At 41.6% G+C, this 539,185-nt stretch overlaps 4 protein-coding genes and 6 long non-coding RNA genes across 19 annotated transcripts; 4 read left to right on the top strand and 6 right to left on the bottom strand.

Annotated features, from left to right (window-relative positions):
• Window positions 1–33,877: 33,877 nt before the first annotated feature.
• USP38 (ubiquitin specific peptidase 38) lies at window positions 33,878–56,952 on the bottom strand. Of its 3 annotated transcripts, XM_081925984.1 has the most exons (10): window positions 49,847–50,727; window positions 47,825–47,954; window positions 44,520–44,649; window positions 44,297–44,398; window positions 42,802–42,960; window positions 41,638–41,831; window positions 40,451–40,544; window positions 39,631–39,737; window positions 37,120–38,467; window positions 33,878–34,852 (listed from the first exon to the last, which is right to left on the bottom strand). In XM_081925984.1, the coding sequence occupies exons 1-10, from the start codon at window positions 50,571–50,573 to the stop codon at window positions 34,691–34,693; spliced, it is 3,153 nt and encodes a 1,050-aa protein (XP_081782110.1). In that variant the 5' UTR covers window positions 50,574–50,727; the 3' UTR covers window positions 33,878–34,690. The 3 variants fall into 3 exon arrangements, with proteins under 3 accessions (XP_081782110.1, XP_081782112.1, XP_081782111.1); XM_081925986.1 differs by lacking the exons at window positions 47,825–47,954; window positions 49,847–50,727 and adding an exon at window positions 56,761–56,952; XM_081925985.1 differs by lacking the exon at window positions 44,297–44,398.
• On the top strand, window positions 51,024–135,455 carry LOC309378251. 2 transcript variants are annotated; one of them, XR_014171948.1, is made up of 5 exons: window positions 51,024–51,157; window positions 75,585–75,688; window positions 77,188–77,281; window positions 128,339–128,426; window positions 134,159–135,455. It is a non-coding gene; the product is annotated as an uncharacterized lncRNA (long non-coding RNA). The 2 variants fall into 2 exon arrangements; XR_014171949.1 differs by lacking the exons at window positions 128,339–128,426; window positions 134,159–135,455 and adding an exon at window positions 106,904–108,911.
• On the top strand, window positions 57,495–60,207 carry LOC309378260. The gene is made up of 3 exons (XR_014171964.1): window positions 57,495–58,922; window positions 59,497–59,935; window positions 60,095–60,207. It is a non-coding gene; the product is annotated as an uncharacterized lncRNA (long non-coding RNA).
• A 5,491-nt stretch (window positions 135,456–140,946) lies between the features above and the next one.
• On the top strand, window positions 140,947–404,663 carry INPP4B (inositol polyphosphate-4-phosphatase type II B; the record flags this gene model as incomplete). Of its 5 annotated transcripts, XM_081925958.1 has the most annotated exons (27): window positions 140,947–141,492; window positions 189,999–190,209; window positions 193,494–193,558; window positions 255,846–255,930; window positions 264,513–264,737; window positions 266,486–266,530; window positions 273,967–274,085; window positions 277,721–277,837; window positions 298,698–298,748; window positions 301,909–301,988; window positions 311,243–311,354; window positions 314,310–314,382; window positions 319,274–319,421; window positions 326,286–326,416; window positions 328,187–328,291; window positions 330,405–330,513; window positions 338,450–338,627; window positions 340,857–341,069; window positions 349,275–349,422; window positions 365,469–365,641; window positions 367,597–367,720; window positions 369,826–369,943; window positions 373,257–373,397; window positions 374,662–374,759; window positions 379,498–379,610; window positions 385,591–385,745; window positions 400,645–404,663. In XM_081925958.1, the coding sequence occupies 26 exons, from the start codon at window positions 190,098–190,100 to the stop codon at window positions 400,775–400,777; spliced, it is 3,171 nt and encodes a 1,056-aa protein (XP_081782084.1). In that variant the 3' UTR covers window positions 400,778–404,663. The 5 variants fall into 5 exon arrangements, with proteins under 5 accessions (XP_081782084.1, XP_081782085.1, XP_081782086.1 ...); XM_081925959.1 differs by lacking the exons at window positions 189,999–190,209; window positions 400,645–404,663 and adding an exon at window positions 398,921–400,295 and having other exon boundaries at window positions 141,370–141,492; XM_081925960.1 differs by lacking the exons at window positions 140,947–141,492; window positions 189,999–190,209; window positions 400,645–404,663 and adding exons at window positions 142,440–142,612; window positions 398,921–400,295.
• LOC309378248 lies at window positions 387,455–395,791 on the bottom strand. The gene is made up of 3 exons (XR_014171943.1): window positions 394,393–395,791; window positions 392,243–392,941; window positions 387,455–390,422 (listed from the first exon to the last, which is right to left on the bottom strand). It is a non-coding gene; the product is annotated as an uncharacterized lncRNA (long non-coding RNA).
• A 16,538-nt stretch (window positions 404,664–421,201) lies between the features above and the next one.
• LOC309378261 lies at window positions 421,202–426,919 on the bottom strand. Its single transcript, XR_014171965.1, has 3 exons — window positions 426,791–426,919; window positions 424,256–424,339; window positions 421,202–422,196 (listed from the first exon to the last, which is right to left on the bottom strand). It is a non-coding gene; the product is annotated as an uncharacterized lncRNA (long non-coding RNA).
• A 13,815-nt stretch (window positions 426,920–440,734) lies between these two features.
• Window positions 440,735–518,393, bottom strand: IL15 (interleukin 15). 2 transcript variants are annotated; one of them, XM_081926256.1, is made up of 7 exons: window positions 518,319–518,393; window positions 468,850–468,974; window positions 451,664–451,772; window positions 449,558–449,672; window positions 448,048–448,086; window positions 445,796–445,945; window positions 440,735–444,299 (listed from the first exon to the last, which is right to left on the bottom strand). In XM_081926256.1, the coding sequence occupies exons 3-7, from the start codon at window positions 451,735–451,737 to the stop codon at window positions 444,180–444,182; spliced, it is 498 nt and encodes a 165-aa protein (XP_081782382.1). In that variant the 5' UTR covers window positions 451,738–451,772; window positions 468,850–468,974; window positions 518,319–518,393; the 3' UTR covers window positions 440,735–444,179. The 2 variants fall into 2 exon arrangements, with proteins under 2 accessions (XP_081782382.1, XP_081782381.1); XM_081926255.1 differs by lacking the exon at window positions 518,319–518,393 and adding an exon at window positions 472,916–474,305.
• Window positions 468,127–501,787, top strand: LOC309378250. Of its 2 annotated transcripts, XR_014171947.1 has the most exons (5): window positions 468,127–468,485; window positions 476,076–476,119; window positions 497,289–497,429; window positions 498,393–498,510; window positions 500,889–501,787. It is a non-coding gene; the product is annotated as an uncharacterized lncRNA (long non-coding RNA). The 2 variants fall into 2 exon arrangements; XR_014171946.1 differs by lacking the exon at window positions 476,076–476,119.
• A 3,854-nt stretch (window positions 518,394–522,247) lies between the features above and the next one.
• ZNF330 (zinc finger protein 330) lies at window positions 522,248–535,713 on the bottom strand. Its single transcript, XM_081926207.1, has 10 exons — window positions 535,634–535,713; window positions 533,743–533,872; window positions 533,163–533,182; window positions 532,992–533,062; window positions 530,882–530,961; window positions 528,986–529,112; window positions 527,840–527,944; window positions 526,520–526,566; window positions 525,186–525,303; window positions 522,248–523,349 (listed from the first exon to the last, which is right to left on the bottom strand). The coding sequence occupies exons 2-10, from the start codon at window positions 533,860–533,862 to the stop codon at window positions 523,099–523,101; spliced, it is 939 nt and encodes a 312-aa protein (XP_081782333.1). The 5' UTR covers window positions 533,863–533,872; window positions 535,634–535,713; the 3' UTR covers window positions 522,248–523,098.
• On the bottom strand, window positions 531,277–532,985 carry LOC309378269. Its single transcript, XR_014171976.1, has 2 exons — window positions 532,359–532,985; window positions 531,277–531,363 (listed from the first exon to the last, which is right to left on the bottom strand). It is a non-coding gene; the product is annotated as an uncharacterized lncRNA (long non-coding RNA).
• Window positions 535,714–539,185: the final 3,472 nt, after the last annotated feature.

Raw genomic sequence — 539,185 nt, 5'->3', positions numbered from 1 at the left:
CCATGAGACAAGGAGAGGCAACCAGTCCAGGCAGCAGGATTCACAGGGCCAGCAGATCTGGCCATGGAATGCATCACCCAGAGCTGCTGCTGGCACCATGGTGGCAGAAAAAAGCTGTATAAAACCTTCCTCACCTGTATATAGGTCCACTGAGGAAATAAGATGAGGGGAACCAGAGTCAGGAAAAGGGTTCAGTATTTTCCACCCCCTACTGTGTGGCAGGCAACCTGTATCTAAAAGATGGCATTTCCCACATTGTGTGTATTAAATCCTGATTGAAGGCAGGCTGAAAGGACCAGGGTCACTTCAGGAGACAAAAACTCATGAAGATTCAATTTGTCTATTTTCAGACAAATTGAAGACAAGACAAGTGGACAGGATAGCTGGCTCTGGCTGTGTGTGTGTGTGTGTGTGTGTGTGTGTAACCTAGATAGCTGAATATCAGCCAGCTTCTTGATGAGAGTTGGGAGATTGTCTCCAATAAGTATCACAAAGGATAAGAAAGGACGGTTTCCCTGAGAAAACCTTGAACGTAACAAAAGAAGCAAACCTTTAATGAAGGTAGCCCCTTGAAATAAACTTACAGAGCATAAGAACAGTTTGTTCAAACCATCTCCAGCAGAAGCAAATGCACTGGGTTGCTTATGGGAGGGAGAGATATAACCTAGAAGAAAATGTATTAACTTTTCATTGTTGTTGTTTTTGAAGGACACAATGTTAGGAGAGAGCTATTAGGAAGGAGAAACTGGGTTTAGGAACATGACGTTCTTGCAGTCACCAGTGGAGTTACTGAGGTTTAGAAAAGCGCAAGCTTTGTAACAAGACACTTTTCACCCATGCTAATACGTGCATAGATATCATGGACTGGCTGGACACAGAGGAATGGTGAGAGGCACCAATTGGGAAACCCCCAGGAACGAAGGCTCGGAGCTTGGAGATTGGTGGCAGGATGACAATGAGTGGTCAGAGAGAGAAGAATGAGAAGCTTAGGAGGAGGAAGTAAGAGGTAACAGGGTTTAGTGAGCAGGGAGAGTCTGTGGTAGAACAGTCCAGAAGCAGAAGCAGAGGTAGAAGCAGGTGAGGAGGGAGGTTAAGAGGCAGAGATTATTCAGGCTGGTGAAGAAGCCAGGGTGTCTCCCTATCCTCTGGTGACAAGATCCCCTCCCTGCTGCTCTGCCAAGACCAGAAGAGGTATGAAGAGGGAGGAGCGGAGACAGATGCATAAGCAGAGTCTCAGATTGCTTGGGAAGGACCTGAGGAAGGAGGAAATTTAGGCAGCTGTGGTAAGGTGAGGGCCTTCAGCCTCCACAGCTGCCTTGTGGGGCAAGACCTACCAAGAAGAGTTGCTGCGCTCATTAGGCCTGGTGCTCTTGAGCTGACCTTGTTTCTTCTAATAAAGATTTTACCTGCCTCTCCCAGCTTTGTGTCATCTACAAATCTGATAAGCATCCCCTTTCTTCCTTCACCGAACATTCCAAACAAGTTGAAGGAAACAGGGCCTGGGGCCTTCCTATGTTTAGAAAGAGAGTGGAAATTTAGCTATTTACCATGCTGTCGCTTTGCTGAGGTTCACTCCTCAGCCAAGAAAACATAAACATGGACAAAGGGGACTTCAAACCATCCTTCTACATATTCCCAGTAAATAATAGCAGTTTACCCTGGGTGGCTAGCCAAAGTAAGAATTCTTTACATTATGAATTTTGGGAGCTGTCAATACCTGTAACTCTGTAATGTTTTGAGCCATTCCACAACAGTTACCTCTGTATCCCTTGTTCTCAGCCGCTTGTCCCTTGCCTTTGCTGCCTGCCAGCATTTAAATTCCAAGCCAGCAGGATTTATAAAATGGCCTAGATAAACAGAGAACCGACAATGGTCAGCTCCCCAATCAAAGTAAAGGCGCTGTTGCTCTAGAAAGCCTTTTTAGGGTAAACCATGAAGTAATAGCTGCAAAACAGCCCCACATTTCTTGGGTGTGAATCGCCTCTTCACATATTCCAGTTGCATAATTTCCAATTTAAAGCTGGGATTGTTCACTCATGCAACTTCAGGCAATTCATTCTTACTTGGAAGTAAGTCTCACTGAATTCCCACAGCACTTCTGATAAGCCTGTTTAGGGCTGCAAGCTTAGGCTGTGTTGGTATAAATCGTAAAGCCTCCATTATAAAATGCATCTCTTCAGCATCAGTGCAATGATATCAGCAATGGGTAGTTCAGTCCTACTTGGTCTGGGTGTTTGAGACAGTTCCCCAAATCCCACAAAAAAAAAGAACTTCCCATGCATCATCTGATAGGCAGGGGGTTCAATCCTGCTTGGTCATTATTTGGCGCACCCCACAGGCCACCTTTGACAGGTGGGCAGGACCACCTACCTATCAGTCACCTGATATCATTGTGAAAGATGATGGCCTACGGGGTGGGGGGATTGACATAAAAATCTGTCCCACTATGCCAAAAAGGTTCCTCACCTCTGATCTACAACATATATGTAGAGGTCTAAACATAAACAAGTAGTATCTACATTATATGGCACACATATACAAAATCCTTCAGGAATCTGATCACTTTCCCTAAGAAAGTAGATGCCATCCTTCAGTTACATGAACTTCAGAAAGACTAATCACGTAATGGCCTTATTACTGCAGGTTGGTGACCTGCAGTATTTTACTGTTGTTGGAATATTATTTATTTATATTCATTTATTTCATGGCATTTATATGCTGTGTTGTTGTTGATTTAAAAAAAAATTCTCAGAGAGGTTGTATGTGCCTCTAACATTTTCATGGTAATTCTGGGTCTCTTCATTTATTGTGTCAATCATTTAAATGAGCTGAAAACAAACATCTGGGATCTGGTCTTTGTCTTTACCTTTGTCTCACTTCAGGATAACTTGGCCATTACCTCATAAAAGCAGCACTGGGTGGAGTTCCCAATTCGCAACCACCACACAGTGAGGCAAGAGTAACCCGGACCTATGTGACTAAGTGTCTTGTTCTAATCATGTTTCATCAGAAGAAATTCCCACCTATTTCAAGGGAATACACTTATGTTTACTTGTTAAATGTTTATCTCAGTCATTGAACAGCCTACAGCTGGCCCTGGATCTGTGGTTTATGCTGCTCTGCCTCTGAAGGACTGTTGAAGGCTTTTCCTCAGAATAGGCAGAAATGACTACGGTTTTTCACAAACAGATTGTTGTGGTTGCCTCATCTGGGAAAACATTTACACACCCTTAATACCAAACTCTTATTTTCATCAGTATCTGTTACTAATTGGTTCAGTATAAAATGAAGAATCAAAGTAGGGGGCGAAATAGCTTTAAAACCAGCAGTGCTAGAATTTTAATGCACTGAATAAGAATTGGCCATTTCATTTCCTTCTGTATTAGGGAGACTGGCTCATTTTAAAGACCAACCATCTACCGGTATATAATGCCGATGGGTGGGGTTACCCTATGTTGCTGGTGTTAATGTTTAAGCAGTCTTGGACCAAAGTACTTGAACGATTTCTTCCTCCAATATGACCCCTTACTTGGCCCATCCCCATGTTCCTTGCCCTGTACATATGAGAGGGCCTTTTCAGTGGTTGACCCCAAATTCCCGAACTGTCTTCTCCAGGAGGTCCACCTGCCTTTCTCTTTCTCATTCCCCTGGCAGAGGCTAAAAGTCATGTTATTTTAGAGCACCTTAGGTGCTATGACAATCTGCTATTGTTTTAGGATATTTGTTGACCACCCAAAGCCACAAAGTCCTCTGGATGATTCACATATTTTATTGAATACTGTGTGAATCATCTAGTCCTGTGGTTCCCAATTATCTAAATACTATGGGCCTCCTGTTTTTCAAAAACCAAGCCACAGACCCCCTATTTTTGGGAAAAAAAGACATCTCTATGGCAGTTTTTGGTATATGAATGGTGTCACAGACCCCCTGGGTGGGTTACACATTAAAATATTAAACCACCAATAAAAACTTCTAAAGACTAATGAATTAGCACTAATAAACCATTAAATAATAAACATCCAAAGTCAATCTTTCAGTGTCCTGCCTAAAAAAACAATACAAGCAGCATTACCACATTTTATTTTATTTTTTAAATAATTTTTATTAAGGTTTTCCAAATTAAAACAAATAAAATCCAATTCATAAACTTTTTCCAATATCTAGGACTTCCCCTCCCCACCCCCTCTTGTGTTCCAAATCTTCCAAAAAAGCGATAATATTCAACAAATTCTTATTCCCAAAATACACTCATCATCAATAACTCAATTTATCCAAATTTCCATCCCCTAAGGTCGACCTATTCCCTTCCACGAGTTCCCCCCTTTCAAATATAATACAGATGAAAATAGAATAAAAACAAACAATAATTTTACAACCTTTGGATTCCAAATTTCCCTCCCCTCTTTCCCTGTTGCGTTCCTCCTATCCCTCCACTTCTAATGTCTTCCTGATGAACCCACATTTCACTAAACCCACATCCCTCTGGTTCTTTACCGGTCTTTTTTTTTTAAATTACAGATGTCCAATCATAGAAGGAGTCTATCAAAGGGGGCCCATTTCTTCTATCCAGATTTTTATATCCAGGAGTATAAACTCCAATTTTATATCCATAAGCTTGTCAAATCTGGATATCCCTAATGTTCCCACTCCAGTTCTGTCCAGTTCTTGTTGTTTCCTTGTTCTTGTCAATCACTCTCCTCCTTTTTACTTCCCTGTTCCCTCACAGAAATGTTCTTTTTCCAAAGGCTTCTAGTGTCTCTACAGAGGCTTGTTATTCAGGAGCAAAACATTACATCATGTTCCTTTCATTTTTCAACAGATTAATCCATTGTTTCCAGTAAAGTGTAGGCCTCTGTAGACAAAATAATGTTCCATTTCTGCAGTTTCCCAGGAGATTAAAAGTTCTATCCAACTGTTCAAGTTTCCCGTCGAAAACACATGCAATGTCCCTCAGCTCCTCTAGGTGGATTACAATAACAAAGTTCCCTTCCAGATCACATCCGCCAGTCCAAATAACTTATAAATCCTTATTTGAAACAATTTATCTCCAATTTATAACAAATGTAACCGGCAAAGTCCTCATAACAAAGTCTCAATTTCATTCTTCCGTTTTGACAGCTCTTTGACAGCTGTCAAAACCTCCGTTATTCTTCTCCAGGCATTTTCACGAATCGCTCCAGGGATTCCGGGGGGGTTGCTTTTTAATCCGAATTCCACTTTTCTCCTCCAGCTCAATCTTATAAATTTCCCTCGCGAAGTTGCTAGTTTGGCAAGATAAGGTTCCTCTCGATCTTAGTTATCCAGTCCTTTGTTTTGGCTCTTCTACAATTTGGGGGGGGGGCTGACTTCCTTTTTTCCACCTCCCCCGTTCGCTCCAAATTCTAAAAATTTATCCCTCTTTTTAGTCCATATTCCAATTACTCACGGGTTCTTCTTTGGGGTCCAAATTTTCAATAGAAGAAGTCAGCGCTCTCCGCCGGATGGCATGCGGCTGCGCTCGGCAGGGATAGCAGAGGACTCAAAGCACCACGCTCCTCCCCGGCACCCGATCCGTAGCCTTTAAAAAGGCTCCTTCACGAATCGAGAGGGCGCTAACGGTGCCAGCCGAGTCTCCATGTCCACGGCCTCCGTGGCCGTGGTTTTTAAGGGTCCCCGCATCGCCGGTGCGGTAGGACCCAGCCCCTGCCGAGCAGGCTCCCTCCGGAGCTCGGAGGGAGCCCGCCATTCGGCGATGGCGCCGACCCGGAAGTCCAGCATTACCACATTTTAAACCCAGCAGACATATTTGCTACAGCTATTTAATTTGCTGCTATTTGGTCATTTATCATTTAAAGCCACTTTGCTGCGACATTATGTTTTAATTATCATCTTATGCTTTGTTTTGTTTTTAATTATTTTGCTTTTTAAATTTAAAAAGTTAGTATATTTTTATATATAGAAACACAGTATAGAAATGCTGTACTTTAGAATGAACACAATAAATAAATGTTCACCAGGATAACTTGACAATGCAATGTCTGAAAACTGTGGATCAGTACAGGATTGGAAAACACAGAACAACAATGAAAGATTGGTTGTCTTCAGTACTCATTCAAAAGGAGAACACTGAAGCCTCACATTCCTCTTGCAAAAACTTCAGACGCTCGTGAGAAGACTAAATTGTGGCATCAGCAGTTTTGCTCCGTTTGTTTGTTTTACTTCCCTCAGCCCAGCAAGTCAGTCAGTAAACAACACTTTGACGTCTGCAAGTCACAGAGAGAAGGTGACGTTCTGTGAACAAAGCAGAGGGTCAGAACAATTGTCTTGCAACTAAATGTCATGCGTGACGACTCCTCCGTGGAGACACAGTACTCTTTTCAAATCACATGTTTCTTAGTAAGAGATGGGGAGAGACAGCGCAGATTGTGCTTTTATAAAGAATTCAAAACATTCTCACATGACTTACTACAGAGGCTGGTGTGTGCTTGAAACACTAAGAGGAATGAAATGACTCCAGCTTTGCAAGTCAAGGGTGTGTAGCTTGTTTATGGGTTGCTGTAAGGAAAAAACAGGGTTTGTTCGGCTGTAAGGCACTGGCTGAACTAGCAAATGCCTAATTTAAAAGAAAACTCAGTAGCTGCATGCTGGCCACGGTGCAAGAGCTAAACCCATTTAAGCACGCCATATTTTCTGCTGGATTGTAGTATTTTGCTTCATTTTGTTTTCCTTTCAGATGCCACAGAGCTAGGTTTCCTCATAGTGGCGTCCCTGAAGGTTCAAGCATAGACCATACTTTTGAAGCACATGACTTTCCCCAAAGAATCCTGGGAACTGTAGTTTATTAATGGTGCTAGGAACTGTAGCTCTGTCAGAAGGTAAACTACATTCCCCAAGATTCTTTGGAGGAAGTTGTGTGATTTAGGAATATGGTGTCGATGTGACCTAAATGTGCTGATCATGCTCGCACGGACTTTGGATACAAGTCACACTGCCTGCAGAGTAGGAGGAGGTTGAAACTGGTTTGCCCAGCTTGCTGTCTTGAAGAAGAGTTGGAAAACAGGAATTGGTTTTTTTTTTTTAAAAAAAATAGCAGATGCATTTCAAACCACCAGTCCAGATCCCAGCCAATAAATTAACTGTGGGTTAATGATTTCAGGCCAGTTGCTCTATGTCTGGTACTGCCTGTGAGCTGGTTCTGTACCCATATTACCTGCTTTACCTGTAAATTTATAGAACAATTAGGCTATTACAAAAGCACCACACATCTCCTATGCTTGCTCATCCAAATGGAAAGCATAGAACAAGCTGTCTAAGTGCAGAATTAGATCTGATACATTTCACCGATGCTGGAAAAATTAGTGTTCAGTCAATAGTTTCCTTCTACGAAGAATTTGTTTTGTGAAAAAAATCCAATTAACTTTTCAAAACAACTTTATCCAATAAGCTTGGGGTAATTCCAAAAAATAATAATAATAAATATTGCTGCTACTTCCCCTGTATTTGGCATTTGGAGTGCTTTGAATAATAATAGAAACAAGCAGAAGTTTAGAGCTTTGGGAGAGTTATTTGCACAAACCGACAGTGACACTGGATGCTACTGGAGGAAAAAAAGGCTTGCATACAATGGGATTGGCCAGATTTGAATAAATTGTGTTTTATGTGTCTCCCCTCCCCACCCCCCCACCTTCAAAAAAAGTTGGGCAAAGGGATTTCTGAAGTACCCACCCACACGAGCTTTCATATTATATTTCCCTTTTTTTAAAAAAATAACACTGTAATCCTTTATTTTTAAAAATGCCAATAAGTTCAATATGATATGAAACTTTAGATGGGATGGGACAGAAAGATGGAGAAAAGTTCTAACAGCTGACACAGCCACAACCCAATATCCCGCCCCTCTGCATTCTTTTAAAAGTTATCCAGAGGTATTCTATTCTTCATGAGATGCATTTAATGAAATAACAACAATCTGCACTTTTGCAGCCAGCAACAGCATCGGCTCTTTTTCAATCCTTAGCCAAAGAGAAGAGGCATATTATGCTTTTCCAAACATGGCTTTGGACCACACACACGCAAAATACACAGCTGAAGGTAAATACTGTTACTGCTCCTGTTCAGGCCCTTCTGCATCAGCAGGGCCAAAACCATTATTTATCTCTCAGCTGAGCTTCAAGTACAAGCCCTTTCCTTAAAGTGGAGGAGTCAGTTCTTTACCCTCTGAGATAGATTTGCAAAGTCAGCTTTCCAATAAAGGGAAGCAAGAAAGAACTTCTGACATGAAAAGAAAGGCAATCAGAAAGTACAGAAAGAATGGGAAATCTTTAAAGAGTATCTGGAAAAACATTACAATAACAAATATCTCCTGGCAGAAATAGAATGATCCTTATAAAACAACAAATATAATGTCTTTTGATATCTGACGAAAATAAAGAAAGCAATACAATAATTTGGAACTGTGTGTGAAAAAATAGTAGAAATAATAACACAATGAGTCTAATTGGAAGTCAAATGTGTTTATTTTCTTTTGTTTTCTTTTTTCTTTTTCTTTTCCTCCCCCCTTCTTTCTCTTCTTTTTCCTTTTTTGTGCCTCCTTTCTTGGTCTTTCTCTCTATGATCTGTTAAGAAAGAGATAAAGAGATAAAAGTGTAATATGAAAACTTCAGTAAGTTAAAAGTGATGTTGTATCATTTTTCAATTACTATTTACATATTGTTAAAATTGGTTAATTGTAATGCATTGATGTAGCAATTACTGTGGTTTTTTCCTTTGTTGTTGCTGAATTCTAAATAAAGTATTATTCTTCAAAAAGAAAAAAAGGGGGGAAGGGAAAAAAAGGCAAATATGGTCAAGTACAACATCTATGCCTCTTCTTTTCTGCGCCCCTTTGGTTGAGATTGCCTTGCCAAAGAGGAAGTGTGCAACCCCTCAGGAACTTTTCCCCTTGCCACATTCATTCCACAAATGAGATCTGAGGTCACCATGTTCTCCTGCTTTGAAAGAGTTTTGCTACATAAGAAGAGAGACTTCTTTCACTGAATATGAAATGTTTCCTATGCAAGGAATAAGGCTGATAGCAAGGTCTTCCTGCCCAATGAAAAATGTTATGCAAGGTTTCTTCAGATAATGAGAAGGCCTTTTCTGTTCCCAGGTCAAACAATGCAGCCACACATCCATATCAGAATATCCCCCTGAAAGAGCAACTCTACATGAGGCTTGCCTAGCCTAGATCACCCCCCCAGCCCCCATGACATGCTGACATACAGGTCACCAGTAAACCAGCATTTTGAGAAGTACCACACTTGTCTTTCTTATGCTCCCGGATTGTACTATTATTACCGGTAACAACTGGCTTGTCTTCTCTTCACTGTTCCTTTATAACAGGGGTGGGGGGACTTTTTAAGACCATGGGGCACATTTCATTCCATGCAGCCTTCTAGGGGGAATATGCCGATAGTGGGTGGAGCAACAGGTGTCAAAAATTTCCAGTTGTACAGAAGGTTAGTTTCTACATACACTTACCCTTCTCTATCCTCCATCCATCCAGGCAAGCCAGAGGCATTATCAGAGTTCAAGGACACATTCCAGCCAGGCAAAAAGGCTCTAGGAAGATGGGAAGCAAGGCCGGTGGGATGTGTTGTCTATGGACAGCAGTTGTGGCTGAGGAGGGGCAGTGGCCTGGGAAGAGTTCCATATTTGGCCCCTGGGACTGAGGTTCACACCCCTGCTTTATATTTATTATTTATTTATTACATTTCTATTCTATCCCACTCTTCTTCCTAAGGAGCCCAAGTGGGGGAAAACAAATTGCCAGACCCCTTATGTGCCTGCAGTTGAAGGTTGAAAGAAACCTACGTAAGTATAGGTGCAGGGATCTCCTTTGCCGCTGGCAATGCTGATCTCTCCAGGCTTCTCTCTCTCTCTTTTTTTAAAAAATAATTTTTATTAAATTTTCCATTTTAACAATCCAATCAAATCACATTAAGTATTCCAAATTATACAAATACATATCATATATTCTGCCAAATTATAAATTTTTATTGGGGCTTCCCATGCTTCAAGTTCAGTGGGGTTCCAATCATCTTATGTTTCTACTTCCTTGAGTTTCCAATAGTTCCTTCTTTAAATCTTCCTGTTGTTATCTTTCCTTCTTTCGTGGCCTCTCAGTGTTTCCACCGGCGAGTTGAAATAAACAAGAATGTGCTTCTGTGTGAAATTTGTATGACTCTCCTTTTTTCTGCAGCTGGTAAGTCTGTTGTTTGCAGAATGTCCTCACATGCTGGTGTTTATGCCGAATCAATCCAAAAGTCCTTCTCTGGTGGCAGACGCCATCTTCACTCAGTTCCAATGAAATAAAATCTGGGCGTTTGCTCATTAGATCTCTCTGGGCTTCTCAAGTGTGTAGAAGAGTACTGCATGCATTCCACTGTATGTGTGCAGATCCATTCATGCTCATGTTGAGCATGTGGATGTCCAGAATGTGGCCAGCAGGTGTGCCAGTTTCAGTGGTGAAGCCAGGCGTCAGGGATGTGGCCAGCAGTCACAGACTCACTTTCCCCTCCACATGTCCCTTGAACAAATGGGGAAAACATGTGAAGAACGCTTTCGCTTGCCTCTGTTTCTCACAGCACTGCTTGTGAGCATTGGAAGACATTACGTTAGCTCGATCAATAGAGACAAGACGCCGCCATCAGAAATTCCTTAACTTACTGAAAGGCATATACCTTTCATTGCTGGCTACTGAAAGCCATTTTTTCCCACAGACTCATTCAGTAATTCATAAGGTATGTTTAAATTTGCTACATCTGGGATTCATCATCTACAGAAAACAACTCTTCATACTTCTCTGCATGTGTACCATCTGGAACCATGGCTTTGCCCCAAGAAAGGCTGGCTTTTGCTTTCACAAGGAAAGCTAGCCTCCATAGAATATGCATTTCTGCCAAGTCCAGCCAGTTTCATTGCTTAATGCAATTCATGATAACATGAGCTTTAAATCATATAATGTATGCTCCCATTTGCAGCACTATGTTTATATGTCTATGACTGTTTATGGATCAATGATATTGGTGTGATGTGTTTGAATCATAGAGTCTTAAAAAAAAAAGCACAGTTTTAACAACAGAGCTACAATTCCCAGCATCTTTAAAAATTACTTTCCCAGGATTCCCTTGGGAAAATCATGTGCTTTAAATGTATGGTGATCAGTCCTTAACATTCAGCAGAACTTGTGAGAAATAACAAAAAAAGTTGACTTTTGTTTTCTGTATGTTCTTTCTGTCATTGAAAATCATTCCCCATTATTTTCATTTATTGCTGAAATGGGGTACCTTAGACTAAAAAGGTGGAATAGAAACAGGGCTGTGTTCTCGTCCTGACTATATTTGTCAACTACAGTGGTACCTCAGGTTAAGTACTTAATTCGTTCCGGAGGTCCGTACTTAACCTGAAACTGTTCTTAACCTGAAGCACCACTTTAGCTAATGGGGCCTCCTGCTGCCGCCGTGCCGCCGGAGCACAATTTCTGTTCTCATCCTGAAGCAAAGTTCTTAACCTGAAGCACTATTTCTGGGTTAGCAGAATCTGTAACCTGAAGCGTATGTAACCTGAAGCGTATGTAACCCGAGGTACCACTGTATTCTTCTCCCCGTTACTCTCCTATGCCTTCAGCTCTACTCAACACAAGTGTGTACTGTCAATGAGTGATGGGAGTCTGTTCAATCTGGCACACCTCCGTTCCAAGACAAAAGTGTGGTGGGTCCTTATCTGAGCGGTGTTGTTTGCAGATGACGCAGCCTTGACAGCACACTCCAAGGAAGCCCTACACTGGCTCATCAGCTGTTTTGCTCAAGCTTGCAGGTACTTTGACCTTACCATCAGCCTGATGAAGACCAACATCCTGGGTCAGGACGTCACCAGCACTCCATCCACCAGCATTGGTGATCACACACTTGAGGTGGTAGGCAATTTTGTCTACCCGGGTGCCACCATAACCAGCAACCTCTCCATCAATCCAAGTGTATTGGCAAGGCAGCTGCGGCAATGGCTTGCCTCTCCAGAAGGCTATGGGAGAATGTGATGCTAACATCCAAGATGAAGGTCTACCAGGTTTGCAGGCTCAGCATGCTGCTTTATGGAAGTGAGTCATGCGCAACTTACAACCATCAAAAGTGATGCCTCAACACCTACTATATGTGTGTGTCAGGAATGGTATGGAGATCACATGACAGGGCAGAGTTTCAAACAAGCTCACATACCCAGCACTCCTGTCTAAGCGACGTCTATGCTGGATTGGTCATGTCCACAGAATGGAAGATGCCAGGATCCCCAAGGTGAAGGACACACTTCGTAATAACTCTGTATTACAAAGATGTCTGCAAATGTGACAAGAAGGCTGGCAACATCCATGTGGGAATCCCTTGCAGATGACCACAGTGCCTGGAGACAGAGTTAGGTTGTGCGTCACTTGCAATGACCAGAGGAGGAATGACCACTGGGAGGAGCACACAGAGAGAAAAACACCATGGTGCATCTGCAACAGCATGACTGGACGCCTTTATCTGCCCAGCTGCAACAAAGCACGCCTCTCCCATATCGCTCTCTACAGCCACAGCAGGTGCCGCAACCTTCCAACAGTTTGACTTCATTCCTAAAGGCGTACCCTTCCATTGTCTCCAGAGACAGACAGAAGCCAACAATAGAAATAAACAGGAATGACTCATCTTTTAATTTGGCTATAAACTGCCCAGAGCCCCTTGCAGACGAGGTCAAAACATAAATGAAATTAAATATATAGCGTTTTTTCTTCTTTATTTTAATTTGCTGCTTTACCTGTAGAAGCAGATCAGGTTTTTAAAAATTCATCCCAGAAAGTGTCTAGAGTGCTCTAAAATCTTCCTAGCATATACAAGAAGGGAAATTATTAGAAGAAGCACCTTTTTATAGTGCAGTGATTTACATCTAAGTAGCTAATGAAGATATTCAGAGCATTTGCAAATAGACTTTTGGCGGATCCATGGAAATGCCAGAGTATTAGATTTTACTCAGTGATCTTACAAAGCCTCTTATCTCCTATTCAGAAAAAGTGAATGTAGAACTAATAAGATGATAGCTTTTATTGGGCCAACCAATCTTTTAAATGCCAGTAGCATTGTTTCAAGATGCATACAACTGTTCAGTGGAAAGGCTTGGTTTCAGCCTGGGATTAAGAGTTCCACTGTGCAAGCAGAACTCACATTTCTTAGGAGCCGGCCCAGAAAATATTGTATATTACATATTTTATTCCGTTTCTCTCTCAAAAGCTTAGGGCAGCACAGTAATGTCCCCATTCTATCCTCAAAACCACCCTATGAGGTAGGTTAGGGCTAAAAGGGAGGTGGTCATTAGCTGAAGAACACCCAGTGAATTTGGAGGCTCAACAGGGATTTGAGCTCTAATCTCCCTGGTCTGAGCGCCAAACTCCGACCAATACACTATATGCTCTGTTGAAGTATACTAGCAAACACACACACACACATACAATCATTTTCACAAAGTTCTTTCCTCAAGTGTTTCCTATTTTCTTTAGATCAAGTTCGTGAATGATTCTACAGGAACATGATGTGAAGGGAAACTTCCTTCCTTTATGTTTTAAACATTACTCGAAGAGGATTAATTCCAAGGAATCGGCAATGATATCTATTTAGGAAGCTTTTTATTGCTTTGGCTTTCATCCCTAAAGAAACCAACACGTGATTGATGCTTTCCATCAAATTCAACTGCTGACACCCAACCTACGTGCAGCAAGTTAGCATTGTAGTTCTGTAACTCAATATTGCGCATGTACGTAAGAACACTTAACACTTTATTTCAAATACAGTTGCTATAGCTGTTAAATATCACTGGTGCCTTCTTACAGAAGCACAAGGATAAAACTTTTGTGTGGCTACATACCTTTCGCCAGGTCCATCTTATACCGTGTTCATTCCGTCAAATGATTAAAAAAATAAAAATAAAAATCCATGCAATCTGATGTAGCATTAGCAAAATGCAACAATACCCATAGTTGTTAGGAAATGTGTAAGTATAATGTTTTGTTTTGGCTGCAAAACCATATTGCTAGCCTCTATGGAGAAAAGGTAACCAATTCAGAACAAGCTAAACAGGCATGTCCCAAGTCCATCTCGGGGGCCTAATCTGGCCGCTGGTCCATTTAATCCAGCTCAGCAACTTCAATCTTAACAAAAGTTCAACAACTTTGGTTGGTTGGCCCTCATGCATGTTCAAATCTGGCCGTCAGGTACCCCTGAGCTAAACAGATGGGATAAAAAAGGGACAACCCCCCCATGCTTAATGTAAATCGGATGTCCCAGTTTCCTCAAGTGCTTTAAAATATTGCACCAGATACGTTCGGCTTACCACTGCTTTGCACATTACTTTAAATACATCCATGAGACTGGCAGGGCAACCCTATGCATATCTACTGCATATATTCCATTGAATTAAATAGGACTTACTCTAGGAAGTGTACATAGGATTGCTGCCTTAGCTCTCAAATCAAAGGCTACACACATTACTTCTTTGGAAGTATACTAAAGTGGAGCCAGAACTGGGACTGTCTTAAATCTCATTTATGTCGCTTGCATAGATGTTGCTTAAAGTGATGAAAGCAAATTTGTCCTGCATGACATACTTAATTGAAAACAGGTTGCTCAGAACAAAAGGGTTAGGAAGTGTACCTTTATTTTGATTGGTCTTAAATGTCTGGATATCGGGGGGGGGGGAGAATCACCAATAGATTTACACAATCCATTCCATTTTCTTACTGAAATAGTCAATTTGCCAATTAATACTCAGCAGGAATAGGAGACATTTTCAGCATAAGCTATGCATGTCTACTCAAAAGTAAGTGTCACTGATTTTAATGGGACTCACTCCCAAGTAAATGAGTAACTGAGAGAGGATTTTAGATGCTAAAGAGTAAGCATTTGTACATACAGAGCTATTCCCACTGTCCCCAGGTAGGTTTGGAAATAGGCATTTAATGAGGTTTTATAGCAAGCCGGAAATTTAACAAACCACCCCAATGGGATCTAATATCGTTTCGGTTGACAAGATGGTAACCTCTTTTTACTCACACTCAGTAAAACCATCTTTTATCACTTGGCCAAAGCTTTGCCCTGTGATACAATATAGAATAACTCTAAGGAACATGAGAAGGTTATGAAACAATTTCCGCTCAGTAAGGAGAATTTTTTTTTACTTAAACAATGACTCCATTCTCCATCCCTTGCAGATAGCCATTCTAGCTACTGAACAATATGTAGCAAATATGGAATTATTTGTGCTTTAGTCTAACAAATTTACATAGCTATGCCAGATAAAGGTGAAACAGAAATGTTTTGCATTACATGTGATGTGGATATTTGGCTCCACGTGCCTTCTATTCACTAATCTCTGTTTTAGTCTTAGCTTTCTTCCTAGGTTCTCTTCCCCACTATTAAACTCACAATTAGTGATGCAGTTATGCAAACTACAGTTCCCAGGATTGTTGGGGGGGGGAGTCATGTACTTTAAATGCATATCAGATGTGCTTTTGATGTGTGGTATGGATCTTCCCTTACTTTTAAACTGTGTTAATGTATTTCCCTCTCCTCACATCTTTCCTCATTTCATGCTTTACAAATTCTACATTCCTGATATGTTGGGGCAGGGGAGGGGGAGAGAGTTGGCAACCCTGATAAAAGCCTCTAATAATTGCAAAGTTTCATATTTAAGGCTGCAATTTAACCTTACATATCTAGGAATAAGTTGCACTTAATTCACTAGGACTTCTGAGTAGATATGGTTAGGGTCGAACTCTTAGGCTGCGGTCCTTTAGCCACTTGCCTGAGAGTAAGTCCCATTAACAGGGCTTACTTCTGAGTAGACATGGCTAGCGTTGCACTGTTAAGCTCACATACATAATGTATATTTAGTTCCTGTCATGTGCTGTTTGCATAGGTAGTCTACCTGCAGATGTACTTACAGTGCCACTATAACAACGATGATGACAGAATTCTGACTCAAAAGTCGAGCCCTGATGGTGCCACAGACGAAAACCCTCTGAGGCAGATGAGGTTGAAAGATAGCAACTGGCTCAAGATAATGCAGTGAACTTCACAAGTGAGCAGGGATTAAAAACCTGTGTCTTCCCAGTCTGAGTCCAACACCTCTCTAAGGTCCAGAGAGGCCTGGGGTCACTTCCAGCTTCCCTGTCCACAATAAAGATTAGAACTGCTGACACACACAAACAATATAAGGCACCAAAATATGAACGGGACACTACAATGAAACAATTCTCTACCTTTCAACACACACTTGATCCAGCCACTAGTAGTGCTCTGTTTATATAATCAGCTGATCTGAGTTTATCACAGTCTAATTTTGTGCCATTAGTTCTGATATGCTTTTATTAATAACTATGACAGTAGGACAAGATCTGTATCCGTCAGTAAACACATCATGTCTTTTACCAAATCACATCTCTTATTTACTTAAATTTGCAGCATGTGCCACATTTTGGTCTGATGTGCATGAAAACAAATTGTGAAACTTATCAAACACACACACAAAGCAAGTGTCTAAATTTTAGACACTTGTGTCTAAAGAGGCCCCCTTTGAGCTTGAGATTCAGGCCAAACTGTCCTTCTGTCCTTCAACACCAGCCCATGGAACACCACACTGGCTTTCCCATCTCTTTCACGGCAACAGAATGGTCTCGTTGAGCCAGGTCACTCAGCTTTTTCTAAATGTAAGCAGCAACTTCTAGGAGTTAGAAAAATGATCCCTGTGGTGAGAGCAGCTTTTGCTGCCACATCAATGAATGGACAGCTCACAAAATATGTTTCCCTGCATGTGGGCCTACCCACAGATGTCCAGTAATGGGTCACTTTGCTGGGATTTAACTATGGAGTCAACATGCCCATAGATGCTACGAAGATATTTACACAGACACATGAGATTTAAGGCGCATCTGTATGGTCGTTCTGAAGAGAGACAAGTATACGCATGCACAGGGGACAATAGATTAGACCATTTTTATGTTTCAAAAAACAAACAAAAGCCCCCCTGACTCCTAGGTCAAAGTCAGGAGATGGGAGGGTATGCAGAACTAGGACAGAACTTGCAAGGTTGAAGGCAGAGAATCTGGATTGAACCTCTCAGATCAGGGCAAAGCTATGTGATTCAGTAGCATTTATTGGCACCAGCCCTTTTGGTTTAGCACACAAGCAATGAACTGGCAAGAGGGAATGCCCAAGTCCTGTTTTTCTTTCTTTCTTCTTCTTCTTTGGTGATCACTCATCGCTGAGTAAGATTGTCTTCCATAAACAGGGTTTTAACAATGAGTCCGTAAGTGTGATGGCCTGGGACTCGGGCTCAAACTCGGAACCAGAGAAGTCTCAGTCTGCACCGGATCCTTTGCCTCAGGCATCATCTGAACCAAGTCTGGGGCCTGATCCTGAAGAGTCCCAGTCTGCATAGGTTCCCCTGCAACAAACACCAGCTGGGCCGAGTCAGGTGCCTGAGCCTGCCCTGGCTCCAGATGGGGGGATTACCTCGTTGCCTTCAGCTGGGCCATCACTTTCAGCTGCTCCACTACAGGTTGGGTCAGGGGAGGCTGAGACGGCCCCTGGGTCTAGTAATCCACCGACGTCTCCCGAGCTGCAGAGACTAAGGTCTGAGAGAAGGAGAGACCTGAGTACTCGCAGGAGGAGTGCTCACCTTTGGGCGAAACAGGGAGGTGAGTTGCTGGGGGATCAGGACTGGCCATTACCCTGACAAAGATAAAAGGCTGTCGGACCCCGCCCCAGGTTGCGGGAGCAACATTGCTGTATGCCAGACCCTGCCTGAGATCCTGTACCTGTCCTTGCCTGGTTTCCTGCCTCATGCCCTGCCTTGACCCTGTCAGACTGACTCCTAGCGGAACCTATGGATTCTGGACTGGACCTGGACTGTGGTTCTTGGGTTACCCCCGGGCCCAGCACAGTAAGTGACTGTGGAGGTCAATTCTGGATCCACATGTCCTTCCAAATTGGGGACATTGGTTTCCGGGTGGGAGTTGATCACGGTGTGGATTTGCCAAGCGTGCCTTCCTCTTAGCATGTTTCTCCCTCGCTTCCTGAGTTTGAGTGTCTTCAAAGCCCATGACACCTTTGGTAAAGGCTGTTCTCCAACTGGAGCAATCGCTGGCCAGTGCTTCCCAGTTGTCAGTGTTTATACTACATTATTTTGGATTTGCCTTGAGACAGTCTTTAAACCTCTTTTGTTGACCACCAGCATTACGCTTTCCATTTTTAAGTTCGGAATAGAGTAGTTGCTTTGGAAGACGATCATCAGGCATCTGCACAACATGACCAGTCCAACAAAGTTGATGTTGACGAATCATTGCTTCAACACTGGTGATCTTTGCTTCTTTCAGTACACTGATATTAGTTTGTCTGTCTTCCCAAGTGATGTGTAAAATTTTTTGGAGACACTGTTGATGGAATCTTTTGAGGAGTTGGAGATGGTGTTTATAAGTGGCCCATGTTTCACAAGCATATAGTAAGGTTGGTAGTACAATAGCTTTGTAAACAAGCATTTTGGTTTCCCTGCAAATGTCCCAGTCCTCAAACACTCTCCCCTTTAATCGGGAGAAAGCCGCACTCACAGAGCTCAGGCGATGCTGGATTTCAGCATCAATGCTGGCCCTTGTTGAAAGATAACTGCCTAGATAGGAGAAGTGATCGACATTTTCCAGCGTTACACCATTGAGTTGGATTTATGGTGCTGCAGAGGGGTTATTTTGTACTTGTTGGTATAGTACTTTGGTTTTTGGGATGTTGAGAGAAAGGCCAAGCTTTTCGTAAGCTTCTGCAAAGATATTTAGGATGGTTTGGAGGTCATCCCCTGAGCGTGCGCGCACTATGTTATCATCAGCATACTGAAGCCCTATGATGAAAGTTACAGTAACTTTACTCTTTGCTTTCAGCCTGCTCAGATTGAAGAGCTTTCCATCTGTTCGATATATGATTTCTACTCTGGTGGGGAGTTTCCCTTTGACAAAGTGTAGGATCATGGCAATGAAAATAATGCTTCTTCATTTGTCCAAGATCTTACAACTATTTAAATTCCATAAATGTTATGTTTTTATGAGCACTGGAGGAGTATTTTCGTGGACCGCAGTTTAGCCCCTACTAGCCTGCTTGTTTGCTGTAAATGTTCCAGGGACCCAGAGTTAGGACTAAACTAAAATTATGTGAAGCTCCCAAGAAAGATGTGATGTTCCCATAGGATAACTTATGGCCTATATCCTGCTTCTAGTGAGACAGATGTTGCCACCCACACTGGTCTCCCCATGGACTTTCGTTTTCCTCTGCCAACAGCTTCTGCGTTTTGTTTTAGTTTTTGGTTGGGGCTGCTGGAAACCTAAGGCAAAGCAGAGCAAGGAAGCTCAGGTGGTCTTGGTTGAACTTGCATTCCTAGGCAGGGAAAGGCTGGGAAGGAATTCTTGCCAATTTCAGTATTTAATTCAAATCTAAATTCATTCTGCTTACATGAAGGATTAGTTCATACTGTGCCCTGTCAAGTCTGTTCTACATATAGTGTAATGCAGGAGCAAACCTCAGTTCACGTTGTTCCACATTTACATGCAGTATGAACATTTTGTACGGACATGCATCTATGTGTATATACACTCATGCAGCATCGTACAAACTCATCAGTTCACATGTGTATGTTGGACATTTTAAGGATGCATCATCATCAAAATTAGATAACACTATAGGCTATGGGTTGTAATGAGCCAGGAAAGAGGAGCCACAGAGAAGTCAATAATCCAGACTGATAAATTACCGGTAATCAGGACCAAAGGACAAAACAGGAGGCAGGATAAGGGAGCAAGCCAGGACAAGCAAAAGCATAGCACTCAAGTAAGGCTTAACTGAAACAGGAAACCCCATGATAGTTCTTCCTGTCCAGAAGGATCCAATAGCCAGCCTTGATGATGGGATATTGTCCAGAATTTGGAAGATACTCTCCCGATAGGTAGATGGTACAACATGCAGTTCAGTGAGTCATCACATGGCAGTCACACAAACTCAAAAGGCTCCAAGTATGAGCCAAGTAGAGGTAGCTCCAAATTTCTTTTATTATCAACAGTTGGCACCTAAATCATACAGTGACGAGGCAGTACGTTTTGGCAAAACAAGCACAGGATTAGAAGGCAGAAAACTTCTGAAAGGAGGGTTTAATGCAAGCCGGGGCTCAGCCTCAGACTGTGTTGTGACTGTGGTTTGAATGCCAGTCAACCTTGCTTGCTTCAGAGTATTACAGAATAATTTGTCTTAGCCGCACCCTGTGAAAAGGCAGAATTCCAGAAATGTATGTCTCCCTCATGATGCCATCGTCCACTACATGGCCACGAATCCAAGATGGCTACTCAAGATGGCTACCCCACCGCCTTCCCCTTGACAATCCTATGCTGTATGGGGTGTTCCCTCTGTGCATGAATGAATGAATCAATTCATTTTGGCATGATGTGTTCCCCTCCAGAAAGGCTGATGGGCCCCATCAGGTTTATGTAGCAGCAGCAGCAGCCAGGCAATTTGGAAAGGCCCATTTGAATTTCCAAGAATGCCCCAGTTGTATCATTCTAAGGCATTGTGGGTAATTTAGCCTGGTGGCTCCACATGGCTTGGCATGGGAGACTAGCACAGTGGTGGCCTCTGCCATATTTCTGAAGGCCTAGCTAGCTGCCCAAGGATGCCATATGCCAAGCCTGATGAACAAAGTTGTGAAAACCAGCTTTGCTCCACTGATCAGTTAGGAGTCATCAGAGAGTAAGGGAAGCTTCTTCATTCTGAAATATTCCTAGCTGGCTAAAGAATACTTGCTTTCAGCTCTCCTCATACTGCCCAAGAAGACCATGATGTCACAGAAACGCAGGGGAGAGAGATCACCAAAGTTTAGGTGATCCTTTACTTGCATTTCTACAACTTCATTGTCCAAGGGACATTCCTCTCATGGGGAACAGGGGAAGTAAGTGTTTGTGCAGTAAGTGTGTGCAATTCTATTTGTATCTAGCTCCATCCATTGCTGAAATGCAGTCTTTGGTGGAATCTACACACATGTTAAAAACGCTGTGAAAATGCTTAAAAAAAAAACATTTTGAAAAATATCTTGAATTTGCCATAGCTCACCATCACCATCTAGTGTCACAGTTGTATATTGCGCTTTACAACACATTCAAAATGTTTTATTTGCAGCTGTATAGCTGAGACCCTTGACATCGGTCCATGGGGGTAATATGGCAAGATAAGTGGGAGAGTAATTTGAGATGCAGACCAGAAGTGAACTGCCCTCATTAGCCTAAGGGAGCAACAAGAGTCTGAAATTCCAATGATATCCAGAGGACTGCCATACAGTCCCTAGCCCTATTAAATAGAAGACACTGAATTTAAGCGAAGATAGTCGCAGTGAAGCCAACATTACTAAAATCTTAAACCTACTGTTTCATTTTAGCTTGTGGATTGAAGATGCTTGTGTTACTGCTATAAATTCTGCATCTCACACCCTGAGACTAAGGCTGAAAAGATAAAAGCATGAAATTGTTATTTTGTCAAAGCTTCACTCTTGAAAACACTCTTTAAGTGTATAATCACTTCCAATAACCATAGAGAATCAACACCATGTAGAACCCCCTGGATTCCATTGTACCCTTGATTTGTTCATGTTCTGCAATAACCTCAAAATTGATACTTTCACAGTGCTGTTCATATTTACATTATAGTTTCCGGCGAAATGCCATACATTTCTCTTATCCAGCAACAGAAAAGACTAGGAGGACATGAAATACAATCCCCTGCCTTCATTCAGAATCTTCCACATTCTCCCTAATAATTCAAACTACAGATTTCACCAGGAGAATACACGGTCACCCTAAGTTCCCTATATGAAGAAATGAATCCTGCCTTCTACAGCTCTACAAGCCACTAGGATCTGGGAGATCCATGTTCACATCCCCAATCAGCCATGAGCCTCAATTGGGGAACACAAGCGGGAGACCTATCTATTCCAGCTTTCTATTTTCTTTAGCAATCAGATTCTCCTGGGAAGTCCCCCCAAAGTCTCTCCTGCTGTTGTTCTCTAGGACCTGATTTTCAAAGACATGTTGCCTCCAATTCTAGAGGTAACATATGGACATCATTAGTTGGGTTTACAATATTTTACAGCCATTTACAGTCTTGGGACTATCACTACCTTGGGGCAGTCTTTCAGTTTATTTTATCACATAGGGTTGTTCTGAGGACAAACAAAGGAAGGAGACAGACTCATATCTACCATGAATTCCTCTGAGGAAGATTGAGATAAAAATGTAATAAATGACTAAAGCAAATAACTTAAGAGGGAAGGCAAGACATTTCCCTCTGGAAGAACATGATTTGAAGGATGCAATCCTATGCACATTTACTTAGGAATAAGTTCCCAAACACATTGGGACATTCAGCTGAGTATATATGCACAGGACTGGGGTGTTAATCTCAAATACAAAAATTAGGCAACTTGAGTTAGGAGGCAGGAATTTAGCACTGATCTGCATCACACCCATTACCCTTCCTCTACTTGGGGTTGTACCATCTGGGAAAACCTCCAATGAGTTGATTAAAAAAGTATGTCAAATAAGCCAACAGTACTTGTGTTCTGCTGCTAACTCAGTTATAACAGTGAATGTATGAAAGTAATAGTGTTTTAAATTACTGTATTTTTCACTCTATAAGACGCACCAGACCACAAGACGCACCTAGTTTTTGGAGGAGGAAAACAAGAAAAAAATATTATGAATCTCAGAAGCTAGAACAGCAAGAGGGATTGCTGCGCAGCGAAAGCAGCAATCCCTCTTGCTGTTCTGGCTTCTGGGATAGCTGCGCAGCCTGCATTCGCTCCATAAGACGCTCACACATTTTCTCTTACTTTTTAGGAGGGAAAAAGTGAGTCTTATAGAGCAAAAAATACAGTAATTTTGTACTTGGTAACTTGCACTGGAACCCAAATTTATAGAGCCTCTAAATGGTATTTGCATTAAAAAAACACCATGGTGAATGAATGAGTTTGGTAGAAGATTGGTAAGAAATGTGTTAAAGATCATGGGTCAGATCACTGACCTATAACCCATCACTTCTAGGATTCCTTTCAACAGAAGAAGAGGAGAACCTTTGGTTCCAGCCCTATATTTTCTACACAAAGTGAGTTCCAAAATTTCCCCTTAAATAATTTCTTTCCAAAGTTTCCTTCTTCCCTAGCATAGGAAAAAGACCACATGTTTGGTAAATGGGCTATTTACGAAGTCCTTAAAGGTCAGAGTAACATGCTTCAGAAAAGTTGCACAGGCAGTAAAACTTAGCTTAGATACAAAGTGTTCCTAAATTATTGGTATAGGCTGTGGGTTTTTTCCCCCCTAGAGAAAATGGTGCTGGAACACACCCAGGGTGGGGTCTACTATCCAGCCAGAGCCTTGCAGAGGAGAGACTTCTGTGCCCCACTGCACCTCTGTCTCACGAGAAGACCCTCTCCAAAGCCCATAGAGGATGCCCCCTTCAGGCTGCTGCTGCTGCTTCTTCTTCTTCTTCTTCTTCTTCTTCTTCTTCTTCTTCTTCTTCTTCTTCTTCTTCTTCTTCTTCCCCACCCATCTGGCTGGGTTTCCCCAGCCACTCTAGGCTGCTTACAGCACATAAAGGTAAAGGTAAATGTACCCCTGCCGTTCGGGTACCGTTCGGGCCAGTCTTGCCAGACTCTAGGGTTGTGCACTCATCTCACTCTATAGGCCGGGAGCCAGCGCTGTCCGCAGACACTTCCAGGTCACGTGGCCAGCGTGACAAGCTGCATCTGGCGAGCCAGCGCAGCACACGGAACACTGTTTACCTTCACGCTGGTAAGCGGTCCCTATTTATCTACTTGCACCCGGAGGTGCTTTCGAACTGCTAGGTTGGCAGGCGCTGGGACCGAACGACGGGAGTGCACCCCGCCGCGGGGGTTCGAACCGCCGACCTTTCGATCAGCAAGTCCTAGGCGCTGAGGCTTTAACCCACAGCGCCACCCGCGTCCCGCTTACAGCACATAAAAAATTGTAAAACATTAGACATTAAAAATTTCCCGATACAGGGCTGCCTTCAGATGTCTTCTAAAAGCCAGATAGTTGTTTATTTCCTTGACATCTGATGAGAGGGCATTCCACAGGGCAGGTGCCACTACTGAGAAGGCCCTCTGCTTGGTTCCCTGTAACCTCACTGCTCGCAGTGAGGGAACTGCCAGAAGGCGCTCGGAGCTGGCTCTGGGGAGGGTCTTCTTAAGGGCTTTGCTGAGGTTGGTGAAGTCTCTCCACACACTTCTGGGGCCAGCTGAGAGGTGCCGGAACACTGTTCTAGAAAGTTCTGGCTGAAAAAATGCCCTGAGTATAGGAACACAGCAATGGCTGGCGAGAGCCATGTGGTTGAGTTGGAACAACCAGCTCAAACCTTTTTGCACGCTGAGTACCATTTGTACAGGGTTCTCACTTGCACAGGGAGCCTCCACATATATAAAAAGGTATATGCTGCATAAGTTTATTATCATGCAAGGGGCCATAAAAATTCATGCAACCTTGAGGTGGGGATAAATACAGAGCCCCACTGATACCTTGTTCGCTCTTCAATGCAGCAATGCCAGGAGAGGGCTTGTCCACACGCAATGAAGTTGATGAACTGGTTCCAAAGTTGTCAAACCCTCTTTGACTAATGCAAGCCCAATGCCTCCTGGGACATGCCGAACTAGTTTCACGGTTCATTATTAAACTTTTTGTCAATATATTATCACATCCATAGCCAACTTTCCCTCCAAGGCAGTGTGCATGGTTCAATTTAATCCTCACAACTCTGTGAAGTAGACTAAGATGAGAGTTGGTTTCATGGTCAAGTGACGATTTGAACCTGGATTTCTCTAATCCTAGTCTGACACTATAAATATGACTCCCTACTACAGTTTTGCTGGGTGTCGGTATGGTTGCAGAATATATTTGCAGCCCAATCATGTCCATATTTACTCAGATGTTCCATTGATTTCAATAGGATGTAATTCTACAGCAGTGTGCATTAAACTGCAACCTTGAAATGAAACCAGTTCAGCTATGGTGATAGACCAAAACCTCTCTGGGCTTGGCAACTACATAGTCAAACAAATAAAAGACCTCTTGCATCTAAAACTGAATGTAGATTTCATTGGCTATACTGTTGTTAAGGGAGGGATCGGGCCGAAGGAAACGTGAATTAAAAGTTCTTTCAAGACCTGTAATGCTGTAACACGTGAAAGATTTATGGATCTAAAATATTTGCCTGACTAAGTAATCTTGAACTTCAGAATTGCACTGCAGAGATCAGTTTAATGATGGTGTTTTCTGGCAGCAAGTGCAGCTCCTTAGGAGTGTTCTTTAGTTGACAGCAGCACCGCAGGCAAACACAGCTTGCACAACTGCATATTCATACCAAACTGGAGCAATGCAATTGGACAAAAGTCATGCTCTCGGTTTTTACAGTTGCACAAGGAACAATTTAAAACAGACAAAAAAAGTTTGGCCTTGGAAGCAAGGGCTCGTCCCCATGTGCTGTGGCAACAGAAGGAAATGAGCTGGAGGTTTCAAGAGACAGCACTGATGATGCAAAGGAGCTGACAAGGGCATTTCATGTGAAGCTGCAGCTTTTTTCAGTTTCACAGCTGCCCCCAACCTGAGAAAAGCCAGCCACTGTTCAGTTTTAAAAGGTGCTTTTCTCCTTTGGTGGGTTTTTTTTGGGGGGGGAGGGTGTAAGCAGTTAAACATACCAGGGAAAACTGGCTCCCAGCACTGTTCTGAGGAACAGGAAGGAAAAGCTTTCTCTAAAGTGAATTCTTCAGCTCTTTGTAGGGCTGAAAAACAGCTAGCACTAGAGCACCATCTAGTTTCTAGCAAGAAATACTGGCTCTACACAAGCTGCATTCACTGCCCTATTTGACTACAGAGATTGAATAGGGTTGTGTGAGCAGCAAGCAGATATTTTGGAGGCACCAGCACTTTGTTTCAAAGCCTTTAACATTTGGATCTTAACTCGTAGTAAAGTACCCTGTGACTACTGGAAACTCGGAGGGCTTTTGATCTAGGGGAAAATTTTAGAACCTGGCTCCAAGCTATATATTTAAAACAAGCCTGAAACTTTGCATTAATGTGGTCACCTCAAAATCTATTTTCTTTCCAAAGGAACAGAGGCAAAGACCATGATATAATGGTTATCTGGTGTGTTCGGTTCCTGCTATACATTTCTTGTCAATTTCTTGTAGATATAAACAAACAGATAAAAATAACAGTGATGATGATGATAATGATACCGTGTGACATTCATTTTTATACTATGCATCAGAGTTTGTTCCTTGAATAACTGACTTGCTGCAGGATTGTAAGTGCTCAGCCCCTTTCAGGATCTGGCCTAATATTACATGATAAGTAATCATCCCTGGACAGGTCAGTGACTTTGCCCACCAGCTGAACTACAAAGACAACCCAGGACTATTTATAAAAGTAACTGATAACAGAGAGACACTACCAGTGTCAAAAGCAGCTGTAAAATATAGGGCTAAACAAAGCCCAGTTAATAGAACAATTCAACTGTTAAATAGAATTCCAGTGATACTACACAAAAAGAAAGCACCCCATTAAATTACCGGTATTTAGATGCACCAATTAAGAGGTTGCAGTCATTTTAAAAAATGTGCTAGCCCTCATTTGTCACAATCAATGGGCCATATCCAATGTTGCAGCTCTGATGGCCGAACAGATACACACAATGGAGCTTCCTCCTTCTTTCCTGTCCTGTCTGGTCTGCTGCACACCCTCAAAATCAGCTCCTGGACTCTGAGGGATCATCTGGAGCAGATTTTGGGGAGTGTACAGGAGGAAAGGAAACAGAATCCCATTGTGCCAGCAGTTCTAAGCTATTCAGTTCTAAAAAATAGGAAATTAAATGTAAGAAAACAATTGTTTCCTGTCACATACATGACTCTTCCTGACTCCCTTATTTATTTACCTGGACATTTTAGTGATGGTTTCCTCTTAAATCTTCAATCTCAAGCAGGGGTGGTGAACCTGTGATCCTCAACATATTGTTGACCTCATGAACGGGGGTGGATGTTTTGTTTGGTCTAACAACATCTGGAGGACCAAGGGTTCATCGTCCCTAATCTCAAGGCATTTGTTCTTTTCATTCTGATTTTCATACTGTGGCTAAGTGAGCCTATTTTAGGTGCAGTTTTGGTTGCAGCAGCTTCCATGTGTGTGAGAACTGGATCTCTCCCCCCCTTTACCCATCTAATTTAACACAAACTCTTGGCCTGAAGTACATTTCAGTTGAATTGTAGGAGATATTGGCTGAACTGTTTAACTTGGCATCCATCTCAAGGCAAAGTGGAACATTCTGCTTGATCACTTCCCTAAAGCAATACTCCAAATTTAGACTGGAATGTTTTTCTTTGCTTTTGCTGCACGTTTTTTTTTTAATTCAAAACTCTGTAGAATTTTAAAAATAGGTTTTTTTCCTTTTTGAAAAACAAACACCCTGTCTTTGAAACACCATCTTTAGTTGGTTTTGATGCACATAAATATACCCGCCTCCAAATATTAAAACATCTCAAAAGGAAGAGGTCAGTTCTCAAATTCACCATCCCAAGCTATTCATACACTTAATGCTAAATATGTCAAAAAGATGAATGGCTTGGCCCAACATACCCCCTTGCCCTAGACCACTCCCAGGAAGAAAGTTGGCATGTGCTGGGGAAATAATTCAAGCTGAAGGATTATCGGGGGTGCGGTGCATTAAATTCTAAGGACTAGAACAGGCTTCCTCAAACTCGGCCCTCCAGATGTTTTGAGACTACAATTCCCATCATCCCTGACCACTGGACCTGCTAACTAGGGATCATGGGAGTTGTAGGCCAAAAACTGAAGGGCCGAGGTTGAGGAAGTCTGGACTAAAAGCTTGATGTTGATGCAGACAGGAAGAACAAGTACAGAAAATCTAGCAGGGTGAGTTCCTCATTGTATTGGGATATGTGCATTTTTTCTTTTCTTTTTACCGTAAGTTTGTGGTTGAGAGAGCATGGTAAACTTAAGTAGAGCTTTGCATATGGAGCCATTCACACGAGTAGTTTTCAACCTTGAACTGCCATTATGTGGTTGTGTTTTCCCCTAGATCAGGTTAATGCCTTTCTTACCTACAATAAAACAAGTAAGACTATCCTGGTTATTTTGTTATTTTGTTTTGAAAAACAAGGCCAACTATAAAACACAGGAAGCAAGTTTTCAAATTATACAGAACTCTTCCTCAGGCGTAGGTGTCAAGTGCCAAAAGAAAAGAGCAACAAGTTTGATTTTAGAACAGGATGTTCCCTTGTAAATTAGATGTTCACTTTTAGCGAGAAATGCTCAATCCTAGGTTTGTTGACCAGTTCTGAGCAAAAATGAACATTTGTGGACCTTATGTTGATTTAAACTCAGAAGAGAGGTGTGCCAAGGAATTAAAATGGTACCGTTTCAGCTGTAGAAGATTTAACGAACTGCGGAGCCTTTATTAAAAACACACACACCTTAGTATTCATTAAGAGTCAAGAGGAGTTAATGGAGGTTCAAAGTAAACAAAGATATTATTCTTTCTGTCCAGTGCTATTCTTTAGCACTGGTGAATACAGAGCAAGTTTTATCAAACATTTTCACACTGAAGGTACTGAATGAGACAGAGAAGTCAGGGGCAGCAACTAAGAAGAACATATGTGAGAGGCAACAGTGGATTAAGGTGAAAACACACCAAAATATGGGCGTTGTCGTTGTTTCTTAAAAGCACTCGTAGCAGCTTGGATGTATCTGATCCAGATTAAACCTTTCGATTTTGCGCCTTAGTGTATCAGCTTGGCTTTTTGGTGGCTGGAGGGTGGTATCCTGGTGCTTTGATTGCCAGCTCCCATGGCTAATTATTTACAGATTTATTTTAAAGCTTTGCTGCTTTTCTACCAGAAATGAACTCACCTTTAAGAGGATCTGAAAGCTAAGATTCAATGAACAGAAAAAAGGGACTCCATTCTTATTTGAAATTTCTGTACAGTGGCACCATGGGTTACAGACACTTCAGGTTACAGACTCCACTAACCCAGAAATAGTACCTCGGGTTAAGAACTTTGCTTCAGGATGAGAACAGAAATTGTGAGGCAGCAACAACGGGAGGCCCCATTAGCTAAAGTGGTACCTCAGGTTAAGAACAGTTTCAGGTTAAGAAAGAACCACCAGAACGAATTAAGTTCGTCACCCGAGGTACCACTATACTAGGAAGAATAATCTTCCAGTTAGCTGCTTGCCCCAACGTAAGCAACATTCACTCTTCATGAGCAATTCAGCACACAAGTGCATTCTGGTAGGGTTTGCAAAAAATAATATTTGAACTTACTCAACAGAGTTTAAAAAGAGATTTGGATTTGATCAGCAGGGCTTCACTACAAAGGTTATAGAGGGATTCATGGAATGCTTCAGGAGAGCTGTACAGGCTAGCCCCACCCTCTGATGTGACCAGTGGCCATCCATGCATGGGAAGGGGGCGCTACATAAATACTGATGTATAGAACTGCATGGGGAAAGGGGCTGCTGCTTGCCTTGTGCCACATTTCATTGCACACGGGGGGGGGGGTCTACCTTACATGAGTGCCTTTTCAGGAGGCACAAGGAGCTACAGTGGAAATGGGAGGGTTGAAAAACTCATTAAAGGTAAAGGGACCCCTGACCATTAGGTCCAGTAATGGCCGACTCTGGGGTTGCAGCACTCATCTCGCTTTATTGGCCAAGGGAGCCAGTGTACAGCTTCCAGGTCATGTGGCCAGCATGACTAAGCTGCTTCTGGCGAGCCAGAGCAGCGCACGGAAACGCCATTTACCTTCCCACCGGAGCAGTACCTATTTATCTACTTGCACTTTGACGTGCTTTCGAACTGCTAGGTTGGCAGGAAAAACTCCTTAGGATCCCATTATATTCAAATATTGAGAGGCTAAGTATGGTAGCTCTTCCCCAAGCCTTAAAACAAGTAGCCAAACACACAGGAAAGCTACTTTCTTCTTCTTCTTAATTCAATTTATATACTGCCCTTTATCCACTAAAAATATAATTTGTATAATAAAAAAACATTAAAAGTAAAAAATTAAATTATAAATCAATTACAGAAAAAATCCTAAGCCCCCCCCCATTTTTTTGCCTACTGACAAAACTAGTGCAATAATTTCAAATCACTTCTACATGTAGAGATCAACCGCTGCACAGCCCTTTTATTAATTTGCATACGGTGGTTTCATTTGTACTCAAATGCTGCAACGACATTGCATTCTCTCCCTCTGTATTCTGGGGACTGATTACAGAAAAGTGGAGACTAATGCACAAGGAAGCAAATGTACACTTTGCAGAATCAGGTGGACATGCTATGAGTTTAGGACACTGGACTTCTGCTGGTGGGTCCCCAAAGCTGGCTTGAGCCTAAGTAGGTTGCAAAAGGAGAGCAATTAGGATTCAGGTGGGTCAAAGTGGGCAGTGTGGGGGCAGCAGGAGAGGCACCAAGCAGAGGGCATCTTTAGGACAAAAACTTGCAAGTGGCCCCATATTATGCACTGGGGTCAATAGTAATTATGCGATAATTGATTAGGCGTGACCTCGCTGATTGGCTTACGATCCCAATCAGTCATTAACAGCGTCCAGCACACTTCCTTCTGCGCAACTCTGCTGTCTCTTCAGTCACGCCGTAGCAGAGTAAACACAGCGGTGAAAGACTGCCGCTACTGCCGCTTCCGTGCTCCGGGCAAACACAAACACATCAAGCAGTTTGTGAGTCCAATTAAACAGTTCTTTATTGCGACATTTCTCAGGTAAACAGTCCTGGGCTTCTTTCAGCCATGGCAGCCATTACAAACTGCATCCGTCTCCCTCAAAGACACAGAGGGAAGAGTTTGGTCCTCCCAGCTTATAAAGCTGACGTCAGATGGTGACGCACTCCTCAGAACACTTAACCAGTTAAGTTCTGAATCTCAACAGTAATCTCAGGGTTAATGACTTGCACCTCAGAACACAGTTGCTACATCCATCTAAGGACATTGTAGAATTGGACTGTGGCAAATGACAAGCTTAAAAGTGTTTTCCTTTTAAAAAGTAGTGCCTGTTTCCATACAACAGCTCCTGCAACATAATATTGATGCTGGCTCAACACCATTTAAATTAAAGACCATGGGTAGGCAAACTAAGGCTCGGGGACCGGATCTGGACCAATCGCCTTCTAAATCCAACCCGCGGACGGTCCGGGAATCAGCATGTTTTTACATGAGTAGAATGTGTCCTTGTATTTTAAATACATCTCTGGCTTATTTGTGGGGCCTGCCTGATGTTTTTACACGAGTAGAATGTGTGCTTTTATTTAAAATGCATCTCTGGGTTATTTGTGGGGCATAGGAATTTGTTCATTCACCCCCCCATATAGTCCGGCCCCCCCACAAGGTCTGAGGGACAGTGGACTGGCCGCCTGCTGAAAAAGTTTACTGACTCCTGTTCAAGACTACTGCAAGTTTAAAATGTTATTTTCTGGTACCTGCAGTTAGTTTTGTGACCTCTCTTTTAACGTGATGTCAGCTTAAGAGCTGCAAGAAACTTTTAAGGATGCTATTCTTTTTGCCAGTGGTGTTTTTGTATTTTCAGGATATAGATTTCTGGCCATGGAAAATGCATATAATACAAGCGCCAGCAGAGGAAAAGACTCCAAGGGAAGAACACTGAAACCTCTTTCATGATGCCAATACCGTCAGCTGACCATAGAATCTGCCAAAAGGTAGAAACAGAACATAAATCTGCATGCATTTCATGACCAGCTCCATATGGCAGAAGTTAATCCTCACTTACTTGAAACCTAAAAAAATTCACCTGCATTTTTAGCCTTTTATTCAGGTTCTAAAAGTATATTCTCTAACTTGAACAACAGCGAGAATGAGAGCTTTCCAAGGGCACCCTGTTAGCCATTGTGGGAAAGCGGATGCCAAAATTAGATAGATCTTTGTTCTAATCCAGCAGCTCCTTATTCATTTATTTCCCACTGCTTATTCTCTATGGTGAATACAACTGGAGAATGCAGACTTGCAAAGAAAGGGTCAGGGCTCCTAAGCCTATAGGCTGCATGTTTTCAGATGGCAAACCACAAGACACAAGAGTTCTCACCAGTTCAGCCTAACCAAAAGCTCTCCTCTCTTGCTTATCTTTCTTGGCTGCAGCAGTACATGTACTACTGATGCACCAATCCTCTTTTAAGCAGAACAATATTTTGGCTTAGATCCTAGGGTCTTAATTTAACCTCACAGATGAAATATTTCCTGTTCCTTCTTCCCTCCTGCAGCCACTGTGCTTCCTTCCCAAGCATCTCTCTGGAGGATTGAGGGGCCTCTTCTGAACGTGGGTTGGGGGCACAGGGAAATGCTGGAGATGGAGGGTGGGGAAGAGAATTATTCTGTAAACTTCATTTAGTTTAGATCAAGCCCAGATTTGGAGTATCCTGCCCTTCCCAGCAGCCCCATCACATTGTTCTGAAGTCCTTCACCCCCAAACCCTCCAGAAAGGTTTATGGGTCATGGATGACTGCAGAACAGGAAGTGTTTCCTCTATGAACTTCCGTAAGTTTACTTAACTTAGGATCGAAGCCTTTAATTATTAAAGCAAGGAAAAGCACAAGACATGTCAGTAAACAATTCAACATGCTTGTTTTGCTGTAGTCTCTGAAAAATCCAACATTATTTAAAAAAGGATATGTCACTATATTGGCTTCTCACTCTTCTGTATGTAGCATCCCCATAAATAGCCCCATGATTCTGCCAGAGAAGGACATATCTTCATATTATATATATATATATATATATATATATATATATATATATATATATATATATATATATATATTATATATATATATATAAAATCATTCCCAAGTGGAGCTTTTTGCCAACAGTGACCTCACTGCAGCAAGTGCAATCCTTCAACAACCCACTTTTCTATTTTATTATTTGATACGACTACCCATCAGTAAATATTCTCTAGGCGGCTTATAAACAATACAATATTAAAAATACAGTATTTTGTATTTTTACAAATAAGCATGTTTAGAATCAGACTACTGTATTTACCTTTAAAATTTCTCTTACCAAGGTGCTCTAAACATTTCCTTTGAACTAATCCTGTACGATTATATAAATAAGATTTGTAAAGAGTACTCCATGCAAAGCTCATTGGATAGTTCTGATGGAGCACAGAGTGAAGGCATAAGGAGGTGGAGGTGGTGGTCTTAGCCAAACATTTAAAACTTTGTTTTATATCCATATGTTGGCTTTTCAAAAAGAGGGATGAATAAGAGGTTTCCTGTTGTTGTTGTTGTTTAGTCGTTTAGCCATGTCCGACTCTTCACGACCCCATGGACCAGAGCACGCCAGGCACTCCTGTCTTCCACTGCCTCCCGCAGTTTGGTCACTCATGTTTGTAGCTTCGAGAACACTGTCCAACCATCTCGTCTTCTGTCGTCCCCTTCTTCTTGTGCCCTCAATCTTTCCCAACATCTTGTGCCCTCAATCTTTCTTGTGCCCTCAATCTTCCCCAACAAAGAGGCTTCCTGCCACACCCCAAATATGTAAAGTTCAAAAGCATGAAAATGTCAGTTGCCGAAAATGTTTCATCTCAGCAATATGGATAAAGTTTCATTACCATCTTTTTTTGTATCCCACAAAAGCAGTGCTGTCAATATATACAGAATAAAACGGAAGTCCATTTTGAACTGAAAATCACGAGCAACAAATGTAATTTTAGAACCATCAGACTTTACTTCTGGTGAAGCTAACACTTTCCAAAAACGTATTAAGTTCATATTAAACAAGAAATTAACATCTCATGTTCTACACTCTTCCGCAGCCTCAAAAGGTTTTGTACTTTGTTAAAGTACAAGGCACGTACAAAGTCTTTTCCTTCAAAACACAGCAGATGTACTCCCTGAAATAATTTTAAAATTCTCAAAGCAATTAAAAATACTACAAACTTTGCATTTTTTTTAAATTCCCACCCCCTACAAGACCATGCACATTTGGAAAAATGATTTAACAAGCACATTAAAGTGACTTTTTAATATATGTACCTGTAATGCAAATATATTGAGTTTGAGTATTTCTTATCCTGGATTACATTGTTAGCACATTGGATTTTCATTTATTTTCAGGTTACCAACTCCAGAGCCTTTGAGGATTTATAGATTTATGGACAAATTAACCCCACCGCAAACACTGCTGGGGTTGAGTAACCATCTCTTTTCAAAGAATAATTATTCTTTCATTGGGATTTGGGATTACATATTGCAAGTGCTTTTTACTAGTTCATCTAGTGTCATAAAAATCTTCTAACTCCTCTTTTGGAAGAATATCTTTCCATAAAAACAAGTGAATTTAAGAGGTAGATTTCTCCATGATGCACTTATTTATTTCAAATAAAAAAAGAGAGTTCTCTTTAGAACAAAGATCACATCTTGAAAAAAAAGCTTAGTACATTATTTAATACAGTTCAGTAAGAACAGTCCTAAGCAGTATCAGGAGCTGTTTGGAAACCAATGCATCTGATGCTCTCTTCCTAGAACACTAATCTGCCAAGAGTGCTAAATCCGCCTCCACCACCTCCGCCAGTTGGCCCACAGCTTCCTGGGGGGTCATTGTCATCAAATCCATTTGGCCGAAAGGAGCACGAAGCTGCAGCTGCTTGAAGGGCCTGTGTTCGAGCGCTAAGCTCCTGCTCCTGAAACAGACAAATAAACCTAGTTATGAACATTTAAGCTAATTTCAGAGTAAGGGGGGGGGCACACGGAATTTTACATTTGGCACAGCTACACCAGTTTTGTTCAGCAGTGCTGCAGAATGCTCAAGCAGAAACTCAAAAGCAGAAGCAAGTAACAGAAGCACCTGCTAACACTATACAGCAGAGATTATAATCATCATCAATTAATTAAATTTATATACTGCCCTTCATCCAAAGATCATGTGGTAGTTTACCATGTAAATAATTTAAGATTGTCTGTAACTTAAATGCTTTAAGTGGCAGGCATCATTAAAGGAATGAAAGCTAAATCAATTGTTACTTTTGCCTCCCCAAAATTACTTTTAAAGACACACACACACCTGGAGGGCTGCTACTCGGTATATACAAAAGCTGCTTCTTGTGAAACAGCCTGAGGACACCCAAAGCTATTTCAATCACATATTCAAACATTGCCTGACAAATTTAAGTGCTACAAACTTTTAAAATGAACCCAAAGCTATCATTCTTACAATCCTAGCAAGATCATGAAAGCTGTAGAATGACTTCAAACGATACAGGTTGTATAATTTCAGTTCTCGTGCACATACTGGCCTGGTGATTAAAGCCTCAATACAATTCCCAGGTGATGATACTGCAATGACTGTTTCATGGTGTACACCAATGGTGTTCATTAAGCTACTAGGGGTTATTAAGTTCATCAAGTACAAGTGTTACAGGAATTCTGTCTTTAGTAATCGTACTTGAGCAATGTTGAGTTTTGATGTTGCTTGAGGGAAAAACGAGCAGCTGAACCCAAATCTGCATTTACACCATAGGTTTCATCATAAAAACTGATAAGGCTGAAGCCAACTCCTTATCAGTGTAAACTTGCTCTTGCAACCATGTTTAGCCAAGAAAAAGTTGAAGGCATGCTAATATTAGACCTAGCATTTATCCCAAAAGGTTTTAGAAAGTTGCGGTGTATGTCACAAAATAGCCAATCGTTTAAGGAATACATTTTAAAAATGAATAAATTCCCTTCAAATACCCTCAAGAGTTCAAAAATCTCCCTATTAAGCTCCACTATAAAATGTTACCTGTGCAAAATGGGTTTTTGAACAACATGTTTATGCAAATCAACCTAGTAATTCTAGAGTTATGAAATTAAATGAGTTAACTAAGCTGCATCTACAGATCAGAAACTATTTAATGCTGATACATCAAGGGTGGGGAGAATACGGCTCTTCAGATGTTGCTGGACTCCTATCCACCCCAGCCACAATGGTCAATAAGGGAAGCTGCAGTACACCAGCACCTAAGGCCACAGATTCCCCATCCCTACGATACAGACTTCAGAAAGTTTAACAAAAATTATAGCTGTAACTTGTAAAGGATGAAGTGGTGCAGACCCTTTCCATGAAACACATTTGTTTGTTCCTTTCCTTTGTGTTTGTTTAGAAAATATTAAACCACATTTATTTTTGCATCACAACTGAGGTTACTTTGCATTGTTAAGATAGTCATACAGCAAATTGAATTGCCAGATATTCCAACTTTTCTCAACTAAATAAAAATCAAGTTGCATTCTACAAAAATAATGTTTGGAAGCTTTTAAACACCTCCTTACTTAATGAACAAAGATTCAGCCATGAATTTTCAGTGAAAGCCATTCCCCCCCCCCCCAATTCTTCACAGAAAACATCTGGTACTGCAACTACGTTGTTCTGTACAACGTATCATCAGAGCTACATGTCTGCAAAATATTCACACTGAATGTCACATAGTATTCTTGTGGAAAATATAACAATAGCCTACACAACTGAAAGATCTACTAGGTAAAGGCTCAGTTCAGACATCACACTCAAACATGGCTAAGGAACCATAATAATGTTGGGTGAGATGTCTGAACTAGACAAGCCAGCTTACAAACTTGACAAGCCAAAAAACAATCTGAAGTTAGTTGCCAAACCATTGTGTGAAGAGATGTCAGCACTGTGCTCTTACCTCCAGAAGTGCTGCCCCATGTAGATGGAAGGGATCCAGCAGCTCGAAACCATGCAAAGTCTCTTGCATTTGTCTGCAAGCGACAGCCTTGGACTTATAACTATAGCTAGATGCCTGCATTAAGCTTTTACAGTACAACCATATACATGTCCACTAAGAAGCAGTATGTCCCACTGAGTTCAATGGTGCTTATTACAATGTTAAGTGGGTATAGGATTACAGGCTTAAGACAGCTGATCACATTAACAATGTCTGCACCTTACCTGCAAATATAGCTTATTGTCTTTTGTAATGGCATCCATAAGATCTTTCTGCAGAGGGGGATCTCCATTGACCCAGAGCCCATTGGTTGACTTAGCGCTAGGTGTACTTGTACTGTTCTGTTTTTTGTAAACCAGCACATAAGCAGTGTCCTTGGGGAATCTGCTCGTAATTTTCTGGACTGACTGAAATGAGGTAAATGTCACTCGGCTATCATTAAATAAAAACCACTCCTTTGACACCTCATTTTCATCCAGTTCCTTTTCAGCAGCTGCAACGGGAGCCTCTCCAGCCATCAAGTTGCTTTGTGGATAAGCTAAAGCCAGACTTTGGGTTTGATCACAAGATCCTAATGAAGGCCCTGAACTGGCAACGTTTCGGGCATAAGAATAATAATGCCCACTTTCAGATGATATGCCAGAATGCACAACTACAGAACTTATAACATAAGGGACTAGTTGAGGGCAACACACTTCTTCAGCACCTGAAGGCTTGAGTTTTTTAGCTAGATTCTCACCAGTGTCAGAAAATTCAACACCCATAGACCACACGCCCGATACAGGACTTAAGGGTGACGCAGTTCTTTTGACAGGTAACTCCAGAACAAGCGGCAAAGACACATTGTCTAAGATTTTGCGCCTAATGTGACATTTGGGGTCGTAGGAAAACCTTAGGAGAGTAAGAATGAGGTATTCTGGCTCCTCCACAATTTGCATAGTTTTTTCCGCATTCTGTAGAGAGGCACATTTTTCACAATAATATTTGTTATCCCCTTTAAGAACCTCAGGTGCCAGAAAATAATTCAGCAAGTCAGTAACTGAGGGAGTAGCTTCACTGACATGTTTCCGCAAACTATCCCTGTTCTCAGCCTTGCATGGAAAAGGATCTTTAGTGTTTTCACAGTTTGTATCAGTGGGAGGGTCTTTTGAGGTCCCATCATTTGTGACCATTTCACAGCAATCGCCAATTGCTAAACCATCAGCTGCTGTTTCTGCCACAGGACTGAATGCCCTAGTACTGACTTGTTCCATGCAGTCATCTTTTCCTTCAGGTGAATTTTCTGTACTTGGTGGGTCAACGTTTTCTAAGAATACAGGAGGACAGAAAGCAAGTGAAAGATCTGTGAAGGCTTCTTCTTTGTAAGAAGTACTTTTGCAGTTCAAACAACATATGCTTGTTTGCAGTTTCCCCCGAAACATTTTCTCTATTAATGTTCTTTCCTCTCTGCAAGGTTGTTTGGTAATCAGCTGCGTTTTGCTGGACACTTCCTGGACGACAGACTCCTCATTCATATCTTCTGAAAGCTTTCCCAAAGAAAGGGCTTTCAGGGTCCTCTCTTCTTCATGCAGCCTAAAGAGGAGAAATCAAATGAGATTATTTATTTCCCTACCAATTTCTCTTCATTGATTAAAGCATCACTGTTTTAGTTTGTGTGTGTGTGTGTTTGTGACTGTCACACACAAATAACTGTTGGTACCAGCCTTGTGATTTACTTTTTACCCCTAATGGAACTTGATTAAGGAAGGAAACCGGAGAGTTATTTAGTATATTACATTAAAAAGTTTCCTGCGTTAAAAAAAAAAAAATCCCTTGCAGGGACTCAAGAGTTTTCTAGAACAGACATAACTACTGATTGTAAGCCAAGTTGAATGTCTTACTGGAGAAAAAAAAGGTTATACTACAGATGTAAACACCAATGGCATGCATGCATGTTGGAGTTAAGAAGGGTAGTCAGCCATTTTGGCTTTGCAAATGCATGCTAATTAAAGAGACCAAACAGAACCTAGATCCCACCCCCCAGCAGCAGTTCTCTACCACAGATATTCAGGGCCACATTCAATTAAACTAAGCAAGTCACCCTTATGCAACAGGGTTACTCCTCCTCCTAATCAGGAGACCCTCCAGATCCATGTGGGGGGAGGGAGACAGGAGCAGTGTTTGAAATTCTCCAGGCGCATTTTGCATCTGGCTATTGACCCCTTGCTACCAAGTGAAGATGCCCAGGTGCCAGGATGGTGCCTGTCGTCTCCACCATCTGGAGGTGCATGCCTGGGGATCCTTGGATCTTGATTGTTTTCCCACACTAGCAACACATCCTGTATAATGCTATCTGTTATATTTTATCTGCACAATCAGAACAAATTTCAAGAACTCAAATGACATATTGAAAAAATATGTTTGAGCCATTTGGCCCCAAAATGGCAACTAGGCATTCCATTTTGGAGACTGTAACCCTGGTTTAAGGAACCATTTGGCGCCTAGCTTATATATCTGTGTTTCTAACACTGGACGGGAGAGCATGTCATTTGGCAAGCAGAGATGCTTGCACTGAAGGAAAGATCATAATACTGTGACACTGAATTCCTCCCTCAGTTCAGAATCCTTGAAGATTGGGAATACTGTTATACCTTGCAATTCTAGGTAAAACTCTAGCACAAAAGAACTTAGAAATCTGTGATGGTATCTCTGGTTATTTTTCTCTGGTCAACAATGCGGATTTCAGAGCACCATACCTATCTAGCAGGAACCGAAGATACTCAGAGCAGTCCTGCTGGGACCTAGGGGTGAACCAGGGTGGCCTGGAAGCCTCAAAGAAAATCCGAGGAGCATAGGCTTCTCTCTGTATCAGGAAGCAAGCAAAAGCAAGTGAAATGCAAAGTAATGACACCACTCTATGAAGCATTCCTTAATTTCTGCATTGGGACGCTCAAATGAATAGATTGCAAGTGCATGCAAGTATGACAGAATAAATCTCAGGTATAAAAAAACATCCACAGGTCTAGTGCACATAGTTGTACCTTCAAATCTATCTCTTACATAAAAATAATCTAGAACCTAAACAAATCTTTTTTCTACAAAATATGCAAGTAGACAAACGGCTTAAAGCTAGAAAAGTTATATGGGTGTAGCAAGAATATGAACTACTTCATCCCCTTTTCCTAATCTTTTCGGTGCCTTATGTACAGCGTTTTTTTTTAGATGTACACAGCAGCCATACTTGGATGCTCATTTCTGACTTCACAAAGCAAGGTCTGAGAAGCTGGGAACAAACATCTGAAACTGGTGACAATCAAAAATTGCTACTCTGAAAATCTCAACTATGTTGGCTAGATTTTAACTATTCTGCACAGGTTTTTGCAACTTATAAAATTTCACTCATGGAAAATAAGGCTATTCTTTTCTTTTGGCTTAGAAAAGCTGAGAATATTCAAATATTCTATATGAAATATGAATGTATTTTTGTCTAGGTACATTCTGGTAGAACATTTAGACAGATGCAAGTTTTGGATATTATGGCTACAATATTCAGAAACTTAAAAGAGTTACACACACCTGAGTATGAGCCAAAAATGCAAATAGATGTTGCAACTTTCTCATTAATGTATTGCACCCATTTAGATTTAAAGATAATACGTGCCTCCTGAAACTGCAAAAGAGAAAGAGATGAGATGACAATGGTTTCATGTTTCGTCATATACACAGTGTTTTGATGGCGCAGAACAGATTTATCTGACATTAGCTTTGGTCAGTGTTTACTTTTGTAACGCAGAATGGTCTGAATGACCCAGCACACTATGGGCAATATCCAACACTAGTCCTACTAGAGTTGTTACAATGAAATCAGTGAAATCCTTTTATTCCACTGGTTTAAAGTGGCCAACTCCAAGTATGACTTAGTCAGATTATCAACCATTATTCATACAACACATAGGTAAAGGTAAAGGTACCCCTGCCCGTACGGGCCAGTCTTGACAGACTCTGGGGTTGTGCGCCCATCTCACTTAAGAGGCCAGGGGCCAGCGCTGTCCGGAGACACTTCCGGGTCACATGGCCAGTGTGACATCGCTGCTCTGGTGAGCCAGAGCTGCACACGGAAACGCCGTTTACCTTCCCGCTGGTAAGCGGTCCCTATTTATCTACTTGCACCCGGAGGTGCTTTCGAACTGCTAGGTTGGCAGGCGCTGGGACCGAGCAGCGGGAGCGCACCCCGCAGCAGGGATTCGAACCGCCGACCTTTCGATCAGCAAGTCCTAGGCGCTGAGGCTTTAACCCACAGCGCCACCTGTGTCCCCATACAACACATACCTTGTTTTAATTCAAACTGGATTAAAAAAAAAAAATTATAGAAGGTGATAAGACTAAAAATAAAATAAAAAAATTGGGCATTTTTCAAAAAACTCCCAATTGGTGATTTTCTTTGAGTGCATAAATATCTATCAGGGAACAAAGTAAACAAAATTTTATTGCCATGATGACTTATGTAAATGGAATAATTTTTACCAATATTAACATGAATACATGATGACATGCAGGATATAATGTGAACTCCAATATATTTGAGCTCAATGTTTGGTTAAGGAAAACTAATTTGGGCCAGTGGACCAATTTTGCCATGTTACCTAGTTCTTCACTGGCAATATCAAAACCATAATGATGTGCTCCATGAATTATTTTTTTAAAAAAATTATTTAGTACAAACAAATGCCTGGGATTCCTCACAAGAGGAAGTTTAAACTTACTCTGTAGCCATGAATAATGCCTGAATCACACTGTTCATATAACATGTATTTCCTAAGTTAATCAGACCAGTCTTTCCCGTTTCAGATTTTCCAGAAAATCTAGACAGACAAGATTGCAAGGAACTGGATTGAGATGTCCAGGCACTCTGATTTAGTATCATTTTAATTTTCTCTTCACTGGGTTTGGGAAGGTCCTACAAGAAGGGAAAATTCAACACTGAGCAGTGAACAGCAACAACTTTAAGCACTTGTTTTCAAAACAATATCTACAAAGCAGTAACAGTCACCCACATTGTCCTCACAACTCAGGCTCTTTACTCATGGTAATGCTGAAAAAATATCATAGTTGTCTTTGTGAGAACTGACAGTACAGTTGTTTGGCCAGCCATCAAAGATTCACTGTGAATGCACAGCCAAGAAAAATTACTAGAGGCTGTGTCTTATCAACTCTCAAGATACTGTCAAATCAGAGACTTGTAGGTAATCTTTGATCTGTTTCTGCTATTTCTTTGCCACAAAGAGTGCCTCTCAAGCTGTAAAGTGTAGCAGAAACACTTGACAGCCTCTGTTCACCATAAGATGCATTTTTTAAAAATGATACCCCAACCAAAAGATACAACAGTCAAAGCCAAATATACTGCTGTGTGTGTTTTCTGCCTTTATGGACGGTATTGTTCCACATCTTATGACAATGGTGGCACTATATATATTGATTTGATCTGAATGAAAAGTGGCACAGAAATACAATAAATCAAATAAAAGTCAGTGTATACATTCTTCCACAATGCACAACACAAAGGCAATAGAAACAACATTTCTGATCAGGAAATATCTTGGTCATTTCAAACCACTTCCACTATCACTGAATTAATACATGGTGACTTTCCCCTTCGATAATCACCAATAATCTTCAGTAACTCTTACGAAAATGCTCCCATAAAGTAAGGGTGCATATTACCATATTTTGCTTTTTAGTGCTTTTCTGGATTAAGCAACCAGAGATCTTATTTTATTTTTTCACATCTTCCTAGCCAGTGATTTTTCTAGTTCTACAATATAATCCAATTTCTTCCCTCAATCAGAAAATGGCCCAGATTAACTGCAGAGCATCAAGACCACCCCTCGTTTTCAACCTGTAGGTAGCATTTAATTTATTTGCATTACCTTAATAGCTTCTAAAATAGGTTCATAGAGTTCTGGGAATCCAGAGTAATGATACATCATACAGTGTATTAGCTCACTCAGCTGTCCCAAGAATGTTGCACTGGAGGCAAGGCCATTGATTTTGAAAGATTTTACCAGCTTGTCCACATGAGGAACAATCTAATGTTAAGAGAAAAAGACCAAAGCATTTGCCCAGGTTCATCTGAAAAACTATGTTATTCATATCTACTTGAATGCAATTAATGATTGATAACCATTTTAATAGTAAGGAGCAAAAGTTGTAATAGAAATCCCACAATTCCATTAAGATTCATAAATCAGGATAGATAGCAACATTGCATTAGTAATGCATCGTTCTTCTAAATCAGCCTTCCCCAACCTGCTGCCTTTCAACAATTTTGGACGACAAAACCCCAAACAGCTGAAGAACAAATTTGGGGAAGGCTGTTCTAAATATTATGAGTGAAACATTTAATGGCCTGTATTGTTTACTGTCACCCTGATAACATACAACCTGTTCCGTATTCTATGGATTTATCTTGGTATTAGCTTGTAGCTCCATCAAGAGTGGCTCACCTCCACCTTGCCCATAAATTCAAATTCTTAAAAGGAATTCACAATCAAAACAGTACGAATTAGAAAATTCTAGAAAAGCCTGTATTCAACAACTTTTTAAGCAGGCTAGCTACATCTTTGACTCCCAACAGAATTTTAGAAACATCTTTATTGAATTATGTGCCTTCATATTACTATTTAAGTGAGAGGTGTTTAACCCCCCAGTTTGAAGGCCTGATCTGCTCCCCCAGCAATTCTGGCCCCTCTTGAGACCCCACAGATTTTGTTGGTGGCAGCAGGAAAAAAGATGAGTAGACACAGTGCTAGGGTGGGTGGAGCTGAGGACCCTGATGTCCCCTATCTCTAATCTGATGGGTGCATAATCTCCCTCCCTCAGATGATGTAGAAAAATTAGCTGAGATGGTTGTGTGCCTGTGTGTAGCCTGCACATTCAAGACTGTGGAGTAGCCGCTGGCATTAAGAGCTCAAAGGCCAAATGTGAATCTGGCCCTCAATACAGACTGTAGGAGGTGTTTAAAACATAACTGAACATCATGAACTGGCAGGAACGTTGAGGCATCTTGTGTGGCAGTGGCTCTGTCTAACTCCCCTTGCCAAGTACTTGTGTACGGGTAAGTGTACAAGGAGTTCTCACAATTCTTAGTATCTAGTTCTATTTGTTTTAAAACTTATTTTGTACAATATATCTTCAGCACAGAGCAGGATAAAACTGAAGTTGCAATACATGATGTGACTAGAAGAATAGACCTTATTATCTGCAGTACAGATGTGAAGTTGGCTATTATGGCTGGTTTACAACAAGCCACAAGCCACCCTCCAGTACGAACACAAGACTGCAGTCTAGGTTTTATTTTACAAAGAAAGCTATGGAAGTTGTTTGTAAGCAGTAGGTTTAAAGCTCAGACAAATGAAAACTTACCAAGTGAAAAGCCTCTGGAGAATGCTGAAAACTAAGCAACATGTGAGAAAGGACAGCCAAAGCACCAGGTCTCACAAGAGGAAACCAAAGTCGATTAAAAACCTTCAAAAAAACCAAACACATCAGAATTGAGATATTCTTCAGTTTTCATTCTGTGTTACACAATATTTACACCAGTCTGGAATAAGCAGAAAAGCTGTTCTACAAAAGCAACCATACCTACCATTTCAATCTTAAGCAAAGTAACATCAATAAGTATAGTAAACTTCTGGACTGCAGCCAGCCCTTTCAAGAGTGCTATGACCCAGGTCTCCACATGCTGAGCCAATGGCCAGGACAGCCATTCAATCATTCTGAAAAAAGATGGGGTGCTTGTTAGTATTTCAGCCAAAAAAGAAGAAGTTCTAACTATTTAATTGCCCCACAGTTTGTGTTGGTTTTCATATTATGACGATCACATTAAGTCACACCGAGAGTCGTGGCACTGCATCATTCTCTAGCCTTTGCAAACAACTTTCTCCAAGGTTTTGTGGCAGGGGGAAGTTCATTAGTCTCAGTACTCAAACTGCAGTACTACACCACTTAGAAAATAAGAATTTATTTCATCAAGCTAATGGGAGCTTTTTCATTTGGAGCACTGTGTGGAATACTGTTGTACAAGTGTTATGAATGCAGATCAATGCTTTTATGCCATCCCCATTTTCTGCCATTCTGTAAACATTTACCAATAAATGTCAAAGCCAACCAGTAGCCTTTATTAAACACTATCCTCATGTCCAAAGTTTTCAAATAAAACATTTATGGCAGAGATCTGAATTAAAAGAAGCAAGATCTTGACGTAATAGTTTCTTTTTTCCGACTGGTCCTTGCACAATGCTAGGTTATTCTAGGAAACCAAAACATTTAATGTAACATTTACTTTTCTTTCAGAAAGGAAAAAAGCAGAAGCAGCAAGCGCATATCCCTCACTAGTACAACCAACAGCCAACAAACAAGGTGACCCAGCATTCCTTCGAGTTTGTGATGCCTGCATTTAGCAATAAAAAGCAGAGATGTTGCTGTCCCTAGTAACCAATGACTTGGCTCAAAATATGAACCTTAGTGACTCACGGTACTCACTTTCAAAACAAACTGAGTATACAACCCCCAACCCAGAAATAAGTTTATTCTTTCCAACCTTATGATGTCTCTGTTTTTTTCCTCAGAATTCTAGGTGCCTGGAAGAAGGGAGAAATAGACACCCCAATTTCTTTCTCTAGTGCCAAGGTGGAGGAAGAAGAGGAAGGAAAAATATTTCTCCCACCACCAGAGTAGGAGCCAGATAAAGGATGTTGGAACTAACCAGGATGGGAACAGTTTTTTGGGGGAGAGATGGGGAAAATAACTTTTTCCAAGCATCTTGCACATTTGCTCATAACTGCTGCTCCCAACCAAATCAAGCCAGTGAGAGCTCACCCATGTTTAGCTGCAAACCCTGTAAAAGACTATGAATGCATAAAGGATGACAGGCTCTGCCAAGCAATTAACGTTTCTTCCAGCTCACCTAGATGCAGTCTCTTGTGATCGTTGACATTATACTACACCTATCCTCATATTAGTTCAAGAGGTAAAAGAGCAGCCAACTTCTCTTTTTACTCCTCTTCATCTAGCTGACAAATATAAATGACTGCAGTTGCTCAGCTAGAAAGAAAAGGCAGGTGAAGCTGGCTGCCTCAGAAAAACTTCACTAACTGATGATGTATTTATCCTGTAGCCATGGGACTTGTCTCTTATGGTCTATAAGAGTTGCCAGTTAACGTGATAGGCAAATAAGATTTGTATGTGGGCTAGTAAAATATTGTGTGTGTTAGCTAGAAAATGTTGAGCACTTATTTGCAAGGCTATGTAAGTTTTAAAATCTATGGCCCACAAAGGTATAAGAATTTAAACAATCAAAACCAAATAAATCATTTTCAGAAAAAAGGAAAAAGAACCAGTTAGATCCCTAGGTTTACTTAGCAGCCTACCATATATGTGTTGATTGACAGATGTTTGTTTGTCAGAAACTGTTGTTATTAACCATATGCATGTAGCGCAAACTTGCAGCCAGCACCATAATCTCCAAAGGCCCCAGAACAGCTACTAATAGGCTTAATGAATTCAGCCATTTGTTTGTTCTTAGCAATGTGATTAAGCACCGTCTTCTTCATTTCTATTTATTGCCCCTTTTCAGCTGCTAGACTGGTATCCAGAATTTGATTTATTACATTTACAGATTTCTAAATGCTGGATGTCACAACCATTGTCGATATTTGGAAAATACAGATAATCTGATGTTTAAGATTTCAGTAGCAGTTAGCTCTTCTTTGTAAGAAGACTGACTTGGATCCAGAGATAAACCTCCTCAAACAATAAGACTTTCCTGCCTGTTATATATTGGAGTCCCCTGAAAAGAAACTCCTAAAGATCAGGGGACATTCCAAAATGGGACTGAATGTGGTGCAGGGGACTGAAACAGAAAGGATAGAATTGCCAGAAAACCCTGAATGAAAGCACCTTTGTATAAAAGATACTGAGATTATACTCAGCATCACCACAAGCCCCAAACAATGCATTTTGCAACTCAAGATAGATTCACATAGTGCTACTTTTGTCCTCTAAATGTCCAGCTAGGTTGTACAAAAATGTATAGAATTGTTTTATCTCAGTGAATATGCACGATCATATGCATGCTTCATTGGAAGTAAATACCATTGAAGTCAATGGGACTTGCTCCCAAACAAATGCACATTGATTGCAGCTTTCATGTTGCTGGAGTGTACCCCATGTTCAAAATCACCTGTTTTTAAATAGCAGCAAATTTTACCCATCAACTTTTATCCAAAGGCCAGTAATTACTACTTGCTTCACAAAAGCTTACTAAATACTTACTAACCAAGAAGAACAAGATTATGCTGCTGAAAAGAAACAATATCTAACTTATTATGACAAGGTAACTTCACAGGTCAGATTCTTTGGCGGAAACTGTTTTTACTTTAAAAGGCAGATTGCTGTATTAGGATACCATAATAAGTTCTTTGTCAGTGATTAAACTTGTACCACTACAGATTTTCCTGAGTCACAATTTCCAATTTTTAAAGATTTCATTCGGTTGCAAATATGTTAATGGCATTACTGTTTTTATGGCTGCAATATCTGACAGCAGGGTTTGCATCCCTGATGAATCAGACAATAAAAACACAACACAAATGCATGTTTATTTTTAGTACAAATATTTACAAAAAACATGGATGGCATGCCAGAACTTAGTAGAGACATTTTTCCTCTTCTCTCACAAAAGAAGGAATGCCTCTTCTAAGACTGTGCTTGCCACAACAGTGTCTAAAGCATAGTCTAAAAACAAATGTTTTTTCCTCTTCAGAAAGTGTATTGTTCATTTACCAATTTATGCAGATTGAATCTATCCATTAAAACTCACATGATCAAACAGCTATGAGGTTTTCAATTTGGGTAATGTTGTCATGCTCTTTTCTAACACAAAGACTATACCTGCACAAAGCTTGAGTCATACTTGCATCTTTTACATTTGGATCTGTGGTAAGGCTTCCGATGAGCACTGTAATCATCTGTAATGGGATATGCTGCACAAGACTTGCCAAGGCAACTGAGGGTTCAAAATCTACAATAGACAAATACGCAAGAAAGAAGTTTTATGCTTTGCTTGTACTCTTTTTCCTACTGAATTTTGAAACACATTTCAAGAATATATTAAAGTTCTATTACAGCAGATTATTCAAGTTCTAAGCAACATATTAATCCATTCAAATATGTTTTTGTAAATTAAGCCCAGCAGAAGAATTTCTTCCTTTGGTCTGTCTTAGTATTTTCTAGGAATTTAAGTGATCAAACAAGAAGGAAACTTGGGTATTCCCCCACTTTCATCTCTTTGGGAGTAGTCCATCTGTATGTACCACATATCTAGCAACTTTCTGAATTCCAGAAATGTGTTGTTGCTCATGAACAGAGCACAAACACGTGTGGGAAAGTTAATAGCCAAATAGTTAATATTCTGGAACTGAGGAAACATATGAAAAGCCTCTGCTGGATTAGGCCAGTGGTCCATCTAGTCCAGTATTCTGCTCTCACAATAGCCAACCAGGTGCCTACAGGAAGCATGAAAGCAGGTGCCTACAGGAAGCATGAAAGCAGGACCTGAGCACAACAGTGCTCTCCCCTTTTAAGATTCCCAGGAAGTGGCATTCAGAGGCATATCACCTCCAACAAGGGAGGTAAAACATAAACCATTGTGGCTAGCAGCCATTAATATCCTTATCCCCTCTGAATCTGTCTAAACCTCTTTGAAAGCTCTCAAAGTTGGAGGTCATCACTACTTGTGGGAGCAACACTTCATAGTTTAACTATGCACTGTATGAAGTAATGTTTTATAAGAATGTAAGAAAGATGGTAAATTAGTTCTCTCTCTAGAGCATCAGAATTTTTTTCCAGTACAAACTGAAATATTTGTGATGCAAATTACTCTAATTTCTCTAGGAAAAATTCCAGGAAGTTCACACCATTAGCCAGATTAAACTAATACTGAAATGTTTAAGTTAATAGTGTTATCCCCAATATCTGTTTCAGTTAAAGTTATAACTTCTTTTTTTATACTTCAGCATGCTGTAAGGTTAGCACAAGCCACTCTATGACTTCAGCCGAGTTTCAAAGTTATCTAAAAGTAATGAAACAGCTAACTAAAGACAAAGCCTTTCTCTCTGCAAGAGTTGTCAAGGAAAAGACTCAAGCTGCTCTCTGAGTTCTGTCCAAACTTGGCTAAATATTAAGCACCAAATGCACAATGATTTTTGGCCCAAGAGGGAAGGACTACAAGGAAGATGTGGCTCCCTGATCTAATAGCTAGTATGTCATGGACCCATTGCTTTTTAAAACTCACCTACTTTGAAAAAGGTTACATAAATTTTAAGTGCTTTACTTATTACTTTATTTACACTTCTTGTTGCCTTACACTTTGGCCCAATACAAATGTTACCTTTGAAACCCAGGAGCAATGAGCTTTTCCAGAAAAATGTGCAAACAAGAACCACTGGAGAACTGAAGATAAAGCCATGACTTGCTCTTGCATCACCACTCCTTTAACTAATGCAACCACAGAGCTTTATTCTTGTTTACACATGTTGCCAGAGCGGCCTAGAATGACATTAGGGAGAATGCTGCTCATGTTGTACAGTGGTACCTCGGGTTAGAGATGCTTCAGGTTACAGACTCCGCTAACCCAGAAACAGTACCTCAGGTTAAGAACTTTGTTTCAGGATGAGAACAGAAATCACATGGTGGCGACGCGGCAGGCCCCATTAGCTAAAGTTTCAGGTTAAGAACGGACCACCAGAACAAATTGAGTTCTTAACCTGAGGTACCACTGTACAAGGAGAACATTTGGCAATAACTGTATGGGTGACAGCACAAACCTACTTCTTGCTCTTCCTAAGGTGATACCCCTGCAAACCCCAGAGGGGCACTGAAGCCCGTGCCTTACCAAGCGAAAAAGCAACTCACCAGTGGAGGAGATGATGGCAAAGAGCTCCTGCAAGGAGGGCAGCAGCGTGTCGGGCTCTGCCTTCCAGATGCTGCGCAGGAGGCCGCTGACTTGGGTGACCTGGGAGACGTAGAGGCGCAGCTCGGCCTCGCGGGTGCCCTGTGTCTGGAAGTGGGCGATGCTGCGCACCAGCTGCTGGCAGAAGGCGAGCGCGGGCTTCCTGCCGCGGGGCAGGCACTGCGGGAAGTCGCTGAGGAGCTGGCAGAGGCGAGCGCACAGCGGCGCCGGCGGCCTCTCGCTCACCAGGCGCAGCGCTTCCCCTTGAAGCAGCGCGAAGAGCTCCAGCACCGCCGGGCAGCTGATGAGCAGGCGCAGCCCCACCTGGATGTAGTCCAGCACGGCCGGGTCCAGGCTAGGCCCCAGGCCGGGAGCCACGGCGGGAAGAGGCGACGGCGGCGGCAGCGCCGGGTCTCCCCCCTGGAGCAAGGCCAGCACCAGCCCGCGCGTGAAGAAGGCCTCGAAGTCGTCGCGGTGGTGGCGGGCGTAGGCCTCGAGCACCTGCCGCCCCACCTGGCGCTGGAACTGGTCGGGGCCCTGGAGGATGAGGCGGGTGCTGAGCGAGAACATGGCCCGGCACTCGGGCGCGCTCTGAGGCGTCTCGGCCGACTCCACCACGCGCCGCACGATCACGCGCTTCAGCGGCAGCGGGTGCGAGGAGCTCACCAGGCCCTCCAGGATCTTGTCCATGGCGAGCGCCGGCCCACCATCGGGCGACCAGGCCCCGCCGGCCCTTCTCTTCCGCCGCCCCCCTCGTCACCCCCCCGGCCGGCAGCGGCGCCTCAACATCGGCCCCAGCCCGCCTTTCTCGGCAGGTTTCGAAACACCGGTACCTCAGAGGCCCCAGACGCCGGGAAGAAGCATCTGACCCGGAAGCGACGGAGCGGCGCACAGTCACGCCAGGCAGGAAGTGGAATTACTCGGAACGCACATAAACAACCGGCAGAGCGCTCGTTTCTTTCTCCGTAAGCCCTAGCAACGCGCATGCGCCCATTCCGCCGCGGAGGGCGTGCTGCGGCCCTTGCGCTGCGGCCCAATCACAGAGCTCGTGGAGGTGGAGAGGCGGAGCCGCGCGATAAAAGAGGGAGGGGCGAAACCTGAGGAGGAGGAGGAGGTGAAGGGGCGGGGCTCTGCTGGTCACTTGAAATGGTTGGTGGTCTGTCAAGCGGCTTCGCGCCTCTTCTTTAAAGCAGCGCATCGTGGAGAAGTAAAGCAGGGGCTCAGGGCTCAGAAACAGCTCTCTGGTGGGCTGTATGGTACTTCAGACAGCAAAGGTCTGGTCTGGTTTGTTTTGTTTTAAACGCTCTCCTATGTGCAGCAGTCCTCTCAAGTGGAAAATTAGCCCAGCAGGGAGAGAGTTGGGTTTTCTACCTCAGGGGATATGGGGATTTCTACCTTAAGAAGAAAACAACTGCCCTGGATCAGACCAAAGGCCTGTCAAGTCAAGCATTCTGTTCTCCACAGCGGCCCAGCAAATAAGAAAGAGATGGTTTCTCTCGTGTTCCTCAGGGGCAGCTTGTCTCAAAGGCTTCTTCCTCCATTGGAGGCTTCTTAGTGGAATGAGGAGAAAGGGTTTTTTTTGGGGGGGGTTGCCCTCCCCTTGAAGTCTCCTTATACCTGCCCCTAATCTGTTTCAAAGCATTGAGAGAACCTTCAAACAGTGTGAGAGGATACAAAGAGGAGAAGGTATTTTATTATTTAAGGCATTCATATGCCTCTTACACCCCTTACAAATACTAATGATTATCACAGTATTGTTCACTCTGACTGGTCTGACCTTGGTCTTAGGTTGGGCTCTTTCATTCCCTCGATCCACAAAGATCTATTTAGTTAGAGATGCCAGGGATTGAACTTGGATTGTTCTATGTACAAAGGACATACCCTTATCGCTGAGCTATGACCCCCTCCAGACCCAAAGTATTGCCTTGTTCTCATTTTGGAATTTGGCATATAGCAGCCACTGCCATTTCTCAAATATTGAAAAGAGCAGGCAAGGAATATATTTTATTGTAGTAAGGCAGTAATTTTGTTACATGACCTGCTTTGTTTCTGGGGCAGGAAGCTTCTTTTCCAAAACTTCCCTTTATAGATGTGAGTTAGAATTTGGGTGAATTTTACCCTGTAGCTAAGCTGAATTCTTAAAGCACCCTGTTCTCCATGCTGTCAGATTTTGATTTAGAAGATTCAAATGTGCGAGAGATTGATTCTGTCCTGCATTTTGTACCATGTTAGCCTATATGGTTAAAATCTAGTACATTTGGCAGAAAATGGTAACAGTTACACTTTCCCTTACATTTCACTTCAAAGTTTTAACTGTGAGCCAGCTTGGAACAAAATCACACAGAACACACTCCTCATCCAGTAGGCCCTGTATTAGATGTACGCCAGAGTTCTCACACCATAAATGAAAATTGTGAGGGGAAATAGATGAAATAATTTTGCAGGTAGGTTGCTAGGTAGTGAACAGCTCATGATGTGAACAAATGTGGCATAAGCTGCTAAAAAGGAATGTCAGGACCTGGACAAAGAACAACACAATACTTGTTTTCTGAACAGCAACAAAGAAAATCAGTTGCTCGATCACTTAAAACAATGATTTGACAGTTGCACCATTGCCTCAAGCAATTGTATCATATGTTTTTCTCATGTAACTAGTGTAGGGATGCCATGTGATAATAATTACTTTGTAGGTGGTGTTTAGAGGTTAATCATATACACAGTACTTTGAAGGCTAGTGCTCATCACTACTAGTACAACTCAACAAAGCATGACTAATATTTGCACATGGCTTCAATTTCAACCTTCGTATAAATCCCTCCTATTTAATGTGTTGATAATGCTTGTCATTAAAAATACTGGCAGTCCATGTAGCATCTTAGTTCTAAGTGTTACGTATGGAGTACTTTTTTAAATCAGCCATGTACCCCACACATCAAAGTGAATTTATTCATTTGTTCACAAAGCACAATGCTATCTGTTGTCCAAACTGTGTAAAACTTGCTTGCTCAGTTTCATAAACACATGATTCTTATTCACCACTGATAATCACTGGCTCCAGTCCCGTGATTCACATGAAAATTGATATATGTCCACTTGAAAACAAAGGCTTGATAGCTCTAATTGTGGAAATCATTTTTGTGCGGTCTCTGCCTATGCAGTGAGCTCACTTGGATCTGTTCTCTGCTAAAGTTGTGAAATATAATGGAATTAGCATTGTATTTGCTGTACACAAACGTATTTGAGGGCAGCTATTTAAATCAGACAAAAGCACTTATCATTCACAATAGAGAAGTAGTATAGAAGATCTAGTGACAATAACTTCACCACACCTTCTGCAGTGTTTCACCATTCTTCCCACTCTTTCAGACCCCAAAAATAATCTTATGTAATTTAAACCATAGACATATACGAAGCTGCCTTATACTAAGTCAGGGCTTGGCAACCTAAGGCCTATGGACCATAAGCGGCCCATGGGGGTCGTTTAACTGGCCCATGGATCCCCACCACCCGCTCGGGGACCCCCGCCACCTGCTCGATCGGCTCCCGTGTGCCGCGCTAAACTGGCACGGAGCAGAGTGGGGACTGCCTTCTGTGATGCCAGAAGGAGTGCTGGAAATAGTGTTTGCGCATGCACGCGCAGACTCCAGCTCACCGTGGTGTCTGCGGGACTTTAAACCGGCCCAAGCCACAAAAACTTTACTGACCCATGTACTAAGTTATATCACTAGTTCATCTGAAAGAAATCCAGAAACTGAAATTGAAAGATTTGCCCATCCTTAGTCCACACTGACCTCACAGTGGCTTGAGAGGCTTTCAGACCCAAGTCTTCTCTAGCCTTACAGAAATCTGCCAGAGATTGAGCCTGGAACTTTTACATGCAAAGCATGTGCTCTTTGGGCCATTGGGCACATTTGGAAATCTTAGAAACTACCAATGGTACCACAAAATACCAATTTTACAGAAGAATTTGTGCCAAGACCAGACACAAAGCTCTTCCAAAAGAGGCAAACCACCTACAACCTCCAAAACAAATAAAATGCAGATTTAAACAGGCAATGGGGGGAACCTTTAAAAATTGGGGCGGTGACAGGAGGCCTTTGTGGGTGCTAAAAGAAATGTCTCTGGGTGTACCCACGAGCACTATGTAGGGGACCCCAGTTCTTACCACAAAGCAGTTACATTTTCTTTGATGGACAGGCCCTGGTCTGCCTCCAGGTAACTGAGCAACCAGTGAGAGCTGGTCGGATCATCAGCCCATCAGGAGAGAGAGACTGGAGTTTCAGTGAGATGCTGACAGTTTTATATCCAAACAGGAAATTTCTTTCTGGGTGGGTGACTTTCTGAGTGGGCTCAGATAGAGACTGTTTGTCTGCCCACAGTCAGTCCATATCTGAGTGGGATTAATCAGGCAGAGTAACTCGGTTTTGATTCCCTGAGGGAAAGTTAAATCCTAGAAGGGGCTGAGTAGGTGCTGCTGCTGTTTTGAACACTAATAGCCATTCTAGGTGGGAAAAATCAATGCAAGGCCTCGTTTGATCAAACGTTTCTCAGTAAAGTGTTTGCTTCTTTAAATATATTTTGTTCCTCACATGTGAAACCATCATATGTTAAACCCCCATAGAGTGCAATTAACTAAACATACAGTTTTGTTCCAGTAGTGGCTCTTCATACTCTGAACCTTTGGGTGGGGCGTGAGTGGACCACATAGGCAGCATTCAAAGAAATATATTACCTTGCAGCGGTTCATCTAAAATCCTACCACAAATAGTTAATAAGAGACTTCTACTGTATAATAACAGAAAGTGTTTTGTCTATGAATGCATCCCATGTATTGGTTATGCTGACCAGCACCCAACTTCAGTGAGGGCATCTGTCATACCTTCCTGCATAATATAATTCCTTATCATTCCACAAGCTGGCAGTACATTTCACAAGCTAGGAACTTGACTTTCTAGACTACACACTGTTGGCAATAGTACACCTTGAAGAATAATAATAATAATAATAATAATAATAATAATAATAATATCTCTGCCAAGGGAAGGAAGGCTACGTGCATCCACTTTATTATGTTAATAACTGAGGCTAGTGAAAATGATTTCCAGATTGCAACTGCAACATACAGTGGTACCTTGAGTTACAGACGCTTCAGGTTACAGACTCCGCTAACCCAGAAAGAGTACCTCGGGTTAGGAACTTTGCTTCAGGATGAGAACAGAAATCGTGTGGCCGCCGCGGCAGCGGGAGGCCCCATTAGCTAAAGTGGTACCTCAGGTTAAGAACAGTTTCAGGTTAAGTACGGACCTCTAGAACGAATTAAGTTCTTAACCCGAGGTACCACTGTAAATGTAAAAACCTCACAGTCACCTTGAAAGCTTCTGCTGGAAGGCAGGATAGAACTATTTTAGATAAATACAAACAAGTATCCTGCCTATTAGTTGGGATAATATTTCAGAACTCCCAAGAGAGAAAAACTGGCAGTCCAAAACAGGGGTGGGGAACCTCGGGTTCAGGAGCCAAATGCCCCTGCGAACTCTCTTCCCCTGCTACACCTCTTGCTGGTCTGCTCCACTTTCTCCTTGTGTGCATTTGCCTGGCTGGAATGTGCTGTTGAACGATGATAATGCATCTTACATGCGTGGATGGTGACGTGCATGTAGAAACCTCAGGATTTTGCATAGTTCAAATATAGCCTATTGTACAAGGCAAGAGTTGCATCTACTGTTCCACCCACTTTTTGCCTCTGGCCACAACTGATAGGGGGGCCCCACAAAGTTGCCTATGAGGGGATACGGCCCTCAGGCTGAAAAATATTTTCTACCTCAGGCCCAAATCCTTAGAAATGACAGTATCTCTCCTGACACCCAGCTGGGATGAGTCATATCCTTGGTGTGGCACAGATAGAGGTTTCACACCACAGCAGAGTTCCTGTGTGAGATGTGAGGCAGAGAGAGACTACAGCATTCTGCTTGCCATTCAGTAAGATTAGATACTTTGTACAGTTTTGTACAGTATTGGCATTTAGCCCCCATAGAATTCTATTTGCATTTCTTATGATACTTCTCCTTGTCCTACAGAAGGTAGGTAGAACCTAGGTTTACCCATATTAATCCATAACTGTACCCCTTGCAAGTTCAGATTCAAATTTGGGGAAAGAAAAGCAAGGAGAAAACAGTGCCTTCCCCACAACCAGGAGACAAGGTCCAAATCCTCACTTGGCCATGAAGCTCATTGGGAGGCCTTTGGCCAGTCACTGTCTCTCAGCCTAACCTGGGCTTGGTAGGATAAAATTGAAAGAGGGAGAACCATGTATGTCACCTTGAGCTCCTTGAAGAAAAGTAGGATATAAATATAATAAATCAAAGTATTTAATGAAAAATGAACATGTCAGTCTCATGGGCTCATGCTACAGATATATCATCACTAGATAATGAAATCTCTGCTGGTCATTTTGTCTTAATTTACTGCTTTATTTTCCATCACCTCTTCTGAGTGGTAATTTTTATAGTTATAAGTAGTGTAAAAATCATAACAGGTTTCCAAAGTATTTCTCATCCTTTGTAAGATTGCTATTTACCAAAGTCAAGTCTTTTCTAAGTTTGTCTTAATACTCCTTTGTCCATAGTTTTACCCCTTGTGTAATATTTACAGCATTAAAGATAACACCTTGGATCCATAGGCTGCAATTACCAACGCCTGTGATCCAGGCTACACCCAAAGCTTCATCAATTTCACCTTTGGTCCACTTAACATAGGCTATGTAGGGCCTCCGGATTATCTAATCTGCTGGTTTTCTGAACAGGTCTAGCTAGCTTCTTGGGTACTTTATACTGTGTCACAAACATGTATGCCATACAGAAATGATATCTAAACCTACCGTAAAAACATGCCTATTCCCTTTTTGGCCCAATCTTCCATTTTCTTGTCTGGATGATCTCAAAATAATCAGCATGCAACCTTGGGTTTATGAGCTGGGCATTTGTATATCCTTGGCAATGATGGAAAGAAAGACTGTCCAGAATTAACAGCAGGCATGGTGTGAATCTTTAATCCCAAGGACTCTTCTTTGATAGCTCCCAAAATTTTGGTTCTAATGGTTCCCAGGTTTTAAAGCCTAAGCTCCTCCCCACTAATTAGGGCCAGTCTCATAGAATCACAATCTATGTAACCTGCTGGGCATAATTTTGATTGTGGATAATGGGGAAAATATGCATGCATTTGTTATGAAGATTATTCATGACAACTCATCATTAGAATACTTCTGGTGATGAGCATCAGGACTCAGAATTACTGTGTTGTTAAGCACAAATGGGCAAAGTGTCAGTTGCCAAAGAACAACTTTCACATAAAGGTAAAGGTAAAGGGACCTCTGACCATTAGGTCCAGTCGTGACCGACTCTGGAGTTGCGGCGCTCATCTCGCTTTATTGGCCGAGGGAGCTGGCGTACAGTTCCGGGTCATGTGGCCAGCATGACTAAGCAATTTCTGGCGAACCAGAGCAGCGCACGGAAATGCCATTTACCTTCCCACTGGAGGTGGGAGATCTATTTATCTACTTGCACTTTGACGTGCTTTCGAACTGCTAGGCTGGCAGGAGCTGGGACTGAGCAACGGGAGCTCACCCTGTCGTGGGGATTCGAACTGCCGACCTTCTGATCGGCAAGTCCTAAGTTCTGTGGTTTAACCCACAGCGCCACTCACATCCCCAAACTTTCACATAGCAAGTGGCTAAATCCATTCTGTCCTGCTGATGGCCACTGTCCTGTGATCTTTGGGTGAAGGGTGATATTTAAATTTTGATGATGATGATGATGTTGTTGTTGTTGTTGATAATAATAATAACAATAATAATAATAGTTTTTCTTCTCCTATTCCCCTCCCAAACCTACCATTTCCATAGTACTATAACAACCAGTCCCTCTTCCCGGGGAAGTTGGGGAACTTCAGCTCTGTCAGGCAAATAAGGGTCTCCTAACAACACTCAACACCTTTAGCAAACTACATTTCCCAGGATTCTTTGGGGGAAGCCATTACAGCTTTAAATGTATAGTGCTGATGGTGCCTTTGTTTCAGTGTCACTAATGATTTAGATAACAAAGTTCCTTATCTCAAAATGGGAACTAGTGCTGATACAGTAGTGTCCACCATCATGACTTTGCTGGTCTAGTGTCTTGGACTGACTCATGATGATGTCAGCACATTACCACAAACTGTGACACCACAGTGACACAACTGCCCTTAGATCTGACCCTAAACAATTATTTTCCAGGTAGCAACACATAAAGAATGACTGTGAATTACTGGTGTGACTGCTTAGTTCTTTCCCACTTGTGTAGATAGCGCAGAATAGCTATTGTAGTGGTTTTGGAACTGTTGTCTTTGAGAAAGGGAGACATTTGCCATTTTGCTCCTGTGACTAGGTATGGATGATTCAGGGTGGTGGTTAGACCAGTGCTTTTTTTCAGCCAGAACATACTAGTACTCAGTTCTGGCACCTCTCAGGTGGGCGCCATTGCCATTACAAGAGAACAAGGGTGAGTTCATGGTGAGTTCGGACACTTCTTTTTCTAGAAAAATAGCACTGGGTAAGACCCCTTGAATAATACAATAAATGGAAAAAGAAGACAGGCAGGACAATCCTACAGATGGCTGCTGTTATCCCTAATTGTCACTGTAGGGATTGCCAACCATTTGGGGCATGTGAGCACATGTTGAATTCTGTGCAAATGCTGTGGGTTTACACCCTTGGCCACTTCTACCCACATTCTCCTAGAACAAGTCTCACCGCTTCGCACCCCACATTCTCTGCCATAGCTATATTTTTGGGTTTGGGCAGAAATATTTGCAGGGTGTCTCTGAGTCCAAATAGAAGTATAAAATGTGTGTTGAAAGAGCATGTGGCTTTGAGATTTGGGGTGGAATTTGTTTTTGAAAATAGCTTCATTCATTTTTACACTTATATCCCCTCTTTCCTCCAAGGAGGTCAAGGTGGCACACACATTTCTCCTCTCCCTTTTGTTCTCACAATAATCCTGTGAGGTACATCATCATCATCATCAAACCTTTTATTGGCATCACATACAAACACCAAAAACAAATCAGTACAGAATTACCACTTCCCCAGTGGCACAAAATATTTAGGAGGCAGAGCAGTTTATCGTCACATCGCTAGGTCTCCAGGGAGATCAGACGTCTGCAGTATATTTCGACGACAGAAAACCAAATAGAGATATTTAGCCACTAACTTGGTGAGCTCCTAATCATTCCCCAGTAATAGAAAATGTATGACCTCCAACTCTGGTTTCCATTTGGGGATACAGATTTGATCTAGAAATTGCTGACGGAGATCAGCATATAGTTTACAATTAAGAACCATATGTGTAAGGGTTTCCACCAGGTGGTCTTCACATGGGCAAGTTCTTTCTCCTTCCACCCTGCCTGAGAATCTTCCCCAGAGGAGGTTTGATGGGTTTGAATTAAACCTGGCCAGTGAAAATACCCTTCTTTCTTGAGGGTTAAGCAGAAATTCAAGGTAATTGTGGTTAGTTTCATGTGCCCAAGAAAGTTGAAAATAAAGAGGGGAACATGTTTTCACTGAAGAGAAACCTGTGAGGTACATAGGTTAAGCTAAGAGACTTAAAGTCAACCAGTGTGCTTTATGGCTGAGTGGAGATTTGAATCCTGGTCTCCAGGTCAACACTCTAACCACTACACCACACTACTTGACATTCTCTTTGGATGGGCTGTATCCCACTAGCCCAAGTGGACCCTCCTCCACTGGTGACGTCATTTAATCTATCTCATGATCTCAGCTAAACACAGCACAAATGTATTGCTAAGACAAGCTTATAGCACCTCCTGCATTACAGCTAATGCTATAGCCCAGAGACCAGGAGAGCCTACTGCTACAGCAAGCAGAGCATATGTAGATAAGGGTTTTAATGCACTGGCAGCCCAAATAGCAGTAGCCTACAAACTGCTACCCTTTCATTTTGGAAAATTCCCAGGGCTATGTAGAGAAGAAAGACTGCCATTCCAGTCAGTGGCGTAGCGTGGGTTGTCAGCACCCGGGGCAAGGCAAGTACCGTAATTTGCGCCCCCTAACCCGTGGATTTGCGCCCCCTAACCCTAACCCCCAGATGTTGCGCCCAGTGCGGCCGGCCCCCCCGCACCCCCCACGCTACGCCACTGATTCTAGTTACAGCAGTTAGCAGGTTCAATTGACAATGGCTGGGAGGAACTGTACATGTGGCAGATCTCTCAGGAAATAATTTGAGGCAGCCCTTGTTGCATGGACAATGGTGCCAAAGAGATACTGACCTGGCAGATACTGACCTGGCAGATACTGACTTACAAATTAGAAGTCCCATTCATTTCAATGGGAACAAACTTAGAATGATAGAATAAAGGGGTTGGAAGGGACCCCAAGGTTCATCTAGTCCAACCCCCTGCAATGCAGGAATCACAGCTAAAGCACCCAAGACAGATGGCCATCAAACCCCTGCTTAAAAACCTCCAATGAAGGAGAGTCCACAACCTCCCAAGGGAATCTGTTCCACTGTTCAAACTTGCCCCATTCATTTCAATGATACCTAAATTCAATTAACTGAATATTCATCTAACTCAATGCTAATAGCACTTCATCCAACATGCCTATATTGATGTCTGTGTGAGAAGAACAAGTTGCTTGTTTGTTTGTTTGTTTTGCAAGGGAACCATCTGAGAATGCAACAATGAACACTGCAACAAGAAGCTCATAGGAACTAACACCCACATGGCCCAAGAAGTGTTAGTTCCAGCCATCCTGGAATAGTTTTAATCTCTATTCAACAGAGATGTGACCAACACCCACTATGTAAGATGCTGACCCACTTGTAGGTGGATGAGAAAGATCATTAGCTTTCCACCCATCTACAGATGGATAGTATTTTTGGCATGTGTTTGTTTACTGAGGACATGTGGCATGAGATTACTTTGAGACAACCGAGAGCCATTTTTGTCCGCATAAATACAAAATTACTGTAATTTTAAACTCCACTATTCACATTGTATTTGCTGCATAAATACCGCTGTTCCTGCATTAATTTGCACCTAGATAAACATAGATGCTGGTTCTTGAGAATGTACCTTCCTTTGGCTCTCCTATTTAATGACACACGTTTAACAAAACAAGAATTCTAATGCTGATACAATCTCTTTCAGGCCTTTGTATTGGTCTAAATGCAATGGAAAGCAGGGCATTTATAAAGAAACACTTTTTGAAAAATGATCCATTTGAATCTGCTCGGATACCTGCTGTGGAAATAGCCTGTTTATATAAATGGTGTTATACATCAGTATAGATAGCTCTCTGTCAGGGAATAGTAAAAATAGATTGGCTGCAAAGTCATCTGTGACTCAGAAATTAGATGGAATAGTGGACTCTGCAAGAGCTAACTGTGCGGCATCTGCTAGAAAGTATTATGTGCACACACACTCTGCTGAACCTGTCCTGAAAGATGTATCAAACATTGCACAATTTCTTAAAAGAATTCATTCATCAAGTGAAAATGAACTAAAGTAGAATGCCTACGGCTTTTCTTTTTATGCATAGTGATTTTTATAAAAGTAGTTTTTTGGAGAAATAGCTTGCTGAAACTTGATGAGATTCTCAACCAACATTTTAGACATTATCCTTATGTAGATATAAGAAAACACCACATTGACTAAGGGCTGGTTTGCACAATATACCGGTAAATACCATGAGGGCTGCTTTAAATCGCTCCATAGCTGTTACTACTTGATGAGTTTGTCTCCTCATGTGATCAGGCAGCTTTTGACAAGCCCTGGCAAGTAGCCATCAAGAAGGGTTTGTAGTGGTATGGTAAACATCACCTAATCTGTTATCAGCCCTAGATCCTCTCCACTATGTTGAAGAGGGCATCAGGTTATTGGAACATATCTTCACATGTGGTGGGGACAGAAATGGGTTTTTAATGGAATTAGCGCTATTGCAAGGCAGACTATAATACAACCCTCTCTGCAATTGGCTCTATTTATTTTTTAGGGCAGGACAGAGACCTGCTAATTTGGGAGCTGATAAACCTTTTGTTATAAGCAAACAGAGCACTGATGGCATAGGCCTGGTGTGACCTCCATAGAGTGATTATAGATTCCTGGTACCAGATCTGAGAGATAACATTACTTGAGAAATTGATACGCAAGTTTAAGGCGATGCTGGGCTGGCATAGATATGACTTGTTTTTGAGTGTGTGGCACAATTTGGTTTTATTTTACAAACACAGAGGAATATGACTGGCCTTGGCTGGATGCTTTTCTTCATCTGGTAATATGGAAAACGAAAAAACAAATACCAAAATTTAGTATAACAGTCCTAGTGCTGGCAGTCCACAACAGTTTGACTGTAATTAATTTTATGTATTTTCTAGAATTATTTGTTCATTATAATTTTATCGAGTCCAATAATTTCTTTGGTTGGTTGGCTTTTTTAGTGATTTAATATTTGCGATATATGTTATAACCTAATCTGCAGCCCATGAAGTTTGCAGCTCCATGCAAACTTGGCAGATGGAGAGATTTTAATCAGTCATTGCAAAGCAGCCTACAATAACCACCCTGTAGTCTATCCAAAGAGCAAATGATTTCCCCCCTTCCATTAGAGTCCAGTAAGCAGCAAGTCTTTTTATAATAGGCAACTAAGCTTGTCAAAAATATGATGTGAAACTGAGCAGGCAGTTTATTTTCATCTGTTTTTGCCCAGTGAAGAGATTGTTTGATCAGGACAGTGGTATTGGAGCTGTTTCCATATGTGCCAGCCCCACACAGCTCTAGCAATGTCTGCATGAAAAAAACCACATGAACATGAACATTCATTAGCATTTTAGTGTAAATTTCTCCTGATAAAAACGTTTTTGCATGCCTTTTTGACTAATTACACATTTTTTTGCAAGCACTTTTCTCCAATATAATGCATTTTTATATGCTATTTTCACTAATGTGTGCATTTATAGTCACTTTACACTAGTATATCCATTTCTGTACACATTACTTGATTCGAGTGCTGTACTGCAAAATTCTCAGAAGTGTGAATTTTAAAAGATGGCTGTGTTTTGGAAAGTGTAAATTAGGTAAGTTTGCCTTTACATGCAAACTATCTAATTTCTCCTCCATCTCTAGCTGAGGAAGAAATTTGTCATTGATTTCAATGAAATTTATCACCAAGCAAGAGTGCTTAGAGATCACAGCCTAAGGATGGGTGTTGAAGATAGTATTTGAACAGCAATTTCCTAAAGTAGTCTACTAAGGGGTCTATCTCTGAGTTAGAGGAGAGATGCAATTTTCTCACTGTAGCAGGAGAGCTAAATCCTTGTCAAATGTGTGATATGCAGCAGAAACATCTGCACTAGCTGCACGTTAAGGTTTTTGTCTGCCTTGAGATGTGGTCTCTGAATGTACATTTGCAGATAAGAATGCACAGAATTCTCACATGAATAGTACTAAAAGAATGATAACTGAGGGCAGGGGGAGATATTTGCTTGATTCAAAGAAGAAATACACCATGTAGTTGCATCTTGTATGCTAAATTGCTAAAGGAAGTGCGTTTGGAACAGTTGGGTGTATTCATGAGCAGTACTAGTGTCTGGTTTCTTTTAATCAGAGATGAACACAACATTTTGTATTTCATTCTCTGTATCAGCTGAAATAGACTGAAGATAAATTCCTGTGAATAGTGTGATGATCCTGTATAAAACAAATGCTGAACATTTCGAATAATTTGTCACCAGGCAAATATACTGAGCTAGCAGAGCTTATTGAATCTGAATTATATGTCAAGATGAACTATGCACCTTGGTTTAGATCATACTCTCACTTAGAATAAAGCTATTTAGAATAAAGTAACCCAGTTTTCAACAAACTACATAGCCAAAGCAAGCAATACAGTAGCACCTCGGCTTATGTTACCCTTGGGTAACGTAAACTTCGGGTTGAGAAAGTGGCTAACCCAGAAGTGTTTTGCCGCGCACGCATGTGCAGAAGCGCTCTACTGTGCTGTGTGCATGCACAGAAGCGGTCTCTCCAGTTGCAGAAACCTCGGGATCCGACCGGAGCTCTGGAATGGATCCTGTCCGCAACTGGAGGTAATACCTCCACAACCGGAGGTATTACCAATCACATTGTAGATCAGGGTTGGGGAACCCATAGCTTCACACCTGTTGCTGGACAGCAACTTCCGCCAGCCCTGACCTATGGCTATGTTGGCTGGAGGAGATGGAGTCCAAAAACACATGGAAAGCCACAGGTTCCCACCCTGTTGTTGACCTTCCATCATTATCAGTGTGCTTGCAGGACATCCATGCGCACATGGAGCTTTCTGTGTAGTCTTTTCCATTCAGTTTTGAAGATACCCAATACCACTTTTAAATAAACACAGAGCCAGGCAGCCTGCTATTTACTGGTGAGTCAGTTGCAGAGGACACTGGAAAAGAATGTCAAATTGGAACCCAAGTTCTTGTGTTACTGAAGCATGCCATCATCACATTAATATTTCATTCAAATCAATAGAATTGATTTATTTGGTATATCATTCACTGAGCACTCTAGGAATAGTGACCCGCTAGAAATAGCCATTATCAGAAAAAGACCAATGCACATTATTTTAAACAAGTTGCTCAACTCTTTTAATGTGCAACATCATTTTCTTATCGTAGCGACATAAAAAAGCCCATCAAGTGGTGTGCCACTATTTCCCTCATTTTATAGATGGGGAAATTAATCTGAAAGACAATATGCCCAAAGATTTGTCCACAGCAGAACAAGAACCTGAACTTACAGCCCCCTATACTGTTTTAGCTTTCATGCGTATGTGTCATGGACTGGCTTGATGTAGAGGAGTGGTAGGAGGCACCAGCTGGAGAACCCCCAGGGGAAGAAGGCTCAGAGCCAAGGGATTGGAAGTGGGATGACAATAAGTGGTCAGAGGGAGAAGAGGGAGTAGACTGGGAGGAGGAGGTGCTAGATAATGGAGAGGTATCAGGGTTTAGTGAGCAGAAAGAGGCTGTGGCAGAGAGCAGTCTAGAATCAGAAGTGGAAGCAGAGGCTGGGAGGAGGTAAAGCCAAAAGGCAGTCTGCGGAAGAAGCCAACGAGTCTCCCCTTCCTGCTGTGACCACCTCCTCTCCCTGCTGGTCTCCTAGACCCCACAGAGGTATGAAGAGGGCAGAGCAAAGACAAATAGGGCAAAGAAGTCTCAGGTTGCTTGGGAAGGACCCAGGTGAGGAGGAGACTTACAGAGCTGTAGGAAGGCAAGGACCTTGCACCTGCCTCATTGCAGCCAGATTTACAGGGAAGAGTTGCTGTGCTCACTAGGCCTGAATTGTTTTGTTTCTTTGAATAAAGAGTTCACTTCACTGGCACCTTGTGAGTTACTGCTGATCTGGGACCTACTCTTGTGTTTACATTTGTAGGATCCAGAAGTTCATGACCAGGCCGGAGAATTGTGGTGGCAATGGAGGGCAGCACAAGGGAGAATTAACTGTAGAAAAGAACTTCGGTATGATTCCTGTCAGTTTTATGTGAGGTGTGATTACAAAGGCAAAGCTTTAGAGCAGGGGTGGGGGAATGGATCTGGCTGACAGGATGGATCCATATGTGCCCACTGCATGCCAACCTGTCAATCACCTTGATACCACAATGGCCTCAGGTGACCAGAGTTTCTTTGCCTGCAATGGTTTGAAATCAAACAGTGGAGCAAAGGCACAGTGCTCTGCAGGCACAGATGATCTGCTGTGCCACTGATCAGCTGGTTGGAGGTTCCTGAAAAGGTACAGGGCTCCACCAGTGTGGCAGGGTGGGCCTGCAAACTCCGCTTTGGGCAGGGAGCCACATCTTTACCTGCCCCACACAACTCCATAGATGATGTCAGGTGCAGGGCAGGTGGCTATGGTTTGTTTGAAATGGCCTTGCAGGCCAGATGGGTAGGTCTCTTGGGCCTCCTTAGGGCCAGATCTTCCACCACTGCTCTAGGACAAAAGAGTAATGCATTATGAATCAAAATGCATTCTTTCACAAACAAAAAGGAAGCAATCAATATTGTCCAAGTAATAAATATGAATGCAGGAACTTATCATTTATTCAGCAGCACTCTAACACAGCTGAGTCAGACATGCGGTGACATCCAGACCCAACACTGTTCAATTCATCTATGCACTTCATGTTTTACCCTCTCTGTGAACAGAGCAGTTAAGGAAACTTGGGATTTGTCTAGAAAGGATGAAACAGAACCAGTTTGAAATGAATTTGAATAAGAAAGCCAGAAAGAGGAACTAACAATTATCATCAATGTGATGCAGCTGCTAAAACATGGAAAAATAATAAGGGGGAGGGGAGAGAAAGAAATATGAAATCCCCTAAAATAAGGAGAGAGAAATTACATTGTAGAGTTTGTTTTTTAAGTGACAGATTGTTGTAGATTCAGGAAATGTCTTGTATTAAATAGCAGTGCAATAATATAGATGAACTTAGTGGGCACAAAATAGTGTTTCAGACCAATTCAAAGAAATAATTGCCATTGTTTCTTGTTCTTGCAGCAGCTGCATGGGGCATTCAAAAAACTACCTAGTATAAGATGTGTGGGATATTGCATGTAGTCTTTCTCCTGTTAATCAGATATTCAAACACACTGGTGTGATTTTTTGAAAATGTGACTTCTTTTCAGAGCTGTGTGAGAGGGTCAGGATAAAATAGGGAAATGATTGGTTGAGGGTCTATTTCATGTTATTGTTTTACTGCAAAAACACTTGCTGTGAATTCCATTATAAAATAAATGTTTGTGTCTCCGAATGCCATGGTATCTGATTACACAATGTATTGAATGAAATAATTCTTGTGGGCTTCTATGATGGGAAAGCAACCTTTTTTGCACCTGAGAGCCATTGTGTGCTGGTGGACATAGCCAGAGACACAAATTACAATCACATAGTAGGCCCTCCAACCCTCCTTGCAGGCTAGAGGGAGCATGACTTGCATGTGGAAAATAACATACAGGGCTGGTCCTGCCTGCCTGCCACCCTCCCCTATCAGTTTGAGAGGCTGGGAGGACCACAGTTTGCATGGGGATTATGGCACAGAGACTTGAAGGGGTGTAAATCTGGCAAAAAGGCAGAATATTTCAGCGGCAAATGTATAGGCCACACTGAGGGCCTCTGAGGGTAGCAGGTTGCCCACATGTGCCACTTGAGATGGAGGTGTTGCTGGTCTCCTTACAGATGAGCAAAATTAAACAGCAAACCTATGAGAGAGCCAGGAATCAAATGTAGAGAATCTTTTAGGGTGTCTCCAGACTCTCTGAAGGCGGGATTCAAGCACATACTGTGAAATATAGATCAGTGCAATTAAAGTGGTTTACAGCTCTCTCCTATGCAACAAATCCACTAAAAAAAAAAGAAACTGGCCTTTTTACGGTTTGGAAAGTGATGGGGAAAGGCACTGAAAAGCGTGGAATGAACAAATGATTTAAAAGAGAATGCATAAACACCGAACAAGGAAACCAGGGACTCAGCTATACAGCTGCAAACAAAACATTTTAAGTGTGTTGTAAAGTGCAGTATACGAATGTGACACTAGATGGCGATGGTGAGCTATGACAAATTCAATATATTTTTCAAAATGTTTTTTTTAAAAAAAGCATTTTCACAGTGTTTTTTATATGTGGGTAGATTCCACCCAGGACAAATCCTTGTTGTATATCAGAACAAATACTTAATAAAAGCTGGGCATAGCCTCACCTCTGCATACATTTTGGGCAAGCAAATCAGAATGACTGCTCAATAAGGTCATCTGGAGAAGCCCTTAAATATCAGAATAAATTCATGAGACACCGAAAACTCTGAGTATACAGTGGGTTTGTTGTACAAGAGTTCCAAATGAATTTCAGTTGCACAACTTGAATGTGCTGGTATGTGAATTCCACCTAAAAAGAGTGACAGAAGTGCCCTTGGACAGCAATAAGCCACACAAGAGTCCATGTAATACTTCTTTATTTCTATAAAAGCTTTTAGGTGAGAGCAACTAGAACAAATGGTAGAAGGTTAGAGTGATTGGAAAGATTACAACTGAGGGCTCTGTGCTTTAAGAGATCAGGGGACTATTATTCCTGGAATAATCACAATTTATGGCTATTTTAGGGGACTCCATTTGTGAAGTTGTGACCATTTATGATTGTTAGCGTTACCTATTATAGCTCTGGCAGTATATATAATGAATACAGAGAAAATATTTCTCGCAGCAGTGTTTTGTTGCCTTAAATCATTAATTTCCCCAAACACAGATAAATGGTTTTATTTGTCTGAATCATTAATCTTTGGTTCCTTGCTAAATTGGATCACATTACATAGTTATACCATGTGAAATTCAGCTGATTAAGAATACTCCAGGGATTCTGAGGGGAAGAATTACAGTACACACTTCATTTAGATATATGAAGCCAAAGGTTTTGCAGATAATGCTTTGTGAAATTGTCTGAGGAGACAATTCAGGTGGAATTTACCCAAGGGGAGAAGGTGTATCTTGCAGCCCAGAGGATGACCAGGAATGTGTGTGTGTGTGTGTGTGTGTGTGTACAAGGATCTAACTGGGTACAACTGATCTTAATAGGTCTCTCTTGAGGTTCCCTGTTTTTTGTTATGTCTACCCTGTTGTGAGAGTTTGACCCTGGGTCAGCCCCCTGCTGAACTACAGTACAAGGAACCTCATGCGGCCTTTTCTCATTGAGTCTAGGTTAGGGCATTGCTGATGTACCAGGAAATGCTGGGGTAGCAGGGACTGATACTGAAAAGTGTTCTATTGGCACCTAGCTGTCGCAACATGTCATTCTGTTCCTTGTTTGGTGTGATTCCTTGTCCAGACAGCTTCCCTGCTTCTTTGGAAATTCTGTCAGTGACCTGCTGCTGGACAGCTTATTGACCTTGCTGATTAAAAAAATGGAACTGACATTGTGTATAATGATGTTAGGCACAGGACACCCAGAAAGCAAGCAAGCAACAGGCAGGGCAGGTGGCTGTTCAGAATTCAATTAATTTTGCTCTTGCCATACTATATAGTTCTCCAGCTCTGAACTTCAATAAACCTACAGGTAGATACAGATTGATGGAGTTCAGAGCTAGCTGAAAGTTTGTTCTAACAGGACAATGTGAAAACAGTAAGTGTGATGACTAGGGGGGGGGGGGGAAACACGAGAATGACAAAATATGAGCTAGTTAGGAAGATGAAACGCTCTGTACAAAATGCTAGATGTGACAGGTAAGTGGGATAATTTGAAGATACAGCATCTTTGCTGAAGAACTAATTGCCAAAATCGGAGGTTTAGTATTAGATAATTTGGCATTTAGCAAAAGAAGGAAAGGAAAGGAGAGGAGAGGAGTCTTCCAGGTGCACAAAAGTATTTATTTGAGCCTAGAGCATTTTGAATTGAATTCAGCTTTGGGCTTCATCTTTTTAAGGATACCTTCTCCCACACCTAAAGGTGCAGAACACCTGGAGAGGGCTGTTTTCCAGGCTTCCTTTTTGCCTGCTGTCCAGTTTTATTGTACCCTCCCCCAATTACCCCGAAGAGCTCATGACTTGGGGCCTGGCTATAAGAAATTATTAGGATATAGAAATAAAAATTATTGTACATCTCATGTTATGGGATAATTGTAGCCTATGAAGTACTTTAGGCTGGTGTCAAGCTTGCATTATGTTTGTGTGTGTATGACCTTGGCTTTGTATTGAAGTTTCTAGGTGCCAAAGCTATACAAATTATGAATATTTACATTGGTTCACTCATTCTGAAAACTACATATATTGCAATAGACTGCATATCTGAAAGTTTTTAGCATGTCTGCTTCAATGGACATGCATTTATTGTTCACTCTACATCTAACCTGACAGCTGGAGCTCTGAATTACTAGGGGGTGTTGATCTAAATGTGTATGTTACTTGAGAATTGTTCTCATATGACCCAGCTTTCCCATTTTACAGTAAGAGGAAGGACTTTACCTTAAGGATACGTTTTGTTTTAATGCCCAGTAACTTTATTTTCTAAGACAGCTGTGCTATGCCAGTGCTTATGTTTATGTTATTAGTTCCATTGCTATAAAGTCACAATCCTAAAAATATTACCTGCCCCCCCCCACAGCTACCGACAATACAAATCAGCACCTAAAAGCACAAGCAGAATAAAATCAATATAACATGAAACACAAAAAGCATAAAAATCAATATAAAACCAGCAAGGGGTATAGTAACTAATGCAATATTGTTAAAAGTTCACAAAATCTATGCCTTTTGTATGTTTAAAGGCCTGAGTTAATAAAAAATATATTTTAGTACCTAAATGTCTGTAAGTGCCTGGTGAGTCTCTCTGGTAAGGGCACTCTATACATGGGGCACCACCACGGAAAAGGTCCTCTCCTTAGGGACCACCTGCCATACTTTATCGGGGGGGGGGGAAACCTTTAGGGAGGTTTCCAAAGAAGACCTCAAGAAATGGGACACTACTTGTAGAAGAAGCGGATCTTTCAGGAAACCTGGTCCCAAGCTGTTTACTTGGTATTATGATCACACGGTGGCAACATCAAGAGCACTGTAAAGGCTAAGGAGAGGCATGACGGATTTGAAGATATTTCTGTTAGCTCCGGCTGACAGAAGATAATAGCCAGACAGATTAGTTTGTTTAGATTAGTTTGTAATGTATTATGAAAAGTCTCAATAAAACTTTCCAGAAGAGAAGAGAAGAGATAAGAAGAAACTGTAACAGAGGAAGGGATCGGGAAGATGCAACGGAAGTTTAAATGAGAGCCAGTGGTGTAGCGTGGGGGGTGCAGGGGGGCCGGCCGCACCGGGCGCAACATCGGGGGTGGGCGCGCTCGCACTCTCAGCTCTCTGCCCCTACCTGGCTCCACGGGTTAGGGGGCGCAAATTACTTGCCTTGCCCCGGGTGCTGACAACCCACTCTACGCCACTGATGACAGCCAAGCCATAGAGACTCTTATACTGTAACTGCTCCACCAATCATAATGGAGCTCTTGATGGCATCCACACTTGAACACACAGTGATGCTCTCACATTAGTCATGCACAGAAGGCATCATACACAGTGAGATAAAACCACTCTACACATATAGCACAAGTGTTCTAGTGCTTTGTCCAGCACTGGCTTCCATAAGCCATTATTTAGGAATGTGGGAAGAAATTTACATCCAGAAAGGGTTGTGTTCCCTCAAACAGGAGTTCAGATCCCTTGATAATTAAAAACAACAAAACCAAACCAGAAGTAGACTTTTGCCGTAGGAACTTGCAGAGCTGACTGCCATTGAAATAATAGTCAGCGCTCATGGTCATATCAACCAGCACTGAAGTGTGTGTGTATAGGATTGGCATGAATTAAAGCAGCAAATGCCCTGCCCCCTCCCTCCTGCTGCCTAATGTCAAGGTGCATAGTGCTCTATTGCTGGTCAAGTTATGGTTGGCACCACTCGAGGCAGAAACAATTATCCTATGTATTATTATCGCAATAATATTTTTATGGAATGTTGTGCAATGCCTCTGGAGGGCAATTGTGCTCTGAAAGGTAGGTGCTAAATCATTTAATAAAATAAAATCTAAAATCCTACAAGTGCCTCTCCCCTCCCTGGCAGGGAAAGTACAGTAAGAATAAATTAAACAATATAGCAATTTGCTGCCCTTTCAGGACTCCCAGGATAAGCTGGCTGTGTGGCTGCCTCACCCTGTCTAATGGTAGGGCTGGCCCTAGCCGTAGATAAAGCCATAGCTCAGTGGGACTGCCCAAGCTTGGCACAGAAAGAAGCTATGGTTTCCGAGGAAAATAGAGCCAAACACACACCTGAGGCAGGGCAATCAGAGTAACTAGTACATGGACCAAGGGCTTCGTTCAGGAAATTGCCTGATGTGTTTATGCCCCTGGAGATTTTGGATTTTTCACAGCCCCCTTCGTCTCATGCAAGCCCCCTTTCCCCTGTGCTGATGTGATTGATTGCCAGTGTCTGGTGGTTATTTTGCCAGCAAACCTTTTCATCAATCTTCCACCCTCTGCATCACAGCAGCGACACTGCTTGGTTATCACACTAGCAATAACTGGGATGGCTGTTAGAACTTCCCTCCTGATGGTCCTGCGTGGTGGGTGTTGGATACGCCAAACATGGAACCATGTTGGGGTTTATGGGGGGGGGAATTCACCCCAGCCTTCCATTGTGTGCACCACCATGAAGACACCTGAGCTGAGTAATGGAGTGGGTGGCAGGAAAGATCCTTACCCAGTAATCTTCATAAGACCAGAGGCAGAGTTGAAAGAGTCATAGTTTTTATTGAACAATATCAGTTTGGGGAGAGTTATGACAAGTGCTGCACAGAAACCTATTCTCCAATTTCTTGAAAGTGTTCTTTGTCTATGTGTATACCTCTTTCTCAGAGCATTTTAGAATTTCTTTATAATTTCAGTTCGTGCAAGGCTGAATTGGAAGGTAGCTGAGGGTGGCATGTGTGGTTTGTCTTTCCAGTAAATGTTTCTCCAGTGCTCTGCACTGCAGCCCCCTGCCCAGCCATGTATACTTCTGATATGAAAAAAAACCAAACACCTTGAGAGCAGTTACTTTGTGAGGCTGTCACCTACATTTTATTTGAAGCACAGAAAACTGGGGAAGCTAATACTGAGCACCTGAGATTGGGGTGGCCAGCCCCTGTTTCTATTTTAAGGGAAGTACTTCCATTTACCTTAAAATATTTTTGTCTGTGCAAGTTTCTTTAATAATAAAAAGATTTGTTAGTATTAGTTTTTTTGTCTCCCCCTTTTAAAAATAGTTTATTTGCCATAGCATATATTTCAAGCAATATATTTCAAACAGCACTTCTTAGTATTAGTAAAAATGCTTCTTTTTTAAAAAATAGCTGTCAGGTGTACAACAGGCAACCTCCCCACCTTCCTGTGCATTTAGAAAAGCCTACCTGAGGATGTAATTGGATTTTCAAGAAAAGCCGGCACCCAAGAAGGCTGCAGAGTGGAAACCACTGACAAAATGATTTGCAGAATGAAAGAAAGGACACTCCCAAATACCCTTTTGTACACTACGAATGTGCAGATGCACAACATAAAGCCTGCAGCTTACCAATGAGATTCTTACCATAATTTTCTCTCCCCTTTCATAAATTTTGAAGGAAGGTTCTTTTCTCATAAATCAGTAGGAAATTGTGGTGTTTTGTTTTTTTAAAAAAATAATACACAGGAGGCAATGTAGTGTGGTGGTTAAGAGTGTCAGGCTAGGACCTTAGGGACCAGAATTCAAATCCCCACTCAGCCATAAAGTTCAGTGGGTGACCATGGGTGAGTCATTGCTTCTCAACCTATCCTACCTCACATGGTTGTTGTAGGGCTTAACTAAGGAGGGGGAGAACTGTGTGCACTGATACCTTGAAAGTAGGGTGGGATATAAATGATACTACTGCTGCTGCTGCTGCTAATTTTTAAAACAGGAGAAATGTCTGGCCCAGCACTTGTTATGACAGTATCACAAGGAATCAGATGTTGCTACATCTGTATTTATGCCTGGTTCTTCTGAGCTCCTTAGCAATCAGTACATTAAGAGCACCTTGATCTCTGTGTCCTCTGGTGGGTAGAGCTGCCATCATTGCATTATTGTCTGCCACCATAGGTGCCTTGCACAAGCATGAGACTGCTATGTGACAATAGGGCCAAAGCTCAGTGGTAGATTATATGCTTTCCATGCAGAAAGTCCCAGGTTTAATCCCTGGCATTTCCAGGTAGGGTTGGGAATGACCCCTGTCTGAAGTCCTGGACAGCTGCTTCTGGTCATTATGAACAATACCAAGCTGGATGGACCCATGACTGTACTCTCAAGGAAAGAGAGGAAGAGAGGAGTAATATTGGTGGCAGCTCAAGATATGGACAGAAGCATAAGAAGGAACAAGAAGCAGAGAGACAACCAAACTGAAAAGTATTTCCCAAATTTATTCCTTCTATTTTTAATAGAAATTTCTTCTCCCATCAAATAATTCCAAGGATAGCTTTCGGTATAAAGAACAGAAGTGCAGTAAAGATCAGAAGTAAATTATATTAAAAAACAAAGTGAAACACAATTCTAATGGCAGCTCTGTATCAGTGGAAAATCAACAGAGTGAAAGCTGATTGTGTTGAAAGGCCTAGAAAAATTAAAAGGCCATTGCCTGGCACTGCAATGGTATCAAGGCAGGCAACATTTCAGATGCCACAACAGAAAAGGCTTTCCCCCGGGCACCTTAGATGCTGGGGTAACCTCTGCTGAAGGACCTCTGCTGAAGATCTCAAGGTACGAAGACAAGTACATAACAGAACTGGCACTTAGTCCCTTAAAGTCAAAAGCAGCACTTTGAATTGAACATGGAAGCAGAGCTGGAGCCAATGCAAATCTCCCTGGTGCTGTCCCATGGAAGTGGTCTGATAGAGGGTAGGGACAGCTCAGCTGCCCTTGAAGTTCAACCAATCTGTATCTGACACAGGCAATGACAAGCTGGAAGCAACCAACATCAGTCTGAGATCATCAGTCCTCGGGAACAGAAAGAGGAATTGGAACCAGCTACTCATCTGTAAAGTCATTAATTAAACTCAGGAAAGATACAGCAATGCTTCACGCCCCATGAGTAATTAGGAAATTCATCGAAAGCACTTGCAGCATGCTCAGCTTGTCAAGCGATAAACACAGGGTGGGAAGAAATGGGGGAGGGAAGAGGCTCCCACTCTGCCCAGTGACAGACAGCTAATCCACACAGGCTGACTACCCAGCAAGCTTTAACAGCAAGGAGGACTGTTTGTCCTCCTTTTGCAAATGGAAACAAGTACTGTTCATATGTCCAACCATTGACAATATGTGGCTAGAGTCCTGAGATGTTGTTGAACTACAACTATTGGCCATCCTGGCTATGATTGGATTTGGAGTCCAACAACATCTGGAGGGTCACAGGTTCCCCATCTCTACAGCAAGGAGTCAGAAAGTGTCACATGACTTTCCTGTCTCCTGGCTACTTAAAGAGCTAGTGCCTTAGTTTATAGAATTGTAGAGTTGGAAGAGACCCTGAGGATCACCTAGTCTAGAGCTTTCCAAACTTTTCATGTTGGTGACACACTTTTTAGACAAGTGTGCCATAATTCAGTTTTTGCATCATTTTGCAACACAGTAATTCAGTTTCACTATCACGCCAGAGGTTAAACTAACCCCTTTCCAGCCCCAGGAGGAGCATGGGGAGCGTGACACACCTATACACAACACACTAACATGTTGTGACACACAGTTTGGAAAGCTCTGATCTAGTCCAACCCCCTGCAATGCAGGAATATGCAGCTATCACATACGGGGATCGAACCTGGAACCTTGGCATTATCAGCACCGTGCTCTAACCAACTGAGCTATCCAGGCTGCCTTCTTCTGCAGCTGTGGACTTCTTTGGAGTAATGAGGTTTCCAGCTATGGGGCATCTCTCCTTCGGGCTCTCTTGAGTCTGTACACAGCCACCAGAATCTAGAAGCAGAAGTGTCTCCTTAGGGCTCAGAAGAGGGGCAGCAGGCTCCAAGGCCTGCAGACTCCCAAGGATAGGGTTGTTGAATTAGTCGCACACCTTTTTGTGAAGCTCAATGAACACATGTTTCTACTTTAAATGCAGATGCCAGCAGATTATATTGGCTACCAGATGGTAATTCGGAAGGCCAGCTGACTTAGGGCAGCCTTGGGAAGACCTTAATTGCTGCTCTGTATCCCTCTCTGAAGGTAATTTCCTACACAGAAACAAACACCGCCAAATCCCTTAATTGGCAGCCCACAACAATAGGCTTGCAGGCAAAGGCAAGGAACCATCACAACAAGCTAATATTTGTGAGGCGGTATTCAGGATTCACTGGAGTTCAAATAGCATGTTAAGGAAATGTTGGAAGCCAATAGTGTGTCAGATTATGACCAGTGATTCCCAGGTTTAAATTTCCACTTAACCCAAAAGCTCACTGGTTGTCCTGGGACCAGTTACTGTATCACAATTTCTCAAGCTAGCCTACCTTAGAATTTTGTTGTGAAGATACAACATGTGAAGAGAGAACTATGTACACAAATCCACTTTAAACAGTAAATAAAAAAGGGCTTTTGCAGTTAGGAATTTGATGGAGAAATGTCATTAAAAATGTGAAATGAACAAATGATTACAGTACTGGGAAAATATATAAACACCCCACAGCTAAATCAGGATGAAAACTGAATAAACATTACTTGCAGGAGCCCCTGGGCATTGGCCATATCCCCAAATCCTGTCAGCTGTAACTTGGAGCTGGTTGGTGGTAGTGAATATTCTTGGTTGGAAATCTCTAACCCCTCCCAATTCTGCAAAGAGGGAATGACTACCATGCCATTTTAACTCTGTGGTACAGATACTCTTCAACGCAATTTGTAAAGTTTTATTCATTGCCAACAAAAAGATAAAAATGTCAGGGCATCCGTCTGAGAACAAGTATTGCCTTCAAAATGATTCCTACTACAAGGGACCTCTGGCCCCATGAAGCTATTTTCTCATGACTAACCATTTGGGCAAGTTATTAGAAAAAGCAGAAGAGTTCATTATTATTTTTATCTACTTCATAACTTATTTATAACTGTCCTTGAGAGCAATCAGATAAACTCCTCCGAATGTAAAAGAATTCACCTCAAGCAATGGATAAACATCTCTTCAACTAAAGCAGCTGGCAAACAGGTTGGCTCTCTGTAGGGACGTGTAGCAACTGAAACAAACTCAGGGGCCTTGTCAGCTCATTTAGCCATAACAGTACAATTCTGGAGATATTACTCTCATGGTATTTTTCTTTTCTTTCATATTGCCAACAGTAACAAGGCTGCTGTGGCAGAATTGTCTTTATGAAAGCTTTCTTTAATTTCCTTTCCCAGAACCCATAAGCCAGGCTTCCTCAACCTCGGCCCTCCAGATGTTTTTGGCCTACAACTCCCACCATCTCTAGCTAACAGGACGACGACGATGGGAATTGTAGTCCCAAAACATCTGGATGGCCAAGTTTGGGGGTGCCTGGAATAAGGTAACCCCAGTGGATGACAGAGCCACTGCTTTCCCAAATGCCTAAAATAAACTGACATCTTGCCCCTAAGAGCTGCTGAAAATATTATTATTATAGCCTCCTACCCGGCACAAGGGCTGACTTGGCGGGGAGGCAGACACATGTATTGAACGCTGAGCCAGCAAGGACCCCCAGCTTTCATCCTCTTTTTAACAGAGTAAGCCTGTTCAGGAGTGGAGCCTCCCAGAGGAGGAAACAGAGATGTTCCTTTTTGCAGCTAGCCTGATGCTGAATGGAGGAAGATACTGAGGTAAGTTCGTTTCAGCACTTTCTCATGTCCACATAATTTCACTCACTTCTCAAATTTTTTGTATGGCTTTAATATGTTTTACTTGGAAGATCCCTTGAAATAAATGCTTTCTTTCTACTGAGAAAAAATTGTGATATTGCAGTTTCTCTTCTCCCCCCCCCCCCAATTTTCTGTGTTCCCTATAAAACCACTACTGGTCTCCTTGTCATCACTGGGCTGTTATTTATTAATATACAGTAACCATAACAACATGTATGTTATTTTCACTAATATATTCATTTTAACATACACTTTCCCCTAATATATGCATTTTGTAAACTGGTTGGAGAACTTCATTACAAAATTCAGATAAGTGAGAATTTCAAAGGTTTGCTGTGTTTTGGTTCCTATATTGTTGTAGAAAGTGTGCATTTGATGGATTTGACTTTAAATAACCTGAATCAATTTTCTCCTCCACCCTTACGCATTAGCAAGGTTTGTTCTTGGCTGCAGCTCATGGTTTGTGTGGAGAGAGCTTAACCATGAGTTCTGGTTCAGAGTGCCATCTCTTCTATTACTGTGTCATTTTCAGGCCTTTTCTGTTAGATTTTGGTATCCATTTTGTATCTAGTGCCTAACAAGCACTTTATATCAATCAGTCACTGCTACAAAATATGATAACAATTTCTGGGCTAGCTGCAAAACCACAGCATGAACAATGACAAATCAGAAATATAACAGGAGTGCCACAGGAGTAATTTATGTGATACAGAGGACACCTGCCCATGCACTTTAAACACTGAGTGCTAGGAGCCCCTAAATGAGAGTTCTATTGTGCAGGGGGAACATTAAAGATGGAATGTTGGCTCAGAGAAAGAAAACTATAAGATTCAGCATAATAAAGTACTCTCAATTGCAATGCAACTCATGTCACACTTTACAAGAACTGAAAGGCTTTGGAACTCCCACATTAACAAATCAAATAATCAGTAACTCCTTACTATATTGCCAACATTTAGGTCACAGTTAACTACAAAGGAGGTAAGGGAGAAGAAATCTACATCAATACAGTGAACATTTGGAATAAACCTGGCAGGGAAGGGATGCATTAATTAGAGAATAATACTATAGCATATTTATGGATATTGCCGAAAATTAAGTTGCAACCAATAATGAATTGCTATACCGCAAAAACCTTCTGACTGGGTTTTTAAATGGAGGTTGCAACATTTATTTTGCTTTGAATAGGTAGGTTTATGGTTTATTGTAAATAAAATAAACATGAACCAAATTACCTGCTTCTTTCAGTGCATCTCAGTTGCTATCAAACACAGAAAATTCTGTCTCCAAAGCTGTTGCAAATTCATTTATACTGTGTGCTTCACTTATGCAGTGATTTATTCCATATTATTTTATTAGTATCTTAACTCTACTTGCTGCTGTCTTTCATAGTTTGGGCCTCCATCATCTGGGTTATGAATGCATGTTTTAAATTTAAATTGAGCCTAGGGATGGGAGGTGGAATCTGCCAAACCTAGATTCCAAAGCGGACAAACCTGGTTTGATCCAGGTGGATCATAACCTGTATCTGGTTATGGGTCCACTTCAGAATTCACAGTCTTCCGGATCCCTTTACAAGGCAGCCTAAGGGCCACAATGCTGCCTCTCTTCATGCAGAGATACTTGTTAGAAAAGCAGAAAGTCCTTCTGTGGTTGATCATTAAAGCTTTGTTTCAAAAATTTAGTTGCTGGCACCGATCTGAAATGAAGCTGAATAATGCACCTGGAAGTGCGGAGGAAATATATACAGGTGTTTCAGTTATGTCACAGGCAAAAATAGAGGAGGAAAGGGGCATCATGCTCTGTTTTTCTCCAGTTATTGCAAATAGCTTTAGCTTCTCTGTGCCAGGAATTGTTGACTGTGGCCTCATATGGTGAATCACATAACTGCAGCCTCACAGGGAAAAACATTCCAAGTCCAGACTAGCTTTAACTACCCAGGCTGAGCATTGACTCTTCATGTGCAAGAATAAGTATAAGAGGGCTCCTGTCTCAGTGGTGCTTTGCTTGAGCAACAAGGTCATCCTGAGCTCTGGTTTGCTCTCGGATCCTACCTCCTGCTTTGCCATCTGACCCTGATTTCTCTCCGGCCCTGATCCCCAGTTCCTGCCTTCTTACTGCTACCCAAAGCCAGCACCGGATTTAGGGAGTCCCCACTCTCACAGGGTGCCAAGCCAAGGAGGTGCAAAATTGAGAAGATCCATGATTGCGAAGATCCGTTTGGGGGCAACAAAATTTGCCCTGCTCAGGGTGCCACGTTATTAAGCTATGCATTGGTTGATGGAATCCCTAGGCTAAGATAACCAAAGTCTGCCCCTGCCAAAGCCGAGCCCTGGTGCTCTCAGCTGTAGCTCTGTCTCCATCCTCTGCATCATTTTGAGGCATGGTTAGAAGTGTAGATTGCCTCCTTCTGAACTACAGGGCCTTTCACCCTGGGGAGACCAATTCTGTGCAGCTTACTCTAGTAGGCTCTGCTAAACATTATGCCTTGTGTCTAACACCCTTCAGGAGTGCAGCATTTAACCAGTGTTTGATGACCTCTGGAGGGAGAAATGGCTAGAGACTTTTTGAGTTTTATTTATGAATATGCAAGCTGAGCATGGGTGGAAGCAGAGTTTAACATTTTACAAACAGCAAATTGTACCACATATAACCAGAAAGAGGCACTCCTGCATCCCCAAATACCTTTTGACCCAGCCCTCTCTTTGTTTCTGTACACAGAGACCTAGCTTACATTACTCTTAACTGTATTTGAGGAAGAAAGGTATGCATTCTCCCATTCAGCAGTCCAAGACCTTCCAGCTATTTCCAATCTATTGAGAAGGCACCAGCAATCTCCTAACAAAAGTAAAGTAAATCCAGGCCTGGACATGGCACCCATTAAGAAACATCACTTTAATATTCCAGGGTGTCAGTATTCCTTTGCCCACCCCAAGACTCTGGCCAGGTATTATTGCCTTAATGCAAACCCATAGTGATAGGCCTGTTCACATTAATCTGATGCCAAACCCAATAACACTATGTAAATCTGCTAGACCTCTGTTTTGCATTCTGCTGATGTAGATTATATTAATGTGCTTTTGCATGATCATTCACTTCCCTTTCCTGCCTTGCTCTTGTTGTGTGGTGAAAAGATGGATGGTTTCAATTATTTTCCTAATGCAGTTGTCCATGGCTTAGGTCCAAAATTCCTGTAGCAGAAGCAGAAGATGCTTGCACTCATGCCAAAGGGGTTCTCTAACTACTGCTGCTTCCCCTTCAGCTATAGACTCTGCACCACATTGCACATAGTTCCAGAGAGTCCCTGACTCTCAGGAGGGTTTTAGCATACGTAAGGGAACGAAGCAGGAAGAAGAGTGCAGCAAAGCCCTGTTGCGTGAGCTGAACTCCACTCATCCTTTTTTTTTTTTTGATACGAGACACTATCTTGCTTAGTGTGCTGGATGATTGCTTGATTTGGCACATGCTCAAACACTGCTCTATTCCCAGATTAATTATTTTACAAGATCCTTTGGCAAACAAGCTCACATTAAACTTTCAGTATCCACACTCCACATTTTCTTCTGCTGAAGGAGCAGCAGCATAGCAAATACTCCCTATGAATAAGGGTACCTTCACATGTGCAGTTTGGAATCCCTACTACTTCCCTCTCTTGTTCTGCCCAGAATGATGGTTTTTTTTAAAAAAAGCAACATATCTCCAAATAACCATGCAAGTGAAAAGCTGCATTGCAGCAATAAACCAAAAATGTACATGAGAAGTTGCACAACTTTGAGGCTTAAGAACACAATTTCAATTAAATACCACAGCCTGGGAGTGATTGTGGCTCCAGTACTGTCACATGAGGCCAGCTACAGATGGTTCACCAGTGATGGATATTCCTGGACAGAGATAATCTGGCCACAGTACTCCACATTATGATAATCTCCTGCTTAGATTATTGCAGTGGAAGCTGCAGTTTGTGCCTAATGCAACCATTAGGCTTTTGAGCACTGATGGAGAAGGTAGTGGCAGAGCAACTGTGGATGCAGCTGGGTGAAGTGGACTATCTAGACCTGTTTCACTATGGCTTCAGGCCTATTTTTAGCATGGAAACAGCCTTGATCACTCTGACGGACTACCTTTATCGTTAGAGACAGAGAAAGAGTCTCACCCTATTGATTCTTGGTGAACTCTTGGCTGCTTTTGAAATCATAGACCAGGCTTCCTCAACCTCGGTCCTCCAGATGTTTTGAGTCTACAATTCCCAGCATCCCTGACCGCTGGTCCTGCTAGCTAGGCATCATGGGAGTTGTAAGCCAAAAACATTTGGAGGGTCAAGGTTGAGGAAGCCTGTTATAGACGATTGTATCTGTTGGTTGGCGGCAACTGTGTTGTTGTGACTCCACTCCTATCTATAGGTTCAGTACCAGAGAATAGGACTGGGAGACTTCTGTTTGGCCCCATGGCATTTGTGCTCTGGTCTCACTGGGTTCTATCCTGTTTCCCATGCTATTTAATACCTCTATGAAACCACTAGGAAGAGTCATCTGAGGATTTGTAATGTAGTGCTGTCACTAGCATGCTGATGACACCCAGTTCTATCTCATCATTCCATCTGGATCAGGAGATGCTGTATATGTGCTAGACTGGTGCCTGGAGATGGCAACAGGTTGCATGAAGGCTAATAAAACAATGACCAAATCATAATAAGATGGAGTCACTGTGAACAGGCAGCTATCATGCCTGGGAATTAGGGAGGCAGCCTATTCCGAATGTGGTAGCACTCCTTCTGAAGGAGCAGGTGTGTAACTTGAGATTACTCCATTAAATGATGCTGTCATTGGAGGCCCAGCAAGAAGTGCCCATTCCCAGCTACAGATGGCCCACCAGCTGGGCCAATTTTGTCTATCATCAGCTATCCATGCTCTGGTGACCTCATGTTTGGAAAGCTGTAATGCACTTGAGGCAAGACTGCAGCTAGTGCAGAACTTAGCCACCTAGATATTTATTGGGACAGCGAGGTGGGAATAAATAAAAAATACTGATTGTAAAAGCACTGTATTGGCTGCTCATGCACTACTAGGTCCAATTCAAGGTGCTGATAATGGACTATGAGGCTTAAATGAATTGGGGCCCAATTATCTATAAGTGAACCTCCTCCAGTATTCAAACCTTAAGATCACTGAATGGGTGGGAATCGGCTCATGATTCCCATGAGGATTCATGGTATGGGGATGCAAAGTAGTTTCTTCTCTGTTGTAGCACCCCAACATCTGAATGCCCTGCCCTTGGAGATCCATCTGTCCACTTCCCATGTTCAGACATAATTTGACATTTTTGTTTTCTCGGGTTTTTACAAAGTGAGGTTTAGCTTATTTCAATATCTCACTGCTGTATTTGTCAGTTTTAATGGCGTTGATTTTTATGGATATTTTACAGTTCTGTTTGTTTATTGCTATTTTTATTTGTGCGATGCATTTTTACTTTTGAATGTACGTTGTTCTGGGATCCCCTGGAAGGAAGGGCAATTTAGAAATGAGATGAAATAAGAAAGGAAGAAAGAAATAATGGGGTCACATTTTACCACTTCTTAAAGAGCTGCATTGGCCTAATTCAGTGTGTTCTGTACTGTATAAAGCCCTAAATGACTTGGGATCCAAGTACTTGAGGAAGTACCTCCCCAGATATCTGCTGACCTGAGTTCTGAGAACTACAAGGAAGGCCCTATTTGTGGTCCCATCAACAAGAGGTGGGACTCCCTTCAGACAAAGGGCAGTTGCGGGGGGTGGGGGGAGATACTAACTGTAGTGGGAAGCAGTGCTTACTTGATCTCTTGTCACCAGTGTCACTGCAGCATACCAAGAGGGACAGGGCAAAGTGGTGGTGAAGATGCCATGGTTAAAATGCACCATTGGAAGCACCAGATTGGCTCTGCTGGTGCATTTGCACTGTGCTGACCTCAGTGCCACCTTGCTTTCCTGCCTCCCACTAAGCTAGAGCAGTGCTAGTAATGGGAAGTCAGGTAGGCTCCACCTCCCCTGCTGACCACGACTGAATAAAAATAGTAACATGGGAAAGCAATAGGTTCTAATGTTGCTTTCTTTTAACCCATTGTTATTTGCTCAGGCTTGTAAAATACTATTGAGCTCATTGTCTGTTCTTTGATTGTCTGTTCGTTTATTTGTGGTTTGGGGTATATGTCTTGTTTTGGATCTCATAAATTCCCCTGAAAATCAATCTTGACGAAGGTCAGTATTTTAAACAAACAAACAAACAAACAAACAAACAAACAAACACACAAACACACACATACCTTCTTATTTTTCAGAACTGCTGATAAATATCAAAAGTAGAGCAGAAATCTAAAATGCATTGTGTACTACTTCCTTCTTACATTTGGCACCAAGGGCAGAAAATAAATATGGGTTCTGCTGCTGTAATGTTGAAGTGTTGAAGGAGCAATGAAATAATAAAAAAAAACACATCCAGCAATTCTGGTAACATATTAGCAATCGCCTGATTTTGCCAACACACACACACACACACACACACACACACACAGTACTCTCCAGCCTCTCTCTGCAAGCCATCTTGATGGATCTACTCTCCAGGAGCCATGGCATTAAAGAAGTCAGTAGAGCATAAAGATGTTTCCATTTTAGACACTAGGAGGACGCAGAGTTTCTCTAGATAATGTGTTGATGCTTTTCAGACAGCCTGTGAACAACTCCCCTGGCTTATATTGTACTTTCGCAAGGCTGCGTTTACCTTTCTGAAATACCATATTGCTGAAAGAAGGAAGCTATTACTTCCTAGGTGAAAATGCCTTTAGTACCATTAGAAAATGAAAATTCTCATGCTGCAGTCAGCAGCATTACAGAGCCACACCAAACCTGAGCCTTGGGATGCTACTTTATTTCTTCCTGTGTGCCTCATCGCAATGGTTCAATGCTGATAACACTAACAAATAATAAACATGTTGGTTTTTTTTAAAAAAAAGAAAACAACTAAAATCTGCATCAGATTCATGATCCCAGAAAAGGGGATCTGAAATACAGATTTCAAATAGAGGCTCAGGACTGGTCTACTCATTAGCCCATTTTTTTTAGGTGCAGAACAGGAGAGATGGCAGATCAATGTCTGCTGCTGTCTCTACCTCACCCACCGAGCCACTTGCTGCTGTCTAGGTCTCTAGGAGCACCTCTTTACATTGCCTGTTGACACTTACTGTGTATATTTTCTAGAACCCTCCTTATTTTTATGGTTGTAAATAGTTTTAAATATTGTGTTTTAATTCTGTAACCCGCCCTGGTACCTTATTTTGCTGAAAGGCTGCGGTGGTGCATTAGAACTATAGAAGGGCCACTGCGCAGTGGCTGAGTGTATACTTTGCATGTGGAAAGCCTCAGATTCAATCGCCAATGGATTTATAAGTAAGGGCAGGGAAGATTTTGGTCTGAAAACCTGGAGAGCTGCTGCTGGTTAGTGCCAACAATACTAAGCAAGATGGACCAATGATCTGTCTCTGGATAAGGAAGCTTTCTATGTTTAAAGGTAAAGGGGTAAAGGGACCCCTGACCATTAGGTCCAGTCGCGGACAACTCTGGGGTTGCGGCGCTCATCTTGCTTTATTGGCCAAGGGAGCCGGCGTGCAGCTTCCGGGTCATGTGGCCAGCATGACTAAGCCCCTTCTGGCGAACCAGAGCAGCGCACGGAAATGCCGTTTACCTTCCCGCTGGAGCGGTACCTATTTGTCTACTTGCACGTGCTTTCGAACTGCTAGGTTGGCAGGAGCAGGGACCGAACAATGGGAGCTCACCCCGTCATGGGGATTCGAACAGCCAACCTTCTGATCGGCAAGTCCTAGGCTCTGTGGTTTAACCCACAGCGCCACCAGCATCCCTTTTCTATGTTTACTATGCCCCTAAAACACACATGCATAAGAACACTTAACATTCAAAATCCTCCTGTGTATGTATTTAAATAAGCTGATTTTAGCTCTAATAACTTTAATTGCCACAATTTTTTCATGAAACCATGTGGAGAAGGAATCAATATTTTCCATACTAAATGCATCAAGAACAGTTCCTAAGAAACAGATATGGTTATTTAGCATGACTGAATTGTACACAAAGCATAGATCATTCTTGTCTCAATATTGTCTGCTTTTCATAATGAAACACAAAATGCTTCATTTACACAGTTTGATATGAATGGCGTCAGTCACACTAAGCAAGACACACTAATTGTTGAACTTTTTTTGGGGGGGGGGGGACTGCTGCTTTTTCCATCATCAAGTTATATTATTTCTATGTAAAGCTCTGTGAGACTAAAATGGTATGTGGGCATCACGCTCTGACTCCATCTCTCTCATAGTTTAACATTTAACCAAAAATTGAAAACAAAAACAGGTCTTTATATCATGGTGGTTGGTGCCCATTGGGATTAGTAGAAGGTAGGTAGGCTAGCAGTAAGTAGATGGAGCCAGAGCCAACAACAGGCAGAGCCAATAGCTTTTAATTTTGTCCCCCTCCTCCTCTCTGCTAGGTTCTACAAGCAGCCAGTACTGCCACCTGGACTGGATGTAAGAAAGCAGGTGGGGACCGGCTGAGGGCAGATTGAGTTTTGTGGGGCAGCACATCATTTGCCCTAGTGGACCAGCTTCCATTGGCTACATAGGTAGAGCCTGGTAAGAGACAGCTATGGGGAGGACTTCTGCTTGGTGCTCTGTAAGCACAATGCTCCTACCATGCCAGCTGTGCCAGAGGTTAGATAAAGAGACCCCTGACCATTAGGTCTAGTCACGTATGACTCTGGGGTTGCGGTGCTCATCTTGCTTTATTGGCTGAGGGAGCCAGCATACAGCTTCCGGGTCCTGTGGCCAGCATGACTAAGCCGCTTCTGGTGAACCAGAGCTGCGCACGGAAACGCCGTTTACCTTCCCGCCAGATACCTATTTATCTACTTGCACTTTGATGTGCTTTCGAACTGCTAGGTTGGCAGGAGCAGGGACCGAGCAATGGGAGCTCACCCCGTCGCGGGGATTCAAACCGCTGACCTTCTGATCAGCAAGCCCTAGGCTCTGTGGTTTATCCCACAGTGCCACCCGCATCATGCCAGAGGTTACTGTGTGTTAATTGTCTCCAATATTCACTGGCTGATGGTGCCAATGATAGGGGCTTGGGCTTCAGTACATGATGCTTCAGAGCAGGCATGCCCAAAGTCTGTCCTGGGGGCCTAATTCGGCCCACCACCAATTTAATCTTGCCCCCGTGTCAGTAAAAGTCCTGGTGTAAAATCCCCCCCCCAAAAAAAGCTCAGCAACTTCAACCCTAAGCTTAACAACTTTGGTCGGCCCTCACACATGTTCACTTCATCAAATCTGGCCCTCTTTGAAAAAAGTTTGGACACCCCTGCTTTAGAGCAAATTTATTTGACTCATATATACTATGGGCAGTATATAGTATAGTGACTCTCTGGGTGGGACTTTGCAAGTGATCAAAGGAAAAACGGAAAACGAATTTGCTCTAAAGCAGGGATGAGAAACCAAAGCAGTGTTTGTGACTCTCATCATCTCTCACCACTGAATCATTCTGGCTGAGGCTGATAGGAGAAGGAGTCTAGAAACATTTGGAGAGCCACAGGTTCCCCACTCCCGCTCTAAAGGGTCACAGAACGAAACCTATGCACTACAGTAGTCTATATTTCTGGGTCAGCAGTGTCAATATTTAGACATGAAATAGGTATTTGCCGAATAAAACGGAATCATTTTTATAATAGATGTTGCAAGTATATGTTGAATAAAATCACAAGAGGGATGTTTGCATTTTGTGTGACTTCACTGGTGTGCTATATTTTGTCAGAGAGATATCAAAATCCAATGCAGCTTGTGGCTGTGTCTCTTTCCACCAGGGTGGTTAGAAAAGATGGAGGCTTAGCTCTGATCACTAGCAGCTGGATTCTGAGAAATGTTGAAATCATTTAAGTCTGTTGCAATGAAGCATATCTAAGGAATTCTTCACATATAACACATTTCCCCTGTATAATGATAATCTCTGAGTAGGATGAAAGAAGTATAAGCCCAACACTTCCAGAGTGTAAGAGAAGTGCCTGTCTTTGGATGGGTGACCATGGGTCACTAAGCCAATGCATGTAGTGCACTGACATCCTGAAACTAAAAGCCCTAAAACAAATAATATTACTGCAATGTTAAAGGGAATGCTATACATTCATGGCTGTTTGTATCACAATCATCAGGCAGGAAGGAATCTAAGCAGTACGTTGTTCAATATTCAGCTGAAAGGCACCTGATCCAAGCACCAATCCATATCTACTCCTGTAATAGCAGACTGCAGATAACTGACTCTGGATACTAAGAAGAGCAGTTGCTCATCTGGTCCAGCATCTTCTCCTCAAAGTGTCCAACAAGTCCACAAGCAGGACCTGAATGCAACAGCACTCTCCCCGCTGTGGTTTCAAGCATGGTAAGCATGGAGATAGGGAAGCTGAGGCTCAGGGGCCAGATCTGACCCTCCAGGCTTCTCTTTCTAGCACATGGGTCTCTCCCCATGTCAGACCCCCCTGTCTCCCTCCCCACTAGGCCACACCTTCCACTGGCTCTGTATTGCACCCATCATGAGTTGCTTTGCCTGCCTGAAATATGTCCTTGAACTCTGGTGATGCTTCTTGCTCTCCTGGATGGAGGGTAGAGAGGTGTGTGTAGAGACTAGCCTCCTGCTCAAAGGCAACAGTCACACTTGTTGCTCTGCCCTGCCCACTGTAATATGGCCCTTGGAAGGTTGCCCAGAATAGAATGTGGCCCCCGGACTGAAAGTGGTTCCTGACCAAGATATGTATGTGGCCGAGATATGCCTCACTGCAGCCTCCATCACTACAGGATAGGATAAGTTCTGAGCCATGTTTCCTTGGATTTGTTATGAGTCTTCCTTCGGTTGCATTCAAACCAGCATCCTAGCTGCCTCATGGCCTGTTGCCCCTGCAAAACAGTGCATCATGGAGAAACCTATCTAGGCTAGATAGTTCCAAGAGAACGTTTTTCCACATATCCTACTGGGCAGTATAAACCATTGGTATCCAAGACCTTTTGGGGCAGAACATCCTAATATATCTCCCCACACCCATCAAACCTTGAGGATCCCTAATGACCAATTCTGTCATTCATCTAAAGCTTTATTATTTGCCCTTGTGTATTTGTTGGCTCAACTCTTTGAAAAGCCACCAGTTGAGTTGCACAAACAGTCTGCTCTGTATCCATTGATCATTCACTAGAGGCAGCTTGCTCATTTCTGCAGCAGAATTCATTGTTTCTTACAGAAAGACTCCATATTGCTTCCAGAATCTGAACACCTTAGGACTTTGTCTGAAGGTTGCCCATCCCTTCGTCCTCATCCCCTTAGGCCACTGCATGAGATTTACTCGTGTGCAGCAAAACTGTACACTGGAAGTTAGTGTAGGGGGAAGATTAAAGCAGGTGCAGAAGCAAAACAGGTGCAGGGAATATTTTATGGCTAAACAAAGTCCCAGAATTTGCCTGACAATAAAATATTCTCCGCACCTGTCAGCTTCTGCTTTCTACATCTGTTTACTGTGTAATGCAGCCTGCTTTCCTCTAGCAGGGAAAAACCACCTTGGGCAATAATTCCAGGAGGAAGAAGCCGATGTGTGCAACAGACAGGTCAGGGAGAGACAAAACTAAAATGAAATAAAATGCCGCAAAAGTGCTGGTGTGCACAGCTCCTTTTAATAACTAGGTTATCAAGGCAATGCATTATATATTATACTCCTTCCCATGGTTGCTTAGCCTGTGGCGCATATACCCTCTGGTATGCTACCGAAGAGATGTAAAGTAGCAGAGATAATAAAAGTCTTTAGGTAAATACATTTCGGAGTCTTTTAAATTACAATTGCAATAATCATAATAGCCCAGTAGGTGGAGAAAACAAGCCTAGTTTGTACTCCTGTAGGGCACAAGTCAATGAATCAAAAACTGCACTTGCTCACAATATTCCCTATTTCTGTTAAGCACAAGTGCAAACCCCAAAAGGAAAATACATTAATAATAAGAAAGTCTAATTAAAAAATCAGTACAAAACTTGCTCCTGCCATCCTTTTTCTTGGAACAGTTTCATTTCTGCCTGTTACACAGCTGCTTATATGCACCAGAAGGATCTCTGGTTAGAAAAGGATGGCAAATATCAAAATCGCTTTGAGAAATGGTTCAATAAGACACACCGGATGGCTCAAGTCAGTGAGCCAAGCAACACAGCTAGGAGCAGTGGGATAAAGGATGCCAGAAGGATCCAAGATACTTGATCTAGAGAGAGAAAAGTGGTGAGAAAGAGGGGGGAAGGCACAAGGAAGAGGTGAGAAGATGCTTTATACAACATCGGCCCATTAGCCCATCTTGCTCAGGGCTTTCTAAATTGACTAACAGTGAGTCTCCAGGGCAAGCTTCCTCAACCTCGGCCCTCCAGATGTTTTTGGCCTACAACTCCCATGACCCCTAGCTAGCAGGACCAGTGGTCAGGGATGATGGGAACTGTAGTCTCAAAACATCTGGCGGGCTGAGGTTGAGGAAGCCTGCTCCAGGGTTTCAGACAGGGGTCTATCCCAGCCCAAATGGGACATGCCAGGGAGAGGTGAATGACTTTTAAGATGCACTGTAAAAAGGGGGGGGGATGCAGTTAGATCATGTTCTTTACTCTGTATTCAACACTTTACTGCAGACCCTTTGACATACTTTTCTTGCGGACAAATCTGTTAAGGAGTTAAATCCTAATTAAGCACATAGAGAAGTCTTAGCTCATTCTCTGCCTAAAATCTGGTTGTTGAGTTGGGGGGGTGCCTGTGAACGGACATGCTATCAACTCAGTACTCAGTAAAAGTGTTAGCGCTCTCCAGAGTAAATAAGCCTTTATGAAGGTTCTTTCAGTTGCAGAATGAAACTTCTCCATTTTGTCACTGGTGCTTCATATTACATTAGCTCAAGCCACATTTCTTAGAAATGGTGCCGCTGTTAGTATTCCAGCTGTCCAAAGGAGAGGAAATGCCACCAAGCCCATGGACTCGAAGGCACAGAGCGCCGGCTTGGAAAGTTGTTTGCTTTCTGTTAGCTGTTTTAATATAACAGAGTTATTGCTTTAATATTGGTATATATCTCAGCTCCTACCATTCTTTCATTATATTACTTCTCTAACAAGTATACATTCTCTGATATTATCCACAGGCAATTGCGTAGTTTATCTGACAGTAAAGTAAAACTCTTACTTTTGATATGCTCTAGTTCATTCATCGCCAGCCACCCGGTGCCTTCTGTATGTTTTGGGGCTTTAGTCTTTTTATTTGGTGGTTGGAAATAATTGAAGAGCTGATAGCATCCAATATTAGCATTGCTTCTTAATTTGTTTCCTTTAAAATCAATGACAGAACTGTCAAATTCAGGATCAAGAACACAAATTGTACATTGGGCCCAATGAAATGTGACCATTACTATTTAGGAGAGGTAGAAGTTAATTGTGCATGGCAGAAACACATACCTTTTAAAATATGGGTAAGAAACAGCTCGCTCAAAGCCGCCAGTAAGATTTAATTTTAAGCTGAAGCAGCATACCAAGTTGAACGCACTTATTTCAGATGTTTAGTTTGTTTTTTCTTTGGGGATCCGATGTGTGAGTACCAAATGTTTACAAAGTGTCCTTTGTGCACAGTGTAATCTATACGTGTCCACATCATTTATGAATCCATGCATATTTTGAATGCAGGAAGCAAAACCTTGTGGCAAACTGTGCTATATAATCCTAAGCGTATTTATTCAGAAGTAAGTCTTCCTGAGTGTGGTGTGTTTGGGATTCCAGCCTTAATTTTTAAATGACCTGAGCAAAGACATACAAGCTGGCTCTTCCAAAGCTAGCAAGAGAGATCTGGTAGTCAACCAGTAGAGTGTGCTCTGTGAATAAGCAAACAGAAGTCATGCTGTGCAAAAGCCAGCCTTGGAAGTTTCATGATGTTTAAAGACTGGAGAGAAGAGATTGCAGGGTGAGCCAACATATATGCTGCCAACACTTGCCTGTATGGATTTTATGCCTTTGGCTGCTGCTGATGGGCATGGTTCTGCATATTTTGCTTTTATTCATGTTAAACTGATGCGAGGAGGTTTTTGGAAAGTGTAAAACAAACCTGCCTGTATAGTTCAATTTATTGAAATTAAATTTCTCTGTCCTTATGGGCTGCTGTGGCTGTAGCTACAGGAAAACAGGGCGCTGATTTAAACAGAGTTAGATCATTATTCCATCCAGCACAGTATTTTTTACACTGACTGCCGTCCAGCATTTGAGAGAGGGGTGTTCCCCAGTCCTTCCTGGGAATTGCTGGGAATTGAACTTGGAACATTTTGCATGGTGTGTGTCTGGGGTGTGTGTGTGTGTTCTGCTCCGGAGCTACAACAGCCCTTTCTTGGTCGATGCGATGGTGCAGAGCTGTGAAACGATCTTGTCAACATACACCTTTCTTCTAGTTCGAACAAGGTAGCTTAGCAAGATAAACACCAACATGTCAAAACACAACTCTTTTTCACAGAAATATTAGCTAATGATGCAAGTGTTCATCTGTGACAGAAAAGTGAAATTAGCTTCAGATTAGAACAGGGTCTGAAACAACTTGTTCAAGACAGTCTCATGGTAATCTAGGTCAAAACGTCATTCTTGTTGAGATGAAATTTTGTCTGAGATTTAAATTAAGTGCACAGTCCTGTATTGGGAAGGGCCATTTTAGAATTAGAGGTTTTGTCATCTTGGGTTTTTAAAAATTTTGTCTTTCTTTTATAACTATCATACAGGTGACTTTTAGTGCTATTGACTAAATGCATGTTTGCATTAATAACTGCGAGCAATATGATGTTTTCAAGGCATTCATTATAAGGAATAAGGACTACATAAACTCAGAGACTTCACTTTTGTCTTTAACGTTTCCTATGTGATGGGAAGGGCTCTCAGCATTGCACTTCCTGCCCCTTCCTTCCTCAATTCCACCTCATTGCTCATCTACCCTGGAAGGAAAATGTGGGACCCACTTGCTTCAGCAGATAGGGAAAGAGGGTGAGTAACAAGACACTGAAGGAATGGACAGGAGGTGGAGTTCCTGCCACCACATCTGTATGTGAAAAGCTAATGGCAGATGCCATTCAAAATGTGATGTAGACTCTCATAAGGAGGGCATTTGCAAGATGAGACTGAAGCAATGGCAGTGTAAGAGGAACTTGTTTACAGATTCAATGTAGGATTAAGACAAGATCGGTATGAGGTGATGGATGGGTGAATCTATCAATTTTGATTTCTCTCAGTTCCTCATTTTCAATATTAAGTTCTACCCGTGTTGTGGCCTCTTGGTGAATAGAAGGCTCTGCTGATCTCTTCCCATCCTTGACCCAGATGTAGATCTTTATTCCACCTTTGTTCCAGGCGCAGATCTTCATTCCCTCCCTTCTTCCCTAGTAGGAGAGCACTATTTTGTGGTTGGCCTCAGGTGCCAAAATGTCTTGGGCTGGTCCTAGCTGTGAATTACTATTATTTACAACCTAGTCAGTGACTTGCTTTGGCTTGCAGATCAGGGGAGAGTCTCAGACAAAGGAGGAGAACCTGGTGGCAGAAAGTTCTTAACCAGAAGGGGTGAATGAACAGAATGGGACATTTTGTTTGACCAGATCTTCCTTCCCCACATGACACAGGACCCAGGATGCAGCTGGGGGTGCCATTACACCTCCATGCCTGAAAAAGGGCCTGAATCATACTTAGCAGGAACCAGCAGAAGAATGACTAGGCAGCTGCTACAGGTCCACCAACACTTGAGCACTCACCTGCCTCCACATTTTAGCTCAAATGTATTGAGCAGTTGCAGTATCCTGGTAGGAAGTCACCATTTTGACATTCTTCTATGCACCAAATTGACAGTGTGTCAGGGAATATTGGGGATGTCAAAATGGTGGATGATATGCAGACACCTGTTGCAGACCACAGTGATGCTGCTGTTGCCCTGCTCAGCGCTGTTGGTGGCAAGTACTGAATGATACTTTGCAGGACCTTCCCCTCCAACAAGTCCTGAACTTCAGTAGGAAAGGGTTTGGCTATCAAGCTGTCCCTGCATGCAGCTATCTCTCCCTTATTTGCAGGTAACCAATCAGACTCAGGAAGACTCAGGGAACCAATCAGGCTCGGTAGTTTATTCTTGTCACAAACAGTGGAGCATAAATTTAAATTTCATTGTGGCTCGCTAGCAATTTCCCTCCCATTACAATGAACAATGTCCTTGGGACTCTAATCCAGCCCTTAGCAATTAATATTGAGCTATCAAATTATCAATGCATTTAACTTGTCAGTTTGATTCTCTGTGGTTTCCTAATATGAGCCAAAACATCTTCACAAAGTTAAGGGACTTAAACCAAGCAGTCATACAGTAGAAGAGTTCCGTGCTTTTATTATTAATAGTGAATTATTGATAGATTGCTGTAGGCAGCACACAGTTCTGTATTTAGCAGGAAAGATATGCCAAGCAAGTTACTGGTCCCTGCTGTCCCAAAGGGAGCGAGCTAAGAGGGGAGAACAATGCTCTAAAGCCCAGTGCAGAAATAATGGAATAGGGAGGCATCATTATAAAAGACAAAGTAGTTTTGTGGAAGATGGATGGGTATCAGAAAGGTCTTTAGGGAGATGACAGGATTGTCTTTGGTTATATTTTCCTTTGAGGTCAGTTGTAGTTCATGATGCCGATACAGAAAAAGATGGCATTTGTGCCTGCAAAGCAATACTTGCAGTGCCGTCATATAGATGTTTACTCAATAGTAAGCCCCATTGGGTGGGATGCAACATCATGCTAAGGCAAATGTTCAATCAGTGCAAGAATTTCTGCTTCCCTAATGCAACGATCTCCCCTCTCCCCCCACTTCTCATAATAAAATCTCGCAGAGAGGATTGGGGGGGGGCACAGAGGGAGGACTCACTGTGCTGGCTCCCGCTAGTTGAGTCTGGCCCATTGAGTTTAATGGGTCTTACAGAATGGTTGAAATTACATTGTCATGACCTGTGTGAGTAATATAGGATTAACTAACCACATATCTCAACACAATTGTCATAGGCCAGGAGTCAGGCTTGCCTGCTGAACAGCAGCCTGAAGGGGTTAGAAGGTGGACTGACTCCATCTGCAACTGATCAGACTTCAGGGACACTGAGGAGAAGGCACTGAGGAGAACCAGCTGGCTCTGGCCTTCTTAACCAGAGCTCTCAGCAGACGTCAGACGCTGGAAACAATGCCCGTGGTTCCCAGCCATACCTTGCTGCTTCCTGCTCAACATCTGGACCCTTGGCTCAGTGATCATCTGGCTTCCCTAACCTGTGGACTGTCTGACTTCGTGTATGGATTCTGCTCTCAGGCAAGTGTTCCTTGGAGACTCCTAGCTTGCTTGGCAACAGGACTCGGACAGGGTATGACAACAATGAACAATCACACCGTCTGAATCCTGCAGTTACTTTTAAAGGAACAGGAACATGGCAGGCCATTGTTTTAGTCAGTTGATTACGTAAAGCAAAGAGTTCAGTATCTTCCATCAGACCCAAAGAGCACACAGGATCAATGCTTTGGGGCAGGACCAGAGGTCAATGGTAGAGTATATGCTTCGCATATACAATATCTTATGTTCTGCCTTTGGCATAAAATGAGCAAGTAGCAGGTGATGAAGATGTGTACCTTGCACTTTTGCAAACTATACTTGGCTCACTTTTGTGTAACTACAACCTTTCCTCCCACATCTGGGACTGAGGAACATTTTTCCAGAAAAAAGGTATTCTAAAATGAAGGAAATCTCACCTGGCTGTTAAATCTTTCCCTTTCCCTATACATTTCAGCAATGTAGTTTGTTAAGCTTGCACACACTGCCAGCTGTAAATTTGCCAACGTGCTGTACATTAAAAGGTTAAACTGAATGCTACAAAGCCAGCATTAAGAATGAGATTAAGAGTGCAGACCTAAGCAGCAACTGCAAGAGGCTGACCTCTCATTCAGAATGATTACCAGTTGTTGCTGTTTTACACAGGGAGGGCAAACGGGCAATATAGGCAGTAGCTTGACTTTAAATTTAGCATTTGATTCCTATTTCCTATGACATCAGTTAAATAACATGTCAAGGAAAATTACACATGGGAAACTAAACCCTGCTTTTCTCCTCATCACACAAATAAACCTACTGAGATGTGTTCAGATCCAAAACACAACAGTGTAAAACCAAAAAAGCCCACCAAAACCAGGAGGGTTATTCCTTATTTGCCCCTGTGTGAACCCAGCCTAGGAATAATTCTGGCTTCATTGTGATTCTGTTGGTGAAAAGAAAAAGATGATCTGATCAAGAAATCACTGGGTCAGTTTAGTATTACTAGAAACATGGAGCTTCTGCCAACACTGGAGCTTAATCTACAACTTGTGGTAGGGCTGGATGAATCTGTTACAGTTTCTCATTTTACCAACCTTAAATTCCGTTCACTCCATTTCCACTTCAATGAGCTGTTTTTGCTTTGAAGAGGTCCACATGAAAATTTACATATACATTTTGTCCCACTATATGCATTTTTATATCTAATTTTACCTAATGCCTGCATTTTGTAATCATTTCCCCACAATGTAATGTAGTTTTGTACATTATTTTCACTAATATATTCATTTTTTGTGCATCACAAAGTTTGGAGGTGTGCAAGTTTTGAAGGATAGCTGTGTTTCACTGCACTTATTGGTTTGGCAAATTCAGATTAGGTGAGGTCACGTTAAAATATAAACTGAATGGATTGCCCGCCCGCCCGCCCGCCCCCAATCCTTAATTTAAGAAGATAATTTTCTACCTCTTGAAGAGGAGGTGGAAAACTTTGCCTTTGGAACATTATATTCCTTACAACCACTAGATAATGCAATACAATTTTACTTTAATTAGGGGTTTTACCTAGGACACTACTTCCAGATTAATCTATGACTTTGCTAATATAAAGACTGCCATGGTCTCTGTGGCACAATGGATCAACGCATCTGGCTGTTACCCAGAAGAGTGGTGGTTTGAGCAAACACAATAAAGGCTGTGGGCAGGATTCCTGGGTTGCAGGCAGAGATGGATTTAGGGAAGTGCAACCAGTTTGGTTGAACTGGGTGCAGAGCCTTGGGGGTGTCATTGGGGACATCACAACTATGATTTAGAATGGAGCATGAGAGGTGGAGGGGCACCAAATTATGGCCTTGCACAGAGCGCTGCTGAAATTTGAGACCCCAAGGTCCAGTGCTGTTGCAGGCGGTTGAACAAGATGGCCCATGGGGTCCTTTCCAACTCTAAAATTCTAGGTTTTTGCTTAATTTATCACTTTAAAAATATGTCAATGGGATTTTAAAATGGAGCTTCTACTGCAAAGAGGGTAGGGGGACCAACCGATAAATACGGACTGGGAAATAAGAAAGACATTGTCTACTTGCAAAACTAGGAGAAGAGGTCTTAGCCAGAATCAAGCTGGCTAACAGCAAATTGTGATCTAGTTGATGCAATAAAATCAGACAAGTTAAAGCCAGCCTTCAAGTAAAAGATACACTATTTTTCTGAGACAAATCTATACTTTTGACCAGCATCTGGTTTTATCAGCAAACTGTATATAAAAAAACTCATTGTTAGGATTTACCAGCTTTGAACTAGCAGCACTAGACTTAGTGCCCATTATGATGGATTTGGTGTCCATTACTGCAATCATATGAATTCTTGGAAGCAGGCCTGCAGAAAACTCTGTCCTTTCCTCATGCCCCTTCTGTGCTCTTTGGCTTTTTTGATCCTGCATTGTCCACAATACCTTCATGTCCTCCTTGAACTGTTTCCTGAGCAGCAGGATCACCTTGTACTTGTGGCTCCCTTTTCTCTGAACTCTGCTGCTTTCTTGGCTGCCTGATTCTGCCCATATTTTTTCTGCCTTTCCTGCTTAGACTCAAGGCAGCAATGTAGAATGTTGTCTGAAGTGAGTCAGAACTTGGCTTGGCAATATGTGGAATCATGGAGTGATTTTAATTAGACATTGCATTTAACTCATATGTTATAGTGTCACTTTCAAAGCTGTCTCTGGATATTCATTTTTAGAAGGCAAAGGCCTAGTTGTGTTGCTGATATCGTTGTCTCTGATAATGGACTTATCAGATAAGAGCTTTGATATTCATTACCAGTCAGGAGATCCCTACTCTGGCAGGCCTGGGGCCTAGCTTGGCACAGGCAGACAAAGGATCTAGGTCTGAAATAGGGCATGTGAACTAAGACATAGCCATGAATGGGCTCGAGGTCAGACAAACAGGGATTGGCAGGCCAGAGGCAGGAGATACTGGGAGAATTTGTGCAGTCTGTCAGACCAACCTAAAACAAGGCCTATTGGGGTCAGCTGAGGATGTCAGGTGGTGGTATCAGCACTCAGGCCAGTACCACAGCCTAGAGGGTGCCCTTGCCCTATGGAACCTGATCTGACTGCCCAAGGCATTTTTACACCTCAGGCAGACTCCTGCTCCGCTCCCTGCCAGTGAAGAAGGGTTGAGGGAAGCTCTATATCAAGAACAAGAAGAGAAAGAAAGATTGAGATAGGGATTTGCTGCCTGGTAGATCCTGCTGCCTGAGGCAGTTGCCCTACCTTGCTTCTTGGTTGGGCTGGCCCTGAATAAAGATCTGCATCAGGATCTGCTGCCCCTGTGGATTCTGCTGCCTGAGGTGGTCACCTAACCTTGCCTCATGGGTGAGCTGGTCCTGCAACTACTGCAATCACAAAATTGGTTGATGCAGGAGGCAAAACATGGAAGAACGGCAGCTAGAGTCCTTGGTTCAAGATGCCCCCTTGGTGCCATATATCCTCAGTTGTTCCAGCATCTATTGTGTGCACATTTGTTTCCATGGCTGCAATGTACTCATGTACAAGTCATTGGTGCCCACCACTGCAAAACCACACCCACACACGTGTGTTCAGTGAAAGCTCTGAATACTGCTGGGACATCTGAAGAGGTCCAAGTTCTCTTCTTAAAGACTCAAAGTCTCCCCCCACAGAGCTACCTACCACTAGCTGCCCTTTTTATAAATGTTACTCATCAGTACCTTTGAAGGATTTGAATCTTAAAAGGCAGGATAGTGATGATAATCTAGACAACATAATAGACTGGATGGAAAAGCAAACGCTTGCACAATCCTGATTTTGTGTTTGTCTAAGATTCTGCTGCTTTAGGCTGCTGTCCTATACACACTTACATTGAAACAAGTTTATTTGAACTTAGCGGCGCTGACATCTGAGTAGACACATACAGGATTGCACTGCATGATGTAGTGGTTAGTGTGCTGGAAGACCAAGAATCGTACCCCCACTCAGCCAGGAAGCTCACTGTCCTTGGGCCACTTACAATATCTTATCCTAACCTACCCCACAGGGTTGTTGTGAGGATAAAATAGGGGGGAAGGCAGGACACCTCAAACTCTTTAGAGGAAAGGTGAGAGATAATGGTAATGGGAGTGGGAATGAAAAAAAATGATACTTTGATTAAAAATCAGATATTACAGTTTTGAATCGCCTTTTTATTTTCTTAAGCATTGTTAGCAATTGTTGCACTTGCAGAGGTTAGGTACACTGAACAAATATTAAGAGTTTCAAGCGCTGCTTCTTTTCCATCACCGGGAGCAATTTTATAAAGAAGCTGTAGATTTCGGTGGCCTATGTTTCTATTTATGACTACCCAGGGTGGTAAAATATTCTATAAAATTATAAATTTGGTGGGTCTTGTGGTCCCACACCTTATTAGACTGTCAAAATGAATAGTTACATCCATTCTTGATATAACAACACACATAATTACAAGGTATAAAACTTGGGCTGAAGCATATAAAGGAAATAAGCTGGAATAGGTTGCATAAGATGAGTCAGGAGGGTACAGTGTCCTCACAATAAGGGATTTCATATTTCAAGAAATGGATACTGGTGGTTGAAAGCAAATTCCCTTTCAGAAAATAAATGTGTTCAGGGTACAGAAATGTTTGACGTCGTCTATCATTGCCAACAAGTTACGCTTGCATTGTTCGTTGTTTGAGGTAAAGAAGAAAAGGAAGCAAAGTGAGAATAACCTGACTTTACCCAAAAATTATTCAAGGAGGCTATCACAATAGGCCTGTTTCAATGGGGTTTAGTAAATAACATTTTCAGTCTGGTAGGTGAATGTTTATAGTAAATATAAAAATATTACAGAACTGGAAAAATGGATATCTTGAGGAAGTATGATACGCTAAATCTAGAGAGCCATTATATCTTGCACCACAGGCCCATTTAATGAACAATCTTCCGTATGATTTCAATTCCATTTCTTGTTTTTTTATCAGGGGAGAGATTGAGTGCAAATATAGTTTGGGCTACTGGTTCTTGGGGCCACAGGTATTTGTGTGCCAAGGCCTGTAGTTAATAAACATACCAACACAAGTGTTTCGGATTATGGACTAAAACAGGCCACAAGTTTATTAGTTACAGATGTGAGCAGTTTGGCTTAGGCATTGGGTGAAACCAGGCTATATCTTGACTCCAGCCCGTCTGCAGGGAGTTGAACTAAGAATAAACCACCAGAAGGGGGAGCCCTATGACTTACATCAAATAGGGGCACCCCAAGGGGTCCCCATTGGGGTAGTGGCATGGCCCTAGTCAATGCCTAGGCTTCGGACAGAATCCACACTCCTGGATCCCTTTAACAGGATACCCTTATCGAGGAGGGGCAGGCGGAGGCTACAACCTCCCCTCCCTTAAACAAAGGGTTACCCAATGCCTTACTTTACAAAGTTGTGACGATTGCTACAAGGTAGGCAAAAACCAAATGGCGTTTAGTACCAATTTGCCAAGTGGAAGAATTCCTACCCAACCCCAACAAGGCGGCCGATGTTTGTCCACAGCAAGGTCATGTCAAACCAAAGCTTAAAAAGAGGGTGTGTGGAGATCTGGCATAGAGATGAGATTGGGAAGCCCCTGGCCGTGCTGTGGTTCAAATTACCCATGGCCATACACCCCACTGGCATGGATTGGCCGGGCAGGGGTGACGCAGCCAGGGCTGGCACAGAGGGTGTGTGAATCTTTTCCCTGCTAGCTGGATCACGGTGAGAGCCTGGATGCCCTGCTGTAAAGCCACCCATCGCGGAAGGTGAGCGGACTTGTTATGGATATGACATATCATTAAAATAGTTCTGTATTATAACTTGTACTGTCTGTTTCCCTAGGCAAGGTGAACCTTTTACTCTTAAATGCTGTACAAACACCCAAGAACCACACACACACACACACTGCTGTCAATGAATCCAGAAAGAAAGAGTCCAAATGTGATCATTTCAAAAGTTCTTAGCTGAGATACCGAGGGAGCAATTTGCTGGGAATCTCTGTTGTAAAGTTCCTGCTACAGTGATGGAAATCACACAAGAAAATGGAAGATAAGGCTATCAGTGGCTGCTAACCCTAATGGATATGTTCCACCTCCACTGTCAAAGACCGTGTGTTGCTGAAAACAACGCGAGGGGAGAGCGCTGTTGCACTCAGGTCCTGTTTGCATGCTTCCCATAGATCTCTTTTTGGCCACTGTGAGAACAGGATGCTATTCTAGACAGACAATTGATCTGATCCAGCAGGCTCATCTTCCAGGCCAATGGTTCTCACTTTTTTCTTTGGGTCAAGTTTTTAGAATAAAAATTTGCTCTCCCCTTACCAAATATTTTCTTGATAAGAAATACATTGGAAAGCAAAAAGAAACATCTCCTAGCAGTGCTTGATTTATAAAAAAATTGTATTCTTTTCCCACTTTTATATTAGCACACTTCCCTTAAAATATTTTGTTTTTGTAAACATTGGTTGGTGAGCTGCAAAATTGCAAAATTCGGATAAGTGTGAATTTTGAAAGAGGGCCATATTTCAGTTCACATATTCTTTTGGAAAGTGTGACTTTGATAGATTCACCTTTAAATATAACCTGAAATGAATTTCTCACCCACCCCTATTAGGGAGCATGTCCCTTTGAATAAAGCAGGACAAGGATTCCTGCACTGCAGAGGGTTGGCTGGATGATCCTTGGGGTTTTTTCCAACTCCACAATTCTATGAAATGCACAAACACATGCACACACCCCTTTAGAATTGCTAAAATGTTCTGTCTCTGATGCTAAAGCAGGAGGCAACATGACTAGTGATGAATAAAGCATTTTGAAATTGAAAACAATAGAACTATTTCCCACTCTTGAATATGGGTCATGAAAAGTTGAACAGATGAAATCCTTAAGCGCAGCAGAAAGTTGTCTTTTTCTTAAATGACAAATTGCTTTGCAGCAGCAAATATTCCACAAAGTGATTCTGATGCCCATATCATATAAAATATGTGATTAGTTTTATGATGGTTTGACTTGATTTTATTGCATTCCCTAAGGAAACCTATAATAAAATTTTAGCATGGTTCTTACAGGGTGAACAATGGAGCTAGATAATGGAGTCATGTCAGGACTGAATAATTTTAGCTTTGTCTGTGTATAGGCAAAGCATCCTTCCTTTTCTGCCATGAAATGTCACCAACCTTCTAACTCAAAATTGATTTTTTAAAATGAAATTAAAAACAGGATTCTAGTGGTATCCTTACCATCAGCTAATTCTAGAGGTGTCTTGCTTCTGGGCACACTGGTGGGCTCTAGAGATAGGGCCTTATTGCTAATGGTCCCATATCTCTAGAACTCCCTCTAGGGGATAGGAATGGCATTATCCATACTGGGTTTTAAAGTGGCCTTGAACTGCTTTTTAGCTGAGATATTGGGTTGAATTTTTCGGCTATTTGGTGTTGTGTGTGGATCTAACTTGTTTTTTCCAGTTGTTTAATTAGTTTTATACAAGTGCTCTGCTGGATTGTAAAATGTTTTAAGTGGAGGTTTTAAATTATTGTGTATTGCGGAAATGGGATATGGTGGTTTAATATTTTATCTTTTGTATTGTAAGCATCATGGGAGGGTTTTGCCTTAAAAGGCAGCACGGAAATTTTTAAAACAAAACAAAAACACAGTAAAATAAATTACAGAACTGCTCTTATGTCGACACTGGCACAGTTTCAGTGATACATATGCATAAGAACTGATGGCTTATGTTGTGACTTTGGGATCTACTTACCCAAAAGACACCTAAGGACATTGGTGAGCACCCCCCTGCTTCACATTTTGGGCAGAAATGGCAAGTAGGTCCTTATACCCAGTGGCATTTCTCCTGTTTTGAAACTTAAATTCCTTCAGGGATCAAACAAAGCCTGAGCTAGAGTGCCATCAGCACAGGTTTTTTTAAAAAAAAAACCACAAGGCAATATATATATTGAAACAAAATCCTGATGCGTTTCGGAAGCTCCTCCACCCACCTTCCCATTAAGGAGACTGTTATTCTGCCTACATGGCAGCAAATACTCCACTTAGTAAGTCAACATGGGTTCTTAGAATTGTACTCTACTGCTGCATTTTTTGTGTTGGTGTGGGCTTTATGTAATTTATAAAGATTTGTGGATGGCATATAAATAGGCAAAATGAATAAAATACAAAACAGAGTGTTGGCAGTTCAGCAAGTACTGAATGCTACAAGGCTTGTATGAGTAGCTCTGTGGATCAAGCACTAGCTCCAGGGCTGAGGATCTGAAGAGCCGTTCCTGTGATCTCATAGCCTGGAAAGGCAAATGATGCTGGTGGCCTAATCTGGTGCTCCTAATGTAAAGACTTGCAGGCCTGCTGGTTTCCATCATTCTCTGGAAGAAACCTGACTCTTCCCAACCCTTCGCCTGCATCTTCTTTCTTCTGGCCAGCTGTTCTTCACCTGTCCTGGGCTCCCAGCCTTCAACTAGCCTCCTGTCTGCCCTGGAGCGGCCATGTGTCCTGTTCTACAGAGAATGGTCCTCTCTTCTTTTTGAAGGGCTGTCCTATGGGTCCAAGTCCAGCTTAAAGATAAAGAACCAGAAGGAGTGAGCAAGCGCCTTGAAGCTGCTCACCAATGGTTAGCACCTGAATAGCAGGCTAAACAGCCACACAGGTTACTTTGTCACAGTCTCCCCCACTCTGGTGAGAGGTATGGTATTTCTCTTTAAAATATAGTAATTATTTCCTAAATATAGATTAGTATATGCAAATCTGGTCCCCCTCTTGTGCCCCATTTTTGGCCATGCCTAAGTGGCCATCCTCATCTGCCATTTTCTGCCTGGGTGTTTTACAATTTGTCTCAGCTGATTCCAGAGGCAAAGAAAGAGGATAAATTGGGCCGGCATCACGACACCTTCCAAGGCTCTGCATCCATGCAGGGGACCCAGTGCTGCTCTCCTGACCCATGTAGTCCTCCTACTTTTTCTTTTTTGCCATTGCCACATGTTCATCTACTGTCTCCAATCATGCAAATTTGGACAGGAGCAAATAGGAGCATCCCCTCTCATTTCCCTTTAACTTGCTCACCTCAGGTGCTGTGTGTGTATTGGTCCAGGGAGAAAGAGATTGTAATGAGAGTAGTGGAGTCTTGTAGACTCAGAGGAAGAGGGAGCACCTCAAAGAGGAGAGCTCACTGAGGGCATCTTGTCCAAGGGCATGGAATTCTTACTGCAGCTCTCACTGGTAAGGGAGAAGACTTCATACCTAATAGTAGAGTTCCTGATGGCTTTTAATCCAGCTTTGTTTAGAATACATTTTGCCATTACTTTTCAGTCATCTGAAGCCTTGTCTGCATGACACACCATTGGCATGCTGAAACTGTATGTATATATTTTGTGTGTGTGTGTGTGTGTGTGTGTGTGTGGTGTGTGTGTGGTGGATCTTGGTTTAAGGCTAAGCATTTGGATGATGATTTTTTAGAAAGAGATCTTTTCCAGACATATGATCATGCAATTCTGGTAATACCCAAATATATAACCATGACAAATATGGGCTTAGCACGCCAGTATCTATCTATCATCTATCTATCTATCTATCTATCTATCTATCTATCTATCTATCATCTATCTATCTATCATCTATCATCTATCTATATCTATCTCTCTAATCTATCATCTATCTATCATCTATCTATCTATCTATCTATCTATCTATCTATCTATCTATCTATATCTATCTATCTATCTATCTAAAAAAGCTTGCAACCTGATAAGGTGTCATTTGGCAAAACTGAACTTTCATTGCATGGGTTTGTGTCAGTAAGTACACTGTTCATTTCCCCCCCCTAGCCTGGCTTATATTCTTCAGTTTTATATCTTGCTGGAAATAGAAAACTGTCAGTTGCATGCTTCAATAGTCCTATGGCAGTACAACCTAGAACTGAAATGTGTACACGCAGAAAGAGTAAGAGGCAGTGTTGGATGAATGCAGACTAACTGGTTGAACGGATGTGAACTTTGAAGTTCTCATTACAGTGGTGTGAGGCAAAAGCTTGAGTCTGAATCTTTTTCTTTTTCTGGTTTTCTAGAAAAAACAACAACCCCTTAACTTTACTGTCTTAAGGTTATTAGCTATTCCTCCAGGGTATGAAGCTTGTTTTCTAATAGAAAACAGTCAGACATTTTATAGGCAGCTGGAGCCAGAAATGTGGAAGGGACATAATTAGCTGGATTCTTCTACACTAATTTTAGTTTTGCACCAATGTGATTCCACTTGACATCACCAAATACAGTAAAGCCACGCCTGGTTTATACTGTTCGCTATGAGAACACAATCAGCCCCAGGATTATCATGGCTGATCAAGCCAGTGAACCAATGTGCTTCTGAAATGCTGAATAAGTGACAGTTGACAAAGAGACAATGCTGTGAGCTTTACTATGTAGGCTGGCACGAGGGCTTGTACTGCTGTTATGAAAGTAGCAAAAAGTGTCAGGTCGTGTTCACCTTGGGTTTTCATAGGCATCATGGGGACCTGCAGCCCTTCCTTGAGGCTCCTGCATGTTTACAGATTTTATGGAGGCCTGATTGATTGATTGATTGATTGATTGGATGGATGGATGGATGCATTCAGTGGTGGGTATACATTTTGGTGGCCCTGAAGCTTGAACTGTTATGGGGACCCCTTTGCAAACAGCAATGGTTATCTTTTTCAATAGGGTTGTTAAATGACACATCATTTTTTTTTTTAAAAAAAAGATTAACATCTCAGATTTTGAATAAAATTGCTGTACTGGGTTATCTCACATATCAAAGTCACTGGTGCAAATAAATATTTCCTATGCCATATAGTTTTCAGGTTATTTGGGTGGGGATGTTAATTAGGGAAATGCTATATGCATGCATGGATAAAGTTGCTTCTGGGCCCCTTCCGGAATTAGGGACCCTGAAGCTTGAGCTTCCTTGTTTCATAGCAGATCCACCCTGGTTGCATTTATTTCTTAACCATTTCTCCAAGGAGCTCAAGGTGGCATATAAGGTTCTTTGTCTCCACATTTGATCCCCACAACCACCTTATGAAGTAGGTTGGGCTGAGAGGCAGTAACCGGCCCAAGGTCACCCAGTGAAATTCCTGCTCTTCTCCCCTATTCATACCATACATTATTCCTACTACAAGACCAACATACTTAAGATTCATTTTTTGAAAATGCCATTGGGAACTTTTCTGTGCATTGTTAAAGCATAACCTCTGTTCCATTGGTACACCGTTTTTCGGGGTTGCGCTAGGCACAGACTTGCATTCGAACAAGGCTTACTCATAGTAGACCTGTTGAAATTACTGGACCTAGAATTATAGAATCATAAGAGTTGGAAGGTGCCTTCAAGAGTCACCTAGTCCAACCCTCTGGAGTGTAGGAATCTCAGTTGGCCATGGCCATTAACTTTAATGGGTCTACTTTGAGTAGGCCTAGTAAGGAATAACTCCCTGTATTTTTTTTCAAAAACCTGTTACTAGAAATTTCGGGGGGAATGTAGGTTGGCATAGTAGCATGAACCAGGAATAAGCAGACATTAGCCCCAGAGCTAATTATCAGTGTTGAAGATCAGCCTTGGAATATATGAAGGAGCAGGAAATGATAGCAATTTTAAGCATATACAGAGTGCATGGCTTACTTATGCTACAGAATAGCCACAATAACACTGCTCCATTACAATTACACCTGAAACTGAGGATAGGTCTTTGGAGCCAATCTTTGATTCAATTGCCAATCAAAATGTCATTCAGCTTCAACCTGCAGCTGTTGCTGGTTGTTAAGCTCCTGCATTCCCCCCATGAATATTTATGCAGAATATTTACCCAAAGCATTAGCAGCCTAAAGTGCTAACATTAGGACTCTTGGAACCTGGAAATGGTTTTTAAAATCAATGCTTACAGGTAACATCAAAGGGTATGTAGTTTTGTAAAATTTTAGTATGTTGGCTACCAATCAACTTTTGACCTTGTTACTAAAGAAATAAGGACACTGGAGAACTTAAAATAAAGTTAATGCAAATAGCCATTGCTACTCTCCGTACTCCCCATGGAACAATCACACTAGAGGACTTTCCAATTACCCTGTGACCCTCAACTTGACTATTCTTTGGTCATTTAAAGCCTCTTTTTTGCTTTCCCAGGGGAAACTAAAGTGCTAGCAGCATTGTTGCAGAATCCATTTTCCAGTATGCTAGATATTGCTGAGGCTCATACTATAATGGCTGTTTTAGCTAAGCGGCATCTTCAATCAGACAATGCATCGGCAGAGGTGGACGATGGAAAATAAAAGAGCAAGCAAAGATTGCAACCGCTGTGGTGCAGGACGCAAATGGACACATTAGGGGTGTTTTAGCTAGAAGTCACATCAAGTTGAAATCTTTAGATGCTTAGAGAACAAGACCAGTGTCATACAAGATAAATGACTCTGTTAAGACTGAGCCCCATCTCAGAATCAGCAGTATGCTTCACTACTAATCTTCCACTACTCCAAAAGACCCCTGATTTTAGGCACAGTGAGACACATAGAACCCATTTAATGTAAGAGAAGGGAGAAGCATCTTTTCCATCTATCCACTCATCCATTTATCTTTTTATTCATATTCATTCATATTCATACTTTGGTGTTTTATACATCAAAAGACCAAGGACTAAAGCAAATTTAAATGTTTGACAATTTCCCTGATTGTTGCATGCCCATTTGCTGATCAGTCCTGCTGCTGAGTCTATTGAGACAAGTCTTCGTCTACAAAGACTGGTAGACAATTATCAGACCATGGCAGTGCATACAATGAAAAACCCTTTCTGCCAGTTTGGAATGTTGCACCTACAGACCTTTGGGTAGTCATTACTTGGATAGTGGATTTGCATGCATGGAAGTGTTTCTCACTAGTTGGTTCAACACTGAAATCTTGCTATACTTCCAAAGGGGATCTTGATGTTACACAATGCTTTGTATGTTCTACTTGCAGATTTCCAGGATACGTTTGAATGTGAGCAATACTGTCCAACATGTGGAAGCTAATGGCTTTTGCAGGTTTAATGCATTCTGTAATGTGATAATAACAAACATTAAGTGGAGGATGTTCATCCTTATGTAAAAGCTAACAATGTTATTGAAATGTGAGACCTCAAACTGGGCATATTTGTACCATGTAGAATAGTTATTGCTAATGCAACCCAAAATAACGTTTTCTTTGCTTTGCTTTTCTCTCTCTTGCAATAAGAAGTGCATGATACATATTCCATGTCCTGAGTGTTGTATAATGAATAGCATTAGAAAATTACTTTTAGCTGTCTGTTTCTTAAGGGTGGGGGGGGGAATCCCTTCATCTCTGCAGCGCTACCAGATGCATATTTTATTTATACGCAGTGATTTTAGACTTAAAATGTTAGAATCTGTAATACACGGTAAGACAACATATTCCCAAGATAGCACCACTGAAATTAACATGTATGGCCAGTGCTGAATTTTAGCTCATGTCTGGAATCAAGTAATGCTGTCTACTGGACTATTTGTAAATTGTATTTATGTAACTAACAGAGCAATCCTACACATTAGCTACACCAAGGCGGCAGGAGGGTGGAGGTGGAGGGAGACACTGACACTGCATCAAGGGAATGACTACATATCCTATGCTTGCTCAGCATGAGAGCGAAGGGGGAAATCATACAACCAACAAAAAATGGCAGGTACCCCCCCCACAGCATCCCTGGAAAAACTTCCAGTGCCCACCAACAAGAGCCTGTACCAGCCCTGACATGCCCCTCGTACATGGATTGAGCCAATGAAGTCACAGTGGTGAGAACATGCCCCCAGCACACTCCCTTCACCACAGCATATCCAGTGATGTCACCACGCCCCATCTCCCAGTTGATCAAACCCAGTGGCACAACCGGCAACAGCCCCACTTCTACAGGTTCTCAGGCATCCCTTCAGGCAAGGGTTCAGATTCTCTTGTGCCACTCACAAGCACTGATTTGGAGCACAGTGCACAATGGCAAGCATACCTATCATATCCAGGGGGCTGAAAAACAACACACATTATCCTTGGGAGAAGGGTTCAAGGTCAACACACCACAGCAAGAGGAGAATAAAATATATAACATTTACTATTAAGAGATCCTGGGCCAACAGCCAGTTAGTGGCCAAACAAAACAAAAAACACAGAAGGGGGCCAGCCTAGCTCCCATGAAATCTGAGAAGCCCCTCTCTTTTGTCTTCACTCAATGTACCTTTGAAGGTGGTGGGACAGACAGATGTTCTCAAAGCCTGGGCAGGCTCATAGAGGGAGATAATCCTTCAAATAGCCAGGGGTTCAAGTCACACAGGGCTTTATGGGTAATAACCAGCACTTTTGAATTGTGTCTGAAATGGGGGTGTTGTAACAAGGAGTTTCTGTCCACCCTGTAACTGAATTAATTTTTTTGGGAAAGTATGAATTTTTGAGAATGGCTCTATTTCAGTTCACATGTTGTTTTGGAAAATACAAATTAGGTGGGTTAGTTTTAAAATGTGAACTTAATCTTATTTTGTCCCCATCACTATCAGCTACCACCCCATCCAACAGGCCAAGAACTCAGAGAACCAGGCTGTATCCTTCTCCCCCCTGCTGAGTTCTCCATGATGAGTACTGAAACGGGAAAGTAGGGACATTGACAATCAACATTATATTTCTGCATTGCTGAATTAGGGATAGTGCCAGGGCAGTGTTAAAGCAGAAGATGATCCCATTGTTCCCTCAAAAATAATAATCTAGTTGTGGACTGAAAGAGCCCATCTGATACACCAAGAACTGTCAGCGGTGACATATTTTTAGAAGTCAGATTTTGTACCACTGTCTTCATTGTTTCATAGCTTCAGCTTATTTTACTTCCATTTACATTTTTAGAATTAGAAATTTTATGCAAACACTGAGAAGATGGATAATCTTGTTATGGAATTTAATATCTGTAAAACATTAAGGAATAACAAATGCTTTTAAAAGGAAGTGTTAAAAGCAAATAAAGTTTAGACTGGAAAATGTGATTTTTGTGTGACAAGACATCTGCAGCACTGTGATATGCATATTACTCTGTCATTCCTCCACAAAGCAGAATTGCATTTTTTTGTGTTTGTGCCAAGCTCAGGTTTTTATCTAAGTTGCTTGAAAAGGCTTCAGCAAATACTTTATTTAAAAATAAAAAATAAATGAGTGAAAGATATTTTGAGGTGTTAAAGTGTGCATCAAATTTGGAAGACTGTTGTCTGATAAAGGGATGAACTGAAAAGGCTGTAATGTGCTTCAAAACTCCAAGGAAGGCTTTATAGATGCCCTTCCTTCGAAGCAGTAAGCAAAAACAAACAAACTAAACTGCAGGAGGGTATGTGCACATGTGAAATCTAACTTTAGAACAACAGCAGAACCTCTGTTCTCTGAAGTCCGCTCATTCAAATTCCTGACTAATCAGATTTGTTGTTTCCTGACACTCCTGCCCCATGCGCAGATAGGCATGGTCTCACTCTTAGCCTTCAGATTTGGTCGTTGACAGGTAAGCAGCCCTGCCCACCTGTAAAAGTTCTCCACCCCTTCTCCAAGGCATGGTTTAAAAATGTGAATATACTAAAGCTGAGTCTCTTCAATATCTGCTTGGAAGACAACCTGGGAACTCTATGCATGCTTCCTCCTGATGGGAGAGAGGCAGGATACATTAAGTAAATTAAGATCCATGTCATTATAGTCATTTGTTGCTACTATACCTAGTTGTTTTTCAGCTTCTGATTATCTAAATGGTATTGGACATAAAAGAATTTAAAAATATTAATAATATAATAATAACAGTAGTTATCATATACAATATTTCAGTAATCCATACAATAGCACTGTAAGGTTGGGCAGTATTATTTATACATTGCAGGGCGGAGAGCTATTTTATGTGTCTGGAATCCCAGAGTGGAGAAACCAGCTCCAGGCAATTTGAAGTGGGAAAAGAGGTGACAGAGAAAGGGTTAAGCTACCCTACAGTGCCATTTCTCTGCTCAAAACTGCCCCCTCCTGAAAACTGCCATTAGGACTTCAATTCATGTGCTTTTGTGTAACATCTAATTAGGCCGCAAGATAACAGTGGCTTGCCTAATGCCATTTAATGAATTTGGGGCATTGACAGGTCAGGGATCCCACTTTCAGCCACCAGCTCTCAACTGTACTTTATTACACTATATTTGGTTGATGGAACTTGGAAGAATGCATGTACATTTTGAACCAATTCAAGTTTTAAGGGGGTGGGTCACGCAGTGACTTTAATACTTCATTTTCAAATGGTTAGATATTTGTAAGACAGAATCTTCAGTTTTTCTTTTCAGAGAAACGGAAGAGTTGGATAAAATACTAGGTTTCAAGGGTTTCAAAAGAAACACCCGAAAATGTTTGTTTTGCATGGGGAACTATCTTTGTGATTCCCCCCCTCTAGTTCTCTATGCTAAATTGACACTAATGAGGATATTTTGTTCAATTAGAACGAAGGATCAAGATTCAGAATGAAGTAGGGAAAGATATGCAGTTGTGTTTGTTTCTTCCAACAGTTAATGCCGTATTGACACATTTCAGATAACCCATTTTAAGGGGTATAAAGTTCAGCATGATGATGTGGCAGAAGTTCCACACATACTAGAAGGAAGCTGCAACAAAGGCATACAGAAAGGCTGCTATCTATGTTTGACATAGATGTCCTTAGCAGGCTCAATAATTGAAGGGCCTTCTGTCAGATCCAATGACAGCCAGTTGTCCAGAATATCTCAGTTCACTTCAGAGGCTATCTGTTGTTTCTTCAGCACACACGGATGAATGTGACAGGATTCACTTTGCCGACCACAGGGATTGACTGAGAGAAAAAACAAATAGGCTGAGCACAGCAGGAATATTCACAGTGACAAAACTGTGAGCATGGCTGTTGAATCCAAGTATCAGATCAATTAAGGAATATCACTGTGGAGAATAAACATATAAATGTTAGAAAGTAGATATGTATGGCCTATTTCTGTTTATGGTGATAATAATTTGTTTCTTTTAATATAGGAAAAGCCAAAATTACCCCATCTATTACATTATCCTATCTTTCTGTAATAAGCAGTGCTCCAAAAGCAGTGAACTTCCTGAGATCAAACAATAGTTGGCCATTAAACAAGTTGTTTGGGAATGACTCTATTTTTTCCTGCAATGGATAGGTGTATGTATACGGGTGGGGTGGGTGGACAGATTAGAGCAGGCAAGAAGAAAACAGCTAGCTGATCAGGGCTAAATTGTACAAAGGATCATACATACTTAGAGATAGGAAAACTGGGTCCTAATCTAGGACTGAAACACTAACCATAGAGTGCTTAGTGTTCATAGGTGGGTAAGAAAGTATTTTCTACTTAAAAGTAAGGGAGGTAGTGAAGTTGTCTAACATAAATAAATGTAAAAATGAAGTTGAAGTTTATACACACACACAGAGAGAGAGAGAGAGAGAGAGAGAGAGAGAGAGAGAGAGAGAGAGAGACTTCATGTGATAATCTGGCTCAATGCTCCATCACCTTTCATGAGGAAAAAAATTCTTCTCCCAGCTGTGAAACTGTAAGACACAATTTTACAGACTCAATTTACACAATAATCATGACTGACTGAACTAGAACATTGTTAGGGGGAAAGTTTCTTTCATGTTGAGATTTTCACACGGAGGAACTATGGAAATCAGTAGAATGAATCACACCGTTGAGTCCAGGGCCAAATCATCTCTCTAAAAAATCTACTCTGGTTTGCCAAATTGCACCACCTTCTCCTTCTCCCTCTTACTAGATATTTATGTGTGAACTATTTGATAAAGGTGGGTCTATTTGATGGTTTTGAGTCTCTCCCCCACCCCAGTTATTGCAGCTTCACCAGAAATGAAGCGGGAAAATTTTAAATTCAGGAACCATCCTGACACCTCCCATAGCCTCATCCCCTTGAGGAATCCAAAAAACAATCACTTGTGTTTTGTGTTTGTGTATTTATATATGAATGAGATGCTGTGTGACCTTGGACCAACACCACCTGAACGAACCTATTATGCAATGCATGAAAACAATCATTTGGGTTTTTGCTAATGGTCAGCCCTAGTTTTGTCCCTCTGGGGTTTCTGTAGAGGCTTTTAAAAGTGCATCAGCAACAGCCATAACAAAACTCCATTCTGCTACTCAATAATAAAGACTGTTCCTGTTACCAACTGCCTGAATCCTGTGTTTCCATGATGCTACACTAGACTACCTAACAAAGGAATCAGTCCCTCCCTCCCCAAGCTTACAACATTGGTAAATACCACTCCGGCAGGTAACATCGTTGCTCCGACTGTTAAAAAGTACAAGAGATACATTCCTCTCCGTTGTTGTCCTGTTACACTACTGAGTTTTATCATTATATTGCAAGCCTAAGCATGCTTGCTCAGAATAAGTCCCACTAAGTTCAATAGGACTTATTCCTTAGAAGGGATGATGAATTTGTCAATTTCAGTATTTTTCAGTTTCTCATCTTTCCATTCTTAAGTTCAGTTCTCCACACTTCCTCAGCAGTTTGTGAATTATTTTCTTTAAAACTTCACATGAAAATTCAGCAGCATTTTAGTGCAAATTTCTCCTAATGTACACATTTCTATGTAATTTTACCTAATTTGCACATTTTGCAACACAGTTTTCCCCAAAGCAATGCATTGTTAGATTTCATTTGTATTAAGATATGCATTTATATGAACACTTTGCCCTAGTATATGTATTTACATACATACTAATTGGCTAGAGAACGGGATTGCAAAATTCAGAGAAGTGCAAATTGGGATGTTTTAGTTCTCATATTTTTTCAGAAAGTACAGATTAGAAAGATTTGCCTTTAAATGTGAATTGAAACTAATCCCTCCATCCCTTCTTCTTTAGGAAATACTGTTAGCATTAAAGTCTTAGCTATGGGTTTTATTTTCTGTTGCTGTGTTGTGGAGGTGTTCCTTTTACCCTTCCCTCTGTGTGCTGCTTTGTTTACTGAAGAAAATTATTCTGTATGTTGCTGCAATGATAAAAGGAAGCTTAGGCTGAAAATGTGCTGTTTGCAAAGGAACGTGTCCGTAGTCCATCGTCCCTCAAAATGGCCTGACAGCACATTTAGTTGCCACTTAGGGCCGATGGTTGCAAGCAGTGGTGCTGTTGGTGCTTGAGCAATTAGTTGTGCTCACGTTGGCTTCTTCACTGCGGGTCACTGCTGCAGCCCCTGGTGTGCTGAAGTGGCCTGCCCAAAACGTGCTCTCAAAGTGCCAAGGGCTCTTCTGTTGCTGCTTTTTGCAGTCTTCCTCAAGCACGAGCTTGCTGGCGCTGAAAATCCAGTGCTCTTCCTCTGACTCTAGCTTTTGCATCCTGAGATGAACTCATGCATCCATTATTTATTTTGGTTTTGGTTATTATTGTTTCTGTTTCCTAAACAGGAGCATCAAGGAACAAGGGACTGAAGTTAAAGAGGCGTGTGGTGCCAGACAAGGGTACCCAACTGAGCTCCTTTTAGGCTTTGATATGGAGAATATGCTGGTGTTCTAAACTGAACATGTTGCTCGCTTTCTTATCATGAATGGGCTTATCACTATAGCTTTGTCCAACTCCAAAGGGAGTTATGCCTTTGTCATACAGTACAAAAATATTATTTATACTGTAAACCCCCGCATGATCCTCAGATGAAGGGTGTTATATAATTAAGCAATTAAACAATTAAATAAAAATAACAACAACAACAACTCCCTCAATGGGCAATTCATCTGCAAAGGTGTGGCCCGGAGAAATACTTATTGTGGAATGTGAGCCCAATTTGCCATGTGATCAATGTGTAGAAGGCAGCTTCTTGCCTTGTTTTTCTTAAATCAACAACAGGTCTTATTAGGGAAGGCAGCAGATGGAGAGGGACAATTGTCTCTTCAGCCCCCTCCCCCCATTTTCAAAGGGGAGATTTCCCACCCTTCCCACTGGCACCAATGAAGACTCTTTTTCTAAGGCTCAAAGTCAGTGTGGAGGTGTAGAAGCTGAACTCTGTTCAGATTGCAGTGGGCGACTGAAGAGATAAGCCTCTCCACTCCATGCACTGCTTTCCCAGTAAGAATCAGACTCCACACACCAGTAATTATTTAAAGAAGAACAAGATATAGCTGTTAAGTTGTGGGTGAACATATCAGACGACACAGCGATTCTTCAAACAGCTCTTGTTTATTCACAGGCCAGAACAGAACTGAACTGAAGGGTTCAGTCAGCCTGCTTATATAGAGCTCCAGTACAACGTAACTGTAACAATTTTCTAAAACTATCCAATCACTGAACATCACTTTCAATCCCTTATTTGAATAACTATCTACAGTATTCCCCTGCTGGCCCAGGGTGAGAACTTCAGTACATAACAATAGCCATGTTATGTAGGTAATAATTGGATATCTAGTTTGGCCCTCAGCAGTTGGGAGAGAGCAAGCGAGCCTTTGGAGAGATTCTAACTGGAGTTAGCAAAAAACTGAAGGTATAATTTTTTTGTACCTAGCTCATTGTCTACATTGACTGGCAGTGGCTCTCCAGGATTCCTGATGGGTTTCTTTCCCAGCCTTACCTGAAGTTGCCCATCAGTATTTGGCATCCGGACAGTGGACTGAGCAGGCAACCTTTTCCCAATGTGATGAGATGCACAGAATCGTCATTTAAATTATTGGAATCATTTCTGAATTTGCATCTCTGTATATAATGCAACACTTGCAACTATTATGCAAATCTGTATTCTCTTTTGTTTTGCGTTGTGGGGATACGGAGGAAACCTCCCTGGACTGATGGTTTCAGTGTTTCCTGGAAATAGCCAAGTCAAACAGCAACCCATCACATTTTTTAATATAAAAAAGTTGTTTATTGTGAATACGTGAATTAAAAAGAAATGACACACTTGTAAACTGCTGTCCTGATACACATGAATAATAAATGCATATTCACTGAAACGTGTGGCATATTTTTTTCCCATAATCTAAAATTTAATACAGAATAATGAATCACTTTGAAGCTCTCTCTGCCACATTTTTTTTCCATGTTGAAAATGAAGAACAGACTTTCGTTCTTTTCACTCTGAGAACAAAATCAGCCTCTCAGACAGACAGCATTCACAGAATTAGCTGCTGATGCATAAGGCTCTTATGCAAATCAGCAGCCAAGCTCATGGGCCTGTGGTTGGATTACAACTAAACCTGAGGCCTTTGAATTTCATGCAACTGGAGCAATAAAAGGGTATAAATATTAAAAGGAACAAACACAAAATAAATGTAGTGGAACATTTTTTAAATAAAGAGTTGTAATGGAAATCAGAGCCATCTGTACCTTATTAAGACATACATAAAGCCAACCTGCGTCTGGCGCTGATCTTTAAGTGCAGGCTTTAAAAATAAAGGTCAGCCGCACATGGAAATGGCACATCTTATTGGGGCTCCTCTAAATCACGGCAGGAAAGTGGTTCTGCAGACTGTCCTTAATTGGAGTTAAGGAAAAGGAGAATACAATGTCGCCTCAAACAGCTCACCTGTAAAATCTCCTTCCTCTTTGTCATAATTTTTCTTCTTCATAATAATAAAATAAATGGGAGCTGTTGAAAGAGCAAAATGGATAAGGCCCTGAAGCTTCCTGTGGTGCGAAATGGGAACACTGCATAAGTGGCAAGAAGCAGACATAAAAGGCTTGGTTTCCATGTAACACCCGGCCACGACATTACATGAGCAAACCTGAGGCCTGCATGGTATCTCGGCCCTTCTGCCCTTCTTCGCTAGCCTCTCCAGGTAGACTGGGAAAAATTTCTACCAGAAGCCCATGGTGAACTGCTGCCATTCAGCTCAAGATCAGTAGATTATAAACTTTTCAGATCAGGCTGAATGTGAATTTGGGGACCCCCTTTTTTTTAATGATCATATATTTGTATGGTGGTTGTATTGCTGCTGCTGTCACTCCTCTTAGACCAGGAAGCACCCATCCACTGGGTTAGGAATGATCTGAGCTGCATCCAACAACATCTGCAGGGCCACAGGTCCCCCATCTCTGATACATAATATGTAAATACATAAGAACAGTCTGCTGGATCAGGCCAATGGCCCATCCAGTGAGGGTAAGCCCAAGACATTTTGGCACCTGAGGCAAACTACAAATTGGCATTCCCCTCTCTACTGGGGAAGAAAGCGTGAATGAAGATCTAAATCAGGAACAAGGGTGGAAATAAAGATCTACACTGGAATCTGCTGCCCCTGTTGATCCTGCTGCCCAAGACAGTTGAAGAAGAAGAAGAAGAAGAAGAAGAAGAAGAAGAAGAAGAAGAAGAAGAGGAGGAGGAGGAGGAGGAGGAGGAGGAGGAGGAGGAGTTTGGATTGGATATCCCGCTTTGTTGTTGTTTAGTCGTTTAGTCGTGTCCGACTCTTCGTGACCCCATGGACCAGAGAACGCCAGGCACCTCTGTCCTCCACTGCCTCCCGCAGTTTGGTCAAACTCATGCTGGTAACCTCGAAAACACTATCCAGCCATCTCGTCCTCTGTCGCCCCCTTCTCCTTGTGCCCTCCATCTTTCCCAACATCAGGGTCTTCTCCAGGGAGTCTTCTCTTCTCATGAGGGGGCCAAAGTACTGGAGCCTCAGCTTCACAATCTGTCCTTCCAGTGAGCACTCAGGGTTGATTTCCTTCAGTATGGAGAGGTTTGATCTTCTTGCAGTCCATGGGACTCTCAAGAGTCTCCTCCAGCACCATAATTCAAAAGCATCAATTCTTCGGCGATCAGCCTTCTTTATGGTCCAGCTCTCACTTCCATACATCACTACTGGGAAAACCATAGCTTTAACTATACGAACCTTTGTTGGCAAGGTGATGTCTCTACTTCTCAAGATGCTGTCTAGATATCCCGCTTTATCATTACCCAAAGGAGTCTCAAAGCGGCTAACATTCTCCTTTCCCTTCCTCCCCCACAACAAACACTCTGTGAGGTGAGTGAGACTGAAAGACTTCAGAGAAGTGTGACTAGCCCAAGGTCATCCAAACAGCTGCATGTGGAGGAGCGGGGAAGCGAACCCGGTTCACCAGATTACGAGTCTACCGCTCTTAACCACTACACCACACTGGCTCTCCTTGCCTAATAGATGGGACAGCCCTGCATCTAATCCAGTAGCCTGTTCTCAGGGTGGCCAACCAGATGCCTGTAAGCAGAACCTGAGTCCAACAGCAGTCTCCCCTCCTGCAGGTTCCAGCTAACGATATTCAGAAGCCTGCTGTCTCCTACCATGCAATACCAAGTCCAATGGATCAATGGCATAAGACAGCTTCCTATGACCCTAATTGCCGAGATATCTGTTGCAAAAAAGACTCCAGGACAAGCCTTTCACACCCTCTCCTGAAATTGATTCCCCATTCACAACAAGGCTGTTTAAACGAAATAAAGCTAAAAATGTAACCACTTCCCAAACAAGGAAAACAGATGTGTCAGCACATGCAAGCCTGACCAGTTGCTATGAGACCAACATTTTATAGATTTTTTAATTTAAAAAATTGGCAAAAATTGTGAAAACAATACATAATTCAGGATTTGAGATTATGCAAAAGAAGAACAGTTGCTTTTTCTCCTCCCTCAAATTCTACTGATGCTGATTTTTTTTAAAAAAACATATTTCAATCACTTTTGCCAGAATAATAATCAAACACCCATTCAAAAGGTACCTCCTCTGCTCTCTTTTTTTTTTAGGGAAACTAAAGAATGCAGAAAGAAATATATGTTTGGCACAAATTAAAAGTCAGAAAGCTTTTACCGTAGATCATTTATTTTCCACAGGATAAAAGTTTCTAAGCAAACAATCCTTCTCTTTCAGCTTCAGAAAAGAATTGAAGCCTTCTTTGCTGTGCAATAGATTTCAAAATTAATTATTAACCACAGAACTGTTTGCGGAGCCTGATTTTCAGCAGCTGGTGAAGGGACATATGAATTGTCAAAGTCCTATTGACACTACTACTTGGAGAATGGGTTTGTGGAAGTGAGAGGCAGGATGGGGCAATCTCTGGTAAAGAATCATGCTAGTGCTGCCACATCCTCTCTCTCTTTTTGCCAGCTAGATGGGGATAGATAGGATCCACTTCAATTGTACTGGTGGGTCTTGGAAGATAGGCTAGCACTAGAGGTATGTGCTGCTGTAGAACAGTTAAAGGTAAAGGGACTCCTGACCATTAGGTCCAGTCGTGACCGACTCTGGGGTTGCGGTGCTCATCTCACTTTATTGGCCGAGGGAGCTGGCGTACAGCTTCCGGGTCATGTGGCCAGCATGACTAAGCTGCTTCTGGTGAACCAAGAGCAGTGCACGGAAACACCATTTACCTTCCCACTGGAGTGGTACCTATTTATCTGCTTGCACTTTGACGTGCTTTCGAACTGCTAGGTTGGCAGGTGCAGGGACCGAGCAACGGGAGCTCACCCCTTCGCGGGGATTCGAATCGCCGACCTTCTGACTAGCAAGTCCTAGGCTCTGTGGTTTAATGCACAGCGCCACCCATGTCCCTAAGAACACAGTTAGGTGGACATAATACAACATACCCACTGTTGCAAAGAGAAAGAATGGATTGCATTGGGGATGTGGCCAGGTAGGAGTAGGGCTTAGAATCCTATGCTTGCTTCAGCTCAGTCCTATCCCTGACGATGGCACGATGCCAGCAAAAGAGGTGGTACATGTAAAAAGACTCTCATTGTACACCACTGAGAGACAAGAGTGACTGTTCCCCCCATCTCATGCTTCACCTCTGCAGCCAAAAGTGAGCAAAAGATTCCAACTAACAGTCACCAATCATGGCACTCCAACAATGGTACAGAGACTTCAGCTAGATAGCACATCTCATAGTAAGGTGTATACACTTCAGGTTACATACTCCGGTAACCCAGAAATATTTAAGGTTTTAAACAGGTTAAGAACTTTGCTTCAGGATGAGAACAGAAATCGTGCAGCAGCGGCGCAGCGGCAGCAGGAGGCCCCATTAGCTAGAACAGTTTCAGGTTAAGAACAGACCTCCAGAACGAATTTAGTTCTTAAGCTGAGGTACCACTGTACTTTGTTGCATATTTTGTTATTTTAATCTCTGCTGGGGTTCTCTCACCAAAGAGTACTTGCTCCAAACCTGGACCTTGGCAGCCAGGAATTCTCTTTTACATCTATACTTATTTTTCCTTGCAACCAACTTAAACTTTATTACAGTGCAAAATTTAAAAACCCTTTGGCCACCTTGTACAGTTAAAAAGGTCAGCAGAACCTCCCACTGCCCCCTCCAACAGTTTCTCTGAACTGCAAGAGGCAGGAAGAGTCATGCATCTGTTGCCAGGAGCAAAGAAAACAGGGGGTGGGCAGCAGCACACTAGCAACAGCTAATTTAAATAGATAGTAAAATCAAACTGCTTTAAGTTAAAAACGCTTACGGTAGCAGTTCTGAAAAGCCTGGGGGAACTTTTTTTGTGGGGGCTTGGCACTCAGATGATAGTGTTGAGGATTAGGAGTCTTTTCCTTACTAGCAGACCTTTTTGTAGAAGGCTTACCCCCAAAAAATATATATAATTATGATAGGCTGCTACCAAGCAGGATGAACCTCCTGCCACACCCTAATCTGTCCAGCTGCTTGGGGAGTCACTGAGTCCTATTTCCATGACTTCAGCCCAGCTCTAAGGAGGGGGGGGGAGAGAGATGGTTTGGATTTATGTTCCCCAAACCCAGAAACCTTGCAAAATATCCCTAGGCTGTAAGGGGCATAGCATAATCATGCAGTCATAAGCTGACGAGGAAGGTTCTAATGAGAAATTACACAGAATTGCCTTCTAAAAATCAAGGAAGACAAAGGTCAAAAAAGGGATCCATGTCACATAGTAACGAGGTCTCTAGACAGGCCTGCCTGGAGAGGGTATTGCAAAGGCAAGGAACCATCACAGAAATGGCTCTCTGTCTTGTTGCCATCTGTTACACTTCAGATTGTAAGGGCACCTGGAGAAAGGTCTCAGATGACCTCAGCAGTTGGGCAGATTGATGCACGAGGAGATGGTCAAATAAATATTTGAGTCCTAACCTGTGCAGGGCTTTAAGTTTAAGACCAGCACTTTGAATCAAGCTTGGAATTTTACTGGGAGCTAATGCAGTTGCACAGTGCATTTGTACAGTGACTTGCTACAATTAAATAGTAGTACTACTGATGAAGTTATAATGCAGCTTTGCAAGGGAAAATGTATCTTCGCTAGGGTTCTGCATAGACTATTTTAGCTGGATCATTATCATTGTACTAAAGAACTGTTTCTACTGTACTGCGGTGTTTTTAATAAAGATACCAGTCCTGCTGCTATTAAAATCATCAAAGGCAATCTCTATCCAAGAATTAAAATAATATTTCTGGCTATACACCCACACAAGTAATGCTGTAAAACAAGAGTGCAGGATAACAAGCAGCTATGAGCTAAAGATCCAATTACTGGGCAGTGTCATTTGTGCAGTTATCAAAAAGCAATGTTCTGAATAAGTGAACGAAGCTTTGGCTTATACAATCAGTGCAATCACTTAGGGTAGCAAGCAAATACTGTGAATGTGAATAACAAAATGTACCTATATTAAATCAGTTTGTTCCATGCCAGCATAAAGGGGGCCTAAGGAACTGAAACCCAGAAGTTTATGGCCTTCAAAAAAATATTGTTACGAGTTTTGTACACCAACATTGTTATTGAACCTATATGAGTTTATATTTGGCTTATATTTTAAGAACTTCTAATTCATATTGTCCCTCTTCATAGATCACTGCCTTGTTGTGGTGAAGGGGCTTGAATAACTCCAGGAAGCTATGAGTTATTCTGTGCAGGGCCACCCAAGAAGGACAGGTCATAGCCGAGAGTTTAGACTAAATGTGATCCACCTGGAGAAGGAACTGGCAAACCACTCCAGTATTTTGCCAAGAAAACTCCATGGACATAAAAAAGGAGAATCTTTGAGAAGAAGGTGAAAGTTTCCAAGGCATGCTCTGGTTCATGGGGTCACAGAGAGTCAAACACGACTAGGATGACTAAACAACAATTCATATTGTCAGTTTGCACAGTGTGGAAACTGGCGTTTGTGGGGTGGTAGGGGAGGGGTAGTACTTTTGGTTGAGGACATGTCATGCTCCTTCTGAGATAGTTTGTCCGCCTTTGGTCCCCATCCTGCATTCAGCTCTCATCTGTGGCTCATAGAAGCTGTCAGCATGCGACAGCAGCCACTCCCTGGGAAACAGTTTCGGCTGGCTGGCAAACCAGCTGAGGGTAGCCAATGGGTCTCAAACCCTCAGTGAGTTAGAGACTTCCCCTGTATGCAGTTTCTGCACATGCAGTCATGGGAAGTGAAGGGCAGATGGGGCTTGTCAGCCTGGGAAGGCAGCCCACCTAGGAGAAGGAAAGCTCTGATCCTAAACCTCTGGTACCTTGTGGCTAAATTCATTCATGAGAAAGGCTTTGGGAGCAAAGCTAGAAGGAAAAATCCATGCCCACTGCCTTGAGGGACATCTTCATGAGAAAAAAAGGCTGAGGAGTTAACCCTAAGGCGGTTGCATGGCTCCTTATACACATCTTTCCAGCAAATCCTGCAGTCAAGCTGGTGCCAAATGTATTGCTCTGCTTTCCTTCGAAAAAGGAGGTCTTGTCGTCTGGGCAGGCCACAACCGCCATACACACTGCCCAGGCTTGCGCCTCTAGGAGGTCACTTTGGTGCTGCTAATGCAGCAAAAACAATGTAGGAAGCAGCAGTTACGAGTTCCTGGTCTCTTGCAGTCACAGCAGATGCTGTGATTCTCCAGCAGTTTGACTTCATTCCCGGAGCTGCACTCCATTGACTCTTGAGCCAGACAGATAACAACTATTCATATTGCTTATGTTACAGTTGTCCCAAAACACCTGATGCTTTCTGTGCTCTCATATCTAATGAATGTTTGTCAGATTTGTCTCTGTGAAGAAGAGGGGGGAGGAAAAGTGTTGGGAGTATCCAGAGTGCTAGAACTGTTGCTGCCCTATGCGATCATCTCTCATCCAAGGCTACAGGATAGAACATTTCCTGGGTTCTAGGCTCTGCTCATCCATGCCAATCATTGACTTCCCTTTACAGTGGTACCTTGGTTCCTGAACGGCTTAGTTGTCGAACGAATCGGCTCCCGAATGCCACAAACCCGGAAGTGTTCCAGTTTGCGAACGTTTTTTGGAAGCCGAAAGTCCATCGCTGCTTCCACAGCTTCTGCTTGAGTACAGGAAGCTCCTGCAGCCAATTGGATGCCGTGCCTTGGTTTTCGAATGGTTTCAGGAGTCGAACGGACTCCTGGAACAGATTAAGTTTGAGAACCAAGGTACCACTGTACGTACTTAGAAGAACCTTCAGTGTCAGCCTGGAGATTTGCTGTTCTACTGATAGTCTCTACTATGTCTGATTTCTGGCGTCTGATTTGTAGCTGTCCACGTAGCAGAGCACTGAGATAAGTGAAACACAAGAAGTCTCTTCTCAGGTGTATTATACATGATGTTGGAAACATTTTTACATGCGCAGAATAATTTGTCTAGTCCAGGAGCTAGAAAATTTATTGTGACTGTTACAGATTGTGCAGGGAAGATGTGTGCTATATTCCCATTGTATCCGCCATTACAGAGCCTAGTGGTGGAGCTTTGCTTTGCAGGTAGAAGGTCCCTGGTTCAATTCACGGCACCCTCAGCAAGGAAAGGTCCTCCCCATCTCCTGTGTATTAGTTCATGCACTTCAAAAATTGATAATGAGCCAGCCCTGCTGCATTTGTGAGCCCTCCTGCTTATTCCTCTGGGTGATGGTGGGAGCAGGATGGATTTTTGCCTTGAAGTCTTGCTTTGACAGCTCCACTGCCTGAATGGAAATGTTCTAAAAAGGATCACAGGCCTTTGTCCACAAAATGAGAGTTAAAACAACAACAACAAAGTTGAAAACACACAAGTGATAGAAGAAGCTTGCCGTTTAGAGATGTAGGCCACAGAGCCCTGCCTGAGAGTTTGTCTCTTGATTGTAGGTGACAAATGAAAACGTGCTGAGGGGAGTGACATGGAAAAGTGCTGCCCCAATTTGAGCTGTTGAGGCAATAATTTGTTGTCTGTCAGACTCATGAGGCTTAACTAATGCTTTCCGAACTATATCAACTAAGATATCCTTCCCACCCCCTTCAAATCCCTTTTCCAGCCAGCTGATTAGCTTGTGACAAAAAAAAAAGAAAGTATCTCAAGTAAGGTAAAAATTCTGGGAGCTGACTCACCAGCAATTCCTTCCGCAGTGCCAGCGCTCATGATGAGCTCTATAATTCAGGAGGTTATTTCTTGTCAGTATCATTTTCTAGTGTGGAGGAATGATTGTTCTCAGTACCTGAATGTTCTTCTTTGCTTTTTTTAAATGCACATGCCAGCAATGAATGTGGCACTATAGATATCGTCAAGGGGTTTTAGTTTAATAGCAGCCTTAGTGTAGTGTTGATTCCCCTAACACAACATCTTTTTAAAGATGTCACAAACAAGCGCTGTCACTCCAGGACAAGTTGAGTTAAACATTATCCCTTTAATAAATGATTGGATTTAAATTTCTACAGCCTATTAACAGTAATCTTTATCTACACACACACACATAGAGTTGTTTGATTGCTCTGGTCTCCAGGGAAAACATGTAATAGCACCACATTTCACTTGTCTTTTTTCAGGAAAGGAAGGGAACAAGAATTTACCTTTCACTGCAACTGCCTAGCAACATAAAAATGGAGATGTTACATTAAAATCTGCTCATCACAGCATGGAGTGTAATAATATGCAAAGCCTTTGCTCTGCAGAGTCTAATCAAAAAAATTATTCTAATGTATAAAACATAGGGGAAAATTTTCATCGCTATGCATGGCAGATTATGCATGAAATTTCTATTTAGGGGTATATGCAGATATTTGCCATTTGTATGATGGCATAATTTGAGGGCAACATTTCTCATTTCTTGTGTTTAATCAAGCTTTTTATTAACACATCTAACATCTCTTACCACGCTAATTTGGGCACTGTCCATTTATGTCTTATTAAATGACATCTCATGCTAGTAATAGGAAGTGTATGGTGTCGTTCCTTGAAAAACTGACCATAGTTTGGCCTAACCAAGCAAGGGTAAAGATATCAGGAGACTACAAGAACATAAATTAGGGCCTTATATTTAGAAGGGATGCGGGTGGCGCTGTGGGTTAAGCCTAGGACTTGCCTAGGTCGGCGGTTCGAATCCCCGCCATGGGGTGAGCTACCGTTGCTCAGTCCCTGCTCCTGCCAACTTAGCAGTTCGAAAGTATGTCAAAGTGCAAGTAGATAAATAGGTACCACTCTGGCGGGAAGGTAAACGGCGTTTCCATGCGCTACTCTGGATGCTTTAGCTGAGATTCCTGCATTGCAAGGAGTTGGTCTAGATGACCCTTCCAACTCTATGATGATTCTATGATTGTCATGCAATGTGGTGACACCAATAGTGGCAGGGAGGAAGGGGTGGGTAGATCTCTCTCTCTCTCTCTCTCTCTCTCTCTCTCTCTCTCTCTCTCTCTCTCGTTCTCACTGTCACTCTCTGGTGTTTGGAACACTGCTATAACAGAGTCCAAGGTGCCAGAGACCCTGGGAAATGTAGTTTCCTATCTTGAGAGTGGGGAAGAAAGGGTGAGAGACCTCCCTCCTTTCCTGATGTCACTACAGAAGCAGATGCATCAATAGAAGAAGCAACAGAAACTACTGGCAGTGTTTCTGTAGTTAGTAAGGGTCAGGGAGCTCATGGTGTGGTTTTTGGGGGAGGGATTCTGATCTTGCTGCGCTCCCAATACAGTAAATGTCACCAGGAGCGTGACATGGCCTGTGTTGCTCTTAGAGTTAACTAAATTGCGGGCTGATTTCTTGAAAAGAAAAATCTTTGTCTATCAAGCCCCATTCCAAACCAAACTTAATGCCCACCATTAAGTAAATCTGAAAGTGCTTTTTCATCTCTAGACAGGGTGCTCAGAAGTGTACTTAGGTACCGGGCAGCACTTCTCCCCTTGAATCCAAAGCAGCTTCAGGGTGGAAAGTGTAGCTGCAGGAGCCCACACATCACAGCTGCACGTCAGACAGCTCTTAATTCCAAGATTCCTTTGAATAATGAGGCTCTTTCTTAGCATGCTGGCTTTCCTCTATCATGCAAAGCAGAGGGCTCCAAGTACTCTTCGGAGTTTAAATTTGTTTTGTGTGTGTGTTGTTTTTTTAAAAAAAGTTAGGGCAGCAAATTCAGAAACCAATCACTTCTCTTTTTTTTTTGTTACACCTCAAAACAATATATCTCAAGTACTGTATAGTTTTCATTAATCATTAATCTGTTCATTTTTAAATAAGTCACTATGTCATTTTTGTACATATCTATTTGTGGAGGAATGCGTAAGTCTTAATATTATAGGTTCTTGGCACCTGGTCAGAATCTACATGGAACTTATAAATCCAACGTGTAGTTGGGAAATAAGCCTCACTCTGTTCAATGGACTTACTCTGAGGTAACTGTGCATTCACTTGCAATCTTTGCTTTATTTTCTGTCAGCTTAGCATATACCCAACAGAATATTATTCAACAGAATATTAGTTTCCACTGTACTATATTTGCACTTTGCTATACGTGAGCTACCCAGCTGACTCGCTTAATTACTTCTTTGTGAAACATCCTTCCCAGATATCTTCATAAACGCATTATGTGCTAAGCAGAATTAATAGAATCATGTTAGACCCCAATGCACTTGATCTTTCTATAAATATTATCAAGCAATACATTAATTATCCAAATGTGGATGTCTGTTTTTCCCCTTAATCTGTTAAGCACCTGTGCACTACCTATAAACCAGTAATATGCATTCTCTCTCTCTCTCTCTCTCTCTCTCTCTCTCTCTCTCTCTCTCACACACACACACACACACACACACACACACACACACAAACATCACTCTCTCTCTCTCTCACACACCATTATAAACTTATTTTAAACATATACATATAAATAAACACAAAGCATTCCTTACAATATGAATGTTGTCCCTTTGGATACGCATCTGAACTTGACTCTTAATGTGTTGCCCATAGAAATTGGCTAGCTTATATTGTGATCCAATTGACCAGGTATGCCCTCTGGGAAAATATAGAATAATAATTAAATGTCCTTGAGTGGTGGAACGCAACTGCACTGTTTACAAGAGCTAACATGCACACACCATTTACAATAGCCGACAACATGGAGGAGGCGCCACCAGCCTTGTCCACCACTTCTGCCTGCCAGTGTGTAGCTACTGTGCCAGTGTGACACCACTGGAGAAAGGGAGGGGGAATGGATGGAACTGGGGCATGCTGAGAAGGTGTCACCTTAGTTGGAATCTTATACATACCCTGATTGAATCCTTATTCACTTTCAGTCTCAAAAACTGGTCAAAAGCTGAGGAAACCATCTTAGGAATTTGTGAATTAATGACAGGATTGCCTTATTTATTGTGTTAATGAATTCTGGCTTGCATTGTTTCTTATGAATTTGTAATATTTAAGTTATGAGTATGTGAAATTTAAGATAATGAGAATCAAAAAGCTCAGTTTAATTGGCTCAAATGATTGATAACTTTGAAGGCCTCGTGCAGTGCAATACGTGGAACTTTCCTTCAAAATGGTCCAGAAGTTACAACAAGTGCAAATGCAGCAGTCAGGGTGCTGGGTGAGTGCCTGGAGACCATCAAATATAACATCAATTGTGGAACAACTACACTCATTGCCTGTTGCCTTATGGGGCATATTTAATGAGCCAGTACTTCCATTTAGAGCCTTAAATGATCTTGGTCCCAAATATCTGAATGAAGTATCTTCCCATATTGTCATACCCATTTGTTAAGATCCGTAGGGAATGTCCTGCTAGCAGTCTCCCTCATTCAGTGGGATGGGAATCCATGGAGAGGCTTTATTGGCAGTGGCTGCATACATTTGGAACGATCTCTCCTCTGTGGTGCATTTCACCATAGCACTGCTGTTTCGGCATCAGTTGAACATACCCCTCTTCATCCAGGCGTTGGGCAAAGAATGAGGTCCATTGGAATGTATTTTTAGTGCTCCTGCTGTTTTGATGTGTGTGGAATTCAAGTTTGTTATGTATGTTTTAATATTATTGTTTACTTTTCTATTTTCACCTTATGTGTCTCTCCCCTCGGGCCTTTGGGTGAAGAATGAACTATACATATGGCAAATAATAATTACAAGTCAGAAGGAGTTATTATTCTCAGGGAATATTTCCTTCTCTAGATCAGTAAGATCTCATTGCTTATTCAGAAATGTCAATCTTAATTTTCCTTTTCTTAAAAAAATCCTTTTCCTACTCTTTCAACATTTGTGATCAAACCAATTGGCCCCAGATGGTTTAATATTTTGAGATGAGACTGGCATTCCAAGTGACATGGCATCTCCATGACTGGCATTCCCTTGTGACAGGAATATTAAAAACCATTTTAATCAGCTGATTATTATTGTCTATAGGGTACACTTCCTAGTCCTCAAAACTATCAGCAGAATCATCAAGGACAAACATTCAGAATATCAGCTGCTTCCAGCTACCGAGATGAAGGTAAAACCCCCATATTTATTCTTATTGCCTCTGACACTGAGAGTTTGAAAATTAGATTTAAATGAAACCTTAGCCGATTGGAGCCTGAAGTGGGTTTTTTTTTTTAATGTCTCAAATTCCAGGAAAAGAATGAAGGTATCTGCTCTGCCACAATTTCTGTCAAGCTACCTAACACCTATCCATCTTTCTCTAAACACACACTATCTACACTCAGAGTAATAATCAAATTAAGATATTTACTTTTCAGAAAATCAATAGTAAAACACAAATCACTCCAAATAGCATTTGAAAAATGCAGCAATTTCCCAAGGGTGATTAACAATTTCCAGAGAAAATATACTTTCAAATCGTACTTGAACTATTAGAAAATCACGAGCTTTACAGCACAATCCTATGCATGTCTCCTGAGAAGGAAGTCTCTTTGAGTTCAAAGAGATTTACTCCCAGGTCCTTTGTGTTCAGGACTGCTTTGACCATTGGCTTGATGTTTTGTGATTTTGTTCTTTGAAATTCACAGTTCATTGCTGCATTGTTATATAGTTTTATATTTATATAACACTCATGACAACTGCTGGCCTTTATACCACACAGCAGGAGCGGAGGTATATAGTACATAGTACTTCATAGTATATAAACTATGAAGATATTTGCCCTTTAAACTTCTACACTCCTTTTGCTTCTGCAATTTCCTTTGGTATCATCAGCTAATAATAAAGCAGTAATTAGAAACATTACATTGCATAAGGAACTACAAACACAGTGGCATAAAGGCTCTGAACTTTGAACAAAATGAACACCAAATATTCTCTGCAAAAGTAATGCCATTGGGTTAATCGGTATTAAAGCAATCCATTCCAAATAAATTGCTTTTATTATGAATTAATTTAAAGTGAACTTTTTCTCCGGGGGCTATGTACTGCAGGTTTAATAGCATTATATATCAGTGGTGATTGACACACGATTATAAGGAAACTTGCTCCCGTCTCACAGCACATGCTTTGTGGAGCCAGCAGAGATTTCACACATGTAGTTTCCTATGTGAGGTAGCACACAAAACCCCTTGGAACACCAAGAAAGCATTATGATCTTTATACAGTCCTTCTGTACTGCAGAAGCAGCTCAGGGCCAGAGCCTATGACCTGTGACAAGCTTTCCAGTGGAGTTCACAGAGATTAATTGCATGGGTGTGCAACAAGACATTAGAGATCTCTTTTAGGTTTTGCTTGCCTTAAGAATGAGTGGGCAAGAAAATACAGAAGGTTAACTTCTCTGTTTAGATGACTTGGGGAAGGCAAACAAAGTCAAAGACTGTAATCAAGCTGGTGTCTCTGTGTGTGTGTGTGTGTGTGTGTGTGTAAGAGCAGTGTAAAAGAGCTGCTAAGAAAAACAGTTGCAATGTTGGACTGTAACCTAAAAAACACATGACAATTTGTTGTTAAAATAACAACATTCCAGTATTGATTGAAAATCCCTGTTGTGAAATCCTTCTGGGCTGTTTCAGGCCCAGCAGCAGATTTTGGAGGACCCTGGGCAGTCTACTCTCAGTGGCCTCACCTTGCACCACCCTGGGGGTAGCTCTTAACCTCAGGGTTGTGGGTTTGAGCCCCTCATTGGGTGAAAGATTCCTGCATTGCAGAGAGTTGATCCTTCTGGTCCCTTTCAACTCTACAATTCTATGATTATTAGCTCCATAATGGCAGGCTCCTACCCCCACCACCTGCCAACGCTCAGGACCCATGTTGGTGATGACTCTGTAGCAACCACAGCCTCGCCCTTGCTCTCATGTGGTCCCACACACAAAGGTGAGAGGGTGGAGAATCTGCCAGCTTCTTCCTCAGGCTCACAAGTAGAATTGTTCTTGGCCTGCAAAAGAGCTGGATTCAGTACAGGGAAGTTTCCAGGTAAGCCCACTTGCAATTGACTGAAGGAAAGGAGAGGAGAGGAGAGTAACTACTGCCATTGGAGGACCAAATGGTGGTGGGCACTATGGAGGCAGGCAAGGTGTCAGCTCCTCTGTGATGTATGTCAACAAATGCCACCCTATGCTGAGTTTTCCTGGTGGGGCTGGTCTCCTTTCATCTTTGAATGCCTCTACACGTTCTGATAATCATGTGGAGGCCGCTTGAAATAGTCTTTGTACAGTGGCCTGTACCTAACAGTCAAACAGCCTACCCATAATGGTTACCTAGGGAGTGTTTTCTCATCACTTCTAGCAAATGGTGGGAGCGCATCATGTGCATGGGAGCTAATATGCAGAGGTTATTTCTGGGAGCATTCATAATGTGTGAGCTGACCTGGAGACATGTGAACAAAAGCCAGGAGAGAGCAGTCAGGCACAAGAGGTGCTGGTAGAATGGTTGCTGTTGCTGCGGCTAAAATATTGGAGCCACCAGATGGTCAGCTGCCATGTCAACTTGGCAGAGCTCCTCCACATGGCAGCCTCGTCTCTAGTTGTTCAGACATTGCAGAGATTCACTCCTGTGGCATTACTCCCTGCATTCTTATGGAAGATTACTTAAGCTGGAGTCCAGAGTCCCAGTAGCCTCAGGAAGCTGGGCATCACCAGTGATGAGCATATGTTTCAAAGGCATAAATATTGACTATGAATGCCCTCTAGATGCAGAGTGGTCAATTCTGTATATTCAAGGCCACACAATTCCTCCAGATAATGCTTTGGGGTCACTCATACCATTCCACTGATGATTAATATGTTGAGGTATTGCACTGAAAAGTAGTTTATGTTTTATTATATTTGTATATATTGCTGTGCACAGTCTTGATATTTCATAAAAGTTGGCAGCAGTATAGAATATTGTTACAAAATGAATAAATAAACTTGAGCACCTTTTTGTCTTTTCCCTTCAAGTGAATCCATGAGTAAGCCTTTCTCCTCCTGAACTTGGATAAAAATTGGCCAGAACAATAAAAGTCCATATATAGTTACTTGGGGGGCAGCAGTTTTGCCCCACATGCTGCCAGTGACACACCTTTGCTCTGGATCAGGGCTGGGGAATCTCAGGTTCAGGGGCCAAATGCAGCCCTCTAAGTCTCTCTGTTTGGTCCTGGGACTGTCCTCAGATCACAACCCTCACCATCTCTGCTATGTAGCCTTGAGTGCTTTTGCTTTGATGGAATGTCTTGTCTCCCAGGATGGAGTCTGGAGGTGTGTGTGTGTGTGTGTGTGTGTGTGTGTGTACCTCTGGATTTTGAATGGCTGCTGTAGTATAACCAAATGTACCAAGCTGAGAGTCACATGTGTTGCTCCACCCACTTTTACCTCTGGCCCCACATGCCAGGGTCATGCAGCCACCCTCCCCAGAACATTGCTCACAAGGAGATGTGGCGATTAGTCTGAAAACAGTTCCCCACCCCTGCTCTACATCCTCAAATTGGCCAGTAATGGTACTATCCTATGAATGATCAGAAGCTAAAGAAAATTACACCTTGTTACATTTTCATGTATGCTATGCATATTGGACTCTTTGCTCCTATTTCACTGTTTTGGCTGATTCTGGTTAGAAACCTGGGCCTCATCCATTTATGCCAGCTACTGCTATTTTTGCATGGCACCTTGGCTCTGACCCAGCATGACAATCAGCTCTTGACTTTGGACTCTGTTCTATGATTGCTTTTTCTTCAAATGAGACAAGTGCATTTTAAAGAGACGTTTATATGCATTCACAGTCCTGATCTGATGGAAGATTGGAAGAAAGGAAGCAGAGAGGTTCCCCAATCAGCTATAAAATCTTTCAAGATTGTTTGGATACGTTTCCTATTGTTGCTGTAATATCAGCATTTCCAGTAATATCGGAACAGATTATCTTCTGATTTGCACCAGAAGACACTGGTGCAATATATACAATGCCATGAAGGAAGTTTTTCACTCTCACCCATTCTCAAGAATACAACAAGAAAATATGGATTTCAGAAATTATTCCATACTTGTGTAGCAGAGAAGTTCATTGTGAAAGTTCTGTTGTGATTATCATGAAATGTGAACACACCATATTGGTGAATTTAGTAAGAATATATTTTAAATTGCAGTGGGGAACCTTTTTGTCTGGTGGGCCAAATCTTTATCTCCTTCCCTAGCCTGAGGGCTAACTTTGACAGGTTGGTGTGGCCACTCACTCACAAACATATGGTGTCAGGTGACTGATAGGTGGGCAGTCCCATGGTAGTATATGTGTCATATCAACAACTCTTCACCCATCACTGCAACAGCAAAAGCAAACACTCTCAGACTTTGTCCTGAGCAAGGTCAATCAATACTCTTCATTGCTTACCGTATTTTTCGCCCTATAGGACGCACTTTTCCCCCTCCAAAAATGAAGAGGAAATGTGTGTGCGTCCTATGGGGCGAATGCAGGCTTTTGCTGAAGCCTGGAGAGCGAGAGGCGTCGGTCCGCACTGACCCCTCTCGCTCTCCAGGCTTCAGGAAGCTATCCGCAAACCTTGGGAGCCCGGCGGGAGTTGCTGCTGGGCTTGCAAGGCTTGTGGGCAGCAGCCTGCAGCCCAAAGCACGGGGCACCCCGTGCTTTGCGCAGGTGTCCGCAAGCCTTGGGAGCCAGGCGGGAGTTGCCTCTGGGCTCGCAAGGCTTGCTAATAGCAGCCTGTTCTGGGGGCTGGGGTTGGGGGAAGATCAGGCTTCCCACGCCCCAGCCCCACAGCTGGGGGGGAAAATAAACTTTTTTATTCATTCCCCCCCAAAAAAACGAGGTGCGTCCTATGGGCCAGTGCGCCCTATAGGGCAAAAAATACGGTATATCCCATGTGTTCACTATTCTAGGGGTTTCAGGGTAACTTTAGGGAGCAATATCAAATAACAGAGGGTAAAGCATTCCACCCCCCTTCCCCAGTTTTAGATGAAGAAGGAATACTTGAACGGGACTTCAATGTTTGCTTCCCTCTGTGTTGTTAATATATTCAGTATATGTATTTTAAAGTATGTGGCTGGACGGCTCATTTTCATTAAACCAGTGTTTCCCCTGCTGTTCCTGGGTGCATTTGATACATGTCTGTGCAATGTATGCCTCTTCCTGAAAGCAGACTGAGTGGGACTTGGCTGCAAAAAAGACAGTTTACACCTAAGAAGACAGAGCACCTTTTTTATTCCTGCCCCCGACACACTGAAATCAAACATGCAACGAAACAAAAACACACTTAGTGCCATTAAAAATCCATTGCAAAGTCTCTCAGGCATCAAGCACTCATTGGATAAGCAAACTTGGCCTTTCTGCATGATCTGTCAAAGCACATCCTCCCGCAATTCAGTGACAGAAGGGCAACATCTCATAACGGATTGTGGCACTGGTTGTGAGAGACTGCTTGTAAATTACGAGGCTGCTCCCTTATGTCCCACTTTCAGAAACGTGGCAAGATCTGTGCTCCAGCAGAGAGGGAGTACACAGACTTGGAAGAATCTAAAAAATAAATAAAACGAGGCTAAAGCAAAGGCCAACAGAATAGCAGGGCATTCCATTAGTGAAGTAGTTACAACCAGTGCTGTGGCGCGTGCATTTGCTTTGGAACATAACCCTGTTCCTCTTCGCATGACTCTCTTTTAGCAGAAGGTACTTTCCCGGAATACTGTGGCAAATATCATTGCTTTTTTTTGTTCCTTTTAAATTATATTACCAATAATTTATTTTGCTTTCCTATTGATAGTTTTAAGGACAGCCCTCACAGGATGAAGACGGATTCTGATTCAAAGTTCTGGTTTTGATATTTAGATCACTTCAGAGCTTAGGACTTGGGTACTCAAAGAACAGCCTGTCTCCATATGCACCTGTCCATACATTAGTATCTTCAACGGAGGGCCTCCTGTGGATGCCTCTGTCATCACAGACACGGCTCACCACAGTGTCTGGGAGGGAAGGTAGGTCTCCCTTAATCCTTACCCCAATAGTGGCAGAATTTATTTCTCCCAGATAAAGTAAGCGTGTTCCAGTTGGTACATGGTTGCCAGCTATGGCACCAGCTCTGTTCCTGTGCCTTTTAACAACAGCCTGACACACAGAACTTAGTAGGCAGAGCTTTTAAACTCTGTTTTCTACACTGCTAATGAACAAATGCAAGAAAAAATAATGCTGGCCATTCTAAATTGGCAAGAATGTTGGAATAGATAAAACCCCATGCCTGCCACTGTGTGGTCTGACAGCCAAGTCCCCATTGGGGAGGGGGTGTATCTAATGTATCATTGCAGTTTACAAGCCCTCCCTTTAACCTTCACACATCATAATGATGGGCATTCCCCTAGTTATATATTAACTACTGTCGACTGCATAAAGCAGATAAGCAGTGAGTTTAATTATACATTCTAACAGCTTCCTCCAACTGTCAATATCAGATGCTTGTAACCTAGCTCAGGACGCTGTAAGCAGTAATTTGAAGTCAAATTGTGGTTGTAGCAGAAGTTAACAAGAGGTTTCAGACAAAAAAAGAAGCTGAAGTTTCCAGCTCTACATATAGCACACCAAATGTTTAAAGCTGTAGGGTGCTTACAAGGCACATTCACCATGCGTTGCAGTCGCATGACCACAATACTGCCTCCCAATCACTGTTACATTCCCCTCCTGGAGAATTACTTCTTCCGCAACAGTGGGGAACCTCTGCCTTCTCCTTCAAAGATTTGGGGCTAGGTATACTAGCTGCAAGCCTTACCATTGCTTCTGTTCCTCTTTGTGGCCAAGAGAGGACAGAATAAAATGATAAGGCTAGCTCAAAATCTCACACTGTCTGAAATCCTGAAGTGCCTTGAGAACGAAGCAAAAAAAAATCGAAACATCTTTTGTCAAGGGAGAAAACTTTGGAGAAAATGGAGGGCATGAAGGAGACCTGAAATAATATTCCAATTCAGAAGCCGCACTTTACCTGCCCAGGAACCATGCATTCAGAGGATCTCTTCAAAGTGTGCTCTCAACATTGCCTTAGCTTTTATGGTATAGTCCTGAAAACCCCAGTTCAAAAGCTCTGTCTATTCCACATGTCAGAGGTTAGTCTTGCCTTGGGGAGTGATGGCTTTGTTCTCTTTCAAAGGTTAGATGAGGTGCAGTCCAGCACCCATGCGAGTGCTCAGCCTACTAAGAGGGATTGAGGACAAGGGAACAGAAACTGATGAATATGAAGACAGTTTGGAGATGATCTGTGTCAGTTTCACCTCAGCAGCATTGCTCTGAAGTCTCATTCATGGTGATGCTCTTTTGTACTGTATTTGACACTAGTCAGGTTTCTGCTCTCTTCATGAATCTTCTCTTTGCATGAGAACATAAGCTCTCATGAAATGCTCTCATAAGTAGAAAAGCTTCCTTGAGGTGTGATGCCTGGATCCTGAGTTTGATGCATTATAAGCTGATGCCTTGAAAACTAAAACCCTTAAACACATGCTCTCTGCATATGAATCCCCACCCAGGAACTGACTAATGTTTCCAGCATTTTGTGGTTTTTGTAGGAGATGTTGCTCGATTGGAATTTCCAAAAGTGATAATTTCCAGCAACGTGTGGCAAATGCATTCCCCGCCCTTGGCATTCTGTGTTACTTAAGGATTGGTTCACAGAACCTCCATGCAATGTGCCCTGACTGTCTCTACAGGTACATTCCCGTAACACACTGTCACATGCTGTAAACTGTTTCCCCCCCACACACACAAATGGAAAGGTGAAGCTTTGAAGCAAGTATCCCCTTGATTATGGCATCTCAAAAATGCTTCAGCAAGTGGGTGAATTGCAACTAAGAAAGCCATTGCAGAATCCTGTTTTATACATTGTGTTTCTCTGTGCAAAGTTGTCACTAAGGACCATTGGAGCACATTGTGTAAAGGCTGTAAAGCTTATTCCATGGGTAGGCAAACTAAGGCCCAGGGGGCCAGATCTGGGCCAATCGCCTTCTAAATCCGGCCCACAGATGGTCCGGGAATCAGCATGTTTTTACATGAGTAGAATGTGTCCTTTTATTTAAAATGCGTCTCTGGGTTATTTGTGGGGCCTGCTGGTGTTTTTACATGAGTAGAATGTGTGCTTTTATTTAAAATGCATCTCTGGGTTATTTGTGGGGCATAGGAATTCCTTCATTCCTCCCCCCCCAAAAAAAATATAGTCCGGCCCCCTACAAGGTCTGAGGGACAGTGGACTGGCCACCTGCTGAAAAAGTTTGCTGACCTTTGGGTTTCTGGGTCTTTGGACCATAATAAAGAATGTGTATTCCATAGAATAAGCAACAGTATCTTATTTCTAAAGGTCCAATAAGTCAGTTTTTACACAAAAGAATAAATGGACCCGAATCTGACATAAGAAATGGCAACATTCAGAAACCAATTTGACAATTTTTCTATCCCCCCAAAACATTCTATTGTTGATCTGAAAGTTGTCATTCAGCCACACAGGAATTTAAGATGGTATTTCCAGTGGGAAACTGCTTAATTAGAACTTATGGGAAAATTTGATTCTTGCTGTTTAAGGTTGAATTGAAATTATTGTTTCATATTTCAAGGATACATTAATTAGCACAACAGAACAATTCCAGCTTTGCTATCAGATTGTATTTTATGAATTCTCCCTCATTTTTTCTCTGTACCCAAACAGGTTGTTTAGATCTGATTTTTCTGTGTGTGCATTTGCTAAATTCGCTTCCACAAATTATCCATGAGTATTTGTTACTATTCCACTGCTTGCCACACCAGAGGACAGAACTTGATGGAATGTATCTGAGTTGTGGTGTGTGTGTGTGTGTGTGGTTTGTGTTTGTTTTTTTTGGCCCTCCCCTCAATCACTCCATCATCCATTAACTTTTTTTGTTTTGCCCTGAGTATGTGTCTATGCATTTTTGAACCTGCACATACATGCCTTTAAATTTTTTTCAAGGACATGCAAAAGGATTATCATTACCAGCCTTACAAGCCAGTTATCATGATTTACAACAGGCAAAATGGAGACTTGTGTACTTTGGGAAATGCCAATACCCATTTCCATCTATTTTTAAATTGTTTTTCATAACTGAGGTCTTACATGAGAATTCAAGAGTGATAAAAAGATATTGTACAAGATCAACATATGCAATTTGATTAGTCTCCCAGGTAACCCCCCGCATTTACTGTGTGGAGATATTGCGAACATGCAACTTCTAAACTGGGTGTGCTTTTGGTATGTGAGAATGAATGGAAATAGGTATGTTTCATTTGGCATTGGAAACAAGGCAGCTATGTTGGGCTTGAGTGATGGGCAAATGGAAGTGTGGTTGTGTGGCATTGGAGGCCACCCACCAAAATCTCACTCATGACAAACCAAATGCACACACACAAATGTGCTAATGACCTTCCACATCAGAAGTGAATGGAGATGCATAATGAATTATTTTTCCCTTTTGGAAATCCAGATTAAATGTTCAAGTATGGACTGGTGTTTTGATGATGACAGTATTGTCTGGACCCTGTAGAAGGTTTGCACATATGAGTGGCACCGATTCCACAATAAACTTCTCTCTGGAAGCACCTTTCATCTCTCTGTGTGTATCTGTCAATGCCAACTGACTATAACGCTTCATGTCAATTTAGGGAAACAAATCCAGCTGCCTGGGAGAAAAGTGATGGGAGAGAAAAAAGGCAAGTTAAGTGGCTGCCCCTAAATATTTGTTTATCATGAGTTGTTTCAACTCCCTAGCAAAGCTCTCAATGCTGCTAATACAATGAGTCAAAAAATAATTCACCCAATAAAGCCCTTTTAAGTAGCACAACAAGGAAAAGGAGCATTTTTTTAAAAAAAAATAAGCCATAGTCCAGAGGGAGGGAAACAAAAATGTTTGAAAGCTTGCTGAAACAGAAATAAAGAGGAAGGTAAACGAAACTCAAAGGACAAGAAGCCTAACATCCTGGACATTGTAACGAAGGATCTTTTCTTCTTCTGCATTGTTGTTATTATTATACAAACTCAAACCAAGACAAAATAAAATCACAGCAGCAAAAGAAGCCAGCTGCCCCCCATACCCTGCAAATTAACACCAGTATTTCCCAGCTTCATTGTTCCCACTTCTCACACTTTAGACAGTGACAGGACACACAAAGGGGGACCTCCTGCTGAACTCAATGGATTGGGTTGTTTGCAAGGAGAGATGGTGCACCCATAAGGTATCCTGGTTCTAAGACTTTAAGGGTGATAACCTGAAGCAGCACTTTGAATTGTGCCCTGAAACAGACCGACAGCTATTGGAGAAGAATCTGCTGCACCCCAAACAGCTGGATTTTGCATGAGTTGGAATATTCCACATAACCTCTTCTCATAGAGAACATTGGGTGCAATCCTCACTTTCTACATGATGGGGCAGATCGTGGTCTAAGGGCTATGCCACCATCTTGGACAATGCCACCATCAGCATCTGAGCAATAGCAGCAAGTTCAGAGACTTGTTGATATTGGACACCCCTCTTAGAGTATGTCAAAAGCTCAGCTATATATTGTATGACATGAAGACTTGATTGACTGCAAAGATACCCTTTCCAAATAAGCCTATCTTCCTTTACTAATGAATAGATTACGGCTCCCCTTCTCCACCCTTTTACTGACCCTTCTTCTGAAGCTTTAGAACAACTTGTCATATAGACATTTACCAGGTGAAGCTTTTCTTAGCACAGAGATTGAGAACTGAGATAAGCTAAATTTCTCAGGCTATTGTTGAAGGCAGGAGAGCAGGACTGAACCTAACAATTCTGCAGTCATAAACCTATTAAAGGCACAAGGCTTCCGTCCATTAAAAAAGCTTACTAAATTGGAGCTGGCCATTAAGGGCCCAACAGTCCCTATTGTTTTACAAAATGCAGCTGCAGAGATGCAAAACATAAGCCAAAGATCAGCACACAATTTTCTTTTAGCACTTTCCTCTCATGTTGTTTGTCTGCTAAAAATGGCCATGTGTCTTCTGAGATGAATTTGCTGTCATGTTTTGGACCACACACTTAAATGAAGCAAATGGCAGGCCAAAATTAAGTACTCTCACCACCATGCTACCCTTCTATGCCAACATCCCTTGGCAGTACGAGGGGTAGTGCATATGTACAACCTTTGAGATACCACCAGGGGGAGACAGAGAATCATTTGGACCTCCCATATTTCCCTGTTCTGCTCTCTACCCATTAACGTCACCTGCCAATATTCTCCACTCAAGCGCAAAACACACACTTTACTAACAGAAGGAATGAGAGTGGGTTCAATGACTGATATGGGAACATCTGCAGCTGCAGCATTGCTGAAAATGTAGCATTTCTGTAGGTGTGGACTTGTTCAGGCCCTTGAACTTCCTGAAGACTGAGAGCTCCTCCAGGCTACCTGTTCACTCAGCATTTATCCTGATCTGCTTTTGCAAAGTTTACCCAGTGGTTCGATTGTGTCTGATCCATATTGAGCATTCATTTTGATTTGTTTACTGGGCAGTAATATGACGTTGAATTCTGCATGCACTCTGATTTGCTTGTGGGTACTGTATTTATACTCCCTGTTGGTCATTAATTCACCCAACGTTTTTCAATGTTTCCCCTGCAAAATATAGACAGTCTGGAAGCACTCCTAGTGAGGCATCACCCCTTATGCAATTACACAAGAGGAGAGCGTGGGGGTGCACTCCTTGGCCCCACTTGTGGCATCACTGTCACCACTCCCACAGGTCCCCATGTGTTGGTGGCTGTAGAAGGTAGCATGCCTCTGAATGTCATTTGTTGCACTGAGGTCCTGATTTCAAGCTTCTCACAGACATCTGGTTGGTCACCATGAGAACAGCTGGACTAGATGGGCCACTGGTCTCATCTATCAGGGCAAATCTTGCCTTCTTGCGAAATTCATCCAAGGAGAGCTTACTTGACATGTGCCGGATTACAGTATGATTTTAAACCCTGGAAGATCAGCCTTCAAAATCCTGCAGGAGCCTACATGGGTGGAACAAGATCCTGCTGCAGAGGTAAATCCTCCAACATGGATGGGGGGGGGGGACAACAGCCAAGATGGGGAGGATGGTGGACCCCTGCTCTCTCCCCTCATGTGATGTTAACAGTGTGTAGGGAAACACTTGAAGACATCTTGGGAGATCTGATATAAGAGTAGACTGTAAGCATAATGGAAAAATAAAATGCATGTTTGCAATTTACTCAACCCTTTGAAAATTATGGGGTTTTCTAACAATCTTTTATCTCATTCATCCTTCAGATGAGACCAGTGAGTAAAGTTGCCAATATTTTCTCTGGCAGGCATCTTCAAACATGGCTATGTGCCAGATAATTGTCAAAAACCTTGGCAGCTCATTTATTATTCTTTTCAAACGTGCTGCCAGCCTACTTCCTGAGATAGGACGCTAGTTGAGAGGGGAGGAGGGGAAACCACCTGAAAACGCAGCCTTTTGAGTTCCCAGTAGAGGGCACTCTCTCTTTCTCACCCTCTGGTTCTCCAGGGAGCTCACAGCAAGAAGCGAGCGCCCCCTAGACTCCGGGAGGCGCACGGCAAGTCACAGCTGCTTGCTGCCCGCCTCTCGCCCGGGTCACCTCTGAGCTCAGCGTTGCGGTGCCAGAGAGCGCGAGAGGGAAAGCAGCGGAGCATCGCGCGCCGGCCTCGCGTCTCTTGCGGCGCGTGCGCCCTTGGGCACCGGCCGTCGCTCCTGGGGTTGGCCTCCTGCAGAGCTCGGGAGCCTCCGTCGAGCTGCGGTGACATTGGAGGAAGGAGGCAAAAAAAGAGGAGGCGGAGACTCGGCTGGCGGGAGGCGGCGCTACCGAGGGGAAGGAACGCGCGCGCCTCGCTTTGCGCCTCTGGCTTGTGCGAGCAGCTGCAGCGAAGCAGCCCCCTCGACTCGGCGCGGAGGCTCTGAGGCGCGCTGGCGGTGGCCGCCCGGCTGGCTGGCTGGCAGGAGAGCGCGGAAGCCCGCTGAGTCTCGCCCCCGCTGCTTTCCCTTGCAGCTCCTCTCTCCCGCTTGGCCAGGGGTTGGCGAGGAGCTGCGGACTATAAATAGCAGAGGCTACGGAGTCCTTGCGTGCCACAGACTGGAGACGGACGCAGGCGGGCAGGCGGGCGAGCGGCGCCTTCGCGGGGAGGCAGCGCAGGTAAAAACAAACTCAGACCCGTCCCTCTCTTTCGCCGGGGCGGTTTCCTGAGAGAGAGAGAGAGAGAGAGAGGGCGCCTTAGGCAAGCGCGGGTGGGCGACTGCTGCGGCCGCCGCCGCCGACGGAGGGCTAGTCTGAGGCGAAAGTCGCCTCTGTTTTCCCACCCCGCTTCTCGAGCCCCTTTCAAGTTTCTTCCTGTTGCAGTTTCGCCGGGAGGCGGGCGGGAAACACAAGTCCGAAGAGGCGGGCGCTGCAGGCAGGGAAGGTACGGGGGCAGGTGCGAGACCCCGAAGCAGGCGAGCGAGGGCGAATGGAGCAGGTGTCGAGAGTCGCGGGGCTGGCAGTGGCTCCGTTGCCTGGCGCGCGCGAGGAGGCGAGAGGCGCTCCGGGGCTGCTGCTGCTGCGACTGGGACCCTCGAGACGGGCTTTGCCTTACCTGCCCTTTCCGCGAGAACCGTGTTTGGAGTTGTTTTCTCCTCCTCTGCGAGGCGGGAGAACTAGTTTAAAAAGGGCGGTGATGGGGGTGGTGGTTGGGGGCGCAAAGAGAGACCCTTCTCGTCCTCCTGGTCTTTCTGCTGCGTGCATTTTTCTCTCCCTTATTGAGGAGAGAGATGTCTGTCGCTGGGTACCAAGCGAGGCGTCTGCCCGGAAAGATGAGGCGGGATTGCAGTGAATGAGGGTTGCAGGCAGGCAGGCAGACTGGCTGGCTGCTGCTGCTGTTGCTGCTGCTGCGATAGAGATCCTGTTAGTTTAAAGGAAGGCAGAGGATGATCGCCGTTTTGGTTGTCGCCTTGCCATCAAGAACGCAGGATCTTCCTTCCTGGCGGCGGCGGCGGCTGATGCATTGGAAACGTGGCATTCCGGGTGGTTACTTTGGGCACCGAAGAGAGAAAGAGCTCGCTCTCAAAGGAAGTGCGGATGCTACCCTGAACACACACACACACTGTGTTAAGGAGATTTAAAAGAACTTCTCAGCATTAGGAGAAGTGGGCGTTAGGAGGAACACCGAGCTCGTTGCGGTTCCTGCTGGGGAATCTCTCTTAGTTGCGAGGAGGTTCCGAAAACCGTGGTACAGAGTTTTTGCTGGCCCACACTTATCGGAAATCTGGAGCAAATTTAAGTAAGGGGGAGGGGGGAGAGCGTGGCTTTCTACAACAAATATTGTCAGAAAAGTTAGAGGAGGCACTTCGTGTGTGTGTGTGTGTGTGTGTGTGTGTGGAGAGGGAGAGAGAGAGAGAGAGAGAGAGAGAGAGAGAGAGAGGTTCCTCGTCTTCTTTTATTTAATTAGGCTCAAATGAAAGTGCGTTCATCAGACTCCTTAAAATGCAAATGAAGCTCAGATGTATTGGCTAGAGTATACTCTAAATATTAGAGAATTTTGAGGGTTGGTTTTTTGTTTTTTGAGAAAAGCTATTAAGTGCAGTGCCATCTGGCACATCCCTCTGTATTCTTCTCTCTTTGGAAAGCGTTCACACTTGTTAATGATACAGCTAAATATGTACACTGAGGTTTAATTGAACCTAGATTGCTTCATGGGGTGTTGAATTTTGCACTGGTTAATGGACTTGGTGTTCATTGTATTTAAATACGATGATTTTGTTCTGAAAGTTCTTGTGCTGAAATATTGACTTAATAGCCTGCAGTGTTTTTGTGGTTGTATATATTCCTCTCCTCTGAGCTAAAAGGCTGTCTCCTTTGGAGAGGTGGTGGGAGATAACCAACCATACTGGCTCAGCTGTTCTACAATCTAGATGATAATCACCTGGAGGTAACAGAGACTCTCTTTTTTAAAAACGGCACCAATTGTTAGTGGGGTTTAATTTTCAGGAAAACACACACACAAACACACGGCTCTGTTAAGTATTAAGGCAATACCTATGTTTGATCAGCAACACTGCATTGGCCTCCTTTTTTTACTTAGGATGTTATATAACTGGTTTCTTATATATATTCATTTGTCAACATGGAATGGCCCAAATTAGTACAACTAGATGCATACAAAAATGTGCAGGATTGGAGCCAATGTCATCTTGCATTGAATTCAAGGGGGGATTACTCACAGTGCATCAAATTAAGCATGCATGGAAGTCTTTATAGGATTTGGGGGCTTTAAATTATTGATGTGCTTCTGGGTTTGCTTCTGGAATCTAAGGAAGCACATGTGATTTATGCATAGGACTCCTGCTCCATGGTTAGTCATTATCTGGATGCAAGAATTCCACTTGTGCAGTACCCCTGTGGGTAGATGTTGCAATGCCTAAGAGAAAAGAAAGCAAGGTTTCTTAGTTCTGGCCATATGGTTTGGGTAGATATACATATTGACAAAATTTTGCTCTTTAGCACACTTCCACTACTGCAGCATAAACTGGAAGCAGGCAACTTGATAGGTGCAGAGGTTCACAGTAGTAATGATGATGTACACGTATTTAAAATGTGGATCCTTTTAAAACGTTACTTAAATTTTATTTTTTAAAAAAGCGGTGTTACACTTGCTAGGGTGTTACACTTGAAGAAGGATATAGAATGGATTGAAATGGGCAGTAAAGATGGCCAATGATATGGAAAACAAACCCTGCAATGAGTACTGAGGGAGGTCATGATACAGCGGAGAGCTTAGGCTATGTGCACATTAGCAGCTTAAAATGCAACGATGCCATTTCTCCCACTGCGTTTCAAGTTTCATTTGCATGTTGCTGTACACACCAGAGAAGTGGCAGGGATGACTTCACCTGATGCACATTACCTGTCTAGTTACCCTGCTCCTGCAGCCTCCTATTAATGAGGCTCTCATCTGCTGGTGTGCAATGGCTGTCTCAAATGTGCACACCTCGGCTTGACTGCGAAGTGAATGTGGCTTACATTTTCCAAATCTGATGGAAGTTGGTTCAAGAGGGGGGGGGGAGCACCAAGCAACAGTATTCCTCAGGAAACTGCGGGATAGACGGGAGTTGTGGCTAACGTGAGCAATGGGAGTGCTTTGGAATAAATGGCAATGTGTACACTGCCAAAGGTTGCTTTTCTGATGTCCCAAAGGGCAGGACTACATCACATGGGCTTAAGTTAGAGGAGGGAGATTTTGGCTGAACTTTAGGAGAAGTTTCTTGAGGGTAAGAGCAGTATGGCAATGGAACCACTTCTTTTTCATTGTAAGTCACTTTGAGTTCCCTTGAGCAAGAAAATGCCACCACCGGATTTAATAATAACAATCACTTATCTAGAGGTGTGTTGGACTCTCCTCTGCTGGAGGTCTACCAGTAGAGTCAGGGCACCTGTCTGTTGCAGATTCTGTAGTTCTCGATGTCCTATATTGAGCAGGATTTGTGTGTACCCGAAGCTCCACTTCAATTTTATGATTGTGAAGTTTTTCACTGATTTTACTTCAGTGTAATTTGTGTTCTGCAACTATTGATATTAAGAGGTGTGTTTAAACTTTCATTATTATTGTTTTTAAAAAGCACCTGCGTTTCTCCATTTGAGACTACATCCAGGGGTGGCTCCAAATGTAGCAAACTTTTCATGCAGAATATCATTCTAAATAATCACCTTGGTCTTTTTTTCTTGAGAAAAGGATGTTGCATTTAAATGAAAGTGGATACATACAGTTCTATACAGTTATTGGCTGCACTGAAGGAACTGAGCCTTGTGAGACAATGGACTGAAGATATTTCTACTTGGGGTAATAAAGGATTCTGAACGCCCTGGAAGTCAGTCGTTTTGGCTCCCGAATGGAAGTGATTGTTCTGTTTTGCGAACATTCTTTTGGTACCAAAACGTCTGATGGGGCTTCTGATTGGCTGCAGGAACTTCCTGCAGCCAATCAGAAGCTGCGATTTGGTTTTTGAATGTTTTGGAAGTCTTCTAGAATGGATTCGTGATTCCATTTGACTTCCAAGGTATAACTGTACAGCTTAATGCAGGCATAGGCGAACTTGGTCCTCCAGATGTTTTGGGACTACAATTCCCATCATCCCTGACCACTGGTCCTGTTAGCTAGGGATGATGGGAGTTGTAGTCCCAAAACATCTGGAGGACTGAGTTTGCTTATACCTGGCTTAATTCCTAGCAAGTGTGCTGAGGTTGCAACCTCAACCTTTCACATGCTAGTTATACCATGTGTGCGGATGTTATTACTTAAAGGTATAAAGCAATTTCTCTGTCCCATTAGCCATTTATCATACAAACATGTTTATGCTGTGTTTGTGAAAAAAATGTCAGAGTTCAATGGATTGTGGAATGCCATGTTCATGAGATTTTTTTTCTAGGGTGTCATTTCCTTGGACTGTTAAGAGCTTATTAAATTATCCTTTTGACATAAAGCAAGAGAAAAGGTGCTTTGGGGCTTAATTTAAATTGGGGCACCACCCTGGGTTTTGTTTGTGGCCCCACAGCTTTGTCCTGCAGTGTGTGAAGTCAGGGTTTCTCCCTTTATCCCCAGGCTGGTTTTTTCCTCTGATTTCAATTGTGATTAGCATTAAAAGCCCCAAAGATCTGGAGAAACCAAATTTACATGCAGAGCCTCTTTTCCTCCAGTGAAGCAAACATAACATGCAGATAATTCTGTGTTTTGCTTAAGTGGAATTTTCTTTAAATATAAAACTTCTATTACATTAGTGCTGTAAATATTCAGATACTCCAGCTTTTTGTCATATTCAGAAATGCATATAGTCAGTTTAACCTGTCTCATGTTGGCTTTTGCTCCACAAACCCAGAAAAATGGAAGCTTAGGCTAATGTCATAACAGATGTGCCTTGTGATCAACAAATTTTGTTTGATTACAACTTGGCCTCCATGCACCTGCACTTTCCCCCTGTCTTTCAGGTTCAAATCCAGGTGGGGAAGGCAGAGTGCTTGGGACCAGCAAAATATGCCCTCTTGTCCTAGTGCTGCATTGCCTTAGGAAGCACTTGACCCTTACTCCATTTCTACAAGGATCCTCCTGTGAGTTTTCCTATGCCTATTTGTTGTTTACATCAGTAGCTGCCAGGATGTGTTAAAGTCTGGAAGATGGGGGGTATCTCTGTTGCATTGGGGGCAAGACTGGTACTGTGGACAGTGACTTGGGATGTGATGCATGTAGCTCGTGTTTCCTACCAGCATTGCAGTTGGTGATTGTACCCAGTGCTATTTTTCTAGAAAATGAGGTGCCAGAACTCACCATGAACACCTCCCTTCTTCTCTTGGAATGGCAATGACAACCACCTGAGAGGTACCAGAACTGAGTTCCGGCTGAAAAAAAGCCCTAGTTCTACCAGTAGTGAAAAATTTCAAAGCTAGTTTTGAAAGTAACTCACTTATTTCATAGATTTTTTTTTTTTAAGACTTCAAGCAAAGGTGTATCTTGGCAGCGTGGAGGTGATGAACGTACTGACTTTAAATAGGAATAGGCTGCCTAATTATTTATATTTCAGTGCATTTGTAGGCCAGTGCCTCTTCCCCTGTAAAAAAAAAAAGACTCTCTCAGGAATTCACATAGAATATCAAATTAAAGAAAAATTTAGCTCAAAAATCTTAGCCCATAACCCGTGCACAGTTTCTGTTGCAAAGCGGTCTTGGGAGGGTGAAATTTAAAGCAAAGAAGCACTTTCCACATCACTTCATTTCATCTGTGACACCAGACCACTTAGCCCATTTTACCCTCACAAAGCATTTCAAACTCAAAAGCAACCCTAGATGCCTACTGGTGGAAATCTCACCGTGAGAATGAATCCTGTTTTCCTATTTATTGAACATAGCTGTTTTCATTCCAGGGGCTTGGGTTTGCTAATTATTATTCCCCATGCCTTCAGTTCCCTGGCCAACAAACAGATAGTTTGAGTGAGGGTGTCACATACAGTTTCCAAACAATGTACAATTTTTGGTTTTGGCGAGTTTCTAGAACGGAATGGTAAAGTTGAAGGGGTGATGTAGTAGTTAGAATGTTGGACCAGGACCTGAAAGATTGCTAAGCCAGGGTTACTTTGGGCCAGTCATAGATCCTCAGCCTAACTTATCTCACAGGATTCTTTTGTAATCTATACATTTCCTGAGCAAGGGTGCATAATAATGGGTCGCTATAGCAATTAACACATTGTTGTTTTGCAATGATATAAATTTATGGTGATGTAAGTTACATGTGCTTTGAGACCTAGCATTATATTTGCATATGTACAGGGTGTGTATGTGAAATGAGAAACTAAAGTTAATTGATTTCTCTTGGCATTTGCCGGAACACCAAGTGAAGGTGCTTCCACAATGGACATTTTCTTTTGAAACGCCATCATTTGCTTATGTAGGTATTATGGAAAATCCAGATGTTGTTTCTGCCAGGCAGCTTCAGCAGCTGCTCCTGCCTCTTCTTCCTCCATCCTTCCCTCCCTCCTTCTGCCCCCCCAGTTATTTAATTAACAAATTTATGCACAACTTAATCAATAAAAACCATCAAATGAGGTACATAAAACAATGTAAAATATTTTTTAAAATACATATAAAATCAAACATTTAAAAACATCTAGAAATCACAAGCATATTTGTTAAAATTACCCATATGGATAGGCTTAACTAAAACTTTTTAGCAGATGCCAAAAATAATACAGTGGCATTGCAACTTGCACTTGTTCTACATTTGCAATTGCAACATTATGTGGGTGGGTGAGGGAATGAATAAATGGAGAGCAGGGAAAGACCACGAGTCATGCACCCAGTGGGTTTTCCTTGCTTACTGGCCTCTGTAACCTTCCCAGAGCCCAATAAGAAGCCCTCTGCCTCCTTGGGGGGATGATGGTTCTGGAGGTTCCTGACTTTGCGTGATTTTGCCTTTGTGCATGGACCCTTGGAACCGAACCCTTGCATAAGTGGTGGGCGAGCTATACAGAGAAGGTGCTTGCCTAAAATTAATGGGCTAGTAGGTGTTGCTGGCCACATGACCCTGAAGCTGTACACCGGCTCCCTCGGCCAATAAAGCGAGATGAGCGCTGCAACCCCAGAGTCGATCACAACTGGACCTAATGGTCAAGGATCCTTTACCTTTAGGTGTTGATACACTGAAGGATCAGTTCCTTGTGAGTGTGGAGCAAACACATGTAGCACTTATAAAAGTGTCAGTTCTGTAGATGGAAGCAGTAGAGTGGGCTTTATCATCTAATAGTAACACCTTGAATTGGGCCGAGTAACAAGCTGGCAACCAGTGCAGGGATGTAGCATATCAACAGAAATTCCAATTTCCAGATGAAGCTGAAGGGAAGCTACCTCATTTAGAGTATATTGCACTAATCCAATCTTGAAGTTACCTGTGCCTAGACCACTGAAGTCAAGCTATTGCACAACACTTCACCAGCTACACATGTATGATTTGATTGGATGTGCCACAACTGCAGAGTCAAGATCAGAATGTGCAGCCAGTTGGTCACAATGGCCCCTCAAAGGCTTTGGTCTTCCTCTACAATATATGTCAGCAACCTCCAGACTATTTGAAAGAGCTCAGCTGCCTTGCCACTAGAGGAGGCAATACAGACTCTGAGTTGTATCCTCTTCACCATCCATATTGCCAGAATGTAGACACGGTTGTGTGCACTAACCAATGTCCAGTCACTTTTCCATTATGCATGGTAATGAAATCAGTATCTCTTTTGCAAAAGAGAACCCATGTGATGTTCAGTGCCACTGTATTCTTTGACTGACACAGTGGTAGGAGTAATCCCAGCAAAGAAAGTGCTTTATATTTGCATTTATTGCAATGCAAATATTCTTTTTTCCTTTTTAATGCAGAGGCTTCCATTTCAGATTCTGGGATCTGTTTTCTCTTTGAAGAGGCAAAGTGCTAATGAGAGCATTTTGTTGTATTCCTTGATTGCAGCCTCTAAGCAGGTGATTCTAAGTATATTTTTTGTAGCAAAGAAACTGGTGTTCAGTGGCTCAAGTGAACACCAATTGTCCAGATGGCAGTCTCACCCAACTTCTCACATGAGGTTTTTTCCCCTGCCCCCAAGAGAAAGAGAAAGAAACTGTTTCAAATGTGCAACCTCTACACCACCGATGCTTTTCTTGCAGATTCTCTTACAGTATAGGTGGCAAGTCTTTTGGGGGCACTCAGGTTCAGCCAGCTATGAAGATGCTATAGAGGGAAGGAGGTGAAGGAGGGATTAAAGGGAGAAATGGATTTGACCCCTTGAATTGCTCATGTGCTCTACTTCAGTTTGGCTTGCCACTCAATCTAGTTTTCTGAAACCTGTCACAGACACTTGGGAGGAAAATGTCATGAAATGCAGTGTAGTGGCTAAAACACAGAGCTGTAAACTGTGAAGCGACAGATTCAAACTATTTTCCTGCCACGGTTGGGGAAAAAACACACCTGACGGGTTAACCTAGTAAAAACCTTCTAGTGAAATGCCAAGACTGGTAAGAAAAAGATTCTCTGTGACCACCTAGTGGATCCAGAATTCCCTTTTCAAGTAACAGTGCAGGACATACTTGTTTAGACAGGCTTCCAGCCGTTTGGTGTTCTATGTTTGTGCTTCCAGGGATTAAAAAAAATAATTATTAGGTTTATTTAGTTATTTTAAATTCCTTGCTTATTTTGCACCTTAATTTTTTTTTGCATAATCCTTTGAACCATAAGGAATGAGTGAGTAGAAACCCAAATACTGTACATAACTTAATAAAATTACTTTTGCAACAAACCAACAGTTCTCCATTTTGCTCCTTAATACTTTTGAGTAATACTTATTAATACTTTGGGCAATATCCAGTGTCAGTCATTCACTGCAGATTCACTGAAATGGTATTCAAAAGTATTAAGAAACAAGGCAAATACATCCTGTAAAAATAATAATAATATTTGTTTTGTCTTGCAAGAACAACTTCAGGAAAGATGCTGTGCTGTGTTTAAAGAAAAGAAATATGGGATGTGGCCTTTAGGTATTCTGGGGCTTCAGTAAGTGCCCAGAGTATTAGTTAATGCTGTAGTATTAGTAATACCATCTTAGTTAAGGGTGAAATCGTGTAGGGGTCTTGTAAAATCTCTCCCTGCCTTCTGAAAGTTGTGTTGATCTCCTCCTGCTCCCTTTAATTTGATATAACAGGATACTAAGGTTGCAAGAAAGACTGCTTAAAACCAGACAACAGAGTTTCAAATGAAAACAATTTACAAACTATGTATCTGATGTTGTGTTAGATGCAATCTGTCAACAGATACTTTAAAGAAAGAAAGCATGTCGTATAGAGTGGGCTTCATACTTGCTGGACTGCATATATCATGGGCATTTTAGCAGAGGTGGACTTTGGAAATCCTTCGTAAGATTTGGCACCCTGTATGAGGCCAAAAGTGGGCATCCCCAAATTTCAGTTATGAATCTACTCACTTATAAATCTGCTCAATTTTGCATGCCCCCAGCTAGTTGCCTTGTGCAGGAAGCACCCAAGCCAGCCTAAACTCGGTGCTGATTTTAGTAACCGGCAATTTCCTTTATGAATATTTAGTCTGAATGAAATAAAAAATGGATTATGACTTCATATTATTTATTTAAAATATTTCTTAATGTGATAAGAGTTTTATATGACATCAGTAAATATAACAATCAATAGAATTGCCTAAATAATTTTTCCTTAATAAATTCCCATTATCGAATTTGCATCGCCTCACAATTAATATTGCATTATCTTGCATTTAATTCATTGTTCTCTCCAAGTTGTAGCAGAAAGAATAGTTGAAACCAAGTGTCAACGTCTCTGTTACGTATGTTATAAGGTGGATTGGTATTTTTTTGGCAAAGCTTGTAATAAAACTGTGCAGCAGATGGCAGTGTGCAATGCTGAGAACCTTATGTAACTGCAAATATACAAGGGTTTCAAGCAGGGCAAGCAAACTTTTGAAAACAAAAACGCTGGTGCAGTGTGTTTGTTTTTCCCCAAAGGCTCAGGTATGCCTGACGGTCCTACAATGTAGGGTGTGTATGTCAGTTTGGTAGTAAATCCACTGATAACCTATAGGCTAATATCGAAAGATGTCTTGGTGTAAATGAGAGCCGTGATCACAATGATCAGTTTGTGCAATGGCACTGCTTAAGGCATTTTATTTTGCATGCATTGATTGCAGAGATAGAACGTGGAAACAGGTGGGAGCCAGAGGAAGGGGAGGAAGCGACCTTCGTGGTGCAGGATCTCACAATATTTTGGTGCAGTTCAATAATGATTATAATGGACAGTTTTGTGATGGCTGTATACTATCTTCCAGTGGAGACTGCTCCACAGGATTGACTGGGGCACTGCTTCTCCAGTTGCCTCAGCTTGCCCTCTCATGGCTCCTGCATGTCTTCTTTCTTCCAACCAGGTGGCCCTTCTTCTGCCAGGTTTTGTACAACTCAGAAAGGGATGAGGACAAAACTGAAATTGGTTACCTCTGCCTGTCACTGGCTCTGGTACCACCTATTGTTGGGCTCCCTGACTTCTACTCCACCAATCCCCAAACGGGAAGGGAGAAAAAGAGTAAAGGAGGGCAGCTTTTTCCTACTTTCATTTCTCTTTCCTTGCTTTTGTCTGCTACGTTTTTCACTGAGTGTAGAATGGGTTCAGTTTGGGAGACTGAGGCGAACACAGTGCCATGCCCTAGACAGAGTTTGGCAGTTGCAGACCCAGAAAATGAATCTCCTGCCCAGAACATCAGGCTTGGTGACATGACTAATGAGTCGCCTAACGGATATTCTTTTGCACAAAATTGTTGCTGCAATGGCTCATGCATTTAATTTTCCTAAATTAACAAACACTACTATTTTTTAAAAAAATTAAGGTGACTTTTATCTTTGTGATCTTTCATTAAATATCTAGCAATGCAATCATGCCTGTGATGTCTCAAAATCTGAAAACTGAGTATTTAGTTTTTCAGGCATTTTGTTTTTTTGGGGGGGACGGACCTATGCCCAGCAACTTTAAAATGAATTTTAGAAGCCACAGTGTTTTATTAGTGATGAAAAATATGGTGCCCTTTTGTTGCTAGAGAATGTAATAATGTTAAAAAATGGGGGTCACCTTGGAAGATTAGATAGCTTTTGCTAAGGTTGATGTAGTTGATGCCACAATAAAGCTAACAAGCCAAAAGGTTTGCCAAACATGTGAAACATTGTATTTAATAATGCAACTAGTTCTGTAGTTGTGATCCTTGGCAGTCTGGTAGTGTTGGATCCTAAGATTCCCTGTAAATGAACACTCTGGTCCCGATTCATAGGTGTGGTGTTGGTTTTGAAGAAAAAACGAACTTCCTCAAAGGAAAAATCTTACATTTTTAATTTCTGCAAGCACAAATGGAAGCAGTTATGTCTTTCAAATTGCAATTATTAAAACAAATGTGTTTTTGTATTTACAAAAAAAAAATCACATTGCATTAGGAAGCTACAGTAATTCATTATAAATGTTTAATTCAGCATTGGTTCAACTTGCTTAACAGCTCACTAATGAGGTGTCATGAAGCTACTCATGAATATTTATTAAGGTTTATAGAAACAAAAGAACAGATTATTGTACTGTTTTGAAAAGGGAAAAAAAATTACGCTTGCTCATTTTTAAATATGATGAAATTACCTTCAACATAATCAATTTTGGCACATTATGTTAGAGTGACATACTTGGGCATCTTGCCTGAAGCCATGTTCTGGTTTCTCTCTCTCTACTGTCTTATTCAGTTAATCAGAACAACATTCTGCAGGTAAAAATAAAATGGAATTTCACTTTAAGTTTACTGTAGTGTAACTCAGTAATATGAAGAGCGTTGTTCGACTGTACATTTTGAAACACAAGTATTCAAGTGGCTTTATGTTGAGACTAAGATTTGTACTAGAATTTCTAGGGTTTCATAAATTTTAGGATTCTTTCTGTAATTTTAAGTAATGTGTGTATCTCAGTTGTGGCTCAAAGTCAGCTTGAAGTATTTCTAAAATATTCAAGCAATAATGCTAAAACAAATTTCCTTCTGTTGTTGAAAAAAGTTTCCGGGCTGTCCATGGACGTGGTCTGCAGTTGTTCAGTAAAAGCCAGCATTTTGTATCATCTTTTATTTTTTAAAGGCAATATGTTATTGATATGAATGATTTTGCTGTGCTAAATATTTCAATTGGTCATCTGCTGGGCTTTAGTACTGTTGCAAGACAGACTATAGCAGGTTTCTCAGCAGCAACATTTGCTTCTTCCTCTACATAATGTAGCAGCCCTTTCCTTTGTTTCAGCAGCTGAAGAGCAATTTCTGTTCTTTCTTTCCATAACTTCTGAGTAACCAGGAGGGCAGGTAACCCCTTTCTCTTTTTAATGCAATGAGTACTGTAAGCAGCTGGCTGGTTCAGTCAGTCATTTGCCGAGGCCACTTTTTTGTCTGCTTCTTCAATTTCTTGGGAGGCCTAGGCTTAAAGTCACCTTTTTCATTTTTATCACGAGGGAATCTTCTTTCAGAAGAGAAGGAGCTGCACTGCGACTGTTAATCGTGACTACAGACACTTTCATACACTTTTAAACTGTGTAGAGCTTAGATGGAGTTCTCCTATTTAGCTGGTGGTCTGCTGTAAGTGTGCATTTTTGTATGACATCCTCTGCTTATTCAGGCAGGGTTTCCCCTCCCCCCAAATATTCGTCTTGAAGTTCTCTCCAGCTGCATAACTTATTTCATAACTTATGACCAAAGAAGCAAACTTGAATACATTTGCACTCATAAAACTATAAATAGGGCTTCTTCTTTCATGCAGGTCCTGCTTTTCAACCTTCACAATAGTCTTTAAAATGTCTATGTATTGAAAATGCATTATTCAGGAGGACAGTGTTCTTTTATTATTAGTTTTTCTAACAGGTTTTTTCCCCCCACACCCCCTAAGGGAAGGTTTGGATCAAACGACTTTCAATATAATGCAATCTTGGCATTTACATTCCATATTGATTTGCATCTCTTTGTTTCAGAATTCACTGGCTAAAAGAGGTGGGTATGTATGGACCCCTCCCAGTCATTGTCCACTCCATATCTAATATAGTTTATAAATTCCATTTTTAAGAAGAGATGATAAATGTACACAGTGCATTGGGTACTTATGAAAGTATTATACATCACAATGCATCCCCCCCCCCGAAAGTTCATAACATTTTTAAGTTGCATGTAGCTTATTACCCACTTAGGGCATGTCGTTTAGAATATATGCTCCTACCCATTTGCCTTCTCAGTTGCTTACCAATATAGAAGTTCATATTGCCATAGAAGCCCTAGGCAGGCATTCACCCATCATGTGATTCCAGTCACCTGAGGGGAGAGAACAGGGTCATTCTCCCTTTTCCATTCCCCTCTGTCATGTCTCCATTGCCGTACCCCACAGATTTCCACAGGGTAAAGATGTGAAGGGGTGTGCATGTATGCTCGACACATGCAGGGTGAATGATGTGCAGAACCCTGCAAGATCAGGCTTCCAAATAATGATAAGGTTTAAATTTATATTAACTGCCTTTCTAAAAGAGCCCCCAAAGCAATATAAAACACCCATGAAAATGGATCAGATTACTAAAACAAAGCTCCACTCCACACCCTTCAGATTGTGAGAGGATGAATGTTGAGCATTCACATAGGACTACCACTTGCTCATCATTCTACCTCCAGAGTTCTGGTTTGTGCTTGCCACTCTGGTCCTGTATTTCAGGGCAGGGGGAGCGAGTTAATATAATGGTTAAAAACCATTGAGAGAGACTAATGGAACTTAGAAATTCTAAATTGTGCAGTAGAGAGGCTTGCTGAAATTCAGTCCTCTCCTCTGGATGAGAATAAACAGCATGAAACACAATCAAGCCTAGTAATCACACTGATTTTTGCAAGCACTTGTAAAAACTATATTATAAAGAATTTGAGTGACATCTTTCTTTACATGGCACTTGAGAAATGGCAACAGAACCCTACTGTCAAGTCAATGAATATTTTGATGACTACTGCTATGTACTAGCATTATAAAAACTATGATACTCCACAACAGGATACTATGAACTCCTGTATACAGCTGATGCAACTTTTGTTTCCTGCCAATTGTGGAATATGTGACCCAATAATGTCCCCCCAACTTTGTGCTCTCTGGCTATTTGGGACTACAACTCCCATCATCCCAGACCACTAGCTGTGCTGGCTGGGGCTGATGGGAGCTGGAGTCTAAAACATCTGAGGGATACAACTTTTGGAGAAGGTTGTAATAGTTGTTTCAGCAAGCTGAGTTTGAACTGTTGTACCCATGGTGCTATTCATGGCCCTTATTTCCGGGGGCGTCCACTTGAGTCATATTCTGAGAGCTGTCAGAATGTCTCTCTGTGTGGAGTGTGAATGCAGCACTGCGGCTGCAACTTCTAATAGCCAGTAGGATAGAGTGTTAAGTTTCTACCATAGTGACTACATTTAGGATGCTTATTTGAAGCATACAAACATATAATGAAGTCAAGGCACTGAAGATGAAGCAGGTGCTCTTAACTAAAGTAGGACAGGAGAGCTTCAGCCACAAGTGCTGTAGAATAAACCCAGTGGCTGCTTTGTTTAAATGAATATACAGTACTTGCCTTTTTCCTGGAAAAAGAAGCTTCTAAATTCTATATCCTCTTTGCTTTTTGGAGATGTCCTTGATTTTAGAGAACAGATCCTTCTGGTAGCTGATCTCAAATGGTGAGAGGGAGTAGGTGAAAATTAAGATTAAATGCAATTAACCATTTTGTCTAAGACTGGTGGCAGGTTGATTTGGTTCTGCTTAGTAAATTAATTTTATTTCATAAAATTTATATACCGCTTGACTGATTTTTAAAAATTTATTTTTAACCCTCAAAGTTGTAAGAAAGCTTTTATATGAATTAGGCTTACCCTTGCCCCTTCAGTGGTACCTGTCTGCTACAGGTGTAGCCGTTTGGGTAAATTCTGTGCTCAAAGAGGAGGTAGATGTCAATAACTACAGGCTCTACATCTCTCCTCCCCATTTTCCTCCCATCAGTTGCTTGGAAACAGCCTCTGCCAGGGAATGGAAAATGGACCTGTCAGCTAATTCAGGAAATAAAAAGAAAACCAAAGGACTGCAGAGGGGAATAAAAATGCTTAATGCATCTGACCTAGGTAATCCAGTGGAGCTGAAGTAGGAGGTCTAGAAGTCCATAATTGCTACTGCAGAGACCTCTCCCCTTTCCCTTCCCCTGTAGAGAGAAGAGTGCTCAAATCTACCATTTTGAACAGCGGCAGTCTATTTCCCCATGTTCACATCAGTGGAAAAGCACTCCACTTGTATTTTGCTGCTGTTCCTCTCTACTTTGCTCCCATGCTGACAGCAGAAGTGGCTGCCCCATATTCCCTTACATTGAGTAAGGGAGCTTGCTGTCTTCTAAAAAGGCACCCTACTAGATATTTCTGGCCAAGCAGACAGTAATAAACTTTATTCCAGAACTGTCCACCTTGTTGCTTTTCAAGCACTCCAGGGAAAAACAAGAAGTGTGACATCAAACTGGTGCTGAGTCAAGGACAAATGCTGCAGTGCTAGAGAATCATTTCGTGGCAAACTGCTGCTGTGAGCATGTCACTTTAGTTGAAACAGCTTTTCTACTACTTCTAGAAAAGGGAAGGTATCTTCTTTTGGGGAGCAATGTGCATTATATATACAGATATCTCCACAGAGCAAGAATTCACTGTTGTGCCACACCTTCTCTGGTCTAAATATGAAGGTGTCTGACTCCACCAGCCTCCACAGAGGCTCCTAAAGAACTGGAAGGCTGCCATAGAGTAGGAAAGGAAATCTACTCAGCTGGGGTCTTCCTTCACATCTATGGTGGGTGAGCTACATATTCATCTAAGACTTGACTTGGTGTCTAACACAGGGTGGTACAAAACTGATACTGATATAGATCACAATTGACTCAGCAAGATTGAAATAATAAAGGCTGGAAAGCTCCTCTCCAAGCAGACAAAGAACTTGAGGGGAAGGATAAACTAGGCTTAATCGTATGTGACATGTCTTCAATCAGAAATGCCTTCTTATTTTTTCTCAGTCATGCCTCCTAATGGGGAATTATGTGCAGTTCAGAAGCTTGTATATTGCATTTAGAGCTCAGGTTGTAATTAAAACTGACATTTTACTAAATCAATGGTTGGCTTTAATTCTTTCTTATCTGTTTTTACTTCTCTCTGTTTGCTTTGTGGCTCTGCCAGCACCTTTCCTCTGGTCTAAATCTTTAGTTGCTGCTTCTATTTTACAACTATTTTACAAAGTCCTGAATTTTGAGCCTCTCCTCTCTGCATCTGTTCTTTCCTTTTTGCTTTTCTTCCCCTGTTTCCTATTGCCTGTTTAGACTGTAAACCTATAGGCTCGCTCTTTTTAACTTGCTTGCCATTTAGTTTTTGAGGTGTATTATTATTATTATTTTAGCAATTCAGAAGCAGTAGTGCAGTATGGCTCTCTGGCAGTGACATTTCTTCTGAGTTGAATTGGTTGCCTTTGGTTTCAGATCAAAGTCTTGATTTTTCTCCAAGGTCCTGAAACCTCTAGATTGTCTTAGATGCTGGTTTATTCCTCTTGGCTTCCCCCAAGGCAACTGTTTTTCATGGAGATTATGAACCTGCATAGATGTATGTATGTGTGTGTTTGATTCTTTTGAATGCTTCTGGGGGCAAGGTGCCAGATGTAAAATACTTTGCCTAAAGACATCACAATTAAGATCAAGGTCCTTTGCTAGTTTTCATATAAAGGATTAAAGAGGAAATGATTGCTAAACATGAATGAAAACATAGTTTGAGAAAAAAGAAGGAAAGACTGTGATAGTAGTAATTTCTTTTTAACCGATACTCTTTAATGCCAACTCTAATATATACATTATAGTAATAGTAATAATAATTATACAGTTTAAATCTAGCCATGCAAATCTAGCCTCTGCAATTTTTTTCCCATAACCAGGATGCCTCTACTAAAAAGGCCTTCTTTCTATAAGTGACTGCACCACAGTAGTAAACTAACACCCTAAGATAAACTTAGTGAAGAAAAGAAATTAGCAAGACAAAAAGAGAGAGAACATAATTAGCTATTTATGTTGGTAAAGTACAATGTAGCATCATTGTTATGTTGTAATGAGGATAAGGAGACAATGAGTTTGAGCTTATACTTCCCTGCATGTTTTCTGCTTCTTGGAACATGCCAAACTGTAGTCTTTTCACACATCATACTGATGCTTACTTCCTTGTTTTCTTGGCTAGAACCAGTGGTGGCAGCCCTTGCAGAGACTGTACTTTGTGTAGAGATAGAGTAAGCTGAAACCCTGTGCTGCTTAGCTGTAAACTGTCAGGTATGGAGACTTCCTCAGAGGCTTAAGAGTTTGTTGTTAAAATGTGTATCAAGCCTTCTTTCCATTTCTAAACTAAATGGTAGTGAAGTGAGAGGAAGCTGAAGGGGTTTTTGTTTCCTGTCCAAGTATTTTGGAATATCTGCCTTCTTGAATATCCATCAAAGCTGAAGATGTTTTAAATTCCAGTGGGAAATAGCAAAGGACTTTTAATTTACATGCACATTTTGTGCTTAAGACAAGTGCACATGAACAACCTACAAAAGGTTGGGATGATGTGTTGATGCCACCTTTGTATTCCACTCTGGATTCTGGCAATCAGAAGCAATATTAATTTTCAAAACACATTATGAATTCAAAGTGGCATTGTCTGTCCAGTAGACTTGAGTCTGAACAGCTGTTTCTGAAATAAATTTCCTACCTTCCTGTCAGCTGGTGTTTTTAACTTGCTGATCTGATTTTCTTATTTTTCAAATCTAGATCTGCGTGGAATGCGTATCAGAAAGACCGTGGTGGTTCTTGCTACTCTTGTTGCCATAATTTAATGCTTAGAAAAAAAGTATAAAAAATAAAATTATGCATGGTGTGGCGAGAGGGAGAATTTTTTTTCTCTTTTAATTTTAGACCACAGGGTCATCCAATCAAGCTAAAGGGTAGGAGAATCAGGACTGACAAAAGGAAGGACTTCTACACATGGTGCATCGCCATACCATTGAATTTGGTTCCACAAGATGTTGGGGTGCACCAACTTATATACGACTGTAAAGGGGACTAGACAAATTTATGGAGAACAAGGCTGTCATTGACTACTAGTCATGATGCCTGTGTATCACCTGCAGGCTCAGAAGCAATGCTACGCCCTTCACTACAGTCACTGGGAATGTGGCAGAGTGGCTCACACTCTCATGTCCTGATTCTGAGCTTCATGTAGGTATCTTGGTTGTCCACTGTGAGAAACATAATGTGCTGAGATAGATATACATTTGGTCTGCTCCAGCAGAACTCTTCTTAATATTCTTAACCTCAAATTCATTTTTACAAAAGTCTCCATGATCAGTTAAGACACTCTTTTTATGCCGTGTACTGAAAATAATTTCATACCACGGTGATTTTTCAACTAAGAACCATTTCCAGGAAAGTAGAAGCAGAGATGATTAGTGTGTACTTTCACGGAAAACGGACATGCAGTATCCCATGCAACTTCCCTGCAGCCTTGCTGCTCCTGGTGTATGTCCCCCCACTCCAAATTCGAACAGCTCAATTGGATGAAAGCTAATGTTGCAAATTTGTTGCACTCCATTACACTCCTAAGGTCTTCCTTATTATATGCAAATAATGGCTCAAAAACTTTTGTACTGCTGTATTTCCCCTTATACAAGACTGGGGAAGGAACCAGACTATTTAGTTGGTAGTTTGTAAATAACACCAAATAACAAGCAAAACACCTATTTAAAAATCCTCAGTAAAACAGGACAGGATGGGTTGCTTTTCCTATGTCATTAAAATGGTTTTATTTATTATATCTCTACCTTGACCTTCCTCCCACAGGAGTCCAGGGTGGTCCACACACAATCCAGTTAAAGTATTTAAAATCAGCCATATAAGAACACTATCAGTAAAACAGCTGAAATGCACAAAGCAGGTAAGGAATGGCAGCCCATCAGCGCCCTTCCCCAAAGGCACAGGAAAGCATTTCTAGAAGTATTTTGGAATGGACTTTCAGTAGAAGTAGGGTTGTACCAAGGAATAGCTTAACCTTGACCACAAAAAGGGGCTCTGGAGGAACTTGTTTAGAAATCAAACACATTGTATTTTATATTCGATGGCTTCCTTGCAGTTAATCAGCTGTAAGGCAAGCAAAAAGCTATTGCTCTTTCACATGCGCAAGCGATAAAATTCAAACTCTGCAAGAAGAGGACAGCTTAAATGTTTTTAAAAAGAGAAGGAGGAAATCAAAAGGGTAAAACCCATTAAAAATGAAATCATTTTTGCACCAGCAGTAGATCAAGGCATTGCAAGAATACAGCCAAGAGAAAAGTAATTAAAATAGCAGAAAAGATAGAATTCCAAACAGCACACAAAAAGCTGCCAAGTACTATATGGAATGGGTTGGGAAACATGAAACAAATGATATTAAATATAGAAAGGGGGGTGAATTAGATGCGAACCATGCATTGCTAACCATTTCTACTTAGAAGTAAGTCCAAATGAGTTGAGCGGTCCTCAGTCTAAGATAAGTGGGTATAGGACTGCAGCCTAATCCAAGTCCACATACTTAAATTAATTTCTCTCTGTGTGTACAGGATAATTTCTTTGTGTACAGGAGAGAAATTCTGAATATGTGTATATGTTACACTGATCCATAGGACTCCTGTACATATCCAGCTGTTTATGTAAGCCACAGGTGTCCCAAGATGCAGCTTCAGTTTCTTGGAGTCGGCATTTCTTGTGTATGGAAAGCAAATGCAGGCGACATGCTGTGAATCTGCAGCAGATCATGGCTTTGATCCTAAAATAAGTCAATAGTTTCATGCTCCTCTCCTCTCCCTGTAGGGTACAGGTGGTGGAGGGAGGGACCCAACAATAAGCTATTATATATGCAGTGCTTTTTTTCTTAAAAAATGTTTAGGGGTACTCTCATTTTCCTACTCATATTGAAATACTGCCCCTCAATGAGACCAAACTTAGGTTCACAAAATGTTTAGGGGTATGCGTACCTCTGCGTCTCCCCAGAAAAAAGCACTGTATATATGTATTTGCACCTCCAGTGTTGGCAAAAATTTTGTTTTGTTTTTGTATTTTGCTGTAAAATATAAGGACTGTAGGATGTTGCATTTAGAGCAAGTGGAGGCTGCTTTTCTGTTTCTGTTTATTTTTCTTTACAATAATTGCATTATATATTTGTACCTTGCTTTTCTTCCCAAGAGGTCAAGGTTGTGAATATTAACCACCTTCTCTTGCTATTTTTGTCTCTGTAACAAGGTATGCAGGCTAGGCTAAGTTAATATATTCTTGCCATCTCTCTCTCTCTCTCTCTCTCTCTGTGTGTGTGTGTGTGTGTGTGTGTGTCCCAATCCACATACAGTTTACCAGGCCCAGAAAATCCTTTTGGCATCCCAGGGCAACTATGTGCAAGCTTGTGTAAGGGCTGAGTGCCCTTCAGTTCACATAGTGTGAGCATAATGCTATAACTATTAATGTTTTGGACCAGCTATTCCTTTTCTTGCCCTTCATAAGTTTCTGTCCAGGGGCTCCATTTATGTTTAAAACAAAGGATTTCAGAGTGAGCTGTAACTTTCCATGTTGTGAGTACTAGCTGCCCAGTCCTCAATATGTTTTCTTGAAAGCATGGCCCGCTGAGTTCAATCAATATGCCTTGTTTCCACTCTAAAGTGTGCTTAGGACTGCACCCTTAGTAGCATTCTAGTTACTTCCATGCCTCCATGCTAATGCCATAAATAGGATTAATTATTCACTTCTGAATTTTACAGAATGCATACTAAACAAAAAAACAGAGAACCTTCCTTAAAACCCCTCTCATTATATTTTGCTTGGGAGATTTGTATATCTGCAGTCATGCCAATCATTATGTAAGGAATATATTGAAAGCTATTAAGCACGGGGGAAAGGGAAGGTTGAAATGGTTGTTTGGAAACCAGGAGGCTTCAGGTGTTAGCTGTACGCTGTACGCTGTGCACCTTGCCCTTGACTGCAGGTACTGATACAAAAATCTGATAATGGACCTGGAGGCAGAAAGAGGTCTGTTCCCCTCTGCATAAGGTAAATATATGAGAGAAAAATCAGATACTACTACTTTTTTTTAATTTTATAAGGTTTACATCTACCAGTACTTTATCTTAGTTCATTGCCAGAAAATCTGTTACATTTTTCGACTTGTTTTCCAAAATGTCAACGTTTCCTCATGCAGTAAAGTGGGTGACTCTGCTGACCAGTAGGGCAACGAAATGGGATCACCCCCATTCAAGGGGGCAGTATTTCGTATATTTCCTAACTATAGTAATAGAAGACATCTTTGTCATGTTGGCCATAATTCACTTCTTCATGAGCCGGGGGTTACAATATTTCTGCTATGAATATATTTTTTTTAAAAAAAATCATGGCTTGTTTAAACAAATCCCCCCAAGTCAGTCATAATGGGAACTCCAGTTAGTTCAAAAGTGCAAGCAGATCCTTATCATGGCTGTGCTGGAATAAGACAGGGGAGGGGAAAGAGTCCAGAGCTCCCTGCCACTTACGAATGCTGCTCATAACTATTACTTAGTATTATGTGCTCCAAGGGCCTTTGCCTGAAGTCAATAAATGCTCATAGATAAAGGCGAGTTATTGCATCTCTTTACCTTATCACTGAATACTTCTCTCAAGCAGAAAAGAGGTGCTCTAGCATTGCTGCTATAGCAGAAGTCCTTGCAAGAGTTTGATGCTCACACATTTCAATTTATTTCTTAGTCTTAGTCTACAAGATTCTTAATTTTTGTGGTAGTTAATTTTGGAACCAATGTAAGTATTTCAGAGGAGGAATGCTCACAACTGCATTCTAAAGAGAACTGAGCTGGTTCCACCATATTTGGGGATAATTTTGTTCACTGAATAGTTGAACAAGAAGAATATCTTATTAATAAGCAGCCGCTTTAGCTGATTTTTGAATGATCAATGCATTTGAAGGGTAGCAGCATTTACTAGCTGCCTAACAAGCTATTTTAGCATGGTAAGATTCTCCGTGCCTTTCTAGAAATAAAATGTTCTCTGGTTTAAAACCGTACAGTTCATTTGCACCTAAAGCATCATGAAGCAGCACTTGTAAGAAAGAATAAACTGAGAAAATACTGTAGAAAATTCAAAGATCACTCGTGACTGCACAAACTGGCTTCTGATATTTGAGGATCATGCATAAACTTCAGCTTCAAGCAATTTACATTTTAATTTGGGTTTGCATTTGCTACATACCTCACAGGGGTATTGTGAGGCTTAATTATTGTCTGAACGTGCTATGGGAGCCTTGGAATAAAGGTTCTGTATGCAGTAAATGAGTACTGGAATTTTAGTTAATTGCATATTTGCTTAATTGTGCAGCTCTATGCTTTTTTGGATGCCCAGTTTCCCCTGTGGGGTTAGGTTCTGCTCGCAGATACTCTCTTTCTTTTTGATATTCCAAGGATGCCAGGCATAATCTTTTATGCCATTACTTGAGAACCTACTCATGAGAAAGTGGATGCCTCAAAGGGTGTGTTGCAAACTGTCAGCGTGTACATTTGGAGCAAGTTGGTGATGCTACTGTTTCAGGAACAAGTAATGCACTTGATTACCCTGAAGAAAAATAGAAGTAGGGAAACATGACTAGTAATCATAAATTTCTTCAATTATTTTTTCAAAAAAATTCAACAGCCCACAATCTAAAAGCTCTGTATGCATAACAAAGGAAAACCCACCAGCTGAAATAACATATATTGACTGTGGTGATGAACAGTGTGTACCAACATGGTAAAGGGAGCTGGGTTCTCTCTTAGGCCCTCTCCTTTAAAAACTGATATGTTGTCAGGCTTTAAAACCAGGCCCTCCAGATGTTTTTGGACTCTAGTTTCCATCATCTCAGACAATTAGCCATGCTGATTGGGGCTGATGGGAATTTGAGTTCAGTAGCATCTGGAGGGCTACAGGTTCCTCTTCCCTGATCTTAAAGCACAGAGTCCTCCCACTATGCAACCCTTCTCCTTAAGACGCTTGTGGAATGAAAAATCACAGAGGTAATTTGGATTCTCTGAAAATCCACCAATGAGAGTTGGGATGCTCTTCTGAACTATGTGGGATGGGCCTTGGGAAGCAGTAGTGGGAAAGGAAAAGGATACACATTTAATGCCTATGCCAAGACCTGCTGACACCTGCAATCAGTAAAAGTCGTGGCCTGATTCAATCCCAGTACTGCTGTCCTGTGTCTTATTTGGGTTCATACACACATCCTACCCATGGCTGCACTGAGCCTAGGCCCACAGTGGGAGCAACAGTGACGGGAAAGTTCACTTCTATGAACTTTTCATGGTTGTCAAGAGCCAAGCCTTTGCTATTTAATGTTTTGGTCTGTCTTAAACCCAATGTAGAGAAATATTTGAAGATATGCTCATTGAAACCAACAGAGCACCTATTTCCCTGCATTTGTTTCTGAAGGAATCCTACAGGAGGTCTGTTTGAATGGTAGTAAGTATCTGTCACAACACAGCAAAGGAATGCCGGCTCTTGAGGAGACAGGCATCATTATTTGTCTGACACTTGAATTACTTGCAATAAATGAGATGTAATAGCAAAAACTGTGGAGCTGGGAAAGCTAGTTGTATTAAAATGTGACACAACACTGTCCCTTGCTTCAGTGTTGCCCCCCAACCTGCAGAGGAAGACTAAACTGGAACTAAAAGGTGTAGCAAAAGTTTGGCAGTGGGGAGATAAAGTTCGCCTACAGACAGTATTTTGCAGGAGGGATTCATTCACGTCCTGGAAAAGTTGTTGTTGTTGTTGTTTAGTCGTTTAGTCATGGATCACTGCCTTGTCGTGATGTGAAGGGGCTTAAGTAACTCAGAGAAGCTATGAGCTATGCTGTGCAGGGCCACCCAAGACGGACAGGTCATAGTGGAGAGTTTTGACTAAACATGATCCTCCTGGAGGAGGAACCGGCAAGCCACTCCAGTATCCCTGCCAAGAAAACAACATGGCCTGGAAAAGTAGGTTTGCACAGTTAAAGTGGATTATAGCACACTGGAGCAATGTACCCACTTAAACATACACACACACACCTCACACAGACATTTTGTAGTTAAGAATATGACAGGGAAATGCACTAAAAGGTGTGAGATAAAAGATTGATTAGCAGGAAGATGTATAACTACCATGAAACAAATCAGGGTAAATATTCAATAAGCAGGTCATCTGGAGTAGCCCAAAGTTGTAAGAACAATATGTGAGACTATAGAGCAGGTTTACTGCTCACATTGCATGGAAGTTAAGGTGGCACCTTAACCTCCAGTTTCCTTGGGTACATGAATGAATATGTAAGCTCCGTAACTCATTCCTTAAACCCAGGTATTTTTGTTTCCAGAAAATATTTCTTGACACAGATGGGAAACAACTAGCTAGTCACTCCTTTTCTAGTCTAGAAATGTATATGCACAGGAACACTGAAAGTTGCCTTGTGCTGAGTCGGACCGTAGGTCAATCTCAGTATTGTCCTCAATGACTGGCAGTAGCTCTGCAGGTTTTCAGATATGATTGTGGGTGCTGCCACACAAAAAGACTGTGGGATGAGTGTTGTGTGGCACCTGTAATTGTGCCAGTTCTGCAGATTGGAGCAGTCGAGTGGACTTATATAGGGTAAGGCAGTCTTACAGGTAAACTGTTTCCAAACTGTTATGGGCATGATACTGTATACTAATTGTTAAGTTGTGGGCGAACATATCAGACAACACAGTGATTCTTCAAACAGCTCTTGTTTATTCAAAGGCCACAACAGAACTGAATTGAGGAGCTCAGTCAGCCTGCTTATATAGAGCTCCAGAGCAACGTAACTGTTGCAACTTTCTAAAACTATCCAATCACAGAACGTCAACTTCAATCCTTCATTTGCATACAAACTATCCAATCACTGAACGTCACTTTCAATCCTTCATTTGCATAACTATCTACAGTATCCCCCTGCTGGCCCAGGGTGAGAACTTCAGTACATAACACTAATAGTAATACCTTGATCTTGGCCCAGTAGCAAACAGGCAAACAGTACAGAATTATTGAGAAAGGTGTTATATGCTGACAGGGTCTCGTTTACATTGATTATATTATATGGGACAGGTGGCAACACTAACTCCTGCCGGCAACTGTGCTGCAGCATTCTCCAACTTCCCGGTCAATCGCAAGGAAACAGTGGAGGTGCTGAAAGCAGTAATAACCCCCCATCACTCGTCATGAAGTTCTGAGAGTGTATCGTCTGATTTAGCAATTCCATTAACTTTTCAGGCTCAAAAGAACAAATGTTATAAAATGTCAGAGCTATCACTGCTTTTTTTGCCACTAAAGTTAACTGGTATTCTATTGAATGCTGTTAACTTTATATTTCTTTAATGCTTCATCCTTCTCTGCAGTGATGTAAAGGTAGTATCAGGTGCCATTTTGAGAGGGTATCTTCAAAAAAATACATAATCCTGTTCAGTAACATTGTTTTCTCTTCCCCACCCCTCTTTTTGCTTTTAACCACTTTATCACAACAGGCATCACTAAGCTGTCAGTTTTATTTACTTAGGGGTGGGTGATACATATAAGTATATACAGTACTGTAGCTGTATGGGTGTGTTTGCTTCCATGTTGCAAGCATGCATCTAAACACATAGACTTTTATTTTTGTGTTTTCACAGAATTGTATTTATTTATTGTATTTTTTTAAAAAATGCTTCAGTTAGAATAATAAGCTTGGGTCCTACATTTTTACTCTAAAGCAAACATTGTGTTTATAGGGCATCCTCCCTTGGCACTTCCAAAGCAGGGCTTCCGAATGCTAGTAGGAAACTTATAACATAAATCTTTGGTAAAAGGCGGGGGGGGGGGATTTTATGATCTGAAGAAAAAGCAGAGTATTTTATATACGTGTTTTTAAAAGTAGAGTTGGCAACAGAAACCACCATGCTCTATTAGAAATAACTTATATGCTTGGTGTTTCACCCCTTCACATAACATAAATATTGAATCTCCAAGTATATTTAAATTGATACATTTATTTAAAAATCAGGATGCCAGCATGTCAAGTCCTGGAATTAATATTTGTGAATTATTAACTTAAACCAATCACTGTGCAATAAATTTATCGAAAGCACTATTAATTTAGCACATAATGTTGCATTGTGTGTTTACTAGTTCTTTTTGCCCCGGTTTGCACATCACACTAAGCCAAACAATTGCTTACCATGAACGTATGACAGCATAGTCTCTGGGAGATGAGATTGCAACCACTTCACACCTTCCTCGGTGCTGCGCTGCACTAAGCCATGGTTTGATTCATTGTGTGAGGCTTTTTTTTTATCTCTCCCAGACAAACCATAGGGCAAACCTTGGCTATAGCTTGTGGTTAGTATGGAAAGAGATAAACCACATGAACCTGGGTTTGGATGATATGATAAACCAAACTGGCTTAGCTCAGCATGACAGAGCAACATTTTTTACTTACTTTCTTTTTTCTTTTTCTTTTTACAATAAAGTGGTAATCAATTATATTATGAATATTGAAGCCCAGACAAAAATATAGCTATCAAAGCAACATTTAGCATATACAATAATTCAAGTAGAATTTAAAACTAACCACCTCCAAACAAGTATTTACAGGCCACTGTAAAACCATTGTATTTTACGTATCTGCAGACTACTATTCTGGCAATGTTAGTCCTGGGAAGATGTGACCTGCCTTCTTGTTGTTTTTGTTGTTTATTTTGTATGTGCTTTATTTTACACTACATGCTACCCAGGGAACTATTGTTTTAGGGTAGCTTTTAAATCAAAGAAATAAACAAATTATAAAGTGCCTACAATTTTGGAAGTTCTGTAGAGATACTGAAGGATAAATAAGTACTTACTTGCAGGCTTGCAATCTAATTATATGACACAAAAGGTGGCAACCGGGGGGGAGAGCCTTTTCAGCAGTGGCAGAGCCCCAAGAGGCGCAACTGGCACTTACTTTGCTATCCCATTTTGTGTGCCAGGCAAAGACCTTTTTGTTCTGCCAGTGCCTTTTGAGCTCTGGGCTAGAACCATTCTAATCTGTTCTTCTTTCATTTCTGAATTTGTATTGTGTTTGTTGTTTCTCTTCTGCTCTGTACTGCCCTGGGAACTAACTGCTAGAAGCAAACAAAATCATAAATAAAATGCATAAATAATAAAATAATGCTAAATGTTAATGGAAAAGGGCACTTAAAACTGTTGACACTACTAGTGTTAGCAGATGTAAAGAATCTATGGCCCTTCAAGGTGAGAATCGACCCCCTGCTCCCATCAATCCCAGACAGCTTGATGCAATGGGGAGGGTTTGTAGTCCAACAGCATCTGCAAGGCAACAGGTGGCCCACTTCTGCTGCAGCGTCACTTGAAAAAGTGCCCAGTTTGGCTTTTATTGTATCTGTTCAATACATGTAAAGGGAAAAAATATCTGGGATGAGACATCCTCAGAAATGACAATTGTCTCTAGAAAAGGATAGTTGTGAAAAACTTCTTTTCCGGAAAAATATTCTGATCCAAAGCACTAACGATAGCTAAATGGACTCCAGTCCTGCTGGCTGTGAAGGGCTTTTGCCTTTCATGGTTTCCTTGTGGACCTTTGATCTGATCCTGAAGGCTCTTCTTGTTTTCTTAACGTGTTCACCAGCTAGCATTGTAACTCTGTATTGCAGAATATACTTGGAACTCTATGGCTTACTTAAGCACATTTGGGAGAGATTGAGGGTAACCAGAGCCCAGTTGACGCCTGATTAATCTGCCTGCCAAACTAATTATTGTATTTATTTATGTTTATTTCAAACAGGTGCTTTCTCAGTCTGTTGCTTTTCTGTTGAAAAGATTGAATCAAGCCCCATTCAATGTTCCACAGGTGCTCAGTATTCTCAATAAAGGTCTTAACTATTGTTTTCCGCATCAATGTAAAATTTTATTATGCAGTCAGATAAGAAAAAAACCACGCCAAAACCATACCATTCTTAACATAAAATGAGTCAAATGTATAACACACATATAAAATAAGAATATAAATAAAAATGAATCAAAGTGTATCTTAAACTAACAGAATCCCTTTATGAATCTTTGCTGCAGAAAAGAGAAATCTGGGGCTTTTCATTTCCATTATTATTTTGTTAGAAGCAGCCAATGACTCAGTCAAAATATCTAGAAAGGGTTTTGAAAGACAGGAATAAGTAATCTAATATGTTCATATCTTTAAAAGTTGCATGCAGACAACAAATGTATTTAAGCATCAACAGTTAGGTTATTCAAATAAAGCCAGTACAGTGGTACCTCGGGTTACAGACACTTCAGGTTACAGACTCCGCTAACCCAGAAATATTACCTCGGGTAAAGAACTTTGCTTCAGGATGAGAACAGAAATTGTGTGGCGACAGCGGGAGACCCCATTAGCTAAAGTGGTGCTTCGGGTTAAGAACAGTTTCAGGTTAAGTACGGACCTCCGGAACAAATTAAGTACTTAACCCGAGGTAGCACTGTAGATGAATTGGAGAGCAACCTTGGAATTGGTTGAAGGTTATATTTATTAAAATTAAACACCCATTGAGCTGTCTCATATTGCTTCCAATATATCACCAGACTGTTAACGAGGGACTTTTTCCCATCTCTGGTGGGATGGTTCATTCTGGAATGAAATTTATTGGGAGACATTGACGATTATTAAAACACATATTCAAATATCTCCCTTGTTATCCCTACTAAAGATGTTGATTGATACTATCAAGACATTCTACCAAAAGGAACTTTTGACATCGGTGTTACTAGTTGCCAGGTTCTCTATAGCACAACAGTGGAAAGCGTTAAAAAATCTGACCATAACCTTATGGTACAAAAACCTCTGGAATTTTGATATTGCAGGGGGAAAAATAAGTTAAGTGTCTCCAAGGGGCAGGAAAATCCTGATCATTTCTATTCAGTATGGTGGGATTTTATGTGCTGTGTAGAGAAGTATGATTGCCATGATTTTAGATTAGGTGTTATTATTCAATATGGTTTGGTTTCGTGTGCCCTGCCTCTAGTTGGATATATTATTGAATTTCTGTTATTGTTCATTTGTCTCTGTGGCTCCATAATAATTTGAAAAATAATGAAAAAAAAAACACAAACACAAGGACGACTTGTGCCAAATGAAACAGAACTGTGGGCTGGTTAACCCTGTGCTAGAAGGCAGAAAATCTGCCTGTTGCTAAGGGCTAAACCATGCCAGAGCAACTGTCTCACCCAGGCTGTTGTGAAAGGAGGTAAAACCATCTTATAATAGGAAGCTACAGGTGTGTAGCCTGACAAGTGCCACCCCACCCCCTCTGATCAGCATTCACCAGGTGGGACCTGCCAGGCCCCAAGAGCACCATAACAATCAACCCCACCCAATAGGGTGGGGTTAGTCAGATGTTCTTCACCCAACATGCCTTAGGGTGTTAACCATTATCTAAACTTCTCACCTGCCCGTTTTAAATGCCAAATAAACTAAACAGCCAAATTTACATCTATCATACCATTAGTTGAACAAATTCAGAGCAGTGTGAAGTAGACTCTGAGTAGACTCTGCATATCTGGGATTGCCCTGAAATCAACTACTGGTTGTAGTAAGGATTAACCAGCCTGTTCTCATTATGTCACAGTTTTGCATGCAGTGTCATAAGTCTGTCCTGTCCTTTGCTTTATGAACTTTTTTTATTAAAAAAACCCCCAGAAAAAATCTCATCTAAATTGTACAAATTTATATGCATTCTCGCCCTGAAATACACATTTTTGTATGCTTTCCCATGCATTTTGCCCTAAGATATTCATTTTTGCACACTTTTTGACATTGAAACTGCACTGCAACATGTAGAGAAGTGCAAAATTCAGTTGATAACTATCTGCCAATGGGCATATAAATATGGAACGGGCAAATTAGGTTGGTTTGCTTTAAAAAGACCAGTAGTTTTCAACCAGTATGCCGTGGCACCCTGGTGTTCTTTGAATGATGATCAGGGGTGCTGTGGACAACACTGGCCTCTGTCCCTCTTTCCTTCCCTCCCTCCCTCTGATGCCCTCTCGCATCTCTGTCTCCCAAAGGCTTGCGCAGCTGTTTGTTGTGGCAGCCCTGACTACAAGCTCCCCAGGCGAATGGTGCCCCTGGGGCTGGCCAAGGGGTGCTTCCTTGGCCCCTGTGGGGCAGTGTGAGGAGGAACCTGTATTTGGGGAAGGGCAGGGGCAGCAGCTGCAGCTGCCCAGAGGACTCCCAAGGAGAGGGGAACAGAGAGGAGGCTGAGGGAACACTCCAAAAGGGAGGGTGCTTGAAAAAAGGTGAGGGGCTGCTGGCTTTGCAAGCAAGGGGTGACCCAACTGGGCTCCTGAGCCCGACAGGGATGCTGCGGAAAGAATGTAGTTGGTCAAGGGAGCTGGGGACCCCAAAAGGTTGGAAGCCTCTGCCTTAGACTGTACTTAGATTAATGTGTGTATCTTCTTCTGAGATGGCCTGAAGCTGATCTGTTAGTAGTTCTAATTAAAATAATCCAAGAAACCATTCAATTTATGTAATTCTTAAGACTGTGCAAATGCATATTGAAAGGAGGGCAAAATACTCATGTTTAATTCTTACGCTTCTGTGATGAATATTTTTCTTAAACCACACAAAGTAAGTAGCTTCAGAAAATATATGCAAATAAGATAACGCTCTTCCTTGTCATGGTTGCTTTTTTCATTAATGTCTTTTTTTCACATTATGTATCTGTTGAATTAAAATATTTATATGATCAAAGAGTAAATTTTGAGGTTGAAATTTACTTTGCATCTCTCATTTCACCTGTTCCTTCGACCATATTTTTCAACAGCTCTGCTTCATTGGGATATTATTTTTAAAGAGCTATTTCTTTCTCTTCCCTGTTGGAAGGCTAACCTCCCTTCACAATCAGTGACATGTTAAAAAGGGAGTGCTTTTAAAAAAAATCTGACTTGTTCTGCCCTGCTTTCCAAAAAAGAATGCTTTCAGCAGCCAGACTGATTGCCGATTGGCATGCTACAGAGCTGCAGTTCAGAGCAACAGGGAACCTTCTTGCTACACAACACAAGGAATAAAGTTAGTATTAACCTTGTGTATGCCAAATGGAGCAAGCAAGATGGGAGTTAGGCTGCAGATAGCTGGTGATTTTTTAGTACTGGTTACAGTAGAGGAAGTTGTTCTACTGTGCAATGGCGGAGAGCCTTTTAAAGCTGTAGTGTGGCAGGAGAGGATGGCAAGTGTGGTGGTGAGATTCAAGGACAATCAAAGAAATATTTAAAAATTTCAGTGCAGTACAGTATTTTTTGGCATCCGTCTGTGTCGAGAGACAATGGAGTGTGCCTCCTAAGTGCTCCCAGTTAGCAGCACCAAAGTTACCTCCTTGGGGGAACAAGCCTGGGCAGGGTGTATGGAGGTCATGGGCTGCCCAGATGACAAGACCCTCCCCCTTGGCCTTGCTTGTGTGGTCCAAAGGAAAGCACAGCAATATATTTGGCACCAGAAGGAGGTGCCAGAAGGAGGTGCATAAGGTGCCATCCAACCATTTTAGGGAATCCACTCCAGATTTTTGTAGGGCGTACTGCTTAGCCTTTTCTTCTCCTGAAGAAATTCTGCAAGGCAATGAAGGTTTAGGGTGAGAATTTTCCTTCTCCTTGATGGGCTACCTTCCCACGTTGATGAGCCCCATCTGCCCTTCACTTCTCTCTACAGTATATGCAGAAACAGGCTTCTCGTCCATTGGACCCACTATTGGTCTCAAATGCTCAATCCGCCATGCAGTGGAAGTCCCTAACTCAGTGTTAGAAACTAAGATATGAAAACTAGGAGCTAAATGGCACCTTAAACTGTGATACAATATGAGAGGACACTTTCTGGACTGGTTGAAGGAGGTCATCAATTGTTGTTTAACATTGTTCTTTCACAAGACCCAGAGGAAATGGAGTTTCTGTTGGGCCTTCCTAACCACCTGAGTTATATTGTTTTTCCAAGTGAGGTCTTCACGAAGGTAAACTCCCAGGAATTTAAAGGAAGAGACTCTCTCCACGCAACGCCCCCTGATACACAACGTGGCTAGTTCCCCTCTCTTCCTCCAAAAGTCCAACACCATCTCCTTTGTCTTACTAATATTTAGGTGCAAGTTATTCTCTAGTGCTGAAGAAGACTCATCTATAATTACATTTTAGGAATGATTCGTGTTCTTATGTAGCTGCATTGTTTTATTCTTTCTCATGTCTCATGATCATATTATAAAGTAGTTTGTTCTATGTTATTAATCAAGCACTGCTAGAAGTGTTTCTTTTTGTTTTCCCATGTATTTCTTATGAGTAAAACAAAATGGTGTGGCACGAGCAAATTTTCATTCTGAAAGTGTGGTCCAGAGTTTGAGAACTTCTCCTTTACAGGAAGATGAAGTAGTGTAAGGGGACAGGAGCTAGTTACAAGCAATAGTGGGAACTGGGCATGGAGTTGCTGCAATGAATGGTTATCTTCAGTCATGAAGTGCACAGCTGTGCTGTGTATCTGTTTCTAAATTGTCATGCCACAGAGAGCAAAGCAGTCTGGCAATGAAGAACCCACTGTGTGCTTTTGCATTTTTTAAAACATGCATCTCTCTCAGTCATCTCATAGAATTAACAAGAGGACCTTATGTACTATGCTCTTCCATGATTCCATCCCCATGGAATCATGCTTATCCCCAAAGTATGTCTTGTCATTCTCCTCTGGATAAGAAGCCTGATGCAATGTCACCTGCTGCTTGTGCAGTATATGGGTTTCCATATAAACAACTATTTTCCCCCTTAGTAGAGTCTTGCTCTAAACTTGCCTTTTGCAATCTGGCAAGTTGGTTGCTTGTCGAGACCCTGAAACCACCACCTCGTCAATGAATGAGACACAAGGACATGGATATTAGGTTAATGTTATTGGGCAAATTTAAGCTACAACTTTATTGGATACAGAATGTGAGCAGTATTGGCTTAAGCATTGGAAATGACCCGACTGTATCCGACTCCTACCTGTCATGTAGGGACAGGTCAACCAGCGGTAGGGGGAGCCCCATTGATGCAAACCAACTCGAGCTCCCCCAGGGTTCCTGACGGGGTTGTGGCATAGCCTAGCCCAGCCCCGGACTTCGGACAAGATCCACACCCCCAGATTCCTTTAATGGAATACCCTTAAGCTTGGAGGGGCAGGTAATGGCCACACCTCCCCTCCCCCATCATAAGATCAACCAATGCCTAACTGCCAAACCTTACAAAGTTGTGATGATTGCTTTGAGGTAGGTGAAAACCAAATGGCCTATGCCAATCAGCCAAGTGGAAAAATTCTTACCAGGCCCCTCAATGGCAACCAACTGCGGTTCATAGTAAGGCCATATCTAAACCTGCAAATTAGGGAGGGCAGGCGGGAGACCGAGGAAGCAAGCTGCGAGGAAGTTTTCCGGCTCGTGCCTCAGTTTAAATGGGGCCTGGCCATGCCTCCCCTGCCAACGGATTGGCTGGCTGGTTGATGATGTGGCCAGGAGCTTCCGGGTGATGCGGGACTCTGTCCCCCGCCCCTGGAGGGGAGTGGGTGGCCACGTGGTCCACCACAACTCCTCCCCACTGTGAAGTGGAGCATATTAAGCACATAATGGGAATAGGAAGGTCAGCATGAAGATATGGAAGGAGGCCACTTCAACAACTCAGTAGGATCCTTCAAACTGTGTGGGTTTAGTGCTACTTGCAGCTTAAAGAAACTTGTGGTGTGGTAGGTTGAGTGGAAAGAGTTGGCCTACCTAAAGAGAAGTGGATATTTTCCCCAATGAATTCATCCTACTTAAGATGACTTTGGGAGCTAACGGTGAATGGAAGAAATACTTCTGTACTCATTTGACCATGGTTATTTTAGGTGTTTGAACACCATGGGACCATGACAAGACTCCTACAGCATCCTTGAGGTTGAAGGAGACAAGAAACATCTGTTCACAAAGAACTGGACAGCTGCAGCCGCCACTGCCTCTCTACTTAAGTAGAGGAATGGCTGAGACAGCACCTGGTCCTGGAGCCAGCTCCATGGAGCTGGGAAGCATGTGTGTGAGAGTTTGTTCTGACTGTAACTAGAAAGCACAAGTCTGAGCAGTTTTGCCTATTTGCCCTGCCACTTTTCGCTGCAAAACTCTTCTTTAGTGCTAAATTGGAGCAAACATCATTCTAGAGAAAACCCGATTGACATTTGCTCTGATTCAGAGATAAACAGCAGGCTTTCTCAGGGGAAAACAGCAGGGCAAGCTAGAGATGGTAAAAGAAGGGGGTGGTGGGATACTCCTGCCCTTCCACTCCTACATGATATTTTGTCATGGGATTCACACTTGTATAAATATAGAGACATTCCAAGCTCCATTGCTATTGCTTCCCTAAATTCTCTCATATGAGGTTTTCATCATCAAAGCATGATATAATAAACCATTGAAACAAAAACAAGTCCAAATAAATTGCTGGCTTTAGTTTGTGGAAGCATGGAAAGACTGGCAACATTTTTTATTTGTTATTACTTCAATATCCCGCCCCCCTTTTCTTCAAGCAACTCAAAGTGACATGCACACTTCTCCCCTTTATCCTATGATGTAGGTTAGGCTGAAAGAAAGTGACAGGCCCAAGGTCACCCGGTGAGCTTCATGGCTGAGCGGGGGTTCGAACACTGGTCTCCCAGGTCCGAGTCAAAATTGATCAAGATCTGGTTGAAACCCATATTATCTCTTCCTTCATTGTTTTTCACACTCTTCCAGATACTGCAGAGTAAAATCTGCGTTGGATTCAAAACAAAACAGAGGCAAAGCTTGTGTGTGTTTGCATGTTCTCTTTATCTCTCCCCTCCCCCCAAAGTTCACATCGACTGCACTTTCCTTCTCATCCTCTAGGTATCGCTTGATTATTTTAACTGCCTTGCTTATACGGTATAGCTGCAGATAGATGCTGCAATGTGAGGTGAAAGACTGTTGTGGACAGAGAAAGCTGCTTAACTGTCTTGCTTTGATTTTCTTCTGAAAATCGCCTCCATTACTTTCATCTGCACATGGGAAAAAGATTCAAGTACAGCTGCCTCATCACTTCTCCACCCCCATTTCCCTCTACAAATTGCAGTCCTGGGTGCTGCATTGTATAAATTAAAAGAAACCTAGATCTCAGAACAGATTTGTGGAACTACGTGCAACATGCACCTTTGGTTTTTTTGGAACTGCTGTTTAAATAAATGTTTCTAGCACTTACATTTTTGGAAATAATTTCAAAGGACCTTGTCAAAGGCTGCAGCATTCAAGCAACAGTGCCTGGTTAAACTTTTTTTAAAAAAGAGAATTAAAATGTTTACTATTGTTACCGCAATGCATCACAGTAAGCAAAGGGTAAGAATATGTTTGTGCATACAACTGACCTTTACAACATTTTGCTATGTCACTTTGACCTTGAGATATTTATTTCTAGAACATATCCTATGGATAATTACATTTCAGAAATAGTAAAGTATCATTGACGTTTCTTTAGCCCTTAGGCTTTCTAACATAATTTGGTCTAGGAATAAAGTGGTATGTTTGAGGCATGGCCTTTATTGATTCCATCTGAAAACAGAGGTTTACAAGAGGGAACTGAAGAGGATGTTTGCAAAAATAATTTAGCTCTTGACATTGACCTTGTCCATGTCAGGGAAATAAGGGCTTGTCCATTAGGGAATGAAGTGCTACTATGGTGTGCAGAAACCTAGCTGTTACCAAGTACAGTCAATATTACTTATGCCATATTATAAAATCTATCACAGTGAATCTTCTAGTACTCCTGGCATTTCTTCATTACTTCTAGTTAATGAAAATCCGTAAAATGTGGAGTAGTGTAGGAGATGAGTAATCTTTTTAAAGTAGAGCAGATCCACTAAGCCAGCTACATTTCCATAGTGCTACCATTTCATTTTTATGTGTGGGGAAGATGCAAGAACCGAGCAGCTCAGAGGGAAGTCAAAGCACATCTTGTCTGCTAATAAATAATGATAATAATGATGATGATGATGATGATGATAATAATAATATATTACTTATACCCCACCCATCTGGCTGGATTTCCCCAGTCACTCTGGGCGGCTTCCAACAGGAGATTAAAAATACATTAAAACATCAGCAATTTTTTAAAAAAACTTCCCTAAACAGGGCTGGAACCAGTTTGGCTTGGAATCAGCTTACCTTAAGGACTGCCTTTTCCTATAGCCTTTCCCAGTGCTATTTTTTCTAGAAAAAAGGGTGCTGGAACTCACCACAAACTCTTCCTTAATTCTCTTAGAGTTGCAATGGTGCCCACCTGAGAGGTGCTGGAACTGAGTTCTGGTGAGATCCGGCTGAAAAAGAACCCCCTTTTCCCATGAGTTTGTTCACTGACATCACCGTCAGAGGTGCATTCATCTAAGACAGGCATAGCAAGCTCGGCCCTACAGATGTTTTGAGACTACAATCCCATCATCCCTGACCACTGGTTCTGTTAGCTAGGGGTGATGGGAGTTGTAGTCCCAAAACATCTGGAAGGCCAAGTTTGCCTATGCCTGATCAAAGACCTATTTAGAGGAGAACCATTGAAATTCATGTTAGTCCTATTAACTTCAGTTGGTCTACTCCAAGTAGGATTAGCTTTGACTACCACTTCCTGCTTTGAGCTTTCTTTCAGAGGTCAAGTGGATGGCAACAGGAGACAGGGTCTTTTCAGTGATGGCGTTCTGCCCTTACAATGTGCTTTGAACAGAGACCTAGTTGGAACAATCAGACATCATTTGGGCACTAAGTTAGGGGGGAAATCCTGTTCTCTTGCACATTTCTTCCAATCTGCTTGTTTTATGACTTTGCTACTGCTGGTTTCTTTCTTGTTTTTGATTTTTGTGCTGTTGCAGGTTACAGATTTTATTTTATTGCCCCCCCCCCAAAAGTAAGTTACTTTGGTCACTGATGTGGGAAGGCAGGATAAGAATGTTTTAAAATAAATAATATTTCCTTTTTAGGACATCCAATTCAGTACATGTCAGAGCAAAGAAACAAGCCAAACAGCAGCTCCCTTCCAGCCTTGCTTCCCAGAAGGGGCGCTGTGTGATGAAAAGGGCTGGTGTCTACAACTGTTGACAAACAGTTCCCTGAGCCCCACCTCCACTCCCTGTACATTGTTGTGAAGGCTTTTGTGTCTAAGTGTCCACACTGACACATGGAGGGCTGGGCTGGGGGAGCTGTGTGCCAGGGATGAGCTCATAGCTCCTTTTAATCAAGGGATGCCCGTTCATGAGGATAATGAAGAAGAGGAATTTGGATTTGATATCCCAGTTTATCACTGCCCAAAGGAGTCTCAAAGCGACTAACATTCTACTTTCCCCTCCTTCCCCACAACAAACACTCTGTGAGGTGAGTGGGGCTGAGAGACTTCAGAGAAGTGTGACTGGCCCAAGGTCACCCAGCAGCTGCATGTGGAGGAGCGGAGACGCAAACCCGGTTCACCAGATTATGAGTCTACCGCTTTTAACCACTACACCACACTGGCTCTCTTCTGAATGAATGAAGGGGTAGTAGTTAGAGTGTTGGGCGAGGACCTGGGAGGCCAGGGTCTGAATCCCTCCTCAGCCATGAAGCTCACTGAGTGACCTTGGGCCAGTTGCCATTTCTCAGCCTAACCTACTTCTCAAGGTTGTTGTGAGGATAAAATGGGGAAGGGTACCACGTGAACCAGCTTGACCTCCTTGGAATAAAAGGAGGTATGTAAATACAATAAAAAATAATACATGCCCACTGTGGTATGCTGAAATAAGGCAAAAGAATACTTTCTTTTTGAGTTTCAGATACAATTTTAAAACTGCAAATACAAGGTTTTTTTTTAATCAAGTCTTTTTCTATTACAGTGGTACCTCGGGTTAAGAACTCAATTCGTTCTGGAGGTCCATTCTTAACCTGAAACTCTTCTTAATCTGAAGTACCACTTTAGCTAATGGGGCCTCCTGCTGCTGCCGTGCAATTTCTGTTCTCATCCTGAAGCAAAGTTCTTAACCGAAGGTACTATTTCTGGGTTAGCGGAGTCTGTAACCTGATGCATCTGTAACCCGAGGTACCACTGTATCATTAATATTATTTTCTATATCACTTGCATGCCAAAATGGCTTCTTAGTGGTTATGGAAGAAACCTATGCCTGTAGAAGCAATTGATAAGGTTATCCTGGCTTATAAATAAAGGATAATACATTACTGGCTGCAGAGGTAAGGGTTCATTTGGAGAGCCAGTGTGGTGTAGTAGTTAAGAGCGGTAGTCTTGTAATTTTGGGAGCCGGGTTCGCGTCTCCGCTCCTCCACATGCAGCTGCTGGGTGACCTTGGGCCAGTCACACTTCTTTGAAGTCTCTCAGCCCCACTCACCTCCCAGAGTGTTTGTTGTGGGGGAGGAAGGGAAAGGAGAATGTTAGCCGCTTTGAGACTCCTTAAAGGGAGTGAAAGGCGGAATATCAAATCCAAACTCTTCTTCTTCTTCTTCTTCTTCTTCTTCTTCTTCTTCTTCTTCTTCTTCTTCTTCTACTTCAGGTAGTAACTTTTTAAAGTGATCAGTACTGATGAATTTGTTTGTTCTCTCCCCCTCCCCCGCTTATTCCTCCCATATGTGATAAGGAATTCTTTTAAAATTGGGACTGTCATTGCCCGTTAACATTGTATTGTTACTGCAGAGACACAGTTAAAATGATTTATGGCTTCGCCTTAATATAATGGCATGGATACACTGTTTTTCCAGATTTATTTGTTTGACGGTTGTGTTCTCAGGAGCGGTATTATCTTTTTAATTAGAAAGTAGCTATGTAGATATTTGTGAGCTTTGAACAGTGGCATGTGCAGTTACTAGATGGAGTGGAAAGAAAATAGCTTTTTAGCAATTAATATAGTACTGATATCAAATCACAGATTTCTCATTTCATTCTTTCTTTCTTCCATGTCTTCGCCAACCAAGGCTTGTGGGGCATGTGAAACTAGTCTTTTGGGGTGTGCCATACTGATATGAAGGAACCTTGCCTTTTATCTCTTCAAGTTTATTCATTTTTAATTCTTGGAGCTTAGCACAGCTGTAGCATTGATAGACCTGCCTCTTACAGTGCAGCGGATACCACATAATTGTTTGCTAAGAGCTCCTTTCATGGGTAGAATAGAGTGTCTCTGAATGAAGGGCAGTCTTCACAAGTGACAAGATGAGCTGAACTGAGTGCACGTACCAGGACTGAAGGGGAACATGCACAGCACATTTGTTTTGGGAATGGTAGCATCCAGTGCTATTTTTCTAGAAAAAGAGGTGCTGGAAGCATAGCTGTCAAGTGCCCCTTATTTGAAGGGACAGTCCCTTATTCCAGCGCCATGTCCCGCTGCTGTCCCTTATTGATGGATGTCCCTTAAATGTCCCTTAAATGATGTCCCTTAAATTTCAAAAGAAGCAGCTCCTCTCCCTCCCTCCCTCCCTGCCAGCCAGGGAGGAGGGAGGCTCCAACTGTGTTGCTTGGCTGTGTTGCTCACCCAATAAGAAGTCTAAGAACGACTGGGGGGTGGAGCTTGCATGCATTGTGTGTGGCTAGTTAATGCAAGCTGAGGGGGTTTTTGAATGCTGGACACCATTTTGTTGCACGTGCTGCTGCAAACATTGCAGTGCAAAGCCAGGCTGGGGAGCCATTTTAAGTTGAGGCTGCATAGGCCTTGTGGTGCATGTGATTCAGATTCTATTCAGCTGAACCTCTGGTTACAAAGTTGGTTGGACAGTGTTCTCGAAGCTACCAGCATGAGTTTGACCAGACTGCAGGAGGACAGGAAGACTGGACTGCCTGGAACAGGTGAGGCTGCAGGTCCCTTATTTTGGCTGCTGGTCCCTTATTTTCAAATCTGTAAGTTGACAGCTATGGCCGGAAGTCACCATGAACTTCTCCCTTGTTCTCTTAGAATAGCAATGGCACCCACCTGAGAGGTGCAGGAACCGAGTTCCTGTGAATTCTCCATGAAAAAAAGCCCTGGTAACATCATAAACCATTCCTGCCAAGGCCTCCTAATTTGGAACATACCAAGTCAGTCTATTGGTCCATTGAGCTCAGTATTGCCCAACTTTGATGGCAATAGTTCCCATGTATTCCTCGCCCTACCTGGGGATGCTGAGGATGAATCTGTGGCTTTCTACATCCACAGCAGATGCTCCACAACTGAGCTATGGCTCTCTCCCATTGTCATGCAAGACAGAAGAGTAGGTCCCTTATGTTATGTCTTCTGCACACTCTGTATTCCAGGAGAGCTTCTATGCAGATGACCCTGAGCTGTGGCTTCTCAGGCTCCCAGTGTGTTGTGAGCACAGGAAGGGCCTGGGAAAATGCAGGTATCTTTTCCGTAGGGCACTCTTAAAGTGAGTGTGGCAAGTCAGCTGTGCAAACTGCAACCACCACCTGCAATAAACTGTGTCGGCTCTGTCTAGCATGAGTAGAAATCTTCTAGTGAGTTCACTAGTGTGGCCAAATGGTAGGATAGGCACTATGGAAGAAGAAGACACAAATCTGCATATTCTAATTTATGCATGAAAATACAAAATTATTAGAATTCAAATTTCCTCAAGGAAGCCATTTATTTCTACATTAAAACAATCCCAAATAAATAATTCAGTTAATTTCCACCCTACCTCACACCACCCAAATCAGCACTTTCATTAATTCATCCATTGCCCCAATTAATTTCTCACCCAGATGATCCTGCTCCAAAATCCATTTATGTTGACTGATTAATGGAGTAATTAATTCAACACATCATTACTCCTTCTCCTTAAATTCAAAACAAATAGTGTGCCGTGGCAGTGGTTCATGGTGCTCTCTGAGTGGGTGGGTGGAATTCGCACTATGAGATGAAGTAGCCATTGGTGATTTTTCATTTCTCTTCTCTCTCCGCCTCTCACCTGAGCTACAGGCTTGTACCAATGCTTTGTATGCATAAACTCAAACTTCAACATGCTCCTAAGAAGAAAATAACATTCATTCCTGCTTTTTTTTCAAGGACAGTATATGGAAACAGAAACGACTGGCCCTATATAGGGTTTTCTATCCTCTTTTCTGTATGCTATTTCTGGAAAGGAAATGGAATGATGCTGTTTTTCCTACCATTTCATGGACATTTTGAGGTTTTAGTTGGTGCTTCAGCAGCAGCAAGAAAACAGTGGCAGCTCAAATGCTGCTAGCTGGATTAAGGGCCTCTCTGTGTGTATTTTTTATTGTAGATTTATGATTCATTGTGCTCATGATGGTATTGGGGTTGATATATATGATCACACTTTCATTACTGTTTGCTCCTGCTTCGCAAACATTGCTTCCTTTCCAGTCAGTGTGGACCCTGCAACTTCCTGTTAAAATTTCCATACCGTAAGCACTCTGGGAATTTTTTGGCCTCACTTCTGTTGTTCTATAGCAAAGCAGTCCTCCTCCAGATGTCAGTAATAATAAAACTCTGGGGAACATCACAGAACTAATGAAATTGAATGACGGGTTGTCCAGTGTAAACCCACCACTAATGCATCATTATTGTGTCAACGACACGTTGCAGATTACACCTGCAAAAAACACTAGCCTAGAGGGGCCCCAGGTTTAAAGCAAAGATTGGCCACAGTGTCATCATCCTGCACGTCTGCTGGGTGCTACCAGACAAATGGAGAGATGGCACAGTTCCAGGCAGCCATTGACATACCGGACTGTTTGGAAAGAAAGACGACACTTGGCTGCTCAATGAGAGCATCTGGATGAGCACTTAGGGCCAGATTAAATGCAAATTCATGTAACCATAACCTGATGGCTTTTTTGTAGATGAGGTAAGAAAAGTTTCTTCATAAGAGATGATGGGGTAAACATGAATTTCTGGTGTGGGGGTTTATTAAGCGCCCCTCCCCGTTGCTTCTCTGCTGTAATCACCCAACTCATGAAGAAGCTTTTTCTGGGATGGAAGAGAGAGGTGTCCAACTACCCTCATGCACATTGTGCTGCAATGTATAGTTTGGCTCCAGGAGAAATAGCTGGTACATTTCAGGGAGTGGCCGATAACAGTATTTCTTGTCTTGCAGCAGCAGAAGAGCTGCTGTAAACTTTAGTGGAGAGGAGAGAAAGTTTATATCCACAGTAATAAAGCATCAAAACTTGAGGCCTTAAACAATGATTGCACTCTGCAGTAAACTGAAAAGACACTGAAAACTTTCATTTCATGCTGTAGTACCCAGAAATGGGCAGTAAACGATGTGTCCCTAGCTAACTGTGGGGGGTTGGTTATTGTTTTTTGCTTCTAGATGTGTGTCCAAATATTGATGAGTTGTAAGAGTTGAAAATCCCCTCTCCCCTACACCTTAAGACACTAGTTCCAGAAAATAGGCTTTGAAAAAATACTGTCATGGAGAACATTAACCCCACCTCCATTTTGAGCATTACTGCTGTAATTTCTTGAAACTGCTACATCATCGCTGCAAAATGACACAGCTCCTAGAGGTTAGTGCTATGGCCTTAGTTTAACATGAAGGGGAAATGAAACACTATAAAATTTACTGTTCTCCTATTACTGATATAGATAGCTCCTGCCTACTTTAGAGCTGTTGCTTTGATTGTCAGCATTGTAGGCTAGGCCATGCAGCTTTATCCACAGAAGAAAACATTCAGTAAAATTGTATTTGAGAACAACATGAGTCATTTTACTCATTCAGTACAAGGGAGAACAAGTTTAAAATAGAACAGTTGGGCTATGCTAATAATAATAATAATAATAATAATAATAATAATAATAATAATAATAATATGAAAGGGCAACAGGTCCGTCCCCCCGATAAGCATTGCCCTTGAAGAAGAAGAAGAGTTTGGATTTGATATCCTGCTTTATCACTACCTGAAGGAGTCTCAAAGCGGCTAACATTCTCCTTTCCCTTCCTCCCCCACAACAAACACTCTGTGAGGTGAGTGGGGCTGAGATACTTCAGAGAAGTGTGACTAGCCCAAGGTCACCCAGCAGCTGCATGTGGAGAAGCGGAGACGCAAACCCGGTTCCCCAGATTACGAGTCTACTGCTCTTAACCTCTATGCCACACTGGCTCTCCTTGTCCTTCTTTCTCCCTGCACTGACTTTCTCTCTGTCCTACCCCCATGACTCGATTGCTACTTCAGATGCTCTGACCCTTCTGCATTTAGCTTTCCTTTTATTTATTTGGACAGTTGAATTGAAAATGAGACAAACATATGGAATATAAATGAGAGATGGGGGGCGGGGAGAAAGAGAGTGTAATGCAGATTGAACAGGTAAAGTTGTATTTAATATAAACTGACAATGAAACAAACCTAAATAGAAAATTAATAAAAGTGATGGTAATCAGTGATGGTAAACCTTTAGCCATCAGAAGAAGTGACAAATTGCTATTGACAGCATTGCAACAGAGTCTTCTCAACAGCTCTAAATTTTGGGAATGATCTCACCGAGGTGTGTCTTCTCACCTCACTGTTATATTCTTTCAAGAAGCAGAGGAAGACATGCCTCTTTCTCTAGGCCTTTGGAGGGAAGGTGGCGTGATTCACTGAGGTCAGTTTGCTTCTATTTTATGCTATCTTCTCTTTTTTTAGTTAAGGATGAGGATATTTCTACTGATTTTCAGAAATATATATTGGTGCATTTTAATTTGTTGTACACCATTCTGTGAGCATAGGGCAAATGGTGTATATAAAGATCCAATAAATAAATGGAACTTCCAGAAATCTTTTGCTTGTTTTTGAAATGTGTGTTGCAATTTCTCTTCTCCTCCTGCTTGTGTTTGGTACATCATACCACTACGTAGCACAGGAGCAAACTGAAGATATGTGGATTATACTGTTACATGTCTTAAATTCCCCTTTGGATGTCTTCATATGTTTGAATGTTGTGATCTAGGGCTTTAAGTGTGCTAGATCAGGCACCTTTTTCCTTTATGAAGGATATCCGTCTGCAGTCAAACCCACATGCTGTTCTGAAGCTTAGAAAATCCTATGCCAAGATTACTCCTTTCTTCAATAAGTGGAAGGAAGTCTTAATTTTCATCAGTTTCTCTGAACATAATCTTACTGGACTGTAGAAAATACTCTAAAATTTTGTACTTTGTCTCCATTAACATGACACGCTACTCCATATCTTCTGGCAATTTAAATAGATCACAATCAAACCATAGCGTTTTAAAATGTTCAATAATCTCACAGCTTGCCTAACATTTTTAATTTTATGTATGCTTTGACCATTTAAAAGGTTTCTTCGTAATGCAGTCGGAAATAGTTTCAGCTGTTTACATTTTTCTCTTAATCTTGAAGTGGTGAAGAGCTACATATTAATATCATTTGTAACTCATCTGTGGTTGTACAGCTGAGAGGAAAGCACTAAGGGACATTGAGAGGACTTTAAAAATCTCAATCCACTCAGGTTTTTACCTTTATTCAGGGCACCTGACATGATTTGAAGCACCTGGCTTGCATATTCCAAACTGTGTTGTCTGAACTCTAACTGGCCAAGAATTAGGTAGGTGTTTTGTTACTAGGGTGGTAATTATATTGCACCAGTTGTTTGCTGCATGTATGAACAGAAATTGGACATAAGGATAAAGTCATGTGTTGTTTCTCTCCATTTGGAATAAATAGAAGCATATTATTTACTTTGTCTCGTTGTGACTAGGCCCAATACCTTTCAGCTACCATTTATTGAAAGGAATATTATCCATCATTAGCATAGGGTATTTACTTGCGTCCACAGAGAATGGATTGATTCCAATGAAAGACTTGCTGATCTGAAAGCAAAGTTAGATTGGGCAGGAAAGGATAGCTGATTCACGTGAGGACATAGTACCTACAAAATTGTCTTGGAGTGGTTTGTTTGTTTTTAAAGAAATGAATGACTAATCGGTTTCATGCAACAGGAGGACCATAATAGACTGGCAGTGAAAACCAGAACAGTTAAAACTTATGAGATACTGAGAACCTATGCAATCTAAAAAGTACATTTGCAGTAATGTTAATACCAAATCTAACTGCTTTGAGTTAAACCCAGCTAAGTAGAGCACTGAAACACTGAGATCTGATTCTGTGAGTGCTGAAGAGAGATTCCAAGTATTCAGCCTGGGGAAAAAATGAAAGTTTGGAAGAATATGTTCAAAGCTTTATTTTAGTACTATGCAAATCACCATGAAAAGAGGCAGGAACATTTGATTTTGCCACTGCTGACCTCCCTGCAGCCATAGCTTTGAGCTTTCACTTTAAAGCTGCTTCTGCTTGGCAGTCATCCTAAACCAGCAAAATGCTGTTTATTATTTATTCAAATTCTCTTATAGAAATATGGATCCTCAGTGGGATGCATTTTTCATTATTATTTTTTTGCGGTGGGGAGAAGAAGGTGATTGCTTTATAGGGAAATGGTGGTTTTATAAAGTTATGTTGCGAGGATGAGTGGCTGTGACCTAGGGTTGTATCAGTAAAGCAATGTTTGTCCGTTTTGATTAGTGGCGACAGCTGTTGATTCTGACATTTACAAATAAAGTGTGGTGTAGCTTTAAAAAATTCAACAGCTTGCTCTAGTTTGGTTTGAGTACTCACTTACGCAACACTGTTTTTGGCTTCCACTGTGTGATTATTGTGGATGCATCAGTGAATAAAGAGGATTGTTTGGATCTGCAGCAAAACATTACTTCACCTGATCCAACTGTGCCAGCGAGTTTTCCCATTAACAAATACAGATTGCTGGGGAACTTCAACTCTGTTTATCCGAAGCGGTCAACTCAGTGCCTCCTATAATTCATTTTGCACAGCTCCTGGTACGCTAAGGGTGTACCTATGTAAGGCAACCTTTCTAAGCTGAGCCAACAAACTCTGGATGTATGGGTCAGGGAAGTTCCAAGGGTGTTCCTGATCCTGTTGGCCCAATAGACTGGTCTGATGAAACCCCCTTCACTAACCTATATGGTTTCAAGTGGAAGTTTGCATAGTGCCCACAGACACTCCCATTGGCACCTGCCAAGGTTCCCTGCTCCTCCTATTTTTATTTTAACATGAGGCTTTTGCCTTTTGCAAGGGGTCATTTGTGAAGTTGGCCTTTGCAGGAGTGGTGGTTGCATTTTTTTTTGTTCCCGTTGTATGTGTTTTGTGGAGAGTTATGCCCACAACAGGGGATGCGGATGGCGCTGTGGGTTAAACCACTGAGCCTTGGGCTTGCCAATCAGAAGGTCGGCAGTTTGAATCCCCACAACAAGGTGAGCTCCCATTGTTCGGACCCTGGTCCTGCCAACCTAGCAGTTCGAAAGCACGTCAAAGTGCAAGTAGATAAATAGGTACCGCTCTGGTGGGAAGGTAAACGGTGTTTCTCTGTGCTGTTCTGGTCAGCCAGAGGCAGCTTAGTCATGCTGGCCACATGACCCAGAAGCTGTACGGAGCTCCCTCAGCCAGTAAAGCGAGATGAGCGCCATAACCCCAGAGTCGTCCGCAACTGGACCTAACGTTCAGGGGTCCCTTTACCTTTACCTTTTTGCCCACAACAGTTTATTAGATTTCAAAATGTGCCTCGAGGCTCAAGAAGGTTGGGGCTCACCATTCTTTCTTTGCTCTTATTTTTTGTCTATGTCCAGTGTGATTATAATATTGAACTGAATTTATCTTAGTTGTCATGTTCCCCCTTGATCAGGTCAGTGTAGTGTAGGTGAGAACCCTGCCATGGCAGTGCAGGTTGAGAGAAGAAATCTTACTCAGTCTTTTAGCACCTGATTTACCCTACCGTTTGATGAGGGAGGGAGAGAGGGTGTCAAGCTAAATGTGCTTACATCAGGGAAGAGATATGTGCTAATAATATATGCAGCTGCAATTATAGAATTGTAGAATTGGAAAGGGACCACAATGGTCATCTAGTCCAACACCCTGCAAAGCAGGAATCAATGCAGGACTTGAATCCACAACCCTGATACTGAGAGTCTCATGCTTTATCCACTAGCGATTGCCCCTTGGTCTGCCTCCATCAACCTGCAGATATCCTTTCTCACCCAGCCACTGTATGGTACCTGGAGCCAAGAGTGTCATTTTTCCCCATAGTGATTAAGATCATTTCTAGATTTTGGAGCTACAAAGATCTTTCCTTTGAAACCATGCTCTAAATAAACTATGGGCTCCTAGTTTGTAACTCTTAGGACCCTGACTTGCACTGTTTCAAGGTTATAACTGCATGTAACCCCAGGCGTTCCATTATTGATTACCCAGTGTGGTTGTTGTAAGAAGTGCAGGCTTGAGGGCTGTGAATTAGATTGCAGCAGTACTGTTGTGTGAGTTTAATCAGCATTGAATTCACCATGTCCAAAAACCGAGGGGCACATCTGGTGTGAATGGGAACATGTAATAAGAATTGGGTGTGGGGGGGTTGTGTAAAATAGCATGGATTACTAAACAAAATATTCAGACTGGTTGCAGAACAGCATATTTGTTGTTTGGAGATGAGCATAAGTCTTATTTCTAAAGACCTAATAATATTTTTGATGGCCACAGCTCCATTGAGAAATTGTACAACATTAGAAGGTCTCTGACATTTAGCCTTTAGAAAGATGGTGCACCAGTTGTTAAAAAAAGTGGCCAAACTTGATCTCTGCAACATGATATCTACCATGTAAATGTCAACCCCAGTGTTCCCCAGATGTTGTTGGACTGCATCTCCCATAAGCCCCAGCCAGGATGGACAATGGTCAGTGATGAAGGGAGCTGTAGTTCAGCAGTAAAAAGAGGGACGCTAGAGGGACCTTCTAGACTGTTGCAATATTAGATGTTCACTCTAGGATAAGCAAGACCCCCACAACTGCCTGTACTCAGGAACTACAGTTCAAGAAAAAACTAAAACTATGACCTTTTAGTTAATTCATTTTTTAGAAGATTCAGCAATTGATTAAGCAATCATACACACACACACGTACATTCAATGGAGTTCAGTGGGATTACTGCCAGGTAAGTGGTTATAGAAATAAAGCTGTATTCTGTTTAAGGTAGACTAATTGAAATCTGTGGATTTGTGACCACTTTCCCTCAACCTGCTGTCCTCTAGCTGTTTTAAGCTGCTACTATATATATACAGTATATATATATATATATATAGTCTAATAAGAACACTTACAAAGCTGCAGGTGACAGGCAGTATCTTGGAAGATATGTTTCTCCTCTTTTGTAGATAAGGGAATGTGTCTTCTAAAGTAGTGCCATCTGTGATATGCAATCATCCAAAAATTTAAAGAAGGGGACTTTTGACTCAGAAATGTTGTGTTCATATGGAAGCTTATGCAGATTTAATTGATGACTTGATACATGAAATCCCAGGCACCTAGGCAGTTACATTAAAACAACAACAACAACTAGCTAGCAACCCTGAGAAAAGCTATGGAAAGACATCAGCATGCAATTTTGTACTACACCTTTCTGTTTTTGTTTTAATGTTGCAGTTGGCCTTGTCTGCTGAAAAGATCTTGCTCACTTTCAACCAGTTCATTAGTATCCCTGTTATCATCCGTTTCCTCTTCATCTTCTTCACGATCAGCCAGATGCAATACAATGTCAAAGAATTGATTTCTCTGGCTAGAAGGCCATCATCTTGTTTTGACAAGGAAGGAAAACTGACCATATGCAGAATGCTAAGGGATGGTAAACGTATAGGTAAAAATAGTTGGCATTGGCAATCATCTGTGCACGTATGTTTGGCAGCTGTTGTCTGCTGACTGTTTTAGTATTCACAGATTTGCTGGTATAATCCGTTTTCTTCATTGCTAATGGCTGAGTGCTCCTAAACACCTTCTAAGTAATTGCTTTTCTGCCATAGCTGTGGTGGATTAGACTCTCACTGGTATGTGCAAACAAAGATGAAAGTAATAGTCCTGCTGCTGGTTGCTAACTGGATTAATTTACATAGGGGAATGAGAGAAGTTCTCTTCTTGTGTGTTATATCAAACTACTTATCAAGTTGCATGCTTTCTGCATGCTGGGGAGAAACAGGCCTCTGCTTAGTTTCTGGGTGCTATGCATGTTTAGGAGCACAGGCAGTGCAAAGAGCTGCTAAAATGAATGGGAAGGCCTACACATTTTCACATCCAGCCCTTGTTCTTCCCTCAGTACATTTGGTTTGATGCTAACAACTACAACAAGATGGTCAAAACGCTTAATGGAACTAACCTAATTCTGGGCCAAGAAAAGTTGAGTTCTGTGGCCTCTTAAATTGAACTAATTTGCATGCATTTGCCTATTTTGCACACCTTCCTCTTTGTTTTTTTTAGTTGCAAGTAAGAGTACAAAGTTGTCCTCTAACCACTCCATCTTGTCATTGTCTTTGGAACCATCACTATATTTGGGCTTGAAATGTTCATATCTGTTTTTCATTTTTGTTTCATTTTAACTTTGTTTAGCTCTGTTCCACATTCATTTCCATGTTGTGGTTCGCAACCCACAGAAATTTCAACAAATACATTAAATGGCACATTGCCATCCTGTCACAATTCAAAACATAACCAAGAACCAATAAAAATATATGTATCAAGAATCCACTTCAGCAGATAACAACAGAATAAAGTCACCCCCATACATTGCAAACAACCAAGACAAATTAGAAAGAATGCATTACACAAAATATCATACCCCATGGGTTGTACCTAATGCTGTTGTTCCACTTTTGTTACAAATTTCTGCTTCCACAACAGAACTTTTCATTTCTCTCTTGTCCTGCAGCCTCCCACCTCAAAATCTGCTGCAGAGAGTTGGAGCACTCTCTGGAGCAAATTTTGGGGGCTTGCAGGGGAGGAGAGGAATGGAAAGTTACATTGTGTGAGCAGAATTCTGCACAGGCAGTAATGGATAGAACCCCATATTTTTGCTGCTGGCAGTGCTAGAAATTCATACCAGCCTACATTTCACTGACAAAAATACATTCTGTGCAACTCTCCTAATTTCATGCCAAAGAGAATTTTGCAAGCCTCACCCTGCTCCCCATTGCATACTGGTGTAAATTGTCCACTGCATTCCTTATGCATTGAACTCTGTACCTACCCCTGTGATTTACAAGCTAAGAGAATTGTTGTTTTTCTGTAAAACATCTACTAGCAAAAGGATAATACATTATCAGCAGTACAAAATGTAGTCTAACCGACTGTTTCACTCTAGACTGTGTGCTAGAGTTGAGACACAGCCAATCTCCATTCACAGTGCAGTCCTAAACATGTTGAATCAGAATGAAACCCCACTGGGTTCAGTAGGACTTACTATACTGCCAGGTAAATAAATATGGGATTGTAGACTCAGAGTTTTAACTTCTAGAGATCATGTGGAGGAAGCTTTAACCCCATGGAAGATGGCAGTGGTAGTACAGTATTGCCTGTTAACATATTTGAGCAAGGGATTCCCAAAAGTCAAAAATATGGAACAGAGCTTACGACATAGGGACTGTTCATGATAAACAGGTAGTTGAAGCATATGGAAATTTTATTTATTTTGCAATAACTGATGTAGGAGATCAGTTTTCTGAAGATAGCTGGATTTTTCTATTACCCCACCCATCAAGTTCATTTCTATCTCCTGTGGCCTGAATCAAGTTAATTTTTTTTTAACTCACTAGGGACATGAATTAGCTTTCCAATACCAGGATGTTTGTGTTTTCAACCTTGCTTTGTCAGTGGTTACAGTAACGGTTTCAGATGCATTTGAGTTCTAACATATCCAAGTCTGTCTTTTCGGCATTTCATTTCCTTGTAACCCTCCTGATTACAACTATTCTTCCAACACAACTATGTTTATACAGTATACACCTGTCAACTTGGATAAGGTATTTTGGTACCTTAAAGACCAGCAAATCTATCATGGCATATGTTTTTGTGGGCTACACTACACTTTTAAAGTGTCTTTTAAAGTGACAAAAGTCTCTGATGTTCTAATAGGTATTAGTTATATTGAACAGGGACACTGGTGGCGCTGTGGGTTAAACCACTGTGCATCTTGGGCTTGCCCATCAAAAGGTTGGTGATTCGAATCACCGCGATGAGGTGAGCTCCCATTGTTCGGTCCCAGCTCCTGCCAACCTAGCAGTTTGAAAGCAGGCAGTGCAAGTAGATAAATAGGTATCGCTCCAGCGGGAAGGTAAACGGCGTTTCCGTGTGCTGCTCTGGTTTCACCAAAAGCGGCTTAGTCATGCTGGCCACATGACCTGGAAAAACTGTCTGCGAACAAACGTCAGCTCCCTACTGGCGTAAAGCGAGATGAGCACCGCAACCCCAGAGTCATTTGCGACTGGACTTAATTGTGAGGGGTCCCTTTACCTTTTTATATTGAACACTATCTTATGGGGGGCAGCTTTAAGAAGCTTCTGGCTGGCACTGGTTTTTAACACAGTGTGTTAATCTCTGAAGACAAACTTAATTCTAGCCCACCTTGTCATGCAGAGCACCCCATCCTGTGCTTATGTCCTCATACCACTGTGTTGATGTTTTTAGAAATGACAAAAATAATCCAAATATTGCCTGTACAATGTGTGTTGTTTAGAGTAAAATAAATCAATTAAGTCTGTAACAACCCAGTGAAAAGAATAAATATTGAGTTTTCCCAGTAAGGTTCATCTGCTGAAGCAAGGTTTGCATGGTTGTCTCGTGCAAAAGAGCCAGTCTGTGTTCCCTTTTGCAAAATGGAACAAAGCAAAAGAAATCATCACCGAGTGTATGCTGCAGTCTCTAATTCTGTCAGCTGCAGGATAACTGAAAGCTTCTGGGAAGTTAATCTGACATTTAGCAGCATGTTATAAGTCAGCTGCCAAGTGAAGCTGATTTTTCATTAATGACTTCCCCATTAAATGTCATTAGAAATGCATCTTCTTTAAGAAGAAATATATGAAGAGAGGAGGGTATTATTTATTGTTATCTTCATCATCGTCATTATTATTAATACTATGCTGCTTTTGCATGCAGAGCCAAGAGAGAGATGGTGTCGTCTGAAAGGAAATCTGCTCTTTCTAATGAAAAATAAGAATAAGGTAATTCATTTCTTTCTTTTCCTTCATATTTGTGCCTTTTCATGAATTTACACTTCTTTTTTCCCTTTTTAAAAACCCCTTGGTATGATTCTATGGATAGAAATATTCAGTATTATTGGCCGTAGCCTAAACATTACCTTCTGTTTACCTTTATGGCTGTTTATAAAATGTGAGACATTCCTCAGTAGCATCAACAATGCTACTGAATGATTGGCTGCATCAGAAATGACTTGAGGCCAAACAGTGTCCTAATTTGATGTGTAAAAGAAGATGTCAATCCAGAATCCTGCAGCAGACTTTTATTGACTGCAGAATCCACATCTTAATTCCTACTATTGTTACAGAAAGATAGAATTTGGGAGGTTTGTAATGCTTTTCTGGGGCTGTTTGTGCTGAATATTATTCTTACAATAGTGTCCGTTCTAGGAGAAAGTAGTTGTGTATACCGGTATTTGCATTTCTTTTGATTCAGTTAAAAGAAGCTTTCAGAACCCGTTTTTAATTCAAGTTTTAAATCTTGGGATTTTGGGAAAAGAAACAAGGAATGAGAGGTTTAATTATTTTCATTATCTTTCACAATTGACAAAGCTTGACACATTTGGAGTCATGGCAATAGAAAGTGAGAAGCTGATTATTATTTTTGTCTGGTTCAGACATTATAATTTTTGGAGGGGTCAGATAAGCCAGAACTGCTAATATGAGATTCAGATAACTTTATCTGTAGCAAACATTGGTGGAATCTGTCTTTGTCGCTATCTCCTGCCACAAATAGCTTCAGTAAATGTTTATTTGGAGGGATTAATTTCTACTGAAAATAAAATTGTATAACTTGTAGCATGATTTCAGCAGTGTAAAGGCTAGTTTCAGGTGGTTTTCTCCTTCTTTGAAAATTATACATATGAAAAATGAAAATGAAAACAGATAATCTAGGTCAGTTGTCTTCTGGAGGCTCAGTTCAGACATCATGTCACACTATGACTCTAACTGTGGATTGTCAGTTCATATTTTAGTACAGTAAGCACAAACCATGACTTGCATATCAAGACAATGGTGGGAGGTTTTTTAATTCTGAATTTCTTTCTGATTACTTACCTTCCTTAACCATGAGTTGACATAATGTCTGAATTAAGTTTACCTACCTCCTTGGTATTGCCCTGTCCTCCAAGGAACTCAAGTAGTACACATGGTTCTCTTCTCCACCTCCCACTCCGCATCTCATTAATTATCAAATAGAACCTATATTGCTTAATATGAAACAACACACATCTACAAAGTCTAGGACTAGTTAACCAGAAGGCCTGGTGTGGTAGCTCCTGGGACACCATAGCTGATATACATATAGGGACTACATATGGCAAAATGCTAATACAGTGGTACCTCGGGTTAAGTACTTAATTCGTTCCGGAGGTCCATTCTTAACCTGAAACTGTTCTTAACCTGAAGCACCATGGGGCCTCCTGCTGCCGCTGCGCCGCTAGAGCCCGATTTCTGTTATTAGCCTGAAGCAAAGTTCTTAACCTGAAGCACTATTTATGGGTTAACGGAGTGTGTAACCTGAAGCGTATGTAACCTGAAGTGTATGTAACCCAAGGTACCACGGTATATCACATAGGGATAGTAAGTTTTCAGACAATGTAAGTGAGTGACTAAGAATATTGTGGTGAGAACATTGTGGCCTTGCCTCCATCCTATGCATATTCAGGAAACCGTATGACCAGATCATACACTTGTACAAATGAAAGCATGTAGTTCATTGCAAATCTAAATATGTACAGGTTGCGCGCACACACAAAAACTGGATATGTGTAGTGTTACAGTATGGGTCATGAACCAGAATGTGTGTTAAAGCACTTATGTGTGTCCATATACCAACGAGAGGTTTAGGATCTTTTGCTGGAGTTATGACTTGCACTTGTTATGAATATGTGTTTACCAACAAGAAGTTCCCACACACCAAAGGAATAAAGAAAACTTAGTTTATTATATGAAATAGAAGTGATGAAATATATATAAATGCTGCTTAAGACAGTAAAATTACAATTTAAGTAGGCAGCAACTTACACAATACATACACACCTTGATCTAAAGAGTGGTAGAAATAGCTTACTATTTTTTTAAAAAGCCTGTAGAAAAGTGAGCTTGGCAATTTTGTCACAGAAACCTAGAATTAGTATAAAACCTAATTATGGTTTTGCAAGGCAGAAATGGAAAGGGAAGGATATAACCAGCCTTAAACATGTGTATGCTGGTCCTTGAGAGGGTTGGATAAGTTCTGTTGAAGCTAGAAGAGCCAACTGCCTACTGGGATTCTGGGATTTTTAATATGTTTAGCTAATGCTTCCTAGTAAGAAAGGGAAGGGCCCTGAAATGAACACATCCTGCCCTTTTCTCATCTTGCCCATTCTAGTGAGAAAATGACTAAAAACTGGCCAAGCTGTTTGCATAACAAAAGGATGAAAGGCTGTGATAGTGAGCCATTAACTGAACCTGGCCACCTCTTAGTTTGTTCTCTGCCTTCAAATTATTCTGCCATGGTGTGGATGGCTCCCAATGAAGAGTTGAGAATCCTGTACAGTGGTACCTTGGGTTACAGATGCTTCAGGTTACAGACTCCGCTAACCCAGAAATAGTACCTCGGGTTAAGAACTTTGCTTCAGGATGAGAACAGAAATCATGCTCTGGGGGTGCGGCGGCAGCAGGAGGCCCCATTAGCTTAAGTGGTGCTTCAGGTTAAGAACAGTTTCAGGTTAAGAGCAGACCTCCAGAATGAATTAAGTACTTAACCCGAGGTACCACTGTACTTGGAAACTAAATTTCCATGTGTTAATTTTTACACGGTGTGAGGAACTCAGGATATGCCTAGATGTCTTTCAAGAGACTAGACTGGAATCAGACTTATAACAAGGCCACCAGAAGATTCACGGTGGGGTATCCCTTGTCATATTTAGCCATGTCAGTCTTCTAACTTATGCCATGATCTACAGAGATAGACCATAACATAAGTTTAGATTCACAGTGGTTTGAGGGTTGGGGTTTCTCACCATGATTGCACTCATTCTCCTAAACATGTTCACTACACACACTTCCAGTTATTTGCTTCATTGGCCGGAAGTTATTTATTGCAGTGGGCCATATTTGAGAAATGCATGAAATATGGTTAAGTGACTGGTGGAGCAACTATTTTGATTAGGGCATGTAACCATATTCCCTGCCAACCTAGTTAGATTGAATTTCAGTAATGTAATGAAGGTATGGAACTAGATTTAGGTCAGGAGATGCTTCCATCTTAATGTTTTTTTCCACGTATTCAAATGAACACTTGATGTAGGAAATTTACTGTGACCACTAAGTATAGCTTACCACATTATTATTTTTTAAAAAATAATTTTTTATTAACCGGCCAACCACATCGAATCAAACCACATCACATAAATTCCAAATTACAGTGCCGAATTTTTAAATTTTGTTGGGGGGTCCCATACTTCCAGATCCAAGGAAGAATTCTGATCTAATCATTACTTCTGCATTAATGTCCAAATCAGTCCAAATAAGTCCAAATAGATGTTCAAACAGTCCAAACACATATTCATAGTTCTTTCCAATCTTGTCTTGCTGTTTCCACATCACTTCTTAATCAAATATTTTCTCTTTGTCCTTTATGGTCTCTCCTGATGGTCTCCTAAAGCCGATATACACCGGTAGTGCTCCTGCGTAGATTTCCCGTCGTGAACCTCCATCCAGATGGTTCCCATAAATCATCACCTTCGGAGATAAGATCACTTTTTCCCTCGTAAATTCATAGCTCTGTCGTACTTAAAGCCTCTTTGATGACAGTTACAGATAGGTAGCCGTGTTGGTCTGCCATAGTCAAAACAAAAAAAATTCCTTCCAGTAGCACCTTAAAGACCAACTAAGTCAGTTCTTGGTATGAGCTTTCGTGTGCATGCACACTTCTTCAGATACCGTATCTGAAGAAGTGTGCATGCACACGAAAGCTCATACCAAGAACTGACTTAGTTGGTCTTTAAGGTGCTACTGGAAGGAATTTTTTTTGTTTCCTCTTTGATGAGTCTCTCCCACGATATTCACTGTCCTCCCAGGCTTATTCCTCCGACAGAGCTTCCCAATTTGATCTCATTGAGAACCTTTCCATGTGACCTTTCTAGCTTCTCAAACTTCTAAATGCTTATATATTTGCTTTATGCAAACTGTTTTAGGTACAAATGGAGTATGAAACCTAATTATGGTTTTTCTGTGCAATAATTGTTCCATGGGGCCCTGAATAAATATGAGTGTAGAAGTACGTGTTTTAAAACCTACTTTAATATTTTTATTTAAAAGTGGATTTGTGATCAGTAGGCTGTAGTAATTTCCTTAGAATAATCATTACTATCATTTGTAGTATATCCTTCTTAGCTTGCAGCTTAATGATGCAGTAGTAAGGACTGTTCCCATCTATTAGCTCAATTTGCCCCTGTGCATGAATGGTACATTTATATTGCTTAGAAACTTCAGATTCTTTGTGTAGGATTTTGAAAAGTGCATTTCAAGACTGCTCAAAGTTAATTTGTATGCTTTATATAAATTAACTTGTTAAATCCCGCAAATTCCACAAGATATTAGGTAATATAGGCAGCCATATTTCTTAGTTTAAGTTTAGATCATTTTAAATACTGCTTCGGTTGGTATTCAGGTTGGGTTCCTTGTACAATTGTGAGGCTGCCAAACATTTGCTTTAACCTAACTACCATTAAAAATGGTTCTCTCTGAAAGCAAGTTTTGTGTGACATATTAAGGCTGCTGTGAATTTTTATGGTACCCTTTTAATCCATCTGGAATTGAGGGGTCTGACTGAAAGTAATGTAAGGCTCTTAGCTGTGCAAGCATGAAGGTGAATGTAGTCATATGCTTAATGATCAAGTGTATTTAAATAAAGTGAGGAATATACTGCTGTGTGACTTGCTCCGTAATGAATTGCGTTTCCATAAACCAGTTGCATTCCTAGGCACAGGAGTGCTGGTAGGCAAGATGAATGAGCAAATTGAAATATCCACATTGCCAGTAATTTTAAGCTTTCTTGCAATGTTTGTAAAAGCTTTATGTAAACCACATTCTCACAGCTTATATCACAGGTTTTAATGTATTATTACCAGTTGACAGAAAAGCATCAAAGTAAAATTGTTGATTGATTCATAAATCAATAATTGCAGTTTATGTGTTAGGGGAAAAAATGTGAGAATAATGGCTTGTTTTAAGTGTTGTGATGTGGCATGCATAGTAATCACCTATAAAGCTGTGAAAAGGTTATGCAGGGTTTCAAAGCATGCCAGTGAAAAATGTAGACTATGAAATTTTATAGACAAAAAAACTCCCCATGGTGGGTTTTTTAATAGCTTGTGTTCTTTGATTTCCCATGCTTAAAGATGACTCTGGCTGCGTAGATGTAATGTGAAATCATGGTTTGTCTAGCTAAACTTGTTTTGTGTTAATGTCTATGTGCAGATGCTTATGTGAATGATCATTGGGCTCATGAAATCCTGCCTCCCTTTCTTTGTCTTGTACATGGCAGCTTGGAGATCACAAGCTTTCTTTTCCATTTTAAAGCAACCAATTTGTCACTGCGAGTGAGCCCAGACAAACAGTGGTCATATTAAAACTTTGGTTCAGATATAAGAGGGTTTTTTTTTAGCTTTTATAAGTCAATTTAATAGTGAGAGAGGACTAACGGGATCTTGATTAAGACCTAAATGGACAGAATTGAACTTGCTGATATATCCAATTTAGCAATTTCATGCTAGAGTGTTCAATTGACCTCTTTTTGTTAGATAATTTTGAATTTCTGGTCTGCAGTCAAATGTTTTTGGATATTCAAATGACCTCACATTGGTTTCTGCATGGTGCTATTTTTTTATGGCAGGTTTGTGCCTATTTGTTATTTTGAGTAGAGACTGATCTGTTTGTCCAATGCACAGTGGCTTTATTGGCAGGTAATGTTAGGGACTGAAGAGACCTGTGAAATTTGGATCAACTCATTTCCTCATGAGTTATCTTCCTTAGCACCAAACCTCTGCTTTAAGCACCAATTTACTATTGTTGCTCTGTGAAATGTTCATTTCTTTTTTAAAACTTACCCTGGCCACAGATACCCAGGACAACAAGCAACTACTCTTATAACACCTAATTCTCTATATTTTATATCCAGGCAGTCCAGAATATGCATAATCTCTAAGTGAGAACCTGCAACCTCTATAACAGAAAACTAAGAGATGGTGAGGACTGACAGAGGATGAAGTGGGTGCAAGCTGTTTAGGGAGGAGGGTGGGGAAAATATGGCATGGATTATGCAATTTCTAGAATTACACAAAGTGTGAAATGTTGCAGTAGTTTCAACATGTAATATAAACATAGAAAATGTTGTATAAAATGTCTCTGGCCAAAGAATATACTGCAGTGTTACTTGCTGCGTTCTAATACATGTTCTACATGTTTGAGTTGTATCTGAATTGAAAAAAGGTGGGGGTGGGTTTACACATAATCCTAACCTGTTTGACAGTTGTTTTAGCTAATATCTGTCCACTGCAGAACATGTGTATAAACCCAGAACTCATTTGCAAATATCAGTTGTGTATAATTAGTTTGATAGCCGTGAAGCTGGTCTAATTGAACTGCTGTGTTTATGTGATGCCATTAAACATCTCCTGGTGTCAGCCTTTGGCCTGCAGCACAATATTGCATTCACCGTGGGGATGGCACAGATGATAGCACCTCTGTCGAAAATATTCTAGTTGCCCTAATATTTATGAGTACAGTGGTACCTCGGGTTACAGATGCTTCAGGTTACAGACTCCGCTAACCCAGAAATAGTACCTCGGGTTGAGAACTTTGCTTCAGGATGAGAACAGAAATCGCGCGGCGGCAGTGGGAGGCCCCATTAGCTAAACTGGTACCTCAGGTTAAGAACAGTTTTAAGTTAAGAATCGACCTCCAGAATGAATTAAGTTTTTAACCCGAGGTACCACTGTACTTATTGTACATCGTTAAATCAGCTCAATTCTTGACCATTCTTTCAGCATCACAGGTTTTAATCCCTAAACTTTAAGAGATGCTGCTCTTAGACATAATCAGCGAGTCACTGGCTTGCTGTGTTAGAACCTTGATTCTTAGCTGCCCTCTTTCTTAAAAAAGGTAAAGGGACCCCTGACCATTAGGTCCAGTCGTGACCAACTCTGGGGTTGCGGCGCTCATCTCACTTTAGTGGCCGAGGGAGCTGGCATACAGCTTCCAGGTCATGTGGCCAGCATGACTAAGCCGCTTCTGGTGAACCAGAGCAGCGCACAGAAACACTGTTTACCTTCCCGCCGGAGCAGTACCTATTTATCTACTTGCACTTTGACGTGCTTTTGAACTGCTAGGTTGGCAGGAGCAGGGACCGAGCAATGGGCGCTCACCCTGTCGCGGGGATTCGAACCACCAACCTTCTGATCGGCAAATCCTAGCCTCTGTGGTTTAACCCACAGCACCAGCCGCGTCCTGTCCTCTCTCTTACAGCACTGCAAACATTTCTGAGCAAAGCAAGCCAGCCTTATAATGTGCCAATTTAGAATATGTTTCACCAGATGGAAGCCCTCCCTTGCAGTTGGAGTTGTATTCCTGCTGCAGAAGCTACGTAAGTTGTGGCATTAAAGGGTGCTACACATATACTTTTTTTCAGGACTTTGAAGTGCAAATGTCCATGCTGACCTGAGCAGATGTGGGTACTTGGGGTTTCTCAGGCTGATGCCAATTGAATTCCTATGCAAGAGCAAATTAACGTAATCAGCCTTGATTTGAAAATCTGCTCTGTGTACGCCACTGTATTGAAAAACACTGAGTAAATGTCCTTCTGTCAGTGCTACAATTCAACAGAACGAGCCTCTGCCTAACTTCTTTACCAGTCATCAAAGGCATCAGAGCTCCTTATGTGATCATCTTGGAAGTCCCTTTCACGATTAAAGATGACCAACCACAGTGTTCCAGTAGAACAATGGTTCCTGACCTAGAACCTTAAGATTTATTCTTCTCTGTAGAACTCTTTGCGTGATTTTCACATGAACTGCTTTCCCCCACACCAAGATGATCTCTGTTGTGGAGTGTTGTGTGGAAAACCCCCAAATATCTATTTTTTATTAGTTGTATGTTTGTATGTAGTAGTATATAATTGCACCCAAAACACTTGCATGTTTTAGATATGGTGGTTGTCCTTCATAGCAGCCACATAGAAAGTACCCCTTGCTGATGTTCTTATCTGCTTTATAATGTGTGTTGACAGTAGGTGGCAGCAGTAAACTCCTTTGTTGAAGACCCTCCTGGTTTTGTGGACTTTTAGAAATATTAATATGTTTTATGGCAATCTGATTTATGAAGATGAAGGCAAGTCAGGGATGAGAAATCTCTGCTGTGTAGTAGGATATGTTCAGAGCTTATAGAATAAGATGTGTACATGGAGTAAAGATTTTAGATGGGCCCTTCAGTCATCATGCAACTTAAGAATAAGTACTGGTGCTGGCTGACTCTGGGTTCTTGATGTAATGTATTGCCTGTCCCACTGCGATGTTTCCAGAGAAACTGCATCTTTTATCCCTCCCTCAGCTTCAATATATGGTGACTTGTGTAGCATAGTATGGTGAATTGTCATTTTACCAGGGCACCTGTGGCACTCTAGAGAGCACTCTTGGCATGCTGGCCTTGGAAAGCCTACTTATAGGCCTTTATGTGCTAATGCACATGAAAGATTTCTGTGTTTAGTTAAAATACTTAAAAGCAGCTTGTTCTGTACTAACTCAGCCATTATAATGTAGGTCAGGGAGGAGAAAAAAGGAAGGTAATTTCATTAAATGTAGCTATCCAGCTTAGTTTTTTCTATTATTCTTAACAAGTTTTTTCTCTTAAAAACAGTGCAGTACTTGCTAAGAAACCTCCTAACAAAATTGCCATCCAGCATTAACATTGGTTCACAGCTTGCTGAGATTTTATTATTGTTGGCTCTCAGCAATAACATATCCCTCCCCCAAATATTTTATTCTAAGACCTTCTTCAACATCCTTTCATCACCTCCCATTTTGTTTCCCCCCCAATAAATAAGCTTATATAACTGAGGTGTACGTGAGAGAGAGAGAGGGAGGGAGAGAGAGAGAGACTGGAGGAAGAGAGATGGACAGACAGTCAGAGACTTTCTAGTAGAATAAACATATGACCAGTTCCAAGCGTTCCTCTGAGGGGAAAATGTGATAAAAAAGGAGAGGTTGTCAGCAGTGCTGTAGATTAACTCAGTAAAGCTAATGGATCAATTCTTTGGAGAAGAAAACTAAATTCGCCTGCAAAATATATGGCATATAACTGCTGCATAAAGTACTGAAGTTCTCCCGTCCAAAACCTCTAGGTACTCTGATTTCATTGGTTCTTGCATTAACAGAATGCAGTACTGTGAAGCAAATTTTATTAGGATTATGAAGTATTTGCAGCTGTTCTATTCTGTCTCTCTCTTGTCTTCTCTTTACTGATGATTGGAGACTGCTGCATTAAAGGGTTCATGTTTATGGGATGACCAAAGCAACTGAGGGTTAAACAAACCACTTTTCCTCTTCAGAGCAAGATTTAAAGACTTGGTTTTTAATGCAGTTCTTGTGTTTTCTGAAAGGCAGTTGTGTAAAGGTATCATTCGCTTAACAACATGTCTTAAGCCTTGATTTTGTCATGTGTTAAGAACATGTTGTGTGTCAGCACAGCACATTTTGGTTTCCTGAAGGAAAAGGTAGAACAATTATATATATTTTTTTAATTTTTTTTATTAAGTTTTGCATAAATATATTTCACAGACATACAACAGACAAAAGTAAATGAAATAAACATAAAAAGAAAAGAAAAAAGAAAAGAAAAAGAACATAAAATACGTACAACATGAACAACACAACTTACATTAATTTTACAACAACATTGATCGACTTCCCTTTATCTCGATTTCGGATAATGTTATCTTAATTATCTTTCTGCTGTATCTATTCCAAAATAAAATTTATAACATAGTAAGCGTTATCTCATGCCTACTGTGAATTTTTTTTTTTTAGATACATCTATATTTCTGATTAACATTTTGATTTTCCCTTTGTCTCTATTTCCATATATATTCTAAATTTGTCCCATTCATTACTAAATTTTGTACGTTTTTGATTTCTTATTTTCTGAGTCAATTTTGCCAATTCTAAATAATCCATTAATTTAAATTGCCACTCCTTTAATGTTGGGGTTTTTGCTGTTTTCCAGTACTGTGCTATGAGGGTTCTAGCGGCCGCTGTTGCGTATTGAAGAAGGGTTCTATCTTCTTCTTTAATATCTTTGCCAATTATCCCCAGCAGGAAGGTTTCAGGTTTTTTAAGAAATGTATATTTGAGAATTTTTTTTAATTCATTATAGATAGATTCCCAGAATTTTTTGAGAATCTCGCACGTCCACCACATGTGAATAAATTCGCCCTCTTTACTCTTACATTTCCAACACAGTTTGTCGCCTGTTCTATAAATTTTATACAATTTTATCGGCGTTATGTACCATCTGTACATCATCTTGTACATATTTTCCTTAAGTGTCGTGCATGCCGAAAAGTTCATATCTTTACACCATAAAGCCTTCCATTTATCAAACTCTATATTATACCCTAGATCTACCGCCCACCTCACCATCACCTCCTTTACTTCCTCATCCTTGGTGTCCCACTCAAGCAACTGGTTATACATTTTTGATAATAATTTTGTTTTACTTTCTATTATTTCAATCTGGAATCTAGATTTTTTCTCATTTATTCCAATCTTTTTGTCTTCCGTCCACATTGAATTTATTTGATGATATTGAATCCAACCAGTCAACTTATTTTTTATTTCTTCGTATGGTCTGATCCTCCACCCGGATTCTGTTTTAGTTAGTAAGTCCTCATACGTCCATCGTTCCCCCTCAATGTTTAATTTTTTAATTGTTAAAATATCAATTGGTGATAGCCACCAGGGTGTCTTCTGCTCCAGCAATTTTTTATTCCTTTCCCAGACTTCCAGTAGTGGCCCTCTGAAAATATGGTTAGAAAAACCTTTATGAACCCTTCCCTTATCTCGCCATAGATAAGCGTGCCAACTGAATCTTAAATTAAACCCCTCTAGATCTAACATCTCTCTATTTTTAATGACGATCCAGTCTTTTACCCAACAAAGACATGCGGCCTCATAGTATAACCTCAGATTTGGGACCGCAAGACCCCCCCTATCTCTTTGGTCTGTAAGTAGTTTAAATTTAATTCTGGGTCTTTTTCCCTGCCAAATAAATTTGGAAAGTAGTATTTGCCATTCTTTAAATATTGCAATTCCCCTAATTATTGGAATGTTCTGGAATAAGAAGAGTAATTTGGGTAATAAACTCATTTTAATTGCCGCCATTCTGCCCATCCACGAGAGATGTAATCTGCTCCATGTGTCCAAGTCCTTCATTATCTCTTTCCATGTTTTCTTATAATTATTTTCCATCAAATTTATATTTTTCATAGTCATCCACATTCCAAGGTATTTTACTTTTTTGGTTATTTTAATTCCAGTTTGTCTTTCAAGCTCATTTATGATGTCTTCTTTCATATTTTTAGTCATTATTTTGGTTTTTTCTTTGTTCAATTTAAATCCCGATAGTTTTCCAAATTCTTCTAGTAATTTTATAACTTTGCCGATGCTCTCCTTTGGTTCTTCCAATGACAACATAAGGTCATCTGCATATGTTTTCAATTTATGTTCATTCGCGCCGATTTTTATACCACGGATCTCTGGGGTTTTCCTTATCTTATTTGTAATTGTCTCTAAGACTATGATAAACAGCAGCGGTGATAGAGGGCACCCCTGTCGAGTACCTTTTGCTATTTCAAACTGTTCTGTCAGGTTGTTATTTATAATTAATCTGGCTCTTTGTTGTGTGTATATTGCTCTAACTCCTTCTAGGAATGTGCCCTCTATCCCTGTTTTTTCCAGACATTTTATTAGAAAACCCCAGGAGACATTATCGAAAGCCTTCTCGGCGTCAACGAACATTAAAGCGGCAGGGATTTCGTTATGACATTCTAGATATTCAATAATGTCTATTGTGTGTCTGATGTTGTCTTTTATTTGTCTATTAGGAAGGAAGCCGGCCTGATCATTGTGTATAAGGTTAATTAAACATTTTTTAAGTCTATGTGCCATTATGTCTGCAAAGATTTTATAATCATTGTTCAGTAGTGAAATCGGTCTGTAATTCTTAATATTAAGTTTATCTGAATCTGGTTTCGGGATCAAAGTAATGTAGGCTTCTTTCCAGGATGTTGGCATTTTTCCTCCTCTTAATATTTCATTCATAACGTCACATAGTACTGGTGTTATATATTCCTCTAGGACCTTGTAATATTTAGCTGATAAACCATCTGGTCCTGGGGCTTTTCCTAATTTCATCCTCTTAATCGCTTCTCGAATTTCCTTTATTTTTATAGGTCTGTTTAAGGCGGTTCTTTCTTCTTCTGTTATTTTTTTTGGACTATTTTCTTCTAGGTATTTTATAATGTTCGTTAAATCTTCTTCTTCCCTTTTGTATAAGTTCATATAAAATTTAAGGAAGTGCTTTTTTATTACTTTAGGATCTTCCAAAACTTGCTCATCTACTTTTATTTTGTTTATGATGCTACATTTTCTTCTTTTCCTCAGCTGCCACGCCAGAAATTTTCCAATTTTATTTGCCGATTCGAAGAACTTTTGTTTCATTAACTTTATTCCCCATTCAACCTCTTGGCTTATTAATGTTGAATATTGTATTTGGAGCATTTTATATTGTTGTTTATGGCAATCATCTTTTGGATTTTTTATCATATTTTTTTCACATTCTTTCAGTTGAAGGATTAATTCTTCTTTTTTTCTTTCCTTAGCCTTTTTTCTTTGGGAGTTTTGTTGTATCAGGAGACCTCTTAACACTGCCTTACTGGCATCCCATACTGTATCTATTCCAGTCTCTTTGTTAATATTTAAAGCAAAATAATCTTTTATAGTGGTTTTTGCTTTTTCGATCACTTCTTCTTTTTCAAATAGGTAGTCATTCATTCTCCATCTGTACAGACCTTGGGTCTTCCATTTTAATTGTAATGTTATTGGGCTGTGATCCGATAAAGTTCTGGGTAAAATTTCACATCTCTCCGTTCTTATTACTAATTCTCTCGAGATCCATATTTGATCCAGTCTGCTCCAACTCTGGTGTGGTTCAGAGAAGTGGGTAAATTGTTTCGTTGTGGGGTTTCTATATCTCCATATATCTATTAAGTCCAGATTTTCTTCCAAATCATTGAACGATTTTGGTAATTTCCCTTGGTTTAAATTTTTTTTCCTTGTGTTTCTATCTAATTCTGGTGTCGGCACTGCGTTTAAATCTCCAAGTAGGACTAGTTTGTTGTTATCTAAATCTAATAAAAGTTGTTCCAATTTTTTGAAAAACTCCATTCTATTTGAGTTTGGGGCATAGACTGTTACCACATTTATTCTCTCTCCCTGGTAATTAATTTGGATTCCTAAGATTCTTCCTTCCTCATCCTTGCATATTTGTTTGGGTTCTAATTTCTCTTTCGCATAAATTACTACTCCTCTCTTTTTCTTAGAATCTGAATTGATGAATTCTATTCCCAACCTTTTATTTATTAGACCGCCCAATCATTATTTTCAAAGAAATTCCAGTTAGGATTCTCCGCAAAAGGGAAGGATATACTCAGCTGACAAGTGTGTTGAAAAGAAATGCAATCCAATATAAATGGGAATTCCCAGAAGGGGTTTCCTTCTATTACAAGAATAAAAAATTCAAGTTGACAGATACACTTGAAGCAGAAAAGTTCCTGAGAAGATACGAAAAAGATTTGGGTAGAGAGGAGGCAAGACAGCGAGGAGGTGACCTGGTCGTGGGGGGGGCAGGGGGGGACGGAGCCGGGGTGGGGGGTCAGAGGAGGAAACGGAGGATTCAAAGTCGGAGGAAGAAGAAGAAGGAGAAGGCAGAGAATCTAAAAGAAGGAATAATACCAAATTATAAAGCAGAAATAAGGATAAAGTGAACCTAGCAATAACCCAAAATGTCTCTTAAGTTTTTTTCGTGGAATGTGAACGGATTTAACGATAAGCCCAAGAGAAATAAATTTGAAAAGATTATAAAGAAAAAAAACATTGATGTCATTTGTTGCCAAGAAACCCATGTTGCTAAAAAACACAAAGGTAGAACAATTACAAATGCTCTGATAACTGAGTGAGATGTAGCAGTCTGAAGAGATGAGTGTTGGTGATAAGGGGAGATGTGCTAGTCCTTTCAACAGCTTGATACGGGCAGATTCCCGCCCCCCCCCTTAGTACTCATAGTATTTGGAGTATTCGGAGAACTTGTATCTGTACAACCATGCCCAGGTTTTATTGTAAGAGATTGGTTGTGGTAATAAACTTTTTTCAAACATTCCATGCCAAGTGTTCCATGTCAGTCCAGTACATGTGTGATTGGAAGCCAAATCATGGTTTTCTGATATGTAAATGAACCTGTCCTGATCCTTTGGCTCTCATACTCCCCCTTCCTTTCTCATTTCTTTGTATGCCATATGAAATTGAAAGTTCCCACTTTTGCTTTTAAACTAACCATATTTCATTTTGGTGTCTGAATTTTGGAAACTGGGTTTTTTTAGGGTTAGCAAGAACAACCTGGATCTGAAGCCACAGGATCTGGGGTTAGTTGCAAATTGGAAATGGAGACATTTGCAGGCTCAGATATAAAACTTGGAAACTGTGGTTGCTTCTTGCTTCTGAATTGTTATAATTCCATGGCGATCTGTTTGAAAGTTTTGTACACCTTTGGAACACATAAGTGTTATCCTAAATGAATTATTTGTGAATTTACTTGGAATCCAGGTACCAAATTATAGAACATTAGTTGACAAGTAAATATGTGATAATCTTGAAGAAGATGCATGGAATGTTTAAAATTAAACAATATTCTAAACCATATTTTGTGCATTTTTTTTTGTATTGTATTTAGCTTGATCCCTTATAGCAGTTAAGACTACAAAGATCAACTTCCACAGCTATATAGCTATTGTAGCCCAGCTCCTTACCTTCATTTTGGTGTATATTATGGCTGAATTGGTTCGTTGCTTACAGAGCTGCGGTGGTTTCCCCAAAACTGGCCTAACTTACACCGCATAGTGTAACACCTTGGAAATGAGGTTCAGCACCTTTTTTGGGGAGTAGGGAAAACTACTACCCACATTTTCTTTTTCACCATTTGTAGAATTGATCTGGAATAGCTGCCTGCTTTTAACATGCCTGTGCTGTTGCAAGTAAAAAAATGACATTGTGGCTAGCCTACTAATTATTCCTCCTGCTTTCCTGCTAACAAATTATCACCTTTTATGGAATTTTAAACCACAGCACTTCTGGTCTATGAGCAAAATGTGTCATAAGCTCTGAAAAGTACATTTCATCATGTGGATTGCTCATTGCTGTATGACATTATCTACTTATTTATCAAATGCCTGGTATCTTACAGGAGTGAATGAGCCTTTAAGTGGTTATGGAAGTAAGACACCACAGGAAGAAAGAAATATTGGTTTTTGCTACCAAGATCACACATGCTGTGCACATGGACTGAGATAACTGGGCCACTCTGTCTTCTCCCCACCTGTTAGCTCCTTCTTATCAAAATAGTGAATGCTATTCTAGGCTGCATCCCTTGTCCAGATCAAGGGAAATGATAAAGGTAAAGGTAAAGGTACCCCTGCCCGTACGGGCCAGTCTTGACAGACTCTGGGGTTGTGCGCCCATCTCACTTAAGAGGCCAGGGGCCAGCGCTGTCCGGAGACACTTCCGGGTCACGTGGCCAGTGTGACATCACTGCATCTGGTGAGCCAGAGCTGCACACGGAAACACCGTTTACCTTCCCGCTAGTAAGCGGTCCCTATTTATCTACTTGCACCTGGAGGTGCTTTCGAACTGCTAGGTTGGCAGGCGCTGGGACCGAGCAGCGGGAGCGCACCCCGCAGCAGGGATTCGAACCGCCGACCTTTCGATCAGCAAGTCCTAGGCGCTGAGGCTTTAACCCACAGCGCCACCTGTGTCCCTAAGGGAAATGATAGTACTACTCTATTCTGCCTTGGTCAGACAACACCTGTAGTTCTGCATACAATTCTAGGCATCTCGGTTTAAGAAGGATGCTGACAGGCTGGAATGTCTGCAGAGGAGGTGACTAAGATGATCAAGGGACTGGTAACCAAGCCTTATGAGGAATGGTTGAGGGAATTGGGTATGTTTAGCCTGGTAAAGAGGAGGCTGAGAAACTAAATTATAGCCATATCTTAAGGGCTGTCACATAGAAGATGGAGCAAACCTGTCTTCTCCTGCTCCAGAGGCTAGGATCTGAACCAATGGCTTCAAGTTACAAGAAAGGAACTTGCAACTAAACATCAGGAATAACAGTAAGAGCTATTCGACAGTGGAGCAGACTCCCTCGGGGTGTCATGGACTCTCCTTCATTGGAGGTTTTTTGGCAGAGGTTGGAGGCCATCTGTCATGGATGCTTTAGTTGAGATTCCTGCATTCGCAGGGGTAGGACTACATGACCCTCAAGGTCCTTCCCAACTGTATAATTCTCTGATTCTCTGATTGTCTATTTCTCAATTGATCTCACATCTAACTGGCTTTGCAGCTGGACAACCCCGTGTGAATTTTGCGATAGATTAGGAGCTGGCAAGGCATTTGGGATACACTTCAGTTTCCTCCCTCCTGCTGATAAAATAATTGAAATGTATGTGGACATGATGAGGATAGATGTGTTTACAAATTTGGCTGGAAGAGGAAGATCTTTCATTTTTTTTAATGTCAATTCTAAACAAATTTCTAAAGATATATACTAGATAGAAAACAGGTGATTTGTATCAAAAGAAAGTATGCTGGTAGGAATGCAAGTACAAGCTATAAAAGAATTTTTTTTAAAGCAATGAATGCTAATGTTGACTTGCTTTACAAACTCTAAAGCTGGGCAATGGAGAACTGCTATTGTGGATCAGCAGTCCAATTTTGGTTTTAATGTGCATTAAATACTAGGAGCTTGGGACTTATGCACCTGTTCTCATTACCTCTGAACATTTGTTCCTCATGGTCAGCTCCTCACAGGTGACAAGTGAGATGGGACAATGAGCCCCATGGGATCTCTTTGCTAGTATTGAAGTCTTATTTACCCATTAATCATGTAATTAAAGCCAGAGGTGAAGGAAGTACCTGAGGATAATATCAATTCCAAATATAGACAAAATCAAGTATGTTTTTGCGCAAGCTTTGAAAAAACTGCACACTCTCCCCCCCCCCCCCCCCGCTTACAGAGAGGATCATTTGGCTAAATATATTTTTGCCCATTTAACTTTCTGGCATTATGAAACACAAATTCCCCAATTAAACGACCATTTACTTGCTGTGCTCTTGAGAAACAACTGGCCTGCAAAAACTACAAAAGCTGAAAAGGCAGCAGCAACCCAAGTGAATAATAAAATATATTGCTGTGCCAGTTGGTGCACAAGGGTGTATTGTAAAATAAGTATTGAATCCAATTTATTATGAAGTGAAGTGGCAGTATTCATCTTCATGATGGGTTGAATCTAGAATTCCTTGTGTGAAGCTGTGCACATAAAATGTGATGCTCTTGGATCTCTCCTGCCCCCCTCCCCCCAGCAATCCCCTGAAAATATGGTCTGGAGGGTTTAAGAGACCCTCTGGAGCAGTATAAAGGGTAACTTGGGGGCTGCAGCAGGAACTCAAGGAAAATCGCTCACCTTCTATTTCCTTTTGCCCATCTAGACATTCAGCAGGCAGTAAGGGAGCTCTGTGGTTGCATCATTCTGCAGGCAACAGGGCTGGACGGAGGGATACCTCCATCCAAGAAAAAACACCCCTATCACCTGGCATAAAGGTGGTCTGGATGTTTTATTCAAACAAATTTTGTAAAGAAGACAACTCAGTAGCATACATACTCTGACATTACAGAAAAATAAAGGCACTGTGAAATTTTAAGACAACTGTACTTGAATCCCTGTAACTGAGTGAGAGTTCTCTGTCCTTTGATCTGAAACAACCTGATTTGGGGAATCAACATCTTCCTTTGCACACCAATGTCCTTCCACTCAGACACAGATCTAGACTTACCTTCCTGGGAAGCTGATACCAACTTCCTGGGTGCCAAAGAGGATGACTACTGTAGCAGTAGTGAACAAGGATTTGCCAGATACAGAGGAGCAGTCCTGTAGGAGCTCTGCTGTAACAGCAGCACAAAGGTCACATGAGTCACTGTCATCCGCTTGCTCTGGAGCAGTGATCCCCGGCCCCAGCCTGATACCCTCCAGATATTTTTCACTACAATTCCCAGCCAGCATAACCAATAATTTGATATGATGGGAACTGTAGTCCAGAACTTCTGGCACCACTTTGAGGAAGACTTCTCTGGTGCCTTCTGACTCCAGTTGTCCAGGTTCCCTTGCACAGATTGCTATATAGTGTTTGATTTTGGAAAAAGGAGAAATGTCCTGGGACGATGTCTTGGGAGGTGCAAAAGATCTGCAGATTTAGTAGTCTCTATGATATAATTCCACAGAGCCTAGAAGATCATTTGGAAGCAGCTTTGCTGTCAAGCAGGCATCAAGTGGCAGTGAAAAGAATCTGTTCTGTTGAATTCACTATAGCGCCTGACCATGTCAACAACAACAACAACAATATTTATTACGGCCATAGGCCCATACAGGTAAAAACAACACATAAATAACAGCTTGTGCACATGGGGAAGAAAAAAAACAGTCGCTAAAACACCACAGTAACAATAAAATACTATAAAATGGAATGGCATACTACGCCTTAGTTAGTTTGTAGTGCTCCTTGGCGTCGCTTTTGGGTAAGGACAGCGACCAGGAACCTAGCCACATTCAGGGTCGTATGGGTATCCTTATCCTGCAAAATTTGAGCAAGGTGGAATTTTGGTGGGGTACCCTCTAGTTTCTGTATGATTGATCCCAACAGATTTACCCGTGGCACATTGAACAGGGGGCAAGTGAACATGATGTGCTGGAGCGACTCCGGCGTCTCCTTATCACATTCACACGTGGCGGGGGCTTGGCCCTTTGAGAATCTATGTCTCAGGACGTTGGAGGGAAAAACGTTGAACCTCGCTTTGGTGAAGGCCAGTCTATGGGCAACAGTCGAGAGGGAGGAGAGGTATGATGGAACGCAGTAAGTTAAAGTGATACCAATGTTCTGGGGCGAACAAACACCTCCCCCCAGCATATAATTTCGCTGTAGATCGATGTCATCCAGTCTTTGGCGGATCAGTCTTTGAGCAGTAATTTGGTCTAGTTTTAGGGAATCTGAAGGAGAGATTCCATAGCTCAGGAGTTTGGCATGAATTCTACTAGTCCAAAGGCTAGCGAATTCATCTCGCCATAAGCACTGGACAAGGTAGTGGTTTGGTAATCTATGCCACAATGATAACCAATAATTGAAGACTTGCTTCCACAGGCAAGTTTCTAAGGATGCGATCTTCAGTTCTAGTCGCATGGCTGCGTTGCTTACGCACAGGGGGAGCATTAGGAGCCGCCGCAGGAATTGATTTTGCAGTGTCTCAAGAGGAGCAAGATCTGTCATCACGGCCCAAAGCGGGGCAGCATAAGCTAGCACGGCGACCACTTTTGCCTTGAACACCTTTAGGGCCGAGGGAACAACCCTGACCATGTCACTATCCACTCCAAGACATGATTAGCAAACCACAAATCAGGATGGATTACTGCGTCAGGCACATGACCCTAAATGAGATGACTTCTTACAACCTTCTGCAATGCCAGATTGCCACACAAATGGATATTTTGTTCCATCCTTTAGGCCCTTGGAAACACTGTCGGTCACAGCCTGACCCCTAACACTATAGGAAAGCAATGAAAAATTTATTGGATTGTTGCCAATTCTGCATATCTCCAATTGTGACATCCCGCCCCACTTAAGATTCTTAAGAGATCTTTGGCCTAGAAGTACCTGAGTGCAGCTGTAAATTATTCTTGATGGAAAGCCCATCCTGCCAAATCCCAGCGGGTTTAAGCTGAACAAAAAAGGACAGCCACCTTTTCAAAGGCACCATTGAGTTCTTTTAGTTGCCCTGAGATCATGATGGAGAGTCAGGTATGCCACCTGTAGCCATAACCAGCCACATGGAAGGAGCCTTCCTCAGGTGACCATCCAGCAAGGAAAGGATAAGTGCCAGAGTGGCACCTGTGCAGTTGCTGAAAATCAGGGTGCTCATGAGAACATTTTTCAAGCTTGCTAGTTTTTCCTGGGGCGGATTGGAACTGTCCGACTGCAAGTAAATCTCTTAGTGGCACCTTCAGCCTTGCACATTGTCAGCAAAACATAGTTTACCCAGAGGACATTGAAAGGTTTACCAAAAGATTTTGCAGTAGCTATTAATAGAGGGAGCTGATGAGTAGAAAGTCATTCATGTAGAACATGATGGGGCACAATCCTACCTTGTCCTTTACTGTTAGTTTCAAATGAGGATGGTCCAGTGTCATTTCCACTGAGCCACTCACATCTTTGGCATCTCCTCCTGCAATTGGCTGGAGATGAATCTGAATGAAGAAATCTCAAGCCGGTCCACTATGTCCCACTACTGCCCAAACTTTGAGATGCTATTTGGCCAAGTGGCAAGGCAAGGATGTTTGAGATGCTCAGGCTATCTGCCTGGGTTGCTAATGGCTAAGCTGCCCTCCACTGCAACTCTTGGGTTTTGCCTCCATGCCAAGCCTGGTCCTGAATACTGTGTCTAAATACTGAATACTGCTGCAACTATTTGGATGGTTTTATTGGGCCAAGTCTGTTTAAAAGCAACAAGAGTTTTCCCAGTGATTAGTTCAGTCAAGGCAGAATGCATCTTATGTGTGTGCCTCTCTCTGAAGAAAATGGAAGGAAGTCATTTGTTTAATAAGTTATGTTTCAGCATATCATAAAATAACAATTTCAAAAATACTTGAAATTGCTACTTTCTTCTTGATGCAGGTTTTTATGACTTTCAGAATTATAAAAGGAATATGTATGTTTATATCAGAAAATGTGTTCGTAGGGCATGGCTGGTGTTGGCAGCATTTCAAACACATTTAAAGTTTAAAGTCCAAGGGCTAGTTATTTAATTTATTCCCATATATCCACATGTATCAAGCATCTGGTATATAACTGGCTTTTTGAATAAAAGAGGCTTTCTGCCCTAATACAACAGATTTTCAAAATAATTATGGTCCTGCTATTTACTGTTTACTGAAGCATTTTGAGATCTAAAGAAAAACAAAACAAAAAACTATTCAGTGCATAAACAGACAGTACACCTTTTGTCATAGAATCTTCTCAAAGAAAAAGGTGCTTTTTTATAAAACTCAGCCTTGTACAATTCCATAATGACATCTTGTCATACAAAAGATTGTGTTGCCTGTGTTTGTGTAATGGATAGAGAAAAATACTGGTTAGTGCAGAGGTCTGCTCTTAACAGAAGTGTTTTCATTGCAAATGGGCTGACTTAAGAAACAAATAGATTAACCTTTTTATATTTAACATTAGCAAAAATAACATAAAAAATAAACCCTCTGTTTGCTTTCATTTCTCATGTTTGTATAATTAATACATTGGATTTTCTCCTTTTTTTCCTTGCAATAATCCTGTGAAACAGGTTAGGCTGAAAATTAGTTACTTGCCCGAAACCATACAGCGAGCTTCCCCCTCAAAAGGGTATTTGAATCTGGACCTCTAGCATGCCTAACCAAATGTGGGCTCTTTCAATTCCTACAGGCTTTTGTCTCAAATCAGTAGTGCACATTTTGAGAAGCACAAGTTTCAGGTTTCTACATGTGTAAACAGAATGCATCAAAACCTTATGTAATATGCTTCTTAAAATGCATCCATGCCACTCTGGGCTCCTTTGAGAAGAAGGATGAGATAAAAATGTAATAATAATTAAGTACTGGTAAATGTTTGGGATTATGTCTAGATGCAGGTATACTAACTTCTCATAGTAGCTGAGTAATAGCGTGAGTGTCTCCGATACTGACAGAATTAGACTAGAAACAATGAGTTCTTGTGATAGTAGAGCTCTCCTACTGATTTCCAGTTGGTGACTTATTGTCACTTTAATAGTAAATCATAGAGTAAACCATAGAATTGTAGAGTTGGAAGAGATCCTATCATCTAGTCTAACCCCCAGCAATGCAGAAATATGCATCTGTCCCATATGGGGTTCAAAACTGCGGCCTTGGTGTTATCCGCACCATGCTGTAACCAACTGAGCTATCCAGTGACACAACTTGTGAAAGCAATTAATGTGAGAATGCCTCTAAGATGGCTTTGATTTTTTCCAAATGACAGAGGGGGACCTAGTTAAATCAATACATTTTAAATCATTCCCTTGCTGGATCATTTCTTGTCAAGTGAAGGCTTTTGTTTAGAGAGCCTGTCATATATTTTGCTTTGTGACTGATTATTCAGGGAACAGTGATTGACTGCAGCTCAGCAATGTCAAATATGTCAAAAATATGCTAAGATTTACAGTTCCATTAATTTGGTGATAACTTTTTCTGCAGTCACTGCAGTATGGGTGAGTCTTATGAAACACTAAGGTAGTGGCTACAGTCCTACGCCCCTTTGAACACAGTGTGGCTTCCCTGTGCATAAATATTCAGAGGATTGCTCTGTAAATGCTGCGATAAAGCATTTGGCTGTTGTGATACCATGCCTTTTGCAGTCTTGGAGCGAAGTCTTGAGTAAGGAAGGATGAAAGAAAATACAACAACCAGATGGGCAGAGAGAATGTAGTCCAATCTTTTGCCCAAGAAACTGCTCCAAAGGTTTACCATTTCTGTATGCTTCCAAGAGGCTTTTTCACATATTGTATTTTTTGCTCTATAAGACTCACTTTTTCCCTCCTAAAAAGTAAGGGAAAATGTGTGTGCGTCTTATGGAGCGATTGCAGGCTGCGCAGCTATCCCAGAGGCCAGAACAGCAAGAGGGATTGCTGCTTTCGCTGCGCAGTGATCCCTCTTGCTGTTCTGGCTTCTGAGATTCAGAATATTTTTTTTCTTATTTTCCTCCTCCAAAAACTAGGTGCATCTTATGGTCTGGTGTGTCTTATAGAGCGAAAAATATGTGACTTCTCTGTCCTCGTGACAGAGCATTGGAACTGGCTTCTTTGGTCCTCCACTTTAGGCTTAGCTAGATGCCATCCTTACTTTTACGTGCCCTGTGTTCTCCTGCCCCCAAACCTCATTTGCTTTTTTCAGGACAAGGAAGGACTCCTTGCAGAGAAAATCAGCTAGTATCCTATCTTCCCCTTTAGAGAGATACTGGCTGATTTTCTCTGCAAGGAGAAAATCTGAAACTGAAACTAAAACTGTCCAAAGGAACACAGGATAAGAATAGCCTGGCTGGATCAGACAAAAGGCACATCCAGTCTAGCATTCTGTTCTCTCAGTGTCCAGCCACATGCCTATGGAAGGGTCATAAGCGGGACTTGAGTACAACAGCACTCTCACCACTTGTGCTCCTGAACAACTGGTATTCAAAGACATGCTGTCCCTGATATTGGAGGTGATACCTAGCCACCATGATGCTGGTCTTGGGCACCCCCTAAAGCACCTTAGGACAATGTCTCTTTATCTGTGGGACCCAAGTAATCTGCTGAGACCAAAGAGGCCAAAAATAAGAGAGCCTCATTCTGGTATCTCCTTATGGTTAAGCTATGGAATTTGAGACCACAGCATGTAGCACTGGGCACCAGCTTTAAAGGAAAATTAAACAAATGCATGAAGGATAAGGCTGTCAATAGCTGCTAGCCATGATGATGGCATAGCGTCTAGCCTTTTCAGATAAAAAAACTCCGGGATACGCATCTTCCAGGATGTGCTCCCAGATGAGTCATGTGACCCATTCTATGATCTTGCCCTAGAAAAAGTGCTTTTTCGGGATGAGAGTGCAGCACCCAAAATGGCCACTGAAATCTTGCATGGAAAAATATTATGTCTCATTTTTTTCAAGAATGCTTGGTGGGAATGTGATGGCTATGTATTACCCAAGTATTGGATGCAGTATGCTTCTGAATATGAGTTGCTTGGAAAGCATATGATCTGGAAAGCATTGTTGCAGTTGCTTGTTGGCTTCCCATAAGCAATTGGTTGACCACTGTGAGGGCAGGTTGCTCGACTAGATGCACTATTGGCTTGCTTTGGCATGATATTTTTTTATATTCTTAAGTATATGTGCGGAGGCCTAACTGGAGGCTTTCATGGTTTTACGGCTGTACAAAATGTGACTACTGTTGCATAAGCCTTTTGGGAAATGCATAGCAATAAAATTCTGTGGAATACTAATTTGGATTGAACTTTTCAAATTCCCTTGAATTATCGTTTTCAGGGCTACTTACTAGAGCTGACAACAGTGCAACAAGGTATAAGGCTATTCTGCTATTAATCGGTTCTCTTTAAGAGCTCTCTAAAGAAGCAGACTTGCCATGCATAGTAAATGCAGCAAGGTAAAATAATAGAATTCTTTGTAGCTACTGTATACCACATCACCTTTTGAAGCAGTGGTGATCCATCACATAAACACTTGTCAAAAGAATAACTATGCTAAAAATATAAGCATTCCACAGCTAAGATAGATGAATCGTAGTAGTACATTGATCTGTTAGGACTGGTGTTTTCAAATTTGTTTCCAGAGATGCAAAGATCGACACAGAACAAAAGCAAGCAAGCAAACAACAAATTGAGATGTGGGAGTTATATTAGTTAAGTGGATTGCAACCATGGCCAGGATTTTTATGTATTTATTTATTTTTTAAATTATATTTGGTATGGAGGGGGGAATTTTCATTAGGAGAAGCAGTGTGTGTGAAGAGGAGAAATTTGTCCCTTTCCCTCCACAGCTATGCTTCCAACAAAAATCCACCCCTGCACTGAAATAATATTTAGGAATTGAGTTCTGATTTGTGCCAATAGGAGCTCCGCTGCAAAAAAACTAATTGCCACATGGGGAATTTTTAATCAAGGTAGTGGGTGGGGAAGAAACAAATAAACCTTGCCTTCTCACATGCTCATGAAAATCTCTCTACTTGATATTAAAAACAAAGAAACACTGGTGTGGTTGCTAATCACATGATTAGCATAACATCTCGATTCACCCAGAGGTGAAAGCCAGAGGTGCAATATACTGCAAATGGTCTATGTGGACATGCCTGCATCTTAAACTTGGTAAAACACATGCATTTTTATTTTTTTGTAAAACACACTGATGGAGAGATCATTTGCCAGATTTTCAGTTGTTGCCATACGACAACATTCCCAAACATAATGCCAATATAATGTCATTCTCTCCTTCTCCCCCACCCACACAAAAAAATAGGTTAGAACATTATACAACGGTACCTTGGGTCTCAAACTTAATCCGTTCCAGAAGTCCGTTCCAAAACCAAAGTGTTCCAAAACCAAGGCGCGCTTTCCCATAGAAAGTAATGCAAAACTGATTAATCTATTTCAGACTTTTAAAAACTACCCCTAAAACAGCAATTTAACATGAATTTTACTATATAACGAGACCACTGATCCATAAAATAAAAGCAATAATCAAGTACTGTACCATAAAATAAATAAAACAGTATTGTAGATGGTAAAAAGAATTAATTTTTTTTCTTACCTGCAGATAGTCATTGTTTGCATGGGGGAATTTTATCCATTTCCACAATCACTCAGTCAGTCAACCAACCAACCAGTAGCTGAACTGGGTTTCACAGTCACAAAAACAAATTAACTGAAAAAGTCTCAAAAACAAAAATGCGAAATAAATAGCAAAAACAAAAGTGCCAAGCTTAATCTGTTCTGGAAGTCCATTTGACTTCCGAAATGTTGGAAAACCAAGACGCAGCTTCTGATTGGTGCAGGCACCCTGGAAACAATAGCTGACAGCTGCATTGGACGTTTGGCTTCTGAAAAACGGGTTTTCGGCATTTGGGAACCAAGGCGTTTGGGAACTAAGGCATTTGAGAACCAAGGTACCACTATATGAATATCCATTTCCAAACAGAATGCCACACAATGAAATGTCCCTTCATTATACATGCGTATCTCAGCAAAATAGTTTTTCTGGTATGATAGAAATAACTTGGCGTTTCACAACATAGTAAGATGATTTTGTCGCTCTATAAGACACACCAGACCATAAGACGCACCTAGTTTTTGGAGGAGGAAAACAAGAAAAAAAATATATCCTGAATCTTAGAAGCCAGAACAGCAAGAGGGATCGCTGCGCAGGGAAAGCAGCAATCCCTCTTGCTGTTCTGGCTTCTGGGATAGCTGCGCAGCCTGCATTCGCTCCATAAGATGCACACACATTTCCCCTTACTTTTTAGGAGGGAGCAAAAAATATGGTACCTTCAGAAGGTACAACAGCATAAGTTATACAAATAAAAACCGATTAAACCCAAATCATATACAAATAAATAGTAATAGTAAAGATTGGCCTTGTCGCCCTTCATGACAGCTTTGGCCATATCTCCTGTTCTGGTCACCTTTGTAGGCATTTATTCCCAGCCACAATGGCAGCTTTCCCTTTCTTCATAGAATGTGGCCTGCAAACATTAACGTTATGACAGCTCCATTTCCTGAACAGTTGGAGACACTATAAGCATTCAGCAAAACTGAAGCGACACAGCCAGTTTATGCTGGATTCTTTACACCGAAATCTTGTATTTAAATATGGTCTAGACCCCTGTTTAAAAAATTCAGAAAAAATGTGTTTTCACATGGCATATATCTATCTGTCTGTCTGTCTGTCTGTCTGTCTGTCTATCTATCTATCTAATCGCTGACTGTTGTTTTTGGCTACTTTCACACCATACATTTAAAGCATGTTCCTGCCTTAAAGAATGCTGGAACTGTTGTTTGTTAAGGCTGCTGGGAATTGTCACTCTGGATTCTTTGGGGGATGGGAATGTGCTTTAAATGTTCTGTATTTATACAGCCTTAAATTAATATAAATAATACCTGTAGTTTAAAGCCATTGTTTCCCACTTTGGGTGTATAAAATGAACAACTATTTTTACCTTGTTTTGGAAATATCTTAAAGTGGTTCACATCTTCTAGTTGAGCTTGTTTCCTCTCTCTGGGATAATGCTATGAATTTCCTCAGTCTTCCCTTTATATGCATCCTTTTCTAGACCCTTTGTCATTTTCATGGCTCTCTGCTGAGTGCTTTCCAGGTTATACAACATTCTCCTTGAACTGTGGTGCTCATAATTCAATGAAGCACTCTAGAAGAGGTCTTATAGTGCAAACTAGTGGGATGCTATTATTTCTTGAGCCTTGGGAGTGTTATATTGTTAATACAACCTAAAATGACATTTGTCCTGCCATGGAAGGCTCCAAGGACACACCACTCAGGAAGCTGCACAAGAATTTTAATTGTCTCCCTGAAACAAGAACATATCAGTAACAGGAAACTCCTGACTCCATCCGAATACAGCTAAGTCCAGTGCAACCTTTTGAGACTAAACTATATACTGGCATTGTCTTCACAGGCCTTTTGTTCTAGAATATTATATTTGTTGACTTGTGTCAATTTGATATTGATTAAATCCTTCACTTGTGCATTGTTAATGTGAAACACTTGAAATCCAACAAAAACAAATGTAAACTTGTAAATGTTGGTCCCATTAAGATGGGAAGAACTGCAAACAGTTTCTGAATCCTCTGCAACTTTAGGAGACTACCCATTCTGTCATTTAGCATCCCGTTATAAAGCCCTAGCAACCAGCTGGGTGTTGAGCTGTCATTACCTTTTGGGTGTTTTAAAATACAGTAACTTCTGTGTCTGCTCTAGAGATTGAAAAATGTAAGCTAGTAAAAATCACCCCATGTTTTCAAATTCCAATCCTTTTCTTGAAGTAGATTTTCTCCTTTGATAAAACGATACAAGGCAACAAAAAATTGTAATTCAGAGAGCCACACTTACATATTGCATACCATAGCAAGTATTTCCTGTCAATTTTCTTCCAGCCTCATTCTTTTACAATACAGTATACAGAATGAAAGGACACCATTGTTCCAAAAGAGAATCTGCAGAATAGATCTAATATTTTGTTTGAAGTGTGTAAATTTATTCATTAGCAAGGTATAATGTAATTGCAGAGTCTATTATTCCGCTGTTGCTGTTTATCTCTGATTTTCACTAGTTTGCGAGCAAGATTCATTAAGATTAATTAAGTTGCCAACCTCAATCCTATCCTCTCCCAACAGTAGGAAAGGAAGCAATTCTTGTGATTTCTTCTTTTCCCAGAGCCCCTGAAAAGCAGCCCCAGATAGTTAGAGGTCCTTCCATAACACTGTAAGAGATGGCACAGGGGACTGCAAGGGAATAAGCGAATATTGCATCTCCTCCATTCCTCTAGTCTAGTGGAAGCCTCATTGGAACTCATGGAAAGTTCATTTGGAATCCAACCCTGTATATGTTACACAAATTACTTTTCTGGATCATTGATAATTTTTTAATTTTTTTATTAATGATCTAAATTAGGGTTGCCAGACATTTTTACTGATTTTCAGAAATTGTGCCTGGACACTATTTCCAGTGGACAAATCCTGGATATTACTGGGAAATCCTGGACCTATATTGGAGTCCCTCTCAATATCCTGTATACGACTTCTAATTTGCAAGGATGAGGGCAGTCCTTCTATATCCATTAAAATTTGTAAGCCTAAATATATCCTGTTTTCCCCCCTATGTTCCAAGTTACTTGTGTCCGTTCCTGTTTAAAAACTTCCCTCTATATAATACATGAATATTTCTATGCTTGTTCTGTATCCTGTCTATAGCACTACATATTTCACTGCATTGCAAAGTTATCCAGGTAACACAAGCTATGCCTTACTGAAAAGCAATTTGCTGAGATACTTGGTCACTGTCACAAACTCCTGAAACTATCTAGGTGGACATTTTAAAAACCTTCTCTCCTGTTGGCTCGAATTGCAGGCTCTGTACCATGATACCCTATCAGCCACATACGAAACCAGCACCCCTCCACCTCCACATTTCTGTTTGGCAGGCATCTCCATCCCTCTTCTCAACTTCTGCTGGAGAATGTCAGCATTAATCACCTCTTCTTCCAGCATGGCCTGTGGGTCCCTCCTCATTTATCAATTGCCTTCTAGTTGTCAGTCATGATCTGCTCAATCAAGCATTTTCATGTGTGGCATCACCCCATTGTAGTATACACTTCAACCAATTCCAGAAGCTATCATAGGCAAAGGTGACCATAAGAGTAAATTTTGCTGTTTGTTTGCTTAGTGGAATATTTGATTTAGTGTTTTTATTTTTATTTTGATTGTATATACTCACTGCTTCTGCCCTCACCCCCCCTTTTTTTTTTACTTTTTACTTCTCCAAAATTAACTTCTGAACTGGACTTCTGGAATCTTCTAGTTTCTGAACACACTCAAAGCCTGTTAGTCTCCTCCCCATGTTGCTTTGGCCATTTCAGCTATGCTATTTGACTGAAGTGGACGGGTGATTGGATGGGCAACAGTTTGAAGCTTCAAGCTAAGAGACTTGAACTTTGGCAGGGAGTTCCCCTGCTCTCAAGTTGAAAGCATGACAGTAGGAATCCCACAGCCCCTGAGCTAGGTGATGTAGTGGTAAAATGAGAATAAAATGACGGTGAGTGAGCTATCTTACTGTTTGACATTCATTGCAGCCATTAATTGCTAATTTTGCTGGTGGCACACTGTGTATCACATTAATGTAGGACATCAACTTTGCACCTGTATGAAAGACACTTGATGCCCTTCTGAAGAAAATCCCATTCTACGTGGTCAAAGGAAATATTAATAATCCTTCTATGTTTCTATTAGAAACTCAGTTGGGACTTAATGTATGTAACACTACACAGTCAAATTTAACCTCTATGCCAAAAAGGTCTGTCTGTATCATGTAATCATTGAAAGATAGTGTAGTTCTACAGGATTCCATCATCTCATGGACTTCATTTGACTTACAAGTCACAGCAGTTCTGACTATATTGATCGTATTTTCTTATCCTGAATTGGGAGACTCGCCTGGTGCGTTCACTACATATCTTTAGGCACAAGGAAAAAACTTTCCTCTTCTCCCATAAGGTAAAGGTAAAGGTACCCCTGCCCGTACGGGCCAGTCTTGACAGACTCTGGGGTTGTGCGCCCATCTCACTTAAGAGGCCAGGGGCCAGCGCTGTCCGGAGACACTTCCGGGTCACGTGGCCAGCGTGACATTGCTGCTCTGGCGAGCCAGAGCCGCACACGGAAACACCGTTTACTTTCCTGCTGGTAAGCGGTCCCTATTTATCTACTTGCACCCGGAGGTGCTTTTGAACTGCTAGGTTGGCAGGTGCTGGGACCGAGCAGCGGGAGCGCACCCCGCCGCAGGGATTCGAACCGCCGACCTTTCGATCGGCAAGTCCTAGGCGCTGAGGCTTTAACCCACAGCGCCACCTGCGTCCCTTCTTCTCCCATACCTTTGGCTAATTAAACAATCTATGGCCTTTTAACCCCCCCCCCCTCTGGTATTGTTTTAGCTTGTTATTATGGTAAGTATTTTGGTGTTTTTATGCCACCCTGTGATCATTGGATGAAGGGCAGTATAGAAATTTAATTATTCTTTTAAACTAATTTTTTTTAAAATAAAAACAGTTACGGTAAATTAAAATACAGACCTTTGATAACATTTGGCTGCATGACTGTGAATACACCTCGGCCCGATGACTTAGTACATGTCATGTTTTTATCTATGTAGAATGGATTGAATTTTTAAAAAATTGCAACAGTATCCCTACAATTACTAAGTCAGCGATTGTAGCCAGAAACAATTACAATTGTTTAACTGCAAGTAGTCTGGGGCCTTCCCACAAGCCTAATAACATCATGATACACAGTTTCCCCCCACAAGCTGATGGTGCCCACTTTCAGTCAAATTACATGCATGAACTTCTACTTGGATCAAAACAAAGTAAAATAGCAACTATAAGCCACCACAAAAAAGAACCTAAGAGAGTTAATTAACCTGAATTTGTTTCTTTAATAAAAGCTGGTACCCATGTGATAGGAAAAGAAAGCTAATCCTCAAGCAGACTCCTAATTTATTAATAGCTATTATTTGTTGTATTTAATTTTGTACAAGGCGAGGAAATTCAGATAAGTAGAAACGTATTTACCCAACTCCTTCCTAACTTGGTTTATGAAGTAAGGATTATGGTCTGCATCTATCAAACTACCCAGTTATATCCATGGTTTCTATCTGAAATCAAATATTTACTATATTTATTACATCCTGCTGGAATGGTTCCCATAGGCATCTGGTTGACCAGATCCAGCAGGGCTCTCCTTATGATAATTTTAGAGCTTTTTTGTTTTGTTTATTTTAACTTAGACCTGTGATCCCCTGACAATTTTCTCCACAGACCACTTGAAAATTACTGAAGGTCTTGGCGGACCACTTTTTCTGCTGTTTTAGCAATGGCAATGCACTATGCTAGATACTGTATGATTTTTAATTGTATTCTTACAGACACACCATGTATGAATGAAATTTGCAGACAATTAGTGGTCAGTGGACCACAGTTTGGAAAACTCTGACTTAAATTACTATGTTCGTTTGAGCTGTACTATGTACACCACCTTATGTAAGACAGGTGGAATATGAATACACACACATTGAAATACTTTGCTGTACCTTGTGTGTGTATTGGGTCAATTACAGAAGAAATCCTTCCATGAAAGGAAGGGACTTTGATCCCGTGAAGGTGCCCATAATGGAAGGAGGGGTGAGTTTCACTAGTTCCTCTCTCCCATGCTGTTCTGGAAGGTTCCCACAACCCCTCCATAAGATTTTCAGGGATTTCAGGGGAATGGGTGAAGATCACCTCCACCTCCTGTTAGTTGGCACCAGGTCCCCTTTTCAGTGAGTAGATCCAACAGGATCCAACACAGTAGTTTCAACGTATCACTTGCAGTTGTCTATCCAATTTGCTTATATGTGATGTATCTTTTCAATGTTATCCCCCCAATTTTGCTATGTTCTTTAATATGATCTGACAGTGCTTCCCCCCCCTTTTCTTTTACCAGGTGCAATAAAGTGCTCCCACATAGATATATTCTTCCATATTTCCCATAAATTGTCAGCACTACCACTGAGGTGGGGAAGATGATAGAAATAAATGTAATTATTTCCTATCGTAATCACTCAGCTGTGTCCTGTCTTTGCATAATTGAGAAAATCTTCTTGGTATAGCTGTTTGCTGTACCGTTTCTCCATTAGGGATCATTTACCACATGAGCATGACCAGCATATATCATAGGGCAAAGTCTTTATCTGCAATGCTAGTCGATATATTGATGTCATAAATATGAATTTCAGTTTAGAGCAGATTTTGTTGTTCACTGAGTAAATATGCATAGGCCTTCTCTATCAGGAAACTTTCCTTCTATACAGTGATCAAATACAAATTGCCTAGGGAATTTAGAAACATTTATAGAGCCATAGTGCAACTTTGGGTTCCTTCAGATGTATCTAAATGTTTCATTCGTGTCCTTTATTTCCTGGTCTATGCATTGGACTAAAAATTTAATACTTTTAATCTGTAGCAGCAGTGGAACAGGGAAGAGCTGCCCTCCAACACTGGTGTAACTGCAGAAATTGGGGGCTGGATTGCTCTGCAAATTTGATGCAAAACTTTGCTTTGTTTCTTTGTTTGAGTATTTTGTGTTGTTGAATCACTCATAAACTAAAAGCTGTTTACATAGACTAAAAAAGTTCATCATAAATACTGATAAAATCAAAAGTTAATTACTTAGTGAAATCTTGGTAAAATAATCAGCCTTTGACAATGTGCATGATAAGATCAAAGTATCTGCCCTGAGTGGGCTTGCCTAAACAAAATTAAGTCTTTAGCTGGTGCTGAAAGCAATACAGTGAAAGTGCCTATCTGATATCAGTGGACAGGGAGTTCCATAGTCCTGCCACACTGAAGGATGATTCTTTGCAACTGCAGATTAACATTTTTCACCATAGATTTAGGTGTGTGTGTTTGTAGGTGATCCTTTAAAAAGATGTGTCCCAGCGCAAATATCTTCTGTCATCAATTGTGCCTCAGTATTTTGAACTAACTGCAGTTTCTGGGCCAAGCTCAAGGGAAGCTGCTTCACAAACAGTGAATGGCAGTAATTGCTGTTACCAATGCATTGACTACTTTGGTCATGCTATCCAGTTCCTGAAGTGTCCACAGCTGTACCAGTTGAAGTTGACAAAAAGATTCTCTTAGCCACTAAGGCTGCTTTCATTATGTTGAAGTACATATGCTGGATATTTTGTGGCACAGTCCTGAATATCTGTTTGAAACACTTTATGCCCACCTTATGCTCCTATAGGAGGGGGCAAATGATGTTGAATAATACAAGGCAGGAAAAAAAGTTGATTCGCTTTCAGTTGAGGTGGTTTTGTTTGAAACTAGAGCACAAATGTCTGGAGACCCAAGAGCAGATTCTCATTAAATGGCTGTAGGAGCCTCGCTGTAAATGGAGCTGTTTGTTGAATGAACATTGTTACACAAATATAAAGAGCAGGCCACTAATGGCAGTACTTTCTGGAGGTGAAAGAATGACTACAAAGCAGCAAAGAATAAAATAAAATATGTCAAGAGGTGTCTAGGTAATATCATAAAATGCACTGCATATAAAAGCAATCTGGTAGTGGTGTTCTGTTGGTTGGTTCCTATGCATTTTCATATCAAATCCAATGCATATAGTTGTGCTACCTTTATCAGGGATCTATAGAGAAATGACTGCTTGCAGGATACTGAATGTAAACTTACAGTGGAAGACCAATTTCACAGATATGAGTAGAACAGCAGTAGAATAGTACCGAGTCCAGTTCCACCTTGTGGCTAAACCAGCGGTAGCCAATGTCATGCTCTCTAGATTTTCTTACACTTAAGTTTCCTTCAGCCTTGCACAGCATAGTGCATTGGGCAGGGATGATTGGAGTTATTGGAGTAAACTATATCATCTGTTACTGCAGTACCCAATGTTTCCAACTACAATTCAGATTAAAATTAACTCTTGTCTGGAATTTTATTTCCTACTTAAACCATTTCTGCATTGGTGAATGGTATACATCAAGGATGGGGAATCTGTGGCCCTGCAGACATTGCTGGACTGCAATTCCCATCCTCCCTGGCTAGTAGCCAGGTGTGCTGGGGCTGATAAGAATTGGAATTTTTTTCTTATACTGTTGGGTTAACTCATCTGTGCTTAATAGGGACCACAGCAAACACGTTAAGTAGCATTGGAGAACTCTTGGAGGACGATGTTCTCTTCCCTAAGAGTTTTAAATTTGCTTCTGAGCCTCCAACCCTCTCTTATCTGGTACCAGTAGCAAAGAGGGAAAGTTCTCTTTTTTCCCTGGTGCCTGAAACACATACTATCCCAGGCACCAGGATTCTTAAGAGCTGCAACCCAGAGAGGTATGTCTGTTGGATATAGGATGGAAGAACTCTTCTCTACTTCGATTGAAATCTGAGCTGGAAAAGAACTTGGGACCATAATAATTTAATTGAATTAAAAGTGGTCATTACAACATGCTAAGATTCTTATTTTAACTAAGGATGACATCATTACTTATTTGTTTTATAAAAGTACGCCAGACTTGATATTATTTGTGTAAAGCATTTCCTCCTCTTGTTTGCTCCCAATAAATATTAGGCAGGTGTGTACAGTATTGGGTGTTTATGCACTGGCTTGAGACACATTTGTTCAGCCAGGTTTTTTCTGAGGAGTGATGCAGTTAAGTGGAATGTCTAATATGAGTCACTGATTTGTTATTTTTTTATTGATGCAATTTAATTGAGTTTATTGATTTTTAAAAACATTTTTTAAATGTTTGGTGGTATAGAAAGAGAAATAAAAAAAAATGTTTCTAAAGACCAAACAGTAATCTATTAGTAATTGTTAAAGGTAAAGGTAAAGGTCCAGTCGTGGACGACTCTGAGGTTGCAGCTCTCATCTCGCTTTATTGGCCAAGGGAGCCGGCGTACAGCTTCTGGGTCATGTGGCCAGCATGACTGAGTCACTTCTGGCGAACCAGAGCAACGCACGGAAACGCTGTTTAGCTTCCCGCTGGAGCGGTACCTATTTATCTACTTGCACTTGATACGCTTTCGAACTGCTAGGTTGGCAGGAGCAGGGACCGAGCAATGGGAGCTTACCCCGTTGCAGGGATTTGAACCACCAACCTTCTGATTGGCAAGCCCTAGGGTTTAACCCACATCGCCACCCACGTCCTTTATTTTGTTATTTGTTATTTTGTTATTTGTTAATTGTTAGCCCCACTCATTTTGTTATATTCAGTAAATTGTGGGTTGGGAAGGAGATAATCCCCGTGCCTTTATGTAACTCTGAGTAAAGTATTTTATTATTTTGTAAAGGTTATCTCAGTTTTATGATCCACTGCAATTGTCAAAATAGGGAGCTTGTGCTAGATTAAATCTTAACACGTGTTCCATTTTAAAAAGGAGTATTCCACGCAGCATCCAGAAAGCACTATCAAATCCAGAATTGTCCTAGGGATGTGATTGATTGGTTCATGATTGGATTCTGCTTACAATAATAAACACTGTTGTTGGGAAACTCCATTGCAGTTTCCCTAGAGCAAGCCTGTTTTCACAATCGGCTGTTTGAAGACTGCTGTTAAGGTCTGATTTCACATCAAGTCAAGTACAAGATTAAATCATTAGAAGCAATAGCACAAGTTGTGACAGGAATGAATATCTTCTATTTCAGTGTAACTTGAAGTTCATGGCAAAATTATGTTACTTTATTGACCTTGCTGATTCAAGCAACACTTTAACAGCCCATAACCTATTAATCTACCAGTAATTTTGCAGTATGCACGTCAGCTATCAGTTTCTACTGATGCTTATTGGATAAATTATGTTCTAAGGAACATTTCTTAAAACTGTTGAGTCTGAAGACTTGCTGCATAGGCTCAGAGTGCCAAGTTACAGTTCTGATTCCACCCTGCTATGAATTATATCGTATTTAAGCGTGATCCATGTCAGTTTTGTTACATGCCAGTTTTGTCAATTATTTAGCTCAGGGTGGGGAACTGGATCTAGCCTGTGGGTAAGATCTTTCCTTCATTCAGCTCCCTCCCTGCACAGGCCAACTTTGATAGGTTGGTGGTGACTGTGTGGTGCCACCCACCTGTCAATCACCTTCCATAGTTATGGCAACAGGTGACAACTTGAAAGGGGCTCACCACTGAAGACCACTTGCAAATGGACTTCAAAATGAAGGCAGCCATGCCTTTACCTGCCTCACACCTGACATCACATATGAACCTTGCCAGGCCTAATTAGACCCACAGGCTGGAGGCTAACTACCCCTCTTCTCTTTCTCTCTGTTAAAATTTAAGACTGAGACGCTTCACACTGCAGTATTCATGGCTGGTATGCTGGATAATCTCGACTAAAATGATTACTATTGTTTAAGGATAACCTCTTTTATTAAACATAGATTTCATCTGTCAGTCTGAACAGGCAAGTTCTCTTTCTTCATTGCACTCAAGATGAATTTTTAATCTAGAAATTATCATCTTTTGGAATATAGACTTTGTTCAGAGGACTTTCTGTTTCCTAATCCTTGGAGTCCTAATAGGGATATATATCCTCTCTTTTAAGTTGTTGGTTAATTGTTTGTTTTGAGAACTTTATATTCTTTCTCAGGTGCTCGGTTGCCTGAGTACTAAAGGAGTGGACCAGAACAACTGTTCCTAACATGCCAAGCCATTTGGAAGTGGAGGCAGCTATTTTGGAGGTCACAATGTGACTCCTGAAAATGGTTCAGAGAGAGGAGAGGGCTTACAATTGCATATTCTCATTCTTTCTTATTTTTAATTTTCAAAATTCTATTTAAAGTCTCATTTTCCCCCCAGAGCTCTGCTGCTGTGCCACCAAAGGTGTTTTTTTAAATAGAAAAATAAAAAGAAACAAAAGGGAAACAGACCTTCCCCGCTCTCAGTGACTAAATTCTGCCCTGTCTCGTGAATAATTTTATGTAGCCTCCTCTTCTCTCCTTTTGTTATTTTTGGGAGTTGAAATCCCTCCCTCCCCCCAGTATGGGATGAATCCCCAAAATGGACGGAGATCAGCCCTACTGAATCATGGCAGGTAATGCAAATATACTCTTCTAGTATAAAGAAACTCCAAAGACAGGTATATTACTTCCAGGATTGCAGATATAATGGAAAAGCTGCAAAACTGGATGAGCAACCTTTCCTGAGAATTCAGAGCAATTTGTTGTTGTTGTTTAGTTATTTCTGACTCTTCATGACCCCATGACCAGAGCACGCCAGGCACTCCTGTCTTCCACTGCCTCTCGCAGTTTGGTCAAACTCATGCTGGTAGCTTCGAGAACACTGTCCTACTATCTCGTCCTCTGTCGTCCCCTTCTCCTTGTGCCTGCCATCTTTCCCAACATCAGGGTCTTTCCCAGGGAGTCTTCTCTTCTCATGAGGTGGCCAAAGTATTGGAGCCTCAGCTTCAGGATCTGTCCTTCCAGTGAGCACTCAGGGCTGATTTCTTAAAAAATGGATAGGTTTGATCTTCTTGCAGTCCATGGGACTCTCAAGAGTCTCCTCCAGCACCATAAAACAAAAGCATCAATTCTTCAGCGACCAGCCTTATTTATGGTCCAGCTCTCACTTCCATACATCACTACTGGGAAAACCATAGCTTTAACTATACGGACCTTTGTTGGCAAGGTGATGTCTCTGCTTTTTAAGATGATGTCTAGGTTTGTCATTGCTTTTCTCCCAAGAAGCAGATGTCTTTTAATTTTGTGGCTGCTGTCACCATCTGCAGTGATCATGGAGCCCAAGAAAGTAAAATCTTTCACTGCCTCCATTTCTTCCCCTTCTATTTGCCAGGAAAGCAATTAGTGACAAATAAAAAGTGCCACTGAATCACTCTCTTCTTAATATAAATAAGAAATGCCCCAAAATGCTTTTTTTGTTGTTGTTGCAATAATCAGAACATTATGGATGCTAATGTTGGTGTCAGCTGTAAAGCAAATTGAGCTGAGATATCAGCTGATAGAAACACATCAGAACCATGAGCCTTTGCAGAGCCTCAGTTGGGTCAACACTGGGAAGATCTGAGCTTGGAATACAATAGTAATGTGTGGTAGGTAGGTGGCACTAATTAAGCGTATTCCACTGATAGTGATAGAATATTTCATATTAGAATTCCACCTGTAATTTATAGTTGATTTTCCAGAGTGGCATAAATCCTACCTGAAAGCAGAGGAAGTGGAAGTGATTATTTGTGCTAAAATGCTATCGGGATTTGTGGCTCCCCTGACAGACAGAGGGGAAGAGGGAGAGATGTAATTATAGTTACTTCCATCATTCATATTAAATTGTGCTTAATGATTCCACAGCCTTAATTTGGAATTATGCAGGTACAGCTAACAGAAAGGTTGCTGCTATGGGTCTTTAAATACAGAAGATTGACCACAGTTTTTCCATCATTTTACTTTGCAGTCAGGTAAAGTGAAGGGAGATTAAATCATGCCTCTCTGACTGCAGTGTTATTTTGACATATGAGCATGAGACAGTTGCTTTTGATTTATTGCATATTTCCGTATAAAAATAAACAAGTGCAGGGAAAATATATTTTGCAATTCTAATTCTGGAAATATATTGCTAAGCAGGACTTTTTAATCCAAACCTATCTTCCAAATGTACACTTTAGCTTCAGAAGGGATTTTGGGAACCTCCATCAGTCTACTGTCACTGACCAAATGAAAATGCCTGAACTTTGAGGAACAGCTGTAGTTAGGAGATTTCCTCTTTGCCAAACCAAAGTTTTTTGGTTTTGTTTCTAACAAGCTATATAGTACAGTGGTACCCCGGGTTAAGAACTTAATTTGTTCTGGAGGTCTGTTCTTAACCTAAAACTTTTCTTAACCTGAAGCACCACTTTAGCTAACAGGGCCTCCCGCTGCCACGGCACGATTTCTGTTCTCATCCTGAAGCAAAGTTCTTAACCCTAGGTAATATTCCTGGGTTAGCGGAGTCTGTAACTTGAAGCGTATGTAACCTGAAGCATATGTAACCCGAGGTACGACTGTATACCTGAAGGAGCATCTCCACAGCCATCGTTCTGTCCAGACACTGAGGTCCAGTGCCGAGGGCCTTCTGGTGGTTCCCTCACTGCGAGAAGCCAAGTTACAGGGAACCAGGTAGAGGGCCGTCTTGGTAGTGGCACTTGCCCTGTGGAACACTTCCCACCAGATGTCAAAGAGAAAAACAACTACCAGACTTTTAGAAGACATCTGAAGGCAGCCCTGTTTAGGGAAGCTTTTAATGTTTAACAGACCACTGTATTTTAATACTTTGTTGGAAGCTGCCCAGAGTGGCTGGGGAAACCCAGCCAGATGGGTGGGGTATAAATAATAAATTATTATTATTATTAGTAGTAGTAGTAGTAGTAAATAACATTTTTAAAGTTCACAGAAGTGCATAGATAGAGGGAAGGCTGAAATCACAGGGCACCGTCAAATATGAACTCCATGACACTTGGACAACCACTTTCTATAGAATAACAGCCAGCAGTGCTGGGTAAAGTACTTCATTTTCTCAGGGATAATATATTGGGCTTTTTGCGGTGTTAAAATGCAGTATTTCTTAAACCGAAAGGTTCCCTTGATCCCACCTAACAAATGAACAACTCCTATCCTTTTGTTGCTTAAGGAAATAATACATGACTGAAAAATGTAAAAAGACTTTGCACCAGTGAGAGCTGGTTTTCAACCACTTTTGCTGAATACATTTTAGCTTGCTTGCAAAGGTTTCTTCTTCTTCTTTTCTTCTTCTTCTTTTTTATTTTTTAAAAGCCCAGTAATACTGTTATGTTTCACAGCTTCCTTTTAGCAAAGGTTTCTTGTTTAATTGTGCATTGTTCCAAGCACATCCTGGAGGCTACATTTTCTTTAGTGAGTAATGCATATATAGCCATTAGAAGATCATGCTAGTTGAAGAAGAAACTAATTCATATGGCTCATTGTATTTATATATTACTTCGCAGCTCCATAAAGCACCCCGAAGTTATTTACACTAATAAAAAATAAATGAAGGAAATATAAAATACTAAAAGTGTTTGTCCAAAGGGAGTGGGGGAATCACCTAAGCAACACAAGCTGTCCACCTGTACACAGGCTGAACACCAACTACCACCTAAAGACTGCCCACCAGTGCTGTCCAAATGTCTAGGATAATATAAAAAAAGCATATTGACCTGGTGCTAGAAAAATTGTCAAAATCTGTGGCAGATGAGCTTCCCTAGGGAAAGCATGCCACAATTGGGGGGGGGGGGCTACCACGGAAAAGACCAGTTTTCTTGTTACCATCCTCTGAACATGGCTCAGAGAGAGTTCACAAAGAAGGACCTCAGGTGTTGATCTCAGGTGGTTATGAGGTTTTGGGGTCTTAAGCCTGGCAAAGCTCTACAGCACTTTGAACTGGTCTTGGGAACAAATTGACAGCCGGTGCATGTGTAGTAGAGCCGGAGTTATAGGTTACTATCTCTGAGTCCCTTTCAGTGGTCTGTCCACTGACTTCTGCAGTAGCTGCATTTTCCAAACTGCCTTCAGAGGCAGACCAGAACACAGTGCATTTCAGTAATCTAACTTTAACCTAACCATTTAATTTTCAAGCTTGCATGTGGATGCATAGTTAGACTCAGTTATTATGTTCAAACAGTAGCACAGAAATAGCTCCATGTGGCAAGGCATTATTCCGAAGTGCCTGCACTTCATGTCTGGAATTTCATTTTCTTTTAATTCAGAGCTGCGAAAACAAGGATGCAGTGGAACATGAAAGACACACATTTTTTGACATTTCAACTTGAATCTTTTTCATTGCAATATAACCAAGTCAGATAATTACTGTACTGGAGTTAACAAGTTAGTCAGAGCTAATTGTAATTTTATCTGAATGTTTCTTCAATTTATAACATAAACATAACACAAATTTCTTTGGAAAAACAGATGCAACTGAAAGTAGATTGCAAGCTTCCTTTAGTGTGAGCTAAATGAAGACTTATATCTGAGCAGTTAGTTGTGTAACAGATGGTGTTTGGCTTTATGACGTCTCAAAGCAATCAAGACTAAGAAGTACTTTTGCAGAAACTGAAAGAAGCAATTGACTGCATTGGATATATAGGACTTCTGTAACTGCTGAAAGATCTGATAGAGCAGTGATGTGGTCAATATTCCAGTTGTGTTTTTAATAAGTGTTCTAGGTCAGGGATGATGGGAGTTGTAGTCCAATTGTAATTCAGCAATGGATGGAAGGCACACGCCTCCCCACACCTGTTTTACAATTTGAATCTACAAGCCAAACCTACACAATAAAATATGTTTGTCCTAACCCAAACATTCCTCGTGGGAGTGTGCCCCATTGCCTCACTGCTCAAATATGAACCCACTCTGAACCCTTTGAAAACTTCTTTAATAGACCCTTTTCTCTTTCAGTTCATCTCTGATGCTCTGCTGAAGGCTGCTTCCAGGTTAACATACTGAGCTCTTGCATAAGTGTCTTCACTGTAAATATGAGCATGTATATGGGGAAATAGTTGAACCTGCTGTTTTAGGGGGGACCATAGCTCAGTAGTAGAGCTCAGGCAGATGATCCCAGGTACAACACCCATTATCTCCATGTAATGCTGGCTAAGACTCTTGTCTGAACCCCTGAGAGATTCTAGGGGAAGTTTAGATAACACTGAGACAGATGGCCATGAGTCTGACTCTTTATAAGGCAACTTATATAGAGTTTTTGAGTTTTATTGGTTTTATTTCTGAATTTTTAAGCTGCGCTACATTTTTTTAAAAAAAAAATCTGAGTGGCTTACAAGCTTATTTATAAGCTTAGTGCTTCTATTAAATGATTAGACCCATCAAACAAATACAGTAAAGCAAATCTAATCTGTATAGTTTCAGATAATCAGCACACAACTTTTCAAAGAGCTGTATCTGTGAACAGAATAGGATTCTGTTTGTGTTTATTTCAGGAAAATATTGTTTTGACAATAGGTGCCTATGTTGCTGTCCAATTTTTGTAGCTTACCAAAGTTTAGAAGTTCCTTATTTACATCCTCCCTGAAATATAACCACATAGAATGATCTAAAAATAGATAAGCTCTAAATATTTTTAAAAGTGGTCGTATGGAAAGGTGGCTAAGCAAGACGGCTGGAGTAGGGGGTAGAACCACAATCCAAAATATAAGGAAATTGAGTTTTAACTCACTGCTGTGAAGAGGTAAGCTATCAACTTTAAATTTATATAGCCAATCACGGATAAAATTATCTAGGTAGCTTAGACAGGCTAACAAGCATCATACAATATTTTTAAAAATGCAGAGTGCAATAGTTAAAACAACAAAAATCAATAGATGACATTCAACTAAGTCATGCTCAGAGTAGTTTCGATGAAATCAATGGATGGACAGGCTAAAGTCCATTGCCTTCAGTGGGTCTACTCTGAATATGACTCAGGGCTCATCCAAACCTCCGTTTGTTGCACTACTTTTCCCCAGGAGAACCATGTTTTACCCCTGAATTGGACCAAACAGCAAATGGGTTTTGAGCAGGAAAGAGCGTGTTTTCCAGGAGAAAGCTGCAAAGCAAATGCAAAACCACTCAGATCTGTGCCTAGAAAACAAAGGAGAAGCGGAAAACTGCTCTGACCTTTGTATTCTAGGCATGGGACAAGCGGAAGTGTGACTGAGAACCTTAGTTGGAGCCTACCCAATAGAAATAACAACAAAAAATATTCCTGTTAAAGGAGGCACAACAGAACAATTTGCAGCTCAGCATAAAGTTTGCTTAAACCTATATTAAACCAGCAAAGGCCCGTTTTAAATGAGTTACCTAACAACTGCTGTTTTAAAACAGACTCTCCTTTATGCTATTGAAGAGAAACATGCAGAGAAATGTTCTGAACTACTGGAAATACAATACTATTTTTGCAAGCCTCCGTGTTATTATACTTAAGTAGATGAGATTATGCCTGATGGAGATTTAGCAGAACTGTACCCGTCGTCTTGGAACATAGTCCCTTTCCATTGTTAAATTTAATTACTACTGAATCATCTCTGAAATTAAAATGACACTCTGCACTACATGTCAGACACTTTATCAATAGAAATTAAACAACTGAAAGTGCTCAAGAGCGGTACTTTTTCCTGCCATGACGCCTCTGTGTATAATTTTGTGTTCTGTATCAGAATAGCCTTCAGGTTTTAGTCATTGGGCTCCCTTTTATCTTCAACATGCTAAATGGGACCTACTTTTCTTTTTCTGGGGCAGTGTAGGGCACCTCACTCAGGGTATGTGGCTCACAAGTTCAGTGAAAAAAGGATAGGGTTCCAGGATAAATCTTAGAGAGCCATGGCTAGACAATACTGGGTTGTGAACAATATGTCTGACTTGGTATAAGGCAGCTTCTTATATATTACCCCACTCAAAACATATCCATGCTTATTACTTCCATTCTTTCACTTCCCTTATGAGACTGCACCTTACTACAGTGACTTGAGATTTAATTGATTGTATTTCGTGGTTGCTAATCTCAGTTGAAAGAAAACTAACCAAGCACTAGGACGTCCCTCTTTTCATTGGGAAAATGTTGGAGTGTATGCAAAGTCTGTGAAGAAGACTACACTGGGTTTACTCACAATACGCCTCTGTGGAAGAAGCTGGAGTGCCACAGTGATGCCAGTATAGCTGTTAAGATGTGGATCAGGTTGCTGCTGATTAGATGAGCTCCCCATTTTAAGTTTCATAGCTTATTTGCTTTCTTGAGCCCCTCCTCTTTAACGTCTCTAGGCAGTGGGTGGTGGAGTGGGAGGCCCAGGCTGTGCTGAAGAAAAACCAAGCTGGCTTAGGTGAGATAAAAAGATGGGTTTTTTAAATGATGGCAAGGGAAGGGAGAATAATTGAGCTGGAAAGGAATTTGGAGAAACTGGGAGAGAACTGAAGGAGGGGCATATGTGAAGGAAATGAATGATTCTTGGAATAGTAATTGAAGGGGATTGATGCTTTGAGACTAGAATCGACCAATAGTCTTATCTAGTCATCTGTGTTTCTTGCTAATTTATAAGTGATAAATGATACGTTGATGTTGTTGTTGTTTAGTCATGTCCGACTCTTCGTGACCCCATGGACCAGAGCATGCCAGGCACTCCTGTCTTCCACTGCCTCCTGCAGTTTGGTCAAACTCATGCTGGTAGCTTCGAGCACACTGTCCACCCATCTCGTCCTCTGTCATCCCCTTCTCCTTGTGCCCTCAATGTTTCCCAACATCAGGGTCTTTTCCAGGGAGTCTTCTCTTCTCATGAGGTAGCCAAAGTATTGGAGCCAAAGTATTTTTCAGCTTCAGGATCTGTCCTTCCAGTGAGCACTCAGGGCTGATTTCCTTAAGAAGGGACAGGTTTGATCTTCTGATACGTTGATAGTTTTAGCATTTCTTAAAATTGCTGAGAGGTTTTACTACAGTCCAATGGTGTATAAATTTTGTTAAACAAATAAAACAGTTTCCTTTTTTGCAAAGTGGATGTTACAGCTCCAGCTGCTGGGTCAAAGGAGTAACTTGCTGCTTAGGGCTCAGACCGCATTTCTGTTTTGTAGTTCATTAGAATCTAGCCCAGCATCATCTTCAAGCCAAATGCCTTTGGAAGTTCCCAAGCAGGGCAGAAAGGTGAACGCCTTGCTCCTGTCTGCATTAAGCAGCTGGTGTTAGGGAGAAATGCTGCCTCGTATTTTATTTTATTTTTAATTATAAATAACATTTGAAAAAACCTGTAAGCAATCAACAACATAAAAACAGTAGAAAATCATTAAAATAAAAATATAACTTAAAACCATTAATGTAAAAGCATGTAAAACATAGAAAAAGCAGGAATTAATACAGATAAAAACAGGGCCTTTTAAAATTTATTTATTACATTTATATACCACCTTTCCCCCAAGGAGCTCAAGGTTGTGTACATGGTTCTGCTCCTCCCCATTTCATCCTCACAGTAATCCTGTGAGGAAGGTTAGGCTAAGAGGAGGTGATTGGCCCAAGGTCACCCAGTGAGTTTCATGGCTGAGTGGGGATTTGAACCCTGGTCTCCCAGGCCCTAGTCCCAACACTCTAAAAAGGCTGGACATATATATATATATATATATATATATATATATATATATATATGCCTTTACAAGGCAGATGAAGCAACTGATGGTTGCTACTTCATATATGGCAGAGGGAGGGCATTCCATACTTGAGGGGTAGTAGTAGGAAACGTCTATTTGGGACTTCTGGCCTATGACATTCTGTAGAGTGCAATGCCATGAGTAAATTTTCCTCATACGATCCAAGTGACCTTGCAGGTCTATAGTGGGATAGAAGGGCTTTCATGTAACCTGGTCCCAAGCTGTTCAGGGCTTTGTATGTTACAAGAACATGAATGTGGCTCAGTAGCTGATCAACAGTCAGTGCAGTTCCCTCAGGACAATTTTAATTTGTACCCCTCAAGGTGCTCCACTTAACAACCTGGCTATAGCATTCTGCAAAAGCTGCCACTTCCAGACCAATCTCAAGGGAAGCCTCACCTGGAGCTCATTACAGTAGTCTAATTGTGAGGTTGCCAATGCATGAATCACAGTGTCCAAGCTACGTTGTCCAGGAAACAACAGAGTTAGTTTAAGCTGATAATAAGCCATCCTTGCTATGGAGGTTCCTGAGCCTCTAGTGACAAAGAGGGATGTAGGAGCACTCCCAAGGGAGTACAGCCCTGTCCAGAACTGGTGAACGCCCCAACTCCCCCACCTGGCAACTGCCCATCCACAAAGTCTCCATATTAGCAGGGTTCAGTCTTGGTTTGCAGCCCCCTATCCAGCCCACCACTGCATCTAGGCACCAGTTCAAAATAGTCCAAGCTTCTTCTGATCCCTACATAAAAGCTGGGCCCCAAATCTCCGAGTTACCATGCCCAGTGACTTCATCTGTATTAAACAGCATTGGGTATTAGTAAAATAGGCTTTTGAATGGAACTGGGCTGCAACAGTTGAGAGGAGTTGACTAAAGGCATAGCAGGAATGTCTTGACACTATCAATGTGATCTGTAGCACCCAACCAGAGCTGGAGGAAATAGCAAATGCAGATATGAGCTGGGCTTGAATAGGCAAGGTATGAACAAGTGGTGAAGGAAGGTTTGAAAGCCCAAGGGCGCCTGTTGTTTAGGCACAAGTGTGCTTCTTTAGGTAAAACAGGGATCCCAATTGGTAACCCAACATTTTATAAAAAACAATACCAGTCAAGTGTAAATAACAAGAATGAAAGCAAACAAACAAACAAACAGCGACAGAGAATGAATAAAACAGCAAAAGTTCCTCTGCTGGTATATCCAGGGAGACAAATTTGCTTTCTTAATGTAGTATAGGCATCTGTATGGAGAAGAGCACAGTCTCTGGTTCAAGACAGGTTGGTTCTTCCAAGTTTATGTGGCAACAAAACAAGAATGATACAAGGGTGTATTGAATTATTTTGCTACAAGAGTCTCATGCAAAAAGAATGCAAATATGTGTTGTAGGTTAAGATTTTCTTAGCCACTTCACAGATGGGGTAGTAATAGCCAATGACTACAGTCACTGGCAAGACTGATCTCACAATGGGCTAGGAATAGAATGGCTAAGCCCTCCAGATAGTGTTGGACTACAACCCCCATCATAATTGATCATTAGCCATGCTGGTTTCTAGCTGGAGAGAGCTAGAATCCAACAACTCCTAGAGACACTGAGCTGCCTACCTCTGGGTTAAGCCTTGGATTGTAAACTAGAAGTTTTAACACTCAAGTGTTATATGAAAACCACCTTATTTCATAGTTTGCTTTGAAAGTTTCAGGTTTTCATGATCAGAATGTGGATACTGTCATGAATCAGTCATGAGCTGTTGTGAATCTGCTAATTTACTATCTCCTCTATGAAAGTCAGGTTTTCCTTCTCTAGGAATAGGTATAATCATGGAAGACCACTGTATTTACAAAAACTGTGATCTGTATGAGAAAATACTTAGACTTCATGCCCTATGGTATGGTTTTCTAATGCTTACACAGATCATGAAAAAGGTTATGCAAGAAAATCATAAATAAGGATATGTCCTTCACAATGCAATTACCTAGTAGCATCATGGCAAACTTGTTTGGCTTTTGTGCTACCATTTCTTATACAGCAATTTCATCTGATAAGAGATTTTAAAAAAATAATCTGTTCTTTACTCTTTTTAAACCAAACAAACAACACCACCAAACTCATCCTGAACAAAATGTTCAGTAGAATATGAATCTTAAAGCTCACTTCTGCATAAGATCAGTGTGAAGCAAGGTAGAAATGTGCATAGTAAAACTGTTCCTAAAGAATGATTATTGGTTGATAATTAAAATGGAATCACTTTAAAAGTTTTATACTTACATTAAATTAATAGTCTAATTCATTAATAATCCATACATAGTTCTTGTTTCCACTTAAAATGTGTGTCAAAAAAATTGTTGATATCCACATTACTGACTTACTTGGTTTATCTTGCCTCTTAAGTGTTGTATGGAGAATTCCACCCATACACAAAGTCTCTGGAAAAGTAGTAAAAATGGGTTGACCCCATAGGACAAAACTTGGTTATAACTCATGGTTTTTCCAAGAAAGCTAAACCAGGAGTCTCGGTTTGGATAATACACTGAGTCAGTGTTTCAATGTTGGCACTCCCATGCCTTTTGCAGATTCCTGGACAATAACCTGTACATGCTCAGAAGGCAGCAGAGTCTAAGCTTTAAAGGAGAGATCTTCAAGTGGCTGAAAGCAGTAGCCCTCCCCACAGCACTTCCATAACCATTCTGTGCTACTGTCCCTCTTGATTGAATGAGTTTTAGGAGGGAGGATGAACAGGGACTGCTGGGGTGTCATCTCCTGGTCTTGGTCTTCCTGAGCTTTCTCAAGCAAAAATAAGCAAAATCCTGAGTTTTTATGGTACACAAAGTGAAGAATTCTGATAAGCTGAACCAATTTTGAACCGTGCTGGGGAGCTTGCTATTCAGTACTCAAATGCAAAAGCAGCAAAATCAGTCCAGTAATTTGAAACTTCTTGTTGCTTTTTATGTTAAACTTGAGTAGGCCTACCTTCCATCTAAAGTTTGATGTGTCTTCTAGGATGCATTTCCAGGTGAATCCCATGACCCTTGCCTTGCTCTTGCCCTGAAAAATGCAAGAGCATAGCACGAAACTGTAGCACCCCAAATAGCCACCACAGTCTCACACGGAAAAACAGGATGTCCCATTTTTAAAGGAGCAATTGGCAGGTATGGTATAATCATTATTTGTCTTCTGTGTTCTTTCCTTAAATCTTCAAGACTCTGAATAATGAACTGTTTCAAGTGTGTGTGTGTGTGTGTGTGTGTGTGCGTGCGCGCGTGCGCGTGCTTTTAGCAGAGATTTAGGAATTGCCACAAAAAGTGACCTTCATGCACACTTATAGAGAACACAGTCTTTAGAAAAATCTTCTTTAAAGAATGATGGCACATTTTTACCCACGTTCAGAATAAAAAGGCTCTAAATCATACTGTAATAATGTTCAAAGCAAAACGGTCAACTTAGCAGTTATAGAAAAGATATTGCCCAGCATAAGTTTCATAAATGTGCACAAGCAGCAACATGGTGACATTTTTAAAACAATATATATGTAATCTTTTGGGAAACATGCCCAATACCTTTTGAAATTCTTACTTCAGAACATCAGCCTACAAATAAGATTAATTGTTCTCCTGGCTATAGACCAAGGACATCTACAAGTAGCAGAAATGGTGGCTGTGATGAATTTCCCAGTAGATCCATCCCTTTGAGTCCTTTTTTTCTTGTGAAGAGGCACTAAAATCTATGGTTCTCATTTAATGAGAGTCCTAGTTTATGTTCTCATTAACGTTATCTAAGACTTGCAAATTGGATGGTAATTTATATTAGGCCACCAAAAAACCATAGTAGTTCATATTTACAAGCTACTATTGAATGGTGCGGAACATCTCAGTAAGAGATCATTCCTTCTGTTGACCTAAACCTAAACCTGTGAGACCAACATTAGGTAAAGCCAGTGCCAAGGACCAGGCAGAGCCAGCCCCTGACTGGTTGTAAGAGGCCAGGCTCATGTTGCCGGAATGCCGGGAATGGCCCCATTTGCTCTAATAAACCAGTCTCCAATGATTCTGTGTCTCTTGACACAGCAGGGGACTTGGACAGTGCAATACACATTGAGGAAGGTGTTGATGCTCAATTCTGTGCCATATTGCACCTTCTACTCCCATAAACTGCTTTCTAGCTTGTTCCTGCAGTTATACTCTGTTCCTCTATATCAGGTATGTCCAGCAGGTAGATCATGATCTACCGGTAGATCAGTGTTTCCCAACCGGTGTTTCGCGGCACACTAGTGTGCTGTGAGACGTTGCCTGGTGTGCCGTGGGAGGGAGGCGGGCGAGTCGGATCTCCCCCCGAGAGCGCAAGGCTTGCGGGCGGCAGCTGGCAGCGCGGAGCACGGGGCGCCCTTCGGAGGACGCCCCGTGCTCCGCGCTGGTGTCGGCATGCCTTGCGCACCCGGGGGATCTCCCCCCAGGAGCGCAAGGCTTGCGGGCGGCAGCTGGCAGCGCGGAGCATGGGGCGCCCTTCGGAGGACGCCCCGTGCTCCGCGCTGGTGTCGGCAAGCCTTGCGCACCCGGGGGATCTCCCCCCAGGAGCGCAAGGCTTGCGGGCGGCAGCTGGCAGCGCGGAGCATGGGGTGCCCTTCGGAGGACGCCCCGTGCTCCGCGCTGGTGTCGGCAAGCCTTGCGCACTCGGGGGATCTCCCCCCAGGAGCGCAAGGCTTGCGGGCGGCAGCTGGCAGCGCGGAGCACGGGGCGCCCTTCGGAGGACGCCCCGTGCTCCGCGCTGGTGTCGGCAAGCCTTGCGCACTCGGGGGATCTCCCCCCAGGAGCGCAAGGCTTGCGGGCGGGAGCTGGCAGCGCGGAGCACGGGGCGCCCTTCGGAGGACGCCCCGTGCTCCGCGCTGGTGTCGGCAAGCCTTGCGCACCCGAGGGATCTCCCCCCAGGAGCGCAAGGCTTGCGGGCGGCAGCTGGCAGCGCGGAGCATGGGGCGCCCTTCGGAGGACGCCCCGTGCTCCGCGCTGGTGTCGGCAAGCCTTGCGCACTCGGGGGATCTCCCCCCAGGAGCGCAAGGCTTGCGGGCGGGAGCTGGCAGCGCGGAGCACGGGGCGCCCTTCGGAGGACGCCCCGTGCTCCGCGCTCGTGTTGCAAGCCTTGCGCACCCGGGGGGCGCGTGGGGCGCCCTGAAACAGAGGGTTCCCCATGCTGCGGACTGTAGCCTGCCGCCCGACGCTGGGGCACCCTGAAGCAGAGCGCCCCTTGCGCCAGGCAGACACGGGCCAGCCCCACAAGCTTGGGGGACAGCGGGGAGGTGCAGCACCGCCATCCCACTGTTCCCCGACCTGGTTTGGGGGGGGGGAAATAAAGGAAATTTTTTTTCCTTTATTTCGCCACCCCAAAAAAGTAGGTGCGTCCTATGGGACGGAGCGTCCTATGGGACGAAAAATACGGTACTTACTATTTCATAATAAAGTAATTATAAAATACTTTCTTTGTGTTTATTTGATGCCTATTAAAGAGAGTTACTTTATATATAGTCAATATAGGCACAGAGTTAATTTTTAAAACATTTTCTAATGGTGGTGTGCCTCGAGATTTTTTTCATGAAACAAGTGTGCCTTTGCCCAAAAAAGGTTGGGAAACACTGCGGTAGATCACTGGACATCTGTGGTAGATCACTGGTAGATCATTGGCTCCCCCCAAAGAACAACTGTGACTCCCCTCAACATTTTACCTCCTCCCTGAAAAAAACTCAACAACTTTGACCTGAACCCCAAAAGGGGGGGTAGATCACTGGCCGTTTTAACTCTGTGAGTAGATCGCAGTCTCTTGGGAGTTGGCCACCCCTGCTCTATATAATATATGTTCAGCGCCTACTTTGCTCCTCTGTTTTCACTCCAAAGAAAACCAGTGCCTAACCTGGTGATAACAGAGTAATCAATGAAAGGAGGGAGCTGTAGTCCAAGATGGAAAAAGAAGTGGTGAGGGAACATCTAGCTACTTTATCAGAGCTAGCTACAAATCAGAGCCTGATTTGCTGCACCCAAGAGTACTAAAAGAGCTTGCAAAGCCTCTGTCTATACTAGTCTTTGAGAATTCCTGGAGAACAGGTGAGATCCCTGAGGACTGGAGGCATGGAAATGTTCTTCCTAACTTCAAAAAGAAAAGAATAGACCAGGTAACTTACAACTGGTGAGATTGACATCCATACCAGAAAGGTTCTAGAACAGATAATTAAGCAGTCAGTCTGTGAGCACTTTGAAAAAGATACTGTGATTACCAAGACCCAATATGGATTTCTCAAAAACAAGTCATGCCAGACGAATCTCATTTCTTTCTTTGATAGAGTTACATGCTTGACGGATCGGGGAAATGTTGTGAATGTAGTGTATGAATTTCAATAGGGATAAATGTAAGGTTCTACACTTAGACAGGAAGAACCAGTGGCACAAATATAATATGAGGGGCACCTGGCTTGCCAGTAGCACATGTGAAAAGGATCTTGGGGTCTTAGTAGACCACAAGCTTAACATGAGTCAACAGTGTGATGCAACAGCAGCAGCAAAAAATAAAATAAAAAAGGGAAAAAAGCTAAAATTAAAAAAAAGCTAATGCATCAACAGAGGTCTAGTTTCCAGATCAATGGGAGTCATAGTACTGTTCTATTCTGCCTTGGTCAGACTGCATCTGGAGTACTGTGTCCAGTTCTGGGCACTACCATTTAAAAAGGATATTGACAAGCTGGAATGTGTGCAGAAGAGGGCGACCAAGATGGTCAAGGGTTTGGAAACCAAGCCTTCTGAGGAAAAGTTGAGGGAGTTGGGTATGTTTAGCTTGGAAAAGAGAAGACTGAGATGAAATATAGTGATCTTCAAATATCTAAAGGGCTGTTACATGGAAAATGGAGCAAGCTTTATTTTCTCTTGCTCGGGAGAAGAAGTAGAAAAGCAAAACTTTTGTATATTATTAAATGGCTGTTTCAATATCTAAAAGAACTACAAGATTATTCTGTATTGAGTATCACATGAAATGATGAGCTCAGCAAAATAAATACGGTCTTAAAGCAAACTGGCCATAAATTAGGTTCTCTTTCTGTAACTCTTCGTTCTTTCTGATAGCAGCAAAGCAATGAAGGTTGCAGTCTTGCTTGCAAACTGAATGGAACAATGACATCTATGGTTGAAGCAAGAAACCATCAATGGTTAAAATTAATTAATTATTAATGGTGACAAGGATTTGCACTGCATGTCACTTGAAGCCCAAATGAGCTCCAAAAAACCATAGACTGGGAATAAAAAAAACTGGGGGCATTCTCTCTCCATTAAATTTGCATATTTTACTAGATGTTCTTCTAATCTTTAAGCCAGTAAATTTATAGAAAAATGAACTATCAATCTGTATTTGGAATACCAATTACCAATATAAAATTCAACAATATATTTATTTCTCATTGTTATAAAATAACTACTTAATTAATAATACAATGGCCTCTTTTGTTGAAAGATACTTAATTTATGTATTGTCCTTTCTGTTTTTTAATATTGAATATTAAAAAGAAGTTGGCATTGTAGTATATATAAAAAACATTTTGTACTAAAATGTAGCAAAGATGTCGGATGCATGCAGAACAGCTGTTGGCTCACGAGTCTCTTACAATATTTTCAGTTGGTGGCTGCATGAGATCATAACACTCTTATGGGGCTATAAAGTTATCCAAACCATGATATTATATTACAAGTGTTTAGAATCATGGAGCCAGTTGTAATGTTTATGCCTACATCTTATCTGTGGTCAGTTTGATAATTTATGCTTCTGTTTGGGTCTGTTAAATAGTTGCAACAATAAAGTCAACAATGGTAATTTAAAACACATCTGTCAAGTCAGTTGTGCTACCTTTTTATGCCTGCTAATGAAAGTAAATCAGGGTTGGCACCAAGTGATTCATTTGTAAGAGGGATGCTTGTTTATCTTTGTGTGCTTGTGACCCATTATAGGAAAGAACTAAACCATTCATCTGAACAAGCACTGACAGCTGGAGCCACTTCTAATGTTATGTACTCATAAAAGTTCTAACTAGTTTATTTTTGTCTGAGGTATTAGGATGATGTCTGTGGCAAGTGACTGACTGGGGGAGGAGAACTCTTGGGGAACTTCCATTCTTAGTCTCAAACTCTCCCTCTTGATATTAGCAGTGCAAAGAAATGAAAACAAGCCCTTATTGTGCGGGTTTTTTGTGCCATCACCACCCAAAATGTAAAACCCATAATGAAATCAAAGGAAGCAAACTTTGGCTGGATTGTTGAAAATGGAGGTAAGGGCAAAAAAGCTAGTTTCATTAGTGGAATTTAGAAGACTTGACAAATCCAAAATTGGCACCAGCAAAAATATAGTATCCTTCTCTTACTAAGTTTGAATAAGAAATTCATTCTTTGTAGCTGGTTGGCAGACCTCTTGAAATAACTGCAATTATCACTGCCCCGACTGGGGAACTTTACCCATGGAAAGTAAGTATCTCCAGATTTGAAAGAGAGCTAATTGAAATCAGCAGGGTGGAATTCCCTACTGGGTGTTACTAAAATACTGTTCTTCTGTGTACCAATATTTAGGACAGCTGTTCCTGAACATTAAAACTGCAGGCAACCCACATCCGTTCTGAATAATGTGAAGCAGCCTGATCACACATCTCCCCTGGACCTGATGTAGCCACAGACTGTCCTTCTTACTACAGTTAGTTTCCTCTCTTCCACATCATTTTTCAAACTGATGAGTCGCATAAGTCAAATACAGCAGCCATTTATAATTAAATGGAAAAGCTGCTAAGTTGAACAGTGCAAAAGGTATGGAAAACAGCATTTTAAGGGGAATTATTAATTAAACTATTAAGTGTGTGTGTGTGTGTGTGTGTGTGTGTGTGAGAGAGAGAGAGAGAGAGAGAGAGAGAGAGAGAGAGAGAAAGGCACTAACACATTACACAAACTTCAGGATAACGTCAATTTGCATTTGAGATGCAAGTAATTGTCTTCAGATAAGCCACTGAATCTGAGTGACAGCTTTGCGTTCTGTACAATCTGTGTATGTTGTTTTCTGGCACAGTTGAATTAACTATGCACTTTCCTCGTAAGTGCAGCACAGCTCCCCCCCCCCCCGCTTTCATATTTATTCTCTTAGACTAGTCTTCCCCAGACTACAAACCTCAGCATTCCTAAACATTGACATACTGGCTGATGATTATAGGAGTTGTGGTCTGAAACATACAGAAGGCATCAGATTGGATAAAGTTGCCTTAGACAAAGGCCTTAGACAAAGAGAACCCTGTGCAGGCCATTGTTAGGAGCTCTGTCAGAAAAATGTATATAACCTTGTAAATAAATCTATTGATTTACAAGCCCCAGATTGATTAGTTTAATTTTCCCTTTTTAGCTATGCATATGCATGATGCATTAAGATGATATAGTCCATGAATTAATATAATGTTTGCACGTTGACATGATTGATCTCTACTGACAATGGTCTATATAAGTAAGTGCAAGTACATTAAACCAGCTTTCTTAAGTTGTATTGCGTGCTATACTGTAGTTTACAGAGTAAATGCAAGCTACTAACATATTGCTGTCAGTGTACTAGTGGAATAGTGTATTAATTACAAAGGCTCTTATCTATGAAACAATGTATCATTCAGAGAATAAGTGTTTGTTCTGGAGATAGTGGTATTGCTGTGGTTTGTTGTATCTCTGAATTAATTAAATTATTTTATCTGATCTGAAATTAGAATGGTGCTTGCTGTCAGCTTACATTTGTGAAATTCAGGAAGCTGAGGGATGAGTTTACTAATGAGGAACTGCCCTGAAAGCAGACATAGGAATTGATGGATGTTTTCTAGGGTGCATTTACAGTACTTATGGGGTGAAGGTTTACAGTGCCCACATGAATTCAACAGAATCTTTCAAATACATAGAGGCATTTTTGCTAAATTTTCTTGGCATACATGTATTCTGAAAATACTGTTTAATACCATTTGAAAACTTTTGCACTGGGGTGACCAAAGGCAAATGAGCTTAAGTCATCATACATGCATCTCTGTAAAGTAATAGAGAAACTTTTCATATCTTTTGACTTATGCAAAAGTTGCAAAAACTTTTATCTGTTTGGTTGGCCAAGATGTGGAAACTGCATTCCACTCTAGCTAAATAGAACTTTGGGCAATGAGACCAATTTAACCCTCTTTATTTATTTTCTTTCATTTTTGCCTTGCTTCCCCCCTCCTGCCCTACCATGGAATCCAGAGTGGGGTACATGCCATTCCCATGTGGTCAGTTATCCAGGCATTGAACACATCTAGACCAGTGTTGGCCTCAAATACCTTCAGTCAATAATCTGGGACATAATTTTCATATTCTGTCTAACTCATATTCTATCACTTTTACCTTTCCCCTTCACTCTTCCCATATTCCTCTCTGAACTGTTCAGCTCTTCCTCAGCTGGAAATTTGCCACAGGTTTCCTTCTCCACTTCCCAGACTATTAAATGATGATGGTCACCCATGGCATCTCTTTTCTCATTGGGATTGTGTAATCAGAGCTACATCAAACTCCTGTGTCATCAATGTTATAATTTAAATCCCCCAAATATTTTAGTAGTAGCTGCATGTGGAATATCCCTAATATCAGGAATGGTTGATGCACTTGTATTTGGGGAGAGAAAGATGTGGGAATTGCAATCTAGAAAGAGAAAAGGGAAATGAAGAAAAATCAGGGAAAGAACTTCAGAGGAATCAGCAGGATGGACTGTGAAAAGCAGTACACCAGGTAACAAGTGGTATGACCTGGTGGGTGGTGTCCCATACCACAGGGATAAGGCATTGAACTGAGTGTATGGAAAATTAGATTTGGCTCACATGACCACACTGCTAGTAGTGGCAATGAGTGCTGTACTCATGCCATCTGCTTTTTTTCTTGCTTGCTGCACAGTGAGCACTCATGACAACTCAACCCACATCAGCTGTGTAGCTGCGTAGCTGTTTTGCAGAAGCCTAGAGATGTAGTTTCAAGTTGTGGTCATAGTGAAGCAAGCACATGAGAACTTATGCTACATCTTCTGAATTCCATATTTTCTACTTTCAGTCTGCATCCCAGTGGGGGAAAACCATAGAAACTGAGAGAGCTCAGGTAAAAGAGCTTATGGGGCTTGGCACTATCAATGAAAAACAAGGAGGTGCATTTTTAACTACTGGGAGTGATAGCCTTTGAAACTTTACCAGCCTTTTCCTACCAAGAAATTCCCATGCAGAAGCTGCCCAAGGCCTTGACTTGAACAAAGTTCTTCCTATGTCTTGCAACTACAAGTGCATTGTTGGATCTTATTTAATTTTTGACTTTCCACACTGAGATTGCCAATAAGGTGTCAGTTATCTGCTGTCTGTTGCAAAATGTGGACATTTGTCCAGGCTCCTGGAGGGAGAAGATTATCTCATTTCAGCAAGGTAATTGAAAAGTGATCAGATAGTAGAGAATCTTCAGATTGCCAAAACTAATGTAAAAATTGATTTCAACAGAGCACTGGGAGCTGAAAACTCACTGTACTTTCAGTCTACTACCCCACTCCCATAACGCAAAACCCAGCATCTACTTCTTGAAATAGGTCATTATTAAAACCTATTTGCTGATATAACCTGTGATATATTCATGTGAGTATTTGTCTTTCCTATTACACCACTTGGTATTTGAGTTAACCCCTCTAGCTATTGTTGAACCACAACTCCCATAATCTCTGATTATTGGCTATGCTACTTGGGGCTGATGGAAACAACACCTGCAAGTTAGCCACTCGGTTGTTCGCCATTGAAATTAGAGTGATATCTGATTAAGTTGTAAGCTGACTTAAACATAACATAAGAATGTAAAAGTGTGCTGGATCAGGGCAGTGGCAAATCTAGTCCAGCATCCTGTTCTTTGTTCTCAACCAGATGCCCGTGGGAAGTCCTGCAAGCAGGACCTGGGCACAACAGCCCCCTCCCCTCCTGTGGTTTCTAGCAACTGGCATTCAGTAGCATTGCTGCCTCTGACAAATGGGAGTTGAACATCACCATTAGGGATAAAGGTAAAGGCAAAGGCACCCCTGACCATTAGGTCCAGTCGTGGCCGACTCAGGGGTTGGGGCGCACATCTTGCTTTATTGGCCAAGGGAGCCGGCGTACAGCTTCCGGGTCATGTGGCCAGCATGACTAAGCCGCTTCTGGCGAACCAGAGCAGTGCACAGAAATGCTGTTTACCTTACCACTGGAGCGGTATCTATTTATCTACTTGCACTTTGATGTGCTTTTGAACTGCTAGGTTGGCAGGAGCAGGGACCAAGCAACAGGAGCTCACCCTGTCGCAGGGATTCAAACCACTGACCTTCGGATCGGCAAGTCCTAGGCTCTGTGGTTTAACCCACAGCGCCACATGTGTCCCAATTATCCCATTAGGGATAGTAGCCATGGAAAGCTTTATCCTCCAAGAATTTGACTAATCCTCTTTTAAAACCATACAGGTTTGTGGTCATCACTGCTGCTTTGAGGAGCAAATTATATAGTTTATGCACTGTATGAAGAAGTACCGGTATTTGCTTTTGTCTTGTATCTTCCAGCATTCAGCTTCACTTGTTGAATACTGTAGGAGTTACTTCGAAATAGGCCTGTTTAGGATTGTGCTGTAATGGACATAATGGACCTGCTCTGATACCACCCATAATAACACTGTTCTTGCAAGAGCACTCATGCATTCATTGAACATGTGACTGTGATAGGGATGTAGGGATGTGCTAGTTAACCATTCCCCTGACATTTCCCTGTGGAACCTTTTGGCCACATCTAATGCACGGATCCTGATCACATATGAGTGTTCTGCCCAGGAGTTCAGTTGAATAAGCAGACGTCAGGTCCGTGGCCAAAAAGGTGCACAAGTTTCAGGGCTGTATCTGTGGCTAGTGCATTTCCTCCTTCTTGCTCTGGCATTCAGTGAAGCTATGAGTGGCGCTGTCTGAAGAGGGATCCAGACAAAAGCACATCTGCATTTCACCCTGCTGCAGCCACATGTATGCGATCAGATTTATACTGAGCATTCAGCACACCTTGTGGAATAAAGGAGTTGCTTGCATGTTTAAAAATTCACAAACTGAAGAATTGGCTCTTATTTCCTTCAGTAAGGTGCCCTGCATCTTTCTAATACTGTTCTAAATGGGATAACATTTTAAGATGCCCATGTGGACGGGAAAGAGATGTGCTTATGCTTCTGGTGTGATTAATTTAACTAATGTTCTTCGGCTCTGCCTGCTGTGTAAGTTTGTTTCCCTGGTGTATCAATTAGTGCCATTTCTCCGCGGATCTCGTTCAGATGTGTACAGCTCTTCCTGAAAATTGTTATTTGTAAGATATGTAGAAATGTGGATGTACATTTAGGTTGTTTTTCTTCAAAAAACACATTCTGTACTGTATAGAAGGAGCTGTTCATCTATTATGAGAAAAAAATATTAAAGAATCTCGCTTTGGATGTAAGCTGTATAGGCATCTGAAGCAGCTCTGGGTAGAGTTTTCCCATAATGACATCAAAACCATCTATCAAAGCCTCTGGAGACAATGCTACCTTTTCACTTCAGAACATTTTTTTTTCCTGTGGCACATCAAGGCAGATGAACAGGAATAAGGAAAGAATTCTGACATTTCAGTTCTCTTTGGCCATATTTAATGCCCTTGCTAGCTTCCCCTTATTTCTGTTGGAGAGAGGATATTTGTATTGCAAGAAGAGAACCTGAGGTTGCCCAAAAGCTAAGGTGATATTAATCATAAACTAACTGGCCAGTACAAAATGTCTTGGGAAGAGTTTTAGGATTGCTTGGTGGAAAGATGTGCTTTCTGAATCAATATGTCTTTTTTATACTTTTGGATTTGTGGTTTGCTCCTTCCAGAAGCCTGGGGTGGGAAACAAGTATAAACACATATTTTTTAAGAACCGAGCAAATAAACTAAAACCTAAGCATTTTCCCAGTGGAAGCTTAAATCTGACTTCCAAATGCCGGTGCAGATAAGGTCATATAATAGAGGTGCGCAAAAGCTTTGTATGAATCCCAAATAATGAGCTGAAGTGGAGGGAGGCTGCCCCAGAGGGATTTTGGTCTTCTACACAGCAGGGCAAGATCTTACCAAGGCAGGCATGAATGGAAGCAGAGATCCATGAAGTGCTTTGTGTGCCTCAGCAATGCAGAGATTTGTTTTTGTTTTTTAAGCTGCAAATGAGTATCTTTGAAAAGTAAAATTGTGTTTATAAGCTTAACCATTAATGCCAGGGTGTGAAAGGAGGAGGAAGAGGAAGCAGCTATGTAAACTGAAAACTAGAACTCTAGCTTAAGGAAAATGGCAGGACTGGGAAGTGGGGTCCTTTGTGGCAGTCAGCAGGACTGGCCCATCCATGAGGCAAGGTGAAGCGAACGACTCAGGCAGCAGGGTCCACAGGGACAATGGATTCTGATGTAGAACTTTAATCCCTCTACTTGTTCCGGATGTAGATCTTCATCCTTGGCCCGGGGCGGGGGTGGGCAGGGTGCATTTTGTGGTTCGCCTCAGGGGCCAAAATATCTCTGCAGGAGGTGTTCAGTTGCAGCACACTTATTGATTAGTAATATATTTTTCAGTTCCAAGATATATAGGGCATCTGTAACTATTAATATCCTCATGTTGCACAGAATAAAGAGAGAGAGAGAAATTAAGTCATTCTTTTGAGGTCTTGCTGTGTGTTTTGTTTCACCATTTCATGTGCTGATATGATAAACCCTTCTGTGGAATATAGATTGCAATAAATTATAATTGTGGGGGGGGGGTTTAGTTTCTAAATTTCCAAGGCACATTGATTTCTCATTGCTTGAGAATGTTTTATGCTTCATTCACTTTAATGTTGAGGTTCTAAGAAATACGATAAAAGGATAAAAGCTAGTCAAGTTGTACTAAGAACAATGTATTAATAGTTGAGCTTTTACTAGTTAGTTAGTTAGTTAGTTAGTTAGTTAGTTAGTTAGTTGATTGCTCTGGCCTGAAGAATCTTATGACTTAGCCCAGCCTTTGCCAACCTTGCACCCTCCAGATGTTTTGGACTACAATTCCCATCAGCCCCAGCCAGCGTACACTGGGAGCACAGGATGACACAGACTGACTTAGCCTGACTTCAGCTACGTTTTGAAACTTATTTGTGAAGATAAACATGCATCTTAGAACTCTAAATAGTTATAAATTCATTTTGAAGATGCTCCTTGACATGTCAGCCAAGATTCTTGCCTTTCTGCTAAGAAAGGGCAATTTTTATGTCTCTTTTGGAAGTTGTCTCCATTCTGCTCAAGCTGCAGTCCATGAGCAAAGAAAGGTCACCCCTGCTCTTCTGTTCAGAACTTCTTTCAAGCTATTTTTCCACAGTATTTTTTCACTGCATTGTACAAAGTCTCATGATTTTCAAATACATCATTTTAACTCCCTCAAGTTATCCAACAGAGCCTAATTGAGACAGAAAGTTAATGATACAGAAGTACAAAACAGTCTGGTGCCTGTGAATTCTCTCATTGGTATAGATTGCATGTATGGAATCATGATTATAAAGGGTATTTTTTGTCTTACATAACACACTGAAACAAGAAAGACTTTCACAGTCTTACCATTGCATCCACAAAGGTAAAACACTACAACAGTCCTACCAGAAAAAAGATCCTGGGTTGTATCCAGGCATTACAGTAAAATTATTTATCCTAATTGAATGGTGGGTCCTAACAAACCCATTGGGGCATGCTTTTAATAAGCATGCATTGGATTGTGCTGTAAGACAGTTGCACTTAGCTCCCTTCAATTTCAATGGCACTTAAGCCAAGTCTAAATTTTCACATGGATTTCAGCTGATTTAGTTTGGATCCAGCCGCTTCATATAGGAGATGATAAAAACTGAGGCTTTACAAGCTTTTTTACATGCATAGTACAGGTATGTCTAGGAGTGAGTTGTTTGAAGCAATACAAAGGAATGTACAACACTGGCTATAAAAAATTAAAAGCTGCTTATTATTAGATAGCAAACTCTATTAAAGGTGAAGGTACCCCTGCCCATACGGGCCAGTCATGTCCGACTATAGGGTTGTGCACTCATCTCACTTAAGAAGCCGGGGGCCAGCGCTGTCCGGAGACACTTCCGGGTTACGTGGCCAGCGTGACGAAGCTGCTCTGGCGAGCTGGCACCAGCGCAGCACATGGAAACGCCATTTACCTTCCCGCTATAAAGCGGTACCTATTTATCTAATTGCACTTAGGGGTGCTTTCGAACTGCTAGGTGGGCAGGAGCTGGGACCGAAGGACGGGAGCTCACCTCACCATGGGGATTCAAACCGCTGACCATGCTATCGGCAAGCCCTAGGCGCTGAGGTTTTACCCACAGTGCCACCCGCGTCCCTAGCAAACTCTGTTATCAGTGAGTAAATGTTTGAAGAATTTTTACATAGCTCTTCAGCCAAAAAAGGCCCTGGAGTGCCTTTCACATCAATAAGAACAGGACAGTATTTTCCCTCAAGCTTACAATTTTAAAAAGATAACGCCAAAAAGGAAGTGGTTGGTAGGGAGAAGGAAATAAGCAAACTCAGGTTGCAGTTCTTTGTTACAAGTGTTTGGCTGGAGGAAACAGTTTGAGAAGAGGAGGAACCAAAAGTCACTAGTGCCAGTGAAGTGGCGTAGTATCGCCCCATCCCCACCCCCGGTTGATGGAGAGAGGGCCCTGGCTTCTTTGCAGAACTGGTGGTGTCTGTAATACTTTCTTCTTCCCTTTCTTGTAGCCTGAATTGCCATATTATTGGATGAATCTGAGTAAAACTCTTGCTTTTCTTTTGTTCCCTTTACAGTGTTGTGAAGCTGCTGAGTTAGTAATCCTGGAGCGGTGCTGTGTTGTGGAATTCAGGAATAAAGCAGATGTTTCAGTAGTGCTCAGTAAGTATGATTCCTAATAATTTCTCTCCTTTTGGGGGTATTTCCAGGCCGTTAATATTTTTCTTTAAATATGTTACACAATATGCATGCATGTATGTATGTACGTATGTAATATAATTTATGTCCTGCTTGGTTGTAGAAAAAGCCCTCAAAGAGCCCTACTGCTCAGCAAAAGGAACAGCTAAAAAAGGAAACTGATTTTCTAGATCCATTTGAATCAGGATTTTAGCCTGGTTTGGGCACAGAAACTGCTTTAATCACCCTGTATGATGACTTCTGATGGGAGAGAGACATGGGAAATGTGTCCTTGTTAATTTTCCTTGGCTTTTTAGCAGCTTTCAATACCATTGACCATGGTATCCTCCTGGAGGGGCTGTCTGAGTTGCGGCAGGGTGGTTGCACCACTTTGTGGTGGTTCTGGTCCTATTTGGGCCCCATGGAGCCTTCAGGACACAATTTTAGCCCCTACACTGTTTAACATCTACATGCAACCACTGAGTGGGGTCATCCAGAGTTTTGGAGTACATTGTGAGCAGTATGTTGAAGACACACAGCTCTACTTCTCCTTTACATCTTCAGTGGATGTGCCGAATTGTTGAATTGCCTCTGTAATAATGGTGAAAGCCAACAAACTGAAGCTCACTCCACCTAAGACTGAGGCTCTGTTAGTGGGAGGTTCCCTAGACTGGATGGATGGGAGGTTGCCTGCACTTGATGGGGTTACACTCACTCTGAAATAGTGGATACATAGCTTGGGGGTAACTCCTGTATCCTTTGCTGTCAGTTGGCCTTAGTGGTGCGGAGTGCCTTCCATCAGCTTGGACTGGTTGGCCCAGCTGTGCCCCTATCTGGACAGAGATAGCCCATCTTCCGTTGTCTATGCTCTGGTCACCTCTAGGTTTGATTACTTCAATATGTTTTACATAGGGCTACCTCTAAAGACAGTTTGGGAACTTCAGCTGGTGCAGAATTCAGCAGCCAGGTTGTTCACCGAGTTAAGATGGTTTGAGCATATTCCACCAATCCTAGCCCAACTGCACTGGCTGCCAATTATTTTCCAGGCCCAATTTAAAGTGCTAGTTCTGACCTATGAAGCCTTAAATGGCTCAGAACCACAATACCCTAAGGCCCATATAAACCGACCCAGAACAGGCCTTTTCTGCAGTGGTTCCCTCTTTGTGGAATGGTTTCCCCAGCGAGTTTCATTTGGCACTTTCATTATACATCTTTAGGGGCCAGGTGAAAATGTTCCTCTTCAACTAGGCCTTGGGCTGATTAACAGTATGTTCTTTTAAATGTGTTTATGGGAGGGGGTTATTGGTTTGCTTTGTTCTTGTTCTTGTTTTTATTATGTACTTTGTGGTTTTCTTCCGTAATTTATTCTGTGGACTGCCCTGAGATGTTCGGATGAAGTGCAGTACACAAATTTAATGAATTATAAAAAAATGGAATTGCAGTGACTCTGATTCACTGTTCCAGCAGTATAGGACACGTCCAATCTAGTTTATTAAATATAATTGTAGAAGCAAAAATAATGCGTAACAGGGTACAGAGATGAACATGTTTAATGAAGAAGCTGCTCTAAACATATTATAAGCAGATCAACCTGTCATCAGAGGACTTTCGTATATAAAGGCAGCTCTGTCTCCAACCAAGAAGAGACAGCAGATTCTCTTGAAATATAAGAGGCTTAAAAACAGCAATTCATTTGCTTTATAGTGGTGTGGTACATTAAACTTAAATGTCAATCATTACCATTTTATTAATATAAATATAAATAACTTTTAAAAATATTGGGAATCCAAGTGGACGGTGTTTTCATCTTTCCTGAAGACACAAATATGCCTGTGTGTTGAATTTCTTGAATACAGTGATCCATACTCAAAACACTCATCTCCCTCTGTTCCATTGCCCTTGTAATAAATAAGAGATGTAGAGCAGGATCTCTGAGGATCTTAGTCTCTGGGATGGCTAGTGAAAGCAAACATTCTCTGACATAATTTTTAGAAATATGTGATGTGATTATATTACTATCCTATCCCAAAGATACTTTGTATATATAATGGCAATGACAATTTTAATCTGAAATATCAACATAAAAGTTGCAATGACAAAAGTGGAATATGAATGCTATTATTTTAAAAAACAGGATAACCAAAGATAACAAAAACAATTAAATCTTTATCGGTGGCTGAAAGTTTGACTTTCAAGTGATCGTTAGCGTTTGCGTAATCAGTAAGCAAGAGATGATTTCATCACTACTAATTTTAACATGAATTCAGGATTTAGTTAGCTTTGTGAATCAAGAGCTTCTGATGTCTGTAGCTCACTTATCTTGCAGATACAATTTATATATCAAAGTTCAGTTCTCCTTTTGTTAGAATGTATGGTTGTGATAGTGCTTTATTTTTCAGAGTTTCATTATTAATATTCTCAAGCATTTTCCACTACTGTGATAATTCAGAATTACTATTTTACCAAAGTTCCCCAAACAATTTTAGCTATTTGGAAAGGCAACATTTGTCATTTAAAAAACAATTATTAAAAAAATTCTGAGAAAAGTACAGTGACCCCTGTAAAATATGATTGGAAACTAATACATGGCAAGAAAAAGGCTTAGTTACCATGACTATATGTACCAGATTATGCTTGTTGACTCAGCTGACCATGGCAGCCTTTTGATGTGACAGTAAACTGTGGTTTGCTAATATGTTCAAATCCTCCCTGGCCAACTAACTGACATTTGTTTGTGGCCAACAAACAACAATCAGAAATCATGGTTTGAAGCTGGCTTATGAATCTCAACTTGCATTAAACATGGCTTGCTCTTAATATCCAAACCTGGTAACCTGGTTTAATCCTAGATGGTTTTGGTGCTCTACCTCAGATCTGTAGACACTCACATAGCTGAGCAAGTCTTGCTTGCACTCTTCTGGACCTCCCACCGCCCCTCATTTTGCCTGGCAAGAGGCTTCCTATTCCATTCACTTGCTCAAAGAGAAGTCCTCCCTCTGCAGCCTGTCCACTTAGCTCTGTAAGCCTTGCAAGTAGAAAAACATCTAAGGGGATCACAAACCATTTTACCAAATTCTCTCTAGAAATGCATGTCAAAAGCACAACTTTGCTCTTAGCAACCTATCCCAATTTTTTAAAGTGACATCATTTCACCAAAAAAAAACCATTGAATGCAAGCATACAATAGTGACCTCTGTTCCTCCACATTGGTCATGGAAGAGTAATGCAGTGGTACCTCGGGTTACATACACTTCAGGTTACATACGCTTCAGGTTACATACGCTTCAGGTTACAGACTCCGCTAACCCAGAAATAGTACCACGGGTTAAGAACTTTGCTTCAGGATGAGAACAGAAATCGTGCTCTGGCGGCGTGGCAGTAGCAGGAGGCCCCATTAGCTAAAGTGGTGCTTCAGGTTAAGAACAGTTTCAGGTTAAGAACGGACCTCTGGAACGAATTAAGTACTTAACCTGAGGTACCACTGTACTTGTGACTTCTCAGCTGATCCTAGAGTGGTCCCCAGAGAACTGTCTTCATGGAGCCAGATAATTAAAATATGATTGCTCCTTCAGGGTAGTGATGGCAGAACCCAGGTGTAAAGATTGGAAACTGCCCATGGCAAGTAATGGTTTTAGAGAGGGTGGGGAAAATAAATCACATATACTTTTTCATGTTTCATTGGAGAGAGCACAAAGTTTTTGGGAAAGTCAAAGCACACAGAGGTCAGTTTCTGTACACATCTGCATTAACAACATCTTGGTTATAGTATCAGGACTTCACTCTTGCAGACTTCCCCTGTTGCTGCTTTGGATACCCCAGGCTCTCAGTAGCTGGTATATATGAGACAAAGAGACAAATATTGGATCAGGGAAGAGAGAGGCATTTTTGTTGACCTATGAATCAGATGCAAAAGGTACTCCAAAATGTACCACAATGAGGTGATAATTAAGTGGCTATTTAAAAGAAAATAAAATGTCAAAGGGAGCTCAATCATTCAGCTCACCAGCTGAAGCCATTCTTTTTACAAAAAGTCATCCTTTTTATTTATTTATTTTTAAAAAGGAAGCAGTCAGTGCTCTCAATACCCCATGCTGTTCTAGGATAAACTAGTTACCATCCTTCTTGATAGTTTTCATCGCCAAGCATACTATGGGCATGAGCACTGGTGTTTCAGAAAAGAAGCAGCAACAGCAGCCGAGGCAGAAAGCTCCAGCAGTTAAGCAGACCATTTCTGGAATATTTGGGCAATTGGCTTCACTATCAAGGGCATAGACAGTTACTGGCGCTAAGTCAGCCTTCTCAGGAATTGCCTTGTCTCCTCATCGGCCAGTAAAGCGAGATGAGCGCCGCAACCCCAGAGTCGTCCGCGACTGGACTTAACGGTCAGGGGTCCCTTTACCTTTACTGTCTCCTTTAGGATAAATTTGTGCTAGTTGTGACTGGGATCTTCTCACTCCACTTGTCGTTGTGACCTTTTTATGGCCCAGTAGGGAACATGACAACACAAATGGGCCAAAATCATCATCTTCTTCTTCTTCTTCTTCTTCTTCTTCTTATTATTATTATTATTATTATTATTATTATTATTATTATTATTATTAAAAATATTATTATTAAAAATATTTCTAGCCTACTCTTTATAGCCAACTGAACCCAGAGTGGGAACAATGGAAACAAAGCTCAGTATGAACACAAATAATAGAAGTGCAAAAATATGCACAAAAATAGGAGAATAGCAGCTTTCCACTGACTTTGTGTGGGCATGTATATTATAGTAATTGAGTTAATCTCCTGAGCACAGTTTGTGCAGGGACATCACTGCAGAAGCCCTGTGGAGCATGTAGAGGTTGGATAGCTTGTGTCCTCCTTTTTGGGGAGATAATTGAACTCTGCATTGTTTAAGTGCATTTGCCTTGTTTAGGAAACAGCCTGATGAATAGGTGCTGATGTAGGAGAAGTTGGCTCTTAAGTAAGAATATAGGCATGACAGCATGACATTAGTAATCCACTCATACTGGTTAAACAAGATGCAGATCAGGCAGATCCTCACATTCTTGATCTTTGGAGCAATCATGTGACTAAGTATTTGCTTGCTATTTGTAATTATTTCTCTCAATGTTCCCTCCCCATATTAATTTACATATTTTTCTACTTCTAGAATAATCATAAATGAAAATGCATTTTTAAATAAGCACTTTCTCATAATTTATGATGAATGTGCCTCGGGTTTTGCTTTCTTTCCCCTGCATGGTCAGTGTGCCTTGACTCTAACATGAAGGAAGTGATTGTATGTGTGATTGAATGGATCATCTCCTTATACAGGCCTACTAATTATTATGTTTTTAATTAGCCAACTATTTTCTTTAAACTTGACAGTCCATGAAGCCCCATATTGTGGGTGATGTTTTGTAACAAATGACAGTTGAACATCTGAACTAATTTGTGTACAGTGTCTTCTCCATTGGCTTGTTGTTGGCAGTGAAAAGAGTCCTGGCAAACACTCTTATTAGCTATGTGGTGTAAGCAGAAATAAACTCCCTTTATATCCTGCTGTGTGCCTATAATAGAAGGTATTGTGGACTTTTATGAAATAAAACAACACTCGGACCATAAAGTCTTATATTCTGATTTCAGTTTTACCAAACTAGATTTGGAACCCAAATATTTTCTTCTTGTAGGCAATGGGATGATTCATTTAGCATGCACCCAACATGGAAGAATACAGTAAAGTCAATTTGCTTCCATATGTTGCAACTTAATGTAAAAGGGGGGGGGGGAATCAATGTTCTCTTGCTGTAGACATTAGTTCCAGTTATCAGAATAATGCAAGTGGAGTTAGAGCTCATCAGAAGCAGTATGTACATGCAAGTGAGTAACTACACTTGTACCTTGGTTCTCGAACAGAATGCATTCCAGGAGCCCGTTCAACTCCTGGAACAGTTTGAAAACTAAGGCACAGCTTCCAATTGGCTGCAGGAGTGTCCTGCAGCCAATTCGAAGCTATGGAAGCCGCGCCGGACATTCAGCTTACAAAAATTGTTCAAAAACAGGAACACTCACTTCTGGTTTTTTATCGTTCAGGAGACAAAACATACAAGTTCCAAGGCGTTTGGCAAACAAGGTACGACTATACAGCAAACATTTACTTGAAGGAAGCTTCCATTCTTTAGAGTTGTTGAAGAACATTGAACCTAATAATGATCAGCTGCTTATCTCCAGGGGTTGCTATTTGCATTTTAAAAAAATGTGCACATTAAATGCAAAGGGATATTTAACATCATGGCTACTCTGGCCCTTAGAAGAAGCTTGTCAGGAGTGGGTAATGTATGTGCAGTATATATTTCATGCAGAATAAGCAAGTTCACTCTCTTAATACCTGCATGAAAATTTCACAGTATAACTTCTTTTTAAAAGAGGTTTCAATTCAGCTAAATTTTGGCAGGCATCCAAAGCCTCCCTTGTTCAAATGGAAGCCTATTCTACATGTGGACCCCCCCTGCAATTTCTGTCATTCCCCTTTCTGTTGCAGCCCACTGCACCATACTTCTCCGGCTCCCCCTGCTTACAAAACAACCAGTAGAACAACAATATTATAAAATTGCAGTCTGTTATAATAAATAACAAACAACATTTAGCAACATTAAAATAACAGCAGTAAATGAAAGCATGAGTAAATGTAGGGTCATAAACTCAACCCCAAGTGGTGGTATCATTTTTATTATTCTGCTCAGTAACATCTTTCTTTGAGCTGCTTACGGACATAAAATGATGAAATACGGTTAAAATAGCAATATCATATAATGGCAATATCAAGCTTTATTGGACATTTGAAGGATACAAATGCAAAGACAAAAATGTGTATGGTTTTAAAGAATATTGTCAGTCACTGGGAATGTAGGCAGTTATATGGTTGGAAATGAAAGCATGTATTGAAACACCATTACCCAGATGTCAGGAGTCAGTAGCAGGTTTTGCCTTCTTTTAACAGTGCAGCCTGTTAGTATTTTATTATTAAATATTAAAATATTAAAATATTAAAATTAATAATTAATAATTATAAAACTATTAAATTAAAATAATTAAAAGTATTAAAATAATATTTTAATATTGCAGCCTGTTTATTTCACCCTATGGAACTCAAGGGAAGCCATGTGACATCAAGATGACATGCTCTGAAGTCCCAACAATTGAGTGTACTTTAAGGCATTGGCAGCTGCATCTCCACTGCATGTATGATGCTGGGTGTGCAGCAGCTCTGTGGTTTGGGGAAAATGAGCTGGTAGGACCTTACGCTGGGCCTAATTAAGCTTGTGGACTAGATGTTCTCAATCCCTGGCTTAAAGGAATGGAGCACAGCAAGGTGGATGGTTGGGTTTTTGTTCCCTATCCACCCCATAATACTCCTTTTCGTGTAAAGCAGGGATAGGGATCTTAGGGCCCTCCATATTTTGTTGGACTTCAGCTCCCATCATCCCTGACCATTGGTCATGCATGCGGAGGCTGATGAGAGCTGGATTCCAACATCATCTGAAGGGCCTCAGGTTCCACATCCCTGATAGGCGTCATTCATTCATTCACACTTTATTTGTGAATTGGAGAGATTCATGGATCAAAACCACACATGCCTCATCACATCTTGTTGGACCCTGCAAGTACAGTGGAATGTTGGAAGAATGGGATACAATATTGGGAACCGACTTTTATTTAGCTAGCTTTCGGTGTTCAGCTTCAAAACCCAACAGCTACCAGTTTTATTCCTTCAGATATATAGCTAAATCAGTTGGTGTCTTCTGTTAAAGTAGCATTGATTTGCTCCCCTCCCCTTAGTCCGTGCCTGATCATTTGTACCGCACTAAATGTCATGCTGAATTTGCAACTAAATGAAACTGTCTCCATGGCAGAATCTTAAATGCCTAGAGACTGTTTCCTTTGTGAATTCCAATCAAATGAATGATCCTAGTTGCTACTTGAATTTCCTTGTGAACCCAAGAGACAAGTAGACTTCTATCAGGCTCTGCAGCAGCTACTTATGGGTAGCTATGAGGCCAGAATCCTTTCCATATAACCTGTTGGTTGATTGTTCTAAATTGTTGCCAGGTATTGATGAACAGTAATCTGACAAGAGTGAATGGGCGGCTGAGTGTAAAGGGCAGTTCTAATAAAAAGAATAATGAACACTTTTTGCTTTAATGAATCCCACCAGTCCATTTGACAGAATTCTGCCTGTTGACCCTGCTAAATCAAATTCATACTTAAGCTGGTTTCCCTGAAAGCTACCGGCTAAGCTGCCAGATAGCCATCAGATAGGGATTCTAAACTTCAGCTTAATGATACTGCCACCTAGTTTTGGGACACATTAATTGCTTTAAGATCCAGCTGTGCAGTGAGGACTTTGTGTTGTGCTGAATGTGAAGAGCAGCAGCTTGATTTCATTTGCTTCTGTGACACAAGAGGAGAAGCTGTATGATATTCTGTGTCGCTGCAAGCATCAGTCTTGCCCTAATCTTCAAAAACACATCTGTTAATGTCTGTCTTAATGAAAGTGTGGCAATGTTTTCTGAGTGCAGAGTTTCAGAGTGGAGAACCAGATCTTTACCTTGAAGCTGCATCAAGGTCTGACTGTGAATCTTGGGCTGTGGCTCTCGGAGAGGCAAGTTCTGAAGGTCTGCGCAATAAAATCGAGCAGCTCCAGAGACTGATCATGGAAATCAAGGAAGAAAGAGCAGCAGATGAAGTACATCAGTTCATTCCATCAGCACAGGCAGACAATCTTGCAGAGTCCAAGCTTACAAGTAAGCATGTTGTTTATTGGACCTTAATCCTGTTAATACTTTTTTTTGGTGGAAATCCTCTCTTCTGTGAATGGCCAGTTTTAAACAGATTATAAATCTTTGTTGCCAAGTGTTATTGCACTCCAGTGCTCATAATCACTAACCATTTGGCGGTGTTGCCTCGGGCTGATGGGATTCGAGTGAAACATTATCTGGATGAGCACAGGTTACCCCTCTCTTTGTTGTAGACAGACATGTTAATATAATACTGATAATGTATTTTGCTTCTGGCTTGCATAACAGATATATAGCTGTCAGTTAATCTATTCTTTGTAGTTGTTTTTTTTAAAAGATGCTGTGTACAAATGTTGTTTTGCATGTATTTCTACAAGACGTTTAATGTTCAAAGTATGATACTGTACTTACCCTTATAACAAGTAATTAGAGACAGATCATTAGTTTAACACTTTCATTATAGAAATGGGAATCAGGACTGAGAGACAGGCTTGTTTAAGGTTTCCTAACTCCAAGCAATACTACTCCGCCTGTCAGAATTTTGATCATGCTTCTGAATCATAAGGCAACATCATATAAATTTGTCAAAGAAGAAAGGAGCTGAATGAATTGGCATCACTGGCTAACCATGGGCAGCTAAGGCTAAAGCAAAACTCCCATGTGTTCAGCAGGGCTTGTATTTAAGACAGCCCTCCATACCACATAAGAAGCCTATTTTGCAATTATAGGGAGTTTCAAAAACCTTGTGGTGGTGAGTTAGGTTCTGTTATTCCAAGGAAAATTGTGGGGAACCCCAATAAACATGCCATGGATTGTGATCCATGGTAGTGTCGCTATGCATGGAGGAAAAAACCTAAACACGTTGCAGAGTTTCCAAAAAATAGACCAGACACAATTGTACTTCATCCAGCAGAGCTTTAGTGCTACTGAAGGCAAATGAGCATAACGGTCACAAATCCAGTAACATTCAGGATTGGCACAGTCCATAAGAAATCCATTTGCAGCAGACTTACCTTTAAACTAACAAGAACTTATAATAAGACTAAACCTTAACACTATAGCATAACCTTTAAAGCCCTAAACGGCCTCAGACCAGTATAACTGAAGGAGCGTCTCCACCTCCATCATTCTGCCCGGACACTGAGGTCCGGCGCCAAGGGCCTTCTGGTGGTTCCCTCGCTGCGAGAAGCCAAGTTACAGGGAACCAGGCAGAGGGCCTTCTCGGTAGTGGCACCCACCCTATGGAACGGTTTAAGTTTAGGCAATGAATAAGTCTGATTAAATTAAATGGGGTGTATTTCTAGTAGACATTCATATCACTGCACTGATAGTCTTATGGAAATATTATGATGTTTACCAAGTTTCCACTGAGTTTAGTCACCTGACCCTTCTAAATACATGTCCAGCAATTCTGAAGTAATAATTTGTTGAAAAAAGCAGCAGTGAGCTTTGCATTCTAAGAAATTTTGATGTAAATGACATAGCCAATTTTCTTTGACTGGTGCATAGGATAACAATTACTTTGTCAGGATAGCTTTCCCACTATGATTGTGATTCATTAGGACACAAAAAATGTTGTTTATTGATCGACTGCAGTGGGCTCTAAAAAAAATAGATGTGGTGGAACATTGCGTCTTGATTTGCAGCTCACTGTAGATACCGTTGGTACAATGCTAAGTATACTTTGTCATATAAAATTCTAGTGTATGAATTATTACTGTATATATTTTAACTAGATACTCTTTTACCAACAGATCTTCAGAGGACTGTCAGTGAACCAAAACTTGAATTCAGTCTTGGTAAGACACAACTTTAAATGTTGCATAAAACTAAAGTTGATAGGTCACATCCAGCCAAGTCATACTCAGAGTAGATCCACAGAAACAATGGGCATGACAACCTTAACATCCATTGTGTCTACTCTGAGTAGAACTTAGTTGGATACAATTATATAATATATAAAGAGCACGACTTTCCACTTTAGAAAGCCCTGAAAAGAAGAGAGGCATATAACAGCCATTTTATCAAGTGGCCTTGTAAATGAATCTCTAAAACCTTGAATGGAAGCAGTTTGGTTTGTTTAATCTACTGATGATCTGGCTCAGACGTTTTTATTATTAAACGCTGCAAACTTGGGGCTGGAACACTTACGCATTCTAACCTTTATAATATATGCAGGTCTATAAAAGATAGGATTTTTAATGTTGAACTAATTAATATGTTCATGTAAAAATTATTTATAGGAAGGGTTTTAATTTCAAGGTACAGCAGCTTCTTGAGTGTTACCTTTTGAAACAGAATGTCTCTTTGGCAAAATGTATCTTATTAATTGGTACATGCCATTCTTTTTGTTAAAGTACATGTAGCATAGCTAAAATGTTCAATCAGTCAAGCATACTAATTAACTGAACATGTCTTCATAGCATTAGATAAGCACTTTTTTTCCTGTAAAAAGTGCAGCTTCCCTTGCTTTGTTGAATTGAATTCCAGTGCTTCCAGAAACATTGAGTCATTTCTTCAAAACCTACAAACTTTGCAAGCTTTATCATTAGTTTCTTTCGGTATTAGGTTATACAATTATAACAGATACTTCAGTATGATGCAATGTGAATTTAATGGCAGGAATTAAGACCAGAATTAGGATGAATAATAATGTTAGCTTTGTTTAGATAGAAGGAACGTGTGGATTACTTGTGCCCAGATTTATTCTACAACCTACTAACTGCTTAGTGATTGGCTGGCTATTACATTTTCATAACTTCGGCAGCAATCCAAGCCACAAAAAGTGTACTCAGAATTAAGTCCCATTGAATGCAGTGGGCCTCACTCCTAGGTTAGTAGGGTTGGGCTTGCAGCTTTACTTCCATAATTATTTTAGTAGCTGGGTAGTCATTGTCTTTTACTGTAAAGGCCAGAAGTCATCTTATTTCTTCATGACGTATACTGCATTTCAGGTAATACAATTTCTTAACCTTATCCTAAGCCTTAGCCTTATATTTGATAGATTGCGTTCTTTCCCTCTTTTTAATCCAGAAGTGGGGGTGCAGCATGCATAAAATAATAAAATATACCATTAAAATTACATTAAGCCTGTTTCTATACTGTATGATACATAGCAATATTCTTTGGTAGTGTATTTTCCCTTCCAAAAGCCCAATTATTTTAATAGTTCCTCAAAGGTCACCTAGCCCAAGCCCAGCCAATACAGAAACCCACTCTTACAGTATCCCTGATAGATGGCTATCCAACTTCTTCTTAAAAGCCTCAAATGATGGAGAGTACACAGTCATCTGAGGGAATGATTTTTTCTTGTAATTTGAACCCATTGGTTTCAGATCTATCCTTTTGTCTGGACCAACAGAAGGAAAGGATCCCTTCTATCCTATGCTTTTCATACCAGCATTTATTTTTAGATTTTGCTTTTCTGCAGAATGATTCTAACTTGAGCTCATTAGAGAAGCCCAGCCCATTAGAGAAGCTCAGATTTTAAAGAGGCAAGGATATATGGATAGTGGACCTATGATGTTTTTCTTCTAAAGCCAGTAGGCGAAAGAAGACTTTTCAGTCATAAGTTTTACTTGTTTGTTTTGGATTAAAAAGCATATTTTGAGGGAAGTATTTTGAGTAACCGCTGTTCAGTGAAACGTTAGTGGATATCTGAGCTTGAAAAGCTATTTAACAGCTGGAAGGGTCCTGCTGGGATTTAACCATTTTTAAGAGACACAGTTTTATCACTGATGTTCCGGAGTGATGCAGCAGATAATGGGATGGGATTTTGACAAACATTTCAGACTAAAGGAGATGAAGTGAAGATATAATAACAAAGAGAAAGGGATTCAGTGTTTTGAGAGTGGGGGCTTGGATAGGTTTATGGTTTCAGTTATTTATTATGCATTAAATTATTTAAGCACAGGGTTGGGGTCTTTTTTAATAAAAAAAAGCATTCTGATTTGTTCTATGCACTGTATTACTTATTTCACATATTTTTCAAAAGCTGGCCTAAATTTGTTTTTGGCTAAGCTTTACAACATTTACATTCAGTTGGACAAATGTATCACTCCACTAACTTGCACCATTAATGCAAATTTTGTTTATTTTGATGGTTTGTGTTCTAATGGGGTTCTGTTCCTCAGATTACATCCATTATTTTGCAAAGACGCCCTTGGCTTCATCAGGGAGTTCTACTGGTGAAAATATTTTCATGATTGCTGGGGGGTGGGGTTGTTGGTGTTACTTCTTAAAATAATTTTTAAGTACCTAACATTTACTTTGTTCTGTACATAGTCGCTGCCTGCAGCCTTACACTCTAAAAGGTGTAGGGACGTAGGTGGCGCTGTGGTCTAAGCCACTAAGCCTCTTTGGCTTGCTGAACAGAAGGTTGGTAGTTCGAATTCGTGCAATGGGGTGAGCTCTCGTTGCTGTGTCCCAGCTTCAGCCAACCTAGCAGTTCAAAAGCATACCAGTGCAAGTAGATAAATAGGTACTGCTGCGGCACGAAGGTAAACAGCATTTCCATGCATTCTGGCACTCATCATGATGTCCCATTGCGCCACATGATTTAGAAATCTGTCGTGGACAAACACCAACTCTCTTGGTCTGAATTGAGATGAGCGCCGCACCCTATAGTTGCCTTTGACTGGACCTAACCGTCCAAGGGTCCTTTGGCTTTTACTCTAAAAGGTGTGGCTCATATGGAAAAAAGGAAGGGAAGGGAAGAGGAAATGAGCAAACTCAGGTTACAAAGCAGTTCTGGGACAGAAACAGTTTCGGAGGGAAGGAGTCAAATGGCAGCTGATCTCTCAATGAAGCCAATGGTGAGGGCTTTGGTAGGTTTGGCCAACAGTTACATCCTTTTGGCATGTTCCTTTCATTTTAGAAAATTAAACAATATAGCTCACAGGTTGATTGTCTAAGCCAAATTCTGAAGGTTTTCCCCCTGAGACCATAGAGTCTGTATTCAATTGTCTTAGCTACATTTATTAACAATTGAGGTATGTTTAAGGAATTTTATGGGTTTTATGAGTAAAACTCTCACAAAAGTCTCTCCATGTGCTCCTTTGCTATCATAGTGCATTACCCCTGGCCTGACAGTGGGTATTGGCTATGGGTACAATAGGAACACTTTCTCTTTCGCTGCCCTATAAGGTTGGAAATACCTCTAAGAATCCAACTGGGAAAATTCAGAACCAGCAAGACCAGACTGCCCTGAAGGACTGGAAGAAATTCATGATATATTTGAAAGACATTTGTAGTCAATTGACATTGCTTGTAGGGTTACAAGAAGTTTTGTAAGGAGAACTATATGAATTACTGCAAGGGAGGACTAAGAAGGAGTTTGTTTAGGATTTGGATTTTATAGCAATAAGTATAATAATAAAATGCAAAATTAGAAAGGAAGTTAGAAAGTCATCAGTTGAGGATGATGGAAGTCCTAGACTGTGATAGCCAAAGGTCTGTTATGTTGTTTAAATTGGGATGTTATGTTTGGAAAACATGTATATAAAATTGTTCCAGAATCCTTCCCAGAACCCTTATGTGTGTTGCTAGCACTCCTTAAAATCCCTCCGTTTTCACATGAAGGAGCACATCTGAGTTAAAATTTGGGGTGCTAGGAATGTTTCCCATGGAAGAATTCCCAGCTCCCTGACAACTGCCTGCAACAACCCACTGCAACTAGGACTGAGCTAGCCAGGAAAAAGAGCAGTGTTTTATTGCTTGCGAGAGTTCCATCTCCCATAGGTAACTCAACATACTGCTGTGCTGTGTATGAAGTTTACTAAACCACAAAGATGAAGGAGGAAGAAAACCACTCCCTCTTTTCCTTCCTGTGGTAGAGGCTGGTGACCCTTCTGCACAAAAGCAAAAGCATTTTCAGCTTATACACAAGGCAGTCAGAATCCAAGCCAAGGTGGAGAACCTGTGTCTTTCCCAGGTATTGTTCAACTCCCATCAGCCCAGCCAGCATGCTCGATGGTCAGGGTTGTCATGAGCTATAATTCAACAACACCTGGCAGTCTACAGGTTCCCTACCCTGGCCATATAAGTGGCTGTTGATTGAGCAGTGCCTTAAGTGTATTTGAGAAAGTAAGTTTACTGACAATAACTTGCCTAGAAGTATATTTAATATTTTTTATTACATTGGGATAAAACTGACTTGTGAGCCAACATAGAAATAAAACATTTTAAGCATGGTCAGTATTTTGCTATGAGCAAATAAGTGTTGCTTGACCTTTAAACAAACTGAAACAGACTATGACATTCTACACAGGTTGCTGGGATCAGAAACCTTTTTTTGAGTGTGACATTCAGCATTCACATAGGCCATTGATTTGTGGAAGATGATTAGTGGCTTGGCAGTTTTTATTGGCCTTGGGATGAGTTTTTTATCTGACATTCTAGGCCAATTAATGAGATGGCAGCTTTGGGCTATCTTTATTACCTTCCAGCCTGTGAGCAAATTATTGGAGCTTCAAAGAAATGAAAATGTTAAAATATTAGTGATTTAAATAAAATTGCAGTTAATCTTAGAATCATAGCATCATATGGTGGTTTGAGCAAATTCTGTTCCATGGATTCCAAAGAGCATTTTTGGAAGCACTGATGATTGTTTATGGGCTCATCGTTCTTGAGAAAAGCAGGTGGGTGTCTTCTCAATTATGTCCTGGGACATAATTTTCTTTTCTCTGGAAAGACATTTCCTATAGGCCCTAGGACAGGGGCCGGCAAACTATGGCCCGGGGGCCAGATGCGGCCCACCAGGCTCGTAAATCCAGCCCATGGACCCTGCCACCCACTTGGTCAGCCCACGTGCTGAGCTAAACTGGCGCGGCACGGCGTTTCCTTGAAAAGAACCCACAGATGCCTCACCGCACGGAGACTGACTTCTGTGATGCTGGCATGGCTTCGGATTGGCTGCAGGAAGTCTTGCCGCCCGCTTGCTGAGGTAAACCCAGCACGGCCATGGACACAGAGGCCGGTGGTGGGTCTGGGCCGCACCATGGGCATCGTGATGGGCATGTTGCGGGGCTTCAGCTGGAGCTTGGCACACCTGCTGACCCTGCATCTGGTGCTTGGCTCAGCACTGCTGCTGGTGGCACGCTCAGCGGCTGCGTTGGAGCAGCTGTAGGGTGAGCTGTGCGCCACCTGCCCAGCGCTCTGCGTGCGCGGCCTGCCCCCCAACTCGGCCTCGAATGACAGACCGTAGCATGTGGTGCACGCTGCCTGGGAGCTCCACGGGGACGGGCCAATGAAGCGGGCGCTGCTTGTCAACAACACTGGTGAGTGGGTGACACTGAGACGTGCTCTTGAGCGTGTGCAGAGTGCGTTCCTCCTCCAGGTCCAGAGGTAGCTGCGGGACCAGCTTGCAGGGTATATTTTTAAAAATATAGTCCGGTCCCCCACAAGGTCTGAGGAATAGTGGACCAGCTCCCTGCGCTATTAGTAAAATGTTATGAATATAGATAGGAAAAGACAGCTACCAAAACCACTGACTTCACCAGTCTTCCTTTCTTTTATTTTATTTGTCTTGTTTTGGAACCATTCACTTAAATGTGCTTTGACATATCACAGATAAGTGGCGAGATCACAACAGGAAACAGTTTCAGGCAAGTCCAGTTGAAAATGCATAGTATCTCCTCTTATTTTGGATGTGATAAAGCATTCAAGCAATGTGCCCATACAGTGTCCTCTTTCCATATTGTGACTAAGCTGAGTATCTGAATCCATCCTCAGTTTGCACAATCATGGGACTTATTGTATGGTTTTCTAGAATTCAAATACACTAAGCAATCTTAATTTGCTTAGTTTTCTGGACTCACAGCTTGCGTTGAATGATTGTCTACTGAGTGCTTCTTGGCTGTTCCTGGAAAGCTGGTCACAGTTCCTCTTGCACTTCCTGTGTCTTGCACTTTACACAGTAACCTCACCAGGCTGGTCAGATATTGTACCCATGTAACTTTAGGTTTAAAGTTATGAGGTGTAGCAGGGAGATTCGCCCCCTTTATATTAACTTTTTGTAATGTTAAATCTATATGCAAAAACAAACAATTAACTCCTAAGAAATCAGAATCTTTGGGGATACCTTCTGTGGACATTATGAGAATCAATAGATTGTTTGGCCACCCAAGGATATAGTTGTAAGGGTTGCCCCATGGTTGGCTTAGTTTGACCCTTTTCAGTTTTTTTGAGGGGATGGGGTGGCTCTCTGTAAAGCTTGTAACTATGTGTGTGATACATCTGCTGGACTGTTAGCTGTCCCATTCACATCAGTAGGTGAGTTATTAACAGTACAGGATTTTCCCCCTACTGCGTCAAGAGGGGTGGAATGGAGAGTAGACCTGTGGCGTTACCCACTTAAAAAAAATAAATGAATTGCTTAGTTGTTCATGGGAAGGGTTTGTTCTCTGAGCTGTTGAATAAAACTCCTTCTATAGGGTAAGTTCAGCAGGTTTCCTCCAGTAACTTATATGCTGAGAAATTGCAATTTCCCCTTAAACAGAAGCATCACCTTAAGACAGTTTACCTGTAACCTGTTCAAAAATAGAGTTACAGCTGCAGTGCTACTGCATGTAATAAAATTGGCAACACACTCTGTCAATTCCTGCCATTTGTGTTCTCTACTGCTTTAAAAATGGAATCTTCACCCTGTGATTAGCCCTGCCAAGAAATTTTATAATGTCTTACTGGAGCATATAAATCAACATAGCCGGTGGCAGTATTTAATTTGACTTCCCTGAAACAGTCAAGCACGATGCAGTTTGTTTAAATAAAAGGTGACTAAGTTGGGGTGTCTGAGAATGATTTCATGGCAAATTATTTGAAAGCTTACCCATCAGGATACTTGGGTGTGGGGGCTGAAATTTGAATTACTGTGTGTGTAAATTTGCATATATGAAGTGTGTGTATCTGTGTGCGTGTGAACATATGCACATACATGAAGTGGGAGCTTAGTACATTCATATGTAAGAGCTGAACCAGTTCCACAGGAAAGCCTTGCAGGAATTGCATAGATGGTTAGTGGAAATGAAAACTCAATTTAGCTTTCAACATGTGACTTCCTATTTCTGTAAGGTACTTCCAAGGGACTTCCTCTGCTAAATCAGCTGAAGCTTTTCTGCAATTTAACTCTGAAACATAGCTCAGTCTGCCTTGCCACAGAGCGGTGTGTTCACTTTGATTTGTTTTTACAGAGATTTCCCCCCACTTTCCCTCCCCTTCCCTCCTGTGCCATTTCCAGCATGTAAAGATCTAGTGGCTCCAACTCGTGATCGAAAACTGAATACATTTGTGCAGATCACCGTGGTTCAACCTGGAGAACAGTCTTCAACACGATATACAAGCACAGAAATTGTGGAGGTGAGCTCCTTTCTTTGTTCGATCAACATTAGTCATCAAATGCTAAGTTTTCTTTTCTCTCTTAAGCCAGTATAAAGCAGGGGAGGGGAGGGGAGTTGCTGGCATTTGCTTATTTGTGAAACTTCTGCTTCTGCAGAAGGAAACATAAAAAGTTGTTTGGCTTTTCAGACACGCTGCAAAATGCTCTGGGGAACTATTGCTTCTCCTTTGATGTTAAGACACAACCCCCCCCCCCCCCCAAATGTAGAAGTATTTTAAAATATGGAGTTTCTGCGAAGAAAATGTTAGCATGCTGTATGTTTGCAATGAACTATGTCATCCGAAACACAAGGCTTTGTGCTTCATGAAGAATGCGTTCTACGGTTTATACTGATAATATTTGTAGGCATAACTTTCTGCAGCAAACATTGCCTGGTGTGGCTTTGCCCTGGTGACTTTTGGCTTTGTCTGCTTCTTGAAACAAGAGTTTACTTTTTGTTACCAAATATTCGTGTTAAGGAGTTTTTAGGATACGTTGTGGAAGGAAGCAGGTTTTAATTCTGTGAAACTACATCCGAATTAGCTTCTCAGTATTAAAGAAAGTTTCCTGATGCATCAAAGGAATGCTTTTTGAGCAGTCTTCCGGCTGCAAATTTAGCTGTCGTGACTTGAACTGCTAGCAGTACTAAAGCTGTAACTCAAACAGCCTGCAACACAGCAGGGTGGGCCTTGTGCAGACTGTTTTGGCGTGTTGCACTGCATTTGTTGTAGCAGACTGTTCAGGCATCAGTCGAACCCTTTCCTATTACAGTTTAGAGTTGGCTGACATTCTGCACAGAACCCTATATATGTTCAAATTCTGTATTTTATTTTCGTGTATTCTTCCATTTGTATGCCACCAGTATCCCTCAAAGGAGGCTAAAAGCAAATTAAAAACAATACAGCTGAGTGGGATTTTTTTTTTAAAAAAACTTTATTGATCTGCAAGACCACTATGCAATATCACAAGACTACTTTGCAAAATCCCATCTTCGCGCAAGAGGGTACTGCTTCTTAAGACATACAAAGCCCCTGTGCTTGTGGACAAGTAGTTTCGTGCTTCTTTTAATCACAGCATGAAGTAAACACCTTCAGTAAGAAAAATACACAGCAGGGGAAGACGGCAATGATAAAACCCTGACAATTACAACTCTCAAAAGATTTGGTGAAAACGGTTTCTTTGCCTAGGAAAATTGCTTGTAAAAGAAGAATGTAATGTAGGTGGGAGAAGGAGAGTAGAATGGCTTGCTTGAGCTCCTGCTAGCTTATAGTATCTTGCAGGAAATGCATGGCTGGCTGGCTGGCTGGAACCCTAAACAAGAGTTCTTCTGTTATTGTATGGTATTGGTTTATTGCAAAAGTCTGTGGCAAGTTATAAATAAATTTACAGTATTGGTATTCTTTTTTATCACTTTCATTAAGAGCGAAGCAGCTGTTACATTTATATCTGACCTCTCTGCATAGAGCTTTAAGATGAAAAATGTGGTTCAAAAACATATATTTGAAAATACTTAAATACAAAAAGTTTTTTTCAAACTTCTTCCATGATGGTAGTGTTACTGCAATTTCTTTTAAAAAGAAAGAGAGAGGGAGGGAGTGTGGGGAACCTTTTTCAGCCAGAGGACTGAAATCCCACCCTCTGGGACATGGCCAAAATGGGCAAGGTCACCCCCCACATATATACATGTGGACATGCATATACACACACATGCATTTTAGTGATTAAGGATAAGAAGTAACACCACCTTACACAACAGAAGCAAATATTAGGTTGTTTGCTTTCCAGTGTTATTTCCAAGGTCAATATTGAGTAGCTGAACAGTCAGTAGGCTAAAGAATGGAGTACTTCTGCTTTTACATACCCTAAGTATCTTATGAGTGGAAGAACAACAATTAACTTGAAGGAAATGTGGTATTTGGCACCAACAAGCTAAGTTCTTCATTCAAAATTTATCCTGCCCTTCCTCCAAGTTCTTAAGAACAACATAAATTCCCTGCCCCAGTGTGGTGTAGTGGTTAAGAGCAGTGGACTCGTAATCTGGGGAACCAGGTTCACGTCCCTGCTCCTCCACATGCAGCTGCTGGGTGACCTTGGGCTAGTCACACTTCTTTGAAGTGTCTCAGCCCCACTCACCTCACAGAGTGTTTGTTGTGGGGAAGGAAGGGAACAGAGAATGTTAGCGGCTTTGAGACTCCTTTGGGTAGTGATAAAGCGGGATATCAAATCCAAACTCCTCTTCTTCTCTTCTTATGTTTACAACAGCCCTGTGAGGTTGGTTATGCTGAAATGTATTCACTGACCCATGGCCACATATTCCTTTTGGGCTGAGGAAATTCTCCCTCACTGAAGCCCAACACTCCAGTTGCTACGCCACACCGGCCCTGCTATATTAAACATAAAGTATCATTTAAAATAATATTTTTAAAGCTGATTCTGCAAAACTTACTGAGCACCATCCAAGGTGTAGCCTTTGGTGCTGGGTCTAAAATCTCTTTTAAAGTCATACTTCCTGCCCTTGAAAACTCTAGTTCCAGCCAAGCTGTGGCTTTCTACACTTACTTTACTCAGTGGTGAGGCAAAGGCATTCATTGCATACTCAAAGGCACTCTCTTTTACATCGCTTGTTCCATGGCTAAGACTTGGGTGCTAGAAATAGGTTCTAGTACTAAACCCTGATAAGCCTAGCTGGAATTATTTCCATCATACTACAAGCCTATGCATTTCAACTATGAATCAGTTTTTAGTTTAGCTTGCATTGTTGAGAAAATACTTCTTAAAATGAAAAGGTTATTGATTTTATTTTTTTTATAAAATAGATAAATCAAACATTGTTCAAGCTATGCCTATGCCTTTGCCAAGATACTAGCCTTGAAGGTCAAAATGTCATCTGGTCATTGTTCACAGCCTGTTTCTGCCCTGCTTCATAGCCAAACATGTGGTCTTGATTTATTTTCCTGACTTAAGGATTTTTGCTGCTCTTGTGGAAAGGCAGTCAAGTTGTACAGCGCTTTCTCTCTGCTAGTCCCTTGCAGGGGGTTACACTGGATAACCCTCATCTTCCTTTCCAACCCTGCAATTCTATGATTAACCATACATGAAGATAAAAGGCATGAACTTGGAGGGAGACATGAAGCTCTGTATATGAAGCTGGGAAACTTGGTGACTCCAGCTTACGGTTCCCACACAGCTATTTATGGCCTTGCCTAGTGCTTCCCATATTTTCAGTTCTTTTGCATGAATTGTAACATGTGACTACTTAAATGAAGTGCATGTGAATTTATATGTCTTGGATTATGAATGAATGGCTGAATGGCTGTTCCTAATTAGAGGAGTACTGCTTCGTAGTATACGGTGACGCAGTTGCCTGGGGTGGTTTGTGGTCATGAACTCAACTTCTGTATCTCAAAACGTCTCTCTTTATACTGAGTTAAATGTTCGTGCTATTACACTTTGTATCTCTGGCTCTTGCAGTTGGCAATCCAAATCTGCCTTTGCTGCATCAAAAACTCTTGCCTTTGGAGATCCGATGGCTATTGTTTCATTGACCATAGCTGACTGTAGCATGGCACACAGCTGCTACCTTGCTAAATCTGAGTTATGTGCTTGTGCTATGCAGGGAACAAGAGACCCACTGTTTCTGACTGGTGTGACGTTCCCGCCGGATTACCCTATCTATGAGGAGACTAAAATAAAACTAACAGTCTATGATGTCAAGGATAAATCTCAAGACACGGTAGGTACCTTGCTGCCTCTTTTGCTAAAATATGCACAGCAATATGACTGATCTTTCCATGAGTTTATTTTGCCATCCATTTGATCCTTAGGTGTTTCAACTGTTGCTGATTGTATTGAATTGTTGTTCAAGTTGCCAGGAAAGAAAGAGTTAAGGTTGTGTGTGGCTTTCCTCTTAACTGTGTCTGGCAGCATATGGAATGGATTGAGATAAGAAGGGTAGAAAGAAAATAACTTTTCTCAAAATATGTTACCGATCATAGAGTTCTAGTCATGTAAGACCTGAGTTCCGAAAGAAACAATAATCAAACTGGGCTTTAATTATTCTCATATTGAGACTTGTATTGTTGCAGCCCATCTGCCATCAGTTTTTAAAATGTTTATGTATTACTTACTAAAGAATGTATACTTTATAAGACTGGATTTTGTATCATCTACACACACACATTAGTAAGAGGAAATGGAACAGGAATTGTTTACCAACATATATCCAGCAACCCAGTTACAGTTTGTCTATATATTCTCATGCAGAGTTTTCCACCCCAAAGGTTTGACAGTGCTTAATTTAAAAAAAAAACATTCCTGTGTTACATTTTCTGCTCCCCCCCCCCTTAAAAACAAAATGCTTTGCATTTGTATTTAGTTTACCTGCTATGGATTATGAATGGTTAACACAATATTACATATTGCATTAATAATAGCCAAGAAGATATTTTGTTCACTTGATAACTTTTCAGAGGTGCGACATGTTTAAACTTTGAAGTTGCATTATTTTCAGCGCTTTGTTACTGTTTTTAGATAATTTTAAAAATATCCAATGACTTCCCTTCTTACCCTTCCGTGGTTCATTTTATTTGTCATACATTCCTGCATATTTTACTATAACCATTCAAATCAGTTTTCCACTTTTACATTCATCAAAAATTATTTACTCTGTTGAATTTATCTTAGTGCTGCCAGCATTTTCAGATGTATTTAGTTAATTTCCATATATTCAATAAACGTTTTCCACTCTTCTTTTAATATACCGTATTTTTTCCATGTATAAGATGAGCTTTTTTTCGTCTTATACACAGGTAGTTCTGAGGGGGGGCGGGCGAACGGTTTTTGGGTGCGAGCCCGAAATTGTAAGCAGCGATTGGCCACTTGATTGTTGGGGGAGAATGCCGAAAATCACTCACCCGCCAGAACAAAGCGCAAGCGCGAGATTGAAAGTGGCAATTGTAAGCGACGCAAGCAGTTGTGTGGTGTGTTCTGGCGGGTGAGTGATTTTCGGCATTCCCCCCAAATAATCCTCCTCCAAAGCTTAATCCACCCTATTTTCTAAATTTTGAGGTGTCATGGGGGCGTCTTATAGAGGGGAAAATACGGTACGGTTTTTTTGCTCTTATTCTATGTGTTAAATCTGCAAGTTCTGCGTATTCCGTCAACTTAAGTTGCTAATCCTCTTTATCTGGACCTCGCTCACTTTCCATTTGGGGGCTAACAAAACACAGGCCACAGTTGTTGTATACATAAATAACCTTTTCTGACACCTAGGAATTTCTGTCTGGGTTATTCCCACCAAATTGAACTCTGGTTTTTTGGGGAAAGTAGTTTTGAACAATTTTTTCAATTCATTATAAATCATTACCCAATATACTTTAACCTATTTACATGTCCACCACATGTACAAAAAGGTTCCCTCCACTACTTTACACTTCCAACACATATCTGATTCTGTTTTATAAATCTTAGCCAACCTACTTGGAGTTAGATACCATCTATGAATCATTTTCAAATAATTCTCTTTCAATGAATAACATGCAGTAAATTTCAGGTCGCTTTTCCAAAGTTTCTCCCAGAGGTTAAGATCTATATTGTGTCCTATATCTATTGCACAGAGTGTCACTGAAGCTTTAACTAGCTCGCCTTTTGTTTCCTATTCTAATGAAAAATTACTCATTTTAGGCAGAGGTTTATCCTTATTTTGTAAGAGTTCTTTTTCAAATTGTGAGCTTTGGTCCAGAAATCCATTCTTTCTATCTAATTTAAACATGTTGTATACCTGGTAATATTGCAACCAATCCATAATGTGGCTCCTTAAGTTTTCTATTGATTTTAGTTTGGGTCCCACCCTGTAAAATCCAGACGTTCCCTGTAAGTTGCCCATTGTCTGTCCATATTAACTCTCTTAATTATAATTGCTTCAATGGGAAATAGCCATTTTCAGATTTTTTATATTTCTCCCAGACCCTATACAGATTCTTCCTAAGAATGTGGTTCATAAAACTCTTACAGATTTTAGCCTTCCCATACCAAAGACATGCATACCAGCCAGATTTTAAATCATGACCTTCTAAATCTAAAATGTCTGCATTGCCCAATACAATCCATTCTTTTAACCCACACATACAAGCTGCCTCATAATACAATTGCACATCTGGCAGAGCAAAGCCTCCTCTTTCTTTTGTATCTATCATTATTTTATGTTTAATTCTTGGCTTTCCCCCCGCCAGATGAATTTAGAGATATCTTTTTTCCATTCTTTGAAGCAGCTTTAATTATTTACAAGTGGGATTGATTGGAATAAAAACTACATCCTGGGAAATCTATTCATTTTAATGGTGTATTATTTCCAGTACTTTGAATAATTAGAATAAAGGTCTTGATTTACAGAAGTGCAGCTATGTTTTTTGCAAATATTTTTAAAGGAATTGTTACAAAATTAATATTAAAAAATAATGCCATAAAAAGTCCCTTGGAGTGGGAAGGTTGTGAATGAGAACTCAGATCTTCAAAACTAGGAAATACAGTGTTAATTTGACATTTTGGAAATCTCCTTTTAATACCTTATTATTTCGTACCATTTTCTGGGCCTTCCTGGTGGTAGTTAGGAGCAAGTCTATTATTTGCTAGTTAATTGAAATATTATTTGTTCTCCTAGTACTTGGTAGCCACTTGACATCTGCCCTTGAAACACAGAAGGGGCTACCTGGCTTATGAGGGGGAGGGTTGTGTTCCTGTCTCCCCTGAGAGTTCTGAATCCTCTTGACCTGACTCGTGGACCCTTGACACAGGTTTCTCCTCTGTGATGTTTTGTTCTGAAAACTGTTGGTTCCTCCAAAGAGGATTTCTCCAGCTGAGAGTCCTTTAGCCTCCAAATTCCAGGGTGCTTCCCAACTCAGTACTATTCATCAGTATTTACCACTTTTGAACATTTGATGGTGCAATTTACTGTCTCTCACACACAAGCAAACTAACTTCATTCACACTTGATTTTGTGGAGCTTACAGCTATACAGTGGTACCTCGGATTAAGTACTTAATTTGTTCCGGAGGTCCGTTCTTAACCTGAAACTGTTCTTAACCTGAAGCACCACTTTAGCTAATGGGGCCTCCTGCTGCTGCCGCTCCGCCGGAGCCCGATTTTTGTTCTTATCCTGAAGCAAAGTTCTTAACCTGAAGCACTATTTCTGGGTTAGCGGAGTGTGTAACCTGAAGCGTATGTAACCTAAAGCATATGTAACCCGAGGTACCACTGTACTAGCTGTAATATTATTCTTATTACCAGTGGGGGTTTTTTCTGTGGGAACGCAGGGGTACGCATACCCCTAAAAATTTTGTGAATCTAAGTTTGGCCATATCGAGGGGCAGTATTTCAATATGAGTAGGAAAATGAGAGTACCCCTAAACATTTTTTAAAAGAAAAAAAGCACTGCTTATTACTAACTATTGATTAAGTAGTTGATACCTCCTAATCTGCATGGTGGAGCAGAAAGGTAGAATTCCATAGACTGCCAGTTCAAGTGCTGAGATTAGAGGTGTCAGAAAAATAATGTCTGCTTGGATGTACTTGGCCACTGGAATTCATTCAGACCTTGTGAACTCTGAACTGCCATTCTGTTACTGCCGTTCCAGAGCAATCAAGGAGTAGACACCAGGAAAAGTGACTGAGGCAAAGTGCAACTCTCTGACTTTTGGTCTCTTGCTAGCTTTGCTTGTCCCTGCCCTCTCCCTGAAGGGTAAAATAAGGAGGAAGGATAAAAAACAGCATAGCAAGTAGTTTGCAAAGAGTTCTATGAAGCTAAAAATAAAAATTTTAAAAAATCATTTGCTCTACTTTATAAATGTTACATCCTTTCAATATTGAATTCCTATCAACAAGCTCTCCCCTTCTAACTGGTTTGCATCTTTTAAAAAAACTTCCAATTATAGCACTGAAGCCCTTTTTAAATTGTGGAAACAAAAAGTGCATTGGGAAATATGGAAGTGAATAACTTTGGTAAGGAAACATTTAAACTGAGTTTTGAAACCAATCCAGGTTGTTCAACTGCATTCCCCAGTGGGCATTGGACTATATAGTATATCAGAAAACCACAACACCATTTGGCACAAGTTGCCTTGTCTACTAAACCACCCCTAGGCTTGAAAGCAGTGTTGTAGACAAGGTTTGGAACCATGTTACTGGATCTGTCTTTGGCCTGTTGACTGAGAAGATTTGTGGTTTGAAGAATCTACATTTTTGCTAGAATCTAAGTTATAGTTCTTCACATCACCTAGGTGTTCCATGTCTGCCTATGATTGGCCCCTTGCTTCACAATGGAACACAACAGAAAGCTTGTGAAAGCTTCAGAAGTTCCAAAGCTAATTTTTGTTTTGCTGTTGTGAAGTGGAATACTTAATCTCATATTAATAGTTCATTTTCAGAAGAATGTGAAACTTGTTCTTTTCAAATTTATCTGTTTATTGAGTGCTCACTTTGATTTGTTTCCACAAATCAGTTTGTGACACTCACTGTTTATTGAGAATTCATTTCTTTGTATGGAGGTTATATCAGATTGCACCAAGCAATTGCTGGCCCATACTTATCTGTTCACTTTTCTGTTCTGCAGAAAGCCTGGGTTTCTTTCAGAGAGGAGGCGGCAGATTTGATGCAGGAGAGTGACAAATACTTGCAATTTTGCTCAACCTAAATGTGCAAGTATGTGATTATATTCCACCTGCAAAACAATGACAGGCGAAAAGCAACTTCACTGATGAAACCTATCAAAATTTAATTTTTCTTCTTCTTCTTCCCCTAGTTCTATGCCTGCTTGGCATTCCCTGCTCCTTTTTTCTTTTATCTTCCCTCAAATAATCGAGGCTCAAAGTATTGGCCTTCACTGCTGAATGAATGAATGTGTATTATTATGGCCAAACAGCCAGCATACTAAAACCAGAATTTCTACATAGTTCTTTACAAAAACGATAAAAATGATCAGAGTGGAATTTAACAATCCCTTCTATGATTCTTGGAATGTACAGTGGTACCTCGGATTACAGACACTTCAGGTTACAGACGCTTCAGGTTACACACTCCGCTAACCCAGAAATAGTGCTTCAGGTTAAGAACTTTGCTTCAGGATAAGAACAGAAATCGGGCTCTGGCGGTGCGGCAGCAGCAAGAGGCCCCATTAGCTAAAGTGGTGCTTCAGGTTAAGAACAGTTTCAGGTTAAGAACGGGCCTCCTGGACGAATTAAGTACTTAACCCGAGGTACCACTGTATTGTATTCTGATTTCTTCTTAGCACTTCAGGATTATTTGTTTTCAAATACCAGGTGTTGGTAAACAAAATATAATTATTCTGACAATTTGACTAGAAAAATCCATTCCCTCTTCCTTCTGAAAGTTACCGTCTCCGTTCTTTGCCATCTATTGAAAGGTCATACATTTTTGCTCTGTTCATCTTGCAGTGTTATGAAAGGACTTTGCACTATAGGGAAAAAATGACATGTGCTGGGCACAGTCCTTCAGCTGAACAACTGGAACAATAAAGTAAGATATAAATAAGCTATCTTGGTCTGAACACTTTTGAGGGGGTAGCAGCCAGTTTCTGAGTGGTGCATTGAGTCACTCATTGTATAGACTGCTACACAGTTAGAACAACGCGTATCTGTGTGCAATGGGAGATTTGTGTCATTTGTTTTGAGGCTTTCCTTATATCAGCTGACCCCAAGGCCTATCTACATTGCATTGAAACAATAAAACACAATAATAATATAACAAATACCACAAAACATTAAAACAATATCAAAACAGCAGAGTGTAAGAGAATTTTAAAATCCTGATCCACTTCAGTGTTTGACACAAAAGGATAATAGAGTAGGTGCTTGGTGGGCTTCCTTGAAGAGCTGACAGAGATGGGAAGCCACAGGCAAGAGCACCCTCTCCCTGGGTGGTTATAACTCCTCACTAATGGAGAAGTATTCTATGGGCAGCCAAGGTATTGGGAAAGATGAGGAAGAAATGTGGCTAACGTGCGACCCACACAGCTACAAACTGCTCTAGTCCTGCTAGGCACCAAGCCTCAGGAGACCCAGCAAGGCAAATGAATGGAAGCCCACGAGTGAGATCCTTCAAGTGGGATTTATAGGAGTGATCCCTGATCAGAATTCGAGCCCACTGTATTCCATTCTCCCCCACCCTGTGCCCTTTTCTTCTTTCTCTCCCTAGCAGTCTGCCAGTATTGCTTGTCTACTGAGCATGCCCACTAAGTACTTTGGGATGTTTTCCCCCTTCTGTTCCCCCAATGATTGTTTGGTACATCTGTAAACCTTGTGGTTCTTCCAAGCTTGCTGATATTCCCTGTTGAGTGTGGTTGGTGCCATTTTGACTACATAGGCAGTGGAACTCGCAACCTGATCATTAGAAGTGAAGAGAATTGTGTCTTCCTAATCAGGGACTGAGTAAGCCTACTTGTTTTGCTTCCTGCCTATGAATTTGGGGGTGAATTGGAGGATGTAGTGTGAAGCAGAATGAAAACTACATTATGCATCACAAGTTGTGTACACTCCTGCTCCACGAGGCACTATTGGTTTGTGTTTTAATTCGACAGGATTAAGAAGGAAAATGGATCACTACATTTCTATCTCTTCTCCCTGAAAGTTTGCAGAGCATTTCCTTACTCCTTTTAGTCAGTTACCTTCTTTGGGAATATATCCAAATGATGTACAAATAAGGCTTTTCAAATGAGGGAGCTTATGACTGATTTGGAGGGAGAGATTAGTTCCTTCCAAATGTTAGGTATATTAATTTTGGAAACTATATAAGATATTTTTATGCATGACACCTGGCAATATATAAATGTATATTTTTAGAGACAGATGTGCATATAAATCTGCATATCAGTTGAGTAGGATAAATGAACTTATGTCCAATAGAAGGGGGCATTTTTTAATTGTTATCAGTAAAGCATATTCATTTTATCTTAGCACCATACCAACAAGCACTAGAACTCAAATTTTCAAACTTTGCTCTAGAAAGCCTGCTCCCCTTGAATTGAACTTGAAAAATATGAGAGAGAGAGATGACAGCAAATATTTGTCAAGCTGTATAATTTGTTTTCAGGTGTTGCATTTGACTTTTACTCAAAGGAAACCCATGGAAATTAATGTACCTAAGTTATTACGGTCATTATTAATTTCAGTGGATCTACTCTGAATAAAAGTTAGTTGAATATGACCAGCTTTTTAGGCAGTCATAGCTGCTCCCAAAGAAACATGAGTGCTATGGTTTGTAAAGAGTCCTGAGTGCTTCTAGGGGACCTTTATACCCCTCACAGAGCTATATTTCCCAGAGTTACCTAGGAGGAGGAATTGAGAACTGTAGCTTTCTGTGGGAAATGGGGTGTGTGTAACAACTCTCAGCACCCTTAACATAGTACAGTTCCCAGGATTCTTTGAGAGAAGCCATGATTGTTTAAAGTGATATGATACTGCTATAAATGTTTAGTGCAGGTTGGAGCCCTCATCTCTCTGTCTCTGTCTCTGCCTTTGTCTCCTGCTTTCCTGTGGCAACCAGATCTGGAGCAGCTAGATAAATGTACAAATGAAATACAGTCGTACCTTGGATCTCAAACGCCTTGGCTCTCAAACAAATCGTCTCCCGAACAATCAAAACCTGGAAGTGAAACCCAGAAATTTTGAACAATTTTCGGAAGCCAAACGTCTGTTGCGGCTTCTGATTGGCTGAAGGACACCCCTGCAGCCAATTGGAAGCCGCGCCTTAGTTTTTGAACGGTTCCGGGGAGTTGAATGGACTCCTGGAATGCATTCTGATCGAAAACCAAGGTACGAATGTAGAAGAATTACTAGTCCAGCATCCCATTTCCCATAGCAGTAAACCAGATACTTCCTGAGAAACCCAGAAGCAAGTACTTTGTGGTGTACTGCCTCTCAACTTGGAGGTTGCATATAGCCACTGTGACTGAATGCATAATGGACTTTTCTTCCTTGATTATTTCCAACCCTTTAGGAGACCTATTGCATTGTTGTTTTATTTGCATATGTTATGGATACCTCACAAGAGCCTCTGAGCATAACACTTCTTCAATGCTTGTTTAAATTGTTTACTCCTTCTAATGGGGAGAAAAGGGATTTCCTTACTTCAGCTCTACCAAGCTAGGGGAGCAAGAGATTTTATCTGAGTTTGAAAGAGATGTACCACTCAGTATGGAGTGGCTAACCGCTAGCTTGGTTATTTGATTCATTCCAGAAAGTGGCTTGGTTTACGTTTTGTTCTGTTCATCACTGAATTGGCTACATTCCTCTCTCTCAGCTGCAGAAGGAACTTGAAACACTTAATGTAATTTTTACTGCTGTGTATAATTGGTTGCATATGTCTTTCTTTGTTAAATGCCCAGTGGCCTTAATGTACTATTCACCACACAACAAGAACCATTTCAAAGATTATTTGCCTTGTGGTGGTATGCACTCCACAGGTAGCTACACTTTATACAGCTCAAGCATATTATGAGTTGCCATTTTTCTTCTTCTGCTATTTGCCATCTGTCTAATGCATAAGATAGAAAGCCAACCATAGGACTTAGTGTTTTCAAGAGGCACTTGGTGAGGTTCATATGGCTATTACCACTGTAAAGTGGGTAGAATACAGAAAAGGCATGGCACCTGTATACATGGATTATGCTTTAGCAGCAGCTGCTAAACAAGTTGAAAGCCAGATTCCATGAATCACTCAAAAGCTATGTATTCAATGCTTTTTTCTGGGGGGGGGGGGTGCAGGGGTATGCATACCCCTAAACATTTTGTGAATCTACGTTGAATTATGGTGCTGGAGGAGACTCTTGAGAGTCCCATGGACTGTAAGAAGATCAAACGTTTCCATTCTTAAGGAAATCAGCCCTGAGTGCTCACTGGAAGGACAGATCATGAAGCTGAAGCTCCAATACTTTGGCCACCTCATGAGAAGAGAAGACTCCCTGGAAAAGACCCTGATGTTGGGAAAGATTGAGGGCAAAGGAGAAGGGGACGACAGAGGACGAGATGGTTGGACAGTTTCTCGAAGCTATGAACGTGAGTTTGACCAAGCGGGAGGCAGTGGAAGACAGGAGTGCCTGGCGTTCTCTGGTCCATGGGGTCACAAAGAGTCGGACACAACTAAATGACTAAACAACAACAATTTCAATATGAGTAGGAAAATGAGAGTACCCCTAAACATTTTTTTAGAAAAAAAGCACTGTATGTATTCATCGGAACTTACTTTCAAATAAGAATAGGTGGTATAAGATTGTGGCTGTGATTTAACAATACTGATCACATTAAGTCTGTAGGGTTGGGGGTTTTTTGCATTTTTGTTTTATTGTTCCTAGATTAGTCTTGCGGGTGCAATGGAAAACCTTGCTCCTTCATATTCATTGCATTTGTTCCTCTTTTATTGAGAGCTCATAAAACACCACATTTAGAAGAACATGGGGAATCCTCAGTTGCTCACCATCCTGCATAACACTGCTGTCACCAGCAAAACTGTTCCCTGTCTTCCATCTGTTGCATCTTCTCTCCAACTCCCTATGGAGGTGTGATTGTTCAGAGTAGCAGGATTAGGCAAAGGCCCAATCAGCATAATGTTAAGGGGTGGAGAAGGCAGATCCAAATGATGTCTGGAGCTCATACAGAAAGACCACCTGCAGTTATCAGCAACAGAAATAGTGTTTGATAATTATTCTAAATGTTCTAATGGCAACCTCAAGTGTGATCCTTAGTTAACATTTCTTCAGTATTGTTGTGACACTGAATAATAATATCGACAGGACATTTTGACAAAGTGATAACTTCAAATAGTTATGTCTTTTGTTGTTGTTGTTGTTGCTGCTGCTGCTTAATGATGGCTGGAAAATGGTGGTTGTGGAGAGTGTTTCTAATTCATGTATTATTTAAACTTAGGAAAGATGCCCGTAACATTTTACTAGATTAATTAATTTTTCAATTTTAATCACCTTCCTCAATTAAGTTGTATGTCTATGCAGTTAAATATTGCATTATTTGATTAATAAAAAAACACAGCTTCATTATATTGAAAAAGAACTACTATTTCTGCTAACATTATTAATATGGAGAAGACATCCATTAGCAAATATTTAGTTTTTTTTTGTTTTTGTTTTTAAAAAGAAAAGTTACATGATCTATAATTAAGGTTGGTGTGTTATGCATCGTTGAGTGTTTCCTGGCTAGAGTTGCTGAGCGCATCCCTAATGAGCTTCTGTATGGAATGAGTAATGTTGTGACTGCACATTAATTAATGTATTTTCACAGCCAAAATAAATGTTCCATGTAGCTTCAAGTGTAAAAATTCACAGTTTGTCATACAGTTTATAGTTCACTTTCCCTCATAATAGTTCACTTTCCCTCATAATACAAAGAGGTGTAGGGCTTTTTAAAATACACAGCTCCTGATTTTTTGCACTTTCGAGGCAGACCTGAAAGCTCTTCCTTCTTTGCTTCTATGACTTGGGGTGGGTGATGTGAGAGTCACCTGGAAGCCCAAGCTACTGGTGTGGAGATCTCTTGTCCTGTGACTGAAATATTGGGGTTTGTAGGAACAGCAGATTCTTCAAGGTCATCTGTGATGCTGGAGTATGCTTCTGCTCCTCTGAGAAGGAGGAGAACCCAAGTTCTAGATCTGAGCAGGGCTGAACCCATAAAGAGGCCCACATCCACACCCTACTGATATTTGAAGTTAAGTCTGAAGGTGTCAGGAAAGAAGACTTTCTTGCTATATGAAATGCTCTCCCCAGACAACCTTGCCTGTCTTTATTTCTAAAGGGTGGGATATAAATGCTCTAATAACTGCATATCTTTTTGGCATGAGGTGAAGACTTTCTAAAAATTTGCCCAGGCGTATCAGCATGTTTTATAACTGGTTTTGTTTTTACGGCTCTGCTGGATTTCATGACTGCTGCTTCTGTGGTTTTAATATCTTATATGGAGTTTTATTGTACATGTAACAGTTTTTATTTTATTGTATACATTTCTTTCCTGCTCTTCAGTCCCAGAGGTTTCCTAGGTTAGCTCATAAGTAATCAATCAATAAAGCAGCCAAGTAAGATCAGAAACAAGTTACCTTTAAGAAGTTCAACAGCAAAATAGATGGGAAAAGACTGAGGGTTAGGCAAGATTAAAACATATATTGAAAGAGGATTTTTAAGGCATGGACAAATACGAAAAAGCTCTTTGCTTGTCACCTAAAGGACTTGGGATTTGGTTTCCGGCAAACGTCCCTTAGGAGGGCATTCTGAGCATAAACTTTCCTTCAAGCTTTAAACAAAATCTAGTAACTGCTTGCAGAATTGTAATAGAAGGATTTGAAACTGCTTTACGAGATAATCTTGGTGGCCAAATTTTGCTTCACTGTTGAGGCATACCAAGGTGCTACAGGTGAGGTGAGGAAGGCATTTTCACTCAGGTTAGAAAAGAATCTTATTCCTTCCAGCCCCCAACTCTTTGACTTGATCTGCTTTTATTAATTGTTTTATTTATTTAGGAACTTGCTTTCATGTGGTAGTTTGTTTACTTGAACATGCTTGTATTTGGAATTGGGCTGCTAGGCCATACCTTCTGTGTGCCCACAGAAGTGCCCCTGTTTCCATCTGTTAAATGCTGGAGGGTATGGAAAGAAGGAGGCCATGTGGCGTAGCTTAACTGTGATAGGAGAAAGCAGAAGTGTTGGGGAGGGTGTGGGAAAGAGAGAGAGCAACAAGAACAACTAGAGAACAACAAGAAACTCCATCAGAAGTTTTGGATTATTTTGGGTTGGGGATAGGGTTCAGAAAAAGGAAATCCCGAATTTATATTGTGTTTTTTATTTCCTCTCAAGCTCTATTCCGGCCACTCAACTTTTACATTTCAATGTAAGCTGAACCTTTTTTCCATTCCTCTGATAGCTTTGTTAAAAATAAATGAGTCTGAAATGTGGAGCATACATATATTCTGTATGTACCTTCTGTTGTAATCCACTCTGATTCACATCATATTACCAACTATAATTATGTAATAGTTTAGCACTCATCAGTTTTACACATACTAAATAATAGCAGATGGTTCTAGATGGCTGGCACTTAGTCAGACACATGAAGATTCACTAAATGATGTTAAATGCCAATGTTTCCTAACAATTTTATTTCACTTTTGCATGTTTTTTAACACCAGAATTTTTTTTCCAGAAAGAGTTCAGGGAATTGTGGCATAGGCCTTTTCTCTAGTTTAACTTAATATACATATTAATTTGTTCAGTTGCATTTCGGCAAAAATAATTTCCATACCATTTACTCTGATACATCAATTGTCTTTTGAAGAGAGCCTTAAACTGATTAAAGAAATTCCAGTTGATTTAATACCAATTTTAATTTTAATCAAACCTGTATATATGTACATTTTTTTTTTGGTTAAAACAATAGCTTGAGTTAGATGGTGTATGTCCATGTTGCGTCAGATGAGATACCCATTGTATTTTTAATAGGTGTGGCTGATTTTGTAAATGGCCTGATTTGACCATACCTGAATTGAATCAATATTAAAAACTTAATACAGTGGTACCTTGGTTCCCAAACTTAATCCATTCCGGAAGTCTTTTTCAAAACTAAAGCATGCTTTCCCATAGAAAGTAATGCAAAATGGATTAATCCGTTCCAGACTTTTAAAAACAACCCTAAAACAGCAATTTAACATGAATTTTACTAGTGAGACCATTGATCCATAAAATGAAAACAATAATCAATGCACTGTACTATAAAATAAATAAGACAGTAGTGTAGATGATAAAAATTAAAATTATTATTTTTTCTTACGTGCACTGATGATAGCCATTGTTTGGATGGGGGGAAGGGGAGCTTTTATACATTTCTGCAGTCACACAATCAATCAATCAATCAGTAGCTGAACAGAGTTCCACACAGTCACAAAAACAAGTCACAAAAATGAAGTCCCAAGCCACAGTCGCAAGTCAGTCCCATAAAACAAAGAACAAGTCACAGTCAAAAAACCGAAAAAGCCACACAAACAAAAATGCAAAAAATAGCAAAAACAAAAGCTCCAAATATCACCTCTGTGTTGTGTGGGTGCTCAGGACTCAACAGCTGACAGACTCAACAGGAAGCCTCTGATTAGTAGCGGGGGACTTAATTTACAAACGGAATACACTCAAGGCAAAGTTCACAAACACCTACTTCCGGGTTTGCAGCGTTCTATTTCCAAGTTGTTCATAAACTAAGCTGTTCTAAAACCAAGGTACCACTGAATGAAGCTTTAACACTTGTTTAACTACATTTGGTTTCAAACATAGTTTAACCTGTGTTAAAGTTACAGATTGAACAGGTAGTTTAACTGGGATAGGAGAGGGCAGAAGTGTTGTTTGTTCTTTGATCCCAATACAGTATGAAATCTTAGCGACACGCAAGCAGGCTCTTTTTGTTCATCCTAATGTTTCCTGTCTTATATATCAATATCCTATGTCATAGACTTATTTCCCAAAATGAATTCTTTATATAGCAAAACCGGATTTAAACCCCACTGCCCTTCTTAAATTTATTGCAGGATTTCCAGAACTTCTTGGCAGCCACACATAACTGCAAGGTTTTCCTTTATTTATAAAATTAAACCTTCTCCCAAATGTTTGTGCATTAAAATAAGGTACAGTGATGAGAAGAGAAAGTGAAAACAAAATTATCTAACATACATAGACTACAAATCTGCCTCTTGGGGGGAAATAGCATGGAAGTGGAACAAAATAAAAAATGCCAATGGAAGCATGCTTCTGTGACACAGACCATAGGTACTAGTAATGATCAAATTAATCACCCCTCTTATATAATGCTAATATGGCTCAAGTTCTGTTTTGCTGCTGCGAATCAACAAAAGGGATGGGGGACTAACCATGGATTTTGGCCTTAAAATATCTCGTTCCTGGAAGGGAAAACGGTCAGTGGAACTCAAGTTTGGTCATTCAACAGTTTATGTTTCATATCTTGTTCATTTCCAATAAAAGAAGAATCACTAGCTTTGCCAAAGAAATCAAGAAAAATATGTTTAGTGTAAAGCACATAGCAAAATGAAAAATTATACTTACCTATTTCAGATAAATTTTTGACAGCCACTTCAGTCAGTTCTTCTTCATGGGGTAGATGTGCTTGAAGTAGATTAACCGATATACAGTCTTACCTTGGAAGTCAAACGGAATCTGTTCCAGAAGTCTGTTCAGCTTCCAAAATGTTCAGACAAAGTGTGGCTTCTGATTGGCTGCAGGAAGCTTCAGGAGCTTCCTGCAGCCAATTGGAAGCCCGTCGGACATTTGGGTTCCAAAGAATGTTCGCAAACCAGAACATTCACTCCCAGGTTTGTGGTGGTCAGGAGCCAAGATGTTCAACTTGCAATGTGTTTGGGATCCAATGTACGACTGTATAGGCTACTAATTTGGACTGGTTATTTGAAGCATATATTTCCAGTCTTTAGCAAATTGCACTAGTTTACCAGTCCACTTTGTAGCACGATTCAAAGTGCATTTTCTTCCCTTTCAAGATCAAAACAGCTTAAGAGCCAGTATACTTTAAGGACCTCACATAAATGTTCCCAAATCTTCCAGTTTTCCTGTATTCTAAGGTGAGTCCAATAACATCCAGGGAGATGGCCTTCTCAGTACCAATACCCCAGTTCTGGAGCAAACTCCCCAAGGAGGTATGAATGCATTGAACTTGATACCTCTCTGTCTCCTGATGGAGAGCCTTTTTTATTTGCCCAATAATTTTTACAATCTCTTACCTCTTAGATATAATTTCAATCTGCCGATTTTGTTGCTGTGACTGACTGCCCTGTGGGTTTTATTAATTTCTATAAATTCAGATTTAATTTGCCATTTTTTAGCTCTGTAAACTGTTTTGGGGAAAAAGAAAGAAAGATAATACATTCATGTAGTAAATAAGTAAATAAACATGTAAGAATATGTTTGGATTCAGTTTCACCTTTTTGTGCAGTGTTCTAGCATGAGATGTAAAACTTTTTATGTGAGTGGAAGACCCTTTTCACGTGGGGGAGCGCCCCTTTGGATCCAGTATTCCCCCCCAAAAAATCAAGCATTAAATTTCAATGGATAGTGTAATTCTTAGTAGGAGTAACTCCAATTAGAAACAGTCTTTCCCTTCTATAGAGTATATAAATATTGGGAAAATATAATCTGTTTTGTGATGCTACTGGCAAAGTTGAGACATAAATACCAGCAGTACTACTGCAGCATTTTGCCATTCTTTACAGAGAGATGCCAGCTAAAAGCCAAATCATTCTGCATTCTAGCAGAGGAGACTTGAGGGAATAGGTTCAGTTGCAATTGGCTGTTTTCCATTCTGCATAAATTCAGCCTGCCTCTCCATTCAGGAATCACTTTAAAGACAACTGCTTTAACTATTAACTGTTTAAGTGTGTGCTCATTTGGAGGGTGCAGGTAGAAATAGGAATGATATTAAAACCAATAACTTCAAACCAGCAATTTTGCTGTTTTAAATTGGAAAAATGGGAGGAAGCAGAATTTATACAAAGGTATATGTGGTAGAATATATGACTGCCTGATTATGTTAAAGACAGAAGTCACACACACCAATTAGTATTAAAGAATGGAGGCTACATTACTTAAACCAAGTTTATTATAGGTAATACATGTTCCTAGTTGTCCATTAATGAAGTTGGAGATGCAAAGAGCTATGCTTGATCTTTGATCTCTGCAGGAGAGAGAGATAAAATGAAGATGTATTCTGTCCAGAGATGAGAGTGAGAAGAAGGGGGAAGTAGGAAGTTAGGTCAGAATATCAGTCTAACACGTTAGGTCAGAAAGACAGTACAGGCAGATTTGACATTCCTCTATGTTTGCTCCCTGTCCCCCACCCCACCCACACCATCAGCCTTAATACAAGTTGAGTTGCATCCCAACACTTCCAACATTATATGGCATCAGGAGGGAAGTAGATAAATATGCATCTCCCTGATAAAAGTCTGATTTGCAGGCACAGTAGGATAGTAGCTTTGCCAATTAAAAGGTATATCTACATCAGAGGTCCTTGGTACACTCACTGAAAACTGTGTTGGTGTAGATACGCAATTGGTGGTGTTTCTTCCAGAGTGAGGCTTGATCCAAGATGTGTTGGGGTGTTTCTAGGTGACCTTAAATCTGTTGGTTCCCTGGATCCCCAGATCAGGCCCCTTAACCATGCTATCCTGAAACTAGTACAGTGGAACCTTGGTTTTCCATCATCTTGGAAGTCAAACGTTTTGGCTTTCGAACACCTAAAACCTGGAAGTAACTGCTCCGGTTTTCGAATGATTTTCGGAAGCCAAATGTGCCACATGGCTTCCGTTTTCAGTTTCCCTATTGTATTGAGGCTTCCATGTTGAGTTTTTGGTTTTCGAACGTTTTGGAAGTTGAACGGTCTTCCAGAACAGAATACGTTCATAAACCAAGGTTCTACTGTATAGTTGTTTTTTGTTAACCACTGGCAAATAAAAATGCCTTCCAAAGCATTTAGTAAGAAACTCCAGTCAGACCTGGAAATGGTGCAGTGTTCACTAAGTTTCCCCCTCAAAAAACCAACCCTTATGCTGCCTCTTGTTGAAGATAGAAACTCCTGAGATCTCAGGTGCTTGCAGTATGGTAGTGAGAGGCTACAAAATCTTTGTGTTCTTTTTTTGCAGATTTAGGGTGGGAGGGTCCCATTCAAAACTAAAAAAACCCCATGCCTGTGGCTTAATAGTTTGCTCTCACCATCTTTTAGTTGAGGATCCTGAATAGCATAGTTTTGATAGTGCTATGGGAATTGTTTGCTAAAATTTCATAGTGTAAAAGTCTAAATAGCCTTTTTTCACAGCAGTGGAGAAAACTGTTGACAATGTGACATCCCTATTAAAATGTGTGTTGAATAGGGCTCCATTTTCCTTTTCCTTTTTTCTTAAAGGAAGTATAGAAATATTTTGCTTTCCACAGAGTGATTTGGTGACAGCTTTCTTTTCTCTGTCATCTTCCTCAGGGGATCTTTCATTTTTGCATGAAAATAACTTTATCTTTTAAACATTGAATTCAAAAGTCCTTTTGTCTGGTTTTTGTGAATACCAGCTTTAATGGATGATTATGTAGAATGTGTCTGCTAGGCACAAAATTGCTCAAAGTGAAAATAATCTGGGATTTTGTCTCCTAAATGCTCCCTCAGCATCCTGAGAACTTTAAAACAGCCATATTTGATCAGACAAAGGATCTTCCTGCTCAAATATCACTTTTTCAACAGTGGCCAACCAGATGATTTAAAGAATTTGTCTAATATGACTTCAGCTAAAGGGAAGATCTAATATTTGGCCTTCCCCAAAGGGAGTCAAGTGAAGTTTCGAGTAAATTTGGGAGTCTGGATTTTGTCAAAGGAATGAGGGAACTTGGGAGGGTTAGGTTGGGTTTGAATGGGCTTCTGGTCTTTCCAAAAGTTGAGTGTGACAAATGAGGTTTGTATAGGCATTTGGTTTCCTCCAAAGGAACATGGTTACTCTTGGTGTGCGTGTAGACACCTGACTTTGGTCAAAGGGAGGACTGGCAGTCAGGAGTCAAATGGGTACCTAAGTAACAGGTACCCAAAGTAACAGGGTTCAATTTACTTTGTGCAGATAACCTGTGAAGCTAACAGTCTTTCAAACATCCTTCTCTAAAGATCAGATTATAACTCAGGCCTGGGCACCAATGATGACATATATCATGAATAACCCCTATCAGAATTTTATGAATCTGTGTTAAGTAGCATTCCCTTTTCTGAGCTGCTTATGATAATTCTTATCATTCAAAAAAAAGTGTGAGGCAAATCAAAGTGAGTTTTCAGGGGTTAAACGGGAGGAACAAATGATGTGCACAGTGGGAGAAAGATGGCAAAAAAAGAAAGCTGAGAAGGAATCACCTTGAAGGAAAACGGATGGGGTGGTTTTAGTATTTATGACATGAAATCCATCCTTGGATAATGTGGTCCATGAAAGCTTTTGCCACATTAGGATACCCAAATACCCTGTATTTGTTTTTGGTGCTACAAACTAACATGGCTACCCCTTCTGGAAATGATTGTATACTGTTATTCATACCTTCTTCATGGGTTACTTTTTAGCTGCTGCAAAATACAAAAACAAAAAAGGGGTCATTTTCAGGTTTTTCATCACATTGTGTTAGCAGTGGGTAGTATATAACATAGGTTATTGGAATAAAAAGACTTAAATCCATAGATTTCAATGGGTCACCCAGTGTGTCTAGATTTATGCTTATTAGAAGAAACAGTGGAAAATGGCTAACTTTGAGCAGTCAGGCTCATTTTTATAATAGGAACTTAGGAAGCTATCTAGTACTGAGTTAGACCTACTGGTCCATCTAACTCAGTATTCTCTGCACTGACTGCTGGCAGCTCTTCGGGGCTTCAGAGAGGAAGTCTCCCCCAGCCCAACCTGGAGTTGCTAGGGATTGAATTTAGAACATTCTTCATGCAACGTTGATGCCAGACTACTGAGCTACAGCCTTTGCCTATGCTTTATTGCAATTTAGGAATACATTTTTTTTGGAAAACCTAACTTTGAATTTTCATAATCTATTTCATAAGAGAATAGGTTGACTAAGCATGTTCTAGAAAGGATAGTGAGCTGTTTCTTAATACTGACAAAAAAGCATCAACATTTTTCTGTTCCTCTAGCTGTCAGATTATCTGTTCAGCTTGTAGAAAGAGGAGATTATCTTTTTTAAAAAATGGTGCGCAATCAGAAATAGTAAACGTTTGCTAAGCCCTGCTGTCTTTCCATTTATGCAACATTAGCTAATTTTGTCACTTCCTTCTAGGACAAAAGGGGTACTAAACAATCTCAGAAGTTTATTGTTAATTCACATCCAGTGTGTGTAGTGGGATTTTTGAGAAGTGTGCTTCAGAACACCAATTTAGGCTGCATATTTGACATTTCCTGTGCTGGAAGTTCAATAAGGAGGGTGCCTGTCTTAACTCAGCTGACCTTATTTCCATAAAATTGTGTCCACAATACTAAATTCATGGTTCCTGATGTATCAAAGCTGAGCATCCAAAAGTCAAAGGAGACTGCTAATAGTGACTCCTGCAAAGACTTCCATTATCAAGGATATAAGAGATCACGAATTATTTACTATCGAAAGTATTAGTGGTAGAGATGTATGACCGTTCACCACCATCATCATCATCATCACCATCATTTTACGTCATGTTATAGGTGTGTTATTAGCTTCTTAAGTAAAGGATCTGAAGGCTGAAAAGGACTTTGTGGTTGGAAAGCTATGTTTCTTTCACCGCTAACAGTTTTTATAAAAGTGTACTGTCATGTAATAAACATGAATGGTGCCATATATCAGCTTTTGAAAAATCCAGAGAGAGAGAGACAAAAAGTTCATAGTTGTATTTATTTTTCTACCACATGGCATTAACAACGACAGACTTCGAGATTACCTGAAGAAGAATAAAATGCATAAGGAAGTGTAAAGAATGCGTAAAGAAGCTCTGGGTTGAAAAAGTCTTCTGCAATTTAATTTAACTATTCTCCATCAATTACTGGAATAAAAATTATCAAAGGGAAGAGAGAAAGTTCTTTTGAAATTATAATCAGCAGAGTACAGGGTTTGGGTTTTGGGGTTGTTGGTTTTTGTTTTTGTTTTGCTGTGATCAGCTTCTTTTTGAGGGGTCCAAGGGCTGTTTGTGAGTGTTCTTTCTTTCATTCTCCAAATCATCTCACCAGCGGCCTGCATTTTTCAGTCTTCCTGAGTGCTTGCACTTCCTGGAGAAGACAACATGAGGCTGTTCCCTTCACTGGCCCAGCTTTATATCCCCCTTGAGTTTTTGCCTTGGTGAATTGTGTCATTGAGGTTGATAATGCCCTTTGCTTACCTGAATGGAGGATGGAGAGGGATGTGTGACAGTGTGTATAGAAACTAGCCTGCTGTACAAAAGGCAGAAGTTACATTTGTTGTGCTCTGGCCCTGCCTGCCACTCACCTGTGCCCCCCCCCCCCCAGAATGTTGCCAAGAAGGGAATTCAACCCCTGGGCTCAAAAGGGTTTACCACTCCTGGTCTGTGACTTTCAAATATCATAAGCATGGCTAGCCATTCTGTGGTACTGGGATATGTGGCAGCCATGTACATACAGGAGTTGACCCTGCCATAGAGTCCAGCTTACACTCTTCCTTGCCTCTCCTGTGTTTTGCATTCCTTTACTCTTCAGTTCAGTAGACCAGAGACAAAACCAAATCAAAGGAAATTAAATGTGCATCATTCCATGAACTACTAACTGTCATACTTTGGATGGCTACGATTTGCTGAGCACTTGCTAAAATGATTGGACACCATTTTCAAATGTGCTGACGATTTAATATCAAGTGAGAGTCAGAATTTTCAGTTTGTTGCTTTGCAAGTAGATTTGGGTTGGAATCCAAACAAACAGAAAATTGTGAAGATTAGTTTTTTTCAAAATGGATACCTGAAAATATCTTAGAATGTAGTAGGAAGCATATCCTAGTACAATAAAAGCCCTACTTTCTTTTTCTAGGTCCGCACCAGCATTCTGGCAGAACAGAAAGAGCCAAGGACAGATACTGGGGTAAGTATTAATTTCATTGATGAATATACATCATACAACTTAGTATACATTTTGCGAAGTTCTTATAGGTCTTTGCATTCAACATTATGCTCACCAGATATTTATGACCTTCCTTTGTATATGCAAATTCTGCAAAATATCTCCTTGTCCATAAAACTGACGACATAGCAGTTCTTTGTCTTGGGATTTGTACAAAAGGTATATACACTATCTGTATGAATTGTTGGTAAGTGGGTATCGTAAGGAAATGCTTTGGGGGTTTTTTAAAAAATATTGGTTGGTTTATAGACCACACTTTTGTAAAAGTGCAACAAGGCAGTAAAATACAATAACCCCTCTCCACAAAATTAAGATAAAATAAATAAAAATACCAATTAAAGAAATAATAGATACTGACTGGTAAAAAGTAATTCAAAGGATGTCTGAATTTTCAAAAGGCATCTGAAAGAAGAAAAAGATTATTCTTTTTAAAATATTAGCTGATGCTAAATTGCTACCTTATTATCCATAGTTTATTAGGGTGTTCACACTGGAACAATCAATGCCTTAGGGCTTGTCTGCTCTTCCACTTGTCCCGTGCCTAGAAAGGGTCTGAGCAGTTTTCCCCTTGCCCCATCCCTTTCCCAGAGAAAACCCACGCTAGCTCTAAATCGGGATAAAGATCAATCTGTGGAAAACCAGATTGCCATTTGTTCCAACTGAGCAGTAAAGAGCAGTTTTCCTTGGGGGGAACTAGTGGGAAAAGAGGAAGTGTGGATAGGCCCTATGTCTTCTTCTGACTCAGTGCCCTCCATCCCTTTTTCTAACTACAGTACTTTCATCTCTGATTAGCATGCCTTCTTAAATTTACTGAATCTCCTAAAAGCTGACATGGTCAACAGCCTGGAAACTTAGCTCCTCTTTCCACAAAGTTCTTTTGAAAAGGGCTTGAGTACCAATGGTAAATATCACATTGCTGCACATTTTTTGGGGGGTGGGGGCGGTTCTGCCCATCAGAAGACATTAGTATGATTGCTTAGTGTCATGGACTAGCTGGACACAGCAGAGTGGTGGGAACCCCCAGGGGAAGAAGAGCCAGGGGATTGGTGGTGAGACGATAATGTGCGGTCAGAGGGAGAAGACTGGGAGGAGGAGTTATTGGAAACTAAAGAGGCAACAGGGTTTAGTGAGCAGGAAGAGGCTGAGGCAGAGAGCAGTCCAGACTCAGAGGAGGGTGGGCCAGGAGGCAGAGATGAGGTAGGCAGCTGAGGAATCCAGGGAGTCTCCTCTTGCTGTGACCCATTCCTCTCCCCCCGGTCTCCCAGAACACAAAAAGGAATGAAGAGGGTACAGCAATGAGATACAAGACAATAAAGCCTTTGGAAAGGAACCAGGGGAGGAACCTTAGAGAGCAATGGGAATTTGGGGACCTTCAATCCTTGCAACTACCTCATTGGGGCAAGACCTACTGCTGCCACCACTAGTACTGAGCTGTTTTATTTCTTTGAATAGTTAACTTCACTGACATTAGGTGCTTCACTGTTTTATTGCTGACCTAAGCCTGACTCCAGCTCCTAACACTTAGTTAATAATGGAGCAATGGCTCAAACAATCACATAGGGAAACCTTGTACAGAAATGTACTCTATTTATCTTGCTAGTTTCTTTCCCCCACCCCACAACTGCCTGTGTTCAGTATTGTTTTTCTATTCCTGTGTGAGAGCAGTAAACAAAAACAAAAGCGTTTCCATATTCATATATTCTGGTTAGTTCAAAACCCATCAGTATTTGGGACTCATTATTGACTTTGTCAATAATGGTTGGATAGTGTTCTCGAAGCTACCAGCATGAGTTTGACCAAACTGCGGGAGGCAGTGAAAGACAGGAGTGCATGGCGTACTCTGGTCCATGGGGTCACGAAGAGTCGGACATGACTAAATAACTAAACAACAACAACATTGACTGTGTGGGTGTAGGGGAGCTTGAGAAGTATCCCTATGTCCAGGGAGACTAGAGGGGCCAGAAAGACTATAATACACTCCTTAAGAACCACTCTAGAGGCAGATTCTACTTAGAAATAGATTAGTACTGTATAATAGACGTGGTGGAAGCTTACGAACCTCTGGGGCATGAGGCAGAGAAGTAAGTTCTGTAGGCCAATGCAAGACCCTATAAAAAAGAAGGTTTTGTAATCCTTATATGAGCAAGTTGTGGTATGACACGTTTGAATTCTCCATATAGTCAAAGATATCAAAAAGGTTATGATGGAAGCGAGATTTTAAACCATACATTTGTGGAGTGTGAACTGAAGAGGACTATTGCTATACCAAGCATCTTGCAACCAACACCAAAAAAGCCAGAGATCTTTGGCAAGTTATCTATTAAAATTGACTCTTAAAGAAAATGAAAAATGTGGAGATGAAGATGCATTAGTTTTTGTTTTTTGCACTGAACAGTTTGCATTGCACAAGGATGCAAATGGCTGCCACTGGTTCAGAGGCACAGAAAAATGTAGGTCAATATAACTCTTATCAGTATAGTTGGATGGATACATTTCCCTGCATCTGTACTAGAATTAAATTGGCCTTCCTGGAATGGAAATACAGAAATGAATGCCTCAAACAACGTGATGAACTGGAGAAATGTAACATTGCTATTAATATCATGTTCTAAGTGCTACATAAAAATATCTCTGGAAAACAAATATGCTTATATTTGGCAAATAAGGATGATAGTGCCTCAGGGTTTGAGAAATTATTGTAGCAAGAAGAACAGCCTTAAGATTCTGCAGATTTAACATTACTTGTGATATAAAAACCCCACGAATAGGAAAAAATAAGCCCTGTGATGAAAACAAAACATTCTTTTTTATAGCTGTACATGTTCAGCATCCTATTTGTCAGGCTGTCATTCTCTTTGCTTTTTTATGAAAAAGAGGTTCTTGCCTCAGCTTTACAAATTATTGATAATAGTGTCACTGATCTATGAAGGCATTCCCCCAGATAACAGATCAAGAGAATAGTTTTCTATTTAATATTTTTCCCTTGCTACCAAGGAAAGATTTGCTGGTGTGAGGTTAAAAGATAAACCATTACAGCTTGAGAAATTAAATGAAGGTGCTTTCCTTTTTCCTCTATCCCACCTCATCCCACCTCTCTTCTTTTATTCCCTTTGGTTTCTAGCGAAGCTTCCTGGGTTGTACTACATTTAAAGTAGGTGATTTGGTGAAATCAAAGGAGCAGCCACTGACACTCAGCCTGAGGTAGGTCTCTTGCTGTCAATAGCAAATCATGTCAGATTAACAACCTGTGACATTTAATGACTGTTACTTGGCTGTGTTTTGAAACTAAAGGTATATATAATTGTCAATTTAATTTTATACTACTTGTTCCACAAGTAAATCTGTGCTCAAAGCGTTTCACATGGAAACCGAAGTCTAAATACAGTAATGCAGTAACAATACATAACACTATCAATTTAATAAACAACAATTCATGGTTTGTTTCATTTTGCTTATCAGATATCTGTCTCAAGTGCTCCCATTCTTACAATGCACAAAGCTTAAGTCAACTACAGGATATTTAAGCATGTGAATGTGTTTCGTTTTATTTTAGTTCTGCCTCTCCCTAACCCATAATTCTGCCAGTTTATTAAACATAGTTGAAAGTGAAATAGGGTTGTTGGCCTGCTTTCCATTGCTTCCTTCTCTCCCCTCTTTGGGGTGAATTCCCTGCTCCTGTATCTGGCCTGCTTTAATCATGGTTGAGTATTTCATAGGGTTAACCATAGTTGGTGTAATTGAACGTGTACCTCTAAACCAGGGGTCAGCAACCTTTTTCAGCCACTGTCTCTCAGACCATGTGGTGGGCCAGACTATATTTTGAAAAAATATATATATGAACGAATTCCTATGCCCCACAAATAACTCAGAGGTGCATTTTAAATAAAAGCACACATTCTACTCATGTAAAAACGCCAGGCAGGCCCCACAAATAACCTAGAGATGCATTTTAAATAAAAGGACACATTCTACTCATGCAAAAACATGCTGATTCCTGGAACTTCCACGGGCCGGATTGAGAAGGCGATTGGGCCACATCTGGCCCCCAGGCCTTAGGTTGCTTATCCCTGCTCTAAACCATGGTTAAAGGTAACAAGAAGAAAGCATGGAATATACACTTGGCTACTGTGAGAACAGGATGTTGGAAGACATGGGTCTTTGGCCTGTTCTAGCAGGGCTGCTCTTATGCTTCTGTATACATGCTTCCCTCCCATGGAACTGTGGTTTTGTAGGGGTTATTGGGGGGGGGTGGGGGTTGGTAATAAATAATAACTTGCTTAATTCCATCTGTTTATCCATACAGACCTGGATACATTTTTGGTTTAGGGACTGGAGTCTGAATTTGGGGAGCATGAATATTTGACTTCTGCAAAAAAAATTAACAAATCAAATTTTGCAGGGATCTATAGTGAATTGAAGCTAAGTTGCAAACTCATCATTTTATTTAATTTTTTTAAAAAGGAGAATGAAGTTGTAATGATGGAGGAAGAGCTACACAATTGTTAGGAACCAGAATAGTACCCCATCTGGACCAACTGCACCCAAGACTATAGTACATTAATTTAATACAGGCTTTTATATTATCTCTTCCCCTTTCCTCAAAGAATTGGACCCGATAACTGACTAATCAAGGAAGGAGCTGTGGAGGCCAGATGACTCACATCTTAGCTAATAGACATGTAAAAATTATCTATATTCTGGGCTCTGCTATAGCAGTGATGGCAATGAGTAATTTGTTCCTAACAGCTGCAATTATGTCTGCAAAGTGCCATCTTATGGAGTTCTTCTTGGTGATTAATGACTTGGTCATTCAGCGCTATATCTACTGAGATGCCAATGAGTTGCAGGCCAATCCTTTGCAGGCAAAAGGATATGTATTTGACTGCTCTTGGGGGCTGCTTTTTAAATACACTCAGAATTTGAGAGGCTGGGGACGCAGTCTTGCCATGATTATTAGATCAGTTTCAATTGGCCTTGCCCTCTCTGAGTGATGATGAAAGCAGCTGGAACAGGACCTCACTACTTACTAGCCAGGATAGATATATGCCCAGTGAGCTAATGGTATCCTACATGTGCCCCAAATTCAAACTTACTTGATTTTCAATAATAACAATAAAAATGGATTGCTATATATATTGCTTCTACTGCTGTTCAGTTCCAATTTAAATACTTGGTGGGTTTTGTGTGCTGCTTAGGCCAACAGATTTTTTATTACCTCCAGTAGTACATGTTTAAGATATATACATCTTTATGGGCTATGGTTAAGTGGAATAGCACATGGTTTGCATGCAGCAGGTTCCAGGTTCAACCCCAGGCAATTCCAGAGAGGGCTGGAAGAAACTGCCAGTCAGTAAACACACAGTTAATTGGGCCAGTGGTCCAACTCAGTATGAAGCAGCTTCTGCTTTATTTTTATTTTTGAGATACAACATGAAATTGAGAAGCTGTGGTTCAGAGATTCAAAGAATTCAGAGAGCATTAAACACAAATCATATTATGCATGCTTAATTGATGGCTAGGCTTTCAAAACACCTGCAGGTTTTTTTTTTAATGCATGTTTATTCCTTAGGAAATGCAATTAATATGGGGCTTTGCACTCTTTCTCTCCTCACAAATTAACTTTATTTATTCAGTTATATACAGCTAACATAGAATAGTTCTTTCTGGTAGTGACAAGCCAAAGTGAAGCAGATGGGTGTCATCTTGGCTCCATATACTTGGCAAAACATTAGAAAAGTGGAGATGAACTTTGGCAAAGTGTGTAATAGCATTTTATATTAGGGTGAACAAAAGGAATAGTAAAATCTGTTCAATGACATTTTATTTATCACTAGAACTATCTGGAAGCAGAAAATCTGCAAAGGGTTTCACAGTTTTAATTGGTGAATCTGCATGGAAATGGCGGTTTACAGAATGAATTAAGGATTTTGCAATAAAAATAAAAACCTGTTCTTTTCATCAAGGATTGCTGCTAAGAGCAATGTATATATTTTATTAGACTGCAGGATTTAGTTGTGTGTATTGTGTTATGAGGGAGGGTGATGCTTGTGAAAGCCTGAGTGTCATAACTCAGTATGAACATGCAAATATGCCATCAGCTTTTCTTTTTTCTCTGGGTTCCTGAGTGGAGTGAGTGGAATAATGATTGGCAACAGGGGCGTGTGATGGAATTCTGGGCAGAGTTAGAGTGAATGACAGGTAGTGTGTGCTTCTTGGAAAGCGAAAGTTCAAAAAGATAGCAGCCGAGGAGACAAGGAAAAGGATGAAATGAGATAAGAGAGAGAGTGAAAGCATATGTAAAAGAGTTAGCATGGCTGCTAAGAATACGTTAGTTATTGTAAGATAGGCTACTCTGAATACTCCATATAAAGTGATTCCTTGCTTCAGGAATCTTGTTCTCCAGGTTCTAGTTCGGGAAAAAGGAAGTGAAATCTTAAGGCTGGCATGTAACCTGGAAGCAAGAAAGAGCTCTATTAGGTGGAAGGGGGAGTCAGTGGACTGAAATACAGTGGTACCTCGGGTTAAGTACTTAATTTGTTCCAGAGGTCCGTTCTTAACCTGAAACTGTTCATAACCTGAGGCACCACTTTATCTAATGGGGCCTCCCGCTGCCACTGCACGATTTCTGTTCTCATCCTGAAGCAAAGTTCTTAACCCGAGGTAATATTTCTGGGTTAGCAGAGTCTGTAACCTGAAGCGTATGTAACCTGAAGCGTATGTAACCCACTGTAGTCTAAAGGAAATCAACAGATATGTGGCAGATTTCAGTGGAACTGAAGGAGGCAAAAGAGCAGCAAGCTAGCATGGAAGAGAGATTCCACAATGAATAATAATGATGACGATGATGAGATGTATTTATACCCAGCCACTCTGGGCAGCTTCCAACAAAAGATTAAAAATACATTAAAACATCAGTCACTAAAAACTTCCCTAAACAGGGCTTCCTTCAGATGTCTTCTAAAAGTCAGATAGTTGTTTATTTCTTTGACATCTGATGGGAGAAGGCCCTCTGCCTGGTTCCCTGTAACTTCGCTTCTCAAAGTGAGGGAACTGCCAGAAGGCCCTTGGCACTGGATCTCAGTGTCAGGACCGAATGATGCGGGTGGAGATGCTACTTGTTCAGGTATACTGGGCTGAGGTCATTTAGGGCTTTAAAGGTCAGCACCAGCACTTTGAATTGTGCTCAGAAACGTACTGGGAGCCAATGTAGATCTAAATTATACAAGAGTATTGCCAGATCTGTGCAGAGCTTGTCTGAGGCTGGGGGTGGAAGTCCTGTTAGAATAAAATTACGAATAAAAACAAACAAACAAACAGCTGGTCCCTGGCAGGGTCCCTTGACCAGCTTATCCTACTGAGACCCAGGACAAGTGTACCCACCTCCCCCCGTACCTCTGCACAGGTCTGAGTATTGCTAGTGAACAGGAGGAGAAATCACAATAAATTTACTCATGTTTTATAGGGGTTGCACAGATTTCTGAATGGGGCAGGTGAAGCTAAGGAAAAAAAGATAGGATTGTTTGGCTGAGATTGAACAATCAAAGGCTGTAATGGGAAAAGAATTGAAGGAAATGATTTAGCAAGCTGAAGAAAGTGTTGGACGGTGCAATTTTGTTTTGTTTTGGCCACCAAGTATTAAATGAGCATCTTAGGGGAGGGACTGTGTTTGTTGTGTTGCTCCATGAGCTTGCAGACAACTTTGATTCAGAGACTGTAGATAGTAACTTTCTTGTGGTGAAAGGGAAAAGCAGACTTTTGCATTGAGAGCCCACCCTCCCTTGAGAGGGATTAAAGCCCTGAGGAAGCAGCTGCAAAAGCAAACCCAAATCCTGTTGAAAGTCTGAATAACTGCAAAGCCAGCAGAAGAGATTGTCAAGTTCTTGTTTATAGTTGTGACAAAGAATTCTGTGTTACTTTCAGGCCTGCAACCAGCCAAAATGCAGGGGGGGGGGACACAGAAAAGGTAGCTGTGTGTAAAAATCACAAGGAACAGTTCTGATTAAGGGAAAAATGAACTCTTCCAAAAGTGGTAACAAAGATTAATCAGAGGTTTAGAGCGATACAAAAAGTCTGGGGAAAACGCAACACAGAAAAGCCTAACCCAATGCAAACTTCTTACAAGCAGCAAAAATGAAGGCATCTGGAAGGGTGTAAGCCCTGCTTGTGTGAAAACGAGATTAAGCTAAAATGGAATCCAGTGAAGAATTAAATATTTCTGTTCCACCAACACATCTTCCTGCTTGCTGATATGTTCATTTTCCCCCCTCCTTCACTTACAACTGAGATTTGGTTCTGTATTGGTAAATGGCAGGTCGGGAGAAAATGTTTTGAATCACACAAATTTACTGCACTATGCTGTTCAGATACAGATTCTCTTTGTCTTTGGGCAACTGACGTGTACTCTCAGGGCCTTGTCAGAGCACTTAGCCGTTGGAGGCACTGGTGTATTGCTCCATGCCTTGGCCAAAACCTAATAACCATAGCAACCATATATCTGTCTTTTTCCTCATTTCACAAGGTAGGGAGCCGTGCTTTCCAATGGGAAATAGGGTATTTATGAGCCACAGTAATAATAATAATAATAATTTTTTATTTATACCCCGCCCTCCCCAGCCAAGGCCGGGCTCAGAGCAGCTTACAAGCAATAATAAAAACAAGATGAATGATTACAACTTAAAAACAAAAATAAAATACAACATTAAAATAATGGAACATAAAAATATTAAAATGTAGCCTCATCGTAGGAGGAGAAGGAAAAGAAAAAAGAAAGAGAGGGAGGGAGGGAATCAAATTGGCTCCAAGCCAAAGGCCAGGCGGAACAACTCTGTCTTACAGGCCCTGCGGAAAGAAATCAGATCCTGTAGGGCTCTGGTCTCATGAGGCAGAGCGTTCCACCAGGCTGGAGCCAGAGTTGAAAAGGCCCTGGCTCTGGTTGAAGCCAATCTAACTTCCTTAGGGCCTGGGACCACTAGGGTGTTGTTATTTATGGACCTTGAGGCTCTCCATGGGGCATACCAGGAGAGGCGGTCCCGTAGGTACGAGGATCCTAGGCCGTGAAGGTCTTTAAAGGTCAAAAGCAGCACCTTAAATCTGACCCTGTACTCCACCGGGAGCCAGTGTAGCTTGAAAAGCACTGGGTGAATATGCTCCCATGGCAGAGACCCCGTGAGGAGCCTCACTGCAGCATTCTGTACCCGCTGGAGTTTCTGGGACAGCTTCAAGGGCAGCCCCGCGTAGAGCGAATTACAGTAGTCAAGCCTGGAGATGACCGTCGCATGGATCACTGTGGCCAGGTTGGGGCGGGAAAGGTAAGGGACCAACTGCTTGATGCGGCGAAGGTGGAAAAATGTCGCCTTGGCTGTTGCTGTAACTTGCGCCTCCATGGAAAGGGAGGTGTCAAGGATTACACCCAAACTCTTAACGGAAGGCAATGGCACGAATTGGGCCCCCGCAAGAGAAGGGAGTTGGTCCCTCATCCCCATGCCATCCTGACCTAGCCATAGGACCTCTGTCTTTGAAGGATTTAGTTTCAATTGGCTCCCATAAAACCATCCAGCTACAGCTTCCAAGCATCTGGTCAGTGTGTTCGGGGCCGAGTTGATGTGGCCATCCATCAGCAGATAGAGCTGAGTGTCATCAGCATATTGGTGATAGCCCAGCCCAAAGCTCCGGATAATCTGGGCAAGGGGGCGCATAAAGATGTTAAAAAGCATCGGGGAGAGAATTGCGCCCTGCGGCACTCCACACACCAAGGAGTGGCACGACGACATTTCCCTCCCTAGTGCCACCCTCTGTCCCTGACCAGAGATAAAAGAGCACAACCAGTTATGGGCTATGCCCTGTATCCCCACGTCTGCTGGGGGATTTATAAATACCAAGTATTTATTCCATTCTGTTCCATAGCTGTGTAGAACTTGTCCTCAGTATGCCTGGTCTCTAAAAACAGCATCAAACAATGGGAACAATCTCAGACAATAAAAAGACAAGATGAATCTGCAGGTGTTTTTTTCTTCTAACTATCCTAGATGATGGCTTTTCTCAGTTGCATTGACTGATTTGATCTGTTTACAGCTTTACAACCTGCGGAATAACTCTTCGAACAATTTGTATGGGCAATGACCATATTTCTTCTTTCCATATACTTCTTGATTGTTTTCATGCATAAGGATAGCAATGGCAGTAAACAGAAATAGAAATCTCGAAAGTCTATAAATGAAATTAAAAATATAACCTATCGCTATAAAACCATTATAAAGGTGATTCGAAAGTTATATCTCACTTACATTACAGTGGTACCTCAGGTTAAGTACTTAATTCGTTCCGGAGGTCCGTACTTAACCTGAAACTGTTCTTAACCTGAAGCACCACTTTAGCTAATGGGGCCTCCTGCTGCTGCCGCGCTGCTGGAGCATGATTTCTGTTCTCATCCTGAAGCAAAGTTCTTAACCTGAAGCACTATTTCTAGGTTAGCGGAGTCTGCAACCTGAAGCATATGTAACCTGAAGTGTATGTAACCCGAGGTACCACTGTACTTATCTAAATCTTTCGTTATGGTTCTAAGTGTACTCTAATCGCGTCACTTCTGGTATTGCATTGTGAACTTCTTGATCAATAAATCATGAACATCTAAGTTGTTCCTTGTTAAATAAATTACCTGTTCTGTTTGGTGGGAGTGGATGTGTTTACTGCAAAAGAGAGACAGAAAGAGAGAAGATTTCATTCGTAGCCTTATGGTATATGATTGGCAGGCTACATACAGTTTCATTGCATCTGAAATTTATAGCAACCGACAGGATTAAACCTGTGACAGTCTGTAATCCATAGTTTAATAGCTGAATATTTAATGCAAACTGGCAATGAGTCAGAAGTTAAGCATTTTCATCAAAACATTCTAATCTGCTGTAAACTGACATTTTTGACCAATACATCTGTTGTGGCAACTGGTCTTTTTAAAGGTATATGTGAGCTAGCAACTACTCTTTGTTTTTGCATATTCACATTCTCCTTGCATAAACAGATTGCTTGGTTAGTGAAGGCTCTTTTATTAGTGCTACTTGTGAAGGGAGGGAGGCAGAGAGGTATAATAAGGTCAATATAATAGACTATTATGATTCAAATCAAAGGGGAGTTTACCATAATAGTTTAAAACAGAATTAGGAAGCCAAAATGTAATCTGCATGATTTGCTAGTACAGATTAACCAGTGAAATTTAGTCCTTTATCATATGCTACCAGTCAGGGATGCTGGGCTAAGAGATCCGCAGAGGTCCAGAGCTGTCATCTCTCATTCCTGCCTATGGTGTGGTGTAAGAGCATTACAACCCACCTTGTAGGTTCGGATTTTGGAAGACTGTTCCATATGTTAATTGATTGCTTTAATGTGGAGGACTGAGTTGTGTGTGCATAGTGTGCATCATGATGTCATGAAATCAAATTATGGCAAAAATGTCTGGTGTTGGTCTTGCGCACAGGGTAATGCACCCTCTCTATTTATAGCATTGAAATTCTGCATTCTATCCTTGGTATCTGAAGGACTGCCTTCTCCTGCAGGAAACTGCCAGTTTTGTTAATATTTTCTCTAAAGGTGCTTCTCTGGTTGCCACTGCCAGCTAAGGAACAATGGATGGCTACCAAAGAGGACCTTTTCGTGGTGGCACCCAGACTGTGGAACTCCCTGCTGAATGATATAGCTGCAAGACAACTTTTATTACTGTCTTTTAGGCACTGATTGAATTCCATCCTGTTGTCTGGAGCATATTGCATTTGTACTACAGAAAATGACTCAGCTGAGATTTAAACATCTTTTTTGTTTGTTTTGTTTTGTTTTTTTAAATGTTTTTTTTTAAGTGTTCATTTCTTTTATAAATGAATTACTTCTGATATACATTCTGAAACCATGCAGACCAAATTACAGTTGGGAGGTTTCTGAGTCAGTAACTTACAGATTACAGTACAAGGTCCTTCAATTGTTGTTGTTTAGTCGTTTAGTCGTGTCCGACTCTTCGTGACCCCATGGACCAGAGCACGCCAGGCACTCCTGTCTTCCACTGCCTCCCGCAGTTTGGTCAGGCTCATGTTTGTAGCTTCGAGAAAACCTTCAATACTGCATCTTAACTCCACCCTTGTAGAGACAGAAATGTGGCTAGTTGCTGCTGATAAAATTTGTGATGTTAGTGTTTTTTGTTCTGTTCCGATCTATACAATGATGTGATACAGGATTCTAAATTCTAAAAGTGAGCTTGGATACAGAAGCCTTACTTTTTCACCTTTCGCAGAATTTCAAAATGTATACAGTGTAGGTTCATCTTTTAAAGCAGCCATTGCAAATAAGGATTTGTCCAGCACTTTTCCAGTTTTCAGACTGAAGGAAATGGATTTAATTAATGATAATGCTACACCAGCAAAAAGATAAATCTCATAAATCTCTCCTCCCTCTCTCCATTATTTTTTTTTCAGGAGTACGGATGGTGGGAAAACGTTTGGCACTATAGATGTCAGCCTTGTGAAGATGGGGGAGACAGAGAATGGGGAGGCAGATCACATCACAACAGATGTGCAGGGACAAAAGGTAGGAACCCAGCTCAGTGCACAAATTAAATTAGAATGATCAGATATGCCAGATGCCTATGTATTAGTATGGTCACAGTAGACTTTTGAGTTTGCATTTGCAAATTAAAATGAAGGAACTCCTCTATAGAATAAAGCATGACGCCGAGTGTTCAACTCTCCCAACTAAAAATACACTGAAATGGAACAGGGTTTTGTTACAGAACTTTAACTCACATTTTGTTAGATCAAAATTACCAATTTAAAAATCAATCAAGCATAATTAGCTCAGTGTGAGAAATTTGGATAGACTGTGTCCCTGTTTTCCGCCCCTCTCAAGTGCTACTCAGTACAGAAGTTTTAAATAATAGCCTTTTAAAGAAAAAAACTGTCAGTTAGCTGAGGTTCAGTTTTGGTAGGAGTGCTTTGCTTCCAGGATTCTGTTGAAGAATCAGTTTAATTTTTCAAATGATTCCTTTACTAATTTGGAAAAAAAAGACTCACCTTATGATTATCCATATTTGGACCAAAAGATATAACAACTCTCTTGAATATTTTGATGCATTGCACTAAGTGAGAATGGAACAATTCTTCCCTGGCTTAAATTAAAATTGAAGCGGTTAAAATAAATGGAGTTTGTATGTGAACCTGCCTAAAAATCATTTCTGTGCTAGAAAATACAAGTCTGGAAGAAATCTCTAATTGTAATGACAATGATTTTCAGTTGATAGCATAGCAACATTGTGCTCCTGAACTAATGAAAAATATACATGACATGCTCAGAGTAATCTGAGTAATCCACTTCTGGTTTATTGTAACAATAACCCTCCTTTGAAACATGTACCCCTGACTCTTTTCTTTGTTAATGTTACCTTTGATCTGAAATGAATTGTGTTCGATTCCATATAACGCATTGCCGGTGAGATGTCAATCTTAATAGGAAGATGCAGTAGAGATTTATCATGTCCCCGAAAATTTCACATTGAATACAAGGGGCGTTGGGAGAAGACATAGCAATTAAGTCGCCTTCCTGGATTCATTTGTTTATATCTGCTGCCTGTTTTACAGAATTAGCAGCAAAAGTGTTTTCAATATTTAATTTTGTTCCAATGGGGATTGTAGGTAAGGATGGGAGAGAAATTCACAAAGCAAATTTGCACTTCCTAAACCCAAACTAAAACACAGCTCTCCTTTGAAATTGACATGTCACTGAATTTTGTAACAGCCAACCAAAGAATGCATATGAAAATAATCAGCGAAGATCATGTACAAAAATGCATTCTATTAGTGGGAAATTGCTTGTAAAAATGTTGCATAAATTGACAATGTTGCGTATATATGTACATACAGTGTTAGAAACTGAGACATTAAAGCCAGGAGCTAAATGGCACCTTAAACTTGGGTTGTGGGCACAACCACAGAATGTCTAGGCACGATTTTTTTTTATAACAAGAATACAAAGCTGAAAATGAATGAACTGCCGCTAAAATATTATGTTCATTTTTCACATGGTCTAGTCCTTTGCCTGCCCACCCCACTAATATTCTTAAGAGGGTCTCTTCTCCAGTCTTCAGAGAGTCGTTGGAAGTGAGGAGACAGAAAAAGGTCCTCCTTTCCTTCCACTCTGCAGTTTAAATCTGAAATCTTAGGTGCAGTACTGCACCCAGAGCTCAGAAACTGCTCGCGCTAATGTAATTCCGTTGCAAAATGCGCCTAGAACAATGGGAGTTTCGAATACTGTGTACATATAAGAAATACACATGAAAGCACATCCACATTTTTGTGTGAACTTCTTTTAATAGTAAATTTAAGTGGAAATGGGGTAAACTAAATTTAAGATTTGGGAGAAATGAGACTCCAAAATTGACAGAGTAATCAATCTCTAGTTCTGGCACTTAAAATTGGCTAGCAGGAATGCTGGTGAATTCTCCCCAGCCCCCAATCACTGAATGCCTTCCCGACTTTCACATTATATGTATGAGGCTGGGAAAGGGATCTGAGCATTTCACCCCAGTCCTAGGAAGTGGGTAATTCCAGTTCTTCCTGTTTTAGGGAACATTCTACTTGATTTAAGCTGCACCTCTGTGATTGATACAATAGCAAGAAAGTTATGGACAGTTGTCTTTCTCTCAGACAATTGGCTGCCATCTCCTTCGTGCTCCTGACTTGACACAGCAGCTTTATGTAGGTAAAAACATAATGTTTTTAAATTGGTTTAAGAAGATTATCTTTCAGATAATGTAATAGGGGAAATCATGATATCAAATCCCAACATGTTGATTCCGAGGATATACTTCAACAACATAAGTGAGGTCACTTATCCTGCCAATGACTTTTTCAAAACATGCTTTCTTCAGTGAACTAGGAGGAAAATGAATGTGAGCTATGAATTAGCCCAGGAGGCTGAGGGGATGGAGATTTAAAAAAAAAAATGGATTGGGAACAAATGGAGCCATGACACTGTAACAATGAGGGACTGGTGAAACAAGACAAAATGAATGTGTCTCTGAGTGCCTATTTCTAAGTACCCTTCTTATAGCTCCATAGTGAGTTGGAGGGTTTTGGATGCTTTGAATGGAACATTTTGTAGCACAGTAATGGAGCCTAACATAATTTATCTGAGAAAGTTTATGAGTTCAGTTGCTGAACTGCCTTACCAGGTTTTCCAATCACTAGGAGGCTTATAAGTGCTTCTAGTTGAATGTACTTACAATCCTCCTTCAGATCTTTGTGCAAAGTTTGTGGGCTGGGTAGGGCTGCTGTGCAAAGGAAATGTTGAAGTGGAACCGGCATGCATAGTCCTGATCTGCTACTCACTTTGTATGCACACATGATCACTTGCTGCCCTCACACCTGAAGAGGGCTGGAGTACACTTGCTGTGTGTTGTTCCAATTTCAGTGTGTTTCATGACTCTTTTAGACTTTATATGATGAATCCTCTCATAACATTCTAAATGTTTTAACTTTTGTTTTGTAGTGTGCCTTGGTTTACGAGTGTACATCTCCAGAAAACACCAGTAGTAAAGACAATTTACCTTTATTAAATGCAGGTAGGTGTGCTAAGTCTATAATGATGGAAATAATTAATGTTCAACACTATGCTACATGTATATAATTATGAGAAGGAGTTGGCCCCCTTGCTCATATAGTTTCTAACAAGAACCCAGTGTTTTTCAGTGACCTGGCTTCTGGGTAATATTCAACTTCAAATTGACTAATATTTCCATAAATTAGCACTATACAAGAACTCGATCCATATTGAGGATATGTTAATTCTAAGAGAGTTGGAAGTTTTTGTTCGTTCATTCATTATAGGTCATACAATTAAACTGTAAATATAAATAAAACATAATAAACTAAAAGGCCACAAAGCCACAAAAGCATCAAAAACAGCCAGCCAGATTAAAAATGCACCTAAAAAAACTTAGGGAAATGAAAAGGTTTTTGCCAATGCAAGCTTTCCAGATGAACCTCTTTGGGTACAACCTATTTGGGCATGATTGGGGTACCACCACTGAAAAGTCCTCTGTGGTGGGTACCTGCTTCACCTCAAGTGGTGGAGATACCTGCAGCAGGCTCTTAGGCACTGAAGATCTTGGTGTATGGCTAGGTACATCTGAGACAGGCAGTCCTTTAAGTGTCTTGGTCCTAAGACATGTAGTGCAAAGACCAGAACCAGCATTTTGAACTGAATCAGGAAACAGACTGAGAGCCAGTGTCACTGACGTAACAGAGGCATAATGCAATAATAATCCTCAGTCCCTTTTAGTAATCTAAAAACTGCATTCTGCACTAACGGCTGTTTCTGAACAGTCTAACTAGCACATGCAGGAGTCTAACTTGCACAGGTAACTGAGGACAGGCTCTGTCTTTCTAGGTAAGGTTTACAACTGACATACCAGCCTAAGCTGGTAAAAGTACACATACTTAATGTTGCAGAAGCATCTTGCACTTCCAGTGGGTGAAAGATGAATCAAGGAGTACCCCCAAGCTGCAAACCTGTTGCTTCATGAGGAATACAACCCCATTTAGCACAGGATTTACACCACTCCTTTGATGAACCACCCACCCAAAATACCTCTGACTTGCCTGGTTTCAGCTTTGGTTTATTGTCCCTCATGCAGACCATTATTGCAGCCGTAATTAAATTCCTTCCTAGCAGTTAGCTTTGACCTGTGCTGTAATTTATCATTGTATCCAGGTGATACAGTGTATGCATTTCCCATCTGTTCTGCTTTGCCTGTAATGTATTTACTTTTGTATATGTATCGAAAGACGGGAATTACAGCAGTAGCTGGCCATACGTATGGAGAGTTATTGTGTTTATACTCTGCATTTCAGTGTCTTGAACAGTTTATTGTATTGTTTACAATTCTGGAAGTAGATAGGGGGCTGGAGACACATGCCCCATGTGTTGTTGTTTTTTTAAAAAAATCTCTAAAGCTTAAAGGCCCTTGGCATTATTCTTGAGCGTTCTTAATACATGGAGCTCAAGCTCCAAGTGAGTTATGAAGTAGTGACAGAGTGGGAATGAGGTATCAATGGTTAATCTCATAGATGCTCATAACTATTTTATTTTTATCTCAAGACATTTTGGTTTTTACTGCTATTCATATATAAAGCTGGAATCTTAAAATTAAAATAATATATTTTCTCTACATGTGTGTGTTATGAAAATGTGATTATTATTTTTTTTAAAAAAGAAAGGAACAAAATTCTACAAAGGTAATGGGCATGTCAAAGGAAGTGGGTCGCCTCTGATGATCTTACCTTTTTGTTGCTCCTTTCCAGAAACCTGTGCTGCCTGAACTGATGCAGCACAAAATATATATATTTCTCTAGTCAGAAGTTTTCTTTGAACTTCATTTTTTAGCTGTGTATATGAATCATTAGTAACTTTTTGTTTTGTATATATTTCATAGATCAAAATGTGGGTCAGTAGCAGTTAGGAAACATTATGTCCCACAGGAGTCAGTAATATTACAATAGGTTAGTGAGGCTATTTGTTTCAGAGAGCAGATGTAATGGGTTGTGTTATGAGAACCCATAGAAAGGGCCTGAACTAGGATCCTGCAATAGGCTAAGGCAGGCATAAGCAAACTCAGCCCTCCAGATGTTTGGGGACTACAACTCCCATCATCCCTATCTAACAGGACCAGTGGTCAGGGATGATGGGAGTTGTAATCCCAAAACATCTGGAGGGCCGAGTTTGCCTATGTCTGGGCTAAGGTGATGCCCTTCCTGCAAACAGACTGCTGCAAACATGGGGCTCATCCAACACTTCCCTTTGTCCCATGATTTCTTCCACTTGGTCCATTACTTATGGGCACCGGTCCAAGAGTTCTTTCCTGTGTCCCAATACTTTTCCCAGGAAAATTTGCTGCTTACCGCTGAATCAGAACACGTGTCAATCCACACATATACATCCCTTAAATTGACATTTTCTCTGATTCAGCAGTAAACAGTGGGTTTTCCTGGGGGAAACAGTGGGACAAAAGACAAAATCTCTCAGGCCTGTGTTTAGAAGTCATGGACCAAACGGAAGTGTGGATGAGCCCAACATTTCAAAAGCAGCCAACGATCTGACAGAGCCTGAAGGACGTGCAAGTCTCTAACTACCCACATGTAAAGCTGTAAAACTGTGTTCTAGTATCTGGTAGTAAGGATAAAAGTTGGTTGTGCAGCAAAAGTTTGTCATTTTCAAATTAACTCATCATTTTTATTGTTCCCGGGGTGGAGAGGAGACAGCAAGGGAGTTAGCCACTTTTGCTATCCCCTCCGCACCTTCAGAGCAACACCTAGGAAGAGGTTATTCAAGCCTTAAGTAGATAGAGAGCAAAAGGGCATCACTTGCTTAAGTTGTTACTCCATAGGTATCCACATGGTTCTTGTGTGGTCTGTGTGGTTCTTGAGGACAGACAATAACTGATATAACTGGCTCACCTCACGATGAGAATAGGAATCTCATAACCACCACATTGTGCTTTAGTGTACAGAACTGAAGGCCTTAATCTGACTCTTTTGTCCCTGTGGCAAAAGCCCTCAACCCCTGTAATTTAGAAAGAGGGAGATTTGTTGGCAACACCTGAAATAAATAGAGCAATTTCAGTAAAAGCATCATTTTAAGAGTTGCAATATGCCTTAGCGAAGATGAGAACCTACCGAGCTTTGATTTCACACTTCAGACATTTGATGAGAGAGCCGTAATTCCTTTTTAGTTGAGTTAAGTCTTTAGTAGCTAATATGCCCAGATATTTAAAATATGTGTCTTGCAGAGATAACAAGCCTATATTTGCTAAACACTGTTGGTCCCTCCAAGGGATATTCAAGCATAGCAGCTGAGATTTTGAATAATTGACCTACAGGCCTGCTGCAGTTTGGAATTGAGCCAATTCAGACTCTCGTTTAACTTCTTTGTTTGTTTGTTTCTTGCATTTATATGCCACCTTTTTCTCTTCAGGAAGTCAAGAGGCCATACATGGTTCTGCCACTCCTCATTTAATCCCTACAACTACCCTGTGAGGTTGGTTAGGCTAAAGAGGCAATCACTGGCCCAAGGCCACCCAGTGTGTTGCCAGTAAACAAGCTCTCCTTTATAGATTTTGACCAATATACACCTAGCAGACAATCCTCATAATAATTAGGGGACTTGAGTCAGATACAAGGAGTAAATAAATTTCTCTCAGTAATTGCATAAAAATCACAGTAGAAATAAGTTTGAAATGTGTCTGAAATGTGCCGCTAACCTGACTACCCTAGGTTCAGAGACATTTCAGAACCATAATATGCTGTAATCAGTTGTAGCTCAGAAGCACCTTGGCTAGCTTTTGTGGACTAAAAAGCTTGGTTCATGCTTTATACGGGTTTGTGCTTGTTTGTGTAGTTACCCTAAGTCTGTCAGACTCTAACTATGATCAAAATAGCTTTCTCTTTGATGTTAAATTTTTCTTCCCCTTGGTGTCAGTCTTTTCTGGTTAAGTTCATGGTTAAGGGGGAAAGAGGTTAGGCAGGATGATATGCTGTACCAAACCTTGGCTTAGCTGCCCTGCCACACTAAGCTGAAAGGGTTGGGGAAGACCAAAGCAAGTGTGAGCTCCTCTGCAGCACATTCATGTAGCCCTGGTAAGCCATGGTTTAGCTTTCTGTGTTGTCCAAACAGGCTTGCTAATGAGAGCTTGCTAATGGATGGGAAGTTATCTCCCATAGTTGCTATGGCACTTGCAAGCCCATGGCCAAAGGAAAAAGGATTCCAAATCTAATGCCTTCAATTAATTTCCCAACTTTTGAATATATGAATTAGCCCTGTTGGCAAGGGTCTGTGGATTAAACACACCATTTCCATTGTTGTTTATCTACAGCATAGCTAGTTTTATCAAACAATTTTGGAAAGTATAATGAGATTCTATGTAATGAGACCATTTTGAATCTGCACGGCTAGTAAAAAGAAATCAGCTGAGCCACCACAAAAGTGCTTCAAAAGATGAAGTATATTTTATTTAAAGCAAAATGAAAAACAACAATGGATGTGGAGCCAGGAGAATATTATCATTCATAACACATGATCATAATGTCATCAGCTGCTCGTTGAGATTTCACTGTTTATTTCTCAGCCAAGTTCTTTTATCCTAGGAATCTGTGCCAGTAGTCCTGAGTTTTTAATCTTAGTGCAGCTGAAGTAATAAATCCAGCATCTAGTGTTCTAAGTAGAATTTAATTGTCTTCTGTTTGGGTAGCATAACTTAAGGGACTCTCCCTTTAATTTATTGAAATAAATTAAATAATAACAATAAATTAAAGGCAAGAATAGATTTATTTGTGGGGTTTAATTTTTAAAATACAGCGAGAAAGAGATAAATTACTTTGCTAATAAACCACTGTGATAGCTTTTGACCAAAAATATAGCTGCGATTAAGCAACCCCATCATTTTTTTCCTTTTGCAGTGTTAAAAAACCCGATCTGTAAGTTATATAGATTCCCCACTTCTGACAACAAGTGGATGTGTGTACGAGAACAGATGTCTGAGAGCACTCTTTCTTTTCATATTCCCAAGGAACTCATCAGCCTGCACATAAAGGAGGATATGAGAAGGTAAGGGAAACAGCATGAAAAAGTAAAAGCAAACTATAAAACTGTCTTTATAACACTGGTAATAGAAGTTGACTGAAATCCATGAGTTCACTCCTCGGAATCAACACAGTTTCAACCTGTTCAGTCTGCCAATGTTGGGACTGAGCTGCAGGCAGCTGCCACAGGTGAGCCCAGAGGCTGGGAGTCAGGAGTTGAGCCATTGGTCAAAGTCAGAAACCAGAGCAGAGGAATGGTGGAGGCTGGCCTCTTAGGGCAAGTGGGGCACTGCCCCACCAACCTCGGCCAACTCCCACCTGCTTACCTGCCTTCTTATTTCCAACCAGCCCCAGAGGTGACACTAGCTATCAGTTTCATCCCAGCATTTCCCTCATAAAACTCAGCAGGGAAGAGAATGGGGACAAAGCTGGAAAGAGTTACTTCTGCCTGTCATTGGCTCTGCCCATCATCCATTGCCTTCACACCATACATTTAAAGCACCTGTGACTTCCCCCAAACAATCCACGCAACTGTAGCTTACCTCCCACAGAGCTACGTTTCCCAGCACCCTTAACAAGTTGCAGTTGCCAGGATTATTTTGGGGGAAGCCATGTGCTTAAAATGCACCATCAGCTCCACCTACTGTTGACCTCCCTGCCTCCTGCCATACCTGTTCCAGTGGTCACTGACATCCACTGCACAGAAATGCCACTAAGACCCTGTTGCTCATGCAAGGTCCCAGTTGCAGCAGAAGGCCTTTGGGTCCAATGGGCAGCAAAGTGGGTGAGTGAGGGAAGTCCAGAGTGTGAGAATATTTCAGAAAGATGTACCAAGCTGCGATTCTGATAGCTCATCATGCAGGGCAGCTGCATGGAGAAAAGAAGTTTGAGCCTCAGGGGATCCTCATTGCTACTGGGAAGTTAAGACTTCTGTTGTTTATTGGCATGGAGCTGAGGCCTGTAGCCAGGAGTTGTATAATAAAAGAGGTCTAAGAATACACAGACACAGTTCGCCAAATGTGAGGCAACAAAAAGCTAAATACAAATCTAATGTTGTAAAGGTTAGTGTTTTAATTTTAATTGAGCTAGATTGTAAATGCCTTGTGCTGCTTATTTATTACTGTGCTTGTTTATAATATTTATGCCCTGCCTTTTAGCCAAAAAAGCTCTCCGGTGTCATTCAGACTGCAGTTTATTCATTTTCCTGATGTTTCCCTGTTAACTTTGTGCATTATGTTTGACCTTTCACATGACGTGAAAGCCATTCTGGAAAACCAATGGGGTGTAATAGAATATTGCATGTGTTTGTCCCTCATTTCCGTGTTCCAGATACAGTATATTTTTTTTGCAGTTTTCTTAGCTCGGAAAATCTTGGGCGTACTATATGCCTTTCTCTCCAGCTCACTGTTACTGTCAAACTTGAAATGTCCATGGAAAAAGCAGCCCACCCCAGAATGAACAAGCAACCTGATCCAGCCACACTTTGCCTCCCTTCCCACCCCATGATCCCCTGGTTGTGAAGCCCGGATTGCCCTCTCCCCCTCAACAACTGTGGAGTGGAGGGGATGGCTATAAGGGTAGTGCTTCTCTCCTGTTTTCTAGTGTTCACTTCACACTGCAATACCTACTGGTGTAAGTGAAATGAAGAGCGAAATGGTGATGTATCAGTTCTTCAGTGGGAGAGGAACGTTATGGAAATGCTAACCTTATAATCAGCAAAACGAACAGTATAAGCCTCGCATGTGAATGCAGCCTCAGAGTAGCTTACAAAAATCACTTCTAAAAAGACATAACACATGTGAAAGGGAAAAAAGCAAGCTCAAGCACAGGTTCTTAAGGTTACGACTGATGTCAGTGGCGGCTCTTGCTGTTGGCATCTAATAAAGAGCAGTCCCTCCCTTCCCTGAAGCCCCCAGATCAGATCCAGGAGAAAAGCTACTGACAATGTCCAGGTCAGGACAATGTCCACACAGTTCTCTCCTCTGGCATAATGGCAGCTAGAATCCGCACAGGGAAAGGCTTGGTGGTGTTACCCTCTTCCGTGGTCCAGAAACAGAACTCATATCAACAAGGAGTTATATTCTCAGTATTGTGGGCCTAACCTTATAGAACCCACTCCCAATAGAAACCAGGCAGGAATTATCTCTACAGAGTTTCAGACGTCAGGTCAAAACAATTCTATTTGAGGAGATCTTTGCAGCATGAATTTTTCTGGTGTTTATGTTTTATTTTTTTCATTGTAAGACACTTAATAGCCACATGTAAAAATGGGCTGTACATTTTTAAAATAAATAAATAGATAGGCTTAAAATGGACTTTGATTGCAGCCTTATCTTCTATGCTTTATCTATAGAGTTATGAAGCTATGAACTACAGTTTTACTTAGCTCATACTAATAATGTTTCTTCATCATAAGTATCATAATTTTAATCTGAATGCATTTGATATCAGTGATACTATGCAAATATCAAATTCAGACTGTAACTTCTGTGGTAGATAGCCAGTGTTGAACAGATTAACGTAACGAAAGCCTATGGACAGTTTAATTACATTGTTCCAAAGACCCAGAGCATCAATCCTTATTTTCAATGTTGGAAGTTATTGATTGTAAATAGAGCTTTCTGATAGTCATCAATCCATTAATCTTGCCACAGGCATATGCTTAAACATAATGAAATTAATTAAGTCATTAAGAGAGTAACATCATAGATTTAACTGTGCTTCTTTTCTTTAACCTTAGCTGATTGTTATATTAACACTGCAAGGAAACACAACTAATAGAAGCTAACTGTATTGTTTATAACCACATATAATTAATAACAAAAGTAAAGATACATTTCAAGTTGCCATGCTGCTATGTCTAAAAACCAGCTCAATCAAAAATACCATTTCTAAGTATTTTTAATAGCCAAGTTTTATTTCCAATGAAACCCTCAGTCCACTGCACGTGTTATTTCTCCTAATCCATTATTTCACAATATGGCAAGAAATCCTGCAAGCATACAGATTCAGCCGCTCCTACTGGGATATGCAAACCAAGCAGTATGCAAAGCTTAAGATCTAAATCTAGTAAAATGATCATGGAAGGGGTGCTTTAAGAAGATATTGAGAGCTATACTCTGCCTTCAAAAATATGCAAATGATTCCCAGTAGAAGTTAATGAGAACAGCATGCATCTGCATTGAATGAAGGGTTTAGCACTTATACAAAAAGGATTTTCACTGTTTTATGCAACATTTAGCCACCTGCTCCTGATTTCAGATTAACCTTTAAGAAGGGGGCCTTCTGAGAATGTAACTTCCAAATGCAGGCAAACTTTGTATAAAACTTGTTATTTAGGATTCATGTGATCCCCAAACAGTATCCTATCCTGACACAGCTCAAACTCAGACCCATTTAGCTTTAATACACACACACACACACACACACAGAGAGAGAGAGAGAGAGAGAGAGAGAGAGAGAGTGAGAGTGCAAGGGGAGAAACTTTTGCACTTTTGATTTTATTTTATTTTAAACATTTTCTCTTCTCTGTTGACATTTGGAGTTCAAGCACTCAGCAGAAGTTGAATTAAATACTGGATCCCTTTTGAAGGAGCACACTTTACTCTGGATATAATCACACAGATATTCTGAGTTTAGGAAAAATAAGAGATTCCTAGTTCTGTATAAATAAGGAGATTCATTGAGCCATGCTTGTTCTTGCTTCTCAGCAAGATGCTTCCTCTCCCGAGGTGAGGATGAAGAACATGGAAGTAGAAAATGTGATCAGCAACCCTAAGAATATCAGTCCAGCACCTGAGGGAAGGACAGCATATTTTAGGTTAGAAAGGACAGTCTAGGAAACTTGGAGATTACTCTGTCTGTCTACTCTTTCTCATGCAGACACATCTCCCTCCACTGCATCCCAACACTTCCATCATCCTCCTCAGCAGAGCTCACAGTGGCTATATACAGTAAAAAAAAAACAACCACTCGCTAATAGCAGACTAAAAGGATAAGACAATAAAAGCAGCAGCTTTATAAGCTGTTTCACTACAGTAGCTTCCAACAAGTTAAAATAAATTACCAAAGCCTTCCTAAAGAGGAAGGTTTTAACAACATGCTAGAATGCTATTAAAGATGGGGCAAGAGAATCTGCTTTTGAGAGGATGTTCTAGAGGTTTAGTGCAGGGACATAGATGGCCTAGTTGGGCTCAACTTAAGGATATACAGACGGATATCTGTACCGAAGACCTCAGTAGGTAGGCGGACCAATTTGGAAGGGTGTTCTTCAGATAGATACCCTGAACCTGGCCCTATTGCTGTCAGAGCAAAATGAAGGAAGATATAATAAAAGGCCACAAAACTGTTGCTAACAATAAGATAATATATATGTAGTACAATACCTAAGCACTAGACAGTTTTCATATTGAAAAATCAGCAGGCTTGGGAGAACAGAAATACCTTAATAGGTATGTCCTAAATATTGCAATTGTGTGGATGTGATGCACATACCTGAGTGGCTGCCTCCCTGAAATAAGTTTTTTTCCTAGTAAATGTTTAAAAGATCTCTGGAGACATGCTAACCTACCTATTGAAGAAGATATTCCTTCAAATATATCAGACCCGAGGCATCTAGTTCCTGGAGAATAAGTGTTTTGCTAAGTGTTTCCCATTTCCCTGAGTGATGTCAAGTCCAAGGACTATGCTAGAGGATTTAGTTTCCTTTGGATGAGAGAGCACCTCAAGCTAATGGTGCTTTTGTAATATTTGAAGTATTTACAAATGGAGTAAATAATAGCAAAAAGCAAATTCCCCCCCCCCGACCCTCCATCAAGTTTGAAGATAGCGACAAAGTAGCCCCATTGTACTTGATTTTATATACTGCTTTGGTGGCAGAGTCCCTGAAATGGATTGCAATAAAAACATCATAGCGTAAGAAAATACTGCTACCACCATGGCCACTTCTAATCCAGGTATCGGTCCTCCTCATCCTCCAAATTCAAAGTGATGACTCCTATATATCAACATTCCACAACACCCTTGCAGAACACTAGTCTCAGACCCTTCTTGAAGGTGAGGATCATCATGGTCACATTCCCCCTATTTATCTTCTCATAGAGGTCCTCTGTAAGGGTGACTAAGACTATCTACTTACTCATCTATATTGATGACAGTTTTACTAAATCCATATGGAAGTAGATCAAGAGAATCCATTTCAGCTTTGAACTGGTAAGGTGGTGCCCATTTAACCACTCTGGTAGGAAAGGCTGATTAGAGATTAGTTTGCAGTTGCACAGTGTATTCTCCCCCCACACACACACACACACAACAGCAACCTTACAAACATGCTTTCTTTTCACGATCAGGACCACTTCTTACCTTGGAAATGTATTTGAATTAGCAAAAGGCTAATTGTACGGCATTCGGCTCAAACTGTTTTGTCTACATCATAGGATGTCCACAACTGAATTTCATCCAGTTACAGGGGAAGACTCTGGAGACTTCTGTAGTCAATGTAGCAAGCAAGTACACAACCAAATTGTCAGCTTTAGCAGCAAAACTTTGTCATATGCTTTCAGGCAGCACTAGATGAGGTCAGCTTCCAGAAGACTGAACAGGAAAACTGGAAACTTGCTAAAGGATTTCCTTTTGTAATATCGGCAACAGGATGATTTTCCGTGACACTGACATTTTCACTTAGAATAAAGAGGTCAGAAATGTATCTGGTGTGATATGTTTAAAAAGGAAAATAGGATTTTTGCTCAAGCTAATGTTTTAATTAGGTTTTCCTTTCTGTTTAGTATAAAACAGTGTTACTCACGTAGTTGTTAGCATCTCTCTGTCTTGGGAGACAACAGAGGAGTGCATCTTTGGGGCTGAAGTCAAACTGTTGAAGAGTTATAGTGCCCAATGTGGCTGTAGAGACCAGTATGGGAGAGATATATTTTGTTGCACCTGGGGGAGATGAAGGCTGTGCTGCTGCAGCTTCACCATGGTGTTTCTTCTCCTTCCAGCAGCCATGGCTGTGGATACATAACCTGACTGTCTTCAGGCACTACAGTTGTCGGCAAGGGATTCCAACAAACAACAAGTTTATATTGCCAGTTGTTGAGCTGTACTGCCTCACACAGTACAGGTGAAGTTATTTTCACGTGGAATGTGATTATTTGCAATCCCATGCCACTGGGCTAAGTAATAATAATAATAAATTAAGACCAATGGAATGGGCTCTCTTCTTCTAGACGTATTAACCATACTTCAATCTCACATAAAAGGCCATCAGACATCACAATAACGACGACTTTTGTCTGGACAGTTTGTGTCTGGACTTGGTAGTAGGCTGGATGAAGATGAATTCTGAAAAGGTGATGGCACTGTAGGTGGGTGGTTTTTGGGTCTGGGAAATAGATGTCCATCCTGCTCTGGATAGGGTTGTACTCTCTGTCCATGGAGCATATAGTTTGGTAGTAGTCCATCCAGCATTACCTCTTGATGTTTTGGTGGCGCCAATGGCTCAGATGCATTTTGGCTGTTTTGCCAGCTACAACTGTTCCTGGACAGGGACAGCCTCCACTATCAGAGGTAGCATACCACTGAATAGCAGTAGCTGGGAATCACAGGTGGGCAAGTTGCTATTGCATTGATGTCCTACTTGCTGGCTTTCCATAGACATCTGGTTGGCCACTGTGAGAACAGGACTAAATGGACCATTGACCTGATCCAACAGGTTCTTCTTATGTTCTTATGTATGCGATGCATGCGCTATACAGTTGAACTACAGAATGGTGGTGTATATGTGCCAATAAAGATTGTAACAATTTAATTGCCTGTTGAACCATTCGGCAGTAGCTGAATATTTTTGTGTCATGGGGCTGATGCTGTGACTTTCTTTTTCCTTCCATCCCAGGAATCAGGACCTTAATGAACTCGGGGAACTTGCTCCACATTGGGACAATATGCGGAAAAGTGTTATTTCACACTGTGATCAAATGTTAACTCTCTACCAAAACATGCTTGCAGAACTTGGGAAGTATACAGGTATGAGACTATTCTCACTGAAGAGTTGAAGTAATGATCTGGTGCTTTCTACACAGCTATGTGGCATGGGTGCCATTCAGCTGATATCCTTGCCACCCAACTCCTGAAGAGTTCGGGAATGGCCCTTGAGCATGTATGCTGCTCCCTTCCTCATGCTGCTTTCACTTGCCCTCACAATGAGGAGATCTGAATGAGTGAACTGGAGAGCCCTTAATTATTTGAATGCAGGACCTTCTGGAGCCTTGAAAATAAAGTTCAAAAAACCCCACAGTCTCAGGCTGTGCACACACCATACATTTAAACACACGACTTTCCCTGAAAAATCCTCGGAAGAAATATCCTATATCACCAAACATATAACTAGATAATTTAATCATGTGTGTGCATGCACATACACAGGTACGCACACTACTTTGTATCCATCCCTCCTTAAAGGCAGTCAGAGCTGCATCTTTTGAGTTCTCAGGTGGTTTCTGGTCTGGGGATTCCAAGCCAGACTCAAATCAACCACTCCTTGTTGTTGGCATCTGTCTGTCTCAAGAGACCATGGAGTGCACCTCCCATGGTGAAGTCAAACCACTGTGTTTGCAGCACCGAAGTGACCTCCCGGGGTGCACATGTGGCCAATGTGTATGGAGGTCCTGGGCTGCCCAGATGACAGTACTCCCCCTCTCAGTCTTGTTGATGTTGTCCAAAGGAAAACAGAGCAGTACATTTAGCACCAGCTTTGCTGCCAGAGTCGCTGGAAGGAGGCGTACAAGGTGCCCCTTTTAGTAGTAAGGGAATATGTGAATGCCTGTGGTAGTGTGATACATAGGTCCTGCTTGGAAATACATATCTTGAGTTAAAAATATGTGAACGATCACTATGCCTGTTTTGTCCACATCCTCTGGTCTCTCTTTCTGGAGTGGTGTAACTAACTGCATAAGACTTCAGTTAACCATTCTCGGGCAAGGTGCTTGACTGCTCCTAGGGGTCTGAACTTATGTGGAAATTGCCTGGTCTTATGCAGCTAAAACAGCAGCACAAGGACAGATGAATAAGGTGTTTGTTGGTGGGGTGAGGGACAAAAACTTGGGGCTGGAATGGAACCCTGAACACAGTGGCAGAGGAGGGGGTGCCCTCCCCAGGTGCCATCTCTGAGGGGGGTGACAAGAAGGCACACCGTGGGTGGCTCACCCCGCCACCCCTGGGCATGGCGATTCAAACAGCCACCATCGCGCCACTGCAGCTGCGAGCAGAGGATCCCGCTGCCGTCCATACAGTGCCGCTCCATGCGTGCACCGCACATAGTGGGGCCGCTCATGCACTGCTGGACAGTTTGCCCCACCTCTATGGGTGGTTTGCCCCGCCCCTTGACACCCTGCCCCAGGTGCCAGAGAGCCTTCCTTTGCCCCTGCCTGAACACAAGCATTCCTCACTGCAACATTTCTCTTTTTGTAAACCTATAAACACAATATAGTTCAAATGTGGCGTCAAACATGCTGTGTACTGATTTTTAGCCATTAAGAACATCCATCACTAAACACAGGGGGTGGGTGAGACACAAACATTAGTTCGTTCTGTGAATTAAAAGCTATTTTGTCAACTGCTTTTGAGGTGCATGCTGAGAGAGACAGTTAGCGAGCCAATATTTCCTTGATGCACAACAACACATTAAAAGCAATTTTAAAATGCTGTCGATGTGGAAGTATTGTTCTGGCATTTTTAGAAAGACAGAGCATCACATGGGTACCTCAAATAATGATTCTTTTCGCTTTTTCTTCCCAGGCTCTTCTTTCAAATCAAGCTGCAGTAAAGGAGAAAAGACACTAGAATTTGTTCCAATCAATCTACATCTGCAGAGAATGTATGTGCACAGTCCTCGGTTAAAAGGTAAGCTATATTCTGTGCACAGTTTTCTGCTTAGTAATTTGGTGCAGGTTTTGTCCTGGAAACTGTTTTTCTTCCAGACTCCTATTAGCTGCAGACTTTTAAATTTCAGCAGTTCTTCCTTTGAAATGCTCAGAGCATTTTAAACATTGCTCCTTGATGAAAAAAGGTCAGTGTTTAATCAGATCTGCCTTCAAGTCAATCATAGTTGCAGGTTTGTGGGACAAATATATAAAGCAATGCCATTTGCAGATAATAGTTGGGGGAGGTTGTAGTTCAGTGCTTTATTCTTTTGAGCCAAAAGATTGTGCATAATTCACTGGGCTGACTTTAGGTCTGTAGTCAGGCCTTTATCCCCTGCACGTCCCTCCATGAGTGCTCCAACTAGGACTGAGACTCATTTGGGACCCAAACAGTAACCAGACCTATTATTATTCCTATTACAGCTGTAACATGCCAGGGTAGAATTACTAGCCATTTCATCAGGCTGTCACCCTTCAGTCTGGTCCTGTTTCTCACATTTCAAAACAATTCTGATACAAACATTCAGACCCTATTTCTAAAAAATGAGTTCTTCAGGGTATCGCTGTTGTAAAACTAGAATTATATCCTAAAACAGTTAAACCTTTTTTCTAACGTCTAGGAGCATATGTTGTTGCTGTTGAAGCATTGCTGTCGCCCACTGTGCTTATTATATTAAAAGCATAGAATGGGAGAGTGTTTCTTTGTACACATAAATGAAATGAATGAAAAACAAAACAAATGCAACTCCATTTGTTTCTTAATTTGTTTCTATGAGGAACAAATGAAAATGTAGGGTAAACATGAAAAACCTTTCGTTTCTTCCATGTGTTTCTCACTGGAGGGATTTCTGAAATTGATAGGAGATATTGTGTTCCTTTGCTTTTGGAAACATCCCTACTTCAAGGACTGGTGGCCCCTCCTCTCTCATGCTCAGCCTGCTTCCACGGCCAGCCACTGAAGCCATGCCACGCTCAGCTCCACAGTCAGCCTCCTCCACCCCCACAATATTTGTGATGCCCAGCCCCCTCCCAAAAGCTTTTGGGGAGACCTATAGCAGCTCAGTCCTCATGAGCTGTGTGGGATTACAGGGAACATGCTTGCTTGTTTACAACCACCTCGTGGAAACAAGGCTTTGTAGAGAAAAAATAAGGACTTTTATTATTTTCTCTTGATTCAGGCCTCGCCTTTATGACTCTCCTTTATCACATATACAGCCCAAGAAGACAACAGCAAGAACCCACCAACAGCATATGAATCAGTCTGGCTTACCTGACCCAACAAGCCACCCCCCCCCAAACTACAAACAAATCTCACTGCAGCCAACCACAGACAACCAACCATATCCTGATCCCCTAATACCTCTCACTACCAAGGAAATGTGATAAACGAATAGAAAGAAAATCTACCCAGCTGACGCTGACACAAAGCCCCACACATACACTATACAAAAGAATATAAGCCTCACCACCCCACCCCACCTTTCCCCTCTCTTTTCCCCCACCTTTATACTGTACTCAACACTAATTTCTCACAACAAATGTAACTGATTTGTAAGAAAGGCTGTACAACCTGAAAAAAGAGACAAGGCGTGTACTTTGGTAAAACAATAAAATCTTTAATAAAAATAAATTTTAAAAAGAAGTTAATACCTTCCAAATCAGTTAGTTGATTGGTGAGATCAATTTTATATAGTTTGGAGAGCATATCCAGAAATACAATGACAAGATATATTCAAGGCACATCTTGTAAACTTACGTTAATATTCTGGAAGAGGCAGGATTGGCCCGTCTTTGAGGCGGACTGAAGCAGTTGCCTTGAGTGATGGAATCCTGGTGGTGCCCTGGCTGGGGTCCTGTGCCATGGCTGGGGTCCTGTGGGAGTCGCAGCTTCTGGCAAGATCTTGTGAGAGTTCTGTGAGATCTCACCAAAAGTCGTTGCCATAGCTGGTCAACGAGGCTTCAGCAGGGGACAGGGTGGGAGCAGGTGTCAAAATGGGACAGGCCATCTCAGAACAGTGCTTCTTACTACCATAAGCAGAGGCTCTAGTATGCATTTGTATGCAAATCTCAATATTTATCTGGTCCTGTTGCAGATGCTCTCTATGATGTCATCACAGTAGGAGCCCCTGCAGCACATTTTCAGGGATTTAAAAATGGTGGTCTTCAGAAACTACTAAATAAATTTGAGGCAGAAAGGCGAAAGTAAGTATATTGACCGTAACTTTATACATTATATGTTCCTTCCTATTTAACAACCTTGCTGCTTAAATGCTTTTGTATCACATTTAATGACAGTAGTAATTCTCAGGCTTAGATTTGCCGTACTATGAGTAATGCACAAAGTGAGCACATAGCCATATGTGTGCTTACAGTTTTCTATTGATAGAATAGATAGTGAGGTTACAGAGTTACATGTGCCTCTCCAACATATTTAATCTTTTTTAAAAAAGGAAAAAGATTTAACTAGGTATATTGCTTTCAAAACCTTTCAGCTTTGTAGTATATAGGGCACTCTCTGCTAGGGCTGGCTTTACCATTAGGTAGAGTGAGCCAGCCCCCTTAGGGGCAGGCAGCAGTGGTTAAGTGTTGAAGAACAAAGCTGTGTGTGCCAGAAAGCTTCCCTCAGATGTGGTCTTATTGCGTATGTTGCATATTCACCCTCCAGTCTGGTCAGCTTTGGTAAAGGGAATAGGAGGATGCCATTTTTATTTTATTTTTTTGTTTTGCCTCAAGCAACAAAATCTAGTGGGCTAGCTCTAACTTTTGCCTATGCAATACTTTGTGTGCTTAACTTTTGATCATAGTGATTATGTTCAAATGGGAGTTTACCTAGGGCAGAAATAGCCAGCTAGGTGCTCTCCAACTACTGCCATCAATCCTGACCACTGGCCATGTTTGCTGACAGGAGCTGTAGTCGAAAATATCTGGAGGACACAATGTTGGGTTAGCCTGGATGATACTTTCATGGTCTGGGTGAAATTTTAAAAGATTTTATTTCAAAGTACCAACTTTTGCTGTTATGTTGACAATTGTGGTTATTCATGTAATAACTACTTTAGGACTAGTTGGGAACAGAAAATTCTAATTACAATGAACAAACAAAACTGATAGAAATTAATAAAGGTGTGCCATTAATTCCAGACTGCAGTCTTCAAGAGAATCTTTGTTCATGGTAGCACATCATCGGTTTAATTAGCTGCTGTTTCCTAACGGCTATTACAATTGTTATAGCAACTGCAATTGGCTTCTGTAGCCAGCTAAATAACACTTGTTATGCTCAGTCATGTATCCTAAATATCAGTGAAGTACCACTGATAATACTTCAGGTCGCCATTGCAGTACCTGAATATAAATTGTTTTCTAAATATAGCTTCTAACAGTGAATTGATGATTATATTGTAACAAATGGTTGCTGATAACACTGAAATTATTTGTTTTCAAACTTAATCTTGAGGGGTGGTGGAGGTGGTAAATTGCCAAATAGCATATTTGTATGTAGAACATGTAATGTAGAACAATGCAAAAGATTTCTCAGACCAGTTTCTGGTGATGGCCTATGGAGGCATTAGAATTTATTTAAGCAAACCATGAAGTTTTAAAGCTTGCAGTCTCTTCGATTTCCTTAATGGAAGATACCATCACCTGTCTCTACAGCTCTGCCTTCTTATCCTTTTGATCCTTTCCCTTTGGTGAAATGATGGGAGAAAAACAATGTCCTGACTTCTAATTTTACTTTTCAATTCTACATTACTTTCTTCTTGTCAGGTGCTTTTAAAGAGGCTAATGTTGGCCACTTAAGGCTATTAATGGCTGTTGTCCTGATAGTAAAGGTAAAGGGACCCCTGAACATTAGGTCCAGTCGTGACCGACTCTGGGGTTGCAGCACTCATCTCGCTTTATTGGCCAAGGGAGCTGGCGTACAGCTTCCGAGTCATGTGGCCAGCATGACCAAGCCTCTTCTGGCGAACCAGAGCAGCGCACGGAAACGCCGTTTACCTTGCTGCCAGAGCAGTACCTATTTATCTACTTGCACTTTGACGTGCTTTTGAACTGCTAGGTTGGCAGAAGCAGGGACCGAGCAACGGGAGCTCACCCCGTCATGGGGATTCAAACTGCCGGCCTTCCAATCGGCAAGTCCTAGGCTCTGTGGTTTAACCCACAGCGCCACCCACGTCCCTATAGCTATCTTTTAATTCTGGTGTTGAAGGCAGTATATCTCTGAATGCCAGTTACTAGGGAACACAATTGGGAAGAGCGCTATTGTGCTCATGTCCTGCTCGTTAGCTTCTCATTGGTATCTGGCTGGCCAATGTGGGATTAGAAGGCTGGACTTAGCAGGGCTCTTCTCATGTTCTTAAAAACAAAACAGTCCTAAAATAGCCAGATTTGTGGATGCACTAATGTTATGTCTGAAATATGGAACCAAGCTTCAAAGACCTATTTCATTCTAAATAAGGAAAATTATTTCACCATGGCAATGACAACTTTATTTTTGCATGGACATGTTTATTTAGCAGCCCCAAGACGGTTTGAGGCCACATAGCATTTTCCCGATCCAACTTTTACAATTTAAATGTTTTGGTTTACCTCTCTGAGGCCTGGATTGCAGAAAGAAATAACACCTTGAGATGTCAGACAGAATATAATGTGAATAGATTAAAAGCCAGCAGCTGTTCTCTGTATGCTAATTGAAGTGAAATACTAAAAAGAAAGAGTGGAAGAGATTCTCTTCTCAGATAATCTTGGAAGGACTGTCAACTCTCTTGGACACCTAGGTCGTAGCAAATGTTCTTTTTTTAAAATGTTTATTATTAATCTTCTTAATTTCCAGTTTGAATATTAAGATGCTATTAAAATTGCTTTCATCCTATTAACAATATTTTCTGCTTTATATGCTTGCCCTAATTTAATTCCTGTTTAATTTAATAGCACTAGTTAGAAAGCCCATTTAATTGATATTGTGAGTTTTAGAACTTGCAAGAAAAAGTATTCTTTTTATCTTCCCAGATGTCATTCCATTAAAAAAAACCCATTTTGGGACAAAATACAACCGAGCAGTTGTTCTAATATTACATGTGAGCCAGGCAGGGTAAAAGTTTCTTAAAGCTACAAAATGCAGCAAGGTAAAGGTGTGTGTTGATTCCCTCATCCATGAACACTTTTCTCATCTCAAAAGCAGACCTCCTTCACCTGTGGGGTGTGTGTGAACACACATGTATTAAAATACATGTTGTCGCCCTACCATTTTGCCTAAGGCTACGATTCTAGGGAAACCAGGATGTGAGGGCAGGGGAGGGAGCCTAACATTCATTCCTGGGTGTCTGAACAATGGTTTAACAGCTAACCAGGAATGGCGTTTGAACTGCGCCTATAAGTGTTGGTGTTTTTTTTTTTTAATGTTTTTGCACCCTTCCTCCAATATCTCAAAAGTCACCAGTAGTTGCAATACACATTTATTTCAGTTTAATCAGTTAGGTAGCTAAAGGGCAGATAACTAACTTAAAATTCTTCAAATGCTTGCCAACCCTAATTTTAATGTAAGTTGCTGCTTAAAATTTCTCGATAGATATGATATAGCTTCCTTCCTTTATAACAGTTTTGAGCAGGGAGTTTGAAAACACTGTTAGCAGAAATGGAAAACATTAGCAGAGAAGCTGAAAATTAATTCATAACCCCTAAACCACCTCTCTACATTAATGTCAGGAGCACTATATTTTCATCTGTCTGTGACAAATGCAACCATTTAGGCCATGGTCATTTAGGACTTTCATCTGTTTCTCCTCTTTACATGTCAAGGAGGTGACTAAATTCTGTCCTTTCTTTTAAACGTCTACAAGGTTACTTCCCCCCCACACACACACACACTCTGCATTAGCTGCTAAAATTGATGTCCGTATTCTAGTCATCTTCTTCCTTGATGACTGCAGCCTGTTCATGGTTGACCTTCTATTGCTGCTGATATCTCCCCACCCCCTGCTCTTTCAGAATACCTCTGTGAAATCTTTGGTTACTTTAGGTTATTATGACCATGTCGCTCAACACACAGTCCTGTCACACTTTGCATCGGTTTTAAAATGATAGTTCTTTCAAAGCTCTCTACCTCTTCATGCCCAATTGTGGCTCGATTTGTATGTTGCTGTGAAAGCCACTAATAAAACTTCCTTACACTGCAGATGTTCAATACAATTTTTAATAGTGCTCTCCTATGTATCAACTCCATATGGCCAGAATGGTTGTGAACTTCCCAAGAGACTCAGGTAGCTGCTTAGATCCCACCCTGCTGTTAGTGGACTTAATCTGCCACCAGCTGGCTTGCTTCTTGTTGTGTCTCTTCCCCCATCCCACCCCAACATCATAACTTCCTAGCAACCTAAATATTTGCATTCCGCTCCCCTGTTTGGCCATACGCCAGCTGAGAAATCGCTTGGGATTTTTCATGTTAGAAACCTGACTGACACATACAGTAGAAGGTGCTATTCTTTGCAACCCCCGCAGGAGTTTGCTGAGCTGGCCATTATCACTTTACTGCTTTGCCAGCCTTATCTTGATGACTGCTAAACCATGCTCCTGAATGTCAGTCACAGGGTTTGCAATGGTGCACAAGGTTTGGGGGGGGGGAAGGAGTTAAGGAGAGGGTTAATGCATAATACAGCATGTGAGGTATATGCCTTCATATTCTAGAGAAGGGATGATCTTTTCTGTACAAAGCTTATTTAATTTCCTGAATTGCGTAGCACCAATAATTATTGTAAGACACTTTACCGCAATTCCAGATGGTAACAATTTTAAATCATTTGCAAGAATTACTCACATAACAGCAGGAATGGAATTATAGTATGTTATCATTAAACACCAGGCGTTTAACTTCCTTCGGTTCTTAATATATTTAAAAAATTTGTTAGGGGAAGGTTACTCAGTAACACCATAACACTTTTTCAGATTCTGTTACAAGTTATGCAGCTCTGTGCTTTGAGTGTTATAATGTAGCACTAACTTACAACCCAGCATTAAATTAAAAGTAATCTAGTAACAAGCAATATGATTATTTGAAATAATATGCTTACATTAGAATAATGGCAGTACTCATATGTTAACAATTCAAAAGCGAAAGGGGTAGCCTACTTTAAAAGCATAATTATAGACTGTGAATATATAGGGCGGGATGGACAAATTTTAAACAATATAAGTAAGATTTTATTCAGGAACTATGGCATCATTTTCCTGCTGTCATGTACATTTTTTTCTCATTTGTAACTACAGTACATTCAACTATCATGTTGGAACCCATTTAAGTGAAAGCTTTGTCTATTAGTTTTACTCAAAGCCTCATTATACATTTATTCAGTGCTGTTGTTTAAGAACATTAGCTTTGACATTGTCTCTATCTAAGGTTGATAACAGAAATGACTTTTACAATGATTTCACAAGTCCTACATCAGTGTGTGTGAGAGAGAGTGGTGCAGAGAGAATATACAGAGATGGTTGTTTTCTTCTATTAAAAAATCACAACAGTGACCACATTCACATGTGACACTAAGCCAAAACAAGGCTTAGGGCAAATGTACTGACTCCCAGGGAAAGATCACATCTGCTTTGCTCTTTCTCAGTCCTTTTACTTCAGCATGGCATGGCAGTTAAGGTTAAGGTTTGGCTTAGCATTTTGCCTGAACCTAGAATCACGGTTTAATGCTCTCCTCCTTAAATACAATCCAAAGCTAAGGTTTGGTCTCGGTTACAGTTGATGGTTCGTCTGGAGGAAGCTAAACCAAGAGCCCTGGTTTAGATGATATGCTAAGCTAAGCTAAACCTTGGCTTTGCTGCTGCCCCACAGTAAATTAAAATGACTGGGGAGGAGCAAAGCATCAGGTGTGAGCTCCTCTCCAGAAGCCAGCAAATTTGCATGGTTTTGGTAAACCCTAGTTTGGCATATGGGAACAAATTAACATTTCTCTAAAAGTCTCTGTTAATATTCTGAAGACTTTATCTGATTGCCTGCTGTGTCAATCTGTGGGCTGTAGGACTCCGAAACATGTGCCATCAAACCAGTGCAAGAAATTGTGCTGGTGTGGGGTGTGTCAGGGTGTACTCGCTCTGCTATGGTGGCTTGGAAAATATGAATTCTTAACTAAGATCTTCTAGAAGCAACAACTTTTCATCAAAGTTAGACAACATTTTGTACTTGGATATGCAGTGCAGTAGTGATTAGCAATAGTTACAAACTAGGGTTGTGAATGGGGGGGTGTTAACATCTGAGGTGCTGGGGAAATTCCACTACACACATAATTGAGAGTTACCACCTGATACAATAGCACACATAAAGGTAAAGGACCCCTGACGGTTAAGTTCAGTCACAAACAAATTTGCAAGGACCAGCACTTCTGGTAATCACTGGTGGCAATCTTATTAATGTATGGCGTAAGCAATTATAGCTCCGCAGATTTACCCATCTGGAAACATCTATGTGATTAATGAAGAAAAATTGCTACCAGTCCTTTCCTGTTAATATTATTGCCAGGTTCGGATTTAGAGGCAAGTGACCCATGTGACTTCCTGGAGTGCCAGACTCAGGGTGTCTGAGGGATGAACACAGTTTTTCAAAGCTCAGGGTCATGAAAGTATATTTTAATAAACAATGGCTTATAAGAAACGGACATAATTTGCTGTTTTATTGTTTAAAAATGTCATTGGCCAGAGATAATCCTGAAGATCACAAGGCGAGTTTTCCTCTCCTTAAACTGGTTGTTATTTTAGGTGCAAAATTAAAACTGGAAACTGGGCTTTTTGTGGCTTGTAGTTCAGTACAAACCTTTTTCTCCTCACTTTTCAACATACCATTTAATACCATGCTTCTTCCCATATTTCTTCCTTGTTTTCCCATAAACGTGACATTCCAGTGCTGTGCCATTTAGCAAATGATGGGCAGTGCAAAACTATTTTGTTCTGAATAAATTGGTGCACAAAGTGACCAATGGAAGTATTTCTCCTTTAATCAAGATGTTTGGGACTCAGTGGGTACTTACTGGGTTGTATCCAGAGATGCTCTTCTGCAAGAGGATGCTCTTTTCCCAGCATAGCACAATATCATTGCTTGAGGAAATAAGAACTTAAACCCCACTGTATGAATCTCCTAATACAAGCCACTTACACAGTGTCTCAAGATATGTGCTTGAGCTATGCATCTTCTATTAGCTCTGTTTGCAGAAGAGCAGCACTTCTGGATCAAACCTATTACTTCTCCCCAGCAAACTGAGACAGAGTAAGGGGTAGCTCTTGTGTAATAGACTCAGTAAGGTATTTGCCTGAATTTTAGCCGTGTGATCTTCCTGATTAGTCATGTCGTCTTTTTGATTGCTCTTAGTCTCTTTCCAGTGGCATGCCTTAGCATCTCCTAGCAAAAATAAGCCTAAATTCCAAAATTCCCCACATCTGCCATCATCTCCTCCTCTTGCTTCCACTCCTTGTATTATATCCCCTGTACTGAATTTTAGTTCATAGCCTCCTCAAGGCAGAGACCTGCCCTTTTATTGCTACTCTGCAACAATAATAGCAAAAATAACAACATTTCATAGACCCAACAGTGATGAGGATAAAAGCATACTGTGGCTGATTAATAATAATTAACTTTAGGATACTTATCAAAAATATTAAAAATGTAATTGCATAGATGGGGGGAGGTAGTGAGAATTTTTTTTTACTTAGGCTTGTTATGGATTGTCAAGTGTGTCACTGGAGATTATATACACTTTTATTTTCTTTAGAATTGTAGGAATGGGAACCTGTCTGCTTTCTTTCCTTTTTGTTTTTTTTAATGGTACAGCGGTTCATTCAAAGAGCTTCAGGGAATAATTAGTTTCAGCAGCAGTGCCTGAAGCGTTCATCAAAGAAAAGGTTACCATCTCTTACTATGCCAGCAAGGTCTGTTTCCTAGCATATAGCCAGTTGGATTTCCAAATAGTGCCCGTAGAGGTGTTGTAGTCAACTTTAGAACACCTTTCCATAATAATTGTAGAATTCTGAGAGTCTTCACATACTGATGATGAGTATGCACTTGGCCTTTAAAAGTTAAAAAGAAAAAAGGTTTTGACTTTCAGGTGTGTGTGGTTTTTTTAAAAAATATTATCTTTATTTCCTTCTGCAGTACTGGGTACCAATGTATTTACTATTCACCTGAAAACACAGCCAAGGCAAAAGAAGTTCTTAGTAGCATCAATCATCTGCAGCCTCTCATATCAAGCCATGCAGACCTGCTGCTTAATTCTGCAAGGCAGCATTTGCCAGACAGCTTGAAGAATTCCTTAAAGATGCTTTCAGAAACGGTAAGATTCAAATATGGTCCCTGCAGTGACAACTAGACAGAACTCACCAAATTCGTAGCTACTATCTCTCTCTGCATCCCTAACACCAGGAAATGTTAGGTTATTTTGGTGGTTACAAGCTTCAGGCTACTGCCATAGGAAAATCATGCTCTTTTGGGTTTTAACCCCATTCTGAATTGTTGTTGTTGTTTTTAAAAATGTGATTTCTATACACAGGGAATAAAAGTAGGTATCATTGTTTGAACTAGGAAGGTCTGTCTAAATTTTGTTTATTCTTTTGTTAAAATGGATATCCTACTCTTCCTCATAAAATCTTTGTAGGAAACTCCACAAAGGTAATTTTTTCCTATTTTTATCTATTTTACACCAGCCGTGCACAACCTTTGGCTCTTGGCCTAATTTCATGTGGGTGGCAAGGAGAGGAGTAAGGAGTGGGAGAAAGAGAGAGAGAGAGAGAGAGAGAGAGAGAGAGAGAGAGAGAGAGAAAGAAAGAAAGAAAGAAAGAAAGAAAGAAAGAAAGAAAGAAAGAAAGAAAGAAAGAAAGAAAGAAAGAAAGAAGGTGAAGTGAGAAAGAACAGGGTAGGTGGGATTATGCCATGCATCCCATCCACCTTTTTACACGTTCTCTGTGAAAACTGCAGCTAACAAAAACTAATACATTATAAAACTCCTCCTCCTGGGTTGGAGAGTCTCTGCTCACAAATTGCAAGGATTCGTGGTTTTCAAAGTACATCCCAAATCTGTTTTGTTTTTAACCAATATAGATAGCTTATTCACAGGTTTTTCCTGCTATAGCAATGAAAAATGGCAGTTGCTGTCACTCAGATTTACCCTATTTTTGGCCTACATTTTAGGGGGAAATCTTTGGTGTACTCTTTTACCTTGGTGCCTTTAATGGAATTCAATGGGGTTTTTTAAAAATAATAATGTGATGTTCTTCTAAATCGAGATTTATGTCACATTTGTAGTGTAATAATTAAATCAGATGTCTCTAGTACACACTCTGGATATGTCTACAAGGAGGAAGGATGAGTGCTAGCAGTTGATTGAACTGATACAAGAAAAATAAATGAGATTTAATAGGAAGGAAAGTGGGTGTCCTAGTTTAAAGGTTTTTGTGTGTAATTCTGCTGAGATGAATGTGAAATTTAGAGAGTTGTTCGGGATAGGCACCTTTTAATTGAACAAAGGCTTGCCTAGGGGTGAAACATTACATTATTCATTTGATAATTATGTGATCTCTTGAACTGTAAACTTGCCATCATCAGTCAACATGGACCATTGCCTCTTATCATGCTTTGAAATTAGCTAATAATGGAATCACAGCAGGCAACAAGATTGTCACAAGTTGTGTGTTGGCTCTCCTGTGCTGGTTGTTGCTTAACCAGGGGTTCTCTAATTTTTGAATTCTGGGTCCCATCTGCTTCTGCAGTTACTGTGCCTTATACATACACAGATACAAACAACAACAACAACAACAACAACAACAACAACAACAACAACAACAACAACAACTTTGCACTAATTGATTTCCCCTCACACAGTTGTGTGCAGACTAGTGCCGGGCTGAAACTTGATCCCAAGTTTCGCAGGACCATGTGTCCCCTTGCAAATTGAGGTGCTATTTTCTGCAGCTCCCTTAAAAGGTAAAGGTAAAGGTACCCCTGCCCGTACGGGCCAGTCTTGACAGACTCTGGGGTTGTGCGCCCATCTCACTTAAGAGGCCAGGGGCCAGCGCTGTCCGGAGACACTTCCGGGTCACGTGGCCAGCGTGACATCGCTGCTCTGGCGAGCCAGAGCCGCACACGGAAACACCGTTTACCTTCCCGCTGGTAAGCGGTCCCTATTTATCTACTTGCACCCAGAGGTGCTTTCGAACTGCTAGGTTGGCAGGCGCTGGGACCGAGCAGCGGGAGCGCACCCCGCCGCAGGGATTCGAACTGCCGACCTTTCGATCGGCAAGTCCTAGGCACTGAGGCTTTAACCCACAGCGCCACCTGCAGCTCCCTTAGGGCCATTACAAATGTTGAGAGAATTTGAAGGTGCCACAAAACTTCTTTGTTTTCAAAAGCTTAGCATACCCTTGCACTAAGAGAAGTTGATATAAATAGATAACAAAATACATTTCCTTACCTAGTCTTTGGTGCCATTGTGGCAACTACAGGCTATACTGTAAATTAGATGTAGGTTGCCTGCTTATTACTGACTGCACACTCATTTTAATTCTAGACAGAGTTATTTGTACATGCATTTAAGGATCAGCTGATCAGAAGTGCCCTTTTAGCTCTATACACAGCCCGTCCAGGTTGTGTCCTAAAAAAACCAACTGTGCCAAGGAACAGTGCTGAAGAGAGTGGGGATCAGTCGAATCAGGAGCATCCATCCCAAATCAAGAGACAAGATTCTATACCTCACCATTCGGAATATGACGAGGAGGAGTGGGTAAGTAGCCTCAAAGTTATGTTCTTGGGATAAGTCCATTCAATTACAAATGGTCCATTATGGGTACCATTGCATGCACTTTGGGCTTTATTATTATTATTAATTCCACAGGAGCATCCATCTTAGTCAGCTGCAGGAACCGCAACAGATTCCTGTGACACCTTGAGCACACTTTGTTACATGCAAGAAGCGACTTCATGAATGTGGCAAAGTATGGCACAATAAGGCGAGCAACAAAGGGAGTGACCCAGAGGCCGCAGCCAGTATCACTGCCTCAGAATATTCAAAGGATTAAAATCTGGCAACCGCATTCCCAAATTTCACTGAAGAATCACTGTCATTGCAAGGAACAAAGTGTAGGAGCCAAAGTGTTGATTTACTGGATGTGTGGAGGGAAGCAGTTCTAGGGATGAATCAATGACCTGAACAAACTCCCATTTTGAGTTTACAAAAACTTACATGACTTGTTACCTGGAGGCAATTTGTTTGTTCATCACAAGCAATCAGAGATGTGGCTATTTAAAGTCTGGCTTAGCTTCTCTCTCCTCCTGTACCTTTACAAGGGAAAAGGTAAACTGGGTCACAGCTTGCAATTTGTTGAGCCAGAGGGGGAGAAGTAGGGTCTGTCGGTTATTAAGAACATAATAACTGCCTCCCCAGATCAGACCGAAGATCCTATCTGCGCCAGCAGTTTCCCACCTACAGTGGCCATACAGGAGTCCGTTGATATCCCAGAAGCTATATCAATAAGCTATATAGATATATATAACTTTTTGAAGGCATAATCATGCATTCCAACTGAAAATTTATATGCGGTGCCCAAGCACATGGTGAAAACAGTAAACATATACAACTCTACAAAATTAAAATGCCAGAAGCAGCAGTTTAAATGCTTTTTAATATACTACGTAGGATACCTCCCTGCTGGACACGTTCCTCCTGCCCATCACTTTCAAAGGAAGAAAGGAAAGAAGGGAGGCTGCCCAGGACAGAGAGAGCTGGCAGATTAATGACATGCTTCATACCAGCTTGCAATCTGTGGGGCAGCTTTTCTCACAAGTTTGCATGAAAAAATGGCATTTTAAGAGTTCATGCTGGAAGTTTCTGTTTGTGCAACGCTGTTAGTTACAAATACTGTCAGGAAGTTAAGATCAATGCCGATTAGGCTGCTGAGTAAAATGCAATTGGCCATGGTATTCCTAGGCAGCACCAAAGCAATTCTAACTCCGTAAAGAAAAATATTTCACCTGATGGTTACAGATCGTCTCTGAATAGTTGTTCCCGGTTTCTCTCACCAGCTGTTTCTATCATTCCAAAGCCTCCCTTCAGGGAGGATAAAAAGTCACTCCATACATAATGCAAGAGTTAGGTGGGCAGAGTGCCATTTGGAAGCCAGTGTTGTATATTTCTAGCTAGTTAGCATGCCTGGTTAGAAAGTACTTTATGAACAGCAGTGGACAAATATGAAAAGACAACAGAGTTATAAGTCCAGGCTTTACTTACCCAAATTTTTGAAAAGGGAAATTTCAGAATGCATGTGAGAAGATAATACAGTTGAATTGCCAAAACAGATCTTCTAGGAACCTGTGTGGTGTAGTGGTTAACGTGTTGAATTAAGACCTGGGAGACCAGTGTTCAAACGCCTACTTGAGCCATGAAGCTGGGTGAACTTGGGCCAGTCACAGTCTCTTAGCCTAACCTGCCTCACAGGGTTGTTGTGAGGATAAAATGGAGGAGGAGAATATACAACACCTTGAGCTCCTTTGAGAAAAGGTGAGGAAATTATAATAAATAATAATAATAATAATAATAGAGACACAATAACTATGTAATCATTGCCCCTAAATATATATATATTAATATCTTAAGTGTGTCATCTTACTGCACCTTAAGCACAGAAGAAAGCAGGATCAGCCCAGCCATGAGGCAAACTGAGGCAGCCGCTTCAGGCGGCAGAATCCAAAGGGCATGCCTCTCCCTCCCCCCGCATGCCCACTATTGAAAAAGCAGTGGCTTCTGGATTCTGTCAGACTGCCATGCTTACCAGGAGAGGTCACACAAGGCATCCAGAGCCTTCTGCATAATCTTGTGGTCTCTCACACAACCTCCCCAGAAACCATAGCTGCATGATGCCAGTAAGCAAGACTTTGGGGTGTGTGTTTTTTTTTGAGGGGGTAGGGGGAAGCAAGAGGAGCAAGGCACATACACAGGACAGCAGTTTTCCTTTTCACCTCAAGCAGGAAACCGGGATGAGCTGCCACCTAAAAGGAAGCACATTTCAGCCACACTTTAGGAGACACAAACATGCAAGTTCGGTTGCAGCACAGAAGCAAGAAGGGTTATGGTTGAGAAATATCAAAAATAGTACAGACAGAGGGAAGAAAGGACTACCTTGCTAAGCAGTGAGGACAGTTTTCTACAGCAAGAATATTTGCCAGAGTTTAGCCCAGCTTCAATTCAGATTTTGCTTGCTTGCTTGCCCTCCTCCTCCCAAGATGTTTTACTTTTCTTTGGGGAAGAAAAATGTACCTTTTGGACATGTCTTACAGTGATTCTATTTTAATCTTTATATACATGCACTTGTACTAAAATGGTTGAAAGGGAAATAAGATTCTGCCCAGAAGGCAGAGGGAGGGGAGGATACAGCTAATCGTTGCTATTCTGAACCTCAGTGACTTGCATAAAATGTGACAGTGAAGTTAGGCCCATGTCCCAGTATATCTCAGTAGCTATCGGTGTAAACTGGGAATGCTTCCAGTGAAGTTAATTGCCTAACATAAATGAAAATGTGGGAAGAACCAGTCCTCCTAATTCTAGACTTACCAAAATGCTTCAGCTGTCATTGTATAAGTTCATGTGGCTTTGGGTTAAATCCAAACTGGCCTGAATTGGGCCAATTTGAGCCTCTGATTCAGATTCAGAACCTGTTTCTCTTTAGTGATATTGTTGTATGGTTATGTGTTTGTGTTTTCTTGTCTACATTTTACCTTTCTCTCTCTTTCCAATTTTTATCTTTTCCCCTTTGTGTCAAAACTGAATTGTAAACAAACATTTGCACTAAGTCAAAACACTGAATACCATGCTGCAATATCTGGAGACAGCAGGGTGGGCTGGATTGTGGAAAGATGAGGAAAGGGAAGGAGGGAGTACTTTGTCACAAACAGCTACTCTAAAAAAACGGAAGTAAATAATAAGAAACAATAATATAAATAGGCACCATGGGAGGGTAATTATTATCAGGATCTCAGTAGGCAGGAAGCGGGGTGGGGGGGGGTTTGTCCACTTCTGTGGCCTTCACAAAAATAACTCCTTTGAAACTGCTAATTGCAGGGAAGTCATAATTTCTTCAGGGCTGCAGCAGGAGAGGAAAGGGTTACTTTGCTTGATCCAGACAGGTATCAAGCCCCTTGCCTTGTGGTTTCTATTTACATTTCACACACACACACACACACACACACACACACACACACACACACACACACACACAAACACACTCTGCAAATAAACCCTTAATGGCATATCTAGTTTGGCCCTTAGTTAATAAACATGCCAGTTATTTCTATTTCACTATTGTAGACTGCTGTCTTATGCATAGTAAGCTGTGAGTAAAATCTCATTGAACAGTGTTTCTTGCTAATGAGTAAACATACGGAAGATTGTACTGTTAGAAGCATTTTTGTCAAGGTTAAGGGGGATTTCTATTTTTCATTTTTGCAAAAGTTGGAAGGTTGCATACTTCTTTCAGTGCCAGTACAATACAGTCTTTAAACATCATGTTGTTATGCTTGTTATGCTTGAAATGAAATAGAAATTTAGCATTGATTTTTACCAAAGGCTTATTTTAGTTGTCTTTCAGAAATAAAAAGATCAAATAAGGGCAAATCAACTCAATAAGGATTGAGAAAAAACCCTGCTTGTGGTTAACGCTTAGCTGGAATGAAATATTCAACGCAGCAACAGAGAAATTAAAATAATAATTTATTTGTCAGACAAATAAATGAGAGGCTCAGTGGTATATGGTTACCAAGCTCTGGCCTGCCTCCTGCCATTATGGCCAGCACTTATATTCCCTTAATCCAGCCCCCTTTGCTCCTCCTTGGGCTGCCTCTGTTCAATCAGCCTGGTTGGATTTCCTATTGGCTGATTGCTATAACTAATCACAAAAAGATACACCCATATCCTCCTGTCCTTATAAGGGAGACAAAGAGCTATAAATGACAAATAAGTAATAATATATCTTACATGGAATCTTAATTACCAGCTCACCTCTTGCCCTCCTTGCCCTATTGCCTTCTAAAACAAATGGTTAATCTTACATTTTTATCTTCAAGGATCTTGAGTTAATCATCATTGAAAGATCTCCTTCATTTGAGGGTCTTTTAAACAAATGCCTGACAACTATATATCAGAAGTGTTCGATGGCGTCTCCTGTCTGGCAAGGGGGGCTAGGCTCATTTGCCCCTCTGGTCTCCTATTGCAATATGACTCTAAGAATCTAGCATTTCTTAAATCCTTTGCATAATTACATTTAAGCCAATATATTTAAGCTAATATATTTCATACATTATAATTTAGGAACCTGATCAAGATATAAGCCAATATAAGTCTTGATTAAAAATGCAGTCTATATTCAGATGCCACAAACTCACGAGTTTAATTTTACCACTGTGATAACTCCCACAGGGGTGAAGTTTTAGTTCAGATAAACATGTGTGCACTTACAGAACAAGGACATGAATAACTTATTGCTAAGCAGGGTGTTGGTTTTTTTAACAGGAGTGAGTCAGGTTTGATTTCAGGGTTTGTCAGAGATGGGGAAAAAATAGGTTCTGGTATATAGATTTTTAAAACACGGAGAGAGAAAAGCAGAGGGAGATAACACCTAAGTAAACACCCAAGGGAAATAAATTATTTCCTATGAAATAAAAACATTTAAGCTAAAATCACATTCCTTCATAATTCCTCTCTTGAGTCCACAGGTGATTAGATCATTTGTTCATTCTATAATCCATTAGTCAGGTAGGTCTTTAGAAATAATCTGGTAAGTGGGGGATTTGTCAGCTATTAAAAGCAGTACCCAGAAATATGAAAAGTAAACACAAACCAGAGTTATTTATAAAGGACTAATGTTTGCAAAAAACAACAACCCTGCAAACCTTTTATATAAAGATGCAGGTGCAAGGTGACTGGTTATGGCAGGTGGGGCATATACATGTCAATAATTGCTGGCACAATACTGTAATTTTTAAAAAATGTGTTCATGCTGCAGACTGAGCTTGTATAAGCTTTTGAACTCTTCTACAACATTATCAAGGGACGCGGGTAGCACTGTGGGTTAAACCACAGAGCCGATCAGACTTGCCGATCAGAAGGTCAGCGGTTCGAATCCCTGTGATGGGGTGAGCTCCCATTGCTAGGTCCCTGCTCCTGCCAACCTAGCAGTTCAAAAGCACGTCAAAGTGCTAGTAGATAAATAAGTACCACTCCAGGGGGAAGGTAAACAGCGTTTCCGTGTGCTGCTCTCGTTCGCCAGAAGCGGCTTTGTCATGCTGGCCGGCTCCCTTGGCCAATAAAGCGAGATGAGCGCCACAACCCCAGAGTCGGCCACGACTGGACCTAATGGTCAGGGGTACCTTCACCTTCACCTCACAACATTATCATCATGTTATAATTTTCACCTACTTGGCATTCTATCCTGAACTTTCACATATCTCTTTAGAAATATTCCACTTTTACCTGTCTTTACGTTATTGTTATACTGTTCCTTTTCTTTCATGGGCAGATAAACATAGCTGCTGACGATCTTGTTGATAATTCAGCCCATGTGCTTTTACCTTATTTCAACAGCTGATCAGAAATGTGAAGCTGTGCGGATATCGTAAGCTAGCTTTACCATGTGATTGAAGATCCAGTAGTTGAGTTTAAAAGTAACTGTGACATGCTGAACAGTTATGTAATGCTGATTGAACCTGATATATCACTGCTTAAGGCATCTGATTCTCTCCCCATAAAACTTGTTTCCTGACTTCCATGGCCTATTAAAACCTGCTGTTAATGAACAGTCAAGTAAGCACAATTGTTTGAAGTCACAGCTTTAATCCACCACGGTTCCTTTTTATTCTCAGAATGTGTTCTCTGCCACTGACCCACTGCAAACATAAACCACAACACCACAGGCATCCATGCTATGCTTTGCATACTTGCAAACACAATGAACTGTTTACTAGCCCTCAAAAAATTATGGGGCTGAACTTAAAGATGGTGAGCACAACCCAGTTATTCTTTCTTGATCTCTCAGTGGCTTTCAGTACTATTGACCATGATCTCCTTCTCAGCCAACTTAGTGGGATGGGTATAGAGGCACTTTTTTACAGTAGTTCCAGTCCTATGGGTTGGTTTCCAAGAATGATAATGAGTGATTGTCTTTTGGCCCCTTGGCAGATGTGCTGTGGGATATCATAGGGTACCATTATGTCCCCAATGTTGTTTCACATCTATATGAAGCAATTTAGAGATTCAGAGATTTGGGGCAAGGCCTCATCAGTATGCTGGTGGTGCACACCTATATTTCTCAGTAGCACCCAAATGAAGAGAGGCTATGCAAACCCTGAACTGGTCCCTGGACTCAGTGGTGGATTCTGAATTGTGGCAAAAAGGAGGTGCTGTAGGCGAATGGTTCCCAAGTCCAGATAATTGGTCAATTGCCTGTTTTGGGTGGGGCCATACTGCCCTTGACAGATGCTGCCCGCTCTTGGGTTCATAGTCTGGAGGTGCTCCTGGTTCTGTTTTGTTGCTAGAGGCCTGGGTGACCTCAGTAGCTAGGAGTGCCTTTTACCAGCTATGGCTGTTTCTGGATCAGTGTATCCTGACCAGTGTCATCTGTGAGCTGGTAATCACAGGCTGTATTACTGCAATGCTGCACTTGAGATTTATCCAGAAGTTGTAATTAGTGCAAAATGTGGGCAGCTCGAGTGGTAGTCTTGTAATCTGGGGAACCGGGTTCGCGTCTCCACTCCTCCACATGCAGCTGCTGGGTGACCTTGGGCCAGTCACACTTCTTTGAAGTCTCTCAGCCCCACTCACCTCACAGAGTGTTTGTTGTGGGGGAGGAAGGGAAAGGAGAATGTTAGCCGCTTTGAGACTCCTTAAAGGGAGTGAAAGGCGGGATATCAAATCCAAACTCTTCTTCTTCTTCTTCTTCTTCTTCTCACTGGGGCAGGATATAGTCAACATATTATCCCACTGTTGAAAGAATTGCACTGGCTGTCAGTTAGCTACTAAATAAGTTAAAGGTGCTAGTTTGGTCCTCTATAGCTTGGGACCAGGATACCTGAAAAATGGCCTCACTTGTATACCCTATCAATCACTGCACTCTGCAGGTAAGGGCCTCTTGCAGATATCGTGTTATCAGGAGGTCCATTCTTCATAATGTAGAAATGGGGCCTTTTGTGTTGTTGCACCTCCCCTTTGGAATTCCTTCCCCTTGAATATTAGAAAATGGCATCCTTTGGGCACCTACTAAAGGCCTTCCTCTTCCAAGAAGCCTTTTAAGTTGAGATATTTCCCTGTCTGCATCTGTACTGGAATTGTTTTTAGGATGTTTTAGGATGTTACTTTATCATGTGATGCTTGTTGCCCTGTGCTCCTTTCACAGGAAGGGTGGGATACGAATTTAATTTTATATGACTTTTTAAAATGCCACTTCCCACTTGGAGGTATTGAGTATCTTCAGGGACTGGGCTTCTCGTCAGTTATGTAAACATGTACTAATGTATTTCATCTTGAAGAAAATAGCTATACTCTTCCCTTAGAATATACATCAGCCCAAAACAGCTTCAGCTGCACAAGAATAAATTTTGCCAAAATAAAATTGACAAAGTGGGAGCTGTGGTCCACAACTGTATATGTGACATATTTGTCAGTCTTTGAGGTATTACATGTGTCTTTCTCTTTGCTGCAATATACTAACATGGATGCTCCTCTTGAATAGTCTGTGGCAATTCTAAATGCAGTGACAATCCCAGAATAATTTATTCTGCAATTGTACCTTTGAAGTAAGTAACAAAGATCTTCTGCTAAAGTAGAATCAAGGCTGGAATATATTGTTTTCTTATTATTCACTATAGTAAGGAAACTAATGAATCTACTGTTGTGTCTTTAAATGCATTTTTAAATGTTGAGTGGTGATACTGATACTTTTTTCAGGACAGGGTGTGGGCCAATGTGGGGAAGAGTTTAAACTGCATTATTGCAATGGTGGATAGACTGCTTGAGAAAGACAACATGCCCAGCATCACTACAGAAAATGGAAACGACCCTCTACCAGCAGAGCATGTGGCGTCTCATCTAAGTGGTAGGAAGCACATTTTTATTATCATTGAAGAGCTGAATAAAATGAAAAGGCCACAGGAAAGAGAGAGGAGGCGAGTTGGTAGATGAAAGTGCTGATGGTATAGTTTTGCATGATTCTGGCCTTGAATGTGGGGAGATGATTATTTATCAAATTGCATCTCCATAGTGGAGTCAAGAATTGCTCGCAGTGCTTAATTTTTGTGTGTGTGCTACAAGGAAACCTCTTTGAAAGAACAGTCTTCTGCTTTGAAGTTTCTGACATATTTTAATCTGCTTTAGGCTCTCCTTGAAAACAGTATTCAGAGGAAGAGTCAAGTGCACGCACTTAACCCTTACCAGGCTCAGTAGGAAATAGAGGGAAAGGCAGTTGACAGATGCCTCTTTGACATAAATTTATGTGCTGTTTTCAAAATAAATATATCATTGTGGTTTGTGCAAACTATCTGAATAGTGGGGTCATAGTCACAACTGGTTTCTAGCATGAAAAATAGACTTGGGAGGTTTGTCCTGTTGTCGGTCACAGTTACTACTTGCAGTGGAATCCTCTGTATGTGTGCTCAGAAGTAATTTCCATGGAGTTCAATGGGACTTACTAGCACGCATAATATTGTAGTCTTAATGTTTATTTTGCACTAAATATGTGCCAGTGGAGCTACAGTGACAAGCGAAAGATGAATCCGGGCTCTCTTTTAACAAAAAATAAAATAAAATGAATTTTTGCTAATGGAAATAGAAGGGCCTGTTCTAAGCATAAGGAAAAGCATGGTGGGTGGTGCAAAGGTGAGAGTGGGAAAGCAGAATGAAGAGAATTAACAGCAAATGACATTATAGGTAGTGAGCGACAGTGAGAACCAGATAACAAGGAGCAAAGAGGTGGGCAGCTTTTCAATGCAATGAGTGGGAGACTGAGCTTTTTTCAGAAAGCAACAGGGACGATCAGAGTCACAACTGCTGGCTAATTAGTTAAGGGAGCATTGGGGGGAATCATGAGACCAAAGGAGCAGCTAGAGAAGCACTTTGACAAACAGAAAAAACAAAAGTAAAAGAAGAAGTAGTTTGTGAAGTATATGGCTAAGGGATTATGGGTAGGGTGTAAAGATAAAAGTCAGAGGGTCAAAGCACCACCATTAGCAACGAGGTATGTTTTATGACAGTATTAATAAGATCTTTGGTTTTGTTTACTCTTGAAAAGAAATGAGTGACTAATTACCACTGTGATCCTGTGCTTGACAACCCACACATATGCACTGCATCTTACTTGTTAAAGAACAGGTTCTATCAGTGGCGTAGCGTGGGTTGTCAGCACCCGGGGCAAGGCAAGTAATTTGCACCCCCTAACCCGTGGATTTGCGCCCCCTAACCCTAACCCCCAGATGTTGCGCCCGGTGCGGCCGGGCCCCCCTGCACCCCCCATGCTACGCCACTGGGTTCTATAGTCTTTTCTACAGTTTGTGTTTAGCCCAGAAATCTTAGACTGCTGGAAGCTGTCCAGAGTGACTGGGGCCATCCAGTCAGATGGATGGGGTACAAATAATGACATTATTACTATCATCATTGGATCATAGAGTTGGAAGGGACCCTGAGGATCATCTGCTCCAACTTAGAGGCCCATCAGGTTCTTTCCAGCTCTGTGCATCTTGACTTTGTGATATAAATAAACAGGACTGCTACTCACACAAGATCTTGTGATGCTGTCAATTTGTAACATTTCTGCGAATGCAAGTACTGAGTGCCCAAACTTAGGCATCCAGTAATAGATAACTAATATTATGAATTGCTGTGGAGAATGTTCTCTGTGGCTTTAACATTTTTTAAATTCCCTACAGCTACTGACCATTAAAACACTGGTGCTTTAAAACTGTGTGGCACAGCTTTCACCTTGGGATTTTCAGTTGCAATTTCTACAGTAATGTCTTTACTGTAGGAGGCAAAGCTAACATATGCATGATTTACTGTGTATGTACTCGCCACCCCAATTTGCTATAACATTTTATATTTGTGGCTGTAGTGTGTGTGTGTGTGTGTGTGCGCGCGCGCGTCCAGCAGGAAAGCTGAATAGTAAGTTGCTTGTAGTAGATTAGCAAATGGAAGATATTATTTTAAGGAAAATTGTTGTTTGGATGCTATGGAATCAAAATAGAATTTCCTACAAATCTGTGTAACACTTAATTGTTTAAATGGGTTTTTTTGTACTATTCTTTTGATGCAACACTTCTGTGGTGTGGTTTGCTGTTGTTTTACATGCTTGTGGTATTTTCTGTTAAAGTCTGCATACCCTCGATTTATTTCTTAGATAGCTAGCTTTAAATTAGGAATATATTATCTCTGATCCTTCTTGAAGACCAATGTTTGAGTACTTTCTTAAGGCTGAATTTGAGAGATCAGTTTCCATGGTAACTATCTATGGTGTCATCAGCACAGTATTATGATTTCACTGCAGGATAAAGCAAGTAGAAAGCATTCATTTTTTAAGGTAGAGGATTGTTGTATAGCACTGTACAGCCTCTGTGTTTGCAGGAGAAAATTAAAGTTAATATTTTCCATGTCTCTTTCCATAGAATTCAGGCTGTAGATTTCCCTTTTTCAAAATGAACTCCCAACATTGTGTGGATTATCATACTTGCTGTACAGAGAGATTCTATTTATTAAGGGCTGAATTTCTGATCACTCAGTTCGCCAACTCCACTGTCATCCCCCCCCCACATTAACCCACTATAACTTCCTTTTCCTAGCCCAGGCAACTACTAAGCTCACTTTTCACCTACCCATTCCTATTCTGAATTTCTCTCTTCTGTTCTGCAATCCCACTTTGCACCTGTTTTCACCTTCACTCCATGTGCATGCCGCCTCCTCCCTCCTTTTGTGGAACGACCCCCCCTGCACACAAACCACGTAAACCACCAGAATCTTCCTCCTCCCACACATTGCAACTATGAATTATCCTTTTCACCTTCCACCCAATTATGAGGGCCCTCTTTTTCAAACCATTTCGTGCCACTGCTTCCGTCTTCAAACCCATTCCCCTGGTCCCTCCTCCCTCCTTTTTGTGATCCCCTTTGCACCCCCTCTTTTCAACCCCCCCTTTTCTTTCTACCTTCCTCACTTTTTTCCAATTCTCCCTTGCACATAGATAAAGAAAAAAGAAAAAAAATTGTCCAGTAGCACCTTAGAGACCCACTAGGTTTGTTCTTGGTATAAGCTTTTGTGTGCATGCACACTTCTGAAGATACACTGAAGATACACTGAAGTGTATCTGAAGAAGTGTGCATGCACACAAAAGCTTATACCAAGAGCAAACTTAGTGGGTCTCTAAGGTGCTACTGGACAATTTTTTTATTTTTTTATATATTTCAACTACGTCAGACCAACACAGCTATCTACCTGAATCTAGACCCTTGCACATAGATCATCCCCATATCTATGCCTTATCCTCTTTCCTATTCTGCAGCCTCCTCTGCACACCATTATCACCATTAAAACAAGGTGACGATGGATGCTTCACAGTGCTTTTAGGTGCTGCAGAGGGCTTTGCCCCCAAATGGCTCTGTCTCTCGGCTTCCTATACTCTCTGCTCAGTCTCTTATTGTGTGACAAGTAGACTGACATATTGATTGTAGACCTTTAGGATTGCATGCCCCTTTTCTGGCTGCATGATGAAAGGTCATCATCTCTGACCTTATCAGGGTGTCTCTAGGCAAATGGGCACAACTGTCCTGTAATGTGACATTTATATTCCCAAGAAATCTTGTTTCCTAAAATAAAAGCCCTATTTGCCAGAGAGAGCCATCAGCCAACTGGAACTCCCTCCCCCCTCTTTTTGACAACCTCACAGAACAACTTTTCCAAATATCCATCCTACTCTTATTCATGTAGGTCATAATTGATGGCATTAGAAACAGTAATATTATAAAAGTGACAAACTATGCATGAATATATATTCCCAAAATTTTCAGGCTCAGTTTGCAAAATAATAGGTGCTTGACAGGATTGGATTGTGCACTGTGACATGGCTGCTAATAGGGCCAGTGCAATCTTAGGCTGCCTTAACAGAAGCATAGTATCCAGATCATGAGAAGTAAGGGTTACACTCTATTCTGCTGTTCATGCCCCATCTGGAGTCTTGAATCCAGTTCTGGATGCCACATCTGAGAACAGATGCTGGGCAACAGGAACATGTCCAGAGGATGGTGATCAGAATGGAGATAGGGATGGAAACCAAGTCCTGTGAGAAGTAGTTGAAAGAGGTGGGCTTGTTTAGCCAAGAGAAGCTTAAGGGGAGATTCAGTCATGGTCTTCAAATATCTGAAGGGCTCTCATGCAAAAGGTGGAGCAGAGTTGTTTTCTTTCGGGGGGGGGGGGGCAAAACTAGAACAAGTGGGCAGAAAATCTGAAGGCAAACAGATCTTGGCTCAACATTGGAAGAGATTTCATAGCAGTATGAGTGGTCTGACAGTGGAATAAACATGTCTTGGGAAGGTGATGGACTCTCCTTTACCTCATATAAGCTAAGGTTGGACAGTCACCTGTGTGAAGTGCTGCACTTGCATGCTACATTGAGGAGTGAGTTGGAATAATCCCTTTCTAACTTTTGAGTACCAGGAGATACCCCTGCTGTTTCTTCCATTCTCCATGCTGGCCTCTTTTTCCGTGCTATCTGTGTCAGCCAGGAGATATGCAGGAGGAGGAGAATGGTGACAACCATGAATAATATCTAGCTAATAGGTTGGGATGGTTCTAGACCAGTTGTGCTTCCAACTGTGCCTCATACCCATAACACCCAAATGAGGGTTCCAGAAACGTAGCATTTAGACCAGCGGTTCTCAACCTGTGGGTCCCCAGATGTTGTTGGACTACAACTCCCATCATCCCTGAGCTCTGGCCTTGCTAGCTAGGAGTAATGGGAGTTTGAGTTCAACAACATCTGGGGACCCACAGGTTGAGAAAGGCTGATTTAGACTGTGCCATAATGCTTACACAGTCAAATCTTCCATTGTTTCATTTCATTTTTATCTGACTCTTTCACCCAAAGCATGGATGCTACAATAATCCATAAGGTTCAAATTGTGACCCAAGAATTGCAATTCCACTGGGGTGTACAAGTATTTTTAAATAATAATATATTTTTTTAAAAAAAACCCACTCTATGCTAAATCATACTCAGTTTGTTTTCTGCTGATAGGAGACATTCTTGCTGGGTGGATGTTGTAATATCTTGACATGCTGCTCAGAAAGAAAAACTAGATGTGATGGTATGTAAAGCACTTTGTGGAATCTCGGAGAATTGTATAGAGAGGCTGAGAAGAACTGTAGTGAAACTGGGAACCTGTCATCTCATAGAGCCATCAGTCCTTAGAAATACTTTTACTCTAGATATGAAATTGACAAGGAACTTCAGACCTCTTGTCAGTTTCACCTCTACAGTCAAAAGGTTCCCCGTGACTACTTGACACTTATCGCAGCTCCTTGCAGCTTTCCCCCATACGTCTCCTTGATGAAGCAAGATGTTTTATGTTATGCAAAGGCTGCGAAGAGCAGCAGCAAAACTCACAGTGAAGGGATTTCTCTCCCCCCCCCCCCCCAGATCCACTGTGGAAGTGAAAGAAAGTTTGACAGCTAGCTGATCTTTGCAGCCTTTGCATGGAGGCTGTAGATGATGTTCAATTACCCTGAAGTGAACTTGCGTGGTGACTAACAGCTGAATGTGCACCTGTTTCTTGAGCAAGATGGAGATCCATCGAGAGCCAACATGATAAAATGGATAGTGGAAAACTCCATGGACATGAGTAAGATGTTCTTCACATTCCTAACTCAAAGGGCCCCCAAATGCTGTAATGTTTCAGGATAATGCCTCAAAGCTGCTCTCCCAGTTGAATTCCTCCTTGAAGTTCTACAAGAGCAAATATAATGACAATTAATGTTATTTCACCCCACATAAAATAAGCTAATAAAAATAATAAACTACAGTGCTACGCAGAAGGGCAACTCAGTCCTTGAATGTATGAAGTGCAGTCCAAATATTGGAGAAGACATTAATCCATCCCAAAGAGCTTAGGTAATGGGTCCTTAACTAGAATTACATTCATGAAGCAAATGGTTAATTGACTCTGTATTGTATGAATAATCCTGAGCTATGAGGCTTTTATAAATAAAACCTTTTGGTTTAGTATATAATGTCTAATTATACTGTATTGAATTTTATTCAAGCTCCTTAGAACTTCAGGGTTTGCCTCACTTGCTTAAATGTGGCATTAATCAAGAAGCACCATCTTCTCCATATCTTTGACCTATTTAATTCCTCAGCTGGTGGCTAGCCACGTTGGCGGTATTCACAGTGAAGAGAACAAAAGATTGTGACAAAGATGGGATGAAATTAAGCATATTCCACTGGCCTATGCTACCTTTTTTCTTATCCCTGTTACTAAAGAAAGGTGGTTATTTTCTGTTTTGATGTTGGTTATATACCATTACTTCTGTAAAAAGTGGTGATATTGTGAGGCAGCTCTCCTATAAAAGAAATTATTTGTGAATGCAACATAAGAATGTCTGCATATTCCTTTAAATCCAAGTTATGTGGGTGCACTAGATATCAGGTAGGTAATTGTTCCTATCTTTACATATTGTTATAAAGGACAGACTACCCCATGGTAACTTATGAGGCCCTCTGGGTCCTCTCTGGGTCATCAGCTGAGCAGAGAGAAAAGGAAGGAAGGAAAGTATGTATGCAGTAGAGCCTTAAATACCATTGCAACAGAACAACCTGTTCTTCAAGGTCTGCAATTGTAACTCTTTCCTCTTCAGAAAGATCTGTTGTAGTAGGTGAAAAATACTCCAGTTGCTTGGAATTTCGAGGGCTGCTGTTTGCACCTTTGCTGCAAATCTTACTGAAGAGAAAGTACAAAGTCTTTTGTATTCCCTTCCCCCAGCAAAGCAGAATGTAATGCTCAACTTGTATACCTTGCAAATATGAAAAAAAAAAGTTGTTATTGTATTTTGCAATTGCATGCATGTAATTTTCAGTATGCAGTTGCAGAGCTGAGAGGCAGGGGTCCTCTGCAGCTTCAGAGAACTGCAGGTCATATTGTACAGCATAGGCTATTTTACTTGAACAATCTGGAGTGGTTTGCTTTTCAGGTCATGATCCTGATCTCTGCTTTTGGCCCACTGAGGCTTGGATATAGGTTGCTGTCAAAGGTGGAAGAGGATGCATGGCTTTGGGCTCTTAAGTACACCTGTGAGCATTGCCTCAAAGCTCCATCTGCAGATGCTACAAGGAAATGGCACAGGTCGATTTATTTTGTGTTTCTTTTCATCCAGTATAATATCAGAAAAGGATTTGTGCAGATCCCTTCCTGTAAAGGGGTGGTAGTGCATTTAATGCCTAAACATCCCTTCAGAATATTAGAAAGCCCAGAATCGAGGAATTAAATAGGCTGGATCCAGGCTAGGTTAGACGTCATTGAAATCAGTGAGGCAAGTTAGCCATGACTTTGTTCAATGGGACCTAAGTTTAACTAATGTAATCTGGACTGAGCCCACTGGGGGGCTCTAAAATGGTGTACACATTACCATGTACTGTAGCTCCAGTACACTCTGATTGCCATTGTTTGAAACCATGTACACAGGATGCTAGCCACAATCCACATATTTCCTTTAGCTTCTTGAGGAATACTGTTGCGTGATGTGTTTTCCTTCAAACCAACTTCCAACTTTGAAAATTTAAGCCACATTCACTTCGCAGTTAAGCTGAGGTGTGTACTTTTGACACTGCTGTTCATGCATTTGTGGCAGCTTCATGACTAGGAGTTGGGGGGCAGATGTTACAGGTAATTTGCATTCGGCGAAGACATCTCTGGCCTCTCTCTGGTGCGTACAGCAACATGTAAATACAACTTGAAATGCAGTGGGGGAAAAACATTTTGAGCTGGTTTTGTGTACATAGCCTAGGATACCGGTTTATTTGAATAATAACTGATTATATGTTGGTGTTTCAGGCTTATTAAGTGGCTCCACCTACTGGAGATAAAACATAACAGTGGAAAAACTAATCAAAATTTCCATGCAAAGCGACTGGATGGCTTACATAAATAACTGAATTTCACTTAACATTGTATTAGGCCTCCAAGATATTAAAAAGCATTATAGTCAGTATCACTGTATTGCTATCACAACATGAATATATTATATTAAGACAGAACTCTGTGCTCCTGAGACTTTTGGGGAAATCTTCAATATAAAATATTGCAGTGTTCATAAGTATTGTGAAACACATAGCTTCAATATGTTCTATACATTTGTACTATAATAAGTACTTGTGATGCTAATGTAAGGTAGATGTTGGTTGAGGTCAAATGTTATCTTGTGGTATAGCAGAGTTTAACACTTTCCAAACCTCTAGCAGTTACAGTTGAATTTGCAGTTCATTTTTAGAATACTGAAATCATGAGTTTTGCTTAGATGCTAAATTAGCTGTGCTATATAATAGCTTGGTGGTTTCAGGATTTGTTAGGAACCTAATTTTAAGCAAATGCTCTTCGCCTTCAGTTACAAAGATGGAATGAACAATTAAGTAAATGTATGGAATGGTAGGTCATACAATAAACTTTGTCGTTACCAGTGGGAACTGACAGAGGAAGGGGGGGGAAGAGCCCAGGATACTGTGAGAATCACAAAAGCACCAAAGGATGCTAAATCTGCTACAGTTGTAAAAAAAGGAAAGAAAAAAGGCAATGTTTGCATTAGGAAAAATGTTTCTAGTAAGGAGCAATCTGTATCTTTGTTCAAAGGCAAAAATGAGGTCACACCTGGGTTTTTATTTCCACTTTTCATCACACTAGTTAATTCATTTTTTTTTAAATATTTTTATTAGTTTTTAGACATATTAATGACAATACAAGACAAACACAAACATCAAAAACAAACAACAAAAATTGACTTCCCCATGCCTTCCCTTCGCCACATCCTTGTTTTACCATTTTTCGAGCAACTCATCAATCAGTCTTTAGTTAAGTCCCTTTTAAATTTCCTTGAAGTTTAAGATTTACAGCTGTAGTTCTTTGTTTCCTACCCCTTAACATCTTATCAGTCCACAATTTTACAGTAATTTTTTAGATATGTTTTAAATTTCCCCCAGTCCTCTTCCACTGTCTCTTTCCTCTGGTCACGGATTCTGCCGGTCATCTCTGCCAGTCCCATATATTCAATCACCTTCGATTGCCATTCTTCCAGAGTAGGTAATTCTTGCATCTTCCAATACTTTGCCAACAGGATTCTTGCTGCCGTGGTTGCATACATAAAGAATGTCTTATCCTTCTTTGATACCAATTGGCCGACCATGCCCAAGAGAAAAGCCTCCGGTTTCTTTACAAATGTCCACTTAAGGACTTTCTTAATTTCATTATAGATCATTTCCCAGTAGGCCTTAATCTTTGGGCAGGTCCACCAAAGATGGTAAAAGGTACCTTCAGCCTCATTACATTTCCAACATTTGTTATTGTGCAGATGGTAAATCTTTGCAAGTTTGACTCGGGTCATGTACCACCTATAGATCATTTTCATTATATTCTCTTTCAGGGCATTACATGCCGTAAATTTAACACCGGTGGTCCATAACTGTTCCCAGTCGTCAAACATAATGTCATGACCAATATCCTGTGCCCATTTAATCATAGCTGATTTCACTGTTTCATCCTGTGTATTCCATTTCAGCAGCAGATTATACATTTTAGATAAGTTTTTAGTATTGGATTCTAACAGTTCTGTTTCTAACTTTGACCTCTCCTTCTGAAAACCAAGTTTCCTGTCCTGCTTAAACATCTCATTTATCTGACGGTAGTGTAACCAGTCTCGAACTTTATGCTTTAGCTTCTCAAAACTTTGTAGCTTCAGTCTTTCGCCATCATATTCTAAAATTTCACAATACTTAGGCCAATTAGAGTCCATGTTAATTTTTTTCACTGCTTTCGCTTCCATTGGTGACAACCACCTAGGGGTTTTACTTTCCAATAAATCCTTATATCTATTCCAAACATTATACAATGCTTTCCTGACAATATGGTTCTTAAAACTTTTATACACCTTTACCTTGTCATACCACAAATATGCATGCCAACCAAAACTATTGTCATATCCTTCCAGATCAAGAATGTCTGTGTCTTCAAGAAGTAGCCATTGCTTCAACCAGCAGAAAGCTGCTGATTCATAATAAAGTCTTAAGTCTGGCAGGGCAAAGCCCCCTCTATCTTTTGCATCAGTTAAGATCTTAAATTTTATTCTGGGCTTTTTGCCCTGCCAGACAAATTTAGATATATCTTTCTGCCACCTCTTGAAACAGTCCATTTTGTCTAGAATTTGTAACGTCTGAAATAAAAACAACATTCTTGGCAATACATTCATCTTGATAACAGCAATTCGGCCTAACAAGGAAAGTTTCAGCCTAGACCATATGTCTAAATCTTTCTTAACTTCTGTCCAACATTTTTCATAGTTGTCTTTAAATAGGTTCACATTTTTTGATGTCAGATTTACCCCCAGGTACTTTACCTTTTTTTCTATTTCCAGCCCAGTTTCACTTTGAAACCTATCTTTCTCCTCTTTTGTTAGATTTTTTTCCAGCACCTTTGTTTTCTGTTTGTTCAATTTAAATCCTGCGACCTGGCCAAATATCTCCATTAATTCTAAAACTCTTTTGGTACTAGCTTCTGGCTGTTGCAAAGTTAGCACTAAATCGTCTGCAAATGCCCTTAACTTATATTGTTTGGATCCGACCTGTATTCCTTTTACCAGCTGGTCCTTCCTAATCATGTTTAATAAAACCTCCAGGACCGATATAAACAGTAAAGGGGATATAGGGCATCCCTGTCGTGTACCTTTCTCTATTGGTATCTCATCCATTACCACATTGTTCACAATTAATTTCGCTCTTTGTTCAGAATATATTGCACCTATACCGTTTTCAAACCCTTGGCCTACCCCCATCCCATGGAGATTCTTCTTCATAAATTTCCAAGAAATGTTGTCAAAGGCCTTCTCCGCGTCCACAAAGATCAGAACTGCCTTCCTATTTATGTCCACCTCTAACATCTCCAAAATGTCTATAATGTTCCTCACATTTTCTGACATATGTCTCCCTGGGAGAAAGCCTGTTTGGTTCTTATGAATCTCCTCCATCAAAACCCTCTTAAATCTTTTTGCTAAAACATCTGCAAAAATTTTATAATCCACATTCAAGAGTGATATAGGGCGGTAGTTTTTAACTTGATGTTTCTCAGTTTCTGTCTTCGGTATAAGTGAGATAAATGCGTCTTTCCACGATTCAGGAGCCTTTTTCCCCTCTAGTATCTGGTTGCATACTTCCTTCAATGGCTGTATTAGCCATTCTTTAAGATCTTTGTAGTATTTTGCAGTCAAACCATCTGGTCCTGGTGATTTCCCCAATTTCGTATTCTGGATGGCACCCTCTATTTCTTGTTCTGTAATTTTTTCATTCAAAATCCTTTTATTTTGTTCTGAAATCTTTGATAGTCCATATTTTTTAACGAATTCTTCTATTTCTTGTTCATTTGTGGGCCCTTGTGCGTAAAGTTTTTTGAAGAAACTTTGGAAACAATTGCTTATTTCATTTGGCTTGTTGATAATTTTCCCATCTATTTCCAGGGATGTCACCGTATTTAACTTTTGCCTCTTTTTCAGTTGCCATGACAGCAGTTTCCCACATTTATCTGCCGATTCAAATGTCCTTTGTCTCATTTGCTTTATCTTCCATTCTATTTCCTGATTCATCAATTCCATGTATTGCGTCTGATGGTACTTTATTTCTCTTAAAATCTCATGAGACTTCGGCTTAGATCTCAGTTTCTTTTCTCCTTCCTTTATCTGGTTCAAAATCTTTTCCTTCTTCTCATTTTGTTTCTTCCTTTTTATAGAATTTTGCTGAATTAGGAATCCACGCATCACGGCCTTACTTGCGTCCCATACTATTCTTTTTTCCACCTCAGTTCTCAAGTTTATCTCAAAGTAATCCTTCAATATTTTTTGGGCCTTATGATAAATTTCTTCATCTCTAAATAGGGTGTCATTCATTCTCCATCTGAAGGTTCCAGCCGTTGTTAATTTCATTTCCATCTTGACTGCATTATGGTCGGAGCAGGTTTTTGTGCAGATTTCTGTTTTTTTCACTCTTGGTGCCAGACTGCTAGAAATCCAAATTTGATCAATTCTAGTCCAGGTCATTTTTGCTTCCGAGAAGAAGGTTCCCTCTCTTTCCAGAGGGTTCCTAGTTCTCCAGATGTCGATCAAGTCCATGGTGTCAGTGAGTTCGAAAAAGGTCTTTGGTAGTCTCCCATCCTTGGATATTACTTGTCTTTGTGCTTTGTCCATGTTTGTGGAGACAACTCCGTTAAAATCTCCCATCATTATAATTTTAAAGTCCATAAAGTCCATTAAGGTCTCATGCAACTTCTTAAAGAACTCTGCCTTCCCCTCATTTGGTGCATAAACTCCAACAGTTAAGATCTTTTCTCCTTGAATTTGAATTTCTACTGCCAGGTATCTTCCTTCCTCATCTTTAAAGATCATTTTTGGTTCCCACTTTTCCTTGGCATAAATCACCACCCCTCTTTTCTTAACTTTGTCTGAGGAAACAAATTCCAGACCTAATCTCTTATTTATCAAAAGTTTCCTGTGTATCCTGGCAATATGGGTTTCTTGCAAGCAAATTATATCTAGCTGTTCTTTCTTTAGTATGTGGAAAACTTGGTCTCTTTTTCGGGGATGGTTTAGACCAGTGTTTCCCAACCTTGTGCCTCCAGCTGTTTTTGAACTACAATTCCCATCATCCCTTGCCACTGGTCTTGATAGTCAGGGATGATGGGAGTTGTAGTTCAAAAACAGCTGGAGGCACAAGGTTGGGAAACACTGGTTTAGACCATTGCAGTTCCAACTCAGAAGTTGCAGAGACATTTTTGTTATTGGGTATTTTTCCCACCCACTGCTCCAAGTTCTTGTTCCTCGTCAGTCGGTGCTGGGTTCAATCCAAACGATAGGTTTGTAATATCCAGTGTCTCCCTCTCTGCAGTTCCTTTCTGAAAGTCCTCAAAGTTTCTCTCCAAAAAGTGTTCTTTGTCTTGAATTGTTTTTATTTTGATTTTTTTCCCTTTGAAGTTGAAGGATAACCCTTGTGGGAATTCCCACCTGAATTGGATGTTGTTTTGTTTTAATAAGTCAACTAGGTCTTTAAATTGTGTTCTGACCTCCAAAAAGTATCTAGGAATATCCTTGAAGATCTGTATTTGGGAATTTTTGATAACCAATGCCCTCTGGAAATGTAGGTTCAATATTTTATCTCTTTCTTCCTTAGATCTGAGAGTTATTAAGCAATCCCTTGGCTTCTTACCTTGCTTTCTGCCAATCCGGAAGGCTGTAGTTATTGTAAAGTCCTCTTCCTCTTCCCCCAACTCTTCACCCCAAAATTCTTGGAACTTGTCTGTAAGGAATTCCCCGAGCTTGTCCTCCTCCTCCTCAGGTACCAGTCTCAATTTCAAATTCTTGCCTTTCCTCTCCAATTCCATGAGGGCCAGGGCTTCATCATGCTCATGTACCTTCTTTGCAATAGGAACAAATTTCCCTTTGGTTTCCTCGGCCGTGGTCCTCGCGCTTTCGGCTATTTTCCTCGTCTCTGTACTTTCCTGAATTAAACGGTTTATAGAGTCTGTATTAGTCGATATTATTGTCGTGTTCAAATCCAATCTTGTTGTCAATTCAGTCAGTTTCTTGGAGTTCTCTGTAGATTGCCTAGTAAGTGATTCTAAAGATTCATTTATCCTGAGTAGAGCCTGTGTCATAGAATCCATTGATACCGTTGTTGTTCTTTCCTGTGTTGCTGTTGCTCCTGTCAAGGAGCCTCTTTTCTTTTGAGCCTGAGCCTGTTTTGCTTTGGATCTTGTTGATATTTCATCCAGTGGGCCGCTCATATCTCAAGGTCGTTCCCACAGGAACAGTTGCAGTTGGAAAATCCCACTGTTTCTACCTCAATGCAGCAGTCTCTCTTTTAAGCCTCTAGAGGGAGTACATTGTATCCAGTACGTTAATTCAAACTCTGAATTAAAAATGAATTCAAATTGGGAACAGATGAAAAATAAAGTTATCTATAGTGATTAAAGGAGTAGAAATTAACTTGGGGGAAATATGGAAGCACTCTATGGATATATTGTAGAAATTATCCAGAGTTTTGGAGTGTTGTCTTTTTTAAAAAAAAAAAAAATTATTGAAAATTTAAATAAAACATATTATCCAAAAGCATATCATCCTTAATCCCCCCATTTTTCCTCCCTTCCCCCACCCTCCCACACAAAACCCACCCACCCCCACCCCCACCCCCACCCCAACTTCCCTCAGTTCCAGTCTTTGGTTTCTCTGTGAATGCTATTCTCTGCATGTTGCAAAGTTGTATAGATCCTTAAATTGTTTAACTGATTATTGTCAATAAAAAGTTTGTGAAAGTTTATTCAAATTCTGCCAAGGAGTCCAATTCACTTTGTTGCCTCTTCAAATATTTTGTAAAGAGTTCCCATTCATCTTTAAAATCAGTTATCCTTGTCCCATATCTTATGTGTCAATTTTGCCAGTTCTGCATAGTCTGTTTTTCTTGCCATGATTCTTTAGTTGGAATTTCTTCAGTCTTCCATCCTTGTGCTATTAGGACTCTCGCAGCCGTTGTCACATACATGAAGATGTTTTTCAGCTTTTTCCCTACAATCCAAATGCTTCAGGTTTTTAAACAAATGTTAAATGGAACATTTTCTCCAATTCGTTATATATCATTTCCCAAAATTTTTTAATTACATTACAATTCCACCACATATGACAAAATGTCCCCTCCTTTTTCTTACACTTCCAACATATATTTGAACTAGTTTTGTACATTTTCCCTAACAGCACTGGTGTCATATACCATCTGTACATCATCTTCATATAATGAGTTTTGGAGTGTTGTCAGCAATATGCTGATGACACAGAGCTCTACCTCTCCTTTACATCTACAGGTGAGGCAGTGGATGTGCTGGACCGTTGTCTTGTATTAGTAATGGGCTGGATAAGAGCCAACAAACTCAAACTCAAGCCAGATAAGACTGAGGCACTGGTAGTGGGCGGTTCCCTGATCCAGATGGGTGGTAGGTTGCCTGCTCTTGATGGAGTTATACTCCCTCTGAAGGAGCAGGTATGTAGCTTGGGGATGTTTCTGGATCCATGGCTGTTGCTTGAGGCTCAGGTGGCCCAGCTGTGCCCCTGGCTGGACAGGGATAGCCAAAGGTCTGCCATCTATACTATGGCAACCTCTAGGTTAGATTACTGCAATATGTAGGCTGGCTGAAAGGCCTCACAGACATGTTGTGGGTGGTGGTGGAGGATGTAAAGGGAATGAATTGCTTTTAAGCTGCGTTGGCAATGTACAGTTGTTGTAACCCCTTGTAAAATAAGAATAAATTGGCAGTCCCCCCCCCCATGAATGTCAGAAAGTGAATTTGTCATATGTCAAGCTGCTGATTAACTGTTTCCTCTCAAAGCCAGGAGGAAGTTTGTGTTCTCTAGTATATATCCATGGGTTGTTGGGTTTGGGTTTTGTTTTTTTACTACATGCAATCACTCGATAAAGAAATCAATATGTTGCACTTCCTTAGCTTGACTTGAAGATCAGAGTATCATAACTATTTCGCTCAGTTGAACAAGCATTTTATTTATTTTGTTTTCCAGCTTTGATTTCTTCTCAGGCTGCTGTTACTTTGGGAAGTTCATTTAATTGCATCAACTAGGCTATGAACAACAAGTTGATTTTTGTGGATGTGGTGTTGTATTGAGAATGCAGGGATGAGCTGAGCTAATAATCTCATACACCAGAAGCAGCAGTGTGTGAGAGGAACTGCTGCAGGCACCTGACCATAGCTTAGTGTGTGTGCACAAAGAGAAAGGATTACATCCACTGATTTTTCTACTTTGAAAAGGAGATTTTTCTCTACCTTGATCACCATTCTTGATCTCCCTCCTTTGTTACAGGTGACTGGTATGAACAACTTTATCCACTCACAGTTACGCTGAAGGACTGTATTGGAGAGGTGGTGACTAGGGCAAAGCAATCAATGTCTTTTGTTCTGCTTCAGGAGCTTGCATGTAGCTTGCCACAATGCTTAATGCTGACCCTAAGAAGAGATATTGTCTTCAGTCAAGCAGTAGGTGCTTCTTCCATTTCATAAACTTATTTGTTTTGTTTTGTTGCAGAGCTGTCGACTTAAACCCTGCCAGGTTTAACTGAGGCAGGCTGTCATTTTATTTTTGAAAAACAACTTAGCCACCTCCTAGAGTATAAAGGCATGTGGCTATCCCAGTGAATGGTATTCTGCCCATAGCATACAGTGGAAAAGTAGATCAATCCTTTTCTGTCTCTACAAAAGTTGCCTTAGTGCTGCAGTACTCCACTGAGACACCAAAGAACAAGTCTCCATCTTACTACTTGGGACTCGGTCACATTTGGAAGGTGTTTGGCAAACTGCTGCTCTCTGGACTTTTTACTGCGTGTTTTCAGATGCTCAAGGGCCATTCAGATATACCAGAAAATACACTATTAATCCATGGTGCAAGTACAGGAGATTGTCTTGGATGTTTCTGCCAGTGCTTCTGAAGCCACCTCTCAGATGTTTGGTGGTGCCTCCAACCATGTCCTGACAGTAGAACACAACTGGTTTTACACAAGATCTACCCAAGCAGTCTCCAGCTGCTGTTATCATTATTGTAGGCAATGCCTTAGCAAAGATGACGCCTCTATGCCACAGAAGCGGAAGCTTCCCACACTGTTGGAAAATGCATTTTAATTCAGAATACCCTTTCATGATGAACACATTTTCAGCTCCACAGGCCCTTCCTCAGGGAACAACAAAAATGTGCAAACTGTTTTGTCAATAATGCAAAATCCAATTACCCATTTTAGTCATTAATGTAAGATATTCCACATAATATAAAAATATGGAAGCATAATACTTCCACATTTTAAAAAGGAAACATGGTCTTCATCTGAACAGTCATGAAATGCCATGCACAATGGGGCAATGGTGTTCTGCCCATTCACAAGGGGGCTTTTTGGCTTCTCCTTCCAGCAACAGTTGGTGTTCCTTTGGAGCAGCATATAATGAGACATTAGGAGCCTCCCATGACTGCACAGATGTGCTTTTCTGCTCATGCCCAGAGGACTTTGGATCTGGGACAACAGTAACACAAGGCAAAGATGTTTCCCTTTTTCACATCTAGACAAACGGTTTTGGTATTTTAAAATGAGATATTAAGTGCAGAACTTGTATGTTTCCATGTTTTTACAGTAATGTCATACCTGTTCTTTGTGAAATATACATATATAATGCCATAATCATTAATTAATAATGTGAAGATGTGCCTGGTGAATTTACAGACCCGATTCATTCATAAGATGAAGCATAGGAATGTGAGCAGATAAATAGATGTTTTACAAGCCAGGAGTGTAGTTTCAAGTTACACTATGCAGCAAATGAACAAATGTGATGCTTTTGGAAACAAAATCATGTCTTACGGGATATGGTTGCACTTATACACCTATTTAGAAAACATGGTTTCAGTGGAAGGTGCAGAACAGGGGGGAAAGCACAAACTGGAGATTTGATTTTGAAAACATGAAATCAAGAAAAGTTAAATTAGTCAATTTTATCTAGTGGCAGGATAATGGTCCATTGCTCAGTGGGAGGCTTTTAATAATCCAAATATCCACTCTCTTTCCTACTGTTTGCTCATCTTCTCCTTTCAATGGCTAAATTCATATTATAAGGACAGGCTGCACACCAAAACAACTAGCTAGGTTTGATTCCTTCAGATCTCTGGAATGGCTATGATCTGTGTCAATGCCTTATTATTCTATAAAATATATGCTTGATCTAAAAACTCTTAGGGTGTTTTTAATCTGTGGTGTTTCTTCTGTAGTACTATTTGAGAATAAATGCTTTAGACATATCTTTCCAACATTCAGCTTCACAGACAAAAGAGTGGGACTTGGTTCAAGCTGAATTTGTGTTATTAATGCTGAGTGAATTTTGTAAATGACTCTTGTTAGCTTTCTTTCTTTCTAATATAATTGGTATTTATTTGGTTATTGTCATTACTCTAGCTTGCTGGATTGGTCTGTGGGTTTATAATCAAATTGCACTCCAGTTTGCGGGATCAAGGCTTCCTTCAGCAGCTTCACACGGTCGGGCTAATTGTTCAGTATGAAGGACTCCTCAGTACATATAGTAAGTGTTATACACTCAGATGGCTACATTAAAGTGTTTTTAAAAAGCTAAGAAGAATAGACAAGAGCTCTTGGTGAGATCTTGGCAGTTTTGCTCCTGTGGTGAGCTAAACCATAGCTTTGTTTAAGACAGAGCTTTCCAAACTCTGTGTCGCGACACGTTAGTGTGTAAGTATGTCGCATGAATGCTCCCCAAGCTCCTCCCAAGCCTGGAAAGGGGTTAGTTTAACCTCCCAGTTTGCTAGCAAAACTGATTTACTGTGTCATGAAATGATGCATGCCTTAAAAAGTGTGTCACCAACATGAAAGGATTGGAAAGCTCTGGTTTGTGGTGATGTCTAAATCTAGGCTTATGGTTTAGTTCTCTCCAGACAAACCAAGAGCCACAAACCATTGGATTAACTTCTGTTATTGCTCATGGTTAGTCTACAGAAAACTAAACCATGAACCTGGGTTCAGATTACACTCTTAAAACAAGCAATGGGGTTGCTCAGCATAGCAGCAGAATGACAGTGGAAGGGAGCAAAGTAGCTGCTATCTCTCCCTCTAGAAATCTGCATGTTCAAGCTAAGCCAAGCCATGGTTTGGTTTACTGTGATGTGCAGACCAGGCCATTTTGGTATTTCTGATACACAACTGTGTGCCAATTTCTTTTCTTTTTAACATTTATTGAACATATATATATATATATTGTGGATATTCTCAGCTATGTTTATTTGGGAGTATAAGATCTAGCAGCAGAATGGATGGCTGAATAAACATATTTAGTACTATATCGATTATTTTATTTCAGAAGACCGTTGGAGGGGGGACAGTTTGTTGCCTTTACCTGACCTGCATTATATTGTATGTGCTGTGTTTTCTATTAACTTGGATCCAAACAGCTTCTTACTGAGTGGAATCTGTGATCATTTTTTTCTTCTATTTGCCACTTCAACTGTGGCCCTTCACACCACATCTCATGCCATTTGAAAGAGCTCCCTTGACTCTCAGGAGCAGCTTTCTTGGGAGTACAAGGGGGTGGAATTATGGAAACCAAACTCAATTTTCCTCCTCTGGCCCCTCTGGCCAGTGTGTTTTAACTAGTATAGATAGACTGATACCAGTATAAAAAGACACTATATGTTGTTGTTGTTTTTCCATTTGTAAGCCATACTTTCAGATTATGTGTTGGGATATAAATATCTGAGTGTTACTATTCCAAGTACTTTACCATTTTATCTTGCTGATCAGAATTACTGTGTTAGGAGGGCTCTGGGCTACTAGTGTTACAGATGCAAACTGTGGCTGAATGATGTACAGTATAAATGTGCATCGTGGAGCTACTACCAATTTTGCATGACAAACTGCCTAGATTTGCAAGACCCAAGTATCGCACTATCCATTGAATTAAACTTGCTTACGATTTCAAATGCATTAATAATTCCCCATTTTTGCTTTACAACTGAACTAGGAGTGACCCGATGAATAAACGATGGGTGACATCCAAAAATGTGACAGCAGACTTCTCCCCTCCCCTCCCCCAATCTGCTCCTGGGAGCTTCTCAGCTTTCCAGACCACTGGTGGTTGGACACTGTTAGATTTCACTTTGTGTTTGCTACTGTGAATAAGCATCCTTAACAGGCAAACAAAATGGAAATATTATAATCAGCTCCATGAAAAGAGCAGTCGATAACTGCATAAGCTCTTGCATAATTAAATCTATTGTCTATGTGACTGGCTTTTGCATCATAACACTTGTGGTTACATCTGTTGTTCTGGATAAAAAACTTCTTATGGATAATCCTATATGTGAAATATCCATGAGTAATTCAGACCTGCAATTCATACACGTGATGTTGGCTTTGTGGGAAAGCAGAAATATCCATGGAAGGTACAGGGCAGATTTTACATAGTCCTAATCAAAATTGGGGAAAAAATTGGAACAGGCATATTTGCGCAGATACATGGTCAATGTGGAAATAAGAGATTAACATATGACATTGACTCTGAAGCTTAGGAACTCTTTTCTTACATGTTGTTAAAATTGAAATAGACCAGTTAGAGCTTGTCTGTCATATTTTTCTTTTCATTCTATTTTGTAATTTAATTTTCATTCTCTGAAGGTGAAGAAATTGGAATGCTAGAAGACATGGCTGTGGGAATATCAGATTTACAAAAAGTCATGTTTAAAATAACTGAAGCCAAATCAGATGACCTCTTGCCTATTATAACTGGAAGGCGGTGAGTGTTATCTGTTTCCTGAAACAAAGGCATAACATTATGCTGCGCCAGAAAAATCAAATGGAAACTCATCTAATGCTTTTTCTAGCTGCTCTGCAAATGTATTTGTGTAACTATGATTTGTAACAAATGGACAGAATGGGGAATAAATGCCCTGAAGAGGCTTGTAAAGATAATAGTCTTCTGGAATATATCAGTATTTGTGAGAGAAATAGATAATTGTATAAAGCACTGCCACTCTCCTCTGGTATTGAAATCCTTGCATATTTATTGAAGAATGGCATTTTCTTACCAGCTTTTTGCCTATGTATACAAAACACCCTTTACACAGAAGTGCAAGAGAACTTTTTTTTAAAGTTACTTTCCCAAGAGAGTTGGGAGTGTTTATGTCAAAACACCCACCCACCCAGGGTTGCTACCACTAGCCAATCCTGCCAACTCCTTTGCCAACCAACCTTGCACCACACCTGGGCAACCTTTACCCCTGAGCAACCAATCCCCCCCCCTTTACACCTCATGCGCCTGCTCACCCCTCCCCTCCCCACACAGCTTACACCAACCCATTTTAAATGATAGAGGAGGTGCTTCAGAGTGCAGTTTCCTGAAGCATCTCCCCCTCCATGAAACCTTTCTGCACCCATGTTTAACTGAGCGCGGGTGCTTCACAGAGTAGATTAGCAAACTGCTTTGTGAAATGCCTCCCGCTCCATTAAACAGCTTGCCTGTGCTGCCTGCCACTCTGTTGTCATGCTGGAGTTTGTGTGGCCACCATGGTGTGGCTTTGTGAACAGCGGTGCTACAACAGCCTTTCGTTTTTGTATACAAGGGAAGGTGTTTTTCAGTTGAAGCCTTGCCATCCCATTGAAACCTTGTGTAATATTCTTAGTAGTTAATTGGCTGTGCTTGAATGATAACAAACAGCGACTGAGAGCCCAGGAATTCTGGCTGCTTAACGGCTGCCTTGTTTGGTTTTGTTTTTAAAACCAGCCTCTTGCATTTATCTTGACCATCTTAAAATGTCATTGAAATAATAATACATTCAATCCCATCTATACATTCCTGTTTGCAAGGCTGGGTAAACGAGATTATTTGGTCTGTTTTCTTGGCAGCAATGGATAGAATTAGTTCTATATAAGTATTAGCAATATGCCTATCCTAGAGAAAAGAGAGACCAAACATTGAGATGTTTATAATGACAATATCAGTGTGAATGCTAGCCTGAGTCAGGGAACCTGTGGTGATACAAAGCTCTTTAAAACTTACTTTTTGTCACGTAGGATAAAATAACCTAAGCAAAAAGTACTTAACAAATATGTCAGTCGAAAACATTAATGCGTAACAAAATTTATATTTTTTAAAAGAAAAACGAAAGAAAAGCAAAACCTATGCATCATCCACAACTGCATATGTAAATACACAAATACCATCACTTAAGTGCATAGGATAAATATACCGTAGGTTTATCTTCCCTGGCAGGATGACATTTTTATGTTGAGACTTCAATCTTTAGTATTTCTCTAACAAATTTTGACTTTGTACAGTTTTCCTCTCTGGAAATGTCCCACCTGCTTCTGGCAGTATCTCACTTTGACACCAGATTCCCTGCAGATCGAATAAGCTTGTTAGAACAATGACAATGCCTTTGCTTTTTAATTCCACACTTTACTACATTAGGAAACTCTTCTGCAAGTGCAAAAACATTGATTCCTATCATTATAGGATATAAGAAACCATACAAGATAAAAGAAGCAATAAGAATACAGTTAAAATCAAATAATATCAAGCACAGAACATTAAAACTACTACAACAGGGAATCACAGGTGGGCAGAGTCTTGTTGCACTCATGCCCTGCTTGCAGAATTCCCATTGGCATTTGGTTGGTCACTGTGAGAACAAGTTGCTGGACTAGATGGGCCATCATCAGCTTGATGCAGGAGGCTCTTTTTCCTTTTTTATTATTTCTGGTGTTTTGGAAAATGATTGTTTGCTATTGCATGTGACCGTGGCAAATTGTGGTTTGATCAAACCATGCCTTCCTACAAACCAGCAAGGGAGAAGGGAGTGCATTAGACTAAGGCATATCATTGTCATTAGCATGACACCAAGCCATGGTTTGGCATTATATGTGGATGCAGGAAGAGTTTTTGTAACTCTGTAGAAAGTGCTTCAAAAGTTTGTGTGCCCTCATTTTAATGCTAGACAAGCAGTAAGAAGGCTAAAAGCCTTTTCTCATTTTTTAAAATTTTTACTTATTAATCCTTTTTTCCCACTTCAGTGAAAAAGTAATTATAAAGAAACAGTTCGTAATTAAATTTCTGATCCGATTGTTGTATAAATTTGCATGCTTTTAAGAAATAAAGAAAATTTTGATATCTTGACATTCTGAGGTTAAGACTTCACCAATCACGAAGGAAATGTGATTTCTAGATTTAGCTTTAGTGTATTACATTCAAACCAAGGGAGGTTAGTAATTTAAATCCACGTTTTCTAAATATGTGTTAAGATACAGACAGGCTGTTAGTGTGTACTGGCTTTTTCTAAGTTAGTTTCATTTCGAGAGAGTCTTGTATCATAAGCAGAATGCCAGTTGAGCTGCTAGCAATGCCATGTGAAGAGCTGTGAGTAATACTTCTTTGTTCGTTAAGCAAGGAGAGGCAGACAAGAGACAAATGGCAATGAAAGCTACTGGGCAGATGGAGTTGAATTCCAGTAATCTAGAAGAGGTACTATAGCTTCGTGCTCAGAGATGGAACAATACTTTTGAAGTCAGAACAGGAAGTGTGCCTGGAAGCAGAATGCTAAAAATGTCAGCTCTGTTGGGATGACCTTCATCAATAGTTTTTATCTTTTGGGGACCCAGGTCCCACCTTTAACCCCAACGTGCATTTTGAGACCCATTTATTGCATTTTTATCAGATGTTTGTAAGGTGGTAGTGTTGCTGTTGTGACCCACCTTAAATCAAGCCATGACCCAGCAGTGGTTGCCATCCCATCCAGGTGGCCAGTAATCTACAGGACAGTTTTCAACACCTTTTCAGGTTCTTCTTCAGGGACTGCAAGAGACCTAAAAAGGATCAGCTTTCCATTTATGTTTCTGATTTAGGGCAGTGGCACCAAAAAAGTGCTCGCGCTCTCTCCCTCTTTTGGCTTATTTGAATTTGGTTAGGCTCCAGTAGTTTTCATGATTTAGGAATATGTCCTCTGCCTCTTACATAAAGTTTATGTTGCCCAAGTGTAATTTAAACAACAACAACACCCAGAATTTTTCGCTTACACATTGCACAAATCAGTCTTATTCTTTTGCTTTCCTAGGGGACATTATGTAATAGAAATCAAGCTCCCAGGAAAGATGTTTGAGCTGCTTCCACAAGAGATTAAAGAAGGGAAACTGCTCCATGTATATCCAGTTCTCTTTAATGTAGGAATCAATGAACAGCAAACACTCGCGGAGAGGTAAGTCATCAGGATTACGTTTCAGTTCTTGGGTATTTTGAACGAGACCACACAGCCTTTCTAAAGCTGCCCACCCATGGAGTAATAGGATAATTGCCTAGGAGACCAGACTACAGAGGGTACCAAGGTGCCAAACACAGCATTTTTTGCCTCGTAGCCCATACAATGCAGGATAGCTGCTTGGTGCCAGAAAGCGAGACCTGTCTTTAACTGGAGGTGCAAAGGAGGCAAGTTCTCATTGTTTCATGGTTTTAAAAAGTCATAAACAGTCTTCAGTAGCACAGCACAAATACCACAGGTGCCTATCCTTCTAATATGCAAAATGCAAGCTAATTCTACTACTGTAAAAGGTGACACAGGAAAAACAAAAACTTGATTGTAAGACTCATGAGTGGTTAGGATGGTGTGCCATCCCATGCTGTCTGTCACAAAGGCTTTAAATCCAAAAACCTTCGTCTGGTGATTCTGCTTTTTTATGTTAAAACAGCTACAAATAATTTAAATTCGCTAAATAATACAGCTACCCTCTGATACTTCCACAAGAAATGTCCTTTCAGCAAGGCCTCAACAGAATGGCAAGCTGCACTCTGCCTCCTACCTCCATTCTTGCAATGTTTTTGTACTTTTTGGTACTTTTGTATAGGTACAGGAAAATAACACATCCTACCCTTCATCACCTTTGGGGCTTTTTAAAATTCGGCGAATTCTGCAGTATTCATTTTGAATGTGGATTTCATTTTGACCATAGTTGACTCAGAATTAAGTACTATGGATTTTACCAGACTTTACTCTCAAGTAAATACACTAAATATGCTGAAGCTTTCATTGTATATTGTAACATTTATTTTATAATATAATAATGTTCAAATTCAGTACTGTGGTTCAATGAGGCCAGAATCATACACTTGAACCCTATGTTCAAACCTACTGCTAAATAACAATGCAGTCTGTGTCTACTTAATGTAAGTCTCATAGAGTTCAATGGAAATTACAGGCCCATGAGCATAGAATTGCAGCCTGAGTGGCATGTGAGCTAGTTCCCATTTCTGAACCTTTCAGGGCCTTTAGGGAAACAGAACACACTTTGTTCTCGAATTAGGAAGTTGTAATTAAATGGTGTGCTCACAAAATGATTGATGATATAAAATAATAATATTAATTCAGAGCTGAGGTGGTTATTTCCTGTTCCATTTCTTTGGGTGGAAAACGTCGACTTGTGCAGAAATGCTGCTCCTATGCCAATTGGTCTTCTGTGATTGCTTAGGTTTGGAGATACCTCTTTGCAAGAAACTGTCAACCAGGAAAATCTGGAGCTGCTGAAAGAGTATTACAAGCTGTTCACAGAAAAAATGCCTCCTGATTGTAAGTATTTAAAAATGTCTGTCTTGGTTCGTTAATCATGTTGAGGTTGTTATGCTTAAATGTTATTCATATGAAGTTATTTACATTCATTTATAAGTGTATGAATCTCAATATAAGCCTAATGGTGGGTTTATTTATTATTTATCTAATTACAAATTCTGGGTTGCAAATACTGCCGTTATTCTCCCAAATCCTCTTCGCTTGAAATAAAATTTCCCACTGGTATCAGTGGAAATTGGTTTAAGGATTAGATAGGATAATATTGAAACCATGTTTCCATAGATGTTCTGTTGCCCTAATTGAAAAATTATTCTCTACAGTTTATCCTCGGGTGTCTTGATTATGCTGATTAAAATGATTATAGCAATGCAAGTCATTGTTTTCTTCTGACGTGTCCTGGTGTGTGGCATTGCTGGTCTGGGTAATCTACAGACTTGAGCCCTTAAGTTGTTATTTCAATTAACTTTTTCAAAATTGAAAGTGCATAGCTCCTTCCTTTTTAGTAACCTGCATTGCCTTCTTACTTCACTGCAAGTGACGTGGGTGGCGCTGTGGTCTAAACCACTGAGCCTCTTGGGCTTGCTGATTAGAGGGTCGGCAGTTTAAATCTGTGCTATGGGGTGAACTTCCATTGCTCTGTCCCAGCTTCTGCCAACCTAGCAGTTTGAAAGCACCCCAGTTCAAGTACATAAATAGGTACCAATGTGGCGGGAAGGTAAATGGCATTTCCGTGCGCTCTGGTTTCTGTCATGGTGGCCCATTGCACCAGAAGCTATTTAGTCATGCTGGCCACATGACCCAGAAAGCTGTCTGTGGACAAACGCTGGCTCCCTCGGCCTGAAGCGAGATGAGCACCACAACCCCATAGTCGCCTTTGACTGGACTTAACCATTCAGGGGTCCTTTATCTTTTTACCTCTTACTTTACTATATTAAGGTAATATTTGCTGCTGCAAGTCTTGGCATTGTTGCTCCTTCCAGATCTAAGGTCTCTCTGCATCTCCTTTGAAAATGCATTTATACACCAATAATCTCTAAACTGGCTGCAGCCACCTTGGAAAGAGATCTTGCATCATAATATAAAGCTCACTGGTGGTTTCATCTCATGTGTTAAAGCCATGGAAGGAATACATTAACGCAGCAATATTATACAGACCAACCAGCTGCCACCTCTCTTTAGCCCGCATTGAAGATCTGTGCCATTTTGGCCTAGATGGGAAGGGATGGGCAGGGGAGGGCAGCAGCATAGTTAAACTCCCTCTCTCTGCTTGCAGGTCCTCCAGTTTGTTTGTTGATGATCCCAACAGCCAAAAAAATGCAGGGTGGGGAAAGATGTGTGGTTTAGCTCTAGCCCAAAACCTGAAGTAGGGAAGGGAAAGAGAGGGAAAGAGAGCGAAAGTAAGTTCAGTGCTGCAATCCAGCTTTTGCTCCCTTGCTGAAATACAAGCTCCGCTTACATGGAAATACGCCCTACTGAATTTGATAGGATTTAGTTCTAAGTAGACGTAGTAAGGACAGCTCTGTAAGGTGGTAATTTGCCCAATTAAAAGCCCCTCTTCACTCAGACCAATCAGACTGAATTTACCTGATCCAGGTCCTGCCTAGTATTTACTGCCTAGTAAATCCTCAAAGCAGTCGTCTCTCTCTCTCGGAACCTGTCACCTAGCAATACTGCTGACCAGGCTTGCAATGTCATAATAGCCTTGAACTGGGACTGTCACTTCTGTTTCAGTGTATCTGAAGAAGTGTGCATGCACACGAAAGCTCATACCAAGAACTAACTTAGTTGGTCTTTAAGGTGCTACTGGAAGGATTTTTTTTGTTTTGACTATGGCAGACCAACACGGCTACCTATCTGTAACTGGGACTGTCACAGTCACAGAATACTTTCCCCTTCGAAACATAAACAGACATAAATGCATCATTTCTCCACAAGGGGTCACAGGGAGCTTGACCTCGTCTGTTGATGAGGTTGCACCACGTCCAGATTTTTTGTGTGGCTGGGAAACGTTATATCAGAGGGTTTTTATTGGTGCAGGTAGCTTACTGCCACAACTGCTTAGAGCATTTTTTCCCCTGTTGATTGTAGTTCCTATATTCAACTGGCTTTTTTCTAAGACACATTAGTGCTTTGTATTTCTTCATGACACTGGAACAAATTTATAGCATACCTGTATTATGTAAACTAATATTTATTTGATCCTGAAATGATTTAACTGTTGAACTCAGACAAATAACTATCAGTTCTTCAAGAGTTGTAAAACGATTCGTTTTCTGTCGTCAGAATATGAGCATAACTTTTATTGTGGGTGGAGTGAGAGCTTTAGGTAACAAAGGCTGTATTTTGGCTGCTTTATAGTAGTTGCAAATGCTGTCATGATATTCAGTTCATTGAACTAATATTCTCTATGCCTGCTTCCTAACATTTGTATTCTGTCTACGTGCCTGAACAGAAAAAAAGATAATCTTAGGCTGTGTTCACATTACTATTGGCTCTAGCATTCTCCCACCACTGGTGTTTGAAGCTGTGTACACATGATGCTAACCACAATCCATCTCTATCCTGGAGTTTATTGAGAAATATTGCTGTTTGATGCATTTTCTCTTAAACCAGCTTCCATTGAACCTAAGAATGTAAGCCACATTCACTTTGCAGTTAAGGTTAAGCTAAGGTATATACATTTGAAACAGGAGGTGCACACGTGCAGATAGCAGCTTCATGATCAGGCGATGAGAGGTTGCATGTGTGGGGAAATCAAACAGCTATTGTGCATTGAGTGAAGACATCCCCACACCATCTCTGGTGTGACAGCAAAGTGCAAAAGTGTCTTGAAATGTGGGCAGGCGTGTGTGGCCTCACTACATTTTAAATTGTGAATATGTACATAACCCCAGTCATAGAAAAGCAGTCTTCAGAATCTGGCCGCTTGATTCCTTTTTGGGTGAGGCAGCCTATTACTTCACATGTTGCTTCTCTTGGAAACATATGCCAGGTTTGCACCCTAACCATCCCTGGCACAACTGAAACTCTGATTGTGCCTATGAGCAATGTAGGCAGACTACGAAGGCTTCATTTTTAAAAATGTCATTATTCAACGGGAACTTATTTATACCATGGTTTTAAGTGCAGTGCAGCATTTTTCCAGATTCATGCCTTCATTATTGTTGTTGCTTTAAATTGCCTCCTTGCTGTGACATGACAGGTGACTCAATTCTTTGTGAGTTCATTTGCGCGAAAGAACCAAGCATGCATTTCCTTGCAGCGAAGACAGTAATTACACTGCACATAGGCTTCCGGGCTTTTGCTTGCTGAGATCTTCAGCAGCCACTGGAATTAGTGCTAATCAGGTTGAACTTTTTTATATATATAAACCCCCCAAAACAAAACCATGACAGTTAATCAGAAAATTACTTTCTTCTGTTTTTGCTATGTTCAAACTTTGATATTTGAAACAGCCATATATATAATCTGAAAATCAGTGGAAAGGTAAGTGCTATATAAGGGACCCTCTCAGCCTGAAGCTAGAATAATGACTGCAGTAGCCTTAGAGCAGGCTTTTGCTTTATTCTCTACCTGTATGCAGTCATAGCATAAATATATTATAAAGATTCTCAGCATTTCCAAATGAATCTGCAATTATTCGTACCTCTTTTCCAAAAATTCATATGCATATAGAACTTCTGAGGGCCAAATGTGGCATGATATGAGAGATCATTACAGTCGTACCTTTGAAGTCCAACAGAATCCGTTCTGTAAGTCCGTTCAACTTCCAGAATGTTAAAAAACCAAAGCCAATCAGAAGCCACGGAAGCCCCATCGGACGTTTGGCTTCCAAAAATGGCTTGCAAACCCTTCCGCTCACCTTCTTTGCCTCCCGCCAATTTCTGACGGATGCGCACAACAAGGCTCCATCTCTTCCTTTCTTGTAGAAAGAGCTTGGAGGGGTGGGGGAGGGGAGAGAGAGAGCGGCCCCAACCTTGTGGCCAGATCACCACTGCGGAGCCAGCGGGGAGAGCTCCGGACTGCAGGAAAGCATCCGGAGCCTTCCCACCGGCAAGGATGACCCTGGCGCTGGAGGTGCGCAGACACCAAGCCCCCACTCCGCCTCACTTACATCCCCGCACTCTCCCCGGACTCTCTGGCGCCCTCCAGACCTTGGCACCCTGGTTCCCCGTGCCACTATCCTCAATGGTAAAGATGTCCCTGGTCCTAGAAGAAGACAAAGCAGATTCCACAAGCCTGAGATTTGCCCCAGCTTGCCACATATTTAAATTACTAGCAGACTAGCTAGCCTGCATTTATTATTTACTTGAAATAAACTTATGCATACATTTATGGTGGTGCTGTACTTTCCATTAGCCCCTCTTCTCTCTCTTTTTCCTTATTGCTGCTTTGCTCTCTGCACATCCTGCAATTATGCAAAGTGCAGCACAAGGAGCAGATAACAGACCAGAGGCAGGAGTGCAACAGGTTATGGAATCCAACCTCTTACCATTTAATATAGAGGTGCTGAAGATGCATGGAACTTCAGAAAAAAGTTCTTAGATAGCAGTAGCTGTGTGAACAAGCAGAAACCTGTTTGGTCAGTCATTAAAAGACGGGCATTGCTGTGTTTGAGGAAAATTCCTCATGCATTCGAAATGAGACTTTCAATGTAGCAGCTTTACTTTCCTGAGGAAATCCTTGACTCAGCATAGCCGTTATCACACGCTGTATTTCTTCTGCTTCTTCTTCCCAGGCCTACCACATTTTCAAGAACAGAATGACTTAAAAGGATTACTAGAAAATCTCCATCAAAATATTCAGGCTAAAAAAAGAAAGAATGTAGAAATCATGTGGCTGGCTGCAACGGTAAGAAACCTCATTTTAAAGCAATTCATTTAATTTTGTTCTGACTTGTTAAAATGAACTTTGGCAAGAGAATGCAAATAAGGGAAGCTTAGCAGCTTGGTGGTGGTGGGGACTCAGATGACATCTGCAAGTGACTCATGAAGCCTTTTAATGCCCAAAGTACTTTATTAAATTTGCATCTTTCCATAAAACTATTGGGACGCGGGTGGTGCTGTGGGTTAAGCCACAGAGCCTAGGACTTGCTGATCAGAAGGTCGGCGGTTTGAATCCCCACGACGGGGTGAGCTCAGTCCCTGCTCCTGCCAACCATTCCGGCGGGAAGGTAAATGGTGTTTCCGTGTGCTGCTCTGGTTCGCCAGAAGCGGCTTAGTCATGCTGGCCACATGACCCGGAAGCTGTACGCCGGCTCCCTCGGCCAATAAAGTGAGATGAGCACCGCAACCCCAGAGTCAGTCACGACTGGACCTAATGGTCAGGGTTCCATTTACTTTTATAAAACTATTGCACTTGCATGTTCTCTTCAAACTGGTATTTTCAGTTTTCTAGTTGTACTCCTGATGCTGCCATGGCCCTGAACACAGGGTGGGTTCAATATTAGGTATTCTTTGGCATAATTAGGTGCATATAATGGGTTTGTTTTTCCCCCTCTTGCCATTTTGTGAAGGATATATAAGTTGACCTGTTATTAGAGGAATGTGATGCATGGATGGTTATAATGGATGGCACTGGCAGAGAGGAAGAGATGAAGCAAGAGTTCATTTTGATGAAGTCCATAAGAATCATTTTCTCAGAGGACAATAGGCATCATCATGGATACAGTTCCTATAACCAGGAACATATTGTAGCCCCAATCTGACGCTGAAAAATATCCACAACTACATTTGGGGGAGGGGAGTAGTCCTTGTATCAATAGGACTCTTCACATTTGAAAATGTGCGTGTGCAGTGTCTCTTGAGGGGGAGTGAGGTCAGGCTTCCTGTACATTGAACAGCTCCTCATTTCTTAGCCTAGAACAAGGATGGGGAATCTGCGGTTCTCCAAATGTTGTTGGACTACACTTCCCATCATTCCAGACTATTCCCCATGCCAACTGGAGCTGATACTGAATAGCAGCTGGAAAGCCACATGTTCCCATCCTTGGTCTATACCCTGCAAACTTATGAATCTCATTTTCTAGGTCCCTCGCACCATACATCTTCAGTCCATGACAAATGTTGCAAATTCTCAAAGATACGTTTATGTAGACATTCATATGTTAGTCTTTGCACATCATTTCCATTTCTTTGTTGAAGAATTTGGATTTTGGGGCTCAGGAAGGTCCCAGATCAGGAATAGTATTTAAGGAAGCTAGGTAAACAAAAATGGCTAGAGATAATAATAATAATAATAATAATAATAATAATAATAATAATAATAATTATTATTATTATTATTATTATTATTAATGGACCCCCTTGGACTAGATCTTTGAGGCCCTGGCTTGCATTGTCTATTACTCCATATGAATGAATAGCAGTATATTCATCCTATCATATAAACTCATATTTATGGAAAGCAAAATGTTAATTATTCATAATGATCCGGCTTTTACTTTTGTAGAAGCTGACTGGCCCTGGGCACAATGCAAAACATAACAGTGCTTGGTTATTTGTTTTCATGAACTTGACACCACTAACACATACATTTAGGCAGTTAACATTCTCTAATTGGGTAATTAAGGATGTAGATATTTTCCTGACAGAGGCCCCACAAATCTCCTGTGTATAAGTTAATTGCGTTTCTTTTCTCAGTGATTTTCACTGGATTAACTGCTGATTGCAATAGCAGATATGAAAACAAAACGATTGCAATATCTTGAACGGACCTCTGAAAATCTGACAGGTGCATACCCTCCAAGATCCTACATTTCTGGCTCCCACGCTCTCATGCAAGTCCAGCCTCCCCCCTCCCCCTTCCTCCCTCTCTATCAAATTTTCCCCTTGAAGGGGCAGATTCGTGTATCTCTCCACTCAACACACACAGACACACCCTGCCCCATCCGGACCAACCCCCCAGCCCATTTCCTCTCTTCCTCTCTGCACTCACTTGGCAGGACTTCTCACCCCTCGCTAATATACTTTCATGTTAGTGAAAGTACATCAGTTATTGCGGACCTACGACATGGAGCAAAAACAGGTTAATGAAAAGGTGGTAAAATGGACCCCTACTTTTAGAGGGGGGAAATTCCAGTATTCCGTTTGGGAGAAAGCTTTGAATCACAGGTTCTCCCTACACTCCACGTACGCCTCCCAATACTGGTTGCTGGGAATTACAGGTGGGCAAAGTGTTGTTACGCTCGTGTCCAGCTTGCAAATTTCCCACAGGCATCTGGCTGGCCAATGGTGAGAACAGGATGCTGAACTAGATGGGCCTGATCCAGCAGACTTGTATAATGTTCTAGAAATTTAGGCGTTTTGGGTGGTAGCGGCAATCTCAAAACTGAAAGGGTTGCCTTCCCCAGAACGAGCAATTTCCCATTTACTCATTTTCCTTGCTAAGTAAGCAAGTTATAGGGAAGGATTACGAAACAAGTGCATCTCAGTGTACAGCGGTACCTCGGGTTAAGTACTTAATTCGTTCCAGAGGTCCGTTCTTAACCTGAAACTGTTCTTAATCTGAAGCACCACTTTAGCTAATGGGGCCTCCTGCTGCCGCTGCACCTCTGGAGCACAATTTCTGTTCTCATCCTGAAGCAAAGTTCTTAACCCGAGGTACTAGTTCTGGGTTAGCGGAGTCTGTAACCTGAAGCGTATGTAACCTGAAGTGTATGCAACCCGAGGTACCACTGTACATTCCAACAGCCAGTTTCTTTTCCAACTCCTGCTGACTTCTGCAACCACCAAATAGCAGGAATCATTTGGCATGACACTATTTATTCATAGACGGCACTTCATTGCATTCCATTGCTGCTGAATTTGGACAAGCTGCATAAATCTAGCTTACTAAAACTAGTGGTGGCAGCAAAGACTATTTCATGTTTGATGTTTTCAAGAAATGCAATTCAACTGGCTTTCTACAACTCGGAAACTGCAAACATCATTGCTCATTGGGGAATGGTTGTCCACCAACTAGGTGACTATTGCTTAGGTAGTGACATGTATTCCCGTGCCATTTTATCCCTTTAAAAGAGTAAAACCCAAAGTACATTTTATATTGCTTTTCCCCTGAGTGTCTCAGCTCCCCTGTCCTCCTTTTTTTTGTTCTGTTGCCAAAACCTTTATTCTTCGACATCTGTTCTGTCCGATTCTCATCCCTTTGAAGTTTCATGTTTTAATTTAGAAAGCTTAATCAGGAAGCCTTTAGTGGTGCTGATTTGGACCTCATTTTAAAATAGAAGCACAAACTTCAAAGGGTATAAAATATAAGTGATTGTTAATGCACATGCATTTAATATATGCCAGTCAAAAGCATAGCAGATTCACCACCGCTTTCTATAGTGACATCTCATATGGAGCTAACTAGGATATAAAAATTAAGAGAGTTGCCGAAATGTCTTTGGCGCAGCTGCTGTTCTCTGGATGTGTTTGAATTCTGATTATATAATCCTCTTTCTCTTATACACTCCATGCTCAGAAGAGCAATTCTGATACTGGCACTGTGGTCTAAACCACTGAGCCTGTTGGGCTTGCTGATCAGAAGGTTGGCGGTTCAAATCCCCACAACTGGGTGAGCTCCCGTTGCTCTGTCCCAGCTCCTGCCAACCTAGCAGTTCGAAAGCACACCAGTGCAAGCAGATAAATAGGTACCGCTCTGGCAGGAAGGTAAACGGTGTTTCCGTGCGCTCTGGCACTCGTCATGGTAGCAGTAGCAGTTTAATCATGCTGGCCACTTGACCCAATAAACTGTCTGTGGACAAACGCCGGCTCCCTCTGCCTGAAAGCAAGATGAGCGCCGCAATCCCATCCAGCGGTCCTTTACCTTTACCTTTTTACCTTACTTAGTTGGAAGACACAAAATCATTGTAATATATAAGAACAGTGCTTTTTTCTGGGGGGATGCAGGGGTACACATACTCCTAAACATTTTGTGAATCTAAGTTTGGTCTCATTGAGGGGCAGTATTTCAATATGAGTAGGAAAATGAGAGTACCCCTAAACATTTTTTAAGAAAAAAAGCACTGTATAAGAATATTATAGAAGAGTAGAATCCTGTCAAATTAGACCAAAGGCCATTCTAGTCCAGCATCTTTTTCCTGCAGTGGTTAAACAGTTGCCTTTGGAAAGAAATTTTATAAGCAAGACAGACCTGTATCTCTATCTGTATTATTCCTCAGCAACTGCTACACAGAGGCTTGCAGCCTCTGAGCTCGGAGGTAACGTATAGCCAACATGGCTAGTAGCTATAGAAAGCTTTATCCTCCATTACCGTACTTTATGCATTACCGTTACCTTTTAAAGCCATCTTACAGAAGCAATTTCTAGAAGACTGCTGTGTTAAAGATATACTTGCTTTTGTCTATCCTGAAACTCCCACTAAGCAGCTCCTTTTGGTTCTTCTGTTATGAGAGAGCGGGAGCAGAATTCTCTGCCAACTTTCCCTACACCAGGCATAATTTTATAAATCTTGATTATTTTACCTGCTAACTTAAAAGTGCCAGAATTTTAACCTTCCCTCATAATGGAATTACTGTATTTTTTGCTCTATAGGACGCACTTTTCCCCCTCCAAAAATGAAGGGAAAATGTGTGTGCATCCTATGGAGTGAATGCAGGCTCCTTGGCTTCAGCAATAGCAACACGAAGCCTCCAAAGCCCAGAGGGAGCACTCCCTCCGCGCTCCGGAGGCTTCACATTGCTTTCGCTGAAGCCTGGAGAGCGAGAGGGGTCGGTGCGCACGACCCCTCTCTCTCTCTCCAGACTTCAGGGATAGCTGCCTGAAGCCTTTGGAGCGCAACGGGACCTTGCGCTACGCTCCAAAGGCTTCGGGTTCCTTTTGCTGAAGCCGGGAGAGCAAGACTCCCAGAAAGGGAGAGCTGCGCAGCGCCCCTTCAACGAAGCGGGAGGAGAAATGGAAGGGGCTCCATTTCTCCTGCCGCTTCGCTGAAGGGGTGCTGAGCAGAGGGGGGGGGTTCTTGTTCTCCCCCTCTAAAACAAAGTTGGTCCAATGGTCGGGTGCATCCAATAGAGCGAAAAATGCGGTAATCCAGAACCTTAATCATTTGGGTTGCCTTTCCAGCAATTCAGTACCCTTTTTGAGATGTCATGACCAAAACTGTACCCAGAATTCTATGTATAAAGGCATTATGATATTGGCAGTTTTATTTTCAATTCCTTTCCCAATAGCTCCTAGCAGAGAATATCCATTTTCACAGCTTCCCCATACTGGTTTTATTATCAAATAAGAACAGTGACACACAGAAGCCCATCATCAACTCATTAAAGCATTTTTTATTTTATTTTTATTTTCCACATAGCTTCATGCATTGGGCTGGGAAAGTCAAAAGGCGCTGAAAGTTGTGACAAATGAATCACTGGGATAAAATCTGCAAAAGTGGTATTTCTGATCTAAATTACTAGATTAGAATTTATCAGCCATTTCTGATAGATTAGTTTTGCCTTAAAATGAGGTTGTATTGAACTGCATTGTTTAATTGAGGGTTGTTGGTTTTTTGCTATATTTATATGTTGTGGTGGTTTTTGGCATGAGTATTTTGGTGGAAATGTTGTTTGCTAATTTGTAACACTTCGTTATTATTATGTACCACTTTGAACTCAATGTTGCTGCTGGATAAGCGGCATACAAGTAATAAATCAAAACCAAGCTTGCTGCTCCACAACAAGATACAAAGATAGCAAACTCTTTTCTGTTTGACAATGTTATCAAAGTAGTTTAAATGTTCCCCAACCATTTGTTTAACATGCTGGCATTCCCCAATATGCTAGACTGCAATACACCTGGAGTAAAGAGAGAAGCAAGTCACTTGATTTCTGTGTACCTTCTAGATTTGCCGCAAGCTAAATGGAATCCGGTTCACCTGTTGTAAAAGTGCCAAAGATAGGACATCAATGTCAGTGACACTGGAACAATGTTCAATTTTAAGAGATGAGCATCAGCTGCACAAAGACTTTTTTATCCGAGCCCTTGACTGTATGAGGAGGTATGTTCTTCTTTTTCTGTTTGCCATCTTTCAAGTCTATCTGTGTGTGCTTGAATATATTTTAGCTAAAACGTTGGGTAGGTCAGGATCAAGATGTGCATGATTTGCTCTCAGTTAATTAGCCTTTCATTATTATCCCAAGCCCAGGTTCATATCTCAAGCCTTTCACAAAGCCCTTCCTCCCCCCCCCATGTTAAATTCATATAGGGGTGGTTTTTTATAAAACTGGTAAATACTGCTTAATCAAAACAGTAATCTGTTACACTTGATAACTTTGTTTAATCAAAGATAAATAAAATATAGCAAACGAAGTTAAGACAAATGATAACAATCATGTTTATTTAATTAAGTCCTCACTGGTTTTTTAAACATTAAATTACTTTGCCTTTTAAGTATAATTATGCACAAATTTAGATGAATTCATCAAGAATGTTAGGTACACTATTAATTTAGACATGTACTGAAAAGAACTTGTCTTAAGATGTAAGTTTTGTCTGCACTTTCTAGCTAACCATGTCTGTAATGAAATTCCATACATTGTCATCAGTTTTAAAGCAGCTGTCGAGGTGAATGCAGGAATGTACAACCATGTTTTCACTATTCGTGTTTAGGCAAGGAAACTTCTATTATCATGGTTGATAATAAGTACTTACTTCTGGATTCTTTTCACCTCATTTAAATAACTCAAGTGAAAGATTAAGTAGTCTTAATCTTAGTCTTTCACACTATGCCCTTCAACAGGGACATGAATTTTGCTTTGTTTAAAAGGGCAGCAGTAATAAATGAGCAGGATTGCAGGGCAATTCAGATGTTTAGCTTATTTGAATATTGCTCATGGTGTATAGTAGTTACATAACATTTCATACTTACCATTATAGTCGCTTCATCCAATCACTTCTGCAGCTTTTCAGTCATGGTGGTTAATGCATGTGCTAGCTTTCACACCTGAATGTACTTTTACTAATGATCCATTGGTTTTCTATATTTGATCATAATTTCAATTCGGCTTCCAGCTACTCTTGTTTTCAGAGTAAGCTTCCAGTCCATTTGACAGCCTTAACACTGTGGGATAGATTGGTTGTTAAAAACATTGCAAGTCTACAGTGCAGAATGCCCAGTGGCAGAGCAGGAAAATAGAGCTATTGCAGTCTCATGTACAGTGGTGAATTCGCAAGACGAAATTAATTCGTTCCGCAAGTATTTTCTTCTTGCGAGTTTTTCGTCTTGCGAAGCACGGTTTCCCATAGGAATGCATTGAAAATCAATCAATGCGTTCCTGTGGAGACCGTCCGGGGACAGAGGGGAAGGCGCGTGCGCCTTCCCCTCTGTCCCCGGACCTGTTTTAAAGCAAGGGGCAGCGGGGAGAAGATTGCTTCTCCCCGTTGCCTGCCCTGCAATCTCCGGGGACAGAGGGGAAGGCGCTCGCGCCTTCCTCTCTGTCCCCGGACCTGTTTTAAAGCAAGGGAAGGGGCAGCGGGGAGAATCGCTTCTCCCCGTTGCCGGCCCTTGGTTCAAAAGTGGTCCGGGGAGAGAGGGGAAGGCAAGGGGAGGAGGGGAGAAGATCACTTGGATTGCGGGGCAAGCTTCGTTTTGCAAAGCAAGCCCATAGGGAAATGCGTCTTGCGAAGCGGCTAAGAAAACGAAAAACTCCTTCGTCTAGCGAGTTTTTCATCTTCCGAGGCGTTCGTCTTGCGGGGTACCACTGTATGGTTTAATGGGATGTTTGAACCAGGCCAGTGTCACTGAGATCAAATGCAGCCATTTGCCCTTCTCCCTTTGGGAGAGCTCTTCTGCAAATCATTAAAAGAGATACTTTTTTCTATGCTGAATATACTTTTTTTTTAATGTGCCCTGTGTTTTGGCTCATCCGTACTCTTACCAATGAATATGATTGGCAGCATTACATCTGCCCATGAATAGATGTGATTGCACCTGATTGGAACAGTGAGCTTCTTCTCCATTCACTGGAATAGAGCATTGAGAAAAGGAGATACCTTTCCATGTCTCTGAGCTCAGCTTCTGTATTTTTAGTCAAGGCTCATTCTATTCAAGGCTCTCCAAGAGATTTCATAACTGTGCTTTTGAGTTGGCCTTAAATAAATGGAGTTGTTATAGGACGTGACACTTGTGTATTTATCCTTCTATGTGATTACTTCAGTAAAGTGCTGTTTAAAAGGCTATTCGGTGGACTTCTCAAACCCCCAGCCATAAAAGCCTCCAAGGAGGATTTTTTAAATGAAATTTTTAAGGAATGTGGAAAAATTGGGACTTCGGTGCTTTCTTGTTTTCTGCAGTTTGAGTTGTCAAGTGACAATGACTGCTGAACAGTCTGTCAACGCTCTATCTCACTCTGTAATGATTGTCAGGAAGAGAGTTAAACTCTTTGAAAACAAGCACTCTGAAACAGATCAGCTCTTCACATGGCAAACATTAGGGTATTAAGACCAACCAACAATGGTATTTTAAATGGTAACAAAAGTACCAATAGTATTCATTCATAAATTCATATTCAAGTATCAGTGTTGGTCAATCCATATCTTTTGACTTTAAATTGTCCTTTCACTTCTTGAACAAGGTAGACCTTAAAATAAAACTGTGTTTTTTCTACTTTCAACACCTTGAACAGTGTATTATCTGAGGTCACTATAGAGTTCACAGTTGTGATGAAAGTGTTTCTTTTTAAAGATGTGTTGAAGAACATTGTAGAGTACAAATCATAGCTGTGCTAGGTTTATTATAAGATACTTGATTCCACTAGAGAAGGACAATTGTGATATTTTTCAGATTCTTAGAATAGAGCTCTAAAGCCATTGATACTGGAATCAAAGTTGAAGGGTGGGGTGTAATGTTAGGCATAAATGCCGCAGTTGCAAAAAGGTATAAAACACATGAATTATCATTAGTTGAAGATATCTAGATTACACTTAATATGTGACAGGGATAACATTTTGGAGGTCTGAACAACAGATGCATGCAGTGAAGCATTCCAATAATTGTCTCTCAGCTTTTGAATTTTCTTCTATTGGAGGCTGGTCCAAGCTTATCTTATGTCCAGGGACAAGGAGGTATAGAGTACAATAATCAGCATATTGTTTCTCATTCTGAACAACTGAGTGGGCTATCTGTCTTTTAAAAAAAATGGTTCCCAAGTTTCTCTCTCACTCACTCTCACACACCAATGTTGAGAAATTACTGAGCAAAAACCTCCCAGAATGTGTATGTTCTCAAGCATTTTCTGATGTGGCGCCAAATTGAAATTAGGAGAGTGTCTTTCTTCTCTGGACACAAGGGCGATATTTGATAACTGTATTCTCCTGTTACATGTCAATTCTGAACGTTCTATTATTTCCTGTTCCCTAACAATAGCTTCTGGCTGTTTTTATAAATTAGGAGGAGACTATAAATTTTGCTCCAAAGTAACAAATGCTTTACCCCTTTATTTATGACACTTATTTCTATGGCATAAGAGCCAGGCTACTGTTACCTTTGTGTAGAAGCTCTAGAGAAATTACATTTCAGAAATCATTTAAGGAAAAGCAAGGCATAAAAAACTTTAAAGAGAATCTAGTGAAGGGAACATTTTCTGCCATCCCTTTCAGGGTTAGGATAGGAGTTGGATACAACTGATAGTCTGGCCCCACCCTTGCAATGTAATCAAATGTTATAATATTTGAGAGGGCAGGGGACAAATTTGGGGGTCTTTTAACCAATGGAGTATCTAGGCATCTGTGTGCTCTTCTGCATAACACAGTCTAGAACTTCTTTCTTGAGAAAAATATTGAAGCAATTTAAATAACAGAAAGCGAGAGAGAGAGAGAGACTGCTGTCGTAGCAAAGTACATAGTAAAGTTCAAAATATTGCATATACAACTCTGACACAGCATGTGCCATCCAATCCAGCCTCAAACTTACTTTGATAAGAACTATTATTCAGTATTTCCCCAGCATAACCAGAAACATCCCATTTTGATGAAATCTGTTGTTGAGACCCAAGGGCTTGTCCAAACTGGAGCAAACTAGCCTGCCTCCACATTAATGGAGGGGTGTCCAGCATTGTCTGGAAGAACACTGAGGTGGGATTCACATTGTGTTCCAGTGTGTACAAGCCCTTACTTTATAAAGAAACATTTCTCAATATTGTCCAATTTAAGTCTTTTAAACATGAGTATGAAATGCTGAATATATTCATTTCCAAAGAACGATTTCAGGTTTGTTTTGTTGGGCTGTGAATATTTCTACTCCGTAAATGTTTTCTGGACCTGCTGACAACTCACAGTGATTTGACTATTTATTTTGATAAGACATACCTGAATACTGCAAAGAATGTGTTCCCTTTGCCTGGGACATACAGATGCTGTAAACAGAGGAGACGCACAAAATGTGTAGGTAGATAGCACTGGCTGTGTGGTTTGGAGCAGCTACTGTTGCTCCACATCCCCTTGACTGCCTTGGCAGGTAGATGAGATGTGCCTGCCTGGACCAAGCGCTGTTATGCTGATCACACTTGCTGAGCTGCTGAAGCTGTCTCTCCTCATTTCCCAGGAGAAGGAAGAGAGTTGTGCTGCTCCCACCACCTTTGTGCATTCTCTGACAGGGTTGCCAATTGACCAGTTTTATTTTTGCAAGTGGAATGTCAAATCCAGTCAACTTTGTGCAGCAATTGGTTGTAACCTTCGGCTAGAAAAAGAGAGAAATAATATGCTGATCAGTGTTTGGTCACATACTAAGGTGCACACACGATTCATCCTTCCTTTCAATCTCCATCCACATCCACAGTTCTCGTTCTCTCTCCCTCCCTCCTCCCTCCCTCTCACACACAACTCCTATAATTCATATTAATAAAAATTACATGAGCATCCCCATTTGACAGCACACCTGCATAGAAGCCAATGTGTGCCTTGTGAACATAGACACCAATCATGCATGGTAGAGTGCAAATGACACAGAGGACATGGCCATTTGGAAGGTTGCTGGTGTTCTACTTCTTCCTATGGCTGTGCACAAGGAATGTTACATTAAACAAGGGACCAAGAAAAGCAATCTGTTTAGCCTAGAACAGATGTGTGTGTATATTGCTATGTAGCTTATTGATTATGGGCAAGTATGTGGAAGAATTGTGAATTTGGACATATCCCATAGGACCAGCCTAAAGACCAGGCACAAGAAAATAAACTTGGGATATGTTACACAGTAAGTGACACCCATTAGTATTTAAATAAAGATATCATATCCCTGTAGGTAGGCTTATCATTATAACTGTATTTCAAAAACCCCGATGTGTTTCTAATTAATAACCTATGTCGAATTAAGAATCCATCATACCCTTCTGAACAGCTGCCTTTCTGGCATGCACTCATTGAAGCCTGCCTATATAGATGAAACAATGAAATAGAATATTTGTACCGCAGTAAGAAAATCTGTCTGGATAATACAACACAATTATAATCTAACTTTATAAGCAAACAACGGGGGAGGGGACCTCATCTTACAGAAATGAATTGGAATGAACAGTACATAGAGCTCTGAATATGTTAAATGTAAATAATTAGAAAAATAAGATTTGGATTTGATTTGATATCCCACTTTATCACTACCCAAAGGAGTCTCAAAGCGGCTAACATTCTCCTTTCCCTTCCTCCCCCACAACAAACACTCTGTGAGGTGAGTGGGGCTGAGAGACTTCAGAGAAGTGTGACTAGCCCAAGGTCACCCAGCAGCTGCATGTGGAGGAGCGGGGAAGCGAACCTGGTTCACCAGATTACGAGTCTATTGCTCTTAACCACTACACCACACTGGCTCTCTTTCTCTCTCTGATTAGGCTAATGAAGTAATTTCAGAAGACTAGTTTTCTGACTAAAGTCAATGTTTTGATCAGAGCTCCTGCTGTGGCTCATATAAGGGTCTTACATTGGCCCAGTTGAATTTTTGACTCTGTTTTTAACAACTGGCACACATAGACCCAATGCCATATTACAAACTGCTTCTGAAACTTACCTTGTTTCAAAAGCAGCTCTAAGTGAGCCATGGTTTCTACTGTTCAAGAAGCCCAAGAAATCTAAAGCCTCCTTAGACTCACAGGCCTTTGGGTTCTAACCATTCTACAATCCACTCGCTCTGATGTGGAGGTTCACGCTTTCCCTCAGCTTCCCTCAGGTAATTGGTAGGATCATAGCTGCACAAGCAAATTGTAGTTAGCAGCCTGCTCTTTGTTTAGCATTCTTGGGCGAAAGAGAAGGAGAACTGTAACAATAACCACACCTTCTGACTTGTTATGACCTTTTCTAAGAAAATTTACGGAGGAAAGGTCTTAGTAGAGAGATGGTACAAACATTTTAAACACCAAGAGGTTGGAGGGTGGTGTGTTGGAACTGGAGGGTTTTTTTGTGGGGGGTTAGTTATTAACTGGTTCTGCTATTAGCTCCTTCCCACCCCACCCACAGTCAATAATACAATAGGGAAAGACTGAGAATCTAGAGTTGAATCCCGTTGTCACCTACCCAAAGATGTGCCCTCTGTTTCAAGAGCAGCTTGGTGCTTGGCATGAGTTGAGGACTGGTTGAGAGAAGTCATCCTGAGGCTTTTCATTTCTTCCTTAAATCCTATAATTATCATGACCTGTTCGATCTTCTGAGAGGTAGAAATTAAATATCCGCATCTCCATCTTTATTTCTCTCCTAAGCTGGTGGTGAGATGGCTTTGATTCTGAAAGTAAAACCAGAAACTTTGAAGTAAGCCCCCAGAATGGGGATTTGGGGTGGGGGACGATGCTCTGGCTAAGAGCAAGTTCTATAAAGTCAGTAAACAAGTCTAAGGATTGTTGAAGAGGCCACGCAAATGGGTGCAGTGATGATAATGACCACAGACAGGAAGAAAACAACTAGATCGTCACTCAGATACATTGATCAAAAGTTCAAACCCTTTTTAAACACCCAGCTTGCTGTTTGGAGCAGCTCTTTCTTCCTTGTGGGCACTGGGACCAGCTCCCAATAATTGTGCAGCCAAGCGTTCCTTTTTAGTAGCAGATGAATAGGAGGAGACAGGCATGTCAATTTTCTTTTTCCACTTCCAGTAATAAATTCCTCTTCCTTAAAAATCTTTATCCCAATGTCAACATGAAAGACAGGACAAATAAAAACACTTTTGGCTCCTGGGACTCCCCTCGCCAAAGAATTCGACCCAATTGTTTGCCTTCGACCCTGTGTAAAAATTTAAAAAAGGTGAGTCTGACAACACACCTTGGGGCTTGCTTCAGTCACTGGTGCTATTTTGGCAGTTCATCTAATTGCAAGCAAGGAAGACAGGAGAAGAAAAACAAAGAACAGTTTGTTGCATTGAAGTCGCACGGCTGGCATCTGAACACCTAAACTGAGAATAGCCAATTGATGCTTATTCTTGCACAGCCAATGGTACAATTATGATTATGGATATGTTAATTGACTGTTTTTATTGGAAAACTAATAAAAATTATTTTTTAAAAAAAATTCAGTCAATGAGCCCCATTTCCTTGGGAAAGTGGGAGAGTCAAATGTCTGCTTAATATATTCCACTATATTGGTGTTCTTTCCAAAGACACCAAACTCTCACTCTCAGAACAACAGACAGTGAGTAGCAGGCATATATGGGGAGCTGAAAGAAACAATACAAACATACCGTTCACATTAAATCTGGATAAAGTGTGGTTAGTTTTAGCTATGCTTGATTAAAACAAACAGTGATTTATGAAGTTGGCTTGATACAGTAAACCACAGCTAAAACTAAGCATAGCTTTCAATTTTGACATAATAGCAAACTAAAGTTGTTTGGAAGTACTCACTTCTGTTTTCAGTCTCCTAATGGCTGCACTGGATAAGTTGAGGGGAGAGGGAGCAGACCTATGCATGTTCCACTAAACCATAATTCTGTGCTACATCCAAACCAGGCTACTGAAGCCACACCAGGTAGCATGAAAGGTAGTGGCCAAAGGACATCAACTTGATAAACAGTTTGCACTGCAGTTCAAAACAGGCTAGAATCTGGTGTCAGGAATTTGAATTTTCACTGTATTGAAAGGTATTGTCTTAGTTAGCTGCTCTCCTGTCCCTTGGAACCTGACTAGTTATAGTTTGAGTTTTTGAAACTGCTTCAAAGAAAGTAACAGTAGCTTTCTGTGCTGAGATTTAGAATACCAAGCAGTTTATAAATGTCTGTTTTGATGTGCCTCAATTTTTCTATTAATAATCATGACAAGCAGTAAAATCTTAAAGGAGCTGAATTTCTAAATACTCTGCAGAATTTCCACTCAAGTATCCTTGGTTTTGCATTGGGAATTCTTTTCACGATTTTCTGTCATCTTTGAAGAGTTATAAAGATTCAGAAATTAATGTCAGATTAGTATTCCATCAGAAATACTTATTTGTACAAGGGCTGCTGCTATTCCATCTCATCCATTGAACCAGCTTTCATCTTGGTCCCTGATTTTAATGACTTTCGTCCACAAGTTATATAATAAGCAACAGTGTTCTCCTTTTGCTACCTTAATTTCCACTGGTCTAACAGGTAAATGAAAGAACCTGTTATCACTTGTATATATGCATGCATTAAAACATATATCCTTCCATTGGGCATCCACTGAACCAAAGTATTATTGTTTAAAAGCAGCCATGCATACCTGGAATATAGCAGTGACAAAGCAGTAAAGACCTCATTCATCTGATTTTATCATGTACAGAAATATCTAGGTGGGATCTGGGTGATTCGTCTCTTCTGTCAAGACAGGGCTTAGCTGCTGCTGATGTGTAAAATACGATGACAGACATTTTACTCTAAGTGAACTGAATATTTCAGTCATACTCAGTTATATCCGTATTAAATCCCATTGATTCCTGTGGGAGATATATACAGGCACACACATACTTCCACTGTCACTCAAACACAGTCATACCAGGCGAAGCATATAATAGCATGATTATAAGGGTATGTTGTAAAGTATATCCTCTTAATACTAACACTAATTATGTTAGGCTTATTAATGGTGTTGTATTGACATGTACTGTGGCATCAGCATATTATCAGATCATTTACTTAATGCTTATATGTTTTGTCATTCTAGAATTTAGTGTTACAAGCGATTCAACCAAAATTATTTGGCGGGTGGCCCAAATTAAGATAAGGAATCTAGATCTGCTGCCTTCCCACCAAATCTTCAACTTCTGTCCTCCCTTCAGTTCTAGCCCACGTTGTCCCAAACTGCAAAATACTCTTGGCTATCCTGGCCTCATTTTTTCAGCCTAATGCATACTCTGTCATTCCCCGTCTACTTCTTTCATCATTTGTTATTTCAGATCGCTCTTTTGTATGCCATCATACACGTGGCCCATCTTCCACTCAGCTTCCCAGTCCTCAGCCTTCATACCTGAATTGCACTCCTACATCTCTCCTCTCTCGTCTGCTTTCTGGCAACAGCACAAAATGCCTCCAGTCCCACTTTCTGGCTGGCTAAAATTTGTGTCAACTTCCTGTTCCTTTGCTTTCCACTTTAGGCACTGAGTTTAGTGGGGAGGGAAAAGTCCTAGGGAGACTGTTTCCTCCCCAACCCCTTCCCATAATGTAGGGTTCCCATTTTTGAAGAACAAAAAAGAGGACCCCCACTCTCCCCAAACAAAGCCGCCTCTCACGACCCTCGCGCCCTCCGCTTGCAAAGGGAGACCTTGCGCACTCACCTGCTCCGCCACGGCTCGGAAGAGGCATGACCCGTCCTTCGCCACTCACTTGCGGTACAACCCCTGAGGTCGCAGGCAGGCGTCCATGGAGGAATCTGCCGGGGCCTCCGCGCCGGAGCTCTGCTCCTTGCCTCCTGGCTTCTCTGCAGCAGCCTCCATGTTTATTTATTGCTCCAGGGATTGCAAGGAAATTGCTGCTTCCCCACCTTCAACCCCACATGCTTCAGAAGAAAGTGGGAGAGATGCAGTGAAAGCCCCTTGTTCTGGGGGCGGCTGGCAGCACAGCGCAACAGGAACCAGACTCGCATTCACTGGTCACCCATGTGGCTTCTGTGAGATGCTCCACTTGCACCGCAAGCACCAGGTGGTGGCAGTTTCAAGCCCGGTGTGGAGAACTTGCGCACTCCCCCTGCTGCCCTGCTTGGGAAGGCAGCTGTTGCCCGCTCCCTTTACGCATCACTGGGCTCCGGAAGCAGAAACAAAAGAGCCAAACTCTCTCTCTCTCTGGCTTCTGCCTGCTGTCAACTCTCTAGCTACCTACGAGTTGAAAGAAGGGACCCCACCCATTTGCTTTCTCAAAAAGAGCCACCAGAAAGTTAGAATTAGAAGGGAGCCCAGGCATTTAGCATAACTCACCCCCCCCCCACTGCCAAAAAACCCTCATAACAATATCCTTCTTACATTCTTCATCAGCCAAGTTGCTTGGCTAGCAAGTTCAGTGTCCTTTATTTGGCAGCACATCTTGCAAAACTCAGTATTGTGTGCAGATTAATTGCTGTGGTCATGAATAAATCTGACCAGTATTGAAAACTGCAGTACATTCATTTAGTGACACAGGAGGATATTCACTGGCAGTTCCAGATACTTTCTGCTAGGAAGTTAAGACTGATATTATAAATACAATCTGCAGAACTATTTGGCATTACATAATTCAGCCATTCCCAAACTGTGCTGACTAGGGCTGAAGGGATTTTCATACAAAACATCTGTAGGGCACCAGGTTTGGAAAGACTGGCCTAATTTCATGTTTTGCAATGGCAGTGTAAGTGGGATGGCTGGTTTTCTTCTTTTTCTCATTTAAAGCCATTACAGCTTAATAAAGATAATTAGTCACCTTATGTGCAATGTGTTAGAAAATACAAGTAGGGCCTACAATAAGATGTTTCATAGTTTTCCTCACACCCTAAGAGAGGAGCTCCTGTTTGGGGTTGCAGCCAGTCATGCTCTCCTCCAGGACACTGTAAAGAGCTCAAGCAGGCCAAATTCACTTGCCCACCAAAGTTTTCCATTTGTCTTTTTGAATACACAACTTCCCCTGGCTCCTAGAGGTCACCTCTAACACACCATTTTAGATTCTAAAAACATTTTGTTACTTCTGCATGCCTTGGGGCTTGCCTAAGGAGGCAGAAGCCTCCCTCCTGTTTTCTCAGCAACTCTGTTTTGGCTCCAATCCTGGTGGCACTGAGTAGTAGAACAGCAATAGAAATGATAATAGTAATGCAGGCAAGGTAAATAAAAGAAATAAGAATAATAGAATCAAAGAATTGCAGAGTCGGAAGGGACCACAAGGGTTATCTAGTCCAACCCCCTGAAATGCAGGAATATTTTGCCCAACATGGGGCTTGAACCCACAACCCTGAGATTCAGAGTTTCATCCTCTACCAACTTTGCTAAGGACACTGTCTCTAATCCTTCATTTTCCCATTGCCTTACCCACAATTTAAGCTGGGAAGTGGGAAGGACAAACTGAACATTTTTCTCACCTTCCAAAATCACCACCTTAATTTTATCAGCAAGGTCTTTCTTTGCTGAGTAGCATGCAAGAATCTGTGGCGCTGACTCTGCAGGGAAGGTTGCCCTAAGTATGGTATCTTCTTGAAAATGTTGAGATCTGTATAAGGTTACACGAGGGCTCTGTTTGTTCCTGTAGGCAGGCAGCACTCTGGGACACAACAGGGAACTGGAGAATGCTGTGCTTCCTCTCTTATCTTTGCACTGTTCTACTTGAGCTATACTGCCTTATTCAGGAGGGAGGGAGGGAGGGAGGGAGGGAGAGAGAGAGAGAGAGAGAGAGAGAGAGAGAGAGAGAGAGAGAGAGAGAGAGAGAGAGAGATATCTAGGTGGAAATATAGGATGCCCAGTCCCTGACTACTACAGTTTAAAAAATGATCAGACAGCCAATGACAGGAAGGAACCTGAGACTTTGGAGAGCCACTGTTGCTGTGTACACACTATAATTTAAAGCACATTCTTTCAAAGCACGTTCTTTCTCTCAAAGCATTCTGGGCGCTGTCATTTGTAATGGTTTTCTGGGAATTGTGAGGAGTAAATGCTCTCTCTCTCTCTGATTATGTGCAGTTTAAAAAGGTAACGTCATTTTGAGCAAATATTCAGATAATACCTAGAACTCTTCACTATCCCACATTATGGTTAAGTGGCTTGATGACACAGATAGGCATCATTTTCATAAACAGACTCAGGGATTTAAAAAAAACAACAACTGCTCCCTAGCTTTGCCTCAGTATTGATTTTGCAAATAAATTTACATTTGCTTGATTGCTTTTAACATTAATTTAAAGTTCTTGAAATAACTCCATTGCAGAAAGTACTTATGGAGAACTAACTCCAGGTTTGAGGAATCCCCGTGGAAAGTGCCCTGGGAGGAGCCCCATCTCCTTTGAGCAGCAGTGCTCCAAACAATGCCAGGTAGATGACTCTAGCATCCGTTTAAGTTTCCCACGATGCCCTAGTGATACCACACCAGTGGCATTGTGGGAAATTTGGGTAGTGACCCAACTGCTGGGATTGTCAGGCCTCAGGGATATGGATTTAAAGGGAGTCGTAAGGCGCGCAGCAGCAGTGGGCCCTACTGGTGTGCTTGGGTCACTGCCACCAAAGGATGCCGAGGGCTGGCAGTTATCAATGAATCTTGATAAAGCAGAGACTAAATAGAGGAAAGCCAGGTCCTCAGAAGCCAAAAAGTGGAAACCCTTTTGGTGGCTATGACTGGTTTTTGGATCTCCAGTGAGAAAACAAAGCACCATAAATGTGAAAGTTCACTCTCCATTTCAACGCTGGAAGATGCTCTGCATGCATCAGAGCTCTGTGGAGCTTTCCACTGTTCCTCAATGTTTTGAAACCATGCATTTCCCCACTGATTCCACTTCATAGCATTTCAGGCTTGCTCTGTTCCCTTGCATGGGGCTTCCATTAAGAGCTCCCAACCCATGGCTTCATCTTGAATGTGCTAAGAAGTATCTGTGAGGGTTAATTCCCTATTGGAGGCTTGCTTTTTTCATTCATTTAGAACACCTTTAAATATGTGCGGTATTTTCTTATTTGGTATGCAGACTAGCCAAAATAGCTTTATTTAGCATAGATTTATTGCGGCCATCTTTGTTGTTGGAATACCTAAGTGTTGCCTTATTCTCCTATTAAATGCTATTTTATTTGTTCCTAACTTCCCCTGTTTAACAGCAGACAAACCCAGGGAGCACTGAATGAGTCGGATGATCCCGAGACAGGCTGTCTAACTGATAACAAGCCAACTTCTCGTCACTTCTACCCTGTCGCCTTGCTCCTTGTCAGCTCGCATTTGCTGGTTGTGTGGCTTATTTTAAGTCTTGCTTTATTATTAGCCAAATATCAGTAAATTTCACTTCTGTCCATTTCTTTTCTATGAACAGCAACAGCTTAGGATTAAAAATTGTGCTGTATGATTTCTACATTTTCAGTCCCACAAATTTGACCTCAAGAAGGCAATGTCTTGAACTGTAAAAGATTTTCTTTCTATTTCCAGAAATCAAGAAAGCATACTATGCATCAAGTGATTTAATCTGCTTTCTATTCCGAGCAAATCTTTTCACACATTAAGAATGGACATTATATTAGTGTTTCTTGATCAGATGAGATTTTGTCATTAAATTGGAAGGATCTCTCCTCTCCTCCTCCTCCCGCCCACTGCCCGCTTTTTACAAAACTCGTATTTAGGACCAATTCAACTCCTTAGGGGAGTGATTTTATTGTCTCATTTTTACTTGGGGACCCATTTGCAGAAATCTTCACTTCTTTTCCAGCATGCACAGCCCCACACTTAAGCATTGCCAAGGTTTAGCACACCAGAAAGTATGGTTTTATCTGACGTGGGCCCTTTGCCGTTTTCACATGGGGCAGCTCACATCAGACAAATGGTTTCTTATTTGGAAATGCAGTGGTAAAATTCACCTTGCAAAGACAGTCACATGTTTGTCTGTGGTGACTATCAGTCCTTAGTCAAAATATGGGGGGAGGGGGGAATTAAATCTGTACTCATATAACTCAACCCAAGCAGAATTATTTGGACAGGTCAGTTTGAAAGATTAATTTTCCATGTGCTTTTTTCATTGATACTTCCTGATAGGAGTTCCTGTTTTAGCAAATAGTTCACTCTTTTATTTGTTGCAAACTAACCCTTTTCTGTCAAGCCGTTCTATGGCACTTGATAAGTTCTGTTTTGTAACAAAATTAACCTGTTTGTAAATGTTGCTTTGGTTGCTTTTGCTTTATATTCATTTAAACAAAAGTTTTGTTTGCGTCTTGATGCACCATGTTGGCTCTTGTGACTTTTGTACTGTGTATGAATGAGCATCATTATTTTGAAAGCAGAGAGTTGTTGGATCAGGCTATTGGAAAGCCATTTTCTATTTCCTTCATTGCAAAGCTAAACATAATGAAAATAAGACAAAGATGGAAGTTTCCTTTACAAATCTGTAGGGCCAGACTTAATTAAAAATGCCTTATTCCTAGAACCTGCACACCTAAGGCTACATGTGAACTCTGACATGTACAACAGAAGCAAAACAAAGCGAATCTGGGGGAAAAAAGTTATTAAAGAATTTTTAGAAGCAAATATATTTCTAAGGGTAGAGTAAAATATATCATAAAGTATTTAATCAAACCACAGTGAGAGATAAATATATATAAATATATATATATATATATATATAAAACCCACACTCTACTTCTAAGGGCAATAACTGTATTGGGCCTGGCCTTGGATCTAGTTTTGTAAGATGTATCATCACTTGTGGAAAATATATTGTAGAACTGAATCTCCATTATTTTTACTTCAATTGTTGCTGAAACTCTGCAATGTACAAATAAAACATATTTATTTATTTATTGTTTCACGAAGTTGTCTTTTTTCCCTCCCTTTTCACCAGAGAAGGATGCCGCATAGAGAATGTACTGAAGAATATCAAATGCAGAAAGTATGCTTTCAACATGATACAGCTGATGGCTTTCCCAAAGTACTACCGACCACCAGAGGGAACATATGGAAAAGCTGACACCTAAGCTTTAGACACAACACAAAAAAGGCTGTGTGTGCAGGATCACACACCTGTGCTCATTAGTTAACACAAAATTGCTTTGTGCGTCTCACAGATTGGGCATACATGAGAGGAAAAATACCTAGGTTCTCCCCCAACTGTACTGTCAGTCAAAAGGAAACATCGATAAAATATGGTAGATTGAGTGTTCTGGCAACCAGCTGTTTGTTAAATAAACGCCTAATAATAATAATAATAATAATAATAATAATAATAATATAGATTGTATTTCATAAGCCCACCAGAATTAAAGGTTTGGTCACTAGTCAGATAGAAGGCCAAATGTTGAGTCAGTAGGGGTCACTCTGAGCCTGGACTTGAAAGTAAATCCCACTTCTATACAAAGCAACATTAAATTGCCTAAGATACTGTCTACTGGGCTAAGGGCAAAGCTAAGGTGCTGCTCAGCTGTGGTGCATAAGACCCATGATACGTTTAGAAAAGGAATGTTAATATTGGTGACCTTGCATTAGTAAAAATTTGCTGCATTTCTAGATAAACTTTGCAGTTCCAGCTACATGCATTGCTAATGCAACAACAAAAAACTAAGTTCACACACTGGTCTAAGCCTTGGGCTTTAAGCCATGTAATGTATTACAGTTGCCTTGAAATCAGGATATGGGGTTTTACCTGCCATTCTCAGTGGTGTTAAGCGACAACCTGTGTAAGTAATTATGAAACAAGGATGGCCACTGGAGTCTGTTCATAGCTGTCAACCTTCCCTTTTTTTGCGGGAAATTCCCTTATTCCAGCGCCGTTTCCCGCTGCTTGTCCCCAGGACAGGTGAGGCTGCTGATCCCTTATTTTCAAATCTGAAAGTTGACAGCTATGAGTCTGTCCTCTGTGCACTCTGAAAGTACCAAGAGGGAAAGGAGATTCGACTAGTGGTTATAATAAATGCTTGTATGTAAATGACAGTGATAATAATTTATTAAAATTGTAACCTGCAGAATCAAAACGATCAGGGTAAAGAACCTGTAACCTATTGCTGTACAGTTAAAGCTATATAAAAGGCTAAGGCCAAAGAACAACTTTTCAATCTGAAATGTATCACTTGTGAATGTTAATATGAAACCTAAAGGAGAGTGCCATTTTCAAATCAAATGTAAATACTACCCCAGTATAAGTTTTACATTTGAATGGAAAGGGCTGGGAATTGGGGGGAGTAAATAGATAAGAACAATTTAAGAAAATTAAGATATGTTGCTATAATGATGATCAGTGAGTTTAGGCAGATTGTACTACTGCATTAAATCTCTGCATTTGAAACAATGAGGTCTCACTGTTTGTACATTTCCACTGTTTTACTGGCAAATAAGAGCAATGACAGCCTGGGCAGGAAGATAAGTTTTAAACAGCTGAAAGTACTAGAGAATTTCAGCAAAATGGATTGGATCCAGACTTAAATTAGATGAGTGTAACTTAAGTCCTGCTAGTTAAGTCCCGCTAAACTCATTCCCATTGATTTTAATAGCTCTAAGCATGGCTAAATCTTTATCCAACCCAATCCTTACCACAGTCAAAACTTTGCAAAGGCACAAATATTGTTGTGAAAAGTGGTAGAGTATCAACACACAAGCAATAAACTTTTCATTTCAGTGGGGTATAAATCTGTGTTTGTATTTTCACTATAAAACAGCTGCATATTGAAAGGTGCACTGCTGAATCCGTATTGTCATAAATAAATTTGTATAATGCTTTCAGAAATGTTTGCTCTGTGAAAACTGCTTTGAGGATTTGAGAATATGGGTTCTCAGAAGCAGTATCTCTAGCAATGCTGTGTTAAAATGCCATCTGGCATCCCACTTTTGTTAATATTTATGTGATTAGTCCCACTGAATTTAATATGTTTCAAACCATTTGCTTACTTAAAATAATCATGAATTAATTAGGAGTGAAGAGAATTCCTTGGCAATACAGTATCTTATTGTGCGTGTTGATGCCATGTAGCAAAGAAACAAACCAAAATATAAAGAATAACTAAACGTGAACATAAAAAAAAAAAATACAGTATGTTAGTAAGCATCTGAGAATGTATTCATATTACCTACTGAAAATTTAGATGAAGGAAAAAATGTACCATGGCTGAATTTTATTGTAAGATGTAAATTATTCTAAAGCAATAGCAACACATACTTTAATCAGAAACAGAACGTTCTGGCTGAAGTCCACAAAGGACTAAGTCCAGGAAACCTTTTTCTTTTTTGGCGTGAGAAATTTTAATGGCCAGACGTGTAATCCCCCAAGGAAGGTCACCACAGTTGAAGTGAGTGGGAGCTAGTAAAGAATGCTATTTTCCATTCATTCCAGTTTCCTCCCAGATCTTTAGTACTGATGAGGGCAGGTGGAGGCTAAAACAGCATATCTCTCTTGTGACAATTGCGTTTGGTGTAACACCTAAACCATGTTGCTGCTATAAGTAAATCAAAGTCTGGACTGATTATTTTTAGAAGTTTCATCACTGAAGTTTCAGGTGTCTTTCAAAAGAAAGGTAGCAGGTTGGTAGTTTGCCTCTGGAAAAGTATAATACTTCAGGGACTTATTCTTTAATGCTAAGTTTTGTAGAAAAATAGGAGAAATTCTGTGAACAGCAGGAAAAATCATGAATGCAGGAAAGTGCCAAGTATAGTGCATTTTAACTTATGCTCCAGAACACAATGCTACTGAGTTAGCATATACAACTGGCTGACATTTTTAAATTATTTAATACTATATAGAGTTTTCTGCATGCTTAAGACCACTGGTTTCTGGAGTGCTTTACAGTCCTAATGAATGTGTGTTTACAGCACTTCCAGTGCCATTAGACTTTGCTTGACCCTTATGTATTATTTCTTTGGCTATTTTTTTAAAACCCACATTATTCATCTTAGTGTGCATTTCCAGTTGCCCAAACAATATTTTTAATATTTTAGCATACTTTAAAAGGGAAGAATGGCACATATCCATAGGTCAGCGGTTGTAGGAACACAGTGTGCTGTCTTGAGACTATTTTTAAAGTAATGAGTTTTTTTCTCCTCTGTCTTTTCCCTCTGTGTTTCTTTAATCTCATGGCATATGAGCCACCTTTCATTCTATGCTACCAAAGTCTCAAAGAACTATGATCCGTTGTTCTCTGCATACAAATGTAGAATGCAGTTTTGTAAACTGCCTTGTAAGAAGTTGTCCTAAAAGGTGCAGGAGATTATATATGTGATTATGCCGTAATGTTCTGAATAAAATGGAGGCCACCACGAATGATCTATTGCAGGCATAGGCAACTTTTGGCCCTCCAGATGTTTTGGACTACAATTCCCATCATCCCTGACCACTGGTCCTGTTAGCTAGGGATCATGGGAGTTGTAGGCCAAAACATATGGAGGGCCAAAGGTTGCCTAGGCCTGATCTATTGCATCCAAGAAAAGTTTGTTCACAGGTGGCCACAGGTCAATGAACTGCAGTGCAATTCCATGTCCCCCAAAAGACAATGATTTGTGTTTCCTCAAGCATCACTCCTGCATAAACCCCATTCATTTGAATGAAGATTGTGCAAAAGCAGTAATCACTTGAATTACCTTTAAAGCATTTGTTTCTACTGCGAAACATTTTGGATAAAGTCCACGAGTTTTAACTAGGTTTTGGAGCACAGGCCCAAAGTATATTTGATAGCATTGCCTCTTCTTCAACTGACTTGGGCAGCAGTCCTTTTTTGTTTTTTGCTTTTATGCATGCATGTACTGTACTTTTGTTTTTATCATTTTGGTTATTGGTTTAAGAACTGCAGGTATTGTTATGTGTAAGTCATATCCATTGTATATTTTGTGTGTGTGTTGTGCATGTATTTTTATTTAAATAAATTTGTCTTATTTTTCATACAGTTGACTTTCTGTGTTTGAATTGTTTCCATCATCATAAAACATGCAGCATGAAAGGATCAGATCCTGAGAAGTGCTATAAATATCTTCTGTCACTTGAAGTGACTTTGTAAATCTCAACAGGTTAGACAGTTAAGAAAAGCCCTTTGAAAACTGACTTGGCTTAAGGTTCCCAGCTTATAATCCATATACATATACTGTATGTATTAGAACAGGGCTAATAAATTGGTAGCTTTTGTGGAGTTATATGTTTGTGTTACAGTAAACATTCTTTTTCAGTATGGATTAGGTAAAGTTAATATTGCTTTGTTAGAATGAATTCACAAATAAATACATTGCCCACCTTGATGAATTAAGTCAAGTGATAAATTTGCATGTCTGGAACAGGTATTACTGGTGAAAGACAACAGAGTTTTCACATTGTCTCATATAATCTCTTTCAGCAGATGGCATTCATGTTTTCAACATGAAATGCATCAAGCATAATTATATACCTGAGTGACTAAAATGAATTTTCATTAAATATATAACTTTAAAAGATAAGTCTGTGGATACAAATACTATTAAACACATTTCAATGTGTTTTGTTTGATAGTTGGCATTGGTCTGTCTCGATAAGGTACCTTAGCACCTCCCCCTAGCACTTCATACACCCAATGTCTAAATAAATTTAAAAAATTAAAAATATTGCCTAGTAACACCTTAGAGACCCACTAAGTTTGTTCTGAGTACAGTGGTACCTCGGGTTACATACACTTCAGATTACATACGCTTCAGGTTACAGATGTCTGTGTGTCTTGTGGAGCGAACGCATGGTCCCTGGAGCTGAATTGCCCACGGGCAAAAAGCAGATCATGTTTTGTTTTGTTTTTGAAAGAGGGAAGTGGGTGTTGAAACAAAGCCGCTGATCGGCAAGTGATCGGGGAGCAAGATAAGGGACGCTAGCAATAAAGGAGGCCGCCTGGCAGGGGGGAGGTAAAGACAGCAAACTTGCAAGGAGAGGAGAGAAATTAGAAGAAAAGGAGGAGCAAAAAACTGCTCCAGCTAAGGAAAAGACACTAAGGCAAACAAGAAGGAATTAAAAGAATGCAGCTGATGTAAGCGATTGGGGAAAGAGATAAGGGACCCAATAAAGGAGGCTGCCCCGGGGGGGGGGGAGGTAAAATCCCATGGATCCTCAGGGTTTTTACATTGGGTCACCTCAAATTCACCATCAGATCACATAGCATGTCCATGGCTATAGCCTGCATCAAAAAAATCATGCACCCACTGTTGCCTGGGGCCGCAATGGCGCAAAAACGTGGTTACAAAGCACAGGTCCACATGGATTCTCAGGATTTTTGCATTGGGCTACCCCAAACTCATGGTCAAATCACATGTCTGCGGCCACACCATGAACCACAAAAATCATACATCCACTGTTTCGTTCAGAAAATATATATATATTTGTTTTCCTCCTCTAAAAACTATGGTCAGGTGTGTCTTATGGAGCAAAAAAAATACGGTATTTAATAGTTGTTAAACTATTGCAGCAATTTCTTGAGAATGCACACTACTTGCCCCAGAAACATTCAAGGTATTCTCTTCTTCCATGAGAAACAGTAATATCTAATATTTTAGCTAAGTGGAAATTACAGACCTTTTGTGAAGCTTAACTACAGCTGCTGCAATGATGTAGAAAAAATAAAAATAAAATGTCAGAAATAAGGTCTGGTAAAAACAACAACAACATTGAAGAACCCATTTATATTTATAGATTCAGGAGTATGTTAATGGACACCAGCAGGGAGGATGTGCATTCCAATGCATTTAAAAAAAAAAAAAAATCCAACCCAATAGAGAAGCATCCTATGTATGCAATGCAGCTCTCTTCTGAATTAAACTTAAGTCAAGTCAATTTTTATAGGCATGAAGGCCACAGTCATGGCACTTAATTCTCTCTGATCTTCAGACTGTTGAATTTTCCTTCCTGCTGTGCTCTCCTGCAGTTTATTTTTAACAGTTAATTTGTTCGGACATCATTAAAAAGAAAATCCTCTGGCTTCTAGTGGTAATAAGGCACCAAGTTGCCTGTCAAGCTCTTGTAAAAAGCAAGCTCTAAAAAACAACAAGAAGTTTCAGAGATAATGGAATGCTGACCTGTGCTGACAACTGGGAAGTATGAAAAGAGCCACACACCTGGAACTGGCTTCCTTATGCAGCCAGCTCTGCAAAACACTTCACCTGTTTACTGCTTTACCAAAAGTAACTCTAAATTGTTATGGCTGTACTAGGCGCCTGCTCAAAACCTGGACAAGACCTAGAACAGTGGTTCTCAAAGGGTGTGACAGGAGTGGGTGGCAAGTGGGGCAGGAAGATTCAAGGACAATCAAAGAAACATTTAAACAGAACAGAACAGTATAGTATAGTATAGTATAGTATAGTATAGTATAGTATAGTATAGTATAGTATATAAAAATAATAATAAAAATTATATACAACCAGAAACAGTATCCTCTCTTCAATAGCATTGGCTACACTTTTACAGCTCTCCATTACATATTGTTCCAAACAGGAATTTTCAGCTCTTGACAAAAATGAAATATCTGAAGAGAGAAAGGCTTCTTTGTGTTTGATGAGGAGATGAAAGTTTGTTAGCCTCAAATTAGACTTAATATAAATGAGATTACCTGGCAAAAGCAAGCACACACCTCTCACTGAGTTTGTATACAGTGGTACCTCAGGTTACATACGCTTCAGGTTACATACGCTTCAGGTTACAGACTCCACTAACCCAGAAATAGTGCTTCAGGTTAAGAACTTTGCTTCAGGATGAGAACAGAAATCATGCTCCGGCGGCGCAGCAGCAGCAGGAGGCCCCATTAGCTAAAGTGGTGCTTCAGATTAAGAACAGTTTCAGGTTAAGAACGGACCTCTGGAACAAATTAAGTACTTAACCCAAGGTACCACTATACATATTTAAGGTTCACATGTAAGAGGCTCATTTATACAGTGGTACCTCGGGTTAAGTACTTAATTCGTTCTGGAGGTCCATTCTTAACCTGAAACTGTTCTTAACCTAAGGTACCACTTCAGCTCGGGGGACGCGGGTGGCGCTGTGGGTAAAACCTCAGCACCTAGGACTTGCCGATCGCATGGTCGGCGGTTCGAATCCCCGTGGCGGGGTGAGCTCCCGTCGTTCGGTCCCAGCTTCTGCCCACATAGCAGTTCGAAAGCACCCTTAAGTGCAAGTAGATAAATAGGTACCGCTTTATAGCGGGAAGGTAAACGGCGTTTCCGTGTGCTGCGCTGGTGCTGGCTCGCCAGAGCAGCTTCGTCACGCTGGCCACGAGACCCGGAAGTGTCTGTGGACAGCGCTGGCTCCTGGCCTCTAGAGTGCGATGAGCGCACAACCCTAGAGTCTGTCAAGACTGGCCTGTACGGGCAGGGGTACCTTTACCTTTACCACTTCAGCTAATGGGGCCTCCCACTGCCGCCGTGCCACCACCACACGATTTCTGTTCTCATCCTGAAGCAAAGTTCTTAACCCGAGGTAATATTTCTGGGTTAGCGGAGTCTGTAACCTGAAGTGTCTGTAACCTGAGGTACCACTGTATGTTGGGAAAGATTCATGTTCTTATGTAGCTGCATTGTTTTATATGGTCTGGATGCCCCATGATCATATTATTAAGTAGTTGTGCTCTATGTTATAAAATCAAGCACTGCTAGTTGTTGTTTCTTTTTGTTTCCCAATGTATTACTTATCAATAAAGAATTTGGCCTGTTTGGCTTCCATCCCCACTAGCTTCCTCAGATGCCAACTTATTTTATTAACTAGCATCCTTAAAGTTACACAAAAAGCAAATATAGCTGTGTTGACCCATAAGAAAAATGCCAACAATCTGTATGTGGGCAATATCTTTTCTGGCCAACCAAAATATCACAGAAGCAGCATGCATGCTTTCAAGTTCTCCATAGCTCTTCACCAAGCTAGATCATAAAAATATGAGAGGTGTGTGCTTGGGCAATCTGTGTCTACATCTGGTAAAAATCTTAAGATAGGAGTGTGGGAAGTAGGAGGCATTCAAAGGAGGCTCTTTTTAGGTGCTCTGCAGGTGCCAAGCAGCCCTGCAGCCTCCTGGAAGGTGGAAACACACCATGACAGAGTCTCCATCTCTGGAAATAAAACCACCAGCTGGTACTCAGTTCTGTCTCCATCCTTTGATGAAAGACACATGTTCCTTGGTTACTGGAAGATGCTGCTTAATGAATATGGATTTTTAATTTGAGGTAATGAGCTGGATGCGGGGACGCAGGTGGCGCTGTGGGTTAAAGCCTCAGCGCCTAGGACTTGCCGATCGAAAGGTTGGCGGTTCGAATCCCTGCGGCGGGGTGCGCTCCCGCTGCTCGGTCCCAGCGCCTGCCAACCTAGCAGTTCGAAAGCACCTCCGGGTGCAAGTAGATAAATAGGGACCGCTTACCAGCGGGAAGGTAAACGCCGTTTCCGTGTGCGGCTCTGGCTTGCCAGAGCAGCGATGTCACGCTGGCCACGTGACCCAGAAGTGTCTCCGGACAGCGCTGGCCCCTGGCCTCTTAAGTGAGATGGGCGCACAACCCCAGAGTCTGTCAAGACTGGCCCGTACGGGCAGGGGTACCTTTACCTTTTTAATGAGCTGGATGAATTGCTGTTGACAATTCTTTAAATGCTTTCCCCCCCACAAGGATCAAATATTCAGAAAAGAAATATATTTTGAGAATACGGCTGAAACTTTTATAGTGCAATCTCATTCATATTTACTCACAGGGAAGTCCTACTGATTTCAATGGGACTTCCTCCCAAGTAAGTGTGTACAGGACTGCAACTTTAGCTGATAAATTGTTTTAACATATTTTGATGACCTAACATATTTTGATGACTGCGGGGCCAGTTTGTAATACAAATAGTCCTAAAACTGCAATTGCCGATCTTCTGCCTTTCTTTAAAGCGGGGGTCAGCAACCTTTTTCAGCCGTGGGCTGGTCCACCATCCCTCAGGCCTTGTGAGGGGCTGGACTATATTGGGGGGGGGGATGAACAAATTCCTGTGCTCCACAAATAACCCAGAGATGCATTTTAAATAAAAGCACACATTCTACTCATGTAAAAAAACAGTGATTCTCAGACTGTCCATGGGCTGGATTGAGAAGGCGGTTGGGCCGCATCCGGCCCCCAGGCCTTAGATTGCCTACCCTTGCTTTAAAGAGTCCCTCTCTTGCGTGAAAAAGGAAGAATGCCATTCTCCCTCCCCCACATGTTAGGCATAAAGAAGCATAATTACTGGGAGGTGATATTCCTGGAGATACATCTAGGAAGGGAGGGACTCAGTTTGCATTCTGTATCACCAGATGCACTGGAAGGAAAGCTGAACAGGGATCACAACAGCAGAGAAAGAGTTAAAGTCCCCTAAATACATCACACCAGTCTCCCAGTTTGGACTGGGTGCCCTATGCCTACTATTTCCTCAAGAAAAAATAATGCACTTGCTAATTGTGTGAATGGTGTCACGTTGAATTGTGCTGCTAACTATGGTTAGAACTGGTTTTGTTCCTTCCCGTTCCTGCAGTCAGGGGTGGGGGCTGGCGTAATAGTCTACAGTATAATGTAAACATAACTTTTATATGCACTGCAAAAGCAAAAGTGACCCACTTCACGGCAGTATTTGCTTTATTGCGGAGGTCTGGAACTAAACCCACAATATCTCTGAGGTATGCCTGTATCTATACATGGCTCTGCATGCTTGGATAGGTGGTTTCATCTTCAGTGGCAATGGGGCGGGTTATTTTTATCACCCTGCAGAAGGTCCTCCAAAGAAATTGGCAGGAGGGAAATAAGGTGGTGCTTTTAAACTTGTGGTATACTGCATTGCATTTTATCAGCTGTGCACTTGCATTAAACTTTGAGAATTAGCATCTTGTTCCAGTTTTTTGGCTACCCCTCTGCATGGCAGAATGAGATCTTTGTGGCTGAATGCTGGTGCGTCATTGAATTTATGATGGTATTGACTATGACAAACAGCTTTGGAGAGACAGCAAATAAAACTGAAAATATACTTAATATATATTACCACTTACTCCAGCTCCAGCACACTCCCACTGCTAGTGTTAAAGCCAGGGAGGCTTGCTGGCGCCTTCATTCCACCTCTTTAGGTACCAGGTGAAAATGTTTCTCTATAATCAAGCCTTTGGCTGATTAAACAATTTATGGCCTTTCAAGTGTGTTTGTGGGTTGGTGGGGTAATGGTTTGCTTTTGTGTTTTTGTTGTGTTTTGTGTTCGTATTTTGTATTTTTATGTTGTGAATTGCACCATGATCTGTGGATGAAGGGCAGAATACAAATTTAATAAATAATAATAAAATAAAGTCAAATACATATGGCATTAGCCACAATCAATTGATATCCTGTAGAAATACGCCTGTTTGACACACTTCTCCTAAAACCTACTTCCATTTGATTATAAAATGGAAGTCAGAATTAAGCTAAGGTTTGTAAAGTTTAGATGAGCATGTGCAGGGGACACCTTCAGTGAACTGGAACTCAGCGCAAGGGATACAAGTTAGGTAATGGGCACTGGGTGAGGACATCCCTGCTCCCTCTCTGGTCTGCACAGCAACACAAGAATGAGACACAGTGGCGCAAAATAACTTCAATGTATTTCAAGCATCTACTGTGTACACTTAGTTGATACTAGAAGAGAAAATAATCTACACCACATTGCTGCATTGGTTCAGTGACATTTACTTTGTATGTTTTGACAAGTAATGTTCATTCATCACTGCTTTAATTGAGTGCACTACAAAAGTAAAATTTTGGAGTGTGGCTTTCAATGTCAACAATTTATTCTCTGCATTATCCCACTTTATCACAACTGTCAACGTTAGCATAACTACTCCATGAATGCATGACATGCTTTCTAAAAGTCTAACTGTGCAATGCAAACCCCAGATCTGCCAGGGTTCCAGTTTTGGTTCCAGCACATCTTGGCCTGTCTTGGATCAGCTAGGTCTACACAGATGCAAATGTCCCCCTCGCCCTCCGCTGGTTCAGCCAGGGCTGCATTGTTGTAACGTAAGCTGGTGTAACTTCAGTCAACAAACTCCTTAAAAGGGGGTTAAAAGGAGACACATGCCAATTCCAAACCTCCTTAAGCTCATTCACATAGCTTGGAAACTTGGCAAAAGTTATGCTGGCAAAAATAGTGGTGAAAATCAGAGTTCCTCACAGAAATCAATGTGATTGGCTCAATTCTGAAAATTCAAACCCCATGTCTACCTGCTGGACACACCCTCACCAGTCAGAAAGAGCTCTCTGGCTATAGAACAACTCCCAGCCAATCAGAGGAAAACACCACCAAGGTATAAGCTGAGCACTATCCAGCCTCCTTTCACATCTTGCTTCTTGTGGTGTGGCATGCTGCCATATGAGTGTCAGGGTGGGGTGGGAGCTCAAGGTAGCTGGGTGAAGGGTGCTAGGGAAACACTCCACTTTGAACAAAACAAGGAACAAACAATGTCTTCATGCTAACACTTCTCCCACAAGCTTTGCTCTCTAGCAGAAACTCTGGAGAACCACAGCAGCCAAGACCCGTGAGGAACATCTGGAAACACAAGGTTGGTCTGGGAGCAGAGGAGGACTCCCCAGGAGGAACCCCATTCCCAGCCCCAGACAAACAGGGCTGGCAGCAATGGCATACAGACTGTCCACTCCATGGAAGTGTCATCCCCAGCTCTCTACACAGCCCTCCATGCCAAGGGCCACACTCAAACCCTGAGTCTGAGTATGTGAACATGCTGTTGCCACAATGACATCCCATGTACCAGCCCCCACAACTGTTTGCAGGCACCATGAGCAGGCACCATGGCTTGCTAGGCCCAGGGCTGCTCCTGCAACCACCAGTCCTCATTATCACTGCACTTTCATGTTACCTTGCAGAAGCACAGCTACAGTAGTCCAAGCAGAAGCTACAAAAACAAGCACCCCAGAGGAGGGACCAAGATCCACCGAGAGGCACACAGACAGACACATTCAGCAAGCTAAGCAGGATTTAACCCCACTTGTCAGATCTTGAGTGGCACTTAAATCCTGCTGTGTGGGCTGGATACTGGGAACACGCACCTGCAGCCAATGCAGTCTTGACACTGGCTGAATTAATACAGATCGCAAGTGATGTCGGCTGATTGGCAGGTAGGTGTGATTTATAGGAAATGACTTTGAGGACCAAGACTGGTCTGCGGGCTAGAGATTTCCCACTCCTGGTTTATGCCATCTCTCATTTATGTACCACCTGCTGAAGACACCCACCACTTGGGGTTGTTTTGCATAACTCACGCTTGTGCATTAGAACAGTGTTTCCCAACCGGTGTTCCGCGGCACACTACTGTGCCGCGAGACTTTGCCTGGTGTGCCGCGGGAAAAATTGGCAGGGGGGGGGAATAAAGGGGAAAAAAATTATTCCCCCACCGCCAGGCGTGGGGCTGGGGCGGGGGAAGCCCGAGCTTCCCCCTCCCCCAGAACGGGACCCAGAGCCATGCCGAAGCTGCGCGCAGCTTTGGCATCGCTCTGGGAGCTTGCGGGGCTGGGGGAGGAGGAAGCCCTCCGCCAGCCTCCAAACCATGTCGGGAGACAGCGGGATGGCGCGCTGCGCCTCTCCCGCTGTCCCCCGAGTTTGCAGGGCTGGCGATGGGGAGGAGCAGGCTTCTCCCCCCGCCAGCCTTCCAGCCAAGTCGGGGGACAGCGGGATGGCACGCTGCGCCTCTCCCGCTGTCCCCCGAGTTTGCGGGGCTGGCGATGGGGAGGAGCAGGCTTCTCCCCCCGCCAGCCTTCCAGCCAAGTCGGGGGACAGCGGGATGGCGCGCTGCGCCTCTCCCGCTGTCCCCCGAGTTTGCGGGGCTGGCGATGGGGAGGAGCAGGCTTCTCCCCCTGCCAGCCTTCCAGCCAAGTCGGGGGACAGCGGGATGGCGCGCTGCGCCTCTCCCGCTGTCCCCCGAGTTTGCAGGGCTGGCGATGGGGAGGAGCAGGCTTCTCCCCCCGCCAGCCTTCCAGCCAAGTCGGGGGACAGCGGGATGGCGCGCTGCGCCTCTCCCGCTGTCCCCCGAGTTTGCGGGGCTGGCGATGGGGAGGAGCAGGCTTCTCCCCCCGCCAGCCTTCCAGCCAAGTCGGGGGACAGCGGGATGGCGCGCTGCGCCTCTCCCGCTGTCCCCCGAGTTTGCGGGGCTGGCGATGGGGAGGAGCAGGCTTCTCCCCCCGCCAGCCTTCCAGCCAAGTCGGGGGACAGCGGGATGGCGCGCTGCGCCTCTCCCGCTGTCCCCCGAGTTTGCGGGGCTGGCGATGGGGAGGAGCAGGCTTCTCCCCCCGCCAGCCTTCCAGCCAAGTCGGGGGACAGCGGGATGGCGCGCTGCGCCTCTCCCGCTGTCCCCCGAGTTTGCGGGGCTGGCGACGGGAAGCAGCAGGCTTCTCCCCCCGCCAGCCTTCCAGCCAAGTCGGGGGACAGCGCTATGGCGCGCTGCGCCTCTCCCGCTGTCCCCCGAGTTTGCGGGGCTGGCGACGGGAAGGAGCAGGCTTCTCCCCCCGCCAGCCTTCCAGCCAAGTCGGGGGGCAGCGGCAAGGACGCGCTGCGTTTCTCCGCTGTCCCGGACGGCTTTCAAAAGCCTGCCTTCAAAAGCCGTCCGGGACAGCGGAGAAACGCGCTGCCTCTCCCGGGAAGGCAGGCAGGGGGGAGCAAAGGCTTTCGCCCCCGCCCGCCTTCAGAAGAGGTCCAGGACCTCTTCTGAAGGCGGGCGGGGGGCGAAAATCTTTGTCCCCCCTGCCTGCCTTCCCAGGGGCTTTTAAATCGCCCCGGACAGCGGAGAAGTCCTCCGCTGTCCCGGGCGATTTTAAAATGCCGCCCGCAAGCATTTTAAGATTGCCCCGGACAGCGGAGAAGTCCTCCGCTGTCCCGGGGTTTTTTAAAATGCTGGGGGTCGGAAGAAAAGCCCTTGTCCCCCCCCCAGCCTTCAGAAGAGGTCGGGGGACAGACTGCGGGGAGAAATCAGGGTGGGAGTCACGACCGTGAGGCAGGGCTGCCAAGTGTGGCAGAAGAGGACACGGCCGTTGCACCTGTCCTTAGGTAGGAGCTTCTTCCGTGTCGACCTGCTGCCCTAAAGTCTTGGCTTTTTTCTTGGCTTTTTGGCGGTTGGCACAGAAGGAAGGCAAGGGGGAGGGAAAAAAATTGAAACTTACACTTTCGTGCGTCCCTCCCGGCGTGACGCTGCGCGCTGACGTCACGGGGCTGTAATGGTGGTGTGCCTCGATATTTTTTTCATGAAACAAGTGTGCCTTTGCCCAAAAAAGGTTGGGAAACACTGCATTAGAAGATAGCGACCATCAGGGTGGACCTTGGAAATATGCCGCCCTATACAAAGCCAACATTTGACACCCTCCCCCCAGGCCTCGTGGTCCCAGCTTAAGCCATAAAAACAAGGCAGCAGGCTTTGGGAGGGAGGTGCTGGCAGGGTCCCAGAGCCCTCCTACTTCCTTCTCAAAGCCTGGTAAGCACTTTGGGAAGGAGGACTTGAGGACCCTGTCAGAGCCCTCATGCCACCTTTTTGAAGCCAGGCAAGTGGCTTTGAAAAGGCACCCTCCTCACTTGCACATCCCAGTGCCCCCACACTACTCATGTTGCCCTAAATCTGCCTCTGCAACAATTACAACTGAACTGGACCACTTTGAAAAGGACTGTGGCACTGTAATCAGGTCAAAACAACACAAATCCAGTAAATCCTACAGCACAGGTGCAGCACAAGTCTTCTGATAATCAGCCTCTATCAATGTGATCTATTTTTGATCGTAGATATTTTTTAATGTACATCAATCCAAGTAAATGGGAATTCCAGAAGGGATGTTAATGTTGGGATTAAACAGTAAAGTATTTAAGTTCCAGAGGCCTGCTGGATATATTCCAAATGTAGATACTAATAAAGGCAGTCATGAGTTTAATCTCTGCAATGCTAAGCGGAGCAAAGTATATCGGATTTAGCACTAGTCAAGCTACAGAGGATGGGCAAATGAAAAAGTATCATTGTTCCAGGAGTATTTTAAATGCCAATCAGGTTACTATCTCACGAGTAAAAGTTGCATCAGCAAATGTTCTTCAGATCAAAGATGCCCTTTCATTAACCCCAGTGGCTTCAACATATTCCAGCTAGCCACACGGATCAAACCATAATGCAAGTGGCCGCGCAATTATCCAAGCAAAAATAAACTGTGGTGTTCTTATTAGTAATGATGGAATCTCAGTCCTCCTTCTGGGAAGTATTAATGCTTATAGTTCATGCTGTACTGAATCAATTTCCTCCCTTGATGTTGAACTCCGTATGTTAGGGGTGAGTTCCGACTCTCCTCCAGGAACTCCTCTTTAGCTCATTAGAGACTCCTCTCATTCTGCACATGGCAGCACTTTTCCCTCCAGGGAAAGAAAAACCAGGCAGAACTCCTTTCAGACACCCATGTTGCAAGTTATTTTTATGCACTAGCCTGAAGGGGTTTGCGCCAAAGACACAGGAAGCCCACGATGCAGTGTCAGCGCTACCATCACAGAGGATTTAGGACGAGAGCTTCAGTTTGAGGTCAAGCAGCACAGGAGCATATATTAGGAATGCCCAAAGGAGCATTAACACAAAAGTCAGGTTGAGAAGTGAAGTATTCAGGTGTAGAGGTAGGTGTGTGTGTGTGTGTGTGTGTGTGTGTGTGTGTGTGTGTAATGGGGCGTGGGGGAGGATATAATCCCAAACCACACATTCTTTCAAAACTTCTGCAGTCCATTGATTAAAATGGTTTACAACAGAGACTCCTGCCAGTTAGTCTTTCAAAATAAGGAGCTCTGGAAACAATTAATCTGTTGTTACATATACAGGCACAGTGTGCTGAAAACTGGGGTGCTCCAACTGGTCAGTCCATGGACATGCTACCTTGCCTCATTAGCCCAAAATCCCACCCAAATTTGAAGTGATTGGCTAGAGACCCTGGTTAGAAACAAAAGGCCAGCCTCAAGTGAAAGTCAAAGCAAAGTCTCTGTATGAAGAAGAGGGTAGAAGAGGGAAGAGCTGGAGGATGGAGGCAGGCGGAGAACATCAAGACGGACAGAGGGACTTGGGAAGTCTGAGAAAAGCCAGGAGCTGAAATTGGAACAAAGAAGGTCTCTGGGAAAGAGTGGGTGTCCTAAGAGGCAGCCTGCAAGAAAGCTTTGCAGCTCAGAGTCAGCTGGGTTGCTGAGCACCTGAGGCAGCCAGGTTGTTGGACCAGGGTGAAGACCGCAGCAGAAGTCCTGGTAGATGTCTGTGAAGCTTCAGAACAGTGTTTCCCAACTTGTGGGTCACGAAACCTGTGTCAGGAGCTCGCTGCTCCACCCACTATTTAAAAAAACCCAACAACTTTGCAGTAGGCTAGTTTGTATGCACATGCCACTCTCCTCTAGCCTCCATTCAGACAAACTAGAGTCATTATCAGAGCTAAGGACACATTTCTGCCAGGGCAAAGCAAGGCTAATGAAGGGTGGCCCTGGGAGAGTTCTCAGGGGCAGGTAGAGAGGCCTGGGGTCACATTTACGCCCTGGCTGGCCCTGAGATTCTCTACCTCTGATCTAACAGGATTGAACTCAGGACTTTCTCTTGTATGTGCTCCACTACTGAGCTGTAAAAGTTAGCATGAGATCAGTTTTGAATATTCTAATGTATTGAGCACACACACACACACACATATATACACAGTGGTACCTCGGGTTACATATGCTTCAGGTTACAGACTCCGCTAACCCAGAAATAGTGCTTCAGGTTAAAAACTTTGCTTCAGGATGAGAACAGAAATCGTGCTCTGGCGGCGCGGCAGCAGCAGGAGGCCCCATTAGCTAAAGTGGTGCTTCAGGTTAAGAACAGTACTCAACCCGAGGTACCACTGTATATATATGGCAACCATGCCACTAGAAGATGGGTTTTTAATTTTCCTGCACCCGTGAGTAAAAAAAATACTCCTCCTGCTTGAAGAAAAAAAGTTTAATCCCCATTCCCTGAGCAGCAGTCTACAGAGTTAACAAAGCCTGATGAAATATTTGAATTTTGAACACCATTACCCCCATTCCTTCACATTCACTGAGCACATGCCTCAGGTGAATACATGGCTGACAGATCAAATGTAAAACTTGCACTCAGCCGTCAATATTTAATAAATGGCTTAGTCCATGTCCCTTTGCTTTTCCTCTCCAATGTTCAGTAAATTAAATTGGTATAGTGATATATGTTATAAATAGAATAGAATAAATAGAATAGAAGATTAGCACATAAAACTCAATTCTGTACTCCTTAAAACTAATGTATCATTTGCTAGGCATTAGATTATGCTACAATCAAGACTTCGGCTAAATTTAATTATGTTCTCTTCTGAGTCGAGATATTGACATGTATTTAGTTAAAATGGTGTGAAGTGAAGACATTACTAATGTTAACTCATTTACCAATTTAGCTTTAGTTTTCCTTAGGGTTTAATACTGCTGTATCAGTTCAGTTTAATACAGTGTTACCTTGCCAATAGAATTATGGGTTGATCCTATATTTCCTGTTCAGAAGCAGCTTTGGGCATTCACTTATTTGTTGTATTCAAAGGACCGGTTAGAAATAAGAATGAGGATGAGAATTAAGCTTCATAGATGTGTCATTTAGTATTTTGATCCCTTCCTTGTGTATGGCTGCAAACAGACTCATCTTCCTATTAGAATTCCCTTTGTCCTTCCTGTCTACTATAAGCCCTGAGATGTTGTACTATGGAATTAAGTCAGGGCATTTTAAAATAGTGACCTGGATCAAGGGATAGTTCTGATCTTTGGTGCTGACCTTTAAATCCCTAAATGGCCTCGGCCCAGTATACCTGAAGGAGCATCTCCACCCCCATCGTTCTGCCCGGGCACTGAGGTCCAGCACCAAGGGCCTTCTGGCGGTTCCCTCACTGCTAGAAGTGAGGTTACAGGGAACCAGACAGAGGGCCTTCTTGGTAGTGGCGCCCACCCTGTGGAACGCCTTCCCATCAGATGTCAAAGAAATAAAGAACAATCTGACTTTTAGAAGACATCTGAAGGCAGTCCTGTTTTAGAGAAATTTTTAATGTTTGATGCTTTATTGCTTTATTATTATTATCATTAATATTTTGTTGGGAGCCGCCCAACACCAGATGGGCGGAGTATAAATAATAAATTGTTGTTGTTGTTGTTGTTAAGACACAAGCAGATCAATCAATTGTAAGTGACTTTTGATTACATTACTGCTCATTGCTTTCCATTGCCTTCTGGATTCCTACATTTGACCTTCATCTCAGCAGGTCTTTTAATAGTCTAGAGCAGATACGGGTAACCTGTACCCTTCCAGACATTGTTGGATTCCATCAGACCAAGCCAGTATGGCCGTTGGTCAGGGATTACGAGAGTGGCAGTCCAGCAACATCTGGAAGGCCACAGGTTCCTCACCCCTTGTCTAGAGCATGCGTCAGGAAATAATCTGAACAACCCAACTAGAACCTGGACAAAGCCATGTCTCTACTGCAGCACCAGAAGTCATTTAGGATGTCTGCACTTTGAATTTAAAGCAATCTTAAATCTGTTTCATTATCACCCATGGCAGACAAGGAAACATGGGAACTGTAGGGCTGTAATGATATGTAGTATGGTGCAGTGGCAAAAGTGTTGGACTAGGACTGGAAGGTTCAAATCTCCACTGAGCACACTAGGAACTCACCAGATAGTTACAAATCATGGTTTAAGGTCACATGCCACAGAGTGTTTCAAGCTAAGGTTTAGTCACTGCTAGGGACCCCAGTTAGATTTTCCAGGTCAAATAAAGCAATGCTTGTTTGAGTTCAGATTTTATAAAAAAGACACTAAACACCATTCTGTGGAGCTGCTGACTAAGCAGTTTTGTTACAGATCCAATCACTTTTGAAAGCATGACTGCCTGGGTTTTATCAAAGAAGTAAGCTTCTGTTTGCAATTTATAGAAGCCCTTGAAAATGCATGCAGTTTTTAAAGGGTCAAGACAAGAAAACTTGTTCAAAGGGGGGGGGGACAAGACTCCTTGTGCTCTGCTCCCCCTTCCTCCTATCCCATGACCTGTATTGAGGGTTCTCCTGTTCCTCCAGAACAGATTTGGTGCAGAGCTGGAGGGAAGCCCCATTGCACCAGCAGGAGCTCTTGCGCTGGCTTCCACTAGTGCATTGAGTTAGTTGAATCCAACCCAATATTCAGTTTGCACTTTAATACAAGCCTACCTAACTCAAACATCTCAGAACAATATGCATACCAAAACACAGATATCCTTTGAAATTTGCACTTCTCGATATTTTGTGATGCACTTATCCAATCAAAGTACTGTGTACAAAAATGCATATTAGAGGGAAAGGTGCACTAAAACGGTGGCAAAAAAAAGATTAAAACTGCTGTGTAAAGCTGATGAACTGAACTTATGATTTGAAAAATGAAAAACTGAGAAAGATGGATAGACGCATCCATCCCAAGCTTTCATTAGGAGTGAGAATAGTTTCTCCTAACTTAATTTTATTTGCAAACATTCAAATTTATATTATATAATTAGACTTTTTCCAACTGTGGATCCTGCTGGGTTTATGAATTTTAAATTTTGTTTTGCTTTATTTATTTGTTGACCCATCCTTCAGCAGTTTCCTAAGAAGTTTACAAAAAGTTAACATTACAAACGAAAACAAAGCAAAAGATAACTCAAGAACATTAAATATAAAAAGAGCATTATAAAAGCAGTCAACAGAATTAGAAACAATCAGCACCAAGGAGCATAGAACTAATGTACAGGATCCAATGAAAAAGAATTAATTTGCCTTAACATTATTTGAGAATATTAATGATTTCCATTATTTTCTTGAATTAGTCTGCAGGCTACATGAATATGCACAAATAATTTGAAAATTCACAAACTCTAAATTACATTCAAATAATTTAACAATAAGAGCTGCATTATCAAATAGTCCCTTGTCTTTTAACTTCAAAAGCAGTGTTTGAAACTCAGGAACTTGAATTCTAATGCTGCTGCTACTGCTGTTTAAATGCTTGTAATTTCATGAATTTGTATTACACTTTATTTCAGAGCTCATTTTTGCTGTGCTTATAGTGCTATCCTCTGCACACCCACTCAGATGTAATAGGAAAGGTTTTTCTAGGGTTGCCTTTATTATCAGTTTAGTTCGCATGTAACATTTTCAGTCTGGAAACCCATGGTTTAAGTGTTGTGTCTTCAATGCATTACAAGGTTTTGTTAAACCACAGTTTCTTGTTAAGTATAAACCAGGAAACCACATTTTAAACTCTTCCCATGTGGGGTGAGGGGCGCTTGGGCAGGGCCTGGTTCCGCTCGCATGGAGCAGCCTCAGGCCCGGCTGCTGAGGACGTACTTGGGGCTGCGGGGGGAGGACCAGGCTGGGCGTGGCCTCCGCTGCTGCTGCTCGCCGGGCTTGGCTGAGGCGGCTGACCCCTCCCGCCCCCTGGATCTCGCCCCCAGTGGACCGCAAGCACCTCTTCAGCAGCAGCTGCTCCTCCTCCCTGTCCTTTGAGGAGGCGGCCGCCTCTTCCTCCTTTGGAGACCCAAGTTACCTGCCCCCCAAGGGGGTCCAAAAGGCCCAGAGGCAGGAAAAGGCCCCTGCTGCCCCCCTTCCTCCTCCGAGGACTCCGATTTCCTGCCCCCCACCAGGAAGGCCCGGCTGCGCAAAAAACCCCCCAGCAGGAAGGGCACGGCCAAGAAAAAAGGGAAGGGGGGCCAAGGAGAACAAGGCCCCGCAAGGAGAGCTCGAGGGCCAGCCTGCTGCCGCCAACCCCTTTGTGCCCCCCACCCCACTGCGCAGGAACGTCACTCAGTGCCGCCAGAAGCCTGTCCAGAGAGGGCTGAGTATATGGTTGAGCACCGGGAGTGCTGTTGAGCACCCCCGAGCTGCCGCGGCTGGTGAAAAGGGATTTGGAGGAAGAGGGAGGCGAGGAGGGCGTCCTGTGGGGCAGCAGGCCTGTCTCTTACTCCTGCTGCTTTCATCCCGATGATCTGCAGGAAGTGTTGCAAGAGGACTGCTGTGGTGGCGGCGGCGATGGCCTCTCTGAGCTGAGCTCAATGAAGATGGATAGGGATGCCAGGGAGATGGGAGGCAGCTTGGAGCTCTCCACCCTGGAGGATGTCCTGAGTCTACAGCAGAAGGCTGTGCATGAGGATTCCCATGCTGAACCTCTGCCCATGACGTTATTTCAGCCGCACTGCAGCAGCTCACCCCACACACTGCTCAAAAGCAGCTCTGCCTTGCAGTCTTGCAATTCCTGCAGTGAAAGGGGAGCATCTTTGCAAAACAGGGAAGGGCTCACAATCTGGCCGGGGTGTTATGTGGTCAGCCCCAGTCGTCTTCAAAGCCCGGGTGCAGATCATGGCTAGAGCCTCCCAGTGTCACCAAAATAACCTCTTTCGGGTGTTTTCCAGCTACAAGCCAATTTGCATGATGACTATGAAGCAGAAATGAAAACCAGATTTGTAGACATATCTTAAATTGCAGGGACACAAGGACAATGCTCATTTTCAGTGCAGCAAATGGACTGAGCCATTGTCATGATATTATTTTTTGTAAAATTTGCATTGATTTTAAAATTTATAAGACACCTTTTGGATGGGAACATGGGCTACAAGCCCCGAAATAAACAAAAACAATTTGCATAGCTGTGCCCTGCTTATCTCATGCAGTAAGGCTTCCACAGTAGCTTCTTCTTGCAGCATAACAGCTACCATCCAAGGTCAGATTCAGCTCTGTATATCCTTGGGAACTCTTCTCCATTGGCCTCTGCTCTGTCCTCTTAACTCTTTGTTTCTGTTTGCCCAGAGAGAGCTTTGTTTCTACCTATTTCTACAGAGGTATCATTGCCTGTCTCTTCTCTAGCTCATTTACAGATCAATACACACTGCGCGATGTGCTGTATAGCTCGGTAACCTTCAGAGACCAGCTAATGGCAATGGTGGAGAGCTGCTTCTCTTAGCCGTAAACTATAAGAAAGTCAAGATTTACTGTTTGTCCTAGTCAGGAGGGAATGGAATTTCAGAGCAGCCTCTTGAGCTATTTTACTGTGTAGAAATAAGGCTGCAGGATCCGGCAAAGGCTGCTACAACAAGAGAAATACTTGTTTGCTGAGGTAAAGAGAAGGGGGGAATTACCTGCTACTGCTATTAAAAAATGCTAATACATAGGAGATTCTAGCACAAAACTGGCACAGCCATGGCTCAAGAGTACCTAGAGACTTGCCTCACCTCTTGACTTCATCATGAGATATGCGGTATTTCCTACAGTGACTGTCCTCTCTTTACTTTCATAGAGTTCATGCCACAGGCACTTATCATAATTATAATTTTTGGCTCCCGCTAACGATAGAATCCCCCCCATCACCTTCTGATATATTATTTGCACCCTAGACTATGAGAAACAATTACTTTCCTCCAGAACTCTCATTTCCATCCCCCTTCTTGCCTACAACATAGTAGCTAATTTTACACCAAGGACCTAATTACTTCAGCTCTCCTGGCATTTTTCTTCTGCTCTTCAAGTCATAAAGCCCATGTTGCTGTGTCTGAAGTCCTCATTAGATGGAGCTTCAGAAAACTTGCCTTGTGAGCAGCCACTGAAAAAAATATTGTATCTGACAAAAGCAGCCCCAATTCTGTAATCTGGTATGATCATCCTTAAGGCTTAAACAGATCTATGCTATGATGATTAGTTTATCATGCGGGTAAGTGGCTCTCATACACATATTATTTTTGCAAGGTTTTTGCTTGCAAATGGTGGGCTGGAGCAGTTCTATTGCACAGAAATTCTTCATGCAAGAAGCACAAAATCCTGGTGGTGGTGGCTGATGCTGGTGTTGCATTTGCCACAATAGGGCCTAAATCAGGACTGGAGAACCTGTGGCCCTCCATATGTTCTTGAGCCCAACTCCTATCAGCTACAGTCAGCATGGCTGATAGCTAGAGACGGTAAAACATGGTAGACCAAAACTGAGTCACTTTATGAGTCCAAGAGCAAAGTAGAAATCAGGTGACCAGCAGCAGCAATGGAAAACAGAAGAGGTTTAACACAACAACAGGCCTTTTCTGTGCTGGCTCCTTGTCTGTGGAATGCTCTCCCAGGGAGGCTGGCACCAGCAGAAAATGTTTGTAACCTGGCGTTTAGCTGATAGAACATTCTATGGCCTTTTTAATGTGTTTGTGAGGGTGGTGCTATTGGCTTGTGTTTGTTTTATTATGTATTTTATGTTCTAATTTTGGATTTTTATGTTGTGAACCACCCTGTGATCCTTGGATGAAGGACAGTATACATTTTGGATAAATAATGATGATGATGATGATGATGTTAAAAACAAACAAACAAAATCCACAAACAGATCCTCAAATATTATAAAATGGTTAGGAGCTTTCAGTGACCCTCCCTTCCAAACAGTGACAGACCTTGGCCTCTCAAATTTCAGTGGCGCCCCATGCGACGCCAAAATCTGGCGCGCACCCTCCCCCCGCACTTCCTACCTTCTGTTGGACTTCATAGTTGCGCCACCTGCTACAGCAACCCAGAAGCTCTGTGCCCAGTGCAACTGAATCAGTCATGGTCTCCTAGAACCAAAGGAATTGAAAACTTAATTAAGACTGCATCCCTCAAACATCTCTCAGTTAGCATAATGGAGCACATGCAACAAGCCTATAACCTGAAAATGGGGTTGCAACTTAAAATAAAAATCATTGTGGCATTTGGCTCTTTTTATATCATTATTCTGAGAGGTGAGCAGAAGACAATCCTCTCTATATCTAAAGTATATATCATACATACAGAGAACATTTTGCAATCTATTCTTAGGCTTTCTTGTATCTTACTAAGGCCCTTTCATAAGCATACGATTCCTCTCTCTACAGGTATATTCACTCCCTAAGGGATTGAAGGCGTGTGGAAGTCAGAATGATTCTTTGACAATGATGATGTGGGTCTTTGGGAAGCAGCCTGTCAAAACAGTTCTTCACCTTAGCAACTGTTGTCTTTACAGTGGAAGGCTGTTGAGCCTTGTAATGTCAAACTCCACTTTGTTCCCTCCAGTCTTACATTTTCAGTATCAGCAACTCTTTTGCTTAAGGGCTGATTTTCCATTAGTCTATTCCTACCCACAGTGGGGGTTTTTTTTTGTTATGATTTCCAGTATATGTTGTGCTTAATTAATTTACTTTCTCTCTCTCTCTCTCTCTCTCTCTCTCTCTCTCTCTCTCTCTCTCTCTCTCTCTCTCTCTCACACACACACACACACACACACACACACACATTAGTATTTGTATTGGCTGTTAACTTTAATAGTTCCTTCAGAGCCAAGTATCTTAAGGTCTGGCCTAAAAACCCAGACCTAAAAACTGGGAACTTTTGCAAGCGCAGAGAGCCTGCCACTCTAAAAACCCTCACACAGTTAGACTGTTTTCCTGGCTAAGTGATGGGTGGCTACTGATCCAAAGTGCCTGTTGAATACAGATAAGGGGAGTCCAAAATGTCTTTGGTTTGTGGCTATCTCAGAGCAGTTACAGTCTTCAAAGCATAGCTGTTTTTTAAAGATGACACTGGTGGAAATGCAAGGAATATAAAATGGTCGCTGGAATTCTTCCCCTTAAAGCAGGCAGCACAAATATCCTGCAAAAGGTTTTGGTGAGCCCAGCCATAATCATTCACCCAAGGCTTGCTCGTGCACGTCAAATACTTATGCATAGAATAGAAAAAGACTGACAGCTGTTTTGGATTCCTGGAATGATTAACCAGGAGGATCTGCTACAGCAACCAAAGTTTCACAACTTTTCTTCTGAATTGCATAAGAAAATATGGAAGAGCCAACAATCTGCTTCTGTTTATTTTCTGGAAGCTGCAGAACATCCCTTATAATGAAAATACTGGTGTACTTTAGGGCAGGAGTCACCAACCTCTGAACACCAGTGGGTGCATCTGGAACCTGTGCTGGGGGTCTGCTGTTGAGGGTATGGCATTACACAAAATGGCTGTCACATCTCTTTTTTATGAGCAGAAAAAGAGACAGGGCCACAAAATGGTTCAAGTATGCCCCTGCTCATCAATGGGGGAAAGCCATGCTGGCTCAGGGAGAGAAACTATTTGCATCTCTCTCCACTGTTCAGAATGGGAGGAACTGAGGGAAAGTGCCAATGAAGTGTGGGCTTGTTTAAGGAAAAATTGTTCAACATAGGACAAGCCAAGTCAGTGCAATCAGAAACTAAACAGGGAAAGCAAATAGTCAGCATGTTTACTGAAACCTTTTGCAGGTACTATAGTATGTATTGGAAGGCACAGTGGTGCCCCAGGGCTCCATGGCAACCCCTACTATTGGTAAAATTTTATTCTCAGCTGTGGAAGAATTAGGTCTAAGGTTAAGAACACTGAATTTCATCAGCAAATATTTGATACTATGTTAGAAAGATAATTTTATCCTGCAATCTGCTCTTGCTCCTATCTTTATTCCACTGAATCAAAATGCATGCTGAAATCTCTTGCATATACTGGTAGTTAGTAAGAAATGCTAATAAGCACATACCAGGCTCTCAGCAGACCACTTGCTCCCAAACAATGTGCGTCTGATTAAAGAATGTATACTTTATGTACCGCATAAATGACAAAAGGGCCTGCCATCTCTGCGGCTAGTTCCCTGCTGCTGAAACGTTTAAAGACTTGTGACTTCACCATTTTACTGTTCAGATGAGTTTTTTGTTTGCCTTTAAAAAAATGTTACTTAGGAAAGACTCCCACTTAAAATATATATGTACACTTTTTTGGCCTTTTATAATTTCCTTGAGGCTGTTAGTTAACCACACTGGCCTTATCTGAGACTTGTTAATTTCCTCTCCCATTTGTAGTATATGTTTTTATTTGAGCTACTATTATAGTGTTTTTAAAATGCTCCCAAATTGCCTGAAGGGATTTTCTGCCTCTTTCCAACTTCAGCTTGCCTTTAAGTAATCCCTTTATTTATTCCCTCATACTAAATCAAATGTGACCACATTGGACTTACAAGGTAATTTTCTACTTACATGTGTTGATATAAAAATGTTGTCCTCACTCTTCCTAAGTAAACAATTGCATTCCTAGCCAGTTCCTGGACATTGAATCCAGATTACATAGAAAACTACCAGATGCTTGGTCAGACTATTTGTCCTTCTAGCTCAGGTGTGGAGAACCTTTCTGACCTTTAACTTCCACCACCATTGGCCATGCTTGCTGGGGCAGATGGGAGTTGTAGTTAAGCAACTTGTGGAGGGCCAAAGGTTCCACACACCTGCTGGCCATCAGCAGCAATCAAGGATCTCAAGCACAGGCCTTTCACATTACCTGTTAAGTGCTCCTTTTCCTGGTTAATGCCAGCAAATGGACCCAGTTGTTTTCCTAAGGAAATCAGAGAACTACATAGTGGGGTGTGCCATGTAACATGTACCACTGCCACACACCTGTGTCTTTTCCTTATGTGTGTGTGCTAAGAAAGAACATATGTAAACCCACACAGCATTAGGTGATTGGGGGGGGGGAGTCTAGTGTATTAGGAACTGGACAGCACTAAGGGTGTGTGCTTATTATCCTCTTAGAGTGCAATGAAGTTGTGGGCTCCCTAGCACCACCTCTACAGATCAGCACAATTTCAATTTGTTTGTGCTTGGGTACAAACCAGGGGAAAACTAGCCTGGGAAACTTAGTCTGGAATGTTAGGCAGACTTTTTAACTCCTTCGTTTATTTGACTTCACTTTTTTTTTTTTTCATTCAGCCACTGATTCGGAATTGCCCCCAAATTCCCATTAGATCCACACAAAAGCAGCACAATTTGCATAGAACTGTGCATTGGGAAACGCCTGCTGGACTGGAGCCTTCTGCATGCAAACCACCTGTTCTACCACTGAGCAATAGGCCTTTGCCAAAGGTTCAGTCTCTGGCATTTCCCAGTTTGCAGGTGGGGTGAGAGAGCTATGTTAGGAAAGAATAGCATTTGCTACAAAACCCGCCACTAACCGTGTCTCTCAGAGAAATGGAGTAGCAGCCACTGTTGATTTCTTGATTTGTGAGGGCTGGTTTGAAGTCCGAAATTTCACAAACAAATGCTGAAGAGTTTTCTGAAATATCCCCATAGAATCAACAGCATTAAAGCAGCACAAAGCTTTTCACTGACGGCCTTTAGATGCTCCCTATGTTTTCATACCGCCATGTGGGAGAATTACAATATTATTCTTGTTGGCAATTTTAACAACATTGCTCTGTCTTCCTGCTTCATTGCTTTTATTATATGCTGGTCTGTCACAGTTTAGATAAAATACAATTCCTACTACATGGGCTGATGGAGCATGCTGTGAAAATGTATCCTTTGTGCTGTGGTTTTTTTTTTTTTAATGTATGGAAACATTTCAGCACTTATTTTTTCCACTGCCTATATTTCTGGTTGTCTTTGCTGTTTGTTTTTCAAAATCAAGTGCTCTTTGGTTGACTTTTGTTGCCTTATCCTGGGAATCACTTTTCTAGATGATCCTAAACTATGATTTTGCAGCTGTCACAGTCTGCCTGTTGATTTAAAAAGCCAGATGCAAACAATCAACGAAGTCAACATTCCCCACAGTGGTTGCTTATTCTCAGCTGACAACAGTTTAGTGATCACTATCCATCCAAATTCCAAACATCCTGAGAAAGAAGGCTGGGTTTTTGTATTTTCTTTTTATTTTGCTGCACCCTACTGATTTTGTTGCTGGTGGAGTGGGGTGCTGAGAGACTGCTTCTTGGGGACCAAGTAAATTGAAATGCTGCTGTAAGGAGCTGCAAATTTTAATGGAGAAATAGCAGTTGGGGGGATGGTGCTTCACCCTTTCCCCACAGCCCATTTTTCCTGCTCTCATTTGTCTCATCCAGCTACTTTTCCTCTCCTGCTGCTTTTCCCTATGTGGCTCCATGTGGGCCTCCTCCATGTGGGCCAGTGTGGTGTAGTGGTTAAAACGGTAGTCTCCTAATCTGGGGAACCGGGTTCGCGTCTCCGCTCCTCCACATGCAGCTGCTGGGTGACCTTGGGCCAGTCACACTTCTTTGAAGTCTCTCAGCCTCACTCACCTCACAGAGTGTTTGTTGTGGGGGAGGAAGGGAAAGGGGAATGTTAGCCGCTTTGAGACTCCTTAGGGTAGTGATAAAGCGGGATATCAAATCCAAACTCTTCTTCTTCTTTTCCTTCTGAGGGGAGAAAAGTAGTTGGAGGACAGTTTTGATCATAGAAATGTCTCCACTGAGAAAGACTTGCACATCCTTCTGCTACTGCTGCCTTGCCAATCAAAATTGCAGCCTCCTGTGGATACCTTCATTAACAGAATAAAACACCTATTTTTTTCCCCTGCACCTCCCTCTTCTCCTCCATTTGTCCTTGAAAATGATACTGGATACTAGTATCTTAAAGGAACTTGGGGGGAAATAGCTAGAATATCCTGGGAACGTATATTTGACAGTTTCTCACCATCCCTCATTTTGATCACCATAGTTAAACGTTTGTACGCTTACATGGATATAAGCCTCACTGAATATAATGTAACTTTCTTCTTGGTAAAAATGCATAGCAGGGAGCTGGAAGAAGGATTTTGACACCTGGTCACCATTCCGTGGTGGAGAGAACGGTCCATATAGCTGAGCTACTCACACTTATTTTATCTCTCCCCCCCCCACTGCCCCCACAACACTGCATGCAAGAACCAGGCTATAGATACAGCCATAGAGCAGCTGGAAGTCACTTCCATCATTGGAAAAAAATATTTGCAGATAAAAATCTGATATTTTCACAGTTCTGCTGTAGAAATAGCTCATAAATATCTTAGCACCCAGACTCTGAGGATTGTACAGCAGAGCAAATAAGAAACTTGCTTTCAGGACAGGAATCCCATGCTATGTCTTACTTTCACTTGTTTCACAGGGATCTTTGGGGCAGCCTCTCTGACACTTGCGGGCCCAAAACTGTAGAAAACCTTATAATGGTTTGAGGCAGGATTTAGGCATGACACTTCCTTGATTCCATGGCTGAAAGGAAAGATAGGTCTATGCTACTTTTCCAGTGAGTTTCCATCCTAGAATCCTGGGAAGTATATAAAGGGACAACTTTTTCCAACTAATAATTCAAAGGGCCTACACACTACTAAAGTTCTGATGGCACCAAGGTAGTCAATGCGGTGCCCTGATGATGATCATTGACCATTAATTCTGTTTGCTGGGACTGATGGGAGTTGTAGTTCAACAGCATCTGGAGATCACATTGACTATCCATGCTATAGCAGTGTGCATCTGAATACTAGTTGCTAGGAATCATGAGCAAGACAGTACTATTGAGAGTATCATCTCTTGCTTTTGGCATTCCCACTGACCTCTGTGACAGCAGAGTTCCTGATTATGCAGACCTCTGGTCTGAGCCAGCACGGTGGTTCTTATGTTTTTTTAGGAGACACCACAATCTTAAAATCTTTCGAGCTAACTTATTAGGTACACTCAGTGCTTTTCCCCCTAAATAAATAAATAAATAAAATGTTTAGGAGCACTCTCATTTTCCTACTCATATTGAAATACTGCCCCTCAATGAGGTCAAACTTAGATTCACAAAATGTTTAGGGGTATGATACCCCTGCGTCCCCCCGTAAAAAAAGCACTGGGTAGACTATGAAGAAGCAAGAGAAGAAATGCTAGAACTGGGTTTAGGATTCAGCTCTCGCCATCAGTTTGATGATGCAAGCTGCATACCATCCAACTTTTCGTACCAAAAACCAAGGATGTGTGTCTTCCAAGATGCACTCCCGGGTTAATCACGTGACCCGTGCTTTGATCTCACCCCGAATAAAGCACTTTTTCAGGGTACATGAGGTTTCAGCACCCAAAATGGTGGCAGCAATCTTACATGAAAAAATAGGATGTCCTAGTTTTTATGGGACACTTGGTACGTATGAAGCTGTAGTGACAAAGACTTCATGCCAAGAAATGGTTTAAGGGTGGCAGATGTATGGATAGTATTCCCATTACAATCATGTTATGGAGACCTCTTTAATTTTTTCTTGATGTACAGTATCATGCAAATCAGACAGTTGTTCTCCATGACATGTGTATCTGTTTCAAGGACTGTGCCTTGAACTCTGTCTTACAGGACCATGTTGAACTTACTTGACCAGAAATTCCAACACAAATCATTGGTTAACAGCACTGGTTTTCATCAGCATATGCTTTAGTAAGGTACATAGGTACAAAGGCTGACATCGGGCCATTGGAATGTCTAGCTCAGAACTCCAGAGAGGAGCCTTTTCCTTCCTTGCCTGGACATGCCAGGGATTGAACCTGCAATCTTTCCCATGCCAAGCATGTGCTCTAACACTTAACTATGGCACTCTTTCTCCCTTTCATGATGGCATGGTGTGATGTTCCTACAAGGCTCTGCTTTTGATCACAGGGTGAAATCTAATTGTTTGAACAGCTATGGCCTTAGGCTACAACAAGCAAGAAAAGAGTGAGGGGTTTAGAACAAATCCCTCAGACTCCTGCATTGATTGAGAGTGCTTAAGTAGCATTTCAATCCAGTTTACAAACTTATTCCCCAGGCCTGTTTTAATTAAAAACAACTGCAAAAACTTTATCCATTCTGTTTTGTGTTTTTCTTCCTACGGCAGATTTAATCATGGCCACTGGGCTTATCTGATTGATTTTAATAATCAATTCTATTAATTGCTCTGTGAATATTATCATGTATCAGCCGCAAAGGGATTGCTTCAGTTTAGTTATTATGGATTAATAATCTGATCACTAGTCAAATCTCTTGGTAGCTAGTATTTTTTTGCTAATGTTTCCTTCCCTTGAAATTATCTGCTAACAAAATGTGTTGAGCCAACAAAGAGGAAAATCTCCATAGAACTTTTTGTTTTGAAACAGAAAATAAATTAATAGGGTTTGCACAATGAAAACAGAAGTATCAAATGAAATGGCTGGTAAAAGACCAAATAAACAGTATTGTCGAAGAGGGCCCTTACTGCCCAATCCTAAATATTTCTACTCAGATGCAAGTCCCATTGAAACAACCATGTACTAGGAGAAAATAAATATCTAGAGATGATTTTCAACAATGCAATCAATGGAGGCTGGTTCATTAGGGCAAGTCGGCAGCTGCCCCACTGACCTCAGTCTGCTTTCTGCCCAGGACTGACCCAATACATTTTGGCACCTGAGGTAAACCACAAAATGGCATCCTGCCTCCCCACTAGGGAAGACTAGATGGCTGAAGATCTCTATCAGGAACAAGATGAAGATCTACATTGGGATCTGCTGTCCCTGTGGACCCTGTTGCCTGAGGTGGTCATCTCACCTTGCCTCATGGTGAGCCTGTCCTGCCTCAGCCAGCCCCCACCTGCCTGCCTCCTTATTTACAACTACCCAGTGGGGGGGGGGGGTTAGTTGTCAGTTTCTTCTTCCTTAGTCTCAGTGTTCCCCTTGTAGTACACAGTACAGAGGGATGAGGACAAAATTAAATACCTTCCAAGTATCTCTATTTTCCAGGGACAGTCCCAGAATTACCGAAACCATCCTGGTTTCTGTTTTGATCCCAGAATGTCCCTATTTCCCCTACTGGTGCCACCACCACCAAGCTTGGAGGAGGGTGAGCTGACACTTGTCCTGAGCAGCAGTGGCAGCAGTGGCACTGGTGGAGGAAGGGGGTGCTATGGGGGAGGTCTGCCCTGGGTGCCATCCCTGAGGGGGGGTGACACCACCGCCCCACCCCCCTGGGACACTCGCCATGGGTGGCACCCCCTGGGACGGTTGCCCTGCTCCACCCCGCGGGCGGCTAGCCCCGGATCCACAGTATGTGTGCCGCTCCGGGTGCTGGAGCAGCTAGCTCTGCCTCTGGGCAGCGGTGGCGGCTGTGAGGGAACATCCTGTTGCCTCTCCCATTGCTTCTCCATGGCCACCACTGCGGGCCTCCTCCCTTAGGCAGCTCATAGGCTTATAGCAGCTGCTGGAGAGTGGGCAAGGAGGAGAAGCTATCACTGCCACCACTGCTACCGCTGATGCTTTGTGTGTCCAGGACAGTGGAAGGTGTGTGTGCTGTGTTCTGTTGGTTTTTTGGTAGTGGAAATGCTCTGTTGGGAGGGGGGGGGAAATTGGGATGTGAGGGTCAGTTGGGATTGGGGGGAGTGAGAAATGTCCCTTTTTCATCTGAGGAATGTTGGAAGGTATGAAATTAGAATTCACTGGTTTTGTCTGTCAATGGCTCTGTCTCCACAAGCCACCAGTAAACTCAATCCATACAGCATATCAGGTTTCCTGCATGTGGCTAAATAATCCAGACAGGCCTTCTCCAACCTGGAGTCATGGCTGGGGCTGATTGGACTTGTTATCCAAAGCATCTGAAGGGCACCAGGTTGGGGAAAATGGAAGCACCTCTCTCGTGCTAAACATGCAGATGTCCCACTGTACTCTCTGCAGAGACAAAACAATCCCATAGAGCGATTTGCAATCACAGATATCTGTTCTGTAGCTCTCTGAATCTCAATCAATGGGCATGAATTATATGCATGAGTGTAGCTCACAGTTAAAACCCATCAGTTAAAGCATCTTTTTCTAGAGTGGTGTAAAGAAGAAGATGCAGCACAGCATTCTTTGTATAGTATAGTCAAATCAATATTAACCTCCATTGATCAAATTGTCTGTGGAGGTTTTTATATGTTAAACGATCTTTACTTACTGGACTCTTTACTTAGATTTCATCAGAGGTCACTTTCAAAAAGTATGTAAGATCTGGGGGAGGGGGTCTAAAGCATAGGTGTCAAACTTAGGAAAAATTATAAGAAAAATAACATAATAACTGGATAAAATAACTGGATTTTTTGGTTCTTTGAGTAGGGGATTGGATCTGGTCAGAAGGCTTGAGCCAGGTATGGAAAGACCTTGTCTGCCACTATCACAGGAGAGCAAGGCTGTCCATCTGTCAGTCATACAACATCACATGACACCATGCAATTGTATCTTCCTAATTCTTCCTTTGCAGTTCCAGATTGAACTGCACAACTTGAATTCATATTATGTGAGGTGTTTGCAACATCTCAATCTACATCCACAGAAGATGAATCAATGGCACATTCTCTGACGTCCTTCTTTTGCACCCCTGGCAAAAGGGCACCAGAATCAAAAAGCACCAACATTTTGCCCATGAAAGAAGAATCTGGAGTGCACAGAAGTCACACCCACACCATATGTTTAAAGTACACTTATATCATTTTACAGTTGCCAGGATTCTTTTTAAAATTTAGTTAAATAAATCAATAAAGTAAATGCAATATCTTCCTTTTAGGCTGAGATAGGGAAAGCACTCAAATTTCACTGAAGATATGTTTTCACATTGCTTTAGCATTACAGATGCCTTCACGGTCCTGTACCATGTTCAGCTTTCATGACCCTTTTAAAAATAAGGTACATCAGGATTAGTTCTCAGCCTGCACCATCCTTCTTTGTATGGGAGCCAGAAGGAACAAGTGTTATGTTAACAATTCTAGGTACAGTCAACCAAGGGTGATAATAAGTCACCACAGGGGCTGCACACTATGAAGTGCTGTGTGGTAGGCACAAAGTGCTACAGCAGTGTGTAGAAAGCAGTATGAAGATAGCATGGTAGGATTTGCCACTCGGCAATCTAGCCCCATCTGCACTATACATTTAGAGCAGTATCATACTACTTTAGCAATGGCTTCCCCCAAAGAATCATGGGAAGTGTAGTTTGTTAAGGTGATGAGAGTTGCTAGAAGACCTCTATTCTCTTCAGGGAACTTCAGTTCCCAGGATGGTTTAACAATCAATCCTTCTTCCTAGCGAACTCTGGGACTTGTAGCTCTGTGACGGGAATAGGGATCTAACAACTTTCAGTACCAGCTGGATAACCAGTACTAAGTGTGTGATGTTTTGGCATTTCAGCACAGATCACTATTAATGGTGACTTACAATTGGTGACCACATCCAGTATCCAATTTGTGTGCAGCTATTCCTCTAGGAATATTAAACTGAAAATTGTCCAAAAGAGATTACTGCAGGAGCTAAATACATTCAGAAGGGAAGTAGTTCAGACACCATTAAAGAAGCTAATAAAACGTTTTATAGCCACCTAATGCTTATGAGATCTCCTTGAGGTTGGAAGGCAACAGATTTGAATAATGAGGAATTGTTTGTAGCAATTTCAATTACTGTACTTTAATTCGTAAATAATAATAATACAAAGAGACTTCCAACGTGAAATAGCTAGATCTTTTCCTCAAGGCCAACATTACTAACTTCAACACAATTTAATTAAAAAGCAGTGCCTCTGGAGATTTTTCTAATGAGAAAATGTCATGGTGCCAATAAAACTATTATAAGATTTATATCCATGCATAAGCCACCAATATCCAATGAAACAATTATTTCCTTGTCCAGTACCATAATATTATCTCTGAAAAACCAAATGTGTTGTTAAATTGAGACAGCAGTTATTAGGGACACATTTCACTGAACAAGCAAGTGGCAGATAGTATTTGGTTTGTTAGGGTCAGATAAAATAAAAGTATTCTTAAAGAAATTGCTATAAGCACTGACTTGAAGATTTCAACGAGAAGTCAGTGTAAGAGAAGTTGTGGTCAGTTGTTATTATAACTTTGAATTTATCATTTATTATATTTTTACATTGGCAGCAACCGAAAAAGGGGGTCACAGAAGGGGTAAAATGCTTCTTTTGGCAAAGGTAGGAGACACTTTGTGGGGAAGGACCATAGTTCAATTGATAGAGTTATGACACTTAGCTTTGCAAATAAGTGGATATTTTACTCAGAGTATCCAGATGTTACCAAAAACAAAGATGAAACAGATGAAAAAGGCTTTCGAATGACCTTAAAAATCAAGTTACTTGGTTTCCTTACAAAAAGGATCATACAATCTTTGGGTTAGCAAAGATTCAGGCTATGAAATCTCATTTTAGAGATTCGCTTCACTTGCAGGGAGCCATGGCCACATGGCTTCTTGCTTGTTCCAGGAAGCAGGAGGAGAAAAAAGACAAAGGTGGGGGTGGGTAGCAAAAGAGACTTTGAACACCCACTCAGGTAGCTTGAGCTCAGGGCTCAGGTTAACCCTTTCATGAATATAAGTGTGAGCCAGTAACTGTATATTAGAACAAACTATTGCCTAAAACCCTGGATAGCTGCTTTCTGTCAGTGTAGACCAGGAGTCAGCAAACTTTTTCAGCAGGGGGCTGGTCCACTGTCCCTCAGACCTTCTGGGGGGTCAGACTATATTTGGGGGGGGGCGATGAACGAATTCCTATGCCCCACAAATAACCCAGAGATGCATTTTAAATAAAAGGACACATTCTACTCATGTAAAAATATGCTGATTCCCGGACCATCCATGGGCCTAATTGAGAAGGCGATTGGGCCGGATCCGGCCCCTGGGCCTTAGTTTGCCTACCCATGGTGTAGACATACATGTAATAAATAACAATAAAATAACAATATATGGCTTTTAAACTAGGGGATATTGTTTTTGTTTGTTATTGGGTTGTGTATTTTAGGGGGTTTTCTATTTAAAACCACACTGTGATCCTTGGAAGGAGGCCGGTATAGAACTACTATTACTATTACTAAATACTGAGATAGATAGACCAGTGGTCTGTATCATTATAAGGCAGCTTCCTGTGTTCCTTTGTTCCACAAGTTAGATTTCCCAAAAAGAATAAATCATGGTATATTCATCCTATACATACAAAAAATTAATACTATTTTCTAGACTTCCTGTATTTGACAAGTTGGGCCTGAATCCTCAAAAGCTTATGTCATAATAAATGTGTTAGTCTTTAAGGTACAGTGGTACCTCAGGTTAAGTACTGAATTTGTTCCAGAGGTCCGTTCTTAACCTGAAACTGTTCTTAACCTGAACCACCACTTTAGCTAATGGGGCCCCCCACTGCTGCCGCACTGCCGAAGCCCAATTTCTGTTCTTATCCTGAAGCAAAGTTCTTAACCTGAAGCACTATTTCTAGGTTAGCGGAGTGTGTAACCTGAAGCGTATGTAACCTGAAGCGTATGTAACCTGAGGTACCACTGTACTTCAGTATTTGGTTAATTTTAGCTAGCTGGTGGATGAGATATTCTCTTGTGTGTCTTGCATTTGAGACCTTGACTATTGTTATTCTTGCCCAAACAGACCAGGTTGTAAAACAGATGGGAGCCTGAAAAGAGCCATAAGTAGAAAACATGAAACAGGCATTGAGTGAGTAAAATACTTCTTCTTATTGTCATCATTAGATGTAACGTTCATTGTCTGAAGAGGGACTTCTGCAGGCTGAACCAGATAAGAGCAAACATGCCACATTGTTTCCTGGACTGAGCAACTGCTAAGAAGGAACTCGGTCATGCTTGCTGAAAGGCTAGGAGGAGGATTCTTATTAAACAGACACAGCAGCTGTTTCCTCTAGTGAGCTTATAAAAATATATTTACAACCCAAGGGAAAGCATTTTTAAAAGTATACAGAACACATGGTGCTTGAGCTCACAGCTGCCTTGGATTCTTGGATTCCAGGAATGGCTTTTGAAAGCAGAACAGAGATATTTGGGTGGAGTTGTGGAGAAACTGATGATGAGTCGTCTCACAAGAGATGTTTGTTCATCATCTGGGACTTGAAGTGGGTTGCTCACAAGGTCATTTAATATGGTTACAGCAGAATTGTATAGTTGGAAGGTATCCTTGGGGTCATCTTGTCCAATCTCCTGCCATGCAGGAACCTCAACTACTTTAACTCCATTTTGTCCAGGTTGCAGAATGTGCGTCCTCTTGTCCCAGAAAAGGTTTCTGATCACATAAAGGTTCTAATTCACAGATCTGCCATGTAGTGGTATTATTGCAAACCATCTCCTCACATGCAAATTTTGTGAGCATAAATCACAGGTTCTGGAATTACAATAAATTATGCAAACAGGGGAAGTATACAGATATTTGCATCTTTTGCCTGCTTCATATTATTTGCAGAATTGTCACATTTCATTGAAGAATCTTTGTTTGTAGAATTTGTGTGCCCTTGCTCCCATTTTTATTTTTTAAGTGACTCCAAAGTAAAGACCTAGTATTCATGGGGAAAAACCAGAAGTAGAGAAGACCTGTATGGTCCAGTGACATGGTGAAGAGGTCATAGGAAATTACAGTGGTACCTCGGGTTACATACGCTTTAGGTTACATACGTTTCAGGTTACAGACTCCGCTAACCCAGAAATATTACCTCAGGTTAAGAACTTTGCTCCAGGATGAGAACAGAAATCATGCAGTGGCGGCGCGGCGGCAGCAGGAGGACCCATTAGCTAAAGTGGTGCCTCAGGTTAAGAACAGTTTCAGGTTAAGAATGGACTTCCAGAACAAATTAAGTTCTTAACCTGAGGTACCACTGTAGTGGTGAAAAGTCCTGTCTTCTGACTATTGTCCCCTTTATTTTAAGACTGTTTTTAGCTACATAGATATTATTTTGCATTCATGAGAACAGGAGAGTTTTTTTTAAAACAGGTGGTTAAAAATTCAGAGTTTCTTGGCTTTGACAAGGGGGAGCAATGCAGAATGGGGGGAAAGGACATGGAAGAAAACCCTTAAGCACGCTCTGCCAGAGTATTTCTTCTGCAGTCTTCAAAGCAGCCCCATAATAAGACTGCTTGTCTGTACAAGAAAAAGCACCAGAAGAGTCTAATCACAGATCTTGTACATCATGTCCAGTTTGGGACATGCAGCAATTGTAGATGACAAACAATGCTTACAGCTCAGACAGCGCAAGTGACAGATTATGAGGAAATGATTCTGCTTTACCTCATTTGTCCCCATTTTATTTTATTTGCAGAATTTGGCTGCAACGATGTCCCCACCCCATCCCAAATCCTGTCTCCATAATTGTTATATTTAATTATGCTGTGCCTTTATCTCTCACCAGATGGCTGGAGTCTCAACAGACCACCTGGTTATAAGCTTTTATAACTGTTCATAAGTTCCACAGGCTTCTGTTCTCACTGAACTGCTGTGCAGTCCTGGAAACAAATATACAAAAATTTAAAACAAAACTGTTTGGGGACTTTTATTAATATATATAAAAAACAAAATTTATTTACTCTTCGTTGTCACAAAGGGGGAAATTTGAAGCTGTATGTACAAATTTAGTTAAAATATTTAATCTCAAAAGTTATACCCTGCCCATAGAGTTTTATATGCTGATTTTCCCCCAGGGAACTAAGAGCTTCAATGATATTGTCCTCTATTTAAAGCTTACAGGCTTTAAGAATAAGATGAATAGAATATTATCATTGCTTTAATCCCTGTTCAATTTTCTATGACTACCCTACGAGACAGCATGAAGAACAATAGGATGGGATATGGCATAATCACCTACAGAAAATTCTATAAAGGAGAATTTAAATGAAATAATTCTGGGCTGTGTATAATGACACTGGGGAAATCAAGGTTTTAGATTAAAGAAAAGAATAATAAAGTTAAGAGGGCAGCCTTTGTCCTGCTAAAATCTTCTTTCAATAGAAATGTCTTTTTTAAGCAGGCTTTAGGACAATGGATAATTATATATCTAGATAAAAAAAAACTGTATACAGTCATGTGACAAAAGCTTTCCAGGAGGACATAAACAGTACCTGCTTTGCTAATGTCTCTATTTATCTAGAAATAAATCTGAGCTTCTTTCATGAAAATACAAGAAACTTTGACATTAGAGCCACCAACTGCACTGCAGGTGCCCTCATTCAGTATTTCTGACAATTTCCCTAAAATCTGACATTAGCGCAGATGGGGACACACCTTTGCCAGCAATAAGATTTGTTAGAGCAGGAGAAGGGAAAGTTTTCACTCTCATGGACCACATTCCCTCAGGCCACTGATGGACAGGGCTAGTGCAAAAAGTGGAGAAGACCACCCTCTCTCTTACACACATTCGTATCATCTACACACATCCATTCCTGCATTAATTCATGTACGTTCCCACACACATTCCCAATCATACCCACCAACACATAAAACCCACACACTTAGGCTTGACAAAAAAATTTGAGCTCCGTATCCCTCACTTAATTGCTGCATTGGGAGTGATCCTCATGGAGATTGCGGTGGAATCTAGACACATATAAAAACCGTTCTGAAAATGTTTTTTTACAAATATACATTGAATTTTCCATAAGGCTCACCATCGCCATCTTGTGTCACGTTGTATATTGCACTTAAAACACACTTAAAACATTTTCATTTGCGTTGTATAGCTGAGTCCTGCCTCTCCCATGCAGTTATTAGGCTTGAAATCAGCTGCTTCCAAAATAATAATGATAATAAATGGAGCACTGAAGAGTTAACATTTTCCTGTCTTATAAAGGTCTCCTGTATAGCTGTTAGGTTTGAGAGCAGGCTTTCATTCGTTCCAATAGGAGCATATTCTGTGCACGGGGAGGAGACAAGGAACAAATCTTGTGTTCCAGATGGTGAAGTCCTATTAGTTGATTCATGCCTGTGGAGTGGTGGCTCCTCACTCCTGCTTTAATCTAGACCAGGTTAAAGACTTAGTCCAATTGATTGCTGTGGCTTTAAGCATATTAACTGTCCTTAGAAATCAATGTGACTTTAAAAGCTTAATGTTGACTGAAGGGTGCCTTATAAAGCTTGTCTCAAGCAGAGCAATTCCAGAGTCAATTTCAATTTGAATCACTTTAGACCTGGGGATCATCCATACTGTTGTTCAACGTAGATAGTAAGCTTCATGTACTTCCATCCATTCTCCCTTGTCCATATGACATTCTATCCTAAATCACAGCCATCCCACACTCCTCCTCCCCCAATCTGAATTATCTCATGCCCTCTCCTTTTCAGAGTATCTCCGGTATTGTAGCCTTATTAGACTTTACCGACTGGTGGGGTCTGTGTTGCTCCCAGGAGGGAGAAAGGAAGTCAAATGACACCGAGGTTGATTCAGAGAAAGAGTTTATTCTGCTCTCTGGATAGCAGAAGGCACTTGCGTGGTCAGTTCACAGCATGTCCAAAGAAATGAGAAATTTCATGCAGTATATATATCCTCCAGGCACCCTCTCCCCCCTTCCCCAGGAATCCAACCACGTCAGCTTATACACACAAGTTGACATCACAGATGTTCCTGCTCCGGTACTCTTAACCATAAAAGGGTGTTCCTCTTCTTATACTCTTGACCATATAAGGGTGTTCCTGTTCCTGTATTCCTTATCTTGGGGTAAGAAGGTCACCAACTCTAAGAGCACTCCTGGCGCCATTCCCGGACTAGGTCTGTGTGTCAGAGTGTGGTCAGGATGTAAGATAAGACCCAGACGTGTCATCCCTGCTCCACTTTGGAATGGACAAGGCCATCCGTCATTACCAGCCTTCATGGACTGATAAGTGAGAGCACTTTGTTTATACAGCTGGGTTCCTGTTATGCATTTGCTCAACAGCTCAAGTTAAAGCATTTTAGAAATGCTCCCTTGGAGAAGGAAAAATGCGGATTTTGGGGCCTGTTTCAGACTGACTGCTCAGTCAGGTTTTAGGTTTTGGAAACCCATTCCTTCAGTATGAGAAAACATCACACATTTGGAGGAGAACATCACATGGACAACATAATAGAAACCTGTCATTTTAGTGAGATTCATCAGTAGTCCTGTACTTTCACATAATCTGTCAGGTCTCTTAGGAATACCTTTCCAAATGAGGAGTTGCATTGGCAAACCTCAGAAGTGTCTTTCTGTGTGCAAGACCATGATAATGCGGAATGAAAGAAGCAAAAATCTAAGGTTATCTACAATGTAATGATAGATCACTGTAATCTGATCATACCAGATTGCTAATTTACACTACAGAATAAGCTTTCAGTATCATTAAAAGCAATAAAATGACCTTTGTGTGTCTTTAACCATCATTTTTGCTGAGGGATTTAGACCACAATCTGAGACAGCTCTTTTATATTGCTGCAGCATCCCCAAAGGCATAAAAGTTTCAGCAAATCTAGAAGAATCTGTGAGATTGCCTTGCAGGTATTTCCATTCTTGTATGTTATCTTACACAACCAGAAGAGATACTTTCCTGAATAATTTGTGTGTGGAGGCAATTACAGTGTCAGCCTGCGTACATACCATACATTGAAACCACGTTACTTCTGCCAAAGAATCCTGGGAACTGTTGTTTGTTAAGGGCGCTGACAGAGCCACAATTCCCAGCACGCTTAACAAACTACAGTTCCCAGTATTCTCCATTACTATTAAAGTGATATAAGAGTGCTTTGAATGTATGGTGTGGATCCACCCTCAGTGGCCACACTATGGCCAAAGACTTGTTGCTTCCAAATTCAGGTCTAGTATTTGTTCCATAATATTTTGGCTGTGAGTCCTGGAAGGCCTTTTCCCACTGGCCTGGGAGGATGTGGCCCTGACTAACTCCAGCTACAAAAGCCGAGGCTGCCAAAGAGTCCAGAGACCATCTTGGCTGTCTCTTAGTGCAGACTCAGGTCATCAAGCCTGAACTTTGACAGCCGCTGCTGTCTACAGTGGTTTTAAATGGAGTGAATGCTGCTGTATTTTTGCTGGCTTTTATACGTTTTCTCTACTGCTGTTTTGTACTGCTTATAATTAGATTTATTGTTTACACATTTTACTGCATCTCCACTGCACTGCAAATGGCCCTGAAGACTTTGTAATATGGATAGTATATAAATGTAATGAATAAATAAATAAATGCAATAAATAAAAATGAAGGAATGGTTTGGGGCTGGGTCTTCTCCCCATTGTGATGACACCCAGTCAATCCAAGAAGTTAGGAACTGGTAAACTGGTTCTAGAGCTAGGAGAGGATGAGAATTATTATCTCTGGACTGCCAGGATGAGATGGGAGACCACAACAAAATTATAGAACCAGAAAAGGGAAGGTGGGAAAATGTAATTTCCAAAGTAAGTGGGGTTGTAGCCTGGCCCATGGTTCACCTTTATTAAATATATTTACATTCATAATACAAAGGATATTTTTCTTATTAATTGGAAAGATGAAACAGTCTGGGGAAACTACGAATATTTGCAATAGCACCATCAGCAATCTCAAAGGCTGGAAGAAATGTGACTTCTAGTTAATTGTAAGGTTGATGTATGTTCTGCTATGCAGCAAATATGGTACTCAAGGACACTCATAAGGGCTAAATATAGGAGAAAGAAGATTGAATAACCATCGTCTCTTTAGAAAATTTGCCAAGTCTGCAAGCTGATTATGTTATCAAAAATGAAAAATTGATTGTTAGGTGGCTAACATCTAATAATTTGGCCTCAGGCAGATCTTCGAGGAGCTAAGGTTGTTAAGAGTTCATTTTTGCCCTTCATTCCTTCTTCTGAATAACCGGGCTTCTTGTTTAATGGGCAAACAACCACTCTTTCCACAGTGGCTAAGTTTGCTTAATTGACCATGTTGATAGCTAAGTGCCAATGAGAGACCATTCACACCTCAACAAGGCTTGTTCCTGCATTTGAGGAGAATATAATGTGACTGGAATCTCTCACTCATCTCCCCATTTACAAGGATATCATATTTTCTCAAACTATTAATCCGAGTGTGACCATAAAAATGTGAAACTCAGATATTATTAACTATCAAACAGATGTCCCAGTTGTTTAAAATGCAGGAGAGGCTCTTTATGAAGTCATTTGATTCCTTTAAAGTTATTCCTTCTGCTTGATAACCCTCACCCTTGATAAGAGTGTCCACCTCAAGAGCAATCACCTTCACATAAAGTTGATATGAAACAGCACAAAATAAATTTAAAAATCCACAGAACTAATGAGACAAGGGGCCACACAAAACATATGATGGGAGGTATTAAGTACTCAGCCCCCCTTACACACGGCTACTTTTCTGCTCTGTAACGTGTATCCATCTAACACCATCTACCCCAGAATGGGGAAACCTTTGGCCCTCCAGATGTTTCTGCACTGCAATGCCTGTCAGCCCCAGCAAGCATGGCCAATCACAAAGTATGATGGGAGTTGTAGTTCAACATCATCTGGAGGGAGGGCCAAGGTTCCCTACACATAGGCTAACAATGCATCACAGGCTGTTTCATCTGGTTCACACTCTCTTCTCCTTCTACACCATATGGTCCTTTCCTAGGAATTTTAAGTTACGATGGCTTGTTAAGGACTCCAGAATCCACATTATAGAAGCCAAATATAAAGAGGCTCAATGTTAGCCCTATTTTGTAAATGGGTAATCTTTTTTTAAGGTATACTGCAGGATTCAATTGCAGGATTCTTGCCAAGTTTGTAATGGTGTTAACTTACCACCACCTGTTCTACGTTGACCCTGTTCTATTTTCCTAGTTCTTCAATTCTAGGAGGCAATAAGTTATTCCTTCCTGCTACAGTGAAATCTCATTTGGCATTTAACTCTGTGTAGCACATTTGTGCAAAAGTTTTGAAGTTCTTTAAAAAATCTGTGCAGTTTTTTTCTGCAAATGTTTCACACTGCTGCCACTTGGATGTTTTTGTTTCCTGTAAAATGAAAGGTTAAAAAAAGTTAGCATTGTTAAAGCAATTTGTTAAAAAAAACATTGAGAGGAAAGTAAGACACAAGAGAGACATGACAGACAATTTTCTTCCTTATGTTAGGTCCTTGGTTTGGGATTTCTAGTCAGCCACTAACATCCTTGTGACCACATTTCAGCATACTATGCCTCCCGCTCTCTAGAATGTCTGCAATTTCTGTTAGCAGGGCTTTGCACATAAACCAGCAGCATGTGCATGTAGCCTTAAGAGATTTCTGCAAATATGAAGTGAATGCATGCAAATCCTTGCCCCCGATGGTGCTTGAACAGGGTCTCCCCTTCCCAGGCCACCCCACTTCCCTGGGCAGAAGGGATCTCCTGGAGGATTGTGGAGTGCCATTCACACCAATGGAAAAGTCTGCCCTGGGGGGCCTTCTTTCTTGATGGAAGCAGTGCCTTTTTCCTGCTTCCTGTTGAGACAGCAGCAGCAGGTCTTCCATGTACAACTAAAGGAGAAGGTTCCCTGCTCAGCAGGAATTGTACTTTCCATCCAAGGTGGGATGCTGGAGGGCATGGGCACTGAGAGTGGTGCTGGGAGTACTCCCAACTGCAACCACCCTCTTTTCCTTCCTTCTCATTTGATGAGGAAGGGTGAAACGGAGGCAGAAGCTGACTGAGCTCTGATCCTCAACAGGTATAAATAGGCTAAAAGCCAGGCCCTATTCAACTTGCATCTCCACACACAGAACTAGGGATTTCACTTTCACAAGCTCCCCTTTTCAATTCCTTGTAACATTTCTGCAAAGGGTACATTTCCGCTACATATCTTGAATTCGCCTATTCTACAATAAAGGTTTCTAGCGAATTCTCGTCCACAGGAACATTCTAGACTGGGATCCTTGGCCTGGTATGAATGTAGAAATGGCAAAATATTATCAGGATAACTTACAATAGATTTGAGAGGATCTGGATGGAATAATGGATTTCTATCCCAAAGCCACATCCTTGTAAACATAGTCTTGGAAATAGGGGTTGAGGGGAATTCAATTTAGTTTGCATTGAAAAACAAACACACCTGATTTTCGTTTTTGGAAGCCAAAATATAGCCATCCTTTGATTTTTTGCAATGTGGTTCTCCAGCCAAGTTATGCATACAAAATGCATTTATTCATGTAAAGTGTGTACAAAAAATGTGCAGACTAGGAGAAATTGTTTTTAAATACAAATTGATGAAGAAATGTGGAGAAATGAACTTATGCCTAGAAAAGTGAGAAACTGCGAGAAACCAAAATTGTCAAATTTGCCTGTCCCTACTTGGAAGCCTAAAGGAATAAATTGGGGGGGGGGGAAACTACAGGGCAAGGATTCAACAGTTCATTTCTTTCTCTCCATTTTCTGATCTAAATCTTGAGTTGCTTTGCAAGGGAGAAAAGTCTGTTAGGAATTCCTTTAATGTGACTACAGTGCAACAGACATGCAATTTTGCCCGTAGGTTAAACTCACCTGTTTGTCATTTTCCAAAAGGAAGTTAACATTTTTGATTATGTTACCAACTTTGGTCCATAGTGTTGTATCATTTTCAAATTTATATTCATAAAAAATTACTTCCATCTCAAGCTGAAAGCATTTCACCACCGATAAATTACAGTCACTCTGGAAAGAAGGAAAAATCAATGGGTTTATAATATGTAATTTCTCAAGTCTCATTCAGACATGGCCTTTCCCTTGAATTCAGGCCATCCTGCCTGATTCAGAGTATGATCATGGGGGGAGGGGGAGAAATGATCCTCTCACCCCTCAATAACTATTATTGCACAAGTTCCTGCCAGACAAATAATTATAATTGCCTCATACATTACATCTGTAAGCACATGCAGAAAACTCATTTGTAAAATATATTTGCCATTTTATTGCTTGTATCCTTGATTTGGGAGCTGCTTTGAGAGCCTTTTTTTGTTGAAGAGTGGGGTAAAAATGATTTAAGGAATACAGCTTGACTTGTATGGTTTTACTGCTTCAAAAGCCCACCGTGAAAGAAAGCTACACTTACAGTAAAACAATAGACACATATATTTTGTGTGACTAGTGGTGAGAGGGCCAAACTAAGACCAGGGAGATTCAGGTACAAAACCCTGCTCCTGAAACACATCTAGGCAACTTTGGCCCAGTCTCTCTCAGCCTACTTCACAGAGTGGTATTCAACAAAGTTTTGCTCAGACTAGGCTGACTGAAATGAACGAACATGATTACGTTCATTAATTTCAGTAAGTTTACTCTGAGTAAAACTTAGTTGAATGCCACCCACAGTGTTTTTCCTTCAGATATAATGGGGAAGGTGGGGAAATAGAGAGACCCCTCTATTTGTGGACCCCCTCTGAACTTCGGGGGGAAAGGATGGGATAAAAATATAAATAACATTACTAAATATAATTTTGAGGTGGGGAATATTATAGTGAAAAATAAATCCTCAAACCATTAGGATTGCTAAATCTGAATCAGAACTAAACTAAGATAATTTCAGGGTAGTTCTTCCGTTGCCAGTCATTTTCAGTAAGTATCAGAAATAATGGTTTCATGTGAAATTGTCCATTGATAATTGATGTTGGCCAGTAAGTTGCCACATAAGCAGTGGCGGAGGAAGGGGGCAGGGGGGTGGTTCACCCCAGGTGCCATCTCTGAAGGGGATGGCAAGAAGGCACCCCAAGGGGGCTCGCCCCGCCGCCCTGGGGCGCAGTGGCACGAGCCGCCGCCATCACGTCACCGCCATGAGCGGAGGATCCCACCGTTGTCCATATGGCATTTGAGCGGCGCCGGCGGCGAAATACCTGGTGGCGCGTGCGCAACGCCACTACATATGGCGCATGTGTGTGTGCTGTATGTAATGGCATTGCGCATGCGCCATACGTAGTGGCACCACGCATGTGCTGCCGGGTGGTTTGGTTAACCTTCCTTCGCCCCTGTTCATAAGAACATAAAGAAAAGCCATACTGTATCAAGATGTTAAGGGCATTTTGAATCCCAATTATGTCCTTAGTGGCATTGGCTACTTCTCCTTGTCTGGTGTCACCTGCAAAGTTGATGAGAATCCCCTCAATTCCTTCATCCTAGTCATCTATAAATATGTTGAACAACAATGGGCCCAAGACAGATCCCTGCAGCACCCCACATGCTGCCTTTCCCTCCAAGATGTAATAATAATAATAATAATAATAATAATAATAATAATAATAATAATAATAATAATAATTTATTTGTACCCCGCCCATCTGGCTGGGTTTCCCCAGCCACTCTGGGCAGCTTCCAACAAAGATGAAAAATACACTAAAATGTCACATATTAAAAACTTCCCTGAACAGGGCTGCCTTCAGATCTCTTCTAAATGTCAGGTAGATGTTTATCACTTTGACATCTGAATGGAGGGCGTTCCACAGGGTGGGTGCCACTACCGAGAAGGCCCTCTGCCTGGTCCCCTGTAACTTGGCCTCTCGCAGTGAGGGAACCGCCAGAAGGCCCTCAGAGCTGGACCTCAGTGTCCGGGCAGAACGATGGGGGAGGACACGCTCCTTCAGATATCCTGGACCGAGGCCGTTTAGGGCTTTAAAGGTCAGCACCAACACTTTGAATTGTGCTCGGAAACGTACTGGGAGCTAATGTAGGTCTTTCAAGACCGGTGTTATATGGCGAGGAACTTGTCTTTTGCAAGTGGTATACAACATATTTATATGAGATCAATTTGAATTACAAAATGTACTCACAAAATCTTTTAAGTCTGCAGTATATAAAGTGGCATCAATCTGAAAAACAAAAGTAATAGCTTTGTAAGCAACAGTTTCAGAACTGAGTGACGATAAACTGTTAAGATTTCTTCCCATCTAAGTCATTGCTCAAAAGGTGAAATTAGAAATCACTGGAAACCTAAATGCTGAGCTTTTTGGGAAGGTCTTAACATCCGATGGGTGCAATTTGGCAGTCACTAAAATTAACTGTAAATCTGCAATTTCTCAAACGGGTGTTGAAGAAAGCTGAAAGTGGGCAGCCTTTTAGCATATCTGCCCTGCAGTGCTAACTGAATCATATCTGAATCATGCTTTTAGGAAAAGAGTTATTTTGTGCTTTATTTCAAATGGTAGACATTTAAAAAATTAAAATAGCTTTAAAAATGTCTTCAGAGAAAGGACAATTGGAGAAGTCAAAGGGGAAATGTTGGAATCAATCATGCAGAAGTGGATTGTCTGAGAAATGTGTGACTTGGAAAATTTGCCAAGAATTTTTTTCTGATAACCAAACACTTGCGGTTAAGAGAGGAAGGAAATAACAAATTGCAATTAATTTGTACAGTCCTTTAATTATCAAAGCGTTTGACATGAGCCCATAGCATTAACAATGAATGCAATCCTATGCCTTTTTATTCAGAAATATATTTCACTTTGTTCCGTGGAGCTTACCCTTAGGTAAGTGTCCATAGGATTTTGGAAAGTATTATACATAGTGCAATAGTATGTAGATTATATTTCTTTGATTTAGAGTGAGGGAGGAAGCTAAACTGCAAGATCTGACTTAATGACTGTGTCAGATGTAGAAACATTTAAAATGCTGAGTTTAGCCATTTGTGCACTGTTCACTATGGACATTTTGTAAAATGCATTGTCGCCTTGTTTGCATATATTTTACTACAATATTTTTGTTTCCCAATGATTTCTTGTCTTTTTTATTCAACTTAATATCTAATCCACACCCTTATTTTCATAGAATTATTCATATCCTTCAAAACAGTGTTTTGAATTTTGCGTTTTGGCAGAAATTTAAATAGGGTTTAAAAGTAAGAGTGGTGTCTTGCTCTCTTATGGCCTTTATATGCATGTGTTTAAAAATCATGTTGAAAAGAAACAAAATGAAATGTCCTCAGGTCTTTTTCCTACTGGCAAATATTTTTTATTCCCTTCTGTTCATGACCATGGCTTTGATTTCTTTAACCTCCACAGGAGAGGGTGTTAGCATCCACACATAAACATTTGTCACACAAACAGCACACACTTATTTAAATCACCTCTTTCTCAGCCCAGCATAGCAATGGGGTGATTTTTCAATTGCAGCACTGGGCTGTGTCATCAGCTCAGCACTGTGATGGAGTGTGTGATTTTTGCCAGGGGCTGCTGGGCTAACCTGCAGTGGCTTAGTGGGCCAGTTCAGGCCCGCAGGTTCACCACTCCCAATTTATATTTCTGTTTTGAATACTGTTACTTTACATCTATTTTGTGAGCTTACCTTAGTAGAGAGTGCTTTAATGGTGAGGTTCAAATCGTCCATCACTGCTTTCCATATGTCATATTTAATCTCGTTTTGTAGTACACACGGACTTGGTTGAAAGCAAGCAAGGGTGCTGTCATAACAATAAATGCTGAAGTCAATTATCTGATAAATAGGCATATACTATGCACACCATTAGCCTTCCTAAAGTGTTAATCCTTTACTGTTATTGAACACGGGAGCAGAAACACACTAAGTAACCCAGACCCAACCCTCTGAAGAAATAGTGCAACCGTCTTTAGTGAGGGAGTCTTCACATGCACAGCAATACACACAAAGACTTCTACACAAACCAGAACTCTATATGATCTGCTTCTGAGTCACTTGGAAGCTTTCGCTCTACACCTGTACTTGGAAAGGCTTCAACACTGCATTTGGTTACACTGTTCATGCAAAAGCTTGGGGCAGGGTTACTTGGTATGCCCTGACTCCCAAGAGTCTCCACTCCTGTGTTGAATAAGATTGCTATGTTAACACCTGAAGAGGGTTATTGTGACATGGCAACATAAATAGCAAACGGTACCATTCACGGGAAATATCTGGTTGACCGATTGATTGTAAAGATTTTAAAACAGTAAGTACTTGTGTTTAAACCTCACTAGTGAACTACAGACTCATTCTGAAACCAATACAGAATGAACTGATGCAGTACCGTACAAGGTTGAGAACTTCTGGCAGAAAGGACAGAGACAGAGACAGAGACAGAGACAGAGACAGAGACAGAGAGAGAGAGAGAGAGAGAGAGAGAGAGAAATCGAATCCCCCTGTGATGTTTAAAGAGTTATTTTCTTCTTAAGCATTTCACAATAATCTAACATTTAACATTTAGAGAATAAGGAAGTGCTAGGAGTAGGTACAGAACTTGTGTACTGTACTGTACATGCACTGACTACTCAGATTCTGCTTGTGCCTGGGGTCACTTATCTGGTCTATGGAATACAGACTACTTCAAGGACACAGGGCACTTTTGTGAACTGCCCTGTCAGTGTGTGTTACATTCTAGTTTGCATATATTCTCTTAAAGATCCCCTTTTGTTACGGGATGTCACATTTTCCAATACTAAAACCGCAATATGTTTGCAGCATTGCTATAATACCTACTTGGAATGTGGAGGCATTCTAGGAAGGTCTTGGGTCCCCTACTGGGTATATTTTGACTAACAATAAGAGGTGTTCATGGTGAGTTCTGGCACCTCTTTTTCTAGAAAAACAGCACTGCCTATAACCACAGCAATGAAAGGACATATGAAGTTGCCTTATACTAAATCAAACCGTTAGTCCATCTAAGACAGTGTGGTCTATGAAAACTGGCAGTGGATCTCCAGTGTACATTCACAGCTCTACCTTGAGATGCCAGGGACTGAGGCTGGAATATTCTACATGAAAAAGCAGCTGTTTCACCACAGAGCTGGCGCTGGGGGTTAAACCGCAGAGACTAGGACTTGCCGATCAGAAGGGCAGCGGTTCGAATCCCCATGATGGGGTGAGCCCCGTTGCTCGGTCCCTGCTCCTGCCAACCTAGCAGTTCGAAAGCACATCAAAGTGCAAGTAGATAAATAGGTACCGCTCCAGCGGGAAGGTAAACAGCGTTTCCGTGTGCTGCTCTGGTTCGCCAGAAGCAGCTTAGTCATGCTGGCCACATGACTCGGAAGCTGTACACCGGCTCCCTTGGCCAATAAAGCGAGATGAGCGCCGCAACCCCAGAGTCGGTCATTACTGGACCTAATGGTCAGGGGTCCCTTTACCTTATGAGTATGTTATTCTGTTCTTTTTCATTGTTTGCTTTATTTCTAAACAAAACACCAGAATGTCTACAGCAGGGCTGCTTCCTTACTCACCCAATGATAAAGGCAATATTTAATTCTATTTTCTCTGAAAAGTAATATCGCATAAAGGCTAAAATGCTGACGGAGTGCTGTTTGATTAGTTGTATGGAAAGTGTCACAATGTCCCTGCACCTCACTTGTTCCAACTGGAAATATTGAAACATTAAGCATTTTAAATCTCTCTGGTAGCATACGAGTAAATAACAATATCATTATTACTATTTCAAACTATAATTACCAAAGTACGAAGATGGTAACTGCAGGATCATTAATTAAAGAACTCTGGAAATAATTGCTCATAATGACATACATTTGCTACTGAAGGCAAACATTCTCAAGTGTGTTTTCTGAAAGACATAATTCAGGAAAAAAGAGTGATTAGTACACATATAAGTTGTACAATGTGCCTTGCACATATTTCTCTTAATCGTTAGGAAACTCATTTGGTCAAGAGAATAGAATAAAGGCAATTATGACGGTGCTGTGCATTAAGGAACCTGTGATTCACTTATTGAAAACATGTCTAGAGATGAAATAGAAGGAGATACACATATTCAATTAATTCATCATTATTGCTCCAACAAAGATGTTTTGTATCTTGGGTGAGAAAACATTTTCAGTTCAAGCATCCCTCGTGGCTAATCTTTCAGGGGACACTTGCCAGTGGTGGATGGGGCCAAAACACCTGCCAGTTGGTGTGTCCACTTGCTACTTCCCTCTTGCACACAAATGCACACAACACCACACAAGGCATGCATACTTGCATACAACCTCCTCGCCATTCACTCTTCCCCTCCACATCTCACTGCTCAGCTCTCGGTCCTTGGAAGGATATAGCCAGTGAACCAGTCAGAGCTGGAAATCAGCATTACCCACCACCACTGCCACCAGTGCTTCCAGTGGCAATGTAGGTTCCAGGAATAACTGCACACTACATACTGGGTTCTACAGGTGGAGTGCAAGCCCATCCAACGCAGGACATCTTCTCAACTCCTGGACACAGGAACCACCCATTATCAGCACCAACATCTTCAAATGGGCCTAGATAACCAGCTTCATCTAGGTACACCCTTACATTGCACAGCAATCACCCACTCAATCATCATGCCCAGGAACAGAATGTTGGCAATGGACTAGGAATTCCTTGAGCAGGAAATGTGCCACTGCAGCTTTCAACATGGTGGGGATTATATACCTCTCCAGTGAAACATTCAGAACCTGTTCCCACCAAATCAGACCTTCCTGGCTTGCTGTTACAAGTCATGACGGGCAAAGGTCAAAAGACCAAAGAGTCAGTCAGACCCCTGCAAGCATTGTCTAATTCCTAATCCCAGCTGAAATGACCAGGCAGTGCTGTGGACACCTCTATGATCTGCAATTCCAAGATCTGCAAACTGACTAACTATCCTCAAAGTGCTTTGCAAATTTGTCACAGCACACGTCTGAAGGGTCTGTTGTTCCAATTTCTGAACCTTCAACCAGCCTACTCCCCAGCCTGAAGAGCACAGCCAGACAGCCACTTTTGGACACATTTATTTGCAGCTGCCACCTGATACATGCAATCATGCACTCCACCATGTACTCATCTGTGGCGTTTGTCCACTCGTTATGGAGATGTCGTACTGGGGGGAGAGAGAAAGGGTTAATAGGCTGACCAATAAGAAAGCCCGGGGTGGAGCCTAACTGTGTTTAAGGCTCAACACAGGGGTTTTGGCAGTTAGTTTGGTTGGTTTCTTGTGGGTGGGAGGCATAGGAGTCAGAGTGAGTTAGAGACAGGGGGGAGACAGAGAGAGTGAATTGGATTACAGTTTTACAAAGTATTTAAAACTTGTTTGCGTTCACAATAAACTGGAATCTTTGTTAATATGTTACAACCTGACTGAGTCTGAGTATATTACCGGGGAAACCTGGTTGGTGGCAGTGGAAGAGATAAGCCATGGTGGTGCAGGGTCAATAGTCCGTGGAACGACCGGGGGCCCTGTGCGAATGCCACATCATCCACTATGAGATTTGTGTCACCTGCATTGCCGCCTGCTTCATCACCCAAAGAAAACCAAGGGGCAGATCAGGTTCTGCAGTGACTGAGAGGGCACTTGGGAACAATCATGTCAATGGCTCTCTCCATCGTTTTGTTGTACAGTGGGACCAGGGACTCAAAAGGATCATCGCTATACCAACTGGAAAATCCCTCAGGGCATCCAGGAATCCTTCAGATTCCATCACTCTGTGGGGGCAGGCTATCCTAGCTGAACCCCCACACATGCAGGTCTTCACCTGCCACTGTCTGTCTAAGCCTCACCCATAAGTGATCTGTCCATGACAATGGGACAACATTAACCCCTCCCCTCTCTCTGCAACTACCAGGTCACTCAGAATCAGTCTGCAGGAAAAAAACTGATATAGAATGCAATATGTGTTGACAATCATTGAATTTTGAACATATACATACCAACTTCCCATTGGTTGGCCTATTTCAGGGATATAAATGAAGCAGGGGGTTACCTTCAAATGCTCATGACAGATGTTACCAGAGAAGACTCTAAAGTACCACAATCACCACTCCACCTCCTGTTTTTGATAATGGATTTCCTACATATCTCCATAATCGATTCCTAATTTCCCAATAAGTGACATTGAGGAATAACTTCATTCTTATGCAAGAGGAACTGTTGTTGTCATTTGTAAATTGCCTTTAATGCTTCTGTGAGATTGTAGAAATTGTTTTTAAGATCCTATGGGTTAATGTAAGCAATGAGGTCAACCTATATGTACGTCATTTTATTTGCAATTGATTTGTTACTGGAATATCATTCCAGATGCTTTTGTATGCCAAAAAAGTAGGCCCTTCATCATGAGTTCCAGTAAAGAAAAACTGTGTGTTTGAACAGTCACAAAGTGGATAGCCTGTATTGAGGCAAAACCAACATAAATTATATGCGCACAGTTTCTCTTTAATTAGTAAGCACACATAGCAGTTAATAGCAATAGCAGTCATTTAGATAAATAGCAGAGCAATTAACATCATCCGCAGTGTATGGGAATGCAAACTATTTACAAATTCAGTCTATAGTTATATAGTCTACATGGCAAAACACTGAGCAATAAAGTGCCTTGCTAAAAATATTTCTGCCATGTGCTCAGTTGCACAAATGCAACTAAGACAAAAAAATACTGCAGGCCAATATTTATCAAGCAATCAGGTTTATTTTAAATGGTTTAGGAGAAAATTCACCAATCTGCAAGTCAATTAAAAAAACAAAAAGTACTGATACATGATGCCTGTCTTTGCTTAGCTTAAGAAAAGAGGAGAGTGCAAAATATGGTCTGAAGCTCAACATAAAAAAAACCCTAAGATCATGGCCACTGGTCCCATCACCTCCTGGCAAATAGAAGGGGAATCAATGGAGGCAGTGAGAGATTTTACTTTCTTGGGCTCCATGATCACTGCAGATGGTGACAGCAGTCATGAAATTAAAAGACGCCTGCTTCTTGGGGGAAAAGCAATGACAAACCAAGACAGCATCTTAAAAAGCAGAGACATCACCTTGCCAGTACGTATAGTTGCCAAAGGTACGTATAGTTAAAGCTATGGTTTTCCCAGTAGTGATGTATGCAAGTGAGAGCTGGACCATAAAGAAGGCTGATCGCCAAAGAATTGATGCTTTTGAATTACTGTATGGTGCTGGAGGAGACTCTTGAGAGTCCCATGGACTGCAAGAAGATCAAATGTATCCATTCTGAAGGAAATGAGCCCTGAGTGCTCACTGGAAGGACAGATCATGAAGCTGAGGCTCCAATACTTTGGCCACCTCATGAGAAAAGAAGACTCCCTGGAAAAGACCTTGATGTTGGGAAAGATTGAGGGCACAAGGAAAAGGGGACAACAGAGGATGAGATAGCTGGACAGTGTTCTCGAAGCTACCAGCATGAGTTTGACCAAACTGCGGGAGGCAGTGGAAGACAAGAGTGCCTGGCGTGCTCTGGTCGTCCTCTACAAATCCTGTTTTCTTGCCCAATGCCTCCTCCACTGTAGAATGGCTGTAATGGCAGAAGGGATGAGTGAGAGGGAAGAAGGAGGATGACTGTGAAGAGAAAGGGAAAGAAGACTGTTGCAGAAAGCACATTTTAAGTTGGCCTAATGAGAGTGTTTTTGCTGGGAAAACCCATAAAGCCTGGAACTTGCTCTGCTGTTGCAATACAGCCTTTGAGTACTTTTAGATGTGTGGCCACAGCTCAAAAATAAAAAATTAAAAGGCAATCCCAGATCCAAAATTGATTATCTCCGCTCCCCAAACAAACCTTAACTTTTTAGAAATTAATTTATTTTTATTCAGTATTCAATACAATGATATGTACTTATATTGAGATAAGTATGTATGAGGGTGGGATGGGTTCATAAATAAAGAAGGAATTTTTAAAGTTTACAATTGTGAGAAAGCATAGGATGTGAAAAGAAAAGGGGAAGGGAAGAACACATATAAAGTCTGAATACAGCAGAAATGTTTGCAAATACAGGCAAGGCAGATGGCTACCTTTCCTTGTCAACTCTATGTGGCAAACCCAGTTTTGTCACCATGTAATGTGTGAAGGGGAACTAGCCTGGAGAGCTGAACTAAAGCAGTTTGTAGACAATGTCTTGGAGGCAAACCTGGAGCTTTTTCAAACAGAACGCAAATTTGGCTGCCCTAATCACAGATTTCCCCCATTAGCCTCATTTACAACACAGTATTATCTGGGGCTTGAACATGGCCCTTTACTAGTCAGTTTAAATTGTGATTAATACTGTTCCTACTTCAGTTACGTTTGAGACGAGAGAGACTGAATGCTTTTACTGCAAGTTGAATTCCATCCACGTGGCAAACTTTATTTATCTGGCTGATGAACTAGAAATATGGCAGTTCAAAATGCCTGGGCCAAGAATCTCAGGAAATGACAATCAGACTACTGTAATTTTAGTTGCTAGCACTTTATGCTCCAAGGCATGGTAAGAAGAAATGAGGAAAGCCTAATTCTTCCAATATATGGCCCAATTAATTGATGCCGATTGGCTACCAATGGAGGAGAAAATTGCAGAACTGGAGAATAATATATCAACCTTTGTTCTTTGGCTGAAAATATGTTTACTTGTATTTGTTTGCCAATATTTGTGTGACAAATCATGCGTCCAGATTGCAGTGATTTGAAGAATCAAACAACTAAGCGGAATCTAAAGTATTGCTTGTCTTAAGAGTTGAGTGGGGAACATCCTACCTGAGAGCCAGACACATTGTCTTTATTGCCAAGGTTTATGAGATTTGTTGGGAGATGGGGAAATGTAACAGGTAGGAGAAATTGGAAGGGAAAGCAGACTCCCCCCCCCCCCTGGAAAATGCCTTTATTACCTCTGCTAGGCATTTCTTCGGTGTCTTTCTTTTATCACTTTTCTTTCATCTTCTATTCTGACCACGGTCAGTAATAGCATCTCTCTTGGCTACACCAAAGCACAACTATTTCCATTCACATCTTGCTCAGCATGGACTCGGATTTTTAGCTTTCAATCTTTACTGTAATATCCCTCCAAAGACACTTTAAAAAAAATCAATAAACCTTGTTCTGCTTTGAGCTTCTAGCTCCCACTGCTGTGTTATTTAGGAAATTATGTGCCTCCGTGTTACTGCCTGTCTAAAATAACTAGTGAGCTCTTGGAGTCACCATGGGCTATGTCTTCATCAACACTAAGTACTGAACAACTTTCAGCACAGTTACCCATGACTATTAAAGGACAACGGATAGGTGGGGGGAAAGGGGACAAATGAGGTTAGATTCAGATAAATGCAAAGAAAAAGAAGAAAGCGAAAACAAATAGTTAATCACAATACCACATTGGCAGAAGGAGAACAGAGCAGCAATGATTAACTGAAGCTAGAAATGGAAGATAGGTAGGTGAATAAGATCTTAGTTTGAAATAATCAATGGATCTTTTTTTTGTCTAGCAGACTGAAGATTCACACTATTTCTTGGCAGTAGCCCCAAAGTTATGGGTCTCAATTCCTTGAGGAGTTCAGCACGCACCATCCCACAAAATATTTACATGGGTTTTAAAGGCCTGCTTTTTTTACTGTTGCCTTTAATGGCCTGTCTGTGGGTGTGTTTTGCTTTTTGGTATGGCCATATTATGTCAGAATACTCTTAGTAGGTGCTGCCTACTAGTGGTAATGAAGTGTTTGCTTTTATTTGGTTTAAAACTGTATTATGGCTTCTTTGTTGGTATATATTGTTCGTGTGATACAACGAGGGAGGATCTACACACAGGGAAAAACCACTATAAATAAATCAGAAATTGGATCATTATAACAAAAGGAGAGAAAAAAACCCCTAAGGAAAATTGCATATAAAAATTTCCAGCTCTCTGGCGCCATCTGGAGTTGTCTGTTTATTGCACATTCAAATCGTTATTTCTTTACTAATGTAGCTGAGTCCTGTGAAACCTTTTGTTTGAAACGAGGCCTAGAAATCTTTCAGTTAATTAAACATATAAATATACCAATCAGATATGAGATTTTGTGGAGACTATTTGAAAAAAATTGTTGGAACAAACAGCACATTCAGAATCAGTAGAGAAGTGTTATTCCAGCCAAAAAAGGAAATACCTCATTCATTTTGGTGCATCCTGAATACTTTTAATTACTATAAATCATGAATGTTTTAGAAGAATGTTTCTTTTTTTATTTTAAAAAATGTGACAAGAGGGAGTCCAGTTAGCCTGGCAAAAAACGATGAGAAGAATTAGGGTGCCTTCTATAAATAAATGCAAGGACCCAACATACCATTAGTTAATTCAAATTAATTTTTAACCTGCCCTTCATCAACAAGGAATCACAGGCCAGGGTGTTGTAAAACCAAAACAAGAACAACCAAGGTTATAAAACTATAAACACAGCAACCAATGCAGACCAGCAACTACAACAAATAACTAGGCTTTGGATTTGGATGTTAGGTTGGATTATCATTTAGGGTCAGTGTTTGAAGCTCACATTGTTCTAGATGCATTTTGCAACAGGGAATTTCATTAACACAAGCAGTTTCTAAGCTCTGGGCACAGTACTGCACCTAAGATTTCAGATTAAAACTGCAGAGGGGAAGGAAAGGAAGGCCTTTTTCTGCCTCCCCACTTCCACCTACTCTCTGAAGGCTGGAAAAGAGACCCTGTTAAGAATATTAGCGGGGTGGACAGGAGAAGGACTAGACCATGTGAAAAATGAACATAATATTTTAGCTGCAGTTCATTCATTTTTCAGCTTTGTATTCTTGTTATAAAAAAATCCCATGCCTAAACATTACATTCCCCTTCATGGATCACTGCCTTGCCGTGGCGAAGGGGCTTGAAGAACTCAGAGAAGCTATGAACTATGCCGAGCAGGGCACCCAAGATGAACAGGTCATAGTGGAGAGTTTTGACCAAATGTGATCCACCTGGAGGAGGAACCGGCAAACCACTCCAGTATCCCTGCCAAGAAAACTCCATGGACAAAGACAACAGGCATATAAAAGTTATGACGCTGGAAGATGAGCCCCTCAGGTCGGAAGGCGTCCAACATGCTACTGGGGAAGAGCGGAGGGCAAGTACAAGTAGATCCAGAGCTGATGAAGCGGCTGGGCCAAAGCCGAAAGGACGCTCAGTTGCGGATATGCCTGGAAGCGAAAGGAAAGTCCAATGCTGTAAAGAAAAATATTGCATAGGAACCTGGAATGTAAGAACCATGAACCTGGGTAAGTTGGAGGTGGTCAAAAATGAGATGGCAAGAATAAATATTGACATCCTGGGCATCAGTGAACTAAAATGGATGGGAATGGGTGAATTCAGTTCGGATGACCATCATATCTACTACTGTGGGCAAGAAACCCGTAAAAGAAATGGAGTGGCCCTCATAGTCAACAAAAGAGTGGCGAAGGCTGTACTGGGATGCAATCTCAAAAATGATAGAATGATCTCGATACGAATCCAAGGCAGACCTTTTAACATCACAGTAATCCAAGTTTATGCACCAACTACTGGTGCTGAAGAAACTGAAATTGACCAATTCTATGAAGACTTACAACACCTTATAGAAGTGACACCAAAGAAGGATGTTCTTCTCATCATAGGGGATTGGAATGCTAAAGTAGGGAGTCAAGAGATAAAAGGAACAACTGGCAAGTTTGGCCTTGGAGATCAAAACGAAGCAGGGCAAAGGCTAATAGAGTTCTGTCAAGAGAACAAGCTGGTCATCACAAACACGCTTTTCCAACAACACAAGAGACGACTCTACACATGGACATCACCAGATGGGCAGCATCGAAATCAGATTGATTATATTCTCTGCAGCCAAAGATGGAGAAGCTCTATACAGTCAGCAAAAACAAGACCTGGAGCTGACTGTGGCTCAGATCATCAGCTTCTTATAGCAAAATTCAAGCTTAAACTGAAGAAAGTAGGAAAAACCACTGGGCCGGTAAGATACAATCTAAGTCAAATCCCTTATGAATACACAGTGGAAGTGAGGAACAGGTTTAAGGATTTAGATTTGCTGGACAGAGTGCCTGAAGAACTATGGATGGAGGCTCGCAACATTATACAGGAAGCAGCAACTAAAACCATTCCAATGAAAAGCAAATGCAAGAAAGCAAAGTGGCTGTCCAACGAGGCCTTACAAATAGCGGGGGAGAGAAGGCAAGCAAAATGCGAGGGAGATAGCGAAAGATACAGGAAATTGAATGCAGATTTCCAAAGAATAGCAAGGAGAGACAAGAAGACCTTCTTAAACGAGCAATGCAAAGAAATAGAGGAAAGCAATAGAATGGGAAGAACCAGAGATCTGTTCAAGAAAATTGGAGATATGAAAGGAACATTTCGTACAAAGATTTCCATAATAAAGGACAAAAGTGGAAAGGACCTAACAGAAGCAGAAGACATCAAGAAGAGGTGGCAAGAATACACAGAGGAATTATACCAGAAAGAAATGGATGTCCCGTATACCCCAGGTAGTGTGGTTGCTGACCTTGAGCCAGACATCCTGGAAAGTGAAGTCAAATGGGCCTTAGAAAGCACTGCAAATAACAAGGCCAGTGGAAGTGATGGTATCCCAGCTGAACTATTTAAAATTTTAAAAGATGATGCTGTTAAGGTGCTACACTCAATATGCCAGCAAGTTTGGAAAACTCAGCAGTGGCCAGAAGACTGGAGAAGATCAGTCTACATCCCAATCCCAAAGAAGGGCAGTGCCAAAGAATGCTCCAACTACCGCACAATTGCACTCATTTCACACGCTAGCAAGGTTATGCTTAAAATTCTACAAGGAAGGCTCAAGCAGTATGTGGACCGAGAACTCCCAGAAGTGCAAGCTGGATTTAGAAGAGGCAGAGGAACCAGAGACCAAATTGCAAACATGCGCTGGATTATGGAGAAAGCTAGAGAGTTCCAGAAAGACATCTACTTCTGCTTCATTGACTACGCAAAAGCCTTTGACTGTGTCGACCACGGCAACCTATGGCAAGTTCTTAAAGAAATGGGAGTGCCAGATCACCTCATCTGTCTCCTGAGAAATCTCTATGTGGGACAAGAAGCTACAGTTAGAACTGGATATGGAACAACTGATTGGTTCAAAATTGGGAAAGGAGTACGACAAGGCTGTATTTTGTCTCCCTGCTTATTTAACTTATATGCAGAATTCATCATGCGAAAGGCTGGGCTGGATGAATCTGAAGCCGGAATTAAGATTGCCGGAAGAAATATCAACAACCTCAGATATGCAGATGACACAACCTTGATGGCAGAAAGTGAGGAGGAATTAAAGAACCTTTTAATGAGGGTGAAAGAGGAGAGTGCAAAATATGGTCTGAAGCTCAACATCAAAAAAACGAAGATCATGGCCACTGGTCCCATCACCTCCTGGCAAATAGAAGGGGAAGAAATGGAGGTAGTGAGAGATTTCACCTTCTTGGGCTCAATGATCACTGCAGATGGTGACAGCAGCCACGAAATTAAAAGACGCCTGCTTCTTGGGAGAAGGGCAATGACAGGCCTAGACAGCATATTGAGAAGTAGAGACATCACCTTGCCAACAAAGGTTCGTATAGTTAAAGCTATGGTTTTCCCAGTAGTGATGTATGGAAGTGAGAGCTGGACCATAAAGAAGGCTGATCGCCGAAGAATTGATGCTTTTGAATTATGGTGCTGGAGGAGACTCTTGAGAGTCCCATGGACTGCAAGAAGATCAAACCTCTCCATACTGAAGGAAATCAACCCTGAGTGCTCACTGGAAGGACAGATTGTGAAGCTGAGGCTCCAGTACTTTGGCCACCTCATGAGAAGAGAAGACTCCCTGGAGAAGACCCTGATGTTGGGAAAGATGGAGGGCACAAGGAGAAGGGGGCGACAGAGGATGAGATGGCTGGATAGTGCTTTCGAGGTTACCAGCATGAGTTTGACCAAACTGCGGGAGGCAGTGGAGGACAGAGGTGCCTGGCGTTCTCTGGTCCATGGGGTCACGAAGAGTCGGACACGACTAAACGACTAAACAACAACAAACATTCCATTGTTGTGCCAATAACTTAGGTTTAAGGTGCCATTTAGGTCCTAGCTTTCATATCTCAGTTTCTAACACTGCTTAGGGTAGCTTTCAGCTGTCTAGTTCTTGGTTCCAAGAAAGAGGGTTGATGAGCCTGAAACCTGTAGGGCAAGTTTTGTCCAGGCACACTCTCCGGTTGTTTAGTTAAGTAAAATGAGGTTATAGTTTGCCAGAAGCACCAAGTGTAGTGAGACCATATTTCCTTGAATAATGAGGAAACGGCAAGACTATTGGACAAGGACATGTCTTTTTTCCTCCTACCTACCTCTGCCCTGTGGGAGATTATTCCATCAATCTGGTTATGAAGAAGCTGCAGTTTTAGACAGGGATAGGAAAGACACATGGAGCACTGAGTTGGGCTCCGAAAGACTCATAAGGTTCTTGCTGCTCTGTAAACCAATAGATAGCCAACATGACGCCCTCCTGATTTTATAGAAGAACAAAGGATTTTGGACTAACCATTGTAGTAGTTTCATGGTGTACCTCCATATTATGCTCTAGTTGTATATTTGTAAATAAGCATACATTTTACAAAGTGAGCTCATTCAAAGGAAACAAAACCTGAGTATGTACTGCATCCTCAAAACCTCATCAATTGAGTTTTGGGGTGGGCATAACAATACACACGGGAAAGGGGCATTTAGGATGAAGGGAAGCATTGGCAGTCATGAATTGATATTGTCTTCAAAGAAGCCAATGCAGCTGTTTCAGAAATGGATCTTCTTCAAAGAAGAAGACCCATTTCAAAAACAGCTGCATTGGCTGCCAGATCTGGCAGCCAATGCAGCTGTTTTTGAAATGGGTCATATGAGTTCCAAAGGCAATCTCAGCCACTGCATTTTGAACCAGTTGAAATTTCCAAGTTGTCTTCAAGGGCAGCATCACACAGAGCACATTTCAGTAATCCAATCTGCACGTTCCAAGAGCGTAGAGTACTGTAATCAAGTCATCACTGCCCCAAAATGGCCACAACTGGCAAACCAATTGTAACTGGAAATAGGCACTCCTAGGCAGCAAGGCCACCTAGGCCTCAAATGACAATGTTGGATCCAGGAGTATCCTAAACCTGCAAACCTGCTACCTTCCAAGGGAGTACAACCCTGTCCAGAACAAGCCATCTTTCCACCTCCTGGACTTGAGAACTTGGAACACATAACACTGCTGTATTTTGAGGATTCAGTTTCAATTAAAACACAAGCCCAGGTTCAGATAGCATGCAAAGCCAAGCCTTAGCTCAGCTCAGGAGAAATAAAAAGGCCTAGGAAAAAGAAAGAGGCAGCAAGCTTCTTTCTGGGAGCCTGCACATTTGCATGGTCTCATAGTTTGGCCTTATCGTGTTGTGAAAACCAACTATCCAAGGAAAGAAGGGATGTATTCTAGAAAGGAATATTTGAAGGTATGGATATCCATGCTACTTAAAAGTACAGTTTGATACTAAATGGTAGGTTTTGCCCTCATTATGCAGTGCTTTAAGTTATTAGGACATTTAAATGAAGGAATTACAATATTTATGTGGCACATAAATTATGCATCGTTTTCTAAGGACAGCCATAAAACCTCAGGCATTTGCAAGTCACTTCCCTTTGTTGGTGAGCAAATGTTCAGCAAGTTGTAACACTTCTCCCATCTGAGTCCTCCCCACCCTTTTGGAATGAGCAAAGAATTTTTGCAGGTTTATATGGGGTGTTATAAGAACAAATGTGAAAAAATGAAGATGGGGGGGGCACTTGGATGATGAGTATGCATGTGTGATCAGCCCTGAACAGCCATAAATCTATGTTCCATTCTGGTGACATGCTTTAATTAAAAATAGATGCTGGCAACAATCATTTTTAAGCGGCAAGATTATGTGCCACTTCTCATAATGTCAATCATGCTCAAAATGGAAATAAAAGAATAAGACAGTTTCAGCAACTGCCAGTATGCTGCTAAAAGTCATTGATGTCAATTGTACTTGGTGATTTAGTCATGCAAGTATCCAAAACAAAATACATTAACTGCTAATAGGTAGAAATAATTTATCTGTCATGTAAGATGCAGTATTTGGTGACCTTTTCAGGCATTTAATTTTATCTTCAGCAAGATGAACAATGAGATGAACAGCAAAATGAACAATGAATATTTGATATTTGTTTACTGAATATAGCACAAATTGGGATGACAGAATGCATGAAATACATAGGCTTTGTGCTTTTGGGTTCTGTACTGTGAGAGACTGAGGTGTCTTTGAGAATTTATATCCTCTGGGCATAGGTGCCAACTCCCTGGGGCCCTGGGTGCCCAAGCACCCACAAAATTCCCTATGAAGGGGTCGGGCACCCACAAATTTTGGTGCCAGGGTCATGAACGCTGCATGGCACCCACGGCCCCGGGCACCCACAGTCATGGGGCCAAGTTGGCACTCCAGTCTTTGGGTTTGAGGCAGGTGTAGAGAAGAGATGGTTTTGTGCCCCAGGTGAGAGATAAGGTGGAACACTGTATCATTTGCTCAGATGGATGGTAGGTGTATTTACTGGCAGGTCCTGTGAGATCTGGCTTTCATGTGTTGATGCCTGTGTGACCTAGAGGCATGATAAATTCTGTGTATGAACTGTTTTAGCAGGGTGTTCTATGTACAAGATGTGCCTCAGGAGACAGATTGGAGGAATGTTGTAGGATGGCCTATCTCAGTGATTAAGAGGAGGAGCAGGCATAGTAGAGGGAGATTCTGAAGGAGTGGTGATAGGTGCTTGTGCCTAATATCACCCACTGATTTCCCTCTTATTTGTGGTACTTATCAGTGCTCTACCACTGCCCCCAACAATCTGCTGGTTCTGTTGCTGAATTCCATGCTGGTTCTTGATAGAACCATGGTGATTCATTATTTGATCATGAACAAATGGGCCAACCTGACATGGCCAGATTTGACTCAGCTCTGTCCACTCGGTGCAACATCAGTCAAGGGCTAGTGGGGAGGCATTGCAGTGGTCCATAGAGGTTCACTTCCTGTATTATAAGTATTGCTGATGGGGGAAGTATCTCATATTCATTTCATGTTGTGAAAAGGTTCAACTTATTCATGATATTGAGCGGAAAGCTTTCTTAATTCACTAATTAAAGCAGATGACTTTTTTTGTAAATAATTTTTATTCTTAACAAATCAAACCAAATATTCCCACATAAAAAACACACCAATACAGCCAATTATAAAGTCCAAATTAAATAATTTCAAAGGGTGACTTCCCATGTTCTGAATTCCAAGAGCTACTGTCCTTCATTTATTTTCTGCTTTCTTCCCGCATCTCTCAATCAGTCTCTGGACTCTCCATCTTGTTTTGTTTGACAATTCCATATTTCTATAATCACGTAGGAGGTAATTTTTTATTCCATATTGTTCTCAGTCTTATTATTTGGAAACACAGTCCTCTTTCAATAGCCCCTCCTTTCTCTACCATTTCTTACTCTGGGCTTCCATACAAGGTTGAAATTAATGACGCCATGTTGACTTTGATCTTTCACAACAAGCTGATGTTTCAAGTTCTATACCATGGGGTGTACTTGACAGTCAATAAATTATATAAAGATTGTTCCCAGTTTCTCCAAAAAATAACCACACTCGCTCTCCAGGGCCCTGGAGAGCTAGTAGGCATCCAGAATTCACCGTCACTCTCTTTTTCAAACATATATAAAAATATTCCGTGTGAGCACATGCATTTTTTGTGAAGTACATCCCTTTTGTAGTTCAAATTATAAAGTATCTCTGGCTTCCTTCAGATAAAGGAGGTTCCTTGTTTTCCTTTTTCTTGCTGCGTCACAGCTGCTACCAGCGCCATCTTTCCTCCTCAGCCCAAGCCATTTGCATATCTGACCTTATTCTGCCAATTTTAATTAGGACTCTCCACCAAGGACCGTGGTGCCATATATCCAATAAATTTTACCCCTCCTGTGTTTCCTTTAGGTAATTAATTCTTTCTTGGTGTGGTTCGCCAAATCATTAAATAGCTGATATAACAAATACAAAAATACAGCAGCCGCTCACCACATTAATCGAAACACCAAGATGGGAGTCTTTTTGAAGTCCAAAGCTTGACCTCCAGTGACTGTGTAGTTTAGCAGATTTTCCTTTTATCTCTTTCCGTCCAGAAAGATTTTTGTCCAAATCTTTTTAATTTTTAGAAAACAGGTATTCCCCGCTCGATAGATTGACCCCGGATTGTTCCCAGTTTGTGCCATGCAACGCCCAGTGTCCCAGCCCCTGCATCTTGTTATGAGAGGCTGATAATGGACAATCTGTGGGCGGCTAAGCCCCCCCTACCCTGGGAGGGGGGTCGACAGAGCTAATTACCTGCTTATTAGCCCTGGATTTCTGGCACTACTGGGGGTCCGATCTCATGGGTGGCCGCCATTTCCCTTGGCAGGAAACAGGTAGTCTGATCTGGGGACGTTTTTAACTAAAAAAGAGATGGCATTTTTGTTTATAAAGTGCCTTAAAAGTAAGCAAGCATGGAACAGAAATAAATACAGGCAGTGTCTATTTGCATTCTAAAAAGAATGTTAAAAGCTGCAAAAAAATTAAGAAGGCATCTGACACAACAGGGAAAGGAAACAGAAATGGAGCAGTCTGAACAGTCATTTAAAATCACAGGTAGCCTCTCAAATCATTTTAACTAGGAAATCAATGAATTTGAAGTTTTCTAGACATCTAGAATTTTGCTGTTGTTCTTGTTCTCTTGCCAGGCTATAAATCGGATCCCAGTGCTCATACCAAAAATTATGTGACACCATTGAAGATTCTACAATGAAATAAGTTCACAGTGTGCCATAAGCAAAGTGACAGGTCACATTGCAGCAAATCTGAAGATCTCTGCAATTGCAGGGTATTCTCTGTTCAAGCTTTTTAATGTTTACTGTTCTTTATTATTGAAGAAGAACCAGTGTTTTTGTTTGTTCGTTTCATATTGCTCTATTTACACTCGCATTTTGTTCTACAAAAACCACGTAAAATGCCTACCAAAGACATTATCTCATTTTTCAAATTCTTAAGGATCTCATATATAGATAAAAGTCTTCAGGATGCTTACTGAGAAGCAAGCTCTACTAAATTACCGGTAATTAGACTTACTTTCAAATAAATACATTTTGAAACAGGATACATGAGTAGAACTGTCCCAGGACCCAATTAAATCTTAAGGGCTTTGGACATTTTAACCACACATTCTAATGCGTGTGTATGCTTGATGTGTGCTCATATTAATTTATTATTTTAAATACAGCAATGTGCTTTTACTTTTTTATTTTAAAAAAAGTTTCTAAAGAAAATTTAGTTATCCCAATTCTCTGATTTTGCTCAGTGTACAATTTCAAATAGAGCTGTTACCAAACTCACAAGGTTCCCAAGGCAAAAAAAAGCCACAAGCCATAACAGGTGCATAAATCATAATAGGGCATTTTGCTTTGCCAGCAACGGAGCATTTCTTACGCTGCCAATGTCCAATAGATTAAAGCTCCCACACAAGGAACTGATTTATCTTTCTGGTTCTTTTCGCTTAAGGATCATTAATCACTAGTAGTAGTCCCCAATTTAAAAGAAAGCAAATTAAATCTAAGCTTATCAATAAAATAAAGGTAATTCTTCTTTAAAACATCTGCCAGTTAATATTCTATGGTTGTCATATTTTGTTTATATTTATATTTTCTACTTACAAGAAAACAGGTGGTTATTAATACCTTGACTGTGATAGGAACATGAGAAGAAGAAAACAAAAGACATTTCATTTTGTCTCATACACCAGGCATTAGCAAGATATTTCATTTTTCTACATACATCAGACTTTAACTTTGGCCTCAGAAATAAGCTAGAAGCAAGCAAAGCATAATTTTTGTCTCCCCAGAAACTTTTTAACCCAGCTCAAGTGGGGAAGAGCGTAAACTTTCAACTTTTCTGTTACTTCTTAATGCTCCTTACTAATCATAACCAAAAACACTACACTGCAATGGTCAGAAAAAGCTACCAAGAGGCTGCTAGCACCCAACTCCCATATCTTGTGACTTTGCCCTTTTTACTTCCCTAAAAAAGTGTACTGACCAAGCTAAAAAGCAGTTAGGAAACTAGAAACCCTGCCCCCCCAAAAAACTCTCCCAGACATTCCATCACCCCCACCATGAGCAGAAAAGTAGAAAACAGCATGTTGCCATCATATGACGTTAGGGATTTCTTATGCTAAATGTTGATAGCCTACTACCAATCTGTCTTGAATTAGTGCCTTACTCAGCTCCCCATATCCACAGTGCTGGATGTCGGCATATAAGGGTAGTGATGAAGTGAGAAACTGACTCTCCTGTTGCTTGCTTGCAGGAACAGATTTTACAGACAGTGACTGTCATTGTCATGGACCTAGAAGCGGCCCGAAAGCCATGCTCTGCGGACATGCGGGAGGGGTGGGCCGGAACACAACCCGCATGCAAACAGAGAGTCACCTGTATTGCAGTAAAGTGGTAAGTGGTCATCTAAATCTCCTTTAACTGTTTTAAACTATTTCATCTCAACTTCAGTGAGTTTCCTTGAGAGGATTCTCTACTGATGAGGCCATGGTAGTAGTAATAATAATAATAATAATAATAATAATAATAATAATAATGATAATATAATTTATTTATACCCTGCCCATCTATACTTAGTTTTCCTGTACCTGCTGGTCAAGGCTAGATGGCTGGGGAAACCTTTGGGATCTGCTTATCCTAAGTGGCTAGGTTTCAGGATGGTGGAAATCAAATTCTGCTGTGGGCAGAACTTGGAAGCAGACTGGGGATAGGTTGGCAATGTCTACAATCAAAGAGGATAGGGACGGACTGGACTTACCCTTGCAGATTCTTATAGGCTCTCTCAGTTCCAGGCCTCTCCTGTCTTTTTTCACACAACTCTTCTTTTTTGCAGAAGCTGTGCCTTTTCCTGCAGGCTCTCTCAGTTCCAGGGCTCTCCTCTGTCTGTTAATGTAACAATGATAATAAACACTGACTGCAGGAACTGGGAATTCCTAGAATGCCTTGAATGGAAGCCTGTGCCCTATTTTCTGTTTTGTGAGACTGTCAGAACACTATGGATCATCTCTACTCTGACACCACATAGGAATAACAGCCAAGAACCTATGTTGGGAGAGGTAAAAGAATTCTAACTTTCACCTCTAACCTCCCTAACACAACATCACCTACTGTTGCTTATACAACTAAGACCATGCTAACCAGTTGTCATAACATTTTAAATTGAATTCTGTACTGGCTATTAACATTGCTAGACTGTGTGTGTGTGTGTGTGTGTGTGTGTGTGTGTGTGTGTAAACTGCCTTAAGATGTTTTAATAAAATGCAGTATATAAATATTTTGAATAAATAAAAACACCAGTGAAGTGGTTTGAAACTAGTGTTACCCATCATCAACATATTAAGTAAAAATTCAATTTAAGGCACCCAGAGTTTTGAGTCACGTTTTCTTTAAAAAAAATGGTGAAGAGCAGCAGAAATATTTGGGAGCTAGGCATTTGCCAGCAGGAGATGTACTATATAATTAAACTGTCATCCTTGTTGATAGCTTATTACCAGCAGGTAATAAGATATGTGTGTCATTACAAGTCATTGTACTGTATTTTATGCTGCAAGAGATTAGGGTACGTTTCCAGTGACAGAACAGAGTGAATGCTTAGAGACTGTTGCCATTATGGACATTATAAATCACAATCTACAATTTAATAGTTTAACAATTATCTACAGTGCCAAAGCTGGAAAATTACTAGCAATGAATGGCTGCTTACCCCACTGGTAAAAAGTGAACGTTAACGAGCTGTAGTGAAAGAAATCCCTGAGGAATGGTAGAAGTGGTTTATACTATTCTGCTCTAATTCTGTACATATAGCCACATATGCAAATGAAAATAAACTACTGGTTGTATTATAAGTACAGTTGTAAGACATTAAAGGGGAATTGACTAGAACCAATCTGTTTCTCGATAAAGAGGTGTTCACACCACAACTACATGAATAAAAGGGTGTCGTCTTTACTCTCAGTCTAGGGTGAGATTCAACTAAACTTTACTCAGGGTAAACCTATTAAAAATAATGGACCTATGTTCAGTTCAAGTTCATCCAAATACACTTCTTTTTGCATAATTATTTATCCCTGCCCCACAGCTATTAAACACAAAAGAGTCCTGCTCTCCCGCAATGCCAACCCTAAACCATGTAAAGAACTCAAGATAAGAGTTAAAAGGAAAGAAAGCATTAATTTGGGAAACTTGTAAATATGTTTTTAAATAAATAAAATGAGCAGGGGTAGCCCATCCCATTTCACTGCCTGAAATGAAATGAGATGTTGTCCCCACTCCACCGAAGCCTCACTTACAGGGGTTATGTAGCAGCAGCTTCTGGTAAGATCTCATAGAAGTCTCATGAGATCTCACAAGAATTCTGCAAGTTCTCACCAGAAGCTGCCACCACGCAACCCTGGCGGCAGCCCATAGGAGTGTCATCCCGTGAGATTCTGTCACCTGAAGCAGATGCTTCAGTCTGCCTCACGTGTGAGCCGGCCCTTAGCATGAGCACCAGTAATTGTACAAACCTAATTATTAAAGTGGGCAATGCCCCACCTGTCCTAATGGACCAGCCTCCACCGAACAAACTTATCTGGAAGCATCCATGTTGATTTCCCTCATGCAGCTGCTAAAAATTTACATTGGCTAATGGTCAAAATAGATTGCTGTGGTTACACAAAGACAGAAAGAGGTAAACAAAAGTAATGCTTTACCATCTGTTAAGATGGGTGGGGTTACACCTTCATGGTGTACTCTAGGAGTTTGTTCCTACAACACTTTGTTCTGTGTACACACCAAGCCTTTCTGAGCCATACATATATCAACACTTACATGGAGAAACATATCATGACATAAAAAAGTTCATGTATGTATGTTGGGAGGGGGGGCCTGTGGTCCTCCAAAGGTGCTAAAAATACAACTCCCATCTCTGCTGACCATTAGCCATGCTGGCTGAGGGCTGATGGGAATTGTAGTTCAATAACATTTAACCACCTCATATGTAAATCAAGCAGCCATGGGGGGGGGAACTGCTGCTCCCGTTATAGAAGTTATGATCATGATCATAACTTCTATAACAGGAGCAGCAGTCCCCCCCCCCATGGCTGCTATCAAGAATATGCTGATGGAAACAGGCACCTGCTAATATTACAGATAAGTAGGCCTTGTTGCATGTGAAATTGTCTACTGCTTTTATATACCATTTCAAGGTGGATTACAACTTAAAATACCAGCAATGAAAACACACAATGATGTAGTAGTAAATTTAGAAGTGCTTGAGCTCAGCACAACAGTCCCCTTGGCCATACCCCTATGGCCACACCCAAATGAAGACTATGCAAGAAAAAATGGACTTTCAAATGTTTTACGTTACATAAATTCACTGGGCCCTGTCACAACCCCACTATAGAGTGCAAGTGATTGAGAAGGAGAAGTGGCTGCTCCTTCTGTGGCCAGCCCTCTGCTACAGTGCACTGCCCACAAAGAGCAAACAGACATGAGAGGGCCACTTGTGCTTAACAGCTAGCACACAGGCCCAGGTAGGGTGGACAAGAGAGCCACCACCTTCTCCTGTTTATACACTACCCACCCAGTCCCCTTGCCCCTGCAAAGCAGCAAAGCTCAGAAGAGGATGCACTTCTAGCAGAGGTGTACTGAGAAGTTGGCGAAACTGCTTCCCCACCACCACCAAAAATCAGCTATCAGACTATGGAATGTATGATATTTTTGTGTATGATGACATGCTGCCTCTGCACATGAAATGGCACATGAAATGGCACCAAGGCGTGTGAATTTTTCTGCCCTTCCTTCTCGCCTTGCCCTCACTCCAGATGCTTTTGAGTATTTGGGTCATGTAAAATGTAATTTCTAATGTGGCTATTGCAATAAAGTGATTGGGGCGGCGGCGGGGGGGGGGGGAACAATGCAGCTCTTTGCCAAGAATGCAAGGGACCCTAGGTACACCTCTGACTACTAGAGGCAGAGAAGTCACTGGCTGGGGCAGGCAATGGGATGGGAAGACAGGCTGCTATTTACCTTTTGCCTTTGACTGCCTTTCCTCACCACCAGTTCCAGCTGCTTCAAGCTAAATGTGACTTAGCCGGCATTACCATTAGGTACTGCCGCCTCCCACCATTATATTACCTTCAGTGCTGACTGACTGTTTTAAAGTACAGAGAAAAACGGGCGGGAGAAATAATGGAACAGGGTCCAGGAAGAATGGGGTGGAAGGGAGTGTGCTGGAAGAGGGTATGCATGGCTGGCTGGCTGGCTGGCTGGCTGGCTGGCACACACCCATAGTTACTTGTAACTTTCGCTTGTAAATATGAAAGGCAGAATATTCATGGGGTTAAATAGCCTTACAGGAAAGGGGGGAAGTTATGGGGTGTCTAACTTAAACAAACCCAGCTTCAGAAGCCTGTTGCGGAGTTAATAAATGCAAGAAACGAAAGGCAGAACCATCTTTCGCTGCGCGTCAGGGGCGAGTGAGAGACGAGGCAGCGAGACCAGCAGGGAGGTCCGAAGACGACGCCGTCCCTCCAAGCGCGAGAATATGAAAAAGGCGCCTGGGCTGCTGAGCAGAGACGTTCCTGGGTTCATGTGTGTTCATTTTCGCCTCAGGTGACAGGCGCCCTCCTCTCCGCCGCCCGTTTTTTACTTTCGCTAGCGTCAAAATAAAGGCACGCCACCGGGGTCAAGCGGGGCATTCGCGGCTAGTGACCCGTCAGAGCGCCGCGGCTCGGTCCGTTTCCTCCCCGCCCTGCGGAGCAGCTGGGTCTGGAAAGCCGAGGAAACTCCGGCGGGGCAAATGGCAGGAGGCAGGGGAGGAGGGGGAGCGAAGCAGGTACCTGAGAACAGCTGGCGCGCCAGGGGTCCCGGCCTCTGGAAGTCCCACGAAGCGCGTGTCCCCGAGGCGCGCGGGCCGTTCAGCGCAGCATATAAAGGGGAAGGAAAGGGAGGGCAGGGCAGGACCGGGCGGCAGTCCCTCCTTCCCTCCGCAGCGGACCTCAGCGGCTCCCTCTCCACACGCCAGGCGAGTCCCCGCAAGGGGAGGGGAAAAGTTTATGTCTCCGGAGAGCCAAGGGGGCCGTTCTGTGGAGAGGCAAGGGCGGAGAAGCCCTCGCGTCACGCGGGAGTCCCCGAGCGCGCAATGTTTGGCGGGGTCCTGGAGCGCGGCTGAGAAGAAGCGGCTCTCTCCTGCCGTCTCTCACACACAAATAAACACACGTACAGACGGGCGTTCTGGCGCTGTGCCGAAACGAGCGGGCTTATCGCCTTTCTGGTGACACGACGACACTACCCACGTTGCGTGAGAGAAGACGGTTCCGAAAGGGCGCGGGGCGGAGCTACTCTTGACGCCACAATAAGTCTAAAGTGCCCGCAAGACTTTTTATTTTTCTTTCCCGCCTTCGTGTCCCTACAGGAAAAAGAGGGTTCTTGTGACGCAGCTAACCCGCCGTGATTTGCCTCCAGCTTCGCTCATAGACGCACCTATAGCACTTTAAAAAGTGATGTTGCCACAGTCTTCAAGGCAAGTGTAGTAAACGTGGTGCCCGTGAGATGTGTTGGCCTCCCATCAGCCCCAGAGAGCATAACCAACCGCCGGTGATTATGGGAATTATAGGCCAGCAACATCTGGAGGGCACCAGGTGAGCTACCAGTGCTTCAGGCAGACAGGATATTGTTGTCTTGTTAGCAAATGCAGCAGGAGAAACCCCTGCAATGAACAGACCGGCAGCTGGGGAAAGTACTTCTAAGGTTATGCCACAGTCAACCCCTAATGCTGGTGGTCAACAAAAGAGGTTTAAAAACTGTCTGAAGGCAAATCTAAAAAAAATGTAATATAAACACTGACTACTGGGAAACACTGGCCTGCAAGCGCTGCAGTTGGAGAACAGCCTTTACCAAAGGTGTCATGGGCTTTGAAGACACTTGAACTCAGGATGCAAGGGAGAAATGTGCTAGGAAGAAGGCATGCTTGGCAAATCCACACTGTGATCAGCTCCTGCCCAGAAACCAATGTCCCCACTGTGGAAGGACGTGTGGATCCAGAATTGGCCTCCACAGTCACTTACGGACTCATTGTTAAAACCGTGTTTATGGAAGACAATCTTACTCCACTACGTGTGATTGCCGAAGAAGAAGTCAATCTCTTGGTGCGCACTATACTTAAACAGACATCTGAAGCACTTTCTTTCCCTCATAGGATTATGGGCACTTTAGGTTGCTGGGGTCTGCAATTCTGTGAGGGGTAAACTACAGTGCCCAACCACACTTTCGCTCGTCCCATGATTTTAAGTGAATTTCAAGTCATAGGTCCGATAATGTTTTGCTTTGCTTTGTTTTTGTCCCAGGGTTTTCTCTGGGAAAATCTGTTGTTTATCACTGAATCAGAACAAAGTCAATCAAGTTTTCAATGGAATGCCATTAGTTCCACTTCAATAGTATACAGTGAGTTTTCCTGGGGAAAGTGGCAGGACAGGAAAAAAACACCTCTTGGCTCTGACTTGACTCACTTGAAATTATAGGACAAATGGCAGTGTGGGTGAGCCCATAGCTAGCCCTCTGGCATTTGTCTCCTGCTACATTGGCTCACACACAGTTTTTTAAAAGGGGGTTGTTTTGTCAAACCACAAAACACTTAGAAATGTTTTCTTTGTAAACCATTTGTGCTTCACTGTGTATGTGTGTGTGCTTTAGAAAAAAACAGTGTTTCATAACAGAGCTTGCCAATGTTTGTCTGGCTTGAAACTCATTTCCCTCTTCCTGGGTCATGTTTTATTGGTCAGCTGCTTAGGCATGCCCTGTGAAATGTTTACAACTTTTAGCTGCTTTTTTAGACATATTTAAACAGTTCACTCCACTTCTGTTTTCTTTTATTGAACTGGATACTGTTTCTATTTCTTCTTTAAAAAATTCAGTAACTTAAACATACACTTTTGTGGGACTAGCAATTAATATGGAATAAACACTACTATGGCACACCAAGATTAGAATTCCCATTTCATCTGTAAGCATGCACTGAAAAAAATAGACAATATTGTTTCTTTAACCATTCTGATCTTTAGTAAAATTCATCGCAGAAAGGAGAACCTCACCTTTTGACTAAGTTGGCAAAACTAGGGAAATGCAGAGGACAGTTAGAATGAGCCAACCAACCAGCATTCATTATTGCTTTGTTCTAATCATGAGACAAACTGTGTGCACACATCCCAGCAGGTTGCTGATTCCATAAGAAAGACCTAGACCATCAATTCTGGTCATGTGCTCACCCACTTACCTTGGGATTGTCTATAGAATGCATATCTCTCCTGTTTTATTTGTTGCATTACTCCATTAGTGCATCAAGCAGTGGTGTGCAATGGGGAACAGTCATGCAATGGGGAATTGTCCAGCTGCAAATCCTGTACAAATGCTGAATGATGATGGAAGTGGTTCAGGCTCTCAAATCTTCTCTTTAGGTCTAGTATGAAAGCTAATGTATCTGCTCAGTTTGATAAGACTGAGTCAGTTGTGGAAGGTCAACAGGCTGACTGTTTAAGCTTTTCATGATGATTTGTAATATTATTGAAAATGTTATATTTTTCTCCTCACTAAGGGAAATGGCTAAACAATTTGATTCTGATTTATATGTCATATGTAAGAGGACCAGCCCAGTCAAAACTATGCACTTGGACCTAATGAGAAAATTGAAGGTCACAATTTTTTTGAGGCTGCAATTTACCCTGGGTTTATAGCATTTTATAGTTTGTACAAAAATAATGAAGATGTCTAATTTTGAGCATTGAGGTTCTAATGTCATCAAGGTCATTAATTCAATATTAGCTTTCCAATAAACAAACTTTTGTGTTCACTTGTTGTTGTTGTTTAGTCGTTTAGTCGTGTCCGACTCTTCGTGACCCCATGGACCAGAGAACGCCAGGCACCTCTGTCCTCTACTGCCTCCCGCAGTTTGGTCAAACTCATGCTGGTAGCCTTGTGTTCACTACCATGTCTCTTTTTTTACAGCCAACAGGCTGCAATGTGCTATACTGAAGCAGCTGTGGAAAGAGGTATGACCTGGGATTTTTAATGAATGGGCTATTTGACTACACTGAGATAGATCACAGCAGCCAAAGGACAAGGAATCAAAACAAAAGATGGGGAAATGAAAAACCAATTGACAAAACTCAATTTTGTCAAGAGTAAGAAGGAATACCTCAAGTGTCATTGACTGACTGTAACTGGAAAAAAGCAAACTAACCTTTTGAGGTTAGCATTTATGAGGTTAAAATGCATTTGCTCTTTAATTTTATAACAAGATGATGCATAAACAGTTGCTAGAAGTATTCAGAAGTAATGCAGGTGTCAGATAATATCATGTTAAGGCATGCCTGCAGTGCCACCTGCAATCCCCCTGCATTAAATTCACATTCATTTTCTTAATGACACAAAACTGTGCTTCCTAATTAAACTGGGGACACTTAATAGCCATCAAAACACTACTTACCATAGCAAGGTGTTTATTTATTGCATAAATTATTCTGATGCTCTCACCATCTACAAAAAAACCCCTCTTCTAATATATGCAAGTCTCATTTCTTGTGGGCACAGGCTATTTGGCAAGATATAGACAATTACCATCACTAATGAGCAACTAAATTACAATTTAGTAATTTAAGTGCAATGGCAAACAAACTCAATAGTTTACAAGAAGCGAACACTAACCTGAATTAAATGCTAACCTGAATTTACCAACCAACATAATTGTTAAATAAAATGTGGTCATATTATATTAGAAGAGAAAATGAAGTCAGTGTCACCCAATTTGCAACAATTTAAGGCTAGTTTGCAAAGTGGATGCACATTTAAGAAATTGATTTTGTTGTTGTTATGTTTATCTCAAGGGAGTGCTTGCATTTCTACCATGGTCAATATCAGCTTTTATCAGAGAACTAAGCTCAAAGGGCACTAGGCCAAAAATAGACACACCTTTCTTCTCTTCCACACCCAGGGCCCACCCAAGAGAAGGGAGTGCAGGGGATATAGCATACCCCTGCCTAGAGTCAAAAGGGGAGCCAGAAATTTCCTAGGACCTATATTGCATGAAGACTAGCATTTACATTTTGTGTAAGCCTACATAAAACACAGGTGACACAGGTGGCAATGCCTAGGACTTGCCGATCGAAAGGTCGGCGGTTCGAATCCCTGCAGCGGGGTGCGCTCCCGCTACTCGGTCCCAGCGCCTGCCAACCTAGCAGTTCGAAAGCACCTCCGGGTGCAAGTAGATAAATAGGGACCGCTTACCAGCGGGAAGGTAAACGGCGTTTCCGTGTGCAGCTCTGGCTCGCCAGAGCAGCGATGTCACGCTGGCCATGTGACCCGGAAGTGTCTCCGGACAGCGCTGGCCCCTGGCCTCTTAAGTGAGATGGGCGCACAACCCCAGAGTCTGTCAAGACTAGCCCGTACGGGCAGGGGTACCTTTACCTTTACCTTACATAAAACACCATATTGCTTCTTTTCCCCATCTACTTCCTCTTCTGGGTGTTGGCACTGGCAGCTGCCCACCTACAAGCAGAGGAGGGCAAAGCAGTTCATTGCCACCGTTATTATCTCATGAACAGATGAATAACAGACTACAGCTGGTAAAATTATCTTTTCGATACAACTCTCCTAAGCAGGAAATAGTTAATATTTGCACTGATTCAAAGTATCCAGAAAGTTGATCTACCTTTCTTTTTATTAATACTAATGTCTTCCGGTGATCTGATTTGCACTGCAGTATAAAAAGGACGATTAATGGAGAAAGGAAGGGTACCAAAATACACTTTGTACCCTATGATGAAATTTCTCTCAGAGGCCCTCTCCAGACAGGAGAAAAACTGCAGATGTTGTAATAAAAAAGGAGTGGCAGAAGAACCACTGCTCAGTCCTGAATGGTTCTCAACTCCTTGCCCTCCCGCTTTTGGCAATAATCATCATGTTCTGACTAGTGCCAAGTCTCAGCAATTTTTCTCCATAAAGACAACCAAATTGTTTTATTAAATAGAGGAGAGGAGAGTCAAGGGGTGACATAACTGAGCTTCTGGTGCTCAGAGTGCATTTCCCCACCGGGGAGCCGTGGAAAGAATGTAGTTGGTCAAGGGAGCCACGGACTTACAAAGGTTGAAAACCTCTGGTCTACAAAAAAAGGGAGAATATCATCTTTGAGTGTAGCACAGATATTAAGAAGTTTATTAAGAATAAGAAGCAAGACCATGACCACAGAAAAAATGAGTAGCTGTGAAGTAAATATGATGTGGTTGCATTAAAAAAAGAAAGAAATGATGCAAAATTAGGCAATTGTTAATTAATCTTTTTTCATTGCAAACTAAAGTGATAGGGAGATATTCAAAATGAGATGTTAAAATTTTTCAGTGTTTTCAGTGCTATAGAGGGTATCTGTCAGATTACCTGATAAAGGAAAAATGAAACAGAAAATTGGAAACACTTGCTGTTTTAAAAGAAATCTCTATAAATTAAAGGAAGGAAGAGTGAATGAGCAATTTTGCTGATGATTTTCTTGGCCTAACATGCTGTATGCTGTGGAAAGAATGAATTTTGGCTTAATCAACACACAGCTGTATGAAGACTCGACAGAGACAATATTTTATTCGAGAATCACTGGAGAGACTGTGTACTCTCCCCCACCCTATAATCTAGATATGTTTTGCCCAGAAAAGCACTTCTGGGGAAACTGATTTCATTTCAAAAAGAAAAGCACATTGGAGATGGATTCTGCATTACCCCACACAGTGATTGTTCAAAAGCAGATGTAGGTAGTCTTGGCAATGGGAGTATTGTGAGGAGTATGTTGTGGGTATGCAATGATCATAACCACTCCACCTTACTTCATTCACCAGGGCATGTGCAGGGTGGGGAAGCATGGATAGCCTACTCGGGGGAAGGCTTTTCAAATGTGTGTCCAGTAACCACACACAGCCTTGTGGAAGAATCAATAGAGCATGAAAGCAGCATGCTGAATGAGCACACACCATTCCAGATTGAGAGAAAAAATACATTTTTATTACAAACATGTTAGTGTGTATGCAGCCTTAGCGAAGCTGTAATCAGTACAGATAAGAGATATTCAAGAATTTGCTTTCCTTTCTTGCTAGCTGGTAAAATGGGGACTTTAGCACTGATATCAAATGGATAAATATTCCACCATTCTCCTGTCACGGCTAAAATGGCCGCTGTTTCTTTAATGCGAATAAAGCTGGGTCAGCATGACTCAGTGGCCTGCAGCAGGTTGTATATATAAGTGAGAAATGTTAGTTTGTGCTGAGGCTGGAGGTTGGGTTGGTTAGTTGGTGCTGGTGTGTATAGTTATTCAGTCGTGTTTTGCACAAAGACTTTTAAGAATAAAACTCTGCAAGGATATTCTTCTGGACTCTTTTATGATGACAAGGGTCTGAGGACCAGGCTGAGGAGACAAAGGGAGGTCAGAACCCTTTCCTTCTTTTTTTTGCTTTTTACAAACACTGATATCTCCTTTGTATTGAAGTTAGTTTAATGTTACTACATTTATATCCCTGTTCCCCCCCCCCAAAAAAATTAATCCTAGTCATAGCTGTCAACTTTCAGATTTGAAAATAAGGGATCAGCAGCCTCGAAAATAAGGGATCAGCAGCCTTACCTGTCCTGGGGACAGCCTATGGGATATCTAACAATCCGGGATAGCAACGGGAAGCAGCGGGAAACGGCGCTGGAATAAGGGAATTTCCCGCCAAAAAAGGGAAGGTTGACAGCTATGATCCTAGTTCAACTATACTGAGTCATAGTGCCCAATCCCACTGGAAGAAATGGTGCTTCAGGTAGTTGTGACTAACTTCTTCCACTGCTTCATTGGGGCTTTTATGCTAATTGATAAAACCAAGTATCTGTATTTTTACCTCATTTGTCAGTTTTGTCCATAAGGCCTACTAAGCCTTCTGAAGCTTTACATGGCATGTGTGCCTTTTCCCAGCAGCTGCTATTCTTACAGTGTAAGGAGATGAAAGCTCTTTTAAGGCTAGATTATTAAAATGAGGAAAACTAATAATTAAATATGCAAAGCCATTGGCTTGGGGTTATCAAGATGACACTGTGTGTTTGTGAAGGGGTGCTGGAACCCCAAGCACCATGCAAGGGTAAGAACATCAGGGAAGGTTAAGAGCAGATGACAGACCCTCCAAGTGTCCCTATTTTCCAGGGATGTCCCTGATTTAGAGAAGGCATTCCATTTTCTTATTTGATCCTGAAATGCCCTGCTTTTCCTTAAGACATCCCTATTTTCACTGGAGAAACTTTGGAGGGTATGGAGTTATTCGACTCCTGAGCTGTCAGAAGGCCATCCTGTATAGGGAAGGTTTTTTTTTTAATGATTAATGTTTTAGTATTTTTTTATATATGTTGGAAGCTGCCTGGAGAGTCTGAGGCAATGTGTGGGGTATAAATAGTAAAATTATCATTATGGAATGGGAAGTCCCTTTTTTCATCGGAAAAATGTTGGAGGGTATAAGATGACCCCTGTTGTTATCAGGGCCAGTTTGTAGATATGCAGGTTATATCCTTTAAGCTTTAGAAATATTTGCATTCAAAAGCCATGATCATTTTCACTGGACCTTTGACACCAATCACTAGGAACTCAAGAGAAATCATGTGGCTTTCCTGGAAAAAAGTAAGAACATTATTGCAAAGTCAAACAAAGACATGAAAAGGAATAGAAATGGAATATTTCAAAGTCGGGGAAAGTTTATGCTTTAAAAGTGTTCTGACTTTAAGGGTTTTGTTTTTTTTAATTCAAGCATTGAAACACGTCGTAGCTGATTAATAGCTGCTGAACATCTTAACTAGACACAGACAAATTGCCAAGGGAATCATGGCACATGAACTAGCTTTTTCACTGGGATATTGACTTGCATTCCTCACCGATCAGAAAGTAAGCTGCTCTCTTTCATTGGCTGCACTCGTTAGTTCCTTTCTAAAGGGAGCTTTAGTTTTTGTAACCCTTATCCCATGAAACTTCACAGATAACCTGCTATTGATTTAGTAATAGGTCAGAGGAAAAATCAGCCAGGCTATCTGGTCCTAGCCGGTGTCAGGCTATTTCCAGTAGGTACAGATCTGAAGATTCTTGAAACGGTTTTTGCAAATGCACCTCTGTAATTATTCAAATCGTGAAGCATCAGATCCATAGCCCATCATCCTCTGGCTTTAAATTAATCAAACAAACAGGTATATTCTTGGAAATATGCCTGCATGTTGGGATTTTGCCCTTGGAAGTTTCAGCCAGCTTTCTACATCTCAGAAGCTTTTTCTATGTGCTAGAACAGTGGCAACGTGCCAGGCAGAGATTAATTTCCCCCCAAATTAGAGCCAACCGTGCACCATCTGTTACCTGCTAGGAGACCCTGGAAAACTAATCAGACCCAAACCTACTTAGGGCAGGGCAATTTCTGTCTGTCCTTTCTTTCTTTTAAAAAAGATTTTTGGTTATGCATGTAAGTAGGCTCGATTTCTTTCAGCAGAGATATTTGCTGCTCACACATACGGAACACTTGGTAAGTGGCAGCTCTTAAGAGACTTTTAACAGAGCTGTAAAACAGTGCTGCAGAATGATTAGTCAAGCAGCTTATTAGAGCTATTGGGTATTACATGAGGAAAACAAGTGATTTCTCACATGGGTTTATGTGAAGGAAGTCACCACCAGCTGGCAATCCCCTGTAGCTTGAACCCACGATTGCACACACATTTTTAAATCCCCCTGAGTCTGTTGTCACTAGCATGGAAATGTAATGGTGCGAGCCCTTGTCCCACTCCAGCTCTGACATTACCTTTAAAAAATACTTCTTAGGCAAGTTGTACTATAACATTAGAATGGCCAATTTACCTGAGCACACAACTAATATATGGCAATTATCACGTAATTTGCTCTAAGTGAGAGGGTGAAAGAGCAGAAGATTTTATTACTCCTGCTCAGTTGCAGGCCTGTATTATCAGCTGATAAAATGCACCATAATGTGAGGAGATTTTTGTAATGGCTCTAATGATATGATAACCTTAACTGGTTCTTCATGTACGTTTCAAATTTCATTGCTAATAACAATCTTAATATGCTATTCATTAGCCCATTAATTACATCATCATTTAACACACAGACCACTTCCAATTAGCTTTAATGACATCAGAGCTATTTTTCCATGCTGGCATTTTTTAAAAAAAAAAATTAAAGAAAGGAAAAAATGTGCACTGTGCTTTCACACTTGAACCGCCTGCTGTTCTGTCTTAATTAAGTTTTGTAACAGCAGTCATAGTTTATAGGGGACTTTTTAACCTCATTTGATTTCAGACCATTTGTACTGTCTTGAAGTAGGCATTGAAAATGTCCGAGTTAATCCAATTACCTCAAAAGGCAGGCAATCTCATTTAATTTATATAATTTTAGGGAAAGGCAACACTCCCACAAACGGCCAGAACTATTTTATCTGCACCAATATGTAAAAGAAAAATACCTCAAAACCCTGAAAAGATGGAAGAAAAGAAACAAACATTCACGATGCAGATGACTAGAGAGGATGGACAGGCCTCCATGGGGTTTAATCTGGCACTGCTTCCATGCGTACCAGAACGTGTGGAGGCTTTAGCACATGGGTAGGCAAACTAAGGTCCGCGGGCCGGATCAGGCCCAATTGCCTTCTGGATCCGGTCCACAGACGGTCTGGGAATCACTGCATGGATCGGCAGCACACGTGTTCTTTCCCTCTCCCTCCCTGTCCCTCACATGGTGCTGGCGCCGCCTCCTCCCTCCCCCCATCCTCCTGGCTTCTCCCCGCCCTGCCTAGAGGAGGAAGGGGGCTGGGCTTTGTTGGTGCCAGCAGCAGCAGCGCTCGAGCAGCCGCCATTTTAAGCAGCCCCTTTTGCATGCCGCTCATTGTCCTTCCGCTGCTGCCGCCAGTCCCTGCCGCTCACAAGACACAGGTAAGCAGCCACCAGGGCTCATGGTGCTCTTGCGTCATTCCCGCCCCCAATATAGTTTGCCCCCCTCCCAAGGTCTGAGGGACAGTGGACCAGCCCCCTGCTGGAAAAGTTTGCTGACCCCTGCTTTAGCATGTTCAGCTGTGTGCACAAAGTCTCCCTCCATCCTGCTGTACATATAAATGGGGGGGGGGTGTTGCTTCTTGGCATGCATGATGTGAGGAGTGGGACTGCTTGGAACAGCCCCACTCTATACTTGTGTGTTGGGCTTGCTTTCCTACTCATATTGAAATACTGCCCCCTCAATGAGGCCAAACTTAGATTCACAAAATGTTTAGGGGTATGCGTACCCCTGCGTCCCCCCAGAAAAAAAGCACTGAATACGACTTTAGATAATTCAGGATCAGAGAAGAATCTAGGAGTACGTAATGACGTCATGTTGCTAAAGCTCTATTTCACTGTAACAACTGAATCAGGAGAAGCCAGTCCCTGTGCTCAGTACTAAACTGCAAGGGGGCCAACAGACCGAGTCTGGATCCTGGCAAGATAGAGGCACTGTTTCTGAACCAGGATAGCCTGGCCGCTGTTGCCATGTGCTGGTAACCTCCAAGTTGGATTACTGTGATGTTTGATTGCTCCATGGCGCAGACGATTAGCACCATGCTACACTGTTGGTGGAGAAGGGACGCAGGTGGCGCTGTGGGTTAAACCACAGAACCTAGGACTTGCCAATCAGAAGGTCGGCAGTTCGAATCCCTGCGACGGGGTGAGCTCCCATTGCTCAGTCTCTGCTCCTGCCAACCTAGCAGTTCGAAAGCACGTCAAAGTGCAAGTAGATAAATAGGTATCGCTCCGGCGGGAAGGTAAACGGCGTTTCTGCGTGCTGCTCTGGTTCGCCAGAAGCTGCTTAGTCATGCTGGCCACATGACCCGGAAGCTGTACTCTGGCTCCCTCGGCCAATAAACCGAGATGAGCGCCGCAACCCCAGAGTCGGCCACGCCTGGACCTAATGGTCAGGGGTCCCTTTACCTTTACTTTACACTGTTGGTGAAAGAATTGCATTAGCTTTCATGCTAAGTTCAAGGGGTTGGTTCTGGAGCACAATTCACCCCTTAAAAACTCAAGGAATCACTCTTGTCAGGAGCTCCATTATACAGGAATCAGACCTTTAGTATGGTGACACCTACCGTCTAGAATGACCTCCCATTATGCACTGGACAGAGACTGTCTTTGTTGCATTTTAAATGCCTATTAAAATGTTCCTTTTTCGACAACCTTGTCAGTGGAATTCTTTATCCTAAACTGTATCTTCATTGGCTTTGACATTGTTTTAAAATATAGAATTGCTTTCGGTTCTTTGTGTACAGTATATGGAATTGTTTTTAATGTCAATTTTTAAATTATGAGATACTTTGTGGGAAGTGATTCACAAATGGAACCCAGTCAGTAAACAGTAACCTTAGATAAACCATCAGAAATACATTTCAATCTCCAGTAGCAATGCAGTAGCAATACCTACACATGTAATGGTAAAAATGCCAAATTTTAACTTGTCTGAGATAATATTGCCTGCCTTTCCCAGCCTTACATTTTCTCTGTGTTTGACTGGCAGCCATAAGCAATCTAGGCAGAACATAAACTACTTGTTAGCATTTGCCCTGATAGACAAAATAACAAAGTCGTAAAGTCTCATGGCATGGGGGGGGGGGATGCCTTTTCTGCTATGTGTGTTGTTGTTCCATTAGAAAAATGTAAAAGTTAGCTATTAGAACCGATGATCAAGACCAGCTGGCACATTAACTTGGGTGAAACAATGAGCAGCTTATGTTGAACAAAAAGATCGTATGAACTTTGGCTGACATACTCGATGGTACGGAAAGGCTTTACTGTACTATGCTACAGTAAATTATGCACCACCATAGGTGTGGCACACCCTAATTTTATTTTATTTTTTAAATGGGGGTCATGGCAAGCACAAGAGAGTTCAGCGTGGCATCTCTGCCCTCTCAGCTGCTCTGCTCGCCACTTTTTGCTCACACTGGCGAGCAATGCCTCGCTCTCTAGGTCAGGGAAATGAGGGAACCTTAACCTGTTTTGCTTAATTTGGGTGAGCTAATGGTTAAAGTTGAAGATCATGAAAACTGATGGTATCTTTGCCTGGTTATTACTATAGCAAAATTTGGTACAGTATTTGGTTTCACAGGTTTTTTTAAAATTTTGCATATATTAAGTGAAGTTTAGTTGTGAATTAAGAAAACAACAACTTTTGTTGTCAGTTTCTTTTGTCTGATGAATAAAAATGTCCTTTATGTTTGAGTATGGGTATGTATTCCATAAGCGCTCACCCTTTTGAAAAAAATCACTGGGTGCACCCCCAGTGAAATGTGCTGTGCACACCTATATGCACCACTGAAAGCTGTAGGTTTGGCTCTTGCAGAAACTGAACTCCTCCTCTTACAGTTCAAGGCATGTGCCTCAAAGATTTCTCATGATAAAGAAATGCACTTATCCTTTCCTCCGCACTTTCTAGGCACTGTCTATGCTTTCAAGTTCCATGTCTGAGTGCTCTTTCTCTCCTCTGGCGCTTTCTGCAGAAAACCCCACACTTTATCACTGAATGGCCATTTGTCATCTGCAGAACACCTGAACTGCCATTTGTTGCACTTCAAATAGTGAGTTTTCGAAGGAGAAGCTCTGGGGTAAAAAAAAGAAAAGGGCACCTGGACACAGATGAAAGTGCAGGCCTGTACGTGGAAAGCACAGAGAAAAAGGTAAGTGTGGATAAGTCCTATGTCATCAGTGCTTTCAAGGACCGAGTAATTCAATGGCTCAGCTACTGCATGTGTTGCTGGCAACACCTCCCATCTTATAACACCTTGGATAAATTTTGGACCTGCAAAGTCTTTCTAGTTGTGTTTTTTTAAAAACCCACTTAATTTTTGTTTGCTTGTTTCATATATTTGTTTCAAAAGTTATTTGTGTTTCTAATAACTGCAGATATGAAGAACTGAGTCCAAATAGATGTGGCACAGGAGATATGTGACTGGCTCTTTTTTGTATTGTATTGCATTGTCAGGAGACAGCCAATTTGATTGGAAAAGCAGTGCTGAAGGAAAAAGCAATGATATAGAAGGGAAGAGTGAACCATTTCTCCATTGCTGGAGATCCATTTTTGCTGATCTAAATTGCTCGTCTGCCTCCTCTTCAAGCTTCTCTGGCACAGCTCACTTTCCTGCACATGTCTAAAAGGCATCACTACTGAACCTCACAATGTCCTTCATTTAACCTAAAGGATATTGTCATACCAAGTCCTGGCCTGACCCTGGGCAACCTCTCTTCTTAGAATCATAGAATTATAGAGTTTGAAGGGACTGCAAGGGTCATCTAATCCAAGCCCCTGCAATGAAGGAATCTTTTGCCCAACATAGGGCTCAAACCCACAACCCTGAGATTAAGAGTCTCATGCTCTACTGACTGAGCTATAGCTTCTGACAAGCAAAACCTTCCAAAGCCTGGAGACCTAGGAGAGCAGACAGAGCACCCCAACTGCAGCACAGATCCATAAGACCCTGGTGTCCAGCGAGAGTCCTCACCAGGCCTGCCTCCAAGGGTTGTCCTTAAAGGACCATTGGGCTGTGTTCCTGATTCACCTGTGGCATTGGAGGCCTGATCTGAGTCAATGTGGAGGAAGGTGAAGCATCTCCCAGTCTTCTAGAGTTTCAGCACCAGAAGGTCCAGGCTCAGGAAACTGGTTAGTGAAGGAGTGCACACCAGGAAACCCAAGGTCCCCAGAAGTTACTTGAGAATAAAGGAGTCCTTGGGTGTAACTGCTCTCATCAACAGTAAAGGTTCCTTGGAGAGCAGGCTTCAGTCTCTGCTGCTGGTTATCAGCAGGATCTGGAAGACAGTGGCGTAGCGTGGGGGGTGCAGGGGGGGCCGGCCGCACCAGGCGCAACATCTGGGGGTTAGGGTTAGGTGGCGCAAATCCACGGGTTAGGGGGCACAAATTACTTGCCTTGCCCCGGGTGCTGACAACCCACGCTACACCACTGCTGGAAGACCAGGTTATCTTAACCAAAGTCTGATAATTGCTAGAACAAAATATGCCTTTCAGTTCTTTGCTACTGAAACATGACAATCCCGCCTGCCTTCTGAATGAATGAAATCAGCCTTCTGCTGATTTCTAGACCTTGACTCAGCTTCTGGATTATATTTGACTTGGGGTTGGGGTGATTCTCTTGTCCTTGGCTTCACCTTGGCTTTGCTTTTGGACTCCCCTTGTTACTGCATGGTGTTACTGCATTTTGGAACCTGAGCATGTAGTGGACCCTGCTATGTGGCCTTGGCCAGCCTAGCTCCGGAACTGAGATATATTAGGACAGATTTATTATAGCTACAGTATATAAATAATAATTCTTGCATAATAAAGCCAATGAGTTACTTGGTAGAAGTTAAAAGAAGCTCAGTTCAAAAGAGTAGTTTCTCTGATCTGCATGCAGGTTCAAAGAAGATATATAACAATGATGAAGCAATCAAGGTCTTTGTAAGATATAATGAACTATATGACTCACAGAGGCGGAGATGGGAGCAGGGGAAATGTGATGAAACTAACATACCAAAATTAACATACCAGGGCACAGCATGCCCTGCCCGCTTTTCTCTGCAAGAAGTTAAAATGTGCATACAATCCCTAACGTGTACACAATATCCAGGATTAGATGGGATACCAACTGAATTCTAGAAAGCCTTTACAGATGTATTGTGTGAGCTAAATACTCGTCATTATTAGACAGAGTTAATTAGTATGCCAAAACTGTGATGTTAACAGACCAGTAGAATAATGCCAGAATAGTGTTTACACACAAACACACACAGAGAAGCAGAAGCTAGCTCTGTTCTCATCATATAACCTAATAATCTTTCTCCTAAACCAAGACTAGACATTTTTCACAGCTTCATGGGCTAAAAGTCTGAATAAAACAATAGTTATATTCACAGTGATCACTTATCAGACAACAACAGAAAAGCACTGAACAAATATTGTATGTCATAATAAGAAAACAGAAGCAGCCTGTATTTGTTGGCATACAGTGGGACCATTTATTCAAGACATTTCAGATATTTGATATCAGATTTTTTAAAAATGGTAAGAGGAATGTACTCAAAACTGAGGGCAAACATCACAGTAAATGGGAATAATTCTGACCTTAAAATGTTAATTGAAGTACAAGGGATGGGTGTGCGGTGCTTTCTGCAATATTTATCGAGCCCTTTGCATTTTAAATTAAATCTAAAGAAAGGGATAAATGTTGGTCCCCATATTTGGGTAGATGTCTAGCAAAGAATTCTAATATTACATGATGTGGAAAACCTGGAGCAGTTTTCATCCATACCTGGAAGAAATGTGGAAAAACATTGCAGGCTGAGAGAACTGTAATCTCAAATTCACTCCTTGTATGACTAACAGCACATTCCTATGCATGTTTACACTGAGGTATGCCTCACTTAATCCAAGCTGACCCTGTAGCACAGAGGTGGTTAGACCTCAATTTGGGGTCCTATCTGGACCCCCAGCAATTTTTTATATTATTATTAGTAGTAGTATTTCAAGTCCTCACTGATTTGGGTGGGAGCAAAAAAATAAACAAAGCTGCCAGCTCTGGGAAAGGCAGAGCATGGCACCCTGATGGGAATGCAAATTGCCCCTCCCTAGCCATCAGGTCACTGGAAGGACAGATCGTGAAGTATTGGAATACTTTGGCCACCTCATGAGAAGAGACCCTGATGTTGGGAAAGATTGAGGGCACAAGGAGAAGGGGACAACAGAGGACGAGATGGTTGGATAGTGTTCTCAAAGCTACCAGCATGAGTTTGACTAAACTGCAGGAGGCAGTGGAAGACAGGAGTGCCTGGCGTGCTCTGGTCCATGGGGTCACGAAGAGTCAGACACGACCAAACGACTAAACAACAACAGCCATCAGGTTGACCACCTGATGAGCAGAGAGGAGGGAATAAACTCCTCTCCTCAGTTGATCAGCATCAGCATGGAGGGGGTCTGTGTGTTCATGTAAGAGTGTGAGGTTGTCACATCTACTTTTGCCCATACTCATTGCCGGAATGCAATCCTCAGAAGGTTGGCCAAGGGTGAGCCCATAAAGGCTAGCCACCCCTGCTCCAGTAAGTCTGTTTAAGAGGGCAACCTAGCTAAATTATAATATTCATTCATTTGTTGCATTTATCTCACCCCTATCCTCCAAGGAGCACAAGGTCACATACATGGATCTCTTCCTCCCTGTTTTATCCTCCCAACCACCCTGTGAAGTAGGTTAGGGTGGGAGACTGTGACTTGTCACCTAGTGTGTTTAATGCCTGAGCAGGGATTTGAACCCTGGTTTCCCAGGTTTTAGCCCACCACTCTAATCACTGGCTCTGTCAGTAATTATGTTTGAGTATACTGAGGTTTTGAGATTCAAGTCGCACTCCTCCATTGTCTCTCGAGACGGATGGATGCCAACCAGTTATGACACCCATAGCTGAACAAGTCCGTTGTGGTACAGTGCATAACCTGACTAAATTTCCTTCTGTTTTAACTCCCTGCCTGCTTTCCATTAAATTTATTTGTTTTAAGTTCCGTTACACCTTTGAAGAAGGGGAGAAAGTGAAATTCCAAAGAGCAGTGTCTGCGTTAAACAATGCGGGTTGTGTCAGTAACAAAATGGGCAGTAACAACAAGAGTGTTCAAGCCCAGAGTGTTTATGCTGAAAGGAGTTCAAGTGCATGTCGAGTGCTCATCCTATTTATGGCTCTGAAGTGGATCACAGGAGCCAGCCATGAGTCACAGTCATAGCTGATTTCTTGGAAACCAGAGGTAAAAAAAATAATGAATTGTTCATGTTTCACTTTGGGAATTTTAGCAAAAGATAAACCATCTGTCCTGGTTACTTATTTTATTTACCGTATTTTTCACCCTATAGGACGCACTTTTTCCCCTCCAAAAATGAAGGGGAAATGTGTGTGCATCCTATGGGGCGAGTGCAGGCTTTCGCTGAAGCTTGGAGAGTGAGAGGGGTCGGTGAGCATTGACCCCTCTCGCTCTACAGGCTTCAGGAAGCTATCAGCAAGCCTGGGGAGCCCGCAGGAGTTCCCGCAGGGCTCCCTAGGCTGCGGATAGCAGCCTGCTGCACGGAGCGCAGGGAGCACTGAACCAGAGCACCCCGCACTTCAGGCAGACGTCGGGCAGCCCCACAAGCTCAGGGGACAGCGGGGAGGTGGAGCGCCGACCTGGTTCCCCGACCTGGTTTGGATTCCCCGACCTGGTTTTGGGGGGGGGCGAAATAAAGGGGGGAAATTCCTTTATTCCCCCCTAAAAAAAAAACCCAGGTGTGTCCTATGGGCCGGTGCATCCTATGGGACGAAAAATACGGTACAGTATTTATTTAAGCAACCCCTAGAAGACCCAGTGTGATAAATTATTCAAGCAGTGGACTGCCATGAGAGCAGAATCTGATATGCTGCAGGATGATAGTGTTATATAGTGGTTAGAGCATCAGACTAGGACCTGCCAGACCAGGGTTCATATTCCTCCCTCCCAAAGTCATGAAGCTCACTGGGTGACCTTGAGACAATCACTGCCTCCTCTCAGCCTAACTCACACCTCTCAGAGTTGTTGTGGGGATTAAATGAAGAAGAGAAGAACCATGTATGCCACCTTGAGCTCCTTGGAGGAAAAGGTGGGATATAATTGCAATAAATAAATATGATTACAATTGAAGTGACAATAACAAAGATATCATTTGGTGCATGGTAGGGGAGTCTATATTTCTGGAAAACAGTGACCTACCAGAATATCAAGTGGGCTTGAATACTTAACCTTCTGAAGAGATGCATGGCGGGAACACCATAAGCCAAAGAGATCCTGGAAAACCAAATTGTGTGATCTGGGAAAATATTACACAGAACAAGCAGACAAGGGCCCCTCCCAACATGTCAACAAAACAAAACCCACCTGGTGAAAACAACTGAAGTACATGAAATTGTTACCTTAAAACCTGATGTTGCAAGACAAAGCATATTATCATTCTGGTTGAAAAAAATATTAGAAATTCACAGTTGTAGGGATTTGAAATCTACATTCAAATACAGGTTATGTGCATGAATGTGTGTGCCAACCAAGTTGCCAAATGTTTGTTGTAATAGAATTGACTTACCTAAATGACGCTTCCCTCATTATTAATCCTCTGACGCAGTAGCCTGTGGTAGAATATATCTCCTCACCTCCTAATTCAGGCGGGACCATGACCAAAAGATGGGTGGGTGTAGATTCTCCAGTGGCCACCAGGCACTAGTCACTGTGCTGTTAAAGGTAAAGGTAAAGGGACCCCTGACCATTAGGTCCAGTCGTGACCAACTCTGGGGTTGCGACGCTCTTCTTGCTTTATTGGCCAAGGGAGCCGGTGTATAGCTTCCGGGTCATGTGGCCAGCATGACTAGGCGAACCAGAGCAGCACACAGAAATGCCATTTACCTTCCCAGCAGAGCAGTACCTATTTACCTACTTGCACTTTGAAGTGCTTTCGAACTGCTAGGTTGGCAGGAGCAGGGACCGAGCAATGGGAGCTCACCCCGTCGCAGGGATTCGAACCGCTGACCTTCTGATCAGCAAGCCCTAAACTCTGTGGTTAAATCCACAGTGCCACCCACATCCCTCACTGTGCTGTTGCTAACCTATAAATCCCCAAAGGCCTGGGGTCATCAGCATGTAGGGGACCAGTTTCCCCATAAAAGTTCCCAATATTCTCTTAGATCAGGAAGGGACCTGCTCTGGGTTACCAAGCCTCACTAAATGATCTTGGCAGCAACAATGTGTAGGGTATCTTCAGTAAATGTGGACCACTTCAAGTTCCCCTTTGAAAGGGACTCAATTCTGCCTGACCTTTCCTTTCCACCTTTAAATGGGAAAGCAGCCAAATTCCTGGCACCAGTTGTGCTGCTTCATATTAAAATAGCTATATAAAACCTTAACAGGCAGGCTTCTTAGATTTTCACAGCTGTATCAAGTTCAGTCCCCGCTTTGTGATATGCATAGTTTTGCTGCAGACAACCATCCTTATTTAAGAACCTAGGCACACAGTTTGTAATACATTGCCCTAATTATTAAGATAATGAAATGGAGATAGTTGTGATTTTTAAAGAACCAAAAAAACCCGCCCACCCTGTTTTCCACGCAGAATGTAAAACATGCTCCCCAAGTCAATTTGTTATTATTTGGCACCAATTATATTGCTAAAAGTAATAGCTACCAGTCAATTAAACAAACAAGCACAGTGTGTAATTTTTATGGTCCTTCTCATCGAACAGGCTGTAATTACAGAATTTCAGCAAGGCTCAGTTCTGAGATAATCAGTGCAAATCACATAAATGTCTGGGAAAGATTAGAATAAAACGGGAACCTTGCCCTAAATCCTGTGGTACATTTAAAATGAATGAATGAATGAATAAATAAATAAATAAAATGGCTGCCCAATATGAATGATTCTTAGTAATGCCTTGGACAAATGATTTCAAGAACGGAGGGAGTCTAATGGAAATAGCATTCCATTTATACCAAAGACTGACCTTGACAATCAAGGGGGAAATACAGAATTCAGTATGACATTAGTTGATCAAGGATGGTACTTTCCTAGAACTGCAGTTCCAGCTTAGAACATTTTGACTCTTTAGAGCTTTTTAATATTGTTGTTTTCATCACAATTCAACTTGTACCGAACTTGTTCAGAAAAGTGTGCCATTACACATGTGCAGAGTGTCATCTCCTGACTAAAAAATAAAATAAATCCATCAATTATTCTCCATGGACAGGGAAGAGTTTCCATGTAACAGGGTCCAGGAAGATTTTCAGACAAAATTTACTCTGTACCTCTGATTTAGAAATTAAGCCATACCCCCATGATGTACATTTTTTAATTTGAGCACTGATTACACCTACACTTCCATTGCCAAAATACTAAACACACATAAACCTTTAAAACATGAAGAACACTTGCTTCCAGTTGCATTCAGTTTTCCTCCCTCCCTACACTCACAATTAACATTTCATTATCCAAAACACTAAGAAACTAAGAAAATTAATATTCCAAACAATAGACAATAAAAAACAGCTATTTCAGTTGAGCCAAGGCACACCAGAGCACAGTGGAGCATGTGCAGAGTTTGGAGAATAGCCCAGATCATGTTGCTTCTTTCTTTCTTTTATGTTTGCACTTTTCTTTTCTGTAACAAATCTGTATAAATGTTTTTCAAAAAGAAAAGCCCTGATCTCTTGCCTGCCATTTCACCTGAACAAGTCAGGCACGAGTCAGGCACATCCTTCCTCTAAGTTCCCCAATACCTAAGTACAGTGGTACCTCGGGTTAAGTGCTTAATTCGTTCCGGTGGTCCATACTAAACCAGAAACTGTTCTTAACCTGAAGCACCACTTTAGCTAATGGGGCCTCCCGCTGCTGCCGCGTCGCTGGAGCACAATTTCTGTTCTCATCCTGAAGCAAAGTTCTTAACCTGAAGCACTCCTTCTGGGTTAGCGGAGTCTGTAACCTGAAGCGTATGTAACCCGAGGTACCACTGTACAGGATAAGCTCTATCTGGCAGTTCTATCTGTCAGCAGCGGCAGAGGAGGAACGAGCAGCCCGAAAGCAGCCATTTTGGGCTGCTTGTTCTTCCTCCTCCGCTGCCGCCGCCACCAGGTTTGTGGTGTGGTGAACCAGCTTATACTCGAGTCAATAAGTTTTCCCAGTTTTTTGTCCTAAAATTAGGTGCCTCGTCTTATATTCGGGTTGGCTTATATATATGGTATTCAGTTCTGATTTCAGCTCTACAGCGCCATCTGGTGTCACAGTGTTACAACACATTTATAACACGGTTTGTTTGTTCTTTTAACACTTGCACACAATCTGGCCCACAGACGGAACTCCGCTGGAGTGAACTGGCCCAGGCGAGGTAAACCTTGCCAATCCCTGCCTTAGCGTGTGCTAAGGATCACTTATGAAACCTGTCGTAAGCACCAATAAAACAGCTAGCACGTTTGGAAAGCTAAGCAGGGTCTGGTATGGTTTCACTTGGGATGGGGGACCATGGAGATGACTCTCAGGTTCCTTCCCAATTCTGCAATTCTGTTATTCTGTTATAGTTCAGCGGTATATGAATGGTTTAAATAAACAGATAAACTCTGGCCCTGCAACCAGGAAAGGTTCCCTGCTCCTGGCTTACAATATTAAACTGCACCATGCTGCTGCCTCTTTTAAAAATGATCATTGCACATTCCTGGTTTAAGAGAATTGTGCAAGATCTGTTATAACGAAAATGTGAGACTGCTTAATTGTGCAAGATCTGTTATAACGAAAATGTGAGACTGCTTAATTGTGCAAGATCTGTTATAACGAAAACAAATGTGAGACTGCTTAAACCTCTGACTTGGACGTGTGCATGTGCTGAGCTTTCTGTAAATGAAGATAATTCCTCTCTACCAGGTTTCTCCAACTGATGGTCAACCACACATAAAACCTGAAGCCTTAAAGCACCCAAGGAATCTGATCATGTTGCTGAGAACAGGGAGGGGAATCAAATCAGTCCTGAGCTGCTTCCTGCTGTTTTTTCCAAAGCTCTCCAAGTATCTCATCATGCAGCAAGAAACACCCTTTGCTAGAACAGGCTTAGGAAGACAGGGTAGATTTCCCTTTATCATCAGATCCCTAAATGCCTTAAGCCAGTGGGTTTTTTCCTCTGGATACTCAAGAGTATGCAGTACTGGCATATATATTTTTTTCCAAATGTTAAAAGTGTGGCACTTACTATAACAACTTCATGGTGAGTACTGACACCCTTTTCCCCCCTTTTAAAAAATGCACTGCTTTAAGCTAAAACTTAACATCAAGCTGGGGAAGGTTGAGGGAGAGGAATGATCTTATTTTACAAAAAAGATTGACACACACATACCCTAAGCTCAGAGGACTAGACAACCCCAAACATTTTTATTATCGTTATTATCACAGGTCTTGCACAATTCTGCTAATGTGAGTAACAAACAGAGGTAGCGCTGGCAACAAAGGCCACTTGTTGCAAGGTCAGCACACACAGCGCCCTGAAAAAAAATACACTCAGAAGTTTCCACGCCAGCAATGACTGCAAACGCATTGGCTATTTTTATGTACTGGATTTTCCGCAGTTAGGGGAAATCCATCTTAAACAAAGAAATAACAGGCATTGGGATGGTGATGTCACAAGCAAGGAATTTCTAAGCATCCGAGTGCACAATAAGCTGCTGAGTGTACACACCCTACCTCCATATCCCAGACACAAAGTGCATGCAGTGCAGATAACTCAAGCAAGTGAGCCCAACAGCAGACTTCACGTGCAAGTCATACACACACACACTGCATTTATTATTATTATTATTATCATTATTATTATCATTATTAATTACCCCATGCATTTAAAAACATCCATCCTTAAAAACCTCACTAAACAGGGCTGCCTTCAGATGTCTTCTAAAAGTCAGATTGTTGTTTATATCCTTGACATCTGAAGGAAGGGCCAGTCGTGGAGGAAAGGGCTTCGGTACCCGGGGCGGCATGGCACGTCACACATGCAAGCGTCCCAATAGGGCGGCACCAGCCCGATCAAGCTTCCCAAGGGGGAGCGATGTCACCCCCCCCAAGATGGCCCCCAAGGCGGACCACCCCCAGCCCCCTTCCTCTGCCACTGGGAAGGGTGTTCCGCACCACTACTGAGAAGGCCCTCTGCCTGGTTCCCTGTAACTTTGCTTCTCACAGTGAGGGAAGTAGCAAAAGACTTCAGTTTCTGAGCTGAGCGATGGGAGCAATGGGGGTGAAGACCTTCAAGTATACCTGCCGAGGCTGTTTAGGGCTTTGGTCAGTACCAACACTTTGAATTGTGCTCAGAAATGTACTAGGAGTCAGTGAAGATCCTTTAGGACTGGTGCTATATGGTCCCAGCGGCCACTCCCAGTCACCAGGAATTTTTTATTATTAAGGAATTAAGCATTAAAAAACATTCTATATAAAAACATTTTTTCCTTTTTATAGATGGGGGACACTAAGTCTGAGAGTGAGGCTAGTTCCACAGACAATCCATGTACCCATGACAGAGCACTCAAATGCACAATCAATGCCACCCCACCCCCCAATTTTTTTTTAGCAAAGACATAGAAATACACTGGAGGGTTCAGAAAGGAAATGAATAGCACATGACCCTGGGTGCAGAGTGGAGCTAGACTAACATACTGTTTTTTTAAGAAAATACAGTCATACCTCGGAAGTTGAACGCCTTGCAAGTCAAATGTTTTGGCTCCTGAACGCTGCAAACCCAGAAGTGAGTGTTCCGGTTTGCGCATGTTCTTTGGAACCCAAATGTCCGATGCAGGTTCAGCGGGTTCCAATTGGAAGCCATGCCTGGTTTCTGAACATTTTGGAAGTCAAATGGACTTCCAGAATGGATTCCGTTCAACTTCCAAGGTACGACTGTATGCTTGATTTATTTAGGAAACGTGTGTTTGTTTGTTTATGTCTATGGACACTGCCCAAAACGCATTTGTGCATTTGTGCTATTATAAAGCAATTCACAACTTGCTCAAAAAAGAACGCAGGTGGCGCTGTGGGTTAAAGCCTCAGTGCCTAGGACTTGCCGATCGAAAGGTCAGCGGTTCGAATCCCTGCGGTGGGGTGCGCTCCCGCTGCTCGGTCCCAGCGCCTGCCAACCTAGCAGTTCGAAAGCACCTCCGGGTGCAAGTAGATAAATAGGGACCGCTTACCAGCGGGAAGGTAAACGGCGTTTCCGTGTGCGGCTCTGGCTCGCCAGATGCAGCTTTGTCATGCTGGCCACGTGACCCGGAAGTGTCTCCGGACAGCGCTGGCCCCTGGCCTCTTAAGTGAGATGGCCGCACAACCCCAGAGTCTGTCAAGACTGGCCCTTACGGGCAGGGGTACCTTTACCTTTAAAGCAATTCACAACTTGCTCAAAAAAGAATCAGATTTCTTCTCCGTATACATAGTTTATAAGGACACAGATGAGCAGATTCATGCAATACCTAGCTTATGTACAGATAAACATACTAAGTTTGACCTTGCTATAGCAACAGTTCAGTTAAGCACACTTATACAAAGATACACACTTGACCTGCTAGTTACTAATATGATGGTAATAACACTCCAACAGACCGTGTTTCCTCACTAGGTTCTCAGGCAGATCTTCAAGCCATAGCTTTGAGTCCAGTACAAAGCAAGATAAGCCTCTCTCTCTTCAGCTTCCAGCACCAACCCAAACTCATACACCACCTGCCTTGACTTATTGTTCTTCCATCCTAGGACCAGCCAGGTAAGAAGGGAAAGGATCCACTCATTGATCTCTATGGCAACAGAACACATTTCTTAAGATGCTGATGATAGATACTTAGCTGAGTAGTTAAGGCCATTACCTTAACAAAGGAACAGGTTTGACTGGTTCAGCAGGTTTTAACCTCACAGATGCAGGATCACAGGCCTAAAAGGATGTCGGGGCCATGGGTCGGCAAACTAAGACCCAGGGACTGGATCCAGTCCAATTGCCTTCTAGAGCCGGCTTGCAGACGGTCTGGGAATCACCACGTGGATTGCTGTGGATCTGATTCTGATTGTTCAGGCTGCGCCATTTCCCCTCCCCTCCTTCAAACACCGTGGCAGCACCTCCTCCCTCCCTCCTCGTGGCTTCTCCCCGCCCTGCCTAGAGGAGGAAGGGGGCTGGGCTTTGTTGAGCCGCAGTTGGTTGAGTGCCATTTTAAGCAGCCCCTCTCCAGAGCCAGCCCTTTTGCGCTGCTCATCGTCCCTCCGCCACTGCTGCCAGCTCCTGCCACTCGCAAGGCACAGGTAAGCAGCCACCGCGGCTCATCCAGTGCTGTGGAGAAGGGAAGGGAGAGTCGTGGGGGAGATTTTTTCTTCAAAATATAGTCCATCCCCCCACAAGGACTGAGGGACAGCCCCCCCCCCATGGAAAAAGTTTGCTGACGCCTGATCTAGGCTGACCTCCCAAGCCTAGAACAATATACTATACCTGGGAGCTACAGCTCAAGAAGCCTGCTGAAATATAGGTAAATTTAGGGTTGAAAATACCCATTCAGAGGAAAACATTTCCCCCTGAGCTGTTAAGAGCAGTCCTAGATTTACCTGTACATCAGTATCAGTCAACACCTGTACATCACTAAATGTCTTGGCCTCTTTTTCCCCTCACTGTGCTAACATTGAGCCAACCGTTTCCAAACGCAGATATTATTGGCTGGGAAATGGATGTCTTTTATCTCTTTAGGAAATCAGCAGCCTAGTTTCTTGGTAAGAGGAGGCTCATTAGTACCAGATGTGAACCCAGAAAGTAAAAATAAGAATGGCAGACTCTGGATTCAAGAGGTATCAAGAGAGTTTGAAAGGTCAGTGCCAGAAGAATGAGAATTGCTGCCACACGATAAAAGAAAGCTAAATGAGTCTGCAAAAAAGAAAGATGAATGTGTGCTGCTGAGGTCTACAAACACAAGAATAGGTCAGATAACAACACAAACTGAGGAATTATTTTCTTATAGCAGCAGTCAATTGCACCCTGGTGGTTTTCAAACAAAAAAAAGTGGACAATGATGAACAATACACAAGGTTTCAAGCTTTTGGGCTACATTTTATGAATATTTCACACTTGTCAAATATAGTACAAAGCATCATTTTAAAAATAATAATAAATGGCTTCCTTTGGAAGCAGCAAGTACAACAAAGCAAAGAACGTAAGTCGTATCCACATGGGTGAAGTACAGTTTACACATCTCCAAATTACTGAGACAAAACTGTAACAAACCTCCTATTCAGCTCAAATTACTGAGGCTTTCTTGGAAACAGTGATACTTACAAATGCCTTTTCCTTCATGTCAGTGGGCTACATTTCAAATTATATATACAGTGGTACCTCGGGTTACATACACTTCAGGTTACATACGCTTCAGGTTACAGACTCTGTTAACCCAGAAATAGTGCTTCAGGTTAAGAACTTTGTTTCAGGATGAGAACAGAAATCATGCTCCGGCGGCGCGGCGGCAGCAGGAGGTCCCATTAGCTAAAGTGGTGCTTCAGGTTAAGAACAGTTTCAGGCTAAGAACAGACCTCCGGAATGAATTGAGTACTGAACCCGCGGTACAATGTATTTTGGAAAGTTGTTCGCCATGTATCTGGACACCTCTTAAAATATCATAACCAATTTTGCATGGTGGTTTGTCAGAGCAAGGGGCAAGTTTTCATCTATATTGGGATACAATTGGATGCCAATTTGAACCAAGATGGCAGGCAGACTGAGCCTTTCTAAACTGCACTGATTGTTTTCTCAGCCTACGTGAGCAATGTCAGGTATGAGTCATCCAGTATTATATTTATAAGCTGCTTCATTATCCTATTAACATTGCAAAGGTGCCTTCATTGTACTGTTTTCAGTATCTACTAAAATGCTTTTGTCTTGGCAAGCCTACCTAGACATGTAATTTTATTATGTATATTTGGGGTTTTTTAAAGCCTTTTGTTTTCTTATTACTATTTATACTATTTTATGTAAGCTGCTTACTTGATTTATGTAATTTGATTAAGTGGTCCATAAATCTTGTTAAATAAGTAAAATAAATACCTCCTAAGTGGTGCACAACAAACGAACAAAAATCCAGTCAAAGGAAATAGCACACATACACATATATACAAGACTGAGCAGCAAAGAAAACATTAACTAAATCAGCAAAAAGAACAAGCATCAGCAGAAAAACAATACAGTTCACTGGGACCTGTGGGGAGGAATGTCTTCACTAGCCAGCAAAAGATGAATAAGGAAGGGCTAAGAGGAGCCTCCCTTCGGGAAAGTAGTTCCATCCACAGTGTGAATACTGCAACCCAGAAGGCTTGGCCTGGTCACACTCAACCCAGACATTTAAAGTCCATGGTTTTCCCCAAAGAATCATAAGAATAGTAGTTTGTTAATGGCGCTGTGAACTGTAGCTCTATTGAGGGGTAAACTGCAGTTCCCAGTACTGTACAGTCGTACCTCAGCTCCTGAACACCTTGGGAGTCGAACGTTCTGGCTCCCAAACGATTGAAAACCAGAAGTGAGTGTTCCGGTTTTCGAATGTTCATTTGGAAGCCAAATGTACGACGGGGCTTCCGCGGCTTCCGATTGGCTGCAGCAGCTTCCTGAAGCCAATCAGAAGCTGCGCTTTGGAAGTTGAACGTTTCAGAAGTCAAACAGACTTCCAGAACAGATTCTGTTTGACTTCTGAGGTACGACTGTATTTGGGGGCGGTGGGGTGTCAGGTGTTTTTAATGTGCTTTAAATGCATGGTACAGCCAACAACACTTCAAGCATTGGTGTGATATAGAAGAAGCCCTCCTGTAAATCATATGAGGACAGGCAGACACTTAATATTCTAGTCCCAAGTACTAAGGGATGTGGAGGTAATAACCAGCACTTTAAATTAGGCTTGGAAACAAACTGGGCACTAATTATATGCAAAATGATATGCAGAAATACCCCAAACCAAAGCAACATAAATTATACATATAAAAGAGTCAAACCCTGTGCGGTATTATATTTCTGCCACATAGTTTTAAAAATATATTAATACATAAATAGTTGTACAGAGTTACCGGTATATGCCTTGTTGTATGTATCTGTTTATTTGCTGGTTGCTTTTGGAAACCGAGCATACATGTATACAATATATGAATAATATTGTACATATAATAGCGCGTGCACATATATATAATATGAGATCATTCTTTCTTATTTTAGCGGAACTGTGAAAAATATGTAGATAAGTCTGACATCAAGATGTTCAGAAAATTCCAGGCATGACCTCATTCAGCTGAACCTTCTTGAACACATGAAGAATGGAAGTGGAGCCAGTGGGAACAAGGACACTAGACTTGTGTGTGGCCTCCTGCCCTTTTCCCTCACTTGAACCCCACGCAGACGCCCAACGGTCGCTCTAGAGACCAAGCATTATTCCCAAGCCACTTAATCAGCATTTGGAAAAAACTGGGGCTAGGTTCCAAAGCAAAGGTAGGCACCTTTTAAGGCCCTTGATTTCAGGGGACTTAATTTCATCAGTCTTCAGATTGTGGTCATGAATTGTAATTGGCTACTTAAGGCAGGAAAAAATGATTGTGGTATGGTTTGGCCATGAAGATTGATCTTGCCAGCTAACCTTGGGTGGCAATGCAGGAGGATGTTACATTATTCATTCCTTAATCCTGGACTTCCTATGAAAATGAAGTCTTGGCTCACTTTCCAGGAGGCTCTACCAGTGTTGGGTTCATAAGGACACATATAACCAGCATAGCAGTGAAATGGAAGAAGCTGCTGATATTTGCAGCCTCTTCAATTGGCGAGCAAATTTGTTGCTTGTCTTCAATGCCAGCCTCCTCTAAAATATGGTGACATCTTTTTTTATGCAAAGTGAGAGCAGCTAACTGCCATCTCCCCTGCATAAATGTGTCCCACACAATACATCAATTATCGGTAAAAAGTGGCTGATATAAGAACCCTGTTGAATATACTAGCACTCTCTGTAACGAAAAATATATATGTAAAAATTCATTGGTGTTTCTGTAAGGTCGCTCATCTTTGATTTAACAGATGCGGAAAAGGCCAAGAAAGTTGGTAAATCAACTGTCAATGAGAGGGAAGAAATTGTTACACTAAAATTTAAAAAAAGTTGAGCTGTTGAAGTTCTCTTGTATCAAATATACAGTGCCTATTGCCTTGCAATTACCATATTCTCTGGCCTCTTTCCTCGTTTATCATACACATAAGGTGATTATTCTGAGCTCTGCAATTCAGCATGCTGTATTTTCAGGAACTAGGTTGCCAAGCCATGTCTGAGGAGCCTCCAGAGCCTTAAACAGCTGCATGGCAGGGAGAAGTTTGGCAAATAATTGCTTTGCTAAAGTGGACACGATCCTGCCCTTTGCATTCCTTCCCATAAAGCAATGTCGATTCAGAATCTGAGAGGGCAGAGGGAGACCAGTTGCCAGGCAGTTCCACTTCCCTCATGTCTTCTTTCCTCACACTTGTCAGGCTTCAAAGCCCCATCTCCCCTATTGACAATGAGAGCTGTCAGTCTTATGAAGCATCTCCTTCCAAAGAAAGCAGGAAACAGCCAATGCATGCTCAGTACATTGTCTTTATGGCATATTTTGTCCCACTCTTTAAATGCAGCTTCTTTTTTAATTCCATCCTTAGTTCAAGGAGCTCGGGGTGGCAAACATTGTTCCTCCTCTTGTCTCAGAACACCTGGATAACATAGTTGTTAGAGCATGAGACTCTTAATCTCAAGGGCATGGGTTTGAGCCCCATGCTGGGCAAAAAGATTCCTGCTTTGCAGAGGATTGGACTAGAGGTTTCTCATGCTCCCTTCCAACTCTACAGTTATATGATCCACAACAGCCCTTTGCAGCTGGCTAGGCTATGAGTGAGTGGTCCATTGTCACCCAGCGTGAGGTGTGGTTTGAAGTGCCCAGAGCCACCACAGTCCCATGAAACTAGTTGTGCAGTTTTCTGGATCTGGGTCACTGTTTATTCGGGGCAGAATGAGTTGCCATTTGTTTGGCAGGCAGCATTGATTATTTTTCTTTTCATGAACAGCATTGCACCCAACCTGGTCTACTCAGTAGCTATTTCCCTAAAATATTCCGTTTGCAGAGTCTTTTCCTCCTGGCCTATGCTCACATTATCCTTCTGGATTAAGAAAAATAAATAGGAAAAGGTGGGGGGACCTTGCGGGTGACAAGTTTCAAGTCACAGATTTATTCTGTAAATATTATGGCAGAGACTGTGGCAAGGAAAACACCAGGAGGGAAAACTAGATTTCCTGCTGCTATTCAGCCTAGTCACAATAGTTCGGGTAGATTACATGTACTCAGCTCCTATCTTTGCAGTTGGGAATTTGCTTAAAAAATACATTTTCTTTCTCCCCCTTGAAAGGTTTTAGGGCAAAGCAGGTTATTCCACGCTTTTGGCGAAACAAGTGTTTCCACACAGATAACGTATTCTGCATACTATAACATTTTCTAATCATGTCTGGCCTTTCCAGAACTGTATGAGGGGAAATGAGAAAATGTGAGCAGTCTTTGAACTGGTACATTTTAGTTGGACTCACAGCACTTAATTCTTTATTGTATGATTTATATCCCATCCTTCATCATGAATATTCCCAGGGTGGGTATCAACCATTTAAAATGCAAGGGGAACAGAAATAAGAACCCCATTACAACAGTCAAACTATCATGTAACTCTTAATGGCCAAGGTGCCAACTTTATAGGCAGCATATGTTGTTGTTGTTGTTGTTATTTATTATTTATTGAATTTATATCCCATCTTTCCTACAAAAGGAACCCAGGGTGGCAAACTCACCACCATTTCAAAAACAAAACAGCTAGACAGTAAAAATATTATAAAAACAATTATAATTAAAAACATCTAGAAAAACTTTGAGAACGCTGAAAAACATCCCAAAATGCCTTGTGGAAGAGAAAAGTCTGCGGCTGGTGCTGAAAGATGGGTGGTGTTGGCACTACTGGTGGCATCAGCATGCATGCATGCCAAGTGTGTTGGAGAATGCTGCTTGTTTATTTATTGAAATTTTGTCCAAGGAACTTAAGGTGGCGTACATAATAAATAATAATAATAATAATATTTATTTATACCCCGCCCTCCCCGGCCAGAGCCAGGCTCAGGGCAGCTAACACCAGTAAAATTACAGTAAAAACATAATAGGAGGGGAAAAACCGCAATTTAAAATACAGGTTAAAATACAATTTAAAATGCAGCCGCATTTTAAAAGTAGCTCATAGATCAAAACCATAAGGGGAGGAAACATAAGGGTCAGACTGAGTCCAAACCAAAGGCCAGGTGGAATAGCTCTGTCTTGCAGGCCCTGCGGAAAGATGTCAAGTCCCGCAGGGCCCTAGTCTCTTGTGACAGAGCGTTCCACCAAGTCGGGGCCAGTACTGAAAAGGCCTGGGCGCTAGTTGAGACCAATCTAATCACCTTGCAACCTGGGACCTCCAAAATGTTGTCATTTGTGGATCTTACATGTGCCTCCTGCTCCTCCTCACTGAATCCCCACAATGACCATGTGAGGAAGGTTAGGCTGAGAGGTAATAGTGACTGGCCTAAGGTAACCCAATGTGCTTCAGGGCTGAGGCGGGATTTGAACCCTGGTCTCCCACATCCTGCAGATGGTGACAGCAGTCACGAAATTAAAAGACACCTGCTCCTTGGGAGAAAGGTGATGGCAAACCCAGACAGGATCTTAAAAAGCAGAGACATCACCTTACCAACAAAGGTCCATATAGTTAAAGCCATGGTTTTCCCAGTAGTGATGTATGGAAGTGAGAGCTGGACCATCAAGAAGGCTGATCGACGAAGAATTGATGCTTTTGAATTACAGTGCTGGAGGAGACTCTTGAGAGTCCCATGGACTGCAAGAAGATCAAGCCTGTCCATTCTGAAGGAAATCAGCCCTGAGTGCTGGACAGATCCTGGAAGGACTGCAAGGACAGATCCTGAAGCTGAGGCTCCAATATTTTGGCCACCTCATGAGAAGAGAAGACTCCCTGGAAAAGACCCTGATGTTGGGAAAGATTGAGGGCACAAGGAGAAGGGGACGACAGAGGATGAGATGGTTGGACAGTGTTCTCGAAGCTACAAACATGAGTCTGACCAAGCTGCGGGAGGCAGTGGAAGACAGGAGTGCCTGGCGTGCTCTGGTCCATGGGGTCACGAAGAGTCAGACATGACTAAACGACTAAACAACAACAACTCCCACATCCTACTCAGACACTTCTAACCATTATGCCACACTGGTGCTTTCTCTTAGGCACTTTCTCCGGCTAGTTGCCTCAGTCCTGAATGTTAGCTGGTGGGGCCTAACACTAGGCCACGCGCTGCCCTGCATTTCTCTCTATCCTACAGCTAGTCTCTCCAGGTGAGGGAGCTCATTTCATTATTGGCTGCTTAGACTGCAGTCTCAGACACCTCCTGTAAGCAAGGCCCATTGGGTGTTTTCTGGCCGTGTGTCCTCCTTTCCTAGCCTCCTAACTCCCGTTTCTCTCTGACTACTAGAAGGTGTGGGACAAAGCCAAGCAAGTACCGCAAGGCACCCATAGCGCTTGGCACAGGGTTAATCCCTGGCGCTGAAAACATCTGCTGGGGCCAAGCCCTACCAAGGATTAAAGTCCCTGGAGTTAAAATAGAAACGTAGCTCGAGCTAAATTGTAAATGGCATTTCCCTCTGCCCTCAGCTAACTACAAATAAACAGATATATTTTAGAACATCTTCCTTAGACACATTTTCCAGCCAAGAAGAAAATGACACGGTGGGGAAATTGATGTTGCTCAGTTTGATCAGTCATTACTTTGGCTATGTTCACATCAGTGGCTTAAATCACAGCAAGGCCGTTCTCCCACCACCACCCCCGCTACGTTTCAAGTCACATTTGCACATTGCTGTACACACCAGGTGGGGGGGGGGACAAGAATGTCTTCACGTTACCTGTTTGGTATCCCCACACCTGCAGGCCCCCTAAATGCCTATTCATAAAGCTGTCTGTGCTTGCGTAACAGCTGTCTCCCTCAACTGTGAAGTAAATGTGGTTTACATTTTCAAATTGGATGGAAGCTGACTCGATGGAAAAACTCATCAAACAACAGTATTTCTCAAGAGACAACAGGATACATGTGGAGTGTGGTACCGTCATGTGCACACTGCTTCAAATGCCAGCTTGGAAGCAAACTGGGGCCAGAGTAAATTATACTATCTACACAGCCTTGGACCTAATTATTATGGTCACACTAGAAACAGTGTTACAGATCTGTGTACACACTATATATTTAAAGCAGTTTTAAAGTGTGCACCCCCCCCCAAAAAAAAACACCTCACAAAGGATCCTGGAAGCTGCAGTTTGTTAACCTCCCGCAGTTTGGGAATTCTAGCCTTGTGCAGGGTAAACTACAGTTCCCAGGATTTTTGAGGGTGTGCACTTTAAATCTGCTTTAAATGTATGGTTTGTATTCCTTTAAATCTCAAGGAGCCAGTGCTTTTTTCCAGGGGCCACTCAAGGGACCGGCACTGTGTGTGTGAAAAAGTGTGGCACTTTATTGTAACAACTTCATGGTGAGTACAGGCATCTACAGTGGTACCTCAGGTTACATACACTTCAGGTTACAGACTCCGCTATCCCAGAAATATTACCTCAGGTTAAGAACGTTTGGCCTATTGCTCTCCGTCATAGGATGACATGGCATCCAGCCAGGTGAGGTGGGAAAATGCCCACCTGTTTGTCTCTTTGGCAACAGAGCTCACTCTTTGGACATGTAAATAGCTGTACAGTGGTACCTCAGGTTACATACTCTTCAGGTTACATACGCTTCAGGTTACAGACTCCGCTAACCCAGAAATATTACCTTGGGTTAAGAACTTTGCTTCAGGATGAGAACAGAAATTGTGCTCCGGCAGTGCGGCGGCAGCGGGAGACCCCATTAGCTAAAGTGGTGCTTCAGGTTAAGAACAGTTTCAGGTTAAGAACGGACCTCCGGAACGAATTAAGTACTTAACCCGAGGTACCACTGTATTTTTCTAGAAAAACAACAACACTGCAAGGAGCATTTGCATTAGGAGAGTTCAAGGAGGAAATGACCCCCAGGTTCCCTTTCGACTCTACAATTCTATGATTCTCCCTCTCCCCTCGGACTGTGGGCCTGATCATACCACACACACACACACACACACCTCTGTCTCATATAGTTTATGCCTCGTTGGTAAACCTTGGTGGTGTCACTGCAAACTGGAGTTGAGGACTCACATGATGCAGAGGTGTAGCTGGGGTAGGTGGGGGTACAGGGTGCACTGGGCATCATACCACGGGGGGGGGACTTACCCCATGGGCAGCTCACCCCGCCCCCAGTGCTCCCGAACAGTTAGCTACGCCGCTGACATGATGGAACGTTTCTGACTCTGGTGTGCAAAACCAATTCCATCCAAACAGAAAACTTAGCCACCAGATGTCAAGGAAATATACAACTATTTGACTTTTAGAAGACATCTGAAGGCAGCCCTGTTTAGGGAAGTTTTTAATGTTTGACGTTTTATTCTGTTTAATATTCTGTTGGGAGCTGCCCAGAGTGGCTGGGGAAACCCAGCCAGATGGGCGGGGTATAAATAATAAATTAATAAATTATTATTAGTATTATTAGTATTATTATCATCATCATCATCAGAGAGAAGGGTATGTGTGAACCACCCTGTGATCCTCAGATGAAGGTTGATGTACAAATGAATGAATGAATGAATGAATGAATGAATGAATGAATGAATGAATGAATGAAATAACTGTTTCCCGATAGTTATCTATCTGGAATTGTTGTTGCTGTTGTGTTTTAATAGAGTAACATCCAGCCAGGTGAACTCTCATCTGCAATCTGGAGGGGTGCAGCCCCGATTCAGGTGCTTCCATGAGCGACTACTCAACAGTAGGGGTTCCTTCTTAGAAGAGCATCCTCAGCTCGCAATTGTTCTCTCCAAGAACCTGTCTTTGGTCAAACTCCAACAGCCTCCCCATGCGCCATTCAAAGTGGCCTTTTTGGCAAAGCACATTGCCAAACAGGATGATATATCATTGTTTATTTTTGGGATGTGTGGGAGCATGCTGGGCATAACAAGAAAATGTATTATTTTTAGAGAAGGCATTGACAAACTATTCTCCACTTTCATGCTTCAGGATTCCTCGTCCCTTTTAATAAACAACAACAGTAGAGAAGGCACAGAGATGTTCTGCATACAAATCAGGAGAGCAGCAGCAAAGATCTTTCATCCCTGCCCTTAATCTTCATGGCACTTTATTGCTCCAAAGACACAGAATATAATTCTTTTATTATTTCCCAAATTACAGTATGCTACGCATGCAAATCTGGCTTCCTAGAGAAAAGTCGTTTATTTGTGGTGGGCAAATGCTGTTTCCCCATCGTCGTGTGGGAGGAAAGTTTGGTGCTTTTGCACCCGAGGCACTCAGCTCCTGTAACAATGATACAACTGGAAATGAGAGAATCTCCTCTGAGCTAGCAGCTCATGATAGCGAAGCCAATTCATTTTCAATATCAGCGATATTGACACATGAAGTGGCTTGTGGTTAGGGTACAAAGCATATCACAAAACTCTCAAATGTTTCAGTGTGCAGGCGGAGGGATTAAATAGAAGAAAATGTCAAGTTCACAAAAGTTCACAAGAAAAAGGAAGGAAGTCGGTGATGTCACCCATTGTTGAAGCAGCAGAGACATGTGCAGAGTTTGGCACAGCCACTTGGTTCTGTTTGTTTTCCTACCACAGCTCAACTGTAGCATGCAATTCTAGGAAGAGGACAAAATCAAAGTTGTGCACAGTCTGAACTTCCATAGCAAGCTTAGAGTGGAGAGTTCAGGTCCTGTGCATCTCTGCACAGATTTGGAGCTCTGAATTGGTTCTTGGAATCCACAGCAATGAATGCACTCACCCATTTTGTTCTTCTCTTGTTTTTTGCAAACTTGATTTCCCCCTCAATATAGTTTTGCTCCCTGAAAAATCAAAAACAGTTCAATAATAAAGGGCACCAAACAGAGCACTCACCTTATGTGCCTTTCAAAATATCCTCTTACTGTATTTTGTTTATTTAAAAGCATTTATAAACCAATTAACATTTTTAGCAATCTAGCGGGTCTGTATAGGGGCAGGCAGTCTTTCAGGTAACCTGATCCCAAGTTGTTCATGAATTTATATGTTCAGAATAAGACCTTGAACATGACCCAGGAGCTGATTTGCACCCATTGCAGTTCCCTCAGCACATGTGTAAGATGCGAGCATCCAGGAGTTTTATTTGCTTATTTATTCAGACTTGTTGCACCAATACTTGTTGGTATTGCTTAGTTCCTTCTGTTTCTGTGGTGGAAGCTTTGTGGTTTCCGCTTTTCAATTTAATACCAAAATTGCCATTAACGGTTGTGGCAAGACTGTTGTTTACTTGCTTGGCTGCAGTAGTTTCTACCATTGACCACCTATGCTGAACAGAACATCTAAGACTCATGGTAACTCTATCTAGCCACTCACTGAGCTTCTGCGTAGCATGCCTTGCAACCACAATAGCTGATAGCACAAATGCATACACAATGGCACAGGTTAAAAAGGAAAGGAAAGCTCTTCAGATTGTTTCCCCAACATGATGCTGCCACCACATGCTAGCTAGCAGAATGCCCAGTCCCACACAATTCCCATAAGCATCATGCTTTAAAAAGTGCTGTGGACCCAATCCATGTACTGCTCGTGCACACAATAAATTCATTTCTGTGATCATGGAATTGTAAAATTGGAAGAGACCCCCAGAGTCATCAAGTCCAATCCCTTACAAGGCAGGAATCACAGCTAAAGAATCCTTGACAGATGGCCATCCAACCACTGCTTTAACACCTCCAAGGATGGAGAGTCCACCACTTTCCAAGGTAGTCCGTTCCACTGTTGAACAGCTGTGATTGTCAGAAAGTTACTTCTAATGTTTAGGCATAATCTCCTTTCTTGTAATTTGAATCCATTGGTTTGGGTCCTCCCCTCTGAAGCAGCAGAAAACAAGCTTGCTCCACCTTCCATGTGACAGCCCTTCAGATATTTGAAGATGGTGCTACATATGAGTACAGGATATATAAAGCAATAAGCTGCTTTTTTTAATAAAATAAAACCCAAAACCTGTGAAATTCATATCCACTGTTGACTTAATATTGGCTGAGTTAATCAATACCAGCCAATGCGCACAGTAAGATGTTATTATCTCCCAGCCTCTTGAGAGTCATAGTTTGTTTGTCAGAGATGTGTGGGCAGTCCGGCAAGGGAAAGGGCTTCATCTATTGCCAAGAATAGACCAACATTCTTTTTCAGCATCTAGCATACAGTTGTGCGAACTCCTGTCTTCTAGTGGCAATCTAATGGCAAGAAACTCCAGAAGTGCCTGCACTTATACAGGTTTGGGCTTTGTTGAAATGAAGGTCAATGGAGACTGTAGTGTCTTCAGGATATATGGTTTGATTTACACCTACACACAGCCCGAACATAGGATGGAGGAGCTCAAAGCATCAACACTTCAACAGATCTTGTTTCCCTATTAGGTTTCCAGGGAAGCCTCAAGTCACAGCTTTATGTCCTGCACAGAACATGACACATCTTTGTGTCTCTATCTTCCAGCACCAGCCAAACCTGACACACACAGCCCCATTTGGCCTATTGCTCTCCGTCATAGGATGACATGGCATCCAGCCAGGTGAGGTGGGAAAATGCCCATCTGTTTGTCTCTTTGGCAACAGAGCTCACTCTTTGGACATGTAAATAGCTGTACAAAACTGGCTGGCTAAGGCCATTACATGAACAAAGAAACTGGTCTCAGTGGTTCAACAGTTTCTTCCACTGCATTCCAAAACTTTACCAGATACAGAATCACAAGCTTGGAAGCAACCCACGGATATAATCCAGGCTGACCCCCAAACCTGCTTCTAAAAAACCCCTGTAAAATTCCACTCCACTGTTGACTCATGGCTCGTCCACACTTCCACTTGTGCCTAGTTGAAAACGTACAGGTGTGATTAACCACTTGACCCATGATTTCTAGACATGGATCCAAGCTGTTTCCCCCTTGCCCCACTCCTTTCCAAGGGAAAACCCACTCTTTAATGCCTCATATCTTCCAAATAAGTATGCAAAGGATTGCAGATCTGGAGCTAGAAGTGTTCCACGCATACTTTCCTTACAACTGAGATTCAGAGGGCTACATTTTGCTTACCTCTAAGAAAAGTTGCATCTCTGAGCTGCTGTCTGTGAACATGGCTGCAGGCATTCACACTGCCACATGACATGGATGATGGTGACCTGTCTTGAAATCCAAACAGTTTTAGTTTACAGCATTTATGTTTATGCCATTGTGGAGGTGCTGATGGAGGAGCATTTTGCAAGACTTCTCTCTAGCCCCTGCTGAGAGAGCTCTTTATTCCCCATATATCTAATCACGAATCAGTTTAAACTTCAAAAGGTACTTAGGTAAAGATATACAAGTAGGTTAATGATTAAAATGATCTGATGCAAATCTCTGGGACTTAGATATAGATCTAAGCACTTGGTGCATGTGTGATATATAGATATAGAGACAGATAGATAGATAAAGCACACACACATAACTTGTACTTCAAAGAAAAGCAGTATTAAAGTTCTCACAAGGAAGATAATTGCTTGAAAGCCTGGGAAAGGAGGCGGGGGGAGGGGGAGAATCATCAGTCCCCACCAGCAGCAGATGAATTTTGCAATTTTACTTCCTCATAAACACTCAAGAGAAGGAGCAATGTATTTGCAAGCAATGAGCCGCACTTTTTCATTAACTTCTTGTCAGCCACTGTTTTCAAAGATCCTCATTTGTCCTCAGAGAGTTTAGCTTTACATGCAGCGCCACTGTAGTCACCTGCTGAGCTTGGGCAGAATTGGTAAGGAAGAGAGACATCTAAAGGCACATCAAGGAAATGAGCTGCTGCCGTACAGATCCATTGCCTCTCCTCTGCTTTCAGCATCCCCTTTTAAATGATAATCAGAGGAGGCTTCATTGTTTCACCAGAAGTGAAGCAGATTCACACAAAATAAGCCGCGTTGTACCTTGTAACGGAGAGACAAGGCAATGACTTGAACAACTCAGCTTCATCTCCTGAGATGCATCAAACAAATGACATCTTTTGAGCTGTGATCCCCTTTTAATTTTACAGACCATGCACGGAGCACTTTATCATCCTTACCTCTTTTATTTTCACAAATTCACATTGAAATGAGTCACCACTGTCCCCAATGGACAGCTGGGACAGAGTTGGAGCGTCTCCCCTGCCATTTCCATGCATGGAAGCTGACCCAACCAGCAGTTAAGTCCTACAAATGCTGGAGTGACAACAGCATCATCGCCCATCCCTGAGGGCAGAAGCCCCATGGGAGATTTGGGGGCTCACAGGAACATTAGATGGATTTGTGGGGGTGGGTGAAGTGTTTGGACTTTCTTGTTTCCCCAATTATATCATTAGGAATGGTAAGAGGACTTCAGAATTTCGTTCCTAACTGAACCAAGGAGAGTTTGCCCAAAGTAAACTAATCTCCCTAGCACAGAACCTGAAATTTTCTTTCTCCCAAGAAGCAGGGAGATTCAACAATATAATCAACATAGTTTGAGGTCTGAGGTTGAGGTCAGCGGGATGTTGCAACCTCCTTGACAACTTTGGGAATGGGAGGGTGGAAGAGGCAAAGCAATCTAACAGAACTAAATTGCAGCACTTTAGAAATAATTCAGATGCAAAAATTCTCCTCCTTCCTGTAGCTATTACACTCCTTAAAGGTTTGTTGTATATTTAGCAAAGCAGCTTGAACTGTAATGGATAATTTAGTTTCAAATGATCTAGCAAACAGGAAAAATGGAAAGGCAAAACCAAAAGAAAAGGACATTTGTTTAAGCATTCATGTGTTACCTAATTTTGTTTTAATTGACTTTTTGAAGAACACTGTATATTCCTTTCCTCAGAAATGCAAGCTGGAGCATTATATAGCAGCATCATTATGAAAGTTGTTTTATGCAAATTAGCGGTCACAGCTAGTGCACATTCTGTCAGTCTCAAAAAAAGGAGGAGAAACTGTGAGTTGGAGCCTCAGCAAGATCAGTCCAGCTCATTCATTACTTTTCTCATGTAGTGCTTTATCTAGGTAGGTAGGTATTAATATCTATGTGCACGGTACAGTACTGCAAGGGTGGAGAACCTGTCACCCTCCAGATGTTGAACTCCAATTCCCACCATCCCTCACTCCAATCCCGGTGGACTAGGGTTAGTGGGAGTTATAGTCCAGCAACAACTGGAGAGTCACAGGTTCATCACCTCTGCTTTACAATGTATGCAATGATAGGTAACATGAGAAGAATATGTGATTATTTCATTTACATATACCTAGAGTTTGTTATGCTATGGTTTGGGGTTTTGCTTGTTATTCTTAAAGCTTCATGAAACAGATGAGCACTATTCTCATAACTTAATTCAAATATTTAGTCAATATTGGAAGCCATAGCCAAATATGAAGAGGAATCAGTTGCCTGTGTACATGTTGCTTCACGAATGTAAACTCTTTATTCGGCATCAAAGAACATGCCTTCTGGATTAAGTAAGTATAGGAACACATTGACAACTGCACGTGCTGAAACTCTGTAAGAGTATAGGTCATAAATTGCAGCTTGGTTCTGTTTAATGCGTTTTCTTTTCTGGCTAATCAATATTGACACATCAATAAAGACAATCGAATGCTTGCTTTTAATATTTCAAAAGTCTGCTGTCTTTATTGACTTTGTACCTGTCATACTCAAGACAACAAGAAAACAGTCCCAGCTGGTGAGATTATTTGAAGTACGTTATATTACCAAAGGCAGGCAAAACAGTTTTTCTGATGTCACCACATTGTTTTAAAGTTTATTAGTTTTACAATCTATGGTTACTTCTGAGCCATACAAAAGGCAAATAAATTTCATCTGAAAGTGCATCTTAATTCTTGAGTTCTTGTTTAATTTGCTGCCTTAATATAATGCCACTATAACCCAACTTAATACAATGCCATTCCTTTTTAAGAAGCTACTTATTTATTTGGTAATTATCTTTTCCCATGACCATTAAAGGAGAGCAGAATCTTGCTTACTAAAATAAAATTCAATTTTTTTTTCAGAATTCTGTATACAAACCAGTTCTGGGTGTGGGAGCTGCATTGTACATGAAATCTATGGAAACATTTCTATAGCATTACCCTACCATTCATTTGAAGAGAAGCCGAACAATACCCAGTGCTCTAGGTTGTGGCATGTACCTTATTATATACTGCCTTGCACCAAGATAACCAAAAGACAATTTACAAAATAAAAACCAATACAATAAAGCCGAAGCGCAATAACAAATTAAAAATATGCAAAAATATATGCGCCTTTCTTATCAATCTGATCGAACTGACTTGAAGGATGCATGCCTGAACATTGCATCCTCCTCACACTGCCCTGTCAGTGGCCCCCTGAAAAATGTGCCTGGGGCCATTGCTCTGGCAGCCCCCCACTGCGCTTCTGTGCTTAGTAAAGAGAATAAGGTTTTGTTTCCCATGATCAGATGCTTTTAGTTTGGGGCTCCCAAGATTTCCTAGCTTAGGTCCTCCAGTTGCTTTAATCTGGATCTGGTTGCATGCAAATAAACTGGCACCACTTGCACGAAAAGATTTATCACTCTCCCCTCTTAAATATGCAGTAGACCTGGTCTGTTAACATTCACCCTCTGCAACCCAAATTAGAAGGTTGTTTACCTGGTAGAGTCCATAAAATGAATCAATGTGAAGAGCTAGTGTGGGTTATGTATCATGTAACATCAAGATAAGAAGATATAGTATATAAAAACAAAACAAAACCCCTGGTAAGATATTGGCACCATGGTCAATAGCATCGCTTGCAGACACTGAGGGTGATGTGCTCAGCTGCTGCTTGTGGGCTTTCCATGGGTATCTGGTTGGCCACTGTAAGAGCAGAGCGCTGGACCAGGTGGGTCTTTGGCCTGATCCACCAGGCTGTATGGGTTGAACTTAATCAGACAGGTGAGGGATGCATGGATGGGTGGAGGTTCAAGCATGATTACTTCATGCAGGGTGATTAAAATGTATGGAACATACCTTTAATTCACATTGGGATATGGATTCATTACATTTATTTACATTTCCTCTTGGTTACCATGTGTGGGACCTTCTCCCATTTTCATCCTCACAACAACCACCCTGTGGGGTAGGCTAGGCTGAGAGAGGGAGTATGCCTGTCCCAAGATCACACAGTGGAGTAACTTAACTAAAAACTACAATTACAGATAGGTAGCCGTGTTGGTCTGCCATAGTCAAAACAAAACAAATTCCTTCCAGTAGCACCTTAAAGACCAACTAAGTTAGTTCTTGGTATGAGCTTTCGTGTGCATGCACGAAAGCTCATACCAAGAGTTAGTTAGTTCTTGGTATGAGCTTTCGTGTGTATCTGAAGAAGTGTGCATGCACACGAAAGCTCATACCAAGAACTAACTTAGTTGGTCTTTAAGGTGCTACTGGAAGGAATTTTTTTGGTAAAAACTACAAGTGGGTTTACAGATATAAGGTGATATTCAGTGCTCCCATTCCACTAGCGCAAGAGTTGGTGCATCTGCAGAATGGAACTGTCTACTCCTGTTCCCTGAAACAGCAGCAGCAGCAGCACCCCCGCACCCTCAAAATTAGCTCCAGGGGGTTGGGGACTCTCGAGAGAAGAATTTGGGGTGGGGTGTGCAGGCAAAAGAAAAGAAACAGAAATGCTGCTATGCCACTGAGGCTGCTTTAGTTACAACCCATCTTTTAAATAAGATAAATTACGAATCAAATACAGGTACGGTAAGTCATTTTTGCAGTTTTCATCCATTCAGTAGGGTTTTGACCCCATCCAGAAAAAAGCAAAGCATGGTTAAGGTTGCCGGCATATAGAGGTTTTGCAAACTCATCAGCATTACTTATTTATGTCACAAAGGGAAAAATGTCACCCATTTGCTCATCTTTCTCCAGTTCTGACACTTCCTCAGGCTCTGGTGGCAGGTCAGGATTAATTAGCTCACTGATGTATTGATGCTACAGTTCCTTAGGCTATCCCTGCTTCAGATTGCTGCGCTACAGAGCATAGAGTGACAGCTATTGAAATTAAATGAATGTCACTTTTATCTCATGACCCTCCTCTTTGCTTCTTGAATGATTTTGTTAAAAAAAAAAACCTAGAGGGGAGATACTGAATCGCAAACAAGTATCATTTGCAATCATTTTACCATTGATTAAAACACATGTCAATATTAGCAGTCTCTAGTTACCTAAGCATCTAACACCCCAATTAATAAATGTGTCAGCTCCTGTTCTCTGTCTTTTGTAATTAAGTTCCATCAGGCATCCTCTTTCTGCTGTTCATCCATCCTACCATCATTGGCTGTCTCAGCAGAATTCAGGAAGAGTGATGTGGATTTGGAAACGGCTCTTCAGATGCAGCCCAATCACTAGTTCTGCCATCATCAGAAGTGCAGGGAACGGTGGCCTAGCAAAGGATTTCTCTGCGATAGCCCCTAAATTGTGGTACTCTCTCCCCACAAAGACTGGTCTGGCATCTTCCTTATACAGCTTCCATCTTAAAGAGACACTATTTTATACCGGCAGTTAACAGTTCTGGAATTTTTTTGTGGGAGCCACCTCTAATGGCTTGTTTAATCTCTACTTGTGCTGCTGTTTGATTAGAATCATGTTGTATATAAACTGCTTTATTTGCTTTTAGTTATATGATTATATTGCTTCAACCCACCCTAGAACCTTATGGTGGAGCTACCACAAAAAAGGCCCTTTTTCTGGTTGTTGCCCAATATACTCCTACAGGGAATGGTACAACCATGAGGGTCTCCCTTGATGACCTTAGTAAGTGGGCTGGTTTGTATGGAAGGAGGTGTTCTCTCAGATAACCTGGTCCCAAGTTGTATAGCGGCTTATAGGTTAATACCAAAATCTCAACCTAGGCCAAGTAACATTTCAGCAGCCAAAGCAGCACCTTTAAACAGTGGTGTTCTATGTCCACAGCTAGACATGCAGTTAGATAACTTAGCCATTGCATTCTGTGCTAGTGGCAGCTTCTGGAACCGAGGTAAAGCAAAGCAATGACCTGGCACAGAATAAAGCCAGCTTTCTATGTTGATGTCATAACATAGAATGTCATAACTTACAACCATAGAGTTGGAAGGGACCATGAGAGTCATCTGGTCCAACCACCGGCAATGCAGCAATCTTTTTGCCCAGCATGGTGCTTGACCCAACACCCTGAGATTAGGAGTCTCTTGCTGTTGCTATAAACTCCCTCCTGTGGAAGGTTTGTCAGCCCCTTCTTAACCAACTTTTCAACACTTGGTGAAGAATATCTTATTCTAGCCTTCTTTTAGTAGTAGCTAGCTTACCTGCCTGAGCAGTACATTATCCTGTTTGACTCTCCTGCTTTGATTGTTGTTATCTGTAATGCTGTTTTAATGGGAACGTATATTACATATATTAATTATGGATGTTTTAATGTTTTCAGTTTACTATGCATTTTAATTAGAGGTAGCTGTATTTCTATAATTGGTTTTGCTGTTGGCTTTGATTTGTTTGTGAACCACCTTGATATTTCTTCTTGAAATGAAAGGCAGTATATTATTTTCCTAGTAATAAGATTATTAATACTATTGTGTCATTGATCCTTTTGCTCGGATCTATTGCCAATTTTAGTTACGTTGCCTTGCCTACACTGCTAAAAAATGTATTTTGGAATGTTGACCTTTTTCAACTGTTATTTTTATTAGATTTTTAATTTTTGCTTTAAATGTTTCATTGCACACCACTTTTGGGAGCATTTGGGGAGGAGGTGACTCATAAATTCCAATACAAATAAGTCAACCCAACGGATTCAAGACTTGTAGACAAATCCACCAGACACTATATGTCTACAACCCCATGGAAACTGCTTGGCTTATATGCAAATATACAGGAACTACCATAAGAAAAAACTGTTACTTACACCTTTCTAAAACAGTATCCGCAGAGCGGCATAGACATATTGAGATAGAAACTTTGCATCAAATAAACTGGGACTTTCCGGTTCATTTCCTCCCTAGGTAATTCTACAGCCTCTGTTGTCAAGAATGCACCACAAGTACATCCGATAAAAATAGAAACAAGATGCTAGGAAATGGGGACATGTGGCCATAGGGAATATGCTTGTTTGTCCCAGTCCCATCTCTAGTTCCTTTAATGGGCCTGGAATGAACACAACATGTCTTCACCTGCAAGAACACTGTATCTTCAGGCAACTCAGAATGGCGTATTTCTCCATGAAAGCAAACCCTAATGACCATTATCTGTAAGAAAAGTGATGCCTGATGTTAAGAACTTCAGGCATAAACACAGCAAGCAAAATTAAGTAACTGTCACAATTGTATGGAAGAAGTTTTCATAAGTAGCAAAGGGAGGGAGTGGGGTGTGTGTGACTAATGATTTTAAGATTATTATTATTATTTAATTGGGAATAAGTTAAAAGGATGAGGCAACTTACCATTTTATCTAAGCGATGGTATATACTCTGTGAAAAACAAGTCCATGTTATTTCCCTCCTCAATACAGTTAATTCTATCAATCCACTTCAATATTTGTACTGTTGCTATCTTCACTATATTATGCTCAAAACCAAGAACACAAACAAGTTGTTGTTTATATGTTGGTTGCAAAATCTGGGCTTTCACTTCCTAGTATAGTCTATAAATGGAATGTGCTGTGTGTTGTGGCTTCAGCTCATTTTATTTACAGGCTGCCATGGCAAAAGCAGAAGAATAAATAGCTAAAAGGAACTCATCCTAGAGGGAGATAATCAGTGTAATATTATCTCAAAGCAAAATTCAACAATCCTTTACATTGATTAGGATAATTCATTCTTTTACATCAACAACCCTTGGCTCAGCCAGTGACAAAAATGTTATCTCATAATTGGAAAATTGAACCTAGAATATTGTGGGAATTTAATTCCATGGAGTTGGGTAGAAAAATAGAACATAGAAGGTGAACTAGCAGTTTATTAGCACTTTTGGAGATGTGAATACAGCCTCATACGTGCACCTGGGTTAAAAGCATTAGTCTTGCAGCGACTTCTTGCTGGGTCAGGTAAAGGAAAGACTAGTCAGCTGTTGCTGCATGAGGAATGCAATCCAATTTCATGTCCGCTGCAATATTGTACATCTAAGCTGCACACAACCAGTTTCTTATAGCCCTGTTGCACCATGGGCATTTCTTCTCTTATATACCACTCTTAACCCAAGTTCCGACACTGGAATATACCATGGGCATTAAGGATAGTGCATTCATAATCCACTCCAACGCATGGTGTTTATTGCACAGGCAATCCCAACCTGTAAGAACATAATAGCTATTCTCGTTGCAACAACCCTCGCTTCAAGCATGGGAAGAGTATCTGCCTCATGATTCAAAAGCAAGCATCCAAGAAGTTGGATTTGTATGTTAAAATATTTAGCATCCTCTTGTGTCGCTTTCCTATTGCATCCATCAAGTCCTTGTTGCAAACTTCCTTATATGACCATTTAAAAGCACACAAACACCATGAAGTACATGAGGATCACGGCTTATAGCAAAGATGGGGAAACTGTGGTCCTGCAGGTGTTGCTGAACCACAGCCCCTCAAGATCATTGGCCATTGACCACGCTGGCTGAGGCTGATGGGAGCTGGAGTCCAGCAACATCTGGAGGCCACCGGTTTCCCATCCCTAGTTTATGGTAGGAAACTCACAGAGACCCAGGAAGCCTTCCCAGGTAAAGAAACCGTGTTCTTAATTGTAAGAAAGAGCTGTTCTGAGCTGCAGCCTCCTACCCAACAAGTTCTGCCCCAATTTATACGTACGTAAAACAAACAATAGCTAGAAATAAGTGGATGTGATGTAACATGGTGTTTCCTTACAGCAAATCACTTCTTCCTGTGCAGTGCATAAGCTGTTACTCACTCCCATGTTCAGTACCATAATCCACCCAAAGTGCAGGAAAAAAGGACAGGATGATCAAGGCCGTAGAACTCTTATGTAGCAGTCTAATTATAAGGCTAATTCAAGCACATAATTGATAGATACAAAGTTTCTGGTTGGGATTTGTCAGGTGCTGTTGCGGTTGCTTGAGAGTAAGCAGGCAGGACTCCGACCTGTGTTTTACAGGCTTTATTTTGGTGCAGACTATTTACAGTGAAGAGCCCCAAGGCTCATGTCTGGCTCAATCGCTAGCAGAATCTGGGAGTGGTCTTTTTTTGTACCTCCCCTCTCAGCTGGAGGGCCAAGTTTGGCCATGCCTGGTGTAAACAATATTGAGCTAGATGGACCAATGAACTGGCTTGGTATTCCTGTGTCCCTAGTACAACATAAGCTAGGTTTCTCTGCTCTGGATAGAACCTAGTGTTCTAAGGACACTTACATTCTTTATTTGATATATTCTCTTAAAGCTAGGGCAGGGAATTATAAACCACGGCTCTTTGCACAAGGTCCCAGATAGGAAGATAACTAGCTGCCCTGATGAACCCACCAGTGTTTTGACATTGCAGAAAAGGGAGGGGGGATCTGCTGGGTTTTAAAAGGCGGAGCAGTAGTGGCTGTTAAAGAAAATAACACATTTGGCTACATTGCAAGTCAGGTGTGTTCTACTTTAAAAGTAACCAGAGGTTAAGACTTATCTGCCAGAGAAGCTAGTTGGGGAAGAACGGAGATGGCCAAACACATTACTAAGTCCTTGTTCACATCTTTGTTATTCTCTACCTTATAGAGGAACTGCCTTAGTCAATGGTCTGCCCCAGTATTAACTTCACTGTCTGACAGAAGCACACCTACTTGGAGATATTGGGGATCAAACCTTTTGCCTGCTTGGCTATGGCCCTTCCCCTCCAAGCTTTTTGGCTGGTATCTTGCATTTTGTTGTGATCATAGGGTTTGGTAAACCCATCGGCTCAGAGGTGAGAAATAGAAGGGCAGTTGTGTTACAGGGAGCCTCCGAAGATCTTGCGAAGCAGTTCCTCTTCCGAAGAGGAAAGCCCCACCTCCAGTGGAGAAGAGGTGCAATGACCAGAGGATGCTAGTGAGAGCCTTAACACCGCTCCTGAGCTAGCCGGAGAGGGGGAAAGCACACCCTTGCCATTGCCCATCCTGCACAGTAGTCTGGGGCGCAGGGAGGGGGTTAGGTTGTCAGGCTCAGGCAGTGGTGCTCTTGGCCCAAACACCATCTTGGTCACGTAACTCCCTGGTTGAATTCCAGCCTCATACCAACCCTGTGAACAAAGTTAATTGGCCAAACATGCCACCTCCTCAAAGCTCCTTGCAGGAAAGGCAAGGTAAGGATGGCTTTGGAGCAGGGGTAGCCAACACTGTGTCCTCCAGATCTTGTTGAAACTAAAGTCACACCTCGTGTTGCGTTTGCTTCAGGTTGAGCGTTTTCAGGTTGCGTCCTGCAGCGACCCGGAAGTACTGGAAAGGGTTACTTCTGGGTTTCGCTGCTCGTGCACATGCTCAAAATGACGTCACGCACATGCCCAGAAGCGGCAAATCACGACCCACACATGCGCAGACGCGGGTTGCGTTCTGCTCATGTTGCGAATGGGGCTCTGGAACGGATCCCATTCGCAACCAGAGGTACCACTGTACAACTCCCATCATCCTTTACCATGCTCTGTGGATTGGTTCCCCCTGCCTTAGAAGAAATACCTGCAGCTCTCCAGTAATCAATGTGCATAAGCTAGAGACGTGTGTGTGTATGTCCTACCATCATCATCATCATCATCAATAATAAAATCCCACCTTTTCCCCAGACTGGGGCTTAAGGCAGCTTACAGATAAAATAGGAATAGCTAAAAACAGATTTATGTTTTGGGTTGGGAGGAGTGTCCACCATCCTCCTCTTATCTTACTTCATTTAAACATTTTTACCCCACATTTTCATATAAAGTGCTTGGCATACGTACCGAATAAAATACCAACTTTCCCAAGCCCTCTGGCTGAAACGAAAAGGGCAGGGGGAGAAGCTGGTCGGGCCACTTCCAGTGGGTGTAGCACATCCCTTCAGCTGGGTGGGAGTGATGGTAGCTGACAGCAAACACAGCAAAGGAGGAAGAGAAAAGAAGGGGTGCGGGGGCATACACAACGTAGATAAAAACTAGACTTAAAAGTAGCATGGGGGTGGGGCAGCACCAGTAACAGAGCAGGGCTGTTGGAAGTGTGAAGGCCAAGAGCCCTGGAAGGGTAAAAGGCTTACCAGAAGGGGCACCATGTCACTGCTGCACAGGGTGGGCAGCTGGCCCCAGGGCATGATGGGATACCGTTCTATTCTATAGGTCTGACAATGTCACTGATTTTAGGAGGCTGTTTTAGGAGGCCGTGCCCTTTTCTCTGACCATATATCTGTCAACACCACCCTCCCTCTGCTGCAGCAAAACACAAGGACACAGGATGAAAGAGAGCGAGCGATGGACTTTATTAGGCAAGGAGGATGCAGTGACATTTTTATGGCGACAAATCTAAGATCAAAAGTTTATTTAGGTCACACTGCAAGTGGCTGCGAGCACTACAGTTAATGTCTGGCCGTTCAAAAAGGCAGGAACTGACAATTCTCCAGTAGTGCATTACAAGAGACTATATTGATCAATCTTGCTTACACAAAATGTCAAAGTAACTTTAATTCCAATTTATATTTAGAGTACAATAGCTTGTAGCAAGCATTTCCCCAAGTGCTCAAGCTAGATCAATATTAATGAAAAACCTAGGAGACAGCTTTCAATATATAAAAATAGTTGATGCCCACTGCCACCAATACTTATGAATTTATGAAACATGATGACACAACCCTCCCCCAAAATTACTCAAGAAAAATAACTTTGCTTCTGAATAATGCCTGGAAACAAAAAATTACCTCAGCCTTCCCACACTTCCAACTTATGTTGTAGAGAAAGCATTAGGTCTCAACCTCATTTCGAAGTTCCCTGAACTAATGTGAACCCTCATACCCTTTACTCTCCAAGTCTTCCAATATCTTTAGCCATACAAATCTTTTCTTGATCTCCTGCAAATTGCTCCATTCCTTTTGATTCCTAGTAAGCTTTGCTATTTGAAAAGTCTAGCTGTGTTATTCCAGTGTCACCACACATAAAAATTCACTAAGTACACAAAGAGTTCCTCTCAAATGCTAGCTCCACCATAAATGTGGGCTTATGGCCAGATGCTAAGCACGTTTACTCGGAAGTTAAGGGCCACTATGTTAAAGGGGACTGACTGCCTCTTAAAAGTGTGCTTACGTAAGCAGCCTTAGTCATCCGCCTCCTCATAGTGTGCATAGCCGCTGGCATAGGTTCTTCCTAAATTCAAGTGACCAAACATACCGGTTGCCTCCGTTTCCGAATCCCTCCCTCCTTCCTCCTCCTCCTCATCTTCATCGTCATCCTCTGCTTCGTAATCATCATCTTTGCCAGCCGAAAGGTTCTTCCAATAGGCATCATAGCCGGAAGCTCCATCAGCCTCTTCGCCTCCTGTCTGTCGGCCAAACCTCAGAGAGCGTGCTGCAGAAAGAGAGGAAAACATCCTGTCTTTGTTTCACTTCCCATCAAGGAAGGTGGGTGTTAAATAGTTCAGGTAAAACCACAACAACTCTACCTTACATCTATTTTCACATGTGTAATTCTCATGATTGCACCGTCAAATAACACTAGAAGCAGGTAAGGCATTATCACAAATCCGTAAGAAACCAATTCATTCATTCATTCATTCATTCATTCATTCATTCATTGTCTTCTTTAATTTTTTCTCCCCCTCCTCATTTACAGGATCATTCTGGTTAGCCAGTGTGCTCCTGGTGAAACGAGGCACAGAGGCTTCTCTGCGGTTTACACCCTTTATGACGGAGATGAAACCATCCTCATCTCGTTGCATTAATTCAAAAATACGCTACCAGATTTTATGACAAGTCTTTTGAACAGGGAAGAACATGGACTTCCCAGTACAAGGTTTGCTGCAGGTGATAAGGGTAATTGCAGGTGGAAATGGTTACCAGTGTTAGAATAATAATAACTAATAAATAATAATATCTTTATTGTCAATGTACAACCTGTGTACAATGAAGTTAACCGAGCCTCCCCCCCAAAACACATTCTCATTGCACTCTGTGTGCTTGTCGCACAACACACCAACCTCGAAAGTCGGTTGCATATATTATTTTCCGTTCAGCAGCCTAACAGTCCATGAATAGAAACTGTTTTTTAGCCTGTTGGTACGACAGATTATACTTCTATAACTCCTGCCCAAGGGTAGAAGATTAAAGAGGTGCTGGCCAGGGTGTGAATCATCCCTGAGAATTTTTCTCTCTCCTAAGGCAACGATCCTTTGCGATGTCATCTAGCGGGCTCAGGGGACAGCCCATGATATCAAGTGCTGCATCCACCACCCTCTGTGTAATTCTGTAAAGACTTTCTGTCCATGGCTGTCAAGCCAACGTACCACACTGTGATACAATATGAGAACACACTTTCTATTGTGGACCAGTAGAAGGAGGTCATCAATTGTTGTTTAACATTGTTCTTTCGCAAGACCCAGAGGAAATGGAGTCTCCTTTGGGCCTTCCTCACCACCTGAGTTATACTGTTTATCCAAGTTAGGTCTTCACTAAGGTAAACTCCCAGGAATTTAAAGGAAGAGACTCTCTCCACACAACCCCCCCACCGATATACAACAGGGCTAGTTCCCCTCTCTTCCTCCGTCCAACACTCAGGTATATAAGCTAATTGCCAAATGGCAGCTTTAATCTAGGTTACGGTCACCACAATGGAATGTCTAGGTGCCATTGGGGTGGGGTGTTGAAATTAATTAATATACTGCTTTATCTTTTAATGCAAAAGTTCAGCGCGGTTTACAGCACATTAAAACATCAAATAAAACAATCCAGAATAATAACAAAATCAAGCTTCAAGAAAAGCTTCTCTAAGTGACATGATTAATATAGCAGCCCCGTAGCAGAAGTACTCTAGGAAGCATATGGGGTGTAGTGGTTAAGAGTGTCAGAACAGGACCTGGGAGATCAGGGTTCAAATCCCCACTCAGCCATGAAACTCACTGGGTGACCTTGGGCCAGTCACAGCCTCTTAACCTACCTCACAGGGTTGTTGTAGGGATTAACTGAGGAGGAAGGTAAACCATGTACTCCTTGGAAGAAAAATGTGGGAGATTAATGCAATACACAAGCTCTTCTGCTTACCTGCTTAAGAAAGCTGCAGGGCCCAGCCAGGTGGAGATGTCAGCTGCCAGCCAGAGATCTCCACTTGGTCGCAACAGGACCTATGCCAGTCACAAAACATGCCTGGCGCCTGGGGAATTCTGAACGCCGTTACCAAAGGAAAACTTACTTGACATGCTCAGGTCCTTAGTCTGTTGCGTTTCATGACCACACTTAGGGCAGGGAGGCTCCCTTCCCTTCTCTTGTTTGAAAACCTTACTCCGTGCGTGATCATCGCAGAAACAAGCCTGCAGGTTATATAAAATAAATAAAAGAAAAGGGGAAATAGATCACAAAAGAACAGACTGCAATCGGAAAAGAAGCCCCACGGAGAAACACAGCAGACTGCCCAAGCTGAGTGGCGATGGGATACATACCACTACCATCTAGCAAGCTCCATTTGAATCTTTTTAATTCACTAAAATATATGCAGCCCGCCTTCTGCACAAAAGCTGGCTAATGACATTAGGGGGAAACAAGAATAGTTCCTCCTCTTAAGTATTTGTTTGAGTGGGGCAACTGGATGGAGACATTTCAGTCTAGCTGGCAATGCAAGACTCAGCATAAATCAGGGCCCGTAAGGACAGCTGTGCCCCTTCCCAATCTACTCAACCAGCTCCTGTTCAGAGGCGTGAGCAACTGCAGGGGAAGTTGGAGTAACTGAAATTGGGCTCTTCATCCCCATAAAGCCCTTCTCTGTCATGGCTACGGATCTATGGACTCAGCTGCATGCCAGTGGCGGGCAGGACCAGAAGCAAAAGTGAATGGGACAAGGAGAGCGTCCCACACCTTTGTACAATAGGGTGCATGCCAGCCATTCAAAACTCAAAAGAGTTTTCTACAAACACACATGCACACATTCTCCATCTTTCATCGAGGCAAACGAGAGACTTTAATACAGTCCAAGGACACAATTTCAGCCAGGCGACAGACAGCACTGGTGCACCAGAGGGAGTGGTCTGGGGAGAGGGGCCATGAGGCCCACTTCCCTGGGGCAAATGATTCATCAGAACCCCGTGAACGATAATACTAGCAGATATATAGAAAATGTGCAGGGTAATGAGATGTTATCTCGGCTTCACGCGGAAGCAGCCTGGTGCAGACGGCAGCCAGGCAAAGATGAAAGGTTTTTGCATTTTGAATGAAAGGAAACCAGCAGAGGGAAAAGGCTGCGGCAGTGCTGAGGCTGTAACAATGAGCGAAGGAAGGCAATTTTAGCAACTGTGGTTTAGAAGGACTGGAGGGAAGGAACACCAAGTGTCCTGGAACACAGCATGGAGGTTACGTTAATCAAAGAGAGATGGGAACAGGACCCAGATAACTTCTTTGGGGAGGCGGGTGGGAATCAGGAGACGTTTTTTGATGCATTGTGGAGAAGGACGCGGCAAGAACCGCCAGCAGCTTTCAATGTATATGAGAGCTGTGAGCCCGATACATCTACTTTCTAAATGCTTTTGCTGTTACCTTACAACGGAGACATGAATGCTGCCCAAGTCGATTACAGGAAACACCTATTAGGCAAGATAAAAAAGGCATGCTTGAATAATGAGATTTCATGGCTTTGCTCTTTTCCTTTTGCCTTCTAAGCCAAGGTCAACTATTCAGTTCAATGGGTAGCCTCAGGCTTTCCATGACTGCGCCTCTTTAAAGTACAAGGAAAATGAACACTCTGCCTCAGCCGAGAAAAAGAAGTGAACAGACATTTTTAACGATGTCCCTACAGAGCTCGGGCCCAACGTTCCTCTTCCTCCCTTCCTGAAAGCAGAGGAAGTCCTCTTGATTGGAAGCAACAGCTTGTACAACAAAGACGAGCAGAATAACTAGACTGAACAACAACAACAAATGTGGGGAACTTTACAAGCAGTAATGCTGGAGGAGAAGTGCAAAACTCAGGCACATCACAAACCTGGCATTAGTGCAAGGAGGGCCGAAACACACCAGCCTGGCTCTCCTTGAACTAAAACAACAACAACAATTTATTACTTATAATAACAACAACAACAAGAAGAAGAATCATTTATTACTTATAACCCGCCCATCTGACTGGATTGCCCCAGACACTCTGGGAGACTTCCAACGTAATAAAAACATAGCAAAACATCAAATATAAAAAAACTTCCTGATACAGGGCTGCCTTCAGATGTCTTTGGAAAGTTATGTACAGGCAGTGACCATTTTAGGCGCATCTAACTGACATGCAATCACCGATGCGCGGGTCTTTTTCAGCCTGGTAGAAGGCAGAATGGAGGTGTGATGAGGTGGGGTGTGCTTATTATATGCACTCCCCTGGTGCACACAGGGGCCAGGAACAGAACCCCAATTCAAAATGGCTGCCATCTGTAGTGGTTTACCTGTTTGACATCTGATGGGAGGGTGTTCCACAAGGCAGTCGCCACTACTAAGAAGGCCCTTTGCCTGGTTCCCTGTAACTTCACTTCTCACAGTGCGGGAACTACCAGAAGACCCTCAGAGCCGGATCTCAGGGTCTGGGCTAAATGATGGGCGTGGGGTCACTCCTTAAGGTATACCGGGCCTAGTGGTGCACACTATGGGCTTGTGAAAGGGACACATCACAACTAGACCCTGTACTGGCATTGTTCAGTACCCAACTTCATCTGCAAAACACTGACCCATCTTACTCATGGTATGGGGTTGGGGGAAGGTTGCTACATTCCACAAGGCACTGGCTTAAAGTTCGCTACCAAACTACTATCTGGATATGAGCAGAAGCACTTAAAAGCTGGTTCACCTTTAATAAGGGAGACTTTCAGGGATATAGCTTACATTTAAAGGTCTCGGCTTCCAGGACTTGGCAGCTGGCCTGATGTTCAAACTGATCATCTTCGCAAAGAAAATTGTGACAAAAACAGCAGCTGAATATTCTGCCTCCTAGAAGATTCAGCAAGACACAATGTAAAGGATCAAAATCAGTCCCCACACTCCCTAGCATCAAAAAAACAAGCAGGTGTCATGAATCAATTCTAGGAATGAAAGAAAACTGGCGTGTCTTGCACCAGATAGAAAAATACTGTGGATTACAGTGGTACTAGCCATTTGTGTAAACAAGATATTTCATATTAATCGCATTTTCCTGGTTAGGTTGAGATGGCTTGGTCACGGAATGACGAGACCACCATATTAAAAGAGATTTTATTGCACAGCAGCATCTAAACCAAATATTCCAGCTACATCTGCAACCACCCCACCCCTCAAAAATAGCCTAAACTAACAGTTCAGTTCTATACATGTCTTGCTGCTTTTGGTGGATTGCAGTCTAAGGTGCACTGTTAAGGCCATTGAGATAAAGAGGAGAAAGCCAATGAAACACCTTTTCCTGAAACTGGAGTGGTGGGGGGGGGGTGAAAGGAAGAGATATGCACAACATCCCAAGAGGATACTGTAATTTTGCAGAGTTGATGGTTTAGCACAGGCTTTTATGACTGCTGGTAATGATAGCTAGTAGCACAAATTACCTTGGTAGTTTGAAAACTTCCCTCCTGTGTAATATACTTTCAGACAGACAATGTCTCAGTGGGAGGGAGTTCACGTGATAAATTGCATCATGAGCTGCAGCCAATCCAAACAGCCTGTGCAAATACTCCCAAGGGATAGCCAGCTAAGTCACAGGCACTTAAGCCTACCAGTTTCAACAAGTCTACCCCGAGTACAACCTTAACACACATCCTCAATTCCTACACATAGAACGAGTAATAGTTTTCTTGCATGTGTCATCTGAAAAGGGATATGTGAAGGGGTCTGCCTCTCCTCCAATTTTAGGATTCTCTACTTCTAGTGAAGTTGTTTTCAATTCATAAAGACTTGCTACGGCAAGGAAACTAGCCCTGTAGCCACCTTCCTTTGGTAATTGGTGAGCTTTCCAAATGCAAGTGAAACAAGAGAACACACCCCTCTAACTGGTGTACAACTCACCGTGATCCCAGACACCTCTCTCACATTCAATGCACTCTGCGTCGGCCAGAGGACAGATACAAGCATGGGTGCTAAGGCATTTCCTGCCATGGCAAACCCAAGCTTCACAGAAATCACATATGGCCCCCTGCAAAAGAAGAACCCACACATTACTATGGACTTTGGCAGACCTCTATATAAGCACCAGCTCTGCTGAACAAGCAAGGACCGGGCATGCATTCCAGGCAGCGGCAGCAGGAGGGAGTCATTCTGAAGCAGTGGAAGGCAATTTTACTCAGCGCTGCCATCCATCTCCCAAATGCATTCCATATTCTCAGGGCTCCTTTTTTTTTTTTTTTTTGCAAGACTGCTAAGTGCCCATTCCTAAAGTACATTACATGAAATTGAATCCCATTGATTTTCTTTCTGTGTTTTCTTTTTTAATCCCACACGCTACTCTCAGCAACCAGAATTGCTCGGAAGTCCTCGCTAAGGAACGCGACAGACCCAGACAAGATGTTCCAAAGTATGCAAGCAGCCTGAGTTCCACTGGCTACTCCCCCCACCCCCCATGAATTGGCTCTTGCTGCGCTGTCTCATCCAGGGAGCCATGCATGTGGACAACAACAGAGCTGCCCATTATGTTCATACCAGGCAATGCATTCAGGGAAGCTTTGCTTATTTGCAAAAGGATTTGCACTATGCAGTTTGCTCGTGACAGCATAGAACACGCAGAAACAAGGAAGTCGAACTTCAAAAGAAATACCGTATTTACTCGAGTCCAATGCACCATCGCACCTCAATTTTCAGAACCTTGAAACCAAAAAAAGGAGTTGCTGGCAAATGTAAATGTCCCATCGAATCTAACGCAGACCTTAATTTTCGTGTCGTAATTTGGCCAAAAAAAGGTGAACATTAGATTTGAGTAAATACGGTATTTTAAAAATGCATAATCTTGGTTTCCTCTCCTCTATATATGGACTAATAGTGTTTTTTGTCTTGAGTTACTAGTTAACCTTCCCATGATTCCAGGCTCAATTGTTACCTTTCATGGAAGCAATGTGTTATCTCTCTTGAAACGTGTGACTCTGAAGTCCAAGACTGGGATATTCAAGACTTTGGTTGCAAGCTGCCTTACAGATAGGCATGGTCGTGCCTATTAATTTGAAAAGGGCTTAAGCATCCACAATGATCTGTGCAAATGTTACCATTCCTGCATTTTCCTGCAGTCCAAACAGGTAACAGTGGCTGAACCTCAACACTGAAATCCAGGGCTCTGCAGTCGAGGAGCCTCCAAATGACCACCCAGGCAACAGAAGGCGATGGAGGGCAGGGGCACACAGACTCTCAAATCAGCATCCTGTCTTATTTTTAAAAAAACATTTTATAGCCAGGATTCAGAAGGTTCTGGTTGCTAATTTGAATAATATATTTTTTAATGCTTATTCCAAAATACATGTGTTTACCTTCAAGATAGCAGAACCAAAGATCACGATGGTGCTATGAGTTTAAAATGTGAAACTGTGCATGCTTATGAGTTTGTTTGCTTTTTATTTACCAGGGTTGGCAAACTATTTTGGCTTTTTGCTCCAATATAACAGGAATGTAGAAACCATTGTAATGCATAGAATTGCAGGGGAGTCAGGAAGGCTGTGGAAGAGCAATGTTATTTTTATTATTTATTATTATTTATTGTTGTTGTTGTTGTTATTGTTGTTGTTATTGTTGTTGTTATTAATGTGAGCATCACAACTCCCTCTGTGTGGTAAGACCACCACTCCAGGGTTGAAAATTACTGAGCTGCACCACTGGGTAACAAGAAAAGAGCCATCAGCACAGTTGGGCAAGTAATCTCTTCAAACTTTAGTTGCACTTAGCACATATTCTAAAACTGATGTATTGTTTCCAGATACATACCACCATAGAAAGCCCAGTGCTGTACACACCAGCATGTTTTATGACACAGTCTGAAGATTTCATCATGCATTTTGTTTTGCCTATTACAGAGAGAAAAGAAATATTACACACACACACACACACACGAGTGTTCAGCAACACTAAAGCTCTATAAAAAGCCATAGCATTTGTCTCTTTCAGTGTTTACAAGTGTTTCAAGCTAAGGGGGGAAAAGTGAGAGTAAGGACTATCATACAAGGGATCTGAACAAACTGTAGTATTTTAAATTGCTCAAATCAATACATATCTGATCAAAACAATGAGTTGGATCCAGCAACACCGTGTTGTAAGGACTTCTGGCTATGTGACCAGACTTTCACTCCCTCTTCTCCCCTCCACCACTGGCTTACAACTCACCAATTTTTCGTGGGTTTCTCTCAACCCTCTGGAGCAGATTTGGTGGAGCAAAAAGAAGTCCTGTTGTGCAGACCGTAGTCTTTGCACTAATACAGTGGTGCCCCGCAAGACGAATGCCTCGCAAGACGAAAAACCCGCAAGACGAAAGGGTTTTTCGGTTTTTGCATCGCTTCGCTAGACGATTTTCCCTATGGGCTTGCTTCGCAAGACGAAAGCCCATAGGGAAATCTCCAGGGACCTCTTTTAAATGCTGGCGGTGGGGAGCAAAGCCTTTCCCCCCCCCCCCTCCGGACTTCAGAAGAGGTCCAGGAAGGCCGGCGGGGGCGAAAGGCTTTGCTCCCCACCGCCAGCATTTTAAAAGCGGTCCGGGATAGCAGGGAAGCGCTTCCCGCTATCCCGGACGACTTTTGAAGTCCAGGACCTCTTCCGAAGGAGGGCGGGGGGCAAAAGTCTTTGTCCCCCCCCCGCCTGCCTTCCCGGGAGCTTTTAAATCGCCCCGGGACTGTCCGGGGCGATTTAAAAGCCCCCGGACGGCTTTTGAAGGCAGGCGGGGGGGACCAAAGACTTTTGCCCCCCGCCAGCCTTCAGAAGAGGTCCTGGACCTCTTCCGAAGGCGGGCAGGGGGCAAAAGTCTTTGTCCCCCCTGCCTGCCTTCCGCGGAAAGCGGAAAGGCAGCGCTGTGTTTTCCGCTCTCCCGGGAAGGCAGGCAGGGGGGAGCAAAGACTTTTGCCCCCCGCCCGCCTTCGGAAGAGGTCCTGGACCTCTTCCGAAGGCAGGCGGGGGGCAAAAGTCTTTGTCCCCCCTGCCTGCCTTCCCGGGAGAGCGGGAAGGCAGCGTTGCGTTTTCCGCCCTCCCGGGAAGGCAGGCAGGGGGGAGCAAACACTTTTGCCCCCCCCCGGCCTTCAGAAGAGGTCGGGGGACAGACTGTCCCCGGACCTGGTCTGAAGGCGGTTTCCATAGGAACGCATTAATTGATTTTTAATACATTCCTATGGGAAACCGTGCTTCGCAAGACGAAAAACTCGCAAGACGAAAAGACTTGCGGAACGAATTAATTTCGTCTTGCGAGGCACCACTGTACGACAGTCTTATTGGATACAACCAAATAACTTATTTTTTCAGATAGTTCACCATCTTAGAAGAGGGCATTCTTTATTCATCATGGATGGGGGATGGGGAACCTGTTGCCTTCCAGATATTGCTGCACAATTGACCTCGCTTGCTGGGGCTGATGGGAATTGGAAGTCTGGAGGGACAAAGGTTCTGGAGTCCAGAAACATTTGGAGGACTGCAGGTTCCACGTTCCTGCACTAGAGAGGCTGCCTCTTCTGAAGATGCACCCTTTAATCTGCAGTTTTTACAACTGCTTTATTAAAAATAATTTGCTGCATGGTTAAAGGTGCTGATAGTTTAGACTGAACAATTAAAAGCAGCTAATGTTTTCAGCCCCAGAAGGAGCCCAAATAAGGTAACTTTCCTGTCGAGTTTGAGGGTGAATAACCTGTGTCCCTCCAGATATTGATGGAGTCGCTACTCCCACCAGCTCCAGCCAGCGTGGCCAATGGTCAGGGATGATGGAAACTGAAATCCAGCCACATCTGGCACCAACAGAGTCAAAATATGGCTAAGTTTGTATAATCAGGCCACAGTGCAAAAATAAAATTCTAAGCACAGACCAATTGTAGGAACACAGAGAATTAAGAGAAAGACTTACCGCACTGTGCGCAAATGGGCAGCTTCTGGACAGAGCTACAAAAGTAGCAAAACGCTCTATTTTTCTGCCGTCTGTCAGAATAAAAAAGGGCGAAACAAATAAATGAATGAAGTCCGTATAAAATGGTGCCAAAAATGTTACATGGAAAGGAAATACTGAATGTGCATTTACCTTTGACATTTATCACATTCCTGTAAGAGAAAGAGAGCTTGTTTTACAGGAGTTCCCATTTAAATTCAGAGTTTATAAACTTGTGAATTCACTTGCCATGAAGACAGTTTGTTAGTCCTTTCCCCACTTTGAGTGCCCCGTGCAAATACAAACACACAATGAAGGTGCAACAGTCAGTGCTGCAGGTGGACTAGGCCCACGTGTTTGTATACATAAAGTCTTTCTGGGATCGCCAGGAGGGCTCCAAAAGCTTTGCCCTGGATCAATAACTAGCTCTTATTTGTACTTGCCACTAACCTCCCCCTGCCCTCCCCCTTCCTTTGTGAAAACCAGACAACTTGAAGAAGAGCTGAGGAAGAATTTCACTATCTCTGTGTGTGCAACAGCAACTATTTCATTGTTTAAGAAGATTTATAACATCCGGTGTCTTTTACAAAATCTCAAGGTTATATGCTTAGGATCTAGTCCTGCTCGTTTCTGTCTGATAAAGCACTGTCAATCTCACCCTCCTCTCCTTGACACTGGGAGAGGTGAAGAAGGAATTTTAAAGCCATTATCAGAAATACATCTCAATATTTACCATGGAAGCATTGCAGGGATGTTTAGCCAAATCAATGTTGCCTCTTGAAGCCCTTATCTGCTTCTCCCGTTCTTTACGGCTCTCGGCCTTCTTGCGAGCACCAGTCTTCTTTTTAGGCATTCTTCACTTTCTGGGAGACAATGTTTTACTCAACAACATTTGACGAAGAGTGACTGCTATCCTCTAAAACGGATGCTAAGCATAATTTTTAAAATCGTGACATATTCCTCCCTTCCAGATTTTGTATTTTTATTTTGGAATGTGCCCATATACACGCATTAGCAATTCTAATCACTTTAGAGGAGGCGTGACCGACCACTTGCCCTCTAGGTGCTGATAGGCTACATCTCCCATCATCTCTGACCACTGGCTAGGCCAACTGGGGATGATAGGAGTTGGGAGTCCAACAACAACTGGTTAGCCACCCCTACTTCAGAGTTTCCAAACTAGATGCTCACCACAGAATAGCTACACCTAGAAAGAAGAAAAGATACAGAATGAAAACTAGTCGTACCTTGGTTGTCGAATGCCCTGGAACTTGTACGTTTTGGCTCCCGAACGCCGCAAACTCGGAAGTGATTGTTCCGGTTTGCAAACGTAAACTTTCTTTTGGAACCCAAATGTCCAGTGGGGCTTCCATGGCTTCTGATTGGCTGCAGGAGCTTCCTGCAGCCAATCAGAAGCCATAATTTGGTTTTCGAATGTTTTGAAAGTCAAACGGATTTCCGGAACGGATTCCGTTCAACTTCCAAGGTACAACCATAATAGAGTGGCTGACAAGAGCTACAAAGCAGCAGTCTTAACCTGAAGCTCAATACCAAAGGAACACTTGGTCCGTACCCTTTCTTTTGCCTAGTTCTCTACGGCAGCAACGCATCACTTGTAACCAGCAGAGTAAGGCTTCTCCCTCGCTCCCCAACAAGTATTTTCCCATGAACAAGGGGTTCCTGAGTGTCTGCCCCATGGTGATATTGCATACAGAAGCTGGGATGGGACAGTGTGATTCAAGTTATAGCCTGTGGGTTATATACATTGTAAGTTGCTGGGAGTCCCAAGCAGAGAGAAAGCTTAATTATAAATAAAGAATTTTAAGCTAGTTTTTTAAAAAATTAGATTGGAAGGGAATGATGCATATCGTTCTAAAGAAAGATATATATTTTTCTTATTATTAATGTGGGGAACTCATATAAGCTGGTTAGCCTTCTATACAGTGTTTAAATTGCATTAAAAAGTCATATTTTATATTCAGAATTGCATACCAAGCTGCCTGCTGGCAACAATCATTATTCTGTAGACTGACATCTATGACACTGAATACCCAATATCACATTATAAACTAGGTTTTCTTCCTGCTTAATGTCAATTTAGCAATAAGAACTTCAATCTTCGGTATTTATACATATCATTCTAGGCATTTATTACACACCTTGAAGCACTGTAATAGCAATTTGTGGAAAAATTGGATGCTTCAAAAAATGTCAAGAGCATATTGGTCGTAAGCAATGCTACCACCTAAAATTATTCCTTCTGTCACGTACACAGGGGATTGGACCCATATTACGAACTTTTAGTTATATGACAGCAGCTACTCAAGTCATTCATGTAAAATATTGGCAGCTGCTGGAATCGTTTATGTAAAATATTGGAGGGCACCAAACACACTGAATCTAAAATAATAATAATGCAGAATTATACTGCATTGGCTACATGGGGGGGACTGGAACAGTTACTTCATCAGCTGATAGCTATTGCTCAATTATTGTGCAAAGTGCTATATACCCCAGTGTACAACTCTATCTTGAAATGGTCTAAGATTCTCATCTTATCCCCAAATCCCTGTTTAGGATAATTAGGAAAGCGGCAAGAAATAAAACTGTCCTGGTCAACATACCTCAAAAAAGGATATTGCAGAGATGAAAAAGATGCAGAAAATGACAACCAAAAAGGTCAAGAGGTTGAAGCAACTCCCCTGTAAGGAAAGGTTACAATGGCTTTTTAATTTTGTGAAAAGACAAGGATAAGGGGAAGGGAGGCATGGCGTAGAGGACATAGATAGGGAAAATGCCGCCCCCCCCCCGAATTGGTGGGAATAAAGGGAAGTCCTTCTGCATACAGAGAGTAGTTGTGGAATTCTGTATCAAAAGATGTGGTCACGGCCACCAACTTGAACAGCTTTAAAAGGGAATTAGGCAAATTCATGGATGAAGATGCTACCAATGGCTGCTAAGCATTATGGTTATTTACTAGGGGTGTGGAAGCTAAACAATGAGGCAAACTGGAGTGATTTAAGGGCAGTGTTAGAAACTCAAATACAAAAACTATTTGCCAAATGGCATGTTAAACTTAGGTCATGGTCACCACAATGGAATTTCTAGGACAGGCATAGGCAAACTCGGCCCTCCAGATGTTTTGGGACTACAACTCCCATCATCCCTAGCTAACAGGACCAGTGGTCAGGGATGCTGGGAGTTGTAGTCCCAAAAACATCTGGAGGGCCGAGTTTGCCCATGCCTGTTCCAAGAGGTGCCTTCCCCTGCCCCTCCAAGATTAAAAAGCTGTAAATGAATTGAGTAGATCCATCAGCACAATGAAGGTGTCTGTCACCATCCTAGCATCCAAGGAAGTTCACATGGTCGCAACTGGACCTGGCTTCCAGGAGAATTCTAACACTGTTTTGGGGGCTTCCCCTGTCAAAGCATGACATCAACACACATGTGCATGAGACAGGGGCTCCACAAAGTCTTGTCACTTTGTTTTTCTGAACTTTGTAGCTCTGTAATTTTCTGACCATTGTAGCTCAATCTTTCCCTAGTTCCATGGACTTTGCACGAAGTGAGGCTAAATTAAAGGTTGCCCGTGGAGTAGTAACAAGAGCTCTGCATTATTTTTTCGCAAAGCACAACAGTGAATGATTTTAAATATGTGCTTTAAAAAAAAAGCCTATGCTGTTCTGCTTTAGCAAACAACAAAGATCTTCACAACTCCAAGGCAGTGTCCTAGTCAGTCTCATGTTGTGAGGCCTATCAGGGATCTGTACAGCCTATTTCAGAGGGCGTAACCACCAGCAGAAAGCTTTTTAAAATGCACAAGCACAGCACTCAGTCACCTCTTAATGATTTAAAGGCAAGAAAGAGCGAGATAAACCCCTGCTTTCCACCCTCCTCCAAAATGTGAAGCCAAAATGGAGGCTTAAGTCCTTTTTGCGTAATCGATATATTGCCCTAATATGGATTGCAAAGGAATGTTCCCCCACCTAGAGTTCCTAGGCCTATTTGTCTGCAATTTGACAGGCTTAATCCACACTTGATTAAGTTTTATCCAGTGTCTGTAAATTTCATCTGCTTCCACCAAAAGTCAGGGGATTATAGCCATATTTAGAGTGCCCATTATGGCAAATGGAGAGATAAGTTTTACATAGAGTGCCATGGAACCTAACACAGAGACTCCATGGAGCAGAGAAGACAGTGATTCAGAAACAGACCAGATTTAAAAATAAAAAACACACAGACACAAGGCAATTCTTAAGGCCACCCTCAAGATCCTCTGCCGATGCCACACTGGCAGTTTTCGGTGTTCCTAAGCCTGAAACTTCAGTAACCATTTTGTAGTGCTTAACTACACCCAATGTAAACTCACCAAGAGCATTCATTCATTCATTTTTTTGGTCATTCATTTTGAGGTATTTATATATCACTTTTCAGATGAACCTGACAAAGCAGTTATATGTTTACTGGTACAACCTCCCCCAGTGCAGAGATTTTTGTCTTTCAAAATTTGTCAAGCAAGAGTGATTGCCTTGTGACATCACTGGGGCCAGCCTTGTGAGGTCAGGATACTGGAGACGTGACAGCCCTGTCTGCACACTGGGCCCCTCAAGAGCGAATGGAACCCAAGTGCAAGGGTCTTCCTGCACTGCTATATTTGTGATTCCCCACTTTCAATTACACAAGTATAGCTCACAGCAACACTAACTGTGTTAGCATCATTTACGAAAACCTGAGCAAAATTGTTGTTGATCACTGAGCACACTAGCTGGGGCTGGGAGTTGTAGTCCAACATCATCCCGGAGCTGTGTTTCCCAAACCTGGCTCTCCAGCTGTTTTCCCAGACTACAGTTCCCATCATCCCTGACCACTGGTCTTGCAAGCTAGGGATGATGGGAGTTGTAGTCCAAAAAAAAAACCAACAACCCAGTTGGGAGACCCAAGTTTAGGAAACACTGATCTGGAGGCTTCTTTAAGGCCTAGTTCACAGGCACAGCTAGCCGAAGCAAGCCCAGAATTGGAAGCTGGCGGTGGGGTCGAGGCCACCACCCAACTACTGGAAACTCTCGGAAAAGGGGGGCGATGGTGTGAAAGAGGAAACGGGGAAAGTTGAAACCAATTTCCCTGGGAACTGCTTGCCAGCCACATTGCAGCGAGCAACCCCAAAGCTCCGGAGCAGCTGCGAGGCTAATGGCAATCGCTCCCCTCCCCGACCCCCCCAACCTCGTGATAGAAGCGCCTTATTGCTACCGCCCCTCCCGATCAAGGGGGTGGGCAACCCCACGTCCCTTTCTCGCCCCCCTCCCTGTCTGCATCTGCCTATTGCAGGGAGAGGGGTCTGCCCAGCATCCCACCCCCTTCCTCGCAGATCCACTCGCTCGCAGCAGGGCCCGCCCGGTGGCTCCGGACTCTCCCCTCCCGCTCACCTAAAGTTGCTGCCGCTAGCGAGGCAGGAAGGCGAAAGCCGGTGTCCCAACTCCTTGCTCCGGGGGGGGGGGGACTCCTGCCTCGCCGCGGCGACTGAGCATGCCCGGAGGAGGGTGAGCATGCTCAGTGGGAGGCAGCCCGTGAAGCAACCTCGCCTTCATCTTGCCCTTAGTTGGGGAGGGATTCTCCTCCCCCCGTCTAGGTTCGCGGGAGGATTTACAAGCAGCAGAGACCTTGCAAACACCCAGCACGCCCAATGCGCCTTCCAGCTGTCGCCCTCTTCCAGAACATCCCCCCCCCTCCTCGCCCGAACTCATTTATTCCTATTTTTTAAAAAAACAAATTATATGCACCGCTTAGCTGCAGTCTGGGTGATGCGGGTGGGGGAGAAAATAGCACGTCAGATCATGGCCACGTAGGCATTAGTCGGTGGCAAGAAAGGGGAAGTCTTTAGCATGCATGTTTACTCGGAAGAAAGCGCCGTTGTGCACAATGGGGCTTACTCCGAGGTAAGCATGCATAGGCTGCGTTTTGTTCTTATCTTTCCCGACCAATACGGTGATTTGTTCTGCTTTAAAGCAAACAATATTTTTTAAAATGGTCAGATAACCCATTAGGTAAAGGGTAAAGGGACCCCAGACCATTAGGTCCAGTCGTGACCGAGTATATTAGTATATTAGTAGTATAGTAATAGCCCATTACTATACTACTAATCATAATCATCATCCCTATTGCGGGGTGTTCTAAAATGG

This window comes from Podarcis melisellensis, assembly GCF_964234715.1.
Source record: "Podarcis melisellensis genome assembly, chromosome: 9".
Lineage (NCBI taxonomy): Eukaryota > Metazoa > Chordata > Lepidosauria > Squamata > Lacertidae > Podarcis > Podarcis melisellensis.
The sequence above is the reverse complement of the archived record's forward strand: the minus strand, read 5'-3'. Positions and strand labels throughout refer to the sequence as shown.

Bases quoted from the DNA above. Each gene is read 5' to 3' on its own strand.
- USP38 (XM_081925984.1), bottom strand. From the start codon at position 50,573: ATGGACAAGATCCTGGAGGGCCTGGTGAGCTCCTCGCACCCGCTGCCG. The intron at 41,832-42,801 runs GTAATGCAAATA...CCCTTCTTGTAG, and splicing joins CTATTTTAGAAGCTATTAAG to GACCTTCCCAAACCCAGTGA. The intron at 34,853-37,119 runs GTAAGGTGCAGA...TGTCTGTTTCAG, and splicing joins ACAATAAGCTATATTTGCAG to GAGCAGGAGCTTAGCGCTCG.
- IL15 (XM_081926256.1), bottom strand. From the start codon at position 451,737: ATGTATGTCATTATGAGCAATTATTTCCAGAGTTCTTTAATTAATGAT. The intron at 448,087-449,557 runs GTAAGCTCACAA...TTTGTTTTTCAG, and splicing joins TTAAAGCACTCTCTACTAAG to ATTGATGCCACTTTATATAC. The intron at 445,946-448,047 runs GTGAGTACATTT...CCTTCTTTCCAG, and splicing joins CTGCAGACTTAAAAGATTTT to AGTGACTGTAATTTATCGGT.
- ZNF330 (XM_081926207.1), bottom strand. From the start codon at position 533,862: ATGCCTAAAAAGAAGACTGGTGCTCGCAAGAAGGCCGAGAGCCGTAAA. The intron at 525,304-526,519 runs GTAACAGCAAAA...TATAACCTGCAG, and splicing joins ATTCATGTCTCCGTTGTAAG to GCTTGTTTCTGCGATGATCA. The intron at 523,350-525,185 runs GTAAGTTTTCCT...CTCTTTCTGCAG, and splicing joins TAAGGACCTGAGCATGTCAA to CACGCTCTCTGAGGTTTGGC.